This window comes from Melitaea cinxia, chromosome 14, assembly GCF_905220565.1.
Source record: "Melitaea cinxia chromosome 14, ilMelCinx1.1, whole genome shotgun sequence".
NCBI classification, from domain to species: domain Eukaryota; kingdom Metazoa; phylum Arthropoda; class Insecta; order Lepidoptera; family Nymphalidae; genus Melitaea; species Melitaea cinxia.
In genome coordinates, this window is record NC_059407.1 from 10,392,836 (window position 1) to 10,969,551 (window position 576,716).

Genomic DNA, 576,716 nt, shown 5'->3' on the forward strand with positions numbered 1-576,716 from the left:
CCTTACTCTACCAGTCATCGAATCAGAAGAACAATAAAGTTACTTCAGACTTGGCTCCGGCCTTTTGATATATCAGAACGAAACTTACAAATTCAGACTAGGCTGTATGGATTATAGTCCTTTGCCTTTCCCTATTGGGGATAAATTTTAAAACAACAACAATGAACATACTCTTTGATTTTGTTTGAGGTTAGAAAAGTAAAATACAATTGGAATTGAAACAAAATATCCAAAAAGTTTAAATAGTGAACTGAATGCTCATTAAGTAATATTTTAATAAAAAAGTGGTGATCCTGACAACGAAAGAATATGGAGCCAATGGAATTTGATGCCGCACTCGGTGGAAACGAGCATCTTCCACATTCGGCCAATAGTTTAAAATTCGCCTCTTCTAGAAGCGTAGAAATAGCGGCAATGACTGAAAGTATCCTTCATCCAAGTAAAACTAAACTAATATTTCAATCCTTACCCATACACATGCGGCGAAGGGTGATGAGCCATAATTGCAAACGCTTACCTAGGCGATTACGAGAAGGTCACTTAGAACAACTTAAAAAGAGTGGTCAGCCACCAAAACAAAAACGGCCCTCTAGAAAGTATAGACGAAGACCAACAAATTTATTAGAAGAATATAATAGGCGACAACGAAGGAATGTTTGGCTAGAAACACACATCTGGCATGCTAAAAGGTTCCATATGATAGAACGTTGGGGACACCGTCTAGCTTATAGACCATGTGATAAAGCATTTAGGGCCTGCTATCGAGCTACTTCAGCTCACTGTCTGTTGCAAGATATCTCTTATTACACTCCTATCCAAGTTAAAGGACCTTTTGATACCATCAAAGACTTGTTTAGTGATGTCACAGATAGTAGCTGTGGCCTTAGTGTTTGCGCAAAAGCATATCTTAGTGGTAGTAGAGAGGGCACAATTAAATTATATATGCCTAATTCTTATCCTTACGAATTTATTGGAAAAATTGATTTTTTTTGGAACACTTTGTATAATAATCAAAAAGAATTATGGCTGTTTGTACATCCTTCACAAGTGAAAATAGTCGAACAAGTTCTTTCCGAATTTGTAAATAGAACAAAAACCTGTCAGTTAGATGAAACATCTGAAGATATTTGTGCTAAAAGAAGAAAAATATCTTCAAAATATTCTGATATTAAAGTTCATACAATGGCTGGCCATTTTAACAGGTTCCGCTTAACAGGACCTAAAAGTCACGCAGTTTTGGTTCATTCCCTTAAATGTGTGGATAACATTGAGATTGTTAAATCTAATGATTGGATAAAACATATTACAAAAAATAACATAGATTTATTACTTAAAGAGAAAAGTGAATATTGGAACCAAATTTCATCTTTAAACTCACCGTCTCAACTACCTCCAAGAATGGTAATTGGTTTGGTAACTAAAGACCCCCGATGGAGTCGCCCATCTAAGAGAACAAAAGCTCGAATAGTTCAAGATATTCCAATTGCAACTGAAAAACTGATAAATATACCCCCATATTTGTGCAAATCACCATTATGGGATAAGTCAGTATGTGATATTGTGAAAAGTAAAAAAATTACAAATGCCAAATTTATAGCTCATGTAACAGAGAAACATTTAGTCCCAGGAGAAATAAATGAAGATGATCCTGTGCTGCAGAGTATACCAATTGTATTAGTTCAAAGACCTGGGTCTCAACATTCAGATTTCAAAAGAATTGGTGAATATCAATTTTTTTTTTTTTTTTTTTTAATAATGTATACGTAACTTTACAAAGATTATAGTTGTAACTTTTAATATATAAAAACAAATCCCTATTTCTACTTTACTCAATTTACTAACCTTTTTTTAAATAGTCTTTCCACACATTGTAGAAAGTTTCTATGGAATTAAAAATTTTACGAAAACATAATTTACTAGTTTGACAGCTTACAAGACAGGACTACATAATATGTTGTGTCAACTAATATATATTTTTTTAATTTTAGGATATGGCAGTGGATGGGACATAATTATACCTTCTGGTTATGGACTTCCATTTTGGTTAACTTTTATTATGTTTGGAGCGAGATCTGGTGGACTTAGAGAAACAGAAAACTTAGCTTTTGAAATGGGAGAATGTTATTTACCACCAGACTCAGAAGCAGGAAAGCTAGAGGAAAAGAGGATTGAATCAGAATTAAAAACCAAGTATTTCAAAAGACCACCGAGTAAAAGAGTTAATTACATAAAACTTGGAGTCCCCAGTCCATTTATTTGTCCATGGAACATTTTGCTTAAAAACTGGGGTAGCAATGATAATAAGCTATTTATTCTCCGTGAAAGAACTATATTACACACATTGCAGGTAAGTTTTAAAATTGTCTTCCTTATAATCAATCATACATATAACAATTTTTAATAATACTAAAATAATAAAATACTTTGACATATGACGATGAATTGACACAGCGGTCACAGCACTGGCTGTTGTGCTGATAGTCACGGGATCGATCCCCTTTTACGACAGACATTTGTATAGTGTGTGTTCCCAGACTACTGAGGGCCGTTGAGTGTGAAGCGTTTTTTTTTTTATTTATTATCACTATAATATAAAGTATAACTCGAAGGGCCCATTTCACTAGTTGTGGATGATGCTACTTGACAGAGGACTATAATCTACCTCCCACTGTCAAAGTCTATTTATATCGTCATCTGTCCAATGGTATTTGCATTAAAAAAAGAGGAGGTTATCAATTTGACTTCATTTTTTTAATGTGTGTTAGTTACTTGATACCATGATTTCGATAATTCTTTTTTAATCAAAAGGTGGTGCACGTCATATAGTCCCATTTAAATGACATCTGATGAGTAATTTCTGATTTATTTCCAATAATGCAGTAAATACTTACTCCACTATTCTTTCATGTAATTGAAGTCTGTTTTTTTTTTTTTTTTTTTGTTTGCAAGAAAACAATTATGATATCATTTACTCATAGTGTAATGAAGGATTTCTTGCTAACTTTTTAATATTTAGCCAAAGTTGCAGAATAACACTACTATTTACTTACAATCTTAATGGTTATTTTCTTCCCTAACAGGATTGTCTCGACAAGAAACAGAAAGTACCTAAAATAGAAAATTCAGAAAATTGTTTAATACCAGTTTATGTACAAATATTAGGAAAAGGTAATTTAACTAGACACGCAATGATATGTGTACCGGAAACAAAAGATGTATCTTCAGGTACAAAATTAATGGAACCCCAACATGAAGACCCTTATAAACAGTTAAGACAACAAAAACGTCTGGAACATAAGAAATTACTTAAACAGACACGGAGAAAACGTGTCAAGTTGAGGAAAACATGTGTTAATGTAAGCTTAAATGTTACTTTGCTAATAATTATAAAGAAGAAAATTATTTTAAAAAGTAAAACTAGTACTAGTACGACAAACTACAAACTAACTAATATTATTAAGAAATTAAGATTTATTTTCATGTTTGTTTGTAGTTTATAAACCTAAAAAACTACTTGACCAATTTTGAAATCTTTCATTAGTGAATGCTACATTATTATCATTGAGTGGCGTGGCCTTAAAACAGAACGACTTGTAACTACTTGTGATCAGTAACTCGAGCGAAACAGTGGCCGAAAGCTAGTCATATATAAAGGATGTTCTACTGCTAACTGGCTTCCTTCAAATGGGGGGTTCTGTAGGTGATATAGACGTTCCATGTGAAAAATAAATTCTAGCCCTCTCTTTAGATTTAAATTTGTCTAAATATAATCACAAGCTACTATATAAAAGTACTTCTTGTTCTTAGCATTAAAAACGTCGATATAGTGAAATACTTATACTAACTGCCGCATAAATATAAAGAACTGCATGTGGAAACGAATTCTTTTTCTCGTGGAATATTTTTCAATGTAAACTATAACTGTGTTTAGGGGACATCCATTAATTACGTCTGCTATTTTTCGATCAGCTTAATTTATTTAAATTAAATAAAATTCAAAGCAAAAACGAAATTATTTTTAATTAGATTTTAGCGTGCAAAATCAACACACAATATTTAAAAAAAAAAGTTTTATTTCAGATTTTTTTTTATTGAATAATGTGAAACTATTTTCAGGGAACTCAAACACTAAAAAGGAAACAAAATTCAAAACCATCAGAATATGTTGTAGCTATGAGAGAATTGTGGCTTCCCTCCAATGTGAAGTCGATTCGAAACGTGTGCGTCAGAGAGGTCATGGGATTTATAATACAAGGAGCCTTCAGTTTCTCTGAATCTAAAAGTTGTGGAATCGGCTACATAGCATATAATGCACTTGTAAAACTAAACAATAATGCTTTAAACAATGTTCTTGTTCGAAACACAACTTCAAGACAGTACAGAATAGCAAATTTTTATATAATAAAATCACCCTAAAAATTATCTAAAATTGTTTTTTTTTTCCTTCTTATCCACCTTTTTTTTGGTGTTTAATATAAACTAAATAATAACTTTAATATAAAATCACGGCAAACATGTGTATGGTCAATACAAATTTTTGCCATGTGCGGGGATCGAACCCACAACCGCCAGCACAACAGTCATAAGTGCTGTGACCGTTGCACTAACGCATTGTCAAAAAAAATATTAAATATACTTTTACAATCATTAGGTACCTAGTAGTAAGAATAGCTGAATATCTGAATGATAAGAAACATACTAATAATAAATATTCAATTACTATTATATAAGTACGATACGATTCAGCCTGTAACATTCCACAGCTGAGCATAGGCCTCTCTCCAAGCAGGAGATGGGTCGCAGCTTAACCTTTTGACAGCCATGAGCCACGCCTCAATTCCCGTGCCCTGTACGCCAAGGCATAAAATAAACTAAAATACCTACGAAAAAAATAGTGTTGCTAAGAGTCGTTATCGAGTACCACACAGTGACTTGTTTTTGTTGGTTTTTATGCAATAAATTACTACTTATATAGTCTAGGAAGGTTTATTTTTTTTAATATTTTTCTTGTGTTATCTTGCACTCCCACAAGACCCACAAGAACAGACCGGAAACAAATATTTGTACGAATATATATATCCATCCTGAGCGGGAATCGAACCCGCAAACCGCCGGTGTTTTAAGCGCGTACACGGCACACGCGCCACTAAACCAGAGTGGTTGTTACTATTAATTGTTAACATATAAGTACTAAGTAATAAAGGAACTACGATAAATCAAATTACATTTCTTTACAAAATATTTTTTTTTTTTTATTCTAAAGCTCACAAATGTCCATAACATTATTTTGATAAACCTAGGCTAGGTTTAATTTCTACTTTATGATAACAACTAACACCCAAGTTACAAATACTTACTGTCGGTATTAAAATAAAAACGATCATCACGTTCAAATGCACAATAAAATCAATCAGATATCACATAAGCTAAATATCTTAAAGCCTATAATTGTGAAATACACTAACTCTACTCCTTTATCAGTAGAACACTTACATTGCTGTAGTTAAAAATGCAGTTGAAAACATTTAACAATAAATGGGTCTCAATATTATTTATCACCGATTTGTCAACAACTGGATTCACTGTGTAGTAATTTCTACTACTCTTTATGAGTTTTTCTATAAAAGAGTTTCTCGTACTCCTATATCTTCGACCTCTTTCTAGCGATCGCGTCCTCGACGGCTTTCAATTGTTTTAATAGCTCTTCTCGCCTTGAAACAGATTTCTTGGCTGGAGCGGCTCCACTTAAAGGCGAAGCTGCTCCTCTTTTCTTACCAACTATTTCTGAAAGAAATAAATACGTTTTTATTAGTGTTACATATTAACTATAATAATAATAATAATAATAATGAAATTTGTTATATACCCTTTTCACTTGACACTTCCTTTTTACTTGTAACTGCAGAAACTGCAGCTGCTAAGCCCGTGTTTGACTTAGTATTTAACCTGTAAAAATAACAATTATTAGGTTTATTGGGTTTTTTAAATACCGCACGTTTCGGATACTTTACAGCAACAGTGGTCACGGAGTCCTTCCGTGTAACAAACCTAATAAACCGCGATAAAATCCGAAAAAGTTGTATAATTATAATTAGTGAAATTCGCGAAAACAAGAATAAAAAAAAAAATTACTGAGTTGTACCCCTTTAAAAGTTAAGAGGTGGTAACACACATAAAAATAAAAATATGGTCGAATTGAGAACCTCCTCAGTAAATTAATAAAGTAAAATAAAACATTCGTCCGTACCTCGGCCTCGCGGCCGCGTTCAATAGCCGCGCGTGCCGAGCTCGTCGCGCGCCCGAACTGCCCGACGACGATGACGAGCGCGATTCGCTCTCAGATTCACTAGATGATGACGATGATTCTGGAAAGAAATTATTAATTAATCCAATGGCCAAGTTAGCTATAATTTACAATGAGAGGACGGTTTAAGCAGTATTATCACCTCGACAGAGAAGCTCGTATATTAACACAATTTTAAAAATTTGTTTTTGTTGGATTTTCTTTTCTTCACGTGGAACATGATCAGTCTACAACTACAATAGGGAGTCGAATACCCTATATATTTTTAATTAAATAACAATTAATTACGTATTATAATAGACAGGTGTAAATAGTATTTTTTATGAATAATTACTACCCATTAGCACTATATTTACGCTACAGTGATATATGTACCTGAGCCCGACGACGATGACTTGGAATACTTTTTTCTATTTCTATCGCGGCTTCCAGCTTTATTTCGACCGTACATATCAATTTCCTCCTGCAATATTCATAACAATAATTAAGATGTTATCTTAAACAAAAGTACTCCAAAAACTATAAGTAAATATTATTTTTTTTATAACAAGGGTGACAAACGAGTATACGATTTATATCATACAGTATTATCATTCCCAGCTTGATCTTTGAAGGCTGAACGAGCAAATTGAATTTAAAAAAAAGTTCGAGGCAGTTGTCCAGTCGCGGGGTTCCCCAGGGCTGTACCTTGTGGCGGTGCGGCGCGGGCGGCGGCGGGTTGGCGGCCAGCTGGCGCGCGGCGGCGGGCGAGGGCGCGCGGCGGCGCGGCGCGGGCGGGTTCATGGCGGTGGCGCGCGCGCTCGCCAGCCGCCGCTCGCGCACGATCACCGACGGGGACAGCCTGCGCACGCGCACGCACGTTACACGTCTACTGTACTATTGCTTAAATACGTATACGCTGAGTCGATCATGATCATTCACCTATGACTTCATAATAAACTTGCACACTTTTCACGACGATAGGTACGTTTCCTGTTTTTGTTGTTTGTTTTATGTATATTCGAATATTTGATATTATGCAACTTGACACACATAGTAGGAGTTTTTAGATAGCAACTATAATAATAAAAATAATATTTCATATTTAATTTTAAACTATACTTTTAGTTCCCAAATGTTTTGAACATTTATATACAGCGTATATGCCAATAAAAATGTGGATATCCAAAAAAATATACAATGTATATTTTAGTAATTGGATACTAAGAGATGCACGCGAATTAATTTGAGTAAACATGCATTTATATTCATATAATTATTCACCTTTGTCGTGATGATGACGATGCTCGCCTTTTACGCCTGGCCCCAGGACTGCCTGAACTACGCGAGCTGGAATTTGAAGAGCTGTGGGCTCAAAAGGAAGCCAGGGGAGGGGGTGGAGTAACACACACACGTGCAAACAAACCGGTGTGTACGACCACACGTAAGTCGCGTACACGCACACACACACCAAGTTGTGTCGCACACACGCACATTCACAACCAGCGCCAGATACCAATGAGTGATCATGCAGAAGTTAAACGAAGAAGGAATATCGTAAGTGAGATCCAAAACACCACGACATTAGTTATGAAAGCATAACCCAGCCGGGAAAATAGTGGGGAGGAAGCAGAGAAAAAAGTAATCATTAATATTATTTTTGAAATAACTATGTGGTCTGTTTGTCGGTCATTAAATTTGATCAAAAACATCTTATATTATTCAATAGTACTTATTTATCAAAATTTTAAATCTTCGTACCTTAACTTTCACTAAATAATTCAGTGCTTTAAGCGCGTCATCACTGTCACAAGTTCTTCTTAATGTACAAATATTTGTAATAAATTCACATGTGTAAATACCTCGATGATGAGTAGGAGTCTTCTGAGGACGGAGGTCTTCGCCTCCTGGCGGCTGGCTCGGCTCTCATCCAGGGGTCAGCCCACTCGTCGACTCGCCCATCTCGCCCATCACGCCCCTCCCGCCCCTCTCGACCCCGCATTTCGCGCCCTTCGCGCCCCTCGCGAACTTCTCGCCCCTCCCGACGCTCTATCTCTGCACGCTGGACTATAACTTCGCGAGATGAACGTACTCGTCGCTGTAAATTATACGAATTTGATTTAAGTAAAGCAATGCCTAACATTTGACGAGCCCAACACACAAACGCCCAGACCACGCCAAACATCTGTACTACCGGTACAAATATATAGCATGTGAGAGGGTCAAACCCCCAAACCCCAATATTTGATCAACTGATCCAATTTTTGATATTCTTCCTTGCATTAGAAAGACTTTTTTAATTAGAAAATATTTTATACACAACCATTAAATCTCGTTCATTCACGTGTGTGTACCTTGTGATACCGTAGCAAAAATACCAAGACAAAAGATGGACTCAGGAAACAACACATTGGAAAGACACTACAGGCAAGTGAAGCTTTAGCTTAGGTTGACATGAAAATTCAAAAATATCGCAGCATATAACCGGATGAAAGTTACCAAAAATTGCGAAAAACGGTTTAGCTTGGAGACGTTTACCCGGGGGTTACACACCTTGTGAAAAGGCATTTCCTCGGGCACAGGCACGTGTTCATCGTAGAAAGGCGGTCGCTCGAAGGGACGCTCGCGATCGTATCCACGCTCGCGCTCGTAGTAGCGCTCGCGTTCGTCCATCGGAGGCCGCGGAAACCGACCGCCGCGGTACATCATGCCGTATTGCCTACAAGTAAACAAGGAGATAAATAATTTTAATAGATTTTTTTATACAACTATTTCGATGGTAAGCAGTTATAGTAGCCTACAGACACCTGCAACACCAGAAGCATTGCAAGCATGTTGCCAATCTTACCAAAAGCCTTCCAAGGAGCTCTGGCCACCTTACTCTCCATAGTAACACAATGATTCAGTATCCACTGTCATTGAGACATTAAGTACCAAAAAGTCGGATAGGCCTATGGCCAGATGTAGCAGACACTCATTATCTGCTGTCATTAAGATAATTAGCGACAATATGGTTCCTCACCGGTAGACGTCAGGATCCCGATCTCGGTGTGCAGCGAGGTCTCTAGGCGGCGAGGCTCCGACCGCAGCGGCCGCGTACGCCAACTCAGCGTCAGGATCATGCACCACACCACCAACAGACAGATGCAACTTCTTCTCCTCAAAGTCCATGTCTTGCTCCTTACGCTTGTTTGCTATCCGGAGCATCTGGAATGACATCATTTATGAAACCTAACTTTCTGGTGTTTCAAGCGTTTAGGCGTCTATAGGCTACGGTATCCACTTACCAACAGGTGTGCCCTACGCCGACCTATTCATATAAAAAATAAAAAAACCTGCTACAGAAAACGCCACTCATCACTATGGAGTAGGACTTGGTTTATTAGTGATTTATGTCTGTTAAACAAGTTCGGGAAAATTATATTTTTAAATATACTGGAGACTTAAGCTTATTACATAGTGATGGGTGAAAACTCTCCTGACCTATAATTATAAACGCAATTAAAGTACTACTGATTCATTTTTGTTTTTTAGCTCCTTCTTCGATAATAATATTCAATATGGCGATATTTACGTAGAATGACTTGGTAAAATCGCTCAGAGTACTACCGTACAACATACGTATACCGTACCAATACACGTGTGTGTGTGTGTGTGTGTGTGTGTGTGCGTGTGTGCGTGCGTGCGTGCGTGCGTGCGTGCGTGCGTGCGTGCGTGCGTGCGTGCGTGCGTGCGTGCGTGCGTGCGTGCGTGCGTGCGTGCGTGCGTGCGTGCGTGTGTGTGTGTGTGTGTGCGCCCGTGCCGGGTGTGCTCACCTCCTTGGCGGTGCGAAGGCCGCGCTCCCAGGCGGACTCGGGCGGCGCGGCGTCGCGCGGCGCGGGGAAGGCGGCGCCGGCCGGCACGCCGCGCACCACGTCGAACATGTTGTAATTGCCCTTGTCCGTCACGCCCGGGTGCAGGAACCTGCGCCCACACCGTCACCGTCACACCGAGATACACGCTTACCCACTTAGCTTAGTGCCCGCACGTCGGGATAGGACAGCTATTAAAATAGACTCGGTAGTTTCAATTTATAATAATATTATTAAACTATATGATTCGACTGTTACCTAAAAACAGGCACTGAGTTGCCTACCTTAAAACAATGAATATATGTTATAAATATGTATGGACTAAAAACAAACAAATTAATTTACATATTTCTCTTTGCTATATTCGCATATACTATTTATGTGTCGTACTTATTTAAACAATAATTATTGCTAGAACCAATTTGGGCATGAATACATGCTTAAATAGAATCATAAACTTGTATAATTCAATTTTAAAAGAGGATGCAGATATTGATATTTTTAGATATTCTGGGAAAGCATTCAAGAGAAAAGTTAAGATGCTTTTTTTACATTTGAACTCAAATTAGTTACCTACTGTATGAAGTTATGAACATTCTTTCCATATTATACTTTAAATTAGCTGATTTCTTGTACCTCAAACCGTTTACTTATAGATATATTACATTTATAATTTTTATATTTATTCATAGAATTCCCGATGTATTATCATATTAATTGTTGTATTTCGTTGTTTTTTTTTACATATACCTACATATTTTAACTTTTTTCTTTTAAATATTTTTTACTGTTTTAGCACGGGTTTTAATTGTTGTAATTTTTTTTTTTTTTATAGTTGGTTTTATACTTTTATTGATGAGTTAATTTTTCATAAGATAGATATTTATTGTTAGTATAAGTTTCGAAGCAACTGTTTAAAGTGTATTGCATGCTGAGTTAGCCTATAAGTGTGGTGTATAGTGTAAGATATTCTGTTTAACTATATAATTATGATAGAAACCACTGTATACTACGTTGGCTTCCTATGTAAATAAATAAATAAATAAATAATCTCGTGAAAACTTTCTTGTATCCAATTTCAGTTAAAGTTAGCCATCGTTAAATCTAGAACTCTTGCTCTCTACATATTTATTTTTATTTTTTATGTAGTGTATATTTGACTAGTCCATTGGCGCAGTTTGTAGTGCCCTACTTTCGGTACCGCAGGTTGCGAGTTCGTCGAGTCCTGAGTCTGGGTGTAATATTTATATATGTATTATTTCTATGTATATTAAAAAAAATAGTTATAACAGTCAGATGTTACCTTGTAACACAAGGATTAAGTTGCTTATCCTAAGAACAGATGACCATGTGTGTATGTTATCAGATATATATAAATACGCCGCGTTGGCACAACGGTTACAGTCATGGATTGTACCTGTTGTGTTCGATCCCCGCACATGATAAACATTTGTATTGGCCATACAGGTGTTTGCCGTGGTCTGGGTGTTTGTGCAGTCTTTGGCGGTCTCCCCACCGTGCCTCAGAGAGCACGTTAAGCCGTCGGTCTCGATTGTTATCATGTACACCTGATAGCGATCGTTACTCGTAGTAGGGAATATATCCACCAACCCGCATTGGAGCAGCGTGGTGGACTAAGCTCTAATCCTTCTCCTACATAGGGAAAAAGGCCTATGCTCAGTAGTGGGATATTACAGGTTGAAGCGATATATATATAATCAGTTGTATTATAAAATTAACCATATAAACAAAACTTACCTGCAACTGACACCCCAAGTGCAGGCTCCTCTCGAGAAGAACCTACAAACAGGGCGCGGCTCACTCTCCTCAGGTCTCCGTTCTGCCTCATCTGAGACCTCACCCTCCTCTAGCGACGAGCCTCGAGACCGACGGCCGGCTTTCACATCCTCTGTTTATTGAAATAAATTGTATCATCGGAAAAGAATAGATGTTTAAAGTTATTTTGACGCAATATTCTGTGTGCATCAACCATATGTAATTGGAACTTATAATTTCATAATCTTATTTATAAAAAACGAAATAATTATTTTTATATTATTTTTGACTTCCATTTTTCATAACAAAGGAAATTCCTGTCCTTATGGCAACGTAGTATAAATAATTATTGTTTAGTTGTGGTGTTATGCAGATATCTAGCATAAAGTTTAATCATTAATTAAAATATGTACCAACTTGCTATAAGGAATAGAAGTGGCAATTTTTCAGAAAGTTTAATTATTATTATATATAATATATGCAGATGCAGACGTTATCCTGCCTGGATTAGCAGCTACCAAATTTGATTACTGACACACAGACAACACCACCACCTCCCGGCCAGCAACCCATTGAAATTGAAATGTACACAACTAATTTGCAACCAAATAACTCCAGCCGTTTAGAAGTTAGGTGACATATGTACAGAAGAATAATATATACATAATTATTAAGATAATATGTGTTAAACACTACATATTATACCTTTCTCTCCAGTTTGTGACTCCACATCCCCATTTGACTGATCTCTGGTTTTAGCCGGTTCAATACATTCACCCTCTTCTGCCTCAAAATCCAATTGTTCCTCTGCATCTTCTGCATTGCTTGTTTTTTCTTGAGGCACCTATGAAAGCATGTGTAATAACAGAAGATAAATAATTATTAAAATATTATGTAAGGAAACAACTAAGAGGTCTGAGGGACAATGTGTTCTTACTGTTACCCAAACAAAATCTCAAATAACTTACTACATAGATAAATAAAATAATTTACTAATATTTTACAAAGTTCGCAGGGGATTCCAAACCTAAGAGAGTAAAGGCATTTATCTAATTTGAAATTTTATATACATATAATATTATATACATACCTTTTCTACTTTGTGGGCATCTCCATTATCTGATTTTGGTGATGAGTGAGAATTTGTTTTCTCATTACCATTAACAACTTCTGTTTTTGTATCTGGTGATTGAGGTTTTGATTTACTCTGAAATAGTTCAAAAATATTATTAATAAAACATGTAATTAACTTAAGATCAGATCAGTATAGATCATATAATTTAGCCTTTGTAATGTTTGTAATGTTAATTTAAAATTTTAACTCAACAAACTAATTTCTGCTAATACAAAAAGCTTAACAGAAATAATAAATAAAAATAAAAAATAATTTATAAATTAAGTTTCTATTTTATAATCACATCTCTATTTCTGCAGCAGCAGTTAACACTAGCCATTGCTAATATTTTATTTCAAAATTGTTTTATTAAAAACATTTAACAAAAGAATATCATATTAATGTATTTGTACTAACATATAACCTAAATTGCTTCGAACTCCTGTCAGTTAAAAAAAAAATCCTTCACAAATTCTACTAACCTTCAAATCTTTGTCAGCATCATCTACTCCCATAGAATCGATATCAGATACATCTGACAAATCCTCATGACTTATCTTATTTTCTTTATCCTGTTTATCACTTGTAACAGACTTACTTCCAGACTTGTCATCTTCTTGATCTGATTCCATTTCTCCTAAAATATGTTAATACTTTTTAACATCAGCTATAGTTTTATAAACATTACGGTTGTTGAAAGTTTTTCATGCTTGACCTGGGGGAGTAAGCTGGTGAATGCGTGACGAAAGCATTATGTAAAGTGTGATCGGGAGAGGAAATTGAGAGGGAGATATGTTAGTAAAGATAGAAAATTTTACTTCAGTTGCGTTTTATAAGGCACACCCGTTTTTTTTTTTTATTAAGAAATTATTAAAAAATTAACTAATTTTTATGATCTAATTGGGTATTTAAAATATATATATATATAAAAAAAAATACAAGGGTAGATCGAAAAGTTCTCATCCTCACATTGAAACATTTTGATTTTTACAATATTACCCTTATTGGGTGTCTGAGTATAAATAATTTTATTGCTGTAGTATTTGTGGTTTTTAAGTAATAATATGTTAGGGATATGTTATGATAGGAAAATGCAAAAAATGCACCAAAACAGATGCATAATGATATGCCAAAAATATTAATGGAATCATATCAGCAAACATAAAACATATCAATTAACTCAGATTTTTTAGCAAAAAAGAATTTGTCTAACATTTTCTTAACTGCTTGGAGATGTTTAAGGCTGTCACGCAGGACTTTTTGAACTGTTTTGTTACTATGGACTTGGGTTCATGACTATATGCCAAAGTCAACAGTCCAAGCAGTGAAAAATTATCTGATGAACTGGCCCTAAAGAAAGCAAATACAAATGGCTGGCAAGGTTAAGGAATCAGTTTTTTTTTTAGTGAATTAGGTAATTCTCAACATACATTTATGTTGGGTTACTTTATAACAAACCTATTGTTTTATGTATTTTATTTTGTTTGTGTCTTGAAGCTGTTTATCAATCAAAACCCAGAGGAAACGCTGAATTAGTGTGTCATAAATTTTTTTATTCCTATTAAATAAAGAAAAAATAGTTTACTTTATCTTTTAAGGAATAATATTGTTTTAAATTAATTATTTATTTTAGTCAAAATTATTATATAGCAGAAGTTGGGATTGATAATAATTAAAATAAATGAAATTACCATCCGAAATTGCTTCAGTGGCTGGATCCTTAGAATTACTTCTTTTATTATAAGTAGCAGAACTCTGGCTTGATTGGCTTGATTCGGATCTACTTCTATTACGTGGTAATGAAACCATTTTTTGTTCAGCCTTTGTATGTCTCCTCCACTTTTCTTTTGGACTCCATTCATTTTTCTTAACTGGCGATCTGGGAGGGGAAGATTGAGATGATGCTCTGTCAGGTGATGGACTTGAAGTAGGAGAATGTGGCTCACGATTTCGGGATTGTGGTGATGCAGCTTGGGATGCAGAATCAGGAGACATGGGTTCAGAATTATTTGTAGGTGTACCAGGTCTTGACTTTACTGAGCTACTTGGACTCTGAGGTGTTTTAGGACCTTCTCCAGCTGAAGGAGGTGCTGATGAGTAATTCTCTTGCTGTTCTGGAGAACCAATGTTTGATGCTACGTCACTAGGTGATTTTGGCGGATCTGGTGACTTAGGACCAATTGGAGAAGCTGCCATTGAATTTTCCGGTGAATTTATATCTGAATGAGCTCCACTCAAGTTATCTGGTGACTGTGGTTGTTTACCAATAGAGGTGGACCTTTGAGACATTTGAGAATGACTTTCTGGTGAAGGAGACCTTGGTCCATTAAACCGAAGTGAGGGAGAGGAATGAGGTGGAGATTTTGGATCTTTTTTAGAACTATCCGATGATGAACTTCTACGACTTCTAGAACTGGAGCTACTACTGCTCGAAGATGACTGTGCATCGCCAGTAGCATCTCGAGAATCTTCCGAATCCATTTCTGAAAATAGATGGTAAAGTTCTATGGAGTTAATTAGAAGACTACAAACCTGTTCCATTAAGCTTTTTACTTGTGTTAGTATAAATACGCAAAAAATATCAATTAAATGTTCAATAATATTAAGTTTATTAACATTAAGAATATATATAATAAAATACTAAGAAATAAAATCATAAACCAAGTATAAAAAATCTATTCACTGGAATAAAAAAAAATGACGCACATACTTTTGTATCGCATTTCTATATTGATCCTATCCTGCTGTTTCAATAAAAGAAAATAAAACAGCCTTATAATTTTTTACATCATTACGAAATCCTTAATGAATCCGGTATGAATTTTATTAATCTCGATATACAAAAAAAATTGTTTAGTTAGAACTACGTTCTGATGTATATTGAAGACACATCCAGCCTTACCTTCAAGATGACGCCTCGACGCCTGAATTGGTAGCACTTTATAACACTTTTCATTTTGTTAAGACTTTTGAACTTTTTAAGCACAACACAACGAAACTTATGTCTGTCACATACTTGTGGACTTTTAATAAACTTTTAACTTTCTATTAAACGATAAACCGACGTAAACTTAGTTAAATCAACACTACTTCAACATGGCTGTGATACAGGAGGAAATATATAATATGAACATAAATAATCACTTTTCATAAGTTCCGGTGGGTTACCTTACGCCCTTACCTTGACTGAGATGAAAAAGATGGTAAATTCTTGAAGTATTTATAAAGATACAATGAAAAATCTTCAATTTGCGCCGCAACAAGGCTTCTCATCGCATCGCAGAAATCAAATTCCATAGACAAATATTAAACGTCACAAAACCACATCTCAAAGTCAAAACCAAACGATAAAATATAGGTAATACATTCCAACAGATTAAAATATAACGATACGTTAACTTTGGTATATAGTTATGGTTATATACCACGGTTTTATTTACAGGTCAGGAAACTAAGCCCAATTTCAGTGGTGAGAGATTAGTATGATAATGTCATAACTTTTCGTTAAATTAATAATAATTAAAAAGAAAAAATTCAAAAATCTCATTCGAGCGTGCAAAATAATAGTAATAATAATTATACTCTTTTTTATCCTTTCGTTTAATTAATTTTAATATAAATGCGTGACGTGTGATAGAAAAGGAGACAGAATGAAGACCGAATGGTCTTTGTTGTACAGCACACAGCGATCGTCATGCCTTGGCGGCTGTAAAGCCGACGTATCCCCACCACAGCAGTAGCCCAAACTGTGTATAAGACCGTGGTATATACTTTAGAGTCCTTAAATAATAAGCTTATAACAATATGGTAGTTACTTTATAAATAGAATCAGTATTAGTCTTTGTATTTGTAGCGAATATTCTGTAATCATCCTGTGATTAAATGTTAATAAAATTATAAAAATATTAGCTATGCCAATAAAACTAAATTTTATAAAAAATAAACGATTGAGAGAAAAAAAAACGAGTGTGCTTTAAACCACACGACTGAAGTTGAAGTAAAACTTTTGCGCAATGCGCCTGCACTGTGTTTTAGATATACGAAACGTAACTAATACCACTGCCTCTTGCTCCGTTCGCCTCGCCCAATCACAGTTTACGTAACGCTCTCGTAATGCATTCACCAGCTTACTCCCCAAGTCGAGCGTGCAGAAAGAAGTTTTACTTTAATAATATTTGCGAGATAAAATCAATCGAACCAATTTTCAAAATCAGGCTGAATAAATTATCGCTTATGCAGTTAGTTACAAATGATTTAATAAAAATATACTACTGGTTGCGCGCCAAAGTGTTGTATTTTAATTTTTTATGTTAATTTGAAATTAAATTTTCAGACATGATTGATCAAGCGTTGGACGATAATATTTCTGAAAATGATGATGATGAAAGTTTTTTTCTAGATGTTGATATCTTACAGAAGCATGGAATTAATGTGGCAGACATTAAAAAATTGAAGGGAGCCGGTATTTGTACTATTAAAGGAATCCAAATGTGCACGAAAAAGAAACTTACTAACATTAAAGGATTTTCTGAGACAAAGGTAGAAAAAATCAAAGAAGCCTGTTTAAAAGTTATTTCATTGGGTTTCATGACTGCTCTAGAAGTAAGTGATCGAAGAAAACAGGTTTTTAAAATTAGTACGGGAAGTTGTGAATTAGAGTAAGTAAACGTTTTAAAAATAAATTTTGAATTGTATAATTAATTAAAACTACTATATATAAATAAAAATAAAATAGGGACATACTTAATTCGATTTATTATATGTATATGATATTTTGGGATAGTAAACTCCTGGTTGGAGGGATAGAATCGATGGCAATAACAGAAGTATTCGGTGAATTTCGTACTGGGAAAACACAACTATCTCACACACTATGTGTAACAACGCAAATACCTAATTCGTCAGGCTATAGCGGCGGCAAGGTCATGTTTCTCGACACTGAACACACCTTGTATCCTTTTTCATTTAAAATGTCTAAGAATTGTACCATATTTAAAAGTAATATACGTTAGAAGTCATAGCATAGATAATCGTCATAGTTTGCTTAAATAGTTACTATAAGTTATTTCATTAAAGATTAATGTAACTTAAGTGCATTAATAATGTCAAAAGTAACGTACCTAAAGGTATGCAGTTTTAATTTAAAAGTAAATAATCTTAATATGTGATATTTATAGTGATTTAGTAATGACCACGCTATTTTATGTGCATCACAAAAGCTATAATAATGATATTCTTAGTTGAAATATAGTCGGCCAGATAGACTACGGCCTATTGCGGATAGATTTAACTTGGAACAAAACGCCGTCTTAGACAACGTTCTCTACGCAAGAGCTTATACTTCAGAACATCAGGTTATATAAATATTTAATTAGTTTCAGCTTTTTTTATTAATAAAACCTTCAATTGCTATCGTTTATATAATGTCAATGTTAACTCTTGTAGATCTATAAAAGACGAATAATTCAATCATTGTTTTGGTATATCTTATCTAGGCGAGCGTAAAGTTGGTCCTCGCTCAAGTCCTCGTATTCAAGGGGGCTTTGCGATCCCCTCAGACTTTACCACTTGAATAATTAACTTGATCATTTTTGTTCAATGAATAACGTCATAAATTTAAAAACGTGTTTATACGCATGAAGCCACTCTAAATATGCGATTGCGAGGTCGTTGTAATTAACTACCTTCAAAACTGTAATCATTAGATTTACACTTATCGTTTTAATTGATGTTGCGATGATTGACGTATTCGATAGAAGCTGTGAGAACTTTAATGGAAAACCAGCAACTTGTTTTGTTGCGACATTTTCAACAATTAACGTCACATTTCAATAAATTTTTAAGCAACCTTAATAAATTAATTACTGTGTCTATAGTTGTAAACTGCAATATCTGTTAATTAATTATTGAGTTTACTGCGAACAGAGAAAAAGACTCGCCGACTTTGTTCTATAAAATGTACTATCATATGGAAATATGTAAAAAGAGAGTTGATAGACTTTTTACCTATTACGATTTAGGAGACCATACTTATCTTAATTGGTATCGTGCATGAGTTTTTTATCAATTGCTGTAAATTCTAATTCGTTTAGTAATTTGAATTGAAATAAGTATTTGAAATGCCTTAGAGCTTTGATAAAATTTTTGTTACTTAAGTAAGCGACGACGCGCTAGCGCAGCGGTAATAGCCACTGGCTGTTGCGCTGGCGGTCGCGGGTTCGATTCCCGCTTATGACAGACATGTGTATCGACCATATAGATGTTAGTCGTGGTCTGGGCGTTATGTTTGTGTATTGTATGCGTTTCCGGACCCCCAATAAAGGAGAAAATCCTACTGGGGGATCCGTTGAGTGTGAAGCGTTTATTAGTTGTTTATAGCTTGCATCAATTTTTATCGATTGTATTCAGATATTTGGATTATGTATTTATATTTTACTATACGGGACTTTGTAATTGTTACTTGGTAATTGTTTAATATACAAATTTCGAAAGATATCTATACCTAATTTTACGTAAAGTTAAGTATAATGTGGGATAGTTCTTTTTATTTCAAAAATATTATTAATCTGTTTTTGGTTGTCGTTAATTGGTTAATAAAAAAAGGCCACAAAAGAAAAATCATATAAAATTACTATGTGTCAATTTGCTATGACTAAAAAATATTTAAATCAATATGATTTACGGCATTTGATGTTACGGCAGTAAGGAATATAGCCACCCCTGTCTTTCCGTGGGTGTCGTAAGAGGCGACTAAGGGATAACATAGTTCCACTACCACCTTGGAACTTAAAAAGCCGACCGATGGCGGGATAGCCATCCAATTGCTGGCTTTGCAATACACAGGCCGAAGAAGGCAGCAGCGTCTTCGGTGCGACAAAGCGTGGTAGCCATGGCCAAAACACATGAGTTCGCGCCATAATGTTAGGTGCGAACTATGTCCAGCAGTGAACTGTGATAGGCTGAAGTGGATTGTAGATTTAGTGTAAAGCTAGGAGTGGCCAGTAATTAATGTCAAAATTTATTACTCCTTCAACATGGGTTCAATCAATTTAAAACTCACAATAATATGCACGAGTTCTTTATCGTATACGAAAGTTATTTACTATTTAACAATTACGATTTTCTAACAATTGTTTAATGAAATAACTCTTTTGTTATGATTACGTTTTCGTGTGTTTACTTTACTGCTACTTTATAATGAGTTTTTAGAATATTGAACAAAAGGTGTGTTTGATAATGTATACCTACATTGTTATCTCCCAGCCAATCTTAGGAGTGCAAGAAAAAATTTAAGTTGTCGTACGAAAAACGATATGAAAAATATGTAAACAAATACATACATGCTCACATATATACACACACAGGCATAGCGCGCTAATATAGACGTTGCCCAAGAACTGTCTACGTCCCGCACTTTTAAAATCTAATGGTTCCACTCTTTGAATATAATCGTAACAGCATCGCAAGCGCACTTAAGATAATAAGCTCTTTGTGAAGCTCCAAAAATGCGCTTTTAAAGGCTGTTTTTTTTTTTTCGAGCTTAAAAAAGGTTAAATTAATTTATCTTCCGTGGTAAAGTCAGAGGTCATCGTGGAGCCCCGTTGGCAAAGGCCCACTTCACCCATGCCTATATAGTTAGGCCACTGTCCCGACTGGAATATTATAGCGTGTTAAGTTTTTGACTTCACTAATACTATTATAAAGACGAAATAGGATATTTACCATGCCATACCTCATTTGTTCTGAATTATCAATATATAGTTACTGTTGCAACTACTACGATTACTGTTACACTTAAGTCACCGTATATAAGCAGATAGATACTAAAAAAGTTGATTGATGATCTATCGTCTTCTTTACGTTTTGATACTTGTTTCAAATACTGTTGCCACTTTGTTTGATATAAACTTGATTCTGTTCCCTACATACAAAATTAAAAATAAAAAAAAATATACATTTAATACCCCGTTTTATGTCATAATACTTTAGTAGTACAAAATATCTTTTATATTTCCTTCCAATATAACTGCAACACTACAGCAACCAAGAACATCCCACAGCAGTTGTTTCCTACCCCATATAATATTGGTCGTTGGTTGGTATTGAAGAAACTTTTTATAGCCTACTCTACTGTACCTACCGACTACAAACTAAGATATCCCTACATTCATTAGACATCATTGTGGTCAAGTAAAAATGTATAAAAATATGAATATATGTGATATGTTTTTATATATATAATTATCGTCAGGCCGAACTTCTCGATTTTGTCGCCGCGAAGTTTCACGAAGAAGCCGGCGTGTTCAAACTCTTGATAATAGATTCGATCATGGCCCTGTTCCGAGTCGATTTCTCAGGACGCGGCGAGCTAGCTGATCGACAACAAAAATTAGCTCAAGTTTTGTCTAGATTACAAAAGGTGTGTTAGTGTCTGAATTTCTTTTTTATTTTAGAATAAACTAATAACGAGAGATCTAATGGTTTTTTTTCACTAAGTCGGCAAACAAGCGTACGGCTCACCTGATGGTAAGCGATTACCGTAGCTTATAGACGCCTGCAACACCAGAACACCACACCAGAACACCAGTTGCCGACCCAATCCCCAACCCCTCCAGGAGCTCTGGTCACCTTACTCACCAACAGGAACACAATACTGCTTAAAAATAGTATCATTTTGCTGTGATCTTCTGTAAGGTCGAGGTACTACCCCAGTCGGGCTGCTCCATATTTTGAGCAGGAAATTCCTGCTGTGCCCTACCTCAGTTACCTGCTGTGCCCTACCTCAGTTACCTGCTGTGCCCTACCTCAGTTGTTGTAGTTATGTAATTATTTCCATCGTTAAATTTTTGTTACTTTTTAGAATCCGCAGGTTCCTATACTGATTCTAGTAACCAAAAATAAGTATTTATAATTTATCTTTCTTTACAATAGTTATAAAAATATAGACGTTAATCCTTAGGTAATATTTAAATATGCAAAAATAATAATTAGACTATCCCGTTGGCGCAGTTTGTAGTGGCCTCGCTTTTTGCTCCAGGATTGTTTCGATTACCACCCGATTCATATATGTGTGTGTGTGTGTGTGTTTATCGAAAAAAATATGAAGCTTTAATCTATTACACAAGCATTATATAGCTTACCTTAAGAACAGACTACCGTGTGTATGTTGTAGATATTTATTTATTCACATCATATCATTATTAGATTTAGACTAGCCCGTTGGCGCAGTTGGCGCAACCCTGCTTTATTTATGTATTTATACTTATATGTATTATTTGTATGTATGTTTATCGAAAAAAAATCCAGCTATTACAGTCGGCTGTTACCTTTAACACAAGCATTAAGTTGCTTACCATAGGAACAGACGACCATATGTGTATTGTGTTGATATTTATTTATTATTTATATATTTATAAAAAAATATATCCGTAAGCTCGAAAGTGGCAAAATTAAAATACAATATATATCTACTAAGTCTTAATTCGAAATCGAACAGTGTACATACGAGTAGGTCGTTAATTGAAAAAAATAACTATGGTATAAGAAATTTAAGTTCACTGGGTGAATAGATAAACAGAATCCGGGTATGCCATGGTCAAATCATCGCATGTTTTGCCTTTTTAGATAAGACAAATTAATTGGACTAAAATAAAAAAAAAAAAACTTTATCAGCATATTTGAGTATCCATAACAAAACATTAGGATGTTTTTTAGCTGTATCTATACTATACATAGTTGTTTTATAAAATCCTTTACTTATTAAGTAGATACTAATGTGTGATTAAAGGTTCATTATATATTTTATAACAGATATCAGAAGAGTACAATGTCGCTGTATTTATAACAAATCAGATGACTGCAGACCCTGGAGCTACACTGTCTTTTCAAGCCGATCCAAAGAAACCGATCGGTGGAAACATTTTAGCGCATGCATCCACGACCAGAATTTATTTAAGAAAAGGCCGCGGAGAAAACCGTATTGCTAAGATATACGATTCACCAGATTTACCTGAAAGTGAAGCTACATTTGCTATTACCAATGGCGGTATCGCTGATGCTAAGGATTAAAAAATTTCGCTAATACAAAAATCAATCTTGTTATTTACCCATTTTTAGACTTACGATGTTAATATCTCAAAAAAAAAATAAAAATACGAACTTAGTATAATCTACTCATCATCATGTCTAGGCCACCTCATATCAGAAAAAAAAAACGAAAAGATAAGCCTGACTGAGAATAATTCTGTATTTTATTTTCTTATTTGGAAATCTTTATATGAATTTACTTTTCAGCTTATTATTAGTCACACAATAGTTATAAGTCATGTTCGTTGTAATATTTTTACTTTTATCTTATCTTGTCAGTGTCTCTCGTATCCTGAAACTAGTTCATTGATTCATAACGTTCCGATAATAAAAATTATAATTGCAACTACTAATTTAATAAACACGCTATGTAAATATGCATCTCTTATAAACATTCGAATATGCCACTAATCTACTAACTACTACATATAACTACTGCTTGTCTGAAGTGCCAATATAAAATACCTCTCGCGGATAAGGCATGAAATGCTTGGAAAAAAGGTAGATACGGACAACTACTAGGCCGTGGATATTGTATTATAAACAAAAAAACAGTAGAATATCTATTATATCTTAATACTTTTTGCTAAAAAGTGTTCATCACTTAAACTTTGTTTGTGACCCAGCCATTGATCTATAAAAAAACCTATAAAAAAACCCTAGATGCACAGTCTCATACAAAAGTAACACTTAAAAGTGTCGCCAAATATCATCATCATCATTACAGCCTATACAGTCCACTGCTGGACATAGGCCTCCACAAGTTTACGCCAAAATAAAACGTGAACTCATGTGTTTTGCCCATAGTCACCACGCTGGGCAGGCGGGTTGGTGACCGCTGTACTGGCTTTGTCGCACCGAAGACGCTGCTGCCCGTCTTCGGCCTGAGTATTTCAAAGCCAGCAGTTGGATGGTTATCCCGCCATCGGTCGGCTTCTTGAGTTCCAAGGTGGTTGTGGAACCTTGTTATCCCTTAGTCGCCTCTTACGACACCCGCGTGAAGAGAGGGGGTGGCTAAATTCTTTAGTGCCGTAGCCACACAGTCGCCAAATATGCTCCAAATAAACAAAAGGACTTATGGTCATGATATAGACAAAATTATTTTTATGGAAATTTAACCTTACCCACACGATTTAAAGTTCTATTTACAAAGCAAGGTACAAAAAGCAATAAAATTTGCCGGTAGGACAAGACATGAAGTGAATCGAGTATATATTTTACACTTTATATTTTTTACACATTAACTTAGTATTTTAAGTTTTTATATATTCTTTATTGCACCTAAAAAAAATGAAACAAGTAAAAATCATATCTAAGATTTTATTTTTGTGTTACCCACATTAGGAATTTTAAACGTTACCGTACCGACACGGTAAGTCGGAGACGCGGGTTCGAACCCCGCTGGAGCGGTCAATTTTTGATATGATATTCAAAAATGTTAAGTAAAAATCATATTTACAAAGAAAGTTGGCAAGGGCAAACTTATCTTTAGAAGAGATCTCTACCAGTCTACCCATGGTGGTGAGAATTGTTGTTATCGCGGGGCATAGAAGTGCAAGAGTGAATAATAATAATGATTATAAATCTATAAGCTTAATCACAATTAATAATATAAAATACATGTATACTTGACTACATACAAACTTACATTAACATGTACATACATACATAAAATTTAGTAATAATAAATTTAATTTTAAATTAAACTTTGCTTTTTTTGCAACCTGCGGCTGTCGCTTTTATAATTGGCGCAGTCGGTAGGATAGCTGTAGAGTTAGTGAATCGATCACATTCTAACGGCGGTCTAGAATCTACGGAAGCTGCAGTCCGGAGGAGATCAAGAAATCGACTTAAGCAAAGAAACCAAAGATGCTTAAGTGAGTACCTAAATCTTACTAGAGTTGCTCTCCTTTCTTATTCCTAGTGTTTCCACAATTATTTACCAAGTTTTTCCATCCACGACAATCTCGGTCACTTAGGTTAAAGAATACAAATTCTGTAATCCAACTTCAGTATCATTGAAGAACTAGAACAACAATGACAACAACTAGATGACAAACACTATACACTATGTTTCCCGAAGCTAACCAAAGTCAAAATAAATTGCGGCTAAGAATTGTACAGGACGCTACAAGGAAGTTAATTAGCTACCATCCCATTTAACAGTTATCTAAAAACACCAGAATTCACTATAGCTAACACTAATGAGCACATCGAAGGACATCCTGTGAAGATGTACCATCAAGAATACCCACGTTTCATCTTAAACTCCGTTGATCTGAAAAATCTTCATGCAATTCACGCGAAGATTTCCACACAGACTCCAATTCATCTGGAGTAAGCCATCAACCCATCACTATATCATACTGCGATTCCAATCTACATAATACTACTACTAAGTATCGTAGCACTCTTGGCCGTCGTAGTAAGCCGACGACTACGAATACGAAGTGTCAGTACCAGAAGTAATTCCAAAAGAAGTAAGGATAATGTTCCTGATGCAACATATACGATGTCGGACTTGAGAACCGTAGACCAACGAGTAGTAAAGGTGGATCCTAGAAGCATCTCAGCGACCATCTCAACCGAAGGTTTTCAATAGTCACTGAACTACAGGGGGAGGTGTTACGAAACGCTCTACGCCAGGATTTGCAGACCAGCCAGAGCTTGTTGCGAAACTTTCCCACCTGGGCATCGCACCTGGGCACCGTGAAAAATGACCCAACACGAAGAATGCAATACAACCCGAAGCCCCGACTGAACGACGCTTCTTTAATTTTAAGTCACTGTTGTTTCTCACATCGAACAATTGTCATGTCTTACTAATTATAATTAAGTAATAATAAATTTAATTTTAAATTAAACTTTACTTTTTTTGCAACCTTCGGCTGTCGCTTTTATAATTCGGTTATCAACAACACGTTTACATATACATACAGAACAAAATTCATTGTTACCATTTGCAATCGTTCTAAAATGTTCCGGTATGTATCTATATACTAAATACAAAAAAGGACTGAATTTAATAAACATAATTTAAAAAAAGAAAAAAGAATAATATTAATAAATCGACTCCATTGAAAAGAACCGATTTAATTTGTATTATTCGACTAAATTAAAATGAAATTGTAATGCATTGTTCTTTACACTGAAAAAGCGGCCATTTGAATTTGCTGCGTTATATTTGGATTGTTGAGTAAAGATTTAAGACAAATTAAAGCAAAATCACCTATTTATTACTATATTTAGTCATATATACAACAAAAACAAATCAATAAACTCTTTTACCCATCTTTATTTAGCGTCCGTCTTTTTAAACGGTTTTATTTAGCTCACCCCGTTTGTTTTATTTTTTTTATTTTTTATTTATTATTTATTCTTGGGTCAAATTTAGTAATTCAAATTTCACCCTCTTCCTGTCAACCGATTAATCTGAAATTTTGTATACACTTTGGATTTTGGTGACAATACAATTATGTTTATTCATTATCATTATAAATTCAAGATGGCGGCCTCTACAAAATGGCGGATAATTCATGTTTTATTAATCCCATCAATATGGGTATCAAATGAAAGGGCTCAACAAGTAGAATACAATTTACTATGCAAAATTGAAATCTAAGCTGGCCACCGCTACCAAATGTCTGATAACAATTTTTTATCAATCCCACCAATATGGGTATCAAATAAAAGGGCTTGATAAGAAGAATACAGTGTACTATACAACCTCAATATTTAAGATGGGCCTTGCAATAATGAAGCACTAAATGAATTAAACAGAATGCGAAATAAAAACTAAAAACTAGAAAATAAAAATAGGTAAAAAAACTTTTTAAGTTAAACGGTTTTATGTTAAACATACATTGCAATGTTTAAGATAAATGTACTAAAAACCAAAAAATAATAAAATAGATACAGTCGTGGGAATTATAAACATATGCATAGACTAGACTAAAATAAAACCGTGGGGCACGTCAATTGTCTACAAATTATCGACTTAATGTGCGATAGAAGAATCGTTTAATTCGTCGTTAAAATAGGCAGTTGGCCCGCAGACGGTGAGGAAATTACTTACTATTTTCTTGCTCATGGAAATTCCAATAGTTATACACTCCATGTAAATAAAAGAGATGTTTCAACTAGTTTATCGTTGGACATTCACACTGCTGACTGGCGAGGAATCGTTTCACTGCTCGTAGTTTGTCTTTAATCGACAAAACATATGATAAAAGTACTACTCGCTCACCACTATGAAACCCTAAAACTCGCTTATAATCGAGCTTCCTAGCTTGTTTCCACATTCTAGCCCTACTTATCACACGTCCATCGTTGTCGGTTGAACAACTGCCTAATTATAGTGTAACATTACAAAACAAACATTTTAATCAACGATTGTAGACAATTGATGTGCCCCACGGTTTTATTTTAGTCTAGTCTATGCATATGTTTATAATTCCCACGACTGTATCTATTTTATTATTTTTTGGTTTTTAGTACATTTATCTTAAACATTGCAATGTATGTTTAACATAAAACCGTTTAACTTAAAAAGTTTTTTTACCTATTTTTTAATGTCTTTTACGCGTGCAGTGACATGAGCGATCCCATATTGATTGAAATGAGCTCACAATGTGTACTCTTTTGGCGGACGGTTTTTAGACGCTGATTGTGTATCTAGGGTTTTTATAGGGTTTTTTTATAGATCAATGGACCCAGCTTAAAACAGATTCAGTACCTCATCATTTCAGCCTATCGCCGTCCACTGCTGAACATAGGCCACCATAAGTTCGTACCAAAAATGGCATGAACTCATGTGTTTAAACTTAATTAAATTTTCTTTTCACTTATTAAAATATTAGACAAAATCTGAAGTTATTGACCTGTTAAATTTAAATGTGTTCTGATAACTTTGTAACCCGTTAACTTGTGGGTTACTTGGCGGAGAACAAGAAAACAAAGTCCATACATTAATAAAATCGCCTTTTAGTCGTCACAGGCAGTGGCGTGACTCGTGCGAGCCAATTATATTCGTGTGCATGATTAGATAAATTGTTATTCTCAACTAAATATGCGCACATGTTATAGAATAAACAATATTTACATTAATTCTAAAACTTAATTAATATTAAAAAAAAGCACCTAGGTAATTAAATTAAATTACCTGTTTTTAAACACTTGTTTTTTTAAGTTTTACTACGTTGTTTTTTTTAATTGCGTACGTATCTGTATAATATATATCTATATATAATTGTTATGTATATATTATTTTTTTACTTATTTATATTTATATACCACCTGCCCATCTGAAAAGCAATATCCCTCTCATTATCAGGTTGTCTGGAAGATATTGCTTTTTAGCAATAATATCGCCTGGTTATACAATTTGTGACTATCATTGCTTGTAATGTAAATTTTGTTCTTAATTTAAATGTGCAATAAAGGATAATATTATTATTGTTTAGTAAAATGCTTATTCTTTTATTAAATATATTTTTTTTATTTTAAATTTGCCTTTTATAATCTTAATCTTATTGTTTCGTAGTATAACAAAATTACTTTTATTTAGTGGTATCGTTAAACGAAATGGTTTTGATCCCCGAAAGGCGTGCTATAATTTTAACATCAATGTCTGTCTGTGGCATCGTAGATAACAAACGGATGCTGTTTTTATGTGAACGCGAGTTTCATTGCGATGGTTTTTGGCTGTTTGGTTAAATTGATCCAGATGTAATATCCGACACGTAAAGAATTTTTCAATCCGAACTAGTAGTTCCTGATATTGTCGCGTTTTTTTTTAAATATAACTAGGTCGGCAAACAAGCCTACGGCTCACCTGATGGTAAGCGATTACCTTACTCTGTGTCTTGTTCACCAACAGGAATGCCACTGCTTGAAAGCAGTATCTTCTGTAAGGTCTTCTGTAAGACAGTCGGGCTGCTTCAATTTTGAGCAGAAAATTTCCTTATTACATCAGATATCTGCTAGTAAAAAACCCGTCAAAATCAGTCCAGCCGTCTCAAAGATTAGCCGGAACAAACAGACAGACAGACAAAAATTGTAAAAAAAAAATATTTTGATATATTTACCATGTCATATTACAAACAGACACTCCAATTTTATTTATTTGTATGTATATGTATGTATAGATGTATAAATATATCCTATAATTTATCTATAAACTGTTTCGTTGCGCAACATACTCGTAGTTTATTGTAGTACAAAATTGCTAATGTATAATACTCATATTAGCGGTTTTATAAAGTAAAAAAAGGAAAATCCCAAATTGCACGCTTCCAAGTTGTATTTTTTAGATTATTATTTATTATTAAGCTTACCACTCATTAAAATACTTACAATTTATAACTTAGTTTTCTAATAGTTAACAATTGAGTTACTAGCAAAGAAAATAATAAAATAATCCTGAAAAGAATAATGAGTGACACTGCTCTCATTCGTACCTACACCCATTAAGCTAACATCCAACATTATATAAAAAATAAATAAATAATAAATGCTTAACACTAAACGGCACCCAGTAGGATTTTTTTCTGTGTTGGGGGTCCATACATAAAACACAAGCACAAACGCCTAGACCACAAACAGCTATATGGCTAATACAAATAACAGTCGTGAGCGGGGATCGAACCCGCAACCGTCAACGCAACAACCACTGCTGTGACCGCTGCTCTAACGTATAGCCATTAATATCTTTAGTTTTTAATTTATAATATTTATTTAATCGATTCCTTTTACTATGTGTAATAGTTTTAAAAAAGTCGTATACATATATATGATATTTAATTTATAGTTTGATGTGTATTCTGTATAAAAGTGTATATTTTATAGCATATTAACGCATTGTTATAAAAATATTGAGGCATAAGAATAAGCGTTTTCCGTACTTTTCATTATGTGAGAATAAAAAACAGCCTACTTGGAGGCGTGCAATATAACAATGATGAATCATCTTCCGACTTCGCCATCGGCATTTAGAACTTATAATTACGAGGACGAGTAGACAGGTTTTTATCAGCGTATCTCATTCACCGATTCACCATTCTCAATTCTGTGATTTAGTTTCCTGTGTGCCAGTGCAGCTGTCAATCGTGTTGTCAGTTGATGTTCTATGTCGTATTTATTTAAATTTTTGGTGCATTTATAGTAAATTAATAAAATTTAATGCGATATTGTATAAAGATATAATAATTTATAGCACACAATAAAAAATGAGTGACAGCAAGGAAGATAAAAAGCAAATACGTGTGTGGTGTGATGGATGGTAAATCAATGATTTTTAATTTCTGAAATATCTTTTTGTGTAGATCAGAACAATTTGAATTTAAATTACCTATGATATTTATTGTAGTAACAAACATATGTAATATAGGTAACCAATAAAATGAAGTGAAATAGTTTTCCGTAATTTATTACGCCGGCTAATTTATTTAATTTTACCAATCGTTTCCACAATTAAAAAAATGACAAATTTATTTAACGTTTAATATTAACGCGCAATTTTAGTAGGAGATAAAACGAAATTAACAATACTATTATAAAATAATATTTTTTTATTTTCAGTTATGACATGGTTCATTTTGGTCATGCAAACTCATTGAGACAGGCCAAAGCTCTCGGTGATGTATTAATAGTAGGTGTACACACAGATGAAGAAATTTCCAAACACAAGGGTCCACCTGTTTTTACACAAGAGGAGCGATACAAAATGGTTCGTGCTATCAAATGGGTCGACCAGGTGGTGGAGGGAGCACCTTATGTTACAACATTAGAAACATTAGATAAATACCAGTGTGATTTTTGTGTGCATGGAGGTGGGATATGGTTTTATTTAGTTAATTCATAAACCACTAGTGTATTAAGAAATTATAAATAGTAGACTTGGTACAATTATTGTTTAATTATTCTTAGCGTCTAACAATTTATTTAACGTTTTGGAATTATTCCCCTTTACAACTTTATTTAAGTTGTAAATTTTAATATATCCAAAAAAATATTAAACAAAAATTAATTAATACATACACAAATACGCTCCAGAACTTTGATTTTAATTTATTTTATATACCTAAAAATATAAAGCATGCAATTGTATTATAATTCAACTGTAATTATTATAAAATATATTGGTAAAATTAATGTTTACCTTTTTTATAGTAATTTATTAATAAATATGAGAAACACTAAACTTGCTCATTATTTTACATTTCAGATGATATCACAGTAACCGCAGATGGAGTAGATACATATCATTTAGTTAAAGAAGCTGGTAGATATAGGTAATAAGCATTTTATATATCTTTAATTTATATTATTTATATGTAATAATTACTTATGCAAATTATGTTTGTAGGGAAGTGAAAAGAACTGCTGGCGTGTCCACTACTGATTTGGTTGGAAGGATGCTTTTGCTCACAAGAGAACATTTTAAGTAATTATGCAGTATATATAATTTCTTGACAATAATGTGCTTGAAATAATTCAAGTCGTAGATTATATCTATATCATTATGTATTTCCCAAGATATTTACAGTAATATTTACATTCATTTTGAAAATACATATAAAAACTTTTAAGAATTATTATTTCTGTTTTGTTTTTATGAATAAAGTTTTGTTATTTGAAAATCAATTATATCTAGTGGCTCTTAAGGTTGGGTGTAATTTTCAGGAGAGGTGACAAAGAATACACTGTAGCCCTGGAGCATTCTTCGAATCTCGGTACAGATTCAACTGCAAGGTCACCGTATACTGGTTGTTCTCAGTTTTTGCCTACAACTCAGAAGATCATCCAGTTTAGCAGTGGCTTATCACCAAAACCCACTGATAAAGTATGTTATTACTTTTAAATTATTATTTATAATATTTTACATGTGTACAATGCATTATCTTTATTTGTACACTGTACAGAAAATATATTTATATTTTGTAAATGGTGAAAAAATTTAATTTTTTGCAATTACATAATTATAGCATATAAATACCCCTTAATTAATATTTTAAAACTTAATTTTTGATATCTAACTGTCTAGTTTCATTCGAAAAATTATTTACATTTGCTTGAAGACAAGCAACATATTTATGTAACAAATTTTTATATATTTTAATAATTTATTGTACTTATGGTGTTAATATTAAAAGCATTCTCTCCTAGACAACCATAGCATATACTTCTGTCTACTGTCTGACCTTTATACACTATACTATATATTTTTTTCTTAGCTGCATTTGATGAAGTCATAAAATATTTTGCTATGATCATTTAATGGAGGTATTAAAATCATCTTATGTCTTTTTTTGCTCTTCATTGAAAAAATAAAGTAAAGGGTGTCAAGATTACGCCCACGGCCTTTAAAGCTATTTTGTTTTAATTATTTTAATTAGTTTATATATTCGGTGCTATATCTGCAAAGATGTTCAAAAAACAAGAATTATATTTATTACTTTTATTTTCGAACAATATACGACGTATTTTATTTTTATTTTATGCGCAATAATTTTTTGGCAAGGTTCGTGACACCACTTAAGTTTTAGTTAACACTATCTGACTATATCGATACATCGTTCTGGCCTAATTTCATAATACCTAACTCAGATTAATAAAAAAAAAGGATTAAAAACCTTTTGTTCATTATCCGAGATGCCTAAGTTAGTTGAATTAACCAACGTTTTAATTTTATTATTATGACTAGCGACCCGCCCCGGCTTCGCACGGGTGCAATGCTGATACTAAATATACTACAAAATGTCTTTATTTATAGTATGAAGCTAGCTTATAGCATGGTTATTAACATAATATTATTCAAATATGCGTCGTTAGATTACACGTTGTTTCAGAATACGTTGTAGAAATAAAGGTTCACTGCTCGTTCCCCGTAGGTGATAACGTGATAATTTGTAGCCTATATGTTGACCCGACTTCTTAATAATATTCGTGCCAAATTTGAAGTAAATCCACGCAGTACTTTTTGAGTTTATCCCGGACATACATACGGACAAACAGACAAAATTCTAAAAACTATATTTTTGGCTTCGGTATCGATTGTAGATCACACCCCAAGTATTCTTTTAAAAAAATATTTAATGTACAGTTTTGACTTTCCTACCATTTTATTATAATATGTATAGATTACTCGAAAGTTTTTGGTTTCAAACTCTTCAATAAAAAAGACCTAACCAAAAAAGCACAAACAGCTTACTGAGATTGGTGAGTTAATTTTAAAATTCGTTTTTAACATAAAACCTTTTTGATAATTAGGTACCTATGGGCCGCGGTTCTTTCGTAAAGTAATGCGCATTATGTATAATAATGTTTGTTTAAATGTAAATAATAATAAAAGTGAGGTTTTTGTTTTTTTACATTTCAAAATGATGCTATGTTATATACACTGGAATTTGGTACAATTGTTTAACATATATCAAAATTTAGATATAAGTATATGTGTCGTTAACAATTAAGTAATTTTTGATAATAGGATTTGGAGCTTTATTCGGTGATTTATCAAGGCTTCATGAAAATTCAGAGCACCGTGCGGTTTTTGTTCAATAATCATTAACATTAAGTCGATTAAACGTAAATAAAGTAAAATTAAAGAAAGAATAAACCTTACGATATTTTAGTAAATGTATCGTTTTCTATTTAATTTTAATTAATACTTTAAAAATAATACATTATCGGCTACAAGTGGTCAAATAAAAATATAATATTTTGATATAAACACGGTGGCCTGGTAGATATCGTTTTTTAGCGATAAGGCCGCCTATTGTAAGTGTAAAGCTGAGATTAATATAATAATAATATTCTTTATTGCACACCATTAAAAGATACAAACAAAAGTAGTACAATTAGAGGAAGATGTACAAAGGCGGTCTTATCGCTAAAAGGGCGATTTCTTCCAGACAACCTTTGGGTATAGGACAGCGCATAGAAAAACTAATCTAAATATATTGTATTTTTTTTTTTTGGTGTACAATAAAGAATATTTATTATTATTATTATTATTATAACAAACTAGATTTACCGACACAATTTAACTTATTATATATAACTTATAGTTCCATTACATATCTAGTTTTATCTATATCCTTCCTCTCTGTTACAAAACATGAAATTATATTATAGGTACTGTAAAAGGATATTGTAGTGAATAAAAGGAGTGGCTAATTTTTTCAATAGCAAAGTGAAATAAAATATAGAACCACAAACAAACCAAATGTAATCAAAATTTAATTTTGTATCACAAAATATAAATCTCAAAGTAAATGATGTGCCAAAGGATGAATGACTTTGTAACTTACTGTAAATTGAATATCGCGTTTAACGATTATTATAGGATATATAAATATGTATTTTAGATATTTATTGTAAGTTACTTTACTTCAAAGGTACTTATAGAGAATAAAATCAAGCACTTCTAGAATATTGTCATTTTTATATGTTACTGTACGATGACTTCTAATTTGATTTTAAAACTTACTCGAATATATTATTTTTTTTTTTCTTATTTTTAATACGCTTACGCTTCAGCCTGTAATATCCCACTACTGGGCATAGGCCTTTTTTCACATGTAGGAGAAGGATCAGAGCTTAATCCACCACGCTGCTCCAATGCGGGTTGGCGGATATATTCCCTACTATGAGTAACGATCGCCATCAGGTGCACATGATAAAAATTGGGACCGACGGCTTAACGTGCTCTCCGAGGCACGGTGGGGAGACCTACAAGGACTGCACAAACCCCCACGGCAAACACTAATATGGCCAATACAAATGTTTGTAATATACGGGGATCGAACCTACAACCGCCAGCGCAACAGGCACAATCCATAGCTGAGACCGTTGCGCCAACGCGGCGTTATTTTTTAATACGATATCGTACATTTTACTTTTTATAAAGATTCAAATATAGGCCACAATACATACCTTGTATTTATATTTAAAAATGTTACATGTAAAGACATTATTAATATAATAGTAATTTGTTGCCGTAACGAATATTACCAGCTTTTTTTAAGTATTAAGCCTTGACCTTTGATTTGCGCATACAAAAACAATTAATTAGGTATAATCTTCTATACCAACATTAATGCACGTGTCGTGTAACGTTGGTATTTTTATTTGCATGCGTTGTTAATTTTTTTTTTTTTTATATAACAAAATATCATTTTGTGATGATAAAAGTTAAATTCCATACATGAACGATGGAGTAATGTTTTGGAATTTTTATTTTCGTCCTGTTTGTTGATATTTTTTATAACTACGCTATTTTATATGATGCAAATGCCCCTCGCTATATGAAAATGAGAACCGAAAATTATGGGTTACAGTTGTATGGAAAAACCCTCAAGTTTGTTTACAACTTTAGACAAAAAACTGATTAACTTCACAAAATTTTGATGTGCTTATATTAAAAACTAACGCTTGAAAAAAATGACCCTGAACGTTTCCGATGTTTGTCAATATTCATCCCGTGTACAAAACCACGCGGGTCAACTAGTATTAATGGTTTTTAAATTAATTAATTAAAATTACATTTTTAATTTATTAGGTGGTGTACGTGGCTGGAGCGTTTGATCTCTTCCACGTGGGTCACTTGGACTTCCTGGAAGCTGCGCATGCGCAAGGCGACTTTCTAATCGTCGGTCTACACACAGATCTCGAAGTTAATCGCTATAAGGGATCTAATTATCCCATAATGAATCTCCACGAACGCGTTCTCTCTGTCCTAGCTTGTAAGGTAAGGTCTTTAATGTTTTTATTCCCTGCTGAAAATTCCAAATAAAAAACGATGATTTGTATGGGAAGTTATTGTAAACTAATGTGTGTTTGGAACAGGGATTCCAAATTTTCATAGAATTTATATCTGTTTTTATAAGAATATAACGAAAATATAATTTGTGTTTTTTGAAATGTAATGGCTTTTTCATATAAATAACTAGTTCTGTCGTAATCAGTTTAGGGCACGGTGTTCTACATAGGTCGTGCAACAACAGTAGTGGGGGTACGTCGGCTCAACGGTTGTGCGTTTCTTTTTTTCAAATTATGGCCGCCAGAGGCATGACGATAGATTGTTTGAAATTATAATCAATTAACGTCACTCAACCGGTGTGCGCAGTACGCACTGCACCACGTGACTGCACCATTTGATAGCATCGACGTACAGCGGCGTTGACGCGAACATAAAGTTATGACACTATCGTACTAATCTCTCACCTTTGAAATTGGGTTGCGTTGCATGACCTGTATATAACATCGTGGTTTAGGGCTTGTTTCACCGGTTGTATATTCTAAGGTCTTATATACAGGTCAGGAAACTAAGTCCAATTTCAATGGTGCAGATTAGTACGATATAGTATTAGTACGATATAGGAGTGGACGATACACATCGAATCAAACCGATGTATTGTTGATATTTCAACATCGACTATGCATCGATGTTTTTTTTTTATTTGATGCATCGCAGAGGCAAACAAACCTGCAAAAATTGTTCTTTAATTGATGGATTATTTCTCTACGGTTAATAGGTAGCTATTTTAGTCTCTTTTATTACTTAATTAATTCATTAGCACTCACACGGTATTTACTTTATCTGACAACTCCTGTTGGAAGACTTAACGATAATCCACTGAAAATTTGGAAATAATACAAAATACATTTTCCAATATTAAATAAAATCGCCTTTAAATATCTAACAATGGTAGGCACATCGGTCCTATCTGAAAAACTGTTTTCACAAGCGGCGCAGGTGATAACTCAACAAAGAAATAGATTGAAGGGCAAAAGATTGGGCAAACTTTGTTTTTACAAAGTAATGCTAAGAAGTATTGGGATATTTAAAGATCTCATCTATTTCATCGATTTTCTTCTATAATTTTTTTGTCAGATTTTAAAATGTAATAAAAGTTTTTTTAATAGATTTCTGTTTTTTATATCTAAACCACATAGATATCTAACTTATAGAAATACAGTCAGCGTTTGGAAAACATTGATGTATTTTTTGATATATCGATATTACATCGATGCCACTATTCGATGCATTGAATCGATAAAAACATCTAAGTATTTTTTCAATGTCCATCACTAGTAGGATAATGTCATAACTTTTCTATAAACTACAAAAGCAAAAATAATATTATAAAACTTTTACAACAGCTCAGTAATAAAAAAAATTATAGTTTTGTTATTTGAGGTAAAATATTATATTGCCTATTCTCCTCGCTAAATAGATTATCTACCACAAAAATAATCCTCCAATTCGAACAATTTTTTTATTTATTTATGCGAAGATAAGTATTTTATGTAAAAAGTATTGGTTGTACTATTTTGTATGTCTTTTAAATAATATAAAAAAATAATAATAATTCTTGAGATATTTTTTTTACAACTAGGTCAGTATACAAGCGTTAGGCCCATCTGATGGTAAGCGATTACCGTAGCCTATAGATGCTTGCTACATCGAAAGCATCGTAAGCGCCATGCCGACCCTACCCTTAACTTTCCCTTGCTCTGGCGATGTTACTCACTACAGGAACACACTTTTTTTTTGGTATCGCAGGGAAACCCGTTTAAGGGTGATATCCAGGACGCCCGGGTAGGCAGTCCTAGACCTTATGTCGGCTTCAGCACTTGGTGGTGCAATACCCACCAAACCCCTGCGGGAGCCTTCAGCCGCTTTAATTGGAGGGTCCCGGATCTGCAGGCAACAGGATCCCTCCAGCTACCGGCTGGCCAGGGCGCAACGCAGCCGTTACGCGTGTGCCATACGGCTGCTCCGCCAGGTCCTCCCCCCATCTCCGCATTAATGCTTCTTGCCCCATCTGGCGCACCCGTAGGATCTCGTCTAACGTGGGGTTCTCACCGAGGGCCCTCCTAACCAAGACGTATGAGTAGGTTTCGGCAAGAACCTCCGCCACGAGCTCCCACGAGGGTCGCCGGCTAGAGCAGTAGCTGCAGCCTACGATACCGCACGGTACCCCCGGATCACCCCCACTGCTATGATCCTCTGCGCCGACCGCAGTGTGGCCTTATTCCTCACAGTGAGGCGATTCGCCCAAACCGGTGCACCGTACGTCGCCATACTCCAGCAGACTACGAAATATACCTGCCTGCAGGCGGTGCTGAGTCGTCCGAGGTTCGGGAGGAGTCTGCCCAGTGCACTCGCCACCTTCACAACCTTCGGTCCCACTATAACGAAGTGTGGGCCGAAGGTCCACCCTCCGTCAAAGATGAGCCCCAGATATTTCCTTTGGGGGCTCATCCTGATCCTCCCCTCTCCGATCTGCAGGGTAGCCCCCGGCGGGGGTCTCTTGCGTCCGGTCCCGCGGAAAAGTAAGGCCTCGGTCTTGTCAATACTGACACGAAGCCCCAAATTCTTTATGGAGCTGATCACGAGGTCGAGTCCGACCTCAAACAGCCGCGCCGCTTCCTTGTAGTTTCGTCCCCGGGAGTAAAAGAGCATCTGCTACGCGGATGAGACCCATCCCGGGGAGAAGACGGCCTCGCAGGACCCAGTCGTACCCGATGCTGGCTGATACTCGGTGCTGGGCCCGATCTCTGTGGGACACCGCAGCCGATAGGGGGCACTCCGAAGAATTTCAGTGCCTCCCGAATCACTGCATGCGGGAGGCTGTTGAAGGTGTTCGCTAGATCCAGCGACACCGCGAGCACCACCTCCCTCCGGTGTTACAGGAACACAACACTATATGAAAGCAGTATTATGCAGGTTGCTCCAGATTTTAAACAGGTTATTTCCTACCGTGTTCTGCTTGAATAGATTCATTAATATAATGTTTTATGTTTTGCAGTATGTTCACGAAGTGGTGATCGGAGCGCCGTACAGTGTGACAGCGGATCTAATGGATCACTTCCGAGTGTCGGTGGTATGTCACGGGAAGACGCCCATCGCGCTGGACGCGGACAAATCAGACCCTTACAAGGTGCCTAAAGAACGAGGGTGCTTTAAGGTATGCCTTGATGTTCTGTGACGAGTTATTCTAAGTTTAGTTATTCTTGTTACTAGCTTAATAATACTATACTATACGTAACTTTCATTTTTGTAAATTTTTTACTCTTCTTATGCATGCATGTACTAAATAAATAGTTATTTAATTCACATTTATTTCTACGTCCTTAAAGTACCTATCTAGTGTAAAAAAAAATTATTAAAAATTGATTGATATGGAGTTATGTAATTTATATCGATATTAATACTTGAAGTAAAAACTTTGTACCCCTTTTTAAGAAAATTGCGCGGACGGAGGAGAATGAAATTTCTTACACTTATAGTTTACATAGAGAAGGAGAGCAGAAAGTTAATAATTTTTTTAAAAATATGCATAAAATATATCAAATTAATAAAAAATGTGTTACACTTTTTTTTAATATATATATATATATATATATATATATATATATATATATATGTAAAGAAAAAATATTATTTTCTTTACTTTAAATATTCTCTATATTTATAATTTATATAGACAACATAGGAAACCTTTTTTATTCGGTTTGTTATATCTGGTTGATAGATAAGATTGTCTAGCTGTCACGACGAAACAATTATTGATTAATATTTAAAAAGATAGTTATTTAAGAAATTATTTGTGATTTTGGATTCGACACTGGAATTAATAACATTAAATGTCGTTTCTTTTATTACAGAGAAACTCAATTGTGTTTTAATTGATTGTGTCGTCTAAATCACAAGAAAATTTTATCTTACAAAACGACATTTCTTGTCAAAAAAAAAAAATAAAAAAATGGAAAAGCTGAAATTTTCATTTCAAGTAAAACCAACGCCAGACGGAAAGTCAAACTATATTGCCATAACCTCAATTTTCACACAAGATGAAAAAGTTTTCCTGGTGCCTGAAGAATATCAAGCAGCATCACTTCACAAACATATCCTAACCTCTAAAGCTTACGCTACAGTGAGAAATTCATTAAAAAAAAGACATCAGACTAGAAGTGTGTGGATAAAAACAACAAAAGATATCTTAGAAACATACTTTGATGAAGCTGAGAACATGATTTTTCAAGACCAATTTTTAGAGGAAATTACACAAGGACAGTTGGCTGCTATCAATAAAAATAACTCAGAAGATCCTATGGTGAAAATTTTGGAACAATTGGTTGATGATCAACAAAATAAAGAAAAACAAAGTATTAAAAAACTAGCCGACAAATTTGTAATAGAGAAATTTGATGGAAGAAATATAAGTGCCTCACACTGGATGGAAGTATTTGAAAAAGAATGTGCAAGGTTTGAATTAGTGAAATGTGAAGAGAAAATTGAAATTTTCAGATTATTCCTAGAAAGAACGTGCACTGACTGGTACTCTTCCATGATGATCAAGCATAGTTTTCAATCAAAGTGGTCGGAATGGAAATCAAATTTTTTGCAAACCTATGCTAATAAAGGTTGGAGTACTAGCAAATATGCCTTATCATTCAGATATCAGTCAGGGTCTTTACTAGAATATGCAATAAAAAAAGAGAGGCTTATGCTTGAAATTAGAAAAACAATTGACCACGGGACCCTAATTGACATAATTGCGGCCGGCTTACCAGATTTTATAACGGAAAGGATTAATAAAGAGGAAGTTGAACACACAAGCGACTTATTTAATGAACTTGGAAAGTTAGAACATTTGGTTACAAAGAAGAAATTTATTAAAAAAAAAGAAGATACTAAGCCGGTGAAAGAAAATTGTAGCATCTGCGAGAAGTTAAAGAAAGGAGTGCGCTATCATTCGGAAGATTCATGTTGGTTCAAAACAAGAATTAATAATGAAAAAGAAAAAGAAAAGAAACAAATAAAGCTCATCAACAATGCAGAATTAGAATGTGAACTACAATATCAAGACCCAAAAAACTAATAGTGCCGCCATTAATTAAAGTGAAATTAGTATTGAATAAAAACGTTGAAGTATTTGGAATCTATGACTCTGGTTCTAATGTGTCATTGATAAATTCAAGATTGCTGAAAATAAACAATAAGGAATCGAGTTATTTAAATAATACTAATTTAAAAACGATTAATGGCGTAAAAAAGGCAAAAGGCTTAATAGCACTTAATATAAGAATTTTCAATGTTGATAAAACAATGAATGTGTTTGTAATAGACGAAGAAAATTTCGATCATGACTTCCTAATTGGACTAGATTGTATAAAGGAGTTTTACTTAATTCAAGATGAAAACTTGGAAATCAATCAAAAAATACCTATACAAGAAAGGGAAATAATTTCTAACGAAGAAATAGAATCAAACATTGATATTCCAAAGGAACAGAAATTTGATAATTTAGTAAACTTCAACGAAAACATCATTGAAGAAAATTTCAAAATTAGCATAAATCACCTGAACTATCAACAACAAAAAGTGATTGATGACTTAATAGAAACCAATAGATCTGTATTTGCAAAGGACAAGTATGACATCGGGACGGTAACAGATTATGAAGCACACATTGACCTGCTAGTAGAAAAATACTGCAGCAAAAGGCCATATCGTTGCACAATTGAAGATAAAAAAGAGATTGAAAACCAGATAGCACACTTATTGGAAAAAAATATAATAGAAGAATCATACAGCCCGTTTGCAGCCCCAGTTACATTAGCCTACAAAAGAGATGAAAATAAAAAATCAAGATTGTGCATAGATTTTCGAGACCTAAATAAGATAGTGGTTCCACAATCACAACCATTCCCGCTTATTGAAGACCTAGTAGTTAAAACAAGGGACTGTAAGTTTTTTTCAACATTGGATCTGAATTCAGCGTTTTGGTCAATACCTCTGCGAGTCACAGACAGACACAAAACTGCATTCGTCACGCACGAAGGTCATTATCAGTGGACTTGCTTACCATTCGGCTTGAAGACTTCACCAGCCATATTCCAGAGAATAATGTGTAATATAATAAGGAAACATAAACTCGGAAAGTTCACAGTAAGTTACATTGATGACATCCTAATATTTTCAAAGACGTTCTCGGACCATGTCGAACACTTAAAACAGATATTTCAAGCAATTAAAAAAGAGGGTTTACGACTGAAATTTTTAAAATGCAAGTTTGCAGCTGACTCAGTTAAATATCTGGGACATATAATCCAGAATAATACAGTTACACCTCTGAAGGACAACTTAATATCAATAAAAAATTTCCCCACCCCAAGAACACAAAAAAATGTGAGACAATTTTTGGGAAAAATAAATTTCTATCACAAATATGTACCAAACATAGCCATAAAATTAGAACCATTACATAACCTGTTGAGAAAAGGACAAACTTTTAACTGGACAAAGGCATGCCAGGAGTCATTTGAAGAGATGAAACAAATATTATGTTCTCAACCAATATTAACCATTTTTGATCCAAACTTGCCCATTCACATTTACACAGATGCCAGTATATTAGGAGTAGGAGCAGTTCTAAAACAGCCACAAGAGAATAATGAAGAAAAACCGGTAGCATACTTCTCAAAAAAATTGAATGAAGTACAGAAGAGGAAGAAAGCTATATACCTAGAGTGCCTGGCAATCAAAGAATGTGTAAAGTATTGGCAGCACATGCTAATAGGTAAAAAATTTACGGTATTCTCAGATCACAAGCCATTGGAGAATATGAATATAAAATCAAGAACTGACGAAGAATTAGGAGATCTGACATACTACCTATCACAATATGAGTTCCAAATTAAATACTCCCCAGGTAAATACAACATCGAAGCTGATTGCCTAAGCAGAAATCCAGTTTTAGAGCCAAATGAAAACCAGGAAGAACAGCTTAAAATCGTTAACATAATAAAACTAGAAGATATTTTAGAAAATCAAGAAAAAAATGAAAAGATACAAAACAGAAAAGACAAGTTAATAAAGAAAAACAACGTTTATTACAAGACAGTACAGAAAAAAAATAAGATAATTCTAACAGAGAAGTTCAGTTTAGAACTTATCGAAAAGGTACATAAAGACTTAGGACACATAGGAATTAAACAAATGCAAAGAATGATCAGTTCATTATACACAGCAGAAAATATGTCGAAAAACATAAAAAGGGTATGTGAAAGTTGTATAGTATGTATAAAAAACAAATCAAGAGGACAAAACAAATATGGATTGATGTCACACTTAGGTCCCGCCACAAAACCTTTTGAGATATGTTCCATCGATACCATTGGAGGCTTTGGGGGTTCGAGGTCAACCAAGAGATACTTGCACCTACTATCAGATCATTTCACTAGGTACGCATATATTTTGACGTCAAGTACGCAAAATGCAAATGATTTCATCAAACTAGTGAAAAATTGTGCGGAAACCCACGAAATTGGCTTGATTCTCTCAGATCAATACCCAGGTATCAACTCCAGAGAGTTTAAACGTTTCTTAGACGAAAATAACATACCAATAATATTTACTGCTGCGAACTCGCCCTTCTCAAATGGCTTAAATGAAAGACTCAATCAAACATTAGTCAACAAAATCAGGTGCAAGATAAACGAAAAGGACACAAAAAGAGCATGGACAACTATAGCACAAAATTGTGTAAAAACATATAATGAAACAGAGCATTCTGTCACTGGATATGCACCAGAATATCTATTGAACGGTACGGACGTTACAATTTTGCCAAATGAGTTAAGACTCAAGAAGGCCAATCATGCTTTAATCGAAGATAGGAAAAGAGCTCTGGAAAACACGATCAAATCACATAATTACAATAAGACGATTTACGATAAAAATCGAAGAAATGTAGACTTGAAAGTGGGTGACGCAGTTTTTGTCGAAAATGGAAACAAATTGAACAGGAAAAAGCTCGACGAATTGAGAATTGGACCCTACAAAATCTTGGACAAATATCGAACACAATTTACAAAATAAGCACTGATCAAAAAAAATCAGAGTCCAATTTCTTCCACATCTCAAAACTGACGCCAGCTCCTGCCCTGGCATAGTCTTAAAGCTTTTCTTCTCTTGGAGGGGGAGATGTAAAGAAAAAATATTATTTTCTTTACTTTAAATATTCTCTATATTTATAATTTATATAGACAACATAGGAAACCTTTTTTATTCGGTTTGTTATATCTGGTTGATAGATAAGATTGTCTAGCTGTCACGACGAAACAATTATTGATTAATATTTAAAAAGATAGTTATTTAAGAAATTATTTGTGATTTTAGATTCGACACTGGAATTAATAACATTAAATGTCGTTTCTTTTATTACAGAGAAACTCAATTGTGTTTTAATTGATTGTGTCGTCTAAATCACAAGAAAATTTTATCTTACATATATATATATATATAACCATGTATCTGAAACATACACGCATATTATACTATTTATTGATTGTTAAAGTCTGTAGTCAAATTAAAATTAAAAAAAAAGGTTCTTTATTTTCATTATTTTTGGTTTTGTTTAATTTAAAATTTTAACAATGGTCGAATCTCGACCTCTAGGCGACCATAAACAAATAAATCTAAAGTCATCAGTGTGATGATTTCGTAATAAGTATTTTAAGTCATAAAATTTTATTAAGGTTCAAGCAGGGTTTTAAGTTTTCGAAAATTTAAAATAAATCAATTTAAATATGGGTTTCATTTTTTGGGTAAAAATTTTATCAATTTTTGAAATTTATTTTTCGCAGGTTTTAAATTCAGGCAATAACATGACAACTGAGGATATAGTTCAACGAATAATCCGTCACAGATTAGAATTTGAGGAAAGGAACACTCGCAAAGAACAAAAGGAATTGGCCGTTACGAAAACGGTACAGAAGGAGCATATCAAGCAGAATGGAAATTGTGTAGTTGTTAAGGGATTTTCCGGTTAATGTTATAAAAAAATACGTCAAATCGAAACTTTCCCAGTGAATTCTATTAAAGATTATAATACTCTGAATTTTCAGTCTTATTCGGTGACATGACTATTATATTTATGAATATAATTACCATTAAATAAATCATTTACCTAGTATTGTATATTTAAGAATTACGATAAAAATCAAACTTAATCAAATTATATTAAGTAATAATCAGTCATATTATAAAGTGAAGGTTTTTATTCGCATTTTAGTATCGTTTTTCTCATTCCAATAATATTAATGATACTTAAATATATACTATGAGATTTATTTTTTATGAATTTTATTATATATCCCTTAGAGCAACATGGAAGGGAGTAGTCATGCACAGGCGTTCCCCTCTATCAAGTTATAAGTCCAAATGGTCCTACGCGTACAATAAAACTAGTTGCAGCCGCACTGATCACTAGACTAAATCTAGTTGCGCGGTTGAATCAATGTCCTTCAAAAAATGACGAGTTGTTCTGTTATTGGCTGCAAAAAGAGATCTGCCAATTCAAATTTACTAAAAGATGGCGTTACCTTTCATATGTAAGTATTTTTTAATCACATTATTACTGTATACTTCTTTTAAACCTTTTTTAAACTTAAAAATTACAAATGTTATCGGTCGTGTTGTTTCGGATTTGTTTACCAACACAGGTCGCTTGCCCTCATACGATATGCGGATCGGTCGAGCGACTGAGTCGAGTCTATTTCCGAGAAGTTGCTGTCGCTGAGCGATAGTGTTGTTACCGGTTTGTTTGTAGATATTTATCGATAAAAATGGAAAAGGCAAAGGAGGAGACAGTCATATTTGAGATTCTGATTTATTTATAATATAATATTGCAAGTTTAATTTTAATATACATAGTTTTATAATAAAATTGCATTAAATTAAATATAACATAATACTTACGAGTATTAACACATTTTACTAGAAATACTTAGCGTGAACTTCGACCAAAATGCTTTATATTAATTTTGCAGGTTTCCTAAAGATCCAAATTCAAGGCATACGTGGAATTTTTTTTTTGTAATAACAGACTAACCTGGGCGCCCACAAGAAATAGTGTCATTTGCTCAAATCATTTCAATACCTCTGACTTTTAAGTGTGGAACTGGCAAGATTAATAATAGAAAAATATACCGCCACAAGCGTTTCTTTCTTAATGAAAAAAGAAAACCCACAAAAACCAATTCGTCATATTTTTAGAAAACTATTCAATTTTAAAAACCAGACACAACTGTCATTGGTTTTTAAAATGTTATAAACATTTAGTTTATTTTTGAGATATATATAAATAAAGTCCATATTTATAATAACACCTTACCTTTGTATAACTTTAAAAACCTAATTTCCCTAACCGAGTACTTTAATTTATCGATAATGCGTATCGACAGTTGTTACAACCACGGCTGTGAGCAACTTGTCAGTGTGGTTGCGGCATGTCATTATACTGTAATGACAAAGAATCTATCTATATGTGTGTATGAAAAATGTAAGTGTGTTTTTAATTTAGTATGGGTGAGTTTCGTAGTGACAGACGATTTTTTTTTTTGTGGGAATTAGATAAAGTGTGCGTGTGTGTGATTTCCCCCCGCAAAAAATGACAGTTTTGTATCGGTAAAAAACGCTATGGCGACTCCCCTCCGTGTTGCTCTTTGATTTATCCACATAAAGAAAATAATAAACTTATTTGGTATTTTATTATGTAAATTGTACCTAAATTATTTATTTCAATAGAACTTTTAAGTTGTTGTTTAATAATGTGAAATGTACTCAAATACTTTGTTTAAATTATGCATATTATTACCTATGTAGATACAATAAACTATTTAATTTAATTCTTTTTATTATATCGGACGCTGCCTCAAATATTTTTTATTCATCATTTCAGCCTATTGCAGTCCACTGCTGGACATAGCCCTCCACAAGTTTATTTTTTTTTTATTAGTAACAAATAATTATAATAGTTTTAATTTTTAATTATTTTGGTAAATAAACAAGAGAGGGATTTGAATAAACGCGAATTATGTTTGCGTCAGAAAGAGGATTAAAACAAACCGAAATTATTTAAAATTAACTTTAATTAATGTTTAAAGTTATTAAAAGTTAATCCTATGCACGATAATTCCATTTCGAGATAGGAAAATGAAATAAAAAAATTGAAACCATTACATCATTGCTGCATTGACAATTTAATGTAGTAAATAAAAATGCAACGTCGACGTTCTTCATATGTAACATTGACCTTGGTCCGTCTATTGCAGACGATTTAAACAGTGCCAAACAGACACTGTGTCGCCTAGGACACTCTTCAGGAAAACGCAGAGTTGCCTAAGCTCTGCGCCACCCTCTCGACCTCACTGGCTAGGCCCACAGGAACGACAAGTCGATACGTGTGGAGTCAGTTCGGCTGCAGGAGTCTTTCGCATTAGAGCTATGCCACGAATGCTTGACGGAGACCCCATTCCGGGTTTCAAATGAAGTTTTCCTTCTCCAGAACCTTGATGATCTTAAGCCCGGTTTATCCCTCGGTCGCCTTTTACGACCCCCACAGGAAAAAAGGGGAGGTGCTATTTTACTCGGCTGACACCACACGGCATTCATATGTATATGCACTGCAATTTGCGCGAAATTAAGAAAAATACTATCGTTAGTGTGGCCTTCCTACTTAGTCACATGGCACAAATTCACAAACAGCGTAATGTTCAGGCTTAGGTTGGTGATCTTGTCGTTCGTTTTTTTCAATGATTTAATTTATCTCTATAAAAAACGAATGTGCTTTAGATCACACGACTAAAGTAAAACTTTTTTAGCTCCATCTAACATATCTCCCTCTCAACTTCCGTTCGCCTCGCACGATCACACTTCTCGTAACGCTCTCGTCACGCATTCATCAGCTTATTCCCCAAGTTAAACGTGCGTAAAGAAGTTTTATTTCAAAAACGAGTATGCTTTAGACCACACGACTGAAGTAAAACTTACGAAACGTAACTCTCTACCTTCACTAACTTATATCTTCCTTTTAACTTCCGTTCGCCTCGCTCGATCACATTTTTCATAACGCTCACGTCACATATTCACGAGTTTACTCTCTAAGTGAAGCGTACGTAAAGAAGTTTTACTTCAATAATTAACTGTTTACGTATTAATCAAAAGAGTCTTATCAAATAGATAATTCGAAAGTAGTACCAAAGAATATTATGTTTTTGCTTAGTTTGCTTAGTCTTAGTTATCAAGTATTGTAATTTTTATTGGGATCAGTGCAATAATATACATAGAAAAATTAATACATTTAAGTAATAATGATACCAGTCTTGTTTATTAAACTCATCTTTAATGCATTTTAATTTTTTTAGGACGTTATTAATTTTTTTAAGAAATTTATTTTTTTAAAAAGTAACACATATATTTTTTGCTTTGGCAATAACCAAATAATTCAAAATGGCAGAAAAGTGTCGAGAGAATATCTATCTATTCTATCTTTATGCGACAATAAAATAGTTAGTGACGTGGTGTAACGGAATTATAGTGTATTTGCAGACAAAAGCATAGTTTTTACATGAAATTTGAAGAATATCGAGCTAAGATAAAATATTTTGATAGGTAAGTTTATTTTGAAGCCACCCACTATGACAGTCTGCTCACTTTTATCTAAATATTTATAAATATTGACTAAGTATTTTGGGAGACATTGCTTTTAGGTGACTATATAACTAGTAAATAAACTCTAGTCAATTTTATACACTAAGACAATATATAATCTGCCGGTTTTCAAAAGGCGTCAAAGCACTGCGTATTATCAGAAAGTTATAATTATCGATTTGACTAATTCACGGCTAATTTAAGTTATTTTATTAGAAAAACTAAAGGTAGTTCCGGCGCATTTCTTTATCTGATTTCTCATATAATCAAGATACATTTTTTTTTTTATTACTGAATACTGTTCTATTTTATTATTTACATTCACTACAAAAACATTTGAACTATAACTGTTGTTTATAATTTACACTTGTATGAATAGCTGTGCTTTAGACTAAAAAAAATAGTAATATTATTATCAGCTTTATAGCTTAGACAAACAAGATTTTCTTCTATCTATTTAAATAAAAATGAATGTTGCTAAGCACATAACTCGAGAATGGCTTAGCGAATTCGGCTAATTTATTTTTTTGTATGTGCCTTAAGGCCCACGAAAGATGTAGGTAATAGTAAAAAAAATTGAAAAACAAAATTAATTTTTACTATTAAGTTTTAAAAGAACGAAGTCTGTCCGGGCAGCTAGTTCATAAATAATAATTTAAATTGATATTTATAACCACAATTTTTAAGTGAGAAATCTTCTGAAATTCAAATTAGATATTCTTTTCCAAATATATATATATAGAATAAAACTATATGTCTCCTATCTATTAAATTTATAGACAGATCAACTCAATTAATCATGTTTAATGTGTCATGTGGATCCTTGTTCTCAGTATTTATCACTTTGAAGAAAGTGATTAAATAGTGAAGATAAAACCATTATTACAATTAATTTGCAGCGTTTCTTATTTTATGACATATCAAGGCAATACTGTCAAGATTTCTGGACTATTTTATGATTTTGATCCATTAAGATGTGTTTAAAGTAACAATGTTTTCTCATTAGCGAACTGTCGATGTTGAAATCATTTCATTGCCAAATATAAATGTGTATAATATTAAATCATAGTTTCAATGTTAATTTGGCAGAACACAGTTGTTTTTCACAGTGGATGTTATATCCAATCTGTCCATAAAGAGATTATCTACTAAACACATTTTATGATGAGAATCATTAAAAATTGATATATGTTATAATGAAACAGCTTTTTCGGATTTTATTGCAGTTTATTAGGTTCTTACATGCTCTACATTTTGGATACTTTACAGCAACAATGATCACGGGAGTACTGAATTCGCGTAAACATTAGAAAATACTTGATATATGTACTTAAATATAGTTTATTTACCTTAATGTTACTGACTTATATGTTTAGTGGTGGAAAATTTTGAAGTTATAGAAATGGGATTTTTATTATTCAATATGATCTGATGTTTGGATTTTCTATTCTCACTTTCAAACTATTTGTTGAGTACTATTTACTTTACTATACCCTTATAGCCCTTAAGAAATTAACTAGATTTTATTCTTTATGTTTTAACTGAGGTAGGGCACAGCAAGAATTTCCTGCTCAAAATATGGAGCAGCCCGACTGGGGTAGTACCTCGACCTTACAGAAGATCACAGCTAAATAATACTGTTTTCAAGCAGTATTGTGTTCCTGTTGGTGAGTAAGGTGACCAGAGCTCCTGGGGGGATTGGGGATTGGGTCGGCAATGCGCTTGCGATGTTTCTGGTGTTGCAGACGTCTATAAGCTACAGTAATCGCTTACCATCAGGTGAGCCGTACGCTTGTTTGTCGACCTAGTGACATATAAAAAAAAAAAAAAAAAACAAAGTAACCATGATAATAACCATGTTTATTTGAGATAAATCTGTATTGAAATATTCCATTCAATTTGTTTTCTTGTGAAGCAAGAGATTGAGATTTGTATTTTATGTATTGATAGATTTGCCTCTTTTATTAAACACGTTGAACGCCATGGGGGACACCAATTGAGTCTCACTTGTTTAGTCCATGGGGCCAGTTTAAAAGTCCTTATTTACAAAAGTTTTATGATAAGTTTTTATTGCACTACCATTCTCATCCATAAAGATCTTAATTATTTTTCCTTACACTATATGACATATTTTTCTAAGTCATATTTTTTAAGTTGATCTGGCTCGCGTTCATGGCCCAAACAGAAGAACTAAAAATCAAGCTGGTGTTTAATGTGTTAATTATTTTGGTAATAAAAAAAAATTAAAAATTATATATTTAGTATATTAATCTGGCTTATCAATAATAAATGTTAATGTGATTAGAAGATTATTTTATTCTAAAATCACAATAGAAAACTAATTTTACTATTCCATTTAGACATATAATATTAATTTATTTATGCCTATCATTTTTCTTGCCATATTTAGGTGGAAGTGGACAAAATCAACCAGTTGCAACCTATCTTAAACTTTATTTCACCCCTTTAAGGATACAACTTTTATGATAATTCAGCCTGAACATTCTACTGTTGGCCTCTTTCTCCATGTAGAAGAAAGAGAGACATTTAAATGTGTGGTTACTTTTTTCTTATGAAAAGTGTAAAACTTCATTTTTATGTTTTTACTTCAAAAATGACAGCTTCAATACAAAGTTTCATCCAATTTCTCCCTTGGAAGTATAATAGAATTTCTAAGTCTTCTCTCTTATTCCAATAAACAATTATTTTTAAGGATATATGTCTGTATATGGGCTATATTGTTTACATTTTATGTACTCGAATTTATAGGCTCGCTAGCATTCAACGTGGAGGAAAGAGTCACGACATGTTATTTTACGAGAATCTTGTTGAATATAAAAGTAATAAAAGAAAAAAGAATTGCATTAGAAAACGTATGACGTAAAACATGGCTGTCGGAAAAATGGTTTTTGAATAGGGTGCCATAGAAAAGCCTGAGATGCGCGGGCGCCGCTCATCGCAAACATTGCAGTTGAGCTGTGACTCAGAGCTGCCAAAAATAACTTGCAAATGGGCGCCGCCTACCGACCGGGGCGGGCGGATCGATCAGGCTCAGTGGCAGCCGAGCCGCTAGAGAAGCGGTCGACGTGAAGCGCGTGAGCCCCGTACTGACACGGGAGGCGGCGCCGGCGCGGGATGCGCCGCCATGCCGGTACGACATCGCGAACTCGGCGACGAGCTCGCACCCCCGGAGCCCAAACGCTGCAGACACTGCGACGGTACGATCATTTATGTTCGCTTAAGACTACGTCAAACCAAAAAACGGTTATCTATATATTCTAAACGAAATAACTAATAGAATTTTTAAGATTATCGAAAATGCGTGTGAAGAAAAAACGTAACTATTGTAACCAACTAAAGATAACACCTTTGATATAAAAATTGCTTCATTCATTGATGAACTCCCGTGTGACTTAATTGTTTTCACGCCGAGTTGAACCACGTGCCCTGTTGTTTACATCGGATACCTGTTTGACTTACGTTCGATATTCATTTACATCATTTTATTGATTTTGATAACGCTTCACGAATAAAAACTATAATTTATGTATGCGTTCCATTTTGACTTACTTAAAGTCTTTCACTTTGAAATAACTGTATCTGTCTATTTTTATTTTAAGAAATTATTTTCATAGCAATCAGTAAATTCAAATTCACAATATTGGAAAAATATAATTAACGATATTTTTATTAATGCTTTCTTTTCAAAAATTAAGAAAAGTAAAGAAAAAATAATGTAAGTAAAGTATTCGTTGTTATAAAATTACAGTTATCGGAGTGGGTGTAAATAATAGTTTTTCTATTTAGTTTCAGATGTTTCTACATTTGTCATTGATAAGTTAATGTTTTGCCGATTTTGTAGATTAAATGCAATGCAAGACGACGTGAAGGCAACCGAGCAAAACAGCTCGCAAACTCGTTAGTTTTATAAACGGTTAATTTGTAATCAAAATTCCAAGTAATGATTCTGTATGGTAATGACAAAAAATATTATCAAGTATTGGTTTTATTATCGAGTAAATTTAAACTTAAAATAAACACCAACTGATGTAAACTATTGAACTACTATGGGAATTCAGTAGTTTTCTTCTTATCATCCGCAAAATATCTATATATTTAAATGAAAACATAATGAGTCCATATATCATAAAATTATACGATTCATATATTAAAAGATTCTTGTTTTGAGTGAACAAGTAGACCTAAATATTTCTTTTAACTAATTAAATAGTTAAATTTTACTGCTCTTGCTTAATTTACGTTTAATTACATTACGGTAGTCTATTAACGGGAATGCGATGCAAAGCGTGAAAAGTATAATAAAATGTTAATTCGGCGAGCGTTAAATCAGCTAACTGCTCGGTTAAGGAAAATTATCTTTAGAACTCCCTTACTCAGTGGAGTAGGTGATATGTGTCACGAGGCATTGGGAATGAAAAGTGTGTATTATAAATAGGCAGGACTCTCCAGACCGAGCCGCCTTATGTAACGGAAGGTTCGTAAACAAATGCAACTCGAATACTGCGCAATCTGAGCATACACTCTGTACTTCGCATAACTTGTCTCTTGCATAATTAGGACGAGCTGCTGGACGCTCGAAGGCATTTTGTGACGCCGACGCCGACAATCGTGACTGGATATTATTTAATTGTTGCGGTTAATACTTATTATTATAATTAATACATCAATTAGTATTCTACCGTTATAAATTAGAGTTGAATTTTTTTTTTTACTTAAAATATCAGGGAGAATTCCAGATTTAGTTTATTTGCGTTTAATCTGCGAGATTAAATACATAAGAGCTTATTTAAATTTGACAGGAATTGTTAAACGTGTTTATAAATCGATTGTAAACGCTTAGTGTTATGTTTTTAATTAGTTCTGAGTAAAATTATACCACATCGACGACGATGTTTCAGATTTATTTACTTTTATTGACCATTTAAAATTTCTGGATAGTCTACTTTAGCACGTTCTAAGTTTATTTATTTTTTATACGACTGCAACGGGGACCATAAGGAGGGTTATATATTTAATAGATATTTATGTTCGTTTCCTATGATTTCTCCTGATTTATGTAATAAATATGTTATACACACACGATCGTCTGTTCCTACGGTAATGCTTGTTATAGGTAACAGACGACTGTTTTAGCATTTTTTTAATATACAAAAAAAATACTCAGGCGGGAATCAAACCCGTAACCCGCGGAGCAGAGAGCAGGGCCACACCAAACTGCGCCAATGGACTAGTCAAGAACTTATCAATTAAGAAATTAAAAATGATAATATTTACGAATTTTTATTTTTAATTAGCTGACCCGGCTAACTTCTTACCGTTTCTTTCTTCGTGTATATATCGATTTTTATTTAATTTGCTGATCTTGTTCTAATTACGAAGAAAAGAAAATATAATTATCCAATTTGGTGATTGTTATATACCTACGTGTATGCATATCGGCGATTCGATTTTATTTATACATGTAGATTATTATTACAGAATCTGGATGCCGTAATAATTATTGTTCGCTATAAAATACCCTGATCAGTAAGTAATCAAAAATAAATGGGATTATAAAAATATTATACAAGTACAATATTAAAAAGCAATTCGGAATGACAAACACCATATAAATTTATATTAGGCTATCTCGTGACTCAGAAGAGTTTTTTGACGAGTTTAGTTATTAAATTTTGACAAACGAGGCAATTTGTAAATAATATTAAGCCGACAGTCTATATATGGAAATTTTATGCAAACAAAAGTAAAATAGAATCCGTCCCGGTACATATTCTGCCTTTTTTGGAAATTGAAAGAGGTGGTGTCATTTCCCAAGAAGAGATGAGGATTGCAAAATAGATTGTGAGATTAAGCATACCCATCGCCACCGATGAACCTCAGCCAGGACCTTCTAAAAGGCAACGGCTCATATAAATTTTGCATATTAATATAATTTGTAATTATTATATGATATAAGTTACGAAATTTTAAGTTTTATTTTGTTAGAGTCCTACCTTTTTGATACTGAATTTTAATAATTTCGATCCTTTTTTTTTTTCTTTTTAATTACTTGTGTTTTTCGGTTTTAGGTAGACGCCTTACTTACCTGATATTTTTTTTTAATATATATTTCTAACTGTAGTGAAGTTTAGTGTTAAAAACACATGTTGTTTTAAAAAAAATTTAATTGAATTTAAATTAAAACTACTCAAAATAAAACTTGCTCTGAGAGCTTTGAGACTGCGCGTATGCTTGTAACAAGATGATACTGGTATATCATTATGTTATTAAGCGGTTATTTTTATATTACAAACAAACACTTCAATTTTAATGAATTAAATTATGTACACAATGATGTACAAACTATCCTGGTTCCGTAAATAAAAAAAAGCGTAAAATGAAAAAATAGTTAAGAAGAGGCAAAAAAAAATATTTATCGATCGTAAAGCACTCTAATTCGCATTATGAGTCGTGCTACATTTGGCTCAAATTAATTGAATAATATTATGTGGTGGATTGAGGACGGAGATAGGACATTTCATCACAAATTTTGATAATGTGCAATAATTTCACTCGTTATTCTTTTTGAGGATTTTTTATTATCTTTTAACTAATAATTCAATTGTTACTATAAGAAAACTTATAAGTTGTATTTTTATGAGCGGTAAATTTATAATTAATTAAGTATCTTAATAAATAAAACTTCGAGGCGTACACATTTGGATTTACCAAAGTTCTTTTAATTTATAGTAATTTAAAGCTACTTAAATATTTATTACCAGCTTTTACAAAAAAGATTTATTAAACTGTTACTCTATTAATTACTTATATTGCAGTTAAACTGCAAGTTATCTTGTCCGTGTCTACGTCTGAAACACCGATGACGAGATCTGAAAACGTACCTGCATTGTTATTCGATTAGTCACGTTATTTATAAACGTTCTAAAGCACATTACTACAACATTTATACCTGGCAAGCATTACATACATACGTAGCGCTCTACAAGCAACGTAATGTCTCTCATACCTCATCTCTTGCGTTACATATAACAAATCAGCTTCGTAACGCCGTAAATATTCAAGACCAAATTATATATAACTGATAATATACAGAGCTTATGGCTTATATCGTGGACCTTCAATCTTATCGGACTCAGTTGTTAACTGTTGCGACGGACTCAAGTAGTTTAGTAGCAGGTGTCGGACGTCCTCCGATGCTCGACGATGCCAATGCCAAGCTCTGTTGTTACCGATTACAATGACCCGATCACTGGTGTCGTGACACCTCAATGGTAAACTATTATTTCATTAGTCTTTATTTATAGTTAAATCGTCGTACATTATAATAATAGTTCAAAAAAGTTATAAGTTCTTTTTTAATAGGTACCGATATATGTACATATAATAACAAAAAGATGAAAAATAAATTGAAATATTAGTTTTCAAAATATGCCGAAAACGTTGTCCGGCCCAAAAACATTAGTAAAATGGATTTATAAGTGTCACTAATTTCAGTCTAATTAAATTTATCTAAGATATTTAGGCAACTACATAAACACATTGAAATAATTTTTTCAAAACTAGTTCAAGCGTTTGTTTAAAATTCAGTGACAAACAACATGTAGGTTACAGAAGAAGTATTATAAAGATTAAACCTACTGTTTGTAGTAAGCTTTTTTTTAAGTCGACAAAAGCTTTACGTTTTTATTATGGGTCTACATCAAGTAATTTTAGTTTTGCTGTTGGGTTAACATAGACAAGACAACACGTAACTGGGCCTACCCCCCCTTTTCGGGCTGTAACCGTGTGAGAGGGGACTCGCACGTTCATTCTTGAACAGCCCAGTGGCAGCCGGGATGGCCTCGTGCTGTTGCTCAAACGAGCACTTTGATGGGCGCATTATAGCAGCGCATAATGCTTGTCCTCTACGACGGGCTCCAACAATCTCGGGTGGAGCGAGGCACGGGTGGAGCAACGGATGCGCATGCGCAAGCGAACCCGTAGCTCCTTCAACTTCGTGTCGAAGACTGCCATCGCAGAGGTTTTAGTGGATACGAATCCCACATAACCCGTTTCTACCCCAAGAGCCGGGTATCTTCTTGAAGACTTCCTCTGCGTAAAAAAATAAAAATAAAAGACAAGACAACACGTAAATCGATGATCTAAACATTTGTTTTACGTTTTGGGTGGCATTTGTTTAACTTTGCAAGAAAGTCCTCCAAGAAGCCCTCTCATCCTGACATTGATCTATGCTATAAACAAAAAATATTTACCTTGTTTTTCTTACCTAAATAATTTACAAAAGATACTGTATGACCAAACCTTATTTTTTTATTGACATTTATGTTTTGTCAGGTCGTAAATAGGCCGTGACTAAATGTGACACAGGCATTTTCTCGCTTTTGATGACGGCCATAGTATAAAAGTAGTGGATTTCCATCCAAGAAAATGAATCTATTTATGCAGCTCGCGTTGGCGTTTGGGTTTGTAGGTAATTCTGTCGCACATAAGAACGGAATGTTTGTTTTGAGGAATCGCAAACAAACTCATTATTATTCGCAGAACTGAAGCAGTGTAACATTATGTAGTTAAAATGCCAATGATGAAAAACGATCGTTCACCATCCTTTCCGAAGCTTTAAACTCTGTACACTTGCTTGTGTTTTATAATCCGCATGTTTATTATTTTAAAGTCGGTCCCATATATGTTTTCAATACATTCTTTATACGTATTAGCAAGTGTTTTGAAGTAGTAGATAATATGTTCGAATTTTTTTTAATACTCTGAAATTCTGAAATATTTAACTATATTAGCCTATATGCGCTTCTAAAGCTCATTCAAGATATATTTTAAGTTAATTGCATGATATAAAACTTTAAGATATTTATCAGACAGAACAAATGTACACTTCAGTAAATATTTTCTGTATAGCAATAACTTACCCTTTTTTATTATGATGACTGAAGGATCTTTGATTTTATTTTGTTTTTGTTTATATTGTGTGTCCTGAGAACGTGACACGTTTATCAGTTTATGGGTGGCAGTTAAATATACCCGTCTCGGTTTGTTACAAATAGAATTTTGGCACTGGTTGTCTTGAGGTTGTGTAATTCACATGTAAACCACTTGTATAATTTAAACTAAGCTTTTTGTGTATGTCCACATTCTTTTGATATGATGAATAAGATATTAATAAATAACAGAATGAAGACTTTATTTTTATAATAGTAAACAAGTCGAATGGGGAAGGTACTTACACTGTTTACAATTTTACATATTTACACCAAAGATTGCACACCTGTGCTCTTTGTTTAGTAATTATAAATATTTTGTTAAATTAATACGGATGTCACGTCTTTTTATTACATCTTATCCATTATTTATTAAGCGGTACGCTCTATACCTTATGACGTGAGGAAATAGATTTTTTAAATTAAAAACATGTAATGTTAAAGAAAATATAATTTGTAAAGTTTTGCGCTCACATTTTGGTTTAAAACTTTTCCCAAAAGCAATACATTTTTCAAGGAAATCTTGTATGTTTATTTATGTGTAGAACAGAAATAACGAATTAGCTAGGATTTTTATTTGAAGTATAGTTATTTTGAACACCATCGACATGGAAAAGTAATTAGTGAAGTCGTTCTCGTTCTAAATCCACCTTGACCTCGTTGTGTTGCTTTACGATGTACTATCCAGTTTTATTCTTTTTTTTTTTTCTAAACAAAACTCGTAAAATGGCAGGTGGTAGGTTTGTCGGAACATTATAAATCTTGACAACGAAAATATAGACGACATTGATTAAAATAATATAATATTTAGTTAACCTTTGTTATTTTAAAAGACGTATTTTCATAATATATATTAATACGCTGAGGTTAAGATGTTTGCCTCCCTTTTAAGAAAAAACTCACAATTACTCCACATAGGTATATATAATTTAAAAAATAATTGCTTGCTCTACGGCATCCCCAAATAAGAAATGTATTATTGGTTTTTTTTTTGTAAATTATTTAATTATTAAAATTATATAAATGACATCTTTAATTTTGAAAGAACGTCAACATGATTGATGGTCGGTAAATTTTTTACTTATTTAGTGCGAATTATTCGCACAGCTATCACTGGTGTTTTTAAAATTTCTTTTATTATAACCAACTTATATCATTACGAATGTTTATCGTAATTTGATACATTTGTCTCGAAAATAGTGATAAAGACGCATGGTTTTTATCTGAGACATATAAGGAATAATAACTAGGATTTCAAGTATGTAATGCACTGACATCATTGCCGAATTCTTTAATAATTAAGACACACGCTTATCGTACTAACATTTTCGTTACCGAGCCACAAACATACACTATGATTGACGTTGGGGTGTCGTCGAACGCGATTAACTCAAGGTGTTACCACGTATACCATATTACCGTTATCGTCGACAGCATCTTGGATCCGTGTCAACTACTCGCTGACTAACACTTTTAATTACAATGATCACACTTGTATCACATTTTGTTGCCGGCAACCCTACTATACTATCAATGTATTGATAACGGGCTACATTACATGATAATAGAGATGAAAGCCTAGCATAATACGATCATAATTATATAACAGCATAGCCACTCGAAGCCCAAACACGCTTCGAAGCTAAGATATTTGGCAAACGTATGAACGAGACCAATAAGAGATAGGAATGTTTGATGATCAAGTCCATATAACTCCATGCATTTGATTTATCGTGGCGTGAAAATAAATATGAGTTTCAATTGTGCTAGACGATTATTAAAATATTAATTTTACTTATCACTAGCTGCCCGGATAGATTCGAAAGACTTCGTTCTGTCAAATGTTACTTGTAAACATTATTTTTTAGTATTAAAACCTTCCGTGGGCCTTAAGGAACATACAAAAAAAAAAAATAGCCACATTGGTGGAGCCATTCCGAGTTATGCGCTTAGCAACATTCATCATACACTATCCAAGTGTTTAACCTTTTAGTATTTTGCTAAGTAAATAAATGTGTTTTTTTACGCAGAGTCAAACAAAAGTGTCAGATTCATTACTATTTTTTTTTTTTTAATTGTAATCAAAATGTAATGGAAATACTACAATGTTATAAGAAATGGTTCGAACTTGCAATGTATAAAGATAAATCATATACAAATCATGCGCTTATAAATTTAGCTTGAATGGAAAATAAATTTAGTTTATAAAATAGTATATGCTGATAGAAAAAAACAAAAATAAGGAAAACTTTCTTTGAATCCTCGGGTGGTCAACTAAGATGTTAGATATAAATGAACACTTGTTTCTTCTTATTAAATAAATTTAAATAAAAGAGCTTCCTTAAGTGGGATCTGAAAGAGTGCATGTTTTTTTTCTTTTTTGACTAAATAACAATAAATACTATAAAAGAGAATTAACTTTTTTGCTAAGTGAATAACAGGTGATATTAAAGTTTTTTAAACGAGAATTATTCATACATCATTAGTTTGTCGTATTTGATTGTGACAAGTTTCTGTGGATTCCCATGAAAATGTAACCCAGTTAAAGTAAGTCATTATAGAAAAAATGGGAATATACGTGTCGGTAAAATTTCATAATTTTCGTCGTCATTGTCGTTAGTCAATTGGTCAGTGCAGGAAAGTGACTTTAATGGATAGTCGTAATTGAGGTTTAAAAAGTTACTAATCATGCCTTTTGTTATGCTTTCATAATAATTAAATTTATAGTGAATGAATAAATAGTAAACGTGAAACAGTTTTTGACCTTAGTGTAAGCTTTGTGTGCGTATAGTTCGGTGATCAACCTGATTACGGTGATCAGTAGTAATCTCCATTTTGGCGCACGCGTTACATGGTCACAACTACATGTACCTAATAAATAATTAATAACGCAACATTTTACAGGTAAATAAATTATTTCAATTGACTTACTAGTTCATTAACGTTACACTGGATTTGTTCATTTAAACGAAGACAGACATTTTTTTTTTCTATAATCTAAATTTGTGCCATGCTCAATTGCTCATTAATTTTTAAAATGATGTTGTTATATTATTGGTATTCAATTTTGCTACTCAAAACAAAAGTATTGACAGACTTATTCGGAGTATAGTAAATATAATGTATGTTTATTACCTATATTTAAATTAACAAATGAAACAGGTGTGAGATATCTACCTAATTTAGATTCGATAATTTCATTCTCGTGACTCAGTTATGTAGACTGTCCAAATGCTTTTGCGAAAGCACAGATATATACGTGTAGCACTTAGGAAACGATCGCGAGCATCATCACATAATTATGCATTATTTACATTACGAAAATAGGTCAGTAGTGAATATTCAGCTGCCTCCTAAAAATTTTATCTTAAAAGTCTGGAAAAGTGGGAGCTAATTTGAGGCATCCTTTAATTTTGCGCCGTGCACAGTACACACGTGTCTGCCGGAAATTCTCAGTTTGTTTAAGTTGCAGATTTATTTTTATATTTTTGTGTCAACTCGGCGCATCTTCCACTTCAGCCGTTCCACGGCGTTGGTGTCCGGGGGCGTTTGGCGCTTGATGACGTGAATTTCACAATCTCTTGTACGACAGCTATGTATTATTCGCTTTGCATTCGTCGATAGAGATATGACTTCTCTGCTTTGCGAATACGATAATTTTCTTATAAAGGTGTTTACTACGAAAGTTTAGGAACGTGCGTCTGAAAGTCTGCCAAAACTATTTATTCTACCACTATATATTATGTCCATTATTCTATATTTTTATACCACGATATTTTCTAAATACTTCGTTTTATATTTAATTACTAGCTGTGCCCGCAACTTCGTCCGCGTGGAGTTTAACAAAAAACTAATTTTTCAGTACGCAGAGGTATCAAATAAATAAATTTCTAAAATAGCCTAAGTTACTCCTTATTACATCAGCTATCTACCAGCGAAAGTCCAGCCGTTTCAGAGATTAGCCAGAACAAACAGACAGATAGACAGACAAATTGTAAGAAATGTTAATTTGGTATATGTACCGTGCAAACGTCCGTATGCATTTAATAAAAAGTGGTTATTTTATTATTACAAAGAGACACCCCTATTTATTTATTTGTATAGAAGATACTGAGAGTGGAAATTTTGATTTTAGAATGTAAAATAATTACACGAAGATTAAAGTTTTGTATTATTTTAAGGCAACGACGATTGCCTTAATTGTAAAGCTACAATTAAGCACTAAAGCCGCAGGATATCTAAATTCAAAGATGTTCTAAGATTACATACAACGGAAGAACATCTAAGCGCATGTAGTGTTTAAAATGTATGAAACTATGAAAGCGTGTAAAAATATTAGTGGTCTAAAATTACAGTTATTTTATACACCTGTCACGTGAGCACGTCTTAAATCCACAAGTCTAAGATTCACGTCGACGGTTAATTTTTTTTTTCTTATTTTTGTAATTGTAAGGTATATTTTTTTCCTATTTTTGACACGTAAGTCCTACTAATATTATATAAATGCGAAAGTTTGTGAAGATAGATGTATGTTTTTTACTCTTTCACACAAAAACTACTGGACTGATTTTAATGAAACTTGGTACGTAAATAGCTGAAGATCTAGAATAACACATATGCAACTTTTTATCCCGACATTTCGAAGGAATCGGAAATAACGCGGATGAAACCTCGTGACGCAGCTAGTATCAAGTCTCTGTAACCTAAAATGTAACTATTACAAATATATAGTAATGTCTTATATTATAAATGTCTTATATTATTACAGGTGTCCTTTCCCAAAGGTAAGCCGAATTAAATAAATGAGCGTAGCGTTAGCGCCTTTTAATGTAAAGTAATAATAAATTGACACAATGTTCTCGACATTAATTATTTAACAATGAATGTTTAAAAATAAATGTGGTTTTATAAATATTTTAAAATTCCATTTACGCATAAAATAACGTGTCTTGCCTGAATATTGACTGAATCATCATCGCCGACTATAAAATTGTTCAAAAACCCATCATAATTTTGCCTGCAAGTCTTTTACAAAGTAAACTACATCCATTATATATAAATTTTTATTATACCTAAGAAAGTCAAAATAGCGAATAACATATGTACTACTTTTTTTCAAACATTCTCTCGTTAAGGCATTGAAATGTAGCATAAAAATGTAAATAATTGTGTTTGCAGGCAAACGAAAAAAAACCGACTTCAATTACATCGACAAGTAAGACAACGTAGATCGACGAAAAAATAGTCAAGTAACTACGCGTTATCAAAGATTACTCAAAAAGTAGTTATCAGATCTCGATAAAATTTAAATGTGACCACATGATAAACAACAGCTTTTGATTAAATTAAAAATTATCAAAATCGTTACACCCAGTAAAAAGTTATGCGGATTTTCGAGAGTTTCCCTCGATTTCTCTGGGATCCCTTCATCAATCGATTTTGATAATTCTTTTTTTTGTTGGAAAGGAGATAATCCCTAGTTTGGTACAATGATAAGAAAACCGAATCTGATGACGAGATCCCAGAGAAATCGAGGGAAACTAGAAAATCCGCATGATTTTTTACTGGGTGTAGCGATTTTGATGATTTTTAATTTAATCGAAAGCCGATGTTTATCATGTGGTCACATTTAAATTTCATCGAGATCTGATTACAACTTTTGGAGTAATCTTCGATAATGCGTATCTATTTACTTGACTATTTTTTTCGTCTACCTACGTTGTATTACTTGTCGATATAATTGAAGTCGGTTTTTCTTCGTTTGCCTGCAAACACAATTATAATCTGTAATAATGCAACTTAATATGCTACAATTTTATAACAGGTTTGAATCTAATCAATTATAAATATAATAATAAATTATAAATATTCTAACTTCAAGGGTTTATAACTAAAGGTATATGAAATCACAATCTGTATAAAAGAACTTCAACTTCGTTGCTTTCAAGTTGCGTATTGTATCAGTATCATTGTTAGATCGCAGATTAGCCTATGGGATTAGAACACATTTGGATAATTATGTCAGTCTTATCAGTATTGCCGTACAAATTTGTGACGCAAACGTTGTTATGACGGATGATAGAACGCTCGGCGACAGGGATTGCTTTGTATATCGTGCAGGGGTCGTAAACAGAAAATATTTTTGTTTAGTACAAAAAAAAAAATGAATAAAATGTGAAAGTATTAAGTATTTATGTACATTTCCTGAAATGATTTTAACTCGAAGGTCTCTAAGACAGTCCGATTGCTTTTTTAATTATTTGAAATCACAAAACGACTCAAGCTCGTGGCGTTCAATGTTACAGCCTGCTTTCGCAAGGTCCGGCGCTGAATAATTTGCTCAAACTTAATCCGGCCGTGCAGTACGATAACCGTTGTGCTCTCATGCGGCAGCATTATAACATTAACCGTCTCATTGACGGTGCATTATTAAATATAAATATATTATGTAGGAGGGTTTAGGTCTCTGTTTATTAACATGGCGTTTTGAATCAAGCGTTAGAAGTCGATTTTCTTCAAATGATTTAATGTTATAATTGATAGTAGATCGCCAAGATGACCTATTTAATGCGAGTTCCTCCCAGCTTTCGGGATCAACCTATAATGTAATGTCAGATACCTTTTGTTATGTATCGCAGGGGAACCCATTTACGGGTGATATCCAGGATGCCCGGATAGGCATTCCTAGACCGTATGTCGGCTACACCACTTAGGGGTGCAATACCGACCAGTTCAAAACCAAATAATTGGATTGATACGTTTATTTTCAAATTAGGTTTAATTAATTAATTAAACTGTACACAGCCGCAAACGCATCTAATCTCATGTAAACAATATAACTTTAAAATGCATTTCTCAGACAAATGTTGTGTGACGCAAGATGTCAATTATATTAATACTTCACGAGATGTTAAAAGAGAGCCCACTGATAGAATTATTTAGGACTTGGTTCATCTTGACTTTTATCCCCAATAAAAAGAGATGTTTATAACTTGACGTGTATTAGGATGTATTTCAATGGTATCAAAGTTTCCAATTTGGAGAACCGATTTCGATATTATTTCTTAATTTAAAATGTATTTTTATCGATAATTGCTATGATCTAATAAGTATAGAAAATATATTTGAGTACCTGCTTAGGTGACTTTTACCTGGATGGCAAATCCAAATCATAAATACAAAGTACTGGATCTGAATGTTTTGAGACTCGAAGGGATGGATTTTGTATGTACATATAGGGAACTAAAATTTTGGTTTGCAGGGTAATGAGGAAGACTGCAGGGGAAGTCTAGTGTGAACCACAACATTGTAGCATGTTAGCCACCAGACGTTACGTTCAAAATGCCAACTTGGGTCACGTAATGCACATTAGTTAGGTCTGAATTCACGTTCCTTGGTACACAGCCAGAATTACCGATCCTTTTAGCATGTCGATACCACTCTGAGCATAGCGAGACTTACGCGAAATAATGTCAGTACAGAGATTAACGAACTGATTCGCTTGACCTATAAAATAAATGAAAATTAATTAAATAAAGTAACTATTTCATACGATGTATTCAAACTAATATTTCACTTTCAATTTATTATTTAGTTTTGTCATGACGCGACTATCATTAAAACTATTTACATAAAATTATTGGTAAAATAATGAATCAGTCAGGTAAAAAGTTATCTTTAAAATTAAAGTTAATTATGTGATCTATGTCCTTAATAGATTCATAAATAGTTATTATGATTGTCAAACATAATAAAGTATTTAATGAGACTATGCGTTAAAAGTTATTGTAAATTGACGCGAATGTGCGTAATAATGTAAAGCTGTTGTAAAAGTGTTGGAGTAACCTTGTGGAACCCATGCGTGTCGAGGGTTAGTTTACGACGCAAAGCGCGTGGGCCGGCCGCCGTTGGCGTAGTGTATTTGACGTAGCTGTCGAACTTGTTTACCCACCGTTTGTCTTTTCGTGTGCAACTGTTAGCAAATGATTTACTATTGTGTATTAGTCTATTAATCGGCATCTATTTGATTCAACATTCATTTATATGTGAATAATATAATATAAATGAATGAATATATATATATATATATATATATATATATATATATATATATATATATATATATATATATATATATATATATATATATACTCTTAAAAACAACAGGAACAATTGGAAAGACAATTTAGTAAGTACTTGAAAACCGATACTGGGACTTAAACCCAAGATTGTCTGATATCGATTTTCCTATCTCACATCATTATGCAGTCCAACCTTTTTACATCATGCCTCAACATAATGATTATTATTGTTTTCAAAATCCTTTGAAATACTCGAGAGATATACGATACGATACGAGTACATTACGAATAAATTTTTCAAAACACTCCTATGTCTACTTTCGTTATAAATGTAGAAATTTACCCTAAAAAGTAGTTTGTAACTTTATAACCCTCCAGAGTATATCAATATCAATAAAACAAATTAGCTAAGTACCTTCTTAAAAACTCATATACCAACCTAACCATATACCAATATAACAAATCCAATTGTAGCAAATTAATTGTCTTTAACGTGGGGAAAATCCTCATGGATACCTACTGGCGCGGGGGCATCGGAGAAGCTATGCCAGACTTTTACTGGCTAAAAACCACCATGTGTGAGCAGACCTCTGCCTTAGTGGGGCGAGATGCGATCGCGCTAGCATGCACCACCTCGCCCCGGCGGTTGGCCCGAATGAGAACATCAGGGCCCCGGCATCTAGAGGGGCGGCACCCACAAGACCACCCCTCCCGAAGTGTGGGGTCTCAAGCCAGCCGAAGGTCCCCCGACCCCCAGTCATCCAAGGGATGCTCAACCGGAGCGTATCTACCGTCTGCAAAATGTAGACACAGGGTCCAGGAGAGTCCCACCTCCAAGCCAGGCAAACCTGACCACCAACGCCCAGCAACCGAGCAAAGCTCCAGGGATCCAGTGCAACCCGGCCGGTACAGCGCGCTTTCGCGCTACAGGGCGGACGAGCGAACCTACTTACCCCGTCCCACCAGGCCAGGCAAAAGCCCACCATCCAACGACGGATCGCACCGAGCAACCGAGCAAAAATCTCCAAGGAGCCTAGCGCGAACCGAACGCCACGCGCTTTCGCGCCACAGGGCGGGTGAGTGAAGCCAAGGGCGCTCACAGGTCAACTCTGATAAAAACAGAGAAGTACTCAGAGCGTAGCCTCAACTCACCCGAACCCCCAAACCGACCCATTTGCGCCGAGAGACGAGCTTGCTAGACCCGCCTCCCGGCAGTTCATGTCGGCCCAGAGGCCCCGGCACCCCATGCGCTTTCGTGCTCTCGGAGCATGACCCAAAGGCCCCCGACACTCCAGTGCGCTCACAGGTCCAATTCCCGGAGCGCACCCTACTCTGCTGGTTTTGGTCCGTGGGGTTCCGTCCGCAAGACAGTGGCGCTCCCCTATCCGTCACCTGAGGATGCGCCCAGTAGGAGATCCAGCAACTCGCTTCGGTTCCCGAAAATGAGCTAAGTCATAATGAGGTTTCATTGTATTTTGTGTCAAAAGAAGAAGGTTTGCCTAGATGTGGAGTGAATACAATCTTATACAGCTAGCTTAATATACAGTATATTAGCTACCTCACATGCTACTAAAATTTCTTACATATAATAGATAAGGAACTAATAGTAATGGAACAAATAGACAGATAGGCAGATTGACAAAAATTGTAAAAAATGTTATTTTGGTATATGTACCGTGTATACATCCATATGTATTTAGTATAAAGCGGTTATTTTAATATTACAAACAGACACTCCAATTTTATTTATTTGTTTAGATTAATTATCGTCTAAAATTCTTAATGATGTAGTGTAAAAGACGAAGTTTAATATAAATACTTTTATTACTAGATAAGGCATGTATCGCAGATGATTGGTCTGGACCTGATCAGGATGAGATGATATTTCCTGATCGAGTCCAGATCAGGAAATCACATCTCATCCTGATCAGCCGGTTCGGACCGGTCCTTTTAAAAATCACGAATGCATATTCTTGAAAAAATCGTTTAACAAAAAAAAAGCGAATTGACCTTATAAATATGTTAATATAATTATTATGATATTTATTTTCGTTTATTTTTTCCAATGTATTATTTATTTATGTTTTTACTTTAAATATTAATTATTTTTATGTTATTATTTAATTATTATTATTAATTAAATTTTATTTAATAACTTCTAATAATTAACTACTAATTAACTATTTCCTATTACTTACGACTACTCCACTGTGTAGAAATGGACTCCCTGCTAGACTGTCCAGATAACTGTATATATACTAAGTGCGCTTAAAAACATTAATAGCGCGATTCAGGCTCAGTTCGCGTAATTTCTTTCAGGCTATCCTAATCTGGACCGGACCGGGTCCTATTCGAGTATGCCTTACCATACTTGATTATATTTTACATAAGGCTATCTTGATCTGGACCGGACCGGGTCCTGATCCAGTATGCCTTACCATACTTGATTATGTTTTACATCAGGCTATCCTGATCTGGACCGGACCGGGTCCTGATCCAATATGCCTTACCATACTTGATTATATTTTACATCAGGCTATCCTTGTTTGGACCAGACCTGGTCCTGATAGAGGTTGCCGACCTGGCATGCCTCATTCTATCCTGATCCGGTCCAGATACATGATCTGGTTGAGCCTGACCTTTTTTCTAGTCGAGTTGTTATAACCAAATGTGCTTTAGAAATGTATTATCAATTTCTATTGTATTTATGATTCACTGTTTTGGTGATAATGGCTTACTCATAAAAGATAAATGTCGCGGACTTTTTTGTAGGACTTATTAAGATAAACTCCACAGTTTTTGCAGCGTACGCCAGAATATCTCGCAGATGGCAGATTTTTTCTGACTTACTTGACAATTATCGTTATATTTGGAGAATTCACACACTATTTCAAAAAATTATAGCCTATGTGTTATTCTAATGTATAAGCTATATTACTGTAAACTTTCATTAAATTCGGTAGTTTTTGCGTGAAAGAGGAACAAACATCCATACATACAAACTAAAAACGCGTTTATAATATTAGTAGGATTACTTCCGAACTATAAATAGAAATACCAATAGTTTAATATAATATTATTGTTATCACGAAATATTAAATCATACCGTATGAAAAGCTTGTATGTAAATTATTCGTATTGCAGGTAATTAGAAAGATGTTATTGCATTCATTATACCTAATGTGAGTGTTCATTTTAAACTGTAGATAACGTTGCCATGCACTAATTGTATATTCTATACTTTCAGGTAATTAACCTTCACGTACCTCTTTACCGAATGGCTAAATGTTTGGCAACAATAGATCGGTGAGTTCAGAGACAAACATTAGATAACTGGGTTTGCAGTGTTAATTATGGGCTTGGACATGAACATGTTGTCAATGATGCAACTATTTGTTTCATTTGTACGTTCAACAGTAATGATCAATTATTGTCAATCTCGGTATCCAAGTGAATTCGTAAGGGGCCATTCCTAAATAACATAACAGTATGAACTTGGAAATAGTCATAAGCACACATCACGTATATAAAAAATTAAGTCACATAATTATCAAATTAAAGATTACTAATTGGCGAAATCAGTCGTGCGTTTTTGACTTTATTGAAAGCTATTAATCTAATGAATGAATAAAGATTGGTGACCTTAATATAAATCGAGATCAATGTGGATGGAAAAACCTACTAACTATGGTTTTTGTTACTTTTGATTGAAGAACTATAGTAAGGAGTTGCATATGAATGGTCTCTTAAGAATTTTAAAAATATTTATAAATTACTGGTTAAATGATTAAATGTTTCCATTTAAAATAGGATACGAACTAACTGAACTAATGAAATAGTTGCATTTAAGTCTATTAAACTTCATTTCCTAGTAATGGTTATCAATTAAGTGTTCTTTATAATTTTGAAGCTATATTTATATGTTTTCTATGGGAACTACAGTAGTATAAAATATTCGGCATATTTTGGTTGTATATTGTGCATGCTTGAAATAAAGTAGCTTTATATTTTCATGGTGTTGTTAATGTAATTTTATAAAGATAGCTTGTATATTGGCTTGAAATTGTTGTCAATTTTTACAATAAATAATAAACATAATGAAATTTGTATACCTTGATTTTTTTTTTGGTTTTACGTTAAAATGTATTTAAATATTTGAATTTTCTAATACTTGCAATTATTTTCTCACCACGTATTGCACGTTAAAAACCAGAAATTCACGATTATATTTTTTATTTTATTCGTTGCTATGCACTATCTGTACGATTCGGCAAACGCCTACGCTCCTCCACCAAAGTTAGTGTTTTATATACGAACTATTTTTGAAAACTACTGAAAAATTATAGTCGTCAAGCGTGAAATTTTGTGTCTTTTATGATCTCCACGAGCCTTATGAACTGTTATAATGTTTGTGGCTTTAGTATCGGTGTCGAGGTAATTACTCCGTTTTATATTCATTTAATGTTTAGTTTTAACGTATTGTTTTCGCTATCATTAATTTTCTATAGGTCGTAATAACCTTATTGTGTTAGCGTAGGTAGATACGTTATTTTATTTTATTGTCATTGACGTGTACAAATTTCCTTTAAAAATTAATGTGGTAGAACAACAACAGAATATCGTGATGTTGAAATACATGTATATAATATATTTTGGAATTGGTTCTTGTTTTTCGCGTCTCAGAAATAGACACATCCACCACTTTGCTAAATAATAAGAAAAAGCTCGGGATTGGCCGTGTACGAAATGACCATCCTCATCAATCAGCTGCTTGGAACGAGTCCAAGATTTTTTCCACGCTTAGGTTTTGTAGTTTAGTTTAATAATTCTACTAGCTCTTGTCTCCCTCGAAAAACTATTTTTTTTCTAATACCGCATTGTTTTACGTTTTTTTAAGAACTATATAAACATATTAGCGATGTTTTTCTATTATTATCTTACCCCTACGCATTAGTAAAACGCCTTTGATTTTACCATGGAAATGAGGAAATATCTAATGTATAACGTGCGTACTGTGTGTTTCACGTGCATGTATGTATAATATCGGGTTAAATATATAAATATGTTGAATAATGAAACTTTATACAATGAGAAACCAGTTCCATAAAAATGATGCTTTATGTTACTGACTCACAGGAACTACTGAACCTTTTGCGCTGACGGTAGCATATTTTAGTAGACTAGCTCGTTGGCGCAGTTTGTAGTGGCCCTGTTCCACGGGTTGCGGGTTCAATTCCCTCCCGAGTCGGAGTCTAATATTTGTAGTTATATATATGTAATATTCCTATGTAAATTTATCAAAAAAAAAAAGTTTTTAGCTATATCAGCCGGCTGTTACCTATAACACAAGCATTAAGTTGCTTACCATAGGAACAGACGACCGTGTGTGTATTAGTTTATTTAATATATATGGGGAAGAAACAGTATTTAGGTCTGTGTTTCTAGGTCTCCTCGCCGTGCTTCGTCAGACGCGTAAAACTGACAAGTATCGATTGTTATCACTAACGTTTGATAATGAACGTGGATTTTTTGGTAAAAATAAGTATAAAGGGACCCAAGGTTATGGTTGATAGTAAACGCATTATTTACTGAGATGAAAGAAACAATCCGTCAGGTGCAGATGAGTATGATAAATAATAAAAATCTTTAGAAAATGTAAAAATGAAATTAGTATATTAATAGATTCTTCATTATTAAAAGCATCTACAATATAATGTTTGTAAATTGTTTATTTACGTCAACGCTGTCTGAAAAAAGTGGCTCGTGGCGCTTTCGTAGCGAACGCTTGCACAACTATAAAAGACACACTAAAAGTATGTGTTAATAAATTTTCAACTAAAAAAAAGGTACAGAAAAATTTGTGAAAGCATAGAAATAGATCTTTTATGTGTCGTAACATCGTATCGTAAAATTAAATGCTTTTAAAAGATTGAATTAAAATATAATCGTTGCTTAACTTTCCGTTTCTTTTTTTTATTTCGTACGTATAAAAGTTTATATTTAAGGAAAATATTCACAAACAAAACCTATGGGCGGGTGTCTTCGTTGGTTGATTGATGTCTTGACACGAGAGGAGGGTCGCTTGGCGCGCCATAACGGATCGATTCAATTATTTGTTCACCGCTTTATCTGCAATAAATACATTTATTTGATAAAACATAACAAAATAAGTGTTACGGTAAAAGTTTACTTGTCTCTTTGATTTAATATAACAATAAAGTTTTAGACATCATCAATAATTTGATATTATTATATCATAATTTAATTTTATCATAATTTAAATAATCCCATAAATTCAATTATTCGTAGATAATATTTATTGCAATCTCTTCTCAAAAAAATTTCAAGGAACCTTGTCATTATTGTCAATACCATGTTTTGAATATTCTTGTTATTTTCGACGCAGTTGACAGACGCTAATGGTATTTTTGTATTATTCGATGTCATGAAAAGTTTAGGCAATCGTATGAAGTGTTTACGACACCTTTACGCAATTCCTGTCTCACGCTTTCACACTTGCCAAGGCGCTACGTCACCGCAATCCTCCGGGCAAGCGAAAGTGTTCCTCTAGACGTTTGAAATTTAGACTAATTTTCTAGGGAAATTAAGTACAAGACGAAAAAAAAAACACTACAGATGACTGTTATACTGACCTAATTCATCAGATACTCATTTTGTTGCACGTGTATTTAAGCGCTACCGTAGAAAACTAATTGATCTGAAGTAGTTTGATATCTTTATTAAATAGATCTGTAAGGAGTCCAAATCGATTGTTAGATTATGGGTGGTCACATGTTAAACGCTTTATTCCTCATGGGTGAGGCCGTTGAACTTTTGCTCCTTATTTAGATAGAAGTAGAGACGACGACCGACGCAAGCGGGTTGAACCCACTCCGCAAAATTCGGACAACTGCTTCCGCAAACTGAGACGAATTTATTCCCTAGATTTTTCCTTTTTTTTCTGTGACAACATGTATTCTTATTAAGCCCAGAAGCTTCGTATACAGGTACCAGTGGAGCAGCAACACGTTGGATTAAACTCCTTCTCCTACATAGAGAAAGAGTCTTACAGGTGGAACCGAATATACAAAAAAAGACAAAACTACTTTAAATTCAATATTTACTTTAAATTACAAGTACACAATAATGGCCAAACTCACCTGCATGTTTTATTCAAGTACGTTTCCAATATACTTTCGTAAAATAAAATAACAGAAATTACCCGATATATCCATTATAAATTTACTAATGAAACATCTTGTATAAATTGATACAGTACGTGCAGTGCATTTCAACTGTACCTATGCGTGTATGTCGTACGTATGTCTATACGTAAATGTAGATCAAAGAAATTAAAATTTATAATGGCAATAGTTGCAAAACCCGACAGTGCAATATTCCAAGGCGTCGTTTTGATGAAGTTCAGAAATAGAACCCCGGAAGCGTCCGAGCGACCCGTTTGGTATGTTCAACGTTGACCTAAAACAGAACTTGCTTTGCTCGTTTGTTATTCGCATGTCCCACCCAGCCACTAGCTTATATACGATTGACGTACGACTTTTCTACCTTATCTATTTTTAAATTAACACATATTATTTTATACCGAAGAACTTCCGTAACTGATCTTCATTGTATAACAAGAAAGTGTTGGAAACGATATAAATAAATTAAAATATTTTGTAATCTTAATACAAACAGTTAATAGATTTCCGCTGTATCGTATAGTCTCGCGGCATAATGCCAAAGCATGCAGAATCGTACCAAGCGTACAGTAGGACGTATGAATGGAAAGCATCACGTGCGAATATCGTCTTTTAGGTGGAATGTTACCAATATAAACACAAAAAGTCTGTTATTACATAAAATACGTCCACCTTTTTAGACACATGCGTAAAAAGTATACACGGCGGTCTCGTATGAAAAATGATATAAAGATTGTAATGGATATTTTTTTTATATACAATGCTATTGTATATTGGGCAAAAGATAATATTTAAAAAAAAAATTAAAATCGACAAGGTTTCAAGTGCCTTTTACAAGTATTTTTTAAGTGTTAAACGACTTCCAAAAAAGGAGGAGGTTCTCAATTGGATTGTATTTATTTTCATGTATGTTACTTTAGAACTTTTGGCTCGATTGACCGATAACGATGATTTTTTTTAAATCGAAATTTGGTGCGTGTCTAGTGGTCCCATTTAAATTTAATTGAAATCCGACAGGTACTTTTAGAGTTATAGGTATATAATAATGCTTATTTACTTCACAATTTTTTCGTCGACGTACGTTGTAATTGCTTTCTATTATTTGATTGCATTATCATACAAATGTCCATATATGTATGTGTATTTATGGCGGCAATTCGAGGAATGATTCGGATTAGTTTTAATAAATAGTTTCAAAATTGTGTAAATTATAAATGTTGCAAAAATGATAGTAGTCGTGTTCGTGAATCGCACCGTAAACTCTCATAACAATCTGAAATTCCACCTTTAAACCAAACTTTTAGTTATAATGTAAATCAGATATTTATAAACGTCTTGAAGAAGTATTAGGGAATAAAAATCTATGGAAAGCCTTATTTTAAAGAAGTAATAATACAAATGTATAATATTTTATGAAAATAAAATTATTGTACAGGATAGACACATGTTTAGGTAATTTGTTTCTTTTGTAATCTCGAGAATGTTTTAAATGTTGCCAAAAAATAATTTTATTGCACTACTGCCAGTGATTTTGTCTTAAATGAAAAATTGAATTTAAAAGTTTTAAAATAACGTAGTTGCCAGTGATAGATATTTTGTTAAGCTCTAATTGCCTTGGGTTGTGTGTGTTTTTTTAACAGCCGAATGGGAAGGTGAGGATTAGGATTCAGCTATAAAATAGCTTTTTCTTTCTTTCTATTCGTAAAATCACGTGCTTTATTTTATTGTAGATAGAAACTAGCTGGCTTAATTTTTAGAGTTCCGGATTCAAAGGGTGGCTACTGGCTATGAAACTCTTTTGCTTAGTTTGCTGTAACCGTTCGTCTGTTTGTCTGTTACTAGGTTTAGTTTACATTGCTAAATACTTTAAAATTTAACAGTATTGTGTTAAACTTTAAATTATTTAGCAATTTAAACGTGTATCAATTACTGTGGCTGCTAAAAAGATATCGCTTCAGCCTGTACTATCCCACTACTGGGCATAGGCCTCTTTCCCCATGTAGGAGAAGGATCAGAGCTTAATCCACCACGCTGCTCCAATGCGGGTTGGCGGATATATTCCCTACTATGAGTAACGATCGCTATCAGGTGTACATGATAACAACCGAGACCGACGGCTTAACGTGCTCTCCGAGGCACGGTGGGGAGACCCACTAGGACTGCACAAACACCCAGACCACGGCAAACACCTGTATGGCCAATATAAATGTTTGTCATGTTCGGGGATCGAACCCGCAACCGCCAGCGCAACAGGTACAATCCATGGCTGTGACCTCTGTGCCAACACGGCGTCGCTAATAAGATAAATAAACACTAAAAACTAACAATTTTAGAGGTACCCAGAACAAATATACACATATTTTTTTCATCATATATAATGTACAGTGATAATCGCACCTCTTTTATTTTCTATGCACATAAAATTATTAAGTAGCTGGCATGCTTAGACATTAATATACAAAATTGTCACTAACATTTAACGTATTTCTGTTACAGGCCTTTACTCATAAAGGAATTGAAATGAAGATTTTGAAAGTAACAGGTTAGGTGTATGTCTTTATATAAAAATATTTAAGATAATAATTTTTTCTCGTAGAATATACATACGTATAATATGACAAAGGAACTTTTATGTTAATACAAATTGTCGTAATCGTAAATAACACTTGTTCTTTACGTACATAATGTGTTACACGTTAACATCATATATATTACGCTAAGGTTAAGATATAAGCCTCCCTTTTTAGAATAAAACTTTACAATTACTCCACATAAATTATATGTCATTTTATAGATAATTGCTTGCTCTAATGGCATCCACAACTTAAAAAAAAAATATAATGCTTCTGTTTTTGTAAATTAATTAAATATTAAAGTTATATAAATGACGGCTTTAATTTTGAAACAACGTCAACATGATTGACGGTCGGTAAATTTTTAGTTCAATTTCAAGCAATTTTTTCCTCAAATCAACGCGGGTGAAACCTCAGAGCCTAGTTAGTAATATATAGTACACATAATTGAAAACTAATATATGTATATACTACGTACGAGTATATTATATATCGTAGTATAGAAACTTACGCACAGCAATACAAAAGAAACATCAAATAATTTCAAAGAGAAATAATAATTTGCAATAGACGAAAACTCATAAAAGATAACATAATTAGTATAATATGAATAAATATTTTTATAATTATAAAAGTCTAAATAAGTATACATATATTAAAAGAAGAAGTATATTTTTACAAGTATTGCCCCGAATAGAAATTTTTTCGTGTTCCTTAGAAGGATCGGACCGGGCATACCTGATCTGGACCGGATAAGGTATGTAACGCAGAAGATATGTCTGACCTGACCAGGATGAGATGAGATTTCCTGATCGTATCGGTGATGCCTTACCTGCTTTGATTATATTTTACATCAGGCTATCCTTGTTTGGACCAGACCTGGTCCTGATAGAGCTTGCCGGATCTGGCATGCCCCATTCTATCCTTATCTGGTTGAGCCTGACCTTTTTTCTAGTCGGGTGCGTAAGTCGTAACTTTTGAAGATTTCACTGTATAATTTACCAAAAAATAAAAAAAAAATTAGTATACATATAAATACTCGTGTATGTGTATTCTTTAGATATAAACGAGCAGTAAATCATTTTTATTGCACTCACACAAAATCAAATTGAAATAGATAGTGGACTGCGACCAAGAAACATCTATACATTTTTACCAATTTACGTCGGCGTTCGGTTTTAATGTTGACAAACTTAGAATTATTGCGAACATTATAAAACACTTTTAATTTAAGATTATTATTACGTTACAGTTTACGTATTAACTGAGGAGGTTAGGAGTTAGGACACAGCAGGAAATATCAGGCTCAAAATTTGTAGCAGTCCGACTGGGGAAGTACCTCGACCTTACAGAAGATCACAGCTAACTAATACTATTTTCAAGCAGTGTAGTGGTCCTATGGTGAGTAAGGTGACCAGAGCTCCTGGGGAAAGTCAAGTCAACACGTCATGGTCGGCATGGTCTATAAGCTAATCGTGTCAGGTGAACCGTACGATTTTTTTGCCGATATAGTTGTGTAAAAAAACGTATTTTTTGTAATATATGTGGAAATTAATATACACTACATAAAGTCGAAAGCGTGTATATTGTCGTAATGTGTGTGGGCGAAACCAACGTGATACTTAATATATGAAGCCGATGAATGTGTTATATCAAAAGTTATTTTTTCTTCTTGATATTACGTAATTTTTTTTCTGTTAATTTAGACGACAGACTAGTTATTATTGCTGTGGAATTTTAACATTGTTGGCATTTAATGTCTTTTAGAATTTAAAAAAAATGCGTTGTAGCGATTTTTTATCTTACTTTTTGTAACCTATAGGCTAGATAAAAGCTGAGCTGTGTGGTTCGGCAGTAAGAATATAGCCTCCTCCTGTTCCCGTGGCTGTCATAAGAGGCGACTAAAGGATAACATAGTTCCACTACAAAAACTAAACAAAAATATCGTCTCAATAAGTTTATTATTGTTATTCGGTTCAAATAATAAAACAATTAAAAAATATATATTTTCAAAATTTATATCTTTCAATTTAAAATTTGAATTACGCGAACTAGCCACATGCACAAGATTTATTCCGTTATAACAATTGTTACACGTCCGATCGTAAAACACAGTTCTATCACCGACGATAAATCGTTCCTTGTGATATATTAACAAAATATGTTGAAGTTTTTCTTTGTTTATAATCAGTTGTTATGTTTCCATTTACGTGGGCGCCGCATTACGCCAGTTGCGTAACGGGCCAGCTATCACATTGTATGTACATTTATTGCGAATGCTAGAAGTGGAGTAATTCTGTGTGTTTTTACAGCTGCATTTCGGTATAGGCAAATCTGGGTGTAGCTCTAACTGTTTCCCGACGATAAACAGACGGCTGCTGTTGCCGACTCGCTGAAAACATCCTTTTACGTCATCACTCCGCAATGGTTTCAGCCACGAATTATTCTAAACTGTCTTAAAAGACAATACCTTCTTGTTGTGATAGCATTTATGTATGCAATAAATTATTTATCATCAGTAACAGTGCAAGACGATTTGTTATATTTATGTGCGTATTAACGTACGAAGATAACTTCTCATGGAGGTTGTTAGAATTTTAATGACTATGTTATATTGAGTAAAATGTTTTCGGTGAATTATGTTTTTCACGTGAATATTATATTTGTAATTTATGTTTTGGATATAAGACTAATTAGTTAGTTAATAAAATGAGTGCTAACATTTAATATTGCTAGCGATTCATTCATCGACTTACAAAGTCAATTGAGATCCGAATTTAGCCTAGCACAGAAAGCCAAATCTATATTGTGTTGTGCAATGGGCATCCCGTTTCAGAACTGCTGTCTATCATTCCGATTAACAGTATATGAAACGTAAGTAATTTATCATTCCAGGAGATGTGCATTCTGACGTCCTCTATACATTGATTCGATTATGCGTTTTAAGTAAATATTAAATTTTCATTTGACTATGTTTAAATCGTGAAGCTGTCAAAATAAACTGGACCGCAAAGAAAAAGGGTCGGTTAGAAAATCTTTAATATCTTCAAACATACCTTTTTTACGTGGGGATAATCTTCGAGGATCCCACGCGCGGGGGAACCGGAATGGTGTGTCAAACTCTTTCTGGCTAAAAACCACCACGTGTATTCTGCCGATGGGCCTATATGCATAAAAACGGCTTTCTCGACCATGTCCACTAAAATTGGACTAACGTAGTCATTCAGAATTTCAGTGACACATCTTTCTGCAGTTAAAGTTCCATTTTCTATCATCACTAGCTTAGTGCTGCTTTCGGAAGAAATCCCAGCACACACGTGAACAAAGCCTCCGCCGCATGTTTCTTTTTCTTCTATACAGGCTTGGTTATAGCGCTCTCCTGGTCTTCTGTACACTTCTTTACTGCTATCATGCTTGTATAAATCGAATTTAGACTCGTTTAAAAACATACCCCTTGACCAATCATTCCGAGTGCTATTCTCGTGTTCTCTACCATAACTCAACCTTGAGTTTCTGTGGTTTCTTTCTAGTTTTGGGCCATTTGCAGGACCTAATGGCTTTAAATTTGCTTCAGCCAGACGCAGCCTTATTGTATCCGTACTCAGATTGTTTCCGTACTCAGATTGTTTCCTCCAAGCGATTTCTTAAAAATGATTGACACCATGTAGCGATCCTCCCGCGCCGTCGCGCACCTTGTTCGGCCTGTTTCTGATCTTCGAATATTGGATTCAGTTTCATGGAAAAGCTGGAGTACCTACTCGCTAAACTGTAGAAAGAGTCACACCAACAGTTCTTGCTGTATTTCGCTGACTGTGCCCATCTTTAAGCATTGTCAGGATCCTGGTACACTCTTCAGGGGTTAACAACATGATGACTTACGAATAATACAATTTATAAGGCAGAAACACCATATTTATAAGTTTTTTTTTCTTTTTAATGCAAAACTGAACAAACGCGAAAAAAATTATTTAAATTTTTTTTTTTGGTAGTAAATTCAAAAAACGACCATTATTTTACATTTTCAAATTTTTACGCAATTATCAAAAATAAACAAAAAAGTTTAAAGTATTATTTTGCTTCAGCCCACTACTGGGCATAGGCCTCTTTCCCCATATAGGAGAAGGATCAGAGCTTAATCCACTACGCTGCTCCAATGCGGGTTGGCGGATATATTCCCTACTATGAGTAACGATCGCTATCAGGTGTACATGATAACAACCGGGACCGACGGCTTAACGTGCTCTCCGAGGCACGGTGGGGAGACCCACAAGGACTGCACAAATATCCAGACCACGACAAACACCTGTATGACCAATACAAATGTTCGTCATATGCGGAGATCGAACCCGCAACCGCCAGCGCAACATGTACAATCCATGGCTGTAACCGTTGCGCCAACGCGGCGTCTATTCTATAAGTATTATTTTATGTGGCATTAAATATTCTTAACACCCCATTATTGTGCCGGGGCCCGGAGGCTTTGTCCGGGCCTACCGCCGGGGCGAGGTGGCAAATGCAAGTGTGACCCTATCTCCCCCCACCCAGGCGGACGACTGCTCACACGTGGCAGTTTTTTTAGTCAATAGGAGTCTGACATAATCCTCTAGCGCCGCCGCGCTGGAGGATTCTGGTATCCATGATAGATTTTCCCCACGTAAAAAAAAGGTACTTTTGAAGATATTGAACATATTTAACCGACTCTTTTTCTTTGCGATTCAGTGTATTTACGACGGAATGTAGGTCACGCAGCAATGTTTTATTTTAACATGAAAATATTAAAAAAAAAAAACATATAGTAGCATATAAGTGTTCATGGTAAATATTCTGTTTTTACTTGTGTAGCTCAGCGACAAGTCTAGCAGCGGGCATTGCGCGGAACGAGGTCAGTCGCCTGTTGTTTTCAACATTTGTCCCACAAATCATATTTAGCTTAATGCTGTGAACTGATGAGACTATTGTTATTTGTCTAAAAATTAATGAAAGTTAGACTTTAAAAAAAAGTTACAGTACATTAATATTCATACGTGTTCTATCAACTGAATAAATGTCATATTTTGGACAAATTTAATTGGAGCACTTCAATTTTTACTTTTACTTTAATATAAATAAATTTCGCTTTATTGAGTTCATATTGATAGATAAATTTATTATCCTTTTTTTCTGCTTTATTAAACACATCACGAATCTAATTCGAAGAAATCAAACACGATTTTTTCGCTTTTAGTTCGTAAACAGTTCGTATGTTCGTATGTGCTATCTACTACGTATTCAAAACAATTGTGCATCTTCAAGCCAATGTCAGCGTTTACTTGCAAAGTCTGTAGTAACAGGCTACAGAACAACTGAATCAGATCTGTAGATTTGTTCACTTCCCTTACCTAATTATATAAGAGTTCTTGAGAGACCTAAAACTGTCGCAATAAGTAAAAGCTTTTATCAGTAAACCTTTCGTATAAAATCGAATCTACAATGTCACAGACAAAGAGGCAAATAGATAGATAATGGCGCTAAATTTTTAGTACCTTATTTGTATTTTCTACATTTATAAAAAAATTTACTCTATACTGAACTGCTAGAAAGAATGCAAAAAAAGGAAATTCCAGTGAAATCATACCAATAAATTATGATAATACGCGTTACAGTCCTACCGTAATAGATCGCGTAAGCTGTTCAACTATTAATTGCATTCGTTTGTTTAGATATCAGACGCTATATGTAATCCATTAATCAAGTGCGCCCCTGTACTAAATAATGTAGAAGTGAAACGGAACTCATTGCATCCTTAAACTTTAATGTGACTAGGTGAGTGGGCTATGGTAATAGGAAGTGATAAACAAGTGTATCCAGCTAGTGGGCGTGCGCCCACGTGGTCAGTGCCGCGTGCACACGTGACGTAACCCATACAGCCTTCCACTCACGATTATTTCACGGAACATTAGTGTAAGTTTTGTTTTTGTCACTGACCTAGCCTTTGTATCTAGTACGTTCCTACTTCACCTTCTGACCAAACAAGGAGGTAACAAGGAGGTATGTAGGTAAAGTTATGTCCCTCTAAATAATACCATTTGCCTTTACGGTGGTTTTGATAATATGATTACGTAAAAATAATTGATCACAATTTTATAAGTATCATTATGTTATTTGTAGTCTAAAACCTAATCTTCTAAAAATTCAAACAAATATTCTTGTATATGAATATTTTTTGCTATGCTTTGTAGTTGGTACATAGTATGTACTACTAAGGCGAGACTAGTGGCACGTGCGCCGCTTTCAACGTTGACATTTTGATTGACGTGCTTGATGGTTCACACATTACGAAGGCATGCATTTCTTTCTCAATTTTTTTTTTTTTTTTTTTTTTTTAGTTAAGTTGTATAGTTTTTGTAAATTTATAAATTTATTTAAACTTAATTTTATTTCATACGTTAAAATATTTCTTTTTTAATTTTACAATCACATAAATCAAATTATTTATATTTTATTAGTCAAATATAATAAAATAGCTTAGTAAACTTTAAACGGCTTAGAAATTTAATGACGTAATGGAGTAAAGTGTGAGTCTATAGTTTACACGGAAAATAGTTTTTTCGTAAAGTTTATTTATTAGTATTATTAAATATAATAATAATAATGCTAAACGCACCCGACGGGCACAGCTTTACGGTACTTAACAATGTACTCTAGTATAGTTCGCGTCATGTAAAAAGAACGCTGAAAGAAACTGGAGGGGGTGCGTTTGCGCATGGGTATACTCGCGCACAAGTACTACTGTTTTATTTTTTAATTAGGCTTTCACTCGCGGCTTCGTATAATGGTTATTGGCAGGTACATTAAAAAATACTAGAAATACAAGTGCGAATAATTCGGACTAAATAAGTATAATAATTATCACTTTACAAAATCACAATTTTTTTTTTAAACAAAAGCAATAACAAATTTTTTAGTTATTGAAATGTCGTATTCAAAAATAATAATTATCTGTACTCCCGATATTCGTATCTTAATAATTTTTATGTGTTTAAAATGATAAATTGATAATTGTTTTTTAGTGAAATAAATAGTAAATGGAGAATTTTGTAATTTAAAACTTTTGTGCGCGATAATATTTTGAGTCGACGTCGAACTGTCAACCGCTGTCAACCAATAGCACACCGGCGAGCATGCGACACCTGATAAACACTCCCGTCCCCCTACCCGTACCACCAAATAGACCGATAAATCGCTTCTGCGCAGCTTCAAGGCCAGCGTTCTTTTTACATGACGCGAACTATATCAGTATAACTGAATCAAATGGTCGTCTAAATATAATACTATTATAAAAGATAACTATTACTAAAGGATCTACGAAGCTGGAGATGAAACGTGTGTTACGCAGACTATGGCGCCAATTAACAATCTAATAAAGGGCATTAGCGCTTAAATATGCGCTACACTACCAATAAGGTAAATACATTATAATTATTATAAATACTATATATGTTAATAAAACTAATTGAATAAAATTGTATACTCATTTGATTTGAGTGCGAAAATGTTGTACAACGTATGGGTTTTTACAAAATTAAAAGAATTCAAATTACATTTACTTTACATTAGTTGAAAGTAGACCATTTTTTTTTTTACTTATAAATGCTTCAGAAAATCGGAAAGAGTTTAACAAACGAGTTCGCTCAGAAAAGGCGAAAAATAGATTTGGCATCGATAAAAGCATTGCTTATATTTAGGCAAGTGAATAGAAGGCCATTTCGTAGACGTGGATTCAATTCTATTCTTAAACATTTCTTGAACCTAACTCATTATAGATCTCTACATACAAATAAATAAAATTGGAGTGTCTGAATAATAAAATAACCTCTTTTTCCTAAATGCATATGGATAATGGATGTATGTATGTATACACGGTACATATACCAAAATAACATTTTTTTATAATTTTTGTCTGTCTGTCTGTCTGTTTGTTCCGGCTAATCTCTGAAACGGCTGGACCGATTTTGACGGGACTTTTACTGGCATGTAACTGATGTAATAAGGAGTAACTTAGGCTACTTTAATTTTAGTTTTTTTTTTTTTTATAACTGCGAAGTGAACAACATCTTTTTTGTTAAATTCCACGCGGACGAAGTCGCGGGCACAGCTAGTTTTAAAATAATATTAATACATATTATTGTTAGGTGCTGATATTGTTTTTAACAAAATATTAATAGTTGATCAGCCAGTACTAAATGAATCAATAATTTATGAATAAACGGAACTTGTGTGAGAGTAGGTAGCAAGTGACAACACGCGCCACGTAATAGGTTACGTTCGACATCACTAATTATAATTAAGAAGACGATATAAATGGTTATCATGGCTTATTTGAGGATGTAATAGCGGATAGTGATGTTTATTAAATTTAATATAAATATTATTAACTAATATATTTATTCGCTAATAGTTTTTTTTTTTTTTGTTAAAGTTGATAGTTTATATTTAAGTTGATACCCATTTTTTTTCCCTTTTATATTAATATAGAATTTTAACTATTTACTTATTTATTTACTTACTTTTGTCTTTATTATGCCTTTGAGTCATAAACTATCAAACTTAACAAATTATAACTATTTTTTTTTAAATATATTATAAATTTTAAACAATTCAGTATGATATCGATTGGCAAAGATTAAGTACATATGCTATCATAGCACTAAGTTCGCTGTGAGTCACCGTCCACACGCACGTGCGCCAGTTTGTTTACAAAATTGTAATCTGTTACATTTTAAGAAATGTAACATATGATTTATGTCTTACTGGTCTTGTGTAACAACTGCCAAGGCCAGTTGCATTCACCCTTCGTCTTATAATCGACCTACAAAATTGTTATTCGTAATATGCTTATACTCATCTGTTTATCAATGATTTCACTTTTGATAGAATTTCACGATCTTAGCTGCGTACACAGGCCATTTGTTGTTACAGGTAAATAAGGATTAAGTCGTGGTCTTCATTTTACAAATAGTGGTAACGTTTTCTGCGTGAAATTAGAAAATGTTCATACTTGAATGACAAACATTCGATATGTTTTTACATTTACATGCATTTTGACTCGCTCACAAAGTAATGTATCATATGAATAAAAAATATAAATAAATCTAAATTCCAATGTATTTTACAAGAAACGCTCGGAGCGTTAGGTACACGTTCAGTGTATCACAGGTTTAGTGTGTAAATAGAGCACGGAGAGCGTTATGTCTTAATCATATAATAATTGTTATTGGTTACTGTAAGATTTGTGTACAGAAATTTTAATTTTATAACATATAACTCACGCGCATGATTTATTTACTTCCTACCGTATGTATACCTACGGTTTTACTGCAAGTTTAAAATCTTACGTAATCTCTCTAACATTATATTTATTTACATTAAAAAATTATTATTTCTAAAAATATTGTGAAACTTTTATGTACGTTTTAAAATATAAGTTTTAGACTTAATGTTTTTTAATTAACTTAATATTTAACCTTCTTATAATATGTAAAACAAAGTCGGGTTTTTTCGAACACTTATAACTCGAGAACGGCTGGATCCCGAATTAAAGGAAAGAAAGAAGGAAGGAAAATTAAAGGAAAAAGAATTCCAATACAAAATGTTCACGGGTTTCGAAAGTGTCAAACATTTAATGTTTATACCGTCGACACGGTAAACTCTCTCCTCAAATTATAGAAGGTTTTGAATCGACAAGATACATCTACAGTTGTATTCGAATAATGACGTATTTTAGATTTTAAAAGGCAAAATAGTATTTACTAATGAAAAAGGATTGACATAATATATCCTATTGGTTGTCAAATATGCGTACGTTAAAAAAATATTTTGTGTGAACTAAAGAAAATATAATAAGTTCTTAAATATACAACAAATGAAAAATTTACTTATGACTTGATTTAAAAAAAAAGTCCAATCGATTGAGTTCACTGAATCATTCTAGATTATTTTGTAAATCCAGTCGAGTGTCAGTACACGATACAAATATTTACGTCGCGAAAGTGTTTTTACGCTATAAGTATATATAGTTTATATGTTATGGTATATGTTTTGTATATCTTAATCTGTGCTAATATTATAAACCTGAAGTATGTTTATTTAGACGCGCTAATCTCGGGAAATACTGGTTCGAATAGAAAAAAATCCTCTGAGTTGGATAGCCCATTTAAAGAGGAACAAAGTTATGCTTTAAGAAGAAGAAGGATCGCTTTTTTTCTTCTTCAAACCAACGCGGTCGAAACCGTAAGGCACAACTAGTTACGCATAAATAAATCTTCTATATATGTAAATTAATTTTGTCTGTATGTCCTTTATAGAATCGTAAACTATGCATTTGATCATGTCATGATCTAAAGCAAAAGAGTTGGTGCGGCCAAAAAAAAAGTGTAGCAATGCGCGCAGGGTACAGCTAGTTCATTTATAAAAGTTCAGGCTCTAAATAAAATTAAATGTATTTTTAAATTTAAGAAGGTCGATTGTCCAATTTACATTAAATCAATCGTTATTTATCCTTGTGTCATGTAACAATGTTTAAAAAGTTGAAGTATGATAGTTGTGTTTGCAGGCAAACGAAGAAAAACCGACTTCTATTATATAGACAAGTAATACAACGTAGGTAGACAAAAAAATGTCAAGTAAATACGCATATTATCAAAGATTAGGTACTCCAAAAGTTGTAATCAGATCTCGATGAAATTTAAATATGACCACATGATAAATATCAAAATCGGTATACCCAGTAAAAAGTTATGCGGATTTTCGAGAGCTTCCCTCGATTTCTCTGGGATCCCATCATCAGATACTGGTTTCCTTATCATGGTACCAAACTAGGGATATCTCCTTTCCAACAAAAAAAATAATTATCGAAATCGGTCTATGAATGACGGAGTTATCCCCGAACATACATAAAAAAAAACATATATACGGTCCATTTGAGTAACCTCCTCCTTTTTTTGAAGTCGGTTAAAAACAAAAATTTTGTTTGTCAAAATGTGTCTAATTTTATACTTCTTACATATATATATAACATAATTGTGTTTGCTCGCAAACGAAAAAAAAAACCGACTTCAATTACATCGTATAATACAACGTAGATCGACGAAAAAATAGTCAAGTAACAACGTATTATCAAAGATTACTCAAAAAGTAGTTATCAGATCTCGATGAAATTTAAATGTGACCACATGATAAACATCGGCTTTCGATTAAATTAAAAATCATTAAAATCGGTACAGCTAATAAAAAGTTATTGCGGATTTTCAAGAAGTTCCCTCGATTTCTCTGGGATCCCATCATCAGATCCTGGTTTCCTTATCATGGTACTAAACTAGGGATATCTTCTTTCCAACAAAAAAAGAATTATCAAAATCGGTACACCCAGTAAAAAGTTATTGCGGATTTTCGAGAGTTTCCCTCGATTTCTCTAGGATCCCATCATCAGATCCTTGTTTCCTTATTATGGTACTAAACTTGAGATATCTCTTTTCCAACAAAAAAAGAATTATCAAAATCGGTACACCCAGTAAAAAGTTATTGCGGATTTTCGAGAGTTTCCCTCGATTTCTCTAGGATCCCATCATCAGATCCTTGTTTCCTTATTATGGTACTAAACTTGAGATATCTCCTTTCCAACAAAAAAAGAATTATCAAAATCGGTACATCCAGTAGAAAGTTATATGCTTTAATACAACGTAGGTTGACGAAAAAATAGTCAACTAAATACGCATTATTAGATATAGCTCGAAAAGTAGTTGTTAGATCTCAAATAAATTTAAATGGGACCAATTGGCACACACCACCTTTCGATTAAAAGAAAATTTGTCGTAATCGCTCCACCCAGTCAAAAGTTCTGATGTAAAATACAGTCGAATTGAGAACCTCCTCCTTTTTCGGTTAAAAAGCACTTACGTTAGTTGACAGTTCAAAAGATACATACAAAAGTAAACTATACAAGCTTTATCATTTTTTAATATAACACGATTACCCAATGCGTAAGATTTCCTATAAACCCATTGAACCTTCATACCAATAAATGAGAGCGGTTTATTGGACCGTTTCTCTCTGACACACCAAACTTTATCAAAACTACGTTACTTCCGACGCTGACGCTCTACTACGCGTGTCTATTTACCATGATTGAATAATCACAATTTTATATATGCAAACAAATAAAAACGAATAGTATAGTACTTACACATTATTAGGAATAAATCATAATCAAAATCGGTACACCCAGTAAAAATTAATAAGGTAACTGATAAAAAATGCAGTCGAATTGACAGCCTCCTCCTTTTTGGAAGTCGGTTAACATTATGCACATATATGTAGAAAATAAAATGTATTAAATTATTTTAGAAAGCCGTTCGTCGTGCGGTGGAAGCGGAGGGTCGGAGGGCTCTGAGGGCCGCGCGTCTTGGCGCGTGACATTGGACCACGATTTGGTAGAGACTTTGAGTGCTATATATCCTGAGTGGTTCAAGCAGCCTCGACGCGAGCGAAGTCGCGTGCCTTCGCCCTCCCAGTCGCCCGCCTCGCCTCAGACTCCCTCGACACCTACGGAAGACGACACCTTCAGGTAATAGCTTTTTTCAACTAAAACTATTTTAGTTATGTTTTTGGACAGTGCATTTGATAAATAACAATATATTTTGTAATAAAAAAGAGTACCTGAGTTTTAACTGAGGTAGGGGGCACAGGAGGAAATTTCCTGCTCAAAATATGGAGCAGCCTGACTGGGATAGTACCTACCTCGAACTTACAGAAGATCACAGCTAAATAAAACTTTTTTCAAGCACTGTTGTGTTCCTGTAGGTGAGTAAGGTGACCAGAGCTCCTGGGGGAATTGGCGGTAGGGTCGGCAACGCGCTTGCAATTCTTCTGGTGTTGCAGGCGTCTATAGGTACGGTAATCTCTTACCATTTGGGGAACCGTACGCTTGTTTGCCGACCTAGATAAATAAATAAAAGATACATGTATCTACATATTTTCAAACTTCACTTACTCAGGTTTCTCAGAATTCATGTTGGATAATCTAGATATTGATAGTAAAATGTGTAATCAATATTATTTTTTTGTAATTTTCCTTCTTCTGTAGTATTTAAAATGGCATGAAAACAATAATCACGATCTTAATCAATTCATAAACAATCTGTAGAAACAAAAATATAATACTGAAATAAATAAATATGCCAGTAAAATGGATCGTTTACCAAGATCTTTTATGATTTTTTTGAAACAACATTACACAATTCTAAAAAAAATCAATGTAATTTACAAGGAGTTTATTATTCTAATGCTATATACCTAGATAGATTATAAATACTGTCATATATAAAACAAACGAAGAAAAGGTTTTAAGAACACCTGACAGGTACATCGTATATATATAAAACATGTAGCTTAAATCGTTATTTTTCATACTTTTTTGATTTCAATAGCTAAGTTTCTGAGATATTTACGCCGTTTGTCTAGTTGTGTCATATAATCAATAATTCTTCTATTATTATTAGGGATTATTTGTAAGATATTTCTATTAGTGATAAGACCGCCTTTGCACTTTGTTAATTTATTCGTTATTTTCTTTAACATAATTTTAATTGTGCAATAAAGTATATAAATAAATAACAACAATAAATAATTTTTTTTAGTTGTATTTTAAAATGATCATGATTATCGATGTAGTTCGGGTGCGGAGGAGATGGCCGGCCGTCAAGCGAGCGTTAGCGGCGCGAGCGAGCCGGCGAGCTCGCCGCCGCGCGTCTCCCCGCCCAAGGTGGTCGTGGACGACAGCCCGCTGCAGCCGGCCATGGGCAAGCACAAGGAATGTGAGTACAGTAACGTAAGAGAAAGGACGCTTTGACGGGTCGAGGTCCAAATTCTGCGATTACGCGATCACGATGATTGAAGCCTTAGCTTATGTTTATATTGATGCGTTAGCGTAACGGTCACACTACTGGCTTGTGGTTGATTATTATTTTGAAACTTTGGACATATTACGTTAAGATATTCGTTAAATAAAACATAACATATCGGTAGTAGGTTAACTTCGTGCATCAATTATCAATTTTCCTCGATATTCGCATCAGAATGCGGTGCGCGCCACTTACATCCGGCCATACAAGAGTCTCCGCCAGTCTGCGCGTGCCTCGCCAGTAAACAAGCCGTCTCAGCCCTATCTCCTACACATTAAACCGTTTATATTAAAACTCACGTAAACAAATGACTAAATCGCCATTCTGTTCTTTTAATATATTTTCCTCTACTCACATAACGTCAGTCTAACGAAAAGCAATAAAAAATGTTCATAACGTACATCATCAGAATACACGAAAACAGTTGATATACCTACATATATAACGACATCGTTAAATTTTAAAGAATCTTAATCCCACATTCTTATATAGTTAAAGCATGGGATTAGCAATCGACCAATTGGTGCATATATATATATATATATATAAATGATTAAATATTGAAAAGCGTATAAGAAAACCGAATTGAATGTTAACGCCCAGTAACCCACAATATTCAGCCCACTGGTAGTGAATGTTTCGTCTGTAATACGGTCGCGGCACAACACTAGTTTCCTTGTGCAGTGTTTATTTATATTGGCACATTGCCAACGTTGTCCGCCCGTCTCTCTCTGCTCTTTACTCGTCTACAGCAAACATGAATATAGTTTTGTATGCGCCCACACCCATGTGCCATCTCTATCAATATTATCGTAAGGGAACGATCGATCGACGTGCCGATCAATCTGACACATCGTCCACATCGCTTATGTTACGTCAAAGTTCGTCACATAGCGTCATAACTCTTTATGTTGCCTATATTCCATAAATTTTCTTTGCACGAAAATGGCTATGACCATAATTTTATATGTATTCTGTATCCGCTTGAAATTTTGTTTACAATACGCCTTTGATGCAGTAACAGGCAAAATTAATTATTTATAGCGTCTTATTGAGGAAAAGAGTGCGTAATATTGTAAGACGACGCATTATTATGTATTAAAATGATATTTGTGTGTATATTACTGTTTAATTTGTTTTGTTTTGCAGCGTTAAAAGTGAAGCTGATGACGCGGCGTCCGGTCCACCAACTAGTGGACCAGGGGATCATGCCACGTAAGTTCTTTTAAAATCTCTCGTCTATTATCAAATGATAATAAAATGTTCTATTACAGAACGTTATTACTAATCAACTAATCATGTAAATGACGAGTCTTGGTTAGGCGCCCAAACGCCTGCGCAGCTCCCGTCGCAGCTCGCGCGTGGGCGAAGGAATTTTATTTACGGGCTAAATGCCGCGGTTAATGAGATTTTCTAACCGATTGGCAAAGAAATCAACATTTTTGTTATCATAAAATACGAAAAATTTAAGCTTATTCGACGAATGTATCAAGTATTTTAAATATTTTCTCATTTACAGCGTTGAAAACGCCGCCAGCTTATTTTAAACAAAGAATGCAATTAGAGAGAGCGAAAACGGGAGATTTGCTTAAAGCAAAAATCCAAAGTCGCCCAGATCGACAAGAATTGGAGAGGAGACATATATTAGAGCAGGTATAATAACGCTTCGCTTCAGTCTGTAATATCCCACTACTGGACATAGGCCTCTTTCCCCATGTAGAAGGGTCAGCGCTTAATTCACCACGCTGCTCCAATGCGGGTTGGTGGATATATTCCCTACTATGAGTAACGATCGCTATCAGGTATACATGATAACAACCGGGACCGACGTCTTAACGTGCTCTCCGAGGCACGGTGGGAAGACCCACTAGGACTGCACAAACACCCAGACCACGGAAAACACCTGTATGGCCAATACAAATGTTTGTCATGTGCGGGAATCGAACCCGCAACCGCCAGCGCAACAGGTACAATCTATGGCTGTGACCGTTGCGCCAACGCGGCGATGCAGGTATAATGTTCATATGAAACAAATATTTAACTTTTAATAATCCAATCAAGCATGAAGATATATAAATATGAATATATTTTCAGGAAAGCCATGTAGATCCAAGTCTAGCGGAGAAACAACGAATGCTAAAGAAAGCGCGATTGGCTGATCAGTTAAATGATCAACTGTCACATCGACCCGGACCTCTGGAACTGATAAAAAAGAATATATTGCATACAGAAGAAAACATCGAAACGGCTGTTAAAAGCGGAGTCTTAGCTTTCAAGGCGACAAGTGAGGGTTCCTCTGGCCGTCCTCAGCATCCATCGTCATACTGCGGTCCCACGGAAGAAGTTTCACCGTCGCCATCGCCACCTTCCACTCTCTCGCCAGTCAGTAGTACATCCTCCTCGCAACATCCCGCGCCCGGTAAAGACCCAACGAAACGTAAGAAGACAAAACAGAACAAGCAATTAAAATCGCGATTCAAATTTCACGAGTACAAAGGTCCTCCGAACGCTCAAAAGGCATCGTCGCCTCCGGGGTCAGTAGAGACACCGTACAACTTGCTCCTTCAGCAGCAAGCACTGCTACTTCAGTTGATGCGGCTCGCTTCGCCGGCGCCATCGTCGGCCGCGTCCGTAGCCTCCGATTCCTCAGACGCGATGGCCACACCCCCTCCCCCGCCCTTACCCCCCGCCTCCTCCATCCCCGCCATATCCTTGGCTCGATTCGAAGACATGAAGGTGTCCGATCTCCGGGCAGAGTGTAAGAGGCGCAACCTCCGCGTCTCCGGCCCTAAGCCTCAGCTCATCGACCGGCTGAGGCCGTATTTCTTGGAGATGCAAGAAGAGGTGCCGAAGTCGCCGATGTCCGTCGCTTCGCCGGAATCAAAGTCGGAGTCTGAACCCTCGGAGGACTTAGTACAGTCTCAGCGGCGAGTTATAGAGGAACTAGAGCGTCGGCTCGAGGAGTCCAAGCAACAGCTCGAGGCTGTGAGACGCGAAGCCACCGGTGCTGCCGCTAGCGATAAGAGTCGAAGGCTTATTCAGGCGCACCTCAGTGTATCGAAGCTACGCACGGAGCTCGACGCACACAAACAGCTCCCCGCCCCCCCTCCGCCGCCCCGGTACGTCATTGCGGCCCCGGACACGGCTCCCGACCGGTTTCTCCGCTTATTCACCGTCACACCGCCATCGTCTACGGATGAAGTCAACGCCGACGTTGCTTCCCCGAAGACTGGAAATTCAGCATATATACTGAATGGAGTTAAGGTCGTCCCGATCGCGATTCTACCTACCACACACTACGAGCCCGAGCACGCCGTTCCTGTGCCTCCCCCGCCGCCACCGCCGCCCCCGCCGTTGCCGCCCATAACACACGCTCCTATCGAAACTTCTATACACGATAGTGCCGAAGATAGCCAAATTATGGATGATGTTCTAGAAATACTTGTAGAAAACGGAGAACTTCCACCTTCAGCAGTCGGAGACGTAGCACAGAATAGAACGCTCGATGCGAGCTATCTCAGTTCGAATGAATTCACGCCGACCGATGTACTCAGTGATGACATACTAGGAGATACTCACGTCCGCGACTCGCTCGCCGCGGACGAGCTACAGAGAGAACTCAACGATATCGAGAACGAAATTATGAACCGAGCTGACTTAAATTCCGTTCACAGTGGGTGCGACGTCGACCACACCGTTACACACATAGATCCCGAGTTAAACGTAGATCTACTGGCAAATAACGAATTCAATGCTAACTTCGGTAATTCTAACTCCACGTCAGATAACCACGACGATTTCTTCGGTAGATTGCTCGCAGGCGACGACGACACGCACGCTGCCATGGACGTCGACGACGAGTCTGAGAGGATCAGCATGACCCTCACCAACGAAGACATCTTAGACCACACGCGCACCGGCTTCGACGATATGAACGATTTATCACTTCCGTCTTTCCAAAACGACGACACTCGTAACAACTTCGACGAACGTCCTTGCGACTTCGACTTGAAGGACTTCGAGCTGAGCTCGAGCATGAACGTGGACGGCGAGTACGAGTACGTGCACTCGGAGCTGATCCCCAACCTGTTCGGGCGCGGCCACGTGCCGCAGTGCGACCCCGTGCTGGGCGCCGTGCTGGCGCGCCCCGCGCCGCGGCCCGCCTGCAAGCTGTACTCCTGGGACAGGAACGACTTCGAGGCCACCTGACCCGCGCTCGCCGCACGCTCGCACTGAGGTGGCGCTCTCTACCCTTACACGATGTGATCTCTCGGCGTCGTGAGACCCCCGCGATGTCAGATCTTAGTTAATAAAATTAGAGTAATTAAAAAGCTACTGCGTAGCGTTTGAAAACAAGCTAGTCTCGTGCGGTGAAACGTTCTTCCAGGACGGTGACTTAGTGCGGAGTAGGCTAAAGTTAGGTTTATTCTCACGGAACACATAGTGTTTGCAGTGAGCGGAGGACTGGACAGATGAAATACGGTACTTAAATATACGATTGTTTGTATTGCTAGTGGTATAATTAGTTAAGTCATTTGTGTTTTATTTATTAGTGAGTGTTAAGCGTCAGTCACCAACGTGTAAGTGACATATTCGGCTCACATATTTATGATAAATCCATTTATTTACTGAGGCATATCTACTTATGTATATAATGAAAGTTTAATAATAATACTCAACATAGTTGTGGATATCTGCATTCCGCCCGATGACTAAAACTTAGGGGAAAATTATCATAAGGGATACTGTGTGTGCTTACGAGATGGTTCATCATCAAAACCGTGTGATGCTTCTTTTGTGACACAATGATGTATTATATTTAATGACTATCTCTTTTGCATGCCTTGCTTATTTCCCAAATTAGTAAATGACATTCCAGTCTTGTTGAATTGCATATTATAGTACACGAGGTTTCTCCGACATTTATTAATGGAGACACAAATTGAACAAGTCATCGTGAACACTGAAATGTGAGAGATCAAAACGCATATTCACAAGCCATCGTCATGGGTGGGACCAGCTCGGGAACAATATTAGATATGAATCATTAGTTAAAGTAGGGAGCCAGCTCTACACATACAAAAAATTATGCATGCATTCCTATTTCATTGTTTATAAATTGTACCTACAACTTCCACTTATTGTTTAAGTTTATAGACCCTTCATAAGTTATAGGGCGGTGTAAATGACTCAATAAAAAGCTGTTACTAATTTGTTTATTATATATTTTAATTTTAAAAAGAATATTTTAAATATTGTATAAACGTAACATTCTTGAAAAAGTATCATTCCAGTTTATTTTCTAAAGCTTAGGATAGGTGCACCTTTATCGATAATTATTTCGTAAACAATGTTAGGAATGTTTGCATAAGGTTTTGTTTATAATTTATTTGTAAACCCTTAGAGTACCAATGTTTTTTTTTTTTTTTTTTCGATATCGTTCAAATGCATCAGTTAGTCTTGCGTGTTAGTATTTTATCATACTGTGTTGTATTTGCGATCGTCGTAGCTTTGTATAGAAGATGAAAAGGTAATTTATATGTGAATCGGAATTGTATATGCCATTATTTGCATTTATATTTTTAATAAATAAAAACCAATAACAACAACGAATGTGGCTTTACTGCCTCAATGTGCCAATGCTTACAAGTTTAAAATTTAAAAGAAATATTTTCCACGTAAGTAGTTTATTTTTTATATCGATAGGTTTCTTTCGCCAGTGGTGTGATTGTCTGTTGGTGGTAATATGTGATAGTACTTTAAAAAATAATATAATTCTAAAGTACGTTCACATATGGTATGGTGCTATACATTTGTAAGTTATTGTATTTAAACATATGAGATATATTTAAAAGTTGATACGATGTGCGCAGCCTATAACCAGCTAACAAAACAAATTTTTCAGATTTAAAATTGTAACGACAAAAATCTTTCCAAAAATAACAAGTAGGTAAATTGATTTTTTTTTTCGCTTTACTAAAATTAAGTAATATTCCATTATCTAGGAGAATTAAATCTAACTTTACTATAAATATTTATAAATTTAATTGCTCATCAAAATTGTACCTATCCACTTCATAAAATGTTATTCATTCATGAATATTTGTAAGGAAGATGTTTCAAACGCAAAAATATAAAACTTCCGTTAATTATGTTTTTGTTTATGTATTGTGGAGGGTTAGTTTAAATTTGTATTTAACAAGAAGATATTAAGTGAGATTAAAGTTTTGATACATGTATTTGTATGTAATCTATCTGCATATTTGTTATTGTTGTAATTATTGTAGGAGAGTTTTAACATTTGTTTTCTAATAGTTTATATTCCGAAGTGATATACAGTGCTGAATTTGAATAATTTTAGCGGTTTAAAATAGTTATGTATAGTGTAACTGGCTTCGTTATATTGCATGTACTGCATACTCTCATGTAATCATTCTCATTAAAACATTAAGTACCAATTATTTAAACAAAACAACATTAATGACAGTAATAGACCCAATGTAAGTACCTAGTCATACGATATGATTATCTTGTTTAGTGATGTGTACATTTTAACAGTTTTTTACCTTGCCGTATAATGAAGCCTTGTAAATAATTACCAAGCCTTTACTAGTAATAAGGAATTGTTGAAAAAAAGTTTTGACATAAATGTTGTTTTATTTACCGATGTCTAAAAATACGCCAATTGGTCATTTATAACTAAAAAATGAAATTTCTGTTGGATAAAAAAAAAATACTTTACAGGTTTATTTTCAAAACTAGACGCGAAATACTGACTACGCTAGTACCTACTATTATTATTTTAAAACTTGTGGAACATTTTTCTTTTGTTTATTATAACAGATCATCTTTGAGAACATGTAAATAAATTTTCTGCGTTTCAAGTAGAATATATATATGTTTGTCTGTATGAATCGTGTCTTTTATTGAATCGTAAACTGCAGACTCGGAGAGGATATCCACGGACTTTTGAAACCCATGTCCTTTTTTTATTTCTAAAACATGCATTTTTTTTAAATTAAGGTTGATCTATAAGTTCTACTTTTTCGTTTGCAACATCAGATCGGGACGCAGACGTCGTACCCGTCGACGAAGATCCAAGCGTAGGGAAATCACGCGCACGCGTGTACTACGTTGGATAGTCAGCGAGCTTGTATAAGATGCCCGTACCAGTATATAAGTGTATAATCTATGGATGCCCGTGCTAACGAATAGTTGGACAACTTTTTAATTGTACGTCGATCGGAAGTGAATTTTGATTCTGATGCGATCGGTATCCAATTAATTAGTTGGAGAGAATGTGCGGGCTTCCATATGTCACTATACCTATTAGCATACTCTGCGATTTAATCGGCCAACTTACAATTGTATGTCTGCGGGAGTACTTAATGTTTTACGGCTGCCAGAAGCGTGTCGATCGATGGGTGTGCTGTGCAACGAAGACAGAATAGCATTTTGTCTCTTTTTATATAACACGTAACGGATTTATCTTTTAAAATATAACCAATTATAATGAAACGTCACTTAATATAACCGAACATTGAAGCGTCACCCAACCGGCGCGGCGTGCGGATCGCTCGCGAATCGCGACAATCGCTCGACTAAGTGGAACGATGAGAGGGCTTTGCGGTCGTTGTAGTTGTTTAGTGGAACGCACTGATATATTTATTTTATTTTTATTTTTTTATACTTTATTGCATACCACAACTACATTTTAAACATTAAACACATTTAAAAAACATTTACAGACTGTGAAGTAGGTATAATAAATAGGTATATACAATGGGCGAACTTATGGCCATTTAGCTATTTCTTCCAGACAACCCAATATATAAACTGTATCGCTTTAGTCTATGATATTCATCTTTCATTGAGATGACATCCATTGGAAAAGAATATCGTGAGAATAATTGTAACCTGTAAAGCTGCAATATCTAATTTATATTTATTAAATTATTTATACGTTACGTACGATTGAACGGCAAAGTATATTTTTGTGAAATATAGGTAGATATTTATAAACTTAGTAATAGAAAAATTAGTGATGATATTAGGTGAAACGTTGTTATTTTTTCTGGTTTTGGTCGATAATGGTGCTATATTATTTCTTTTAGTTTACTACATAATAACATTATCTGATTTGGAATGTGATTATTTAAATGCTCAAGAGTGCTGCGATAAACTTAATTATTGGTTACTGCCGAAGTATATAGCCCATTCGTTTATTACCTTTCTCTTACTTCTGCATGGTAATATATATCTATTTCTACTTAACTTGCCTCTGTTTATATATTTGAGTTTTGAATACTTAACGATACCACAAGGCAACTTGGGCGCGTACGATCCTGCAGAAATTCACAACCGAGGCCAACTTAAAAGACATCTAAGGGATGTAATGATTTATATTGGATATTACTTAATATTTTTCTTCATCTATTTGTATTGTTTTATTCTGGCCCTGTTAAAAGGAGATCCGTTTCCTCGTGGAGGTGAAGATGAATTTGTAACTGAGATATAACAAAATAGACATGTCCGACAACTCCCCGAACGTTATATGCCCCAGCTCGGGGGAGCAGGACATTAAAGATACAGAAATCGCAGCAACTGAGGCCGCGAGTGCTAAATGTGTTAAAATACAACAAGATGACCATGATACACCATATGCTGAGAAAAATAACCTTGAGAGACAAACCAAACTCTTCGAATGTAACAAAAATTTGATAGACAAAGTGATATTGAACTATATCATAGTAAAGCAAATACTCAGTAATTTGTCGTGGCAAGATAAATTGCTCTGTGAACATGTCTGTACAACTTGGAATTCAGCTATAAAAACATTAAGAAGAGAACAGCTTGGTCCAGGGGATTTTGTCACAGACTTTCGAACTCATTCATTGACATGTGGTACTGTATACAAACAGTCAATAACTTTTTGTAACAATCCTATGGTGGTTATGACCTTTGTCAATACATCTGGATTTAGTATGTCATGTCAGTGTAAATTAATAAAACCAAATCCATGCCCTCAACCATGCAAAAAAGAACATTGTTGTGAGTATTTTTTACATTAATACATTACATTAACATTTACTGTAATAACTAAATAATAATTAATAACTATTTTTGTTCCAGTGATTGATGTGGTGCATAAATTTAGCTGTGCTCCCAATGACTGCATGAACATTGTTAGATCAGACTACATAACCTACATGCCTCTACCACAATCAGTGACCTATAAACACACTATAACCCATTTGAAATCACATCCCTTTATAGGAGGCTTATACATTCCAGTGATACCTGATGTAAAGTATCATACAATCAACATAAAGTCAAATGGAATCATGCAGGACGACTTTTATAGTATAGTTGATGAAATAGCAAAAGACAGAACGTTCAAAGGAGTTCTTGTGTATGTGACGGACAAGTATTTGTTGCGTTCTGTTGAACATATTGTCTTTTTAAATTATTTCAAGGATGTGTAAGTATCATTAAATTACTTATTTATTTAACTTTATTTCACAATTTTATATCATATATATAATTATATATGGTGGGCAAAGGCAGTCTTAAAGCACTCACGAGCAGCAAAAACACAGCCTCATTCACCATTCGATCTTAAGACATTAAGATGTAAACATTGTTAAGGTAGATGTATAAAATAAAAATAAAAAAAATAATGTTTTAAAATTTCTATAATATTTAAATATGTGGCTTACATTACAATGAAACCGCGATTAAGGGCATAGCTATGAACTGCCATGGTAAACCACATAATTTGTAGAAGTTTTTGTTATGAATGAAAATAAATTTGTTAGTGACACATACCTACATAGTTTCTCATGCTGTCCTAAAACTTTGTGTAGATTTATTATTTGAATAAATTAGTTACTGATAGGTCATGGTTCTAAAACTAGAAATTTGTATGTTACCAGCTGACCCCCCAAACGTTGTTTTGCCACATTAACATTATTAACCCCCTTTTTCGACCTATATCTAATAATAGGTAAATTTACTTGACTATTTTTTCGTCTACCTACGTTGTATTACTTGTCAATGTAATTGAAGTCGGTTTTTTTTCTTCTGCGAGCAAACACAATTATCTTTAAAAATACTTAAAAATTTGTTAATTTTTTCTCTTATTATAAGTTTTATTAATATAATTGTGTTTGCTCGCAAACGAAAAAAAAAAAACCGACTTCAATTACATCAACAAGTAATACAACGTAGATCGACGAAAAAATAGTCAAATAACTACGCGTTATCAAAGATTACTCAAAAAGTAGTTATTAGATCTCGATAAAATTTATATGTGATCACACGATAAACATCAGCTTTCGATTAATTAAAAATTATCAAAATCGATACACCCAGTAAAAAGTTATGCGGATTTTCGAGAGTTTCCCTCGATTTGTCTGGGAACACATCATCAGATCCTGGTTTCCTCATCATGGTACCAAACTAGGGATATCTCCTTTCCAACGAAAAAAGAATTATCAAAATCGGTCCACCCAGTCAAAAGTTCTGAAGTAACAAAAATACAGTCGAATTGAGAACCTCCTCCTTTTTTGGAAGTCGGTTAGTTATATTATTACTAGCTGACCCCACAAACGTTGTTTTGTTACCTCAAATTTCATTAAAATCGGTCCAGCCGTTTCGGAGGAGTATTTTAGCTAACATTGTGACATGAGAATTTTCTATATAAGCAAGTGTGCCCGCGATTTCGTTCGCGTTATTATTTAGTTTGCAGAGTTACAAAATGTATACATTTCTAAACAAAATGCCGCCTAACACTACTACGTATTAATATTATTTTAAAAGTAGATGTGCCCACGACTTTGTTCGTCCGCGTGGAATTTAACAAAAAGTTATTGTTCAACAGACAGACAGACAAAAATTGTAAAAAATGTTATTTTGGTATATGTACCGTGTATACATCTATATGCATTTAGTAAAAAGTGGTTATTTTGATATTACAAACAGACTACAGTTTTATTTATTTGTATAGATTACATGAAAATGAAATATGCTTTTCCACTATTTTTCCACTTTATTATTTATACTAACTTAAATTCAAACATTTTTTAACCGACTTCCAAAAACGGAGGAGGTTCGCAATTCGTGTGAATTTTTTTATTTTATTTTATTTTGTGTGTATGCTACCTCAGAACTTTTGACTGAGTGGGACCGATTTCAATAATTTTCGTTTTAATCGAAAGGTGGTGTATGTCATGTGGTACAATTTAATTGCGATCTAACGAGGGATAACAATAGTTTATTAAACATTATACATATTTACAATTCACAACTTAAGAACTAAATATTTACAGATAGTTTTGGTATAAATCATGTCCGCGTGGAATTGTGCCAAGAATGCTGGCAGCATTTCCCCGTTGAATCGCTATGCCGATTCTCTGGGCAAAAAAAGCACCAGCCCTCTTGTCACCAGTGGAGGCAATCTAACAAGTAATTTTCGAGTTATATCTAATAATGCGTATTTACTTTACTAATTTTTCGTCGTACGCTCGACTTCGTGTATTATGCCGCATAACTTTTCACTGGGTATACCCCAGTTTGTGTTATTATGTAAATTTTATCAGTACCTAATATATACTTTTTGAGTAATCTTTGATAACGCGTATTTACTTGGCTATGTTTTCGTCTACCTATATTGTGTAAATTGTCGATGTAATTGAAGTCGGTTTTCTTTTCGTTTGCGAGCAATAACAATTAATACAAATACACAATTTTCATGTAACATACATATTATAGTATGCTTTACAATAAGTCTATATTTTTAATACAAATTAAGATAGAATGAAGATTGAAATTAATTTTCAGACAACCCAATGTACCATATGCGTTAGGAGGCTGTATTATCGATGATACTATATTTGAACAAAGAGATATTAATGGAATTGTTGAAGGCGTCAATAATGGAAATGATTTTATAAGCGAAAATTTGATCTCAATGGGCTTATTTACTGTTCCAAAAGAATCTCCAAGCAAAGATTACAATTTTGAGATGTATTCGTTTATTCTCGAATCATCAGATTGGTCTAAAGTTAAAATACAGCAGGCAATCACTGAGGTGAGTACAATAACTTGTTATTACAATACTTTCTTTTTATTTTATTTATTTATTTATTCTTAATGTACACCAAAATACAGACACATATAAAGAAAGATACAATACAAGAGTAACAAAGGCGATCTTATCGCTAAATAGTGATTTCTTCCAGATAACCTTTGGGTACTGGACACGATACAGTAGAAGCGCTTAGTAGTGTGCACAAATTAATGAGGAAAAATCAATAATAAATAACGTTAAACAAATTGTTTGCATGTTTAATAGTAAAACGATAGTACGTAGATATAAACTACGATATGATAGACTTACATAAATGTAAAAAACTTATATATAAATAAGTAAATATTTTAGTTTTTAGTAAATACCGCTCTGGCGTGTGCTGAGAAAGCGCGTAAACACTTGCGATTTGTGGGTTCAATTCCCGCTCGGGATGTATATTTGAATTTGTGTAAATATTTGTTTTAAATTCGGATGTCTGTTATCGGGTCTCCTCACCGTGCTACAGAGAGCATGTTAACTGTCGGTTCCAGTTATTATATATATCTGATAAGGTTGAGTAGCAGAGAAACACATTCATAAACAACACACAAAAACGTACATGAAGAAAGAGGCCTATGCAGAAGTGGGATGTTACAGTCTGAATTGTGACAGTTTATCATTTTTATTGTCTTTTGCATAAGCCTGACAACATGACACACGCATTAAATACTGTCATGTATTTACAAAAGAGAATTTTATATATTAGTATTTTATTTTTACAGTTCTCAAAGAGAGTACCAAGATTTGAGTACAGCGTAGCTCTCAAACTTTCCTGTGTTGGTCGTGATCGGAAACATAAGTGGGAGCAAGAGTGTTTCCGCGCTGTTTTCCCGTATACTAGGATTATAGGTTGTTTTGGTAATGGAGAAATAGGTGTCAACCACCCTGCGAAACCTGCACCAGCAGAGTCAATAAATAGTGTTAAAAGGCATAGAAGAGACTCTGGACCACAATTTGGTATTGTGTATTCATATTCTACTGTCTTTGTATACATAGGCTGGGGTAAAATGATTCAGCCAAAGTAGTTAAAGTAATAAAGAATAATTTGGACATAATTACTAAGTGGCCCAATATTTAAGGAGTTAATGAGGTAGAATAAGTATTTCTATAATAACTGTGTCTAAGTTGTAAAAATTTTAATTTTTAAAAAAAATTATTTCGTAATTTGAGGCTAAGAACATAATTTGAAAAACACTTCTGTTAATAGTCATGTTCTTGTAACATTGTTTGTTTAAACAAATATAATTTTAAATAAGGAGTAAGTTTGATAAAAATATTTTGTGTACGAATTTATGTTGGAGACAATTATGTAATATAGTAAATAATTAATTACACAATAAGTGTAAGTATAAGTTTGATCATTTTTTTTCCTGTCACTTGAAAGAGTAACCAAAAAGGTATAATATACAGAATAGAAATAAGATTTTTGTGTAAGTTAGAATTGATATATAAATGACATTTGTATGCTTATAAATAAACAAAAATTATACATAAATCGTGTTATTTTAACGGGAAAAAGGGTAACGACTGGGTCGTTAAATTTCGTAAATAATATGATAAGGAAAGGATCATATAATCTATTTATTAATCAGACCTAAGTTGAATGTAGAATAATAAATAAATGATTTATGTACAAACACCACCGCTGTTTTGTTTATTTTCTCAATATATTTTGTATTGAGGTAGGGCGCAGCAGGCAATGTTTTGTTCAAAGAGAACCCCGTCTGGGGAAATACCTTAACCTTACAGAAGAACACGGTTAAATAACTGCGGTGAGTAAGGTGGCCAGAGCTCGTGGGGAGGGTCGTCGGGGGTAGGGACTCAACTAGTTTGTGATGCTTCTGTGGTGTTGCCGGCGTCTATAAGTTACTGTAATTCCTTACCATCAGGTAGGCCGTACGTTTGTTTGCCGCCCTAGATATATAAAAAAATATTTTAAAAAGTGGGTCACAAGAACTGACATAAAATTCAATAATATTTTTTTTTTTTTTTTATGTCACTAGGTCGGCAAACAAGCGTACGGCTCACCTGATGGTAAGCGATTACCGTAGCTTATAGACGCCTACAACACCAGAAGCATCGCAAGCGCGCTGCCGACCCAATCCCCAACCCCCCCCCCCCAGGAGCTCTGGTCACCTTACTCACCAACAGGAACACAATACTGCTTGAAAACAGTATTATTTTGCTGTGATCTTCTGTAAGGTCGAGGTACTACCCCAGTCGGGCTGCTCCATATTTTGAGCAGGAAATTCCTGCTGTGCCCTACCAATAAAAATAATATTAAAGTTCTACATGGCGCTTCACGCGCCTCACGTGGATAGTAAAGCCTCCGTGCAGTGGCTGCGACCTCTTTGGGGAAACCGAAGGTTTTGTCTGTGCAATACAGGATCAGGCTATGGGCAAAGCACATGAGTTCACGTTAATTTTGGCGTAAACTTGTGGAGGCCTAAGTCCAGCAGTGGACTGTATAGGCTGTAATGATGAATACAGGATCAGGTGGTTAAGACGAACAACTACCGAAAGCATATCCTGAAGGATGGCGCTCCCGACTTCTGTCGAGCCTGTCGTCATCCCGGCGAGTCACAGGCATGTGCTTTCGAGTTGTTCTGCGCTTGCTAACACAGTACTTGGACAGACATAACCAAGTGGCCAAGATTCTCCACCAAGAGCTTGCTCTTATGTACGGTTTCTTGAAAAAAAGGATGCCGTATTACCAGTACTCACGCGTCTACTGGGACCTGCCTATAGCCCCAGACAGGGTGATACTGGCGAACAAGCCTGATATCGTGGTGATGGACAGGGCACGGTCGAGGGTGTTTTTAGTGGACATCACCATCACGCATGAAGAGAACCTCGTGAAAGCCGAAACTGAGAAAAAACGTAAATATCTGGATCTGGCGCACGAGATTGTCGACGTGTGAGATCCGCTGAAATCATTCCTATCGTAATATCTGCCAACGGTTTGATCCCGGTTAGCCTCGCTCACTATCTGAGACAACTGGACATTATTTATTATAATATATATTTATCTATTATATATTAAGCTGTTGGAGTGACATCCAGTCATAATAATAAAGACGTTTATTTACTAAGCATAAAAAAAGCAAAATATTTCTTAAAGTCTAATTTACAGAGATTTTAGAAAAAATGCTGGTGAAAAGGTCTCAAGGACTCAGCTTATAGCTGCTTTTCAGTCCGCACCTTTACAAATGCTACCAACACAGGACGTTAGATTTACATTTAAGAACTAAATATAGTAACGTATATAGCGTTAACAAAGTATATGAAAATAGTATTAAATAAAAACCAGGATTAATAAATGAAGTATGTTGCCGAAGGTACAAGTAGACAAAATGGCGAGCCACGGGAGACACTATACGCTTATAATAAAGTCATAGTTACTACAAATCTAGCTCAGTGAGCGTTTCGTACCAACTATCTGATGAAATATATATATGTATAGTCGCCTATATCAATGTATTGATAGCTTCACTTTTTGCCAATTTGATTCCGATTTTTGCTGCTCAAGGAGCCATTTCTTGGTAAGATTACAAAATAATGTACGAATGTACGAATAATGGGAGGTGGGATGTCGTTCTAACATTTGGTTAATGGTCCAAAACTAAAAGCATATCAATTATGCTGGGACCTAAAACCAAGTGTTGCAAATTGCGATATTTTAACTTGAATCAGTTGGGCACACAAGCTAATAACTTGAAATAATAATGGTCAGAAATAGTGAAATTGTTATTAAATAAATAGTTAAAAAATTATATAAGTAGAGATGTATTATCTCATATGCGATAGAGCACTGATATCGTGAAAGTTGAAGATAAAACGTGAAGCGAGTTAGTTAAAGACCGAGACAAATTGAGAGAAATGAAGGATTGTTTTACTATATTAGGCGGTTGAAATATAATAATTTGATTATATTCTTCATTGTGTGGCTTGTAGTTATCGCTATTCAGCACTAATTTCTTTTGCCAACGTGGTCATGTGGGGTAAAGAAAACAGTAGAGATTGTCTTCTATATATTAATATGTGAAGCAAAAACGTTGTAACCCCTTTTACGAAAATTGCGCGGACGGAGGAATATGAAATTTCGTACACTTTTAGTTTATATAGAGGAGTACAGAATGCTAATATATATTTTTTTAATTATGCATAAAAATAAATATTAAGTCTATAAAAAAAAACATTACACACTACCATGTATTTGATACACACACGAGTATTATACTCTTTCTTTGATTGTCAAAGCCTGTAGTCAAATTGAATTTTTTTAAAGGTTCTTTATTTTCATTGTTTTTGTTTTTTTTTTAATTTAAATTTTTAATTTTGGTCGAATTTCTACCACTGGGCGACCACTAGTTGTAATAAATAATCATGTCTAAGGTAGAGTAGTTATTCTTTTGACTACCTTGTTGGCGCAGTTTGTAGTGGCCCTGCTTTTTATTCCGCGGGTTGTGGGTTTGATTCCCGCCTGAGTCTGGGTGTAATATTTGTATTTATATATGTATATTTATAAAAAAAAAATAGTTATAACAGTCGGCTGTTACCTGTAACACAAGCATTAAGTTGCTTACCATAGGAACAGACGACTGTGTGTGTATGTCATAAATATTATCATTATCATTCTAAATATCATCATACATCATGACGACGAATAATAGTGGGATAATCGAGCAATAAAACTACGCCCTAAATGCCAATGCGATTGATCTTCGTTTTACTGATATTAACATAATCTTCTTACTCGTGTGACTTGGCGTCAACGTCTTGTCACCTAGATAGACCGCCTTCCGCGACAGTGCTGCCAACCTCAGTAAGCCACGCTAAAGTTCCCTTTTCGTTCTGTATCAATGAAAATGACTATCTCCGACAAACACACACACACACACACATATATATATATATAAACTATCTACTGAACCAATTTTTATCATGTAAGCATCTGTAATTTGGTCCAAGGTAGTTCATATCTCAATTGTTGATCGCAATATTTGTTATTGCATATTAAAAGCGGTTTGGCATCTAAGTTGCACAGATATCCGGTAGATGGCGTCGTATTTTTATTTCTAGGTTATAGATGGCGCGTTTGAATATAGAACTTACATATATTAGAACGAACAGTAGTTGGAACGTCAAGACAAAAATATTAAGACAATAATATTAATTGTAATAGCAATCAATACCAGTCAACATATTCATATATTAAGCAGATAACATTATTATAATTATTATTACTGATTCTTGTTATGATGTACTAAAGTAATCTTTCACGTCGAGTCACCGTCACGCTTTTACCATAGTGTCATTTGGCAGGCCTCGTTATCATCCACATCATTTGGATGCATGGTTTGCGTTCAATGTGCGGACCTGACGCTCATTTTTTAATCGACTTCAAAAAAGGGGAAGTTTCTCAATCCGATGTCTTTTATCATAAGGTTTTACGACGGCGTGGACTGATTGCAATGATTATTAATAGAAAAGTAGTGCTTTCCATATAATCTCATTTAAATTTAAACACGATGTAATAGTTAACTACTTTTTGAGTTATATCTAATAATGCGTATTAACTGAACTACTTTTTTTTTTTTTTTTGTAGATCTACGTTGTATTATATACCTCATAACTTTGATGATTCTTTTTTATTCGAAAATCGATGCTTATCATGTAGCCTTATTTAAATTTGATTGAGAATTGACTAGTACTTTCTGAGTCATCTTTAATAATGCGTTTTACTTGATTATGTTTTCGTCTACCTACGTTGCAGTGGCGTATCATGGGAGGGTACCGGGAGCAGGGGCATGGACACGAAAGGGGGCGGCAAAATCACCACGATTTTTTCAATTGACAAAAAAAAAGTTATTCCAAAGAATGTTTTAAATGCGGTTAATGAACATAATGAAAATTGTGCTTGCAATGAGTGTATAAATGAAATGAATTGGTATAGTCGGCAAATTTTTTTAAGGGTCCCTGGCGGCAATATGATACGCTACGCCAGTGCTACGTTGTATTACTGGTCGATGTAATTGAAGTTGGTTTTTTTTTTCGTTTGCGAGCAAACAAGTTTTGATTTTAGAGCAACGTATAATGCATTTTAAGATGTTACTTAAAGCAAGCTTGCATTAGAGCTTGTCTTATTCAAATTAATATAATTAGTTATTGAAAGCGGGAGAGAGTTCCACAGGCGGACAGCATTAACAGTAAACGAAGTGTGAGTAGAAGGAGGCAGCATGGGAAGGAGTTTTTAGAAACGAATTGAATTCAGATCTAAGGGGACATTCATGGGAATAGCAAAGAAACGTAAAACGTTTTTTTAAGAGAGACGTAGTCATATTTGCGAAGACCAAATATGAACAGTATACAGAGATGTTGACAGCACTAAAGCTTAATTAGTTGCTGTGTGTTACGGTACTGAAACGTGGACACTGATGAATGGACTGCCCACAAGCTTTTTGCAACCAATTGGGGAAAAACAATTAGGGAGTAAGGTCGGCAACGCACTTGCGATGCTTCCGATGCTTCGCTTACCATCAGGTGAGCCGTATGCTTCATTGCCGACTTAGTTGTATAAAAAAAGAACTATTTCGGAATTTCAGTGTAGTTAATATTTAAAAATTTATCTCTAAAATATCAGCGGGTCATAAAAAGCTGGGACCAAGACCATACCAGACGTAATTAACTTAAGTCTTTGATAACTAGCGTTGAAAGATTCTAATAGATTCACGCCTACGTAGTAGGAAATGTACCTTAAAGAGAAATTTAGCATTTAAAATCTTGTGGTAGGTACTAGGTTCCAGTGTATGTAACAAAAAACCAAAGGGATGATTACGTGTTGTTATCATCGCACTATCTCAGCTCAACTTTTGTAATGTACCTTTCTATATATATATTAATAGCATAAAAACAATTTAATTATATGAAAATAGATTTTTAATTACAAAACACGAATAAATTTACATATTATCTTTGCTATACCTATTTATTATTTTAGGTATATATTTATAATAACAGCTTAAACCCCAATTTCATCAAATTGGGTTACAGAGTTTGAGTGTCCAAGTCTTGTAAAATTATAATTTAGTTCGTCAGTTTGAAACACATAGTTTAGCCTTTACTGAGACTTTATGTCCGACATGAGATTTGACTAAACCTATACTTAACACTGACAAGGGCTCGCGAGTCCTGTGCGCCAGCGACGTCTATAGGTGACAAAAAACCAGGACCATAAAATTTTTAAATAAAATTATTTAAAAAATATTTCTAGTATTTTAATTCAATATTTCTGAAAAAAGAATATCTGCAACATTCGAGTATAAAAAACAAGTCTTTTAGAGTTACACGTACTGAGAAACATTGAAATAAAAACATGCATTCTTATTCCACGTAAATGATATGTCCAGAAAGCCGAAGTCGTCTATAGTTGACCACTAGGGACGTGACGCAAGAGGTATAAATAAATAAATATTTATAATACACACACACCGTCATCTGTTCCTAAAGTAAGCAACTTAATGCTTGTGTTATAGAGAACAGCCGACTGGTATAGCTACATATATTTTTTTGATAAACTTACATATAAATAATACATATATAAATAAATATATATTACACCCAGACTAGGGGTGGGAATCGAACCCACAATCCCCGGAGTAGAAAGCAGGGTCACTACAAACTGCGCCAACGGGCTAGTCAAAATGGTATAGATGTTTTTTAAGCTATTTAAAATTGAACTCATACGTGTTATATTTTCTATAAATAATTTGATATTTGAATAAAACAAAATGTAAAAAACATAAAACTATCAGCTAACATATAAATAGCAAATAAATAAAAAAATCAAATCAACTAAAATCAATCAAATCGTCATAATAAATCTGATATCTCAAATTGTGCACATCCCTAGAGCTTAGTCATTAATCCGTTCTCTACACGCCGTTGTCAAGTATAGACGACATCTGGTGACGTCATAAGCGAATAGAGAGAAACTAGTGCAGTGCAACATGAGCGATACCTTAGAACATAGTCGCATTTTGAAAGGCGTCGATGATTTTTTTAATTTACAATTACAAATAAAATTGTTTTATTTTATTTTATTTTTCATTTTTTTATCTAAGGTTAAGAGCGAAATTACGATTTTCTTTCTCATTCTCAAAATCATCTGGCAGCATCAATATCATCTCTAACCTCCACTCTCATAAAAGCTTCTCTTCTGAGACCCATGGCTCTGGTGTCGTGAAATCAAATGGCGGGCGTATTACTCAGTACTATTTTAGTACTATTTGCTACCTAAGCGAAAAAAAATATTTAACGTAAATATTTCTTTTAACTAAGGCTGGCACAGACCGCACCTATTATGTTAATTTCCTTTTAGTGGTGTTTAGGAAGATTTTTTTTTAAATATTAAATTTTTATTTCTCCCTTTTTAGTTATTAATTATCTAATCTATAATCTATAATAATATATATAAAAGCGAAAGGTCACTCACTCATCACGAAATCTCCGAAACTATAACACGTACAAACTTGAAATTTGGTAAGTAGGCTCCTTATAAGACGTAGGCATCCGCTAAGAACGGATTTTACGAAACTCGACCCCTAAGGGGGGTAAAACGGGGGTTGCAAGTTTGTATGAAAGTCCTATGTTTTTGAAGTAAAAGACTTTAAATTTAAAATGTATGCTGTATAGATGATGAAAAGGCGTCCAAATAATGTATATTTAGAAATCAACCCCCTTTTGACGTTAAAACGGGGGATGGTAGGTTGACTCACTGATCACGAAATCTCCGAAACTATAACACCTACAAACTTGAAATTTGGGAGGTAGGCTCCTTATAGGGCGTAATCTATTGCTAAGAATGGATTTGACGAAACTCGACCCCTAAGGGGGTAAAACGGGGGTCGGAAGTTTGTATGAAAGTTCTATGTTTTTGAAGTAAGATACTTGAAATTTAAAATGTACGCTCTTTAGATGGTGAGAAGGTGTCCAAATAATGTATCTTTAGAAAGCAACTCTTTTTTGGGGTTAAAACGGGGGATGGTAGATTGACTCACTCATCACGAAATCTCCGAAACTATAACAGCTACAAACTTGAATTCATTATAGGGCGTAGACATCCGCTAAGAACAGATTTTATGAAAATCGACCCCCAAGGGGTTAAAACGGGGGTCGGAAGTTTGTATGAAAGTCTTATGTTTTTTAAGTAAGAGACTTGAAATTTAAAATGTATGCTCTATAGATGGTGAGGAGGTTTCCAAATAATTCATCGTAATCTATATATATTTAAAAGAGAAAGGTCATTAACTCACTCATCACGCGAACTCAAAAACCGCTGGATGGTCCATCCATCCAGGTTGGACAAAGATAAAATTTGGCAGGGAGGTAGATTATAGTTAGGAGACATCCGCTAAGAACGAATTTTACGATATTCCACCGCTAAGAGGATTTAATTGGGGTTGATAGTTTGTATGAAAGATATACAGCCCGAAAATAAAACTATAAATGTGGTGTATAGAGAGGTTTTATAAAAATACCTATTAAATTATACTAAATTGTGCCTTTTAAAAAGTTACTCAGTTTGATAAGCATTTCAAGTGACTGAAATAAAAAAATAATTTGCGTTAAACATCTTAATAGTAATGCATATCTGCATAACCACGCGGACGTAATCGCAGGTAACAGTTAGTGTATTATAAAACAGTCTCCAAAAGTGTATATGATCGATTCGCTCAAAATCTACTGAAAGGATTTTCATGCGGTTTCACCATTGGAGAGAGGATTCCACCATTGGCAAGAGGAAGGTTTACGGAACGGCTAAGCCGATTTTGATGAGAGTTTCACTGGAAGTTTGCCGGGAAAACTTTGTGACACACTAATTTCAACGCGGGCGAAGCCGCGGGCACAGCTAGTCTTATATATATATAATTCTCGTGTCACAATGTTAGTTAAAATACTGCTCTGAAACGGCTGAAACGATTTTTATGAAATTTTGTATGTATATCGGGTAGGTCTAAGAATCGGCCAAAATCTATTTTTCATATCCCTAAGCTACAAGGGGGGGGGGATTAAGGCCGTTAATATATGGTAAAACGACGTTTGCGGGGTCAGCTAGTAAGATAATAATTGTGTTTGCAAGCAAACGAAAAAGACCAACTTCAATAATAATGACAAGTAATACAACGTAGGAAGACGAAAAAATACTCAAATAAATACGCATTATCAAAGATTACTCACAAAGTTGTAATCAGATCTCGATGAAATTTAAATGTGACTACACATTAAACATCGGCTTTTGATTAAATTAAAAATCATCAAAATCGCTGCACCCAGTAAAAAGTTATGCGGATTTTCGAGTTTCCCTCGATTTCTCTGGGATCCCATCATCAGATCTTGGTTTCCTTATCATGGTACTACACCTTTCCAACAAAAAAAGAATTATCAAAATCGGTTCATAAACGACGAAGTTATCCCCGAACATACATAAAAAAAATATAATTTATATACAGTTGAATTGAGTAACCTCCTCCTTTTTTGAAGTCGGTTAAAAAATTTCAAACTTCAATTTGGTTAATTTTTTTTTAAATTACTTTTCAAGTATATGTCAATTCGATTCGAAATCGATATATAGTGTGCAGCTTCCTTGCGTGCGACACAGCACATCTCTAAGAGAGTTTTAAAACCGTAGGTCAGCTGCGCCGTAGTCGTCCAGTCGTGACAATGACGTCATGGCGATAGAAAAGAGTGCTGTGCTTTACTACGATTATTTTTGTAATGTTTGTTTTTTATTTTTGTTATTGTAAGTATATATAACGAGTGCAAGATAACACAATAAAAATATCGAAAAATAAACCTTATTTAGATTATATTATATTTAGATTATATAAGTAGTCATTTATTGCATAAAAACAAACAAAAACAAGTCACTGTGTGGTACTCGATAACGACTCATGGCAGCACTATTTTTTCGTAGGTATTTTAGTTTATTTTATACCTTGGCGTACAGGGCACGGGAATGGATTTAAGGTGTGGCGGTCAAAAGGTACTTGCTGCGTTGCCTAGGAACGCTGGAGCTTTGGCTATAAAGTATTCATTAAACCTTAAGAGAAACTTTAATCTAAAGAATCATTACCACCTTAATTATCATAAGCTAAAATCTTCAATAAAGAGTTTCGTCATTTTATGTAGCATGATATTAGACAACAAAAATATATTGGTAACAAATTCTAATCTCTTAATTTTATATGCACCTCTTATATGTGTACACATATACACATACTACCCACATATTATGTAGCTTTGTCTTCATTACTAGATACTTGTTGGGTCACTAATCTATACTACTTAATATTATAAAGAGGAAAGATTTGATTGCTTGTTTGTTTGCATTGAACAGGTCTCGAAACTACTGAACCTATTGAAAAATTCTTTCACTGTTGGGAATCTACACTACCCCCGAGTGACATATGCTATATTATAATTTTTTTATTCATTAATTTTGATTTTTTTTTAATAATTACCGAGGCGAACCGCTAGTAATTATCAAACAATTTAAAAGCATCCGTCATAAGTGCATGTTTGATAAAATAATAAGTTCTAATGTTTATACAGTTAACTTATATGCAATGCTATGTAAACTAGTGCAACAAACGGTTTTTGAAACAATACCTAACCGGCCCGGCTTCTTATCTTCCATTTTTTGGATTAGCTTGCATTGCGCGAACGATATGATACACAATGCAATGTTTTGTAGATATTTATTTTCTGATAAATGAATATAACGCGCACATGCCGCGATCATGAGAAGAATCGCATCGCATGACAATAATGGCTATTAAAACAGCATTTCTTGACATATTGTAATTAATTATTATGATGAGCATATAATGATTTACCGATTTTAAGATTACGTATTAAATTGATATCTTTCTCTCTTATTACTACAGGTTAAGACGTACCTTGTATTTTTGTTATATTTGTGTTCTTTTAAAAAGATAAGTTGAGATGGGTTTGAGTTTGTTGCTTATTCCTTTCAAAAGTATCTACATTCGGAATCTTTGGTAGGATTTCAAATAACTGTTAAAGGATAATCAATTAATAATTGTGTTTGCTGGCATACGAAAAAAAAAACTGACTTTAATTGCATCGACAAGTAGGTAATACAATGTAATGGTAGACGAAAAAGTAGTCAAGTAAATACGCATTATCAAAGATTACTCCAAAAGTTGTAATAAGATCTCGATGAAATTTAAATGATAAACATCGGCTTTGGATTAAACTAAAAATCATCAAAATCGGTACATCCAGTAAAAAGTTATGCGGATTTTTGAGGATTTCCCTCGATTTCTCTAGGATTCCATTATCAGATCCTGGTTTCCTCATCATGGTACTACACTTAGGATATCTCCTTTCCAACAAAAAAAGAATTATCAAAATCAGTTCGTAAACGACGAAGTTATCGCCGAACATACAAAATATATATATATATATATATATATATATATATATATATATATATATATATTATATATATGTGTATATATGGTCGAATTGAGTAACTTCCTCCTTATTGAAGTCGGTTAAAAATATTGTAGGCTCAGTAAAATGGCTCTGTAAACGTGCTTTTAAAGCCTCCTTGGATAAAAAAAAAATTTTTAATTTAATGTGAAGATCATACCATGTTCTGTTTTTAAATGATCTTTTAGTAGAAGACTTGACTTATTTGTATTAGCTTTATTTTATTTTAACACAAAATCAAGATGTCAGTGATAAGAGTTTTCTTATAACGTTAACTATAAAATTTATGTCAGATCATAGCATAATTAGTGTTTAAGAGGTGTCCATTAAGACCTATTTACATATAGGTATTCTTTATCTACTTCAAAGAGAATATTTTTTTTACAATAAAAGATAATTTTAATTTTTTTAGTATATCATGGTATATAAATCAAGTAATAAATGTAAAATAAAGTAGAAACAAAGACAATGATAAAATATAGAACAAATAATAGTAACAAAATAAAGTAAATTATTCGTATTCCTATACAGAAAAAAAAGTTCGTTTGAGCATTTTAGCTGGATCTTAAAAGTTTGCGGTATAACAATACGGTCATCGAAAACCCTTATTGTAGAGTCCAATTTACACTTGTTAATTTTATAGTTTGCACATTGTTCATAAAAAATGTTTAATACACCATTGCATTTTGTGTATACCTAGATTATTATCGGTATGAAACGGAAAGAAAACATTTCACAAAGCCTCTCTCCAATCACCCTCTCAGTATCAAATCGGCCGGCAAAGCGGCCCCAGTGTACAGTAAAGCGCTCGAATAGCTGCACGCTTCCTAACTTAAGCGTTGTGACGATTGCACGCGTTCACGCGATCTTTAAAAATATTAACTTTAAAAAGTATTATGTTTTGATTTAATTTTAATAGTTTATTACTGGTGAGAAATTTTAAATATTATTAAGGAAAAATTTGTTAAATTGAATTTTATCTGTTAATTTTAAATAAGTTTTATATTTAAATACAGTACGCTAAAATATGGCAAGCTCTACTAATCGACTTAATTATATTTAAAAAAAAATACAATCAAATTGAGCTTCATTTTTTGAAAGTCGGTTAATAATATTGGTATAAAGTTTGTGACTCAATAAATTTAACACAATATTAATTTATAATAAAATATTATTTACCTGATATATATTTCTTTATTCATAAGTTCTTTATTTTTAAATTAAAATGTTATTTAATCTCGAGGACTAACATTTTATTTGTTTCTGTGATAATTTTTATTCCTTGGTTTTTATATTTTTGATGTTTAAATTAACTCAATTTATATAAAAGACATTAATGACATAAAATATAAAAAGTTGAACTATTTATATGAAGTAATTATATGTATATATTTAATACCTTGGCTTATAACTGATTGTAATTTTTAAACATGTAATTCTGTTGGTGGTTCTTACTAAATAAATAAATAAACTATCAATAAGTAAGTTTTTTTTAATATAAGTGATAAAATTAAACTATTAAATTCTTTTCTTTAGTTTGAATCTTTTGTTACGATATGATTTATTAGCTACTGTTAAAATTATTATAAAGAATATATTAATTTATTTTCAGCAAAATATAGTAAATTTATTTACGTGTTAGACTAATCGAATGAATTTATCATAAAAATAAATCTCAGTTTAATATATACATCGTTTTATGTTTAATTTAAATTTAAAATTTCAATAAAATGTGAAGTGATACTAGAAACACCGGCCTGTGTAACCGCATCCAATATTTATTTATTTTAAAAATACATATTCTGCCTAAGCGTAAGTCCTCAGTTCCGTTGTGGATTAAATGTCGTATCTTTGTTTTTAAATCATGAAATATCTATAAGACCCTGAGAAATATCGCAGACGGACTTAGTCTTTTTCTTTGTTGTTAAATTATTTCAACAAAATTCATGTAATAAATACAAATGATATAATATGATGTAAGTAATATGATATCGAAATATATAGTATTTTGATACCATACTATTTCATTATTGTATTAAATTTAAAACAATCTTGGCTAATGTAACATTCATGTTCCTACATAATTTTTTAAGTAGAAAAATTTGATAGTAATATAAAATAAAATAAGCTATTTTTTATTGTGTGTAAAATATTAATCATAAGTTATGAAAAGAATATCCGAGTTTTTTTTCACTTCAGTTCCATTCCTGAAGGATTCTATGGAAAAGCGTCGTGTAATAAGCTCATTAATTCTTGTGCCCTATTAATTATAAATTATCATACAAGTAATCCAATTTATTAAGTTATATGGTCTACTTACTAATAAATATAAATTCAATTTATTTATAACATTTTTTTTTATTTTTACAGAAGCTACAGATGTAACCAGCCGTGTAAAATATCGAAACACCTCAATGATCGTTGAATGATTAATGAACTATTGTGAGTGGACTGTTTTATTGTGAAACACGAGCGGACGGATACTTTGCGTATAAATATTTAGTGATATTGTGACTTGTTCTCGTTTAAAGTAAAGACAAGTGAAAGTTACAATTTTTTGTGGGACGGTCGGTAAAAGTGAAAAAACAAAAACAATGGATCACATATTTCGGCAACGTAGGATTAGCGTGCCTAAACGGTAAGAATTATTTCAATTATCTAATTAAAATTAGAAAGGATTGGGTGAGACTAACCGATTGTATTCACTGTAATATGCACGTTTATTATCTTTAGCACGGACAAAAATTCGTGTGGAAGTTTTATTTTCTACTAGCTTTTACCCGTGGCTTCGCCCGCATTGAATGCTACTATATAAGTATTAGAGATTTTATCTTTAGCATTTTTTTAATAAAAATGTTAAAGGTAAAATGTTACTTCTAATACCTCCAAAAATATGTATACAAAATTTCCTGATGATGATGTTTTCGCGAGATGGAGGGATTTTAAATTAAAAAAAAAGCATTTATTTTTACCCACTACGGGAAAGTTCAAAGGAAGATTATAATTTTAGCAGGCTATGTATGTATTCTCATTTATTATTCTATGTATGTATATTCATTTATGTATGTTCATCTGTTACTACTTTACATATTTAGAAAAATTATATATCATTAGAAGCGTCTAAATTGTCCGTGGTTTTATTGAATGTAGTGTACTCTAAAGGACATAAAATGACGTATTAAAATATTTTGTCGTAGTCGGGTTTTAGTTTTTTAACTTTTTTTATCTTTTATTGTTTTCTATGTAAAGCATTTTACATAAATTTATTAAATTAACAGCAACACATATCTAAGTATTCTTTTCTTCCAATGTTACATGCCACTACATGCCACATTAAATTAAGTTAATAATTATTTAATTCAAAAAGATTGGAATTTAATATAAATTAAAATAAAACAAAAATATTAGAAAACAGAAAAGCAAAGCGAAGCAATTAATGAGTATGTACTTGAGCGCATCTGTTCAGTTTTGCCCTCTGTTGTGGAAACAGTTGTTAGTGGAACGAAATTTACCATTTTACCCATTCAAATATAAACAAAGATATAAGCCTATGGGTTCAGAAAATGTCTTTTGAATAAAACGTCCTTTTGAAATAATCTACTTCTTCTAAAAGTCATAATGAAGTATAGTCCCAAAGAATTATAAATATTAATGTTTTCATATATGTGTTAGCTGTATTTTTACGTAGCTTTTATTTATGTATGCTTTCTATTGTATTATCATATTTTGATTGCTAGCAACAGTCGTAGGAGTTTTTTTAAACTTTCAGAAAATTTAAGGTTTAAGTAACCATTATCTACACTTTTTTATATAGAAACAACTCTATAATCCAATTATACAACTAAAAATGATTCAAATGTTCAAAGGCAGCAAAAATGTGTGAGTTTAGATCGTTTGTAGATGGATAACAAGTCTCTTGAAGAGTTGTTTGGAAGTTTGTTGTTTACTCGAGTCTTGGTAGTTTGAGGTTTTTTGGACCTTTTCACATTAAAGACACATATTAAAGACTTTTCAAACAAACTAGACAACTTAAAAATATTTGTTGAGTGTACTTAAGTTTTCCTCATTTCACATTCTACCACTTCACGTAATTATATTTTTAGTCAAGCTTTTTTTGCTCGCTTATAACCCTAAGATCAACCTACCTTAGAAGCTTACCTTTCTTATCCGTACTTTCGTGTTGTAAATCAAAATAAAATCAACTTTTTGTTGAAGTCTATTAAAAATGTCACAGATTATTAATTTATTTACATCTTGAATGAAATATAGCGCCACTAGTATTAGTAGTTGTTAATGTTTGTAAGTATTGCGTAAATTTTTTACCTGAGTGACTTTGACTTGTGTACATTGTGTGCTGTAATTAAAGCAAAACGATGATAAAAAAATAATTATGATATTGAAATTGATTTAGCATTGTAAGCATAGATTTCCTAGTTTTCATTAAGGTGAATGACATAGAGGCGATCGTCGTTTTTTGTTAACTTGCGAATGAGTATTGTTGTTGACAATGTAGAATGGCAACACAAGAGTTCCTTCACATACGTCGATCTATTTGAAAAAGAAATCGTTAATTGTAACTATAACATTGAGAGTTTTACTCACGAATTTTTGTTATGACAATTTTTTAATAAATATGAAGTACTGCAATATATTTTAATAACTTAAAGCATTTGAATTTTAAGAACTTTTTGCATTATAATATATTCAAAAATAGTGATTGTCTAAATTTTGTTGAAACGTTTATTATAATTTATGAAAAAAGTAGAGTATCTAATTAAATTCATTTCAAATCTAAATCAAAGGTTTCTTATTTTTAACAAGTGTTTTGATAATCACGTCATCATCAATCGCCCTTTAATAAATTTTATTAAAAATATTAGCATAACAAAATTTTATTCATAGGTTAGGCAGTTTCTCAAAAACTAACAAGTACCTATAGTTTGTTTCGTTAGTGCAAAGATAAGATTTCTGTGATATTTCTAGGCAGATTGCGTAAATCTTATTTTGTTTGTTTGATATCTTATTTTGTGTGAATTAGTCTCATAGAAATATGATGTTGATGTATGTAGGATGTATGATGGTAAATTCTGTTATTTACGACAGTACTTCCCTATCCCTATTAATAAATCATAATTGTGTTTGCTCGCAAACGAAAAAAAAAAACCAACTTCAATTACATCGACAAGTAATACAACGTAGGTAGACGAAAAAATAGTCAAGTAAATACGTGTTATCAAAGATAACTCAAAAATTTATAATCAGATGTCGATGAAATTTAAATTTGACCACATGATAAAAACCAGCTTTCGATTAAATTAAAAATCATCAAAATCGGTTTACCCAGTAAATAGTTATGCGGTATAAATATAAATAATAAATAAATAAATCAAATAAATATTTATATAATAACGTAGGTCGACGAAAAAATAGTCAAGTAAAAACGCATTATTAGATATAACTCAAAAAGTAGTTGTTAGATCTCAAATAAATTTAAATAGGACCAAAACACACATCACCTTTCGATTAATTTTTTTTTTGTCGAAATTGGTCCACCCAGTCAAAATTTCTGAAGTAACTAACATACATAAAAAAAACAACCGAATTGAGTCCTTTTTTGGAAGTCGGTTAAAAAGTGATTCAAAGAAGCCACAAGGCTTCTTACAGTTACTTAGTTAATTTTTTAAATTGGTTTAAAAATATATCATATAAGTACTTATACTAATCTACAAAGACTGTATACTTGTTTACTGATCTTGATGACTAACATAAAAACATCAAAACAAAGTTATTTTAATCTTATAGAAAAGGGCCATATCATAAGAATAACAAAATGATGTCTACGTTTCCGCTGTTGTTCGGTTCCCATAAATATCGATAAAGTCTAACCGCACTCGAAATAAAGAGAAAACTTGGTGCAGTCGATCCTGGATTTATTGCTTGGAGACATGCCAGTGTATGTTTGCTACTTTATTTTTAATTCTATTTTTAAAATTAGGTATAGTGAGTTTTATAAGATAAATTACTTTATGAACAAAATTAATTCAAGATATTTTTTGAACTAATTTACAGGGTGACATTTCCCTTTAAAAATTAAATTTTATTTTTTACTTTAATAGGTATTTAATGAAAAATTTATCATGTTAAACTAGCATAGCATTAGCATTTCCAATTTAGAAATTTTCACAAGTTTAAATATCAACTTTATAAGTTCAAACATGGCGAACTTGTTTATATAAACTTTCTCTCAGTATATAATGGTTTTAATGGAGTATCGAAACTGACTTACATTGTTGTTACATTGTTTTACTTACACTGTTTATAAAAACATCTATCGATTTGAACCCCGTCTTATAATTAGTAACCCCTTGTGTTCTAAAGACTGCAACTAAAACTACTATGAAACTGGGCAAGATATGATTTCATTTTACGACCTATGTAATTTTTTTATTTAGAATTCCGTTCGAATTCCCTGGGGAAGAGAGATAAATCAAAACATGTACTTATTTCGTTGTTCAATAACGACTAGTATGATTTCACTATTTGTTTTTAGAAATCCCGCAGTATTAGACCCAAATAAAACGAAAGCTGGAACGTTCAGAAATTTTTGAACGTTACTTCTGTTAAACTGATGTACGATCTTTATCGTATAGAATTAGTGACATGATCTACTTTACTACTATCCATTTGTTTATAAATTAACATTAACACATCGCATTACGCGCAAAACTTGTTGTCACCGAGATATTTGCCCATTAAAACTGTCAACATCATAGTACTACGAAGGTATCCACAGTTATGTACTCGTGTTATTAAAACGTAATCAGGGCCTCATTGCTTGCGAATATCGCAGATCTGAAATAACCTTTCCTAAGTGTGAGAAATGCAATAATAATAATTATTATCTTATTTACAGTCTAGTTATTCAAAGAGTTGTTGGATGGATGAAACTTTCTAGACATAATTTTCTCTAGATTCATTCGAGGTGCTCCACACTGAGTACAGTTTTTTAATGTTTAACGCTTTCAACGAAACTACTACACCAGTTTTATTATATTTTACTGTTATTAGTAGTTCAAGTCATTATTACGAGGCCCCACTATGTTACACACAAAAATATGAACATGGGAATGGAAGCATGACTTTTAAAATTGACTGTCAACGACGTGCTAAGCGTGTTGCATAATAAAAATTAAAATTGACTTGATCAAAGTACTTATTGCACTAAGAAAATAAAGTACGTTCTAAACTATTGTATTAGTTACATTATATTGCTTATATTTTTTGTTATTATTGTATACTCACATGATCAATATTACTAAACGTTGAACATTTTTATTAACTTAAAAAAAAAAAACCTTAAAATGTATGAAAAAAATTCTAAATTATGCTTTATAGACTACTGAAATCAATTGCCTACATTTTATTTGTACTTTACGAGTCGTTTGTTTATCGACAGTTACTCGACCGTCAGATACGCTTCACTTGCCTCCTCTCCACGGCGATGTCTTCCAGTAATTATCCTACTCTTATCAACATTGCATGTAACTATGATTAGTGTCTGACAATTACTATGCTTAATCGTGTTTGAACACGTATTTTTTCCATCAATGCATTTCTGTATCCGTGCCAAATACTTAATTTTATTTTTGCTAACTTTTGTTAGATTCATTGTCGAAACTTATTTGTCAAATGCTTTGAAGAAAGAGTATAACACTCTCACTTAACACATTTTTTAATATTTTAGTGTTTTAGTCGCAAGATTTGTTCGAGAGCGAATCACTTCAATCATGACAGTGTAATTTAGTACAACAAAAGTGTCGGTTCAATAAACAGCATTACCTACAACGAAGCTGCTCCGGGAAAACAGTAGAAATTCGACCTAGAAAGTTTATGAGCTGATCCCATTTTGGTCTAGATTTATTTACGACTGCAATCATTAGCATTAGGTGTAACAGGCACTTAAGTAAAAGTGCTTTTGGATTGTAGTGGTATAGGAAATTGGGTATCCAACAAACAGTTACATTATTTTATTCTCGAGGTCAATAGGTACCTACACAGTGATCTTTTTGTATCACGAAGCAATCGCTTGATGTTTATTCTTGTCGCTTTGCTTACAGTAATTGTTACAGCGTAGTTGTACAAACTCGGCTATTGGGTCGTCTTTATCGCCGGCACACTCTTTGTAATCGATGGTTAACTTTTAGTTTGATTACATTTTACTGTACATTCTTAACGTATTCGAAGAAATTAAAGAAAACTCATTTATATGTAAAAAGTATGTTTCAAGATAGCTTAATAATTATGTATTTATAGACAAATTAATATGTGCTTATGTATTTATGGATAGCTTATTAATGTTAATGTGTGATTCATCAATAAAATTTAACGAGGAGATATGTGTAGTTATTGGAGAAACAGCCAAGTTATAATATTGTTTAGACAAATATTTATTTCTTTTATTTCACAAAAAAATACTACGATAAAGCTGTGAAGTTTTTATTACTATGAGTACTTTTAAGGATATTAGCTTTACGAGTATAATTGCAGTCCTTCGTCTCTGTTAGAGTCTTCAAAAGATGACAATTTCATTTTTAGTTTAATTATGTTTGGTTTGCTTTAGTTTTACTCTATTTAACTAGACCATATGCAAAATGTGTCAATAAAATTCTAATTTATCTCGTACGATGAAAGTTGCTGGTCCGTTTTCTACTGAGACGGTCTAACTTTCTACACGCATTTGTGTTGGATCGCGTTAACGACGCACGGGCTTCGAATATCGCCGGGGTGCAAAGCCCGAAAAACGATTGGTCTTACTAACGTACTGATCAAATTCTAAATAAACGTGTCGTATTTGAAAAAGAAACGGTGCGTAGGCAAAACTAATATTTTTTTTTAAAACAGAAACCGGACTTGACCCTGCCCGCGTGACTGCGCGTAGGTACGTAAAAAAAAGTAATTACATCTCTTACTTGCCAGTTGACATGCTTGATTCTCGTAGGTACAGTATCCGTACTTTTACGTAAAATAAGTACTACAAACTTAAAACTAGAGAACAAGATGCAAACGTCAATAGTGGATATTCGAGTTCAGAGTCATACTTACTTGATTGCTCATACGATCTGAAGTTTTATAGGTATTCATCGCACTACTCTCGTTCTTAGTGTGTCAAACGCTTTTCCTTGTATTGTCCTTGTACTTTAATACGTAATTATTATTCTAAAGTACTTAAATTAGATTGAAATTCGAAAAGAACGACATTTTATGATAATGCAGATCATTATATGTATCGTGATCTCGAAGACATTCGTGGAATTGTAAATCTGTAAAAAATCTATTGTATAGAAAGTGGCGCGTGTAACTTGGTGGAATTATCGGCTAAGGCACCAAGATCTGGGGTAGGAATCGATTTTACGCGAAAGCGCGTTATCGATAACGGGTTCTTCTATTGAATTCGAAATAAATGTTAAGGTTTTATTCGTTTTAAGATTATCGCGGTCATAGTACGGAAAATAGGATCGGATGCTTTGGTTAATTTACCGGTTGTTACGTTGAGCAGCGACTCAAGTAACAATTGGGTTTACAACTATTACTTGTGTTATTGTTTTAGTTTACGACATAATATATTAAACAAGTATAATTCATTGTAATGTGTCACTATATAAACTTTTAACCCTCCTTTTAACCACCCTTTTTTATAGTAGGTAGGATGGAATTTACTTTACTAAGCTGCTGTATTCCGAGATCTAAGGTTAAAATGCGAATTTTTGCTATATGTAAAATATTTAAAAAAATTGTCACAATGAGATGACATGTAAAATTTCACACAAAAGTATAGAAGTAAGTAAACATTTTTTAAATAAATAAATGATGTTATCTTTAGGAACAATTAAGCTATTATTTAATACGTCCATAATATAAATAAAAAAACTATTGTTTTATACATACATAAACAATTAAATTATATCGATTTGTCAGTAATAATAAAAAAATAAACAAAAAATATATATATAACGTATCAATTTAATAGATCGCAATAATTGCTTACGATTTAAATATTTACATATAAATGGTATTTTATCACTTTTTGTAACGCAATCAATGGCGATGGTACGTCGATGACACCTACGCTTTGACACATCAGACTGTTTCAGATTAAATGCAATAGATTTAAAACCCGTTACAAATAACTAAAATTATACTTACTACCTGTTACGAGTAACTTAAATATACAGCATTCACGTATTTAGTTTCCTTGAGTAGATTTCAAATTAGCTCTATTCTGCTCTTCATCATTACATTGTACATGTAATGATTCTGCTCTTAATAGTCTTCAAATAAGTAGAAAAAAAGAGCACATAAGATATTGTTCCTATTTCATGTATTGTAAGCGAAGTAAACAATGAGAGTTTTGTTTTATCTCCGGCCGGATGATCTCAATGCTTAAGACATCTGCTAATAACTCAACATATCTAAGATAAGTGTGCAATGGCATTCCATGAAAACTACAATGAAACACATTTCTGCGTTGTAATTGAAAGAAACCGCATGTGAATGAAATAAGAATTGTTTTAATAAAATATGCTGTTTCTAATCGTATCCGCAAACAACTCTGATTCACTTCCAACGTTACGAAAACATTCGAGTCTTTAAATTTTGGTCGTCTTCATTTTATAATGGTTTCCATTGAATTGGTTAAAACTATCTCGCAGTTTGTTAAAGAAACAAGAAAAGCAATATTAGACTTTTTTGGTAGAATATCAAATGGCTTAGGAATGTAAGCAGCGAATATAAAACCAATTTGTAATAGAAAAAGTTAAAGAACAGCCAGTTAGTAATATGATTCAAGAATATGATTCAAGTGGTTATGCCTTAATACATCGCATATCATATTTTTAACATAAACAACTGAAAGTATTCCATTAATTTTATTTTATAAATCAAATTAATTTGTCCCAAAATAATTTACTAAATTGTATTAAAACTCAATATTACAAAACATTAAATATGTGTAAATACATACAATGACTGACATATGTAGATATAAGAATTTAGTATTTTTAGTAACAATTGGGCCAAAAATATATAAAAATAAACAAACTTATTATTTTACTACAATCGTTAACTAAATAAGTAACTTTAACTATAAAACAAGTTATACGTTACGTACATTAAAAATCAAAGCAAGAGAAATGGTGAAAGACGGCTGGTATTAAGTAAATTTGACGTTACTATTAGCAAAAACATCATATAATTAAAGTATCGTTTTAAGTAAATGGAGTTCAGGTGTGATGTGGAACAAGCAGCGTCCGAGCAATTTATATGTAGTGGGCGCTAATCAGAGCGTAAGTAAGCGTTATTTAGCCGTTTGTCTACAACTTAATGACGATTAAGAAACCGCTTGACAATAATGTACCGTATTTCCACTAACATTGTTGTTGCGGCATTTAAATTAGACCTATTTAATACAATTAGATATCTTTGTTTAACTGCTTTATCTTAAATAGATTCATAAAAAATAATTGAAACGACAGTATACAATCTGGGTGCCTTCAAGGCCAGAGTGAATAGGCTGTTATTAGGCAGGCATGCTCCACCTTCGACCACATCGTCACTTAACATCAGGTGAGATTGTGGTCAAATGCCTGCCTATTTGTCATAAAAAAAAAAAAAAAAAATACGATGATCTTACAATATCTTATATAATAAAATTCTCGTGTCACAATGAAATGAAATGAAATGAAATCATTTATTTCGTCATAAGGTGATATATACACTTAACGAAAGTAAAATAATGTCATTTACAGAAATAATGAAAAAATGAGAAAAAACTCGACGATAATAAAAAATTGTTAAGGCAGCAAAAAAAATCAAAAAATAAAATAATAGTTTATATCTTAACATTGGGTACACTGCAAACTTAGGTAATATACCCAGTGTTATATGCAACCTTAACTTAGTCAAAATAATCAACATATTAAGTTACTTAAAATTTCTAATGTCTCGGTAGACATTACCTTCCTATAATGTCCTCGGCTTTGCTAGTTACAATACTTCCCGAAACGGCTGGGCTGATGTTTATGAAATTTTGTGTGCATATCGGGTAGGTCTGAGAATAGGTCAACATCTAATTTTCATACCCCTAAGTTATAAGGGAGGGAAGGGATTAAGGGGGTTCATTACATATCCATATATGTAACAAAACCAAATTTGCGGGGTCAGCTAGTTATATATAAAATAATATATAAGTTTACATATTATACAATACATTTATGTAAAAGGTTACAATTCAACATTAATGGTAAGTACATTTACTTATTCAGTTTATATATTATTGTAACCAATCCATTCCGTTTTTAATTACAATCTAGGATTTCTTTCCGCGTCACCTGTCATAACTTGGCATATAATCTAATGTGTCGCCATTTTCTATTTCGAAATTACGACACGATGGCTTTAAATTAAAATATATCACATACCAATTTGAATGTATTGTTATCGTAAGTAAGTTGGGCTTGTGTAACACCGTTATGCTGACATCATTGTGTAGGGCAGATGTGTTTAAAAAAAGTATGTAGACATTGATTGAAATTCGTATTTGCGTAGCCGTGCATTCAAGAACAAGAAGTGCATTACATTCCTAAGTGTTTTATTTTTTTTTACTATTACTTTTTCATGTAGCATGCTATACTTTCTCGCAGAGCAATGTTTTGTTATTTATATTTCTAATCAAATTTCGTTATAAAATATAGTTATAACAATAACTTCTTTCGGCGTTGAACTCTTTTGATCTCCAAAGTATGTTGTTTTATTTTTAACGGGTCTTTGTAAGAGTTTTTTGTTTATCTCATTTTAAGTGAAAGAATTTATATTAGGAGACCTTATATATTTTACCTTGCCTTATTTATATATATATATATATATTATATTATTATTATATTATTATTATAATATATAAATATTTAAATAAAATAGGAAAGACGGTATTACTAACGCTGTAGCAACGCGTATAATTAGTTCCATCATTCTTACATTTAATGGTACACCGTCTTTTTAATTTAAATATCATACTGTAAATAATCTGTGTCACTTAAATATTTAGCCTAGTGCATACTTTATTATTTTTTGTATATGCAGAGCGTGTTGAAGCATTACGCTAGACACGAATCCACGGTTCATTTGTATTAAGGCACGTATTCTCATTGAATTTGGTTATTACGAATCATGCAAAGTCGGAACCATTTAAATAGAAAGTGATACGCTGTCGCTTCTTCTTTAATTTCGACCTAGATATAACCAGAATTGACTCATAAAAAAATAAACATGCTTCTTGAGGTAGAGAATAGCTTTAATCAATTTCGCTCTCATAGAAAATCGGTGTAAAGTTGCTACTACACCCTCGTTTTGTGTGGCGAATGGTCTTAAAGTCATCTTTTTATGATTATATACTTTATTGCACTGTAGGTTTATGGCAAAGGTGGACTTATCTCTGAAAGAGATTTCTTCCAGTCAACCCATGGTCATGAGTAAGTGTTTCATATAGCGAGGCAAACAGTGCAAGAAGTATTTATTAAGAAGTAAAATAAAAATCACCAAAACAATGAATAAATAAAAGATAATAAAATTTGTATATATTTAAAAACGTAACATATTACATACTAACAAATACATATAAAGATACATACCGTAATACAAATATACTTATACATATACATATTCACTATAATATATAAGTAAATACATTTTATGTAATTCTTATTACCTCCTTAAACCTGTCCTTTCATTTTTTGCCTCTTGCCCAATCTACATCATGTGATCGATTTTTCTAGGTTTTTAAATTGAACTTTTCACACTCATTGTTAGTTAAAAAAAATCACATTTTCATATAATAAATAATAATTTTCAACAATTTCATGAACATAAATATTTATTTATTATTTTTTAAAATAGAATTATGTATATAAAATTTCACTAAAGTAAGTAGGTATACAATAACTTTGCTAACTAAATTTAATAACTTTAATTAAAGATTACAAAACCAGATTTAAAAATGATCTTTGTTTAGGAAATGACAATTTAAAATAGAAAGTAATGACATAATAAATTACATAATTGAAAGTCACTATAGTACATACTTTTTATTTGTTAAAATTTTAAATTCAATACAAACTTTTTATGAATCTACCATATGTTTTAATTTTATTTTTTAACACTTTTTGTTTAAAATGTACGATTTTTAAAATAGAATGACTGCTATTTTTAAAAAGCCGTCTTACTCGCACGTCCGTAGCCGCTCCCTAGCCTATTAATCAGTCAGCTATTGTAATTAAAGTCAAAAGAACACAAGTAACAAAAACGTACTCCAATGATTATACAAGATAAGTAAAAGAGGCGACAGGATACTTAATTATGGTTTTTTTCTTTGACAGTACCAGTTATAGTGATTAATTCCTGACTTTAATACGTGAATTGATAGGTTTATTAATATTTTCTATGTAATTAGTTATGTTCCTTTCAATATATTTTGTGTTTTATTTAATGATTATTACGTATATGACTTAGAGAAACGTGGATTTTAAAAGAGAAGTTAACATAAAACCTGATTATAGACTACAAATAATTAAGATAAAATGATGAATAAATGATATGAATAATTATTGTATTATAGGTCTTCATTTCGCATAATTTATCATAATATATAATTATTAAATCGTAAGCATCTGCTGTGTGGCTACGGCAGTAAAGCATATAGCCACCCCCTCTCTTCCCGTGAGTATCGTAAGAGACAACTAAGGGATAAAACAGTTCCACTACCACCTTGGAACTTAAAAAGCCGACCGATGGTGGGATAACCATCCAACTGCTGGCTTTGAAATACACAGGCCGTAGACGGGCAGCAGCGTCTTCGGTGCGAAAAAGCCAGCCCTGCGGTCACCAACCTGCGTGCCCAGCGTGGTGACTATGGGCAACATACATGCGTTCACGCCATTTTATGTCCTATGAGGCCTATGTCCAGCAATGGACTGTGTTAGGCTGAAGTGATGATGATGATGACTTAGTTTAAGATTTTATCTTCATGAGAACAGATATAGAACATAAACAACGACGGAAATAGTTTCGATTTGTAGGTTAATTAGAGCAGTTTAATGAGAGTGTGTTAATTGACGTCACTGTTTATCACCTACAAGACTTATTTGCAATGTTTAAAGGGACCTAAAGCGGCACATAAATATTTTATGAGACGTGACCCAGAACTTAAGATTTCTAATCTGGCAGTTAACCCAACAAACAACGTATTGTATGTTAATAAATCGGAATTGTAAGAAAATGGTAGCTTTATACGTGAATTTTATCCCGGGTAATAAATACAGTACACTGTGTCATGATGTCGAGTAAAATCTTACAAATACATATATAAACAATATACGAGTACATAAATAAATAAATAAATCTCGTGTCACGACATTTGTGGTAGAACGACTGGACCGAATTTTCTTTTATTTCTTTTTTTTTTTGATGCTTTGGAATGTATGACAATAACCATGAAGTATAAATGATAGGTGATTAAAATATCTTTATCTAGAAAAAAAATTAACTTCAGGCATTTTACAGTTCACAAGACAAATAAACTGTTCATAATAATCTGTTGGTCAACATAAATATGATTCGATTTCTTCTGCCTAAAAGACATGAACGCGCGTGCATTACAACAATTTTTATTTTTATTTAAATATCGAATACCTAGTATTACCATTATTATGCAACTAGTAATTAAATAAGAAAATGTTTGAAATTAATGTTCGTCGACCTCTTTTATGAAAGGTTATGTAACGTGTTATGATAGCGGAGATTACATATATATACAAAACGTCACTTGTAAATAATTCCATTGAGAGTATAGAAACAGTGAAAGTGAAAAGCTTACAGCAAAAGATGTTTACAAATGATAAACGCTGCGGTGTCAGAAGACTGACTCGGCTTGACATTGAATGCATAACGATTGATAAATTGACGTAAAATATTTTAGTGTATGAAGTGTTATTGTATATTGATAACTATTATTTAATTTTGTTCACGACCAATGAAAATTTATACTCTTTTTTTATTCTTGCCTCATTGTACATTGTTTTATGTTTAAATTCATTTGTGGTTATATATGTAAGTCATTTTAATTACTATTTTTTAATATATACAAAATCATAAAATCTAACAATTATTTTAGAAAAAAAAAAACAAATAGAAAACGCTAAATTAGTCACTAATAATACTTTTAATTAATTAGGTAGAGTCGTTGACATATTTACAAATATTAACCAATTTAAATTTTATAGATTAAAGTGCTATAATATGGTACAAATTGATTTCATCTAACCATATTCTACTATTCAATGTAGGTGTATCGCTGTTTTCAAGAAGATAGACAAAAAAGGAGATACACGGTCCACAAAATATACAAAGTGAATCTAATGAAGTGAAAAACAAGAAACTAGCATATTTTAATAGCTGCTGACCTCACGACTACGACGTACTTCACCATCTGCGCGCACAGAACTCTAAATACGAGTATGTATGCTACAGCGAAGTGCAAATAGTACGTTATACTAAATACGGTGTATTAGGTTTTAATGATGTTTGAAAATTTTAATTAGTCAGTTAAGTACGTGCTCGGTTAATAACACGGACAATTTGTACTAACGGTTAATAAAAGGAGCTTTTATCTCACGTAATTAATGTAATGTTTTGACGGCGCGAGTTAGTTTCGCGAAGGAGCCTCGTAGTTCAAACCTGGCCGCGTCATGTCACTGTCAAGTAACAAAAAAGTAATGGATTCTCATCGGACCGACATGTTTTTCTCACCGTTTAATGACTTATTAAACGTTTGTATTAAGTTTTTGCACCCGCTTACATAATTTCAAACAGATGTTAAGAGCTTTTTTTTCGTTTATTATTAAGGTAAATATGTAGCATGAAAATATATTTTGTGTTATTGTTTTTTTCGACATAATATTCAAATATTAATATACATAATAATATAAATATTATTTACAGATTTTATGACGTAGTTTCAAAAATTTTGTAATTTTTTTATTGCTCGGCAAATAGCACTAAGTTAGATTATTTCATAACAATAGGTTGTTAGGCTATGATTTGTTAGTGAGGCTCTGTCCTATGTTACATATTTAGTTAAGAAATTATTGCTATGTGACTCAAAAGTATAGTCGCGAATGGTCTTTACCATTTTTTGGATATCTCGAATTTATTTTTGTAAGGGATACGTAAAACCAACACAATTGTTATTGAAAATGTTTGACTTTATATTATACAATCTTATTTGTTACAATTACGAATGCAACAAAATAAAAATCTGCCAAACAGTTGTATCTGTTCCTAAGTGATCCACCTGTAAATCTTGCGCTGGCGCATTTGTATGTATACTTAAATATAAATAATAAAGCGTAGTTGGAAAGAACTTTGAAAATATTTTTTAAGATGTCTTGTCGTTTCCCAGTCACACTCGCTTAAATTTCGATATGTATACAAAATAAATAAATAATTATTGAACAACTCTTTTACTTTAATCCTGAATGTTATGTTTATTATAAAAAAGTTTTTATATTAAAAGAAATTAACAAGTACAGATTCGTCAAGCACTCTAGCTCTGCGAGCGGATGATGTGAGGGAGGCCGTGTTAGTTAACGGGCTGTCAACCGCGATCCAAGTTAATACGTCCTTTTGTGTTCCTAGTACACTTGGTTTACTGTCATTAGTCTAGATTACAACAACACAAACAATGTCTTGGAAGGAAATAGAATACATGTTGCACATCATATATTGCAAATATTAGGTATATTTAAATATACATATGTATAATATACATTTATTAGACCTAGATGTACTATTTCTTAAACCTAGACTTATAAGTACTTTCAGGAACTTTATGTAACCACAATGTTAGGAACTTCAACAAAAAATACAAATCTATTGAGATACAATATTATTTGAATATAATATTAAGTTATCAATAAAAAAACAGATACTTTAATCAAAGACTTCGTGATATTCAAGGCAACAGTTTTTTTTTATTTATCACACAAAAATACATGGTGGTGAGAGTATTTGATTTGAGTTTTCGACTGGGCAAATTGCACACCTTCCTCTATAATCTAATGGCTAATGAATGACTCCGTTACCACACATGACGTCCATACAAACGTCCTTTAGAGTTGAAAAATTACATTTTCACCTTTTAAAAGAACACCCCTTTGAACTGTTTTATGTTGAAGTTTTCTTTTCTGATCAGCGTCTTTTATTTTTCATCAAATGCTATGAAATAGAGCATTGAAAATATATCCAAACAATCTGTACGGTTGGGGGATTTACAAAGACCGACATCCAAACAGAGCGGGAACCAGACCCGCAAACCGCCGATGTTTGAACGGTTACTATACGCACCACTACACCAAAGCGGTTGTTAGGAAAACTATAATAGCAATAAATAATTAGCTTTTATAGTGGAACAAATAGTGGTACTTTTTAGTCTGCATCCGTTTTTAGGGGTATAACTTCATGAAAGCAACAAGTACTGTAATCAAAAATATTAGCATCTGCCTAAGATACTCTATTTATATATTTTTTTTACAAAAATACTAGTGCAAAGCGTCTAAATGTAGGAAACGTTATCACTTTCTGTATAAATTGTTCGCTAACTTTTGGAGGTAATTCAAATAATTGATTAGTTTACATATAAACTATTCTCAGGAATCATCACCTATTATATAAGCATGAATTTTCTTTCATATTTAATATATCCGTCGAAAAAGGAGCTCGTATTTATAAATACCGTAAAGAGGGAAAGAGTAAAAACACTAAAATGTTTTGATTAATATACTAATACTAAAGCTTTGTGCAGAAAATCTCATCTAACTCCCTAAATTTTAAAATAATTAAAAGACATGTTAAACTATTAAATTAAAGTTATTAAGGACATCGATAAAAATATTGAATTAAAATATAACTATTCATACAAATATTAAATATGCATGTAATATATATTAAGAATTGGAACTCTACTTCAATGTTAAAATGGTGGCAGCAATAATTTAAAATAATTCCAAGCGGATATAATTGCCTGAATTATGCATGATTATAACCTTTTTTTTGGTATCACACATGAATATTAACGCAGTATGTTTCTTGATCATTATTATTCAAGATCGATAATTAAACATTTCAATTTAACACCTCAGTAAAAGCTTAATAATGTATTTAGACACTGACAAACAGTCTGTGACATAAACAAACATTTGTCAATAGCTGTATTCATTATTGACTCAGTCGGATACAGCAACCTTTGCGACTAGTCACTACGTAATATAATCTATACAAATATTATAAAGCTGAAAAATTAGTTTGTTTAATTGTTTAAACGCGATAATCTACCAGTTCGAATTGAAAATTTATTTTTGTGTTGGATAGCCCATTTATCGAGAAAGGCTATTTTTTTCCTCCTTTTAAGGCTAGTGAAACCGCAGAAAGCTGCTAGTCTTTTATATAAATAAAAATTAATCTCTAAATAATATGTTGCTAAACGCTGAATTTTTTTAATTGCTAGATATTGAATGGTCTTTTTCAAAGCTATGTCTTCTTACGAATCATTTATAAATTATATCTTTTAAATTATCAATTTTATATGAACTATAAAGCTAATTTTATCGTTAGTAAAAGGTAAATATAGCGTGATTTAAATGAATAGATCGTAATATTATGAATAAAAGTTATAATATGAACTTCAGACCGCTTTTACCTTTAAGAACGCGATTATCAAGAGTCGTAAGCTTTATACAGCTTGTTATAACATTAATTACTAGTTATAGTTCATTAAAATTTATATAACAAAACGCGTCTTAAAAATTTCCAGAACATTCCATCTATTAAAGCGATATACAAGCAAAACCACTTTATGTACATGTAAAATGACATCCCTCGAGCTTATTTTGAACATATTAGGTTTTTTATTTAGTTTTTTCCCACACTCATAAAGTTAAGCGTTATCTCGCAGAAATAAAGCCTAAAAGAAATATCTTGTACATTTTTTGGCAATAAAAAGCTTAATAAATTGTAATTATTGAGTTTCATTCCAGTCGTTCAAATTCCTCTTATTTTGTGATATCGAAAATTTCTTGTATTGCCACGTATACTATATAATATACTGGCCGACCTGGCAAACTTCGTACTGCCTTATTTTTTTTCTTAAATATAATAGTTATATATATCGAAATAAAATATAACCTTCTTTTCAAGTTGGATCAAACTGTACATGGTGTGCAATTTGATTAAAATCGGTTAAGTAGTTTAGGAGAGTAGTTTAGTTAGGTAAGATCGCGAACAAACAACGTGACGCGTAATATATATATATATATTAAGAGGCAAAGCCGCATTATGTATCATTCATTATCATTTATTAAGTTCATTATTTAATTAATTAAGCGATAAGATTGCCTTTGTACATCTTGTGTTGTATCTTTTTTTATGTGTCTATGTTTCGGTGTACATTAAGAATAAATACATAAATAAGTTTATATATCATAATACGTATGTTACCTATGTTTCTATGTACAGAGTACATTGACGCATAAGATTAAAAAACAAACAAGCGAAGTAAATGTAATACAATGCGGCGATATAAAGCTATCAAAACGATCTCTATTGATTAGATTCTTATTAACCGTTAATTGGTTAATGCCCTGCCCTAGGCAATGCTGTACGCTAGGCGAGAAAATGATTAAATATTCATTAAGAACGATACAAAAAAAGTGTTACGGAATTAGATTCGCATTCAAGGTATGAAATAGACCGATCCACACAACAGCTATTTAAATTGTTTAAATAAACAACGGTTTATTCTAAAATACTTTATTCCGTAATAAATGATTAATCCTTTGAAGTTTGTTACAATATGTTTTTTGCAATTATTATACTTATTTTTTTAGCGTCATGTCAAATATCGATACATTTATGCAATTATTATTATTATTAAGACCTAGTATTTGACTTGAATAAAAAATGGTTTACATAGAAAATGTAGCCCTTTAAGGAAAATTTTAAAGCTGCAAAAGAGAAGTCGTAAGATAAACTGCATATATTAAAAAATAGGTAATGGACAAGCTTTGTGGATAAAACTTCAAATACCTTTTCTATCAAAGAGAATACCACTATTAAAAAAACGAGTTGAATTCTTATTCATTCATTCATATTAATGGCTTCCCGCAAAGTATCTCTAACATTTAGAAAATATTTTAACCTCCATAACCAGATTGCAGACATAGCTTTTCTAATTTGAAGAGATGATTAAATTATTACAACTTATCTCTTGTAAAATCTTATCAGAAGTTATAACAGCTGCTACTGACAACTTAACATGACTTTAGCAACTAACAAGCTACATACTTGAAACGGTAATAGAGTTCTTGTACAAAACCCTTGCTAACATTGTGTTATTAAATTAATTTGTGAAGAGTATTTATCAATACAATATGTTTTAATACAGCAGGTTTTAGACTTTTTTGAATACTGTTCTGTTCCTATTCTGTACTGACTGTAGGGGTACCTATTATAAGAGTAATCATTACAGCCTATACAGTCCACTGCTGGACATAGGCCTCCACAAGTTTACGCCAAAAATAACGTGAACTCATGTGTTTTACCCATAGTCACCACGCTGGGCAGGCGGGTTGGTGACCGCAGTACTGGCTTTGTCGCACCGAAGACGCTGCTGCCCGTCTTCGGCCTGTGTATTTCAAAGCCAGCAGTTGGATGGTTATCCCGCCGTCGGTCGGCTTCTTAAGTTCCAAGGTGGTTGTGGAACCTTGTTATCCCTTAGTCGCCTCTTACGACACCCACGGGAAGAGAGGGGGTGGCTAAATTCTTTAGTGCCGTAGCCACACAGCACTATAAGAGTAAACCACGTTTAAAATAAACGGACAATCTGGTGCCGTAACTATTTTAGTATAAAGTATCAGGTATGTTTTCCCTAGCTGATAGGTATATACATTTAGGAATAACGACGGTTTTGGTTTACGTCTTCCACAGATAATTGATAAAAAGGAACTTGCAATAAATTAGGTATCATGACAACACTCAAATCTATTTTTTTTTTTTTGCAAATAGGCTTCAATCTTCTCTTGATCGTCATGTGATAGAGAGTACAATATACAAGCCGCCTACCACCGATTGTGGATTCTGGTGAGGAGAATCGGTAAAAAAATCTTTTAAAAACCGTCTTTCTACCACTGAAGTATTATTTCACTCATTATACTTTCACTTTAAATTGGTTTTTTTTGACTGTCTGTAAATGTCTTTTAAATATTGACCTGTAATAATTGCAACAACCTGCTTGTTAAAATAATTAAACAAATTCTTTAGATTAAAAAGATGAATTTGTACGGATGAAAACGAGGCGACTTCGCCAAGTAAAATAAATATCATAACAGAGCCCAATTTTCTAGTAATTTGTATAACGGAAATGTATTTGATGTTAATATTGTAAATCGAGTAACAATTGTTTGTTTGAATACGAAAGCGTGCACATAATTGCATGAAATAGCATTTTAACTATCTGTGTTGTACTATCATACTATCAGCCTCAGAACACATTTATTGTTGTTGAGAAATACGTCTGGCCCTTTTTTATGTAGTAACTAATTATATTTAGACTAAAATTATTTTGTGCAAAATGATAAATAATGTTATTATAAAATTGCATTTAGAATGGTTTTCATATTCAGTATTTAAATTAAAGTATAAATTCATAATTAACAATATAAACATTTCGTAATAAATATGGTTAAATTAAGATTAATGATTTTGGAATTTTTCGAGAAAAAAAAAGAATGAAGAGAGGTGGAACATTGTAATATTAGTAATGTTCTTTGTTCAAATACCTAATGATAAGTTAATGAGACGCTATGGAGCCGTCTTGACTTTCCACATATTTATCTTTTTTATCCGAAAAAATTAAGTACAGATAAAACAATATAAAACTTAGAGATTATAAACGCCAACGCGTTTATTATGATCGTTTTAAGACATGATATATAAGAGGTAACGCTTTAAATACATGACAGTTATGACAGAGATTAGTATCTGAATAGATATTAGATACTTACAAGCGACCGACAAAGGCTCTTTTCAAATATGTATTGTGTGATGAAAAAAATGGTTAAAAAAAAATATGAAACATCGAATCTAGTATTCAAATACAACTTGTTTCTAAGTATTTATTTAAATACATTAGCGTAAGACTAAAAGACACAATAATTAACATGGATTTGAATTATATTTTTGCTTTCTCCATAAGGTAAAGGCCGAGGTTCTTTTTCTTCTCTCCAAAGTTATTAGGTATGTGTGGATTTTGCATGCAAGAGAACTTAATATTTATCGTCTGTGTATTTTAAAAACAAATGAATAGTAAACTGAATCAAAAACAATAGACTCAAAGATATTCCCATCATAGTTTACTTTGAGATACTTATCTCAAATAGAATTCAGGGACATATGCCACCTTTGTGTTTATTAACTTAGAGAAAAAATGAGAGAAATCGTTACATCTCAAATGGTTATTGCAGTCGTAAAAGAGTCGTTCTATCTGTCCGTGCGGCGGACCATGCGATTTCATCGCGAATTCTTTTCTTTTGAGCGGAGTGTGTGCGAGTGGAACGGACGGATGCTGAGTTACAATAGACGACTATTGTTCAAGATGATTATTACATCACTGTCGACTAGTTGCGCCTTATTGAATTTATAGAGTAATCCTCGTATTGTATTACTATTGTCTTGTTCTGTTACAAATTATTCAATCAATGTCAATAATATTAATATCATTCAGTAAAAGGTGTGTATACAATTTGTAACTTCTACGTGACATTGGCGAAATTATCTGTGTTCATTTGGCACTATGAAAGCCCTAAGAAGAAGAAGAACGATTTTTTTTAACACAATAAAATTCACAATCGTATTGAATGGTTAAACCAGGATAGTAGTCAGTTCCGGGGCGAGGTGGCGAATGCTAGCGCGACCCCATCTCGCTTCACCCAGGCGGACGACTGCTCCCACATGGTGGTTTTTTAGTCAGTAGGAGTCTGAAAAAAGGATAGTAGTTGGTTAAATGAAATCACATTAATAAACATTTAATTTTTATCTCTTACAGAAACAAGAAAAAACTTAGTTTTCTAGTTCTGTAAGAATTAAAGTAAGTTGGACTGCATAAAGGGTTACGTAATCGTGTAATATCTATATATTAGGAAAATACGCCTAAACCTTAAGATCACGCCGAACAGACAAAAATTATTTTTCTTTTTCTTTTAAGCCTTTACTTTTAATAATTATCATATTTCATCTATCTAGCCGGCAAGGTAATAGCAACATATATTTTATAAAATATCGAATTAGCACTCATTGAACATAAAACGCATAAAAAGCAATTATGATAATGTAAAGCAAAATAAAATAAAAGAAAGAGGAATTAGAATAAAAATAAAATGACACAGAAGATATCGTCTACCACACAATAACAACTTCGTATTATTTATAATTCAGAAAAAGGGTTTATTTAAACATTTTTAATATCATATCAAAAATAGACCGTTTCAGCGGGGATCGAAACTGAAAGGTTTATTTAATCAAAATTATTTAGTAGTTTTATCTAATAGAGCACGAGAACCGAATCCTAATTAGGTTACTGTCATCATTACTAACTACGAATAATTTTTTAAATTTATTAATGCTGTTGGTACAAACAAACAATGCCAGCCCTTCGATCACCAACCCGCTGGTCCAATGGTGGCTATGGACATTACCCCCATGATTTCGTCACAAAAAAAGTAATGATTATATACTTATACAATAAAGTATCCATCAGTTTGTCGGTCACATGTATTTGTAGGGCTGTTACGACAGACACCTAAAATTACAGCCGCTGGAAATAACAAAAGAATAAAATTAAAATTTGAAAAAAGTGCTTACAGTTGCTTATTATAATGAATTGTTTGTACAGGATTGGTATCTGGCGAATCTTTTGTATTTATAAATTAGGATTCCAAAAAATGCAGCCATGTTTTTCTATTTATTAATAATAAAAATATAGTTTAATGTTATTCTTAAGTGGAAGGCAGAATGCCAGTGCAATAAAGCAAACGATTTAGAGAAAATGCACTATGTTTTAAAGTATGTGCTCTTGTTGTGAGACTTCCTTGTTGGATACATTTTTCCCGCCGTTGTAAGGTACAGTTGAAAGACCGCCGGATACTGATCCCTAAAATCATTATATTGTGTTACGTGAGTCTCAGGTCTCACGTTTCAAAAAAGTGAATCTCATGTTTCCTGATAATATTTGTTTTAAAAATATTTAACAACACAACTTTCCTTAACACACTTCGAAAAATATCTGTTATCAAAAGCCGGGTCATTTCGTAATGTAAACTTTTTTTTTATTAGAAAGGATAGGGATAAGTGAAACAAAACTATTTTATATACTACAATCTAACTGATGTAGGGCACAGCAGGAAATATCCTGCTCAAAACCTGGAGCAGCCTGACTGAGGCAGTACCTCGACCTTACAGAAGATCACAGTTAAAATATACTGCTTCCAAGCCATACCGCGTTCTTGCGGCGAGTAAGGTGACCAGAGCTATTAGCTAGGGAATTAGGGGTAGGGTCGGCAACGCGCTTGCGACGCTTTTAGCGTTGAAAGCGTCTATGAGCTACGGTAATCACTTACCATCGGGTGAGCCGTACGGATGTTTGTCGAACTAGTTGGATAAAAAATACGAATACACAACAACTCTTCAAGTAATCTCACAGCAAGCACTTTAAAAGTAATGTAACATTACGTTCTGACCGAGGATGACATCACAATTTATTTATCTAGCATCATATCTTAGAAAGTAAAAGTATTCAAATTGGACAGTGTAAATTTATATTAGACTGGTTTATAAAATTTTTAATCCCACGCTTCATCTCAGAAAGTGAGAGGATGCGTTTGACTGTTAAGGTTGATACTCACTGCATTTCCAACAAATAATATATTTATCTATTTTTTCGTGTATTCATTTTATGCTTTAGTGCACAAATGTTCATCTATATCTATAATATATATAAACGCGAAAGGTCATTCATCACGAAATCTCCGAAACTATAACACCCACAAACTTGAAATTTGGCAGGTAGGCTCCTTATAGGAAGTAGACATCCGCTAAGAACGGATTTTACGAAACTCAACCCCTAAGGGGGTAAAATGGGGGTTGGAAGTTTGTATGAAAGTCCCATGTTTTTGAAGTAAGAGACTTGAAATTTAAAATGTATGCTCTATAGATGGTAACAAGGTGCCCAAATAATGTTTCTTAGAAATCAACTCCCTTTTGGGGTTAAATCGGGGGATGTTACGTTGACCCACTCATCACGAAATCTCCGAAACTATAACAGCTACAAATTTGGCATTTGGCAGGTAGGTTCCATATAAAGCGTAGTCATATTCTAAGAACTGATTTAACGTAACTCGACCCTTAAAGGGGTAAAACGGGGGTTGGAACTTTGTATGAAAGTCCTATGTTTTTGAAGTAAAAGATTTGAAATTTAAAATGTATGTATAGATAGTAAAAAGGTATCCAAATAATGTATCTTTAGAAATCAACTCCTTTTTGGGGTTAAAACGGGGGATGGTAGGTTGACTCACTCATCACGAAATCTCCGAAACTATAACAGTTATAAACTTAAAATTTGTCAGGTAGGTTTCTTATAAGGCGTAGACATCTGCTAAGAACTAATTTTACGAAACTCGACCCTTAAAAGGGTAAAACGGGGCTTGGAAGTTTATATAAAAGTCCTATGTTTTTGAAGTAAGAGACTTGAAATTTAAAATGTATGCTCTATACATGGTGAGAAGGTGTTCAAATAATGCATTGTAATCTATATATATAAAAGAGAAAGATCACTGACTCACTCATCACGAGATGCTGGATGCTGGATGGTCCATTCATCCAGGATAGACAAAGATGAAATTGGGCAGGGAGGTAGATTATAATTAATAGACGTCCGCTAAGAACGGATTTTGCGAAATTCCACCGCTAAGGGGGTTTAATTGGGATTGATAGTTTGTATGAAACTTATACAGCAGGGTCGGTTTAAAGCAAAATAACCGCGTTGCAACCCTATGGGTTCAAGAAACATTTATATTGATCACTTATAAGTAGTACAAAAAAATATATTTTTTACAATATCCAACCTTTACGTTACTAGAATACTTTTTATTTACCCCTGTCTTCACGGAGTCACGGAGGAGCGTGCGTTACGCTACTCTGTGACATATAGTTACGTAGAACCATATTAAAAACTGAATTGCATGCAGTATAGTTAAACAAATTTACACTACAATACTACATTATTACTACATTATTTCATACCACAATTCGGACGAATTCAACGAACCATTTTGTTAAACGCGACGTGCGCTTCACGCGCACGTAGTCGCGGGCAACAGTTAGTGTATTATAAAACAAAGTCCCCAAAAGTGTATGTGATCGATTCCCTCAAAATCTACGGAACGGATTTTCATGCGGTTTCATCAATGGAGAGAGGGCTTCAAGAGGAAGGCTTATGGAACGGCTAAGCCGATTATGATGAGAGTTTCACTGGAAGTTTGCCGGAAATACTTTGTGTCACACTGATTTCAACGCGAGCGAAGCCGCGGGCACAGCTAGTTATATATATTATAAATCTGTAATTTCCAGCTTATTTAAGAATTTACAAGTGTATTTAGCATATACCTATACGAAAGGCCACACTATGTATAGAATAATAAAATAAAGATTACAATGTGTTTTTGTAAGAAATTATGTAAAATGAAATATAAGTAGATGTCTTTTGGTTAATACCAACGCTTCCTTTATAAATTATTATAATTAATAATGTTTACCTAAAAACCTACTTTTTAAAAAAATCTATTTCTTAAAAAAAACAGCTTGTTTTTTATTGCCTAACATTCGAGTTTTATTTAAAAAAATATAATTTGAAATTAGAATTGGAGATTTAAATTGTATACTAATAAAATTCATATTCCAACGTATGTATAACGTGCTTAAAAATCATATGACCGCCTCTTAAAAAATAAAAGTTCGCAAGCGAAGCATTAGAAAGTAATCCCATTATGCAACGCTACCCGAGTTAAATAATAGCAGATCAGAAATAAATTAGAAATAAAATTAATTCAATTCAATCGCGGTGTTTGTGTTAGAATTTTGTAGAGACAATACTTCCTTTAATATTGAAATTGATTGCCGTTGTTGCATATTATTAATCTACTTTTTCCTTACGATGATACTAGGATGTAGCTTTAGATAAAGTTACGATTAATGATATTGCTTGGGATTAAAAAATTGCATTAAATATAATTATTTAAATTTGGCCTACATTGATTAAAAAAAAGTTGAATAAGTTTGCTTAGCTAGTTTATTTTATTACTTTTGTCTTAGTTTAAATTGTATAGTTTAAGACTGCTATACATTGATACCCTAAGTGATATAGGATTAGAATATTAATTATAATGTTTGTATACGCATAGTTGGTTAGTTGGTTTTTACCGTGATAAACGGTAGAATATTAGAATTCGAAATTAATAATTATAATTATCCTTTTCCTCACCAACACGATATATCTATTATTTACAATAAAATTGTTATTTTTATACCCGTCGGTCATAACAATAAAACTTGAATGCATTTCGCTTTACAACGGGAGAGGGTGAATTATCGTGTTAAATAAATAAGACAAACAAATAGCTGGAACCCACAAATTAATGAAAGTATAATTACAAGGCTGGAGGGCAGTGAAGCAGCCGCTTGCCTATCGTTTTAGATCATACTGAGTAAATTGTATGTTATAAAATTTATTTTACTGGATAAATGCTAAGAGAATTACATAGCAATAGTTTTAAGAACGATATTAATTTATTTAGTATTACATTAAAGCTATATTCACTATTGGACTGAGCTTTCTAATAAAAGAAAAGTGCTAGGAGCTTATTTTGGCATTCTTATTATGACTGTACATAATTTATCGCATAGAACATATTTAAGTACATTTGAATGGGCCAAAATTCATCTCTAATACGTCAAATCACGTTTGTATTCTTACATTGCAGCGTACAAAATAAATTTAATATAAACTGAACATTAGAGAAAGTGGTTGGAGTCATTATTGGAATGTTTGGTTGGTTCGTGTCTTTTGTACGTGGAGAAAAAGTTTAAGTTAATCAACCATTACCATAAATTTTTTAAACATGTTTTCGGCAACAAAAATAAAAAGGAGTCGAAACCTAAAGATTCATCGATTTACGAAGCACATTATTACGTACATTTTTTTATATACCTAATCATATAATATCGGTTTTGATTTTTATATTTTGCAAACAAAATTAATCCAGTTTTCGCAATTTTCCTTTTCAAGTTTTATTATAAATACTGTCAAGTAAGTTACCAAATTACAATGTATTTTAATCATCTCAACTTTTCAAAATTTAGTTAAATTAACAATACGCTTCTAATAAGTTAATCTTGTTTAATTATTAAAAATCGCTGATTATAAATTTGTCGTTGATATACGGATAGCTGGGTGACAATCGTTTGTCCTAGCTTAGATAAGAAAGCGCATCTCGTGGAAAGTGCACTGCAAGTGCAGGTGCAGTACAGTGCAAACCCGTCGGTGTGGTCCGGCTGCACCCAACTTTCCAATCTCATCTATGGCCAGCCTTACAATTAATCAGTATTTTCTAGTCCTCTATACCTAAACTATATGTATTTGTTGCCTTACATTTTTCTGTACCTAGTCCAATAAAAACCAACAGTAAAGGCAACTCGATTCATGAAATTCATTAAATGTGTATATTTTATGAAATTACTGTCAATTTTCACAATCGAGGTTATTTTTTGTATTTAGTATAAAATAGTACAATCACGCTAATAGTTTTTAAATTAAAACATGAATTAAAGGCACCATTTCATTAAGCTATAATTGATTGTGACATTTTATTTATGTTAAAAGTTTATTTTTTTTTCACTGTGTTAATTAATTACTTTCATTGCTACAAATAATTATATAAATTATAAATATGCATATCTTTCAAATAAATTACATCTTCTAAACTGTAGATCAATAAATCAAATTTTATTTAGTGAAATATTTACTATCTACTTTAATGTCTTAAAATTTGAGTTTTACTAAATGCATAAATAATTTAGATCTAATTGTTAAAATTAAATTACTTTTTTGATATCACTCATTAAAAAACACATTAAATTTGTTCTTTATTTTAATTATTTGCGATAAACATTATCATGTAGCAAAGCACAACGAAGTAAAAATGTGTGAAGTTTTTATTTGAATATTTTTTTCTTCATTATAAAATAAATGAGATGCTACACCAAATATCAAGTAGTAGCGAAATCGCTAACTGGGTTGAATATTTTAATATTTAATAAATTTAACATATTTGGTTTAGCATTGATTAATTATGTTTTAAAAACAACGTCTTGATTTAAAGTACGCAATATACTTACGTTTATAGTCATTACCGGATAAACTCGCAAACAACTTTCCTTTTTAATGCAACATTTAGTATGTGTGATCATAATGCTCGTAATTTCACAGTACTTCGCCTGAATAGTAACTCCTTTCAATGACCGTTTAGATGCGTTATGAAAAGTAGAAAGTGCATCTCTATAAATAACTAGCTGACCCCGTAAACGCTGTTTTGCCATATATGTTATTAACCCTCTAAATCCTACCCCTATAACATAGATTTTGGCCGATTCTCAGACCTACCCGATATGCACACAAAATTTCATAAAAATCGGTCCAGCCGTTTCGGACGAGTATGTTAACTAACATTGTGACAGGAGAATTTTCTATATAAGTTATAACGCTTACAGTAAATTGAGTAACTCTTTTATTGGGTTTGTTATTGTCAAAACAAGGTATGTATGATAGAAGAAAAAAAACGATATATTCACGAAAAAAAAATAAATAATAAACGTACAAGGTTTACAGGAATAGAAGTAAAAGCGGCATAAAATAGTTACATGTATTCCTACATAATGTATAATAGGTTGGTATATTATATAATACGATATACAATTCTAATAACACATTTGTTTGATAAATTAGGTCCAATATCGACCAAAGCGCAGGGGAGATATGTTTTAAATAACCAATCTGTATTCATTATTTTCAAATTTCCACCCCGCTTAGCTTCGATAGAAATGGATTAAGCGGAGACGAGAGGAAATGTGTCATTTTTCTTTAGAATTTTGTGCCACGAGCGAGTAAGCGGCACTCAAAAATCCGCTCACAATTATATTAAAAATATATAAGAAACATTCGCGTTTTACCCCTTATTTTCTTTTAATTTACCGGTAAGTATTCATTTGCTCAGATTCTGATTTTGTATTTTTGTGCTATTTAATAATATCTTATGCAATAAACCATAAATAAATAAAAAAGTGACTCATGTGTAGTTTATCATTTGTTGTTACTGTCTTTTGTTGTTATTGATGTGTTAGAATAACCAATATAAAATAAATATTTAATACTGATATAGTGTGACTTAGACATAGACATTGACATTAATCAAAGCATCGCAAGTGGAATGATGAAAACCGAAGGAGGTAGATCATTCTATTGAAATGGATAAATGAGGTTTGCGTTTTGTTTTATGGCCTTCGCAGCTTCGTGGTATGCACCCCACACTGCGAGATTGATGCGTGCTCGGAAATGAGATGTTGGGCCATTTATTTAGTTATAAGAAAATTCTTCACTTCCTCGCAGAAGCTTGATCAAGAAGATATCTAGGTCTACTCTATATCAGCCTTCTGATAAAATTATGAATTACATTTTAATTTTGTCGCCAACAACCTGCTCCATCAATGCTATATTTGTCAAATAATTAAGAATTTGGCAAATATTCATGAACAAATAGATAAGAATAAGACCAAAAACTCTGTGTACATTACATTTTTACACGTCCAAGTAAACGTTGACCACTTTTATTAATTGATAAACAAAAAATATCGTTGGAACGTGACAAACGAACTTCCCGCAGCGTGAATTGTAACTTTTGACTTTTTAGTATCTTTAACTTGATCTGATGATTTTGGGGCGTGAGTTCGTAAACAACTTACAGTTACTTTTAAGGTATAGTCCAGTGAAATTACCCGCTAACCCGTAGCGGAGTAGCGTCGTGGATTAAACATTGAACCCTTTTCCCATAAAGAGAAAAAGGCATTTGTCCAACAGTGCGACGAGAGAATCGAACGAAAATAGTTATATAAATTTAGTGGATTTTTTATTTCAGTAGCTTTTTTAAACAATGTTTCTCTACGTTCGTTAACTCAAAAGCATTCCTAATTAAAATTAAAAGTATATAATTAAAAATGTTTAAAATAAGCCCTGCGGTCACCAACCCGCCTGCCCAGCGTGGTGACAATGGGCAAAACACATAAGTTTACGCCATTTTTGGCGCGAACTTGTGGAGGCCTATGTCCAGCAGTGGACTGCGATAGGCTGAAGTTATGATGAGTGATGTTTAAAAAAAATTCATAAGGCAAGCGTTTACTAAGGTTAAGTACCTTCATCAAAACAATCCTTGAGGTAGATACGGAGTATGTATTTAACACCGCCATGTATTTATTTCTTATTTTTGTAAATGATCATTATAAGTATTTGAAGTAAGGTACTTGAAGCTACTATTACTATTTTATTATCTACATCTTTGTAGTAATCTCTTTTCTATACAAAAACTTTTAAGAGTAAAAATCTTAAAGCTAAAAACCTGCTCGGACTTTGATTGTAAATCGAATTGCAAAGCTTTACATTTCGAATTCAACGTGCAAAACCCGATAGGCACTAAACGTGTAAATAAATTAAGTTTCTCCGTCTGCCTTTGAAGCTGCTACACGTACTAACTTGAATAACTTGATACGACATACGAATGCTTGAAAAGTTCTGTTTCCCTAGTACTTGTAAGTCTTAGTTTACTAATTATTTTTAATAACCTCAGAATGTAACGAAAGTATATATATATATATATATATATATATATATATATATAATTAACGAATATAAAGGAACTCGTGTCAAATAAATTGTAAAAATGTCAGCTTAAACGGCCAACTTCATAACGCTATTTTTGTGAATATCTTTTTTACGAGCCTTTATTGCTGATACGTGCGGACATACATTTCGGCAATTCATTTTTATATATAGACTACCTGATCCTGGGACCTTCAAATGACAATTTTATTTTAGTTTAGTAAAAACCTTTTTTTATTTACTTGTATCAAATAAAGTACTAAAAAATAAATAATTATTCCATTTGGTACAATCGTTTGTTAGTTTCATGAGTCCATACATTTCAGCGTTTCGCGTTTATTTATACATAAGTAAAAAAATACATTACTAACAATAAATAATTTTTTGCTTTTAGTCTTTTTATCAAATTCCCATATAAAGGTCACAAAACTGCGAATAATTCTGATTTCGATTCTCCAAAACGGTGCAACAAGTGTCCGTAAACTTTTTATGTTCCAACGAAATTAAAAAAATGTCGTTGGGTCGTAAGTACATGTATCAATTAATTGACTAATTAAGTGGCTTATTCGATACTGAACTAAAAATACTTACGATTCACACTAAAAAAATTAGTAAAATTATATTAAATTTATTTATTTATTTTTAAAAATTCAGAATAATTAATAGTGATAACAACACCGGCTGTGCGATCCTATCTCGTGTTTTATCTACGGAAATTCTGATCATGTTGGAATTTAACCCTAAAACACTTTTCTATATTTAAATGCACAGCTTTGCGCCTTCAAATATTAATTACCGTTCGTCCGTTTGTTTTCTCAAAAGTTATAAAAATTAATTGTATGCATGTCTTCATGGTCCCTTACATGTGTTCTTTAGAATTTATAACATAAATGTATAAGTATTGCTTGACACAAATTAAGATAATAAGTTCCCATAAGATAATGCTTTAGAAAGTTTAAAATATTTAACAAACAACCTTATATAATTAATTATACACTTCTTCTTTCTTTCGTTTAAATATTTGTAAGTTTTGCTTTGTTATTGTATGCCTAGATGAAAGTAGGTTTTGATAGGAGATTTTTTAATGTTTTTAAGCATTCACGGCCGTTATAAACGCTTTTACTTAAACGGAACTTACCGCGACTGTCATATTCTAGAATTTTAACGAAACACCCGATGTTTCGGTTAGTTGCCCAAACCCATGTCCTTGGCAACGTCAACGACCTAATATTAATTTTATTATAGAAGTTCTATATCAAGCGTACGTACGTATCTAAACATTATATTTTACCTCATTTTTTTATATTTCTATAGTTCACATGTTTTTATAACGTTATAATCTAACTTTAAAAATCGTCAGTTTTCCTAAACTCACTCGTGCTTTCGTCAAATAATGGAACAAACTACAGTCAACTTGCGTTGCGCGATCATAGAAGAATATATGAACGAGTATGTGTGGCATATGAGTATGTACTCGTAGATAAGAGTGGTGTTCATTAATGGCAATGTCTATTCACGGTTAAACAACGCGTCTGGGATAAATTTACTTTTACACTCTGTTTCTCATCACAGTCACAGTAGCCTTTCGCAGTCCACTACTAGACACCGGCCTCCACAAGTTCACGCCTGAACGCGTGAACTCATATGTTTTGCCTATAGTAATCACGCTGGGCAGGTAGGTCGGTGACCGCAGGGCTGGCTTTGTCGCACCGAAGACGCTACTGCCCGTCTTCGGCCTGTGTATTTCAAAGCCAGCAGTTGGATGGTTATCCCGCCATCGGTCGGCTTTTTAAGTTCCAAGGTAGAACTGTGTTATCCCTTAGTCGCCTCTTACGATACCCACGGGAAGAGAGGGGGTGGCTAAATTCTTTGATGCCATAACCACACAGCATACTCTGTTTCTAAATAAACATTATACAAATAATAATAAAAAAATAGTTTTTTTATCTATGATTTTTAATTTCAATCACTCGTTGCCATAATAATGACAAGCAATCATACAATGTCTATATACTGTAAACGTTCCGCTGTTGTGCAAAGGTCTTTTCTTCTATTTAAATGAAATTTTTTAAAAAATATCTAGACCTTTATTCTAAGATATGCAAATTCCCTCAAGACGTATTCTTTCATTGCCTAGTCCGAATTGTTATGATTATATCTTACCCTCGAGGTCATCGTGCGCACACGATATCAAGATTTTGATATTCCTAGGTATGTAGACCGTTTAAATTACACTTGAACAATGTTTTGAATAAAAAATTTTAGTAAAATAATTTAATATTCCTAAAACGGTATCCTTTATTTAATTTCATTACTTTTTAATTAAATCCATGAACTTTTATTGTATTGATTTTTATTTTGCCACTTATGTTATTAAGCTCTACTTCCAAGCAGTGAGATTATTTTAAAATTGATTTTATTATTAACAGGTAAAAGTAAAGTAAGTAGTAGATGAAAAGTGATTGTTTGAAAATAAATTGTCATTTTATTTTGAAAAGTGTGAGAAATTTGAAACGATTTGATTGCTACCGCACATATTTTATAACAAAGCTGCAGTTATTATTGTTATAGTCGCACATAAACTTACTAGTATTCTCGAAGACCCATTGAAAACCGTTATATCAAAAAATTTATCCACTGAAATAGCCCTCAATAACTATTCTGTTTTTACGTTATTTGCATGCAATGCGTTTAATGCAAAGCATTTAATTTTAACAATCATTTTATCGCGAAATTTAATAATAATCGTATTATATTTTAATCTATAAATTTAATACTAAAAGGGTGAAGTTTGCATGTATATATGTTGTATAATTTGTACGATATGGAAAAATTAAATGAAATATATATATTTTTATAAATTCTGCCTTTAAAGAACAATTATTATACTAGTAATACCGAGAGGGTTGGAAGTTTTACATAGAAATTAAAAAAGTGTCGTCCATTAAAACATATAAAGCGCTGCATACACAAGAAAAAAATTATTCTATACACTTTTGCATTATTTAACAAAATGTCAATTTTATCGAGCACAGTGAAAGGATTGCCTCCATCGCTATGAATTTGATACGGTCAGTAAAAGGGAAAGGGGAAAATTAGCGCAGATGTGAACCTCTCGTGGGAAAAGGGTCTGTAGCCTCATTTGTATGTTCAAACTCTCTCAATCACGGAGAAAACAACTTACCCAGTCATTTCAATCTAACACTGTTTATTTACATAAGTTTCTAGTATCAACTATTTATTACATTTTAAAAGTAGGTAGGTATAAATAACACCAACAAAATAAATATTTATTTATTTCAAAAGCCTGTAACTAACTAGCTTTTAACTTGTAACATACATATAAAAACTTTAAAATTAAACTATATATAATAACAAAGTATCTGATATGCAGGTCACTTACAAGTGTACCTACATAACACTTTGGAATACAATGATTAAAAGCACAAAAAATTATAAATAATTAAAATATTTGAACTTTAGATATACCTTCATTAATACAGTTCAACACTTACAATAATAAAAAAAAGATTATATATACGATATTTAATAATAATCAATGTTTTATGAGAAATAAAACTAAGGGGATCTTCACATTGTAAAATGAGAAAATTTGTAAAAAAAGTCCAATTAAGATCAGAACAAATTGCTTGCTGATCTATAGATAGAAGTGGCAATATCAATATATAAAATTCTGCACAAGAGCGAACAAGAAATTCGTAATTAAGACGATACGTGACTTGTACAATCATTGATTTTAGACTTTTAAATGGACAAAACGCTAGTCTATGCTGGAAATATCTTAACTAAACCAATGAACTTGTAAGAAGTCAAAGTTTTTTTTTTTAATTTAAATTAATTATTTTTTTTAAATTTAAATTTCGAGACAAAAAAATTTAAAAAAGGGAATATAGAGCAGGTGAAATTGCTTTAGGTCGTGGTCTTTCACAATAATTTTTTATTGATAATTAATTAATAGTCAAGACAATTTTGGAATTCATTTTGGTATACGTTTCCATTAAAGTTTAAAGCAAACCGATAGCTGTATCTTTAGTAGGTACTTCCTCTCTATATAATTTAGGTTCTGCATTCACGACTGCACCTACATCATTATGAAATAGTATTTCTTACGCACTTTTTGCTGAAATGTCACTCATAGCTTACTCAACTTATATTACGAGGGAAACTTGTTGTGGAATACTCTTGGGATGTTTTCTTAGCATTCATTTATGTATGTTTCAAATTTTTCTACACTGAAAAGATTACGTAACAGATACTATAACTTATATTAACTGTAGTTAAAAAGTCGTATTAATTTGTGTCTAATATGACAATAATGTTATAACAAAATTTTAAACAATCTAATAAACTTTTCCCCAAATAATGGACTTCATACAACGTAAGAGTAAGACCGAATATAAACGTTGCTTCTGGTATTAGAATTAAAATAAGTCAGGGAGCCGTTCACACATACATAATAAATTAAATATTTAAACAACAAGGGACAAGGTAAGCATATAAAGTATTTATTTAAAATCTTACCGGAAAGGTAAAACCACGTTCTTGCTAGTTCAATACATCACGTATGGTAATACAGAAGCTACATTTGAAGATTCGAAATACGATTAAGTAAGTTTATAGAGCACGAGGCTAACATGAAATTTCAAACAAGTAGAATACTGTCTAATTTCGTTGTATAACACCCCTTGCGCTAAATAGATAGATAGAAAAAGAATTAATATAGATTGCATATACTTACAATAAAAAAAAAAATAATTGTATGTGTATTTTCATTTTTGCAAAGATTATATAATATTATTTGGATAATTATTAATAATATTGTTTGGATAATAATTAATAATAATGTTTGGATATTTATTTTTTTACAAGATTTTATATTGAAAATATTATCCTATCGATTATTTATTAATATGTCCTATCGGTTTTTTATTACATTCAACCAACTCAACTTACTTACTATATGGCTCGACTAATTTAAATTCATTTAGGTAGTCGTCAACACATTATTAATTTTATTCACATCTAGTTACAAAAATGTAAATTTTATAAGGTAGCATACCTAACTCGGGATAAATGATATTTTTTATCTGTAGTGTAAATTTTAAAAATAAATAAAAAATCTATATTGATACTGGTCACTAATAAATTATTAACAATATTATATTTTTGTTTGTAATTTTGAAACTCAGAATTATCTCTTCTCGTGTCTCATACAAAAACCATAGAAGTCAAATGTTCCGAGGCCTATCAAAACTCAATGCGTGTAAAACAGGGATAAAGGTTTATTATGTAACAAATTTTAAATAATTTTAAGAAATACGATACGTTATGGTTACTTAATAAGTCATTGTATATTATGTACTTAGTTTATACGATTTATAAAATACTGTAATCTATACACATAAATAAAATTGGAGTATCTGTTTGTAATATTAAAATAACCGCTTTTTATTAAATGCATATGGATGTATACACGGTGCATATACCAAAATAACAATTTTCACAATTTTTTTTGTCTGCCTGTTTGTTCCGGTTAATCTCTGAAACGGCTGGGCCGATTTTGACGCGACTTTCACTGATAGATAGCTGATGTAGTAAGGAGTAACTTAGGCTACTTTTAATTTAGAAATTTATATATTTTGTAACTCTGCGAACTTAAAAATAGCTTTGTTGTTGTTAAATTCCACGCGAACGAAATCGCGGGCACAGCTAGTCAATAGTAATTTAAAAAAGACAAGATTTTTTAACGCATCACTCTTATTCTCTGTTTTGAATTGCAACTCTCAAAGATGTTTCGATGTTTTGAAGTTTGACGATTCTTTAATTGGAGTCCGGCGAGGTTAACTATGAAAGTTTTATTTTTAGAATTATTCTAGCAAGTGCATTTTAATGGACTATGATTCAGTAGAATATAGAATTACATTTATTAATAAGGAAATTTAAATATATTTCGATATTTTACAACATTAATAAATTTGCTTCATACTCTCTAATATGAATATATATTATAACATATACCTAATATATATTTAATTTAATAAGAATCTCGTTTATTTGAATGTTATTCTTGCGATTTCCTAAGATTAAAAATGATGGTTAGGATTAAGTGGTTTGACAAATTATTTCTGTGTGAGATTTTTTTCGCGAAATAGGATTATCTAAGTAGCATGTCATAAACAAAATGGGAAACGAAAGTTTGTGTCAGAGTTTCCCCATTTTGAAGATCTTAATGTGAAAGCTTACAGTTAACAAATAAATTTATTCTATAAGCCAGTTATTAACTAAGGCACAGCCGGAAATATCCTGCTTAAAATCTGAAGCAGCCCGACTGGGGAAGTACCTCGACCTTACAGAAGATTTTAGCTAAATAATACTGTTTTCAAGTAGTGTTGTGCTCCTGTGGTGAGTAAGGTGACCGGACCTCCTGGGGGGATTGCGGGTAGGGTTGGCAATGCGCTTGCAATGCTTCTCGTATTGCAGGCGTCTATAAGCTACGGTAATCGCTTAACATCAGGTGAGTCGTACGTTTGTTACAAAATTAAGTTACAAATGCAAAATTCTTAAAGGATGTTACTACCATTTCACTTCACAGAAATTTAATTTAAAAAATATCACATCGACAAAACTTTATGTCTACAACAAATCTTTTACAATAAAATATACAAATATACAAAGTTACGTTCTATATATAGGGTAAAACCGGGATAGATGCCTCACTTTTTGAAATAGCCACCTAATTTTAAAAATATGATTTTTATACGAATAATTTTTATTAATTTAGCTAGCTAGGTCATCATTACAGCCTATACAGTCCACTGGTGGACATAGGCCTCCACAAGTTTACGTCAAAAATAACGTGAACTCATGTGTTTTGCCCATAGTCACCACGCTGGGCAGGCGGGTTGGTGACCGCAGTACTGGCTTTGTCGCATCAAAGACGCTGCTGCCCGTCTTCGGCCTGTGTATTTCAAAGCCAGCAGTTGGATGGTTATCCCGCCATCGGTCGGCTTCTTAATTTCCAAGATGGTTATGGAACCTTGTTATCCCTTAGTCGCCTCTTACGACACCCACGGGAAGAGAAGGGGTGGCTAAATTCTTTAGTGCCGTAGCCACACAGCACAAGCATAGCTAGGTCTTTTATGTTGAATTATTACTATTCTTTTTTAACCTACCCAATGCAGATTAAGCAGAAATTAGCTTTTCGTGAACCCCTTTTTTTGAGGATAGATGCCTACCTATATGGATAGTTGCCCCACCATGAAAATAGTGAGTAGGATAGATGCCCTTTTAACCGTGTAAACAAAAAACCCAAACCAAATGTTAGATAGTTCTACTCCTAATACATCGATTGTCTCCAAGAAACATGGGCCATAGTAATGAAAAACATTTTGTGTTTTTTTATATCTTTTAATTGTTATAATTAGAATATAATTTTTATATCACACAGATTACTATACCTAATTAAATTTTTAGAGCTTTTGTTTAACTAAAATATAAATTCTTAAGTTTCAGCATGATATATATAAATTTAATTAAATTTTACAAGCATTTATTCAACAAAAGTATAAATTCTTAATTGTTGGTCTAAAATATTCATATCAAGTGTCAACATGCACATTGCACAATCATACTTTCTCATCGAAAGCGGACTGTAGGTTTTCTATATAATTTATTTTTATGGTTTCTTTTATATTTTCATGGCATAGTTCTGCTAAAATCAGTAAAACATCCAAACATAAATATACGTAAATACATAAAAAATATAACAGACACAAAAAAAATATACATATAAACTTACTCTGTATATGGTGAATGAAGGGATAGATAGAGAAGGGCACCTATACCTCAAAAAATCAGGGCAACTATCCTTTGTGATTGGGATAGATGCCCACGTATTTTTTAAATAAATTATAAACAAAATAGCATCTATTTACAACTATATGCAGACTCAATGAGTAGTACCCAGTATATAGACGTGATAAAAAATATAACGGAATTTATTACTTTTTACAAAATTATACAACCTTAAATACTAACCTTTAAAACTTTGACGTGTTTGTAAATTTCGCCACGGAGACAATTACACACACGATCCAAACGCATCCTTGCCACACGAATATCTGTGGATATCTGAGGTACGGGGTGACTTCGACTCCTACTTATGCGATTAATTTTTATTTGTGACTTCGGGATGTTAGGTTTTTAGAACATGAGGCATCTATCCCACTGCGGCATCTCTCCCGGTTTTACCATATAATCTGAATCTCGGAAACGGCTCCAACGATTTTCATGAAATTTAATATGCAGGGGATTTCGGGGGCGATAAATCGATATAGCTATGATTCATTTTTAGAAAATGTCGTTTTATCCCTGTTTTTAGGCAATGAAAAAATGGCTACAATATCATTAGAATACGAAGGTAAATTTCGCAATTGTCAATAAGGTTGTAATAGCTCAGGTGGGAAATCGGCCGGTCGGGATCGACCGAGAAGACCACGGTCCAAATCCCCATGTCTCCAGATCGATAATTTTTATCCTTTTTTTCTAATTGCCGTCTTGTTTTTTTTTTTTAAATAATCAGTTCATATTTTTTATTATTATGTCGGTAAAATCGGTAAATATTATTCATATTTTATCAATATGTAATTCGTATTTAGATATGATTTCCAAAAAACGCGATTTACTAAAAATACTGGGCTAAGCTCGGTCACCCAGGTACTATCTTATTAAATGTAGAATTCAAAATTGTTTAGCGGGATCTTGTTATATATAACATAGGAGAAAGTTGCTTCTTTTCCGCGCTTTCAACTTAACAGAAAATACTCTGATAAGTACCGAACGGAGACGAAATTTTCCTCAATCATTGTGTTATGTAATGCTACCTAAAGTTTTAGTGTGGTGTTAGTGTATGTTACTTATAAGTATTTATTTATTTGAAAGTGATAAGAAGTAGTAATGAGAAAAACTGGAGTAAAAGTAGAGTAACAATGAATTTTCTCTAAAGACCTGACCATGTAGACGCAACTCTTCTGATGTTGCAGATTTCCTAAGAGAAGGTGATCTTACTTAACATTAGGTGGTACTCTCGGCTAGTCTTCTCGCCTTTTATGTAAAAGTAATGTAAAAGTAATATCAATAAAAAAGGAATTCAATATTTCAAAATATAGGTAACACCAACTCATTCAGTAACAACTTAAATGTTGGTTGATGGTATTTTAAAGTCTGACTCACTCACACGGGTTTTACATCTGAGTCTTAAATTTGATCTTAATTATAAAATACCGATTAGACAATCGGTAATAATTTACGCGTTCTATCTAGGTTCACTAGGTTCTATAGGCTACAAAAAAATACTGGAAATATATTTTGTCTTGATGTTCTAACCTAACTGTTAACATCAGAATATCCAAGAAAAAAAACCGAGCTAGAAACCTTATCTTAAAGCTTACGAGAAGAATTGAATTTTAAGTTGACACACTGCTCTACCTCTTGTCACGACTAAAATAGTTTCTCATATCTATTTTTAAACAGATTGCTTGTAAACACTAAAATTGATTGCAAGACATTTTGTGAGCAAGTCATGAAATCGTAACGACATTAATAACATAATAACCTAGCTAAGTGTAAAAATGGTTAATTATTAACAATTAAAATTAAGCACAGTCGTTTATACCAAACATGTTTTACGCATAACTAACTTGTTTATTTTGCTTATTTGTAACTTTATTATCATTTACGATGTAAGTATGTAAAAGTGTTTACTTTTCTAATTTACGTGGAGTTAATAATTGATAATCTAACAGTCTACAAAGTGATAAAAAAAATATATAAATATAAACCTTTGTATATAAATTTACATTAAATTTATAAATAAGACCTTATTGGATTGGGATCGTGCGATTGTGAGACTGTATTAGGTACGTTATAAAATTACTCTTACTTTAGAAAGTCTTGTAGCAAGTCGATGTTTTTTATGGAAAATAAAAGTTAACCCGTTTTTATTTATTATATAACCATATATTTATATGGTTAGGTTAGGTTAGGACATGGAGAGTAGTGTATCATCATTACAGCCTATACAGTCCACTGCTGGACATAGGCCTCCACAAGTTTACGCCAAAAATAACGTGAACTCATGTGTTTTGCCCATAGTCACCACGCTGGGCAGGCGGGTTGGTGACCGCAGTACTGGCTTTGTCGCACCGAAGACGCTGCTGCCCGTCATCGGCCTGTGTATTTCAAAGCCAGCAGTTGGATGGTTATCCCGCCATCGGTCGGCTTCTTAAGTTCCACGGTGGTTGTGGAACCTTGTTATCCCTTAGTCGCCTCTTACGACACCCACGGGAAGAGAGGGGGTGGCTAAATTCTTTAGTGCCGTAGCCACACAGCACGTAGTAGTAGTGTATGATAACGTATTATTATAACCCTTCATCAAAAATACTTTAAATTTAGTTTTAGAAAGAATTAAACTACAAATTCTCCAAATTAAAACTATATACATAGTTTTATAATTTTTTACTGATCATCATGGCATCTTATTATTAGTAATTGTATTTTATACTCTTACATGTATCTTAATAAAATAAATAAATAATAAATCTACTGATTGGTACAGCTGATAATGTAATTTATAATGGACAGGACGAGCGAGCTGGTGGCGCTAGTGGCAGTTTCCTGCACATTGTTCCTGTTCCTGCACACACGAGACCTCAGCACCAAGCTTCAACGCATGCAAAGACTCAATGATGATGTCACCGCCTTCAACCACCTCACCGACAGTGAGTTATTACAAATTTCAAATATATTATTTGAGTAGCTTAACAACAGTTTGACACAGTAGTCTCCACGCCTCGTGTTTTCAGGTCGCAGTTCATGATAATTATTTGTATAAACCATACAAATGTTTGTCAAGTTCTATCTGTTTTTAATATGTGTTTTTTGGACTTTTGATACAGGATTTCATATCCTACGGTCAGCTGTTAATTGTGTATGTTAGCCTCCTGTATGAATGAATAAAAAATATTTATAAAGTTATTTGCATCAACGCCTACGCTATAAGTATTGGAAAGAGTATGGTAATAAAATATAAAGATGCTATAAATAAATTCATTGATATGATAAAACGTCAAAATACACCACTAGAATTAAATAAGAAATAAATTAGCATTCCTGACAAGTCATAATAGGAGTGATTAAAACTGCACCCGTCTATCTTGTATTTTATTCATAGGATAAGGCAAACAAATTAATTTACTTATACGAAGACCCCTTCTTAATGAAGCTGCTGTCAATACTAATTGCACTTGCTAGATAAAACGGTAAGCTATTAAGTTAATTAATCTTTTAAAATTGTGTACCTTAAAGCACTGTTTATGAAGCAGTTTATCTTAGTAAAATCGCTTAATGACTTATTAATTCAACATGTGTTTATTTTCGTTTTAAGTAAAATCGATGCCTAAAATTATAATTTTTAATTTGTCACTTTCTTTTAACCGACATTAAATAAGCAAGTGGTTCGAATTCGACGGATTAAGAGTGTTAATTCATAACTTTTTACTGGGTGTACCGATTTTGACGATTCTCATTTTATTGGCAAGTAGTTTACTTTTAAAATAACGTTTCAATAATAAAAGATCATAGACTTTCCACGCAAGTACAGCAGGAAAATATTACATAAATAATGTAGTTAGTAGTAATTTACATAAGGTAACATGAAATTGTCTTACATGATTGATATAGAAAGTATAGAGCGATTATAAAACATCCGATTAATACGTAATATTTTTAACCGACTTCAAAAAAGGAGGAGGTTACTCAATTCGACCCTATATACATATTTTTTTATGTATGTTCGGGGATAACTTCGTCGTTTATGAACCGATTTTGATAATTCTTTTTTGTTGGAAAGAAGTTATCCCAAGGGTTGGTACCATGATAAGGAAACCAGGATCTGATGATGGAATCCTAGAGAAATCGATGGGAACCCTCGAAAATCGTAGCGATGACTGCGTTTGTTAATTTTTTTTTCGTCGACTTAAATTGTATTACTTGTCGATGTAATTGAAGTTGGTTTTTTTTTTTCGTTTGCTAGCAAACACAACTATTATAGATAAACACGTATATATAGCTTAAAATAAAATTTAATAAACTTCACAACATGCCATATATGTGTATAAACCATAATTCAACATTTAAAAACTGTTCTGGTACACCGGTGAAAAAATTGTTTATCAACGCTGTCGTTAGCGAATTCGATCTCTGCTTTCATTTAGTATTTGTTCAAATACTCATTTTTAGTCTTAAAACTTTTCCTTATGAATAGATTCAATATATAAGGTCCTATATATCATATAGGTAGCACGGACCATCAAATAAATAATATTCTCAAGTATTTTAATTTGTTTTTGTACTTATTCGTTTAAAGAGATAATGTTCTATCATCTTAAATTATTATTTACCACTACAAAGTTACAGACGTTGAATATGTGCCAGGGAGGCTTACAGTGGTCGAATTTAAACTCCTGCGATAATTCATAACCCAGGGAACATCCCTAACTTTCACTTTGTCTAGAAACAATTTTATTACCTCCCAGACCGTTTATGGTACCTTTCAACTAACCATTGACTGTTTTTGGATGATTTTATTTTTGCAATTTATTACTTACGTAAGGTGGTCTCGTAATAAATTTTTATTGTTATTTATTAGTTATTATGACAAGATTATCGATTGATTTGCATTGTATTATACAATAATAAAGCGGAAATCACTATAAATGATATAAAATTAATTTATAGGAACTGTTATGAATATCTTATTAAGAAAGTTGAAGATTGATCAATTTTACTATCGTTTTGAGTTTTCAAACATATATTTTAGTAATAGTAGCATAGTGCATATTTTCAAATTGCATATTTGTAGTCGCAAAATAATAATTAAGGTACTTCTTTTGCGATATAATACTCACTTCATCATTGATATAAAAAACGCTTCACATTCAATGGAAGCCGGTTATTCCAAATAAGATTCTGGTAACAACAATGACAGATTATTTATAGTTTTAATCCGTTACTATATCTCCAGTACGTACCTAACAGTTATTGCGAGCGTTCTAGTACAAGAAAGACTTTGAACCACTGCATTCTTTTCAAAATTTGTTAACATAAAGTTACAGACTCGCTTCTGGTACAAGGATATAATTTCATTTTTATGTTTATTCTTTATTTTATTTTTTGTTATAATACAAAGTTACTCAACAACATCGATGGCCAACTTCTGCTAGATATAATATATTTAATTTTGACGCTAGGGAAAAGGCACTACAGGCTGTTCTTATTCCCCACTTATCCCATTAACCTAGGAAACTTCTCGTGGTTCTCCATTGTCCACCATGACTAGACTATACAGTCATTTCAACAGATCTCATAACTTAGATCTATAATATAAAAATGAGTCGCTGAATGTGTTGCTAAGCGCAAAACTCGAGAACGGTTGGACCGATTTCGCTAATTCTTTTTTTTTAAATATTCCTTGAAGTACGAGGATGGTTCTTACGGGGAGAAAAATTCTAAAAAAAAAAATTTTAAATTTCCTGAAAAAAGTCTAAAAACAACACTTTTCTATACTCCCATACAAAAGATTTGTGATAATACTTAAAAGTCAATTTGAACTTTAATACCATACGATAAAGTTTGTGTTAGGCGATACGAAGTTCGCCGGGTCAGCTAGTTATAAATAATTATATTGCACAAAAAATAACACACATAACCTTAAGTCACATGTATCAGAGTATCTCCCAGGATCTAATTTACAAATGAGTTTCTGTATATTTATCTGTTTTATTTTTAAGTTTTTTTCTCTTTTTTTCTGTTTCTTCTCTTTAATTGGGAATGGCATTGTCAATTATTTTATATGACGTGTGTATGTTTTTATGTTCTTATGACATGCGCGCCGGACAGCGAAGTTTTAGTAACAGTATTTAAGTTTTTTTCTCTTTTTTCTGTTTCTTTCCTTTAATTGGAAATGGAATCGTAGGTTTTTTTTTCTGTTTCTTTCCTTTAATTGGGAATAGCATTGTTAATTATTTTATATGACGTGTGTATGTTCTTATCTTCTAATGACGCGCGCGCCGGACAGCGAAGTTTTAGTAAAAGTAAATTTAGTAATTAGTAAAACAGAAAAAAGAAAAAGTGTTATCTGCTTCTTTAGTGAAGCGAACGTCATTAAATTTTCCAAGTTCAGGACCATAAAAATCAAAAAATAAAGATTCTGTAGTAAATAATAAAGTTAGGTAGTTATAAATCTGCTCTGTGCCTATGGCAGTAAAGAATATAGCCACCCCTCTCTCTTCCTGTGGGTGTCATAAGAGGCGACTAAGGGATAACACAGTTCCACTACCATCTTGAAACTTATAAAGCCAACCGATAGAGGCATAACCATCCTACTGCTGGCTTTGAAATACACAGGCCGAAGACGGGCAGCAGTGTCTTCGGTGCGACAAAGCCAGCCCTGCGGTCACCAACCTACCTGCCCAGCGTGATGACCATGGGCAACAACACATGAGTTCACACATTTTTGGCGCGAACTTGTAGTGGCCTAAGTCCAGCAGTGGGCTGCGATATAATGAAGTGATGAGTAACGTAAAGGCGGAAGGTACATTTGTCTATAATCGATCAAATTTACTAAATTACTGAACCGATTGACTATTTAACAATTCTTTCACGATTCTGAAGCTGCATAACGAGATATAACGGGCATTTAAAAAAAATAATAAATAATAATAATAATATATGTACCATTCTGGTATGAAAACTTAAATTGGCTGAATCAGAAAGATATGTCAAATAATATAAAAGTCTAGCTGACCCAGTGAACTTCGTACCGTCATATTTACTCATTATTTTATTATGTGCTGCTATATTTTTATCGTATATATTACATATATTGATTTTTTATACAATCTTGTCTTGACAATACAAAAAAACCGAACACAAATAAAAGGATTATCTAATTTTGTTCAGTCGTTTATAACTCATGCGCGTACGTACACTTGGTTGATACATTTTTATTTATATACAGATTAGCGTTACGTAAGTTAAATGTAGCGTGGCTATGAATAATCGAAGTCCACCGCAGACTAATACGGGCCGGTGTTAAGGCATTTTCTCATTAACTGCGACCGCAAGTTGCACTGAGGGCTCGATGCACGTACACCACTTCCTTATTAGTTGATCTACATCGGACATACTCGTATGTGTGACACGATACGCGTAACCATTTGCCGCAGTTTTCGAAGCACAAATTACACATTCACACAGTTTCAATGAAATTGCGGTACCAGACACAACGCTATTATATATTATATATATATATATATACATATATATATTATTTATATATTATATTTATACGCTATTATATATTATTTATATATTATATTTGTGTACTTTTTCTTTTATATACCAATATGGTACGTAGCTTGGAGACTAATGATGTTCCTTCCAACGTGAACGAAGTCAAAAGAATTGAATGTACTGTTATGTAAAACTGACGTGTTGAGAATGAAGATGTCATTTCCGACGCACCGCTTGTCTCGGTTAATTCACTGGGCACAACTAAAGGCCGTTAAAACAACAATGAATTGAATTGTGCTGATTCCATAATTTCAATACAGTTTTAATTCCCAAGAAAACACACATACCTATATAGATAATTCCTAAGTAAATACAATAAATTGACCAGCACTTTTAAACTTTTATTTCTTTATAGTCATGAGCTTGCTACACTTTAGATGAAGCTCGACGTTTCACCACTTTTTTTATATCATGACTACTGTTTTGTTAGTATAAAACATGGTAATCAATGATATTATTTCTCTCACAAACACACTCTTCACTCACACATCTCACAAGCTTTAGCTACAAGCGTTTGGAATTTCAATTTTATATATTACGAACAAAGCTCTAAAATAAAGATTCGTATATTTTCTTCTAACAGAAATATTATATCATTGAAAACAAATAGATCCCCCAAGGTAATTGCTAATATTATACTAAGGTTACTTACAAAATATCTTTCTATCGAATTCATACAATTCTTATTAACTAAATTTCTTATATAGTAGTAGTAACGTAGTAGATAACTACACAGTAAATCAGTCAGTCAGCTAAGTTGGAACAATTTATTTTATTAGTATGGATATAGATAAAATCAGATTAGTCTTGCTAAACTGGAGTAAATTGTGATTTGTAACTCGAGATCGTTAGTAGATATTTGTTATGATAAACGGGCAGGAGATAACACGTTTAGCTAGCTTCGGAGCACCAAGGAGGATAACACCCTCGAGAATGATATAAATGTTTGTCACTGGCGACTGTTGAACCCATGATCTCTAACGCCAGATAAATGTTTAACAAACGTGACGTAAAGCATTAGTAACTATTTAAAAAAAGGTTCTTTTGTATATTTTATATTACTTTTTTATATATTTTATACACACACGATCGTCTGCTCCTAAAATAGGCTACTTAATACATGTGTTATACGTAATAGCCAACTAATAGTTACAATTTTTTGATAGCTTATATATATATTAACCTTTCGTTACTTTATCAATCTTGCGCTACTGTGTCCCGCGGTAACATCGTTTCTCATGTTAGAGATCTTTTTATAGAGATAAGATCGCCCTTGCCAATATTATTTGTAAACATCTATAATATAAAAATGAGTCGCTGAATGTGTTGCTAAGCGCAAAACTCGAGAACGGTTGGACCGATTTCGCTAATTCATTTTTTAAAATATTCCTTGAAGTACGAGGATGGTTCTTACGGAGAGAAAAATTCTAAAAAAAAAAATAATAAAATTAAAGAGTTATACTACAGTCGATACTGTTAGGCGATACGAAGTTCGCCGGGTCAGCTAGTGTTTTATAATTATGCTTTTAAAGTACAATAAAGAATATATATACATACACCCACACTCGAGATGGGAATATAACTCACATGCACAGAGCAGAAAGTAGTATCACTGTAAACTATGTTACCGGCTAGTCATTAAGTAAGGACTATTAAGTTTTTTTTTGTGCTTCGAAGGAAAGCTTTCGTAACCTTTTAGAAAACAATTTACAGCTGAGTCACCAAATTAGCAGTAGACAGCTAATTAATGGTAACGCGTATTCAAAAGTTAGTATCAAGTGCGCGGATGCTCCTTTCTAGGAGGCTTTAACAACAAATGATATAATACAGCCTACTGCAATCTAAATGCATACTATGAAATTCGGATTTATAAAAAATCTCAGACTAAAATTGCCTATTTACGCTTTTTTAATATTTATATTATGAATACATATATAAAAAAAGTAAGAAAATAAATTAAACATTTATAATATACATATATACAATGTATATAATTGTTCATAAAATGTATTCTAAAAAAATTACTAGTTCATGTACAAGTAAATGTACACAAATCTACAAGCATTTAAACTTATCCCAAGTTCTGATCAAAATCCATAATGAATTCTATCATTAGCGCTCACATTTGATTTACTGTCGAGCAATAGGCTGTTATTAGTGTTCAACGTCACACAACAAAGATGTTATAAACTTTGACAGCTCATTAATAAATAAATGATCGTTGAACTATTTCGTTCGTAGCGGGTTTAAAATTATTTATTTGTAAGTAATGCCACATAATATGTATTGTATAATACACAAAAAACGGTGTACATAACACATTAATAGAACAGGAACACGAAAGTTGATCCGGCAAACGTAAGCTTTGCATAGAAAAAAATCTGGATAGGCACCCTTAATCACCTAACGGTACGTAATATCCTTTACTTACGATTCTAAAATACAAAAATAAAAGTCATAAAAACCGTTCAAGCCATTTCGGACTGCGACCACGGTGGTGACATGACATTTGTTTTATATATTAGATATTTAGGATATATATATATTTATTTGGCTCTTTATATAGCTCAGTTAGTTACGACGATTTTAATTAATTTAATTATGTAGCCATATGGTGTCAGGGTTGTGGTGTTCAAAGGTAGATTTTTATTAAATTTACCACGGACAAAGATAAAAGGTAAAGTAAAGTAATAGGTGAAGCTGCGGTATTTGTTTAGGGCGATGGTTCGTCAATATGAACATCAAAGGGCTATTGTCAACATTTTACTGTAACAGCAAAAGTAAAGGCAAATACACTAGCTCTCACACATACATAGATAGAAAAAAAGGGGTTTAACGTACACGGAGGACGAGTGTATGACCAATAAATCGAATAAGTATAATTCGTAATGGTTTAATGCAAGTTCTTACTCTGAGGACTACAAACGAACATTATCATATTTTGTAATTTTGTCAATATTGCATGAATATTCTTGAATATTCTTTTAAATATTGTAGGTAACGATTCATTTTTGTTACTCTATTTTCATATTCATACATGCGTAAAACCTACGCAGGTTGTACGCATGTATATATATATTAAATACGTCGTATTTTATTCTATATTTATTTTCTATAGTATATTTTTTAATATAATGTTAGCTTAAGTTTTCGTTCTAACTTCTACATAACGTACCGCTTTACATACCTATTAGGTAATTGGCAGATACCTAATTACCTACTCAGTTATCCTTTCTGTCGATTTAAACATGACATTTACATTAAAAAAATCTCTAATGCAAGAAAAAAACATATACACAATATCATTTCAGAAAGTCTGTACTCTAAAATTAGATGGTCTACACAAAACCAAAGAGGCCACAACAAAAATCCTCAAGCGTCGTATAATTAATCAAGGACACTAAAAAACAAAAACATTACGACTACGTTTAAATTTGCTGTTTTTTTAATGAAAAAAATACACAAAGCATGTTATTATATACACTTTAATATACACGTAGTCTGGCCTTTTAACGTGTTGTACACAATTACAGATTGATTCTGTACACGCCCTCACGTATATTACTACACTATTGTTAAGATCATAATTGTTGTAAACATTATGTAAGGTTATTAATAATTAGGAAATTAAACATTTTTATTGAACATATACTATTAATTTTTTAGATGTAATGATGTGTTTACACATTTAATCATATTTTATATCGTAACACATTTAACGTTATGATGTCTTTACTTGCTAACCCGACAGATAAACGCTAGGAGTTTAGAGAGAAGATAAATCTGGATAATCACTTTATTCTCCTAATCTGAATCTTTGGTAGGTTATTTATATTATATATATAGGTATGTATATATATTCAACATTCTAAGAATGAGAAAACTTAACTAGAGTGTGCTTTAGACCACACGACTGAAGTAAAACTTACGAAACGTAACTCTCTCTTTCTATCTTCACTAACTTATATCTCCCTCTCAACTTCCATTCGCCTCACCCAATCACACTTTTCGTAACGCTCTCGTCACGCATTCATCAGCTTACTCCCCAAGTCAAGCGTGCGTGAAGAAGTTTTACTTCAAAAATAAAATAAATGCTATCAGAGTAAAAGTACTGCAAAATGTAAAACAAAGATAGCGAGTTCACATATAACAAAATGTTACATCCTACTCAATTTCTTTAAAATATGATGTTCGGTTACGCGTCAGTAGGTCGCCTCTCATCTGACATAACGATTGTATGATTGACATACAATGCTAATAGTGTAAAAGTGGTGAATAACAGTAACTGTTTTAATTTGATTGACGGTAAATCGATGAGCTCTGTTGAACTGTTACTATTAACGATTCACACGATATCGTGACGATCGATTAGCGATAGCAGTTTGCTATTGCCCCTGAAATGCTTTATTGAACAACCGCTCTACAATCAAATTGTAATAAAAAGAACAATGCATTTGAAATATTGTTAATTGATGAGATAATTACAATTATTCTGATACTTATTATTAAATTTCTTTGTACAACTGTACTATTGCAGAATTAAAAATTTTAACTTGATTCTATTCTGTAAGGCTTACAATTAGTTGAATACGAGGCACACTCACACATGATGCATTCCATGCTATATTCATATTTAACTATTTTTTATTTAAAACGGCCTAAGATAGCAACGAACCCCATTTTCTCTATGGTCTTTTCTTTTTTTTATATCTGTAATACTTTTTATTTAAATGTTTGTTTTCGCAACCTGAAAAAGAATCATAGTAATTAAAATAATCATAGTATTCACATAAATCTGTGCTACATGAGATAATAAAAACGTATTCACAGTATGATTATATTTAATCCATACCTAATTTTAGCTGTATTCGAGACGTTACTTTTCAATAACAATACTGTCACAAAGTTTGTTTTCACTTAGATTCTTTATATGAAATCAGAAAATAACTCTTTGTTTGGAAATTATATGACCGCTTCACTTAAATATTTTATCATTTTATTTTTATAAAAATTTATTTGAAATCATAGATTGTCCTATAATTCAAAATGCTCAATGTAATTGAATAATATAATAAGCCTTCCATGAAAGATAAAGGATCTAGATAAAATCGAAAGAGAATGTGCTGCAGGAGGTTTCTAACTTGAACAAAGGGTATTAAAATACGTCCATTTCGATACATCGATTATATTATCTGTTTTATTCATCTTATCTATATACATACAATGAATGATCAAAATTTATGAATGTGCATAATTTGATAATTCTTTTTCTTGTGTTCGCTATTATTAGGACAAGGTTCAAGTGCATACAAAAAGTCGATATGCTCACCAAAAAAAAAAAAAACAAATGACAATACGGTAATTCGAAGTTTACCATAACACGTTTTAAAAATAATCAATGTTAAAAAGAAAGAATTAATCTGAAAAAACATGAAGCAAAGGTATGATTTAAAACAGGACTAGTATTTCAAAACATAGCAACACTTACAGCAAACTATGAGCATTAACATTTAAATAGAATATTAAAACACAACGTCTGTCTGTGAAACATATTGCCACATACGTAACAGTGACAGCTCTGGCGTTCTAAGTTTTGTTCTTCGTTGGCTACAAGAATATTTTAACTTCAAAACAACTTAAAAGTAACTAACTGTTCATAAATTTCTAGACAGGCTTTGTAATAAACAGAAAACCAATAATTATGACCAATATGCTACCTTACGTAAGGTTTTGTTTGAACATTGACAATTTTTTTGTATAACCTATACATTGTTACTGTAATCGAAGCTAACCGTAGAACCAAACTGGCAAGTTTTACGAGAGGGCGAGGAGTTGAAACGGAGATAATTTAAAACAGCGCAAATTTCTCGGAGTCTAAAAACGTTAGAGAGTTGACTATTATAGCTCGGTTACTGTTTTCACCACCCGCCAGTCATTTCAGTAGTCGTTTATGCGCAAAAATTGACATTTTCACCGTTATTTATATCGCCTTAAACCTAACGGCAACCAATTTTTATACTTACGCTTGTCAGTGAAAAACGAAATAGTGGCAATTAAAACCAAAGAGCAAAGGTTACGTTATGGTTAAATATTGTTATATATATAAGATTTACTTTCTTTTCTTTCTTTTTAATTTATTTTTTTAACAAATTTCTTCTAGGAAATATATGTTTCAACGCTCCTAGACTACTGTATCAACTCACCAACTACGAGGAGAGTTGAAACAAAGTTACCAGTTGCATTAAATTGACTTTTTATGTGTACAAAGAAAATGTTAGCAGTTATTTTTGTAACCATTTGATAGTTAATAAAACAAGGTTTTACTTAGTATACAACACGTTATACACGATCGTTTATTTTTAAAGTTAGGGGTTAGGGGACTTAATGCAAAAACTGTTTCAACTCTCCTCGGTCTCCCTTACCTATAGCCCTCGTACTCATATTCCCATCGTACTGTACCAAATCACACGAATGCCTCAATTTATATTTAGAGGTAGTTTCTACTGTGTGGGCCAATCTTGATATTAATTTTTATATTTATTTAACTATATTTTGAAAATATATTTTCATTATCTATGAATTGTACCTATAATTAAATGAACATTAATTATAATTTATTTATTAAAAATTACAACTTGCGCCGACCATCGCGCATTGGTGTACACAAATGGGTAACATTTTAGAGATAATCACAATAAGTTTCCTATTTTTAATAGTTTAAATAAAGTTTAAATTTACTAGAAAATGTATAAAAAAAATAAATATCTATAAATAAATAATAAATAAACATCTACACAATACACACACGGTCGTCTCTGTTCCTAAAGTAAGCTACTTAATGCTTGTGTTATGGGTATCAGTCGACTGGTATAGCTACATATTTTTTTTTTTCGATAAACATACTAATAATATATATATATCACCCAGACTCAGGGTAGGAATCGAACCCACATTTTTGTTTTACATGTCAAAAAATAATTTTAACGATGATTATGCTTGGTGATTATTATTGTATAAGTTAAGATTATATTTCATTACAAACACTACTTTCAGGTTTGAAAAACATGTAATGAATAATTTTTTTTAACTAATTAACAACGCCTAATTTAGTAAAATATTTGATCTATTTATGATCAGCAGTAAATTGTTTACGAAATATTAGATTAAATATTATGATCTTTATTATTTAATTTATATTATAAATACAACAATGTTGTGATTTGAAATAATTGGTACTTGTATTGTCTTCACAAATAATACTAGTTAAGAAACCCTTCATTCTTTCAATGTCTAATTAAGCGTTGTTAAATGTTACGACGGTTTAACTAGAAAGGATAGGTTAAGGCAGTATCATTGTCTATTCAGAGGTCGGTCAGCGACCGCGACAGGCCCTTAGGACCCGGAAAGCTGTCGTGATTCGTTTTATCGTCCTTCGGCTCAGAAGGCCATTATTACGTCAGTATATTGCTCCGTATGGCTAACCGAAACCCTTTGAGGCATTGTATTCAAAATATATTCTAGTATTGTCGGGTACAGTTAGAGTTATTCGATTTGGTAACCTCGTTATTACTGTTTAAACAAGCTTAACGTTTCATATAAAGCGTGTCAACTTGTTCTTATTTTTTCGTTAATTTAACGATGTCAATCTACACAAACCGTTAAATGTCAGCGCTTTACAGAATAAAGAGTTTAATGTAAGAGTGGTCAATGCATTTTTTTAATAAATATGCAATGCAAACCAAACCTAAAGGTATTCTTTTAAATGTTGTAAAATATGCACTCCACCTTTATTTTTAATGTTTAAATTTTACGTATTAATCTACAATATTGTTACGAAAAAATGCGTTAAGTCACAAAAGAAATTTGGAGATAAGAGAATTTTATTTAAGAGTACTTCTATTGTATTTTGAAGAGATTTACCTTGTCGCCTGAAACCTTTGGAGAGGATCAATACAACAAGAAGTGAAGCACACCTTTGATCCTTGCGATACCGGGAAGTCACGCTTTTAAAAGTCATTACCATGGTGCCCGCCATTCTTGGTACAGGCTGCGTTAGTTCAACACTTGATCTCAGACACGAAGATTCTACGAACCTTCACAGTTATTAACCTTAAACGTAAATTTTGTTTTCTTTACATTTGTAAAGTAGGATGAAAGCAATTTTTTTTTCTCTCTAAAACATCATTACTGTCGCTTATGATAGTTATGTATTTTTATTTATTAAAGATGTTAATTCCTGCAAATACTTTTAAAAATATTACAGCCAGGAAAGTAAGCGAATGTAAGGTCTTATTTTTTTACACCTATTTTTTAGACAATTTGACACATAGTTTTAAGTGAAATTTATGGAGTACACATAATGCATACAATTTGCATAATGATCAAAAATTATATTTAAAACTTGTTGACCCTATTTTTTTATTATAATATTAAAAGGAGCATACCAAATTAATAGAGGTTAAATTATAGTAGCTTTATTAATATACGGTTCAAAGGCACTTCACAACCATCATTTAACAAATTAAAATTTTAAAAGTTGAATTAAAATTATTTTTTTTTAAAGTATTACATGAAGGTTTTGTAGAGAATAATCAACAAGAAACTCCGCAGTAGTAACTTTTCAAAATAATATATAAACTGTTTGATTTAAAAATATTATCTCGCCTGAATGCAATATAAGCTGTTTTAATAATAATAAAATACGGCGCTACTAAGTCCACACAACCTTATCATCTATGTAATCCTGCAACGAATAATAAGCTTTAGCTATTATTTTCCTATTAATTCAAATTTACATTGAGACAATTGCAAATAGTTTTTTTTTTACACATGCGAATACTCATAGCCCAAAAATGAGACGTTTACTTTGCAAAGTCGCAAACTTGGAGTTACTTTTTGTTATTTCTTCTCGTGTTTATACTGCGATTATTACTATTTCAATTAAAACAATCAATATTCTTGTGAATATACAGAATATTGTTATAAATATATTACGACACAATTGTTAATATAAATAACTGATATGTACAATACCTTTTGAAAAACATCCCGCAGGGAGACTCGGGCTCTGAGATCATAAATAGTTCCATTGAATTATTTTTTTATTTGATATTCATAGTTCGCTGTAGGTGAACAGAAATTAAACACATTATCTGTTTTGTTACTAAGCAAGGAGTGAAATCCTTGACTTGTCCGACACCATTACTATGTTATTACAATTTGTTTCCAAAACATCATGTAGAGCTCTCCGTATACCAATGTCACACCGAGCCCGCAAAGATTTTTTTAATTGGTTAAGTTTTGTGTCGCCAGAACCTAAAGACACTTTGCTATTTTTATTATGTCGATTAGTAAGATCTTATTGTTATTATTTGTAATTATTTTTAACGAATCACTTGTTGATGATATATGTTCCCCAATTTGTACTTTAGAGAACTCATACCCATCAGTTATTTCCTTAAGAGACTTCTTTAAATCATTAATTTCACATTGCAGTTTCCATTCAGACTTTGTGTCAATTGTGCAGTATAACCGTTTAAATTTAGCTTTAGATACACTCTTGTTTTTATTTTAATAGAACTATTTTTGTTTCTAATTATTTTATTATGTTCATTTCTTGTTTGAACCACAACCACACCAATTTCTCAGGACTAACTTGCTCAGTGAATAGATAGATACTCGCTTCATATAGACTTTATTCCTGTTCTCTGATGCGAATAAGAACTGTCTCACGTTTATCGCTATATTGGTTGAGGGAAGTCACCACCTTGTACAGTTGGTCACGCTGCAGCTCCACCTCCAAATACTTATTATCTATCTTTACATGATAAGCTTTTAAATCAGATTTTAAAAATATTCTTTGCCATTTCTACCTCATAATTCTTACTCTATTTAAATAATTGTACAAAGAGATTTTGTGAGGATTTTAGTTCATGAAGTGTACGCTTTAGTTTATCCTCCGTGTCTTTCGCTATGCCTTACGTGTGATGATTGTGTGTGCTATTTTAATACACTGAAAATAAATAAATAAATAAGACTGAGACACGGGTAACTTATGTATCTATATATATTTTCAGATACATGTATATAAAAGGATATTTAGTTTTTTAAATAAATAGAGCTTATAAAATCAGTATTAATTGTCAGTTTAAAATTAAGGAATGAATAAGTGAGTAATTTCATAAATAGTTTATCTATTACTTCACTTAAAGTTTTTAATTATAGAAAGACAAATGACAAGATATATAATCTTTATTTAAATTATGTGTACATATTTTTATTATATTTATGAGACAAATATTATAGCAAATATTTCTAATCTACCGTCTTGCTTTTCATATCAAAAGCAAAGTGAAGCCAATAGGATGAAATTACATGAAAATATTTATCTAATAATTTAAAAAGCTGCTTAATGATGTAATAAGAATTTTCAAATACAATACTCCCCGGGTTGTCGATGAAAATTAGAACTATGTTCAAATAGCGGGCGTTGAACTTGACAGCTGAACCGACGATTTTAATACTTGATATTTTAACTTCTTTAGGAGTTCGAAGAATACTTCGATACTAATATTTTAGTAATGTTTACAATTTTAACACTATATTTACTTTGAAAATTAGTGATTTAAATTTAATTTAATATAAAAATCTTAGGAGTTTGTACAGTGTACATTTTTTTATTTAAAAATTTTACATCCACGGGCTTAAAATGCCCGCCTTTTGTAAAACATGCATGATAATTGTATTAATACCACAGGCGATTTATCATATAAACTACAGATCAACAGTCCTGTGACTGCCTAGTAAAACTAGGACGTGATCCGACGCTGACGGTTTTTTTTTTTCTTTACAAGTACTCCTTGATCACTCATTATTCATTCATTCATAATTTCGGAACATTTTATTCATTTTCTTATCTATCTACACTTATTTCCTAGTTACCATATATTTACGCTTATGTTCTACTTACAATATACACTTAGCAACAGTGTAAAATTATATGTATGTGTTACAGTCAATGTCTTTTTTAAAAAAAAAAACAACAAATTTTAAAAATGATTTTATAATGAAAAAGGTTCATATTGCCTGAGAGGAAATCGGGGAAGTCTTACTTTGTAGTCATCTAGTCTAAAATAACTGTATAACGTTTACTTTATGCGCTGATACTAATAAGCCCTCTGCAGATCCTTGCCTGAGCTCTAATAATATAATGAGCACACACCGTCATGTAAAACTGTTCTGGTGACGTACCTATTTAAAACGCAATTTACATGCGTAGTTATGTAATAGAAACGAGTTCCTTGAACCAGGACTAACATCAAGGTAAAGCATGTTTTATAGCTTAAAAAACAAAATTTTAAAATATCACTTCCGTCCTAGTGCTTTTGAAGCGATCCTTGTGTATTTTGTTAAAACAAAATACCATTAAATCGTCATTATGTAGTTTTATGTTTATTACGTAAGTGACTTCGCGTTTTCGGTTACAATGGACATTATTATAGAATTAGATGTCGTTACAAGGTTACGTTTATTATTATTTATTATTATATAATCAAGTCCTTGGCTAAATTTTCAATGTTGTCATTGTCATTGTTCAGTAAAAATATTACTTATACGTAGATAAATTGTAATGCTTTGTTTAATGTATCACAATTTTAACACTTTGTTTAAGAACAATTAAAAAAATATAGTTGGAACAAAAGGTAGGCTTAATACCTAGTGGCCTTCTCTTCCTGTTAACCTTTGAGCCAAATAGAAAAATTAATTAATTATTCTCATTATAAATATATAAATTCTGATTATTATAATGGGTTTGGTAATATTCACTCTGTAATATAATAAGGCCTAAAATATTACGCTAACTCTTGTATAGAAATAGAGTACACACGGATAAATTACATTTGCATATAAGTATTTAATTATAGACCGTACAGAGAAACTATACATTATACTAATGAATTAATCATTTAATGAAGTTACAAGAGAAAAATTCAACTACAAACACCGCGACACGAGAATTTTATATATTAGATGTGTCGGTGTTATGCGGTGTACATTTTCTGGAGTCCTATAGAATTAAAGACAATTATTTAAAATATTTACCTACTCTGCCATCTTTGCTATAAATACATAAGCACTGCATCACTAAGTTACGTATATGCACATACATATATTAGGCTAAATAGTACTTATCTTTGATCGTATAAAAATAGTCACGCTATGAGCATTAAAAACTACTATATAAAAAAACTGTATCGCTTTTATACCTAGAAAGAATTCCAACAGTGATTAAAAGAATTGTAGAGTCCATTAGGCGATCAGGTTACGAGTTTACATAAAAACTTGAGAAAACATCCTGTTTTCTAGAAACGACGGCGATAATTTTCCAGGAAATTATATCATATATACTTTTAATAGAGTTTTCAACACATTTCTATCTTTACTTTATAATTACGCTAGCTTTTAACGTCCGCGTGAATTACACAATTTTGGCTGTTATGTTTTCTTTCCTTAAAATGTAGCCCAAAGTCGCACAAAACGACGATGTCAACAACAGACATGATACTTTATAAGTTGTTTTAAAGGCTACTAAATAAACGTATTTTTTTATTTTAGTTTTGATTAATAACTTATTTGTCTACTATTGAAGAATTTTCGAAATCATTTTCATTAGATTTTGAAACAAATAAAACTTTCATCTTTATAATATTAGTATACATTGAAAAATAAAATAAAAAATATGCCTTGAATGCAAATGTCCAATTGGTACCCTGTTTTGTAATACTCAATTAACTTAAAGTGCGAGTTATCTTGCCTCAACACGTTTAATTTCTCATAAAAGTAGCCAGCACCATACTTAGATGATAGGCTTAGGAAATTCAAAATAAAATTACATGCAAAGTGCATTTCCTTATGCACATTCCTTGTATGGTACTAGACCACTAGTGCAACTGCGTCAGATTAGAGCAGTCACTACGCATTGCGTCTAACACGTTTTTTTTTCGTAACCATGTCCAAATATTTAGGTTTTACATTTTTTATGTTTTCGTGTGTTAATTTTTTATAAAACGAAAAGGTCATTTCATTATTTTACAACCAAAATATAATTCTTTCGTGTTTTTTTTTCAATTTTTTTTTATGACTTTTTACTTTTTGCAATACATAACATAACTTTTAATAAAATATAACCATACTCCATAATTATACATAAATCTGATTTACGTAGAAGTCGATAACAAAAACCTGTGCTATATTCATTGCCGGTTTACTAAACTAAACCTAAGCTTAAAATTGCTAGTAATAAAAGGTATTCTTGAACCTCTAACGTTGGTTTATTAGTAACAAAACGGTTTACCGTACTTTAATACACTCAAATTAAAGTTCTTTAAAATGTGTTTCATTTTTAAAGATACAAAAAGAAGAAAAAAACCTCAAAAAGCTCAAATAAATATATAAATTTAAAATTACTAAAATAATTAAATAACTATTTGATTATCAAAGATTACTTTCTACGAACATAAAAATGTTCTAAAGAGAAGAAAATTATAGGCCAGTATTGTTTTATAGATACTATAATCGTTTAATAGCATACAGTAGTGTAATTATATTACATCACTATCGATTAAATTCCTCATTTATACCCGAGCTACCGTTTAATGCTGATAATCATGACAGTATGTTGGCTTTATTAGTGTCTTGGAAATATTTTATCTTGATTAGGACCAATATCAGTATGTATATTTTGTTTTATGTTTAGAAATAGCGCTGTTTCTGTGGACATTAATTTACGTATAGTAAAGTAAATGCGAAGATAATTATTATATTTTTGAGTATAAAGGTAATTAGTTAATAAAATTACTTAAATGGCACGCTAACTGTAATTACTGTTTACGGTATAGTGTAAATAATTTTACAATTAAAACCTAAAAAGGAAAAATAAAATGTTCTATTATAGTTCATTTGGTCTATTATCATTTGAAACATAATTCTTTGTCATTATCTTCGGAATCCTTACTAATATTACGAAGCTGTAAGATTTGAGTAAGCGTTTATTGGATTGAACTCGCTAATGTTAGGAACTACTAGTTCGATTTGAAATATTATTTTAGCCTTTAATAGCTTATTTATCGAGAAAGGTTTTATAAGATCAAGCTCTGACCAATAAGAGCGGAACGTAAAAACAATGTTTAGCCTCATTTCATACGGATAAAACCACGGTAGGAAACTAGTACATGATAGTCCTACGCATATAGAAGTGGTTTTTTTCATTTTTAAACACCTCGTGTATTCGTCACGCTGCGCTCTACTGCTCTGAGATACATATTTGTATCCAAATATAGAAATATGTTGGTTATTTGTATATCCATAATTCTTTATCTGTATATAGAATACACTTATAAAGAATCATCAATTATTGATGTTAATAGACCTGTCTTGGCTAGTGCAGGGTGTAATTATGATGAAAAACTTGCTTTTTCCTCTTGATATTATGTTAATACAAAACGTAGTTGCGTTCGCTTAGAATGGTTTCATTTAAATTATTCTCACAACGTTTGGGCAAAAAATTTAAAGCGCCATTGCTTTTGTGATTAAATCGAAAGAACCGCTTTATTAAAAGCTTTTATTTAACTTGCAATGTAAGTATGTATGTATGTTTGTTAGGGTAGAACCTTACAACTCAATTTTGAAGCATATACCTATATTCAACCTTTGGAGCTGAAATTTTGTACGCACGTTTAGGTAGTTTGAATGACACAGCTTTGTTAGCTTTGTGACCTCATTCTAAATCCAACATGGCGGATCATCCAAGATAACGCAGTACTTATTTTAATGCACTCCTATAATATGGGAATCAAATGAAAGGGATTGCTGAAAATAACTCAAAAAATAAAGTGACATTACTGTAAATCCAATATGGGGGACTTTTAAAGATGGCGGGGGTAGGTACGTGTCTTTCATGTGGCCATTGTGACCTTTTATATTGCCTACTCCAAAGTATAAAGATATAACAAGTTAAAAAATAAAATAATTACTTTATTTAGAAATAACCTACAGGACGGTACATAATATTTAATTATAGATAGTAAAAATCACAATTAATTTCAATAGCAAGGCACGGACAAGCGAATGTCTATAATTTTTTTAATAAAGCTGTTGATTGTTATCGTAATTGTTTTCTAAGTCGATGATTTGAATTAAATAACTATTAACTGTCGAGCTACCGTAGACGCTGATAAAAATCTTATTACTATTATCTTACTAACTCACTCTTTAATTACAAATTTGTAAAATAAAATTTAATACCAAGTTGGTCCAATTAACACATGGACCATATCACAGTTTCGCAGTTTAAATCTACAAAATTCATTTCGTATTTCATTATGAGGGGAAAATATTTAAAGGTAAGTTGCATATTTTAAAATTGTGGGACTATTCTAAAATTATATATATATATATATATCAGAACTAGGAAAAGGTTTCGGAAAAAGTGTGCCTACTTTGTCCGAAAGCGAAACATTTTAAGACTATTATAATAAACCAAAAAGGTATATATTAATTAAAACCATAAATAATGTATATTAATATATCCTGACAAGAAAATAACAAAAAGATCTCTAGAATCTACAATATAAAATAATTTTAAATAAATTATGTTTATTAATGTTTATTAGCAACTTGTAATATAATAATAATAATTAGATAAATAACATTAAACTAAAAAACCTTAAATATATATATATATATATATATATATATATATTTAAGATCCCCTATGAGTCCCTTTAGGCAAGGTTCCGAAGATACTGGCAGCGTTCCCCCTTTGAATAGCTAGACTAATTCTTTGTCCGAAGTAGCTGCCAGCTCTTCGGTCTCCTGTGACGTCGAATAACCTTTTCGATATTTCCTTAAAAAGTGTTATAGCACTAGGACCCCACGGACCCAGGGTCTCGACACCGAATGGGACAAAATCATATTCGGAGCCTAGACCCCTGTATTTGTCTGCTTTTGTTTTTTCCGCCGCTTCACAAGCCGCACCAGCTCTGTTGTTGGTTCCATGTAGATGGCAAGGGGCCAGCGTGTCTGAACAGGTTGCATCCCATACCAGCACCCGGCCCATCTTCCATGGAATCAAACTCATACCGTCCGGTCTCTTGCCATCGTCTCTTGCAATACCAGTCGGCTCAAGTAGACATGGCACGTTGACGGTGGCAAGGGACCGGCGTATGATATCGTTAAGTGCGGCATGTCTCGAGAAGCGGCCTGCACTTTTTAGGCATGACAGACCGTGATGTCCTAGCTTATCGACATCACTGCCACAGGGACATTTATGAGGAGCGCAGACCGGAACCCCAAGCCGTAGACAGGTTGCGATTCGGAGCGTGTCAGGCTCAAGAAATGTTCCTGTATTTGTCGAAGGGTACGCGTGAAGCCAGTAGCCGGCCTCATGCCTACCCACGGCCAAAAGCCTAGCACGCGCCGAGCCTGTACTACAGCTTAAAAGATTTTCATAAGTCAATTTGCAGTTTATGTCGTCCCAGCTCCTCTGTGAATTTGGAGAAACTGGAAAATTTTGACCTGGGCATGCAATTAAGAAAGCGTTTCTAGCTTCTTCCAAACCAGCAATCTCAAAGTTTGAAGGGGATGCCCTTAAAATTTTACTTATGAGATTTGCTGAACTATGGACAGAAGATAGGAGGCTGGTAAAGCGACACTGGAAATTTTGCGAAAAGGAATAAAATAAAAGATTAAAATAATTGATCCTAAAATGCCGATATGAGTTTCAAATGTAAAAATCGTTTGTGGTAACCCAGAATTTAATTAATGACCGTCAGTAAAAATTGAAAACTAAACGAAATAAATAAAAAAAAGTACAGGTCTGTCTCGAACCGTAAGATTAATTATTGTGACGTGATCTACTTTCGTCGCCTCGGAGAATTGCAGTTTCGAACTATATAATTATCTTCTTATTTACCTAATTTACCATATAAATTCATGAACGTTTTTCTATTAAATATCTTTAAGTGTATTGAAATTATTAACACAGAAACTGTAAAATTAAATGCACATACCAAAACGTTTGCTAAGGAACTATTACAAAACCGCATAATTAATACAGTTATACATAAAAGAGAAGACAGACGTTGCACTATTATTTTGTTGTAATACGGGATATTTACTACGCTTGTCATTGGTGAAGGTATAATGGAGTAACCAAGTTGCTTGTAACAATTCCCAAATATCTGGAACTTATAATAACTAAACTGTAATGAGTAAATGTAATAACTCACAAAAGATGTATTTAATACAATACAACGCTTAACGTTTTTGCACGTTTTGTATTAAGCAACAGATTACAGAGCTCAAAGCGATATTATAAACAAATCAACAAGTTAATGCTAATATTTAATTTAACGTATCAAAATTGTTGATTCAGTCGCAAAGCCCGCGGCTATGAGCTAAGATGAATCTCGGACGCGCTCAGAATTGTTAACATTTAAAAGTAAATGCCTTTCATTAGGACGCGGGAGTCATGCCATGTCTATCATCATTTTCAAAATCACAGTTATATCTTTATTTCAAAGCCGCAAATTATTTTGCGGTTGATTTAGATTCTGTATAATGAATACAAAAAAGGTACAGTTCATTTCATTGGTCATTTCGATGGTATCTGAATAAGATTTACATATTTGAAATTAGGCTTGCATTCGTTTTTTCCCGATTACTTTAAGATATATATTATACTAGCTGACCCGGCGAACTTCGTATCGCCTAACACAAACTTTATCGTATGGTATTAAAGTTCAAATTGACATTTAAGTATTATCACAAATCTTTTGTATGGGAGTATAGAAACGTGTTGTTTTTAGACTTTTTCAGGAAATTTAAATTTTTTTTTTTAGAATTTTTCTCTCCGTAAGAACCATCCTCGTACTTCAAGGAATATTTTAAAAAAAGATTTAGCGAAATCGGTCCAACCGTTCTCGAGTTTTGCGCTTAGCAACACATTCAGCGACTCATTTTTATATTATAGATTTCTTATAATATTGTATCTGGACTATTAAAAATAGAATTTATACTACGCATGTAGTTAAATGTTTGTTTAATACGAATTTTCTATATAAAATTTAGTGTATAAATTTCCAGATGTACTGCACGAAAGTGACGATGTTGCGAAATCACAGTTTTCATTGTCCTGGTTCTAAAAGGCGTATTTTAAACACTACTTTTGTATTTAGACAATATTAAAGATATAAGATATTACGGCACTACTTATAGCTGACAAGTACCTAGTAACAATCGTCTAACCTACCGAAAATATTAAAATATTGATATAGAAAAAAATAAATTCATCATTTCAGCCTATTGCAGTCCACTACTGGACATAGCCTCCAGCCTCCACAAGTTCGCGCCAAAAATGGCGTTTACTCATGTGTGTTGCCCCTAGTCACCACGCTGGGCAGGCGGGTTGGTGACTGCAGGGCTGGCTTTCTCGCATCGAAGACGCTGCTGACCGTCTTCGGCCTGTGTATTTCAAAGCCAGCAGTTAGATGGTTATCCCGCCATCGGTCACCTTTATAAGTTCCAAGGTGGTAGTGGAACTTTGTTATCCCTTAGTCGCCTCTTACGACATAGCCACCCATTCCCACCCAAAAAAATAAATTGACATGAATATAATTGACACGCCTTGCGAGAAGTACTTACTTAAAAATGGTTCAAATGATTTAAATTTTTGATGTAAAAAAAAATGAAGTAAGAAAATAGGCCGAAAGACGAGCTACGACAAATATTTTTAGAAAATAAAAAATTTACTGCGCTATTATCATATTTTATATAGTATGAAAAGTCTGGTTTAAAACAAAATATATTACATTCATACTTACAATAACTACATTAGTAATTAGTTTAAAATCCTTATAACCAATATGATTACTACATTAAAATAGCATGCCACATCTTAACTGTAAGATCAAACATTGACAAGGAAATTGATACCTAAATGAAGACGACGAAACCGCAGGCTAAATTATCGTGATTCACTGTGGTACGAGTATCGGTTCGACTAAGAATGTTACACCGATGCTTCGAAAAATGACAAGAGACCTGTAACTTATATTTGTATAGCATTTGAATCATCACAGTCTGTTACACTACAGATCATCACATCAAGTATCAATGTTATATTGTAGTTTGCAAATTATTACAATATAAGCAAAAGTTTTAAGGCTGGTTTGGCTGGATTTGGTTTTGCTTATACCATATAAAAGTTTCTGCTACCATTTGAATAAAGGTTGTATCAAAATTATATATCTACTCTTAAGATGGACTGATTATTATTAAGACCAGACGTTATCGATTAATAAATTAGTTCACTGATTCATTAAATTACATTATTTACATATGTAAATGTCAAAAATATACTTAACTTTCAAACGCTATTGTCATTTTCGTACATATACTCGTAATTAAATCGGATGATTACTGAAATATTTTATCGGTTACGGGGTTACCGTTTCACCGATTAATTAGTTTGAGCAATAATGAAATTGTTCATATATATATTGTGATACATCTGTCTCAGAAAAAATATTAAAAAAAAAAGATTTCAGATATCTATGTCCATCGCCCTGTAGTGGAAAAGCATAGTGGATTACAATGCACAACAGTATTTGAACTGTTTAAAGTACTACTACAATACGCATATTTGTACGTTATTTAATTTGAATAGTCACGTTAGCTTGAACTTTGTTGATCAATTGTATTTCGGTGCAATAATTTAATTCATTATCATAAAAGCAACAAAATCGTTACTGTAAAGTCTGGCAGTACGCACCAGAGAACTATGTAGGACGGAAGCAATCCGCTATAGACGAATCATTATGGCCACGTTCGCTCTTCTTCAATATCATTATTACTCATGTATCAAGGCGGCCTTATTTATTTTTCTTACAACGTTATTATTTAAAATGAAGATGTAGTTTTTGCGATCGCGCTTCCAAATTTTAAGATTTCGTGCTCTAATAGTAGGCACGGGTTGATGTTTCTTTTTTTGTATTTAGATAAGTTTATATGTTCATTGCTGAACTTCGAAACGTATAGAGACGCTATTATCTTTTTTATTTAAAAAAGGATGTATCGTAAAATAAGTTCAATTAAAAAAGTAAATTAATTTTACAACTGTTTGTTCTCAAGCCATGCTCTTAATAAAGCTAAAATCATGCTGTAAAGTTTAACGACGCAGTTAATTTGTGTTAAGAGACATGCTATCAACTAACTTATTTTTATGTTTAAACCTAAAAAGCGTGAATAATCTTCCAATTTTTTTGAGATTAAACAATTTGATATGCTTCATTAAAAAAGTACACGCTCCACTTTAAAGTTCCTTTTATTTTTAGAAGGCTGAACGCGAAGGCTGACGCTAAGTTCGAGCGGAATATATCAAATGGGATCATCTGTTTGAATAATACCTTCATGAAAGTACATTTTTCAAGATAAACCGGAAGCGTGTTGATTTCCCACAACGGTTGTAATTTATAAAACTACACAAAATTGAATTAATTTAAATAAGGTCCACTTATTAATTTTTTTTTTTATTATTGATATTCTAGATCTTATAACTATTGGTGAGACGCTTTTTTTCAATATGTTTTAATAGATTTTTAGTAAAAATTTATACAAGATTAAAAAGTCATAAAATCAAATGATAGGTCTAACAACAATTTCCATTTTAAACAAAAAAAATTGCCGATAATTCGAATATTACCGAAGGTATCCCTTCAAGTGGATTTACAGTGGAAGTTATCTGAATATAATAATAAATCTGATATTAATACGTGTATTATCGATTTGTGAAAGACAATTTTCACCCGGAGGTCACGAGCACGGAACCATTCGGACATGATTTATATCGTGCGATACAGTTTATCGTCGACACCACCGTTATATTCGTGACACAAGGAAGATTATTATATCATCAATCTTCCTTTGTCTACCGGTCTCGAGGACATAAATTATACAGAATTTTTTTTTAGTTTTCTTATTTAAGAAACGAATTTTACATTTTTGAAGAACACCTGTGTCCTTGTAGAATTATCCAGTTTATTGCAGTCATTTGGAAATTATGCGCGTAGATACAAATTTATGAACGCGAATTATGTACGCGGCGGTTCATTTTTTAGGGCTCCGTACCTCAAAAGGAAAAAACAGTACCCTTATAGGATCACTTTGTTGTCCGTCTGTCTGTCAAGACCCTTTTTCTCAGGAACATGTATCATGTATCAAGCTGAATTTTATATCAAATACTCAAGTCTACTGTCTCTTAGAGCTGTGAAAAAATCAAACTTCTAAGCCAACGCAATCATAAGTTGCAGCCGTTTATGCTAGAAATTTTCGACACTCGCAAGGGAATCAAAACCTAGAGGGTATTTCCTGTGGACTCAGAATTTCGAAATTTTGTACGAAGCAACCTCTTATAGCACAGATAAAGGAAAAATGCAAAAAGCAAAATTTTTTAATTACATCACAAAATAAAAATATCTTTAATAATTTTTTGACGGAACCCTCAGTGCGCGAGTCCCGATCGCACCTGGCCGGTTTTTTTTTATTATTTATATATCGTTACCTCTAAAAAGGATAAACTCTTATATCTGTATTAGTGATCCGGACATACAGACGTAAGCAAAAATGCCAAGCCCACGACTTAGCTCCTTTTGACCTGTTCGTTAATTTGTTATAAACGTGGTACTCATTCATAAGCGCGCAAAAATCAATTGGGTTGACGTCTGGGCCAGCCCGTTGTCATTTGGTTTATTTATTTTACTTTATTACAAACTTTACTAAGTAGTGAATCGAAAATCGACTAAAATCCATACAGCCTCATCTATTGCCTTTAAAATATATAAGGAACATTGTGAAGGTAGGAGTAAAAATAACAAATATCAAATAAAAAAAAATAATACTAGTTAAATAGTTTACCCTAGCATTAACAACAATAAACTATCTACCCAAGTGTTTCAGTATTTTGGACTACCAGAGCACAAGCCTTGTTAGGTCTTTTTTATATGTTCACAAACTAAAACGAATAGTAAAGTTCTGAAACTTCTGAACAAAGGTTAGGTTATTTCACTTGCATATAAAATAAAATAAAAATAGTTTTGTCAAATAAAACCTTTTCAAACAAAGACTTGCAACTATATAAAAAAACTGCTTGTGTTTTATTGCTTATTTCACATTTTGTTTAAATACCTTTTACGTTGTTTGTGTTAGTAGTAAAATATTTAACTTTCTTATTCCTCATTACATATTTTGTACAGGAAATTTACATTTAATTAACTTCTTTTCTTTAGCGTTAAAATCTAAATGAAATGAAAAATTAATAAACAAACATCAAAATAAAGTTCTGCTAACTTACACTAATTAAGCTCGTTTCTTAAATAACTTTTTAAACCGAGAACTTGAAAAAAAAATAAGTATAATAAATCGGTGTCGTGCGAAGAGTCAAATTTCATGTTGTCCGTATTTAGTAAACATAAAAAAGTATATTAATGCCCTAATATCCCTACGTACGTTAAAAACAGAAATACATATCATTATCATCACATATTGAGATGATGTTACTTACAACATTGTTGTTATTCAAATTTATGCATCACATATTGAGATGAAGTTACAATATTGTTGTTATATAGGATTGAAGAGAATGTTAAAACTCATTTTCAACGGTCATTCTATTGCTAAAAATATAAACTGAATTATATTAATCCTTTTAGAGAAGGTATGTACAAATTAACGTCGTGAATTTTGTATCAGTTATTTGTTGATAGAAAATTCAATATATACGTTATGAGAATAAGCTTAAAAATTAAATTACTTATTATACAAATACACACTGAACTTTTGATTCAACAGTGCTCATGTATGTAATTTATTTAATAACCATTAAATTATTATTAAAAAAAACCAAGTCACTGGCCTTTCGAATACATTATTTTTTTCAAACTTACGTCAAGCTATCGATGCTTAATGCTACCACTACATTATCATGTGGATGCAAATTATTGGTTTTCAATACATAAATTAGACACCTAATTTGTAAATGCGGTGCATTATCTATCTCTAGTACTCGTGAGAGCTGAACGCTATTATTACACAGCAATAATAGTCACGGATACTTTTTTTCTGGGTACTCAGTTTTTTTTTTCTCTTAAGGAACTTTGATCTAAGGCATGAAATTGGTCATATCTATGTCTAAAAACTTGAATAGAATTTTACGTGTTTTTACACTTTACAGTTAAAGCTTACTCATTAGTATTAGTAGAAATAAAAATAAATAGGTAGGTATATATTATGATCTGGAATGTATAGAATTGCGCTAAAAAATCGTGAATAATTAAGACTCATAACAGTACAGTTTCATGAAATTTTCTGATTTTTACCTTATACAAAGTAGAGATACTACAAAACTTTACCTCTTCTCTCTCTTGAGTTTAGCGTTTCTCAACATTTAGCGATTCATTTTATTTATATACGTTTGGAAAAACCTGGAAAAAAAATGGAAAAATATGATATATTAAATATAGTAATGTACAGTTCTACATTAATAAATATTTGTGTAGGAATCCAGACAGACCGCGCAGAGCACGCTTATGCGTCTGCGCAGGAGTACAAAGAGGCGCTGGAGGCTATAAGAAGAAATACTGGCGCTGTAAGTAGTACTTAGTACAATTTAATTTATAAACAAACAAGTTTAAATTTGATAAAAGATATTTATCATTACACTGTTCGAAACTAATCATATTAGTTTACACAATACAATTGATGTAATAAATAAACCTATAGGTAAAAGAACTATACAAAAAATAAGTAATTTTTTTATGAGGAAGTACATTATTTTTGATTGCTCAGTTTGTAATGTATTGAGTACAACTAATATCGTACAACTAGTTGTCACCCTGTGGTAGCTATTCGACCATAATTCATTTAAATTATTAGTTTGAACAATAAAGAAAAGAGTATACATATGTATGTGCCAAATACATGGTAGTGAGTGTAATGTTTTTTTTTTTTTTATTGATTTAATGTATTTTTATACATAATTAAAAATATATATATTAGCATTCTGCACTTCTTCTCTATACAAACTATAAGTGTGCGAAATTTCATACTCCCCAGTCCGCGCAATTTTCGTGAAAAGGTGTACAAAGCTTTTGCTTCACGTATTAATATATAGTTTTTCTTTTCTAGAAACACATCCCCATACACAAATATATGGATAAATGGATACACTTACCGTAACTAGTTCAATCAAAAATTTATTAATTTATAATTTTTCGTAGGAGCGCAGTAGGCCACAACGTACCCTCGAATCGGAGATCACTAGATCAGAAGAAGTGGACCAGGAATTGCACGAGGAAGTGCTCCCAGATCCTTGGGAGTTGAATAATACGGCGCGAGCTGATGTTGAGCTTTTATTTTTCAACCGAGTACCCAAGGTCGGCAGTCAGACCTTCATGGAGCTACTGAGGAGGTTATCTATCAGGAATCAGTTTGGTATGTATATAATAGTGAACAAATATTACCTACTTTAATTAATTCTCACTATTTAACATGCATGAAGTTATCTTTTAATTATTTTATACTAGCTATGCCCCCAACCTCGTCCGCGTGAAATAATGACTTTGGACAACATTTTTTGGATATATCTTTTGGTTTATTTTAGATATCAGAATAGCTCTAATATTTTGTGTCTTATCGCAAACTTATAAAATATCCTCATAAACCTTCCATATTTCCATACAAACTTTTATCTTCTATTCTCCATTGTTGTTTTACACCCTTGACGGTAAAACTTTTGCAAAGTTTGAATGTCATATTTATTTATATCAAATATCAAAGCTCTAAAAATGACGAAACATCCATACAACTTTTCATCCCCACCTTTTAACCCCTTACACCCGGTTTTTTGCATTAAAAAGTAGCCTATGTCCTTTCTCAGCCTCTATAGTATCTTTATACCAAATTTCACTTCAATCGGTTCAGTAGTTTTGGGGTGAAAGCCTGACAGACAGACAGACAGAGTTACTTTCGCATTTATAATATGATTATGGATTAAAACGTGTAATTTAAAAGAACCTTAAAGAAAGAAATAACCAACTTTTATAGAACTTTTAATATATTTTCTTAGTACATTAGTTGTTAATTAAATCATTATCATTACTTCAGCCTAATACAGTCCACTGCTGGACATAGGCCTCCACAAGTTCGTACCGAAAATGACGTAAACTCATGTGTTGCCCATAGTCACCACGCTAGGCAGGTGAGTTGGTCACCGCAGGGCTGGCTTTGTTGCACCGAAGACGCTGCTCTTCTTCGGCCCGCGTATTTCAAAGCCAGCAGTTGGATGGTTAGCCCGCCATCGGTCGGCTTTTCAAGTTCCAAGGTGGTAGTGGAACTGTGTTATCCCTTAGTCACCTCTTACGACACCCACGGGAAGAGAGAGGGAAAAAAAAAAAATGTAGATTAGATTAAGAACCGGTCGGTGGACTCACGTCTCTTTTGAAGACATTAAAAACAAACATAGTCTGACTTGAACAGCGATGTTGTTGACTAACGCCTACCTTGAAATAGAGAAAAAATAAAAATAAAAATTTGCATGTATTAGAGTAAAAAAGGACATGGGTTCATAAGCCCGTGGATGTATAAGACTTGTTAAAAAAAAAATAAATAAATAAATAAAAGAGAGAGAGGGTGGCTATATTCTTACTGCCGTAGCCACACAGCAAATTAATTAAATATCATGTTATAAAACATAATTTGTATGAAAGTGATTATAATAATAATATCCAACAAAAAGTTGATTGCTTTACATTTAGTATTTAATTATAAAGTAACAAAATTTCACCTTGTCGAATATAAAATAATCATAGATTTTTGATAACAATTCAATTTTAGCTCAACATAACGTTAAGCATAATGGGAATAGTCTCGTTCATAAAATGTACATCTTTAGCGCCATCCGCACGATGCATGTTTAACTGAAAATATAATCAATTATTTATAGCATATTCTCGCGGAAACAATAAAGACCATACACGCGAACTCAACATAAAGCTTATTCTTCAGAGAGCCAAGAACAGCTGCCAAGATATGAGATGACTATCGACTCTCACAATGCATTTCACCCATAAATTTTTCCACTCTTACTTAATTGAATGTACGAGTAGGTTCTTTAAAGGAAAGTAAACTGTTAAAATGCTCATTATTGTCGGCGAGATGGACGACTTATGCTGATGGTGTAAAATTCATAATACAAGTATTATTCATTAAAGTTGTTTAGTATTACATAAGTACAATGTCACTTCGGATGAATAAACATTTATAACAATATATTATACATAAATAATTTCTGATAATTATATCCTTGTGTGTCCTCATTGAGCTTTGATAACACGTAAAGCTGTCAATCCTGGTATCAAAAGATACTGACAGCAACCGTTAAATATTGTATGAAAGGTATCCATCCGCCTACGCGCAGTTGTGCAGCGTGGTGAATATACATAAACATTTTCCCCCCTCTTCTCCCCTATGGAGAATAGACCTATGTGCAACCACTGCTGGACTTGTCCCATTGGACAGGCCGAACCTATCTAATCAATCAATCATAAGAATACAAAAATATAATACCAATGGGGATACAAGAATCTTTCAAACATTGGCTCTTACAGTAGAGCGCTGCGTTGGTACCTATTTTTATGAGTATATTTGATGACCCGAGTAAGTGATTCTAAGTAAAAATATCCATAATATTTATCGACAGCATCAAAGAAAGCCACAGCCATATTGCTGACTTGAACATATAAAACAGCAAAGGAAGAGATGTATTCGTCTTAATCCTTTTATTAGGGGAAGGTAACAAGAATAAAACTAAAAAAGTAAATTAAATATTTCTGTTAAGGTTATAAGATCTGTCAAGAGGGTGCCCTTAAGTTTTTTTTTTTTTTTTTTTTAATAAAATGAATGACAAACTATGTTATAAATATTATTTTAAATTATATTGTAATTTCGTACATTGTTTTCAACGCCACCTGTGGTAAATGTTATTTTAATTTTATTAGCCCTAGATACAAACTGAGATAACCTCATCTCTATATGCTAGAATAATACCAATGTAAAATAACTATTCATTTTTATAAAATTAATCTGAAGACGTTATAGGTTTAGAGATCAATAAAACATCGAGACTGCTAAAAAGAGTAATCCCAGTAATCAATTATTTATTTATTATTTTATACTTTATTGTACACCACAAATATATTACAAACTACAAACAAAGCATAAAGATAGTTACAAACAATGAAGTACAATGGGCGGACTTATGGCTAATTAGCCATTTCTTCCAGACAACCCATACATCAATTATATAATACACAAAATTTGAATTTAATGAATTCTGCAGGCTTCCACCGCGACGCCGTCCAACGCGTGGAGACAATACGCCTGGCGCCCGCAGATCAGCAAGTGCTCGCGGGCCTCGTGTCTGCGCACACGCCGCCAGCCTCCTACATAAAACACGTTTGCTATACTAATTTTACCAGGTAACTAGTAATAGAATATGTACCTATAATGAAAATAAGATATTTTTTAACTTTTATTTATAATTTTTATTTGTACCACTAAATGTAAATAAAGTATATTTAAATTTTAATAATAAAATTATTATCAAAATGTATTAATTACGCATTCCTTTCATTATTTATTAATGACTAGCATTGCGCACAGGCTTTGCACGGGTAATTAAAAAAATTACAATTTTTTTTTTTTTCTTAAGCATAATGTAGCCTATTTCACCTCATATTGAAAGAATTTTTCAAATCGGTTTAGTAGTTTCGGAGCCTATTCAATGCAAACAAACAATCAAATCTTTCCTCTTTATAATATTAGTACAGAAATACTGTTAAAATGTTGAATGTTAATGACTCAAGTATACTTACATTAGTTTAAGAACTTGGTTATTAAGGTTAAATAAAAAGCGTTTATTACTTTTTGCTTTTCAGTTTTTTTGGCGGTTTCATTATTTTGATAGAAAGTTTTTATTTTTTGTTTGAACATGTAATCTTAGAGTGTTTTTTTTAAATCTATTTTGTATTATTATTACATTAAAAAAAAAGTGCGATTAAATAAAACAGTAACCAAAAGATATGAGTAAACCTATGAGTAACGATCGCTATCAGTTGTACATAATAACAACCGAAACCGACCGATTGCTTAACGTGCTCTCCGAGGCATGGTGGGGAGACCCATAAGGACTAACAACCAGGCGGAAAATTATAAGTTTTATAAATACAAATATCCATTCTAAGCGGGAATAGAACCTGCAACCGTCGGTGTTTATACGCCACCGACATGAGATACGCACCATATGTTGAAAGCAATAGAATAATAACATTGAGCGATCTACTTAAATTAATGCTAATATCTGCCAACACTGCTAAATATTTACTACTGAAATAGTAAAGGGGAAACGAAGGGTTCCTCTAGTATATATAAAAAGAAGTATGTATAAAAAGAAACATTAGGTACATACTTTTGTAATAATAAAAACAAACTTATTTCAAGACACACTGTATCTATAACGGTTTTAGCAAAACCTGACCCTTTTCTTACAGATATTAAAACAATATTACCATAATTATAATAAGCAGTTTAGCTATGAATTGTAAATATAGCAAGACTTTCTCTAACGCGCAAAAACACAAAACATAATTAGGAACATACGCTGGATAAATTTTAATAATAAAAACTAAATTGCGAGCATCAATCAAAATGTAGCCGTCGTTGTCGGCAGACGTAACAATAATAATTAAAACGAATTTAAGCGCCAGAATATAAAAAATACAAACTAAACTAATTTAATAAATTTTACACAACATACATCATTTATAACTTCTTTATCTCTACAAGCAAATATATAATAATAAACTAAATTTATCTTAAGTGCGGATACAAAAAGATTTTTTTCATTTGGTTTAAAAGATACTAAACCAAATTTAAAAGGCGTTTAATCAGTGACAAAATTTCGTGTCATGGAACGAAACACTAAACCATCCCAGTTAAATAATTAGGTATATTTTGATGCTTTTTAGTTACAACGCAATATTTGTATTATCCACTTGTACCTTCCTTATCACTGAAGAGGAATGCGGATGACGACAAAGCGTCTGGCTACCGAGGTATCGACAGATGTAGCGTTGTGAAAATAGATAAATACCGAGATTAATCTGAGAGCCTTGCTACTGTAACGTATTTTATGCTTTCTCAGTTCCTAGACGTTACTTTTATCTTCTTTTATTTAAACTCTCTTACATTACCAGTAGGACAGTATTCTTTGTCGGAGGCACAGAAACACGCACACACTATACAAATACAAAGTTAAAAAAGCCAAATTTTTATGACCCTCGACGCTAGTATTACAGTAAGTCAGTAACTCTTTGTCATAATATGTTTTAATTGCTCTTAATTCCTTCAAAAGCAAATTTTTATCGTTTACATCAACCATAAGTTATGTGGTTTTTGCCCAAGTCAAAGTGTTGCTAGATTTAATTATGAAGAACTTTGGATAAAAGTGTAATTCGGTTATAATGCAAATATTTAGTACAGTTAAAAAGTGTAAATTTATAATAAATTTACTAGATACTCTGTGGTATATTCGCACGTATTTGTGAGAATTTTTATTGTTGTGTTGAAGGTAACTTTAATGCCAATTTCTATATTTTTTATTTACTACATTATATACGTATATATGTACACACACACACACACACGCGGTCGTCTGTTCCTAAAGTAAGCAACTTAATACTTGTTTTATGTATACATGACATCATCTATTAAATAAATAACTGAAAAAGAAATTACACGATTAGGAGCACAATTTCAAAAACTGCGCAAAAATATTTAAAACATATAAATTTTTGTTGGTGTAAAGTTAAATTAAATAATAACACACAAGATCAATTTTGGTAATTCCAAACTCAATTCATTCTTGCTTGTAAGTATTTTTTACATTGCTACAGTATGTTCACATCTTAGGTGTAAATGATTAATGATAATAATCGGCATTTATTGTACAGATGATTAAGCAGTCACCCGCCATAGAAATAGATAATTACGTTTAGAAAATGTTCGTGTTCTCAAATTACTCTATTGTTAAGATTTTAATCTTGGAAATGAAGAAAACTTTATTACGTTTGTCCATAACCTAAATAAAGATGTTTCTATAATATTTAAAATTAAACTTCTGTGGCAACAGTATATTTACATGCAATATCCCCTGATTTAGTTCGAAAATAAATCTTGGGCAAATTGTAAACTAAAGCTACAACGATTCGAGACGTTGGAAACGTTTTAGTACACGTATAACTAACACGATAATAAAATGTATAACACATATAACACACATAACACAATAATAAAAAACAGATTGAGTATTATAAGTCTATTATTTAAGTGTCTAATGTTATTATGGAATAGATGAGTGTGTGTGGATGCTTTCCACTACACTCATACATTTTAATCAAAAGCTTTGTATATTTCTTATTATAAGTATGAAAATCCACTTAAAATCATTACACAATCATTTCTTTTATATTTCAGATACGGTTACCCGTCGCCAATCTACGTGAACGTGGTACGTGACCCCGTGGAGCGGGTAATATCATGGTACTACTACGTGCGGGCCCCATGGTACTACGTCGAGCGCAAGAGAGCATTCCCCGATCTGCCTCTGCCTGATCCAGCTTGGTTGAAAAAGGTATCTGATTATTTGTAATAATTACAAATATTTATATGTTTTTATTTCAAATAACAGCGTTCTCTTGCAATCTACGTATTAACTTACAAAGATTTTTTACTGTAGGTGTACGTTGTTAAAGCCTCGGTCAGAAGCTTGCAATATAATTAATAATTATATTCATTCAAAAATATATTTTTGAAACATCAATCAATCACTTTGCCTCATATTGAAAATTCATCTTCCATCCGCCGAGTAGGTACAAAAATGGGACACCGTCATTAACATTTTAACGCAAAAAATTTCGAGCCTGAAACATTGATTCAAAACCATTCATTCATTCAAAACCAAGCCTTATTATAGGACAGGAGTCATCATTATCTTATATCATAGTTTAGCATGCAAAGCGAGGAATCATCACATGCCGCGAACCCATTCCCCGCTTGTTGTTCATTAGCCCCGGTCGGTCGACGCGGACGTCAATTTGCAGATCAATAGGGTAACAATCAGTCACGCGCTGCTTGTAAAAACGCTTCACACTTCACACCGGATGTTTTTTATCGATTTAAATGACTCGCAAACCTTTCGAATGAATGCGGCGAAGGTCCATTGATGCATTATGAAGGTCTAGGCGAAGTCCTTGCAAAGTAGAGTTACCTACTTCTGAGTTACTTCAAATCAAAGAATATAGTACTCTCTACCGAGAGCTTCAAATGAATATACCTTCAAATTCTTTCATAAGAATTATTATTAATATCATTATAATATCATTAGTATATTTTAAAATATACTTTTTAATATAGTAAATAAATTCATTATTGGCTGAAGGTACCTTTATAACGCTGTTTGAGCATACATAAATAACGCTGTTTGAGCATACAGTCGCTACAGATTCCCTCCAACTATTTGCAGCAAATAGAACAAAAGTTCGTTAAACGTTCTTATGACTTTTTTTATTTTCTCGTTAAACTGTATTAGTATATTTATTTCCGGTCTAGTTGTTCGTCCTTGTGGGTCTCCCCGTGCCTCGGAGAGCGCGTTAAGCTTTCGGTCCTTACTCATATGCTTCGCTTCAGCCTGTAATATCCCAATGCTGGGCATAGGCCTCTTTCCCCATGTAGAAGAAGTGAAACAGTGGGATGTTACAGGCTGAAGATGGCTATAAAGATGTACTTAATAGTACTTTAATCAACTTATTCAGTTTATTCACAGCAGAAGTAATGCGCTCATAATCACATTTTGTAGATTAAAAATCCCATACTTTTTATCATCTCGGGAGCAGCGAACCCTTACACAATGTTTTATTTTTTACAGCTTCCAAAAAACTTGTATCGTCTTTACGGTAGCGACAAATTGGTTTTATTAATCGTGAAAAATATTCTCGATAAAAACACATTTACAAATTGAGCGTTAAGGCGACAATGATAATCGATCAAATCTTTCCTTTATGCGGAAATGTAATAATATTATGACGTTTGATGGATTGAATTGAACAGGACAATATTTTTCATTACCGCTCGTGACTCAAAAGAGCCCGTGACGGATAACTATTGTCGGTTAATAGTGCGCGTGCGCGGCCACTATAAAGATCTTCTCAGATTGATGATCTATCAGCAAGATTCATCGTTAATTTCTTGTATTCGATTTTGAAGAGTTTTGTTACGGTTTATATTTTTCACGTCAACCAAAGTATAATTCTTTAAAAATGCATTCAATAACCTGAGTTGAAATTTTTTCGTGTTCCTTAGAAGGACCGGGACGGGGCATGCCCGATCTGGACCGGATAATGTATGGTAAGGCATACTGGATCAGGACCCGGTCCAGTCCAGATCAGGATATCCTGAAAGAAATAACACGAACTGAGCCTGAATCGCGCTATTCATGTTTTTAAGCGCGCTTAGTATATATACAATTATCAGACAGTCTAGCAGGGAGTCCATTTCTACACAGTGGAGCAGTCGTAAGTAATAGGAAATAGTTAATTAGTAGTTAATTATTAGAAGCTAATAAATAAAATTTAATTAATAATAATGATTAATTAATAACATAAAAATAAATAAAGTAATTAGTATTTAAAGTTAAAACATAAATGAATAATACATTGGAAAAAATAAACGGAAATAAATATCATAATAATTATGTTAAGTAACATATTTAGAATATCAATTAGCTTTTTTTTGTTAAACATTTTTTTCAAGAATATATCCGTATACCGGTATTTTTTAAAAGGACCGGACTGAACCGGCTGTTCAGAATGAGATGAGATTTCCTGATCTGGACCCTATCAGGAAATCTCATCTCATTCTGATCAGGTCCAGACTCATCATCTGCGTTACATGCCTTATCTAGTCCTGATCAGGCATGCCTGGTTCGGTCCTTCTAAGGAGGACGAAAAAAATTCTACTCGGGTCCTTGATTATATTTTACATCAGGCTGTCCTTATCTGAACCGGACCAGGTCCTGATCCAGTATGCCTTACCATACTTGATTATATTTTACATCAGGCTATCCTTGTTTGGACCAGGCCTCATTCCATCCTGATCCGGTCCAGATACATGATCTGGTTGAGATTGACTTTTTTTCTAATCGGGTAGACACTATAAGACTATACCTTATAAGATAACATATATTTGTAAGAACCATATTTTATGCCATTCAGCCATACATTTATTATTTTTAAATATTTATCCGTTTTAAATTGTGAAAAGATTACATAGATCACACAAATCTGAAAATGGAACTATGTATTTGTTTAAAAAAATAAGATAATACCTATGTTTTCAATATTTAGAGAAGTACCACATTCTTTAATTGCTTATTTTGAATGTTATTTAGATTTAGACGGTTGATAGCTACATATATGTATGTACTATGAGTAGGTATGTTATTACAACGCTAATAAGTGTAGAAAAGGTAATGCTGACAACGATTGCACGTGGCTCTTAGTTTTTTCTCGTTAATTATTGTCTATTGTTAAACAAAATGTTCACAGCAGCTATTTATTTATACAGACAGGACAAGACGCGATGTAATGGCAAAAAATAAATTAGTTTTGATGCAACAAAAAATATGATGTTCTAATTAGAGTTTAAAATCGTCTTATGTACCTGTTCTGATTTGATTTTAATAGCAATCAACTGTAAGGATAGGGTATTGTCCTGTACGCTAGTGCTTACTAACAAGATTTTTTACCTAATTCATTCAAGAAATAATTTAATTTTTTTTTTTTTTTTTTGTATTGGATAATATGTTGACTACATTAATTGTTAGGTATTATATTCACTCTAAGTAGATACAACAAAATTTGTTGTTATAATACCTATAACCATTCTTTTAATAAAAGATTTAGCACAGTTTTATTCTTTTTTTTTCATATACTTATATAAAATTGTGAAATCATAAATTATCATTTTTTAGAATACTTAGGCCTTTTATTTTAACAACGACTTTTTGAAATGTTTTACTAAACAAGATTATTGTTTGTTCATATTTATATAAAAATAAAAGCTTAAATATCCTAAAAACTTACACTTAACCTATTCATAAATAAATTAATTTCATCTGACATAAATCAGTTGAAAGCAGTTTACAGTTTCATATAAAAGCCTGAAGTGCAGTCATTTTGAGGATGATGGTAAAAACTTGTAATATTTTACTGCTTGTCGATTGTTATGAGAAAATCAATCACGAGCGTATCCAATCTAGCTCTTTTTGGATAATGAAAATTTGAAACCGTTTTTACCTAAATAATGCCTAGGTATTATGGTCTAATAAAATAGCTTGAATTTCGTTTCTACGTTGATATTCCAAATTAATAGAAGCAGAAAAGCAGTTTACGACAAAATAGTGATCCTAAAATATCTATAAGTACTTACTTTATTTTTTATTTAATATATAAATGTTCTGATCTAAATTCATCTATAAATATTGTTTTCCTAGACTTTGATTTCGTAAACAAATATTATTAATTCCATATGTATGTAGGACGTAGGTCAAATTAATTGATTTATTCAATGACTTTATTACATTTGCGTATAGGATGTATTTAAATCAAGTACCAACGTGAACCATTATAGCTATTGAATTTCGTAATTTATCTTTATGAGATATCGAGAAAATTACATAGGTATAGAGAAGTACCACATTCTTTAATTGCTTATTTTGAATGTTATTTAGATTTAGACGGTTGATAGCTACATATATGTATGTAGCTCTACCTACTATAATTAGAGGAATACGAAAATACTATCTTCTACTATATTTCACTATCTTCATGATCAACATTACGAATGAAATTATAGATACAAGCTTTTACACAATAACAAAATACTTCTTTTTAACCGACTTCTAAAAATGGAGGAGGTTCTCAATTCGATTGTATTTTTATTTTTATGTATGTTTACCTCAGAATTTTTGTACTGGGTCGAACGATTTCGATGATTCTTTTTTTAATCAAAAGGTGGTTGGTGGTTGTCATGTGGTCCCATTTAAATTTAAACGAGATCTATCACGGATCGCGCGTATATAAATCGTTTTTTTTTTTTTCGTTTGCGAGAAAATAAAATTATTAACGCAATTAGCCAAAAAACGGTCATACGTGTCGCCTACCTATTGTTAGGTATCACTGTCACCTATAAACCAATATGACATCAAGTTACTAATAATATATGTACCTATTAGACATAAATTCAACGCATTGTTGCTAAGTTCATAAAAATATAAAGGAGTGTAAGAGAAAGATAAGAAAACAAAAATGGTTTGAATTTCGGTTCAGTTATTCATATCACAAAAAGCTATCATAGCTAATTAACGTCTAGTTTTTGTGAGACCAGGGTGCTTCGCTAGATGCAAGCAGTAAACGAGTTAAACGATTTAAAAAAATATTTGTTCACTGTTGTATATTTGTTAAGTATAAATAATGTTATTCTTTTCTAGGATTTTGAAACGTGCGTCTTGAGTGGTGACCGCGAATGCCGCTATCTAGAGGGCGAGACTCACGAGGGTATCGGCGACCATCGCAGACAAACCTTGTTCTTCTGCGGTCACGACCCGCAGTGCACGTGAGTTATCTCTCATCTTTTTATATTTTGATTATAATGGCGTCTTGACAGGCCTTTATTATACGACATGAGTTATTTGTGTTACTTTGCTTTATCCTATGATTCACGTATCTTGTACATAGATCGTCCCACGTTGTTTAATAAGCGTTTAATTCCAGTAGGTACTATTAAGCGTAATAAAATAACTAGGTATATCACTCTTTATTAGAAAAGGGGTTCCTTCGTCTTTTTGTTACTGCTTTCACTTTCCTTGGAAAAATAATCTCTTAACCTTTATAATATTGATAACTAAATAAATTATATAAATATTTTAACAATATAATAAAGAATTTACTATATCTTCAATGTTGACATATTTTCCTTAATCGTTGATTTGACATGTTCTTCTTTCAGACCATTCAACAGTTTAGAAGCCCTTCAACGAGCCAAGCGGGTCGTGGAACAGCAATACGCAGTCGTTGGGGTCCTTGAAGACATGAACTCAACGCTAATAGCCTTGGAGCGGTATATCCCGAGATTTTTCACCGGAGCTTTAAGAATGTATTGGGGTAAATATTAATTTGTTTATTATCATTACTTATACTAGTTACATATTATCATTTAAAACTATAACAAGTAAAAATGTTTATAAATACTACTGGAATTACATTTATAGCAACAGCAAGACATATACATTACATTTATATCTCGTAATATTAGTCAATAATAGGTATGTATAATAATTTAATAATTTCTTTCCAGAAGAACTAAACAAATTCAACCGTATTAATCGCAACGCGTTCAAGCCTCCGGTCTCAGAAGCAGTAAAGCAGATCGTGCGCGCAAACTTCACACGAGAAATAGAGTTCTACGAATTTTGTAAACAAAGACTACATATGCAGTTAAAGGCTCTCAAAGATTCCTTAATCACGCTGCCTGAGAGTCCAGTAACTACAAACAGAAGAATAGAAACAAACTATAATTCACTATAAAAAAAAACAGACTGCTTGTAAATTGAAATTATGTTTAAAATGTTTAAAGTGTGTGTAATTGATAAATATTGTTGAATTGTTTTATCAACGGATATTTTGAATTTTGAAACCAATTTTAATGGCATTACTGTAACTGCTAGTGACATCTGTTAACTTGTTAGAAGACTATATACTATGTAAGCTTAGTTACGCCATCTATTGTAAGTTTTTGTAACTCTTATTATAAGTTTCACTCTTGATTTCATTAATTTAAATGATTACTAAGGGCCGATTTCACCAGTTGTGAATGACGCTATTTGATGGATGACAATATCCAACAGATAAAAGTTTTTGATCTATTATTCTTTTTAACCGACTTCAAAAAAAGGAGAAGGTTACTCAATTAAGCTCTGATCCTTCTCCACATGGGGAAAGAGGCCTATGCCCAGTAGTGGGATATTACAGGCTGTAGCGATACTCAATTCGAACGTATATATATATATATATATATATATATATATATATATATATATATATATATATATATATATATGTTCGGGGATAACTCCGTCGTTTATCAACTGATTTTGATAATTCTTTTTTTGTTGGAAAGAAGATATCCCTAGTATGGTACCATGATAAGGAAACCAGGATCTGATGATGGGATCCCAGAGAAATCGAGGGAAACTCTCGAAAATCCGCAAACTTTTGACTAGGTGTACCGATTTTAATAATTTTTAATTTAATCGAAAGCCGATGTTTATCATGTGGTCACAATTAAATTTCATCGAGATCTGATTACAACTTTTGGAGTAATCTTTGATAATGCGTATTAACTTGACTATTTATTCGTCTACCCACGTTGTATTACTTGTCGATATAATTGAAGTCGGTTTTTCTTCGTTTGCCTGCTAACACAATTATTCACCATCGAATTCCACTTTATATTTGAGATATTTCTATTCGCAAATATGTATCTAAAACTTGTAATTTATTAATTGAGGTGAAACAACTCATTTAATTACATAGATTAATGTTTTAAGTAATATTATAATCAAAATAAGTTATGAACACCAGACCCAAGCCTGTAAATATAAATACTGTTATTTATTAGAAACGATTAAATATTCCATTGCATTAAAAATTAAAATAATTGTTATCGTCTTTAAGATATTTATAATATTTTTATATGATATTTAAGATTAAATATATTATTCACAAGCACTAATCCCATTGGATGTTTATAAAAAAAGATTAACGCCGAAATTAATTATAAATAAATAACAACATACTTAAAGAAAAAAACATAAAATATTCTTGACTGCTTATCTGAATAAATAATTACTCATTAATGTCATAACTATAAGAACTATTAACTTATACAAAATTAAGACGCTGACTACCTTTATAGTTATCCTTGTATAATGATTTGAGACATGTCATTTACTTAACTAATAGTTAAAGCCTAATATAATTTATATTTAATACTGTAATTTTATATGTAGCTTATAAAAAATTGGCTTTTATTCAGACTGTTGTAAATTATATTTTTCTTTTATCTTAAAGTTTGTTTAATATAAGTTTTATTATATTCACTTATTTATTAACAGTATCATTCAATCATTGTGATATGTTTAGTCTTTAAAAGGTATTAAATATACTTATAGAAAATGTTAAATTATAAATTCTTTTATTTAGAGGTTGACTATAAGCTTATTAAATTTTATTGAAACTATTATCAGGCGCGGATCCAGCCCTCAAAAAAGGTTGTGGTTACAGCAACCCGAAAAGCGATCGAATGCGAGTCGGAGTACGAACTCGCTCAATCATGCGCATGACGTATAAGCGACTAATGAATTTCATTATTTCTTTTTTTTCCGCACATCAGTATTTTAATATGTAAGTATGGAAATAATCACTGGAAGGAAGTCAGACATGGTTATAATTCGGTTTCTAGTAAATACTAAACCAAAGTTAATCAATATTTAATAATTTTAATACTGTTAGCGTTTATTATCATCAGCCTATCGATTTCAATGTGACGTTACAAGTACATTAGGATTGTGGATATGTCCACTACTATCATTTCAAAGGTAGAACTAAAATAACGAAAAATTTATTTCCACAATGGTAATTACTTCATATACATTCATTATATATCATAACATTTTCTCTTGATATTTACATAATTTTTATGTAATATATTGTGATCGAAATAGGATATTAGAAATTAAACACCAAGCTGTAAATATTATGCACATTCATTTATTCGAAGATTTATTGCTAAAACAGGTGTCAAATGTAACAATATAAAATAATAAAATAGGGTTCTCGTTCTATAAAATAATTATTAATATGGCCACATTACAAAATTTCAGGTACATACAAAATAAAAAACATAGTAATAAATATTATTAGTAATTTCAATTAGTCTCATTTTAAAATAGTTTCTCAGGGACCGATATAACAGTTTATCTAAATTCTCGTGTGTGATGAGATATGAATCGATTTGTCATGATTCTGTAATTATAAAAATATAAAATATTATATCGATTTAATAACATTATCGAGCACAGACAGTTTTATAGATGCCACTAAGGACACTTAATTAGTAACTGACATCGATGTAGATAACTATTGTAACAATTCATAAAATATTGTAAAAACCTAACAATAGCTAATTCTGTCATATATTTAATTTTTTTATCAATATATTTATTTATCTAATTTCGTAGTTAACGTGAATAAAACCTCACCAGCTAAACGTTTTCTTGAGATAAAGATATTTAATACGGCTACAGTTTCGTAAAAAGACTTATTAAAATATTAATATTTAAATTAATATCATTCAGAATTTATCTCTCGATATATTTACACAGGAACAGAGGGCGGCTCACGCCTCGCTATCTACACACTCCTCGGTACCCAGTATTGCTTCTTTATCGTCCACAGGACACCGTATTACAAAGTAATAGTACCTACGTAAAACTCTACAAAGGAAATTGTTGCGGCAAATGGCACTCTACACGAGTCAACTCGTAGTTATATATCCTACGCCTAATCTAAATTGTATATCACAAAAATTATACGACGCAAGCCTCAATCATTCTTCCTTAGCCCTCGATGGACGCGCCGCAGCAGTTAATACAGGCACAGGAATGTGATCAGCTACGTTCGTTTCCGCGAGCCGCTTGAGGACACGCAGTCGGACCGAGACCTGCCGGACTTCTCGCTTTGAATCGCTACCGACGCTCGACATGAACTATACACCTTCCGTGTTATGACACTGATTCAGTAGAAGGACGGATGCCAGTCCACGGAGGGGTGCAGTGTCCCTGATGACGAAGGTGTGGATGACACTGCGCCCAGCGCTAAACAATCGAAAGCGTAGTTAGCTCCATTGTTACTGTCCCAGAATTGTTGACCTTTACATTGAAATCTCACAGCCAATTCTAATCTCTGCCCCGATGAAATGCATGGTGCATATAACACAAACTGAAAACGATCTGAGTAACCATCGCATGACCCTTGCACGTACATCGCCTGTAAGTCTGTGAATGTCTTCCAACGATTCATAGTGTAGCGAATGTGTACAGTCTTATGAAAGTCTAAGTTTCGTACTCGAACAGAGCCGCATATTGTAACATGAACTCCGTCGCAGACGCGCGAGCTTTCCAAACAAACATTTTGTTTTTCTAATTTTTCAGTGACATCGCGTGGTAGTTGGAATAAAGGAACTAATGTTAAAGCACCGAAGCGCGAGGCAGGTCGGGCCGGTGGCGAACTTTGTACGTCACAACCACTAAGATCATCGTAAGCAGATTTTGGAATAACTGGTATTTCATCCATAAATGTCTTTACATCAGCCAAATCGAGTCCTAACACATCGGCAAATCGCACGATTTTTTTTCGACCCGGCGTTCCGGGTGGCGTTTTTCCACTTTTTAGAGAAGAGCATCTACGAACTCGTTGCGGCTTATCATCTTCTGATTCATCTTCCGCTTTTGTCTCCGCTTTAAGCAATGAAGGATTAATTTCAGGAGTAGGTGATATTTCTTTATCGATAGGAACTTCACTGGTAACTATTTCTGCTAAACCATTACTTACACAGACGTTACTTTCGTTTAAGTCGTTTAAATTCAGATTTTCAACGTTTCCTGTTAAAAAATCTTCTTCGTTGAGCGTATCAGTATCAGTAATTGACAAATTATCAACAGCATCGGTTATATCACACTGTGCAGATTGATGTAAATCATCGATAGGATCAGAGGGATCACTTTTTGCTGATTCAAATTCTGAGTCGCTATCTATACCTGAATTTGACTGATGAATCATACTTAATCGATCTGCCGCTTTTGGGGAGGTGAGCTGTAGCGCAGAATCAATTTCATCGTAACTGTTTTGCCGAGAACAACCCTCAAAAGTTATTGGAGAATATAGAGGTTTGTCATTACCATTTTCTCTCGATACAGGTTGTAGTTTAACGGGGGATTCCGAAAAGAATGCTGTAGAAAATTTGAACCCATTTTTATCTTTGTCTGGTTGTTTGAGCATTAATTTACTTTGTTCTTTAAGTTGTGGATCTGTATCAACATCATAAAAAGTCGGATCTGTATTTTCATGTTGTCTTCCTAGATATGATGGCTCATATGCATCTGTAGGACTAGACGGACTTTCGCATTCAAGTTCAAAATCATAAAAGGTTTTTATGTCCTGTTGCACGTGTGTGGAGCTGGTTGGTTGATGGACAGAATTATCGCCAGTAGTAAGCCACCTATTTTCAGATTCATCTTCTTCAGTAGCTCCGAGACTGCGTAGTCGTGAATGTAAGTCCCGAGCGAACGCGGCGGCACGACCGCGACACGACATCGGCAGCAATGATGTCAAGCCGCACGGCGACCCGGTGCGATCACTGCTCATCTGCGTCTGGAAAAAACAAAAAGTAAAATTTAATTTAAGTGAAAAACAGTTCCAGTTTTTTTGTATCAATTTTTTGTTATTGAGGTAGGACACAGGAGGAAATATTTTGTTCAAAACGACTCTGGCCCGACTGGAGAAGTACCTCAACTTTACAGAAGATCACGGCTAAATGATACTGATCGCAAGTAGTGGTGTGTTCCTGAGGTGAGTAGGGTTGCCAAAGCTTCTGGGAAAGGTCAGGGATATGGGTGGCAACGCAATGCTCCTGGTGTTGCAAGCGACCATATGGTACGGAATCCGCTTACCATTTGGTACCGTACTATTGTTTGCTACTATAATGGTATAACAAAAATTGTGTATTATTTTAACAAATAAGTCTATAGAGAACTTAATTTCTTTTTGAACATAATTACTTATTACTATTACATACGCATAACTCACAGTTAGCTAATAACTACCTACATGTTAATGCTTAAAGACTGAATTTCAAGTGTGAACGACCTCGATAAGATAACACACGTAGGATCAGCACGCATTGCTGCGTAGATAGCGAGATAGTAATGATGAAATTAAAATAAAGTGACAAATAAGACATAACATTTTACTAATATTCTCTTTATATAATCAGTACCTGGCTGACCGGCATAGCTCGGTATTTTTAGTAAATCGTGTTTTTTGAAAATCATATTTAAATACCAATTACATATTGATAAAATATAAATAATATTTTTCGATTTTACCGACATGATAATAAAAAATATAAATTGTTTACTTAAATAAAAAATCATGAGTGCAATTAGGAAAAAAAAAGGAAAAAATAGTAGATCTGTAGACATGGGATTTGAATCGTGGTCTTCTCGGTCGATCTCGAACTCCCGATTTCCCACCTGAGCTATGACAACTATATTGAAATTTACCTTCGCATTCTAACGATACTGTAGCCATTTTTTCATTGCCTAAAAACAGGGATAAAACAACATTTTCTAAAACTGAATCTTAGCTATATCGATTTATCGCCCCCCGAAATCCCCTGCATACAAAATTTCATTAAAATCGTTGTAGCCGTTTCCGAGATTTAGATTCTATATATATACAAGTATTGCTCGTTTAATAGTATTAGATTAGATTTCATAACAACGACATAATATTGATTTTATTTTCTGTAACAGTATTTTTTATTATTTGCGTAAAAAAAGCTGGTGTTTTAGGTTGATAGTCATCTAAACCATAACGCAATAATATAAATCTAAGATACATTTTTAGCTTCTGCTTCTTTTTGATATATTTCTTGCATTTAGCTTTATAAATAGTACGTAGAATACGTGGTTTAAATTAATACCTCTCGCTTAAGTCAACTCTGTATATGTTTCGAAGTTCATTCGATAAAACCACTTGCCTAATTATAAAAAGTTATAGACCTAATTGTTTTGATTTCCTCAGATCTCATTGGAGCAGCTATATGAGCCTGTGATTAAAATGTTAATATTAACGTTACCAATAACATGATATTGATTTTATTTACCAGGAATAAGATTTTTGATTATTACCATATTATTATTATATTATTCATAACTAGTATATCAGATGAAAATGATAGATACTGTTTGTAATTATTTAGTATCATCTATTCTATAAAATGCGTGTAGGCCATGATTTCATTACACTGTAGAGTTGATATGCAGATAATTGCAGTGTATTCGATTAACTTTAGTAGTCATATTATAGCTGCCGGTTCGCTTGCTTTTTTTTGTTAAAAAAGCAGATGTTCTTCCTTATGCTAGATTTAGTTGATATGGCTCGCAACATTATTAAACACATTTTGTTCACATAATCAGGCAATGTTAACGTATAAGCTATCTTTTGAACGAACTCTTGTAGTTGCCAAGGCAATCCCATACATTGGCATCGGTGCCAGGTCCAACTACAAATTATATAATTGATAAATTCAAAATTCATATATAAATATTTTAATTACAATCACGGTCACACATACAAGATACTTTTATACCTTATGTTGTTCTTAAAACTACAAGTAGGTGCTTTACTAATGGTAAAGATATAAGATATGATTTATAAGTCAAAAATCCCTTTATCTAAGCAGGCTTCAAATTAAACAATAAAAAAATTATTAGGTATATTTTTAGGCTACCACCGATTTGAAATGTACATTATGCAAAGAAGAACTGACAAAAAACTCCGAAGTTACTCTTTTACACAAAAATATCATGCTTTTAATACGAAAATTGTTACCAGAGTTTCACAAATATATTTTTGGCACAATTAAATTGGTCTCAATTTAACCAAATAATACAATTGTTCTGCGTGTCATGCGCTCTCGTTCATACGGAATTTTTAATGAAATAAATGATTTTGTTTATTAGGCACTGCAATGGAGGCCTCCATGTTATTTATGTGGAGCTATTAAATGCAATGAGGATGACGAGATCCGCCTACGATACCGCGTCACATGATCTGTAGAGTTGCCAAAAGAAATGCGCGACGCGAATCGGAGGCGATACAGAAATAACCAGCCGATACAGTTGGAGAATGACTATTTCCTGCGGATATAGGATTAATATTATATTTTTAAATGGATCATATGTTTATAGTTCTAAGAAATTCAGTATAGCCTAATTTACTTTTTATTAGTTTATGTATATAAGGTATTTTATTATAAACATTTATAATTTTTAATTTTATATGTTAGCAAATATTATAATATTCAAAATAACTTTAGTAAGTCTCAGTTACATTCTAGGTTATGTTCGTTTTGCATGCCTAAAACACCATAGCAGTATTACTAAGACGAAGTGATCATAAATGATGTCCATAAAATAACAGAATTCAACTGTCCAATGTTTCGATAAAGTTCTCTTTTTTGTTTGGAAGAAGAAATGGAGATTAATCCGTTACTCCCTTACTGATGAATTCTAAACTATCTCTTGAAAGTTCAGCGATGTTACGTTCAGTCGGTTACTTATTTTCAAGAGCAAATGTCTAAGATAATATTCCAAACGAATCCCAGAAGGCCCTTCAGATAAATTTAGTTCAGTCGTCCATTGCTGTATCATTATCCAATCACGCCGGTCACCGCTCCAGGCATCTCGATATCATATAAATAACTAAACGATACACCACATTACATTTTCTTTATCGTCTCTGGAATAATCTACTGCTATTACTTTTGTGCTAAATATATCTTGTATTGCAATATATACCACTAATAATATTTAAATTATATCTTTGCTTATCTAATACTCGAAGACTCAACTGGGGCAGGGCACAGTCGGAAATTTCCTGCTCAAAATATGGAGCAGCCCGACTGGGGTAGTACCTCGACCTTACAGAAGATCACAGCTAAATAATACTGTTTTCAAGCAATGTTGTGTTCCTGTTGGTGAGTAAGGTGACCAGAGCTCCTGGGGAGAATCGAGCATAGGGTCGGTAATACGCTTGCGATGCTTCTGGTGTTGCAGACGTCTATAAGCTACGATAATTGCTTACCTTCAGGTGAGCCCTACGCTTGTTTGCCGACCTAGTTATAGAAAAAAAGACATCGGGAAAATTTGTTTTAGCAAAATATATATAGTTAATTTTAATACGAAAAATTTATTATACATAACCAGAGTAGTTAGTTTATTTTCAAAGTTACGCACACAAAAGCTTTTACGAATAAAGTAAATGACAACAAAGCGTACGTCAATTTACTTTAAAGTACATAAGTATAACAACAACCGCTCTGCTGTAGTGGTGCGAGTAGTCGCCTAAAACATCGACGGTTTGCGGGTTCGATTCCCGCTCGAGATGGATATTTATTTATTTCATCATCATCATTACAGCCTATACAGTCCACTGCTGGACATAGGCCTCCACAAGTTTACGTCAAAAACAACGCGAACTCATGTGTTTTGCCCATAGTCACCACGCTGGGCAGGCGGGTTGGTGACCGCAGTACTGGCTTTGTCGCACCAAAGGCGCTGCTGCCCGTCTTCGGCCTGTGTATTTCAAAGCCAGCAGTTGGATGGTTATCCCGCCATCGGTCGGCTTCTTAAGTTCCAAGATGATTGTGGAACCTTGTTATCCCTTAGTCGCCTCTTACGACACCCACGGGAAGAGAGGGGGTGGCTAAATTCTTTAGTGCCGTAGCCACACAGCACATTTATTTATTTATTTATATTTGTACAAATATTCCTTTACGGTTTGGACGTCTGTCCTTGTGAGTCTCCCCATTGAACCTCGGAGAGCAAGTTAAGTTGTCCGTCCCGGTTGTTATAATAAATACCTGATAGCCATCCTTACTCATTGTAGTCAACCTATCCGCCAATCCGAATTAAGCTCCAATCCTACTCCTACATAGAGAAAAATATCTATGCTCCGCATTTCGTAAATCCTACGTATACATACGTATGATATATCAATGATATGGTAAGATCGTAGAAGAGTCCTAACTGAGGTAGGGCACAGCCGGAATTTCCTGCTCTAAATATGGAGCAGCCCGACTAGGGTAGTACCTCGACCTTACAGATCACAGCTAAATAATACTGTTTTCAAGCACTATTGTGTTCCTGTTGGTGAGTAAGGTGACCAGAGCTCCTGGGGGGATTGGGGATTGGGTCGGCAACACGCTTGCGATGCTTCTGGTGTTGCAAGTGTCTATAGGCTACGGTATTCGCTTACCATCAGGTGAGCCGTACGGTTGTTTGCCGACCTAGTGAGATAAAAAAAAGAGTGAGGAAATTCCCCTTTCTGGGAATCAACACGCGGACATTATTTGTACCAAACTATCTGTAAATATTTATTTCTTAAATTGTAAATAGTGAATATGTATAATACGTCTCAAACATACAGAACATATTAATATTATTAAATGTTTCTAGAAAAGCTACAATTAAAAAGTTAAAGAAGAAACGATAATTTTATAAATTATTCTTATTATTTATGAACATTATCACTTGGACACTTGTTATTTTGTCCTAATGTAAAGATAAAAATAAGATATTTAATTAGCATAATATAACGTTAGTTTATCAACTACAACACATGAAACACTACTTCATTGAAAATCAACAAATAACTAAAAACATCTGGTTCATTCTTACTGTTGTTATCGCAAAAATAACAATACGAAGTACTTTATTGTTTTGGAATAAAAAGCAAATCAAATGTGACTTCAGTTCCAAAGAGAGAACGCGTAAATTGTTTATACCGAAGATGCCATTGCTTGCTTACTTTCCACAAAATATTAGATTTCATTATTTGTAAACTACAACATTCCTGTCTGAACTAATACTATAAAGAGCAAAGATTTGTATTTTTTAATCTTTGTGTAATAAAAATGCATAAACTCCTGGACTAATTTTAAAAATTCTATCGCCAGGAGGTTGCTGGGTTATCACTGAATGTGAGTGACATAGCCTATAAGAGACCATCCATAAATTACGTCACACGTTAAGTAGGTAGGGTCTAAGAAGTTTGATATTGTGTGACAAGGGGTGGGTAGGGGTCTAACATTTTGTGACATCACATTTCAAATTATAATCTATATATTAATGCGTGAAGTAAAAACTTTGTACCCCTTGTTACGAAAATTGCGCGGACGGGGGAGTATGAAATTTCGTACACTTATAGTTTATATAGAGAAGGAGTGCAGAATGCTAATATTTTTTTTAAAATTATGCATAAAAATATATTAAATCAATAAAAAAACGTAATATATAAACTAGTATGTATAATAATAACTAGTATGTATAATTGTAAGTATTCGAATATGAAATTACAATTAGGTACATGCCTATTATTATTTCTTAAATAACTAAATATCTTATAACATACACACACACGGTCGTCTGCTCCTAAGGAGACACCTCACCACACCACACACCTCCTCCTAACTTAATGCTTGTGTTAGGTAACAGTCGACTGCCAAACCTTTTTTATATAAAATATATAGAATTCATACATATATAAATATATAAATACAAATATTACACCCGTACTCAGGCGGGAATCGAACCCATAACCCGCGGAGCAGAAAGCAGGACTACAACAAATTATCTCAAGTAAGTAGTTTGAGTTGTATTGCTGACGAATTCAAACCAATTGAAATTAAAATATTGTTGAAAATGGTATGTAATAGTTGTGTTTGCTGGCAAACGTAAAAAAACCGACTTCAATTACATCGACAAGTAATACAGGTAGGTAAACGAAAAAATAGTCAAGTAAATATGCACTATCAAAGATTACTCCAAAAGTTGTAAGCAAATCTCGATGAAATTTTAATGTGACCATACGATAAACATCGGCTTTCGATTAAATTAAAAATCATCAAAATCGGTACACCCAGATAAAAGTTACGCGATTTTCGAGGGTTTCCCTCGATTTCTCTGGGACCCCATCATCAGATCCTGGTTTCCTTATCATGGTACCACACTTAGGATAACTTCTTCCGAACAAAAAAAATAATTATCAAAATCAGTTCATAAACGACAAAGTTATCCCCGAAAAAAATGTACGTAAAATATACATATATACGGTTGAATTGAGTAACCTCCTCCTTTTTAGAACTCGGTTAAAAAATTGAAAATGCAAAATATGTCTTATTTAGTGGGGTGTCTCATAAAAATTAATAAAAAAATTCAACCTACTTAAAAAAGAGGGGGTTCTCAATTTAATTTTGTTTAAGGAGAAACGGGACAGATAAAATCGTGTTATCGACACGGGTGAAGTTGCGAGCGGAAAGCTAGTGATATGTAAAATGTGCTAATGAGCTAGTGTATTTATATTGTACGAAAATACAGAAAGAGTCTTATCTAGTTATGTCCATTACTTATGTAGCGATACAATAAGAGCCTGATAAGACCTTAGTAATTAGATCATTTTCGTTACAGTTTGTACTAACATTGAACCTACTTAAACAAAAAAAGTTTAAATTACATTCAAGTATTAACATCGGTCCTACTGCTCTTGGTAACAAACGTAGTAATATGGACTCTATAAGTACTGATAAAGAGATTTTCATTGTAATATGAAACTGAATAGTTACGGGTCTCTGTAAAGAACTCACTATAGACGGCGCCACGGTTCGCTTAAACCGAAAGTAAAAATCATCATATCAAAAATTTCGCTCTAGCGGGTACATCGTTCCATAGCTTAATTGGCTAGAGCGCCGACACGGTCAGTCGGAGACGCGGGTTCGCATCCCGCTGGAGCGGTCAATTTTTGATATGATATTCACAAATGTTTAGAATTCCTAATGTGTGGGTAACACAAAAATAAAATCGTACATACTGATAAATTGATAATAGATGTAACAATTAGCAATATAACGTTAGTTATGGTATTAGATAATTATCCATAGTAAACATGAGACATTTCTATCGTAAGGAGCTGAATGAAGAATGTTGATAAGGCGGCCATCGAACCCTGAGATAAGACAATTACAAATGACTACAGATATTGGCAAATTTATAGCGTCCACAGCGGTGGCTTCTTATTTGCTCGCTTAACAAGTGTGACACGCAATGGAGATTGGAGGGTCAAGAAATACATTGAGGCTTAAATTTATTGTGATTTATTGTTTCTTGATTTCTTGATGACAAGAAAAAGAAAATTTCATCTTTTTGACTTTCTTTTGTATCGGAAAAATGAATAATCAGTTAACGGCTTTTTTTATATGGTCTGTAATAATACTTTTTAATAATACTTTTAAGGCATAGTTTGAAAATGTTTTTGAAATAAGGAAAAAGTTAGTTAAAATACGCGTTTTAGAATAAAACGTGTATTTGAAAACTATAAATATCATGGTTACAATGAGCCACACGCGTATTGTGATTTGTTATTGTGTCTTCGAATAGGAGGAAAAGATCAATTTCTACAATGAAATATTTCGTCGTAGGAAGAAGGAACAAGGAGACGACGGTGCCAAGCACGTGTTTATCTGCTATTTTAGTTTTTTGGAGAGCGTCTGGATGTCGCTAAACTAATTTTAACTACATTTGTATCTGAAAATAGTTCAAAAAGTGTCTCCGTATTCGAAAGTCACGGCTGGATATTGTTTTCGAATAATTCTCCCCGAATAGCCGTTACTGTATTCAAATCTCGATGATTCAAGAGCAAAATTATTTACATTATGGAAGAAAGAAATGAGAGCGATTGTATTCGTTTATATTATTGGAGTTATACAAACATACAATGAGATTACTCCAACACAAATAAGGTTGAGGTCGAACTTCTTTCTTTGATAACAATTTATTTGTTTTAGGGTTACTTATAGTTAATGTACGTACTTTATTGAGTTAAATTATGGTATTAATTAAAAAATGAAAAATTCTTTTTCGAAGTGAAACTTCTTTAGAATCGTTGTGATTTGAATCTCGATGAAACGGAAGTCCGTAACGCAACAAACACATAAATGTACAGGATTAAATCGGTGAGAGAATGAGATAGAAAAAATTATACAGTATTTTTATACGTTTTATATTTATACTAGCTGACCTCGCATACGTTGTTTTACCATATATTTTATTAACCTTCCAACCCCCCCCCCCCCCTCTCCTTATAACTGAGGGGAATGAAAAATAGATGTTGGCCGATTCTCAGACCTACCCGACATGCACACAAAATTTCATAATATTATATTGACCCTCTTAACTCTTATAACTTAGGGGTATGAAAAATAGATGTTGTGCGATTCTCAGACCTACCCAATATGCACACAAAATTCTATGAGAATCCGTCCAAGCCGTTTCGGAGGAGTTTAACTACAAACACCGCGACACGACAATTTTATATATTAGATATTTATAGACTTCTTTCACCGGAAATACAATCGTAGGCTACTTTTCAGAAGTTTCACTTCTGCCGTGTGAATTGCTCACACACACACTATTTTTATATATTTTCAACACACACTTACACGGTCACCTGTTCCTAACATAAGAAAAATAATGCTACAGGTGGTTTACCTGCCGACTACTAGAGCTGCGTTTTTTTTTTCGATACATATACACATATACAAATTAATACATATATTACAATAAAAACCGGAGCGTTTGTGGGATCTATTAAATGCACGCCTGTCCGCATATAACTGCTACATAATTCGATACAAATCTACGGATCGACATTATTATTTGAACATCTGTACTAAAACGAAGATGTTTTCTTTTGAGAGACCAGTAACAACAAGTAATATGAAAAAAATTAAAGACAAGTCCTACTTACGTCAGTTTCTCCCAAATAAAACTAAAATTAATTAGATAACAAAATTTAAATAATATATTTTTTTTTTGTAAATGTGTTTAAATTTGAGTGAATGTACAAAAGGTATTTATTAAGAATTAAAAAATTGAACAAGAAAGAATAAAGAAGTGTGAATAAATTTTAGTACCTATCTAATAAAAAAATATTTCACTAAGTTATCCATGTTGTTTATTATTGACGTTTAAAGATTCGTTATAGTTTCCATTCTTATATATTTTACCTATTAAAGAAGTCTATGATCTTAAAACAACGTGATAAATTTAACTTTAGTCACTTTGCAAGTTTTAGTGCTTTTTCAATTATAAGTAGTATATGGTTCTGATGGAGAACATGTTTCTCAGCTATCCACGATGTTAGTCTTTTAAATAAATATAACTCAAACTTTATTATACCTACTAAATTATAGCTGCACATATTCGACTAAAACTTTACTGGTTTTTAATTGCCTTAACTGTAAAACAACTGTCTGTTGGCGTAATATTAGTTTAACATATGAGACAAAATAAGGATCGCACGCGTGTCGCACGCGTAAAACTATATATATATATATATATATATAGTAACAACTGAATTTACCAATATGAGTTTGTTTGTTTTTTTTTGTCTTAAATCATGAATTTACCTTTCTTATTATCATTTTAAAAACAACAAAAATTAAAAAATAACCTCACTATGTAATTGATAATAATAACTGTTTTTCAAACGTAAATAGAATAAATAAAATCTATCTTTCACGACACTAACAATTATTTAACAATGTTTAATATTCGTATAATATTAATTAATGCTTACAGTATAAACTTATGCCAGTAAAGTTGACATGTACGCACAATTGTACATCAACGAAAACTTGGACCAAGTAACACTTATGCTGTCAAACTTATGTCAGTATCACACACAAAACTTGACAATACGTGACTGAAACACTATTGGCTTAAAGATTGGCGCACCAACTCCAATAATCATCTACGTCTCAAATTCTATTTTTAGGTCCATGGCATTGAACCTGATTTGAAAACAGCCAAAAAGTTTGAAAAGTACAACAGATCAATACAGTGTAAAGTAATATGCTAATATTAATTTCAATATTTTTTTGTTTTCAATCTGAAACGCTACATTCTGTCGTCTGACATGTATCATTGACGGCGAAAATAAGATCAAATATACTAAAGATAATAATAAACATAGATTAACATATCTGTGATACAAAATACAGCCCTTGGCATTGCGCTCCTGTTGTGGAACTACATACATGCAGTCGATATAGTAGCGAGACGAGAATGACCGCTACTTGCCCTCTGATACAGACATGCGTCGTTTCGTTTACTCAGCTATTACGATTCCTTTAAGAAAAGTTTTAAAAATATACGAATTTTTTGGTCATCGTTAGAAATTAAATGTTTGTTGACTACTTAATTGAGTAAATATGTAAATGAATTTTATTAACGTGACGCCTATCTTGAAATTATTATTAAATTGTCATTTGAGTTGTTGACATGTCACATCAACGACTCTACAATACAAAAAGTAATGTGGTATGTGTATACAACAAAATAGCATCAGGCTACGTAATATTAGTTACATTTACTACTTACTTATTAATGCTTACTTAATAACTACATGCATGCACTGCATACTGACATCAGACGTGATTACATCGCTCTAAGTTTCTTTAACTTTGTTACATTTTAATGTATTTTTATAAGTTTATAAGCCTGCGTCAATTAAAGATTAAAAAGAACTCTTAATTTATTATAATTCAAAAACGTTTTATTAATTATTTTGCATTTTAAGGGGAAATTTTACAAAACTAACGAGGCTACGGTTACTTAAAAATACATATCATACATCTTCACGGTTAAATCACAAGAACGTTTTTAAAGTTATACAAAGTCCTAGACATTAGTAATTACTTACAAGGATAGAAGACCGAATAGACTGTATGGTAAACAGGAAAATGAAGAATTAACTTTAAGAAAAATTAACACACAAAAAATTGTTTAAAGCTGACATTATTACTTCACTGCATTACTGCATTTTTTATTCGCTTGTAAGCAATGATATATGACAATAAAGCCAGTTTGTGTCAAGAAAGGTATTTGCGGCTTTAATCTAGACTTGTAGTACATTAATATAGATTAGTGGTTGTCGGTAACAACCGGTTAATGGAAATTCCTGCGCTTTCTATATTAACGACACTTGATGCAACTTGTAGCGTCTCTGGTTTCCCGGAAAGTACTCTATAATAGACTGGATGAGCTCGACACCATGGAGCCAGTTATGAATTCTCCCAGTTTAGAGTTTGAAATGATACATTAAAATTATCTTTAGAATACATTTACTTTATTAATAAACTTTATGATAACCGCATATATATTTGTTAATTATCTATGTGTCAGATTAGTTGCAACTTATAGTTATTTTACCCATATCTGCTTTATTATCAATTGTAGAGTAATAGTTTACAGCGCCTTACCTGAAAGTTAGAGCCTCGGAATCATAGACACGCTTACGCCTTCTCTTGTATGTCATAAATTAACTTCTACGATTAACGCTTTGAAGCAAATAAAATTTTCATCAACCTTATTATAAATTGTCTCTATTGCTTGTTATATTTATTTTAACTTATATTTCGTAAAGCATACCTAAATAATCACTAAATAACTCAACGTCGTCCGCCTTTTTAACGTGGCAATAAAGCTAACGAGAATGTACGTAATGAAATCTATTTTCATTCAAAATTTTATGCTCAATTTCCGAGACAAACTACGTCAATTCGATTCTGTTTAACGTGACTACATACAGCGAAATAGCAATCAAAGGAATCAGCATCTGTCTGTGAATATAATGTGATTTTAGGGTTCCGTACCTCAAAAGGGAAAAAAGGAACCCTTATAGGATCACTTTGTTGTCCGTTTGTCTGTCAAGACGCTTTTTGAACGCGTGGAGGTATCAAGGTGAAATTCATATCAAATACTCAGGTCTACTGTCCCTTGGAGCTGTGAAAAAATCAAACTTCTAAGCCAAACGCAATCAAAAAATACAGCCGTTTATGCTGCAAATTTTCGACACTCACAAATGAATTAATACCTAAAGAGTACTTTTTTTACGCAGAGGAAATCTTCAAAAAGATGCCCGGCTCTTGGGGTAGAAACGGGTTATATGGGATTCTTACCCACTAAAATCTCTGCGATGACCGTCTTCGACACGAAGTTGGAGGAGCTACGGGATCGCTTGCGTATGCGCATCCGCTGCTCCACCCGTGCCTCGCCCCACCCGAGATTGTTGGAGCACGTCATAGAGGACAAGCATTATAATGCTCCCAACAAACTGCTCGTTTGAGCAAGCAACAGCACGAGGCCGACTGGGCTGTTCAATAATGAACGTGCGAGTCCCCTCTCACACGTCTCCAGCCAGAAAAGGAGGGTGTAGGCCCAATTTATTGTGCCCCGGGCATTGAAGGGTCAAATAAGCGACAAAGCCTTCGTCCTCCACGTCACCTAAAGAGTACTTACTTTGATTTGGTTCGAAGCAATGTCTTATAACACAGATAAAGGAATTTTTTTTTGTACGGAACACTCGTTGCAAGAGTCTGACTCGGACTTGGCCGGTTTTTCATATTTATATAATAATTATAATATTAATATATTATTTAGGAATCTAATAGAGCATGAATAATTAAAAATTTTAGTGGAACAAAACGTATTTCAATACTATTCAACATAGCACGATATGATATTAAGAACATAGTAACACGATAAATAACAATTGATGCCTAGGTAATTAAAAAAATTCTTAAAATTATCGCCCAACAGAAGTGGCTTGAACCCTTTTCCTAAATTGGTAAATGTACCTTAGAACAACCAAAGAATTTCAACTCAATTCAATGATGTTATATATCGATTTTTCTTATTACAAAATAATTTCAAATATTTTATTTTTTAACTCTTATGTAGTTATGTATCAAGAAACTAGTAAGTTTAAATTAAAGTACATCACATGATGTGTTGTCGTTAACAATGACACAACAACGTTATAATATCTAGAATAAAGAGTGAAACGAAATTATCTCAAGCAAACCGATCAATCTCCTTCTGAACGGAATCTACCGTGATTCGCTGGCACAACTGAAAGCCATTAAACAAATCAATCAATCAAAATATATACAAAAAAACACGAGTATTTATGTAATTTATTTTTATCACATATACGATAATTATAACTTGTGCATACAAGTAAGGCATCTTACATTACAAAGTTACATATAAAACAAAATAATATGTGCATAATAATATTATTTCAAACAAATAATAGCAATTAATTTTAATTCGTAAAGTGATATGACAGACGTGTATAATATTTTTTTATATATAACTAGGTTGGCAAAAAAGCGCACAAGCGACTTCTGAAACGCCAGAAGCGTCGCAAGCGCGTTGCCGACCCTATTCCCAATTCCCACCAGAGCTCTGGTTAACTTACTAACCAACAGGAACACAACACTGATCGAAATATATATGTATTATTGAGCTGTGATCTTCTGTAAGGTCGAGGTAGTACGGTAATATTCAAGGCGAGCTACTCCATATTTTGAACAAGAAATTTCCTGCTATGTCCTACCTTACGTGCTTACCTACGTTTAAAGTAGCAAGCGGTTGCGTTTAAATAGTAAACCAGTCAAATACTATAATTAGTTTATAATTCCTAATTCTAACATTACAATTAGCTCTGGGTAATATTCTAGTTATACTCATCACAAACTATTTTGCCTTATCTAAGTAAAACTCTTCAAATCACAATAACAAAAAAATTGTAATTATATTATTAATTTATACTGTTCGATGTAATTAATACACTAGAAACGACAATATTTTTTGCTGCTGAAATCATATATATGTTATTGTTTGAGTACATGAAAATCGTAATATTTGATTTTATAATTTTTTTATTTCTTGCCTATGCCGTGTGGTGTCGGCCGAGCAGAATAGCACCACCCCCTTTCTTCCCATGGGGATCGTAAAAGGCGACCGAAGGATAAAACCTAGCCCAAAATCATCAGAGTCCTGGAGAAGGAAAACTTCATTTGAAACCCGGAATGGGGTCCCCATCAAGCATTCTTGGCATAGCTCTAAGATGCAAAAGATTCCTGCAGCCGAACTGGCTCCACACGTATCGACTCGTCGTTCCTGTGCGCCTAGCCAGTGAGGTCGAGAGGGTGGCGCAGAGCTTAGGCAACATTGCCTTTACCTGAAGAGTGTCCTAGGCGACACAGTGTCTGTCTGACACTGTCTAAATCGTCTGTAATAGACGGACTAAGACCAATGATGAATGATGATATTTCTAGCCCGTTACTAGGCTTTTTTCAAAGAATAAAAAATATCAAAAGAACAGACGCTGCAAACAATTCCTTAATAGTTCTATGGGCCTTATATCCGATCACTGGAAAAAAACTAAAATCGAAAGAGAAGAGAGTGGAAAATGGGTTAAATTTAATATGAAAGTAATTCGTCAATGCTTACTATACATATAAAATAAAATGGTAGGAAAGTCAAAACTGTACATTGAATATTTTTTTAAAAGAATAGTTGGGGCGTGATCTATAATCGACACCGAAGCCAAAAATATGGTTTTTAGATTTTTTGTCTGTTTGTCTGTATATCTGTATGTATGTCCGGGATAAACTCAAAAAGTACCGCATGTATTTACTTCAAATTTGGCACGAATATTATTAAGAAGTTGGGTCGACATATAGGCTACATATTATCATGCTATCACCTACCAGGAACGAGCAGTGAACCTTTATTTCCTCAACGCATTCTGTAACAACGTGTAATCTAACGACGCATATTTGAATGTTGTTGTTATTATGTTAATAACCATGCTATATATAAGCTAGCTTCACACTATAAAAATCACGCAATGTAAGTAACTAAGCCGATAAACATAATTAAATGAATATAAGTAGACAAGACAATTTTAAAGCAGCGCCATCTATGAGATTTTTCTGTAGATATGAAATGTAAAGAAAAAACGGGTAAATAAATGTTATTATAATAGGTATAATCGTAGGTATTTTTGATGCTGTATAGCGTTCACGCAGACGACGTCGCGGGCAGCAGCTAGTAACAAAATATTAGGAGAGTAACTACGAATAAAATTTACCTTTGACTACTTTTTAACTAAATTTAATACACAAACAAATTTTATAAAAAAAAAGTTAAAAAAAAAAGAAATAGAGTAAATAAATTTCTTGAATGATAATTTTGATAAGAAATAATAAAAACTTTATCTACAAATGAGTACGTGACATCCTTTTTTAATATGTTATACATAATAAATAACTTTCTTAATTATGTTGAACTTTAATTATTTAACAAATGAATTTTTAATAAATTAATAATTATAATTCTTTCTTTACATTAGACATAATATACAATAATAATAATCCTATATTAAAAATCCTATATTATATACTTATGCTATAAACAATGTCCCCATCATAAGAGTCGATTCTGTTCGAGACCTAGGGGTGATACTAGATTCCAAAATGACTTTTGTAAATCATATCGATACAATAATTTCTAAAGCATATAGTCAACTAGGTTTCATATCACGAGTTAGCAATACCTTTAAAAATATAGGTTGTATCAGAACTTTATATTTCTGCTTCGTTCGAACTATACTGGAATACGCTTGTAGTATATGGGCCCCTGTATACAATGTACATATCGACAGAATTGAATCGCTCCAGAAAAAATTTATAAAACTTTTGAATTTCAAAACTTACAGAACCTCTCCCACCTATGTTGATTCATGTAAACACTACCAAATTGAATCCCTATGCCAACGTCGTAAGCAGTACGATATTGTCTTATTACATGATATTGTAAGTGGGAAAATAGATTGCAGCGAGCTTTTATCCCAGATTGAATTCCGAATTCCATCAAGACGGTCTAGACATATTAAACCATTGTTCCATACACCTCAAGTAAGAACTAATTACGCACGTAACTCGGTCATCTGCCGTATTGTCAATACGTACAATACGCAGTATCCAAAATTAGACCTTTTTTGCCCAAGAACAAAGACGGCACTTAAAAAAGAAATCAAAAAGATGCATTTTTCGTAGTATCATCAATAATATTCTAAACCAGCACCTACAGATTTATGCACAAACCCACACAAATACACCTTCATCTTACATACACACACCTACACTAATACACCTCCATCTCACATGCACACACCTACACGAACACACATTCACATCTTCATGTCATGCACTCACCTCTAACTGCAGTGGATAAGACGGAACATAGCCGTTTACTTTTTTTACTTCTTATTATTATATTTTTTAAATATAGTGTCTAGTTATGCATTTTATAATGATTAATTCTCTTTCATATCAGTGTGATCCTATTTTGGCCATTTTTATGCATTATATTGTAACATACTATTGTATTATAACGCTGTTGGATTGCCTAATAAAACAAAATAAAAATAAAAAATAAAATATAATCTAGCGTATATTATTACTTATCATGTATTGTCTATCTTTGTTAACATTCTAATAAAGATTACGTACATTCAAATATTTTAGAAGATTATTATAAACAGAGTTAAAATCGGAACATTTTCCCGCAAATTAAGTGTATACCTATTTAACTTACAAGCCAATTACCATAACTATGTCCCACATTTAATACCCGGCACTTGTGTATTGGGTATTTTTTGAACGCAAATATGATTGATTATTACTCGGGGTGTAATTGTAAAAGTCTCATTCAACAATCACCTCATCAATTTGAGGATCGATCTTATTCATTCGTACCTAAGTTTTGTCAAGTTTCATAAAAATTACGTATCTTTTGTAGAATAAACATAATTTTTGAGATAAAATTTTTCACACAAGACAATATGTAGTTAAAACTTACCAAATACACATAGTTTTAACATTAAAAGCTATTTTTAGAAAATAAAATTTTAATTTATTGTGTATGTTATTTTTGTTACATATTCTTTCTTTCAAAATGCGGCGTTGTCATACTGACTTCTGTTAAATTTAGTGAACTGATTATTGAAATAATTTAATTAAATAAGGAAAGTGATAGTGACTAGCCAGAAATACTTCTGGAAATAAAACACTGCAAAAAATTACATCATTAAGTGACCTTAATTAACCTTTATTTTGAAATAGTAATAAATTTACTAGAATAGATTTCATTGGAAAAATTTGCACATTAAAATCGTCAGTCCGTTTTTAATTTATATATTGTTAAATTCATTATCTAATTGAATCGTTACAGTTTTTGAATGTGATTTAAATGATTGATATAGTTGGCATCTTGAGAGATTTATTATTAAAGGTCGTCCACGTTTAGCTTCCTTGAAATTTAAGAAAAAATTTAAATAATTATTATTATAATTAATTTAAATTTTAATTCTATTTACTAATTCTAAATCATATAAATTTTATCTAAAATATAAATCATCAACAATTCAACAGATAATAATTTGCCATTAATTGATTCTAGGCAACAGTTTGAAATAATCTCACTGTAGAGCTTAGCACTTTAAGCTTCTTCTCCTATGAAAGAGAACGGTCGGAGAATAAACCCTTGTACTACTCCACTACGACTTCGTCTTAGCACGTGTCTAAAAATTTCTTTCAAAACATACATCTTCTAATTATTATTTTTTTACCGAACGTAAGACAAATTTCAAAAACTTGCAAACTCATCGGTGACAACCCAAATTGAACACGCGGCCTGAATTATTCTCGGTAAAATTAGATCGTATGTGTGAAAATCTTTTTAATTACCTTCAGACTCGTGCCCAATAACTATGTGAGGTCAATGACAACTGTTTTAAATTATACTCACTAGAAAGTATTTACTTACACTTGCTTTTAATAGCAAATCGTAAATATTGATGACTTTTGAGTTAAAAGCGCTTTTTGATACTAATGGCACTTTAGACACGTCTTTTACGATTATTTATTAAGGATTCCTTGCCATTTGTGGTTTAAATTTTTACAATTATACCTTTGCTGCGGTCAATATTATCACATCAACATCTACAATCAATCAATATTAAGCTGTGTGGCTACGGTAGTAAAGAATATAGCCACCATCTCTTTTCCCGTGGCGGTCGTAAGAGGCGACTAAAGGATAACACAGTTTCACTAACACCTTGGAACTTAAAAAGCCGACCGATAGCGGGATAACCATCCAACTGCTGGCTTTGAAATACACAGGCCAAAGACGGGCAGCAGCATCTTCGGTGCGATAAAGCCAGCCCTGCTGTCACCAACCCGCCTGCCCAGCGTAGTCACTATGGGCAACACACATGAAATCACGCCAGTTTTGACGCGAAGTCCTGCAGTGAACTGTGATAGGCTGAAGTGATGATGATGATACAATCAATAGATTAAAAAAAAATTAAAAAAAAATCCTAGAAACAAATAACTATAAATATATGTATTGAAGAAACAAATACCTAACATTAGTTTTATAAAAAGTAATTAGTAAGTGTAGGAGAAAGGGAGGCTCTTCTCCTAAATGGAGAGGATGTCACAAGCTGAATCAATCAAGAAATCAAAAAACTTATATAAAGTTATGTAGGTACTTTTTAGACACTTCGATTTAGTTAACAGCCATTACTCATGTTGAAATAAATTATATTTTATGGTAATAAATTTAACCGGAGTATCATTACAGATCCGTTTAATATACGAGTAAATAACACTCTCTTGTAAGGTGCATCCTCCGGCGGGATGCGTTTGTCGATATAATTACATACTAGCCAGTCATAGTACCAGATAGGTGGCATGTATATGAAGGATGAAGATTTTAATTATAAAATCTAACATCTAGCTGGCAGCGGCTTGCGGCAGGACGTTAAATTGTGTCTTAAAAGTTTTTTAAATTTAAACTAGTACTAGACTCGTAGGGGTCTTAATACAACTGACGAGACAGAGGTTTTTGTAAACATTTCACAGTATTACCTATTGAGTAAGTTACTCATACTTTCTGAATTATTAAGCGAATTTGATAATCTCTTTTTCAAAATACTGTATTCAAATAAAAGGTTTTATTCCAATGTAATCAATATTTTGTATTCACATATTCACATTTGGTAACATTATAGGTGTTACATTTACAATTAAATGAATTTATACATAACTGTGTTGGCTTGCAAACGAAAAAAAAAAAGACTTTATTTACATGAACCAGTAACACAATGTAGGTAAACAAAACAATAGTCAAGTAAACAAGCGTTAAAAATGATTACTCAAAAAATTGTAATCAGATCTTGATCAAATTTAACTACAACTACAAGACAAGCATCAGCCTTCGATTAAAAAAAGAATCATCAAAATCGGTACACTCAGAAAAAAGTTATGAGGTATAATACAACGTAGATCGACGAATAAGTAGACAATTAGGTACGCATTATTAGCAATAACTCAAAAAGTACTAACCAGATCTTAATTAAATTTAAACGCAATCACATCACACCCGCCAGCTTTCGATTAAAAGAAGAATCATCGAAATCAGTCCACTCAGTGAAAAGCTTTGTGGTAACATACATACAAAAAAAATCAAGTCGAATTGAGAACCTCCTCTTTTTTTAAAGTCGGTTAAAAACAGGAATGCTACGTACAACTGCATAATTAACTTGATATAATAGGGTGCAAGTTTAGTCAAAGCATTACGTGCGCTTGCTTTTGCATGCTATATAGAAACCTGTTTTTTTTTTTCTAGTTCTATTCTAGTTTTCAATGACATTAATTATATATTTTGTTTTGTAGACGGAAACAATTCCCTACTCATTTGTGCCAAATTGCTTTTATTAGATAACATACATTCAATAATTACTTATATAGTAACTGTATATGAATGAGAGCATAATAGTAATATTAAATTGTTATTCGTATGAACAATACCCAGTAAAGTTTTTAAAATTAACCATTGTTTAGTTTTAACAGGTTAAGTCAACGGTAGTAAACACGATTAAGTACATTTTGTAATGTGTTCAGTTATATTTGTTTATTAAATAGTTACTTTGTTGTTTGGGAGAGTTAAGTGTGTCTTCTATTAGGTGATTGTATTCTTGTGATTTTAAAATACACATCATCATCATTTCAGCCTATTACGGTCCTCTGCTGGACATAGGCCTCCATAAGTTCACGCCAAAAACGGCGTTTTGCCTATAGTCACCACGCTGGGCAGGCTGGGTTGGTGACCGCAGGGCTGGCTTTGTCGCACCGAAGACGCTGCTGCCCGTCTTCGGCCTGTGTATTTCGAAGCCAGCAGTTGGATGGTTATCCCGCCATTGGTCGGCTTTTTAAATTCCAAGGTGATAGTGCAAAAATACACAACACAATTCTAATAAAAAGCTTTAAGCTTTAGACAAGTAAGTAAGGCGGTAGCTAAATATTACTAAAATTATATTTTAGGCCTATCGAGAAAGATTAAAAAAAAATTTTAGGTTGGTTTGACGGCGTTTACATTTATATAAAACAGTTTATTTTAAGGTAACTAAAAGAAGGAATACTTTACAGAAGATTCAGAAAAATACTAGACAATAAGGACAAAAAGAAGGATGTTTATGATGAAGGATGAACCTTCATATTTCAAATGAAGGTTTTCAAAAAGTCATAATGGGAATTTAAAACAAATTTAAGTGAATTAGTGAATTTTACCTTTTTCATCAGCGGGATTTGGTGTTCTAGTGACATTTGTAATTCCTGTGAACTCATATATTGTTTAATTTTTGCACACGATCTGTCTTTAACAGCACTATTATTCCTCAACTGTCCCACAACAATATATATGTTCAACAACACTGCGCTTATTTTTTATTCAGACACCAAAGTAAAATATTCCACAGTATAAGCCTGATTAAAATATCGTTCCGTTTCGCTTTTAGGACTTTCTAAATATTTTAATTTATTTTTTATGTTAATAAAATTATTTTTGCGGGTAGTTACTATATTCGGAATGATATATCGGTATGCACGGCCGCCCGATGCCAGTGCGTGAGACGAATGAGTTGAATGTTGATACGGTCAGAGGCTCAGAGCGCCCGGCGCCGGTCGCGCTGCGCTTGCGCATCGCACAACACCAATTCTAGACATCTAATCAACTATAATGGCCAATTCGCTTACTTTTGTTTACACAAATTAAGTTAGTGGCAGATAATCCATCGATCCCGTCGATATGAATGTTAGTATGTCGACGAGGGTAATTATACAGTATAAATAAGTCTCACGCCGACGCTGCGTGATGTTCACGCACCGACGCGTGATATGAAAGCGCCCTCGAAGATCCAGCCACCATAGACGTGCAGCCAGTTATGTTTATTGTAATACCATTAAAAATCAGGTTCTTAAAGTATCGCGTTTATTAAACAGTGTTTTAAAATATGGTAACCCCATTATTTTATTATTATTGGTTTATTTTAAATACTATATTACCAATCAGGTTTAGCCAGCAATTCAAAAAAATATCTTTTGAAACAATAATAAATAGTCTCTCAACCTTCTACTATATTTTTACACAAAATTATTATTTTATGACTGTAGGCTTTAATTTATCTTATTGACGACGCGTTGGTACAGTTACAATTTTGCTAATGGTCACGGGTTCGAATTTTTAGTAAGGCCCCATACAATATGTGATGAAAAAGATAAAATTCACTAACTCACTTATTTATTTATTTTTGTGACATGTTATTGTCTAATGCGGTATACATATGTCTTATTATTTACGGTCACTAGGTAATGTTATGTCAGTCACTAATTAGCTCACGAGATAATATTTCATGGGTCCCTGACAAGTCATCGTTATGTTCAACTTTGACTTGTTCCATTTGACATTATATTGACATTATATTGACATATTTAAATGTTTTTTTTTTTTTAATAATTATTACAGTAAAATAAAAATGAAACAAAAATTTACCTTTCAGATTTTTACAAAAAAGATTGCAGAATTAAGAAAAAATGTCAGAGAATTAGGTACATAAAGTTAAGGATATTTATTTTTTTCATTAAATTAATAAGTAACATCATCATATCGTATCATCACTGCATCACTACCATTGGTAAAAGCTCTTTTAGGTCTTTTTAAAATTGTTTTATATTTTTTTAGTAAATACACAAGACAACAATGTAGTTCATCGTAACTACGGAAAGAAATAAAGATACGTATAAGTTAAAAGTGATATTTTGATAAATAATACTGACCACTGACAACGAGCGTGTAAAGACTTTTTTAAAAGTAGTTTGATGACTGTTAACTGAGGAGGAATACGTTAACAACAGCATTTAGACTCCGTTTCGGTCACTTTCCACTTAATAAGTTTGTTTACCTAATGAAGAAGATACCATCTCCTATGTGTACCGAATACAGCATCATTGAAGATGCAGTTCACGTTATGATTGAATGTGTCCGAAATTAAGTTATCAGAAATGATATGCTGCAAATAACACAAAATTTTAAAGAAGTTAAATAAATAAATAAATAAACGCTTCACACTCAACACTTCACTTTCTCCTGTGTTGGGGGTCCGGAAACACACACAATACACATGCACAAACGCGCAGACCACGACAAACATCTATATTCGCTTCAGCCTGTAATATCCCACTGTTGGGCATAGGCCTCTTTCCCCATGTAGGAGAAGGATCAGAGCTTAATCCACCACGCTGCTCCAATGCGGGTTGGCGGATATATTCCCTACTATGAGTAACGATCGCTATCAGGTGTACATGATAACAACCGGGACCGACGGCTTAACGTGCTCTCCGAGGCACGGTGGGGAGACCCACAAGGACTGCACAAACACCCAGACCATGGCAAACATCTATATGGCCATTACAAATATCTGTCGTGAGCGGGGATCAAACCCGCGACCGCCAGCGCAACAGTCAGTACTGTGATCGCAGCGCCAACGTGTCGTCAAGTTGGAGGTTGTAATTCAATTTTGGCTTATCCTCTTTCAGAACCAGTTAAACTATTGTATAAGATTGTAAACATTGGTATGCGACGACGACTTCATTAATTTTCTTGTATGTAGCATGTGTGGTGTTCCTATGGAGTAGCGTAATTCTTATGGACTAAAACACCTTAAATAAAGAAAAAAAAGTGTGTTTACTTATGTATGCACGTAAGAAGTTATACTTCATTGCCTAGCTAACTTCACTTCTTCATCGTTGAAGCTAACTTCAGGGTGTCGTTTTTTTTTTGTAAAGGTATACGCGCACATTGTAAAAATTTATTCTCATATTTTTTTCCTAACACGCCAAAAAAAGTATAGCTTCACAATAATTGTATTTGCTCACAAACGAAAAAAAAAAAACCGACTTCAATTACATCGACAAGTAATACAACGTAGGTCGACGAAAAATTAGTCAAGTCAATTATATTATACGCGTTATCAAAGATTACTCAAAAATTACTTATCAGATCTCGATGAAATTTAAATGTGACCACATGATAAACATCAGCTTTCGATTAAATTAAAAATCATCAAAATCGGTACACCCAGTAAAAAGTTATGCAGTGTAATACGACGTAGGTCGACGAAAAAATAGTCAAGTAAAAACGCATTATTAGATATAACTCGAAAAGTAGTTGTTAGATTTCAAACAAATTTACATGGGACTAAATGACACGCACCACCTTTCAATTAAATTTTTTTTTGTCGAAATCGGTGCACTTAGTCAGAAGTTCAAAAAAATACAGTCGAATTGAGAACCTCCTCCATTTTTGGAAGTCGGTTAAAAAAAGTATTTTTATTTATTTTACACGTACACGTACTTTAAAAAATGATTAATAAAATACAAAAACATTGTATGATTTAAGATTATATAAATAAATAATTATAATTTATAAAAATAAAAAATTATAAAAATTAAATTAAAACGTAAATTAATTACTATGGGTATAAATACCATAGAAAACACGAATAAGCAAATCATATAAGTGTAAACAATAAAATTTAACTAGCTCGTTGGTGCAGTTCGTAGTGGCCCTACACTCTGCTTCGCGAGTTGTGGGTTTGATTCCCGCCTGTCTGGGTGTAATATGTGTAATTATTTATTATTTTTATGTATTTTTATTAAATAAATATAAACAAAAAAATAGACAGCTTGAGAACTAGAAATTGATCAATACAAATTCATATAATTTGTGAGCCAGATAACGAGAGTATATGATTCACTACGTGGGAAGATGCGAGATGCACGAATACAAAGATTTCCGTCATTAGCATTTGTTTTAACTTATTTAGTTGTATCCAAAATTCGTTGGTTTACTTCTTCTCTATCTGATAATCTCATCTCTACATTTTGAGTTACTCGACTTCTCGTTAATTTTTCTTAATCGATTGTTTCTGCCCTTTTTGTTGCAAATTAAAATAAAGAATATTATCTTCTACTATTTTTGTATATAAATATAAAGATGTTATTTGTAGAATTTATAAGTTTCTCTCGTTACTAGCTTTGTACATTACCTGCGTTCAAAACAAATGTTTAATACCAAACACGTGTATATTATATCTGAATGATATATCTATCAGAAGCCGGTTCGATTACAGTTGATATGAAACAAAATAACAAATAAAAACTCAGTTGTCTACTATATCTATCTATCTAATACTATTAAACGAGCAATTCTTATATATATAATATGGATCTCGGAAACGGCTCCAACGATTTTCATGAAATTTAGTATGCAGGGGATTTCGGGGGCGCTAAATCGATTTAGCTGGGATTCATTTTTGGAAAATTCGTTTCATACCTATTTTTAGGCAATGAAAAAAATTGGCTACAATATCGTTAGAATACGAAGCTAAATTTCGCATTTGTCATCATTACAGCCTATACAGTCCACTGCTGGACATAGGCCTCCACAAGTATACGTCAAAAATAACGTGAACTCATGTGTTTTGCCCATAGTCACCACGCTGGGCAGGCGGGTTGGTGACCGCAGTACTGGCTTTGTCGCACCGAAGACGCTGCTGCCCGTCTTCGGCCTGTGTATTTCAAAGCCAGCAGTTGGATGGTTATCCCGCCATCGGTCGGCTTCCTAAGTTCCAAGATGGTTGCGGAACCTTGTTATCCCTCAGTCGCCTCTTACGACACCCACGGGAAGAGAGGGGGTGGCTAAATTCTTTAGTGCCGTAGCCACACAGCTGTCAATAAAGTTGTAATAGCTCATCAGGTGATAAATCGGCCGGTCGGGATCGCTCGAGAAGACCACAGTTCAAATCCGCATATCCGGGGATGGATTGTTTTTTTTTCCTTTTTGTTCTAATTGCATTTATGATTTTTTATTCAAATAATTATTATGTCGGTAAAATCGGAAAATATTATTCATATTTTATCAATAAATAATTCGTATTTAAATATGATTTCCAAAAAAACGCGATTTACTAAAAATACCGAGCTAAGCTCGGTCACCCAGGTACTATCTACCTAAATATCACAAGGAATGTATGCGTTAGATACAAATTTTCGCCCTGAGCTAGACTAACAAACAAGACAACTTACAGTGAACCAGTTGAACCCTAACTGTACCAGAAATAAACGCCAGACGTGCCCTGTATCTCATATGTACTAAGCCACAAGCATTCATTGCAACATGGTAACCGATATCACCCTACAAATGTTTTTATGTTTAATAATAATTTATGACTGTCGAAACGGTTTCCAACGTCAGGCGTGACGCGTGTTGAGTAACATAAACGTTGGTACTTGTATGTACATAGATTTATGTACACGAGGACATCTTTAAAGGCATTGCGGACCGACCCTTTAACTATTTATCAAGTTATTATTAAAAGCTAAAGGACAATTTAGCATTTAATTTTCCATCGATTTTGACTATGATTTTGATATGAGAGCAACGCAATCATAATTATGGTAGCTCTTTATTAAACTTGTCTAATATGTAAGATTAATATAAAATTAAAACATATTTTATTATCTTGACTGAAAATAGTTAAGTGTTATCCGACAATCACATCGCTCAAAATCATGATAAAGTGGCCTAGGTAGCCATAGTCGGGTATGATTACGCTGGTGACGAGCGTTAAGCAATCTGCGTTTGTGTGTAGGGCCACTATTCAAATTCCGAAATGTGTAATTTAAAGTTAGGAAATCCATTACTTTCGATTATTTATGATGTTAGCAGTTATAATTGATAACACATTATTAAGGTAATTTTTAACATCTAGGCTTTGCAATTTATTCAAGTGATTTTCAAAAATTTAAGCAAATCCGTTACACCCAAATACATGTTTTCGTTGAAAATTTATAATTAATTTTATTAACTTTATTAAAATTAATGGTATGTACAAAGTCCAAGTGTCCAATAATACACCAAATCAGTTTGAATAAAATTACCGAACTAACCGAACAGAACCGAAACTATAGTGGTGAAATTAGAATAAGTTAAAAAGTTATTGAGGGAGCTATTTAAACTCTCGTACATTTTATTAATCGACAGCCTGTCAGGCTCTCACGGGCTGGAATGTTACAACGGGGCCAGTCGCTTGCATACCAAAACCGCTTTATACCATTATAGCTAAGGATAGAGTAAGTTGCAGGAATATCCCGTTTATGTTAATGTAATTTTTCATGCCTAGACTATAAAATTATATTTCTAGAATATTGTAACTGAAAATAACAACAACTATCGAATGGTATCATTGCAATCATTTAAGCTTCATAACATGTACAGACATAATTGATTAATTTAGATTACGAGTTTGTTTTTGTCTGTTTAAGTAACTTGTAGTTATATGATATAGCTGATACAATGACACGTGTATTGACCGGTTTTACTTTATTAAATTAAAACAGTTAAACCGTTTTTACAGCTGATTTAATTTCTAACGCCCCGTTACAATATTCTATTTCTGAATTTGTTTGCTAGGGATAGAATTTTAACATAAGCTCCATACAAATTGCGTCAATAATAATCTATCGTTAGTAGGCAACACCAGATACAGATTATTGAAAACGGCCGTAACTTTTCTAAGAGATATTTCTATATTTTTAATCGAACTGGTGTCGATTACGAAAGAAATTTACGCTGACCAACTAAGAGGTGAACTGTTCAGTAATTGTAGAAGATTCAAAGTTATTCAAAATTTATCCATTCTGATAGCTAATAATATACTTTGTAAAATTACTGTCTCCAATAACCTAATAATATAATAATGTTAATAGCGCTACACACACTATTCTCTACTTAAGTCGCCTCTGAATATATTGTTAAAATGCATTCAACAAATTATATATATATATATATTATTCATATATATAATAAATGAATCGTTAAATTTATTATTATTTCTAAGATTAAGAAGAAATTTGCCAATAAAGTTAGAAAATTACACAAAACACAACAATTATTTAAGGTTCGTTTGACAGTTCGCAATACAAGACAACGTCTGTCAGGTTAGGTAGTATTGCATATAAATAACTAGCTAGTTGGTAGAATGGTGACTATGGGCAAAACACATGAGTTCACGCCATTTTTGGCGTGAACTTGTGGAGGCCTATATCCAGTAAAGTGCGAAAGGCTGCTGTGATGATGATCATGAAAATGTAATAAAATTTCATTTGATTTTACATTATCTCCTAAATTATGCGTCCAAATCAAATGCAATTAAAGACAAAGTTTGTCTTCATAAAATTGCCTGGTTCATGAATTATTTTCATTCACAAGATTTATTTTCCTGGCTAAACATAATGCAATAAATTCATCTTTTTTTGTGATCATTAATTCGTTGCGGAGTTATTTTGTAACTGTGATAACGTGTAAGATATTCATTGAAATCAAATGATTTCATGGACAATTTTGTTCAAAAAGAAGTACTTTTTATGAATAATGTATTTATTTCTATGAGGATTAATACCGTGTCTATAAAACCATCTTCGCAAATAATCCATTATTGTAGATCAAAATTAACATAAAACAGGTTTTAATGGATAGACATATATATGCTGTCGCGGACTTTAATTTAAACCTTTAATGGCGATCAATTCTGTCGTACACTATTTTTATAGCTTTTACTGCTCAAGCAGCGCACGCAACGAATGCTCAAAAAAGGATATTTTCCCGTTTTCGTAACACTTCTTATTAATTAATGCTCCTATTGGTCGTAGCGTGATGTTATATAGCCTTCTTCTTTAAATGGACTATCCAACACATAAATAAGCTTTCAATTTGGACCAGTATTCCCTTACATTATTTAACAAACAAACTCTTCAGTTTTATAATATTAATATAGATACGTATACACAATTAAGTCGATCAATCAAAAAAAATGTTATTGTAAGAAATTAACTTTACTCTGATATAAAGTACTCACGCTATCATTAGGGTAACAAGAGAAAACAAATAACAAACTTCGATAATATTATTAATAATTATAATATAAACAATTACTTGTACTCACGTTTTCGATACTTACAGGTTATTACGTATAATTATTCGATTCAAAAAAAAAAAATAAAAATTATTTTAACTTGTAAAACTACGCTTTTTTAGATTTCGTTCATAGGTTCGTGACAAAAGTATGTATTATCAAGAAAATCGGTTTGTCCAGCGTATGTATTAGTATGTATTAGTAACTATTTAGTAATCTGGGTATGTATGGGTATGAGCTCGTATATAAACAATGCATAATAATTAGGAAATGCACGATTGGAGGTAAATTCACTACCATGCCAAAATTTAGTCGGTATAAAATATATAAGATACCATATTAAAATTACAGATTTATTTTTTATTTGTATAAATATAATAGTTAAACTATAGATATTTTGTGTAATTTTCCTATGCTAAAACTATCGAAATAGTTTACCTTTGATATCAAAAATATTTTGAAAGCATTATGGTGATAAATGTTTAGTAAGTAAGCAAGTATTCAAAAATTCCGAATACATAATGTTATTTTGTTTTATTGTAAGTTACCAAGTCTAAAAGAGGACGATGGTAACAAATTTTATTTTTCTCGATCGGTATGTTAATATTGCTGAACATTTTCAGCAATCGTTAAAAAAAATAGTATATTTTTAACACATAAAATTAGTATTTATCAAATATTATCGTAAAATAGACACTTATTATCTGTATGAACAACGTATGCAAATATGCAATAAAAGCTTTGCATATAATGAAATTTTTCATTTAAATATTCATAAAAATTTTAATTGTATACAAAATACAAAGTGCTTGGTTTTACTTTCACTGATACAATATTTAATCAGTATTACAATAATATGTGATTTACATACGAGTACATTACTAAATTGGTATTTAAAATTCATTAGATATGGAAATTAGAAACTACAAATATGTGAGTAGCTCCATCATTAATTTAAAAGATATTTTGACATTGTTGACGCGGGTCATTGAACTGGTAATGGACTTGTTGAGGGCGGGCTGCGCACACGCGTCGCCGGTGACCTTCAAGAACATCAGCGAAAAATAGAAACGAGCATATTTTCACATCGTTGTTGTGTATGAATCGCTGGCATCGTACTTTCTAGTATCTTGTAACTCTTTCTAATATTTTGAGTAATCCTAATGACTTTATTACACCTGTTTAATTTATTTTTATATTAAAATTCTATATTCTTGCCAAATGTACCTTCCTACTTAATATTCATAAGACGAAAAATAAACACCGAAAGAAAACCAAAACAAGTCGTATTATCAAAACTGTACGACAATATTTTAAGTAAGTTTATTAAAAATAAAAAAGGAATTTTTAGGTCGAAGTATTTTTTCTTACATAACTTTTTTTATGTTATGTATATCAATTATCAATAAATAGACAATAAAAAAAAGCATGATTCTCCTTGACTCCTACAAATTCGATTAAAAATAGCATTGCCGACAATAGTGATTTATCCGTTCATATCAATATGTAAAAATATCCTAATGCCATTCATGATGTAGGTCGTCGTTAACTATATTTTAACGAGTATGCGTAATGCGTAGGGACTCTCGGCGACGCCCACGGGAGCATGTGACGAGACGGGGCGAAGCAGCGTGACGGCCGTGCAGCGTAACGACACATACATAAGCAAGACAATAGCCAAAAGGTATATGTATATACACACACGTGCCAAAGGGCAATAGAGTGCATTAGTGTATGCTAATGAGGTTACTAGGATATTATTTTTTAATAAATAAAACAAACAAAGCTAGAAGTGAAGTTCTATTATTTTGGTTTAGCTATTTTCATATTGTTAAAGTAAATGTAAATCTTTGCTATTAGGTACTATAGGTGTCTATGTAGCTGTCAATTTAAAATGGCTGCCTTTTTAAATTGACAGCTTAATCTTATTTCTCTTGATATTGTTTGAAAACGTAGTTAGATGTGTATCAATTAACTGAATGAATTTTAAAACAGTTATTTTACCTTTAAGGTAATTTAAGCAAAAGTATTGCATAACGAAAGAGTTTGATTGACAATGTTATGTTAAAGTTTAGCCATTTTTTTTTTCAAGTTTTTGACTGTTAAGTTAGTTTTAGTTTGGTAGTCCACTTTATAAGCACTCACACAATATTTCGGAGTTTCTAATACGTGTTTTTTTATTGTAATAGGAAAACGATAAATAAAATGATATCCAAAACTTCCATATGATAGTCAACCTAAAGAATGTTTAAATCTTCTTATCTACGGTCAAAATAGATATCCTTGAATAAGTTTGTAGAGATATAAAAGTGACATTAACAACAACGTTTAAAATAATGTGGAACGAACAACAGAATTGTAATTGGAGATAAAGTCTTTAATAAAACAAATTACTTACCTACATAATATGTCTGTTGAACACATAATATACACACAATTAGGCATATGCATTATTATATTTCAATTTTACATACGTATGTTTATTTTAATATATTTTTTTTCAAATAGGCTCCAAGAGCACTTTCGAATCGTCATTTTACAAATTAAAACTTTAAAAATTAATTATTATTTTAGTAAAAGTGAAGCTACCACCGATTCGGAATGTAGATTCTGCAGAGAAGAATCGGCAAGAAACTCCGCAGTTACTCTTTTGAAAATAATATATAAACTGTGTTTTAGAACAAAATTAGAAACATGTTGCACGAAATACAGCGTCACTAAGTCCACACATGTTTATCAACTATGTAATCCTGCACCGAGTAATAAGCTTTATCTATTAATTTTTTTTTAATAAAAACTTTAAATTTATGTTGAGACAATTCCAAAATCGTTTGTGGTATTTTATTATACATGCGAATACCATGACCCAGAAAGGAAACGTCACAAGACACCCACGCTATTTCATTCGAATTTCTAGTTACTTCCCACAAGTTCCCCTTCCCTTTAACACTCTCCAACAAGCCACAGCGTGTTTATTCCCTTTATTAACCAAAACTCAAAATTTCTAATAAAAAAAAGTCTTCTGAGAACGCGTACAAATCTCGTTTCAAACAAGCAAACAAACTTTAACGCTCTATAATATTATATTAGTATATATATGTAAAATAATCTTTAAATATATTTTTTAAATTATCCGAAGTAAATTTATATAGAAAATATTTACTCAAAATATTTGGATTCTATTTTATGAATGTTCATTGATGTTACTGCTACAGAGTAACGAACTGAGGACGAGAGTCGATGATGAAATTGTGACGAAGAGATTAATTGAGAGAGTGGTGATAGACTTTACATAAGTATCAAATTTTAAAATAATCCGATGTAAATTTGTATAGAAATTATTTACTAAGTGCGACAGGTTTTCTGAATAGCTAATATATCCAAAGGCTAATTTTTAGGAGCTTTCGTCATGATAGCTGTAACCGTGCAGTACTTACATACGCACCAACTAATTATTCTGCTCTCACCGTGCGTTAGAATAATTTTGGACAAGTATATGTTCATTCTACACCCATAGAATTTATAAACGATTAGACAGAATCAAAGTTATGTTTAATTAAACTGTCATTCAGAAACCATTTAGCTACAACAAAATTTCCTTTTCATTAGATTAAGAACACAATTAAGTATTTATATTTATTTAAATTAGTTATGTAAATTGGCAAATAGTAACAAGGACAAATTCATGCCTGTTAGTCCCTAATTTTATAAAAGATACATATTTTAAGTCGCTTATAATTGTGAAAGGACTGACTACGACTACGATCATGTTTCAAAACAACACATGTATAATTATAATTGTTTATTTATAGCTTAAAGCCTAATTAACCTGAATATAAATAATTAACTACATTACCCATTTTATCAGATTTGCCACAAGTTATTTTGTTTGTTGTTTCCGTAAGTAATCGAGGCCTGACTCTGACTTGAGGTGAAAGATCAACAATTAAACAATATGTACACAATACAATTTAATAAAATACTCAAACGCTATTCATTCATCATTATATTAAAACCCACGAGTAATATAAAAGAGGAAATACTCCAAATGCGCAATTTTCAGTCTAAATCGATATCATATTACTGTACTCGGACGTTGCCAGAATAAACACAATCTTTATTTTTGTTTTCAAATTTCTCGGGAAAATATCATTGAATCCAAGAATAATTTAAGGCGCCGTTTTAATAATAAACACATTCTGGGGGCACACTTGTTATTGGTGTGATAACCTTTAATAACCGTGGGCAATCAAGGTATTTAAATTACTTTAAAGTTCTTAGACTACGGTTCGAGGGAACGATTAGTCTCACCAATAAACGCATTGACTCTATTTTACTAGGCTTATAAGTAAATTGTTACTTAGCGTCAAAGCATCATAAGGAAAAAAAATGCTTTTGTGTGATCTGTATTGTAGTGTCTGTGATCTGTGTAGTGGAAGCCTATGTCCAGTGGTGGACTGCAATAGGCTGAAATGGTGATGATGATGATGATGATGATGATCTGTATTAGACATGTAACGAAGTTCCGAATTGAAGGTATCGAAAAATTGGGAATTATTTAATATTTGTAATAGTAACAAAATCTATATAAGAACTTGCAATCATTGCTTTACGATGGAAGTGACGTGGTCACTGTGTGACAAAACTTTTTTTTCCATAAATATTAAAAAAAATAATGATTGCTACATTTATTAATATGTAATAAACAAGAACTGTTAACAATTACTTTAAAGAAACCACTATTTATGTTATTATGACTAATCCAGTAGTTATTCTTAATTACCTTGATTATTTTGAACAAAATAAAAAAATAATTAGGTAATTTAAAATCGAAAACATTCAACGATAACAAGTGTTTATATCCTACTTGTAAATAACAAACTGAAATCCGATCTTATTAGGGCTTATCGAGTCGGGTCAGGTCGTACATATAATTATTGCTTGACAGTGATCTACTGTCACCGTTCAAGATATTTCGTCAAACCAGCCTACTACTTATTTTGATGAAAGCAACACATCATGATGAGTTACACGTAAGATGTAGATAAAATATGTACATAACGTTCCAATTAACAAATAAGTTAGTAAAAATATACGAAAATGATACAAAGAGTGAATGAATGTTTGAAGTAGCAAGTGAATATGAACGAGTATGATATAACCTTACATCTAGTAATGATGAATATCAAATAGAAGAAATGGGCCAAAATACATTTCACAATAGTCAAATTATAAACTTTTAGCTGGTACAACTAAATGCATTAAAATAAAATATTAGATAAACTGTATAGGTATATCATGCGTTGTTCATTCACTAATTATTTTTTGACCTAACCTTAGGTTTCAAGTCGAACATCTTAATATGAATTGTTTACTCATTTATATTCTTATACTGATATTAGTTCACTTTTACTGAAAGATTATTTTTCATTTGTATGCGACAGTCAATCAACAAGATCTGCAGTATCATTTTTTAAAATTATATTTTGTTAAAAAAATAAAAAGCGGACAACTGCATAAGATCGCACAGGGTTGTCGGAAGGCAAACCAGGCATTAAAAGCTGCCAAAAATAATGCAAAACAAAAAAAGAAGAACTGCGTATCTATTTCATAAGCACGTCATACTTTTAGGGTAAAATATTTAAAAAAAATTAGACACAAAACAAAACGTCTGAGTCTTCCGCACAAATAAGAAGATTGGTACTGGATCTAGATTGACTAGAGGCCCAGAAAGTTTGTATTAGATGCGTTTTAAAATTAAATCTCAAGAATGTTTCCTATAATAATAATAATAATAATAATAATCTTTATTTCTTCAATTTCTTCCTATGTTTTCAAGGTATTGATTGGATGAACTTTGATATCAGTAATATCATGCAGATAGATATTACATACATTTATTGGGTTCACTAGTTATTTACTCGATTCAGTAAATGAGTTATCACACATGTTTACTAAACAATCACAATATCAACACGTGATTTTAATTAAGGATACCATTTTCACTTTCAATTTAGTTTTTACGTTGCGACAAAAAAAGAGCGTATTGTAAGTAAGACGTGTGTATATGTGATTTTAGTATTTTTTTAAGACGAGTTTATTGATATAAGATTTTAGATTAACATGGTTACTTCTATTACGAAAATTATTCGAAAACGGGATATTTACCATGCTTATTATTTTGTCTTGATCACGAGACTGATCTCTGTCTGATATGTCTCATGATCAAGACATTCGAAGTCAATGTCGAAATATCGAGCTCCGCAAAGCGAAAATAATAAACATGGTAAAAAATATCCCGTTTTCGAATAATTTTCGTAATTTATTGATAGTTTTTTAGCAATATTTGAATAAAACTTGTGCGTCTATCCGTCTGTTACGAAGACACGAGATAGGAGAAACTTTTAGGCTGTGGTCATTATGAAATTTTAGAGCTTTGATGCTGTAATGATTTAGAACTTTAACCTGATATTGTCCCGAAAGGAAATGCAAGATGGCCAATTTAGAGTTAAGTTAGATCGTTATTGGGCTTGTTAATTTAGTATCAATCAAAAAGATTGTCGCAATGATGACCAATTAGCAAATAACATTAAAGAGAAAGTTGATTAAATAAATAGCTGTCATTTCTTCACCAATATGGGCACTTACATATCATATTGGATATCGCCTGGTGGTCCAACGAGAGCGAGAGATTTTTATAATCTATATATCCTTTTGTAAACACTATTTATATTTTACTTTTTTTACAACTTTAATTTTTTTTTTTGACATGATTATTAATAGGCGCAGTATGCATCAGTAAATGTGGACAAGAACAGTAGCTAAATTAATTAAACGAGTTCTTTAGTTTACCATTTTATTATTTTTAAGAATATTAACTGCATTAAAGAGCCGGCTATCACTAGAGTATTAATTATAAAAAGGCAATAATTATTTAGATACGGTCTCACTACAGTCGATAACAAAGTTCCAACAAGTACTTTCTCCTTATCATTTGAGGTTAACGGTTTTCGCATGGAAATGTACTAGCAGGGACGCTCGTATAAAACAATGTCACTTTTATCTACCTATAAATAGCGGTGCAGTGCGCGGGAGCAGTGGGCGGGCGGCGAGAGAAAAATTGGCACAGGAATAAAAGATCGTAAACAGCTCGTATGCATCTAAACCCGTCTGAACTGATTACGAGACAGGAGAAATAATGAAATTTAGATTTTATTTATGAAAAAAAATGCTATACAATTTGTATTGCGATTAAAGAACATTATATCATTACTTATCACTATTACTATACTGCTTTTTATATATCACGGTTTTTTCTTATTTCGTAAAGTTATAGAAATGAAGAAAAAGTTGTAAAAGAGATGTGACAATTAATAAAATAATTATTAAAATCAAATAACAGTTTAAATTATAAATTTAAACTAAAATCTCGGTACAAACTGACGACAAGTAAACAACACATAATTCTATAAGTAGGATAAGTGCTAGACGTTCTCGTTCATTTGATCTAATTTTAAATTACAACTAGATAAAATTATATACAGTGTCTGCTAATAGTACCTTCAGTCTGGGACTAATTAAACGTTCAAACGTGACCAAGTCGTAGTTCAACTTGAAAGCAAATAAATTTATGTTACTTGATTATATATGTGCATAACTACATATATATGTAAGCGTTGCCAACAAATGCAACAGTTTCAATTTACATAATTATTACGGTTTTTTTCTTATTGTTTTAAAAATAATTGAAATGGTCGATTTACTTTATTTGTTATTATTATTTCTATAAGCATTCTATTGAGCCAGCGCATAGCACAACCCAGCCGGCCTAGCATGCATACAACGAGATATCTCTTGACGAGAGAGAAAGATTATGTCTACATCGAGTATTTTCTCGATTACCCTAACATGCGCACTACGAGAGACAAAATTCTCTTCCGAAGACTTCGCCTTGTCGAGTAGAGAAACATTATCAACCATAATCACAACTGAATATCATTCTTATTTCTTACGTCGTAAAGTTGAATTTACAAGGTTATTGACCAATTTCAAACGAGTGACACATGTTTTATTTAAAAATGTTCTCGGCCTTTTGGCTAAGATAAAAAGTGTATATCTAATTTAAAAAACTCTAATATGGAAAATAAAACGGCGTAAGTAAATGAATTTAATTATATATGTAAAACAATATGCTCGTGTTGTGCTTTATATCTTGTCGCACATTAGATAATTGTAATTCTATCACGCATTGTTTGTTTGTTTTTTTTTTTTTTTTTTTTTAATTTTTAAAATTTTTTGAATTTTTGATTTTTTTTTTGATTATTGATTTTACTTTTATTCTATTTAATTTTATTTTTAGTTATTGATTTTTTTAACATAATTTTGTTTTGTTTTTTATTCTGAATGTTGTCTTGTCTTGTTGTACTAACCCAATATGGACTTATACTTTGGTCTAAAATAAAGTATTATTATTATTATTTAGAATAAGAAGCAACAGGGCGCAAATACGTTTTTTGTGTCATTATATGGCACACTTCACTCGACTTTTCGCATTTCCCGCTCTTCGTATACCGAAATTATATAATTATAATAGGGAAACGCCATGGTATACAAAAAATAGGCACCCGGTTTTATTTATTTTTTATTTATCGTCTTTCTCGTCGATAATATTGAAGACGAGAAGTTTCTCTTCCTAAAACGACAAAATTCGACAAAATTACGATGTCATGTTAGCTTCCGTAGAGATAAATATCACAGATCACTAAAATTTAATGATTATCTCTTCTTGACGTAACGAGAAGAGTATCGCGTGCACGCATGTTAGCTACTGTAGATATAAAGAGATAATACGAGAAAAGGGGTCGACAAAATTTTGTCGTGGCGTGCATGCTAGGCCTGCTGGTCAAAACCAAGAGCAACCCGACTGAGGAAACATCTTACAACAAAATAATACTGATCTCAAATATTGTTGTTTTTTATGTGGGGAGTAAGGTAGCCAGAGCTCCTTTAGAGGATAAGGAGTAAGCTCGGCAACGCACTTGCAATGCATGCTACGGTGACTGCGTACCATCAGTTGGGTCGTATGCTTGTTTGCCACCTAAGTTATTAAAAAAAAAATGAAAATGAAATTGTTAGTACTGTAGTTAAAAATAGATATTCTTTGAACACATAAAAAGATCTTTGCTTATTGAAGATCGCACTTTTGCGTTTACTTTACACGTGTGAACGCAAATTAAATTTTACTTTAAGTGTAAAGCCATGCTGGCCCGCTTTTAATGTTTACTTACCGCTTGCAGTACAAACAAGGTTCCATTGACAGGTAAATATAGACAAGTTTGAAAAACCAATAACTCAAAGTCAAGGCTCTAAATAATCTTATCATTTTACTATTGTTTAATGCTACCTATTTTAGTAATTATGTATTCTATATTTAGTTAACCGATAAACTAGTAGTGCTTGATTTTTTCGATATTTGCGTAATTGGACCTTACATTAAAATACGTCAATTTTATTATTAACAAGAAAAATTGTATCACTTTATTAGTCATGTAAATTAATTTACTACGTTTATTATACAAATACTTGTTAATGGATTAAAGATGAATTCTTTAACCGACTTCAAAAAAGGAGGTTCTCATAACTTTTAACTGGGTGTACCGATTTTGATGTTTATTTTTTTTTTGTTCGAAATCTGTTACTTGACAGAATAATCTATAATAGTATCTAATTAACTACATTTTCGACTATCTACGTTAATGTTGTTCTCATATAAGTAATTTAATTCAGTCTTTTTTTTGTTTGTTTGATAACAAGCACAATTATTTAGTAACTTCACACGTCATTTTTATTCAATTTTTTACTGATATATTTGTTTTAAGTACAGAGAAAGTGAACATGCTATCTAAAATCGAAATAATATCATACTAACCCAAAAATGCTGTTTACGCATTCATTCGCAATTTCTGTTACGCATTAACGCATTTTTTGTGCCATTCGTTTGGAATCTTTAGGCTACTTACTATTCTTTACCTAGTGAAATATGTAAGAAGCAATAAATATAGTGAATAGATGACGAAATATGCGGTTAACCAGTCGTCTCTATTCCGTTGCTGTTCACCTCTAAGGTTAAGTTAATTGCGACATTATAAATTGTAATACACGTATATATTAAAAATCACATATCCTGACTAACTAATTAATATCACCAAGCAATTTTGAAAGTACAAACAAATAGAATTTGTCTAACCTAGTCTCTTCGACTATTTAGAATTTTCATAAATTCAAGTTGAATTTCTTCTTTACATTTTTAACTTATTATTATCGGGACAATGGTTTTATAATTAAAAATAAATAAAAACATTGTCCAGATTAGATTTAGTAAGAATTATTTTTTAGGTAACATTCTTAAATCTAGTATGAAGCGTTAAGTATTTTATAAGACAAAACAATTTAATAATTTACTACTACTACTACTACTACTACTACTACTATTGCACTACTTATCCCATGGTGGAATCTCTATCAGTAGTCCTGCCACAGGAAACTTATAAGACAGTCGCAAAATTAGCGTGTACAATCTAAACATATTGATAATAAAAATATAATATATAGTAGATACATAATTAACCAATATATAAATGCACACATACCTATCTAAATAAATTTTAACACAAATATTGAAAACAATTTTAAAATTCTATGTAGGGTTGTGTAAAAGATATGTAGGTATGTACTGAATTAACATCACGATTCTGACTACACGCGATATATTGACCTCTGCACCAAGGGGTAGATAAAGACTACAATTAAGTTAATAGCCACATATTTAGTTTTATCTATACTTCAGAATAATTGGTTGACTTATTTTAAAAATAACCTTTTTTAATTGGTTTAATAAATTTCTAAACATTTTTAAAAATAGCTTCTAGTTCTGTTTGGTTAAAATGTATCTTAAATAGAAAGTATATTCCTTTATTTTTGTTTACAAAGTGATAATAATTGGAATAAACTAAATAACCTAGTATTTAACAACACAGTGGTGGCTAACACAGGATTCTATTATTTGGGTGGCGAATGCTAGTGCGACCCCATCTCGCTCCACCCAGGCGGACGACTGCTCACACGTGGTGGTTTTTTAGTCAGTTGGAGTCTGACATAACCCTCTGGCGCCCCCGCGCCGGAGGGTATCCATGATGGATTTTTCCCACTTTTAAATAACAAGATTCCATTAATTAAATTGATTATTTTGAAGTGTTAAATTGTTAATTAAATAATTACCAGTGTAAACATTTAAAACTTAAAAGCTAAAATTGTAATATCTGTAATATAAAGTGTAAGTGAATAAGTACTATTTTTATTTTCCCTGACTGCTTCAGAATTATTCTATCAGGAGTAATAAGTGTTATCGTTTGCTTATGGTAAAAACCAAGACCGATAGCTCTACATAGTTTTTGGGGCACAAAAGGTGCATCATAACAAATTACAAGGACATCTACCCAAAACATAACGAAATATTTGTTTAACAATATCTGCTAAGAGTCGGAATCAAGCCCGCTGTCCTAGATGTTAAAGGAACTTTTGGCATTACTACACCAAATTGGTGACTAGATACTAGGCTACTATAGTAAATGCATTTATAATATTAAATACAGTCTAGAATTCTAAAAATATCGCATCTCGTTTATGCAAAATATTTTCACTTTAATCAAGAGACTGTTGACATTGACAAACTGTTAAAAAATATAAGTACCTAGCAACATACGCGTATAATAGTTTGATTAGATAAGCCTATCACCATACTAACGAATCGATCATCATATCTCAATAAATATTATTCAATAGAATAACTTTATCAAGACAAAAAAAAAATGGTTCCTGAGTAAAGATACCAATAGAAAAAAAACTTATACATATATTTTATAATTATAAACAGATTTAAAATAACAAACACTATTTACAAAAATTACGGTAATTTATGACGATGTGATGGCGCATTGTTCATGTGTAGTGATAGTAGTTATGTATTCAATCACAATAGATGTTTGATTCTAGACAAACACCACAACACCCAATTAGGGGCGTAGCTACCGCCGTATCAGCCGTAACGTGTGTAAACAAAAAGTAGTAAAATATTACCCACGCTGTCACTTAATCTCGTGCTTCCCGGGCAAAACATACCAAAAAAATTGTCATACGTGCCTATAGAGTTTCTACTTCAGAAATGACAAAAGTAAAAAAAAGCAATTCCTTTTTCCCGAGTTAAGCTTGCGCCCAAAAGTTAGCAACATCCTAAATCGGTTATTGCGGGATTTAGTTAATCTTTATAAGCAATTAATTGTACCGAAAACATGTTTAAAATCCGAAATTCAAAAAAATCTACTCCATTAAGGAACTCATGGAATTATTGCTGATAAAATACAATAGCCTTGCATCCAATTTTTTGGAGGTACAGCATGCTTTATATTCTTGGCACTTCCAATTACAAACGCAACAGCTGAAAGAAGTTTTTCAAAACTAAAACTGACAAAAAATTACCTAAGGACTTTGATGAGACAGGAACGGCTATCAGACTTGTCACTATTGTCGATTCTAGGAGGAAGTGATAACTTATCTATACAAATAAATAAAATTGGAGTTTGTAATGTTAAGATAACCGATTTTTACTAAATTCATATGGATGTATACACGGTACATATACCAAACTAACATTTTTTACAATTTTTGTCTGTCTATCTGTCTGTTTGTTCCGGCTAATCTCTGAAACGGCTGAACCGATTTTGACGGGACTTTCAATGGCAGATATCTGATATACTAAGGAGTAACTTAGGCTACTTTTATTTTAGAAATATATTTATTTTATAACTCTGTGAACTGAACAATAACTTTTTGTTAAATTCCACGCGGACAAAGTCGCGGGCACAGCTAGTAATTAATAAATATTTATTTTAATTTAATGCAAGCATTTTTGTTTTTTTTTCTGTGAGAAATCTTTACTTTTCATTTTGGCTCCCTACTAATTTTGATACAGGGCCCCTTCAAGGCACGCTAGCCACTTGATTACCCATTATAAGTTAGCACAGGTATGGTATTGCAATAAGTTAATATTTACGTATATTTGTTTATTTTATTACTAAGGAGTAGCAGAAGTAAACGAGAATATTGTTCCACCAGGGTAGCAAACAAGCGAACGATCCACCCACAGAGTCCGCTTATGCAGTGTTACCAGAAATTTTTACCCGTTTGATCGACAAAGTGCCGTGAAATTATCGTACTTTCGAACCAAATATCACCCAAAAAAAACTTAAAATTAAAGATTTCAAGTATCAATTACATTGAAAAATTGTCAGTTCGCTAAAAATAAACCTGAACAAATGTATTCAATTTCATCAAGTTTCAAATTTCAATCGCGTACGATCCTAGGGTACGGATCGTACATCGTACGTAGGCTTGAATTATCGTACGTTTGGGATCAATCAGTGTTGCGTGTCAAGTGGTCACATTTAAATGTATTTGAGATCTAACAAGTACTTTTCCAGTTATATCTAATAATGCGTTTTTACTTGACTATTTTATCGTCGACCTATGTTGAATTATACCGTGTAACTCTTCACTGGGTGTACCGATTTGATTTTTGGTTTAGTTGAATTTGATCGAGATCTGATGACTATTTTTTGAATAATCTTTGATAACGCGTATTTACTTAATTATTTTTATGTCTACCTACGTTGTATTACTTGTCGATGTAATTGAATCGTTTTTTTTTTTTTTTTCGTTTGCTAGCAAACACAAATATCATTTACGAAAACCATATTTCGTCCTTGATTTACTTGAGCGACTCCGATATTATGCTTTTATGCTACTAATCGACAAAACAACATTTGTTAATTGACATAAAAATAAGTCAAATACAGGTCGTCTTAAACGTTTACATTAAAAGTAAGGTACCTCTTTCTACCTCGAAAGCAAAGCGTCTTTCCTGATTATTTACTTTTGTCAATTTAAATCTAGATGGAAAATTTACTAATTAATAAGTTAATAGTTTAAAGGAGCTTAACTTCTTAAATACCCATAATAAATTTACATAACTTTTAATATACCTACTTAAGGACTGAAAGTTTTTCCTGAGAATAATAAAATATTCTCTTGGTAAATAAAGTAAGAGTCGCCAAACGATTGCTAATATGGATATTATTTATATGATTTTAATATATCACTAATTGTGTTACTAAGCGCAAAACTCGAGAACGGCTGGATCTGTTGTAGCCGATATTTTTCCACTTTTCTGAAACTCTGTAGAAGATTATTACGGAATAAAAAATCAAAAAATTATAAATTTTTGAAAACGTAACGATTATAGATAATCTAATAATAGATAAAATTCACGAGTTTCGCAACGTCAGCGTCACAGTTCGCAAAACTGGACGTCTGTTGGGTCAGCTAGTAGAAAATAAAATCTTTATTCGAATAACATGTTTTATTATTTCTATGAGACAACGGCGATTCACTTTGTAACATTTATTTTGTCTAGATGATATCAAATAATTTATAAATATTTATAATGAGTAAATTATCTACATCGTACAAAGCTGTAATTGAGCATCACGCAATAAAATTATATCGATATTGGCTTTCGTGCTTTTTGTTTAAGAAGATTATCATTGATTTGTAATATAAACTAGTATAAACAAAAAGATATAAAAATCATGTAGATAAATTCTCGAAAAAGGTCATGGCATATATATGGTAATCTATATTACCAGTAATTACTAATTAGTAAAAATATCACACAGAAAAGGTCACTTCAAAATGATTTTTGCTCTTCACAATTTTGGTATCATTTACCATGCATTTATCTTATATTTAAAGCAATTATGATGTTAAATTAGTTTTAATTAAATGCAAGTCACAGATATTTAATTTTGTTTTTAATTGTAATGTCATAATATACAAATATATAAACGTATTATTAAAAGGAATATTCCACTCGCCCGAATACTTATTATTTGGTTTAATAATAAAATCATCTCTATTTATAAATTTGTATTCTGATTACCTACTTCGTTTATAATTTTAAGAAACCAAAATGTAGAATGTAGGTGCAGAAGGTGTTTGGTATCCAAAAATTACATATCTATTTATATATTTGATATAAGCAAATATACAATTCAACCTGTAACATCTCACTGCTGGGCATAGGCCTCTTTCTCCGTGTAGGAGAAGTTTCAGACCTTAATCCACCACGCTGCTCCACTGCGGATTGGCATCTGCCAACGACGATACGATAACGATAGTTACTCATTGTAGGATATATATCTATATATCCTACAATGAGTAACTATCGTTATCAGGTGTCTATGATACTAACCGGGAACGACTGCATAACATGCTCTCCGGGGCACGGTGGGAGACCCACAAGAACAGACAACCAGACCGGTAGAAATATTTGTACAAATTCAAATCCATCTCGAGCGGAAATTGAATTCCCAATCACCGGAGTGTGAGCAATTGCCAAAAAATATATCGATATAAGATAAATAATATGTATTACGTTATCGTAAAATATCTTTTTCAAAGGAAAAACTTAAATATTCCAAATTATGAGCTCATTTATCAACAAAAAAGATAGAAACTGAACATCAACGGTTTTAGCGCCTACGGAGAACTTTTCTTTAAATCCTCATATAATCACAAATGATTTTTACATACAAAGTAATTAGGCTATATAAAGCTTGTGTTAAATGCATTTGATTTATTTATTTTATTATTATTATTATTATTTTTGTTACTTAGGTTTGATTATTAAGTATTTATCTAAACTATAAAACTAATGCGACTAGAAAGGTTACTTCGGTGCAAAGAAAAATTGAGGCATTTAAATGAAATAAAATAATTATTTTCAATACTTATTAAAAAACTTTTCAGATTTTCATTTATACTAAGTATATATTTTTAAAAGCTATACCACATCTATAATAATTGTGTTTGCTCGCAAACAAAAAAACCGACTTCGATTACATCGGCAAGTAATAATAACTTAAATTGACGAAAAAAAATAACAAACGCACTAGTCCTCACTACGATTTTCGAGGATTTCGTTTCGCTTCGTTTCCCTCGATTTCTCTGGGATTCTTGGACACTTGGGATATCTCCTTTTCAACAAAAAAGAATTATCAAAATCGATTCATAAACGACAAAGTTATCCTCGAACATACCTAAATACATACGGTCGAATTGAGTAACCTCCTCCTTTTTTGAGGTCGGTTAAAAATGATAAACAAGTCTTTTTTGTATTGCTCGAATATCTGCTGGCACAGTAATTAAATTAAATAATAACGAAAATAAACATAAACGACACACACCTCTTGGCAACATTTCATTACTTAAAACATAAGTATATTATTATATACAATTTGATAAATTCATAAACAATTTAGTGAATTGTTGGTAATGTTACAGACTGTACCTACTTGAATATAGTCATTTTCCGTATGACAAAATCATAGGACATACCTGGCTAGCCATCAAAAACAGCAGCGCCAATATGTCGCTAATACGACACAATTATTGTTTTCAACAAAAGCCTACGTGATAAAGATCATTTACATCTCGTTATATAATCTCAGAAAGACGTAAATAGAGCGAGACATGTATTTTTCTTCTACGTACTCGTATCTTGGCAAACGCTTTTTAACGTTTTCTTTTGTATACGATTCAGCCTGTAACATTCCACTGTTGGGCATAGGCCTCTTTCTTCATGTAGGGGAAGGATTGGAGCTTAGGTAACCCAACACGCTAATTCACTGCGGTTTGGCGGATATTTTCCCTTTTTAACCGACTTCCAAAAAAGGAGGAGGTTCTCAATTCACTACTGTATTTTTTTTACATCAGAACTTTTGACCGGGTAGACCAATTTCGACATTTTTTTTTTTTAATAGAAAGGTGGTGTGTGTCAGTTGGCCCCGTTTAAATTTACTTGAGATCTAACAACTACTTTTAGAGTTATATCTAATAATGCGTTTTTACTTGACGCTTTTTTCTTCGACCTACGTTGTATTATACCGCATAACTTTCTACTAGTTGTACCGATTTTGATAATTCTTTTTTTGTTGGAAAGGAGATATCCCTAGTTTGATACCATGATAAGGAAACCAGGATCTGATGATGGAATCCCAGAGAAATCGAGGGAAACTCTCGAAAATCCGCAATAACTTTTTACTGGGTGTACCGATTTTGATAATTTTTAATTTAATCGAAAGCTGATGTTTATCATGTGGTCACATTTAAATTTTATCGAGATCTGATAACTACTTTTTGAGTAATCTTTGATAACGCGTAGTTACTTGACTATTTTTTCGTCGATCTACATTGTATTACTCGTCGATGTAATTGGAGTCGGTTTTTTTTTTCGTTTGCTAGCAAACACAATTATTTATAGTGTTTTAATATGACTTTTAAAGTCTACGTTTGAAATATTCTCCTAAGAAAGAGCAGCATTTACAAACATCTAAGCTGTTGGTGATTGTATAAATTGACTAATAATATTATTGACAAAGTATGTTATACCAAATGATTATATGTCATACCAATTGTATAATATGAAGCTGTATTATTTTAATTGGTCCGCTTAAGTAGTGGCCTCATATAAGAATTGAACCGCAGTTTTCTGAGTTTCAAAAGTCAAAGTAATCAAAGGATCGTGGATAGCACTAATTTGATAACGGATTGCTTTATACTGCTTATTCTTACTTCTCAATGTGTGTCACTAAGCTTTTTAAAATATTCCATCGATTGATCAGAAGCTGATAATAATTTAAAAACCCTCTGGGAATACCCAAAAAAAGTGATTGATTTTACTCGACAACAGTATTAACGTCAACTAAAATTTGTATTTATCGCACATCACCAATAGAGTCATCCTTAGACAGCGTCTTTAATAGTTTCTCAATTTGGGAAACTTTGTCCACAATCCCTTCAACAGCTATCTGATCGGACTTGTCAGTGGACGGACCTACCGCGACTTAACCTAATTTGTAGCTAATGCAAGCTGTGCAACTGTATGGAATGAATAATGCCTATATAAATATATTTTTGAAGTTCTTGCTCCATGTGTCTTTCTCTAAAAGAAACTTCTCGATTTGACACGCCCATTCTTCGAGGGTTTTTTAATCACTTTTTTATCTCTACATATCTATCTATGACCTTCAATTCGTCGCTATAAACATTTGCGATAGTACTGTTTACTTATGATACATCACTTATATATCATGAGTTGACAAACAAAAAATAGCTATGACGGCATGATGATATAAACAATGCATTATCAGAACAACGCAATTGGGTAGTATTGCTTTATTTTTTATTGCTTATAGTATTCCCTGATAAAGCTTTATAAGTTAAAGAGCCTTTCTTCAATCCCAAAGATAAGAATATTAACGCGCTCTAACATAAAATAATATTATAGGACGACGAATGCAGTAATACTGGTGTATTGATATTTGTAATTATTGTTTCAATCCTTGGAGCCATAGCGTGACGTTTGATGGTCTATACAATCCAGGGACGATAATTTTTTAAACCAAAAAATTAGAAGATGAAACCCATTAAAAAAATTAAGAGAATGTAATAAAAATAAGATTAAAAGCAATTTAATAGCGAATTGAGATGATAAGTGGGGATAGGGGGAGGTTTTAAGGTTGAAAACAGTTTATCACGATTTCCAGCAAAATTTACTTTTTACTATTTTCAAAGGCATCGACCCTAGCCTAACAAAGTTTCTTGACAGTCATTCTAACGCGAAAAAATTTTTTAAGATCGCACCATTTCATCCCGAAATCAACAGAGAAAAAAAATATATCATAATATTATGATATATTACATCTAATACAAACCTTCATGTTTCCACATACATTCCACTTCATTTTTCACATACAACAACATATTTAATTTTTTACGGATAATTATGGCACAAATCATGTTCGTGTGCCATTGTGATGTATCGGGGGTACACGCATAATAAGACAAGCACAAAAGTTACGCTAATGCGTTGTCAGAGAGAGGCTCGTGTCGATCAGCATCACCAGCTTCAAAATCTTCGAAATAAAAATTATGTAATTAATAATTTACATTATAAGTACTTTTTAAGCCCATATAAAAAGTATAGTTTGATTAAGTTGAGTTCAATTTAGACTGTCATAGAACTAATAACTAACTAGAATATCATTTAATCTATACATCTATACAAATAAATGAAATTGGAGTTTTTGTTTGTAATATTAAAATAACCGCTTTTTACTAAATACGTATGGATGTATATATAGCACGGTACACCAAAAAAAAATTTCTTACAATTTTTGTCTGTCTTTCTGTTTGTTCCGGCTAATCTCTGAAACGGCTGGACCGATTTTGACGGGACTCTAACTGGCAGACAGCTGATGTAATAAGGATTAACTTAGGCTACTTTTATTTTAGATTTTTTTATAACTGCGATCTGAACAGTAAAATTTTTGTTAAATTTCACGCGGACGAAGTCGCGGGCACAATTAGTACCTAATAAGAGCAAGTCGAAATAAGCACATGAATTTAACGTAATAGCTTTCTTAAATATGAAGTAAATAATAATAACTAAAGTAAAATAAGCTGTGTGACTACGAAAGCTATGTGGCTACGACAGTAAAGAATATAGTCACCCCCTCTCTTTCCGTGGCTGTTGTAAGTGGCGACTAAGGGATAACACAGTTCCACTACCTCCATGGAACTTAAAAAATGGCAGGATAACTATCCAACTGCTGGCTTTGAAAAATACACAGGTCGAAACAGGCAGCAGCGTCTTCGGTATGACAAAGCTAGCCCTGCGGTCACCAACCCGCCTGCCCAGCGTGGTGACAATGGGCAACACACATGAGTTCACGCCATTTTTGGCACGAACTTGTGGAGGCCTATGTCCAGCAATGGACTGCGATAGGCTGAAGTGATGATGATGATGAAGTGATGAAATTAAAATATGTTGTCACAATCAACTTGAAATGTGAATAAATGTCCAATACATCAATTTGCGTAAAAATAACTAATCTATACAAGTAATCAAACTGTAAGAGGACCAATTCTTTCGAAGATATTCGACATCGAAGATATTTTAAAGTTTTTGGAAGTGTATGTTATAGTGAAACTGAAAATGTACTTGATCGTCTGAGTCTAGGCCGAGCATCGCACTAAAAGTCTTTATAAGGAACTGGGTGTTGTGTTTATACTTATTACCAAAATTCGACACGGTTCCATAGGGAGTAGGGATGAATGTCAATGTGTGTGCGTAACTACTTATATATAATCCATCAGTGTAGTTAGTCCTTTTAGATTTAATTTTAGAAAATAAGATTTGTAAATGTTTCCCGTGTTCATCTTGTGTAATGTTCACATATACATAGACACTATAGCCGGTATATATCGGTGTTAGATCAAAATCTCGAAACTCGGAATGTTTAGAAATCTCTGTATTTAGTCATCATCTCCCTGCCCTTATACAGAAAATAGTAATTATATAAACATCGCTAGTAATTGATAAGGAGAAAGTAAGTTTAAACTAAAGGATTTAACTAAGGTCAGGGGGTTGAAGGTCAACACACACCACTTTAGCTTATCCTACACACTTTAAACGTAAGAATTTAATTATAAAATAGTGGATATAAAACATTTTCTGTATGAATTTTTTATAATGTACTACCTACATTTTTTTAATGGAAAGTATGTATACAAACCTTTTGTCACGTTAGCCGCTTGTATGTTACAGTATTCAACAATCCATACCACATCACAACACGTTAATATATTTTTTTACGACACAGAAATATTATAACGTTATCGAGAGTGAAAGTGTAACGTTATAGTTGTTATTTACATGTACGGCGTTTCGGCGACCGGCGTGAGCCGTCAACTGGCAGTAAGGACGCGGGAAGGTCGTGAGAATCGACGCGCATGCGTCGTGTAGTCAGCGGCAACGATGCTAACTGTCAGCATCCCTATCCTACAGCCTCTACATATATCTTATTTTTTTCTATGTTATGTTCATAACTTATCATATAAAAAATATATACCTAGGTACCTATTTATTTTCCTTTAATCATTGGTAGACATTTTAAAATTAACCATAAATTACGAAACACGAATTTTACGTCACACGAATTTTGGTACATTTAATACTCACCTCCCCCACCACTATACCACTACGTACGAGTTACTGTTTTGCACCACATCAGTTGCGATTTTTTTTTTTTATTTCCATTTAAATTATTTTATGTATTATTAAGATATATATAAAGACTTTTATAATTACCTGTGTAGGTATGAAAATTTATGAAAAATTATCAAAATAAAAGGTCGGCTCCTAATATACTAGTACAGCACTAAGTATTAATTGGCCAACAAAACAATTCAAAATTTTATTTTTAAGTTAATCGTAATATAATATGTTATGTATGTAGTTCAAATACATATAGGGTGCGCTCCACTAAAGGTCCGGAACGCCATCGACTACGACCGCTTAAAATAGCTTAAATTACCGTTCTATTAATGTAAAAAACGCCGCTGACATTGTAGGCGAATTTCATAAGTGGGATATATTTAAGCACTGTCAGCTGTCAGTTGTATGTTCGCAATACGGCGGTATGGTGACAACATGCAGCTATGGGGGTTGTGAGTCCGGGCCGTATTTAGGGGAGGGCCTCTCGGGGCTAATCGGGGTTTCAGCCCCGGGGCCTCCACAAAAGAGGGGCCACCCACAATAGACTTCGGAAAAAAAATCAATTTCAGACTAGTAAACATTAGTAAACAACTTTTTCTTGCATATTTTTTTTCGTGTTTTACCTTTTAAAAAAATTTTACATTCTATTTTGAAAATAATTTGGGGCCAATGAGTGCCGGAGGACCCAAAAAAATGCAAATTAAATTTAAAATTAATTTTTAAGTGAATTACAAAAAAAAGAAACTACAACTACGTTAAAAATTACAATAATGACAATTGGTGCGTACCAAATGGTTGTACCAAAAGTGACGCTTCCACATTTCAGGCTTCGGAGGAAAACTTCCATTGATGACAATGATTGACGTCAATGCTTGCTTACAATTGCTGATCTTGTTCAACGTGGGGTTCATGTAGATCGTAGGTGCCATGTGCAATGTACATGCAAGCATGCTGATGCAGCGATCTTCTATGGTAGGTCATGTGTAACAAAAGGGCCTCCCCGCCTTTGTTGCCCTGAGGCCTCCAGACCTCTAAATCCAGCCCTGTTGTGAGTAAATATTTCGCATGGAATGAAGTAAAACTTAATTCAACGTGGATTTCCGGGAATTTATAACTCCCGTTGCTTTTTTGTCGAATCGAATAAGAGATAACATTCACAATTTTACATTGAGTTGTTTGTTCAAATTCTTGCCGTTTTTATTAAAGCCAACTCAGACCCACCTATATTTTGTGTCGAAATGGGCGTGATGTGGTCGCGAACAGTAAATAAATAAATAAATATCTACACAATACACACACGGTCGTCTGTTACTAAAGTAAGCAACTTAATGCTTGTGTTATAGGTTACAGCCGACTGGTATATAGCTACATATTTTTTTTTCGATAAACATACTTATAAATAATACATATATAAATATATAAATAAATATTTATATTACACCCAGACTCGGGGTGGGAATCGAACCCACAACCCTCGGAGCAGAAAGCAGGATCACTACAAACTGTGCCAACGGGCTAGTCAGTGACGTCATCTATGACGTCGAGCAATCGCTCGCGACGAACGGGTCTCAGGTGTAACGATAAAAAGGGCGTTACCATGGTTGCGGTCGCTTAATGGAACGTACCCATTATGTTCTTTAATATTATGACTTACTGAAGTCAGAGTTTAGTGACTGTGACCTAGGTAATTTATGTTACGATTAATACGCATGGAATCTTTTTTGTAAATTAGAGACGTCCTACTGATTTTCTTTTTTTTTAAAATGAATATTCCAATGTCATACTATTAAACAAGCAATTCTTGTACCTATATATCACTCACTTCAGCCTATCGCAGTCCACTGCTGGACATAGGCCTCCCCAAGTTCGCGCCACACATCCCGGTCTTCCGCAATCCTCATCCAGCCTACACCGGCAATCTTACGTAGATCGTCGGTCCAACGGGCCGGAGGACGTCCCACACTGCGTTTGCCAAGACGCGGTCTCCACTCTAGGACCCGTCTACTCCAACGGCCATCGGTCCTGCGACACAGATGACCAGCCCACTGCCACTTCAACTTGCTAATTCTGTGGGCTATGTCGGTTACCTTCGTTCTCTCGCGGATAGTCTCATTTCTAATCCTGTCTTTGAGAGAGACCCCAAGCATAGCCCGTTCCATTGCACGTTGAGCAACTTTAAACTTGTGGACCAGTCCCTTGGTCAGTGTCCACGTCTCGGCTCCGTATGTTAACACAGGCAGGACGCATTGCTCGAAAACTTTTGTCTTCAAGCACTGCGGAATCTTCGAAGTGAAGACTCGACGGAGTCTGCCAAAAGCCGCCCAGCCCAACCGAATCCTCCTATCGGCCTCCTTCTCGAAGTTGTTGCGGCCTAGTTGGATAGTATGGCCTAGGTAAATATAATCCTGAACAACTTCGAGAAGGGTACCATCGACCGATACCGGTATCGGTATGACTTGGTTGTTAAACATAACTTTCGTCTTATCCAAGTTCATACAGAGACCGACACGTCGGGAGGATTCGTTTAGGCCGGCCAGCATTTGGCCTAACTCATCCAGCGTCTCCGCAAAGATGACAATATCGTCGGCGAAACGAAGGTGAGAGATGAATTCACCGTTGACGTTGATGCCCCGTTCCCCCCAATCCAAGGTCTTAAAAACATCCTCTAGCGCAGTGGTAAACAGTTTCGGTGATATTACATCCCCCTGTCTTACTCCGCGCCGGAGGGAAATAGGTCTTGTTCTTTGGTCATTGACATGAACGGTCATCGTCGCCGCGTCGTACATAGATTTTAGTACCTCGATATATCGCCAGTCGATATGACATCTCTGCAGAGAGTCCAGGACAGCCCAGGTCTCGACGGAGTCGAAGGCTTTCTCGTAGTCCACAAATGCCATACACAGCGGTTGATTATATTCTTCCGTCTTTTGGATAATCTGCCGAACAGTATGGATGTGGTCCACGGTGCTGTAGCCATTTCGAAACCCAGCCTGCTCTGGTGGTTGGAATTCGTCGAGTCTTCTGGCGAGACGATTCGTAACAACCCTCGAAAACAGCTTATAGACGTGGCTCAGAAGTGAGATCGGTCTGTAATTCTTTAACAGAGACTTATCGCCTCTCTTAAAGAACAGCACCACCACACTCCTGGACCACGCCTCCGGCGTGGTACCTCGGTGATGACGGCGTTAAATAATCTTGCCAAGGCTTTCAGGACAGGTCGCCCTGCGGCTTTAAGGAGTTCAGTGGTAACTCCGTCATCCCCCGGGGCCCTCCCGTTTTTAAGCTGCCCGAGCGCTGCACCAATCTCATCCTCTTCGAAGTCCGGGATACACTCCGAATAATGGCGCAAAAATGGTGCCCGTGGATCTTCGGTGTCCCAAGTCGCAGGCTTGCGTGCGCTCGACGAGTACAGCTGTCCATAAAAATTCTCAACCTCTTCTCGGACCTGAGGGCGAGAGCAGACGGTTCTGCCATCTGCTGTTTTAAGCTTCGCAAGAAGGCTTCTCCCCAATGGTCTTTGGAAAACTTTGGACCCCCTATTCTGCTCAATCAGAGTAGCAACCTCTCTCGTATTTGAGCAGCGGAGGTCTCGGCGAATAATTTTCCGTACCCTCTTGGAAAGAGCCCTCTGTTCTGGCGAAGCAGCCGGCAACTCGCACCTCTGCCGCATCAGATCCAAGGCTTCGGGAGAAAGTTTGGACTGCTTCGTTGGCTTTGTTGGTGGAAAGTGCCTGCGACCCAGTGTACACACCGTCTTCACCACGTTGTCGGTTATCTCGTCCACGTCGCTAGTAGTTTCCAGCGAATCGAATCGGTTTTGGAGTTCCAACTGAAACTGCTCGGAGCCACATAGTATTTGGGGCAGCGTAGGTCGGAGAGTAGATTTCATCAAGCGGGTCCGCTCCTTTCGGAGACATATATTCAGAGTGCCCCGTACTAGCCGGTGGTCGCTGCCGGTGTTAAACCTGTTAACCACTGAGACATCTCTGAATATATGCCTTTTATCCGCTATGATGAAATCTATCTCGTTCCTCGTCACAGTATCGGGGCTTTGCCATGTCCACCTCCTTTGGGGCTTCTTCTCAAAAAATGAGTTCATCAAGAAGAGCCCCTCCGATTCGAGGAAGTTGACAAGCGTCTGCCCCCTGTGATTCCTGTGCCCCTTGTAATATCTTCATACAAGGCTTCAACTTCATCGTCAGAGTGTGCCGAGGTCGGCGCATATACCTGTATCACTTTCAGGGAGTACCTGTCGGTGAGCTTAAGTACAAGGTACGCTACCCGGGTCGACACACTACTGACTTCCACAACGTTGTTAGTGAGAGTCTTGTGAACCAGAAAACCGACGCCACCTTGGGAAAGCCCATCACCTTCACGGAAGTAGAACAAGTGCCCGGAGTCCAGGATCATCGTGTCCTCTCCCTCTCTTCGGACTTCAGACAACCCCAGTATGCTCCACTTAATGTGACTAAGTTCTACCTCAAGTTCGGTGAGGTGATGGTCCAACCGTAGCGTGCGTCCATTATACGTAGCCAGGAATATTTTTCTATGTACCTATATATACTTAATCTGAATCTCGAAAACGGCTCCAATGATTTTCATGAAATTTAGTATACAGGGGATTTCGGTATTTAAATATGATTTCCAAAATTCACGATTTACTAAAAATACCGAGATAAACTCGGTCACCCAGGTACTATACCTTATAAATTGAAGGAAATTTATAATTATTCAGCAAACTACCTTTTAAGGCCACGAAAATTACCCTCAAAATTTTCCATTTGCAAAAAGTACCTATCTACATACTAAATGCAACTTTTTCACTCAAAAAAAGTATAAATATTGTAATCATTTTTCAATATTTTATATTTAATATATATCATAAATTTTTTGTATAATAATGCATTTAATATTTTTGTCCCATTTTTTATATAGTAATTATCTCTATGAAATAAATAGACAGCGAAGTTATTAATATGCCGACTATATGTCAAAGCTATTATTAATTAATATTATCTCAGAATATTATAATAAATAAATAAACATTTTCTGTATTACCCATCGGATGCAATCGTAATAAAAATGTTGCTTTAAATACTTTGGCAATAGCGACATCTCGTGAAAAGTAAGAGAACTAACTTAGTAAAATATTAGAAAGACCGTAGGCCTCCCTAGAGGGTCAAGCTATAACTACGCTAAATTTTTTTGCAATGGTATAAATGTTCGGAAAAAGTGATTGTTAATAAGTATATAGCCATACACATAGTAATGTAAAAGTATGTGACGCCATCTATCGGTGGTATATCAATAAATACTCGACCAAGTGCTTTATTATCAAAATTTCTGAAAATTTGCAAATTAAATTTCCGAAAGTATACATTGTTTGAAAAAAAAAATCCCTAATAACAATTTACTTCATCGCTGGTCTTTAAAACTGCATTGTGGTGAAAGTTTTAAGTGAAATGTTTACTTAATTAGAAATTTATATCTTTTAAAGTAGCTTGAATACATAATCATTTTCATTTAATCTAATGCCCCAACATGCAATTAGTCATAAAAAGTTCGTTTTTTGAACCTAAAAAATACTCATTGTAATCCGAAATAACCAATAGTGGGTATGAAAAATAGATGTTCGCCCATTCTCAGACCTACTCGATTTGCACTCAAAATCTCATAAAAATCGGCCCAGCCGTCGTCGAAGGAGTATGGTAACTAATATTGGGACACGAGAATTTTATATATAAGATTGTGTTATTGCTTAGCAATGGAATACAATTGGTAGATTTTTTATAATCTATTTTAATCAAAATCAATTCCATTTTATCATACAATATTTTTTAAATAAAGGATTAAAAGTTTTAAATTGAATATACTTAAATCACATGGAGTATTTGTATCTTCAGTATTGTCAGTCTCATATAATAGATCACCATATTGACAACAAAGATAGAAGGCAACCTATTCGTACAAACTTCCTGCCTCACCTATATTGAAACCATATATGTATCTGTTCACATTCATGTAACATTTTTATAATTAGATTAAAAATTGACAAACTGTACTATAACCGATTAATATTTTTGTAACACCTATTAAAAAATATTACTTTGGTTAATATTTAAAGGACATATCAAAGAAAAAAATCCTCCATAACAAGCTCGTTTCGTAATTTTATTTATGTAAATTTGCAGATATAATTAATACAAATTATGGTCATGTAAATCGGGATCTATGTTAATTAATACAACTATTAACTGGTTAAACGTCACCGTCTCACTGCCTCTCAACAACAGTTGATTGCATCCATTAATAATTTCAAGTGACTCATTAAAATATAAAAAGGCAGTCTCGGAAATGTGGCTTTACAAATACTGTCTTACTTCTAAGTTTACATTATGAGATTTTTATTGTGATAGTGATAAAAGACAAACTTAATCTATGTGAACATACTCACTACCAGGATGGCTACAGTATGCATGCATAATTTGCATAGGTTCTCACTTTCTAGGTGATTTTAGTGCATGTCTATGTCAAGTATTAAATTCTAAATGTTTATTTTTATGTGACCAAACCTATATTGTCTATATGTCATCATACATCACAATTTTTACTACAGCTATCTGTACAATTTTGGAAATTTGTAGACTTTTAAATGCCAATCTAAGTTGAAGCTACTTATTTGAGCAGCAGGTGTATTATATACATTGCTACTGTAAAAATTAACTTCTAATTTCTTATTCATTTAGCATCATTCCTATATTTGCAAACAATTTAATTCTGAAATCAAGGAATGCGAACAAAACAATCTAGATACAAATTAAACTATTCACAAACAAATCCATAAATAAACTTTGATTAAAACATAAAACATTGAAATACTTAGAATGTTGACACTACTGATTTTATGAATGTGTAAAAACACCATTCAGTATGAAAGAGAGCAGTTATTCCTCAGACTCATTTTGTTCTATCTTCGTTTGCTTCAACCACGGATGCTGAAGGCACTCATAAGCGGTGGCTCGTCGATTTGGATCAAAGTCTAACATAGGCTTCAGAAAATCAGCAAATTCTTCAGCATCCTTTTGACTCCACTCATACTTCTCAGTTAAAACAGACACTAAGCCCCAAGGTTTTAAACCTGTTATATTTCTAAGTTCACCTTTTTTGTTGAAAAATATTTTAGAGTATTTTCCTGAAGCAGCAATTCTTTTAGGAATGTCTCCAAGAAGCTCTATTATATGAGCGAGGTGATCCTCATCCCGGCTATAACCGTCTCCTGAATGTGGCTCAAAAAGGTAGTCACCAGTAGCTAATTCAAAAGCCATGCAGGCCGTACTCCATATGTCAGCAGATGTGCCATAGCCTGCACTCAATAATACTTCTAAGGAACGATACTGCCTTGTCTGTATGTCTTCAGTAAAGTGTCTATGTACCCAACAAGCATTACCTAAATCGGCTATCTTAACCTCCACATCACACACATCAAATGCAGGATCAGGTTTCTTATCATGTATTTGCCCTTTGTTTTGTGAATTAAAGGAAGGTGGGGTGTCCGTCATCTCTCCCTCTGACATAGGTGTGCCTGCGTCATCTCCACATCCATACTGTTTACTCCTTACCTGCACGGCTTCTGCGTCTGTATCAAAAACTTCATCATCAGCTCTCTGAAGATCATTACAGCCATTTATATTAGAGTCATTTTCAGAGCGGGTATTTTCTATTACACTAACATCCTCTGGGGTTTGAGGAGAGTCATCATTGTCCTGGGACATAGGTGCAGACTCGCTGTTATTACTAGTCTTTTTCTGCTCTTCCATTTCTTCTATTTGTTCCATTTGTTTTTTGAGAAGCATTGACTGACGTTTAGCTTTTTTCTTTAATTTCTTTTTTTTATTTCTACTCATTTTTCCTGTTACAACTTGTTCCTGAAATTCTTTTGGTGCAGTGCTTATTAGGGAATGGGGTAATCTGAGCCCCAAGGAATGTAGCTCAGTAGCTTCTGCTGCCAGTTTACGAATATATGTTTCATCAACACACACTAACACATTTTCAGGTTTAATATCTGTATGAATTATTTTACATTTTGTATGAAGATAATCTAAGCCTTCCAGTACTTGGCGTATAATAGTTTTAACATTATCACGGGGAATGCCTCTATAATTTGACTTAAGAATTAGCTTAAGCAGGTGATGTCCTAGGACTTCAAACACCATACACACATGTGTCCCATTAACACCTGTTATTTTAAAATCGTTAAGCAACTGGACTGTTTTATTCCTCTTGGGATCTGTCGGATCACTGTCACGAACAGCTTTTAATATCTTTATTTCATCTAAAGCTGTTTCTGTAAAATGTGGTGCAGACTTAACAACTTTCAAGGCGACAAATCGTTTGTCAACGAGATCCCAGCACAGCCATACAGTAGAAAAATGACCCCAACCCAACTTCCTAGTGACGTGGTAGCGATTCAGAAATAGGTCTCCTATTTTGACAGGATGGTATCCTCCTTTGCAATAGTCAGCGCTATCTTCCTGTTCTTCGTCGTCGCTGGCGTACTGCTCGTCCTCGTCCTCCTCAATCGTTTCATTGGAAGAACTATGTGTCGGCTCAAGACGATTCTGATTTTGATTGCGCAGCCCGTTTCCCTGTCCACCAGCGCCGTGATCTTCCTCGCGATTTTTCTTTTTTCCGAGTTTATGCCTTTTCTTTTTCGCCTGAATGGCGAGTACTCTTCTGTTTACATCTGATTTAGAACTCATTTAGTAAATTAAAAACACTTTCAACAAGTTCCAATATAAATAAATTTATCTTTTCATCTCAAGCTTTTTGTTTGAGTATGGCGGCCGGTTTCAGACAGAACAAAATGCGCTCGAACATGAATAGTTCCAGTGTTACCGATAAAAATAATCAAAGATAAAACATAATTATGGAATTATCATTGAGGTGAGAAATATATTATTATATCATTGGGAATTATGGATACTTCGCTTCGTAATGTTTTTAATAAAGCTGACGAGCGAGACTCGAGTGTCGATTAAATTAAATCATTGATAAACAATATAATAAATATAACTTAATCATGATATTGCCATGCCCTACCAATGCCTTACATATCGAATCTATATTAAAAAGTTAATATTTTAGAGTTTTGTATTGTCATTTTATATACTTGAATTGGGTATATTATCTCACTCCTCCCCAATTCATCATCATCATCATCATCATCATTCCAGTCTATTGCAGTCCACTACTGGACATAGGCCTCCACAAGTTCGCGCCAAAAATGCGTGAACTCATGTGTGTTGCCCATAGTCACTGGGCAGGCGGGTTGGTGACCGCAGGGCTAGCTTTGTCGCACCGAAGACGCTGCTGCCCGTCTTCAGTCTGTGTGTTTCAAAGCCAGCGGTTAGATGGTTATCCCGCCATCGGTCGGCTTCTTAATTTCCAGGGTGGTAGTGGAACCTTGTTATCCCATAGTCGCCTCTTACGACACCCACGGGAAGAGAGGGGGTGGCTATATTCTTTACTGCCGTAGCCACACAGCACTCCCCAAGTCAAGTATGCGTAAAGAAGTTTTACTTCAAAAATTACATCCAGTAAAATAATAATTATTTTTTCCTCCACACTAGTTCTCAAAATCACATACACATCAGTATTATCTGCTTCATGAAGATTCACTGAGATAAAATGAAACATTTCTTTAAAGAGTAATTAGTTATATATTTAGATTATTTTACATAGTTTTCCAACTGCAAATACCATTAATCAAAATGGTAATTTAGAAATACCACGATTTCTTAATTTCTTACCCTTTTTAGGGTTTTGTACCCAAAGGGTAAAAACGGGACTAAGACTTCACTGTCTGTCTGTCCGTCCATCCGTCCGTCAGTCACCAGGTTGTATTTTAAGAACCAAAATAGCTAGACTGTTGAAATTTTCACAAATTATGTATTTCTGTTGCCGCTATAACAATAAATACTAAAAACAAAATAAAATAAATATTTAAGGGAGGCTCCCTTACAACAAACGCGATTTTTTTGCCCTTTTTTTGCTCGATATCAATTTGTATTTTTACTTTATTAATAAATAATAAAATTAAAATATAATAAATATATAAGAAGGAGCCCCTGTACAAAAAATATCATAATAAGTCATTTTTTACCTATTTTTGCTCGATATCAATAAATGATAACAGGTGGGCACTTGAAATAGTCACAAAATATTTAATTGTATATTTACTTTCATAATAAATAATAAAATTAAAATAAAAAAATATTTAGACAAAAAAAATGTCTAAATATTTTACCGAGTCAATGCGACTCGCACTTGGCCAGGTTTTAAATATAACTTTAATCATTTAATGGCTTTGCTCTGTTTCAATATAATAATATACTAGCTGACCCGGCAAACGTTGTTTTGCCAATAAACTATCTACTATAAGTGTGCGAGGATTTACTTATAATCGAAAGCGTTGTAGACAATGAAAGTATCATTCTCATCCCTTCTCCGTGATGTTTGCTGGATGATTGAGAGGTGACAATGGTAGACATCTAGCGGGGATAACCTCGGACTAAGATTGATTCTTAGTCCGAGGGGATAACTGATCGATTGATAGTTGATCAGTTATCGACCGGCGAAGGCAGAGAAAAATATCATAATTAAAAGATTTTATTAAAAATAATAAAAAATAAAAATTGCGATGGAAAAATAGGGATTTATCGTAGAGAGGTGGAAAATTAAGAGTAATATATTTTTTTAAATTATAAGTCATAACAAAATAAAAATAAAAATCTTGCCAAAAAAATTAAAGCTTATAATTAACAAATAAAATATAGGGGTTGATCGTAGAGGGTTGAAAATTTAGGGTTGTATGTAATTTTTAATGTTGTATCATAAAAAAATAAAAAATAAATAATTTATCTAAAAATTAAAAAAAAATAGGGGTGGACTACCCTTACCATTTAGTGGGATGAAAAATAGATGCTGTTCGATTCTCAGACCTACCCAATATGCATAAAAAATTTCATGAGAATCGATCAAGCCGTTTCGGAGGAGTATAACTACAAACACCGTGACACGAGAATTTTATATATTAGATTTCTTTTACGTTACTTACGTTTCGTAGTTTATGTGTGGTCTAAAGCAAACTCGTTTTTTGAAGTAAAACTTCTTACACACGCTTGACTTGGGGAATAAGCCGGTTTAAGCGTGACGGGGGGTGTTATGAAAAGTGTGCTCGTTTAGGCGAACAGAGCAAGAGAGAGCTACAAGCACACATTTCTCTCTTTCTCTCATAGCCAATTTCGTCTCGTATACCTAAAACACAGTGCAGGCCTATTGCTAAAGAAGTTTTACTTCAGTCATGTGGTCTAAAGCACGCTATTTTTTTATTATAAATGATAGTTGTAATAAATAATACGTAATTGACGTAGATAGTATTATCTTCAAAAGTTGGTAAAAATAATTAATAAAGTAGAATAAAACTTATTTTAATTTCAATGAAAAATCTAACCTTAAATTTAAAACTTAAATAAAATTCAAATAGAATGTAAGCCCTTCAGACTATAATCTGTTTACTTAAAATTAATTACAAATATTTTACATTTAAGATACAACTGTTTATTTAAATTTTAATTGCAGGTAAAGTTTCTTTCTTTTCTTTGACAGATATTTTTTTTACTGGCAGTAACATAAGTCCACCAATTGTTATAAAAATTCCAGCCACATAAAATGAAATAGAATATCCATACATATTTTTAAGTATACTAGCCACCGGAGTACTTATTAAACTACCAACACCTTGAAATAATAAAATAATACCGGTGGCATTTGTCAAATTGTCTAAACCATACAATGATACTAACACCATACTTCTTAAGGAGGCGACACACGAAACAAAGAAACCGAAAATAAAACAATAAAAATATTGATAATATAAATTGAAAGACAAATCCGAAGCAATAGTGCTAACACCAGACACTAAGATTGCAAATATAAAGACATACAGTGGGTCAACATAACAGCCAATGACCCCTAATGTCAATCTACCAACAGCATTTGAAAGTCCTATCACACTTACGAATACAGAACAATGCTGAGGATCTAATCCTTCTTCAACAGTTCTATCATGTATAAATACGTATGGAATCAAAAACCCTATATAAATGAGAAAACCAGCAAGACATAAAAATAAGAACGATCTTTTTTTTAAAAGCTTGGTATCCATCATTGTTGCTAGTACTCTTCTAGCAGCTATTGTAAATACACCTCTTTTTTCTTTTAGATCTACAGCTGTTGCCGCTCTAGATACTGCTAACTGATATTCTAATCCAGTTTTAGATGTAACCGTACCCATTTTACTTTTTTGATAGGCTGGAAGTTTGTCTAGTTTGCCATAGTAAAAGACATCATCTCGATACATTGGACGAGACTGAGGTATATGTTGATCCCAAAGACATAATCGTCCGCAACAGCCAGTAGTCTTAGGTTGCTCTACAGTTACTGTAACTTCAACTGTCTTCTTATCCTGAATACTCGTTTTGGACATAATAGATTGAACTTGCTTTAACTGTCTTGGACTAATGCCACCCTGGGGAGCATTTGCTGTCAAAGTCAATTTAGAAACTGCACCAGTCGACGGACCAGGCTGAGCATCTGATGTTACTTTACTATCATCCACCACCGCAGCAGCAGTCGGAAAATTCAAATTGGATACGGCACAAAATAAACGCTCCGCAGCTGTAGGTACTAACCCATCTGTTTTGGTACGAGACACTGTAGGGCGTACTGTAGCTGTTGATAAGCATGGTAAATACGTAACTGTACGCGTGGGGTCTTCTGCTGTCTTTGTCACTGTGAATGAGAGTAACGGTTGAAAGGTCATACCTAAAAAATAAATTGCTCCAATTAGTCCTGAATGTAAAAGTGTCGTGCTACGCCAGCCGGCTAACTTAACTAAATAGGTATTTAAAGGAAAAAAAACCATGACGCCTATGCTTGACCCGCAAGTTGCTATGGCTAAGGCTAATGAACGTAGTTTTTCGAAATAAAATCCTACAACAAGACCCGCAGACATATTAATTAAACAATAGCCAAAACCTGCAAAAAAACCATAAAACATGCAAAGTGATGGATAATTAGTTGAAAAATATGATATAAATAAAGAAAATGAACTGAGAACGGACCCGGACATTATACATGCTCTAAAACCAAAGCGATTGATAAATGCTGAAGCCATAGGACCGGCAATAAAATAAATAGCAACTGCCAAAGAATTTACGAAAGCTATAAGCGAATCTGAGACGTTTAAATCGTTTGAAATATCTTTTAATAAACTTCCAAAAGTAAACGATACACCATCTAATATAAAAACGCTTAAAAATGAAGCTATAACCACAACCCAACCCCATCCGCCTTCTTGGGGTACTACTATTTGTGCGGCTATTTCAGTTTCTTCTCCACCTTCAAGATTATCGGGTCGGCTAACTATTCTGCTCGGTGTTAATAAAACACTTTTTCTCGTTTCATTTTTTATAAGAATTGGCTTAGGAGGCATTTTCTTGCATATGAAATTTATTTAAATGTCATCTTTTCTTGAATCACATGAGACACTAAAAACAGCGTGTATTTGTATTTTAGCGAATTCTTATTATATATTATAACCTTGAACCACGAAAATAAACCCTTTAAAATTGTTTTAAATTTAGTAAATATAATTCTTGAATTAAAAATAGGTATTTACTGTTTTTACAGTTATTAATAATATTTCAATACTGATTTCGTTAATAATTCGAGAAACTGCCTAGCAGCTACTCGACGTGTTTTAAATACATAAAAAGTCTGTATATTTTAGCAATGTAACAATATAGTATTTTACACTATAAAAAACTCTATTCATTTTTATTTATAGTATATAAATGTTATTAACATTTAATATACTGTATAAAGTAAAGAACACACTAAAAATAATATAAATATTTATATACGAGATACGACTTAATAATTAAAAGAAATTTTATTAATATTTTCGGTAAGCGTAAAATAACGATACATATTTGTATCTTATTATTAATATTCCGATATGGTTTGTACAATATATTTAATGTTGACTAAGATACGTGATACATTAAAAAAAAAATACGAGTGTGCTTTAAACCACACGACTGAAGTAAAACTTTTTTAGCTCCATCTAACTTATATCTGCCTCTCAACTTCCGTCCGCCTCACCCGATCACACTTTTCGTAACGCTCTCGTTACGCATTCACTAGTTTACTCCCCAAGTCAAGCGAGCGTAAAAAAGTTTAAAAAGTATGTGTGCAAATCACACACGGTAGAGGTAAAACTTTTGAAAATGAAACGTAGCTTAGGAGTGATTTTTTTCACCGAAAATATAAAATACTCTATGTAATGTATTTCATTCTCCTGTCAACCCATGCAACCTATATAGTCATTGTGTCTCACATTTATGTCTTTCTTTCATTTCAAAAAACTTGTATTTTTCTAAATTATGACGAACTATAAATTATACACATTTATTACTTTTTAATTGAAACAAAACTTTAAATTAAAATTTTATTAAAAAATTATAAGAAATATTATTACTTATAATAAATTTACATATTATATGTAGTTTTATGATTGTGTTAACTTTATTTTATAAATATTTATTTAGAATAACTAACAGATGTTACAGTAGTAGCCTAGTAGGTACGGGAACAGTGCAATCTAATCTAATACCTTTAAACGAGCAATTCTTGTATATATATATATATATATTTAAAATCTGAATCTCGGAAACGGCTCCAACATTTTTAGGAAATGCTTTATCCATATTTTTTGGCAATGAAAAATTGGCTATAATATTATTAGAATACGAAGGTAAATTTTGCATTTGTCTTTAAGGTTGCTCAGGTGGGGAATCGGTCGGTCAGGACCGATCAAGAAGACCCTGGTTCAAATCCTGATATCTCCAGATCAATTATTTTTTTTCCTTTTTTTCTAATTGCATGCGTGGTTTTTTATTTTTACGCATTTTTATTCACGCAGGTACTAATATATAAAACATAAAGTAACAGTTTGAATTATTTACAGTATAAAAGAACCTTGAATTCATTTATTATGTAGTACGTTTATAATTAGCGAAATAATAATAGCATGTAAATATAATTAATATATAAAGTTTAAAATTTAAATACATTTTTGTGCATTTTGCAGTCGAACACTTGGACCTTGGAGCAGCAGTGCAGTGCCCTCCTTATAGCCTCTACTGGTGACAAGAGGGCTAGTAGTGCTGGTACATTTTTTGCCTAGAGAATCGGCATAGCGATTAAACAGGGAAATGCTGTCAGCATTCTTGGCACAATTCCACGCGGACATGATTTGTACCATAACTATCTGTAAATATTTAGTTCTTAAGTTGTGAATTGTAAAGATGTATAATATTTTGTAAAATTCAATTTAAAAAAAAATATATTTTTTTTATCGCTTTTCCCCCACTGAGCTAACGTTTCCCATTGGTTATCTATGATCATAACCACAGAGCATAGTTACAGAATCATAACTCTAGACTTAATATTATCTGGAGTCGTGTTAGACTTTAACATTTGAATTGACAGACTGTTTACGTCCCATGATTTAACGAATTTTGGAGGGAAATCACACATAAGTCATTTATAAAAGTATTTTTACTTATATTGTTCCATATAAATATTATAAATAAAACAATGTCGCAAACAACACTTACAAACTATTTCAATAGTAGAAAGAGACCTGCTTCAGACGACATCGTAAGTTCTAAACATAAAATTGCTCACATTGACCGTACGGTAGAGCCTCTATTAAAGGTTAAAAAAAACTTGATATCAAAGGCCCGTGTTCAAGGAACTGTGAATGATATATGCAACAATAATACCAAGCAGATAAATGAATTACCAAACAAAGCTCATGACGAAATCAAAGAGATTGAAGTTGTACAAGCATCAGTACAGAGTAATTTAACAGATAATCAAAAGACTGTAAGTGCTTTTTCAAAGAAAGTGAACGCTTCAAATATAGCTAAGAGCAATGAACCCTCCAAAATTGAGACTGTTAATTTGGCAAGAAAAGAGCTAAGTCTAGGAGATATAAAGAAGAAGCTAGCTGGCAGTAGTAGATTGGCTGAATTGAGAGCAACTGCTGATCGCCTTAGTAAGGGCATGCAACAACTTAAAGAAGCAACTGAAAAGAAAAATTTGCATGAATTTAGGTCTATTGATGTGGACATCCTTCAAAGGTAAAAAAACCTTGTCATTTCATATTGAAATATACCAATTTAAAAATTTGTTTCTAGATCTTGCTTGTGGCTCATTGGTTGAATTTTATTTTGTCCTAACTGTGTAGAAGTGTCATTTACCTTATGAAGAAGTATAAGGTTTGAAAATATGAATTGTTAGAATGGTTTTTTTTTTATTACATATAATTTTCATCATTCAGCCTATCTGCGGATGGACATCCACAAGTTGGTGCCTAAAATGGCATGAACTTATGTGTGTTGTCCATAGTTATCACACTGGTTCATGGCATCAGGTTGGTGACTGTAGGGCTGGCTTTGTCGAACCAAAGATGCTGCTGCCCATCTTCAGCCTGTGTATTTCAAATCCAGCAGTTGGATGACTATCCTGCCATCGGTCGGCTTTTTAAGTTCCAAGGTGATGTTGTTGTTGTTCACGGGCTTTTTTCCGCAACTCGACGTCATGGTGTGCCTATTTTGCGTGATTGGCTGGGGGGCACTTTTCGTGCCAGCCTAGCTCCTTGAGGAAGCCTAGCAGACCCTTCACTTTGCCGACGACTTTCTGGAGCAACCTCGGTGTCCCGAGGTGTGAGATGTGCCCTGTAGTTCGCCACACCACTGCATTCCAGCAGGATATGTGAGGCCGTTTCTTCTACCTCCATGCACAATCTGAATAGGGGGCTGTCTGTAACACCTAGATTGTGTAAGTGCTTGGTTAAGCAAGGTTCCAAGGTGATAGTGGAACTGTATAATCCTTTAGTCACCTCTAACGACACCCATGGGATGAGAAGGGGTGGCTATATTTTTTTTACCGTAGCCACACAGCCTACATATAATTACTTTTGTAATATTAGTAATACTTCAAATACCGTTAGACTAGTTGCTGTAGTGTATATTTAGTTATTTTATCAATTTAAAATTTGTTTCAGTCCAAGCAAGAAATCAGTAATTCACAGTGATCTGGTGTCACCTAAGAAGGAGACAATTCCCCAAGTTTCTCAACAAAGACCCTTAATATCTCCAAGAAAAGTTATTGTGAGCCCTGTCAAAAGCCCCAGTAAGGTAGGTTATTAATTTTTATTTCGTATCGCTTCAGCCTGTAATATCCCACTTCTGGGTACTGGTTCTTCTGGTCTGGCCTCTTTCCCCATGCAGGAGAAGGATCAGAGCTTAATCCACCACGCTGCTACAATGAGGGTTGGCGGATATATTCCCTACTATGAGTAATGATTGCTATCAGGTGTACTTGATAAAAACCGGGACCGACGGCTTAACATGCTCTCCAAGACACAGTGGGGAGACCCATAAGGACTGCACAAACACCCAGACCACGGCAAACACCTGTATGGCCAATACAAATGTTTGTCATGTGCGGGGATCGAACCCACAACCCCCAGCGCAACAGGTACAATCCATGGCTGTAACCGTTGCGCCAACACGGCGCCAACGGCGTCCAATTTTTATTTATTATATACATTATTTAAAAACTAAAAACAAAAACACATTCTGTGTTGACAGTTTAGATTTTATTATTAGATTAGAATTTAACATTGAAATTTTCCAATAAACTTGCAGGTACCAGCATATATAAGACACGCTTCCCTTGCATCATCTGCACCTAGCTTACAGCTGCCCCACCATTATAGATTCCTAGCTGAGTTATTCCGTAGTATGGAAACGGCTGTTTCACTTCTATACAATAGGAAGGAGAAGATTACTTTTAACAAACTGAAGCCTTCTGTACAAGAGATGCTGAAAAGAAATTTCACTGAAAAACACTTGGCCCAAATTAAACATTTGGTGCCAGACTTTTACAATTTTGAAATACAAAAAGTAAAAAACTTCAGTACATCCTCACACAAAGAAACATATGAATTAGTAATATCTCCTAATTTCCCCAATGACATTAAAACAATCAACCCATTGGTTCAGCTAGAAAGACGAAGATATTTTTATGATACACTGTTGCAAGTTGTTAAGAAACATCATGCACAGTTTTTGGCATCACTTGACCCTCCAATCGATATTCCAGATAACAAATTGGTTCGTTGGCACCCTGAGTTTGAACTAGAAAAAATTCCAGAAATTGAATGTGCTAAATTACCTGAAATACCAAATGCTGAGAAATATTCTTCAGCCCAAGATGTTCTTGCCAAAGCAAGAGAACTGTTTAAGTGTAATACAAAAATGGAAAGAGCGTTGGAGAAACTTGCTCAGGCTAAAGCAAGAGGCTTAACAGAACAAGAAAAAGAAGTGACAGGAATAAATGACATTCCACAAATGAAAAATGCTTCAACTCAAGCATACCAACCATCATCGAGTGGTGTACAAATTTTAAATCCTGCTCTTCGCAATTTACCAGCAGCTCTACTGGAGAAGGTCAAGGCAAAACAAGCAGCTAAAGCACTTGAAGCTATGACAAGGTCAACAGACCACGACGAAAAGTACTTTATCTACAGTCGGCTTCCTGACCTCGCTAGAACTTTAAGAAATATATTTGTGACAGAAAGGAAGAATGTATTAGCTCTAAATGTAATATTATCAAAATTAGACAGCAGTTTTAAGTCTAATGTGTCTGCTAGTAATTTACATCGAGACATCAAACTTCTCACTGAAGAAGTCCCAGAATGGATTAAATTACATGACATTAGAAATACTACTTATTTGAAGTTAGATAAAAACACTGATTTGAAAGTCATTACTTCCAAATTAGATAATGCTGCTGCTAAATACAAAACTGATTAAATCTAACAGATCAATGACTGACTATCTATTAGTTATAGTAATTACTTTCAAAATAATCATTTTTAGGAATACAAATGTATTATTAATTAGGTATATTTATCATGTTTGTCTTTATTTAAGTAGTGTTAGTAGTAAGGAATTTGACATGAAATAAATTAAGCTTATTTTGACATGTAATGGGAGAACTTTGCTTATTTTGATTTTTAGAGGCTACAAAAAATAATCTGAACTGACCATATAACATTTGTTAATGTTAGCCATGGTGAATGTGAAACTATTTTAAAATAATTATCATATTGTCTCTTTTCTCTCTCGAAATTTTAGATCATTTTTAGTTAAATTTAACTCAGTGGTACTAAAAAATGTCTTCTGCAAAATCTTCCATCTTAAAACAGATATTATGCAATTAAATAATTATGATGATAAAAGTTATATAATTCCGTTTCTTTTGACATTACGAATTTTGTTGACATGTCTTTATTTATATTTTTATTTTAAGTACATATTATAAGTCATCTTTTCTAAGTCTCTCTACATACTATCTGAAAAGTTTTATTTTTTAGTTCTAAAATTTTGAGTGTTGCATTAAAATTCTTTAAGAATTCGATATAATTTATTTCTGAAATTGGACACTGTCTAGTATTGAATAGTTTGTTTTGCTAGCTCTTTAACAACAATTAGTAAGAATCATAAAATATCACATGTTCACACAAGTAATAAACAGTAAAATTGTTTAAAGTATACAAATTAATATTCATATATTAATTATTATTGTTAGTTATAAATTAAGACCACCTCTTGGTAAGATTTTAAGGTTTCATTGATGAACTACATGGTAAATAAAAGAAAATTTGATGATTTATTGATGATCTTTATTGCACTTTAAAACATTTGTAATTTTTTATTTTAATATGTCTACAGCAAGCTTATCTCTGAAAAAGATACCAGCCTACCCACAATGTTAAATGATGTTTAAGTGTTCAAAACAAATAAATGTATAATACATTAGTTCTCATTAAGTAACTCATAATTAGGACGTCCTTCTTTATATCCCTTTAGAAATTCTAACAATATTTCACCAGGCACTAAGTATTGGCTCACTGCAGGATCTTTATACATATTTTGTATATACTCTACCTGAAATAATTTTCTTATTTGTATTAAAACTTAATTAAATAAAATTAAAATAAAAAGTGCGTGCATACAAAGTACACATGTCAGAAGTGAAAATTCTTTGACAAACTAAATTTTAAGTCTCATTTATATTTATACAAATCTAAAGCTTTAGATTCCCGTTCCAGCGCCATCGACAAAAAACGTTGCCGTTTCATCCGTAAAAATTTTACCCTCATGCGCCTACAGAAGTTTCACTTCAAAAACAAATATTATACAGTACAAACTTAGGGTAAAAGTATTTAATTTAATTTTTCTTCACAAATTACTTAAATTGCAGTTTGGTGCAAACCAGAGTAATTGTTATATATATGTATTATTTCTAGGTATGTTTATAAAAAAAAAATAGTTATAACAGTCGGCTGTTACCTGTGACACAAGCGTTAAGTTGCTTACCATAGGAACAGACAACCGTGTATGTTATATGATATTTATTTATTGATATTTACAGTTACTTTCCTCCTATAAGGATTGAAGTTTTTTGGCCTATTTAACTGTTTGATAGTTTAAATAATTGTTACAGTTTAGCTTATTGGACAGACCCACATAATTTTCAGTAAATTATAATTACAGATATAAAAAAAATACAAACCAGTAAAGGATAATTTGTTGCATTTATATCCAAAAGTTTAAAATTATCTTTAATGATCATTATCCGTTCAAACCATGGCCAGATGTTATAATCGGCATATCCTGGTTCATTTCCATCTAAAAATGTGGTACTGCGACTTTTTAATTGGTCTTCGATGAACTTCAAAGCCTTGTTATATGCAGCAATTACCTCATCAGTAACGGAATCCGGCGCTAATAAATGTTTGTACAAGCATGCCTGAACCTGAATAAAGAAAAGAATATTTAGTTTATTTGTAACTGCCCCTAGCGGTTTCGGAATATCGGGCTAAAAAGTAATCGGAGTTATTAAGGGTCTTAAGCTATCTACATCCCAAATTTCATTACAATCACTTTTGTTATTTTTGCGTGAAATAATAAATATCTAATCTACCCATCCTTACTCATAAACTGTAATTTATAATATTTTATGGAGTACTAGCTGTGCCCGCGACTTCGCCCGCGTGGAATTTTCCAAAAAAGTGATTGTTTAGTTCCCAGAGTAATAAAATAAATAAATTTTTAAAATAAAAGTAGCCTAAATTACTCTTTATTACATCAGCTAACTGCCAGTGAAGGTCCCGTCGTTTATTTGTATAGATATATAATATAGTCAGCGTCAAACGCAAATCGAAGAGCAGGTCGTAGTAAAATAGTCTTGCATTCTATGTTATCACTTATCAACACTAAGAAATGTCGCGTATTTCCCAGTATGTACGTTGTACGATCTTACCCCATGTGCAATCTTACCCGAACGCACCTTATCTTTAATACATTTCAATTCGTATACGAAAATTATTTTGCTAATTAGACCCGTTGGTATTTAAAAATGCTTACAGGTCCTATAGCTTCGACGATTATTTTGTCGAAAGCTTTCTTGACTGGATCTTTAGGTAATAACGGGCGTTGCGTATAAACCTCGTCTAAATACTCTACTGTTACTAAACTTTCATAGATGCATAAATCCTCTTCAATTTCTATTGACGGTACTTTAGCTGAAATAAAATAAAAATCAAGCAAAATAAAAAAAATTTAAACATGCCACTGATGCCATTTTCATTTAACCGAAATAGTGACGATAATATTTATTTTTAATACATGTAATTAAGCTTCAATAATATGCTGATTTACATAAGAAGTAAATATTGTTTAAACAAATTATCTGTATTCAAATACATATACTTTTTTAATCTTACCAAAAGCACTTTTTCTTGTTAACCATTCCGGTTTTTCCTTAAGGTCAATGTTCACAACTTCATAGTCAATTTGCTTAGCGTTTAGCGCCAAAATCGTTCGTTGCGCGTAGGGGCAGTATCGCATATTGTATACTCTTAACTTCCCATTATACGGTGGAAGAGGATCCCCTATAGAAAATGATAATCAAAAAAAAAACTTAAAAGTCAATAATATTGATAAATTCATTGTAGATAAAATTAACAAGAAATATTATTTAGGTTATGAATAAATTAAAGTAGTAAAAAGCTACGCAATTGCGACAAAAAATTTATTTTTAGTGGGTGTGGTAGCAATTTTCTTGTTTCAGTGACAAACTTTTTTTGAAAACATTTTAGACTATTATTACTGTGTGAGTAATATTTTTCAAGGACAATAATAGAAATTCTGTTAAGTCAATAATTAAGTAAGTAATTATTAAATGTATTTAAAATCACTAATTGAAACTATTGACATACAGGTAATAAAAAATATTATTATGTACCTAATGGATCGATTTTTTTATTTTATTTTGTACCAAAAGTACCAACGCATTTTTTTTTGCGATCCTTAGTACTGCGATAGTAAAGTATGAATAATGAATATATGGGAAAAAGTATTTTTGTAATAAAAAAAGAGAGCACTTACCTTTCTTTAAATGTTTTGTGTTGAAATTAATCGCGCCTTTAATTGTTTTTGCGGCCATGTTACTATACGGTAAGACGTATTGTACCAGTTGACCAAGCGGAGCTAACAATTTATATGAAGTTACCACGACGTGCATAACAAAACTGAACATGGCCTATTCACGCCAACGTTAGCAAGTCGTAATTATCTTGAGTGCTGCTATTTTCAATAAAATATTTATCCACGAATACTGTTATCTTTATGAAAATCGTATGAGTGTTAACAAATAGTCATGACTTGCATTATATATTATCTAACAGCTATGTTTTAGCTTAGTAAACAAGTATCTACAAATACCTACTGGTTTGGAATAGGTACAAGCCTAGTTTTTTGTTACATTTAACGTACATTAAAATCCATAATAAATATTAGGTACCGTCGAATTGTTAGCAATCATTAACCCTTACCAGCCGTCACCGTAATATTCCGTGTTTTAATGTTAATGCCTGTGGCGCTTAGCCCGTAATATTACGTTTTATTTTTTTCATATCTATTTCTTAACTAGGTATAAAAAAATATGAAGAAATTTTTATAATATTTACAATACTTCAGAATGTGTACTTTACAATAATCCAAATTTAAAACAATAGGCTTAACATTCTAATACATAAAAATGCAATCTAAATGCAATAATCAAATTAGGCGCTTTTACAACCCTAACACAGCGCCGAACCTGTAATTTTACGTAGGCTAGTGATGCGCTAATAAAAACTAAATAATAGAGAAGGAATTCTTTTGAATTATTATCTTGTTAATACATGTCTAGACTATAAATTAATTATTTAATGTGTTTGGACTCTGGCGGTCCGAGGGAATATGATAGCCCGTAGATTCGCCTGATGCTCCGTGCCAGTAAAAATAACTTTGTTTAAGGCATATTGCCAATCGTTGTACGCGAGCAGTCTATGGGTGAGTTATACTCGTCGGGCCGCCAGAGTCCTGCGTGTTCAATATAACAACATATTTAGGATGCTACTGCGGCTGCATCCACATTGCTCCGCGTCGCTTATGTTTGCCGAAGCTCATATGGATGGATACGATGCACTAATTCATAAAAAGGTTGGGTCATTATTAAGACAGTTGAGAGACAGCAGCAATGGCATACTCAAGTTGATTGCTTCACGCACGGATTGTCCGATCCAACATAGGTTGATGTGCGTAGTAATAGGGAAAAGGTGACTTCTTGTTCTTTTATGTATTTGACATTGCACTGTCTTTTAAATAATTTCTCAATGTATTAATATTTATTATTATTTTTTTGTTTATTAATTAATTATTTTATTTAATAGGTCGACTTTGCTTATTATTGGTATTAATAAATTATTGACATGAATTCTATTTAATCGGTTATGAATATTGTATATTTGTGTGTATTTTGATATAATTTTCCTATGTTTTATTTTGATTTTTTCTCTGTTTCTTAATTATGTTTGTATTCTGCTGTTTAATTTTATGGACTTTGTCTGAAATAAAATTATTATTATTATTTAAACATCTTATTTGAATAATGAACCACAATTAAAGACAATCGGTAGAAAACTACGAAACCAAAAAATATATAATCTTGATCTCGATATTATTTTGGGACGTCACTAATACAGTTACTGCCCGACGATCACTGTCCGCCATCATCGTTATTTTCCGTGCGGCGCAAGCGACACGGTTGGCATATTTGTTTGTAAGCATTAGTACCATAGATAATACACTTAAACTAGATTAGTACCTGCAGCGCCGTCCCCGTAATAACACGTTATCTTCATGTGCCTAGTGCAGTACAACATTATGTTGGACGACGATGAATGATTAAATATATTTCAAGGAGATATTAAGTATATACTTATTATTAAATAGCTTTTATTTTTTTGACTGACTTCAAAAAAAGGAGGAGGTTACTCAATTCGTCCATCTATATATTTTTTTATGTATGTTCGGGGATAACTCCGTCGTTTATGAACCGATTTTGATAATTCTTTTTTTGTTGGAAAGGAGATATCCCTAGTTTAATACCATAATAAGAAAACCAGGATCTGATGATGGGATCCCAGAGAAATCGAGGGAAACTCGAAAATCCGCATAACTTTTTACTGGGTGTACTGATTTTGATGATTTTTAATTTAATCGAAAGCCGATGTTTATCCGAGAAATCTTTGATAATGCGTGTTTACTTGACTATTTTTTCGTCTACCTACGTTGTATTACTTGTCAATATAATTGAAGTCGGTTTTTCTTCATTTGCCTGCAAACAATTATATAATTTATTTATGAGTGTTTTATTTTACATTAATCTATATATCCTCCGTTCCGTTCACCGTGGCACAGGTAGATTGTACCACTGATGGTACTGTCAATATACATATAACTACTTGCCCATTGGCACGAGCTCCTTTATAGGTTTAAAACAAATTCGTACGATGTCGCAGACAAAAGTTAACTATATGTGTAATATCGATAAAAATTATTCAGATGTCCCATCACTTTGAAATTATATCTAAAGTTGTCTGGCTCTGGAGGCACGATTACTGTGACAAAATCTGGCTGGGAAAGGGTTAGACTGATTAACGTATGTTTGAAGATTAATTTATGTGCGGTACTATACTTCATAAAGAAATTAAGCCTTTGATTAAAATTTTGTAATTTTTATTTATTTCATTACTTTGTTTATCGATAACTATACTTTACAACACTATGCAAAATTGTACCTAAAGGTTGTTGGCGCTACAGGCACTTCACGCGAATTATGACATGGCGGTTAAAGGGTTAATGATATTTTGACACTTTTGCTATTCATTTCAAATTTCAAGTTCGAGACCATTTTTAACTCTTGAGTATTACAATTGGCTCGAATTTTAACTCGAAGATTTAAAAATCGTCTCGAATTTTAACTCGAAGAGTTAAAAATCGTCGGAACTTCTCCTTTGACCAACCCTGAATACTATACCTATCCAAAAGAGCACAGTAGATTCAGGGTTATTAGTTTTTTAATCATTACATATTGTAATGAATTAGACCATGGGTATCAATAAAACAAATATGAGTAAATATACAATATAGGTATATACAAATGTTAGAATAAACGTGAACAATAGTTAAAACGCCGTAACACAAGAATCCAGCTTACTAAGGAAGAATGGATGGAACATGGGAACAATAGAATAAGCGATTCAGCATTTTGATTGTTTTACAATTTAATTATTAAAATATAGTTTAAAATTAGTCTTGTATCAACTATCTCAAAGAACAGTTACTTTTATTTTTAATTTAATTGTAATTTCATTTTATATTTTGAATTAAAAAATATTGTGAATTTAAATAAAATTGTTTCTAAAGGCTTCCATCGGTCGCCATATCATAACTCAATTAGTGTAATATTTTTTTAAAGAAGAAAAACTGGTCATTTCCAAAGATGAATTTTCATTTTTATAATCGCCTAATGCAAATAGCAATATATTATACACAGATTAGTATAGAAGTATATAGCTAGCTAATATTATAGAATTTAGATGATACCTATCCTATAAGTTTAACTATTATTACTAGCGTAAGTAGTACAGCTACTCAGCTAGTACGCTAGTAATAGTAACTCAATGATGTAGTAAAAAAACGTAAACAAAAGATAAAATTCACAGATTACAGTCACTTACTCACTCATGAATGAATGAATTTAGAATTAATGGCTTTCACTAGTGCTGGATAGCATCATAGCACAGATGATCTCGCCAAGGTCACGTAAGATGGAGAATTTGGAGAAGACACGACGGAGATTGTTCGGTAATTTAGAGGTTACAACGTCAATAGAATTTTGAAGACTGCCAAAATAGTAGGTAGTTTAGATCAACATCAACTTATGAACCTAAAACAACACAAGCACTAAAAATACTAGGCACACAAACAAGAATATTGTTAATAATTTATATACAAATACACTATGCTAGAATAATCACCTAATATACTTATTTATAATTTAATTCTATTACGCTTAATATATCTAACCAAGAATGTACAATAAGGACTAAATAAAAGCATAATAAGCAGACAATATTTATAGGACGGGGGATTTCAGGAAGAAGGACATCAGACAGACAGGAGTTTGGGAAAGTTGAACAGGATATGGGGTGCTGAACCTTCGTCGAGGCCACATCCGCACAGTGAGCGATAACGCACCCTAAATAGCAAGCTATTTTACTCTTTGCCCTAAATTATGCTAAATGCACTGGAATACATGAGTGAATATGACGCAAGCGACAAATTGTTGATGTTACCCAGTGGTCTGCATGTCTATGAAGGAACAAAATTGAAGTCGGTTTTTTTCGTTTGCGAGCAAAAACAATTATTTTCAGTAGAGATCATTACACAATATTTAATAACTATTAAAATCAAATGATGCTGGTGAAATTCAGTAATTAATCAGTTGCAACACTAGTATTTTAAAAAAAGACCTAGAATAATTGTTTATGAGATGTTTCGTAACAATTCGTAAAATTATGTGGTGTCATGGGACACCGGGTAGGAACAAAGTTCCTTCGGATAGTATAGAAGCAACACAATTAAAAAAAAAATGTTGAATTTTATATATATTTTCTAGTTCTTGATTTTTTTTTAAATTTTGTTGATTTGTTTTTAATTAAGTAAGTACATAAAAGTATTTAGGAAATTTAGTAATTTAGAAAATATCAAATACCGTAAAATAAAATAAATCAAACAAAATAATAATAATAATAATGATTCAAACTAATAAGTGAACTAAAAAACCTTATATGTCTGTGCAAAAAACATATCTTTATTTTTGTCAACAGTATAAAATTACATAAATAATTAAAAAAAAAGTTTACTAGTAATATTTTAGTTTTACAAACGTCATATTATACAGTCGTGTGACTGATATTACGTCACTTCCGTTATATATTTTTCTTACGGTTTTAGTATCACATTTTTTTTCAGTTCGGTTTTTGCTGCCTTAATTGCGTAAACTATTTTTCGATCAGTTTAAAACATTAGACCCACGTGAGATTGACGCTGAATGTAATAGAGATTGACGGGAAATGATAAACTTTTCAAGTATGCTATAGTTAATTTATTTAAATTAAATAAAATGCAAAGTAAAACCTAAATGATTATTATAGCCATTTTAAATCATTTTTGAGGTTATATCTCCCTCTCAACTTCTGTTCGCCTCACCCGATCACACTTTGCGTAACTCTCTCGACATGCATTCACCAACTTACCTATTCGGCTACTCCTCAAGGCCCCAAGTCAAGCGTGCGTAAAGAAGTTTTACTTCCAATAATTGTGTTTGCTCGCAAACGAAAAAAAAAACCGACTTCAATTACATCGACGAGTAATACAACGTAGATCGACGAAAAAGTAGTCAAATAACTACGCGTTATCAAAGATTACTCAAAAAGTAGTTATCAGATCTCAATAAAATTTATATGTGACCACATGACAAACATCAGCTTTCGATTGAATTAAAAATTATTAAAATCGGTACCTACACCCAGTAAAAAGTTATTGCGGATTTTTAAGAGTTTCCCTCGATTTCTCTGGGATCCCATCATCAGATCCTGGTTTCCTTATCATGGTACTAAACTAGGGATATCTCCTTTCCAACAAAAAAAGAATTATCAAAATCGGTACATCCAGTAGAAAGTTATGCGGTATAATACAACGTACGTCGACGAAAAAAGCGTCAAGTAAAAACGCATTATTAGATATAACTCGAAAAGTAGTTGTTAGATCTCAAATAAATTTAAATGGGATCAATTGACACACACTACCTTTCGATTAAAAGAAAATTTGTCGAAATTGGTCCACACGGTCAAAAGTTCTGATGTAGCATACATAAAAAAAAATACAGTCGAATTGAGAACCTCCTCCTTTTTTGGAAGTCGGTTAAAAATATTAGTAATAAATATCGATTTTTCTAATTAATAATATCGATGTTCCGATATTTTGTCAACAGTTCTATTCTACGACATATACTACAAAGTCATATATTTACAGATATACTCTTTGTAGATTTGTATGACGTTTAGTTATAGCTACAATACCTATATACTAATCTGTGGCAGTTGCTGTTGCTGTTCGTTTAATTTTCCCAAAGTATTTGCATATTACTAAATAGAATAATGTCAGAAAAACATTTGCAAACAGGTATATAAGATTTTTAAGATCTTTCGTAAAAGTTTGCATTTCTTTAAAGTTTTATAATTTATCTTCGTTTTGCAGGTGATGACCTTCCAGCATATTCCGGAAAATTACGGTTGTTTGCTATGAGATTCTGTCCTTATGCTGAAAGAAGTGTACTCGTGCTAAATGCTAAAAAAATTGAATATGATTTAGTTTTCATCAACTTGGACCACAAGCCTGAATGGATCTTTAATTTCAGTCCAAGAGGTATTACTTTTTATTCATGAAAATTTTACTCTGTAATTTAATCTTTGTAGCATTTATCAATTGTAATGTTTTTTTTTTTTGTTAGGTGCTGTTCCTGCTTTGGAATATGAGGCAGGAAAAGGCATATTTGATAGCACTATAATAAATGTGTACCTTGACGAGAAATATCCTAATGTACCATTACAGTCATCAGACCCACTGAGACGGGCTGAAGATAAAATGCTTGTGGAACAGTTTGCCTCTGTAAGTTAATGAAAAAATAACATTCCAATCTACCAACTTAGTTTGATTTTATTTAATTTAATACGAATTTACTTAAATCAATAATGATTAACTTTCCCTGATTAGGCTCAGTCTGCATACTATACTGCTGCTTTCAATACTCAAGCACTCCAACCCAACATGGTGGAAAATTATCATAAAGGACTAGAATTATTGCAAAAAGAAATTAAAACTCGTGGAACTAAATTTTTACATGGTGATGAACCAGGGCTAGTTGACTATACTATCTGGCCATTCTTGGAACGATTTGAAGCTCTTCCTCTGCTCGGCCAGGCTGACTTTGCCATTGATAAGTCCAAATATGAAGTTTTGGTAAGTAATTTACTAAAAACATTGTAATTTATGAACATGATAAGAACAACAATGAAAAATAATGATAAAAACTTTCTACTGAAAATTACAATTTACATTTAAGTATTCAAGTTCTCTCTTATATGAAGTACCTATTTTTACTTTTAAATGTATTTTATTTGTATGTAGTCCAGTTTAAATCTGCAATAGTAAGAAAAATAAACAACAATATCTTTAAGATTTTCACGTCTTAAACCAAAATATAATTATACTAAATTAATAAAAAATTTTGTAGACTAACTACATGGTGGCAATGAGAAATGTACCAGCTGTCAAGGCATATGCTTTAGCTCCGGATACTCATGCCAAATTTACTGAATCTAGGAATAAGGGGGATGCTAACTACAACATGTTAGATTCTAGTGCAGTTTGTTGCATGCGCCCAAGGAAGAAGAAGGAATAAGACGAGAACTACTCAACAAATTCACTTTGTATCCCAACTTAATCCTCAAAACAAAATACTTGTCAAATTTGATTTTTGGAAAAAGATTTGAAAATAAAAGTGCAATATTATATTTATTTCTTTTCTTATTACCCATCATATCAAGTAAAATTAGGTTTCACACAAATATAAATTGTACAATAAGAAAACAATGTTTTAAAATGTTACTTTAATTTGTTTGTTAGGGAAAATTTGATATATATAATTAATTTGTTATGAAATGAAAATCAGGATACAGACTTAGTTATTTAAAATTAAATCTAATTTATAAGAGATATTATGAATGCAGAGTAAAATTAATGTTATCAGAGGACATCCATTAATTACGTGAGCTCAGAATGGGAGGGAGGGTTCCAATGAAAACTCACCAAATCTCATTTAAACCGAGGGGGGGTGGGGTATAATAAAAAATGTGATCAACTTCAAAAAAGTATAAAATTTAAAAAAAAAAATTTTAGTGTTTATTGTGTCTGCTAAAATAAATCTCATGGCTATTAAAATCATTTAGTTTTTGCTTTGAATTTTATTCAATTTCAATTCAATTTTTCATTCACAATTTATTAATCAAAAATGATATGAGCTAAAATGACTTCATATTTTTTATATCACTGTAACATACCTACAACAATGCATATTTATTGCTGATTCTTCTATGCAGTCCTGATATATGTATTTTTAAAATAAAACTTATTTTACGCTCTCTTGCCTTGGGGAGTAAGCTGGTGACTGCGTGACGAGAGCGTTACGAAAACTGTAATCGAGTGAGGCGAACGGAGCAAGAGGTGCGAGCACACATTTTCTTTCTCTCTTAAGCAGTTACGTTATATATGTCATAAGGCCTGTAACATCTTGACAGATGATTTAATCAGTGTCTGTGTTATTTATGCGACAACGCCGTTCGTGGCTGAATAAGCCAATCCGTGAACGACACATTCGTCCACACTTTGGACACACATATTGGGGATTCATCGGTGGAGGAGCCCCCTCGCGATTGTGTCTCTTGGCACGCTTTTGAGCCAGGTCTTCGAACCAGGTGCTATCGTGGGTTTTGCAACCCGTGAAGATGGTCTTCCGCCACTCATTGCGGTTCGATGCTAGGTCTTCCCAAGAGTTGCGATCAATGTTAAATGCAACCATGTCACGTTTAGCGCAATCCCTGAAACACAGCATAGGTCGCCCCACGTTACGCTTTGCAAACGCAATTTGGCCCAATAAGGTTTGTCTAGGCAAACGCGCACTGCTCATTCGGTGTACATGTCCCAGCCATCTCAGGCGTTTCTGTTTGAGGAGAGCGACAACGCTAGGAAGCTGTGCAATCCCCAACACTCTCTCATTTGTTACTCTGTCCTTCCACGTGATGTTAAGTATGCTACGGAGACAGCGCATGTGGAAAGTGTTAAGTCTTCGCTCTTGTTTGGCGTACGACGTCCAGGTTTCGGCTCCGTACAAGAGTATGCTTAATATGCAAGTTTGATAGACTATCATCTTAGTCTTTGCGGTAAGGTGTTTGTTATTCCATACTCTTGTACGCAGCCTGCCGAACGTCGTGGCCGCTTTGCCGATGCGGATATCAATCTCTCCGTCAATGGAAAGATTGTTCGACACAGTTGACCCCAAGTAACAGAACTTGTCGACTACTTTCAAGGGTTCGCCTTCCAGCAAGATAGAAGGCTGGTAGGCGTAGCCCTGCGCTAGAATTACGGTCTTCGTTGCATTTATGGACATGGAGAACAGCGAAAATGCGTATGCAAACTTGTCCAACAAAGTCTGAAGCTCCCCGGGAGTTTTCGCCACGAAGGCTGCGTCGTCGGCATAGAGCAGACTATCGATATATAAATCCTCTCGTTTACAGGAAGATTTCAACTGGGCGGTACCAAACAATTTCCCATCCGCTCTTGTGTGTAGGTGAACTCCCTGTTGTGCATCACCGAAGGCAACTTTCAGCAGCAAGGAGAAAAATATGCCGAACAAAGTGGGTGCCAACACACAGCCCTGGCGAACCCCTCTTCGCATGTCGAAAGCGTCGGACATTTGGCCATCAAAGATAACGGTACCCTTCGTGTCATCGTGAAGAGATTTCACCAGCTTCAGCAGTTTTGGGGGACATCCTATTTTCTCAAGCGCGATGTATAGCCCCTCCCTACTCACCGTATCGAAAGCTTTATTTAAATCAACAAATGCGATCAGCAGGGGCGTGTTCTGCTCTCGGCACTTCTCTTGAAGTTGCCGAAGGGTAAAAATCATGTCCGTGGTTGACCGTTCAGAGCGAAAGCCACACTGGGCCTCAGGGTATACCCGTTCAGCAAGACTTTGCAGTTTAGTCAACATGACCCTTGCAAATAGTTTGCCAACGTTGTTGTTTGTAGTTGCATATATATATATATATAAATATAAAGAAAATATATATATATATAAATATAAAGAAAAAATATATATATATATATATCTCTATATCTATCTATAATCTATAATAATATATATATAAAAGCGAAAGGTCACTCACTCATCACGAAATCTCCGAAACTATAACACCTACAAACTTGAAATTTGGCAGGTAGGCTCCTTATAAGACGTAGGCATCCGCTAAGAACGGATTTTTACGAAATTCGACCCCTAATGGGGTAAAACGGGGGTTGGAAGTTTGTATGAAAGTCCTATGTTTTTGAAGTAAGAGACTTGAAATTTAAAATGTAAGCTCTATAGATGGTGAGGAGGTGTCCAAATAATGTATCGTAATATATATTTATTTAAAAGAGAAAGGTCACTGACTCACTCATCACGAGAACTCAAAAACCGCTGGGACCATCCAGTGGTTTTTAATCCATCCAGGATGGACGAAGATGAAATTTGGTAGGTAGGTAGATTATAGTAAGTAGACGTCCGCTAAGAACGGATTTTGCGATATTCCACCGCTAAGAGGGTTTAATTGGGGATGATAGTTTGTACGAAATATAAACAGCAGCTATAAGTTCGCCTGATAGGTTATTTATACTGCAGCCTGAAAATAAAGCTAAAAATGTGGTGTATAGAGAGGTTTTATAAAAATAACTATTAAATTATACTAAATTGTGCCTTTTAAAAAGTTACTCAGTGTGATAAGCATTTTAAGTGACTGAAATAAAAAAAAACAGTTTGCGTTAAACATCATAATAGTAATGCATATCTTCATAACCACGCGAACGTAGTCGCGGGCAACGGTTAGTGTATTATAAAACAAAGTCCCCAAAAGCGTATGTGGTCGATTCCCTCAAAATCTACTGAACGGATTTTCATGCGGTTTTACCAATGGAGAGAGTGCTTCAAGAGGAAGCTTAACGGAATGACTAAGTTTGCCGGTAAAACTTTGTGAAACACTGATTTCAACGCGGGCGAAGCCGCGGGCATAGCTATATATATATATATATATATATATATATATATATATATATATATATTTTCACCCCGGAGTTGATATTACGTCCTACATGGCGGTTTTTACCGATGATGTTGCGTCCGACTGACTTGTTGCATCCTATATACGGACGCAAGATTGACCATCTCTCAAATTCAACCAGAAGTAGTGTTAAGGTTAGTACAATGGCTTGGTGAAATATTGGCATGGACGTTGTTTTGTCACCGGAGTGCTTTTCGGCGTATTTCTTAGTTCCGCTGTTTAGCGCGCGAATTTTGGAGGTCGCTCCTGTGCGCCGTATATCAGTGGCGTTTATTCGATATTTTGTTTACGTATAACACGCCGATAATGTAGCTTCCGTATATAATAAAAGTTTTTATCAATTCTAATGTGTGATTTAATTGCGTCACAAAACGACATCGTCGAGGAGACGCAGACGTGAGGCTGACAGAGGTGAGGGGGCGGGGTTCGCACGCGACATGCAAGCGGCATGTTTTTGTTTGTATTTATTGCCGGCCAGCGCGGACGTAATGACGCTTGTGGTATAAATATAGTATATAGTGGAAGTAAAATAATAGGCACCATGAAAAGAAGTGCCAGGATACTCGCATTAGCAAGTAAGTATCCCATTAAGTATTAAAAATAATGAATAGGTAAGTACCTAGTAAGTTTTAATTTATACTTAGTTTTTAAATTTAAATCATCGTTATTATCTATAATGCATAGTATTAATTCTGTTTATTTGTTTTGTACAAAAAGAGGACAGTATTTGATTATAATACAAGTTCACAGTAATAATGAATGTTTTTCGTAGGTAATAGGTTAACGCGCGCGCGTAAACAAACACGACGCGACGTTGCTTTCTGTGCTGTGGTAGTTCCTCATGGTTGTCGTGATTGATGTAGATCGTTTTTTTAAAAGAAGTGATTTTAAAACCTATTTTAAAGACAAAATAAAATGGCCTTGGCCGTCGACCCATTTTGTAATACAAAAAAAATGTTTTAATTGTAGTGCAACGACCAAGAATAATATCAATATTATTACAAATCATTTTGTTCTACCTATGAAACCAAAGAACATAAAATCGCTATACAAATCTTCATTTTTCTGGTGCAGCATTTGTGAATATGCAATTTACGATCATTATCCTGACGACGAGTGTCCTGTTTGTTGTTGAACTGTTTCATAGGTACTTACCTGTCTAAAAGGATTTTGGATCGATTATATTAACTATGTACTACCTACATACCTACGTATATAATTTTCTTTGATAAGACTTATTGTATACAGATGTGTCGTAAATAGTGGATAATCTACGAGATAACTTACGAGACTACTGAACCAATTTAAATAATTCTTTCGCCATTAGAAAGCCACGGTAATGAGAAGTGAAATAGCCTATACAAGTGTCTCGAAACTCAACGTGAATATTAAAATATTTTCTTGATTATAATTTTCTCAGAACACTGTACAGCCTAGCCCATGACCCGGTGACCACTTGACGCTAGGTTTCGGGACACCTGCATAATTTCACGCAACTGGCTGTTGATATAAACATTATTTTTACTGTCTACTATTTAGGTTTAAAAATATCTTGAATAGTCTTTACACAGATACGTATGATTTATTTAACTGACTTTTATTGTTTTTCTTTTAGGAGGAAATAAAGAAAATTCACGTGATTTATTTGATTCAACGTTGTTCAATGAGGTTTGTACCTACATATCTACATGAATTTTAATATTTTTTAATAACCGTAACTGTTTCATGCTTACGACTTATTTAACGACTGTATGTTCTTTCCAGGAACAAATATCTGTTTCAAGTCCTGATTTTTCTGACACAGATTCCAATTATACACCGCCTATACAAGATGTAAGTAGAAGATTAAATAACCTATACATACCATTTCATATTGTTGAAAATCATATTGTAAAAACTTAATAAATTAATAACTTAATAAATTAAAAATATAGATCATTATGTTAATTTCATTTTTGCAGACTTCATCTGATGAATCTTACTTATACGATGACAAGATCTTGGATCGAGCTTGCTCATTTCGCAATGTACCTCATTCATCTGAAGAGTTTCATCAGACGAACTACTCATTATTACAACTTAAGCCCTTATCTGACAAAAATATTGAGCAGCCTTTAAATGAAGAAACCTCGGTAATCTGTAGTGATAGTATTTTAAGTGACATAAGTAATTCACCTGGCATAACTCTTACTGTGGATAGTAGATTATTAAAACCGGTATCCATATCGACACATAAATCTAATTCTATTGTTTCGGGGGACACTGCAACTGTTAGTAATACCAACCCCCAACCCAATACCCAAGAAGATGAGCTTACAAACGATGACGATGTAATAATACCAAAGAAACTACCTAAATGCAACCGTGTTATCCGAGGTAAGGACTACTGTTTTTTCTGTGAATGTTTTGTTTTAAATTTTGCCAGACATTTAACTAGACATCATGTTTATGAACCTGAAGTCCAAAAAATTTTATCGGTGTCCAAAAAGAGTCAAGAGAGAAAAAACCTTATCATAGCACTACAAAAAAAAGGAAATTTTATTCAAAATTCAGTAGAAGTTACTAAACCCATGCGAAAACAAAAATTTACAGATTATTTGCCCTGCACAAACTGTCTGGGTTTCTACTCAAAGAAACTTTTGTGGAAACATAAGAAAAAGTGCACACAAAATTCGAATAAAACTACTGTAAATGTTCAATCTGAAGCCCAAAACCTATTATTAAGACATTTAAAAATAGATGAAAAACTTAAGGATACTGTATTTCTGCGAATGAGAGCCGATAAAACATCACTTGTTGCCAAATCAGATGCCCTAATATGTGCTTTTGGAACCCAGTACATGAAAACCCACAGGGAAAAACATTTTGTTAACGTAATTTCTCGAAAAATGAGGGAATTAGCGAAATTGTTGCAAGAAATGAAAAAGATTAATCCTTCCATAAAAGATTTATTTGACGCACTAAGACCGATACACTACGACACCATTGTGGCAGCTACAAAAATAGTGGGAAAGTATGACTCTGAAAAAGATAGATTTGAATCACCTACATTTGCTATGAACATTTCTACTAGTATAAAACAATGCTGCAATATAGCAATTTTATTTGCATTAAAAAAACAAGGACCTTACATGGAAACAAACACGGCAGAAATAGAGGCAAACCTAAAAACTTTAATTCAAATCATTGACTCTAATTGGAAATTTGATATTTCTAGTCAAGCAGCATCTGATCTTAACACAAATAAGTGGAATAAAGTAACTATAGTCCCGTTAGCAAATGACTTAAAAATCCTAAAAGAATACCTCGGAAAAAAATCAGAAGACGCTGCGAACAAAATCAAAGAAGGTTTATTTAATATTTCGACTTATATTCAGCTATTAGAGACTGTATATTGTAGGGTTTTGTTACTGAACAGACGCCGGCCTGGAGAGCTTCAGAGAATCAAAGTTCACGATGATTTAGAATCTGATAATAATGCTGCTCATAAATACGAAGAGTTTGACCGGGCTCTTACTGTATCGGAAAGGGTCTTGGTACAGAAATTTAAAAGAGTTGTCATTAGGGGCAAGCGTGGGCGTGGGGTTCCTGTTTTATTTAGTAAGGAGGTTCAAGAGGACATTAAATTATTACTCTCGATCAGAGACACATTTGTTTCAACATCAAATCGTTTTTTATTTGGTAATCCAGGTTTTGAAAATACAATATATGGTTACAAAGTACTAGAAAGGCATGCGAGGCTATCTGGAGCAAAAAATCCGAAAGCCATTTCATCTACAAGGCTTAGGAAACATTTAGCCACGTTATCACAAATATTCAGTATGTCTGAAAATGACATGGAACAGCTAGCTACATTTATGGGCCATACAAATGATGTACACAAAAAATCATATCGGCTACCGGATGATGTCTACCAAACTGCCAAGATATCTAAGCTGCTCATCCTTATGGAAGATGGGAAAGCAGACGCTTTCAGAGGCAAATCCCTGGATGAGATTGAGCTTGATTTAAATGAACAATTAGATGAAGGGATGACAGAAAATGAAGTTATTTTAGATTATGATGTCGAGTCACCTGGACGAGCACAAGATATAACAGACGGAAATACGTCACGACTACCGCGATCACCATCACCACCACCTCAGCCAGGACGGCCTGGTCTTCAAACAAATACTTTGGATTCTGATCATCACGTCAAGAAAGGCAAAAAGAGGACTCTGATACCATGGACTGAAGAACAAAAAAAAGTGTGCTCTGCATTTTTTAAACATCATATAAAAAACAAACAACCACCTAAAAGACATGAATGTGAGGCTCTTAAAGAGAAACACCGAGACCTCCTGCATAATAAAGATTGGCTCAAAATAAAAGTATTTATACAAAACACACTAAGAAATAGACCTGGTAATTGTTCATTCAAAATTTGTCGTTTAGTCTTAGCTCTCTATCAATATCATTTATTTCTGTCATTCTTGCCGGGTGGTTACATAATTATAATACCTAGGCACCAGACTACTTCCGAAAACTGAAAGAGGGTATTCAGACAATGTTTTTGAACACAACCATGATGAAAATTTGCGAAAAAAATATTCGATAATTTGTGGCTTTTTTTAATATTTCCGACCAGATACGAGTAGTATAACAAAACAGCAATCTATTTTTGTGACTAATTCATTTATTTAAAGCAAAAAATCAATAAAAACACAAAAAACGGCATGTATCGCTAACGCGGCGCCTGCTGATCGGTCAGCTGATGGAGGTCAACGGCCCCATTTACTACCTCACCTTTCAGTTTTCGGGCGATGTCTACTTCCAGCCTGTATATTGTCATGTAAGTAATAAATATTGTGCCTCATCTTTTAATACTATATAGAGCCTAAGTATTAATAGCGATAAAAGCAACAACTGTTTAATATTTAGTGACGTGAATGCCTACCTCAATGAGTTTGATTTTTTTATGTTTAAATAAGAGTATTGTTGCGTAATTTTTATTTTTGAGATTTTGGACTGATTTATTTTATGTTTGATAGATACGTTAATAATTTTTAAACGTTTTTATTTTACTTTTTGACGCCTAAAGGGCTTTTTTATTTTTGAGACTTTGTACAGATAACGAATACGGCTAAACGAATTTCATTTGTAAATTTTTTTCGACGTGTCACGTGGGCAGAGCCACGGATGAAAACTAGTATTGCTTACATACACAAGTTAATTATAGTCAATGACACAGTAAATTAGCCTCTCAACTGGTCGTTCTTAAAATTGTTATTTTCTTAAATTACTTTTATGTTCCGATTTCGGTGTATTTGATTTGTCCGACACTTTGATTATTATGACTATGGGTTTATTATTGTACCAACTTGATTTGTAAACAATAAAACTTAAAAATACTTACTACCGAAACAATTGTTTTATTTTGTTTTCATACTTAAGTTCAGAAGAAACACGGTCACATAAACAAAATGCTCCCACCTAAACCTAAATATCATATCCTTAATATTTTTTAGTTAGCCTAGCGGACTTAGCTAATTATAATTTAAAATTTTATTAATCTATGTCATATAGGGATAACTTGTTTTTAATGTCTGTTATATATACTCCAAGTTATATAAATAAGTATTTTATTTTAATCGACTTCATAAAAAGAGATGATTCTCTATTCATACATACATATCGTCACTCCTGTCCCCCATTGGGGTGGACAGAGACCACGTCACGCAATGAATTTATTGGGATCTATTATATAGGTACCTATGTATGTATCGATATAGCATAAGGTTAGGAGGAAGCAACAAACTTAGCAGTTTATGGCGTACATACAAAAATAATATACGGTACCGATATAATCTCAAATATAGTAAGGAGTCATTCAATTAGTAGAATGCATGGAGTTAATATAGTACAATATACGGTATCAATATATCCATGCATTTAGATGGATGTCGGAAAAACGATTAAATGCATGGAACGAATACAAAAATATACAATGTGTCACATGATTTCCATCGAGAACGGACGCAAAAAACCAGCGAGAATTATTTCAAATTGAATATCTAATTTTCGTACCTAAACAAAATTTCTCGTCGACAATAGAATTCATATGACAACAATGTAACTATATTCGCACGAATAACAATTAAACAGTCATTGGAAATGGTAGACGCCATAGGGTTCGACTTTGAAAAGACGCAACAAGTCTTCGGCGATTTAAATATATATATATATATATATATATATATATATATATATATATATATATATATATATATATATATATATATATATATATATATATATATATATATATATATATATATATAACTATATATATATATATATATATATACATATGACAGTGCAAGCCTATAACTAAAGAAGTTTTACTTCACTCGTGTGATATAAAGCACACTCGTTTTTTTTTTCTTAATTTTATTTTTAAACAAAACTGAATAATTCTGTTTGCTCGCAAACGAAAAATAAACCGACTTCAATTACATCGTAGTAATACAACGACGAAAAAATAGTCAAGTAACTACCCGTTATCAAAGATTACTCAAAAAGTAGTTATTAGACCTCGATAAAATTTTAATGTAACCATCTATGATAAACATCAGTTTTCGATTAAATTAAAAATTATCAAAATCGGTACACCCAGTAAAAACTTATTGTGGATTTTCGAGTTTCCCTCGATTTCTCTGGGATTCCATCATCAGATCCTCGTTTCCTTATCCTGCGCATAGCTGTCAGGATCAAGTCGTAATCGTAAAGATTTTTTGAAAATTTCCAATTTTAGAACAAACGGTTCCAACTTACTGAGGTAGGAAAATAACATTACATCGGTCTTACATAAAGAAAAATATAATTCACTAATGATTACACAACCTATATATTCGTGTTGTCAATTGAAATAATTTTTAAGTATAATATAATATATCACGTTGACATCCAACATTTTAATTAATCTAAAAACTAATTAAAAGCAGAATTCTGCCGTCTTATGACTAAAAACACTTAAAAAGCAATAGTATTTTTATTTTAACATGGGTAGGAAAATAATATTGTTAAAATGTCTCCGTCGCGTCGTGTACAACATATTATCTTATCATCATTTCAATAGTTGAGATATGAAGAAAAAAAAAACGTTTTGTTTTGTTAATGTTTTCTGTCTATTTCATCATTTCTTTATCTGTATTAATACTATAAAGTTGAAAAGTTTGTTTGTTTGAACGCGCTAATCTTTGGAAGTATCGGTTCGAAATGAGAAAATATTTTTGTATTGCATAGTCCATTTACCATGGATGGCGCTATTTAATATTTTAGTACGTTTTTTCCTGAAATTAGCGCGCGTGAAACCGCGGGGAACAGCTATTTTATTGTATGCTGAAAAATGCTTGAGGAAAAACTAAAATATATATATATAAAAATCTACAATCATCATGATTAGTATAACACCCACAAAAGATACGATACATCTTTACCTAGGTTTTTTTGGTATAATTCAACTAATGAGATTCATAAGTACTCTATTGCTTTTGTTCATTCCATCAAAATTCCTAAAGTTTTTATATCTTTAAAGAAAACGTAATAAAATAACAATACTAAATAACATAATACAAACGATTAAAATTATTAATATTAATTTAACACGAAACTATAATTAATTATTTTAGATGAAGACATACAGCACCATTTAAACATTTTAGCATTTCTACTTACATTTTTTCACTCTTTAATATAAATAATAACAGGTCTAATCAATTAATTTCTTCATATAGTAAATATTATTACATTTATTGTATTGGATGTGTATTAAACAAATGTATATTTTATCTTAAAATAAACACTTTTACCGAATACTAGGTACTACACCATTTGTACTTAACTAGCTGCTTATTAAATAACATTAAATTAATATTGCATTTTACAAGACATTCATAAAACGAAACATATTGAAATAAAAAAGGTCAACCGACCATGACGTGAATTAACGTACCTACTCGTACATACAAAATATTTAATTGTTTTCGATTATTAATATTTTGAATTCAATAAATTTAAGAAAATACATACGAATATTATAAATGTGAATGTAAGTTTGTTTGTTACGCTTTCTCGCGAAAACTACTTAACCGATCATCATGAAACTTTGTACACATATTCTTGGAGGTATTAGAAGTAACATAGGATACTTTTTATTTTAAAAAAAATGCGAAAGATAAAATCTCTCTTTAATACTTATTTAATAGCTTTCAATGCGGGCGAAGCCTCGGGTATAAGCTAGTATAATATACTTTTACACATTTGATAAAAATAGGAGTAAGCCTATTTTAATACTATTGTCACTAAGATTCTCTCGGAAAATTGTATATGCAACAATTTATAAATAAAAATAACATTAAAGGGAAAGTGCTTTGAAACGGTTCATGATTCCATTATTTAAATTTTTTTGTTGAAATATATTTTATTAAGTGTAGTAAAATTTCATGCCAGTACTCAATCAAGTAGTAAAATGAAAGAGTATTAAGTAAAACTAACAATGATATAGTACCGAGTAATGCCTAATGTCGGAGTAATGAAAGTATATGAATAAAAAAAAGGTCGTTATATTTTGAACCAAAAACAAAACCTAACCCGTCATAATAATCGTAAAATCTTTTCCGTTTAATGAACGACGTTTATATTTAAAATGATCTACTGTTAAAACTTCATAATCTCATCAATCATTTCATAAAGATTGTAAGCATAAGTAAACTTGTTAAATTATATAAAATATTTAGAGTTTAAATTAAAACTTAAAATAAGCACACTAAATTCATACGATGGAAGTCATTAAAATAAATACAATAACGTACAACAATTAAAAGGCAGTAAAAGTATTAAATGAGTAATTGTTTGTTATGTAAGGTACATTCTAGTTTTGAAACAATTAAGTACAAGTGTCAAAATACTTTACTAGTGCAATATAACTTTACATAAATGTGACAATAAAGCATAGGTACTTTTAATGATTTGCTTAACTCAGATTTACACTAAACTCTTTTAGTACACACTTATCACCAAATTACGTTGCCATATTTAATTAAACAAATAATTAGAATTTAAAATCAAAAAGATCTCATATCATCATCATCATAGGAATGTTTCGCTTATAATTTCGTTTTTCAAATAATTCATAAGGAATCATTCTTTTTATTATAACAGTAATAATAAGTACACTCAATGATAAATCAAGAGAGATGATGAAAATTAATGTTATGTAAGGCTGAATTTTGTTTCAATTAAAGAGGGCTAGGATTTTTTACATGGAACGTGATCTATAACACCTACAGAAGCCCCATTGATATATATATATATATATATATATATATATATATATATATACAGGGTTACAGGAAAAGTCGACCTAGATCCGTTAAGGGCGTGTAGTACACACCATTTCTGAATGATTTCACTATGGAACCCCCCATCCTAAACTTAACCGTTTTCGAGATATTCGAGTTTTAATTTTTTTTATGAAAATGCCCAATTTTTCGGCTATTGAATTGAATATTTTGAATTTTTTTGACTCTTATGATTATTTTTTTGGTTTTTTACATGAAGAATGAGATGCTTAATGACCTCAATGACTAAAATTGCACGTAAGTTAACTAAATAGGTCGTTGTAGACGATCGAAACTTAAGAAAATAAGTGCAAATTATAAAAAAATATTTTTCTTTTCTGGATATCTCAAAAAATTATTATGGCACTTGCTCTGCAGATGTGCTTAAGAACATCTACATTTTATCAACTATCCAATGAGGTATAACAACCTAGGGTTGTATTTAAACTCATAGAAAAAAACATAGTTGAAAAGGTTCAGGTAGTAGGTCTAACGTAGGTCGGCTATTGTCCTTCAAGTTAATCCGGTGCGTGTGAGCGAGACAACTTAAGATTTATGCAGGTGAGAGTGAGAAAAATAATGTGCAAAAACAAGATCTGAATGGTGATACTTATGAAAATTTCTTAAGAGGTGACTTAGGTGACCTTCTAAATGATCTCCCATTAAAATTACTGCGGGACATGTGGTTTCAACATGATGGCTGCCCTGCTCATTTCAGAAGAAGCGTTAGGGAATGGTTGGACACTAACTATCCTAACAAATGGATTGGACGAGGTGGGCCTTTACCCTGGCCAGCCAGATGTCCCGATCTGACCCCCATGGATTTTTATGTATGGGGGCACATGAAGAGCCTCGTTTACAGTGAGCCCAACCCCATATCGTCAGTGGAAGTTCTCATAAGACGACATAAGAAGGACATTAACCATTGGTGTAGTGAAAAGTGGACTACGTGAAAGAATGAGAAAATGTGTGCGAAATAGAGGTGGACACGTGGAACATGAACTTCAAAAACATTAGGTGAATAAATGTTATTTTGAACTGATTTATTGTTTCATTTAGCTTACTACAATCACCGACGCTCTTGTAATGATGATGATGCTGAACTTAAGTCAAATTAATTAAATAAGCGCTATTTATTCTGACTGCCATGTAGCCTTAGAAACTAAGTTTCACCTTTGAGGTTAGTAAATAACCTAGAGTGTTATACTTCGTTGGATAGCTGATAAAATGTAGATGTTCTTAAGCACATCTGCAGAGCAAGTGCCATAATAATTTTTTGAGATATCCAGAAAAGAAAAATATTTTTTTATAATTTGTACTTATTTTCTTAAGTTTCGATCGTCTACAACGACCTATTTAGTTAACTTACGTGCAATTTTAGTCATTGAGGTCATTAAGCATCTCATTCTTCATGTAAAAAACCAAAAAAATAATCATAAGAGTCAAAAAAATTCAAAATATTCAATTCAATAGCCGAAAAATTGGGCATTTTCATAAAAAAAATTAAAACTCGAATCTCTCGAAAACGGTTAAGTTTAGGATGGGGGGTTCCATAGTGAAATCATTCAGAAATGGTGTGTACTACACGCCCTTAACGGATCTAGGTCGACTTTTCCTGTAACCCTGTATATATATATATATATATATGTAAAGAAAAAATATTATTTTCTTTACTTTAAATATTCCCTATATTTATAATTTATATAGACAACATAGGAAACCTTTTTTATTCGGTTTGTTATATCTGGTTGATAGATAAGATTGTCTAGCTGTCACGACGAAACAATTATTGATTAATATTTAAAAGATAGTTATTTAAGAAATTATTTGTGATTTTGGATTCGACACTGGAATTAATAACATTAAATGTCGTTTCTTTTATTACAGGTAAAGTTATGTTATTATGTTTTAATTTATGTGAATTTCATGTACCTAAGTAAAGTCAACAAAATAAATCTTTTATTACAGAGAAACTCAATTGTGTTTTAATTGATTGTGTCGTCTAAATCACAAGAAAATTTTATCTTACAAAACGACATTTCTTGTCAAAAAAAAAAATAAAAAAATGGAAAAGCTGAAATTTTCATTTCAAGTAAAACCAACGCCAGACGGAAAGTCAAACTATATTGCCATAACCTCAATTTTCACACAAGATGAAAAAGTTTTCCTGGTGCCTGAAGAATATCAAGCAGCATCACTTCACAAACATATCCTAACCTCTAAAGCTTACGCTACAGTGAGAAATTCATTAAAAAAAAGACATCAGACTAGAAGTGTGTGGATAAAAACAACAAAAGATATCTTAGAAACATACTTTGATGAAGCTGAGAACATGATTTTTCAAGACCAATTTTTAGAGGAAATTACACAAGGACAGTTGGCTGCTATCAATAAAAATAACTCAGAAGATCCTATGGTGAAAATTTTGGAACAATTGGTTGATGATCAACAAAATAAAGAAAAACAAAGTATTAAAAAACTAGCCGACAAATTTGTAATAGAGAAATTTGATGGAAGAAATATAAGTGCCTCACACTGGATGGAAGTATTTGAAAAAGAATGTGCAAGGTTTGAATTAGTGAAATGTGAAGAGAAAATTGAAATTTTCAGATTATTCCTAGAAAGAACGTGCACTGACTGGTACTCTTCCATGATGATCAAGCATGGTTTTCAATCAAAGTGGTCGGAATGGAAATCAAATTTTTTGCAAACCTATGCTAATAAAGGTTGGAGTACTAGCAAATATGCCTTATCATTCAGATATCAGTCAGGGTCTTTACTAGAATATGCAATAAAAAAAGAGAGGCTTATGCTTGAAATTAGAAAAACAATTGACCACGGGACCCTAATTGACATAATTGCGGCCGGCTTACCAGATTTTATAACGGAAAGGATTAATAAAGAGGAAGTTGAACACACAAGCGACTTATTTAATGAACTTGGAAAGTTAGAACATTTGGTTACAAAGAAGAAATTTATTAAAAAAAAAGAAGATACTAAGCCGGTGAAAGAAAATTGTAGCATCTGCGAGAAGTTAAAGAAAGGAGTGCGCTATCATTCGGAAGATTCATGTTGGTTCAAAACAAGAATTAATAATGAAAAAGAAAAAGAAAAGAAACAAATAAAGCTCATCAACAATGCAGAATTAGAATGTGAACTACAATATCAAGACCCAAAAAACTAATAGTGCCGCCATTAATTAAAGTGAAATTAGTATTGAATAAAAACGTTGAAGTATTTGGAATCTATGACTCTGGTTCTAATGTGTCATTGATAAATTCAAGATTGCTGAAAATAAACAATAAGGAATCGAGTTATTTAAATAATACTAATTTAAAAACGATTAATGGCGTAAAAAAGGCAAAAGGCTTAATAGCACTTAATATAAGAATTTTCAATGTTGATAAAACAATGAATGTGTTTGTAATAGACGAAGAAAATTTCGATCATGACTTCCTAATTGGACTAGATTGTATAAAGGAGTTTTACTTAATTCAAGATGAAAACTTGGAAATCAATCAAAAAATACCTATACAAGAAAGGGAAATAATTTCTAACGAAGAAATAGAATCAAACATTGATATTCCAAAGGAACAGAAATTTGATAATTTAGTAAACTTCAACGAAAACATCATTGAAGAAAATTTCAAAATTAGCATAAATCACCTGAACTATCAACAACAAAAAGTGATTGATGACTTAATAGAAACCAATAGATCTGTATTTGCAAAGGACAAGTATGACATCGGGACGGTAACAGATTATGAAGCACACATTGACCTGCTAGTAGAAAAATACTGCAGCAAAAGGCCATATCGTTGCACAATTGAAGATAAAAAAGAGATTGAAAACCAGATAGCACACTTATTGGAAAAAAATATAATAGAAGAATCATACAGCCCGTTTGCAGCCCCAGTTACATTAGCCTACAAAAGAGATGAAAATAAAAAATCAAGATTGTGCATAGATTTTCGAGACCTAAATAAGATAGTGGTTCCACAATCACAACCATTCCCGCTTATTGAAGACCTAGTAGTTAAAACAAGGGACTGTAAGTTTTTTTCAACATTGGATCTGAATTCAGCGTTTTGGTCAATACCTCTGCGAGTCACAGACAGACACAAAACTGCATTCGTCACGCACGAAGGTCATTATCAGTGGACTTGCTTACCATTCGGCTTGAAGACTTCACCAGCCATATTCCAGAGAATAATGTGTAATATAATAAGGAAACATAAACTCGGAAAGTTCACAGTAAGTTACATTGATGACATCCTAATATTTTCAAAGACGTTCTCGGACCATGTCGAACACTTAAAACAGATATTTCAAGCAATAAAAAAAGAGGGTTTACGACTGAAATTTTTAAAATGCAAGTTTGCAGCTGACTCAGTTAAATATCTGGGACATATAATCCAGAATAATACAGTTACACCTCTGAAGGACAACTTAATATCAATAAAAAATTTCCCCACCCCAAGAACACAAAAAAATGTGAGACAATTTTTGGGAAAAATAAATTTCTATCACAAATATGTACCAAACATAGCCATAAAATTAGAACCATTACATAACCTGTTGAGAAAAGGACAAACTTTTAACTGGACAAAGGCATGCCAGGAGTCATTTGAAGAGATGAAACAAATATTATGTTCTCAACCAATATTAACCATTTTTGATCCAAACTTGCCCATTCACATTTACACAGATGCCAGTATATTAGGAGTAGGAGCAGTTCTAAAACAGCCACAAGAGAATAATGAAGAAAAACCGGTAGCATACTTCTCAAAAAAATTGAATGAAGTACAGAAGAGGAAGAAAGCTATATACCTAGAGTGCCTGGCAATCAAAGAATGTGTAAAGTATTGGCAGCACATGCTAATAGGTAAAAAATTTACGGTATTCTCAGATCACAAGCCATTGGAGAATATGAATATAAAATCAAGAACTGACGAAGAATTAGGAGATCTGACATACTACCTATCACAATATGAGTTCCAAATTAAATACTCCCCAGGTAAATACAACATCGAAGCTGATTGCCTAAGCAGAAATCCAGTTTTAGAGCCAAATGAAAACCAGGAAGAACAGCTTAAAATCGTTAACATAATAAAACTAGAAGATATTTTAGAAAATCAAGAAAAAAATGAAAAGATACAAAACAGAAAAGACAAATTAATAAAGAAAAACAACGTTTATTACAAGACAGTACAGAAAAAAAATAAGATAATTCTAACAGAGAAGTTCAGTTTAGAACTTATCGAAAAGGTACATAAAGACTTAGGACACATAGGAATTAAACAAATGCAAAGAATGATCAGTTCATTATACACAGCAGAAAATATGTCGAAAAACATAAAAAGGGTATGTGAAAGTTGTATAGTATGTATAAAAAACAAATCAAGAGGACAAAACAAATATGGATTGATGTCACACTTAGGTCCCGCCACAAAACCTTTTGAGATATGTTCCATCGATACCATTGGAGGCTTTGGGGGTTCGAGGTCAACCAAGAGATACTTGCACCTACTATCAGATCATTTCACTAGGTACGCATATATTTTGACGTCAAGTACGCAAAATGCAAATGATTTCATCAAACTAGTGAAAAATTGTGCGGAAACCCACGAAATTGGCTTGATTCTCTCAGATCAATACCCAGGTATCAACTCCAGAGAGTTTAAACGTTTCTTAGACGAAAATAACATACCAATAATATTTACTGCTGCGAACTCGCCCTTCTCAAATGGCTTAAATGAAAGACTCAATCAAACATTAGTCAACAAAATCAGGTGCAAGATAAACGAAAAGGACACAAAAAGAGCATGGACAACTATAGCACAAAATTGTGTAAAAACATATAATGAAACAGAGCATTCTGTCACTGGATATGCACCAGAATATCTATTGAACGGTACGGACGTTACAATTTTGCCAAATGAGTTAAGACTCAAGAAGGCCAATCATGCTTTAATCGAAGATAGGAAAAGAGCTCTGGAAAACACGATCAAATCACATAATTACAATAAGACGATTTACGATAAAAATCGAAGAAATGTAGACTTGAAAGTGGGTGACGCAGTTTTTGTCGAAAATGGAAACAAATTGAACAGGAAAAAGCTCGACGAATTGAGAATTGGACCCTACAAAATCTTGGAAAAAATATCGAACACAATTTACAAAATAAGCACTGATCAAAAAAAATCAGAGTCCAATTTCTTCCACATCTCAAAACTGACGCCAGCTCCTGCCCTGACATAGTCTTAAAGCTTTTCTTCTCTTGGAGGGGGAGATGTAAAGAAAAAATATTATTTTCTTTACTTTAAATATTCCCTATATTTATAATTTATATAGACAGCATAGGAAACCTTTTTTATTCGGTTTGTTATATCTGGTTGATAGATAAGATTGTCTAGCTGTCACGACGAAACAATTATTGATTAATATTTAAAAGATAGTTATTTAAGAAATTATTTGTGATTTTGGATTCGACACTGGAATTAATAACATTAAATGTCGTTTCTTTTATTACAGGTAAAGTTATGTTATTATGTTTTAATTTATGTGAATTTCATGTACCTAAGTAAAGTCAACAAAATAAATCTTTTATTACAGAGAAACTCAATTGTGTTTTAATTGATTGTGTCGTCTAAATCACAAGAAAATTTTATCTTACATATATATATATATATATATATATATATATATATATATATATATATATATATATATATATATATCACTAAAATCATAAATATATCACATAGTACATATTATATTAGCTTTGCCAGATTATTATTTGAGTGATGACTATGTCTTAAAAAAAAATTACATATTTATACACTAAAACTAAGTTTTCTTCTTAAAAATATTCTGTAAGTTCATATTAGTTTTAGACTGTTGGAATATTTGTGTGACCCTCCTGCCGACTTCCTGTGCGGCTTGCAGGTTTGTAGTCGGTCTAGGTGAGGGGTCTCGCGGTACTTCACTGGAACCTACAACGTGCAGTAGTGCTTCTATCGCTGGCTTGTACTGAGACAGAGACGGAGCTTGGACGATTTCTTCCAGTTTCCTGTCCAATCGTGTAATTTTAACTTTAATAAGGTAAATATTATAAATATTAGAACAGAACAGTAAAAATTCATTGCAAACACATAAAAAATATTCATATAAGTAAAAATAAATAAAAAAATTCAAATCGGTTTTTGTCACTAAAAGTGGTCTTTTTTTTTCTTTTTCAATCTATTCATAAGGAGATATGGATAAATTGAAAGAAAATTTAACAATTGTAAACAGTGCTTAGTTTTTTAAGTATATCATTATAACAAATATTTTTTTTTTTAATGTTTAACATTAAAAATATTTATTATAATCATAAACTAAATAACATCTAGACGATCTAGATTTTAATCAGGTTTATGTCGTTTTTTCGTATTTTATTACAATTTCATCATTTACTATAATCCTTTTAAAAAATCTCAGACAAACAGTATAATAACAGGAAAATGTTAAAATATATTCCTATTAGGTCAATTCCTCTTACATATAGCATAAATAAATTCATTTAATTTTATTAATTAATTAACATTTGATACAATTTTATCAACATAAATCCAGTAAAAGTTTAAAGATATGCATTGAAACTTGGGAGTACGAATAAAAGAATTTTTTATTTCTAATGGAAATGGGGTAAACAACAATTTTTACATTAAAATAAATATTAAGAAATCATTATTTGAGAATCAGAATTATAGCGTATGTAAGAATATTACGCGCTTTTATTCACACGGATAACTATCGTAAGTTTTGATATGTATTTCGTAATTTATATCGGCTAACTCACCTATCATATCAATAATCTTATCGACATTTCAAATTAAAGGTCGATATAAAATAAATAGTATTTTATTCTTATTTCGTTTTTAATCTATGAGGATTGAGCATTTTTTTCGTTGCATTCAGCGTGTAACATCCCACTGCTGGGCATAGGCCTCTTTTTCTACGTAGGAGAAGGATCGGAGCTTAATCACCACAACTCTCCACTGCGGATCAGCGGATATGTTCCCTACTATGAGTAACAACGCCTTAAAACACGGACGGTTTGCGGGTTCGATTCCCGCTCGGGATAGATATTTGTATTATCCGGTTTGGATATCTGTTCTTGTGGATCTCCCCATCGTGGCTCGGAAAGCACGTCAAGCCATCGCTCACGGTTGTTATCGTAAATACCTGACAGCGACCTTTACTCGTAGTAGAGAACGTATCCGCCGACCCGCAGTGGAGCAGCGTGGTGCATAAGCTAAAATCCTTCTACGCGGAGAAAGAGGCCTATGCCCAGCAGTGGGGGTGGGGGTGGGGGGGGGGGGGGGGTTTAGTCACCGCAGCGCGGCGGGCAGCGCGGGGTGGCGCGGCGCCCGGTGCGCGGCCAGCTGCAGCGCCGGCAGCAGCGCGCCCGCCGCCGCCGCCGCCGCCTCGCTCGAGCACAGCGCACACAGCTGCGACACCGCTGCGACAACACACATACTTGGACTCACGTCTGCATTAGGGATACTAAGACAGAATAATTAGGTCTCTTAAATGTTAGCTGCAGTAGTGTAACAAGTAAACGATCAGTAATAAAACTAAAAATCGGAATAACAAAAGCATGGGCACTTTAAGCCTGTGGACATAACTTTATTTATACAAAAAAAAAAAACACACATAAGTACTTGATTGAAAAAACACACATACTCTTTTTAAATCTCCAAATTTGTTTATTAAAGTAAGCTTCAGAAGCACTCTTGAATCGTTATTTTACAAATTTAAATTCTGCAGAGAAGTATTGGGAATAAATTCCGCAATTATCGTTTAAACAATTGTGATTGCTTGCAAACGAAACGAAAACCGACTTCAATTACATCGGCAAGTAATACAACGTAGGTAGACGAAATCGATGAAATTGAAATGAGAGTATGCGACAAGCACCAACTATCGATTTAAAAAAGCATTATCGATATCGGCTCACCAAATAAAAAGTTATAAGTGTGAATCGGTGTGATACAAGGACGGACGATACTACACTAGCCAAACCGTTGAGTTCTCTTTAACCGACTTAAAAAAAGAAGGAGTTTACTCAATTCAACGTTATATATGTATATATTTTTTTAATGTATGATCAAGGATAACTTCGTCGTTTATGAACCGATTTTGATAATTATTTTTTTGTTGGAAAGGAGATGATATCTCTAGGGTGGTACAATGATAAGGAAACCAGGATCCGATAATGGGATCGCAGAAAAATCGAGGGGAACCCTTGAAAACCATAGTGAAGACTAGTGCGTTTGTTATTTTTTTTTTTTGTCTTCTTACGTTGTATTACTTGTCAATGTAATTGAAGTAGGTTTTTTTTTCGTTTACGAGCAAGCACAATTATGTATAATATACTTTTTGAGTTAATTTAGTTAATAAATCACGTGGATTTCGGCGAATTTAAAGATATATTGAAGAGCTATTGAAGGCTCAAAAGGACTGTAAGGAGTAAAGGAGTTAGTTGAAGTACTAGAAATTGAACTTGTGTTTAGAAACACGAAAGAAGTTGATTTAAGCGTCAAGCTCTCGAACCTGTTCGCGATGATTCTTAAATGCCAGAAGTGACTTAGTCTATTTCACGACCTTATAGCTTCAATAGTATTTTTGCGTATCGTTTGTTTTTGCATCAAATGAGTTTAAGGCGTTAACCCGCCCCGAAGGAGACGAGCAGGGGGAAGAAGACACTGATATGCGGTTCTGAGTGTAACAGAGTGGGAGAAGGGCACGTCTCTTCCCACTCGCCACCGGGGTAATGGACTCACAGTACCCGTGGGTGAAGGCGGCCAGCACAGGTAAGGCAGCAGCGCCAGCGCTTCCGCGGCGCGCGCCAGCAGGCCGGCGGCGGGGCGCCGCGCCAGCACTGTAACGTATGAGCGCGGTAGACGGGCGCACCTCTCTCGCACGCGCGGCCGTCCCCGCGCGGCAGCAGCAGCAGCGCCAGCGCCTCCGCGGCGCGCGCCAGCAGGCCGGCGGCGGGGCGCCGCGCCAGCACTGTAACGTATGAGCGCGGTAGACGGGCGCACCTCTCTCGCACGCGCGGCCGTCCCCGCGCGGCAGCAGCAGCAGCGCCAGCGCCTCCGCGGCGCGCGCCAGCAGGCCGGCGGCGGGGCGCCGCGCCAGCACTGTAACGTATGAGCGCGGTAGACGGGCGCACCTCTCTCGCACGCGCGGCCGTCCCCGCGCGGCAGCAGCAGCAGCGCCAGCGCCTCCGCGGCGCGCGCCAGCAGGCCGGCGGCGGGGCGCCGCGCCAGCACTGTAACGTATGAGCGCGGTAGACGGGCGCACCTCTCTCGCACGCGCGGCCGTCCCCGCGCGGCAGCAGCAGCAGCGCCAGCGCCTCCGCGGCGCGCGCCAGCAGGCCGGCGGCGGGGCGCCGCGCCAGCACTGTAACGTATGAGCGCGGTAGACGGGCGCACCTCTCTCGCACGCGCGGCCGTCCCCGCGCGGCAGCAGCAGCAGCGCCAGCGCCTCCGCGGCGCGCGCCAGCAGGCCGGCGGCGGGGCGCCGCGCCAGCACTGTAATGTATGAGCGCGGTAGACGGGCGCACCTCTCTCGCACGCGCGGCCGTCCCCGCGCGGCAGCAGCAGCAGCGCCAGCGCCTCCGCGGCGCGCGCCAGCAGGCCGGCGGCGGGGCGCCGCGCCAGCGCGCTCTCCAGCGGCGCCCACACGCGCGCGGCGCCGCCCAGCCGCCGCGCCACGCCGCCCCACGCCGCCACGCCCGCCTCGCAGACCGACCTGCGCGTTCACACTCGCTCACTTATTGTTATTTTCAACTACTACTGACGCCTTCATAATGTTTTCCAACTACTGTCGAATGAGATGTATGACATCCTTTCGGTACGACACACAAGGCGCGGCACACTTTCAGTGCAGCAAACTTTAGGTGCGGTACACTTTTTACACCAATGCTATGCACATGCCAAATTTCATGGCGATCTGTCAAGCTGTTGAGTTGTGAACGCGTAACAAGCAAACAAATTCACATTTGTATATTTAAGAGCCATTTCACAATTTTACGCTCTGCAAGTTTAGGTAAATTTGGTCGCATCGCGCGAGTCGTACGAGCCGCGCGATCTTTGTGCTAGTAAGTATAGTGTGACAACCAAAATACCATCTTGATCATTTTCTAATGTATAATAAAAATTAATAACTATGGTATAAAAAGTTTTTTACATAATTAATTTGTTAAAAATTTCAAGTATGTTATAGTCAATAAATTTAAAATAAAAATAAAAAAATAATTTTTAGGAAACAATTTTTTTTTAAATTGATTTAGTTTTGACGTGACAACGTCTTATAAATTGGTTTGCCGGGTGACACTTCAAGAAACTGCGTTACGCTCCGCTTACGTTATGCGCTCACAATGAGAGCGAGTGAGAGGCACGCGTCCCTTCCACTCGGGCATGGTTAGCCCGCCTAAGAGCGAGAGAGACAGACATAAAAAGTGAATGAAATTCAGTGCGAGATTCTTTGTATAAATTAATGTTTTAAATATAATTCTTTGTATAAATAAATGTTTTAAATTGTTACTATTATTTCATCCTTCTTCCTACTATACGAATGAATATTCACATTAAAATTATTTTACCACTCAAAGTCGTTGTCACGTAAAACTTTCGCCCGTATACCGACTTTACAGGCAACCAATTTTTTTTTTTTCAGTTGACATTCAATCAAAAGAAAATTTGACGAAATCGCTCCACCTAGTCAAAAGTTCTGAAGTAACATACATTAAAAAAAATACAGTCGAATTGAGAACCTCCTCCTTTTTTGGAAGTCGGTTAAAAACAAGAACTAGAAAATATATATAAAATTCAACATTTTTTTTTTCAAATTGTGCTTCTATACTATCCGAAGGAAATTCGTTCCTACCTGGTGTCCCATGACACCACATTTTTTTTTTTGATAACGCGTATTTACTTGACTATTTTTTCGACTACCTTCGTTGGATTACTTGTCGATGTAATTGAAGTTGGTTTTTTTCGTTTGCGAGCAAATACAATTATTTAACGCAATGACACCGACAAACATTGATTAACAAATAACAAGACAAACAGATTGAAATGCCTATTTGTATTGATAATATGAGAAAAGAAAATTAAATTATACATTTGTTTACAGAAATTATCATTAATATTATTTTACAGTCATTTTCGTAATATGTTTATTTTATTTATATTTTATTACGAAAGTATCAAATGCGTTTTATCCGCTATAACAACAGGCGCTTGGCGCGTGTGAGCGAAAGAGACGGCTGCGCAGAATTTGGCGTGGACCGTGCCTCTAAGACGCTAGCGCTCGACTGATTTACTGGGCTTGATGCGTGGTAATATATACTATCTTTTTATTATTTAATATAAAATGTATTAAAAATAATTACATCTTTTAATATTATTTTTGTATTCCTTAATGATGTAAGTTTACTTTGATGAAGATAGTTTGTTAAAATAAATGTCTTGGTTTTCTAAGAAAAATATCGCTTTTAAAATTATACTTATTTGGAAAATATTCGTAACTTAAATTTTTTTTTTTATCGATTAATAGAGATACAAATAGAATAAATATTTCTTAAGTTCTAGTATTCAACAAAATTATATTCCACATATTACGATATTTTTTTTAACGGTTTCAACGTAGAGGTTATTGAAAAGTAGGACTTCAAAGTATACATTGCGACCGGTTACCCAGGGAGGAGGCTGATGAAAAGGTTAATAATTTTATACACATAATATAAATCAAAATTTTGATCTGACTATCGTACTACAACAAAGGTTGCACTATTATATTTCAAGAATATAAATTACATTATTGCATCCAACACTGAGATTAACGACGTCAAAATATAACAATTTCGCGGATTTTTACCGATTTTTGTGAAATGGCTCTTAATTATTTAATATGACCACCAAAAACAACCTAAATAAATAAAGAAATTTTTGATTTTGATCTGATTTTGAACAATAGCAAAACTTATCAAATAAAATACTAATTACAACTAACACGTCATCATCATGAAGCATGGCCACCACAGCGGGCAGTAGTTGCTTGTCTATACAATCTTCGTCTACAGTCGTAATATTCAGCAGTTCAGTTATGAGGTTCGCGATGTAGATTCGTATTGCACTACCGCTTGTACTGTCACAGCTACTGGCGGCGACTGAAGACAGACATTAATTATTATTTATATAAATATAGATTAAATAAATAAATATTTATAACATACACATACAGTCATCTGTTCCTAAAGTAAGCAACTTAATGCTTGTGTAATAATAGGTAACAGCCAACTAGTATAGATACATTTTATATATATATATATATATATATATATATATATATATATATATATATATATATATATATATATATATATATAGTCAATTGATTAAATGGAATATTTAATATTGGAGGCCTGTAACAGTATCATCAACTGCCTTTTTTTGTTACCGTCTTCCTTTGGATCGTGGCGTGAGATTTTATAACCTATGCGAAATGTATTCAGTTTTCCAATAAAATAATGATTAAAATTGGTTCATCAGTGCTAGATTTTTTGAATAACAAACAAATCTTTCCAGCTTCTTATGTAAAAATCTGTAGTGTGCCTACGATATAAGAGTATGTAATCCATTTATTGGAGTAGTAATAAAGTATATTTTCAAGCCTTCGGACGTGTTTAATTTAATAGCCACTGATCTGCACAGTACATGGCGACCCTGCCTGTAACAGGAGATCAGCGCGCTCGGGCACCGCATACCTTACCTTACGTGGAGTGACTAATAAAAAACAATGCTCGTGTCACAGTGCAAAAAATTAGATTGTGCTATCGAGTGCAATTGCGCAATTATATTAAAGCTGCAAACAATATTTAATTAAAATGTGCCAATCAACCCAGAATAAAGAAGAAGTCTTTCTAAACCAGAACGCAGCCGGTTCTAACTCAAACAGTGGAAACGATGTACAAATGTTGCACTGGAATTTGGGGTACCATACTATCATTTTAACTATTTTCACTATTTTGAGTGGCATTATATTAATTTACTACGTTTACAAATTATATAAAAAATGCCATACGCGATGGATAAGACAAGAATTATTTGCAACGACGTTTAGAAGTTCGAGGAATTTTGGTAGACAAGACCGGAACGTCCCTTGTATGCGAGCTTTTGACCCAGCCCAGCGGACCCAGCAAGCAGCAAGTGATTAGTGAATTTATGAAGTGCGTTTTTTTTTTTTATATAGTGCGTAATACCTATAAAGGTGCTTTTATAATGTGTAGTTCAGCAGTGGCGTAGCGTAGTGGGGGCGGGGGGGGCGGCCCGCCCCGGGCGGCACTTTTTAGGGGGCGGCAAAATTGAACAACACTTAAATAATAAAAACAATTAGTAAATACTAGCGGCCCGGTACGTGCTTCGCTACGTATAAAGTGAAATAATAAAAAAAAATACATCAAATTCACTTATTAATACAAAAAAAAAGTTAATTGCTAGGCTATTTTAAAAATTAATCCAAAAGTTGTTTTTCCATTTTGAGAAGCAATAGTCGAAGACTTTTTCGTAGTCTACAAATGCCATACACAGCGGCTGATTATATTCTTCTGTCTTTTGTATAATCTACCGAACAGTATGGATGTGGTCTACAGTGCTGTAGTCATTTCGAAACCCCGCTGTTCCGGTAGTTGGAATTCGTCGAGTCTTCTGGCGAGACGATTCGTAACAACACTCGAAAACAGCTTATAGACGTGGCTCAGAAGTGAGATCGGTCTGTAATTCTTTGACAGAGACTTGTCGCCTCTCTTAAAGAACAGCACCAAACACACTACTGGACCACACCTCCGGCGTGTTACCTCGGTGGGTGAAAGGCGTGAAAGAGTCTCGCCAAGACTTTTAGGGCAGGTCGCCCTGCGGCTTTAAGTAGCTCAGTCGTAACTACGTCATCCCTATTCTGCTCAATCAGAGTAGCAATCTCTCTCGTATTTGAGCAGTGGAGGTCTTGGCGTACAAGTTTTCGTATCTTCTTGGAAAGAGCCCTCTGTTCTGGCAAAGCTGCTTGAGCAGTGAGCAACTCGCGCCTCCGCCACATTAGATCCAAGGCTTCGGAAGAGAGTTGGACTGCTTTGTTGACTTCGTCGGCGGAAAATGCCTACGACCTAGTGTACACACCGTCTTCACCACGTTGTCGGTCATCTCTTCCACGTTGCCAGTAGTTTCCAGCGAATCGAATCGGTTTTGAAGTTCCCATTGAAACTGCTCGGAGCCACATAGTAATTGGGGCAGCGTACGTCGGAGAGTAGATTTCACTAAGCGGGCCCGCTCTTTTCGGAGGTATATATTTAAAGTGCTCCGCAATAGCCGGTGGTTACTGCCAGTGTTAAACTAATTAACCAAGGAGACATCTCTGAATATATGCCTTTTATCCGCTATGATGAATCTATCTCGTTCCTCATCATAGTGTTAGGGCTTTGCCATGTAGGTACACCGCCTTTGGGGCTTCTTCTCAAAAAATTGAATTCATCAAGAAGAGCCCCTCTGACTCGTAGTAGTTGACGAGCATCTGCCTCCTGCGATTCCTGTGCCCCTACCCGTGTGGTCCGATCCTCGATTCGTCGCGGTCTTGTATTCCCACTTTAGCGTTGAAGTCTCCATAACAACGTTGTAGAATGCCGAAGTAGTCCCATGCATGGCCCTAGTAATATCGTCATACAAGGCTTCGACTTCATTGTCAGATTGTGCTGAGGTCGGCGCATAGAGCTGTATCACTTCTAGGGAGTACCTGTCAGTGAGTTTAAGTACAAGGTACGCTACCCGGTTCGACACATTGCTGACTTCCACAACGTTGTTAGTGAGAGTCTTGTGGACCAGAAAATCGACGCCACCTTGGGAAAGCCCATCACCTTCACGGAAGCAGAACAAGTGCCTGGAGTCCAGGATCATCGTGTCTTCGCCCTCTCTTCAAACTTCGGACAACCCCAGTATACTTCACTTATGTTTAAGTTTAAGACTCGATTTTACTTCCAGTTCGGTAAGGTTGTGGTCCAGCCGTAACATGCCTCCATTATACGTAGCCGGTACGTAGTACCTGTAGTTTTGAGTGGCAGCCTCCCGTATCCCGGTGATCCTCAGCACCCTCCGCCCCACCGTTACCGCGGCCGCTGCTGTAGCCGGGAATAGTAGGGCTACCGAGAACTGAGGGCCTAAAATTCTACCGCGAACTCATGAGGGTTTTTGCCCATAGTCACTACGCTGGGCAGGCGGGTTAGTGACCGCAGGGCTAGCTTTGTCGCACCGAAGACGCTGCTGCTCGTCTTCGGTTGTGTATTTAAAAAGCTAGCTGTAGGATGGCTATACCGTCATCGGTCGGCTTCACTAGTTCCACAGTGGTATTGGAACTTTGCTATTTCATATTATTAACTAGCTGACCCGGCAAACGTTATTTTGCCAATAAACTATCCACTATAATATAAGTGTGCGGGGATTTACTTATAAACGAAAGCGTTGTAAACAATGAAAGTATGCTTTATTTAGTGCACAGAAAAATTAAAATAATACGTATAACAGTCACTACTACGATCGGTACACAAATAAAACCAAAAAAAACAATGGCCGAAAACAGTATAGTGAGTAAGACAGGAGACCGGCTTTATTGTCATCCCCGTGATGTTTGCTGGATGAGAGGTGACAACGTAATGTAGACCTCTAGCGGGGATAACTGATCGATTGATAGTTATCGACCGGCGAAGGCAGGAGATCAAATTGAATTGAGAAAAAAATCACAATTAAAGGAAATTATTAAAAATAATAAAAAATAAAAATTGCGATGGAAAAATAGGGCTTGATCGTAGAAAGGTTGAAAATTAAGAGTAATATAATTTTTTTTATTCTAAGTCATGACAAAATAAATATAAAAATCCTGCCAAAAAAATAAAGTTTATAATTAACAAATAAAATATAGGGGTTGATCGTAGAAGGTTGAAAATTTAGGGTTGTATGTATTTTTTAATGATGTATCATAAAAAAAATAAAAATATAAATAATTCATCTAAAAATAAAAAAATAAAAAATAAAAAAACTAGGGGTGGACTACAGTTAACATTTAGGAGGATGAAAAATAGATGTTGTTCGATTCTCAGACCTACCCAATATGCACACAAAACTTCATGAGAATCGGTCTAGCCTTTCGGAGGAGTTTAACTACAAACACCGCGACACGAGAATTTTATATATTAGATTAATTTATTTATTTTACAAGAAATGTCTTAATAATGATCACTAATCTAATAAAATCTAATAAGTACTATTAATTATTTTGTATTGTTATTTAATTGATTGAAATTTTGATTTGGGCAAATTGAGATAAGGATTGATGATTTTGCATGGAATTAAATAAAGCTTTATCATTATTATTATTATTATTGGAACTTTTCTATCCCTTAGTCACCTCTTACGACACCCACGGGATGAAAGGGGGTGGCTAAATTCTATATGTCGTAGCCACTCAGCTAAGTAAGTTTTAGTATACTTTAAATTGAAATACCTACATAAGGGGGCGGCAAAATTTTCTTCCGCCCCGGGCGGCCGACAACCACGCTACGACGCCACTGTAGTTCAGTGCGCATAAGAAGGTATGAAAATATTTAGTGGACTGTAATCCTTATTTTATTTAGCTTGTTTGTTTAAAACTAGTTTGTATTTATATAAATACCATTATGATAATACCATTAATATATACCATTAATATATAATAATATATGATTGTTAATGGCTCAAGATCTTGATCGTATTTTAAATGAACTTAAGTCAATTAAAAATTATCTTATTAAATTAGGACCTTTTCGGAGGTCGACGCAGGATATAAGTGGTAAATATAAGAAGGCCAATGAGTTATATGATTATTTTTTGTGTATTGTTAAGAATATAAAAGAGGGCGTAACTAAGGAGGAAATTAAATCCTCTGATTTAAAAGATTTAGAGCTAACATATGGGCAAATAAACCATATTTTTCTTAGAATTAAGGAACTGTGTTCAATTTCTACTGATTGTACTGTCGTTGAATGTAAAAACACCTCTCAACTCAACATGGAAAAATTTAATTTAAAAACTGCAATATCTTTGCTGCCAGTTATGACAGGTGACGAAAACGTCACAAAGCAATTAATTAGTAATATCGAAATGTATTCGGGTATGATTGATGAAAATGGAAAAATCTCCCTTATAACTTTTATTTTAAAGTCTAGGCTGTCAGAGAGTGCTAAGCTACGAATGTCTCAAAATTATACATCAATTTCAGACTTGATAAAGGATATGAAGTCTTTTTTACTACCAAAAAAGTCTGATACTGCGATCCAATCGCAGTTGCAGCGAGCAAAACAAGACGGGAGGACTATAGAAGACTTTGGTAAGGATATTGAATCTATGTTTGTCGATTTAACTATTTCTCAGGCCGACGGCGATTCACAAAAATACGAAATTTTGAAAACTATTAATGAGAAAAATGCTATTAAAAGATTTTCGGACGGCCTGCGAAATAGTCGAATAAGTACTATTATAGCGGCGCGAAATTATGTCACATTACAAGACGCAATTAGAGGCGCAATGGACGAGGAATTATCAGCGCAGCCAGAAGGAACAGTTATGAGTTATGGACACACAAGAGGTAGGTCATCAGTTTATAATAACCATAATAGTCGTGGTTATAGACAGAGATATTTTAACAGTTATAACAGACGCCCCGATACATCTTCAACGGCGTTGGCTACATTTCGCGGTAGAGGTACGGTAACAAATTTTTCACGTCATAGTACTCGTACTAACAATAGGGGTCGTTCATATTCTCGTCGCGGGAACCGTAACAATACAAATACTTTCAATCGAGGCCATAGGGTTCAAGGTCGTGAAAATCATATGAATATGATAAAATCGGCTGAGGAAACCCCTCAGGAAAATAATTGCAATATAATTAAAACAGATCATTTTTTTCGTCCATAATAAAGATAATGTAATATGTAATAATATTAACTCTGTTACTATGAGTCTATTAGACGTTCCTCAGAATTGGTTAATTGACACCGGCGCCTCGTTGTCCGCGGTAAAGTATGAGAATTTGATCGCGCTTAACATTCCATTCCAAATTGAGAAAATTTGTATCAGAGGTATAGGTGGCAACATACATTCCAAGGGATATGTTTATTTAAAGTTAAAAGTAAATGATATTGAATTAACGCATAAATTTTACGTATTTGAAAATCTACCCTGTCGAACCGACGGTATCCTAGGTCAGGATTTTTTAAGTAAATATAACTGTATTTTAAATTTTGAATTAAATACCCTATTACTTAGCACGAATATCGGAACTACTGTTATAAAGTTACAGATGGGTCAAATTGGTTACAACAATTATTTAATACTATCACCTCGATGTGAATCCTTGCATTATATTGACACAGATATAAATCAAGATTGCGTAATATTACCACAAGAATTATGCGATGGAATTTATTTAGCTAGTACATTAGTAACGCCTAAACAGGGAAAAATACCGTTAAAAATTTTAAACACTAGAGACGACGTAGTAAAATTAAGTTATTTTACGCCAACGTTTGATTTATTAAGTAATTATGAAATTTGTTCTTTTAGACCAAACTTAGTTAACGCGAATCGAGTAAAGAAATTATTCAACTTATTAGAATTAAATCATTTAAATGAGGAGGAAAGAATATCTATTGAGAATATATGCGCGAAGTATTCAGATGTATTTTATATTGATGGAGATAAGTTAGGAGTAACTAATATATACAATCAGTCTATACATCTTAAAGACAATGTAATGCCAGTTTATAGTAAACCGTATAGGATACCAAAATCATTAAAACCCATAGTAGATCGTCAGATTAGTAAAATGTTGGAAGAGGATATAATAGAAGAAAGTCAAAGTGAATGGTCTAGTCCCCTTCTTCTTGTACCAAAAAAAAGTGAGACTTTAGGCGATAAGAAGTGGCGCATAGTAATTGATTATCGAAAGTTGAATGAAAGAATACAAGACGACAAATTTCCTTTACCAAATATCAATGATATATTAGACGCTTTATCCGGTTCCGTATATTTTAGTCATCTCGATTTAACACAATCTTATTATCAACTTGGCCTTCATCCAGATAGTCGAAAAGTAACCGCATTCACAACCGATAAACAATATCAATTAAAAAGGTTGCCAATGGGTCTAAAAACTAGTCCTAGTGCGTTTAGTCGAGCAATGACAGTGGCAATGTCTGGATTAAACTATGAAAAATGTCTTATATACCTGGATGACCTTGTATGTTTTGGCCGAAATATAGGTCAACATAACAAAAATTTAATAGATATTTTAGAAAGATTACGAAAGGTAAATCTAAAGCTAAATCCACAAAAATGTGTTTTCTTAAAAAAAGAGCTATTGTACTTAGGTCATGTAGTTTCGGCGCAAGGTATAAGTCCTGATCCTGAAAAAACAAGAGTAATAAAAAATTATCCTAGGCCATGTAATAGCGATGAAGTAAAGCGGTTTGTTGCCTTTGCTAACTATTATAGAAAATTTATCCCTAATTTTGCTGAAATCACCATACCACTTAATAAATTAAGTCGTAAAGGAGTTGAGTTTGTATGGACAGATGAATGTGAAAAATCATTTTTAAAACTTAAAAATTGTCTTGCATCCCCACCCATATTACAATACCCAGACTTATCAAAAGATAATGAATTTATTTTACACACTGACGCGTCTGGGGTGGCAATTGGTTCAATGTTGTGTAATAAAAATAATCTACCCATAGCATATGCAAGTCGCACACTTAACAAGGCTGAAATTAACTATCCCACAATAGAAAAAGAATTGTTGTCTATAGTATGGTCAGTACGTTACTTCCGACCCTATTTATTTGGTAAAAATTTTACTATTAGGACTGATCACAGACCTTTAGTATATTTGTTTAATATCAACAGTCCCAGCAGTCGTTTATTAAAATTTAGGCTGAGTTTAGAAGAGTATGATTATAAGATAGAGTACGTGAAAGGAGCGAATAATGTGGCTGCAGACGCATTATCTCGCATAGTTGTGACATCAGATGAGTTGAAAGAGATGAATAAACATATCGCGTCTGTAATGACTAGACGGATGAAGAGAATGCAAGGCGATGAATGTAAAGATACCGATTTATCGATAACAGTTCCACAGATTGCAGGATTGATCACCCTAATGTCGTGGAATTGCTTAAAAAACCAAACTCGGGAGTCGAATTTAGATACGAAAAATATAAATCTAGTTGTCATGATGATGTATGTATACAAGATAAACAATTTTTATATTTACCATCGAAGTATACAATCTATAGCGATGTAGACACCCGATCATGTTCTGCGCGAGCCGCATTCGTGAGGGGCTTAGAGTCTTTTTGTAAAAAAATAAATGTTGACGAGTTATATATTGTAAAAAATAATAAAAACAATCTATTGATTGAATGGTTAACCAAAGAAATAAATAATAATCCAAAGTGGTCCGGACCACGACTTTGTGTTATTAATGGAGTAATGAAAGTAGATGACGTCAACGATAGAAGAGTGATTTTAAATGATTTTCATTTACTACCCACAAGTGGACATGCAGGCGTTAGGCGCATGCTAAATAATATTAAACGATATTACTTTTGGCCAAACATGTGTGAAGATGTTAAAAAGTTCGTAAGAAGGTGCGATAGCTGTCAAAAGCAAAAGCACTCCTTACCAACTAAACAACCTATGGAAATAACAACAACAGCTAAAAGCGCTTTTGATAAAATTTATTTAGATATCGTTGGACCATTAGAGAAAGATTATGATAATTTTTCATACATATTAACTGTTCAATGCGAATTAAGCAAATACGTAGAAGCTTATCCTTTAGAAACTAAGGACAGTGTTAGCGTAGCTAGAGCTTTTGTAGAAAATTTTATTCTTAGGTATGGGGTACCGCGAGAAATTGGAAGTGATCGTGGTACTGAATTTATGAATAGTACTATGAATGAGGTATGCAAGTTGTTGCATATCACACATATTTCATCCACTGCATATCACCACGAATCTTTAGGATCTTTGGAAAATACTCATAAATCTCTTAATTCTTTTTTGAGAATACAAACAGATAACAATTCTAGACATTGGAGTCATTGGTTGCAATATTGGTGTTTTTCGTTCAATACAACCGTACATAGTGAAACAAAGTATACACCTTATGAACTTGTTTTTGGCAAAAAATGTAATTTACCGAGCAATTTATTGAATAATAATTTAATAGAACCTTTGTATAATGTAGATAATTACCCTAAAGAATTGAAATATCGTTTGCAAAAATCTCAATTTGATGCTAGGCAAAATTTAATTGGAAGCAAACAGCATAGAAAATGTATTTTTGATAAATATGTAAATCCTATAAGTTATAATAAAGATGATTTGATCTTAGTTAAGAATGTAACAGGAAATAAATTAACTTGTCCAATTTATTCAGGACCTTATAAAGTTTTAGAAGACATGTCATCAAATGTGAAAATTTTGAAAAATGGTAAAGAAGAAATTTTACATAAAAATCGTACAAAACTTTACTACACTTGATATTATATAAATTTATTCGAAATTTATGTCATGTGTAAATCCTAATATTGTATTATAATACAAATTATTACTTACATATATGTATTGTTAATTTAAGTTAAAAAAAAAATGTAACCTTAGTATAATTTTTTTTTTTTTTTTTTTCATTTTATGGGGCGTGTAGTGTGCCTACGATATAAGAGTATGTAATCCATTTATTGGAGTAGTAATAAAGTATATTTTCAAGCCTTCGGACGTGTTTAATTTAATAGCCACTGATCTGCACAGTACAAATCTATACCGCGGGAATTGTAAAATTTTTCCGTGTAAAATTATTTTTGTAATATTATTGAGTATATATATCAGTGATGAAACGGATAGCAGTTTGGCCGGATACCGGATATTGGGCCAACCATGTGGCCGAATAGCCGAATATCCGGCGGAACTTAGGTGTTTGGTGTATCGCGCGCGCGCGCCCCACACACACACACACACACACACACACACACACACACACACACACACACACACACACACAAACACACAAATAAACACACAAACACACACACACACACACACACAAACACACAAACACACACACAAACACACAAATACACAAACACACACACACACACAAACACAAACACACACACACACACACACACACACACACACACACTTGCCTTTCTTCCCGTGGGGGTCGTAAAAGGCGACCGAGGGATAAACCTGGCTCAAAATCATCAGGGTTTTGGAGAAGGAAAACTTCATTTAAAACCCGGAATGGGGTCTCCGACAAGCATTCGAGGCATAGCTGTAAAATGCGAAAGACTCCTGCAGCCGAACTGGCTCCACATGTATCGACTCGTCGTTCCTGTGGGCCTAGCCAGTGAGGTCGAGAGGGTGGCACTGTCTAATTCGTCTGCAATAGACGGACTAAGGCCAATGATGATGATACTGAATTACTATCCGGCATCCGGCCGGATAGTGAAAACAAGGTCGGATAGGACGGATACCGGATAGTTACCGGATATCCGTTTCATCTTTAATATATATATATATATATATATATATATATATATATATATATAGCGTACCATCCAGACCCGTTTATATTTTCAAAAAATTAAAGAAAAATATTATCTTATTTGTAAACTTCAATAAAAATTGTATGTGCCTATTTGTAATGCACAAATTGTCATAAAACATAATGAAAACTAAAAACTTCAAATAATATATCTACTTACATTCTCGAAGATGTTGCAAAAATAAATTAAGCGTTTCCGGTTTGTGTTCCGCCAAATATTTAAACGGAACGGAAAATATTTTAGTTGGAAGACATCTTAAGCTGCTGTACATGATCCACCTGTAATTAATATATTTACATTAATATTGAAAATTTAAAATGTCATGGAATCGGCAACAAATCTAAAAGTTTAACAATGGTCTACAGTTAGACAGATCATTATTCATTTAAATTTAAATTTTCTTAAGAGGCATCTCTATGATAATAAAAATATCCCATATAAAAAAAAATGCTTCGTAATTATATTAATAATGGAGAGGAGGTAGTTTTTTTAAGAAAGCAAATATTTATTTTTAAAAAAACCAGCCAATTGCGTATCGGACTCGCGCAGCGAGGGTTCCATACAAACAAAAATATTTTTATTATATGGTGTATGATGTAACTAGAAATCTATGCTTTTCGCAATTTTTCCTTTATCTGTGCATTGAGACGTTGCTTCGTACCAAATTTCAAGATCCTGAGATTCACGGGAGTCGGGAAAGTAACCTATAGGCTTTGATTCCCTTGCGAATGTCAAATATTTGCAGCACAAAGGCATCTTTTAATTGCGTTGGCTCAAAAGTTTGATTTTTTTCACAGCTCCAATGAACAGTAGACCTGAGTAATTGATATGAATTTCAGCTTGATACCTCCACATGTTCCTGAGAAAAAGGGTCTTGACAGACAGACAGACAACAAAGTGATCCTATAAGGGTTCCGTTTTTTCCTTTTAGGTACGGAACCCTAAAAATACCAGATAATCACAGTCACAGTAATCTGAGCTAACAGGCTAATCAAGTTGGAGTAAAATTCACATATCAGGCATAATGTACCTAAGTATTATATAACGTTTAAAACAAAGTTTGGCTTCGCTAGTCATCTCAGAGCGCACGCCAGGCGCTAACAGAGGGTCGCCGTAGACGGATACGTCTTGGACGACATCACTATCGAACCGCAAGGCATCGCATGAATCTGCATCGCTACGTGCTTGAAATCCCACGATCTCATACTAAGTGGTTCGCTTCCTCATTCCTAATACGCACCGCAAATATTACAATTCTGTAACTTGGGTATCTTTAAATCAAGAGTGAATATGAAACTTCTAGGCAAGCGCGCACCAACTTAGGCTGCATCTTCACTTACCATCAGGTGAGATCGCAGTCAAGCGCTAGTCTATATATTAAAAAAAAGTATTTAATTGCATAAATATACTTACTTTTGCAAAAACTCTTCACATTTTGTACTATCTTTTACTTCTAATAATATTGTTACTAAATAAACTCCAACAATAGCAACTCTGTCAACATCAACCGCATGTAACTTTTCTAATTTATTTTCAAAGTCGCTTATAATCTCTGTGAATATAGGGTTTAATATTTTCGACGAGAACTCAGCACCAAAACTATCTACATAACTATTAAATAAACTTATAAGCGCTTCGTACATTGCGTGATGATTTAATATTTTGCTCTTTGTTGTTACATCTATAATTTGTTTTACTCTGAAAAGTATATAAAAATCACATTAAAACCTTAAAATAAAAATTAATGTATTTTTTGTTAGTACTTAGATTCATTTTATTGTGGGCATGTTCCACTATTTGCTGATAAGGTTTATCACGCACATAAGAAACTGATAAGTCTTTTTGAGATAAAGTAAAACCAGGCAAATAGGCCTTGTTCGTCTTTTGTTGTGAATAGAAATATCTGACAGATAAAAAAAACTTACATGGTTAAAAAGAATTTTACCATAACTTTTTATTAAATACGTCAGCTAGCTTTATCAGCAAACCGATAAAATACATAATACGATAAGTGAACCGTAAGATATATATATTTTTTTTTTCACTTAACAGTCGCGACTAGAATTTTGTCTAATTTTCTCCTGCTCGGGAACTCAGAAAACACACATTACACAAGCACAAACACCTAAACCATGGCTAACATCTGTATGATCAAAACAAATGCCATGAGAATATTTCAAAAAAAAAAAAAAATAAGGATAGAATATTTAAAACAACATGTAATCTATACAAATAAATAAAATTGGAGTGTTTGTTTGCAATATTATAATAGCCGCTTTTTACTAAATGCATATGATGTATACACGGTACATGTACCAAAATAACATTTTTCATAATTTTCGTGTGTCTGTCTGTTTGTTCCAGCTAATCTTTGAAACGGCTGGACCGATTTTGACGGGACTTTTACTGGCAGATAGCTGATGTAATAAGGAGTAACTTAGGCTACTTTTATTTTAGAAATTTATTTATTTTATTAGTCTGGACTCTAAGGACGAAGTCGCGGGCACAGCTAGTTGAATATAAAATACTTACACACTAATAAACCAATCCAGCTCATCCCATCTCACTTCAGGGTTTTCTTTTAATAAATTATTCATAGTTGTCAATAAAACTTTAGCATCAACATCCTCACTCATATAACATTGTAAATCTATAAACTTTCTATCACTTAACGGCACATCTTGCAGGTTATAAGTTTGCATATCACAGTTGCTCAGGTCGATATCCTTAATTAATTGTACATTAATCACATAGGCCAATTTAGATAAAACTAAAGCTTTCATCACATCCATATACATTATTACAGTTTTCCATTCGTTATCAGTGCTTGCTAATACTAAATTGTTCATTATTCTACTGTACAGATCCGAACTGAATTTACCTGTAAATAAATAAATATAAATACCTACAACATACACACAGGGTCGTCTGTGATAGGTAACAACCAATTGATATACATATATAAATAAATATATATACTACACCCGGACTCGGGGTAGGAATCGAACCCACGACCCCAGAAGTAGAAAGAAGAGCACTACAAAATGCGTCACAGGGCTAGTTAAATATAAGCCAGAATAAATACTAGATTTATTTTTTAATCTAAGTCGCCATTCATTAATTACGTAAGGTACGATGGGGACGGGGCGTTGGAAAAATATCTACATACCCTTACTTAGCGGGGGGGGGAAGGGTAATTCTTATGTAATATTTTCCAAGTCGATATTTTATATAAAAAATCGTGTGGTCAAGCGGTGTGCCAGAGGTCATATTTCATTTGCATCTGGACGATTATAATTGTGTTTGTTGGCAAACGAAAAAAAACCGACTTCATTTACATCCACGAGTAATACAACGTAGGTAGACGAAAAAATAGGCAAGTAAATACGCATTATCAAAGATTACTCCAAAAAGTGGAATCAGATCTCGATGAAATTTAAATGTGATAAACATCGGCTTTCGATTAAATTAAAAATCATCAAAATCGATACACCCAGTAAAAAGTTATGCGGATTTTCGAGAGTTTCCCTCAATTTCTCTGGGATACTATCATCAGATCCTGGTTTCCTTATTATGGTACCACACTTAGGATATCTCCATTCCAACAAAAAAAAAAGAATTATCAAAATCGGTTCATAAACAACGAAGTTATCCCCGAACATACATTAAAAAAAATATATATATATATATATATATATATATATATATATACGGTCGAATTGAGTAATCTCCTTCTTTTTTGAAGTCGGTTAAAAAAGGTATTAGAATGAGCTATTTATTTCTTGTTTTGAAAAAGAATGAATAGTAGCAAAGGGGTGTTACGGGGGATTGGTCAAAAATTGCCAAAATCATCTATACATAATTAATGAATGGCTAATATACTAAAAAAATAACTAATTTTATTTAAAAATTAAGATGACAAGACAGTAATTTGAATCTTAAGATATGTCAAAACAATAAAGTAATAGCAATATTCTTACCAGCAAATAAAGCACTTCTTGCCAGTATCGGTGCAAATACATTAATTGTATCTTTTACATTTTTTTCCATCGAATCCTTTAAGAAATTAAACATAATATTTTCCAGCTGTCCGTACTTATGGTCTGCAACTGGACATATGAGGCAGGCAGACTTAAGACCAATGCTTCTGATTTCCGGTTCACTTGATTCACACATAAGAATGACCAAGCTCAGTAGCAGAGATGTGCACAGTTCCAAGGGTACGTATGGAGCGATGGATAGACATATTTGACTTGCAAGTAGTCTTCTCTCTGAAGATCTAGATGATAATAGTTCAGCTATTGCAGATAGAACTTCGCCGCTGCCTCCCCATTTTACTATGAGGCATGTTGCTGTAAATATTTTTAAAGTTATTGAGTTTATAATATTTTTTTGAGGCAGAATAGTTATAAACAGGGCTAGTTCGCAACAAAGTAGTAGTTTAGTAAAGTAGTGAGCTTCTAATAATAAACTTTTTTTTAATACAAATATGTTTTCTTTCTTTATTTATTTTGTGGGTCCATCGTACACAATACGCAATTGCTAACTAGTTAATTGTTCAGCTGCACTTCACGGCGAAACTTTTACTCGTGCGTCTTCCGTGATCCATTCCATTCCCTTTGCCGATAATTATACAGTACTTGTACACCTATGCTGACACTAGACCATTTCCTTTGACCTAAGGTCGCCTGGAAGAGATCGCTTTTTAGCGATAAGGCCGCCCTTTGTACCTAATGAATATATTGTTAATATTTTTTTTTCTTTGCTATGTATCATTTCTGTTTTTGGTGTACAATAAAGCGTATTATTATTATTATTGTACAATGAATATAAGTGAAAGATGGTAGTGGTGGGTAGTGGTAATAATAGGTACTGGTAGTAGTAGGTATTTTATAGTGGTAGTGGTAGGTAGTAGTGTAATGCTAGTAGTAGTAATATGTAGGTAAATTATATTGGTAGGTAGTAGTAGGTAATAGTTGTGGCGGGGAGCGATAGTAATGGTAGGTAGTAGTAGTGGCGGGGAGCGATAGTAGTGGTGGGTAGTAGCAGTGGCGAGGAGCGATAGTAGTGGTAGGTAATAGTAGTGGCGGGGAGCGATAGTAGTGGTAGGTAGTAGTAGTGGCGGGGAGCGATAGTAGTGTTAGGTAATAGCAGTGGCGGGGAGCAATAGTAGCGGTAGGTAGTAGTAGTGGCGGGGAGCGATAGTAGTGGTAGGTGGTAGTAGTGGCGGGGAGCGATAGTAGTGGTAGGTGGTAGTAGTGGCGGGGAGCGATAGTAGTGGTAGGTGGTAGTAGTGGCGGGGAGCGATAGTAGTGGTAGGTAGTAGTAGTGGCAGTGCGTGCCGACGGTAGGTAGTTCTAGGGGCGCCCACCCGCGCACACGGCGCTGGCGTCGGGCGGCTCGGGGCGCTTGTAGAGCGTGAGCAGCGCGTGCAGCGCGCGCGCGCGCCGCGCGTCGCCGGCCGGCAGCAGCGCCGCCGCGCCCGCCAGCAGCGCCGCCGCCTCCCCGCGCCGCGCCACCAGCGTGTGCGGCAGCACCTAGCACACCTCCACTCCTTATCGTACTGCCGTTTCGAGTTTGCGAGTTCGATTCCCGCCCGGAATGGATATTTTTATTTCTACAAATATTTCTTCGTCCTTGTGGGTCTCCCCACCGTGCCGCAGAGAGCACGTCGAGCCGTCGGTCACGGTTGTTATCGTAAATACCTGACAGTGATCTTTACTCATAGAAGAGAGCGTATCCGCCGACCCGCAGTGGAGCAGCGTGGGCTAAAATCCTTCTACGCGGAGAAAGAGGCCTATGCCCAGCAGTGGGATGTTGCAGGCTGAATGCGTATGCGTATGCCAATACTTTTCTAAGCATAATTAGTACTCTACGGGCTTGTTTTACTAATTGTAGATAACGCAATTTGACGGATAACGTTATTTAACAGAATAAAAGCTTTTGGATATGTTATTGTCTTTTACCATCGAATAACACTATGTTTCTGAGACATTTTTATTCAAAAATATAAATATATAAGTTATCAGTTCTAATATTATAAAGAGGAAAGATTTGATTGTTCGCATTAAATAACCTCCGAAACTACTGAACCGAATTGAATAATCTTTCACTGTTGAGCAGCTACATTATCCGCGTGTGACATAGTCGCTTCAGCCTGTAATGTCCCACTACTGGGCATAGGCCTCTTTCCCCATGTAGGGGAAGGATCAGAGCTTAATTCACCACGCTGCTCCTATGCGGGTTGGCAGATATATTCCCTACTATGAGTAACGATCGCTATAAGGCGTAGATGATAACCGGGACCGACACTTAACGTGCTCTCTGAGGCACGGTGGAGAGACCCACAAGGACTGCACAAACACCCAGACCACGGCAAACGACCGTATGGCCAATAAAAATGTTTGTCATGTGCGGGGATCGAACCCACAACCGCCAGCGCAACAAGCACAATCCATAGCTGTGAGCGTTGCGCCAACGCGGCGTCGGCGTTGGTCTGTGACATAGGCTCTATTATATATAAAAAAAAAATAGGAAAAATTGCAAAGCCAGGCGGGATTCTAGTAGTTTAATAAAAAGAAGAACAGGAAGAGAAACAGGCATTAAAGGCCTAAAGGCATAATCTTCCTCCTGTTACTAAAGTCTGTTCGTAGCTTATGTGCTGGCTAAACATTATCCACAACAATTTTTAATATTTTTATCTACAAACTGATTTTCGATCTTCGAGTAAAAAAAAAAATCAATATTATTTGTTTTGTGTTAACAGGGATAATTACTATTCCTGCAAATAGCGTGACATCATATATCAGAAAATATAATATATACGATAAAATCCTTTAACATACCCGAGGCAATGTATCAGCGACCAAATATAGTAGTCCAGTTAGTGTGATAGGTTGTTTGCTGTTCACCAGATCAGAAAGTAGATCATTGGACAAAGGTTCGTTAATATCTGATGATTCGTAGCACCACGATAACAATGACTCCTTCAAGTTGTTTGGGAGATTACTAAAAATAAAATATTTTAATGAAAAGGGGGAAATGTACAAATCCTAAAAGTTTATAAATTTAACAACTATTTTTTTTTTACAATTTTTTATGGCAAGGTTTAAAACGATTCGATACAATGTAAGTGGAGAGTTTGTTTTCTTTATTATAGCAATCTCCAAATCAAAAAATCCATAAAATTCTGATTAATATAATAATTAAAAAAATATACATATACTAGTTGACCAGGCGAACTTCGTACCGCCACATTTTTTAATTTTGCAATAAAAATATCGCGGTCATTAAACGAAATAAAACATAGCCTATATTTTAAGTTGGACAAAGTTACCTATCTGTGCAAAATTTCGCCAAAATCGGTCCAGTAGTTTCGAATATTAAACCCGGACAAACATTTCACGATATTTATATAATATACATTACCAATCAATCCACATTTCTTTGCTACAGTCAATAGTGTTGTACTCGTACTGCACGCGAGTCCACTCGCCCGCGTCGTTGATACTCATCGTCTCGTCTAGTGTGGTCACACTACCACGCCTACATGGAGAGCCTCGGACACTGTCCCCAAGTAACGCCGGGTCGAAGGAACTAGTGTTTGAACCCTCCTTTTTCATACTATAACAATTGTAAAAACAAAACAATGCCTTATGTAACAGAATTGTAATGTAATTAGAATTTTGGAGAATGGAGGCAATCTAAAAAAATACATCTTGTAGAAGAAAGAGACCTATAATAATAGTTCTTATAATATAATGTATGACTGTGAGTAAGAAAATAAGTGAGCTTAATGGTTAAGTACCCATATTAGAATTTTTTTTGTGGGGATTATGCCAAACTCTTTAATAGCCTTGTCGTCGTTTTTTCGTGACATCGTCCAACCAAATTATTTTTCCTAGCTATGTCAACGTGGGAATAAAACAAGGGTAGTATTTAATCCTAAAACTGTAAATCCAATTTTTTCTATTCAAATATTCGAAATTACCACCAAAAATACTGAATTGCACACTAAATTTGTTTATTAAATAAATCAAATCAAATATACTGTTTGATCTATAAAGCTAAACTGTTTTACTGAATGACTATCTGTTAACTAAAAGTAAAACTGATAATTCTGTGTGTGCAACAAAATATTTAAAACTATTTTTTTTTTAATCCATTCAATAAAACAGTAAGGTAATTCAGTTTCTGTTAACAAATTACAAAACAGTAAGGTAAATTAGCTTTTTTTTTACAAATTAATCTTTGTTATTACAACATAAAAAAATAATCTTATTGTATTAAAATAACCTAACCTAACCTAAAGTTTTATAAAATGATTTTGGAAATTCTGTTGTAAGATGTGAGAGAATTCAGTGTGCAAATTAGTATTTTTGCGGTGAATAATTTTGTCTCAAAATCTGTATGTCTGTGGTTTCACCTACATTTTCGTTGTAAATTAGATAAAAAGGCCATCTGATTTTGATTAATTTTATATGTGTTTTAATAAAATATGTTTAGGTAATCAAGTAGTTAATTTGTAACACATTCATCTGATATGCAGTGGGTTATTAGTCGGGAAATTTAGTTTGCTTGAATTTTAAATTGAGGTGCAATTAAAAATTCCCCATAAAATAATAACAATTTAATGTTTTATACATTCTACAACCACAGTGTAAAAATTTTTCTATGTACCTGCATTTTTATTTGCAGATAGCAGTTTGCAGTTTATGTCACAGACAGTCGAGACGGACGTGACATACTGATTTTTATTCCTATAAAAAGTATACAATAAAAAAAAATTAATACATAATACTTACGAGTCATTATTTTTATCAGTGTAGATCATCTCAAATTGCTCAGGAGTTGCACTATTAGTTGAATTACCACTGCCGTAGTGGTTCTCTAAAGCCGTACAAGTAATTGGTTTGTTCTCATCTGCCTGTTCTGCTTGTAACCTAGACTGGTCCATAATAAACTTCTCATTTGGTATTTGAAGTTCAATAGTTTTGCCTTCAGACGTCGGACTTGTCAAAGAATTCAAACTTAGTAATGCAGCATCATATAATTTTTGAAAATTTAACTTTTCCGTTTCTAATGCTATTATTTTCTGTTTTAATAATTCTATTTCTTCAGCCTGAATCAAAAGCTACAAATGATTAGAAATTATTACTTTTGTTGTTTATTAAACATAATTGTATGATACAATTGCATTTATTTCATTGCATTTTATATCATTACATGCAGGAAGATCACTTATAAAAATTTTCTTGGCAAATTATGTTATATTTAGTTTTAGTAAACGCCAATAATAATAACACACAATAAGTAAATCATTATATCATTTTGTGCTACTGAAACTTGAAAACCAGCACTTAATAATTTAATTTTTAATTAAATAATTTATTTAAAAAAAATATGCCACCACCCACCAGCCACTATTGTAGTCCATTGCTGGACATAGGCCTCCACAAGTTCGCGTCAAAAATGCGCGAACTCATGTGTGTTACCCTTAGTCACCACGCGGGCAGGTGGGTTGGTGACTGCAGGGCTGGCTTTGTTGGACCTAAGATGCTGCTGCCCGTCTTCGATCTGTGTGTTTCAAAGCCAGCGGTTAGATGGTTATTCCGCCATCGGTCAGCTTCTTAAGTTCCAAGGTGGTAGTGGAACCTTGTTATTCCTTAGTCGCCTCTTACGACACCCACGGGAAGAGAGGGGGTGGCTATATTCTTTGGTGGCGTAGCCACACAGCACTACTTATGTACAATAATAAAATAATGATGATAAAAACAAATTAATTAAACAAAAACCAGTTACTGTACATAAATTACGTAGAAAAATGTTTAATATCAAGGACAGAAAAATGAATTAGTGCTTGCTTATACATAATTATAATTTCTTGAGTCTTATGTTCGCTCACTTCAGCCTGTAATATCCCACTGCTGAGTATAGGCCTCTTTCCCCATGTAGGAGAAGCATCAGAGCTTAATTCACCACACTGCTCCAATGCAGTTTGACGGATGTATATTACCTACTATGAGACCGTAGCGCCAACGCGTCATCAACAAGTCTTACATTACAAGAATGCAATAATATTAAAAAGAATTTTCCAAAATGATGTAATGTTATGTCTATGCGATATGTATGTGTTTACATGTATGTAGTTTATCTACATATGCTACAAATTTGATTAATAAATAAATTAAATGCTTATTTTTATAAATATAAAAAGAAGATTAAAATAAAGGAATAAAAAGTAAAGATGTTTTTTTAGTTTAGTTAAGTTACAACATTCATATAATAATGTTAGTAAACAGCAAATGAAAGTTAATCACCTCATGATTCCATTCAGAGTCATGGTCTAATGATGTTTGACAACTCACACATACATTGCCGTCTTCTATGTCTGTTTGACATTCCATTTCACATAATGATACATTTGTGTTTGTAGTTACATCTACCTTAGGTTCAAGTACATTGATGGCACCGCCTCGGAACAGAGATATTAAACTAGCCGGCCTTGGCATATTTAAACCAACATCATCCCAATCTTCAAATTCCTATAAAGAAATTTATATATATTTTATTTTTTTAAAAACACATAATAAATTATAAATAAGGATATTTTATTTTTATTTAATTATTATTATTTTTTTTTTTTTTTTTTTTTGTTGAAATAAAATATTTTTTTCTTGTATTTATTTGTTCTTGTATATAAAACTATGTTGATCTCATATTTGTGACACTTGTAGATAACATAAAAAATCTTTTGTCATAACTTTTACAAGTAAATATGCATAATCAAAGATTACTCCAAAGTTGTAATCAGATCCCAATTAAATTTAGATGTGACATGATAAACATAGGCTTTCGATTAAATTAAAAATCATCAAAATCGGTATACCCAGTAAAAAATTATGTGGATTTTCGAGGGTTTTCCTCGATTTCTCTGGGACCCCATCATCAGATTTTGGTTTCCTTATCATGGTACAACACTTAGGATATCTTCTTTCACACAAAAAAAAGAATTATCAAAATCGGTTCATAAACGACGGAGTTATCCCTGAACATACATAAATATATATATATATATATATACGGTTGAATTGAGTAACCTCCTTTTTTGAAGTCGGTTAAAAATACATTAAAATAATTAATACTGATAATAATTAATATTAATGACAACATCTTTTAAATATTTCACAATGTAAAATATACATGTAAAAATTACCTGATCTGGGTTTTCATCAGAAAAAGTAATACTTGTCAACTTATAACTCTGAAGAAGTAGATATTCATTAATAAGGAAATTAAGAGCTCTCTTTTCATGTGGCTTTAATGATCTTTCATTTAAATTATCTTTAGTTGATTTATCTAAAGCAGATTCACCATCTAAAATTGAAAAAAAAAATCTTAACGAGTTTGTTATAAAAAATGATGTACCTATTAATAATAAAATTATAATTAATATAATTGTAATACTGAGGTAGGGTAAAGCAACAAACATCTTGCACAAAATCAGCCCAACTGGAGAAGAATCTCATGCTTACAGTAGATTACAGCCAAATAATAAAGCACTGTTATGTTTCTATGACAAGCAAGATAGCCAGAGTTCCATGGAACAGATGGGGACAGTCAGCAATGCTCCTGGTGTTACAGGCTATATCACCAATGATTTTTGCCATCATAATGGTATAAAAAAATTTATTGTATTATTTCTATACATACCAGCAAACTGAGTGAGATTTGCTCTTAATGCATTGATAGTTTCACGGGCTTTTCTTAATTCAAATTCAAGCACTGCAATATCCCCTCCACTTCCACCACGGTCTCCACCCCCATCTTCTGAATACCGTGCAGTATCTAACGAATCCAATGTAGCTTGACTGGGTGTCCGATCTATTAAATTTCATTGTAATTATGTACAAAATAGGTCTCTAAATAATGGGGCTAGGGGGAGAGGAGGTGAAGGGGAGGGAGGAGTTGGGTTTTTTTACCCCCCGGACTACCATTATCGTGTAAACCCTGTGGTTATGGAGATATCGTAGTTAAGGTTTTGAGGTTGAATTTTTAAATTGGAAAAAATTAACCTACCACCTTTGAGCTTAGAATAAAGCTTGGCTCCGGAGCTGCGGGAAGTGCAGCCCTTCCACCCTTGCGTGCGAGAGCTGCCATCTCTCCGTGCCTCTGGCTTAAAAAAACACTCTAGGGGTAGGGCAGACCAAGACCACGTGGACAGTGGGGTGCTCCGATACGGTTTTGGGTATTTTTCGAATTTCTATACCTATATTTTAGCACGCAATGTTACTAATTTTATTAGAATATTATGTCTAACGCGTTATTTTGTTTAAAAGTGTCTATTTGTCAGTCATTAAAGGTCAATTCCTATCATATGTTGATGTTGCAGTAGGGATCGTTTTTGTGTACATTTGTTCGAAAATAACATGTAAAAGTCGTGGAACGGAACATGAGTGCACTTCCCGCAGCACCAGAGTTAAGGTAGTCAGAAATAACAAAAATTTAACCTCCCATAAATTAGAAGCTGATTATGTACATAATAGCAAATTTCATATATATATTCGTGAATCATAGAATAGTTAGTTTTAAAAGATTTTCTTCTTTCTAATGAAATAAAATACGTACGCATAGTACTAATATCCCCCGCTCGTGATACATGTTGTTCAAAATTACCAGGATTAGAAAAAAATTCTCTAAGTTGAGGCAGTTCTTTTCCACTTTCAACAAGTTCCGTGTGAAGTTCCAATGCAGTTAAAAAGAAGTTGTCTTTAAGTAATTTTGTGGCTATGTCCTCGTAAGTCATAGGTAGACTTGTCGCGAAAGAACTTCCTTCTGCATCCTTATATGGATTCATTTTTACACTACCTTATGTTAAAACATGACACATACATATATTAGTAATATGTTTTGTTTGTCAACAAAATTGCATTTTCGCCCTGTGTTTATGTTTTTGTTATTAGTATGGTTCTTCTTCTTCTTTGGCTTTAGCACCCTTGCGGAATTGCCAGTATCAGAGTAGATGCTTCAATGTTGGGTGAGTGTCTGTTGTTCAGTTAGGACATTGACAAGACTGACTTTGCTATTTATCAATAATTGTGGAAGTACAAGTTAAATAAAAAGAAAAAAGTTTTTTTTTTTTTTACCGATATTGAAAGAAACTGTTGCTCTACCTAGAACAAAACACAACAAAGGTTAGTAGGACATTACTCTATAGTCTAATGTTATTTTCTACAATAAACGCACACAAAGTATCAACAAATGGTGTATCTTACAGAGAAAAATATGGAATATGCTTATTTAGTCAAAATACTCAAAAAATGACGTTGACGTTTGACAGTTTGACACCAGTAACAAAAAAATATACAATAAGGAGGTTACAGTTTACAATTTTACTGGAGCTAAAAAAAATACTTAATTCAAGAGTCTGGTTACTAGCTAAAACAAAATAAGAAATAGTTTTATCTATTTCGTGCGGACTACACATGAAGCCGTCAAAAAAAACTTGGGATACTTATAGATACTAAAAGTTTTCGAATTGCCGTCAGTATCCGTTTGGAGGCACCACTGTGTTTAGAACACAGGTATTCATGCAGAAAGGAGAGTGATTCTTTCGGACTACACGGCCTTTCCTACACAAGAGTTCAACTACTGTTTCCTAAATATAACCATTAAAAAAACTCCTGCCACCATCGGTCTTATCGTGTCTACTTGAATTAGTTCCATGAAGGTGGCAGGAGACCCGATGGATAGATGCTGCTACCTTGGGAAAGGAGACGAGTACTCTTGTGAGGTCCTGCCCTTATAAACTAGCTCCGTCCCATGTCAACAGCTTAAAGAGTGGAGCTACTACGGAGAAAACTGAAATTGTTAAAAGGTACAAATATTCATCACTAATTTCAAATTACACCATTGTGCATCTTTGAATAGCAAGTGGTAATAAAATTAAAAGATTTAACTTTGTCTTATTACCTCCACTGGTAACAATAGGGTTGGTGAATTTTTCGCCTACATTAATAAATGTTTTCAAGCATAGGTTGAAACGTAATGAATAAATAAATTTATGAGACCCAGAATTTAAAGTCGACGGAAAGAGATTTCTCTTGGTGACAATAGTTGACCGTTGCCGTCTTCCATTTAAACTAACACTAATAAATGGATTTGCTGTGCAATATATATATACACATATGATAATAGCTGGTATAGTGATCTGCTTCTATGCATGTGACAAATTTTAAACACGGATTTTACAAAAAAGGACTACTTTTAAAAGCTTGGGTTGTCTTTAATTATTTGTTTTAAGAAGGTTGCAAACAAGCCTAAGGTGGATCTGCTGCTAAGCAGATACCTTAACTTATGAATGCCAGCAACACCAGACGCACAGCACGCGCGTTGCCAATCACATCCCCGACACTCTCCAAGAGCTCTGGGTACCTTACTCACGACTGAAACACAACACTATAGTGTACATTCTATATATTTATGTAATCTAATATATGAATTTCTCGTGTCGCGATGTTTGTAGTTAAACTCCTCCGAAACGGCTTGACCGATTCTCATGAAATTTTGTGTGTATATTGGGTAGGTCTGAGAATCGAACAATATCTATTTTTCGTCCCCCTAAATGTTAAAGGTAGTACTCGCCAATTTTTTTTTTTAATTTTAAATAAATTTTTTATTTTTTATTTTATTATGATTGTCGTTGAAAAATACATACAATCCTAAATTTTCACCCTTCCCCAATTTTAAATAGTGTTTAGCGGCAAGACAACGTTTGCCGAGTCAGCTAGTACATATATATACATATAATAAAATGGTAGGAAAGTCAAAACTGTACATAATTTTTTTTTTAAATAATATTTGGGATGTGAGCTACAATCGATACCGAAGCCAAAAATATAGTTTTTAGAATTTTTGTCTGTTTGTCTGTACGTATGTCCGGGATAAACTCAAAAAGTACTGCATGGATTTACTTCAAATTTGGCACGAATATTATTAAGAAGTTGGTCAACATATAAGCTACATAATATCACGCTATCACCTAAGGGGAACGAGCAGTGAACCTTTATTTCTTCAACGCATTCTGTAACAACGTGTAATCTAACGACGCATATTTGAATGTTGTTGTTATTATGTTAATAACCATATCATAAGCTAGCTATCACACTATAAATAAAGATATTCTGTTGTATATTTAGTATCAGCATTGCAGCCGTGCGAAGCCGGGGCGGGTCGCTAGTATATATATAAGTCTACTTGAAAGCAGTGTTATTCAACTGTAATCTTCTAAAAGGTTGATGTTCTTCCCCAGGCGAATTGATCATTGACATAATCAATATTAATATTCATGCAAAAATTAATAACGCTTATCAATAATCGATATTTATTACGATAAATTTGAATTATCACTTAATTAGTAAGCAAGTCGTAGTATATATACTAATTAACGTTAATTGGACCCTTAGTGGTCTGCAGCGAAATTTGCAAGATGAAGGTAGTTTTTTGTTTGTGTTTAGCTGGTGAGTGTCCCCAATTACTATTACGCCTGTTTTTTCGCTAAAGGTATCAAGAATTAAAATATTATTATTATGTCGGCAAGATCGAAAAATATTATTCATATTTCATCAGTATGTAATTCGTATATAAATAAAATGTCTAAAAAGCACGATTTACTAAAACAAAACCGAGCTAAGCTCGGTCATCCAGGTACTAATAATATTGTATAAGGCATAATAGGCAATTAAAAAACTACTTTTTGTAAGACCTTGTCAGAAAAGGCGAAAGTTAACGCACGTTTCTTTTTCCTACTGATAATTAGATAAATTAATGCAGGTATAAAGATTATAATGCAAAGTGACTTCTCGATGTACGCGAGCAGCAGCAATAAGTAGATGTCTAAATGTAAATGTGACAAAAAAATATGAGCCGTCACGTGATTGCTGGCTGATATGTGTAACGTCGAAATTATTTTGTACAAGTAATAATAGGGCTTACTGAAGTTTTTTGACTTTTGATTTTTTTAAATTATTTGTTCGTCCTTTATTCGTTATTGTTCGAATGTAACAATCGTTTGTTTGTCTTTGATTTTTTTTATAACTACTAGCTGACCCGGCGAACTTCGTATCGCCTAACAGTCGATTTTTTAATTTTATTAATTTTTTTTTAGAATTTTTCTCTCCATAAGAACCATCCTCGTACTTCAAGGAATATTTTAAAAAAAGAATTAGCGAAATCGGTCCAACCGTTCTCGAGTTTTGCGCTTAGCAACACATTCAGTGACTCATTTTTATATTATAGATTAATTAAACAAATATAATTATATACAAAGCCAGTACTGCGGTCACCAACCCGCCTGCCCAGCGTGGTGACTATGGGCAAAACACATGAGTTCACGTTATTTTTGGCGTAAACTTGTGGAGGCCTATGTCCAGCAGTGGACTGTATAGGCTGTAATGATGAAACAAATATTCACCCTACTAGATATATTTATTTTTGTCGCTCAGATTAATTAATTTTGATTAATTATCGTTTGTTCGACCACCGTTGATGATTGATCGATAATAAAAACCATTAAATTCTTAATAATAAACATTTTTTAATTTTTTTTCAAACATACAGGAATAGATGTATGAATAGCATCATCTCACTATGATAGTTCTGGAATTGGTGCTGGGTACTTTTTTATTAGCATAATTTCGTCCAATTTTATCCAGAAAATGATGACAATAGTTTATTTAATAAACATTTATTTTATTTATATACAAACATTTTTGATTCAAAAATTTCTTTAAAATTGCGACAACTCAATTATAATCTAGTATAATGTAGTACATATACTTCATCATATAGCATTTCGATGCGTCGCCACGGCCTGTATCGACACGCTAAAAATTAGGTTTACCCTTGCCTATAGATGTTTCAAATCAAAAAATTTCAACTCATTCTTAAACTATTTATGTTAATTTTATTCTATTAAATTAGAATATTATTATTATTATTATTATTATAATTCGGTCCCGTTTGAAAAATTTATTTTGAAATGTCACCAAAATATTCCGCTTGTTAAACAAGTTCCTAAAGGAGCGAGGATGTCTCAAGCTAGATCTCTATCATCTGTGATTAAAAAATGTATTTCGGACACTGATTCGACCTGGCAAAATCTTTGTTTGTTTTGCTACAAACTTTTACATGTTGATAAAACCAAAAATAGTTCTTTATCAACCAAATTAAAACAGAATAGGTTGTTAGACATTTCGATTATCATTCCTAAAAACCCACGACCTTTGTATTCTGATTCTAGTAAAATTATTGAAAATAAAGCAATGGATGGAGATCTTAAGAATGCAGCTCGCATTCTTTTCTCTAGTGATACCCTCGCACCTTTTGATAATAAAACGCTAGAAGCCTTACGCGAAAAGCATCTCTTACCGAATCTGGCGTCTTTGCTCCCAAGTCCACCTATTTTCAATAATGTTTTACAGGTTAAAAATGCTGCAATTATGTCGTTTACAAGTGGCTCCGCTAGTGGCATCGACGACATCACACCACGACATCTTAAAGATCTTGTGAGTGTCTCAGCCGGTGACACTGGCAGGGCTCTCTTGAATGACATAACCACTCTTTGTAATTTCATGTTATCTGGCAAAGTATCTTCATCTTTTTTGTCTCATATTTACGGTGCAAGACTATGTGCCTTTAACAAAAAAGACGGTAGTATCCGTCCAATTTGCTATTGGGACCACATTTCGCCGTCTGGCGTCTAAATTGGCATGTAGACACATTGTCTCCAGCCTAAAAACAAAATTTCAACCAATACAAGTGGGCTTTGGAAGCCAAGGAGGCTGTGAAGCAGCAGTTCACGCAGCTCGTACTTTTTTAAAAAGTAATGAGGCTGAAGTTCTGCTCAAAGTTGATGTTAAGAATGCTTTGAATTCTTTAGACAGAGCAACCTTGCTTAACGAAGTTTCATTACATCTTCCTCAAATTTATCCTTATGTTTGGCAATGTTACAGTTCATCATCTCAACTACTTTTTGGCGAAAATACAATTTTTTCTAATGTCGGCGTTCAGAAAGGAGACCCACTAGGTCCGGCTCTTTTTAGTCTAGGTATCCACAAATGCATTTCAAATTTAAAATAAAATTGAACATATGATACCTAGATGATGGAACCATAGGCGGTAAAGTGGACGATGTCGTTGAAGACTTAATCAAAATTAAAAAGGTTTAAAAAGTTTGATAAAATTGGTCTCAAATTAAAATTTTCAAAACATGTGTGTGACATGTATCGCGCAACATACTAACTACGTAACTAGAGAAAACTGACGTATTCTACATCGCGCTATCAAAGCTATCAAAGTGATTGAGTATATATACAAGAACCCGACAATAACCGTCGGGGCGTTAGCTCACCAGACACAACACCCGTCTGGTCAAAAGATCCTCCCCTTGCGATGGCAGACGAAGAACTTCACACCACGTCCCTCACGCTACTAAATGTGAATTTTTTTTCACAGATCTTCTATCACTTTCCAAAATTAATTTAGGAACGGAATTATTTAATAAAATTGCTGGTTATTTAAAAATACTTCAAAGAAGTACACTTTGTCTTCTAGGTACACCACTTTTTGATGAGGGCATACAGCCAATTTTGGATAATAAAATTAAAATATTTGTTGAAAACACTGACAAATTGGGTACTCTAAATTCTCATATTGCCTATACTATATTAAAAGATTGTCTATTTGTCCCAAAATTAATGTATATTTTACGCGCAAGCCCAATTTGGAAATTTCCTGGAATGACCGAAAAACTTGATGACACTTAAAAAATTCATTAGAAACAATTCTAAATCTATCTTTTGATAAAAATTCGTGGACCCAAACTACTTTACCAATTAGAGATGGTGGCATCGGAGTGAGAAAAAATTCTAGTGTCGCTCTTCCTGCGTTTCTTACTTCTGTGCATAGTATCAAGGGTTTATGTTCTGACATCTTAAAATCTAATTCAGTCCAAATTATAGATGCTACAGATACAATAGAAAACTGGAAGTTAACGTATCCTAAAGACGATATCTCGAAGGACGTTACAAGACAAAAATTTTGGGATATACCAATAGTTCACAATACTCATATAAGTTTGTTGCAAAATCTTACAAGTGGCAGAAACCGTGCCAGGCTTTTAGCTGTGTCAAATAAAGAGTCAGGTCACTGGTTACATGCAATGCCGTCAAAAAATCTTGGGACACTTTTAGACAATGAAAGTTTTAGAATTGCTCTCGGTCTCCGGTTGGGAGCTCCACTGTGCTTTGAACACAGATGTCAAGAGGTTGATTCTTTCGGACTACACAGCCTTTCCTATAACAAGAGTTCAGGTAGGTTTTCCCGCCACGGTTCCCTAAACGATAAAAAGAGCCTTTACCACCATCAACGTTCCTGCTCTTATCGAGCCTACTGGAATTAGTCGCAATGATGGCAAGAGCCCTGATGGATTGACGTTGGTTCCCTGGGAAAGGGGACGGTCGCTTTTGTAGGACGCAACCTGCGTTGACACACTTACTCCGTCTCATGTCAGAGAAACAGCCTTAAAAGCGGGAGTCGCAGCGGAAAAAGCTGAAACAACTAAACGGCACAAATATTCGTCACTAATTCCAAATTACATCTTTGTGCCGTTTGCAGTCGAAACACTTGGACCTTGGAGTAGCAGTGCTAAAATTTTTTTTAATGAGATAACTCCTCGCCTTATTGCCTCCACTAGTGACAAGAGGGCTGGTGCATTTTTTACCCAGAGAATCGGCATAGCGATTCAACGGGGAAATGCTGCCAGCATTCTTGGCACAATTCCACGTGGATATGATTTATACCAAAACTATCTGTAAATATTTAGTTCTTAAGTTGTGAATTGTAAATATGTGTAATGTTTAATAAACTATTGTAAAAAATATATGATATTTTAATTAAATAAATGTTATCGATATTGAATTTACAGTATGTTTTAAATTTTTGTACAAAATATTTTATTTAAAATTGAATCGTATTTGAATTTATTTGTTTTGTTTCAGTTTGTGCAGCGAGCGCTGTACCATTTGAGAAATTAGAAGTCAATAAGGGTTTTGTCGAACGCTACGACGATAACGAAATTTGGCAAGGAGAAGCTTTAGAAGAACAAGCTAATCTGAATATCTTATCAGATTTTTCTAGAAACCCTGCCAATAATCGCTATTTGCTCTTCACCAGGTAAATATTACGCAAAAATAAAAATAAATATACCTACTATGTGCAATCTATGCCACTTACAATCAGTTGATAAGTACAGGATTATTCTTGAATTAAGATAAGACAGTAAGATCTTGATGATTAAGTTAAATAACAACAAAAATATTTTAAATTGAATTCATTTTAATAAAATATATTTTAACTTAGTATTATTATTTTTAGACGCAATCCTTCATCCTCGCAGACTCTTCAAAATGGCAACAGCAATAGTATCACTTCATCGTTTTTCAATGCCAATAACCCGACGGTTGTAATCGTTCATGGCTGGTTAAGCAACCAAAACACTAATCTTAATGGTCATCTTAGAGATAGTAAGAACAAAATTACAATCTTACAAACGAAACTTTTTGTAACTAAATCAGCTTAGCTCCTTTCAAAATTCCTTAAATAGATAGAACAAAGAATAAACAATATCAATTGACTTATATAAAATTTTCAGCATTCCTTCGAAAAGGCGACGTAAATGTCATTGTTATGGATTGGAGAAGACTAGCTATTTCTGATTATGTAACTGCTGTTGCTGGAGTGCCCGCAGTAGGTCGTGGGTTGGGACAATTCCTAAGATTCCTCAACAGTGTCACAGGGGCACGCTTTGAAAGTATGCACTTAGCTGGCTTTAGTTTAGGTGCTCATGTAGTTGGTAATGCAGGCAGAGAACTTAATGGCCGAGTAGCACGTATTACTGGTAAGTAATGTCTACAGTTCTTTTAAAGCCGATATCTCACTATAGTTTAAATATATAAAATGCTATTCTATCAAAAACTAAACTTCGATTCTTGTTCATATTACGAGAAAAGGTTTATATACTGCAGATAAATATTTAAGCTGACAGTCATAGCCTCGACTCTGATTCTGTTTATATTTAATTCGTCGGTTTCCCATATTATATACAAATAGTAATCTATGGTTAATCTGAATAAAAAAATCATCCGCTTTCATCCACAGTCGACTATCGCGGCGAATCAGGCATCTTTCATATGAAGAAGAGATTTTTGTCTAACCATGAGACATTTAGGGAAGATTTTCTAATTTAATGTAGAAATATAATAAAATATTATTTTTGTAGGTTTGGATCCTGCTGGACCATTATGGAATCTTAATTCTAATCGTCTTAGAGCATCTGATGCGGTGTACGTCGAAGCTATTCACACTAATGGTGGAACCACAGGATTGGGAATTGGTTCTCCTGTAGCCGATGCCGACTTCTTCCCTAATGGTGGTAACTCTCAACCAGGGTGCTTAACCCCTATATGTAATCACAATCGTGCCTGGGAATTATTTGCTTCAACTGTGACTAATAACCACCTCGTGGGTAGACGATGCTCCAATATGGCGCAAGTGACACTAAATACCTGTCGAGGTGCAGCTTTTAATATGGGCAACGACGATTTAAACAAAAGAGGGTAAGCATAAATTTTATATATTAATAAAAAAAAATTACATACTTTCGTATTTTCATACGTAGCTTGTTGTTTAAAAGTTAATTTTTCATGTTTTTTTTTTATTACGTCATCTATAATAAAAAAATACTAATACAATTTTTTTTGTAATTTATTGTTTATCACTCAACCAAAATGTTTTAGGTTCGTGTGTGATAAAAAATTAATCCTTCTGTTTATCTTTTTTTCGTACTACTTACTGAAAAATACACATTTTCTTTCAGATCGGGCATATACAGATTGAATACGCAAAGAAGCTACCCTTACTAAGCTATATAATATTTTTGCTAAATTTAATATTAAAATAAAAACGAAGTTTTATTAATATTTGTAAAAAGTTTAGTTATTGATAAAAAAATATTTTCGATTTTTTATAACATTATACTTATTTGAGTCTTAATGATATATTAATAACCAATAAAAATTTAGCAGACATTTTACTGTTGTTTTTTTTTTTCAATCAAAAAGGAGCAAAAAAGTTTGTGTTAAACTGTAAAGATCAACCTGTAAACAATCGTACAGTCCGCCTGATGGTAAGCAGATACCGTAACCTATGGACACCTGCAACACTAGGAATATTGCAAGCACGTTGCCAACCCTAACCCTTTACCCTCCCTGGGAGCTCTGGCTACATCAGTCAGTTATAATTGTGTTTGCAGGCAAACGAAGTAAAACCGACTTCAATTATATCAAAAATACAACGTAGGTAGACGAAAAAATAGTCAAGTAAATACGCATTATCAAAGATTACTCCAAAAGATGTAATCAGATCTCGATAAAATTTAAATGTGACTACAATGTAAACATCGGCTTTCGATTAAATTAAAAATCATCAAAATCGGTACACGCAGTAAAAAGTTGTGCGGATTTTAGAGAGTTTCTCTCGATTTCTCTGGGATCCTATCATGAAATCCTGGTGTTGACCATTACGTGTACCTCGGGCAGTCAATACAGCTAGGTAAGTCCAACTTCGAAAACGAGATCTCTCGTAGAAACTCGGATGGGCAGCGTTCGGGAAACTACGGAGAATCTTCGCGTCCAATATCCCGCAGTGTCTGAAGACGAAAGTCTTCAACCAGTGTGTGTAGCCAGTGATGACATATGGATCCGAGACGTGGTCGCTAAATATGAGTCTCATAAGAAGGCTTAAAGTCGCTCAGTGGGTGATGGAGAGGGCAATACTCGGTATTTCCCTGCGTGATAGAGTAATAAATGAGGAGATCCGTAGGAAAATCTGGATAACCGACATTTCTTGAAGGGTCACACAGCTGAAGTGGCAATGGGCAGGGCAGATAGCTCGAAGGACCGATAGCAGATGGGGCGGAAAGGTTCTCGAGTGGCGACCACTTACTGGGCGCCGCAGCGATGGTAGGCCCTCCACGAGGTGGAACGACGATCTGGTTAGGGTCGTGGGAAGCCGCTGGATGCATGCTGCGCAGGACCGATCGTCGTGGAAAGCATTAGGGGAGGCTTATGCTCAGCAGTAGGCTTCCGTGAGCTAATGTGATGATGATGATGAAGATATTATTAACCCCTTAAACTTAGGGGTATGAAAAATAGATGTTGGCCATAGCTAAGAAACAACTTTTTTAAATAGCAACCAAAGTAAAAAAAGATTAATCTATAAAAATAAATAAAATAGGAGTGTCCGTTTGTAATATTAAAATAACCGCTTTTTACTAAATGTATACACGGTACATATACCAAAATACAATTTTTGTCTGTCTGTCTGTTTGTTCCGGCTAATCTCGGAAACGACTAGACCGATTTTGACGGGAATTTTACTTGCATATAGTTGATGTAATAAGGAATAACTTAGGCTACTCTTATTTGAGTTTTTTTTTTTATAACTGCGAACTGAACAATAATTATTTTGTTAAATTCCACGTAGACGAAGCCGCGGGCATAGCTAGTAATCAATATAATATATCAATCAGGAAAAAAAAAAACACATCACAACCAATCATTATCTTCAGTATGTAATTTATTTGCGATATTATCTTATCTGTGGGTATTAATTTATTACTAAAAATTATGCAAAATATAAATAAGTTAATAAGATAAAAGGGATTAAACGTGATAAAAATTATAAGTTTGTTCATATCTATCTTCAAATATATGAAGTGAAATATTGAAGATGTTTTAAAATCAGGAAATCCTTTCGCACGTCTTTATCACGCCTTTTGTAAAATTTACAATATTTTGTTCAATTTACAGCAAAAAAAAAAAAAACAAATCGCGTTCGCAATCTAAGATATATAAAAGATACAATAGAATTTAGATGCTCCTCCTCTGTTGAAGTCTGTTATTAACATAATGAAAACTGTGTGTTAAATTTAGTAAAAAATATTAAATTAATTGGTAGGGTGGAAAATTTTCGGTGGGCTAACTGAGGTAAACGGGTAACTGAGGTAGGGCACAGCAGGAATTTCCTGCTCACGATATGGAGCAGCCCCACTGGGGTAGTACCTCGACCTTACAGAAGATCACAGCAAAATAATATTGTTTTCAAGCAGTATTGTGTTCCTGTTGGTGAGTAAAGTGACCAGAGCTCCTGGGCGGATTGGGGATTGGGTCGGCAACGCGCTTGCGATGCTTCTGGTGTTGCAGGTGTCTATAAGCTACGGTAATCGCTTACCATCAGGTGAGCCGTACGCTTGTTTAGCGACCTAGTGACATAAAAAAAGGGGCTCCGGGCAGCAAAAAACTACGCTACGCCACTTGGTAGGACGCATTTTTTAGTAGTAGTAGTAGTAGTAGTAGACAGTATCCGCCAATGAAGTCAGACGTTATTTTCAGTGTATATTTTCCGAAAAATATATAAATCTTTAAAATTGTTATTTTTATTGAATGGTCTAAGATCCCAAGCTCACCTTTTTTAAGTTGTAAGTTGAAATAATTAATTAAATTGAATTACACTCTTTTACTCAGCTGTTATTAAATTTTACTCGTAAAGAAGAGATGCTAGAGTATTTTGTAAGGATAATACTTATACGTACAATTTACTATAGCTATACATTCACTATGATACACATTAATACTACTCTGTTGTATATATTTTGTCCATCAGAAAATAAGAAAGGTCTGCGGGAGCCAGGGATTTTACTATTGTTACCTACCTCTTAGAGAGGGAGAGGGCGCATCTGTGCTCGTGTTAACATTGGCTCTGTTATAAATAATTGTTTTTATGATATAATAGTTGTAAATTGAAGAGTAAAAGTGATAATTACGTGAAACAAGTTGTGAATTCACCGGACTAATGTTATGTGCTTGATAAATGTGATATTCACGAAGAAATATTCGAAAAAACAACCGAAATCTAAATCAGCACGAAACGCTTCGACTGGGGAATAATTTACGAAAATAACTTATAAAGACTAACATCAACACCTGTTACGCGAAATCCAGGAGAAGGATAAGTGTGAAAAACCGTATGTTTTGAAAATCTTGTTTATAGTATAATTTCAAATATAAACGGAAGGTAAAATAAAAATTACCGCCATCTAAAGATACCGTAATAGCGCCATCTATCGGGGAGTAGCGAAGATATCTGCAACAATAATAAAAACTCCTGCGCAACAACAGCTTCCAATAGAGGGCGTTAGTGGTACATAAACAATGGAAGAAGTCGTAAAAATTTTACAAAATATACAAGATGACATATCAAAGAATAAGCAAGAAATGAAAGAGATGGAACTAAATATTAAAGAATTTATAAATAGCAAAATAGATGAAAAATTTCTCATTTTCGAAACCAAAAATAAAGAGTTGGAAACAAAAATTGAACAACAACAAAAAACTATAGATATCTTAGATAAACAACTCAGAAGAAAAAACGTTATATTTTTTGGAATTGAAGAGAAAGAGAAAGGGTATGAAAGTTTACTCTCCATAGTGTTAGATATTATCAACAACCAGATGAAAATACCTTGCCAGAAATGGGAAATCGAACACGCTAATAGGATAGGAAAAAACACAGGTAAAATCAGGCCAGTAGTTGTCACAATAACAACAACAAGCAGGAAAATAGAGATACTTAAGAAGAAAAAATCGCTGAAGGATGCAAATATTTACCTAAAAGAAGATTTTCCGCCTAACGTGTTGCAAAAACGAAAAGAATTACAAGAAGACCTTAAACGCGAGCGCGAGTCAGGAAAAAGAGTAATTTTACGCTACGACAAAATTGTGACACTAAAAACACGCGAATCTGAAACCCGTACACCCACAGAAAGGAACAAAAATAAACGTCTTATGTCTATATCACCTGAAGAAACATTTAAGGAAACGGGAACAGAAAGCAGCAACGAAAGGACAAAACAAATAACTAAAAGAAACAAATCACAAACTATAACTAGCTTCTTACGCCCGTCGCAGCTGAACCTTAACGAACAGGCACCACCAACGGTTAATGCGAAAGATACTCAAAAAAACTAACTAGCGCCTCTGCAATTTTAACCTCTCTACCTTCTCCAAGCCGGCCGGTCACCGAGGAGAAGTCAGACCACTGCCTCCTAAACCACGATCAAAACCAAATCAAAAACAATAAAAATATAAACACAAGCAAAAAACAAAAATCACGAAATCTCTATATAGCCAGTATAAATGTAAGAACATTATTATTAGACAGCAGAATTGAAGAGTTAAGATACGCTGTTAAGTCAATAAAATGGGACATTATAGGTTTATGTGAAACAAGAAGAGAAAAAGAAACAATTGAAGAACACACCGATTTTATTTTGTTTCATACACCTGGGACGAAAGGAAGAAATGGAGTGGGATTCTTAATTAAAAAGTATTTAAAGAATGATATACTGAATATAAAAAGCTTTTCAGACCGTGTAGCGTTACTAGAAATACAAACATCTCACAACTCTACCTGGTCTTTTGTTCAATTATACGCCCCTACAGAGCAAAGCACTAAAGAAGATATTGAATATTTTTATAAAACAGTGCAATCGGCCTTGGACTCAATCCACACTAAAAATGTAATTTTGCTTGGTGATTTCAATGCAAAAATAGGAAAAGCTAAACAAAACGAAGGAAGAAATATAGGTAAATACTCATATGGGAAAAGAAGCTCTCACGGCGAAAGACTAGTACAATTCGCAGTCGAAAATGATTACTGCTTCATGAACAGCATGTTCCCAAGCAAACCACACAAAAAATGGACATGGCGATCCCCTAATAGTCAGCATTTTAACGAGATTGATTACATACTAACAAATCAATCCAACTGTATAAGGAAATTTGATATAATAAAAAACCTGAACTTCAATACTGACCACAGGATGATTAGATGCGAACTATCATTAACTTTAAAATCAAAAAGAAGAAAAATAAAATCCGTTGACTACACTAGGCAACAACTGACTATTTCAGCGGACGACACTAGCTACTGGGGAAATAAATTCATGGAAGCTGTTAATTCACATGTACAGGTACAAAACCAATACGACCAGCTAGAAATAGTGTTACAAGAATTTTTGAAACAACTGCCACGGAAAAACAAACATATAAACAAATATATAAATGATGAAACAGAAGTTCTCTTAAAACAGAGGAAAGAATTATATACAAAAAAGAGAACAAAAGAAGTAAAATCCGAAATATCAAGAATAAGCAAAAAAATTAATAGAAATATTTTACAGCAAAAAAAAGCAATACTACAAAGTACCTTCGAAAAATTCATAGAAAAGACAGGGGCTGTACGTAAAGCTTATAAAGAGTTAAGTGATAAGTCAGAGTGGACAGGAAAGTTGAAAAATAAACAGGGAATTATTCAATCACGACGTTCTGATATCATAAATGAAGCCACATACTTCTACAAAACGCTTTACACTGCCACAGGTAGTACCTTTTCCTTCCCAGCCACAAAATCGAACGAGTATCATAGAGCAGATTCCACTGCGGAGACACCAATCATTTTGATTTCAGAAATCGAACACGCAATAAAATCCCAAAAAAACGACAAGACCCCAGGAAGCGACAACATTACCAACGAAATCCTTAAAACATTATCCGATGTACTTTTGAAACCTCTTCAAGTATTATTCAATAATATACTTAGAACCGAAAATACACCAGACCAGTGGTCAAAAGCTACAATCATATTACTATTTAAAAAGGGGGATAGAAGTGATCTAAGAAACTATAGACCAATCAGTCTCATGTCTAATTTATACAAAATCTTTTCAAAAATCATATTAAGTAGGATAACAAGAACTTTAGAAGAACACCAACCGCGCGAACAAGCAGGTTTCCGTAAAAGCTATTCGACTATGGACCATATACAAGTTGTAACACAAGTAATTGAAAAAGCGAAGGAATATGGCAAGACTTTGTACATGTGCTTTATAGACTATACAAAAGCATTTGACTCTCTACATTTTGAAGCTATATGGATATCACTTACACAGCAAGGTGTCAACCAGAAATACGTCAACTTAATTAAAAATATATATACAAAATGTCTTGCTAAAGTGCGCCTAGAACGTGAAGGTACCGAATTCCCCGTACAAAAAGGAGTAAGGCAGGGAGACCCCCTCTCACCGAAACTGTTTTCAGCAGTACTCGAATCTATTTTCAGAAATCTAGATTGGGAATCAAAGGGAATAAAAATAGATGGAGAACTGCTGAACCACTTGCGTTTCGCGGACGACATTGTGGTATTCGCAGAAAGTGCTACCGAATTAGAAAGTATGTTAAATGAACTAACAATCGAAAGTCAAAAGGTGGGATTGTTAATGAATACGACGAAAACCAAAGTCTTGACCAATGGAGTCCCTCAAGATATTAGAGTAGAAAATGAAATAATTGAATATGTTAAAGAATATATATATTTAGGACAGCTAGTATCTTTTAAAAATAATACAGGAAAAGAAATAGAAAGAAGGATAACTCTAGCGTGGAAGAAATACTGGGGATTGAAAGAAATAATGAAAAACAATGATATTAATATAAGTATAAAGAAAAAACTGTACGAAATAGTGATATTACCATGCCTGACATATGGTTGCCAAACATGGTCACTGAGAAAAATGGACGAAGAAAAAATTACTATCTGTCAACGTAAAATGGAAAGAAGCATGCTTGGTCTAAAACTATTAGATAAGGTTAGCAACTTTATTATCAGGAATAAAACAAAAATGATAGACGTAAGGAAAAGAACAAGACTGCTCAAGTGGCATTGGGCAGGACACATCTGTAGGATGAATAATAACCGATGGACAAAACGCCTAACAGAATGGATACCAAGAGACAGGTCAAGGGAAAAAGGAAGACCAAGTAAAAGGTGGAGAGATATCTTTAACCAGAGATGTGGACCGCTATGGACACGGAAAGCACGGGAAAGGGATACATGGAAAGGTTTGGGAGAGGCCTACGCCGCAGAGGCGACTATTACTAATATTAATTAAGTTATATTATAAATATGTATAGGAATAAATTGTATAGCTTCAATATATAGGTTAGGTTAGGTTAATATATATTCATACATACATATGTTTGTACTAACAATAATTGAAATTTATTAGTAGTAGAAATAAAGGCTATTTTTATTTTATTTTATTTTATTTTATTTACCTACCTCTTATACAATAGTCTGGCTAATGAAAGTAGATACTGGAATAATTATGTTTGCTCGCAAACGAAAAAAAACCGACTTCAATTACATCGACGAGTAATACAACGTAGATCGACGAAAAAATAGTCAAGTAACTACGCGTTATCAAAGATTACTCAAAAAGTAGTTATCAGATCTCAATAAAATTTATATGTGACCACATGATAAACATCAGCTTTTGATTAAATTTAAAATTATCAAGATCGGTGTATCCAGTAAAAAGTTATTGCAGATTTTCGAGAGTTTCCCTCGATTTCTCTGGAATCCCATCATCAGATCCTAGTTTTTTTTTTATCATGGTACCAAACTAGGGATATCTCCTTTCCAACAAAAAAAGAATTATCAAAATCGGTACATCCAGTAGAAAGTTATGCGGTATAATACAACGTAGATCGACGAAAAAAGCGTCAAGTAAAAACGCATTATTAGATATAGCTCGAAAAGTTATTGTTAGATACCAAATGACACATACCACCTTTCGATTAAAAGGAAATTTGTCCAAATCGCTCCACCCAGTCAAAAGTTCTGAAATAACATACATAAAAAAAATACAGTCGAATTGAGAACCTCCTGCTTTTTTGGAAGTCGGTTAAAAAACGCGGTATAGTTAAAAAAACACACCTTGGCAACTTCAAACACGCGCCATCTTGTGCCATCTTGTTTATTTGTTGTTTTTTAAAGTATTACCGTACTCGGATTCTGATTCTTCCCAATCTCTGTTAAAATTGCCAAAATTTGTTATTGTTTATAGCAAGATTTATGTTGCTGAGTATTTATATTGTTCTAAATTCTAATTGTGTTTTCAGACGTAGTTATTGGATTAATTAAGGTTTTGAATGGCGTTAATATTATTTATATTTGAATCTTAGTAGGTTTCCGCTAGATATTCCCCAATTCAAGAGGTAATATACTCGATGGTGGAAACCCTACAGACCCTACAGTGTTGTCATTTAAAAAATATGCAAAAAAATTGAGTATCTCCTTTTGTTAGCCAGAATATAGTGTCGTTGTTGTCAAGTACCTATACGACACACTACACAAAATGTTTTTTTTTTATCTGAAAACAAGGAATGTATAGGTAATCTGTGAACTTATAGAAGTCTGTGGTAAAAATGTAGTGTTATTTATTGTCACAGTTTATTATGAATTCAAAAAGTGTTAGCAAAACAATTTTAATTCTTAATTTTATATAAGGTTATTTTATCAGTAGATTAGTGATTCAAATAAAAAGCCTTTCATTAAGCATTTCAAAATGGGTGAAGCATACTTCAACTTAAAAAGAAAACTCGACGAGCTTGGTTATAACAGTTCCTTGCCTGTAGAGGCAGTCCCATTAGTCGAGTGTATATTTGCTGATTTATTGCAAACAACCCGGAGTTTACAGCATTATATGGATCTTTCGAAAGAGGCCCTAATGCAAAGAGATGAACTGATGAAAGAAGCGGAGCCATATAAATGTGATAATATTAAACTTATTCACGAAAATAATCAGCTCCATCGCGATGTTATTCAACTAAAGGAAGAAAATCTTAAAATAACTAAAGAAAGTCAAAGAAAGCTTAAAACTTTAAGTGAGGAAATTGCAAAAAAAGAAACATTAATAACTAAGCTGCAACATGATTTAAGAGATTTAAGTTTAAGGAGTCTTTGTGCCGACACTTTAAGCAGCCGTAACAAAACGAAAAGAAAAGACGGGGGTGATTGTTATATGTCTAAAATATGTATGTGTAATGAAAAAAATCTTTCCGCTGACAAGGATGTTTTAGAATTAAAGAAATCTATCCAGTCATTATTAGAAAAAAATAATGAATATTGTGATGAAATTGCCCTTCTGAAAAATCAAATTGAGCATAGGGATAGCGAAATTATTAGGTTAAATATTCTTTTAGAAGGTGGCAGACCTCTAGCAGCGGTAAATAATGACTTTTATACACACAAACCAGATAGCAAAATAGAAAAATTGATGAGACAAATTAACGATTTACAAAATGCAAATGATGATATGAAAAAAGAATTGGAAAAAAGTTTAGAAAAGCAGCATGAAGCAATGCTTCGTGCATTATCGTTAGCAGATAAGAATAAAGCCTTACAAGAGGAACTACAAAAGGTTGACAAATTAGCATTGAAAGTAGAGGATGATTGTAATAAACGATTAGCATCAATGATGAATGAGTTAAACTTTATGCAAACTAGAATAGAAGGACTTACTTTAAAAAACTCGGAACTAGAGAGAGAATTATCACAAAGATGCCTCAGAAATTATTCACCACATGCTCAGGAGTCTTTGGTTATAGCATTAAAAGAAAAAGATGCTTTGCAAAAGGAAATAAAAGATTTAGTTGATCTCAATAAAAGTTTACAAGACAAAATATTATCCTTGTCTGAAGTTAACAGTAACTTTACCGCAAGGCTTAAAATTAATGAAGATAGTCCTAAATGTAGTGTTAAGGATGAATTAAAAAAGCTTTTTGCAGATGAAAGGAAAAATTATGAGACATACATTAATGATATACAACAGAAATTAACAGAAGCATTGAATCTTTTTAATGAAAAAGCTAGTAAAATTGATGATGCTAAAACTAAAACAAACATTCCACCTAATAATGCTTTTATAAAAGATTTGCATAACAAGTTATGTGAAAGTGAACAAAAAATTCTTATGTTAAGAAAAGAAAATGACGACTTAAGAAATAAAGCTTTAAACCAAAATGATTGTAATAAACATAATTATCAAGATATAATAAGTCACCTTAATGCAGAAAATGCTGAATTGTCTAAGGAAAATATTTCACTAAGTCAACAATTAAGTCAATACAGGGCAATAAACCAAGCATCAAACATTAGAGGTGATTCCAGCAAAGAAGAAATACAAAAGTTTCAAGCAAAAATTGAAGAAATGAAGAAAGAAATACAGTTATTAAGAAAAGACAAACAAGAATATAACCAACGATATAAAGATGCATTAGATTTATCAGACAGGCTGAGGAGAGATTTGGCACTTAAACAAAGGGAATTAGAAAATTTAGAAGAGGAAAACTGCTCCTATAAAATGACAAATAGAACTGGAAAAGCATCTGCTGAACAATTAAAAGATGAATGTAACTTTTTGAGAAAACAAATAAAGAAAATGCAGACGGATATTATAAAAGAAAAAACATTAGCTAGTCAAATTAAAAACATTCAACTTGAAACTGAAAGAAGTAGTACTGAGATACAAAATGAGCTCCTATCCACACAGAAAAAGTTAAGTTTGTCTAAAGACACAGTTGATACCTTACAAAAGAAATGTAACGATCTACAATCAGAAATAATTAATTTAAAAAGTGATAAATTAAACTTAATTGATAATATTAAATCAATGGATAAAGATCGTGATAAACTTGTTATTGATTTAGACAATAAAACAGAAAATATCAGTATTTTGGAACAAAAAATAAAGTCACAAACATTTGAAATAAGTAAATTAGAAAGTGAAATCTCTGAATTAAAAAGGAAACTTAATTTTAATAAGGTAAATGAACATAGGGTTGCGGACTATGAGTCACAAATTAATTTCTTAAATGGAGAAATCAAAAGAATATCTCAGCAATATGATACGGCTATAATAGAAAACAAACATTTGCAAAATAGTTTAGCAGATGTTAATGGTGTTTTAAAACTTACAAAAATGGAACTAGAAAAGTCAAAAAAGGATGTTGAAGGCTTAAAACAGCAACTGCAACATTATGTGGCAGAAATAAGACGGATTGAGGATCTTCTATCTCAGAAAGAAGCTGAAAGATCTGATATGTTAGAGCAGTTTGCAAGTTTATCCGTAGAAGCAAATATTTTGGAAAATAATAATCACTCTTTGGAAAGTGAATCTGCTTCAAAAACAATTCAACTGCAAACATATGTGAATCAAATTCAACATTTAGAAGAAAAGCTTGTTGAAAAAGATAATATAATTGATAGTCAATCAGCTCGTATTGCTTCAATGACTTGTAAAATAAATGCATTACAAAATGAAATGAAACTAATAACAGAAGAAAAAATTATTCTAGAACAAAATGTTTCATACCTCAAACAGATGTGTGGTGATTTGAAGTCAAGTAATGAAAACAATACCATAAGTTTAAAAGATACCAATTCAGAATTGAAATTGTATGAAGATAGAATAAAAAATCTTTCAAATATCAAATCTAAATTGGAATCTGAGAAAGAAGAATTAAGAGACAATTTAATGACCACAGAGAAACTCTTATCAAATGCACGAAAGGAAATTATTGAATTAAAATTGGCATTACAAGATGCCACGAGTGAAACGAAGTCACTGAATGAGCGTGTATGTAGCCTCACAACGCAGATGGAATCAAAAATTGACGAGGTGAAAAAATTTACATTTTTATTTTTATATGTACATAGTTATATTGATCCTAAATTTCTTTTTAACTTGGTTTCAGAATGTTCTATCAAGGGAACATCTAGAACTACCACTGATGTTAGAAGAAACCATCCATGAACTGAGCAATGAAGATGACGATAGTGGTAGATATAATCTGCCACATAAAAACCTTACTAAATATTCACACAGTAGTACTTTATAAATAATTCATTTCCTCATGAAGTACATAATATAAATTAATAATCTATGTGTGGATGTTGTTCACAAGTGTTACAATATTTAAAATATTAGAACACTATTTTTGTAAATTGTTTTGCTGTTATTGTGATATTAAAATGAAGTCTATTCAATATTCAGAATTTATTATTGAATATGTTCAGTGTTATTCCGTCTCTTATATATCTTATCTAAAATAAAAACACATTTGGAATGCGACTTAATACATGCGATTTAATAGCAATTAATATGTTCATAATGTAAATAAGAACAATATTATTTTTATATGAAAACCAATTTTATTTTATTTTTTGTTTTTACAATGAAAAACATACATTTCAGTAATACATATAAAATTTATGAACTACATAATTTACACTGTTTCATTTACTATTATTTATATTTATTAGATTACTATTTCAACACACCTAAATTGAATAAATTTTATGAATCTACACTTTAATATTTTTATTTAAACAGAAGAATCAACCAAGTTATTTTGGCTGTCTTGTAAAATGTTAATACAATGATTGTAAGTATCCAGCCAAGTATTTGAAGTGAAATATTTGAACTGTCCATCTATTTTTAACTTAAAAAGAAATCTTGTACATATAGGAATTCTGTAATGCATTAACTTAGAGTAATACCATTATATCCCATGATAAGTACAATACAATTCTAAACAAAAAATATAATAAAGAATATACACAAGAAATATACAAATAAAAAATGTCTTCATCATTTGCAATAATTTTGATTAATATTTACAAGTATATTTGAAAAGGACATTGCACTTATTTTTAAAGCTTTAACAATTGCTATCACAAGAAATGTGCCTTTTTTTTTCAAATAAAATCGGTGGGGGTTTTCTAACACTAATTACTGACACCTCATTTAATTGCTATGTGGAATAAATATTATATAGTTTTTTTGAATTAATTTGTTCTTTCTTACATCAGTTGTACCCTAATACCTATATAACATAAATACAATTTTTTCAAAGTGAAAATGAATACTAGCATTGTTATAAACATTATTAGGGATTGTAATTTTAAACAGTTTTTCTGAAACTATGGAATGCACATCAAAATTTATACCTATCAAAGTTATCAAAAGCACTTCATTAATTTTAATCATCAGTCAATTTTTTAAATAAGTATTTACAAAGTGACATTGTAACTGAAATCTATATTGATTTTTGTAACAAATAAATTCATGGCCAAGATTGACCTAGCATCTGCAAGATTTATACACTTATGAAAACATTGATGGTTTACAATATTTATCAAGTCCTTTACAGTAGGAGTATTTAACATCTACAATATGCAAATCAAACATCAATGATGAATGAAATATACCACTACAAAAAAAGCAAGCATATAGTGTATAATAATGAGTATTTCCATATTTATATATTATAATTATGATGCAAACATATTAAGAAACCATGCAAAACTCAGCACCATTCCTTAAAATCTCTTCACCGTTTAACACTATTGTAATTGACATAGCTATTTATTTGAACATACTTGTTCACAATATTTTATAAATAGTAGTGATGTGTTATGCTATTACAAAGTAGCTAATATTCTTGTGAAGCCAATACCAGCTCCTAGTATAGTCTGTCCTATGCCCCATACCATGGCGTGTATGGGAGGCATAGCTAGATTAGCAGCTCGATAAATAAACGCAATAGCAGCACTAGTTGCCACTCCTGATGTCACAGGACTCACCACACCCATCACTATTAATAACACTGGAAAAAACTTCCCATACTTGTGCTTCCTAAGAGTGCCAAAGGCAACAAGTGCCGCACAAGTATGAACAAAGGCAGAGGAGCACAATGACCACAGAAACACGGGATACCACATTTCACCAAAAGTATCTAATGGATCCCCTGGAGTCAATTTCAATATATCAACAAACGAATCAAACTCTGATACTCGAAATTCCGACAACATGTCATACATGTTGTCCCAAAAAGTTTAATGCTTTCAGGCATCGGGGCAGTTGTAATCACGATCTTGTTAATGAAACAATAAGAATCTAAGCTAGGTATAGTTGTTTTGTATAGATTTTAGTTCACTCTACACTGGTCGTTTAACACATAGAGCTATACCAATATATAATATCATTTATAAACACTAATAACAAAATGTTCGATTAATCGATTATGTTTAACTTTTCGATTATATTTTCGACTTTGATAATTTTTCGTTGTATCCTTCTGACATTAATACATTTATATTATGTTGTTTTAAAATTTATCCCCAATAGGGAAAGGCAAAGGACTATAATCCATACAGCCTAGTCTGAATTTGTAAGTTTCGTTCTGATATATCAAAAGGCCGGAGCCAAGTCTGAAGTAACTTTATTGTTCTTCTGATTCGATGACTGGTAGAGTAAGGCCGAAACCAAGTCTGAAATTTCATATTTTCGTCTACTCTTCTTTGTCTATAAGTGATAGGCGAGGTCGAAACCAAGTCTGTAATAGGCCGAAGCCTGAAATATCAAAATAAAATTTCACATCCGATGAATGAAGGTCCTGATCCTGTTTCAAATATCATTAATAGTATTGCAAATAAATTCAAATATACTAGTATAGTTATCCAAATTAGTCAATAAATCTTGTGTATTGCGCGGGACATTTTTTGGTCCAGAAGTTGATAACAAGTTGGCTATAAATAAGAGGCGTTCCAGATTAAAAGCGGAGCATTCAAAAAATATGTGATCTAAAGACTGTGTAGAGTTGTTGGTGCAATGTGGGCAAACGGGCGATGAGATGATACGCATACGATTCAAATGTGCATTAAATCTGCAATGTCCAAATCTCAAGCGGCATAATATTGTATAATATTTTCTGCTTCTATGTTGATGCGATTTAGTAAACCAAGGACTTTTTCCAATATCTTGATTTATCTGAGCATACCAAGATCCTTTTCTTAACAAGGTTTGTCGCCAAAGATCACGCCAATCAGATAGGATTTTTGATTTAATAGCAACTAATAGATCAGTGTATGGTACGGCAACATTCTCATCAACAGGGCTGCCGCTGTCACTGTCAACAATTGAACGTGCCAGAAAGTCCACATGTTCATTTCCCCTTACTCCTATATGTGAAGGTGTCCACAATAATTTGATGTTGTAGTTTCTTCTGGATAGTTGATAAAGGAGATGTCTTATTTCTAAAATGATGAAGTTTGTATTAGCACTGAATTGATAATTATCTAAAGCCTTTAGAACGCTCATACTGTCAGTAATGATCAGCCAATATTGATTAGTTTGTTTTTTAATGAATTCTAGGGCAGCAGTAATTGCTAGAGCTTCAGCTGTAAATATTGATATCTCCTTTTTCAATCTGACGCCTTGGCCAAACTTCAGATGAGGTACATAATAGGCCATGGAAACATTTATATCATTTTTTGATCCATCTGTGTAAACTTGTTTGAACTTATCAGAGTATTGTGCTATGAGGTTGTAAACTTCCTGGCGCTCTTTTAGCTTATGGTCAATAATAATATCGATTTGATTAATAAGACAGTCAAACTCCTTTTCGTAACACATCCAATTGCTAGAACTGTGTATTTTGTGTTGGTTATTTAGATTTAACATGAATGAATATTCGAAGAGAATAAATGGGTTATTAGAAGTTAATGGAGCATTTACAGGATATTTACTATGTAAGTAATTAAGCTTTTTAATTAGAGGATGATTACTAATGGAAAACAGTTTTAGCAAAAAACAGTATTTCAAATATTTAAATCTAAGGTGTAAAGGGGAAATGTTGCACTCGACCTGTAACGAATTAATTGGGGTTGTTTTCATGGCGCCAGTGATAAGTCTCAGGCTGTGATTTTGAATAATATTTAATTTGTTAACCAACTTGTCGTTAGCAGAAAAACATAGAAATCCATATTCAAAATGACTGCGTACAAGAGATTTATATAGGGTAAGAAGGATTTTTGGATCAGAACCCCAATATGTTTTTGCAAGAGACTTTAAAATATTAAGAGCCTTAAGAGCTCTATCAACTATGTGGTCTACATATTTGTTCCATGATAAGTTATTCATGAATATAACACCTAAAAATTTAACTTCATTTGTGATAAGAAGAGATATATTATTATAGTTTATTTTAATTCTTTCAGACCCTACTTTATTAAAAACTATGACTTTAGACTTTTCAAAGCTAATGTCCAATGCAAGATAATTAAAATAAGAATTTAATTTAACTAAAGCTTCGTTTAACTTAAGATTTAGGGTAGTTATATTATTACTAGAACAATAGACTACCAAATCATCAGCAAACTGTAAATTGTATATATGAGAGCCTAGAATTAAGTTTAATCTATGTATATAAAGTGTGAAAATCAATGGACTCAAAATGCTACCTTGACATGTACCTTTATGAGAAAGCCTTGGACCAATAAGTCTATTATTATACTTAACAAATACCTTCCTACTGTGCAAAAAATTAAAAATCCATTGTATAACTTTTACAGGTAAACCAATCGCAGCTAATTCCGTGGATAGAATATGATGGTTAACATTATTAAAGGCTCCAACTACATCGAAGAAAACTCCAGCGAGAGCTTGCTTTGATTGTATAGCATTATAAATATCAAGATGTAAGTGAGCAATGCTCTCCCTTGAAGACCTGCCTCTTCTAAAACCAAACTGATTAGAAGGTAAAATATGATTAGACTCTATGAAATGTTCCAATCTTTGTTTTAAAAGTTGTTCAAATATTTTTCCCATGCAAGAAGTCAATGCTATAGGTCTATATGAATCAAAGTTAAACTTGTCCTTGTTGGGTTTTAAGATAGGTACTAAACAATCAACCTTCCAATCCATAGGAATAAGATTATGCTCCCAAAGAAGATTCAGGATATTTAATAAAATTAGTTTAGATTGAGAAGACAGGTGTTTAAGCATTTTATATGAAATGTAGTCAAGGCCAGGTGTAGAGTCTTTTCTGGATGAAATAGCAGAATTTAATTCGACAATGGTAAAAGATTTTATAATAAAATTTTGATTAGGAAGAATATGGCAGAAAGAATTAAGATTAAAGGCTGGCTCTACAGTATCTGGAGTATATTTTTTGAGAAAATCAAAGATCCAAGAATAGTCAGAGTTGTTATGGGAAGGTGGAGAATAGCTTTTGTTAAATTTTCGCATATACGTCCAAATGACTGATATAGGAGTCGATCTGTTAAATTGTTCACAAAGTTTTATCCAACTGTTTCTTCTCTCATTTCTGATAATATATTTTTTGGTGGCTTGTAGTCTTTTAAAATTAATGTAATTAGCCTCAGTGGGATCAGATTTAAAAGTCAAATAAGCGTTTTTGCTATTTAATACGGCTTTGGTGCAATTGAAATTCCACCAAGGAAGAAGTTTTTTTTTTTTATTTAAGTTAGAAGGAGAGCATGAAGATAAAGCTGTATTAACCAAAGAGTGCTTAGAAATAGAAGATGATTTCCACAGTGCTGAGTGTAAAATATCTGTAAATTTTGTGTAGTTATGAAGGGGGTCTTGTGTATCAAGAGAAAATTCAGTGAGCAATAGTTGGACATTTAAATTATAAATGTTCCAATCAACGTTGTTCAGGTTAGGGAAGCAGGGTAGTGAGCTACTATTGGGAATAGGAGTGGCATTGTAATGATTGTTATTAAGTAAAATTTTTGTGATTACAGGAAAGTGGTAGCTGCCTAAGGGATCGTCATGTACTGACCAGTCACACTCTAGAGCCAATGAAGGTGATACTATGGTTAAGTCAAGAGCATTCTGTCTCCATATGTGCGAACCAACAGTGGTCATACTTCCGTCATTAAGTATAACCAAATTATTGTTATTGATAGACTCTAGAATGTCTTTGCCTCGACAATTAGAAGTAGAACAGCCCCAGGCTGAGTTTAGGCCATTAAAATCTCCTGCTAGGAAGATTGGTTCTGGTAAACTTTTAATTAACCTGTCTAGTTTAGATTTAGAAAAAGCAGGATTGCAATTAGTTGGACTGTAAAAGCTTATGATAGTAAGTTCTTTGTTGCTAGAGTATTTTATACGAACAACAACATTTTGAATGGAGTCATCATAAAAAGTATCAATTTTAGAATAAGAAATAGAGCTATGTATTAATATGGCTACGCCATTGTGGGTGTTTCCTGAATCAAGACGAATTACATTGTAATGACGTATCTTAAATTTTTGACAAGGCTTTAACCAAGTCTCACAAATTAACGCAATGTGAATATTTTTGTCCAAAAGGAAATAATTAAAAATATGTTGATTGTGTAGAATACTCTGAGCATTCCATTGCACAATATTTAAAGTATCCATAAAGTACAAATTATTTATTAGTAACCTTTTTTAATGTATCTTGCAGGACATTTTTAATATTTTGGGAAGAGATAGGTATTTCATTATTTTTGTTTAGTGTTATAAGTTTTACTAAAGCTTCTGTAATAGATTTGAGTATTATTTCGGAATTTAAAAGAGATAAGAACTGATCAGTTTTGTTTAATGATGGAAAGTGAGAGCTGTTTAAAACATCAACAAAGCTTTTTTTCTGAAATTTATCTCTGTTAAGCTGGATTTTTTCTTTTTTAACAGGGCATGCAGGGGATATGGCAATGTGATTGCCAGAGCAGTGACAGCAACTGGCTGCAGTATAAGGAGTCTGACAATCTTTAAAATTGTGACCTTCGCCACAAATGCTGCATCTTTGTGAATTTTTACAGAATTTTGCAATATGACCATATCTTAAACACTTTAGACACTGCTTTACTGGCGGGATGTACTGCCGTACTTCGAACCGCCAGCTGTTGAGGTCCACACTATCTGGTAAATTGGGACAGGAAAAGGTTATAGAAATTGTTTTTGTGGGGATTAATTTTATTTCTCCATTTTCTCTTACACGTCGCATAAATCTACGTATAGATATAATATTTTTCGTGCTAGTTAGAGCTGAATATATTTCTTTATTGGATAATTCTATAGGCACATGAGAAATTACCCCAGTGACCTCTGTAGCGGCAGCCGGAAGGGAAGCTTTAAGTTTGTACCCATCAAGATATTTTTTGTTGCCTAAGACCGCGTTAGCAAAAGCAGGTCTATCAAAGATAACTCCAACTTTACTTTTATTAATGCGTTTTAGTTGTTTCACGCCTTTATTATATTTTTTTATGCTATTAGCGAGTGTCATCATGTCTCTTGTTCCGATTGGCTTGTCAGCCTCTGTACTCTCCAGGAATACAATATAGTCAAAATTACCCCCGTTCTCAGGGTAGTGCCGCACGTAATCGGCTACCCGAAACGGGGCATACCTTTCGGCGTCTGTTAGCTCAACAGATTTTATGGACTCGGAGTCGGAGCTCAACGAGTCGTCCTCAGCGTTATCTTCCTCCTTCTTTTTCCTTTTCTTACTTCTCCCCATCTCTTGATTAATTTATAAGTATTTATTTATAAAAAACTCCAGTGAATGAATTATAAAATAAATAAAATATTTTTGAAAAAAAAAGACCGCCTTTTCACTTCAAAGTTCCCGCGCTTTTTCCTACATTTATATTATATTAATTTGACATTATGTGACACTTTTCAGTGTTACCAGAAACTTTTGCCCGTCTGATCGACACAGTACCGTGAAATTATCGTATTTTCGGAACAATTATCGTACACCCAAAAAAAAATTTCAAATTCAAGTTTTCAAGTAAATTACATTGAACGCTGTTTTTAAATTTCAATCGACCAAAAAAAAGTTCGTTGCGTAATACTGAACAACTGTTTTCAAATTTTAATCGGCCAAAGAAAAAAAGGTCGTTGCTTCAAATTTATAATTTTGAATAGCATATAGACATATACCTTTATAAACTCAGAGAATAGAAAATGAAATTTCAACGAGAAATTTATATTTCAACAAGTTCTACGTTATTTATAAAAATAAATGTCAGTAAATACGTCCAGTGTATGTTATTAATATTAGATATTTTGCGTTTCGTGATGATTTTCTATTGTTTTAAATAAAATGCTTTATATTAAATTAATATGAAACAGAGATATTATTTTACAATCCAACCCCAGATTATTTATCTAGGCATACGATCTCATAAGTTTTATACATTGAGGTGAGTAGATTTATTATATCATTGGTTTTATATTGTATTCATGCATTGTTTATCAAATTCAAAACAAAAAAAAAAAAAAAATTGGAAGATTGGCAACATATTGTTCGACTGTCATATTTACTAATGGTCTGAAGCATGGTCTGAAGCTAGTTGCAAATGAGAACCAATAAGAATGATGGACGTTCTGATTGAAAATAATTGAGCAAATACTTAATTGTGTTGTAATTATATTATTTTTTTTTTAAATCTGGAGTTGTTAGCTTCATATACAATTTAAGTATATAGCTTCAAGCTTTAAATACTATTAAAAGGTGAGTGATAGTATTTAAATTAGTGGTTTTAACAATTTTAAGGAGCAGTCAGAAGTTAGTGCGCTTCTATCTGTCAAATCATAGCTTCTCAGAAGTAGTCTCCTACATAACCTAAAATAATTGTATGAGGGTCGTTTTCCGCGTGTTACTTTAAAATTTATTTCAAGAGTTGTGAAATTATTAAGTGTATTTACAATGGGGAAAGTAAGATCAGCCCCCGGGGCTCCCCGGAAAGAAGGGTTCAACAAATCTGGACACTCGATGAATCCCGAGAGGCCAATAGAAGGTTTAAAAGGTGTTGGTAAACCTAGAACAAAAGGAACTATCAAAAGACTGCAGATGTACCGTAACTTTAAGGCTAAAAGAGATAAAACAGGTAAAATACTTACACCTGCTCCATTTCAAGGCTGGCTCCCATCAGGCACTCGCGCAAGGGTTGAACCAAATCAAAAGTGGTTCGGTAATTCGAGGGTCATTTCACAAAACGCCTTACAAAAATTTCAAGATGAATTTGGAGCAGCCATCAAGAATCCTTACCAGGTTGTAATGAAGCCAACAAATTTACCTATTACTTTATTAAATGAAAAAGCTAAGCATGCTCGTGTACATCTGTTAGATACAGAAGGGTTTGACAAAACATTCGGCCCAAAGAAACAAAGAAAAAGAGTAAATTTAAAATTTAGCGATCTTGAAACTTTATCAAAAGTAGTTGAAGAAAAAACAGAAAAATATGATGAAAACAAGGATGTGGATAGAGTACGTGAGGACAGTGGGATTAAGGAAGGTCAAAGGGAGTGGATATTTGGAGCTGGAATGAGTAAAAGAATATGGAATGAGCTTTACAAAGTCATTGATTCTTCTGATGTTTTATTGCAAATTCTCGACGCAAGAGATCCTATGGGTACGAGAAGTCCATATGTTGAAAAATTCCTTAGAGAAGAAAAACCACATAAACATTTAATATTTATCTTAAACAAAGTTGATTTGGTTCCTAACTGGGTTACACAGAGATGGGTTGCTATATTAAGTTCAGAATATCCCACTATCGCATTTCATGCCTCTATGAATCACCCATTTGGTAAAGGATCTCTTATCAATTTGTTGCGACAGTTTGCCAAATTACACATAGACAAAAAACAAATTAGTGTAGGTCTAATTGGTTATCCTAATGTTGGTAAATCTTCTGTAATTAATACATTAAGATCTAAAAAAGTCTGTAAAGTTGCTCCAATCGCTGGCGAAACTAAAGTATGGCAGTATATTACACTGATGAGAAGAATATTTTTAATTGATTGTCCTGGAATTGTGTATCCTTCGGCTGAAACTGACACTGAAAAGGTTTTAAAAGGTGTTGTTAGAGTTGAACTGGTACAGAACCCTGAGGACTATATAGAAGAAGTTATTAAAAGGGTTAGAAAGGAGTATTTGATAAAAACGTATAAAGTCGATGGGTGGACTTCAGCAACTGAGTTCTTAGAGAAATTAGCAGCTCGTACTGGTAAATTACTTAAAAAAGGAGAGCCCGATATCTCTCAAGTTGCTAAAATGGTTCTTAATGATTGGCAGCGAGGTAAACTTCCATTTTATGTAGCACCTGAAGGTTTTGAAGTGCCTTTAGTGAAACAACCAGCTGTAGAAAGTAAGGAAACAGTAGCCAGTAATGTTGAAGAAAAGAAGGAAGAAACTGAACAAGGATCGATAGTAACAAAATCAGATGATGACATAGAAAAGCCGGCTTTAACTGTAAATAAATTGGTAATTGCTCAAGATTTTGCAAAAATACGAGTCTGTTTACAGTTTGACAATGAAGAAGATGTAAAGCCCCTTGAAGAGGTTGTTATTCCAGAAGAGTTACAAGGTATTGATGATCAAAATGATGATAGTAAAACACAGAATGGAGATGATGATGAAAATGAAGACAAAAGCAAAGATGAAAATGAAGACACAAAAAATAAGGATGAAAATGAAGACAAACATAAAGATGAAAATAATGATGAAGATAATGAGAGTGATTCAGATATAAGTAACTTTTACAGTGGTGATGAAAATGTATGTAGTGATGTTGAAGATTATTTGACAAATGATGCAGAAACCATTAAAGAAAATAAGAAAAGAAAAAGGCTGGAAGTAGCAAGTGGTACATTTACTGTGGAAGAAGTAAAAGAAAAGAAACATAAAGGAGCTGTAATACACAAAGCTAAACTAACTGCAAAACAAAGGAGAGCTTTAGAAAGAGCTCAAAAGCGTACGAAAACTGGAAGTAACTTCTACGAGGTGTCTAATGTGAAAAATAAAAATAGAAATAAAAAGAAACCTGTTTAAAACATACAATTGTACATTAGATACCTTACCTTTTAGTTACTTAAGAAATAACTTGCTATTGGTAATCTGTTACAGTTGACAAAAATTGTGTTATGAAAATAAAATACTTTGTGTAAAAATGATTTTTATTTATACAAAATCAGCCCATAGAAAAATTAAAATGTTGAGTATTATGATTTTACATAAATATTGTTGCCACCACTGTTACCGTCTACTAATATAGTAATAATTATATATATTTTTAATTATATTAATTAAAATTTTGTTTATGTCATCTGAGATTAGGTTATTTCAAACATCTTTTTGAATGTTAAAAAAAATATATGATTTACTTTTTTAAGATTAAACAGAATTGGCAAAAAATAAGTTATTGTAAAATACCTATAATTATTTGTTTCTTTTTATTACACACATATCATTTTATGTTCCTACATGTATTTTTGAGTGTAATAAAGTGTGTAATATATTTACAGATGTCATCTGAAAGTGAAAGTGATGAAGATTATGTACCAGGAGAGCCGGAGAAACTGTCAGAGGAGGAGTCGGCCGACGAAGAGACTGACTTACAGTTTGAAAAAGAATTAGAACATACAACTAACAAACGAATAGCTACACAATCTGGTAAAGGTAAAAAGAAACGAAAAACAAAGGATGGTGTCAAAGATGTTATTAACGACACAAAAGAAGAACCTAATGAAAATCTAGTTCAATCAAACCCCGAAGAAGAAAAGAAACGAGAAGAGGATTTGTGGGCAAAGTTTCTAGAGGGGACAGATACCAAACCTAAACCTGTTACAAAAGAACCAATCACACAACCTCTTGACAAAGTTAATGAAATTAAAAAAAAGGACGATGGTGAAAATATTAAACAAAAATTTGATGACAAAGATACAGAAAAAAGAATATTTGAATTTGCTGGAGAAACTATTGTTGTTGAAAATAATACAATTAAAGAAAAAATTAAGACACCTGAAACAGCTGACACAGGTTTATATTTGTGTATATACTATTTGTTACTATATGTTCTATTTGTGGTAGGAACATAGTGACTCATCATTGCAACGGCTAGGTAAAGACATACTCACAGTGAGGTGAAAATTCAAATCAAATATTCTGATCAATATGAACACGGAACAATTTATTTTGATTTAATTGATCTTGGACGTTCCCAACCTTTTATTCACACACATATTACAGTTAATTATACCAATTTTATATGTTTATCTAATATCAATCGCAAATTTAAAATTAATTTTCATTTTTGTAATCATGCTACTCGTTACTACGAATCTAGTACTTTGGCTGAGGGTCGTGAATTTGAGGATTCTGCTGTATCTGCATTTGCGAAAGTGCGACACCCCAGAGGTTTTAGTCCGTGCGACTCGGACATACCCTCCAGCTCCCCCGGGCTGTAGGCATGCATTAGGGATTTCCTCTGGGTAAAAAAAGGACGGTTTTTGTTTTTATTAAATTCAAGTCACCACCTTGCAATTGTAAATTAACGTCATTAAATATTTTAAAAAGGTCGGTCTAAACCGATTCAGTTAGTTTGTTATTGCTTATTTAAATGTTTTAATGTTCATTTACGCTATAATAATAAGACAAATAAATGAATTATGAATGTCTGTTGTGAGCGGGGATCGAACCCACAACCGCCAGTGCAACAGTGCCAGTGCTGTGACTGCTGTGCCAACGCGTCGTCATAAACATCATTAAAAAAAATTATGTGGTGTCATGGGACACCAGGTAGGAACGAAGTTCCTTCGGATAGTATAGAAGCAACGCAATTTAAAAAAAAAATTGAATTTTATATATATTTTCTAGTTCTTGTTTTTTTTTTATTTTGTCGATTGGTTTTTAATTAAGTACATAGTATTTAGAAAATTTAGTATTTTAGAAAATAACAAATAACGTAAAATAAAACAAATCAAACAAAATAATAATAATAATTCAAACTATTAAGTGAAATAAACAAACATGTGTCTTCATTTATTTTTGTCGACAGTATAAAATTACATAAATAATTAAAAAAAAGTTTACTAGTAAGGTTTTTGTTTTACAAACGTCATATTATACAGTCGTGTGACTGATATTACGTCACTTCCGTTCCATATTTTTCTTACGGTTTTAGTATCACATTTTTTTTCAGTTCGGTCGCCCAGCCAAATGTCAAGCCTGCCGTAAGGAACTTCGTTCCAATACACATCTTAGACGGCTAAACAAAATTGTTTTTTTTTTCCACTAAAGTGATGTATTTTCAAAGTATTTTATTATATTAAATTCCTAATCAGGTAGGTGGGTATTCCTTGACTGCAATAGCGCCCTTTTGCCTTTGGACCGGCTACCACCCCTACGAAAAGCTGCAGCGCTCATTAGTGGGTGGTACCGCATAGATTAGTAACCTGTGGTCTAGGAGCTTTGGCTAATTTAGTAGCATCAATGCGTTACTATTTTCTTAACCGAATACACTAAAAGCTTGTACTGACAATCGATCTACTGTATTGGTGCATGCACTCGATTTATTGCCAGCGATTGCGGGTTCGAATCCTGTTCGTGGCTTATAATTGTATGTATAGAAAAGTTTGTCTTTTATCTAGGTGCGCTTGCGCCTGGGACTCGGTTGTCAGTATGACTCGAGGGCACGTTCCGCCGTTGGTCCTGGTTGTTATCATAGACACCTGATAGCGATTGCTACACGCACTAAGCAAATTATCCGCCATCTCGTAGAGAAGCATGGTGGATTAAGATTAAAACTTTGAAATCTTGAAAAAGAGGCCTTTGCCCAGTTAGACGCCTACAGGCCGATTCTGTTCAGTCCAAATAGCTTGTAAATATTTCGCCGTTGGTTAGAAATTGCCCATATAAGCCCATATGTACATAAATTTAATATTTTTTTCGATAACTGCGGGTTTTCCTGTAACCTTTCCATTCGCTGCCGAGCACATCTCGTGATTTTTCGATTAAATTTCATGTATTATATATCAAATAAATCAAATCTAAAATAATCCATGTAAACAGAAAGGAATATGACCACCCACCACGAGTTTGATAGTTCGTAAGACAGGACAATGTCTGTTGGGTCAGCTAGTTGTAATTAATGTTATTTTTGCAGCAAAGAAATTAGAAGGACCTTCACGAGGTCGTGGCGGAGGACTATCTAACTTATTGGGTCAGTTAAATAAAAAGAACAAACTATCGACGCTCGAGAAATCTAAATTAGATTGGAATACATATAAAAAAGAAGAAGGTATTGAAGAAGAAATTTTAAGCCACAATAAAGGAAAAGCCGGGTGTGTAAAGTTGTTACAATTTTATATTATTTTTATTTTACAGACCATCGGAAGTGATATTTATAAAATTATATATATGTATGTATAGATGTATTGTGTGTCGAGATTGTGTATTGTACATAAAATGCAATATTTTTTACTAATTTCATTGGTTTGGGCCAAAATCTACTATTACATTTTTGTAACAAAGGTAGATTATAGGTCAATCGCAATATAGTGTTGTGGCTGTTTAGTATTCCACTAATGAAGATATCATAATTACTTTTTATTGTGATGTCAGGTCAAAATATTAATTGTGTAATTTTACAATACTGGTTAGTGGTCGTCAAGTGTTCGAAATTCGATTATAATTCAACCACAGACTAACAATACATAAAAGAGTATGTGTCAAATACATGGTAGTGTGTGTAATGTTTTTTTTTACTGATTTAATTTTTTTATGCATATTAAAAAAATTGTATTAAGCACACCTTTTCTATATAAACTATAAGCGGCGAAATTTAATACTCCTTCGTTCACGCAATTTTCGTAAAAAGGCGTAAAAAGTTTTTGCTTCACGTATTAATATATAGATTTTTATCGGCACGGATATCGAGCTCTGACTTTAAATCTGTTCAGAAACGAATTATGGGTCTTTTTGGTGGTATGAAGTAAGGCGTATAAACTCAACAATCGCTAAATACTTGTATACGACTTTCTCGTCTTTCATGTTTCAGTCATTCCTTCGCTACAAGTGACTTACGACTGCGAGTACGATTTCATTTAAATTTATCGCCTACACTTTTCTTTATTCTTTCCTAATAAATCGCCTATGGATGTTGATAATTTTTAACCGACTTCCAAAAAAGGACGAGGTTCTTAATTCAATTGTATTTGTCTTTATGTAGGTATTGCGTTTAATTCGGCCTCTAACATCCCACTGTTGGGCATAGGTCTCTTTCTCCATGTAGAAGAAGGATTGGAGCGAATGTGCTCCCTACTATGGATGACGATCGCTATCAGGTATTTATGATAACAATCGGGACCGACGGCTTAACGTGCTCTCCGAGGCACGGTGTGGAGACACCCAAGGGCAGATATCCAAACCGGAAAGAAATATTTGTACAAAACCAAATTATCCATCCCGAGCAGAAATTGAACTACTTTTGACTGGGTGGACCGATTTTGATCTCTTTTTGAATCGAAAGGTGGTGCGTGTCATGTGGTCCCATTTAAATTTAATTGACATTTTGTAATTGTGTTTGTTCGCAAACGGAAAAAACCGACTTCAATTACATCAAATAGGTAAACGAAAAGATAGTGAAGTAAATACGCGTTATCAAACAATATTCAGTAGTCATAAGATCCCATCAAGCATCAGCTTTCGCTTGAAATAAGAATCATCAAAATCGGTACACGCAGTGAAAAGTTATACGGTATTGTATTGTGTTACTTTAGTAGGATATATTTTATTTGAATTACATTTTTTTGTTTTTAGGTATTTGGATCGACGAGATTTTCTTGAAAGAACAGATGTACGTCAATACGAGATTGAGCGGGATTTGCGGATGAGTAGACGAAGCAACCGATAATTAAAACAACGTGCGCTATTATAGTCTCATTGTCTTGTAAGATCTAATTGTAGTACTCAATATCATCATAATAAAACATCCCACTGAAATAAAATATTTTCTTTTTTTTTTTTAAATCGTAAATAGGAAATAAAGAATTGCGTGCGTACAAAGTACACAAGTCAGAAGTGAAACTTCTTTGGCGAAAACGAATTGAAAAAATAACAAAAAGCCAATGTCACGCGATGTTCCCAGGCCATCCAAGTGCTGACCGCGCCCGACGTTGCTTAACTTCGGTGATCGAACGAGAACAGGTGTATTCAACGCGCAATGGACGTTTAAAAATTCGTGACCTGCGCCTAAAGAAGTTTCGCTTCAAAAATAATTAAATACCCTTTTAACATTCACGCTCTTTTTTTTTACGTTTCTTAAATGAATTATGAAAATATAAAATGCAGCAAAACGCTTGAAATAGTGCTATTAAGGTAGATTTGAATTCTCTCACAGTTTCTCGCTATAAATTAGTTCAATATCAATGTGCATCGCCTTTGTGGCTAGTTTAGTTTGTCCAATAACTATAAGTAACCTCGCAAGGTCCATTTCATCCATTCGACTCAATCACGTCAATGAATATGACTTGAGGCAATGAATTTCAATCTGAATACATGCTATTCTACAATCGGCTGTGTTCGACCGTCCGAACGATTTGCAGTTTGTCGTTTGTGCTAATCAAGCACTAAATAGCCTATTTGTCGTAGCGTCACATTGCAGTAGTGAACTTGCCTTTAAGACTTTCTGACGCCTTGAAATTATATTTAGTGACTGATCACTGTTAAAACAGTGTGAAGCCGGTTATGGAATTTTAAATTTAGAAATAATGACAACATACGGAAGATGGACGATGTTTGCAGAAGCGATGGAAGGTGTTCAGGTAAGTAAATAAAAAAATATATAATTGGACGTATCTATAGGTACTTCAAAGTTATATGAAGGTTTTATATCGGCTTCGTGGAACATGTGACTTTATATATTAAAAAAAAATCGGTTTAGTGTGAGTGGTATATGCATACAAAGTTTTCTGTGCACCCGATTCTATTTTACAGTACCTACATATTTTACGATACAGATACTTTAGAAATACATACTTTTGTATGTGGCATCTATTATTTTTAACATTAATTGTAATTACAAATACAATACAATACAAATACTCTTTATTGTACACTATCGGAGAATAAAACATTTTACACCGAAAAAGAAAATATAGACATGTACAAAAGGCGGTCTTATCTCTAAAAGAGCGATCTCAAATATTTAAGAACACAAGCACAGTTCTGTTCCCGAAAGACTTACCTTCAGCTAAATCGAAGAAATATGCATGTATTAAACTTTTATTATTTTATAATTTTGTAAACAATGGAGTATTAATTACATTGATTTTTCATAAATGTTCATCTCTTAGTTTTAGGAGACAATTGTCAGTAATGTAAGCCATCATGTTCTTATGTTATTGTAACAATTTAAATTATTTCAACTGAATTCTTATATAGATTCGGGAGGTTATTTAAACTATAAATTGTTTTTTTTTTTCATTTTTTTTTCAACTCTAATACAGTTTTAGTATGATTTTCCTTGCAGTAATCAATTAATAGTAGTAATATAACAGATAAGCCGCCGGTAATTTTCGGTATTCTCATAAAAGTTTAAATCAAATTTATATGGAAGATTCAAAATTAAAGTCAGTAAGTAATTAGCTTGATATTTGACGTGTAACAGAATTAATAAACGGTATAAATCTAATATTATGGTGTATCTACCCACTACAAGATACGAGGTATTTAATAAAAAGGCGATATTTAGATGACGTAATCTGGAGCGGTGAACGTAGCCGAAAGGAAAAGTGGGCGAACTACCTGAAGTTTGCCTCGAGAAGCGCCTACGCATAACCTTTCTTCACTACCCTTCCTACGACGTTTGTTATTTGAAGAATCTATGATAATATTATTTAATAATTAAATTTAGTACACTTTCGTTTTACATGCACACACCTACACGAACACACATTCACTTTTACATGTCATGCACACATCCCTTACTACAATGGATAAAATTGAACATAACCGTTTACTTTTTTAACATAATGCCTAGTTATGTATTTCATAATAATTAATTTGTTCATATCAGTGTGATCCTATTTTGGCCATATTCATACTTTATATTGTAACAGACTATCGTATTATAATGCTGTTGGATTGCCTAATAAAATAAATAAATAAATTAAAAACTTAGATAAATCTTGATGTTTTATTAAAAGAATCTTCTAAGTATTGTTCCACCAAATTGCAATAATTAATCTGCATAATAGAATAATTATTTAAATATCTATTTACTTATTATTGTCTACCGACACATTAACCAGCTTAAAAAAGAAGGAGGGTTTACGTTCGTCGTACTTGATCTTTTATATATAGGTATAATGTCGATATCATTATATTAGGATCTGTATGATGATGTAATCATAAAGATTTTTCCGTGTGAGGAAAACTTAAAATTGTAAGCTCGTGAAATACTAAAAAATTAAATTAAAAATTAAAAAAACCCCAATACAATAACCCGAGTTGCCTTTAAAAAGTAATAAATAATTAAAGAAATTCAATCTTAAAGTTCCTAAGTATGTACGAGTAATATTAATATAAAAATTCTAAAAAAAAAATACATGACGCGCTTTCATTACGACTCCACTAGATTATATTTGCAGACGTTCGGTTATTCTTCCCCACTTTTACCCCCTACAACTTTTAAACGACTCAACCGATTTTCATCAAACATATCTAAAATCGCGTCCGTAACTCACCTTTCATACAAAAAAAAAAAAAAAAATTGAAATCGCTTCATCCGTTCGCGAGCTACGTAGCCACAGACAGACAGACAGACAGACACGTCAAACTTATAACACCCCTCTTTTTGCGTCGGGGGTTAATAAGTTTTACGTTACATATGTTTTTTTTATTATCGTAGGGTCATTGCGCCTGTTCGCGTCCACTTAGTGCAGTTGGCAAGTTTGAAGAAGAAAATAAAAATGTCCCCGCACTAATTTCTATGAAAAATTTATTTACTGTGTTCGTTATATAGTCTATTTAAAGATTAATTTTCAGTTTTGTTCGAAACGTCTTGTTATTATTTTATTTAAATACAAACTTCAGAATTAGGCGATTTACCCAGTTCGCGTCCATAAAATCCAATTTGCGTCCACCCGCTGGACCACTTCGCGTCCACCAGCTTAGAAAAGGAATAAAGAGGTGATATTTTTATGATAATGTAAAGAGAGGTTGGATTTTAATAATTTATTTATTGAAGAATTATAGTTATTTAAAAATCAACATATTAACATTAATAAATCACTATAAAGAAAATAAAACACCTATTTATTCTTCTAAACATTGATAAAACTTAAAATTAAAAAACAAATTAGGTACCCATGTATTTAGTAAGTAAATAGTAATTCCACCTATAAAATTCAACAATTATCTGTTCTGTGAATTTTAAAGGAATGTAAGCAATCTAAAGGATCAGCCTGCAATTACAATCACAGCAGCCTTTCGCAGTCGACTACTGGACATAGGCCTCGACAAGTTCACTCCTGTGTTTTGCCCATAGTCACAACGCTGGGCAGACAGGTTGGTGACCGCAGGGCTGGCATTGTCGTACTGAAGATGCTGCTGCCCGTCTTCAGCCTGTGTATTTCAAAGCCAGCAGTTGGATGGTTATCCCGCCATCGGTCGGCTTTATGAGTTCCAAGGTGGTAGTGGAACTATGTTATCCCTTAGTCGCCTCTTACGACACCCACGGGAAGAGAGGGGGTGGCTATATTCTTTGATGCCGTAAGCACACAGCACCACAAAGATCAGCCTTGATTAATAATTATGGAAACAAAATACGAGGTGGACACATATCTCCATTCGCATTAAATATTAATAATACCGTTATGTTTTCTTCTTCGTTACTTGGTTTTATTTGATACTAGCTGTGCTCGCGACTTCATCCGCGTGGAATTAAAAAAAAATATTGTTCTGTTCGTAAAATTAAAAAATAAATAAATTTCTAAAATAAAAGTAGCCTAAGTTACTCCTTATTACATTAGCTATCTAGATGGTAACGTCAAAATCAGTCCAGTCGTTTCAGTGATTAGCCGTAGCAAACAGACAGACAGACAGACAAAAATTCTAAAAAATGTTTTATTTATTTATTTATTTTATTTTCTCACATCTAATATTACAGGCATAACCCAATTCATTAGACATAGTAAAGGAGACAAAAAGCAAAAGGAAAAAAAAAAGTTAAACTATAATTAAAAAAGAATTAGCTGACTTAAGCATAATACTAAAAACAAAACAATGTAACATTAATAAATATAAAAACATTAAATTCAATTCTCATAACATATTATATACAAAGTAACTTTTGCGAATTCACTCCACGAACAAGAAAAAAGGTCTAGTGTGTCAGCCACCAAGTTCAGCGTTCTGACTGAACGAGCAAGGGGTCCGTTGCGCACTAGCTCGGTTCTGCCGTGGGGTACTGCAAATAAGCTCGGACGCCGCTTTCGTTGTAGATACCTATCGGGTACGCTCAAATCTATCCACTGCAGTGACCCTGGATTATTGACAACACCGCGGAATAATTTTAAAATATAAGTTGCCAGAGCCAGCTCTCTCCTAGTCTCCAACTTGTTGTATCGAACCATGCCCAATACAAACAAAGTTTAATACATCAAGGGATACAAGGGATACACGCCATTAAGCCTAAGGTAAAGAAACCTGGTGAATTTATTTTGAATATGTTCCAGCATGAGACTGTATTTGACTTCATGTGGAGACCATACTGCCGCATTATACTCAAGCTGACTTCTTATTAGGGCATCATACAGTAAAGAGATTGCTTATTTTGGTATATGTACCATGTATAAATCAATATGCATTTAGTAAAAAGCTGTTACTTTAATATTACAAACAGACACTCCAATTTTATTTATTTGTGTAGATAAGTTTTGTACCCTCTTGGTCTGCACCCACTGATTTTGTCCAATATCGGAATAGCATATTTTTTGCATATGTGCTTGTCTTACCGATTTCCTCTTCTCTTGAATGTCATGCAAAACTTCCCTTAAATCTTCCTCTGTGTATGTTCTTTTTTTCTTCTTCTTATCTGCAAAGAACTCATCTTAAACAGAAAAAAAATAAGAAAGAAATTACATATTTCATTCAAAGTAGAATAGGTATTAACTTGTAGTTATTAGTTTTATGTATTAAACTTATAGAATTAATTTAAGAAATGGACGCGATTTAGTTTTATTATTAATCCCTTTAGGTATAGTTTGCGTCCATTGCGGACGCAAAGTGGAAGTTTTATAAATTCGGTGTAGTAGTTCGCGTCCACCTTATTTTAACTGTTAACTATAAAAAAAATAAGCAAATTCATAATTATTATAATTCCTTTTATCATAACCAACGCCTAGAACCAGCTATGTATTCAAAATAGACATAAAATAATAAAAGACTTACCTTCAAACGAACCGCTGCCCACTATTTTCTTCTCATTATTCCGTGCCTTCGCGCTCTCTTGTTGAACAACTATTTTTTTTACCCGGGATTGCTTGGTCGCACAGAACTTTTGTCTATGCGTGCGTGCCTCTTATACATTGAGGTATTGCCGGTAATTACTTTTCGACTTATTGGTGTCTTAGTATACTTAATTTCGAGACTTTTGAAACTGAGATCCGTAAAATGGACGCGAATTGGGCGGTGGACGCGAACAGGCGCAATGACCCTATATCCTAGAGTTGTCATGGAATGCTTCTGAGTGGACGATAAAAGCGAAAATTATAACTCTTTAATGATTATGGTATAATACTATAATAAATCCAAGACAAATACTTACAATTTAGTAGTATTACAAGAAGACATGCCGCTTCCGTCTTAATATCTACTCAAGTATATTTACATTATAAATGGAGAAAAATGCTTTTAAGAAAAAATAAAATAAAATAGGCGGTAAAAAGTTAAAATAAACTACATTTTAATAACATTTTTTTTTCATCGTCTATTAAATTTCATCTGATATTTTATTTTTAATAATAAGCTTGTCTATTCTGTAAGTATTTTCAAAGTATGTAAGTTCAAAAAATTTTAGTGAGATGAATACGTATTTTACAAAAATAAACAAAAGCAAGTAATTATTGCCAATTGTCTGCTGTAATTAAATCAAAACGTCGGCGTCGTCGGAATGATTGTTTGAACGTTTCGAAACAACGTTTTATTGTTGAGTTCATAATATTTGCTCAGGTGTGTGTGGTGCGATGCGATACCTTTAAATGAATGAGCCACAAATAGTGCGGCGAAGTGCGCATGTGTACTCTCGCTCGATAACCACACTACGCCCGTGGCCGAGGCACGTGTCCATGTGATCGGCCAAAGGGACCACGAGATGAAGGAGGCTGAGTCGCGACCCCATACGGTGGTGATCGCAACGTAGCGGGTCGACTCTCGGCGCACGAGGGCCGTATGAAGGCGCGGGGTGAGCTTGCGCGCGACTGCTCTATCGCGCGGAGTGCCAGTCGCACGCTCGCTTTTATCGGGGCAGGCGTCAGTCCGGTGTCATCGTTGCGTTGTCGTTGTAGAGATCCGTAATCTAGTTTCTTGGATTTTATTTTCTTTACGGGTGTCTCCTTATCGCACGACTGCTGTGGGAATTTTCATGTGATGTGTCAAATTTTCTCCTGTTAACCGTGCGGTGCTGGGATATCGAGAGCTCGTGGGGTACACTTTTTTTTGGAAAAGTGTTTTTCTTGTTGGTGCGAGGCGTCTGTGGGACCTGGCACGGGCGGCGTGCGGCCCGTAGTGTCGGGTCGGTGGATGGTGCGGCGCGGGCGGGCGCCGGGGCGCGGCCGGCGGCGCCGCTAGCAAAATGTCGATACCCCTGGGCCGGGAGACTGTTCTCCCCACGCAGGTGAGTACGTTCTTTTCTCGATTTTCCGTATACAGTAAACGGTCGCGCGGCAACATCTACGATTGCCTCTGTTTAAGTTAATGTATATTTAAGTTAGTGCAATTTTTTTGATTTTCCCCATGTTTATTATTTCTTGAGCCGTGATGCTATTGGTCCTTATATCTTGAAGTCGTAACTTAAGACTGTATCAAACTTCTTGTGTATCAATTATTCGCAAAGGATTATATTCACTTATAAGATCTTACAATCAGTGTAGTTTTATATTAAAATATCAGCTCAAAAGGACAAAGTAAGTGCTTGACTAAGTACTAAGGCTTTTTGAGTGCGAGTTTTTTTACAGATCTCTGAAGATACCAATTGTTTTTCCATTTATATATTTTTACATAAATTTAAATCATTAATCTTACCCTATACTAGAAATTACGTTTATGTTGCCTATTCATTTATTGCCTTACATAGTTATTATTTCATCATCAAAGAAGAAAGTCGTTTCACTTTTGATAGTAAAATGAAATATAATTAAAATCAACTTGTCACGAAGAAAAAGTTGAATTTAAAGAATGACTTAAGCAAAGGTTAAGGGTTAATAAGAATCGTGTTGTCCTGTTCATTGCAATCGAAGTTTTCCAGATTTCTTAACCTTATAGTTTTAATAAACAGTAACGAATAATTGAATAAATAGTAAAAGTCGAATCAAGTATTCTTATTTGTATCAATTTTTATAATAATCCTGAAGAATCAGAAATCAGTGGCGTAGCGTGAGGGGTCCTCGGGGGCATGGCCCCGGGCGGCAAACGAAAGGGGGGCTACATTACGATTTTTTCTGTTGACCAAAAAAAAATTCGTGTTTGCAATATAAACAATAAAAAATACAGTAGAATTTAGAACTGTCTCCTTTTTTGAAGTCACTTAATGAACACAATGAAAACTGTGCTTGCAGTGAGCATGTTAAATTAATTTGGTAAAAAAATCAAATGAATTGGTAAGGGGCGGCTTCGTTGGGCCCTGGCAGGCAAAAACCACGCTACGCCACTGAGGGTTATTTTAAAGACAAAAGCAAACTGCGAGAGATGCTCGTGCGTATATAATTTGTACTAAATATTAGTAGCGTTTGTTCGTTTGACGCGCTACTGTAAGTACAGATCTACGATCTAATTAAAAAAATATATTTTTCCGTCATGGTTATCGAGCATGTAGGTATGGTACATGTACATGATGGAAAAGTAATAGGAAAAGCGCAGTAAAATGAATATATTCATTGTAAACTTTTCATATAAGAAATAAAAACAAAGCAAGTAAAAATTGTGTTCAATTAACATTTATTTTTAATATAAGAAAGACATATTTTTTCTGTTCATTTCACATTTAAATTATGGTTATGTTCTTGTTGGTATTAAAAAAAGTCGTACTTTACGGACCAACTGACTGTCAAATAAAAAGCAAATTTTTTTTTATTATTCTCATGAACGAAATTTTATCAACAGACTAAAAAGTAACACAATAGATTAAAACGAAAAACCTAGTTTTTAACATAGTTCAAGTAAATTTGTACTAGATCTTATATAATAGTATTTTATTTATTTCTATTATACTCTATGCAATATGTTTTAAATATAACTGTTTTATGTATTGTTCTAATATTCTGTTATCTAATGTAATTCCGTACTGAGGAGGCGATCAGGTTGACCGTTCTCTTATCAAAGTTATCAAGAGAAGTATTTCACGGAATCATTTTCATACTTGTAAAACCTCTTTATATAGGTATATATTTTATAACTAATATAGCCACGTTGTTTATTAATGATACCTATTATCTTTTTTTATCAGATATATTTGTTTTATTGCTTATATTAACAAATTACACGTTACTATAAATATAATAATTTTCCAGTCTATGTCAAAAGTGATTGATGAGTGAAAATTGTGGTTTTAGATGATAAGTAAAATTATGAACGTTTAGCCACTATCGTAAATCGTAATAATTAAAATCTATGTAAAAAAGGTAAAAATCATGAATTAACTAATCACTAACGAATAAATACTCAGATATGGAGAACATTAATATATGGAAACCATTATATTTGTTATGTTTTCTTTATATACATACATATTTATCTGAAAATTATTTATAACTAATTATCATGTATTATTTATTTGTACCCTAGAAAGTTTAGTTTATTTGTAACCTAGAAAGAGGGTAGATTTTTACAAAAATCAAACTGATTTATAAAAGTTTATTATTGTTATTACTTCATAAGGAATTATTGTAAACGGCAAACTTGAAGATAAAATATATTTCTCGATACTGGAACGCCTTTGGTTCAAATGAGTTTTCCTGGAGAATCTAGCGGTCATAGTTCAAGGCTCTATCGATCGCAGGGTGCGAGGTCACACTTTTGGAATTCAGTTGTGATGCTCGTTTAGAAAGTTTTATCTTAAAAATAAGATAATTAATGAAGATATAGAGAAGTTATATTAATACAAAATTCGTATTTCACTGTATAATTTAAGATGATGTTGAAAACTCCTACATGGGAAAATCCTTCTTTTACATGGAGAAAGAGACGTAAGCAGTCGGATATTACAGCGTTGAACGTGATCGAAACATTGCAAATTTGAGAGATTTAGTCAGTTTTTTTAGGGCTTAAAAATGACATTACTTATATAAGGTAAAAAAATAGCATTTGTAATTATATTGATGAAAATTAGGAATACAAAATAAAATTAGCAGAAGTACCTAATGTGGCGAGTGGTGTAGAGTAGAGTGGCAAATTAAGACAATAGTGGTGACTTGGCGAGTCTAAATCCGTGTAAACACGCCTAAAGTTTCTATCTTGTTGTGCTTTAGATTCATCTTTTTTTGTTAAAGTATTTGTATTCTTATTTTTTACATATTATATTTCATCGTTACATATTTATTTTCATTATTAAATAGGTATGTCTACATTTAATGGAAATGAAATTTTAAATTGTAAGAGCTCGACTTATCATTAGTAGAAAAAGAGGATTCGCTGAGAGTGGACTTGGGTATCTTTAAATCAAGAGTGAATAGGCATCTTCTAGGCAAGCGCGCACCACCTTAGGCTGCATCTTCACTTGACTTCAGGTGTGATCGCAGTCAAGCGCTTGTCTATATATTTAAAAAAAAAGAGTAGGATTTGAACTAGCTTTATCATTAATATTATTCTAACAGTTACACTGTTCGGCTTTTGTTTTATTCAAAATTAAAACTACTGGTTTTAATGTCGAATAAGTAGCTACCTTATATATGTAGCAACGCACGAACTGAAATCATTTGAGAATAAATTAAGCAGACATTCTTATCTAAATGGCACACAGATTTAGAATTATTTTACTTAGTGAAGTGAAATGTTTATATTATACTTTACGGCGTTTTACTGATTTTAATCTCCAAGCAGTTAAGATAAATTAAAAAAGCATATGTTCCTTACTAAGATAAGCTTTTGTTGAGTTTGAAACATAAAGTGTATGTCAGTATTCTGTGTTGTTCTGTGTTCAGACCTCCTTAATATGTTATTAGATTTGTTTAATACAAGTTTTGGTTTAGGGGGCAACAACGGAAATACCAATATAGCAAATTTCCGTTGCCTGTACTCAAAATTCATCTATGTGTGCGTATTTGCTTGACCCGTTGAAAGTTGAAGCACGTCGATATGTACACATCGGTGTGTTCATAATAGATACACAACGTACGTAGATAAGATACTAATAGGCAAAGTTTAATAACGCACTGCTCGTCTAGTTAATGAGAATTCAAAGGGTAGTAAATACACTTTAATTGCTTACTAATAAAGTTTTTTTCTTATATATATTGAGACAGTAAATTTAACTATTAATTATACATTATGTTGCTGATTAATTCATAACATAATATTAAAAATAGAATTAATTGAATAGAATATTTTTACTGGGCGTTAATTGACGATAGTGTAGACTTTTTTATGCATAAGAATATTTGCAAAATAAATGAATGCATTTATTTTTTCCTTTGAACGATAAAAGCCAAGTTTTGGTGACGTGATCTAGGTATAGTTTTATATTTCTGTGTCTATGACTAATTCATCGATTCGTGTTTAGAAAATAACTTTTTGCACCTATGATTAATTTTTAACTCTACATTTTTAACACAAAAAGAGAGTTATTATCGTTTAACGAAGGATGGTAGATCGAAGTTATGATACCTATTTTGTTCACTTCAATATAAAATAGAAAAACATTGTTTTTTATTACTTATATTTATAATACTAGCTGTGCCCGCGACTTTGTCCGCGTAGAATTTAACAAAAAAGTTATTTTTCAGTTCGCAGAGTTATAAAATAAATAAATTTCTAAAATAAAAGTAGCTAAGTCACTCTTTATTACATCAGCTCCGAGGCTCCACGGCTCTGCCAGTGAAAGTCCCGTCAAAATCGGTTCGGCCGTTTCAGAGATTAGCCGGAACAAACATATAGACAGACAGACAAAAATTGTAAAAAATATTATTTTGGTATATGTACCGTATATACATCCACATGCATTAAGTAAAAAGCGGTTATTTTAATATTACAAATAGACAAATCAGTTTTATTTATTTGTATAGAAAAATATTTCTTTTATACAACAACTAAGTAATTTTTTTTTTTTTTTTGTTTAAAATAGATATATAATATTGAGCATTATAAGCGAGCATAATATTATAGCGAGGCAGAAGTGCGTCGTCTGCTTATTTCTTGTTACATAGTTCTTGCATGATTCATTGTAAGGTGAATCGGTGCAAAATAATGGTATAAATTATTAGTCTGAATATATTACCTTCTAAGATTGGGTTTAAAGTAAAAGTAGTGATAAAGTGTGCTGTTATTACTATCATGAAATAAGAGAACACCGAGTTTTAATTTTTAAGCTTCATTACCTAAGAACAGAACATAATGAAAACTCTTTCAGACTCTGAATTAAGCTAAAATACTTAATGTAATAATAATAAATATTAGATTAAAAATATCTGTTAAAATATACATGAAATAAAATTTTAAATGAAGTATTTACAAAATAGTCGTGATTAGAAGTGTTGGAACGTGTTTCAATTTCGCTAGAAAGTGGACTAGGTATCGAAGGCAAATTATTTCAAAGTTATACATAGTACACCTTCAACTTCCAATAAATTTCCGCTAAATGGTTTATCCATAACGCGACTTTGTTGATATTATCATGAAATAAATAGAAAGTATGAAATGATGCTTAAAGTAGAACCTAAGGGACGTAAAGCCAAATGTATCGATACATTGTGTGCGTCTTAGCGTTATTACAGTAATGGAGTTTTGTTTGTGAATACTCGCTAAGTAAATAAACATTATGGTATGTACATTTAAATACTAGACACACATCAAACTAAAATCGGTACTAAAACTACAACTAAAATATTTTAGATACAGTTTAAATTTACATATTAAAATAAAAATAAGAGACGGTTCAGTGAAATGAAAAGAAGGAATAGGTTAATAAAAATATCTTGGTGTAGGTATAGTAATGAATCTAATTTTTTATTTTTATGTCTTTATTATTGAAATGAAATTTATGTAAATGTATATGTTTAATATATTATTAGCGAATTTCTTTTTTTCATTACGAACAAATTATGTCTATAATTTATGATCTCATTAGTTATTCATGAAACTGTAAATTTTCACTTCAAAGAATCGTCTGCTTAAATTTCCATTGGAATGTACCATCATTTGTCATTATGGTATATCTTATTAGCAACACGTAGAGCTATTTCTATATCAGAAGTGTTCTATCTTTGCGTCGCCCAGCACATTAGTAACTGGACTTCGCTTTGACGGCTGGATGCTTTCACGAACACTTCAATGTTAGAAAGCGTACACTTTTATAAGTTGTGTGCATAAGTTACATTTAAGTTATAATAAACCTTAACAATGGCGAAATATTAAGTTTTTTGACGTGATATAGGTATATAAGTATTTATAATTTTATGTATTATAATGTTTTTGTTTTTTACTACAATCAAATTATTGATGAGTTATTAGATATTTTAATATTATGAATAGTCTGTTATAGATAAAATTAATAAGAAAAGATAAATATTAAACCAGTCTTTATTAATATGGAATTTACGTTTTGTGCGTGAAGTCATATTTCTTGTAGTTCCTTTATCGATACTTATACGAGTACGTTCTGATAACACGATAAGAAAACTCTTTCGGCTATCAAGTAACCGTAAGTTTGTTCTTTATCATTGAAAACCTCATTTTGTATTTCTTTTTTGCATTCTTAATCTATATCTATATAAAAAAATGAATCGCTAAATGTCGCTAAGTAAGGCTGAGGGCTGGATCATTTCTAACCGGATTTTTTAATACGTTATAGCAAGTTCTTATGCAATGAAAAATTAATTAAATTACAAAGTTGAAAATTTCATAAAATGCAACGATTATATCTATAGTACGCCTTTAAGCATTTAACAGTTCGTAAGACAGGGCAACGTCTGTCAGGTCAGCTCCTTTAGAAATACAATTTTATAAACATTGAAAACTCGAGAAGGTCAATTAAAGTACAAAAGGCTTTAAGTCATTCAAGATATCGCTGTTTGACATTACCTTTAAATCCAACAAAATATCCTTGAACTTATTTAATTTAAGTATTACTTATACTGACGGAAATATTGACAGGAAAATGCTATGCCATACAATATAAAAAACCGAAATGCTCTCGCGTTGTAACAAAAGAAAAAAAGTTTATAACGTGTAAACGTGTTGTATTTAGAAACATAACTACTTATTATATATACCTAAGTTACTATATAGTTATAGAGTAAGTTGCTGTGTAGTAATTTTTCGCAAGAATTTTAAAATATTAATGTAATGCAGGTATTTTGGACGTACAAAACTACAAACATATCTTTAAGCGGACTTGTTGTCGTCAATTAGCAAAAACCGGTGCATCGAAATACCGCATTACACATATGTAGTACGAATTTTGCGTGCGTGGATTCGTGGAACTATCAGTTCCTTAAATAACCCTGAAGCCGGTAATTCGACTTCTTGCCTGCCGTCCTCGGCGGCGTCCTTTAGTCCACTTTTGGAGTCTCTCTTCCCGTATTTGGCTACATAATAATCCATCGCTCCCGTATAGCTAGCTTCGATTGTTCGACCCAGTTTGGAAGTTGAAGGAATTCTTGATCTTTTTCATTAAAAATAATTTATTTGTAGCCATTGTGACCATCTCAAAATCTTGAAACAGAAAAGGTATATTTCGTTTTGTTTTAATGTGTCAAGATAGCCTGATAATGAACTAGATACTGGACAAGATTTGGTAAAATTATTGAGATTCGAAGTATAGTCTTTGACCTGCTTATATTAAAGCGACATTTAAATTAAGTTGAACGTATCGTGTGTGTTATATTATGTAAATAATTCAGAGTTTGCGCTTCATTGCGGGGTGTCGCAAGGCGAGCTCGTTGGTCGCCAGTACCTACCTTATACGGTGGCACGAGGCCGCAGCGCGGCCGCTCCTGGCGTCCGGCGCCCGGCTGCAGGCTAGAGCCGGACTTGTGTCTGTTTGTCGTGATTCTTATTTATATAAATAAAAAAAATCCTTTCTCTTAGTAGTGCTCGATAAGGATGTTACCACTTTGTTTTAGTAGTTTACAAATTTTAAGTGCACCATATTCGTTAAATGGATTCTAATATTTATATGACTTTTAATATATATTATATATTTATTCGCCAACCCGCATTGGAGCAGCGTTGTGGATTAAGCTCTGATCCTTGTCCTACACGGGGAAAGGGGCCTGTGCCCAACAGTGGGATATTACAGGCTGAAGCGTAATACATATTTAATGAAAACTATATTCTAAACATTTTAATACTAATAAATAATAATTTCAGCGGGGATCGAACCTACTTCTCCGATATAGTCAACATAGGTGTCCCCTCATGTGTGGGTAACACAAAAATAAATAATACGAAATATATTCTATTCGTGTTACAATTATTTTTTTTGTGTAGAATAAAAACACAATTTATGTCGTTTAAAAAACAAAAAGTGAAGTTTACACCTTCAGAATTCTGTTGACCTTTATAAGTTTGAGTTTCCGCAAAGGTTACAAATTATTAGGTCACAGGTTTTTGTTCAAATATTAAATTTATATCTTTCTTGCTAAAACATTGGCATATAGAAATATTAATAAACTAGCTAGCTACCCGAACAGACTTCGTTCTGTCAAAAGTTAATAGATTTTTATCTATATAGATTTTTTTACTTTTATTTTAATTTTTTTTAAACATACAAAAATTAAATTAAACGAATTGGTCCAGCCATTCTCGAGTTATGCGCTTAGCAACATTCATTTTCATTTACATAGATTAAAAGTTTGAGAGGAATAAACTGTATCGAATATACGGATATAAGCATTATACGCATCTATATATTGATGTCTGCTACTTTCAAAGAGTATCCGTGAACAATATAATCCATCATCGAACGATCGATAGAATCAATTACTTTCGCAAGAGGATAGCCGCTGGGTCCGTGAGATAAGGCACGATGTGAAAACTAGCGCAAATACTCTTTACAACCTTATTGGCTTCCAGCCTGTGGCTATTGGACTTTTTCGTACTTGACGACGCGACGTGCGGCTTTTGAACCAATGTAGACCTAATTGCTTGCAGCACTTAGTGCTTTATGAGCTAATACAAACTTAGGATTGCAGCGTGTCAAATAAAAAGATCTTAACACTTATAAAAGACATTTAAAAAGGACTCTTAAAACGTAGGCTTTACAGACTATTTGGGATAAATAATATGTAGAAATAAGAAATATACAGTACGCAGAGCGTGACAGAATGAAAACTATTTCAAAGACAAGAGCAGTAGCTCTAAACGGAGTGTCTTGATCTACTTTAAATTACTGGAATAGTTCTATCTGTATCGAACACCGCCTCACAAAAAACTAAAGTTGTCAAGAATTCTAAATCTTCGTCATAAAAAATACAGATATATAAAAAATTATACCACATACATATCGACACTTGATGCAATATTTTATTTTGTTGCTTTAAATTAAGTATCTCTATATTTTTATATTAAATTAAGTTTTCGTAAGAGTGGTCATCTATATCTATACATCTATACAAATAAATAAAATTGGAGTGTCTGTTTGTAATATTAAAATAACCGCCTTTTACTAAATGCATATGGATGTATACCAAACAACAAGGTACATATACCAAAATAACATTTTTACAATTTTTGTTTGTCTGTCTGTCTGTTTGTTCCGGCTAATCGCTAAAACGGCTTGACCAATTTTGATGGGACTTTCACTGGCAGATAGCTGATGTAATGATGTGATAAGAAGTAACTGAGGCTACTTTTACTTTAAAAAAATATTTATTTTATCTCTGCGAGCTAAACAATAACTTTTTTGCTAAATTCCACGCGGACGAAGTCGCGGGCACAGCTAGTTTCATAATATAACAGATCAAAAATACATGTTCGTCTGTATTATTTCGATAGTAAAACAGTCAAGAGACAAATAAAAACAGCGTATTAACGGTACAATTTGAATTTAATTTTTTTATTGATATTTAGGAGTATGAAACGAAAAAAATATTAATTTGTTTTTATTGTAATTTTAAACATGAGATTACATCAAAGGCCGTTTTGAAGACATAAAATTTTAATTTTTTGAAAGACCGTGAATTTAGATTTTAAGTGCTCATCACCGATGGAAATGGAATTACATTTGCTTGAAAGCAAGTGCTCGGTATCGGCTGTTAAGACGCAGCCTAATGTTCAGTCACGTTTCACACATTTCATTGTTAGTCTATTTTATCCTGGAGCTAGTCTGATACTAACGGTATAGCTAAACTCGTTTTATAACGTTTATTTCTACGTGTTTTTTAATACGTAGACATCTGACTAAGCGTAACTGATTGGAAGTTTTTTTATTTAATAACATGATATAAACTATACAGTTTAAAGATAAGTCTATATTTTAATCCAAGTAAAGGTTTTATCAATGTGCTGCACGAATATTTTTATTTACTTTCGGCATTTCATTTGGAAAATTTTCCTTTTAAAACCGTTTTCCAGAAAAAGAGAAGGTTGTCTATTTTTTTATTTCTTGACCAATTTGTTTGACTGATTTTGATTAACGCGTAATTACTTGATTTTTTCGTCCACCTACCTACGTTGTAATTGAAGTCGCTTTAATTGTCGTTTGCAAGCAAACACAATTATTTTGGGACAAATAAACATCACAGATCATTACCGGAGCTTACGTTTTAAGACAATATGTAGGTCATACTCTATTATATACGCATCTAACACAGTGATTTAATTTTAGTTGGTCATTAGCAGTCCTTAGCGTGAAACTACCCGACATTTCTTATAATTCGTTTATTGTAGTCAAATATTTAAAGAGGATTATGAATCGATGACCTAGTATTAAATAATAATGTTTTTCCATATATATTAAATAATATATTGTGTACTATATAATACTACATTTTTCACCACACCACAATATTATTTGAAAAATTTTACTTGACCTTGCCATTTATTTTTAAATTTATTGACGATTAAGTGGTGTAACTCGAAATCGAGTTGAAATTGAAATTTTGTAACTATTGCTGAACAAATAGTTTTATCTACATTAAAATTACGTGTAAGGGTACATACACATCTTAGTTGCGGATTGTTACATGTAGTATTAAATAGATAGTACCTAATGCTAGATATTTTTTGCTTCAGCCTGTAATATCCCACTACTGGGCATAGGCCTCTTTCCCCATGTAGGAGAATGATCAAAGCTTAATCCACCACGCTGCTCCAATGCGGGTTAGCGGATATATTCCCTACTATGAGTAACGATCGCTATCGGGTGTACGTGATAACAACCGGGACCGACAGCTTAACGTGCTCGCCGAGGCACGCAATGCTAGATATAGATAGGTACTATTCACAGATTTCTCTTTTTAAATGTACGTACACTTATGAGTGTGTGACGCTTTCCATAAAGGCGCGAGATGAATTTTGTACTTGAAAATTTATTGGTGCTAGCTCAGAATTGAACAGCGATCTATCGTTTATATATGTGCTCTCTCTACCAGGTCATCTTGACTTTACTATTTAGACAAATATTTTAACTTCTTAAATTACCGTTTAATAGGAGTACCTACAAGAAAGTCCTGTTATGATCTCGCATGTCATGCACAGACTCAAGCTGAGCCTGAGGTAATTATACATTTTTTTTGGGAACATTAAAGCAATGTCACACAGGTCATTGAACTGCATATTTGTGCTGTTATTAAAGTTTGACACTTACCTTATTGACAAATGTTTGGTTTAAAATAATTAAATGTAGTATAAATATAGAATTAACCTATTCAAATAAAAAAAATATTATGTATATAAAAATAATTAAATAAATAAATAATACAATTTGCATAATATCATTTAGTGAATGCAAATAATTAAATATTAATACGACTAAAGTATTAATCAAACTAAACACCGATGGCTTTATATAGTTAGTATTTTTAACTAAACTAGTTAAGAAGGAGTAAAAAACCAAATACTATACAAAGGAGGCAGCCATCTGACATTTCGATAGAAAGTCATGAATGTCAATAAAACAATCTGAAACCATTATGAAGCCGATAATGACTTGTTGTTGAATGTAGAATACGAGACCAGAACTTCGATCAGCTCTTACTAGCATTGCTTACTAGCATTGAATAATACTGTTTTCAAGCAGTATTGTGTTCCTGTTGATGAGTAAGGTGACCAGAGCTCTTGGGGAATCCCCTCCATTGGATGGGGATTGGGTCGGCAACGAGCTTGCGATGCCTCTGGTGTTGCAGGTGTCTATAAGCTACGGTAATCTCTGACCATCAGGTGCTCCGGACGCTTGTTTACCGACCTAGTGATATAAAAAAAAAATGCTTAAGAAACGATCACACAAAGGATACAAAGGCCTACATTACATCTATCTACCTGATGGGCTGCATTAACATGTTATTCTGTTAAAATATGTAATAAATATATTTGTAATATTTTACACTCATTTGTTATTGATTTTATCTTTATAACTGTTATTTTTTATGTCTAGGAAAAGTTTTGCCTAATCTTTTAATAGCAGGTGCTCCGTTTTTAAAGCCTGTTTTGCTTGTTTTCAAATATCTATATTATGATATACTAATTTGCGATTTTCGCCTCGGACACATTTCTCGGTGCATCGACTGACATTTTATGCGGTGTGTTGTTTAGTCTCGAGTCAATGACCTCGTGATATAAAAAGTAACTTGAAGCTGTCCGCCATATTACTGCAAATTGACTCCATATTAGCCAATGCCAATACAACTGTGGAGTTGTCTCTCATTATGATGAGACATTGTTTAAAATACGTCTTATTTTTCAATACTAACAAGAAATCTTCTAAATACTTTTTATAGTTAATCTAATAAAAACTAACGTAAATACTAAAATAAGTATTTCTATTCCGACGTTTTTTAATTATTACGAAGTCGAGCCCTCAATCATAAGCGATCAATTTAAAGTAAGTTTTATTGCTCGATGATGTATGAACTCTGAAAATGATTTGACAGATAAGTACTTTAACACCTACGTCATAAAGCATTTATAAAATCGCCTGCCAACGTGTCTTTAAACAATATTTTGGGTGGTCCACCTTTCCAGCCGTCCTAAATGAAGGAACTCAAATTCGTTTATTGTTTACATTGTGGGATTTTATTAATATCGTAAAATATATATCGATCATTGATAAAAGGATTGTGATTAATCGATAAAACTTATATCTTGATTAAAGTGATAAATTTATAACGGTAACTGATTCATAAAAAAATTAAGCTCGCACGATCTTGTAATAAAAGACGCTGAGAGCTTTATCTTCGCGGTTTTTTCTCATGGGCGCTTTCAAAGCTTTTTTATCTAACCAAAGTCGAAAAGTAAAATCGATTAATTTAATCGAGCTCCCTTCTGCTTTTCCACGGTGTAATGGTGTATTTGACTTTCACTGATCAAATTTTTGCTAAAAGCCGGTCCATGTTTTGCGAAAGTGGTTGGTCCGGTGAAGGCTTATGTATTAGTGGTCACCGCTGGTTTGCCTAGACATAATATATGGCCCGTTCATATATTTTTAATAATAAAAAATCTAAATTAACCGTATTAAATAATAACATAAATATATAATATTCAGTGTAATCATGTAATATAATCATTTAAGTAATAAAAATGTATTCTTTTAATATAAATTTCGTATATTTTGCACGATTTGAATCAAGTTTCGAATATGATTTTTTGGTTAAATGTTTATAGAGTACGAAGGTTTAAAACTCTTAATTAGCGTCTAAATAAGAAACTCGGTTGGAATAATAGGTTTTCATGTTGTATGCAAACTGTTAACTATGGTCGTCGGATCGGATCTCCACGGCAAATTTCTTCCTTGCTGCAGCTCTTATTAACCTTTTCGCTCTTCGAGTTTTAATAAGCTTCGGAGAATGTTTTATTACGTAAACTTTTTACATAAAAACTCGGTTTTTAAAGTGTAGAAAGTGCTGTTCGGTGAACTATGAAAAAGCAAGTATTTTTAATCAGTAATTTTACAGAAATGCGTCACACATAAGCGTACTTATCGTTTATGATGTAATGGACTCAGGAATTTTTATTGAAATATTACCGCAATTCCCTTTAGGGATTCGAATTTGAAACAGTGACACGAGCACGCTCGCGATCCTTATTACGGACCCCTTGAATTCATGACACGTTTGAATAAATTTATATAAGCGCACGATTTTAAGAAACGACGTGTACAATAACACATTTACAAACGCTATTATCATTAATGGCGTAACATTATTTTGTAAAATTGATTCTAATATATAAAATGTATTTATAGAAATTGTGTATATATATTTTCAAATGTAATGCTTTTATATCTTTAAATATTGTATTTTATACACCACGAACACTTTCCTACAAGTGTAATCATAGTATGCAAAAAAGCAAGTTTGACAAGTTTATTTTATTTTTATACATTTATACTTAAAAAGTTACATGTCCAGATAAGGTGACTAACTTAGCCTGATCTTGCCATAGTGTCAGATATGGGTAGACTATATTTTATAGCGAAATTACAGTCATTAAATCAGTTCCTGCGAGGTGCTTGTGACTTCTTCCATACATATCAGTTTTTCTCTGTTAAGAAAACAACAGATCATACACTTTTTGTATATACCTACTATTTAGGATACTGTGTGTTGGTTTTTAAGTTAAATAAAGTAAAGTAAGAGTTCGTGCTAAGATATCATCGGATGATCACGCTCGTAGTTGACAGTCGTGATCGTGACTTTACACAATAAAACTAGCTTCTGAATTATTTTATTAAGAAATCAAGGAACAAATGACTATGCCCCAATCTTGACTGCCTTATTACATCCTTGTTACGGTGAAATGAGATTTGTAATTATGATCTCGGTTTGACAAAAGGCCTACCACACACTGCTACTCTAACGGGTAAGTAGATAATTGTGTACAGTTTGAATACAATAGTAATAATACTATGAATTTCGTGAATTCGTTATTATTATATTTGTATTTACAAAATATGATTATAAAATGACTCTTTTAAAATAATTCAAAATGAATGAGGATTAAAATACGTTCAAAGGGTAAAGATTAAAGATGTTGTGTTTTAGCTTTGAGTATTTTATATATTATTTTTGATTATCAAACAAATGTATATTTTTTATTCACAAATAAATAAACAATTTGAACTCGAAAATAAACAAATTTTTTATCATAAAAATATTTTTAAACCTGTTCCTGTAAACAATATGTTATAATAAAATTTATAATCGCATTATTAATAGAATTTACAAAGTTAATTTTAATAGTGGTTAAATTGTCTTTAATCGACCCAGACATATAGTTATGTAAGTGTGGTTAGCTTGTAACGGGACATGGCTGATATGGAAATAGAGCAGCGCTATCTCGTCCTAACTGATACTAATTTTAATTCGATTCGACTCTATGCTCATAAAATCAATAACTGATATAAATTTAACAAGTCATGACATGTTTTGTGACATACTGTTAAGAATTTTTTTATAATCTATACCTACACATAAATAAAATTGAAGTGTCTGTATGTCATTTCTTAATAACTGCGTTTTTTTCAAGTAAATTTATTCTTTACATGATACTAAAACACAAACTACGATTTTAATTTTTCGCTTCGGAACGGCAGAACCGATTTTTATGAAACTTTCACTAAAATATAGAGGAGGTTGTGAAGCAACATATAGGCTTCACAACCTCCTATATATATACTTTTTATAGCAAAATTCTCGCGAAATTAGGATTTGCGTGGGGAACAATTGTGTTTATCCCGAGTAGCTTGGTAGGTACCTAGCCAAATGGGAAATAACTAAATGTTTTCTATTAAATACAAATTTTGCGAGCAAATCTATACATCTTTACTAATATTATAAAGCTGAAAAGTTTGTTTGTTTGCTGAAACACGCGACAGGAACAGTAGCTACTGGTTCGAATTGATTTTTTTTTTGTGCTGGATAGCCCATTTAACGAGGAAGGCTATAGGATATTTTCATCATGAAATTAACGCGGGTGAAACCGCGAGGATTAGCTAGTCGTGTCATGAAAATCACAACGTTAAACGTACTTAAATTTAATTTTAATTATAAAATCAATAAGTCATAATTGAAAGTGACAGAATTCGAAGGTCATTTTTGAAAATATATCGTAATAAAAAAAGAATAAAATGAACGATATCATAAAATTGCATATAATTTTTAATTAAAATACTTATGAAAGTACTACTATTGAAGTTTATTAAAATATTTATGGTGACAACGTTGTTAGCATTAATAAGATAATCTGTTTTACTTTTTCTCTTAAATTATAGCTTGTCGGTATTTTATTACAACTAATCTATAAACTAAAAGATAATAAATAAAATTATAAAATATAATTAATAGGTAATTGTTGTACAAATAACATCATCCAATAATGAGTAAGAAGTTATTAAATGTGCTTGATTTATAATTAAGAGATGCTACTTGCAAAATGTTTTATTAAGTTTTATTATAAAGTGAAACGAGAAAAACCTTTTGATAATACGAATATTATTTATTTTTAAATAAACATTTAGCTTAAGTAAAAATAAAGGTTTCTTCAATGCTGTCTATTATAAAGTCAAATGTCATTCTATCTCTAGGCTGAAGAACTGAGGCTTCACCGCCCTCTCTTTACGAGGAGCTCTCGTGTGCAGTGGATCATCAATGACTAACCTACAGTGTTACAATGTCTGGTGTAAAACACGTAAAAAATCATACTTTTACATAAAAAGTCTTATGATGACCTAGGTATTTATTTTGATAAATTGTTTGTGCAAATATCAAAATGGTGATATAATAAAAAGTATAAGCGAGAGAGTTATTAAAATTTGATGAGCAATAAAGTTTGCGTAGTAATAAATACTTTAAAATTGTAAGAATACAATATCTTTTATAGCAAATGTCCCAAGTCCGCTTCGATCTTGATTACTCAGAGTTCAGCAAATGTCGTCAATAATAAAATGGTATCACGCAACTTTCGGTAGAGGACAACGACGCATAAGTTTGCGAACGTTTCTCGTTTTAGGTATTTTTATTTTAACAATTTTAAAATTAATTTTTATATTGTACTATGTTATTAAAGTTATAATTATTTTTTATTTATAGGAAATGTCCTTATATAAAAAAAGGCAATATCCTGACTGACATATATCAACAACCTCGACGCCCAAACCTCAAATAATAGTAGTTTGAAATTTTGAAAGGATATTATTTTTAGTATCCTATAGGACAACATCAAAACTAAATTTTCCTGCGAAGTCGCAAGTAACAGTTAGTACGTAATTATTCACATAAAATTAATTAATTCGTAAGGCAAATTATTAAATTACCATTGTAATACTTTTGTCACTTTCCTCATTGTGTTTTTGTGAGTGTCACTTACATTTGAAGGCCATAAATAAAATAATGGCAGCTGCCATACAACAGCCATCGATAATAATGAATTGTTAAGTGCTTACATAAAGAAGGTGGGTCATCGATCACTCGGTTATTAATTGTTATACAAGATCGTTACAATCTGACGTGACAAGTCACTGTTCACATACATAAATATTTATTATACGTAAACAGTGGCGATTTCGGAACCGCGAATGAGGCTTATTATTTTAATTATATTAATAATTGATTCCATCGGCAATTTATAAAAAATTATGTACTTAAAAAAACTTCTTGGAGTTTCTTTAAACGATGATTTCACGGAAATAATTAAGTTTCTTAATTAAAAACTATCATAAAAAATTTCTTAACACGCCATTTTAATATGATTTTTTCGGAAGCATATAACTCTACATACAAATAGAAGAGGAGCTTAGTTTTGATACACATATTCAACTTAATAATTCATTATTCAGAACTTCATTATTAAATGATGCTATTTCTTTAACATATCTGGGTCGTTAAACAAGCGTACGGTCCACCTGATGGTAAGGTACGGTAGCATATAGATGCCTGCAACACCAGAAGCATCACAAGCACGTTTTCGGCTCTACCCCCATTTCCCCCATTAGCTCTGGTCAGCTTGTTCACCACAGGAATACAACTACATTAGAGAAGAGCTGTTTAGCTGTGATCTTTTAGAATAATAATAAAAATAATAAATTCTTTATTTGACCAAATACTGTACAATTTTATAATCCGCCAAACTGCGTGACAGTTTATCGGCGGATATAAAATAAGGTTGAGGTACTTCATTGAATGTACTTCTCCGTCGGCTGCTCCAGATTTTAAGCAGAATATTTCCTGTTGTGCCCTACCTCAGTAAATTTTAACATAAATTTTCACTTGTAATTAACGTTAAAACAAAAAAAAATTGTTAGAACTAGATACTAGATACTCTACTCTATATTAGATACTCTACTTTATATTTATTTTTTATTTTAGCGTACTAAAAAGTTGATAAAAAATTAAATTGAAATTTGAAATATTTTTAAAATTAGTAATTGTGTCTACATAAATAAATGCAATCTATTAATCGACGTTTAATTGCATCGAGGCGCCACAGACTGGGAATTATCGTTTCGATAACCACATGTCCACGTACTATGACGTAAATCGTCCTGTTTTAGGACATTAATATCTGTCACACCAGACGTCTAACGTCATTTATTAAAGTCGTCTGTATTGCAATTTTGTATCGGTTACATATGTATGTAACCGATACAAAATTGCATAATAAATAATGATCTTGCTGCTGTTCAGGTCTGGGCTGAGTCTTTTGGTCTGCTAGTAAATCCTGCAAAATCACAAGCCATCATTATTGGTAGCAGTCGGTTAAGAGGCAGACTTGACTGGGAGTTGGTACCTAAAATCTGTTACTCTGGGGTCCCAATCCCTTACTCTGATAAGGTTAGAAATTTGGGCCTTATTATGGACTGCAACCTGTCTTGGAAAGCTCACATTAACGAAATCAGCAAGAGAATACATTACTCGATTCACTCTCTCAAGCGTCTCCAGTATTTTCTTCCCTTCAAAACCAAATATATGCTCGCGCAATCCCTTCTACTACCTATCCTTGACTATGCCGATGTATGCTATCTGGATGTGACAGAGGAGCTGCTTAGAAAGTTGGAGCGACTTCAGAATCTCGCAGTACGCTTCATTTTTGGCTTGCGAAAGTTCGATCGTATTCCTCACTTCCGTGCTCAGATCAAATGGCTCCCTATTCGCCTTCGCCGTGATATGCATATCCTATCTACTCTCTTTAATATCCTACGTGATCCAAACTCTCCTTCTTATCTTCGATCCCGTTTTCACTTCCTACCCTCTCCTAATCGTTCCAGGCGCCCTGGCATTACAACAAAGCTGGATGTACCAAAGTGCAATACAAAATTCAAACTTAATTCATTTACGGTACGCGCCTCTATACTGTGGAACAAACTCCCAGAAAGTATCCAAAAAAGTCCTTCCCTTGTCTCCTTCAAACGAAAATTAAAGGAGCACTTTATTTCTCAAGTCAATTTACAATCATAAGTATATAATTACCTTTCTATTATGTTATGTATTTGTATGTATTTATGTGTGTATGTATATATATATGTATATGTATGTATGTATAAATGTAAGGTATGTATATATATGTATGATATGTCCGTGTGTATGTATTTATACTTATAAGTTTGTAATACATTACAGTTATTCAACTATTTTCTCAATATTGTTATTTCTTGCACTGTGTCCCCCGCTATATGACACTCTCTCTCATGACCATTGGTTGACTGGAAGAGATCTCTTCTAGGGATAAGTCCACCTTTGCCATCAACTATATATGTAATTTTCTGTATATTCTATTCTTAAGTGCAATAAAGTATATAATATATATGTATGCCAAAATATAATTGCCCACTTTTGTACGTATGAAATATTTTAGAAAACTTAAATTAATATTATTACAAGACCAAAGGAGTTGTTGTATCTTTTTAGTTTTATCACCGCACTGCAAAAAAATAATTGCAAATAATTGAAGAGATTTATTTTTTATTTTATAAAAACACGACGCAGTTTAATTTCTGAAAGTCATATTATTTTAAAAGAAAAAAATAAACTCTATAATAAAAGCATAATGAGAGGTTTTATTTTATTTAAGCGAAAAATAAATTACACTTTGCAATTAAAATAAAAATAAAAATCTATACATTTTCGTTTTAATTGTAACTTGGAATGATAAAATATTAATACAGAAAAAATAAAATAAAAGAAAAAACGATTTGAATACTATAAGAACGTTCCATCGCGTATATGAATGAAATAAGTTCGCAGTTTTAAAACCCTTTACTTAAGTGCCTTTAAAACAAATATTGGTGACAGTAAAAGGGTCGCAAATGCCAACATACATAAACGGACCAATGCTTAAAGAAATCGCCGCAGCCCTCCCAGGTTGTGTTCTGATATCGATCTTGAATCGATTCTTTCTACAACGACGTGGAATCGTAAATACTATCAGAATTAATTTCTTTCACCATCACAGTTACATTTCATCTAAGTTATGATTCTTGGAAATAAATAGCTTGTCTGTTCATAATCAATTTAAGAATTTGTTATTGTAGTCTTATTGTTTCTAAACTTTTTAGCATATTGATTTAGTAGTTATTTTATTTATTTACACTTTCGCACACCAATACAAGGTTTTGACAGTGATACATAAAAATAGAATTTGCATCAGTTGCAACAGGCGGCCTTATACAGCGAATTTTTTGTATGTAATTAGTACTCTTGCAGTCATTACATGTAGAATAGGGTATAATTTATTTTTTTCGTAAATACATAATATTCAAATAAGTGGAAGAAGTGATTTTCATTTCTTTTTTCGTAGCATTCTTTTAAAACTTTGCTTCTTAAAGTCAAACATAAATAAGAAATGCGCAGTTTAAAAAAGTGATAAAACAAAAACCATAAAACGCAAAAATAACTCATTATTACTCTTACCACATCTTTTTAAGCGAATGCTGCGAGACTGGGTAAGGGATCATTATAACTTAAAACTTTTAAGTAATTCAGAAAGTGGCCGCGCTCTCGTTTTACGAGTGAAACCAATTCGCCCATATCCTCTCAGACATATCGCTGTATGCAAATTTATTGTTTTTTTTTACATCGACGCTGTCTCCCGAACTCGCAAACGAGTTTATTTATCGCTATCGTTCCACTGATTTATTGAGATTTCGCCCATCACGTTCTAATCCTAATAACGGCAGCCTTAATTGTTTTTTTTTTTGCTTCGCGGAAACAAATTTAACGTCTATAAAAAATTATAGAGTAAAGTAATTTAGATTATATATAGTTTAAGAATAATATACAAATATATGTAATAAAGTATGTTGTCGTTTGTCGTTGAGATTACAATACCACAGTTACAAATTATCTCTATAATCCTGTAGGACGCAGTGGCGAGGTTAATGGCCCTCGAAAGCTATGTTTCAAATCAGATCTCAGTGTTATAAACCATAGAAATTCTCATATGTCTTCGAATTATACGTAGCCGTCGACGATACTTACTGTTCATAATTTAGAAGTTGGGTCTTACTGTCAAAATATTAAAAAAGTTTGTTTATTGAGCTTTTTATACCCTCTTATTCCCTAGACCTTTTGTATCGCGCCTAACACATGCCGATGTAAGCTGATAAACGTGTAAACGGTCGTATTTATTTGTATCGTCCATGAGCGCTGTCGATTCAATTCTGATTACGTTTTCTTTGTTTCAGGTATGCCCTTCGTGATTTGTTATCGCCTTTAAAGTGAGTGGCGTATTAATAAAAACATCATTTATTGTTAGTAATGTGTATTAATTTAAAATAACTTATAACTATTAGTTAAAACCTTATTTGAATCACGAAAAATGTTTGCTACACTTAAACAAATTAAGTTCTTGTCCAGACATCTGCTACGGGTTTCATTTATTCGAGACGGCTTTCAAACTTATGACGACGTTCTTATCTTTTTGGTTCATTGCCTAACTGTTTTTTAAAGCTCCATTCAGTTAAGAAAAATATATGAACGTTGGAATATTACAACAGCTGACAAAACCGAGCACGACTTTGTGACTTACATGCTTATAACTATATAGGAGACATGTTTAACAACGTTTCTAGCTTTACATAATTATCTAGTCTTGCCGACAAAGTGCGCGTTCGGGTGGACAATCGAATCAGTCACAATTTCTCCAACAACCATACCTACCTTTGTTGCGCTTTGTGGTGGCGCACGACAGTACGTGTCACATTTCGAGACGGTATCTTTTGTGCCCTCGGTCATGAGGACAAGCCCTATAACATGATAAATGTTTCTTTGCGGTGACCGCCTTTTGTTGTGATGTCAAAGTTATCAATTTTCCTAACTGTATAAAGCCCATTTACATTTCAAAAATTGTTACTTTTGTATTACGCTCCACTCGGTTACACGTTGTAATTAAATGCGCATTCCAATCTATTAGATAATTATACAATTCATGTCATCTATAAATACAAAGATGATTTACTGAAGGCATAGTACCATATGGCCATATGGCCGTGCATGTGTTGTAAGTCATTCGAGGTAGTGGGTCACTGGAATCATTAGCCTATCGGCTCAAAGAGGTCGATCCGATCCCGCAGGCGGCAGCAAACGAATCGATAATCGAATTAGGTCGGGTAACCCATAATTGTAACGCGTTTTATCTACGCTATAAAAAGCAGGTAGTGCATTCCCGGAATGTAAGGCCACTCGAGGACGTCTCGACATATTTCAAATTCAGATTTAATGGCCCCATTCGGGAAAATGACTTTTTAGTTTTTGCGCAAATATTTGCTTTCAATGACCGCCGAAGTTCTTTAGATTCCACATGTTTTATTTTGAGACTAAATATAGCGAACATCGGAATCTCAATAAATAAGTGTATTGATTGCATGTGTTTATTTATATTTTAATTCAACAGCAGCATAAGATATTGTATAGGTATACCTAATTGAAAAAGGATTACAAATAATAATAACAGAATATGTCGGGACGGACATTTAATCACGTGGAACGAGTTTTTACGACTTTTGTAAAAACTTGTGTCTTAAACTTGATCTCAAATATATTTTATTAAACCAAGTAATTATAAATGAAGAATATTAATGACTTATTTAAAAAGTATAGTTAGTCCAGTTTTGTCAAGAAATACAAAATTTAAATGGAAATCTATAAAATAAATAAAATTGGAGTGTCTGTTTGTAGTATTAAAATAACCGCCTTTTGCTCAATCAATACATATACTAAAACAACATTTTTTACAATTTTTATCTCTGTCTGTCTGTTTGTTCCGGCTAATCTCTAAAACGGCTATTCCGATTTTGACGGGACTTTTACTGACAGATAACTGATGAAATAAGGCTAGTTTTATTTTAGAAATTTATTTATTTTATAACTCTGCGAACTGAAAAATAACCTTGTTGTTGAATTCCACGAAGACAAAGTCGCGGATACAGCTAGTAATAAATATAATACGTAAAATTTACCTACAATTTAGTGTAACAAAACCAAAATCAAATAAATTATAAAACTGCAACTCCATACCTTTTTCGTTTTATTTTGCGGTGAACTTTGATGCGAAAATTTTGAATTTTACAGAGCATGGGACGATAATCCATTGCAGGTCGCGGGCCGCAAGGGCGGGGTCATTAAAAAAAAAATACGATTTACCGTATTAAGTTTAGCCTCCACATGCGTAAAATCTCATTCTGATTCATCATTATTCAAAAAAAAAACCTATTCATCGAGTGTATAGACTAATATTTAAAGCTTAGAAACATTTATGTTTTCTTAAATTAAACGAATTGTGTGGTTTTATGTAACGACAAAAATCGATTCTTTACAATGCAAGTAAAACTTTAGTGGATAAAAACAGATCAAAACACAAAAACCGCGGAATACTTGCGACTTTCGATATGCGACCTGCGATAGATGAACGATTTTTTTTTTTGTGGTGATAGAATAAGAGTTTCACTTTAATAATTGTGTTTGTTCGTAAACGAAAAAAAAAAAACAGTCAACATATTTCGATCAAATTTAAATGGGACCACAAAACAAGCATCAGCTTTCGATTAAAGCAAGAATCACCAAAATCGGTAAACGGTCATACGACCCAGTGTATTATTGCCTTGACTACTTGTGTTGTATATTTTTTGTACAATATACCTACCTCAAAAAATAAAATAATCATACAAAAAATTTCTAGTCAAAAAATTAGAATAGAATAACTTCCATATATACTCGCATTTTTTAAAAGGAAGTGTTGGTAAATATGTGTAACGTAATGGGCGTATTAACCTCTGCTAAGTAATTAGGTGGGCCAGTCAGCAATCGATAACAGCTGTGTCTCGACATTCCCTGCTTTCAGTATTGATTTCTACGCTGAGGTTAGAATTCCCGATTACTACTTGAAATAGCAAAACGTATTTTTTAAAGTGCTTTTTTGGTCTTATAACATACACACAAGGTCGTCTGCTCTTGGTTAAGCTTTCATCTGGTTTTATATTTACATCTACTGTTCTAAGACTAAGAAGTCTATACCACTCCTAGTGAAGGTAGCTTTCTCATGATAAAACATTAGGTTCGGCGAAAATGTTTCTTTGTATTTTATATAGAAATTCAAGGTAAAATTTTACAAAATAATTTACGTTAATTATAATATATGTAATATTTTTTCGATATTTTTTTTCGCGGTTTTAGTCGCATTTTTTCCTTTTTAAAGTAAAACTACTAAAATGTATCGAATATCTTGACTTTAAATTAAAAGTATCGGGAAACTGTTTTTTTCTACTTAATTTTATTTTTAAAATTACAAATTTTCATGGTATCAAACCAACCAGTTACAAACAATACAACTAAAAAGATTTTATTACAAATTTTTACTAGAAAATACGAAAACTCTTTTTTTTCTCAGACATGAGTGTAGAGATATCAATTATGGACATAAAATTGCATAAAAAATATTCCTTTACATACATATCTACGGATTAGTAACCAAGCCACCACATGAATATAAATATAAAACGCTTATTTTGTAAAACTTTTGCGTTTGTAAATCAAAACCTTCATTTGATCATTGCTTAACCGCGTATATATTTGATATCAACCATTATTCGATATTTCACGTAGCTCATGATTCATAAAAGCGATATTGTCGAACGTTGATTAATTAAGAGTTGTGAAAACATAAAAGGAAAAACAGGCAGGCCTTTAAAGATCAAAATCGTTTAAATCGGTTTTAGAAGATATTATATCCTAGTACCAATAGCTGGTTCAAAACTGTTCCCAATTTAGCGTCTTCGAATCCGAAAAATGAACTTCTTTAGAAATATTGTCAGGTCTTTTAAAATTAAAGATAATAATAATGCAAATACAGTATAAAATATTAGAAAATTGACAAAATAAACGTATTTATGTACATATGTGATTGAATACCTACACGTTAAGGATATCACATAAATCAAGGCTTGATTTGATACGCAACAAGTAAAATTCGCTTCGGAATCGATTGCCTGTAATTGTAAAATCATTTGTAATCAGGTTAAAAATCCATATGAGAAAGCTAGTATGATAGAGGAATAAAACTGTTAGCTAGGACTGTTGAATAATTTCTAGATAACTGTATATAAATTTTGAGATCACAAAGATTAGTTTTAAGATTAGTTTCTATTGATTTCCAAATATCGGATATATGCAAATTAAGATTTCGCCTGATTTTTATTATTATCATTGTATGAAATTAAGTACACATTTTTCATAGGTAGTACTTACATTCGCATCCATTTTTCTGGATGGATTTTAGTTCCAAGAAAAAATATTGCAATGGTTTGTGGAACATAATTTTTTGGAATCCCGTTAAAATAAAAGTACCTCCTTTTTGTTTCGATATAAATATGTAGTTAGTTACATTAATTATGTATGTACTATTAAAATTATTTCATGTCTATGTCTTTGCTTTTAATATTTGAAACGGCGTTTACATCACCTTCGTCAATTATTTAACCGTGTAACGTTTCATAATTCACATAATTATGTCGATATAAGCATATTAATCAATTTCTAGGAAGTGAAATAGCCGCTGCGTTGGTAGACTTGCATATACCCTTCAACATGTATTATAACTTTTATGTCGATATGCTCATGCTAGTTTAACCGTATGGTGGTAATAAAAGTAGCGAATAGCTTATGACGTTCATTTATGAGTTCCACGCGGATGTGACGCGCACCGCACTGCTGTTTGTTTTTATTTTTGTTCGAGCTTCCCAAACAGTTGCATAAGTTACATGTGCTAGGTTTAATGATCTTCGATATTGCGCAATATGATTTTAATGTAATAAAGAGGAATACCTTGTTTCTTTGAAAGTCTCAATTCCAAAATTCATTTTTTCTATTTTAAATTTTTGGCTACGACCTTTAGTAATGCGGTTTCAAATAAATAACTAACATTAAAAAATTATCAAGATAAATGTTTTGCACCATTATATTTTTAAATATTATCTTCATCTTATGAAATATCGAAAGTTTAATTAGTCGCAAGTAGAGGTGCTTCAATTAATTCTATCTAACACTATGTATTATCATCTTTACGTTTGTGTTGTGCGGTTGAGATTCTTTAAAACCAATAAAATTCTTAAAACAAATAAGTTATCATCAATCATTTAATATATTGTCTTTTCAAGTTACACTTTTGTCTAGCTAAAATAGTTTCCTAGCAACAGAGTTAGGTTTGTTATAGTTATCTTCATAGCCACACTTTAATTTGTATCCATCTTATTAAAGTGTATTATAACTAAGTCGAAAATATATGTTCGGTAAATAATTAATAGCAAACCGGTCTATATATAAATATAATACAAATAAACAATGACAACAATGAAAAACAATAATTAGTATGAGACGATCTGACCTGAGTAATGCTAAAGTAAATATGAATGTTTAAACATTATACGACGTGTTCTAGAAATGAACAGGTACAAACAGACAGTGTCGTAAATCCTATCTTTCTTTTTGTATGTCAAGCTATCATCGCACATTGTATCGGATTGAACATTTGTGCAAATAATATATTAAGAGATGGGTAGTGAACCTCGATCCCTTTTATTGACAAGAGATATTGATACCTTATTGGGAATGCGTTGAACTTTTATCCCTTTACCTACACAGCAGGAATTTCCTGCTCAAAATATGGAGCAGCCCGACTGGGTTAGTACCTCGACCTTACAGAAGATCACAGCTAAATAATACTGTTTTCAAGCAGTATTGTGTTCCTGTTGGTGAGTAAGGTGACCAGAGCTCCTGGGGGGATTGGGGATTGGGTCGGCAACGCGCTTGCGATTCTTCTGGTGTTGCAGGCGTCTATAAGCTACGGTAATCGCTTACCATCAGGTGAGCCGTACGCTTGTTTGCCGATCTAGTGACATAAAAAAAAAACATCGAATTTATTACTAGAAAATCCCTTTCGATTGATTAACAATAGAAAGTTACGAAGATTTTATAAATTGTTTTGAATCAAAGAAAAGAGACTTTCTTTGACCCACCAATTTTAGAGATCTCTCTTTATTTCTTGGAATAAATCTAGGCACTCTTATGTATTACAATGTATGTTTGTACTACCCACACCTTTCAATTCGAAGAATCAAATGAATCACCAATAACGGATTACATTTTATTAAAAAAGAACTGCCCACGAGTTCCATAACCGTTTTGTACGTGCTTTGATATACCAGAACCTAATCTAGAACGTGTCGGTTTAAAGCGTGAGGTGTTGGAATGTTTGCTTAAATTAAGGATGACTTATAAGATTGCAGGGAAAGGGGACGCGTTATCTGTGTCGGGCAGCAGTGCGTGACCGCTCATCTCGTTACGTCCCTGCGGAATATAGGCAGCGATATATCGTAAATAGAGTTTAAATTGATATAAATGTACTGAATATTTCGCTTTTCTGTGATTATTCATCACTAAAGCTGTGTAGCGTGTTTCAGTTGATTAATTATTTAGTCTGCATCATCTCACTGCCAGGTATAGGCGTCTTACTCCATGTAGGAAAAGTCTTTCAGTTAGTTTTTCGTTATTTTGAAAACCAAAATCTTTCCTACAATCGCTGTTTACAAATTGAAGTTGCTTAACGGGTTGGGTTCCTAGCCAAATTATTTCATTAGTGAGTCAAAATAAAACTAACAAACGAAGGTTTTAGACACAGATATTTTGTTAGGTTGCGTGCCTTTTTGTATCCGGTAGATAGACCGTTCAGCCGGATGGTTTACCGTCATGGCACAGTTGGAGCTGCGTGTACACAACACGTTATCCGGCATGCACAATTTATTGACGGGACGTTGTACTATCGTTTATAACAAATAGACGAATTAAATTAAATTAAACTCTTTTATAGGACATGATTTTGTAGATTATTGCAACAAAAATAGTCTTTAGAGCTTTTAGGTTACACAGTTGACTGTCACATTTATTTGCGATATTTGTAAATTTTGTAGTTTAAGGTACTGAGGTATTTTAGGTACGACTTACGGAAAAATTTAAATGAGCGTTTTGACTTCAGAAATCAAACTAAAATACCATCATAATATTTTCTGATGCTTACGCGAATTTCACTCATTATAATGAAACAACTTTTTCGGATTTTGTCGCGGTTTTTTTGAGGGCGGAGGGGTTGAAAAGGTATTGTGGCCCGGGCGCGAGTTAAGCTCGCTACGTCACTGTATAACTTTGCGACCTCCCTAAACGTATTTATATCTTATTTTACGTAGACAAGTTGTCTTTTTATTTTGTAAATATCTCAAATAAATGTTACTGTGTGATTTCACTTGCGTATACGATTTTTCCGTTTCTATTAAATCAATCACAGTCATGTCGTAGCATGACATAAATAATGAAGTCAACATTTTGATAAAACCTAACCTAACATTTTATTGTTTAGATCTTTCAATTACATAATAGATAAAATAAATAAATAATAAATGTCTTATAACATATACCCACGGTCGTTTGTTCCTATGGTAAGACATTTAATGCTTGTGTTTTAGGTAACAGCCGCCTGTTATACTTTTTTTTTTGATAAATATGCATAGAAGTAATACATATATAAATATAAAAATACAAATATTACACCCAGACACAGGCGGAAATCTAACCCGCAACCTGTGGAAAAAAAGCAGGGTCACTACAAATTGCGACATAGGGCTAGTCTATTTTTTATATCATAAATATCTAATTGTTTCAAAAACGTGATAAAAATGTGTAACGTGTCGCCAATTTAATTAGTATTTGAGGTCAACTTGGTGTACGTAAGTGAAAAAAATGCAATCATACAAATGTGTAAATTGCCGTCTTAAGTAATTAAATCGTGTTCTTATAAACTTTTTTTTGTTTTGTTTTTTTTTACTTATTGTAAAATTAAAAGCATACAATCCCACGACAAGTATTGTAATTAATAAAATTATTTAATAAGCGATACGAGTTGATTATATTTGTAAAACTGAATCAAATTTATATATTTGCAATTCTGGATCTATGTACTACATACGGAAAAAGAGTATTAATAGAATAAAATAAAAGATGGACTCGTGCCAGAAATGAACCGACGAGAATCGCGTAATTGCATTTAATGAATATTGCAACAGAACAGTTGTAGTTTCTTCTTGTTTGAGTCCATATCAACATTAACTAAAAAAAGCGTGAAAATGGTAAAAATGTATGAAGCATTAAACATCCGCTAATGACGTAGATTATAATTCTAACAAGAAAAATAAAACATATGCTATCGCTCTTGTATTATGTATGGTAAAGGTTGCTTTTTGATATACATATATTATATAAAATGATTGCATGTGAGATAATGTGAAAAGTTACTAATTGTAACAAAAGGGTAATCTATCTTATGTAATTTCCGTAAAACTTATAAGGAATTTTATCTAATGAATCAAAACACTATAAAAAATTGAACGTACATCATACCGATATGTCATTTTATAGATATACATTAGAAACAGCCTCTCAAACATATAAAAGGCAAACATGTATTTAAACCCTTAACGACTTAGAAGACAAGTATATGTACTAGTTATAATCTATTTTTATTCCCCCTACAATGACATAAAAGTATGTAAAATGCAACCAGTATCGAACAAGAAGTCATATAAAGTAAATAGTATCTGTAATCTAGCTTCTGTTTCGTTCTTGTTTACTTTGTAGGATCCTAGGTTTAGGGTTAAAAATAATCCCCTGTCTGAGTATTGCGGCGCTTCCAGGTGTCTCTTTTCTGAGACTTAAGCTATCCTATTCGCTTCCCAGTATCGTTTTGTGTACCTTATATCTTAGAAATAAGGTCCTTTTTCGTTATAAAATCGATTAGGAGTTGTTTACTGAGCGGATTTGTATCGGATGTGTAATCTGGCGCTTGGCGTATCGCAAGTGGCGTGTTTCGTGTCTTTGAGAGATAGATATCGTTCTTAAAATTATTGAGTTAAGTATAATGTACTGTTATATCTGCACGGATTTTCTTTTAATGATCTTATCTTGAAGTATACAGCATAGATTATTTAATGGATATAATTGATTTAGAACAAAAGTTTATAAGATAGAAGGTTTAAGTTAGTGCTTAGAAAGCTTGTACTTGTATGTAGTTTGCGCCGGCGCCGGCTCAGGCGCCGCGTATATTAGCATTCTACGTATCGCGTGTTGGCAAGCTATTCCTTGCTATCAGGGCTGTCGTTACATCGATTTATGTAATCAAGATGTATTGAAACAAAGGTTACGTGCTAATAAATCTTTGGTTATTCCTCTGCATTTAAGCAACAGATGTTAATAGAATTATGTAATTAAAGGAAGTGATCAACACAAAATAAACGAAAAAAAAAAAAAAACATTTATCTGTATCCAGTTTAAATAACAAAGTTAGCATTTTCAATTTTAACTTTATAAATATGCATATTTTTAAAGTGTTGAATATCTGACTAAGATTTTACTTCGTCGTAATCCATATTCTGTACCAAAATCCAATCGATCATTTGAATATCCAAAAATAAAACATTACATTATACCTAAATGGAGAGATAAAAATACCGCTTAAATCCAAAAAAAATTTTTTTAACTTTATGATTAAAATCTATAAAGCGTGACATAAACATCATTAGCCTGTTGTTGCAAATAAATCTGTTTATAAAAGTTTTATTGCAACGTAAATACTCTTGGACATTCTATTTACTTATCTGTCACAGCGGATGAATGTCTGCGTCTGTATATAAAAATAGACGGAGAATCTGACATAGTGACTTTCCATCCGGGTCAGTGGTGGTCATCTAGCAGCCCTGTCGTTGAGACGAGTTACGCATGCAAGGTCGGCGGGTGCACTTCTATCGCCGACGGCGCCTATTGACCATCTTAACTACGGCCAAATCACGACCCTTTGCTCGTTTGTATTGGTCATAAATTGCTTTACACATCGCCCTTTGTCTAATGTTTGTTTAAGCAATTGCAATAAATCAGTGTGTCGATTCTTCGCTTTCAAGTGACGTCCTATTTTAGAAGCCTTTAATAGGAACTACCATGAATCAATGACGGTCGCTTGTGTATCTAATGCGTCAATTCGATCTATCCGCGTAAAACAATAATACAATTGTATAAATAATAATCGTATATATAATATTACGTAATGTAATTGTTCGAATTATTCGTATTTTGATGACATACTCGTAGACTTTAACGATTACTGTTTAAATTTTATCTTGTGCTCTTATCTCTAAGTATTTATTAAAATGTATTTTTTTTTAAATATAAATCTTGATAAGTTAGATAACAAGCCCGTATTGTATCTTAGACATGATTGTAACGACAAATATAAATTCAATTCTATTTTTGAATTATGTAATGAAAATCGTGATTCTATGCAGGTGTGACAATAAACGTTGTATGTTATATTCATACGTTGTATGTAATAATGATCAACTTAACATAACATGTATTAAGGAAGGAAAAAAATATCCTCAGTTCTGTGACAGTTGAAAATTATTATTTTTTATTGATGAAAAAAAAAAACAATTCAGTGATTACATAGAAGATTACCAATCATAACATAAGTAGTTATAAATTTATAATATACTTTATTTATACTTCTTAACTACACATCTTATATATAAAATTCTCGTGTCACAATGTTAGTTAAAATACTCATAAATTTTGTGTACATATCGGGTAGGTCTGAGAATCGGCCAACATCTATTTTTCATACCCCTAAGTCATAAGAGGGATAATGGGAATTAAAACATATATGGCATAACAACGTTTGCGGGGTCAGCTAGTAATTAAATATGATAATACTCGTCAATCTACGTACATTTAAATAATGACAAAATTATAGAAAGTAAACTAAGTGTACTGACTAGTAAAAAATACTAATGGTATAAAAGTATTTACTTATCATAAAATAAAATTACGGATAAGATAGTACCAGATATGAATAATGTTAATATACATATGTATTTGCCTACGTGCAATAAATACGCAATATAATTTGGCAAATCAGTATGAGGTCAAATAGATAGTAAGGTTTCGTCATGCAAATACGCGGAAATTAATGTTATTTGTTTACAATAAGAGTTAAAAGGTCTAACACACATTTCCTTAGATACTAGGATTACTTTATTATATGTTAAAGATTTTTAAGATATGTAGGTAGGGTATATTTTATAATAGTTATCATAAAGTAATAACGCTAAAATTAAAAATAAAGCAAAATTAATAAGGTTTACGGTCGTTTACTCAAGCACGGGCAATACAGAGATTGAATAATCCTACCAAGCTACACATACATAGAAAGTCAATTTTCGGGCCCATATTTCAAAACGATGGTAGAAATGATATAAGAGGGTTTAAGAAAGCTCCTCCGGATTTTAAAAGTCCCATTCAAAGTTATTCCACTCGAAGTAAAGAGGGATAAGTAATAAATATATTTACTGATTATATTTCCGTTTTTAAAATGTTATTACGAGTATGATGGGTAATAAGTTATGCTTAAATATTATTTGTTTAAGTATTTAAATTATAAGTTTTGTTTGTATGGAAAAGTAATCTTACAAATTGTATTCGTATTTACTATACTATACTAACATTATACTAACAGACTACAAAAAAAAAAAAAACTGTAAAGTACTATGCTGTTAAAATTTTAAATTACTTATATACTTATCATGAATAGTTTTGAAGTACTTAAAGTTTTAAGCGACGTGTTGCGGAAGCTACATTGTGTAAAAGGTAATTTTTTTATAAAAAGCTCAAGAGTGAATGTAAACTAGATCATTTAGTTACAGTGTATAACTGTATAATCACTTACAGTGATACCATGCAATATATTGACGCAATATAGGTTGAAGATGTATTTACAAAAATATTTATAATTATTATTATATCTGTGAACACTTGACACTGTTCGAGGTAATCACCGTAATCATTTGCTTCATTTGCTTGTAATATTATTTAATATTTTGCCTCTCTCTCTCTATTAAAATCTCATATTACTATGTCACGTACGTATGCCATTTCTTATTCTGCATAGTATGTTTTGATTGGCTGAAGTAGTTAAAAAAAATAATAATTCTTTCGATTTTTGGAACATAAAACGCAGCTAGCTTTTGCGAAACAGCTTTGAAGTAGAGAGATTCGATTTTTTATTATCTGTGATTATTTTTCTAGTCTATACACTTACCAAGGTAAACTAAATAATAATAATAATATAACTTATTTACTTTTAACTCTTTGATATAATATTCTTGTTTAATAAATAACTATAATTATTTTTTAAAGAAAGATTTTGCTTTATAATTATACACACTTTAGATATAATAATACTGTTACGTACGTAGGTACGCGTTTTCTTTGTAACTGTTTTTGTAACATTTTGCGGAAAAAATACACAAAACTTGATTTTATTTGAAGTTGTAATACTTTAAATATTATAGATATACAATTTTTTACAGAACTTACAGAGAAGGGTAATTTCGTAGGTGTGTTCTGGAGCACACTCTAGCATAAATAGTTTGATGGATTTCAATACATGAACTATCGTTTGGTTTGTTCTTGTGGGAGTAACAATAACATTTCAAATTAAACAACAATAGTTTTTAACAACAGCATTTTTCATTAATTATCCAGCTGAGAACATGACATGTAGATATATTATTTCACAGTACATACTACCTACCCACCAACACATTAATTAGTTTCGTAAACAGGAAATACGTTACAAGATTTTTTCTTTATAACAAGTTTAAGAAAATAAAATTAGGAATCTTTATTAGAATCCTTTAGCTGCAATTTGCAGTTGTATGACATAATGTTTATTTTGATTCAAATTTCAAAGTGCCCATTGACACGGCTCGTTTGTATCGCTATGACGGTTAATCGATTGATAACGAAGCAAGTGTTCACCGTATCTCATTACCGGGGCGTTGGTGTTCACATTCCTGCATATTTCGTTCACTTGATAATTATGCTAAGGCCATTTTCACGTATTTATCTCTATTAAAACTTATATAATATTTAAAATATAATTGCGAAATTTATTGTACAAAATTTTGTTATATTTTTTTGATAAATAAGTATGCTTGTTTTGAGTTACCTATAGATGTTTTGTTTTGAAATGAAACATTTTGCTAGAATGCTGTGCAAGCAAAAGAAAGATTGTTACCGAATTATTTTTATCTAATTAAGCTCAAATGATTTATTATGTTTACCATTTCATTAAATTACATTTTAAAATATTTGTGTGGTGTAAAAAATATTTAAATATGTAATTAAATAATACCTACAGCATTTTATTTATATAAAATAGTGGTTGCATAGAAAAAATACAAAAATAAGAAATGTAAAAGCTCGCAGAGAAATATTCGTAATTATAAAAACTGCTAATAAAACATTGATTTTATTAATATCGTGCTAGAAATGCGGGTAAATTGGTTACGCCACGTTGTTTATAATTGAAGAACCCTCGAGAATGTCAAGTTATAATTGCAAAGCATACCTACTAAGTTTTACGAATTAAGTTTTAATGTTATACTTAGATTTTTTATTTACGCAGGTAAAATGTTTGATTCACAGTTTCCATAGTGTAAAATTGTAACGAACATTTTTTACCACATAAGCAGAAGAAGATACATAAAAAAATCTATTATTAACTGGAGAATCAAATTAAGTAGATTAACTTTAAAATAAATACATATTTATATAAAAATATAATAAGAAAAATATCAAGAATTTAATCGTTATTAAATTAAAATAATATTAGTGTAATTAATATTATTCTCGGAAATTTCTAAACATGCAATTAAGTTTTATTCAATTTAAAAATTTACTTCACGCACGGCAATGAATATATTGCATATTTCTGGAGTCATAATTGGAAGTATATTTCCGCCATTCCACTGTAGAGAAATATGGCAACTTGAGCTCCTATCTCGATCCTTATTATAAGAAGCTGATTTTGATTAACAGTTATAAAGTAGGGTAAGGTGGGGTACAGTGTTACACGGGGTACAATGTTACAATGCACATATCTCCGTCCCTGTCCTTTACTTTTATGATGCTGGTATAGACGTTTGTCAAGCTCACAAGCAGCCATCTTTAAACAATTGTCATCGCGGCAGTTTGTGCCGTATTTAAAAAATAATAAACAAAAAAGGTTTTTATGTGATAAAACGACGAAAAAATAATTTCAAAGTTTTCAATTTCTTTCCGGCGGTATTGTATTTAGGTAAGTGATGGTAATTTTCTTTTATTTAATGTATATTTAGCTAAAAATTACTTGAAAGTAGTTTGTTGTAAACATAACCTAAAATACGCTACAAATTTTTTTATTTGGTTTACCTCTCTGGGGCACTGTGTTACGGGGCACTGTGTGACACTGTAACAATTAACATTTTTATACTATTTCAAGGTATTAAAAGAAAATGGTGCGAAATCGTAAGAGGAAGACGGGTTACAGTCTTCATAGTGAAAAAGATATGGCAGAAGCGATTATGATGGTTGAAAGTGGCGTGAGTCTTCGAAAGTGGCGTGAGTCTTCGAAAAGCAGCAAATGCAAAGCATGTCAGACATATGTCTATAAGTTCCCAAAGGATATTTTAAAGAAATTTAATATTTGTTAGAACTTTTTCTTTTATTGTTAGTTTTTCTATTATTTTTTTAAATGTTGTAACATTGAGCCCCTGACCCTGTAACAGACTACCCCAGATACGGGGCTAAGTGTTACAATCGACTGATTTAATTAATGTGCAATTTAAATTAAGTAGTTGCTAATAATGTTAATGTTCGAGTTATTTTATTTAAAGAGAGATTGTTAAAGTTTATTTCCTTGCCAAAAATATGCTGATTAATACAATATTTTTGACACTATATTCTAGTTTATTTTTTTTGTAACACTGTACCCCACCTTACCCTATATCACACTCTAGTAATGATATTTCCAACGTATTGTTAGCAGTAGTAACAGTAAAATTCATATGCACTAAGGAATGAATGAAAAAGTCACAATAGAGACATTTTAAATGTTATACTCATATCATAGTTTTATTCTACGCTACGAGGGAGTTTGTCGTCAAACGCAGGCGTGCCCCGACTAGACGTAGGGGGATTATCCCGCTAGTAACGTACGTACACCCCCAACAACTGTGCCTGATTGTGATTATACACACTTCTATTGCATTAGAATGATTATAATATACGGGATTTTGATGTGAAAATTAGCTTATAGAATATAAAGAGTATGTATGATATGTATTAAAAATAATAATTTTAAGCGTATTTGTAATAAGTTATTAAACTATTTACCATATAAACGTGTAAAGTTTTGTAAACTTTAAAATATCAAATATTATACAAAATTGATTATTATTAATTCAATATAGAAAATCAGCGTTTTTCTTTAGTCATAAAACAGTACACTGAGTTTATTGCTTGTGTGAAGATATCACGTCTAGAGCATTTATCTTCTTTATTAGGCTAAGCGACATATCTCTCGACTTATTGTTCGCTCAGACCACATTGGCAAGACAAAGGTAATAACAGACAACATTCTACATACTATTACCAGTATTACCATAGCAATTGCAATTTGTTGTATGGAATATGAATAAAGAATAACGAGGACTAGACTCTAGGTAATGTTGTCTAGCTCTAAATGCGAACGCTATTTTATATTTGAATAAAAATAACATATAATATTCGTTATGTACGTTCACATATTCATCTCAAAGTTACCTATTTCAAGTTTGTTACATTGCAAAAACTGTTTCTTTGTTCTATACCGATTTTAACGCATGGACGATGTTTGTATAATTGTGTTTGCTCGCAAACGAAAAAAAAACCGACTTCAATTACATCGACGAGTAATACAACGTAGATCGACGAAAAAATAGTCAAGTAACTACGCGTTATCAAAGATTACTCAAAAAGTAGTTATCAGATTTCGATACAATTTATATGTGACCACATGATAAACATCAGCTTTCGATTAAATCAAAAATTATCAAAATCGGTATACCCAGTAAAAAGTTATTACGGATTTTCGAGAGTTTCCCTCGATTTCTCTGGGATCCCATCATCAGATCCTGGTTTCCTGGTATCATGGTACCAAACTAGGGATATTCTCTTTCCAACAAAAAAAGAATTATCAAAATCGGTACATCTAGTAGAAAGTTATGCGGTATAATACAACGTAGGTCGACGAAAAAAGCGTCAAGTAAAAACGTATTATTAGATATAACTCGAAAAGTAGTTGTTAGATCTCAAATAAATTTAAATTGGACCAATTGACACACACCACCTTTCGATTAAAACAAAATTTGTCGAAATCGGTCCACCCGGTCAAAAGTTCTGATGTAACATACATAAAAAAAAATACAGTCGAATTGAGAACCTCCTCCTTTTTTGGAAGTCGGGTAAAAATTATTGTAATAAAGGCTTATTTTTTTAAACAAAAGAAACAATGGAACTAAAGTGGAAATGTTCGCTATAAATAAACTGAACTGAAATAAGCGTTCGACTAAAAGACGTAAAGCGTGAAATGATTTTATAAATATATTTTTTGTAACGCTTCAGCCTGTAATAGGTATCCCACTACTGGGCATAGGCCTTTTTCCTCATATAGGAGAAGGATCAGAGCTTAATCCACCACGCTGCTACAATGCGGGTTGGCGAATATATTCCCTACTATGAGTAACGATCGCTATCAGGTGTACATGATAACAACCGGGACCGACGACTTAACTTGCTCTCCGAGGCACGGTGGGGAGACCCACAAGGACTGCACAAACACCCAGACCACGGCAAACACCTGTATGGCCAATACAAATGTTTGTCATGTGCGGGGATCGATCCCGTAACCGCCAGCGCAACAGGTACAATCCATGTTGTGCCAACGCGGCGTATTTTTTGTAAATGACATTGTATATAAGTTGATATTTTTTTTAATTAAGACAAGAAGTAGTCTACTTACTTAGGTTTAGATAGTCGTTTTAACCAACCTAGATATAACGAGTTTCTCTTCTTATTACTTAACCCCATTTGTCAGGTTTTAGTTTTTATAATCTCTGAGCAATCGTTTGACCACTTTGACCTTCGTGACGAAGTTGTAAGAACAGACTTCTATGGTCTCATTTACTTTCTTATCGAAGAACGTTAAATATTTTCTCGTCGGTAGGAACCCTAACGTTATCGATAATAAGGGGTTCTTTAGTAATTAAGGATCTCAATGACTTTTTTTTGCCTTTCATATTTAAAAATGATGTACCTAGTCAATTATAAGTTAAAGTAGGTTTAATATATATATTTTGTATATTTCTTTGTAAATAAATATTTTCTATTATATTTTAACAAATTAAATTATTTCTTAAACTTCACCAACTTGGTTTCAGATAACAAATGTTTTTACATTACTTACTGCAAAACATTACTTCCTCCACACAAAATAATAAATCACTTGTGCTTACAATGTCTTAATGCACGCGTAGGTGGCAAATAAGCAATTAGCGATATAGGCAAGTTAGGGACTGTCTACATTCGCGACTTTGGGATAAGAAAGATGCGGTAGGGCACAGCAGGAAATTACCTGCTCAAAATATGGAGCAGCCCGACTGGGTTAGTACCTTGACCTTACAGAAGACCACAGCTGAATAATACTGTTTTCAAGGTGTGTTGTGTTCCTGTTTGTGAGTAAGGTGACCAGAGCTCCTGGGGGAACTGGTGATAGAGTCGACAACGCGCTTGCAATGCTTCTTGTGTTGCAGACGTCTATAAGCTACAGTAATCGCATCAGGTGAGCCGTACGCTCGTTTGCCGACTTAGTTATATGAAAAAAAGAACGATAATTTACTATATGTTGTTGTAGAGCACACATTAGAAGTTTTTCTATGAGTGTTTAGTCTTAATCCACTATTCTAAATATATTTACAAAAGTGAGATTAATATACTATGCCACAACTGTTCTCCCTTAGAGTTAAGACTGTCTTGAGATGAGGCGATATACGACCAGATGTTAGGAATTAACGCTATGGCAGTTGACGTCAGTGTGTGTTTGTACGAGTATGTAAGGGAATTAGGGATGGCGGCGTATGTCGCACTGTTGCATCAATATGCGTAGAACTTTAATTTGAATATTGTTTCATAAGTGGATATAGATTTGCAATTTAACTTGATAGATGATATAAGTTGTTCAAATTTAATATGTGTTAACGAAAATAACGTATTAGAATAGTTATTTTTATTTTGCCTTATTTATTGGATATTTAAGTTATCGTAGAGATTTTCAAAAGGTTTTAAAAAAAATTGATTTTGTTTTAAAGACAAAGTGATGAAGATGACACGCATAGGATATTGAATACCTACCATTTATACGACTGCCGCAGACTGTTTAGCATAAACCGTATTAAAATTCTTGTGTTGACTAGTCATGGAAATTATTATTTTCAACCCTCGCTTCGATATACCCTAAATCACTTAAAAGAGGGATCCTTGACTCAAGTGACGAAATCGCCTTTTTACACATGAAGAAGTCGATTGGCATATTTTATATCCTGCTTTTTGCTGACGACTTGCGGTTTAAAGAAATGATGCAATGGCTTACTGAAACGGTCGTGCAAAAAATTTATATTACAAAGTTTAACTCTTTTTTGTTCTATTCTATCTGTTAAGCTAAGTTTTTTTTTTCTTCTATATGTGTTACAATGCACTCCCCACGGTTTCATCTACGTTGATATTCGTATGTTCCGTAAGATATCATGTTTATTCGACACCATATCTTCATAAGTGTGAAAAACTTGGCGAAAAAACTTACTTAGTAATAAATTCAATAATTTCAAATAAATCTTTCCTCCTCAATAGCTGAGTTATAGATATTATAATATCAATTATTTATACAAATAAATAACATTAGGAATGCGTATAAAATCGAAAGTTGATCGAGTTGTACCTAGTGCTATCGAAATATAAAAACTGTAGTTGACTAATCACACGTGTGTACATACAACCTTTGTTATACTCGTGCGTATGTATGGATACTTTGCGCGCTTTTCTCGTGACACACGTCTGAAGTACGACCATGCTATTTTAACTGTATCTTAGACATGTTATGATCTTTATTTTGAGAGCAAGAAGGATTACAGATTCCGCAAAAATCTATCTAATGCACATGTTATCTGTTATGAAGTTTACTGTAGCGAAAAACATAACAGTGAGATATATATACTGGTCGTTTATGTCAACAGCATTTGCAATATTTGCATGGAAATTGCATATTCAGAAGTCAGGTTTTAATAGGTTAAGGCATGAATAAATATTGAAAATACGAATTGCATATATATAGTTTAAAACATTTTGTTTGGTTAAAATTCCAAATATCGTGAACGAGACAAAAAAACCTGACGTAGTTTTATAAACATAGAATTCGCTCGCCTCTCTTCATTTTAAACAGAAAATCAAAAGTGCACTATAAATGAGAAAATTTCTGCAATATGTCAAAAGCAGGCAGGCGATTTGTAAATAAAGAGCCCTCTGCACTTTTTAGTGGTGATAGCTGACCAGACTATACAGTTAGCAACGCGAGGTTTAACTGAAATTGTTTTTTTAAGTTATGTTTTCATTAGCACATAGGTACTGTACTGCAGTAAAAGATTGTGGTTTTCATTAAGCTAATAGAAACGTTATTACAAATTCTTTCTATAGAGCTGCATTCCATTATGAATAGCATTTCAGAATGCAAATGCTTCGTTAAAATCTAAAATGGTAAGAAGTAAAAGCTATATATGTCGCTATTAATTAAAAGAAGAAATTTTCATTTTTGGAAAGTATCTAATTAATAAGGTAGCCAATAATGTATTCATAACGTAACGAAAATATAAATTCCCTAGATCCAAAAGCGTTAATTAATAATATGACTTTTATTAAATGTGCGTTCATTTGTTGATTAAACAAGCAATAGTGTTAATATACTAAATTTGTTGAAAATACCACTGTTATAAAGCATAAAATATATTCTTTTATATATAATAAAGTTATATTATTATATAGTTATACATTAAGTAGGTAATTTCGTTAAAATTCGCGAGAGGTACACGAAATAAAACGCAGTGTTAATGAACTAATTAAATTAATTAATTTCATGTGTCTAACTACCGTTTGTTTTTGCTTAGAAGTTCTAAAGTATGAAACAAACTCTCTAAAATAGTTTATTACTGATTAATTTTCGTTAATTTTTAGGTAAGTATATGTTAATATATCTATCTATATAATTATCTTATTTACAGTAATATATTTATATTATTACATCATATGTTTTCATAGTAAAATGTTTCATGTTTTAATTATAAATAATATTATGTTTCTATTTTTCTTGGATTTCTCAGAATGTCTAACGAGTAACGACATGTACTCACTAAAGCAAAACATAGTCAACGGACCGTAACTAGACTGAAGAATAAACGTTTCAATACTAGCTGTTTCTGATATCATTATACATAATAGAATTATTTGTCTTAGAAGCTATTTTTTGTATACAGATTACAATATTTGCGTTTCAACTTGTAGCTATAATTTCGTCTGTACACGCGATCATTTGCTGTTAGGCAAATTGATTGTTCTATATAAACGTGTCATGCGATCCTAAATATAATACATATGCTTATTAACGTTAAACTTTTACGGCTGCAAGAAATGTACTAAAAAGGGTCCCGTTATTTATTGTCATATAGTCGCTAATAATACGGAGCTCCTATAATACTCGCTAGACTACCTTCATTAACAAAATGCCGCCATTGTAAAATAAAACGTAGATACAAACGATAGTCGTATAATATGTCATGTTAGAATTCATTAAGCGAATTCTTATTAGCTTGCTGTAAGTTGATATGCACTACGATCTTATTACAAAGCGATATATTACAAAAAATCATAATGTTTACCATACATCTTAAAAAATTCTTGTCCTGTTCCATTATAAGTATAAAAGGTTTGAATATATTACTAATTAGTCTTGAATATATTACTTTAATTGAGTTTGGGTATATAAATTTATATAATTTAAAATCATGTAAATATAAATATAAATAAAGAATGATTGAAGTAAATATAAGACGCTGTGTGTTAGAACTTTACAAACAGAAATTTAGTGATTGTAAGACCTTAAATACTTCTAGGCTTTTAATTGATCGGCTTTATATCATAAAATACATATACTTATACATTTGATGAAACACAAACACACATTTAACATATAAACACACATACATATAAACACACATCTGAGACAGACGGAAGCGACATCAAGACAAACTATTCATTAATACATCGCTGACACTACTGTGAACACGAAAATGTCGACGAAACGTTTATGGTATCTCACGATTGATCTTTAACTAACTGATTTCCCACACTCAAGTGTAGTTCAAGTTACATACATTATTTTATTCCCTCGCGATAATATAAAATCCATCGTAATTTACAGGATATTATCCTTCGTTTCGATAGTAATTATCTTACAAATATAGGAGATACCTAAGTTTAACAGGTATTATGTTATTTATACATTCATATTAATTATATTTGATTTATATAGATAATATATTGACTAGCCCGTTGGCGCAGTTTGTAGTGGCCCTGCTTTCTGTCCTGCGGGTTGCGGGTTCGATTCCCGCCTGAGTCTGGGTGTAATATAATATTTGTATCTATATATTTATATATGTATTATTTCTATGTACGTTTATCAAAAAAAAAAAATAGTTATAACAGTCGGCTGTTATCTGTAACACAAGCATTAAGTTGCTTAGCATAGAAACCGACGACCGTGTGTGTATGTTATACGATATTTATTTATTAATATACTAATACTAGCTGATTCGACAAACGTTATCTTGCCGCTAAACGCTATTTAAAAATAGGCTTTGGTGGTAGAATGGTGAAAATTTAGGGTTGTATGTGTTTTTCGACGCTAAATCATAATAAAATAAAGAATAAATAATTTACAAAAAAATTAAAAAAAATTTTAGGGTTGGATGCAACCCTTAACATTTAGGGGGATGGAAAATAGATGTTATTCGATTCTCAGACCTACCCAATATGCACACGAAATTTCATGAGAATCGGTCAAGCCGCTTCGGAGGAGTTTAACTACAAACACCGCGACACGAGAATTTTATATATAAGATTATATGAACTAAAGTACAACAGGATATATCCTGCTCAAAATCTGTAGCAGCCCGACTGGGGAAGTACCTCGACTTTTCAGAAGATCACAGCTAAATAATACTGCTTTCAAGCAGTGTTGAGTTCCGGTGGTGAGTAAGGTGACAAGAGTTCGTGCAACGACAATCGTTTACCTTCAGGTGAGTCGTATGTTTATTTGCCGACCTGGTAGTTAACAAATATATATATATTATTACTAAATAATTTAGTGGTCGTAGTTTTATTTTACTAAAAGTTTATTATTTAGGAAAACTAAATATAAAAAAAATTATCAAGTAAATGACGATATTAGTGATTTAAATATGGGTTTTAGCTTCAAAATATGTGCATTATGTACACACGAGTATATCTTTCTTGTAACTTTATTAAAACGCGTGACCCAGCAACTAATGGGGCTCAATCTTTTTGTTCTACGGATCGAAACTAATTAGTCCGCGCTTTCGGACTCGATAACAAAGAATGATAGTAATTTTGTATAGCAGCATCCATCTTCTATAATGGACCAGTATCGCAGTGTATGAACATACACTATTCACTTTTAATATATCGTTACTTATTTTTTTGTATCTATTGTTTGACTGGAGCGGGGGAGAGGAATTGTACAGTAATGAGTTGAGACTATATAGATGTATAAATTCTATAAGTAGGATAAAAGAGGGTGGCACAGAATATCCCTGTCAAGAGACGTCCCGGAGCATGGGGGAGCTGAGCGACAAGATTTACTCTTTGTAGCTGTTCGAAAAAACTCCATTTCGACAATATTTGGCACAAGAAATATTAAAAATTTGCTACGTTTTAATAACACTCTAACATTTAGCACAAAACCTCAAACAAGGTTTTATGGTGAATTTTTGTTGTAATGAGCTAAAAATAACGATATACAAAAGCTTTTGCGGTTAATACTTCAACATTTATGGTGCGAGTTTTGTTTTAAATAACAAACAATAATGCAACTACAAATTTATATGTTTCACCCACAATGCCTCGGAGAGCACGTAAAGCTGTAGGACGAGGTTGTTATCATAGACACCTGATAGCCATCGTTGTTGGATGTGTGGTGCGCGTGCAGCGTGGTGGATTAAGCTGCTGCATAGATCCTACTCCTACATGCAAAAAGAGGGTTGTGCCTAGCAGTTAAGATATTATAGTCTGAATCAATCAATTAAAATTTTACCTAAAATATTTAGCTATATGGTTATATAAATAAATAAATACCATGAAAACATGAAAATATTTCTGTTATTAAAGAAGCTCTGGTTGTAGTGTTTCGTGCAGTCACCAAAAACATCAAGAGTTTACGGGTTCGATTCCCCTCAGGATATTTGTATTTATACAAATATTTCTTTCCAGTTTGTTGATCCTTGTGGGTCTCCCCACCATGCCTCGGAGAGCACGTTAAGCTGTTGGTCCCAATTGTTTTCAAAATACTTGATAGCGATCGTTACTCATAGTAGAGAACATATCCGCCAACCCGCAGTGGAGCAACGTGATGGATTAAGCTCCAGTCCTTCTCATGATCATGATTATGTCAATTTCTCTGTCTGTCGAGAAAGGTTTTTACTTTTTATCTAAAACATTTGTAAATTCAGTTATTTCCAAAACAAAATCTCTGAAAAAATAATATACACCATAATCTACTTTTGATTTACAATTATAATTTTTATAGCAAGCGAAATTAAGAATTGACGAAGAAATGCTTAAATTACTCATGTCATTCACCGCATGATTTATGACTCATGCAGTAAAAGTATTACAATTTTAATTTAGACCTAACTGTAGATGTATATTTTATATATTTATAAGGAAATGAAATGTCAAAGCACGTGTTTATTTTTATTTAAAAATAGCTACTTGGTTTCATAAAATGCTATATCAAAACATTTTTTTAATGTAACTAATTAGAAAACAAGAAAGTGAATCATCAGTTCTGTGATCTCTGTTATCCACGACTTGTAGTAAGTACAAGAGGTTACATAAAACTGACCTAAGGGACAAAAAACAGAAGAAGGGGGCAATTCTTGGCATCGGCTCTCCCACTTTCGGCACATAACTAAGTCTATAATTTCATTCTTGTTTTCTATAGAAATGAATATATATAATAATATTAATAGGTCTGTATTTCACTTTAAATAATATTTATTTACAAAAATATTTCTACAAATTGTCATAAACTTAGTAATTACTCAGTTGTGAGTTTCCTTTTGCATGTTATAAGAACGCTATGATGATATATTTAAAAACAGTCTTTCTCGTATTATTGTTTCTTTAATAGATATAACGTGGTTTTATTCGTATTGGTCTGTAAAATATTTTTTTCAAAAAATCTAGAAATCGAAGACGACATTAGAATAATTTATTCCCAACCTATGTTTGAGCAACGCTGGGTAAGCTAGGCTGGGGGAGCCATCTTGTGCATAATGTAGCGCAGTCTGGCTGACGTTCTAATGTCAAATTTATGCTCACTTCCTGCAATATTCTATTTCAAATTATATCACTGTATTGTTATTATGATTATGGAACTTACTCTCTGTTATATACAGTTGTGAACTAGATAATAGAATATGTGATAGTTATTGCTAAATTTAAATAGAACTAGGAATGCATCTTTTTCATTATAAAATAAAAAACAAAAAGTACAAAACATTCGTTTCATCAGTCAGTTTTTTTTTAAAATTAAGTCTTAAAGGATATAAAGGAAGCATACAAATTTTTAAATTAAACAAATGAAATACTATAATGATAAGAGTAAACATTAAAGTGAATGCTGTAGCGGCAGAGTTTTAATCAGACTCAGTGCTCTCGAGTGGTGGAGTGCAGTTGCCGACAAAATTGTTTAAGCGTTGGGACCCATCGTTCAACTTCATTGCTTGGCTACGCCGCGTCAAGTTGTAGAGGACTTGAATGATAAGTAGCTTCAATTATGAATCCGTTATCATTTCTAACTACATACGTCGGATTATTTTGTATTGGGTACATTAGTACTTGTTATAAATACTTTATGTAACTTGTTTGAAATAATAATTTTGATATTATTATTAATTTTATCACATTTTAATTGCTACTTCCACACGTTTTTAACAGAACAGAACTCAAAAATCGTATTTAACCATGCAAAGCTGGACAAACGCCAAATAATTTAAACCGAGCACAAGCTACAAGTGGCTGCCACGGATTGCCGCTTGGCATCAGTCCGCTCCAGACAAATTAGGTAACAGACCAACAAAATGAGGACACGATGAAATGTTAATTATTCGTTTCGAGTGAAAAAATAACAAAGCCTATGAAAATTTTCATTCATGCTTACCATTGTTGCAAGCTCATTTTTTACGAAACGGCGCCTGTATAATTATTATACCAGCAGCTAAACCGACGTTGAAATTCTTATTCTCGCTTATCTTTTGAATGCAATTGGAAATTGCACCTCTCTCCACACCTCACCCTCTTTCCGTTGAATGTCTTTTCAACCGTCCCCTCTTTTCGTCACTCCTCGTAGAGTTCTCGTGGTGAAGGTTTTATTCAATTCTCGAGATGAATAAATTTGTTAAATTAAAATTCAAATTTACGTATGAGGGTGGCAAACATGTAATCAAAAGAGTAGCTTAATTCAATAATTACATTTTACATCATACGGAAACTATTTATAATTTATTTATTTGTTTAAAAAAATATAATTACAAAACTGCATTGAAGGGCTTGTATAAATTAAATCATAATGACAGTTTTATTTATCGTAATTAGGCTTTAAATTGTATTCTTTTTTCTATAAGTTACAGTAATGCGACTTATGATTAAAGTGTTAAGATTTTTCCTCTCATGGGTGCACCTCAGTATCTTATTTCATTCACATTTCACATGCGTCTTTGAGAACATAAACACTGTCTCATTTTAAACTGTGACATACTTTTTTCTCACTGTTAAAATTTAATAATAGTTTTAGAATTTGAATATGTACTTATTAGTTATTTTTAGTTCTATCAAAAGTTAATAGTAAAAAAATATTATTTTTTCCTTCTGGGGGCCTTAAGGAACATACAAAAAACAAATAAGCCGAATTAATCGAGTCATTAGCGAGTTATGCGCTTAGCAACATTCATTTTTATTTATACGTATAGATTAATTTGTTTGTAAACATGAAATTTCGCGATTCTTAGAATTGATTAGAGCTTTTATAATTTCGGTAATAAACTCTCAAATGATTTCGTTTATCAGTTATTTCTGCAGTAAGTTAATGGTGTCCAATAAATAAAACGAATAATTAAAGATCAAATAGGTTTACATTTTCATTAACCTAATATTTTAATAAACTAGAAGTAGAAGTAGTACAATTAATGAAACTAAATAAAACAGACCTGATTCTCGTTTATACATCTCGTGTTATTTTAAAGAAACTCTTCCTCAATAGACTAACGAAATAGGAATTTTTCGAATCAAAATATGTAACTTCCTTAATTGTTCAAATGGAGAGATATCCTATAGATTTAAATATATACACACACACATATATATTGAGTGTTTCATAAAAACGGTTTTTATACAGAGCGTTATATTATAAGTGTCATTTGCAAAACACTCAACAAGATAAGGATATTCATTTCGCATATGCGTATATTTTATCTAAAGTGATTATCGTGGATTCCAACAAGTGGTCTGTTTTTGCATTCACTTGCGCTTAATGCGTTTAAAAATAATTCTTGGAGCATTTTTGCCGTTTTCACTTTTTTTATGTGATAAACTCATTTTTTTTAACATCGTAATTCGTCTTTCCGAAGCTGTTTTTATATTATTTATAAGCAAATACGACTTCTTCCTTATTATGTACATACTTCTATTTTGACACTTTTCTTAAAAATGTAGATAATACGATGACCAACGTACGACGGGCTGAAACAGTTATTACAAATACTGGCTTCTATTTTAACGGTATCTTCTTCAGTCCCACCCATGATATTTTTTTAATCTAAGCCTTACATTTATTTATCTTTGTCTGATATTCGAATTTGATATTAGAATTGTAACCTATTGTACAATTAATTTACTATGAGGCTTTTATTTATTTATGTGATATTATGAATCGAATATTCAAATGTGGCTTGCTTTAATTGCTTCAACAGTATAACATTACAGTATGCAATTAGTCATGATCCTCGGATTCTCTAGAATATACAGTTTATACTTGTACACAAGGAGCTTTAAAAAAATTGTGGTTGAGAGCAGGCGCCAGACAGACGACTCTACATCGCGTTATTGGAACGACATCGGGTTTACTACTATTTTAAGTGGACACAATCGCTTCCTGATACATTTATTTGTTTTACAAAACAATTTCGATCGCTGTATCAACTGAAAACGTTATTTAAATATCGAGCGGTAGACATATTTTATCTACTTTTACGTAATTTATGATTAAACTTGTACAATTAACGTGGTACTAATTGAATGGGTTGTTTAACTTGATTTTTATTTACCATTCAAAGTTTAATTTATCCCTTTAATAAAACTTGTGGTCACCCAGTGATCAAAATTCAACCATATTTATTTAAATTATAATTTTGAACATTATTAAGGTTCTGTTGTCTAAGTCTTCTTTAATAAAAAACAAAAAAGTATATAATTATGAGTGTGTGTGTGTCAAATACATTGTAGTGTGTATGACTTTTTTTATTGATTGTGTATTTTTTTATTGAATGTATTGTTTATGCATAATTTAAAAAAAAATATTAGTATTATGTACTTATATAAACTACCCTTCTCTATATAAACTATAAATGTGCGAAATTTTATACTCCTCAGTCCGCGTAATTTTCGTAAAAAAGGGGTACAAAGTTTTTGCTTCACTTTATAGATTACGCTTCAGCCTGTAATATCCCACTGCTGGGTACAGGCCTCTTTTTCCATGTCGGAGAAGGATCAGAGCTTAGGATCCACCACGCAGTTCTAATGCGAGTTGGCAGATATATTCCCTACTATGAGTAATGATCGCTATCATGTGTACGTGATAACAACCGGGACCGACGGCTCAACGTGCTCTCCGAGGCACGATTGGAAGACCCACAAGAATCGTAGAAACACCCAGACTACGGCAAACATCTGTATGGCCAATACAAATTGTCATGTGCGGGGATCGAACCCGCAACCACCAGTGTGACAGCCACAAACCAGTACTGTGATCATTGCGCCAACGCCTCGTATAATATATATAAATTATGAAGTCAAAATAACAAAAACAACTTCAGTCATAATGTATTTTGTGTTTACTTTATGAATATTTGCGGTACCTATTACTAATAATGCAAAAAAAACAATATATCATGTAAACATCGTCTCCAAAACCTGTTAAGAATTCCCTGTTCTTTATTATGAATTTAGTAAGCAATTAAATATCCTGTTATGTCAGTAAGTCAGCGGATAATGACTTAGCATATATTTCAGTTCGTGGGCAGATTATACCCAGTTGACCTCAGACTTAGCCTGTGTGGCATGTAAGTATCTTTAGTAGGAAGGTGTTTTGAGACTACAAATGTAATGTATGTACTTCTTGAACACGCCAATCATATTTAGATAAGTTCAACTCAAACCAGATAATAACTTCTGTATCTAGGAGCACAATGTGATATTTTAGTACAACACACAAATATTGAATATCTATGTCAACTGGTTTATCATATTTATATTCCTTCTTCGTCAAGCAAATTAAACAATAAGCAAATGTTTTATAATAAATCTATTATTTTAAACATAACTCGTAATTAATGCGCATGCGTGTTGGAGGGTCGCGTACTACCAGTACTGACGACCTTCGTAGGTCGCTGCCCGCCATTCAGCCTGTATCCGTCATTGATTTTCGACTTACCATATGGCAGACTACTCAAGCGTGAAAATTGTCCAACCGGTTGACTGGACGAATCTTTTCGTTGTCGGTTTTCTTTCATGTTGACCTGTAAAATGTCTACTACACATTATTATGTAGGTATACATACTTACATAGCTTATGTCAAGATTTTTTGAGTTCAAGAAAAAGTACCTATATGAACTTTTGCCATTTTATTATTCAATATGAACTTTTGTAAAGAATATAATTAATTAATGTTAAAACAGTTAACTACATTTTAAATACTACAAATGAGCCAAAATAATTGGTTTTGCTGGCTTATAATTTTTTAAATTCTATTTATAAAAATAAAACATTTCTATTTCTCTAATTGGAAACGAGTATAAATTTAATTTTAGTAGTGTTGTATATAAATTAATTACCGCGATGCAAAACGTTTTGTACACTTTGCGAAGGATCTGTACCTAGTGCTTTCCTTGTTTTCCCTAATTTATCTCCATGTCTTAAATATTTAAATAGAAATACTAGACAAAATTTACATTTACAATAGAAGACGTCCACAGGTTTGCGGTTTATTTGCTTTTATAACTTGTTTGTAGAATAATTTTATAGGTAAGCTAGTTGTTGCTTCTTGATTTATTTTAGTTTACTATCTTGTCATGGCTTTAACCGCAAATACATACAAACATTGTAGCTGCGGTTAATATAATGTTATTATATATTTCTCGAATCCATTCATAAAGGACACAAAAATGAATGTCGTAAATAAAAATAATTGCTAATACATATTTTCCTTTTGTAATACTTTACAGCACTTCTAAGAAAAGTAGAAACAAGGGCAGAGTATATAATATAATCTCGTATACCTTGGTTGTGTTCTACGTATGTCGGTCCAACGAACTTTCTCAGAAAATATGAGGATGATTTCTTAAAACGGTTATTCAAAAGGGTGCGTTATCCTTGTTTACTCTTTCGGTAAAGTTGTGTGTTTATCTGGCTTGATAATTGAGATCCCGCCTGATGTCCTGCGTGGGTCGGTTCATGGATATGAATAATAATGGACCTTTACCAAATGTACCGACTTACTTATTTTGTTGATCATACTGTAAAAATACTTATTACTTATTACTCATTTACTGTAAACATTTAATTTGATTTTGTTGAGAGAATATTTACAAAACAATTAGTCATCAATGTATATCATAAATACATAAGTTGCTTTTAAATAATATAATGTAACATTTTTATCAATTCAAAATTAAATAAAAAAATTTTTTTATTAATTTGTAAGACTCGTACATCGTACTCGTGTTCCGTTTTTATATTGATAGTTTATGACATTTATGTCAAGTACTTCACTCTAATGATATAGCACGAAACTTTACTTGATATTGATGTTAATAATATTGTCAGGTTTTTTTTTTGTTTTTGTTTTGTCTTACTCAGTTTTACTTATTACAAAGAGATCGGGTTTGTTTTTAACTAGGTTATTAATAACGACACCATTAAAAGAGTTTTTACTATACGTAATAGAAGAAATAGAATAATTATTCTACAAAAAGTACTCGAACTGTAGATATTCTAAGTAGCATCATAGAAATATACTATTTGTATATAATAATATTTGTAAAAATACCAATATCCGCTTTATGAGGAAATCGAACACATATCTATCGACATGAATTAAACTTTCATCTCTGTGACACGGTCGTTAGTTAATTAAGTAATATAATCTATGTTAGTAAAACAAAATAATCAAGATTATATCATAATTATATTTTTTTAGTATGAAATGTCCGTATGGCGAACTGTTGTGCCTCTTGTAACATACGATGTCGAGACGTGGACAACTGGACACTGATGAAGTGAGTAGTGACTAATCCACAAGCTTAAAGTCGCTCAACATGCTATGAAACGAGTTATGCTTCGGGTCTCTCTCAAAGATAGGATTAGAAATGAGACTATCCGCGAGGGAATGGAAGTAACCCACATAGCCCACAGAGTTAGCAAATTAAAGTGGCAGTGGGCTGGCCACCTCTGTCACAGGACCGATGGCCGCTAGAGTAGGCATGGCCTGGGGTAGGAATTTGTGTAGGCAAACGCAGCGTTGGACGTCCTCAGGCCCGCTGAACCGACGATCTACGTAACATTGCCCGTGGTGGCTGGATGAAGATTGCGAAAACCGCGATGTTTGATGCCTATGTCCAACAGTGGAATGCAGCAGGCTGAAGAGAATAAGAGATTAAATGTTACTATTTTAAAAAAAAATATAAGTTTTAACGTCCATGGGTTCTTATGTGCCCATGCCTTTTTTTATTTACATTTTAATTTTCAAAGCGCTGAGGCGCATATGCATTATTATTTTCAACACTGCATGCTTCAAATTGCGAAATAAAGCTTAATTTCTCTAATTCGATGGTGAGTCCACATCTGGCCGTAAGAGATATATATACCTATAAATACATATATATTTATGTAGGTTAATAATTAAGATAATTATTTACGACTATGGTTTTTTTCTCATTTTTTTTTCATGCTATATGCTCTATGCATTACTATTTTATAACACACTACATGCTTTATACATTACATGTGTAAATCTACAATGTTAATTTACCGCATTGTCGATGGCCACACAGAAAAAGAAATGTTCCTATTACAATCAATAAAAAATTATTTTAGGTATTTTATTATTCTCAAAAAATATTCGTTTTATTAATTATTGTTTCGTAGTTAGTTCATTCGACAATTCAATTAACAGATGAATTAATTAAAGTTAGTATCCTCATCAACCAAGGTTCAGCTTATCTAGGTAGTGACGGTTAGTCATTGACCTCATCGCTACGTGTGCGCTGTTGATGACGGTGTAATCGGACGATTCCTTGAACACCAGCTGCATGACTCATCTCGTGTAGCAGCATCTTTGTCATACCTCAGAATTACGGCGGAAGAAACGGAAGCTCCATAGATTACTACTTGCACATCCGGTTGTAGTTTGTCGTCATCATTTCAAATTTATCCTTAACGAAGTTTCGATGGTGAAGTAAACATTTTACAAACGAAAATAAATTACACAAAAATTTATTTATTTTTTATTACATAAAAATATTGTCTAGGATTCTGATGTAAGATTACTAATAATAAAATTTGATTACAAGGTAGATACCAACCCTAAATACCTATAACATTAAAATATTATTTTAAGATACCCAAGACGAATGAAGAAGAAGTTATGAAACCTTTTAGTTTGAATATCGGTTCCACATCGGTTCGGTCCCATAATTTATATATTTAATATTATTTATCGCAGCCTTACATACGCAATATATTAAAAACTATTGATTTATTATGAATACACAAAAATGAAATCAGGTCTGAATTATGGTGTGTCGTCCGTGTTTTATGAAGTCAGATAACTTCGCCTCGGCTTTTAAGTAAATTTCATAAGAAGTGGATTACAGATCACATTTCGCCCCGAACTGCTATTTATTAAGATTTCTTTAATATTTTGATAAAGATAAACTTTCAAACTGATTTACTGATAGATGGTATCTATACCTAATCGTTATGACATTTTTTATATGTGTACATATATATATAACAAAACATTCAGAATATTTACAATAAGGACTGAAATATATGTTAAAAAATTAAAATATATACAGGTAATAAATTCGTCATTTATATTTTTTTGTAAGATACAAACTAATTACATAATCCAAAAAAATGTTGCATTGCTAATAAAAAACATGGTCAATGCAGGGTTTAGCAAAAATATATTTACCGAGCATAACAATTGAAAAAGCTAAGGTATAACAAATTCACGTACGCACGTGACGTAACTTGATATTTATTATACGACTGACTCATCTTCTTCGACCGGTTCTAATGATCCCGATTCAATAAGTTCATATATTTAACTTGTTTTGGTTACTGCTACTTCAGTACGCGTCGGAAACTTCATGTAACAAGTAGTTTAATTACGCAAAATGGTTAATAAAATAAATTTAATTAAAATCGTGCGTATCCTTAGAAGAACTAAATGTGTTATGTGTAATTCTCACAATGTAACGGACAGAAAATTTCAAAATGAATCAAAAATCCCGGTCAGTAAAAAAATTACAACTCTGTTTTAATATAATATTAAAATTTATCGTGGTATTAAATTGTTACCCTCAGTGCACTTTAACTGGCAGCTTTTTTATAATGGAGTTGTTCTTGATTCAATTAAGCCCTTTCATAAAACTCGTAAGCAACTTAATTAAAAACAACGCAACAAAGCGCCCGCATTCGTAGCGTCATATAAAATGTGAACGTTCTTTTGTGATTGTTGTAGAGTTATATCGGTTGCATAAACGATTGCGCTGATCGGAAACGGACATGGCCTGCCGCAACTTCGCCCACAGCCGAGCGAGCTTTGCACAATGCAATCCATCATTATCGGTAGATTTGGGACGCACTGTTTGGTCGCAGCTGCGCCTGCTTGGGACGCGTTGTCGATATGCAATCACGTAATGTAGGATTTACGATGACAGCTTCGTGACAACGGGGCAATCTCTGAAATATAGTCTTTCCAACTTGTATGAATTGGAATATGTGTAAAACAAGAGCCATTAATATAGCAGATTAATTTGTTGTCAAACGGTGTTTAATATTGCTAAAAATTTATATCTCGTTATTTGGTAAATATTTACGAGTAATCTTGAGTTGTTCCTTTGTGTTTTTCCATAAATGAAATTTAAAATAGGCAATTTCTAGAGCGTAGAAAATCTACGATCTAAATTTATTTTTATCATTTTGTAAGCTTTACTTTTATATTTTTCTATCTTATGATATTATAGTTTTTATGAATACTCTTTTATTAAATGTTTACTTCGTCATTTATCATGCTTATTATGTGCCCAGATATTTTTTAAAGTGACAGTAAATGATGATGGAACTTACCTCCTAATTAGTATTGATTGGCTACGCAGTCGAGTAGAGAATTGGTTGCAATGGGGTTAATGCGAAAACTGTACTTCATTCTATTATTTCTGATATACATGTTAAGAAAATAAAGATTTTTAGCAGAAAGAATTACAAGCGGTCAACTGTGCGGTGTATTGGGAATTATACATTTTTTTCGTGCGCTAGTGTTTAACGTATTGTATTATTATTGGATATTCTTGCATTCAGAAAAAAACTGATTTAGTAATAACGTGACATGTAAATAGCTTGTGTTTTGAAAAAAAAAGAAGCTCAGTTCACATCAAAGCTACTAATTAATTTCATATTTTAATAATAACGAGACGTGCAAGTTGGTCGTCGCGTTGGCGCAACGGTCACAGCACTGGTTTGTGGGTGTTGCGCTGGCGGTTGCGGATCGACCCCGCACTTAACAAACATTTGTATTGACCATACAGATGTTTACCGTGGTCTGCATGTTTGTCCAGGCCTTGTGAGTCTCTCCAGCGTGCCTCAGAGAACACGTTAAGCTGTCGGTCCCCGTTGTTATCATGTACACCTGATAGCGATCGTTACTCGTAGTAGGGAATATATCCGCCAACCCGCATTAGAACAGCGTGATGGATTAAGCTCTGATCCTTTTCCTACATGGAGCGTGATTAATTTCAAATTTAATTAGAATACTCTTAATTTATTTCGCGTGTCTTTTGTTGTAGTGTATGGCGCGAGCACTCTACGACAACATAGCGGAGTCACCGGACGAACTGGCTTTCCGCAGAGGGGATTTGCTCACCGTGCTGGAGCAGAACACTGGCGGGAGTGAGGGCTGGTGGCTCTGCTCGTTAAGAGGACGACAGGTATATATTACTAGATTGTGCTTTTTTTTGCTGCTGTGCTCTAGGTTATATAACTTGTGTGGTTGAGAAATTACGTTTGATTTTAATGAAATTAAATTCATTTTGTCACTTTTTTGTAATTCTTTATTTCGAATGCGTGTCAAATTATTTAATTGGTGTGATACTTGTTTTATTGTAAATAACTGACCATGCAAACTTCGTGCCACCATAAATTGTTTTCGTGAATGACTTTAAAATGTATATTCACCTTTTTTATTTTATCGTTTACGAACTTTTCGTGACAAAACCACAACGCAAAAAAAAAATCGTCCAATGTAATGCATTTGTTCGGAAGTGATACACGTTTATACATTTCGACGATTTATTTTTGATTATATGGACGTTTCTGTTTAGCAGAAGTAATGAGAGTAATTAGATAATGTTAAATTTACGAGTTCACATCTTTCATCATTCTCTATAGGGTATGCTTACCTAAAAGATCTCATAAACTTCATAAAACCATGGATAAAATGCAAAGCAAATTCTCATAGATCTCCTAGCCTCTCATAAATCGGTGTCAAAATTTGATCTGTATTTGTCAAAGTTTTATGAGGTTTATTAGATTTTTCCATAGGCTTGATTAGTAATGGTAGTTTTGTTAACACTACGAAGCTCTGAGGTCATCGCACGTATTTGTTATTTTCTTCTGTTACGCATACGCACTTGCGATAAGCTTCACCGTACTCAATATAGTAACACCAATAAACAATTAACACAATAAAGTTCAAAGTTACTTATAAAGCGTGAAAAAAATTGATTTTATTATGAATATTTTACGAAAATTATACCTATATATTTTTTGTTTTTGCAAACACTAAAGAACCAGTAAATTTTTATATCTTTTTGTTAGCTATGTATTATTTACTTACATTTATATTTATTAACAGGGAATATGTCCTGGAAACAGACTAAGAATTGTAGCGGGTGTGTTCGATGCAAGTTCCGCTTTGCAGAGGCGACGCACGCGGACTCCAGCGCCGGTCGCTCACCAGCCTCTGCCAGCCCAGCAGTCACCCGCTTTTACAAAAGTAAATACTTTTTGCATCAATTTAAAATACATTTTTAAAACGAAAAATATTATATACTTAATTGGATATTTTAAAATGGTGGGACATTATATCGCTAATAAATTAGTGTCGATTTTTTTTGTTCAGAAACATTAATTCTTGAATTTTCCTAAGAAAGAAAATAATGTAACATAACTGTAAGTCGAGTAAGTCATAATTTTATTTAATTATGCATTATTTTATAGATCGAAGAATGTTCACATTACGATGTGCCGCGGGCGCCACTGCCAGTCCAACGCATCATAGGCACATATGACTGTCCAAGGCCGGCGACCGACTGGTACGACGCCCCGAGAGCTCCACGTCCCGCCAGTGCGGACTCGGCTTGCAGCGGGACCGGCTCTCTCACATCAGCCACATCGAGTGCTTCTGCAAATTCTGGCAGTTCGGCGCACTCAGCCGCGTCTGCATCGAGCACGTATGACGTGCCCCGATCTCGCGCTTTACCTTTACCATGTGATGCAGCGTTAGAAGCACTTGAGAGATTACAGGCGAGTCTTTTTTAGATTTTCAAAGTTGTTTTTTTTTCATTTATTTTCGTTTATACTATTTAAAATACATAAATTTCTATTTTTTGTTGTAAAGGAGATATCCCAAGTGTGGTACCATGGTAAGGAAAATAGGATCTGATGATGGGATCCTAGAGATTTTTTTTTTATTTTTTATGTCACTAGGTCGACAAACAAGCGTACGGCTCACCTGATGGTAAGCGATTACCGTAGCTTATAGACGCCTGCAACACCAGAAGCATCGCAAGCGCGTTGCCGACCCAATCCCCAATCCCCCCCAGGAGCTCTGGTCACCTTACTCACCAACAGGAACACAATACTGCTTGAAAACAGTATTATTTTGCTGTGATCTTCTGTAAGGTCGAGGTACTACCCCAGTCGGGCTGCTCCATATTTTGAGCAGGAAATTCCTGCTGTGCCCTACCTCAGTTAAGAATTTGAGGGAAACCCTCGAAAATCGTAGTGACGATTAGTGCGTTTGTTAATGTTTTTTTCTCTACTTACGTTGTATTACTCGTCGATGTAATTGAAGTCGTTTTTTTTTCGTTTGCGAGCAAACACAATTATTATTCCAAAATATTTAAATAGCTTCAATAGTGTATAAGAAAGATGTTAGTTAGAAAAGTAGATTAATAAAAAAATCGTTTTTCAGGAAGAAGCATCAGCGGCGGTGTCGCGATTGCTTTCGTACGTGTCGCCGGGCTGGCGGCGGCGCGGCGCGCTTCGGCCGCGCGTGCTCGACGTGCGCGTGGCGGGCGCGCGCCTGCGGGCGGCCTTGCACGACCTCGCGGTGTTCGCCGACGCTACGCTGGCCAACGCGCATGATGCCCAAGACAAAGGTAGGAGGAAATCATCATTCATCATCATCATTACAGCCTATACAGTCCACTGCTGGACATAGGCCTCCACAAGTTTACGCCAAAAATAACGTGAACCCATGTGTTTTGCCCATAGTCACCACGCTGGGCAGGCGGGTTGGTGACCGCAGTACTGGCTTTGTCGCACCGAAGACGCTGCTGCCCGTCTTCGGCCTGTGTATTTCAAAGCCAGCAGTTGGATGGTTATCCCGCCATCGGTCGGCTTCTTAAGTTCCAAGGTGGTTGTGGAACCTTGTTATCCCTTAGTCGCCTCTTACGACACCCACGGGAAGAGAGGTGGTGGCTAAATTCTTTAGTGCCGTAGCCACACAGCAGGAAATAGGTGGAAATAGACGGGCTAAAAATACTGCTTTCAAGCTTTATGTTCCTGTGGTGAGTAAGGTGACCAGAGCTGGGGGTAGGTTCGGCAACGCGCTTGCGATGCTTCTGGTATAGCAGGCGTCTATAGGCTACGGCTATCGCTTACCATTATGTGAGCCGTAAGTTTACACGCCGACCCCGTTGTATAAAAAAAACTTTTTCTCTGGTTAATTATAGATATTTTTTGGAAAACTATATTGTTCATCTCTTTTAGGTTATTTTTGAAAATTTTGATACTTCGTTTGTTATACATTTGAAGGTAATAAATATGAATAACATGGTTATAAATTGTGTAAAAAAATAACACTAACTAATTTTCAGGTATCGCAGTAAAGTTACGGCCGCTAGTGAAGGCTCTGAAAGACGCTGAACGTATAACACACGAAGCTACCAGTGCACTAGACGCGGGCGACTGGGCGCCGGAACGGTTGGAACGCGACCGCGAACCGACGGATGGTACGCAGGACGCCTTAGACCAGCTGGTGGCGTGTGCACGCTCCCTCACAGAGGATGTCAGGAGAGCGGCGTCTTTCATTAATGGAAATGCGTCATTACTGTTCAGGTTCGTTTTAAAAAACACACTCACAACATACATAATAAATAAATAAACATTCACATCCTTTCAGCCTTTATTGTGATAATCCGTATCAGAGATCCGACATAATTATAGGATAATAGACAGTAGTAGTCCGAGAAGAGGTTGAGAATTTTTATGGACAGCTGTACTCGTCGAGCGCATGCAAGCCTGCGACTTGGGACACCGAAGATCCACGGGCACCATTGTTGCGCCATTATTCGGAGTGTATCCCGGACTTCGAAGAGGATGAGATTGGTGCAGCGCTCGGGCAGCTTAAAAACGGAAGGGCCCCGGGGGATGACGGAGTTACCACTGAACTCCTTAAAGCCGCAGGGCGACCTGTCCTGAAAGCCTTGGCAAGACTATTTAACGCCGTCATCCACCGAGGTACCACGCCGGAGGCGTGGTCCAGGAGTGTGGTGGTGCTGTTCTTTAAGAGAGGCGATAAGTCTCTGTTAAAGAATTACAGACCGATCTCACTTCTGAGCCACGTCTATAAGCTGTTTTCGAGGGTTGTTACGAATCGTCTCGCCAGAGGACTCGACGAATTCCAACCACCAGAGCAGGCTGGGTTTCGAAATGGCTACAGCACCGTGGACCACATCCATACTGTTCGGCAGGTTATCCAAAAGACGGAAGAATATAATCAACCGCTGTGTATGGCATTTGTGGACTACGAGAAAGCCTTCGACTCCGTCGAGACCTGGGCTGTCCTGGACTCTCTGCAGAGATGTCATATCGACTGGCGATATATCGAGGTACTAAAATCTATGTACGACGCGGCGACGATGACCGTTCATGTCAATGACCAAAGAACAAGACCTATTTCCCTCCGGCGCGGGGTAAGACAGGGGGATGTAATATCACCGAAACTGTTTACCACTGCGCTAGAGGATGTTTTTAAGACCTTGGATTGGGTGGAACGGGGCATCAACGTCAACGGTGAATTCATCTCTCACCTTCGTTTCGCCGACGATATTGTCATCTTTGCGGAGACGCTGGATGAGTTGGACCAAATGCTGGCCGGCCTAAACGAGTCCTCCCGACGTGTCGGTCTCTGTATGAACTTGGATAAGACGAAAGTTATGTTTAACAACCAAGTCATACCGATACCGGTATCGGTCGATGGTACCCTTCTCGAAGTTGTTCAGGATTATATTTACCTAGGCCATACTATCCAACTAGGCCGCAACAACTTCGAGAAGGAGGCCGATAGGAGGATTCGGTTGGGCTGGGCGGCGTTTGGCAGACTCCGTCGAGTCTTCACTTCGAAGATTCCGCAATGCTTGAAGACAAAAGTTTTCGAGCAATGCGTCCTGCCTGTGTTAACATACGGAGCCGAGACGTGGACACTGACCAAGGGACTGGTCCACAAGTTTAAAGTCACTCAACGTGCAATGGAACGGGCTATGCTTGGGGTCTCTCTCAAAGACAGGATTAGAAATGAGACTATCCGCGAGAGAACGAAAGTAACCGACATAGCCCACAGAATTAGCAAGTTGAAGTGGCAGTGGGCTGGTCATCTGTGTCGCAGGACCGATGGCCGTTGGAGTAGACGGGTCCTAGAGTGGAGACCGCGTCTTGGCAAACGCAGTGTGGGACGTCCTCCGGCCCGTTGGACCGACGATTTACGTAAGATTGCCGGTGTAGGCTGGATGAGGATTGCGGAAGACCGGGATGTGTGGCGCGAACTTGGGGAGGCCTATGTCCAGCAGTGGACTGCGATAGGCTGAAGTGAGTGTGAGACAGTAGTTAAGTCAAGCCAAGTGCCAAGCCAATTGCAGGGACGAAAATACTACCATATTCTTTTAACCGACTTCCAAAAAAGGAGGATCTTAATCCCACTGTTTTTTAACCGTATTACCTCAGAAGTTTTTACTGGGTGGACCAATTTTGATGATTCTTTTTTTAATCAAAAGATATAGATAGATATTTGACATGTACTTCTTAAGTTATTTATAATAATGCGTATTTGCTTGACTATTTTTTCATCTACCTGTGTTGTAGTACTGGTCGATGTAATTGAAATCGGTTTTTTTTCCGTTTTCGAGCAAACAAAATTATAGCTGTATTAGATACGAGAGTAAAAATCGAGTAACATTATCAATAATTAAAAATATAACTTTCAGGCGGTCGCCTGCAGTGCCGGAACACGAGTGGACGGAAGAGTATGACTATGTAAGACTTGAGTCCAGAACTGCAGTGGGCAGGAGAAATGCGGAAATTCGTGCAGCATTACCGGATAAATTAAGAGCGTCCTTTGATGCTCTAGTTCGGGATGCTGACCACGCGGGCGAGGTAATTAATCAACAATCTCTTTACAGTCGATTTTTTTCGATTTGTTTGAATTTCTAGCTAGTAATTCTTATCACATTAAATTTCTAGCATAAAGTTAGTAATTCTTGTCACATTAAACACTGAATATTCTATTATTATTTCGTCAGGTAAGCGCAGTAGCTGCCGCCACGAGACTACCGCCTGATGACCGACAACTAGCAGCATTTTACGCCGCACAGACAGCGACATACGGTGCTCACCTCTCCACAGCCGTGGAAGCTTTCCTCCGAACGATTGAAATGGGACAGCCTCCTGACGTCTTCCTCGCTCATGGCAAATTCGTTGTCTTAAGCGCTCACAGAATCGTCCACGTAGGAGATACAGTCCACAGGTTAGGATTTATTATTATTATTTTTTATATAACTTGTTAATAAAAATAGAATAAAATATTTGTAATTGGCGATGGAAAATATTTTAACCCATTAAAAAAAGGAGGTTCTCGATTCGACATCTGTATTAGATTTTCTTATATATACTTTACCTCATACTTTTTGACTGGGGGGATTTTAAGTATTTTTTTAATATATCATGACATCAATCGAGATCTGACGAGTATTTTTTGAGTTATATCTAATAATACGTATTCAATTTAATAATAATAATAATAATAATGCTTTATTCATAAAAATATTTACATAAAATAATGAGTTCCCTGATTCTTGTAATAGGCAAAGCCTGTGCCACAACGAACCAGTGTGCTCTTCCATTATTTATTTCTAAAGCAAATTTTACACAAGAAAACTTAAGTAAATTAATTAATATTACCTTTAAGCAAACTAGACATAACTACGTCGTATTACTTAAGCTTATAATTGAAGTAGGTTTTTTTTGTTTGTGAGCAAATACAACCATAAAAAATTTCTTATTTTCGACAGGAGCGCACAGCATGCCGGCTTAAAAGCGAAAATACTACGTTGCTCCGATGCGCTGTCGGACGCGTTAGCCGCGACCGTTTCCAAGACAAAAGCGGCTGCCGTACAGTTCCCCTGCGCTAGTGCTGTCGCTGAAATGGCAGAGTCGGCTCGAACGCTTGCTTCTAGGGCTCAGGAACTGCGCCGGGCCCTCGTCCGCGCCGCCGAACCACCCCCGGACTGCACGCCGGCCACAACTGTGCCCCCCTCCGCCACCGTCACCCCCCTCACCCCGCTCACCCCTCTCGCACCCATCCCCGGCACACCCTCGCTTCCTGTACTATAAAATGTTCTAAATAGGACCTGTGATTCAAATCGAGCGTAAAGAGTAGGATATTGTAATGTTCCTTATGGCTTGGCAGATATCTAATTTTTGAATTAAATGTTCGTACGATCTTACGTCCGTAAATGCAAGGAGGCGTTAAAAATGGGCGTTGATTGTTGTATGCTTTTGACGAGGAGATCTGCTATTTCAGTGTACTTAAGTGTAATGTAATGAAAATGATGGATTTTAAGTGTGTTAAACCGATTTAAGCAAGTATGTTTAAAGTTACGAGGAGACGTGCTGGACACTTAAATATATTAGAACTGGTAAAACTGGAGGCTGGTATACCTTCGGAGAGATAAAGCGTAAAATTACCAAAGAATATCAAGAGAACGCATACCTAATGGAAACAACGATTTTCACTGCCGATGATACGAATTAACTCACGAAAAATTTCTATTAAATTTAAACAATGATTATGTACAATAAATAATCAAAGGCTGCCATTAGTATTTTTTTAATTTAAAATGGTTTGCAAAAATAGCTGATACGTAAGTTTTAAATTGCTGGATACTCATTTACAGTAGTGAGTTGAGTTGTCCGTCCAGTTTTATACAAGTTGCAAAAATAATCTTTAATTATAGCAAATGAATTTACTACGGTATTAGACCGAAGAATGGTTGTTAACATAAAACGGTTCAAAAAATTAATTGTCTTAGATCGCTTGTAAATATGACTCAGATGAATGTGAATTTATTTTTAAATTATGATTCAATCTCTATCTTCTGGTAAATTAAGCTTTTCACAAATCAAAAATATAAATGCGTCTGAATTAAAACCAGCATCTTATATAAAACTTCTAAAATAAATTAGTTACGAGATTTTCAAGCAATTTTATTGTGACTGATTTTTATAGTGATTTGGCTCAATTATTATGAATGTGCTGATAATTTATCAACATAGTTATTTGTTACCTTTATTATTTTTTTCTTTTTTATAAACAAATAAACATAAAAATAATATTGGTAAGCAATTAAAATGCCATGATTCGACTCAACATAGATACTAAAATTCATCAGTTTTTCTTTGTATCAAACGTTGCACAGTATTCGAATGTACCTATATGATGAATTTACTTGTATAAGAGAAATTGTTGTTTTTCGTCTTTTTCTTTTCAATGTCAATAGGTAGAGAAATTTTCAATTAATAAGGATTTCTAAGGACTACTGAGCAAGCGTAGTATGCGCTAATCCAATTTAAGTAGTATTTTACTGTTTTAGGAGTGTCGTTTACTAATGGAATGGATTGTTCGTTACAATTAGAATACAATCGTGTATGCTATCATTGTGTTTAAAAATGTATGACAAACGTGATTGACACTTATATTTTGACTTATTTAAATAGACAAATTGATGCGGTATTCTAAAATCTTGACAAGTTATTGGTAAGGGTTATGGAAAGTAGAGATACCGAAGCGCCATTTTTGTGGTACATTTCGCAGACAGTTTATCAAAAAGAAACGTTTCTCCTTACCTATACACTTCATAGTTATGGGTGTTTAGTCAACGCCAAGTGTCAATATTTTGTATTTAAAAATATTACATATTAGTCTGCCGTAGATACGATATATCAATGTAAAAAGCATGTTGTATATTAGCAATGTGTAATATATTTCCTAGGTGTCGTAGTTTAGCTAGGTCTAGATGAAATTGTACAAATGCATATTAAAATAATAATTTTATTAATAAATTATAAATTAATCATCTTGTAAAACGCAATCAAGTAAAATATACAAATTTTCGTATTTAATTATATCGTTTTATTTTGTTAATTTATTTAGTCTATGACTACTGGGTCAAAATATATGTATAAAACAATGAACAATTACTTGGTGAACAAATTGCAGTTTTCTACACTAGCTGACTAGCTTTTTTTTTATGTCACTAGGTCGGCAAACAAGTGTACGGCTCACCTGATGGTAAGCGATTACCGTAGCATATAGACACCTGCAACACCAGAAGCATCGCAAGGGCGTTGCCGACCCAATCCCCAATCCCCCCAGGAGCTCTGGTCACCTTACTCACCAAGAGGAACACAATACTGCTTGAAAACATTATTATTTTTCTGTGATCTTCTGTAAGGTCGAGGGACTACCCCAGTCGGGCTGCTCCATGTTTTGAACAGGAAATTCCTGCTGTGCCCTACCTCAGTTAAAATCCGCATAAAGCTTATCCGTAAGCTTACTAAATAAACTAAAATTCGTATTAAAACATGAAGTGAACAGATCCAAAGCCTCGTTATACATATCGAATTTGGAGAAAAGCTGATTTCTAAATAATTCGATATTAAACTATGTACACAATAAAAGTGTTAACTTCAAGTCTTCATTTTAGAATTTCACGAAAATTGTAAGGGGTTGGATATAATAATCACAGAACAAAATGATGCAATTATTAGAAATGTCTGTATTTAAGTTTGAAAAGTCGTCACTGCAATCTTGCATTTAAGCAAGTCTCCATTTAAGTATTTATTTCATAAAAATCGGTTGCGACTTGCGGTTACCAATCAAATTAAATTCGCTCATTCTGTAAGTTCGCGGCATATTGTCATAAACTGTTAAAAAAGTAAATTCTATGATTCATATCACTGACAATAAATAAAACTCAAGAGTAATAAAAAAAAATTATAATTTTAATCGTGGAACTGTTGCATATACTTCTGGGCACGCGCCTCTCGCTCGCTGTACCGCAGCGCGGGGTGCTCCGGGTTCAGTCGCTGCTCTGCGCTCACGAGAGCGAGGCGCGCTGCTCGCAGCCGCAGTGACGCCTCTATGGCGCGCGACTCACGCTCTGAGGACTCCGCCTGTGCCGCCTCAACTACCCTTTGTCTCTCTAACTGAAAAAAAAAAACTTAAATATAAATAGTATAAATAAATATCTTAAGACACACACATACGTGTCTGTACCTAGGGTAAACACCTTAATACTTGAATTATAGGGAACTTTATTTCGAAAAATATACATAGAAATTATACATATATGTACTCGTATAAATAGACAAATAACACCCTCAGACTCAGGCGAACCCAAAATCCCCTACACAGAAAGCAGGGTCAGTACATACAGCGCCAACGGGCTAGTCAAATAATTGTTTGTCCTCAAAAGACAATACACATTATTAGCGATAGCTCACTATTAGGGTAACCACACGTAAAAAAATACACTGGAATTGATAACCTCCTTTTTAAGTTATAAAAAAAAAAGAAAATAGAAAGGTTTATTTATATCCGTCGCTGTAGACTTATAGGGTTCATAATGTAAAAAAAATATTATATTATATTATGTAGTAGTACTTTAGTACAGTCATTACTTACTTTAGCAGTTTCTAATTTGTACTTAAGAAGTTCTAGCTTCAATTTCATAACTTCATTATTTTCAGATGATCTACAGCAACCATATTGGCTCAATGAATCTGAAAGAAAAGGAGACATACACTTACGAAAATTTAATAAAAAGATGGTACACAATGCACATATCTCCAATCAAAATTTAAATATGCCAATATAGTATTATCATTACCCAGTGATTCCATGTATGTCGCAATCCCTAGAGAATTATAATTGACTTATATATTCATCTAAATCTACACATATCAAGTTTCATGAGAAGTATTTTAGTTTTAGAGTAAATGAGTGACAAAATTACCCTCATTCTTACAAATAAATTCATTTATAAAATTTATATAGATATTAAAATATACCTATTCCTGAGTCTCCTTTTAGAACTGTCAGAAGGGGATCTGACATTTCTTCACAATGCTCATTTGTAATTTCATTCATGTCTACATCATTTTCATCTTCCTCATTATCCGATTCTAGATTGCCTCTGTACTTTAAGTGTAGTTCAGATTTGATTTTCTGTATAGAGGTAGTGTGCAGGTGAGTTGTAAGCAGTATTAAAAAAAAATTAAAACATTGTCTAGTGTAATTTAATATCATCAAATATTCTGCTCGAAATCTGGATCAGCCTGACCAATTAAGTACCTTGACCTTACAGAAGATAATAGCTAAATAATTCTGCTTTCAAGCAGTGTTGTGTTCTTGTGGTGAGTAAGGTGACCAGAGCTCCTGAGCGGGTTGGGGATAGGGTCAGCAACGCACTTGCGATACTTTGGCGTTTCAAGCGTCTATAAGCTACGGTAATCCCTTATCATCAGGTGAACCGGACACTTTTTAGCCGACCTAGTTGTATAAAAAAAATATTACATGATAAGAAAAAAAAATGTTGATTTCAATAGTCTTTAATTTCCAACATAGATAAATGCCACTTGTTACATTTTAAATCAACCTCAAAAATTTCACTCTATCTCTAAACTCATTTAATTGATTATTTCTTCCACTATTTACATTATACTATTTATTGATGTAAATGTATGGCAGTTTTTTTCATTTGTGAGCAAACACAATTATTAATTTTTATATTATATATATTTAATTTTACTTTAATTACAGCAAATATTTATCAAGAATAATAAATGTTTCATACCCTATTTTCATCTTCTTCTTCGTCCCTTAATTTTTCGTTTTGTCTCTTGATAACAAAGTTTTTAAAATTAACCTGTTTTGCCGCTCTTTTCAAATTGCCAAATTTTGTACGAAGCATTTTTGTGGTCCTTTTTGTTGGACTCCTTTTGTTGAAATTGTATGTTATCTGTAATTAAAAAAAAAATTATAATATGATCGTGTTTAAATAAAAAAGAGAAATTATTCACAAATACAATTTGAGGTGTCTTTAACAGATGGCCACGTTTGTTTTATTTATTCATATAAGTATATAAATATAAGGGCTAATTTCTGAAACTAATGGACCGATTTTAATGAAATTTTTCACAGATTTATAACTTTGTCGAACTTAAAATATAGGTTATACATTATTTCGATATGAATAATTATGATTTTCACTCTAGCAGACAAAAGCCGAGAGGTAGGTCTTGAAATAGATTCAAGTTAGACAAAATTAATGACAAGCTCAGTACATGAAGACATAATTATCAATGGACAAAAACTGGAATATGTAATGGAGTATGTTTACCTAGGACAGATAATATCACTTATAGAACAAAATGTCTACAGAAATCAATAAAAGAATTGCTGACGTGTGTAAAAAGATTTTGGGCTTAGAAGGAAGTTACTCGAAGACTTTTGTCTTCAAGCATTGCGGAATCTTCGAAGAATGGAGTAAACAGATGTCTATCTGGTACCCAAGAGATGGGTTCAGAGCCCGAGGTCGTAAAATGAGAAGATGGGAAGATGGTCTTTTGGCTGAGAGTGGCAGCAGACAGAGAACAGTGGTAGACGCTGGAGGCCTATGCCGTAAGACACACTTAATATAAGAGATATTTTATGAGTACTAGGTGTATTACAAAAATAGAAGTGCGGAATAAAAGCTTTATTATTATTATTATTATTTGAACGAAAAAAAAAGGCGGTATAATTTCGCCAGGTCAGCTAGTATATGTATTATAAACCTTACCCTAGTCCAAGCATTGTTTTTTATCTTAATGGCGCTATTTGTAGTTTTTCTGCACAGAATATTTTTCTTTTCATCTTTTATACATTTCAATAGCAGACTACATTCTTCTGGGGAAAAATTTAATGATCTGTTGTACCTGAAAAGTGCAAAAAAATTAAAAATTACTTTTAACAACTTAGTGATTGAGAACTAAGTATTTACAAGTTGACAAGACTTACGCTAAAAAGTTTTCATCTCCTTCTGAAATAAGAAAAAAAAAATTTAATACCTAGAAATAATTCATTATAATATGTGAAAATATTTTTGAAAAAACTGTTTATTATTATTTTTTTTTTTAATCACAGTATTTATAGATTTTATAGTTAGGGGACATCCATTAATTACGTGAGGTCAGAATGGGGGGAAGAGGTCCAATGAAATCTCACCAAATCTCATTTAAACCGAGAGAATCTCACATCAACTCCAAAAAATATAAAATATTACAAAAAAAAAACTGCTAGAAACGCTTTATAAATTGCATGCCCCGGTCAACTGACACGGAACTTAACGATATCATACGCCGGTCCCTTAGTAGCTCCTGCTTAGTTAGGACCAAATCCCGCCATCTCCATTTCTGATGCATTCCTATCACGCTAACTCCAAAAAATGTAGCTAATTTTCTCGAATGTGGTAAGATAAGTCTGGTTAAACAGAAGTTTAATTACATAATAATATACAAATCTTTCCAGAAAAACTAACAGTGTAGAAAATAACACACAATAAGGTACGAATTACTTGACCTGCTGTAAATGGCTTTGGTATGGAGTTAGCGGTGTCTGGAAATGTACGACTCATATAATACTTGTTAACCGATTTCCAAAAAAGGAGGAGGTTCTTAATTCGACTGTATTTTTGAATTGTAAATAGGTATAATGTTTAATAAAATTGTTGATTAAATTAATAATTATACATTTTGTCTAGAAAGATTTTTCTACTATTTATTGTATTTATGACTTGAATGATTAGTTCGTACAGTCAAAAATAAATCAAATATTTTTCTTATTCTTCGTAACACTCTTGACAGAGCGGTCGTGTTCATCACGTAGCGACTTCTGTAGGGACAGTTGTGATGCTCTTCACGATTGTTCGCAACTTCTCTCTGTTCACATCTTGGTGCACTTATACTAGGGACCACCCACAGCCGACTTAATTTGGTCAGTCCATCGCATGGATGATTTTCCTCGCCCCCTGTTGCCCTCCAGCCTGCTCTGCACGACAAGGCGTTCGATGGAATCACTCTCGCAACGGGAAACGTGTCCGAAGAACTTCAACATGCAACCCTGTACTACCGCCGAAAGGCGTTGTTTAATACCGAGTTCTTGGAGAATAGAGACGTTGGTGCGAAATTCGGTCCACGATATTCTTAACATTCATCTCCAGCACCACATCTCCAGAGCATCTATTTTCTTTTTCTCGATTTATCGCACTGTCCACGTCTCCGCAGTGTAAAAAAATATTGGAAAAACAAGGGTTCGAACGAGCCGGATCTTCGTAGCTTTTGTTACGTTTCAGCTCCTCCATACCCTCCTCAGCCTATCCATCGCAGTTCTAGTTATTGCCATACGACGCTTCACCTCTTCTACGCAGCCTCCTTCATTCAAGATTAGAGCTCCAAGATATATGTAGGAGTGCACGACTCACACTTCGCAACCTGGGTGACTTCGGACGAATTATTATTAGCTCGGTCAAATCAAATATTACAGATATTAAAAAATATATATTTTGAGTGCTCATTTTACCCTCTAAAATCTATCTCGTGGCTATTAAAATCATGTAGTTTTTGCCTTGAATTTTATTTAATTTAAATAAATTAGCTATAGTATACTGGAACAGTTTATTATTTCCCGTCAATCTCTATTATATTCAGCGTCAATCTCATGTAAGGGTAGGGGGCTCCAGGCAAATCTTACTAAATCTCACCTGAGTGGGGGGAGGCATCTAAACTGATTGAAAAATAGCTCATGTAATTAATGGATGTCCCCTTACAAGTTACAAATGTAACATAAAACTTTCATATCACGATGTTTGTGGTGGTCACTCTTCGAAAATGGCCTATCCTGTCTTTTTTAAAATTTTCTCTTTATATTTGGTACTTATGCAATAGGTCATAAAGCATATTTTATATCCCTACGTGATAAGGATGTTTTAATTAGAACATTTTTCTATTTTTTCAAAAACATTCACTATTAATAATTATCATTCACTCTTAATATGTCAGAATAATATTTTGGTCAGTGTCAGCTAGTAATATAATTATCTAGCTGTGGTCCCCGGTTTCACCCCCATTAAATTATTTTGAAAAGGAGTAGGTCGGCAAACAAGCGGCACACCTGATAGTAAATAGTTGCTGTAACCTATAGACACCTGCAATATTAGAATGATCACAAGCACATTGACTTTACCCCCAACTCACCACAGGTACTCTGGCCACTTTACTCACCATAGAAATACAACACTAGTTTAGAGTAGTGTTATTTAGCTGTGATCTTTTTAAAGGTAAGGTACTTCCTTAGACAGACTGCTCCAGATTTTCAGCTGGTAATATCCTACTGTACCCCAAAAAAGAATTCGAAGAAAAACACTATAAATAATATTATATAGTATAGTTTATAGCCTTCCTCAATACATGGACTATCCAACACAGAAATATATTTTTTTTTTATATCAGTAGGTTAACAAACAAGCGTACGGCTCACCTGATGGTAAGCGATTACCGTAGCTTATAGACGCCTGCAACACCAGAAGCATCGCAAGCACGTTGCCGAGCCAATGCCCAATCCCCCCCCAGAAGCTCTGGTCACGTTACTCACCAACAGGAACACAATACTGTTTGAAAACAGTATTATTTAGCTGTGATCTTCTGTAAGGTCGAGGTACTTCCCCAGTCAGGCTGCTCCATATTTTGAGCAGGGAATTCCTGCTGTGCTCTACCTCAGTTAAATCCTTCAATTTGGAACAGTAGTTTCTGAGATTAACACATACAAACAAACTCTTCAGTTTTATAATATTAATATATATGGAACGTCCAATAGGACACAACATATTACTTACTACATAGTTATACATTAAAAATTATCAGTGTGTAATGTTTTTGACCTTACCACTACAGTCAGACTGTTTACCATCATTATCATCCCACGGTTTTGATGAAATATTTTCTTCATATTCTTGTAAATCTACAACAAAAACACATATAAATAAATATATAATTGCGATAGATGTAATATAAATTATATTACATACTATCATTAAAATTATTCTTTTTTTTTATTATAAGGTAGAAGTATTTTTAAGCAATTAATATAACTGAGCTAGCTTTACACTAGCTACAGACATATCCTCACATAGTGTGTACATCTATTTTATGTATATTTATATAATTGTATGTACATTGTGCAATAAATAAAAAAATGCTGATTTCAAATAAGTAAAATACTGGTAAGTTACCATTTATATCTTCCAACAAAGATTGACGCAATTCGTTAATATTTGCATTTTCACTAACCATTTCAATTATTTGGTATAGAACATCATTATCATCTGACTTTTTTAAATATATTAAATTTTTTGAGGCCTTTCTCGCTTCCTTTTTGAGATTTTCCCATTTTGTTTTTAAGCTATCCACATTTCTTGTGTGTTTGAATCCTCTTTTGTTTATGTCCTTCGATATTTCAGCCCAAGCGAAATCTTTGGCGTGATTTGTTGCAGAATTTGTGCACTTGTTTAATATTATGTGTTTGTATTTTGCAACTAAATTAACTAAAGCTTTTACTTCATCCCTAGAGTATGCTGGGCTTCTGTAACTAATGGATAACTGTATAAATGTTTTCAGGCTTGTATAGTTTTTAAGGTAATGTTTCCATTACCATTACTTACTTTACAACAAATGACGATAAATCGTTTTGATCTTGAATTTGATTGTCCATTCTATCAACAAAATGTTTAAAAAAAATCGTTTCTAATAGTTCAGTTTAAGGACCTCAGCGTTTTAAAAAGCTTTTATAATTAATAAAATGAGACATCCTTTTCCTTAATTGAATATTTAAAATGTGTTTAATTAATCATAATAATAGTTATATACAAGTTCTACTCTACCCTTGTATAAAAAGTAATTTTACTCTTTGATCTACCTTTAACTAAATAATTAACTAGACGTCAAAAACTCAAAACAATGGCTGCGTTCCATTAAGCGTCCGCAACATCCGCGGCGTCTATTCTATCGTTCCACCTAAGGCCCGTGATCGTTGCTAATTGCTACCAAATTTTTTTGGCCAATGTGCCGTGAAATTATCGTACACTCAAAAAAAAAATAACATTCAAGTTTTTAAGTATAAATTACATTCAACAACCTAAAAAAAAGTCGTCCACCTAGGATGAATCCTAGTCGTCCACCAAAAAAAAATCTGAACACTGTCGTCGCAAGCGATCGCTCGACGTCATAGATGACGTCACTTTTCGCGACCACTTCGCCCACAAAATATAGGTGGGTTAAAGTTGGCTTTCATCAAAACGTGGCGGGAATTAAAAAAAAAACAACTGTCTAGTGATGTTGTTAAATAATCGGTAATATAATTATAATGAGAGATATTTTTTTTGTTAAAATTTATACGAAACAAACTACTTTTATAAAAAAAAAATACGTACATATATTCTTTAATTAATTTTTGTGCTCCGAAGATGCTAATTTTTTTATCCACAATCTTACGTATGTAATGACTTATTTTTAACATTTTTTGGTATGGCAAAATATACGTGTCAACCTAAAAAAAAGAAAATTGGGAAAATCTAAATCAGTAAGTGAAAAATAAAGTAATTTAACTTACAATATTATAACTTCAGGTAGTTTCTAAGAAGACAAATAAATGCATTTAGTCATCAAACATACCCATTTTTATTTTAGACAAGTGTAAGTTTGCTTAATAGTCCAACATGGCGGAATCGTCCATTCCGCAAAACTGCGTATTTTAGTTAAAAATATTAGTTTTTAATAAATATATTTAGATATATATAAATAGTTATATGTGGTTATATTAGGTATATAGGCACTATGTGATAAGGTTATCCTGGATAAATACATTCCATATTAATTTGGAGCTAATAATAATTAAAGTTTAATTATTATTTAGAGTTTAGACACCTAGTTATGAAGGAAGTTTTATTAACTGTCGTAGCGTTTTTATTCTGCGCTACACTTGTGATAAATTTTTCGTTTATTTGTAAGTAGTCTACTTTACTTATAAACAGTTTCGCAAAACTTACAATTTTCAATTATTCGAATGTCTTTATTGCAGGTTGGTACATTTTTTGGAAGTGTTGTTTATCTAAGTTTCGATTTGTGCGTGAGCTGCTTGGGGGTATGTCAGATACTCCCCCGGCTTCAGAAACAAGGAAACCGAAACCTAAGAGGACAAGGCGAGAATAAGAAGCGAAATCTAAATTAATTTTTAAGGTTTAAAACAATTATAACAATGAATATTCGCTGCGCCCGACCTAGTGACCTAATGAACATGCAACATTGTAATCTTCTGTGCCTACCAGAGAATTATCAGATGAAATATTATTTCTATCATGGTTTGTCATGGCCCCAGCTGAGTTACGTTGCTGAAGATGAGAAAGGGCATATTGTTGGTGAGTGCTTTTTGTTTTAACTATTTACTCTTGCTTTGTTTATACATACTAAGGTCATTGTTCTTGTTAACATAAATTATAGTGGTACATTTTATTTCATTTTCATACAATTCAGTTCAGAATCAATCAATCCACACCATAATATACAATAATGTTTTATAACATGTAGATAAAAATTAATAGTGAAAGAAAAAAAGTAGTACAAAGTAGTAGTAAAGTACCAATTTTCATATGGAGAGATGATCTATTGTTAGTAAACCTCATAACAACAGATTATTCAAACTTCATTTGTATTGTTTGAATTTATTCTTTGTTTGAGCATTTTGTTAACTTCCTTTGTTTCCAAGTATCAAAGGTGATCTATTTAGATAAGTTGTAAAGAGTTCAGTAATTTAAACAAGTCATAGTAATTAGCTTTAGTTGAAATGTTAATTGTAAATAAAATTACAATTTTAAACTGCTTTTGCATTAATATAAATAAATAAATATCTACACAATACACACACAGTCGTCTGTTCCTAAAGTAAGCAACTTAACGCTTGTGTAATAGGTAACAGCCGACTGGTATAAAGCTACATTTTTTTTTCGATAAACATATTTATAAATATATAAATATGTAAATAAATATTTATGTTACACCCAGACTCGGTGTGGGAATCGAACCCTCAACCCTCGGAGCAGAAAGCAGGGTCACTACAAACTGCGCCAACGGGCTAGTCGAATATATAGTCTTTAAGCGGTAGATGGTATAATGTTTCTCATAGTTATAACAAAATATGTATATACATAAATAATAAATGTACTTCCTGTTAATTTTTAAGTCAAAGGCAATAAATGTGTATAATAATGTCAAATAATTAGGACAGCATTTTTTGGATATATCTTATTTATATAATTTTTTTATTTGTGAACCGATTAAAAAACAAACACTAAATGTTAAGAGCCATTTTACAATTTTACGCTCTGCAAGTTTAGGTAAATTTGGTCGCATCGCGCGAGTCGTACGAGCCGCGCGATCTTTGTGCTAGTACGTATAGTGTGACAACCAAAAGACTATCTTGATCATTTTCTGATGTATAATAAAAATTATAACTATGGTATAAAATGTTTTTTACATAATTAATTTGTTAAAAATTTCAAGTATGTTATATAACAACAGTCAATAAATTTAAAATAAAATTAAAAAAATCAATTTTATGAAACAATTTTTTTTAAATTGATTTAGTTTTTTCAGTTTACGAATGAATCTAATATTTACGATATGAATAAAAAAGCATTTAATGACATCGACACCGACAAACATATTAATTAACAAATAACAAGACAAACAGATTGAAATGCCTATTTGTATTGATAGTGTGAGAAAAGAAAATTAAATTATACATTTGTTTACAGAAATTATCATTATATTATTTTACAGTCATTTTCGTAATATGTTTATTTTATTTATATTTTATTATGAAAGTATCAAATGCGTTTTATCCGCTATAACAACAGGCGCTTGGCGCGTGTGAGCGAAAGAGACGGCTGCGCAGAATTTGGCGTGGACCTTACCTCTAAGAGCGCTAGCGCTCGACTGATTTACCGGGCTTGATGCGTGGCAATATATACTATCTTTTTATTATTTAATATAAAATGTATTAAAAATAATTACATCTTTTAATTATTTTTTTTTGTATTCCTTAATGATGTAAGTTTACTTTGATGAAGATAGTTCGTTAAAATTTCTTAGTTTTCTAAGAGAAATATCGCTTTTAAAATTGTACTTATTTGGAAAATATTCGTAACTTTAAATTTTTTTTATCGTTTAATAGAGATACAAATGGAATAAAAATCTATGATAGTGGAACACAAAATTATATTCCACATATTATGATATTTTTTTAAAATGGTTTCAACGTAGAGGTTATTGAAAAGTAGGACTTCAAAGTATACATTGCGACCGTTTACCCAGGGAGGAGGCTGATGAAAAGGTTAATAATTTTATACACAATATATAAATCAAAATTCTGATCTGACTATGGACTACAACAAAGGTTGCTCTATTATATTTCAAGAATATAAATTACATTGTTGCATCAAACACTGAGATTAACGACGTCAAAATATTACAATTTCGCGGATTGTTACCGATTTTTGTGAAATGGCTCTTAAGTGAAGTTTACCACAATATATTGATGAAAACTGAATTTCCCCTCAACCTATTAAAATGCTGGGCTAAAGGAACATCATCTTCTGTTTCGTCATTGTCAGTGAGAAATTCAGGGTGCTAATTCTTCCATGATTTGCTATGATTGATTAGCAATGCCTTAATAATGGCCCAGCAATTAGTCAAAACAAAAACAGCGTCCTTTAAAGTTATTGATTTTAATGAGTCCATGGGTTCTCAGAACATAATGTAAGACAGTTAACCAAAAGTGATTTGCGATAATTTATCTTCACATTTTGTATAACGTTCTGATCCATTGGTTGTATACATGCCGTGGTGTTAGGTGGCAGGAACATTGCAAAAATGTTGCCATCTTTACAGACAAGTTCATCTGCTGATGGATGCCTTGGACAATTATCCAACAATAACAGTGCCTGAGGAGGCAAATTAACAGACAAAAGATGGTGACAGACCGGGGGAACGAATTCCGTTTTAAACCACTCAAGAAACAAGTTTTTCGTAACCCAAGCATTTTTTTTTGTGTATGGTAACAAACAAGAAGACGTGTTGATTTAAATGCCCGCGGGTTTTTTGCATTTCCGACAACAAGCAATTGAAGTTCCAGCCGCATTTGCACAAGACATGAATGTCACTATCATCTTCATCATTTTTCTTCCGGCAGCCGACTGCTCATTGCCAGAGATAACTAACTAAGATAACTTTCTGTAATCTGTGTGTGTGGTTTCATCATTTGACAGTTTTTCACCGGTAATTTTTAAGCGTCTTATTCTGTGACGTTTCTTAAACTGCTCTAACCATCTCCGGCTTGCATTAAACCCGATATTGGTGTTTGTAATCTGGCGATGAAAAATACGAGCTTTCTCACAAATCATATCCCCACTTACAGGAACATGCAAGCGCGTTTGTTGCAAAAAACACGTAAACAAAGCATCTTCTAAAACAGGATTTTCCGATTTCTTCAGTGTTTTTCGTTTACCGGGACCACGTTCTGTTAGGATAACAAACTTCAAGATTTTGTCTTTATTTTTCTTTATGTCGCCTACAGTTGATCTGCCTATACAAAACTTCCGAGTAAAGACAGGGTAGCTGTCACCTTTATCTAACATTTCTATAATCCGCAATTTATCTTTTAATGTTAATGTTGAATGTTTACGTGGTGGCGCCATGATGTTAGGGAGCGGGCTAAATTGACACTGTACGTACTACACGAAAGGCGAGAAACAAAAGACTGACGACGCATTGGCTCATGGCAGCCCGCACATGTACCAGCGCGGCTCCCCTGCCGAAGCCCGCTGCTCGGCCGGATTATAGCGATCACCGAATAAGCGGGAGTCCGATTACCGAGGCCCTACTGTATTTTGCACTATATACATAATTGTACTTTTCAAAACACAAAAATACATTTGGCAAGGGCCAATGATGGTAATAAATGATGTTAACTCAAGGCACATTAAGAGAAGCTTAAGTAATTTTATTGTCCAAGTCTTGTTAAATGTTTTTAACCAACTTCAAAAAAAATATATTACTGGGTTGACTGATTTCAATTATTTTTTAAACGAAAGCTAGTGCATGTTATGTGGTCGCATTTAAATTTGATTGATTGATATGTGAAGTTGCATGCATACTCAATTGACTATTTCTTTCTAATAGCTACTTTGTACAAGTATTACTTGTAAATTGAAGTATGTTTTTTGTCAGCAATTAAATACAATTATTGAATTTTTATCATGTGTAATTAATTAAAAAATACATCACAAGTCGTTTGCGTTGTCTTATGCTCCTTTTCACCAATAAATAATTAATTTTCTTATTTCTTTAAGACTTAGGGCGTTTCTGCACTACAAGGAAGTGTACTGTGTGTGTATTCCTTGTAGTGCACAATGGCCCTTAGTAAAATAAATAGATGTGAATGACTGCTAGTAGTCAAGTTAATATTTTAACTTTTTATATCCTTACATATAATACTATATATGGAAATAAATCATTACAGCCTATACAGTCCACTGCTGGACATAGGCCTCCACAAGTTTACGTCAAAAATAACGTGAACTCATGTGTGTTGCCCATAGTCACCACGCTGGGCAGGCGGGTTGGTGACCGCAGTACTGGCTTTGTCGCACCAAAGACGCTGCTGCCCGTCTTCGGCCTGTGTATTTCAAAGCCAGCAGTTGGATGGTTATCCCGCCATCGATCGGCTTCTTAAGTTCCAAGATGGTTGTGGAACCTTGTTATCCCTTAGTCGCCTCTTACGACACCCACGGGAAGAGAGGGGGTGGCTAAATTCTTTAGTGCCGTAGCCACACAGCACATGGAAATAAATGGATCTCCACTATTTTTTTAAATAGTCTTTTTTATATTATATAAACATATTTTAAATGTGTAAATAAAAAAAATATATATTAAAGTAATAAAACTATAGTCATACTCATAACTGTCTTTATTTGTAGATGCATATCGATGGGGAGCACAGATAACAAATACTATGGTTTAATAACTAAATAAATCAATACTAATATTTTGTAGTTGACAATTATGTTTGTTTTTAGAATGCACTAGTCTCAGGGACTACTGGTTCAAACTGAAGAATTCTTTTTGGGTTAGATAGTCCATTTCCCGTGGGATGGGCCGCTGAATCCGCGGGACGCAGCTAATATTAATAATATTATATAGTATACCTTCATCTGCCAAGCTTAGCCGTGTTTTATTTTATAGGTTACGTTCTTGCGAAGATGGAAGAAGATGGTGAGGACAATCGACATGGCCATATCACTTCTCTAGCGGTCAAAAGATCACATCGACGTCTGGGTCTCGCACAAAAACTTATGAATCAAGCGTCACTTGCTATGGTGGAATGTTTTCAGGTAATACTTTGTAATTAAGCTTTATATATTATCTATTTTAAAAATTAAACCTTTAAAATTTTAATAATGTAAGTGTGATATGATAAGAGAAAGATTTTTCAAACAAAATGATTGTGTTTGCAGGCAAACGAACAAAAACCGACTTCAATTATATCGACAATTAATACGACGTAGGTAGAAGAATAAATAGTCAACTAAATACGCATTAAAAAAGTTGTAATCAGGTCTCGATGAAATTTAAATGTAAACATCGGATTTCGATTAAATTAAAAATCATCAAAATCGGTACACTCTTTTTTTTGAATACATCGGTACACTCAGTAAAAAGTTATGCGGATTTTCGAGAGGATCCCATCAACAGATCCTGGTTTCCTTATCATGGTACCACACCAGAGATATCTCCTTCAGCTATTCCCGAACATACATCAATATATATATATATATATATATATATATATATATATATATATATATATATGCGGGCACAGCTAGTATATATATATGTACTAGCTGTGGCCGCGGCTTCGCCCGCGTTGAAATCAGTGTGTCGCAAAGTTTTCCCGGCAAACTTCCAGTGAAACTCTCATCAAAATCGGCTTAGGCGTTCCGTAAACCTTCCTCTTGAAGCTCTCTCTCCATTGGTGAAACCGCATGAAAATCCGTTCATTAGATTTTGAGGGAATCGATCACATACACTTTTGGGGACTTTGTTTTATAATACACTAACTGTTGCCCGCGACTACGTCCGCGTGGTTATGAAGATATGCATTACTATTAAGATGTTTAACGCAAATTGTACATTGAATATTTTTTTAAAAGAATACTTGGGGTGTGATCTACAGTCGATACCGAAGCCAAAAATATAGTTTTTAAAATTTTTGTCTGTTTGTCTGTATGTATGTCCGGGATAAACTCAAAAAGTACCGCATGGATTTACTTCAAATTTGGCACGAATATTATTAGGAAGTCGGGTCAACATATAGGCTACATATTATCATGCTATCACGTACCGGGAACGAGCAGAGAACCTTTATTTCCTCAACGCATTCTGTAACAACGTGTAATCTAGCGACGCATATTTGCATGTTGTTGTTATTATGTTAATAACCATGCTATATAAGCTAGCTTCACATTATAAAAATCACGCAATATAAGTAACTAAGCCGATAAACATAATTAAATGAATATAAGTAGACAAGACAATTTTAAAGCAGCGCCATCTTCATAGATGTAGATATGAAATGTAAAGAAGAAACGGGTAAATTAATGTTATTTTAAAAGGTATAATCGTAGGTATTTTTGTTGCTGTATAGCGCAGACGACGTCGCGGGCAGCAGCTAGTATATAATATATATATATATATGTGTGTGTGTGTACGGTCGAATTGAGCAACCTTTGCTTTTTTTGAAGTCGGTTAAAAATCTTAACTTAAAAAGCTTAATATTTGTCAGAAGGTCATTGAAAGTGATCTATGGTAACAAGGGAGAGATGGGTCCAGAACTAAAATTTTGCATCACGTATTTTATTGACGGATCCTAACCTTAATAATAATAAATATAGGTACAATCCAACGCCATTTCTTGAAAATGGTCTTATCACTGACGTGTGTATCGCAGCCAATAAACCTGATATAGTTCTAGTAGACCGTTATACGCGCCAAGCTATTATTGTTGACATTATTATTCTACGTGATGATAATCTCGTAAAGGTGGAAAAAGAAAAATAAATATTTAGATCTTGCTCACGAGATTATCGACATGTGGAATGTAGACAACAATAAGTTGTGTCAGTCGATGGTTTATTAGCAGAGATTCGACCAACACCTTAAGAAGCTCTAGCTTTACTGCTGAATCAAGGGTCAGATTTAAAAGGCAGTGTCAGTTGACATTGTCGGTGGCTTGGTTTTCAACTTACCACTAGAGGAATACTATTTTTATATTTTTAAATATATTTGTGTATCTTTTTATAGAAATATTTAAAAATGTAATAATAGGTTAAAATATTAAAATAAAAGAAATAATAATAATATGCAAAAGAAAATAATAATGCTATGTATTCCCTTTTCAGGCCAAATATGTATCACTACACGTAAGGAAAAGCAACCGAGCAGCCCTTAATTTATACACTAATTCCCTTGGTTTCAAGATTTTAGAAATTGAGCCCAAGTACTATGCTGATGGTGAAGATGCATATTCTATGATGAGGGATCTCAGTGCATTTGCAGCTGATAATAAGTCTGAGAACCAAGCCTCTGAAAATTTAGAAATTAAGTCAGAATCAGCTATCGTGTCTCAGTGTTAATTATGATATTTTGCATTTAAGGCAATAAAGTTTTTCTATATAACAATGTTTTTATTTTAAAATATTCACGTGCGCTAAGTTCTAATGTCCCTCAATCTATATTACTCTCATTATATTATACTTATTTAGAATGATAACTGAATTTTAATAAAACCATTAAATTACAGATCACACACTTAAATGACCTCTATTTTTGTAGGTTCGTAATTGGCGAAATAATATTTGTGATTTTATATATAATAAAAAAGTAGTAAGGTATAATATTTCTGTATGTTCATTGACATCGATTCGTGGCAGTCAATTGCAATTTTTTAATGTACATATTAAGTTAGTAGCCGTTGCAGTTGAAGGTAAAATTGGCGTAATTTACTTTATTATGTTTTAATTAATTTAGTATGGACAATTGTTACGAAACGTTCTACGCCAGGTTTTGCTGACCGGAGTTTGCTCCAAAACATTCTCACGACTCGAATCGTTAGCCGGAGCTTGTTGCGAAACTTTCTACCTGGACATCGCACCTGGGCACCGTGTGAAAACGACCCAACGAAGAATGCAACACTACCCGAAGCCCCGACTGAACGGTGCTTCTTTAAGTTACTCTTGTTTCTCACATCGAACAATTGTCACGTCTAATTCATTATAATTTAGTAATAATAAATTTAATTTTTAATTAAACTTTGCCTTTTTTTGCAACCTTCGGCTGTCGCTTTTATAATTTAATCTGTAAAATATGTTGTGTATCAAAACTTGACGCCGCGTTGGCGCAACGGTTACAGCTACGTATTGTACCCGTTGCGCTGGCGGTTGCGGGTTCGATCCCCGCACATGACAAACATTCGTATTGGCCATACAGGTGTTTGCCGTCGTCTGGGTGTTTGAGCAGTCCTTGTGGGTCTCCCCACCGTGGCTCAGAGAGCACGTTAAGCCGTCGGTCCCGGTTGTTATCATGTACACCTGATAGCGATCGTTACTCATAGTAGGGAATATATCCGCTAACCCGCATTGGAGCAGCGTGGTGGATTAAGCTCTGATCCTTCTCTTACATGGGGAAAGAGGCCTATGCCCAGTAGTGGGATAATACAGGCTGAAATGTATCAAAACTTTGTTGTTATTTAATCTTCTTCAGTGACGACAGTACGACGAAGACGACTTAGGCAAATTGGTTTACACGAGGCCGCATGGTATTGAAATTATAAAATAAGTAAATATTATTTATACGAATTAAAATCAGATACAGATAGACAGACATCCTGATACTATTTTAGAAAACCTACACATTCAAGGAGGTTGTGCATAAGACATAACCACAGCGTGGGTAATACCGATCGGGTCGGCTAGTTAATTATTTAAATTATGTTTTTATACCTGCGATTGTTGAATGCACAAGTCAGTTTTTAGGACCACGGCGCCTATTCGTCGTAAGATATACTTCTTCTAAACAACGGTAAAAATTTTGACAATTGATCAAGACAACCATTTTCATTTTGTGCGGGTATTGAACCCGTAACTGCTAGTTGTCAGCTAGTTCCTATGATCACAGTGTCAGTGCTATGTCACATTATGGCAAATAATATTAATTTGTATACATGTACTATTCAATATATGCTTCGTCTCTAAAGACATCATTACGTTTCAGCCTGTAATATCCCACTGCTGGGCATAGGCCTGTTTCCCCATGTAGAGAAAGATTAGAGCTTAATCCCCCACGCTGCTCCAATGTGGGTTGGCGGATATATTTCATACTATGAGTAACGATCGCTATTAATCGTACATGATAACAACCGGGATCAACGTTATAACGTCCAGTCCGAGGCACGGTGGGGAGACCCACAAGGACTGCACAAACACCCAGACCACGGTAAACATCTTTATGGCCAATAAAAATGTTTGTCATGTGCGGGGATCGAACCCGCCACAGCCGCAAAGATAAACACATCATTAATACCTTCAACTACTTTTGTATGATGATTCAGTTTGTAACATCCTACTTCTGGGTATAGATCTCTTTCTCCCTGTAGGAGAATGGATGAAATATATATCGCATGTATAATAAAATCCCACAAATAATATATCAATTGTCTTAACATAATTTAAAGTGTTTATTAAAAATAATTGTGTTTGCTCGCAAACGAAAAAAAACCGACTTCAATTACATCGAAGAGTAATACAGCGTAGATCGACGAAAAAATAGTCAAGTAAGTACGCGTTATCAAAGATTACTCAAAAAGCAGTTATCAGATCTCGATAAAATTTATATGTGACCACATGATAAACACCAGCTTTCGATTAAATTAAAAATTTTCAAAATCGGTACACCCAGTAAAAAGTTATTGCGGATTTTCGAGAGTTTCCCTCGATTCCTCTGAGATCCCATCATCAGATCCTGGTTTCCTTATCATGGTACTAAACTAGGGATATCCCCTTTCTAACAAAAAAAGGAATTATTCAAATCGGTACATCCAGTAGAAAGTTATGCTGTATAATACAACGTAGGTCGACGAAAAAAGCGTCAAGTAAAAACGCATTATTTGATATAACTCGAAAAGTAGTAGTTAGATCTCAAATAAATTTAAATGGGACCAATTGACATATACCACCTTTCGATTAAAAAAAAAATTGTCGAAATCGGTTCACACGGTCAAAAGTTCTGATGTAACATACATGAAAAAAAAAATACAGTCGAATTGAGAACCTCCTCCTTTTTTGGAAGTCGGTTAAAAATGAACAGATAAACCCATTTTATTCGGTAAAGTATTACAAAGACGATAAAGATGTGTGGACTTTGTGGCACTGTAATTTGTTTTTTGTTTTTTTAATTTATTAAAACAGTTTGTATGTTATTTTCAAAAGAGTAACTGCGGTGTTTCGTGCCAATTCTTGCAGAATCTATATTCCGAATTGGTGGTAGCTTCACTCTTAAAGATCATAATTATTATCACTATTTGTGCTTTTGAAGCCTATTTGAATAGTTATTTTTGATTTTGAAATTCAACCCGCAATGCTGCTTCACAGCAGATAGGTGAAAATATTCTCTACTATGAGTAAGGATCCTCCCTATCCCTATCAGTTGTCTAAAATAACAACCGCTTAGACAGTAAACAGAGATTTAATGTGTCTACTGAGAAATCAAACCCGTGTCTGTCAATATTTAGGCACATATATAGCTCACTTCACTACACCAGAGGACTAGTCATAAATATTGTATTATGTGTGACAATATTTTTTTTGTATAAAATATTATAGCCTAACATGTGATGCTCCATGTGTTGGAGGTCTTCATAGGCTACCATAACGGCTAATCACAAGGTGGACTATGCTTGTTTGCCACCCAAGTGGCATTTAAAACAACGTATACATAAATTACATTTTATTTTTAGATTCAATACTCAGTTGGAATAGGTTACCATTACAGAAATATCAGATGATTCTTTTTTTTTTAATTTTTTTTTCTGTTCCTTAGTGATGTGCATTAGAGTAGTTTTATAGTTTAGTTCCACTACCACCTTGGAACTTATAAAGCCGATAGACGGCGGGATAACCATACAACTGCTGACTTTGAAATACACAGGCCGAAGACAGGCAGCAGTGTCTTAGGTGCGACAAAGTCAGCCATGCGGTCACCAACCCGCCTGCCCAGCATGGTGACTATGGGTAACACACACGAGTTCATGCCATTTTTGGCGTGAACATATGGAGGAACCAACAGTGGACTGCAATAGGCTGAAATGATGATGATGACACCAAAGTGTACACAAGAATAAGGACAAATATAAATAAATTAAATGTGTTGGCTTAGAATAAATAAAAAGAAACTTCAAAACGCATTTTTAAATCATATTCATACTTTGTTTATTTTATGTTAATCTATAAATAGTGTATTATAATTATATAACCTATAGTTATTAAAAAATTTAATGCTATTACTTTATTAAGTACTTTCATCATCATCTTCGTTTTCATAGAGGTGATTGAGTCTTAGTTCAACGTGTTTTGTTTCCTTATTACTTTTTGCTTCTTTATTTTTATTAGTATTTTGCCGCTTCCCAGATATTCCTATCACATACTCTGGCATTATTATTTTGTTACTTTTGAAAATAGGTTCAGGTTTTTCAACTGAGACCTGTTTTATAGTCTTTGATACATTAAAAGTGGGTTTCTTGAAAACGGCCCCTGTTTCGTCAATAATCATTTCATTATCTTCTGCTATATTATTGTTAGCTTTTTCTTCCATTTCACGTATAAATGTTAAGGCTGTTTGTATGTTTGTTTTATCAGACATTTGTTCTGGAGTAACATCTGATAGTGAGTAATAAGTCCATTTTCTCGGATTCTTGATGTAATCAGGGATTGTTTTTGAACGTAAACAATCGCCTATTTTTGCTTCTTGTCTTTTGAATATACTTTCGCGGCCACGAAACTGTTTCATCTCATGTTTAACTTTTCTGTATGTTCGTTTATCAATTACAACGTCTGGTGTTGTTGTAGCTTTATTTGATTTACAAAAACTATATTGTTCTTCCGCATCTTTTAAATGTTCGAACAAATTCTTTTGTCTCTCTTGAAAAGATGTCATTGTTGACACGATATTTTCTTAGCATACAAATCCGAAAGAATTAAAAATGCACATTAATTTTATGCACTTAATTATTAAAATGACTTTGTTAATCTAATGTCCAACTTTTTGACAAATACTATACTCTGTTTTTTTTCGCTACGGACTAAATTGACACATGCAAATGTCAATTTTCGAAATAATGATACTAGCTTTTTAGTAATAGTACTGTACTACGAAACCGGGTTTATGAATCGTATTTTTTACTTTGCTCACATAATTTTATTATTATTATCTCTTCTTCGAATATTTTAAAAATCATGGTAACTATGGAGCATCAGATAAAAAAATATATTTTTTTTTATTGTAATTACTCATTATACGGAGTAAATACAACAATTATTTATTTGCTGTTGAAGAATACGCAATAACAAGTTAGAAATTGGTCGATAGACTGTAGCTAATGCCATAAAAAACGACTAAACGGCTATTTTGAATACACGGCATTTGTCCTTCAATCTCTGAAGTGTTCGAATGCGCCCGTTGTCGTATGCGATGTCACGTGTTATTTGTTTCCTTTTCGTTAAATTTGTTTGTTTTGTTTTTTTTTGTTACGTTGTTTTTTTTTTGTTCTTAAGTTTTGTTATTTTGTTTGAGCCATATATAATGGACGCTCAGCCTTCAACTTTGTCGCGTAAACGCGATGAAGAAAACTTTTCGTTAAGAAAAAGACAAAAGCATATTTCTTTCGCCGAAACTGAAAAAAAACATGATAATGAACGCGTAAAAATATGTATACACCGAAAAGAGAACAGAATCTCCAACCTAAACGCTGAAGAAAAACTAACGTGTTTTAAAAACTGCTGAAATTTTAAACATAGCCAGGAGTTCGGTATACAAAGTGCTCAAGGAGAATGAGAATTTGAGCGTTCCAAAAATTGCACACAAGGCAAATTATAAAGAGAAACTGTTACCTCCGCTACCACTGCCACCCTTCGGAACCCTATGGTTATGCAGATATTATGGAGATATCCATGGTTAAAGTTTAGAGATTAGAAGAAGAATTCCGAAGCTTTCACAAGTTTATTTCACATTTCACATATTATTTTCGAACAGGAGTACGTAAAACTGATCTCCACTGCAAGATCAATAAACGATACGAACTGACATAAACGACATACGACCACTTTCAATATTCTATCTATCTCTGAATTTGCTTACTAGAGATATAATTTTGACGTGAGCTCCATAGAAATTGCGTCAAAAATCTATCGCTAAGAGGCAAAACCAGAGATAGATTGACTATTGAAACAGCCGTATAGACAACATAGACTGAGATAGATAGATCTCCATAACCATTGGTTTCCGAACAATGGCAATGTTACCTGGTATAGCTCCCTATCCACCCTCCACCCTCCATTCCTCAAAACTTCATAATTCGATAGTTCTTAATCTAAAAGATAGCCTTAATTTGCATGTGATTACTAAGCTTAATAAATACTTAAAAAATAAGTGTTTCATTTATCATATCTATACATTAGCCATACAGGTACATATATAGGTATGCCTATAGGTACATTACGGTTGTCGCCACATTCTAAAGTTTTTAAGACACATTTTTGTAATTATTGCTGAAAAACGATACTAAATTGTTAATTACGTAAAGTTCCGGTAGTGGCATATCACTATTAATGATTTGCAAAAAACTAGCAACACAGCTTATGTCAATTTAGTCCGTAGCGAAAAAAAACAGGCTATAGAAACATACAAATGTGTGCTGGGTAAATTGTTGGTAAATTGTCATTTTTCATTTATGTCAATTTCAATCGTTGTTTTTGTAAGTCAGGGCTTGGCGTTACCAATTACCTTCCCAAAATACCGGTAAATAGCGTTAAATTTTCCGATAAATTTTATATAGTTAAATTTTTTTACGGTAACATTTTATAGCGTTGTTTTACCGGTAAATAGAATTTTAAGGACCTCAACGTTGCCGCTCCGTGTTAAAATTGTTCAAATAGACGCGGTGGAATCTCTGCACCGCGTTAAGGCACGCGGGGTTTGATTAGAGCGGCAACCAAGGAATATAGTAATCTCTACCGGCGGCAACTGCCTGTGGCATTTAATTAATGCCTATTTTAATTATGCGCCTACATTAAACAAAATTTATGTTTCGTTTTGTATGTGTTTCTATATATTAATTGTATTTAGGTAGTGATATGGTATTTAGTTAGAATGACAGTATCTGACGGCAATAAGTTTTTGATTTATTATTATTTTCATCACCATCGCGTGCTACTTACTATACATACATATTTATGAGATATTTTCATTCGCATATATAATCTTTAGTAGCAGTTTATCAATTGAGGAGAAACAAGTGTTACTGGCCTATTCAACATCCCGCAGTCGAAGTCTATTTGTATCACGGTCTTCTACAGTTTAGCAAGGTTTAGTAACAGCAGTTGTGGGTGTTCGTCAGCTTAATGGTTGCGCTTTTCTTTTCAATTTACGGCCACCAGAGGCATAACGTTAGATGGGTGTGTTGTGTAACGTAGACAGAATAGCATTCTGTCTTTTTTATCAAACCTTTATGTTTTAAAATATAAGCAATTACTATGAAACGTCACTCAATATAACCAATCACAATGAAACATCACTCAATTGACATGTGCACTGCGTACCGCATCACGTGACCGCACCCATCGATAGCAGTGACGTACAGCGGCGTTGACGCGAACGAAAAGTTATGACACTATCGTACTAATCACTCACCATTGAAATTGGGCTCCGTTTCAAGACCTGTATACTCGTATAATACCGTGATTTGTATCGTCATCCGTTAACGTTATCCACAACTGGTGAAACAGGCCATTATAAATTTACAATATTAAAAAAAAATCTTAAATTTAGTCTTTGATAATTTATATCAAAATTTTATCTCAATGAACAGCCGCTCTGGTATGGTGGTGCTAGTAGTCGCCTAAAAATTTCTACGGTTTGCGGGTTCGCTTCCCGCTCGGTATGGGTATTTGTATTTGTATAAATATTTCTTTTCGGTTTGGATGTCTGTCCTTGTGGGTCTCCCCACCGTGCATCGGAGAGCACGTTAAGCCGTTGGTCCCGGTAGTTATTGTAAATATCTGATAGCGATTGTTACTCATATTAGGGAACATATCCGTCTACACACAGTGGAGCAGCGTGGTGGATTAAGCTCCAATCTTTCTCCTACATGGAGTAAGAAGCTTATGCTCAGCAGTGGGTTGCTAAGGCTGAATGCACGTCAATGCACAAAGGTAAGGCAATCATAAAAAAAGTACGCTGCCCTATAAAATGTAATACAAATTAGTTCGGGAGAAACAGTAAAAGCAAAAAAAGGTTACTTTAAATTTGACTATTAACTTCTCGTTAGATCGACGGCCCCTTTTTAACTCTTTGTTATGTAATTTGACCTGACCGAGGTCGTTGCACCATAAATAATCTATTAGTTTCTAAGTTGCACCAAGGCTTTCGCACTGTTTATTTTCACGAATAACCATTATTGTTATTTCTAGGTTAGGCGAGAAGAGAAGGCGCGGAATTGACATATTAATCAATAAAAAAAAAAAATACTTTTGTGGAATTCGGAAAGATAAGATCTATTCGTATCCGGTTCCGCTTATTCAAAATTAAGTAGGTAATGTTAACATTGTTGAGTCTTGCAGATGAACTATTTTGTAAAATGACGTAATAACTTATGTTGTTGTTACAGTACTTTATACTTTCGGTTAGCGGTGTTTAAGTAGTCGGCTGTAGTATATAAAGTGTATTTTTTCATATATTTTTATAAATTCCTGATTTTGGTAGTAAACATATTATTTTTCAAGTATTAAACAGCATTAGAGCAGAGAGGTACAAAAATAGAAGTTTTGAAGCGACTACTTTACCATTACTAATTATAAGGCAAATTAATTCTGAAACCTGATAAAGATAACCTGAAACATTGAACATAAATTCAAATATTTATACAAATAAATAAAATTGGAGTGTCTGTTTGTAATATTCAAAGAACCGCGTTTAAGTAAATGCATATGGATGTATACCAAACAACAAGGCACATATACCAAAATAACATTTTTTACAATTTTTGTTAGTCTGTCTCTCTGTTTGTTCCGGCTAATCGCTAAAACGGCTGGACCAATTTTGATGGGACTTTCACTGGCAGATAGCTGATGTAATAAGGAGAAACTTAGGCTACTTTCATTTTCGATTATACATATATAGTCTGAATTCCCTAAAATTTAGTATGCAGGGATTTTCGGGAGTGGTAAATTGATCTAGCTAGGATTCACTTATAGAAAATGTCATTTTATCCGTACTTTGAGGCAATGGAAAACTGCTCTGATATCATTTGAATACGAAAGTAAATTTCGCCACCTACAAGGTATGACAAGTGAGACGAAGTTCGCCGAATCAGCTAGTAGTAATATAAAGCCAAGTTAAGGTAACAAAAGTGAAGCTGCGACTAAATGATCAAATAAAAACATACAGGTATATTGTGTTGATTGGAGGTTACGTATCAAATGTATCTAATGATCGTAGTGTTTTCTGTTTTCTATAACTTTTGTAAAAAAAAAAGTTATGAACTTGTAATAAAATTCTGGAAATCGGAGTAAGGAGTGATAACTAAGTTTTGAAACTTCTTTGCTGAGTCTTGTATTGAATAATATCTAAGCATAATGAGTACAATCTGTTAAATACGCAAACATCGTTTTTTTTTTTTTTTTAATAATATATGCACTAATAGTATTTATTATTTTAAGCTTCGAAAAATTTCTAGATCAATTATTGTAAATATATCTAAAAAATATCATTTAAACAAAATGAAAATGATAATGTTTGTGTACGGAAAGGCAATGTGATAGTCTTATGTTTTGTGTATTATTGCAAGTACCGGAACTATTTGACGGCCACCAGAAATAAATTTGATCATTTTTTCTATTAAACGATTTTATTTAAATAAAGAACTTCTAATAAACTTTGCTATTAAAATTTAAGCATAATTTTAACTTGTTATTGAAAATAAGTAGAACGTGAGTCATTTAACTAATAATGTGAATAAAATGATAACGGAAATCAAGACTGCAACAATACCAATGAACCAAATGTACCTAATAATTATATTTGTCCTTAATAATGTCCTTTATGTTATAATTCATTTATTCGGTAGTGTTTAACGCGCAAGGAAATATATCTGTTTGCATATCACATTTATGAACAAAGCTTTGAGTACCTACATAGAACAGAGATTCGACTTGCGCTAGTGTCATAGACTTCAATTGCTTAATATAAAGTGTCCCTGTAGGATTAGTTAGTTGAATTATCTATAATTCTATATCATTGTTTAAACATTTGTTACAAGGAATTATTTTGGTAAATAACTAATGATTGCAATTATATACAGTAGTATTCGCGGCATTTATGGTCTTGGAGCTTGATTCTCCCTGAGTTGCAATATACTTATAAGTTATAACAATATTATATGCAACCGCTCTGGTGAAGTGGTGCGAGTAGTCGCCTAAAGCAGCGATGGTTTGCGGGTTCGATTCCCGCTCGGGATGGATATTTGTATTTGTACAAATATCTATTTCCGGTTTGTATGTCTGTCTTTGTGAGTCTCCCCGCTGTACCTTGGAGAGCACGTAAAACCGTCGGTCCCGGTTGTTATCATAAATACCTGATAGCAATCGTTACTCATAATATGAAATATATCCGCCAACCCGCAGTGGGGAAACGTGGTGGATTAAGCTGCAATCCTTTTCTTACACGGAGAAAGAGGACTATGCCCAACAGTGGAATGTTACTTAATGCATGAAATTTTTTATATATTTGTTACGCTCAAAGATCGAAAACGCTCATTGAGCGGAAAAATAGCTCACAACGCGATGTGGTCACAGTTAAACATCCACATAGCGAAATTCGTGTTATGGCTCTAATGAAAACGCGCACGACGCGTTGTGGCAATCGAAGAAAGACCAAATAGCGAAATTCGTGTCGTGGCTTACATGCTATTCGATCTCAACGCGTTGTGGCAATGAAGAAAAGCCATGACGCGTTCTGAGCATTCATTGTGTTAACCATATCACGACGGACAGGTTGTAACTTTTCGGTGTCGGCTCGGGTGCAAAGACGTCTTCTTCTTCTTTTCTGTTTATGAGAGTGAATTTTAATGTCAGTGCTAATTATGACGAATAAAAAAGAATTGTTTTACGATAAATTACGTGAGTTTGTGGAAACAAGCACTGATCGCAGTTTTATTATGACTACAGAAAAAGTAAAGAGAGCAAATGTAACTTGTAAGCTCTGTTTCAGAAAGAGGTCGTCGTAAAAAAGGTTGTCGTAAGAGGCGACTAAGGGATAAAAGAGTTCCACTATTACGTTGGAACTTATACAGCCGACCGATGGCGGAATAACCATCCAACTGTTGGCTTTGAAATACACAGGCCGAAAACGAGCAGCAGCGTCTTCGGTGCGACAAAGCCAGCCCTGCGGTCACCAATTCGCCTGTTCAGCGTGGTGACTATGGGCAAAACACATGAGTTCACGTCATTTTTGGCGCGAACTTGTGGAGGCCTATCTCCAGCAGTGGACTACTATGATGATGATACTTTCTTTATACAACTAGGTTGGCCAACAAGTGTATGGCTCACCTAATGGTGATAACCGTAGCTTATTGACTTATTGGCTCCTCCAGACTAAAGCAGGATATTTCCTGCTGTGTCCTATCTCAATAAAAAAAAATTGCATTTGCAGTGTGAAGTTCCAACCAGAATAAGATCATATAAACATTGGCGAAATCACTTGTGCTCTTTTGGGAACCTTTAACTTACTTATACTTGTTGATTTTCCCTCATTTGCTACTTCGCCCTAGTCCGGGATATTCGGCGTAAACTATTTTTGTCCAAACATGGTCAATAGAGTAAAGAGCAACAGACGTTAATTTCAGAATCTAAAGTTTAATTATCACCACTTTTTACGATGCGATGCCGATGGCACTATACGTTGTAGTAGAGTAAACAGATATAATTTCTCCTGAAATATTTTTAGTGTAATAAGTTCTCTTTCAGCGAAATCGTAATTTGCATTTTTTAAAACAATATATATATTTTGGCTATCCTTCTATCTATCTTATTGATATTTGATTAAACGTGACCCTAAAATGTAACATTAGTTAAGCTTCCTGTCTTCAGAAATAGAGTTCGATTCGAACCGGATTATGGCTTCGATGTTGGCTTAGATTTTATAGAAACCTGAAAAGTAATTTAAGGAAATAAAGTAAAAAATATAAATAATAAGAATTACTGTCATAAAACTCACACAGTTAATTGATATGCGATGTAAGTATTTAATAGTGATTAAAATGAAATTATATTCCACATCTTTGATGATATGATTGATAAAAATTTTGAGATGCTAAATTATTACATAGTATACAACAAAGTCGCTTCCCGGTGTCTGTACGCTTAGATATTTAAAACTACCCAACGGATTTTGATGCGGTTTTCTTAGTAAATAACGTGATTCCAAAGAAAGATTTATATGTATAATACATACATAATATAGTAGAGGAACACTACACACACACATAGTTTTTGCCACCGTGCGAAGCCAGGGTAGGTCGCTAGTAGTTGATAAATTAAGAGGAAAGGGTACCGAAGAGACTTTTCAAAAATAGGTATTTGAATAAAATGTTTCTGTCGCGCTGCATGCCGCTACCGCGCCCCGCGCCATCTCCGCCCCGTTTTTTCTATGTGTGACTGTCGTGTTGTTAGTGTGCGTGCGCCGGCTATTCAGCTATTAATTGTTGACGATATTTTAGTATTCGCATCTTTCGTTTGTGATTGACTACGAGTACATATAGCTCATAGTGCTATTTTTCTGAATTTGGCTTGTTTTATTGAATTTGTTCTGCATCGTATTGCTGTGACTCGGCTCACTATTATTGAATTTCGTAAACTACTTATTATTTATGTTTTATTATTTTGAATTGGATACTCTTTGTGACTTGATACATGTCTATATTTTTGTGGGTAATTATCGAAATACTTAGGTACTTTATTTATGAATTAGGTATGTAATTACATGGTTGAGGTGTGTGTAAGAATGGGTAATGAAATACATACATAATTATAGTGTATACATGTAGTACATAGTATAAGTGTAAGTATAGTATATATATGTAATATAGTACATACACAGTATAAAATGTTTGCCTTAGTACCTATATAATTTGTAATGTCTCATGTTTGTCGCAGTTATTAATACATGGGTATAGGTTATATATATTAATTAACATATAATTACGGCGATATAACAATGGTTAAAAATAATATTATAAATAAAAAAAAAAACAAGAAAAGCCGCCTGCGTGAAGAACAACTATTAGAAAGTCAATTGAAAAAGCTGGAACAAGATAAAAATTCAATAATTACACAAAGATAGCTAAATAAATTACACCAATTTCAAACATTATGTACTGTACACTTACAAAAATCATGAAGGCGACTTTTTCAATTATTATTTTATTTATGTTTTTTTAGTTAGGCAAATTACGTAATCGATTGAATTTTTTTAGAGTGGTTGATTAACATGACATAACATAACAATACACTTTATTGAACACCAACAGAAAATAATAATACGTATCAGATTGATTTTTAACCGACTTCCAAAAAAGGAGGAGGTTCTTAATTCGACTGTATTTTTCTTTTTTTTGTATACCTATATGTTACTTCAGAACTTTTGACTGGGTGGACCGAGTTCGACTTGTACGCAAAGGAAAAAAAGCCGACTTCAATTACATCGACATGTAATACAACAAAGGTAGACGAAAATATAGTCAAGTAAATACGCGTTATTAAAGATTACTCAAAAAATTTGTTATCAGATCTCGATGAAATTTAAATATGACTACACGATAAACATCAGCTTTCGATTAAATTAAAAATCATCAAAATCGGTACACCTAGTAAAAAGTTATGCGGTATAATACAACGTAGGTCGACGAAAATAGTCAAGTAAAAACGTATTATTTATATTACTCGAAAAGTTGTTGTTAGATCTCAAATAAACTCAAGTGAGACCAAATGACACACACCACCTTTCGATTAAAAAAAAATTTGTAGAAATCGGTCCTCTCAGTCAAAAGTTCTGAAGTAACATACATAAAAAATACACTTAAATTGAGAGCTTCCTCCTTTTTTGGAAGTGGGTTAAAAATAGAAACCGATTTTACACGTCTATAGAATCCCTAAGTCGACAAGCTTGAACAGTGAAAGATTTAGTATAAAGGAAAGAGGAGTGAGAGGGAAATTCAAGAAGTAAGCTTTCCTCAGAACGAAAACTGCGTTCATTGGAATCACTAAGAAACTTAAATCGTCGTTTTAGATAAGCAGGTACAACAGGATTAAAAAGAATAGAGTAAAGTAAGTTGAGAATATACGTATTCCCGAAGTAGGAAATTGGGTGCCACTCAGGGCGTAACTACTGCCGTATCAGCCGTATCAATGATACGGGGCCCCCTATTTACAGGGCCCCTAAGGTGTGTAAGCAAAAATTAGTAAAATGCTATCCACAATGTCACTTAGTCTTGTGCTTCCTGGAAAAAAGAATAAAAAAACTGTCATACATACCTATAGAGTTTTAACTTCAGAAATGACTGAAGTCTGAAAAGCAGTCCCCTTTTATCCGAGTCAAGCGTGCGCCCAATTGTTGATAACATTCTGTATCGTTTATTTCGGGATTCAGTTAATCATTATGAACAATGAATTAATCTTTTTTATATAAGAATGGGGCACACAAGCAGACGAAGCCATCTGATTTATAACGGCTACCGTCGCCCATGGCCTTTAGAGAAAAGATGTAGACACTAGACGCTTTAAAACCCCCAAATTTTAGCAAGGTCATTCCACACTTTGAATGTACGCGGAAACATTGCGCACGAAGCTCGCACATTGGTTGCAAACCACTGGTGGATACAATTAGCACCACTAGACTTCTTGACATCGAAATAATGCAGAACACGACAAACGACACTGCTCATAGTGCACATTACGCATCGCGTGTTCGCACCGTGGAATGCTCGGTGGTGCTTTTCCCTCATCGTCAAGAGTTGAATTCGACGCAAAAAGAGTGCAAAGAATTTCGCTTACTTTTTCGCATAATATGCCAGAGAGCCTTCAGGTTCGCGCAATGATGGAAGTGTAGACTAAAGAAAGTTACCTTCGACAGCTTTTGTAAGAAACAAAAGGCATGGGTTCCATTTGGAAAGCCCAATAGTCTCTCGCCAATTCTGCTGTGTTTGAACTTTGCCCTAGCGATTTACTACCTGTAAGACCTGGAGGCAGCGTTGAATCTCTTCTTCAGGTTATGCGCCTGTGAATCCCCCATATAGATGCGGAAGATTCATAGGAATTCACTAATAGTATTGGCCTCACAGGCTGAAGCGAACGATCCCCCGCATCTATTGCTGCAGGTCAAGGCTAATAACTATCCAGCTTGGAACTACAAGCTCTTTAAATTAGCTTAAAATCCAAAATTCAAAACATTCATTCCATTAAAGAACTCATGGAATTATTACTGATAAAATTCAATAGCCTTGCATCCAATTTTCCGGAGGTATTAACTTGATGTTTTTCAAAACTAAAACTGATAAAAAATTACCTAAGGATTTCGATGGAACAGGAACAGCTACAGCAGACTACACTCACTATTGTCTATTCTAGGAGGAAGTTATAACTTATAATCAATAAACATTTATTTTAATTCAATGCAAGCATTTTTTGTGAGAAATCTTTACCCATCATTTGCCTGCCCCCCCACTAATTTTGATACAGGGTCCCAAGGTTCCCGGGGTTCCAAGGAATGCTACGCTAGTGGGGCCACTTGAGTTTTTTACGCAATTCAGAAATATGATTCTATTTGCGAAGTCCAAATACGAATCGCATAGGTACATAGATTCGACCAAATTTAATAATCTGCTCCTCAGTAATGTCAAGAAAACAACTAAGCAATTTTTTACCGATGAAAAAAAACAGAGGAGGTTCTAAAGTCGCTACGTACCTATATTTATTTATGTTTGACCATGCATAGCTTTTTACAAAGTATTCCGAAATTGATAAAAAAATATATTGGAAAGAGTAAAGTTGTTTTTCGCCTAGGAGGCGAGGAAGAAGCGCGGCTCGCAGCTTGCTTGGCATAGCCATGGGAAAGAGCAGTCCTAATTTTTTAAACTTTCTTATTGTATTTTTTATTAGTATTACGGTAATAATAATCATAATATACTTTTTTGAAATCCTTGTATTGAGCCCTTTTGATACCAAAAACAAACAACACAGTTATTTACCATAATTATCATTGTTATTTGTTAGCGAAATCCGTCGTTAGCCCAAGTTTGCACAGTGTTACAATAAAAACCGCATATACAAATACGGTTTTATTGTAGTTATGAAAAGAGAAATTATTTAATTTTGTTAATACGAATTTTAGAAAATATCGACTAAAAATAACATCACTAGTGTATCGATATAATTGTCGACTATGAGGCATCACTTCGCTGGCGTATATACGTATTGCTTTGACCCTTCCCTCCCCCAGACCTATCCCCCGAAAAGCAAGAAAGGGATAACTGCAGCTCAGACCGTTTTAGGTATATAATTTTTGACCAAAACAGTGTTTCGTAGTCGACTGTTTTCTCCTCAGAACATGGCAATTTTTTAAAAATTTTTTTTTAGAAAATAAAAGAAGACTTCGGCTATGCCCCTATGTTTTCATGTTTTTGAAAATATGCATATATTTTTTTTAATGAGTGTCTGAAAATGTACAAAAAATTATGCAATATTTCGAGTTTTTGAAGTCTCATAATTCCTATGATAATAAGAATATGAAAAAAATCAAAACATAGGGGCATGGTCATGGCAGCAAAGAGTTCTATGTCACAAAAATATTTGATCTAGTGTCATTATCCAGGGAGAAAACAGTCGACTACGTTTGTATGGAGAAAGACCCGGTACCCTTTCCTCTTAAGTTTCTTTTATTTGTGACGCGTCGTCTCGACGTCGTTACTCGTCCCCCGACTAACGCAGTCTAGACTCCTGTAACCAAAAAATCGATTAGATGTCCTAGGTCTAAACGTGACCCTTCGCTTAAAGTTCATTTAATATAATGAGAATATATTTTTGTATTTAATACGTTGACAGGAGTTGTTTTTTAATTTAAGGATTTGTTAATAATTTTCAAAATGACAAAAATTGCTAAAACATTTTTTTTTGGATAAAATAGCTTATAAAATTGTTATTTTGTTGCTTGTTGAAATGAAATAACGTAAAACCGGAAGACTTGCCCAAGTGGAGACTTGTTGCTATGATAGAGTTCACTTGTTGTTGAAGTAAGATAAAAAAATATATTTGTTTTTATGTCTCTTGCTAGTAGAAGGGATAGATTCGGCTAAAATTGGTTTTACAAAGCGCGAGAGATAGGAAAAAAATGTGTATGATATTTATTTTGCAAATTAACTGTATTTATACCTTAATACGTTACAAAAAAAAAAAGAAAATATTAATAATTAATTAAATAGCTTTTTTTGTGATTTCAGTAGTTTAAATATGCACATAAAAAAGATCGGTTAGAAAATATTTAATATCTTCAAAAGTACTTGTCCTAGTTTTATGAAATAAATGAATTTTAAAACAAGCTAGTCCTGAAGATTATTTTATATTAAATTTTGAAGTTAGCGTTAAAGTATAACACTTAAAAAAGGAATTATGTCCTCAACTCACACAAATTTTAGTCACATGTTATTTCATTAGTGTATTGAAATAATGAAAATGTCTAGGCCACAAATTGTTCAGTACAAAGTAATGTAGCTGTACTTCGTGCGTCTGACACGTTTCAGGAACACATTCTAATAAGGTACGAATAATCTAGATAATTGTGTTTGCTCGTAAACGAAAAAAAACCGACTTCAATTACATCGACAACTAATATAATGTAGGTCGACGCAAAAATAGTCAAGTAAAAACGCATTATTAGATATAACTAGAAAAGTAGTTGTTAGATCTCAAATAAATTTAAATGGGACAAAATGACACGCACTACTTTTCGATAAAAAATTTTTTTGTCGAAATCGGACCACCCAGTCGAAAGTTCTGAGTAACATACATAAAAAAAAAATACAATTGAATTGAGAACCTCCTCCTTTTTTGGGAGTCGGTTAAAAATGGAAAGTGCACATATTTTCTTCTTTGTGAAAATGCAAGACACCATATTTTATTCTGAAATTTTCATACCGCCCTTTTCATCCATTCACGCTGCTATGATTTTTTATGCCTAATATAATATTATACATTAATCAATTAACATAGGTACGTATTGTAGGCTATAAAGTTAGGTCAGTTTGGCGAAAATTATATTTATTATACTATTTATTGCACTAAATAATATTACTAATTGTCATTACATAGGAACTTGGCAAGGGCAAACCTATGAAAAAAAAGAGATCTCGACTGGACACTCATAATAGTGAGGGATGATGTGACCGCGGTATACAAGAAAGAAAAGAAAAAGAAAAATTGAGGATAAAACATATAGGTATCTAAATAGTAAAATACATGCACTGTCAGCACTATATCGAAAAGAAAGTATGTGAGATATTATGATAGAGAGCCACTTCAGTTGAACACGAAATTGAGAGATGTGATCATTGAAATTGACACATGTATTTTCATCATCATTTTAATTAAGTTCATAGATCAGATTTGAGCAACTTTGTTGTATTTTTTACAGTCTTATTAGGTATGTGGCTACCATTTCTTCCACATACTTACTTATGACTTATGTATGATGTATGATCGTTTTATAAAATAAACATACATTTTTGTTTAATGGCGGATTAAGAAAACTTGACATGCATGTCGGCGAAAGCCATCTAAATATTCTTTTTTCCTGTTAATTGATGATTAAACTCACTATCTTTATGTATTTTCGATATAGCATTTCAAAACATCTTATAATTGAAAAAAAAATGTTTAGTTCTAGAATGCAGCATCGAAGGAGTTTAAGAGTTTTTAAATAAGATGTTAAAAGTAATAACTAAAATTGGTTATAATATTTTTAAATTAGGTTGAATAGTTTTAGAGTTTATTGATTACAAAGTGACAAAAAATGTGTATTTGTAATATTAGTAGTAGGTGTATCAATTAAAACCAAATACATTATTATCTTAAAAAGTTTTTATTAATGTTTATATAGATGTAAAGAGGAAACCGCAATTCGATATTGTAATCGTAGAATATAAAGAAAAAAATAAGTATGATTACTTCTTTATTCAATATTTGCTTAATTAAACGTTGCTAATAAATTTTATTTAACCAGAGTAACACGATGCATAAGGTAATCAGAATCTAGGTCAACTCCAGGATTAATCTATTATTAAACTTAAAAAGGTTCTGTGCAAAAGGCAAGCCACGAGCGAATTCATTTATTTTACATTTTGCTTCAGTTTTAATTAGAAGTTGTTTTTCAAGTAATGAAAAGACTTGTTAATTGCTAATTAATATTGAAGGGAGCTAATGTCCTCACGTTCATAGCAACAAGCAATTCTTGAAATACTGAACAGTTTGGTCAATACTGCAAGCGCGAAGCTACCTGTTTGTTGATACCAGCGCTGCGCAGGCGCGCTCGCTTTCAGTCAGTACATTCGCGATCGGAGGCTAGCAGCGAGTCCACGCAAAAACCGCTGCTAATATTAGCGCGGGAAAGCGCTCAGTGCGTCTGTGCGCGGTTGGCGCTCGGGTTTTTCCAGGGCGGGCGGCGCGCGCATCGCAACCCTGCTACTGCCCACGGTTCATTATCCAGCTCAGCACTATAATAAACACACGCCGCTCGCCGACTTGGATATCATATATATCAATAAACAAAGTGACCGTATGAGTGCTGTGAATTAACGCGGTTATCGGATTTACTAACTGTTGTCCCTGAAATGTGAACTGTCCGAGTCTGTACACATCAACAGGTAAAGTGCTGCGAGTATATTTAGTCTTAGAGAATTTTGTTTGTTTTCTGTATGGGCGTTTCAAGCAACTTGAGACATTATACTTACGTTTTCATATAAATTGGTAATTGAATATTTTAAGTAAAAGCGAAAAATACTGATAAACATAAATTATAATAGGTATAACATTGCTGTATTTAATTGAAGCGTTATCATTAGTATATACATAATTGTATTTAAATTAAGTGCTCAGCACACAGAACTCTTTTATAATTTTCAGCTTATCGTAATTGACTTTTATCCACAGGAAACTGTTTTTTTTTTGGCACGTTAAAACTAAACGTTTTTTAACCGTGTTATAATTCACAAATATTATCTAATTGATTACTTTAACGATACTAAGATTATATTGTACCCTCAGTGCAACACAATCACGAGTAACAACAACTGCTAATATACCGAAAAATATACCTGTAATGTCCTTTTGTAGAGAAATAAAGAAAGAGTTTAAAAAATTTAAGCAATCTAAGAAGTTCTATCATGTACCCATTATATACGTTACGCAGAACTTGAAACATGAAAATGAAACAGAAATCTAAAAATCGTAATGGATAAGATTATCTCGACAATCTTTCATGAATATTCAAATGACGTATTAAAAGAAAAGAAAATAATGTTATTATTTTTTTTAAAAACCTTTATCAAAATCACGAAATTACTTTCGACCCAAGGAATTATAGCAAAAATAAATTAATTGGCTGTACGTTGAAAATGAATCGGAACTCAATAAGCTCTTTATTGAAATCAATTGTCTCTATGTCTTTAAATTTTTATTCTTAAAAATGTTTATGATAGTTCTTTTTTTATTTCCAAGAATATTTCTATCGTTCGAAGCAACTAAAAGGAATAGCTTTTTAACGTTAGGTATATGTTTTTGAAAACTATAAGTACCTTGTTTTATAAATTGGTTTCCAATTCCCTATTACACGAAGTATGTAGGTAAGACTAATATTACCATTATAATCTAGAGATTATAAGAAGCTAATGAACAAACACATTGTTGTACATGTTTCATTATTAAGCGGTACAACCACTACAAGCTTAATCCCTGTGCAAAGAAAATTATCTTGTTCTTACGATGGTAACTAATTTGCTTTGCCTTATATTGACTTTTTGTTCATTAAAAGTCCGCTACCCTTAAACGTATATGAAAAAATAATAATTTTCATTTTGAATTATCACTAAATAGTATAAAACATACATTATACAACAAAAGATTCATTTCGAATTATAAATACTAGTGGTCGCCCAGTGGTCGAAATTCGACCACAATTAAAAATTTAAATTAGAAAAAACGAAAAAAAAAAAAAAGAACATTTTTTCAAATTTTTCAATTTGACTACAGACTTTGACAGTCAACAAAAGAGTATAAAATGCGTGTGTGTGTATCAAATACACGGTAGTGTGTGTAATGTTATTATTATTTAATGTATTTTTTATGCATAATTGTGAATAAATATTAACATTCTGCTCAACTCTGCTAACTCCTTATGCTTTAATTAGATGAGGCTGGCATGTCTGTGTAGACAAAAGTCCCTAAAAAGAAAAGAATAAAGAAAATCCTTTATTTATCTATAAAAATAAATAAAATTGTAGTGTCTGTTTGTAATATTAAAATAACCGCTTTTTACTAAATGCATATGGATGTTTACACGGTACATATACCAAAATAACATTTTTTACAATTTTGTCTGTTTGCCTGCCTGTCTGTCTGTTTGTTTCGGCTAATCTCTGAAACGGCTGGGCCGATTTTGACGGAACTTTCACTGACAGATAGCTGATGTAATAAGGAGAAATTAACTTTAATTTTTTTTTGTAACTGTGAACTGAACAATAGATTTTTTTAAATTCTACGCGGCCGAAGTCGCGGCCCCAGCTTGTAAACTATAAGTGTCTTCAAATAGATTTAATCCTATTGAAAATATAACAAAAGCTGAAAATTCTTCTGTGATGTATACTTTTTTGCGATATTCTTACACGTTGATTTCGATAATCATGACTAATGAGCTGAATCATTCATCATCCTGCCTCAGAAATCTTATTACTTCCCATGCTTTTCATGCTAAGAAGATTCTTAGTCATAAGTGTATTTTTTGAAGTTTTTAGTTCATTCTGTTCTGGCAAAGATCCAAATGCAAAAGTAATATAATATAATTTTAAGCGACAATATATTCATAATTGATGAAGTAATTTTTTCTTTTACTTATTATAAATAATGCAACAACAATAACTATATTCTCCACGCGGAATTGTTGCGATCGAAATGTTTTTATATACAATAACAGTCTAGTTATATCCCAAAGTTGGGACAAAGCTTATTAAAATTTATGAAGAAACCTACTCACCTCGCAGCTTAATATCTATGGTAACTTTTGATGTATATTCATCTCGAAATTTGTACCAAACTGGCGGGTTTCTTTACGAAATGTTTCTTAAATGTCGAACATGGGACGAAATTAAAACATAAAAAGAATGGACTGAAAATTCTATGGTGCTACACGTGAACACGTGCCAACCTGAGACCTCAAAATATTTATATATATTTGAAAATAAACAATGTAGGTATAGCATCTTTTAGAAATCACAAATTATATATTTGATAACAATAAATATTAATTTCGTAGAATTATATAATTGTAAGTTTATTGTACTTTCCTGATGGCTGTATTATAATACATATTGTAGTAATAGAATAATTACGTATAAATTGTAACTATGACGTGTTCCAGGCAAAATACTGTGTTTAAGAAACGTTCCACTTGTGGAAATATTTTGCCGATGTAATGGTAAATTCTATGTTAAAATTATTCCATGCTTTAGGGAATGTGATTAATAACGACGTATATTAATCCTTGCTCGGGAAATTAACTCTCATATTGTAACTGTGTAGTGTATAAAGAGGGCCTCTGTACTGCTTATTTATTTGTAAGTACTCTTCAAAATTCTATTACCTTTCTTTATTGTATTACCCTTGTATAGACTACACCAAATATTGTTTAGTAGTCGTAATCGAGAAGCTTATGATATTTGTACGATCTAAATCAATTAAAACAAACAACTCTTAGAGTGTCCCATGGAAGTATGAAATAGTATGTGCTATTTTTCCTGTAACTTATATTAAAAAACAATATTGGACTTGCAAACCTAATTAACTTAATTAACTGATATTTTGAGGCGGAATATACAATAGAACATAGGATCGATTCGGTAATCTCTATTCTTGAATATGAGCAATGATTAAATTCCAGTGCATTTCATTTAGAGATAGCTTACAAAATAATTTGTAACTAAAAAATACCTTATACAATTTATCCCCGTATACTTCAGTGATATACATAGTGTTCAAAAAAAGTAAGAAACTTTTATAAACACTATAATTTATTATACATTAGTATAATTAATTACAGATATCTTTCCTCTCCGCGATAGTAGAGTCATATGGTAAAATAAAAGTTAATTATTTCAACTAAGTTCTGTAAGTGAACAAGGATAATGTTTGATCACGAAATCATTGCATACTTGTTTAAAGCAATGACGTGAAATAAGTAGGTAATTAGATTAGTACGTCAGGGGAGTCACCCTTTAGTGTACTTTGTGGTGAAACATAGAATTTAACCGTCGATCACGACGGTTAAATTCTATGTTTTTCTTTTTTGGTTTTTGGCCCTTTACTTTGTTAAACACGTTTGATATTAATTAATCAGATCGGTTCACATGAATGCCGTTTCTATAACAAAGACTCTATAGGCAGCAGATATAAGACCTTGTTATTTCCAGCTGATAATTAATTTGGAATTTTGACATAATTTTATAAACTAGTACATTTATTTAGGCTTTTATTGGCTATAAACAAACAAATCGATATTATTTTATAATAATAACCTTAATAATATTAATAACCTTTATTCCTTCAAACATTAGTACATCACATAAACACATATTACATCAATTATACTCAGTCACAAAAAAAAACCGACTTCAATTATATCGACAAGTAATACAACGTAGATAGATGAAAAAATAGTCAAGTAGATACGCATTATCAAAGATTACTCCAAAAGTTGTTATCAGATCTCGATGAAATTTAAATGTGACCACAAGGTAAACATCGGCTTTCGATTGAATGAATTATTCCTTATCATGGGTACCAAACCAGGGATATCACCTTTTCAACAAAAAAAGAATTATCAAAATCGGCTCATAAGCAACGAAGTTATCCCCATACATTAAAATATATATATATAATTGAGTAACCTCCTCCTTTTTTGAAGTCGGTTAAAAAAACAACATATCTCTGGTCCCCACACAAGGATTCCCTGTGTCGTGGAGGCGTAATAACTATTTAAATAATAATTTAAAAACAGCAAAGTAAACTCGATTCTTGTAAATGACACGAATTTGTAAAAAAAAACATCCATGTTTTTCTTGTTTTTTAAATAAGAGATAATATTGTTTCCCTTGACTTTATGTATTTGTGGTTAGTTTAATCATCAACTTAGTTAGAGTAACTTCTATAACATTGACATTAGAATAAAATTAGTTAACATTTCTAACTTTGTCGTATTTTGTGTAAATGTTCCATTAGACGAAGGTATCTTTGGTAGGCTCATCCTATATGTGCGTAGGATGACTGAACTTACATTACAAGAACTATTATATCAATAATCTGAAAGGGCTACAGTAGGTTTTATGTTACAAGTACTAACTTTTATTTTTAAATTTGTTTTGCTGTTTTGTACTTTTTAAATAAATCGTATTTTACAAATGTTCCTTTAATATTATAAGTTATACAATAATGATTATATGTTGTTCAATTATTTATGATCTTCATGTTTATGGAGATACAAGGCATATCAACACTGTATCAATCTCTACGTGAAAAACATACAAGGAACCCTATTATTTATAGAGGAAATCGAGCTTTATAAAGTAATAAAACCTCCTTATGTAATAAATTTCTGTATAATTCTGTCCACTTTTAAAAACAATCTTAAGAACTATCTGCTTTCCAAAATCAGTACAGATGTATGATATGTATGTATGTATTATATTTATGTTTTATGTATACATGTATGTAGATGTATGTATGTATGTATGTATGTAGATGTATCTGTGTATGTTTATGTTTATTTATGTGTTTTGTATATTTTTTTTTATTATTCTTCTATTCCTTCAATACTTTGCCCCGCGTTCACATTATCTCTCACTGCCATGGGTTGACTGGTAGAGATCTCTTTTAGAGATAAGTTCGCTCTTGCCAACTTCCTATATTATAATGATTATTGTAAAATTTACTTAGTGCAATAAAGAATATTATATAAATTCTTTATTTTTCGTTCAATACATGAACACAATATTTACAATCAAAATAAGTGCCCTTTGTGTAAATTTACTTTTTCTTATTTTTTATATCATAACTAGCTGACTCGGCAAACGTTGTCTTGCCGCTAAATGCTATTTAAAAATAGGGGTTGATCGTAGAGGGTTGAAAATTTAGGATTGTATCTATTTTTTAATGTTGTATCATAAAATAAATAGTTAATCAACAATTTAAAAAAATTAGGGGTTGACTACCCTTTAGTTATTAACATTTAGTTAGTTAGCGAAGTTATTAACATTTAGGGGGATGAAAAATAGATGTTGTTCGATTCTCAGACCTACCCAATATGCACACAAAATTTCATGAGAATCGGTCAAGCCGTTTTGGAGGAGTTTAACTACAAACGCCGCGACACGAAAATTTTATATATTAGTACTAGATATTTAACAAAACATTGATTCACTTTGCGGTTTTGAAACCTATTTTTTATGCCTCAGTGCTTGTGCACTCGAATTTAAATTAGTCGATACATATTACTGAATCTTTTGTACTCATAACAAAAATGAAAAATAAAAAATATGTAGAGTCTGTAATTTAGCGTTTATACATGCAAAATATTATTAAAAACTAGTAGAAATTTTTCTTCGTGAATATACATATTATTTTTTTTAAATTAACTATTATAAAAACCTTGTCCTCACAATAACGTCGTTAGAAAGTTATGTGCACACACACATTTCTGCGATTCATTATTATTACTTAAATTATTCATTATTATTAATATAATTCAAATTAAATTAATTTGTCAAGAATTTACCGTGTGATACACATGTCATAATATTTTTCTACGATAAAGTTTTGAAAATTCTTCATTCGCTCAAATCTTGTTTACAGACAATCAATTGAGTATTATTATATATTATTATATATAAAGATTTTGTACGCTGACTCTACGCTCTGAGTAAATGATTCACCAACACGAGTGACTCAAATTAGGTCATGTATCTATATCGTTTGTTCATCGCCAAGTATTTTGACCTTAACGTTTTATGAACGTTTTAATGCCAATATCTGAAATTCAAGAGAAGAACTAACTATAAAATTTGTAACGATCTATCGGATATACGTCTATGAATGCCAAGTAAAGCAAAATTCGTAATATTTTCCTAAATAATCTACTACGCAAGCATAATATATACCAAAACAAGTGAATTGTGTAGTTTGACTCATACTTACTTACGTATGTACGTATGTACTCGTACTTTTATGTATTTGTGTTTTGAATTGAAAGTTTTTCATTTTCTTTTCTTTTCTTTTTTTGATTATATTGACTTTTTTCTTATATTGAAGTTCCCTGACAATAATAAACACAAAAAATACTTATTCAATTTGGTGCAGTCCCAACTGGATTTCCCAACAGAAGTTATGCGAATTTAGTCTATAATATTCGTATTCCTTTGCAAAATATGTTGTCAAGTTTTAAGAGAATGCTTACAGTGAAATAATTCTAGTATTTGACACTTTAAGAAACTCCCATTGTTTTGATTAAGAAAATTATTTATCAATGTAAAATTCAATGCAGTTCCATAACGTAGCTCCAGCATTTACTCTTGACCTACTTCCTAAATATAGGGCGGCAGGGCGCCCTGCCATCGCTTCGATATTTGATAGTTGTTTGGCATTCAGGCGTGTCTCTACTTTCTTTGACTGCTTTATTAAGAAACATATTTGTCACAGAAATTGCACATTACGGAACATAATTCTACAGCGCTACTATATCTGGGCAAGTGTAACTTCATTGAATTTATTCTGAAACATTTATTCTTAAAAAAATAAAATAGCGATGAAACAAAATAAGAGATACTATTAACTTTTTATTCTATCTCCACGACTAATTTTGTTATAATTGGTATCTAACAACAATCAAAATATATATAGGGAATTGTGTCCATCAACTCTCAATGAAACAGCGTGGTGGATTAAGCTCGACCCTCGCAAGGGTAGAAGTATTTACCCCGTTATTAGATATTCGCGATACAATATAGTATGTAGCACAATTTAATTTGTAAACATATAATGTTAAAATATTTTGATTAACAAATATCTTCGAATATTTCAATGTCAGCTACCCATAAACGGTATCATTACGAAATCAGTTGTCAATTGTGTAAATATTTGAAAAGCTGAAAGAAACTATTTGAATGAGTAGCAATGACGCTATGACTGCGCGATGGAATTACTAAGGTAGGTTCTATGTTAACATAACACGTTTAAATGATCTTTTAAGTAAACAGTAAATATATACTAAGATAACTTATTTATTAACTCTACATTATTATGTTTTTTATTTATATACCTGTGTGTGAAAATGGGTATGCTAAGTAGAAAAATAGTTCTGGTTAAAGAATTTTAAAAATCGATTCAATTGTTTTTGAATTTATCCATAAAATATAGAAGAAAAAAAAATACAAATCTTTCCTCTTTACAATAATAACGATACTAGTGCAAAGTCAGAGTAAATCGTTTTTGATTCAATTTTAGCAAGCAAAGTCTGCAATAGTCCATTCGCTTACTCGAGTTGCACGTTCATTTCCGCGTGTCGCAGGCGCAGCGCAGTTCTATTTCCGATACTCCAGAGACGATCTTTGCTTCACTTTCAAAGAATGCACGATGAATTTTTGCATTCAAATATTTGTTACAACAAATTTATTTGAATATTTATTCATGTCATTGGTACTTTATAGTATTAATCTAACATAATAAGGACGATAACGTGAATAATATACATAAACTAGCTGACCCCGCAAACGTTTCTTTGCCATATATGTTATTAACCCGCTTAATCCCCCCCCCCCCTTATAACTTAGGGGTATGAAAAATAGATGCTGGCCGATTTTCAGACCTACCCGATATGCCCACAAAATTTTATTAAAATCGGTCGAGCCGTTTCGGAGGAGTTCAATGTTTAACACCATCATGACACGAGAATTTTAAATATTAGAAGATATTTTATATACTATTTAAAAATGTATTATTTCTAATGTATTTCTCATATAAGTGAATTGTTAATTCTTATGAGAATAAATATCTTTGACCTGAAATATGGTAGACAAACTCAAGTAAAAGATTTTTTCTGTGTTGTAGCCGGATTGCTAAAAAATTATTACTATGTGCAATTTTGCTTGTACTTTGCCTTTGCGTTCCTTATTTAATTACCTTAGAAGTAGAATTTAAAAATGCTAAAAATATTCAAATTCTTTGTCTCTTTGTTTATTTTTCGTATCTGGATGATTTTTCGTAGACTAATTTGTTTACCTTCTAAGTAGTCTTCTATTTTCAAAAATGTTTCGTTATTGAGAATACTAGTAGTAGTACATAGTTTATAATTGGAATGAAACATTAGTCATTTGCATATTTTAATTATAAAATAAATTATAAACATGAAAAGATATCGTATGACTTACATTACAGGATTTTTTGGAAGTATTAAGTAGTAAAGTTTGCAGCTGACCAGTGTATCTCGGAGTACAGAAAATAATTATTACAAACCGCATCGTGTCACTTTTGCGGTTAACTTGAAACATACACGTGTGGTTTGTCACGGTTAAAGCACTAATTGTTTATAGTTATTGAAATTAATATTTTGTGTCATTATAATGTTCTATCTTTATAGTGTTCAATCTTTTACTTACTTCCTTACTTTTCGACTTTGATTTACGGTTTTAACATTTTTTTTTACATTCAATTAAAAATTCTGTGAAAAGTGTAAAATAACTATTTACCTAGTTACGTTCAAAGTTAAACTTCATATCATTGTTTTTCTTCAATTTTTTATATGAAGGCGGTCGAATTCACTCTCAATTATCTAAATGAAAGAAAAATTAAGAAATATAAGAAGGTATATCGAATGTGGTCTGATTATTAACCGCCTTGGTCTCACCAAGGCTAGTATTATCGCTCTTAAGACACTTTACGCAACTCGGATGTACGCATCGGTAGTGGATTCATGTTTGCCAACCGTGTCTGTTTTATTTAACATTCATACATATGCAATTCATGTTTTCATATTTTTAAGAACATCATACATCATTATAAAACTTAAAACACAACATTTCAAAAACACTTTTCTATCGTCTTTTACGGTTGTATTAATAATATAATAAAATTTGTGTACATAATAATATTTATATAATTATTTGAATAATTTTATTTATAATAAAAATTCTAAAATAAAACAATACAAAACAAGTTCAGTAGCAAATCTTATTAGTAGAGTTGATCATAACATAGGTACATATTGTTTTAGCGAGTTATTATTATAATTGACAAAAAAACTACATATTCCTAACTATTTCTTTCAATATCGTACAAATACAAATACTCGTATACCTGCGTAAATAAATTATTACAAAAAAAAACATAATATTTCATTTCTGAAGACTAATAAAATTATGAAAAAGCAGGAACATTCTGATCGCGTACAATAAAGTATTAATTCTTATAAAAGATTTTTAACATTATTTTTTTAAGGATTTTATCTTTTTCGAGAGATAGTACCTAATTACGTTAATCTTTCGATTCCGTTTATCATGGTAAATATTAAAATTGTCTCATTAAAATTGTATCTTGTTTCAGATTTTATTAAGCCTGTATTCAATTTCATCTAATTTTAATAAAAATCTTGTTAACTATTATTTATTATATTAATAAGTAGTATATTCATTATTGAGTAGTAGTGAACACAAGAATACTTTTAAAATACGTATAATTTATAATCAACAGTAATCTATATTAATAAATGTAGAGCCGGTTTTTTCGTTCAGTTATACTGCAAAAACTACTGAACCAGTCGGAATAACATGTACTTATACCGTAAGATTCAACGTGTTTCGGAGTAGGTTTTAGTACGAGTATATGATATTTTGGTGATTACTTATCGTGTAAAAAATTGGACGGACAGAGGTCGCTAGTTTTTAAATATATATTAGTAGTAATTATTAGTAATTTATATTATTAGTTCATATCATTTATATTAAGATATTTGAGTAAAAACTACTAAATCACCTAATTTCCTTGAAAAAGTGAACTATCTAGTAAGGGAAGGCGAACAAAACGACATTCTAATAGTCATAATATATTTATTAATCATTTTCAACGTTTTATATACCTATTATTTCTTTGGTTCATTACCTATTTAATTAGAATTATATTGATAATATATTGATTATATATATTGATTTATAAATCAGTGACTTAAGAAGGACAATCAAGTCGAAGAAGAATGCTACAAGACTGTAGAAACATTAACCTTTCAACTCATGTGAACTTTTAATAGGCTTCGTTTAAATCTTATTTGCAGAGTTATTATATGAACCATAACTCATAAAATGTAAAAAATAATCTGATTAAATGTTAATAATTTTAGTTGATCAATTTGTTAGAAATATTGTTTTTGTTCTATACTTATAAAAGTTTCGAAGTTTTTTTTTTTTTTTAAATATATGCCTGAGCTTAAATTTCTGTTTTTAAAAACAGATATGAAAATAATTTTAGCTTAATATAAAACTATGGTAATGCATGTAGGTCACTGGGAATCATCGCGCATACCGGACAATCGTTATGTCCCTGCAGTTTCGAAATGCATTCGTGGATCAGTTATAAATATACGGAGAAGAGTTTAGACTGCAACAGAAATAAAAAATATTTGCCCACTTTGTCGGGAGAAATAAGTATTAAGAATAGAATCACGAAACTCAAACATTGATATGATTTCACCAAACAATCGTTAAATGAGTTTTTTTTCTCAATCGAACATATTGATTGTTAGTTTAATTTGACTTTATTATTTTCACATTTATTTCGATTTTATGATATGTCGTGATATAGTTACTCATCGGAAGGATATTTAAACTTTTACAACAATTTTATAATTGTTTCAAACTTACACACTATCTACAAAGAGAAATAATGAAAGTGCCTGCGTTGTTGAATGTTTGGAATATTCACTTCTGTGTATAATTTTGTTGATGTAATAGGGAATGTGAGAGAAATGACGTATCAATGCAACTGCGTTGCATATTAATGCAGTTCATTGAATCATTGACGCACAAATTGTCATAACTTCTCGACAAGATGTTAAGCATCTTCCTTTAAAATGAGATTAGCATAAGAAACTGATTCCTACATTTAGAAGTAATTTAAGTGCAATATTAATAGGTACATACTTTGCGCAAATAATAAAAATATTATTCGACCATCAGTTGCCCTTGTGTTTCTGTTTAACACCTAGAATGAATCGCAATACAGACAGAGGCAATAATTATTCTTTATATGGCACTGATATCCTCACACGTGTATAATAAGGGCGCTAAGAGAACTAGTTAGCGGCTGGTATACCTAGCTATGCACTGTACTCAAAAAAACTCAATTAAGAGATGACATAAAGATCATATTTCAGAAATAATATTTATTATTTTCTTTTTTCAGGCGAGATAGAAAAAGATCAAGATGACCGTTGTTACTAACCCTGCATGCATGGACAACGGCCTTGATGGCCAAACATCCCAAGCGTCTACGTCCGGAATTCAGTCTATGGCAACAATACCCATATATGGACCATACGGAGATTTACAGATAGATGAAAACTCCAGACTTTATGACAACGAGAAACAAAGCGACATAGTCTTTGTTGCTGGAATAAATGGTGACACGTTCCGATTCCCTGGACATCGTCGCGTACTCGCCGCTACTAGCCCTGTTTTCGCTGCGCTGCTCTCCACTAAAGCAGATGTAATTGTAGTGGATTACATTGATCGACGAGGTTTCGAACAATTACTTCGCTATTACTATTGTGAGCCTACACAGTTAACATCTGTTTTTACCGCTAGAACGACCCTCAATGCAGCCTATAAGTTTTTGTGTCCTCAACTAGCAGAACGATGTGCTCGTCGGCTAGATGAAATGTTGGATGCCGAAGTAGCGCTGGAAATATTACGTGACTTAAGATTCTTATGTGCAAGACTACCAGGAGCTGCTTCGGCACCTCCTTTACCTGCACTCGAAAGCGATGCCGCTGCTAGAACATTATCACATTGTGCAATGTGGTGCGACTCCCTTGCACATAACGCACTACTTGTAATTGATGATAACGCAGATGCAGCTCTTACTCACGAAAAACTTGAAGATCTCACATACGAAGATCTTGCGTTGATAGTGAAACGCGATACTTTACGAGTATCAAGCGAACTAATCTTAGCAGAAGCACTTGCGCGCTGGAGTACAGCGGCTTGCAAACGATCAAAGCGTGAGCTAACACCGAGTAACAAACGCGCTGCTCTTGGAGAACTAGCTTATTGTCCACGGTATTTGCTCCTTACAGGAGAAGATTTGGACAGAGCCCTGGCTTTGGAATTGTTAGAGCCGATAGAGCGCGCTTTGGTAATAGCTCGTGCGCGTAAGTTTTCCGCTCCTGTTCCTGTAGGTGCGGAACAAGAAGCAATGTTACGAAGATGGGCTCACCCCCGACCCACCGAACCTGCTGCAGCGCCAGTTCATTTGAGTCCGCGATCGGAGATGCCAGATGAACCGAAACCAAGTAAATTATGTGGACGACGACCTAAAAAACTTAAACAGCCATGCTTTGAACCCGAAGACAGACGAATTCCTCAAAGGAACAATTGTTGCTCTGATTGCTTCCATGGATTAATTCACGCATTTGTCTGTTTATTTGACTAAGAAAGTGCATTGAAATCTTGAAATGTTAGTGGTGTAGCCAGATGAATTAATATTTTGTCAATGCTATAAATAAATGTCTTATAATTTATAGCATGCTAAGAATCTTCAAATAAACATATGTGATGAGGTATATTGATTTTTTGAATGAAATTCTACATAAAACTTTACAGTAACCGAGTAAACGAGAGTATATGATATATGTGCTTATTTCGACGGGCAAAGATTGCCTACACTTCGATACAAAACTTTATATAAAATGTTTAAGATCAATGCAATCATAATAAAATTATAGTTTAGCACTTATGCCGTGGTTGTTTAAAGTTTAAAAATATGATTGTAGCTCAGCTGCGATTAAAATGCATTTGTATTAAAAATTGTTTAACTTGATTCTTGTGATAAATCTTTTTATTTTTGCTTAAAAGTGTATATTATAAATTTTCTGTAAATAAAATTATCAAGAAGTATATAATGAAATTGGTGCACAAAATATTATAATAGGTTAATTTTGTTGCATTTATCGTCTTTAAATTTTGCGAAGTATTAAATGCTGTGTTGCTGTTTTACTTTAATGATGTTGTGTTCACGTTACTATGATTAATGTGGTTATTAAATAATTTTATGCTTATTTAGGTGATAATACTTTAGGAAACTGTAATTTGTGTTACAATTAATGTGGTAATACCGCAGATACTAAAATTATAGGTAATTATGAAGACCATCCAGACGAAGAAGTTAGTTATTATTTGAGTTTAGTTAATAGATAAATATTCCTATTATTGTTAATGGTGTGCTAGTCGTATTTTAAGTACAGATGAGATCCTGCGTCTGTTTGTTATTTTATTTTTATGTTTAGTTTTTTCAGAACGACACTGCCTTTCCGAATATGTTCTTAAAGTCAAATATTACGACTCGTATTATCACTTTATTTAGAATGTGCCATATTAAACAATTGTATTAGAATTATATTTAGAATACAGAAAATGTGAAAGCGATTTGCTAAATTAGAATAAATTTATCCATAAAAAATTAATAAATGTTTAGATAAAATAGTATGAATGTATTTTCGTAAATAATATTATCCTCTTTCTATTTCAGACTTGAAACACGAATTGTATTTAATATCTGTAATCTTAAACTTTTGGAATACCTTTTTAATGTTGTATTAATGATGAGATTTACATTTAACAATGGGTTACCAATCGTTCTTATTAAAAGCTTTAACGTAATTGTGGTAACACGACTTATCTTTACCTATTGAGCAAACAATTTCCATAAAGAATTTTCATGTGTTAGAATATCTGTGTACATCATCTGTTAATCGTTTTAAACGACAAGAAAAAAAATGTTTGCATTAAATGTTATAATAATTTATAATTAATTGTAGCGATATATTATGTGTTCAGCTCGGAGCTGTATTTATGTCGTAATTTAAATGTGAAGAAAGACAAATAAAGAAAATCAACTATTGGAAAAATGTTTTTTAGTTACACCTGTTTTTTTTTTTTTTTGTTGTATAAATTTTCACCTTAAAGTCAAAAAAAGAAGTAATGAAATTGGCTTTCGTTTTTACATAGCAGTCAGTACCTATATTATTTGAGTACCTACGTTCCTGTTATGACAATGTTTTCTACTTAAGATAAAATAGTTTGTCGAGGCTTACAAAATGAATTTCGAGATATCAAACTGGAGCACTCGCTTTCCCCAACGATATTTTCAATCTTTTCAATTTTTTCCATTGTGTCGACTAAAATATTCTCCGAAACACGTAAATCTTTCCTCAATATCGTTATCGTATTTTGCACATCGAGCATTGAGTTTATTTTTTTATCAATTCTTTCAAATTTTTCACGAATCGATTTTCTCGCTCTCTGGGACTCGTCGACCTCTTTCATTATCCTCGATGTTATTTCGCTCTTAAGTTCCTTAAACTTTTTAGTAAGTGGAGTATCTATACTACTATCTCTTCTTTTCTTCTCACCAGTATTTGTTGAAAGCGTGCGATATTTATATCCAGTGCTGCGGGATGTGTAACAGCTTTTGTGAAAAAATTCTGACATTACTATACTAATTTTGTTTGCTTTTTTTTTGAGTTTTTATAGTTATTTTGCAAGCATTACGACAATGACTATTAAGTTGTTGTTGTTTTAAAATTTATCCCCAATAGGGAAAGGCAAAGGACTATAATCCATACAGCCTAGTCTGAATATGACTATTAAGTTGATTATCGACAGATCCATAAAACAAATTGTCAATTTTTTGCCAGGATTGAGCAATTTTTTTTAAACATGGTAACTTTAACATCAGTAAAAAGTCCTTAATCATACAGTGACATTAGTGAATAATCAAATAATTAAAACAAAATATAATAATTCTACAGAGCCATCTTACGATAACGTACGAAACTATATTGAAAAATAAAAACATACGCAAATTAAAGTGGAAAGCTACTGGAACTACTTTTAAAATATTCTGCTAGATGGCGCTCTGAAAAAATATTTAAATAATGTATTATGCCAGTGACTTACAAAACTTTTATTTACCGATAAAGAACTACACTGAAATATGTAATTTTATTGCATACTTTATTAAAATTAATAATTTACCCACAGTCATTATCATTGGATTATGCATTAAAATCAAAATCAAAATTTACTTTATTGAAATAGGTTTTAAAAGCACTCTTAAATCGTCATTTCAGAAATTAAAATTATATTAGGTTCGATCCCCGCAGATGACAATCGTTTGTATTGGCCATATAAATGTTTGTTGTGGTCTGGGCGTTTGTGCTTGTGTATTGTTTCCGGACCTCCGACACAGGAGAAAATCCTACTGGGGGCCATTGAGTGTGAAGCGTATATTTATTACTATTTAATTAATTAATTATAGTTAAAGGTGAAGCTACAACCGATTCGGCAAGTCGATTCTGCAGACAAGAATTCGAAGAGACTCCGCAGTTAGTTCTTAACAAAATGTATTTTATTATACAACTAGCTGTGCCCGCGGCTTCGCCCGCGTAGAAATCAGTGTGTCACAAAGTTTTCCCGCCAAACTTCCAGTGAAACTATCATCAAAATCGGCTTAGCCGTTCCGTAAACCTTCCTCTTGAAGCCCTCTCTCCATTGGTGAAACCGCATGAAAATCCGTTCAGTAGATTTTGAAGGAATCGATCACATATTCTTTTGGGGACTTTGTTTTATAATACACTAACTGTCGCCCGCGACTACCTTAGCGTGGTTATGAAGATATTATGCATTACTATTAAGATGTTTAACGCAAATTATTTTTTTTATTTCAGTCATTTGAAGTGCTTATCACACTGAGTAACTTTTTAAAAGGTTTCCCCTTAGGGGTCGAGTTTAATAAAATCCGTTCTTAGTGAATGTTTACGCCCTATAAGAAACCTACCTGCCAATTTTTAAGTTTGTAGCTGTTATAGTTTCGGAGATTTCGTGATGAGTGAGTTAACCTACCGTCCCCCGTTTTAACCCCAAAATGGAGTTAATTTCTAAAGATACATTATTTGGACACGTTCTCGCTATCTATAGAGCATACGTTTTAAATTTCAAGTCTCTTACTTCAAAAACATAGGGCTTTCATACAAACTTCCAACCCTCATTTTACTCCCTTAGGGGTCGAGTTTCGTAAAATCCATTCTTAGCGGTAGTTTTCGCCCTATAAAGAGCCTACCTGCTAAATTTCAAGTTTGTAGGTCTTATAGTGTCGGAGATTTCGTGATCAGTGAGTCAAACTACGATCCCCCATTTTAACCCCAAAAAGGAGTTGATTTCTAAAGATACATTATTTGGACACCTTTCCTCCATCTTTCATAGAGCTTACATTTTAAATTTCAAGTCTCTTACTTCAAAAACATAGGACTTTCATACAAACTTCCAACCCCCGTTTTACCCCCTTAGGGGTCGAGTTTCGTAAAATCTGTTCTTAGCGGATGCCTACGTCTTATAAGGAACCTACCTGCCAAATTTCAAGTTTGTAGGTATTATAGTTTTGGAGATTTCGTGATCAGTGAGTCAACCTACGATCCCCCGTTTTAACCCCTAAAAGGAATTGATTTTTAAAGATACATTATTTGGACACCTTTTCACCATCTATAGAGCTTACATTTTAAATTTCAAGTCTCTTACTTTAAAAACATAGGACTTTCATACAAACTTCCAACCCCCGTTTTACCCCCCTTAGGGGTCGAGTTTTGTAAAATCCGTTCTTAGCGGATGCCTACGTCTTATAAGGAACCTACCTGCCAAATTTCAAGTTTGTAGGTGTTATAGTTTCGGAGATTTCGTGATGAGTGAGTGACCTTTCGCTTTTATATATATTACTAGCCGTGCCCGCGGCTTCGCCCGCGTTGAAATCGGTGTGACACAAAGTTTTCCCGGCAAACTTCCAGTGAAACTCTCATCATAATCGGCTTAGCCGTTCTATAAGCCTTCCTCTTGCATCCCTCTCTCCATTGATGAAACCGCATGAAAATCCGTTACGCAGATTTTGAGGGAATCGATCACATACATTTTTGGGGACTTTGTTTTATAATACACTAACTGTTGCCGCGACTACGTGCGCGTGAAGCGCGCGTCGCGTTTAACAAAATGGTTTGTTGAATTCGTCAGAATTGTGGTATGAAATAATGTAGTAATAATATAGAGTATTGTAGTATAAATATGTTTAAATATACTGCATGCAATTTAGTTTTTAATATGGTTCTACGTAACTATATGCCACAGAATAGCGTAACGCACGCTCCTTCGTGACTCCGTGACGACAGGGGTAAATAAAAAGTATTCTAGTAACGTAAAGGTTAGATATTCTAAAAAATATATTTTTTTGTACTACTGCGTACGGCTCACCTGATGATAAGCGATTACCGTAGCTTATAGACACCTGCAACACCAGAAGCATCGCAAGCGCGTTGCCGACCCAATCCCCAATCCCCCCAGGAGCTTTGGTCACCTTACTTACCAACAGGAACACAATACTGCTTGAAAACAGTATTATTTTGCTGTGATCTTCTGTAAGGTCGAGGTACTACCCCTATCGGGCTGCTCCATATTTTGAGCAGGAAATTCCTGCTGTGCCCTACCTCAGTTAAAAGTTATAAGTGATCAATATAAATGTTTCTTGAACACATAGGGTTGCAACGCGGTTATTTTGCTTTAAACCGACCCTGCTGTATATGTTTCATACAAACTATCAAACCCAATTAAACCCCTTAGCGGTGGAATATCGCAAAATCCGTTTTTAGCGGACGTCTACTAATTATAATCTACCTCCCTGCCAAATTTCATCTTTTTCCATCCTGGATGAATGGACCATCCAGCTGTTTTTGAGTTCTCGTGATGAGTGAGCCAGTGATCTTTCTCTTTTATATATATAGATTACGATGCATTATTTGGACACCTCCTCATCATCTATAGAGCACACATTTTAAATTTCAAGTTTCTTACTTCAAAAACATAGGACTTTCATAGAAACTTCCAACCCCCGTTTCATCCCCTTAGAGATCGAGTTTCATAAAATTCATTCTTAGCGAATGTCTACGTCCTATAAGGAACCTACTTGCCTTATAGGACGTAGACATTCGCTAAGCCTACTTGCCTAATTTTAAGTTTGCAACTGTTATAATTTCGGAGATTTCGTGATGAGTAAGTCAACCTACCATCCCCCGTTTTAACCCCAAAAAGAACTGGATTTCTAAAGATACATTATTTGAACACCTTCTCATCATCTATAGAGCATACATTTTAAATTTCAAGTCTCTTACTTCAAAAACATAGGACTGTCGTAAAAACTTCCAACCCCCGTTTCATCCCCTTAGGAGTCGAGTTTCATAAAATTCGTTCTTAGCGGATGTCTACGCCCTATAAGAAACCTACTTGCCTAATTTTAAGTTTGTAACTGTTATAATTTCGGAGATTTCGTGATGAGTAAGTCAATCTACCATCCCCCGTTTTAACCCCAAAAAGAAATGGATTTCTAAAGATACATTATTTGAACACCTTCTCATCATCTATAGAGCATACATTTTAAATTTCAAGTCTCTTACTTCAAAAACATAGGACTGTCGTAAAAACTTCCAACCCCCGTTTCATCCCCTTAGGAGTCGAGTTTCATAAAATTCGTTCTTAGCGGATGTCTACGCCCTATAAGAAACCTACTTGCCTAATTTTAAGTTTGCAACTGTTATAATTTCCGAGATTTCGTGATGAGTAAGTCAACTTACCATCCCCCGTTTTAACCCCAAAAAGAAATGGATTTCTAAAGATACATTATTTGGACACCTTCTCACCATCTAAAGAGCATACATTTTAAATTTAAAGTCTCTTACTTCAGAAACATAGGACTTTCATTCAAAATTCCAACCCCCATTTTATCCCCTTACGGGTCGAATTTCGTAAAATCTGTTCTTAGCAAATGCCTACGTCTTATAAGGAGCCTACCTACCCAATTTCAAGTTTGTAGCTATTATAGTTTCGGAGATTTCGCGATGAGTGAGTCAGCCTACCATCCCCTGTTTCAACCCCAAAAGAGAGTTAATTTCTTAAGATACATTATTTGGACACCTTTTCACCATCTATAGAGCTTACATTTTAAATTTCAAGTCTCTTACTTCAAAAACATAGGACTTTCATACAAACTTCCAACCCCCGTTTTACCCCCTTAGAGGTCGAGTTTCATAAAATCCGTTCTTAGCGAATGCCTACATCTTATAAGGAACCTACTTGCCAAATTTCAAGTTTGTAGGTGTTATAATTTCGGAGATTTCGTGATCAGGGAGTCAACCTATGATCCCCCGTTTTAACCCCAAAAAGGAGTTGATTTCTAAAGATACATTGTTTGGACACCTTTTTACCATCTATAGAGCTTACATTTTAAATTTCAAGTCTCTTACTTCAAAAATACAGGACTTTCATACAAAATTCCAACCCCCGTTTTACCCCCTTAGGGGTTGAGTTTCGTAAAATCCGTTCGTACCAGATGTTTATATCCTATAAAGAGCCTACCTACCAAATTTCAAGTTTGTAGCTATTATAGTTTCGGAGATTTCGCGATGAGTGAGTCAGCCTACCATCCCCCGTTTTAACCCCAAAAGGGAGTTAATTTCTTAAGATACATTATTTGGACACCTTTTCACCATCTATAGAGCTTACATTTTAAATTTCAAGTCTCCTACTTCAAAAACATAGGACTTTCATACAAACTTCCAACCCCCGTTTTACCCCCTTAGAGGTCGAGTTTCGTAAAATCCGTTCTTAGCGGATGCCTACGTCTTATAAGGAACCTACCTGCCAAATTTCAAGTTTGTAGGTGTTATAGTTTCAGAGATTTCGTGATGAGTGAGTGACCTTTCGCTTTTATATATATAGAGATTAGTAAAATCGTACATGACATACAGCGCCACAAAATTCACACACCTTTATCATTTGTAGCTTGTACCGAGTAATAAGCTTTAGCTTTTAAATTATTTTTTTAACCGACTTCCAAAAAAGGAGGAGGTTCTCAATTCGACTGTATTTTTTTTTTTTTTTTTTATAAAAACATTCAATTTATTTTCTGGCAATTTAATATCTTTGTGGGGTTTTGTTATATATTGTCATTCCTTCTCGTGTTTATACTACGAATATTACTATTTTGTCATTATACTTTATCAAAATAATCTGTATTCTTGTGAATATATGTACATTAAAACTTAAGCCTAATTTAAATCTCTGTACAATTTTAAAATACTTAAACTGTAGTATATAGATAGCCTTTTAATAAAATGTAAATTAATTATAGGTAGGTACAATAAAACTGAAGTACATACTTACTGTTTATATTACGTACGTATTTACATTAAGTTTTTTTTTGTATATTTATTTTAAGTTTTTTTTTTTGTATATTATTTATATAAAGTACTTATTATTTATATTTAAATATTTACAAAAAAAAAAAACTAGTTTTGTATATTATATTAATCACTGAATTAATTAAGCAGGTAATTGTTAGAAGTAAACTTTCTATTGTGTAATTTTTCTTGGTTTAAAGGTTTCTTTGAGTTTATCTTATGTAGGTACTAGGTACCAAGTGTTGTAACTTTGTTATTATAGTATAGTGCTTAAGGATCGTTTATTAATCATGAGACGTGTTTTAGGAACTTTCCAACCCCCTTTATTACCTTGGTGGATATGTAGTCAGGTTTAAGTCTAAAGCCCCTCTTCCGTCATAAACGAAAATCTCGTGTACCTATTTTTTGTGTAGGTAAAGTATATTGAAATGTTCAAAATAATGTCCTTATACATACAGGTATAATCTTATTCAATTTTGGAATATTAAGCATTATGAAAGTGATCGAAATTACATTACCATAATTAATTTTTTTTTTTTTTATGTCACTAGGTCGACAAACAAGCGAACGGCTCACCTGATGGTAAGCGATTACCGTAGCTTATAGACGCCTGCAACACCAGAAGCATCGCAAGCGCGTTGCCGACCCAACCCCCAATCCCCCCAGGAGCTCTGGTCACCTTACTCACCAACAGGAACACAATACTGCTTGAAAACAGTATTATTTTGCTGTGATCTTCTGTAAGGTCGAGGTACTACCCCAGTCGGGCTGCTCCATATTTTGAGCAGGAAATTCCTGCTGTGCCCTACCTCAGTTGAAAATGAAAATTATAGGAAAAATATAGGTTGAAAATTATAGGTTCGAACATTATTAAGTTTCCTATATATACACTTCTGTAATAATAAATAAAAGAATACGACGAGTATATACAAGTATATGCGTGTATGTCAAATACATGGTAGTGTGCGTTATGTTTTTTTATAAATAATTTAAAAAAACACAGTATATTCTCTACATAAACTATAAATATGCGAAATTTCATCAGTTCGCGCCATTTTCGTAAAAAAGGGTACAAAGTTTTTGCTTCACGTATTAATACGAGTATAGATAACTGGCTGACCCGAAAACGTTGTCTTGCCGCTAAGCGCTATTAAAAATAGGGGTTGGTGAAGGGTGAAAATTTTGGGTTGTTTGTATTTTTCAATGCCAAATCTCAATAAAATAGAAATATATATTTAGGGATATGTTACCTTTATCATTTAGGGGGGTATGGAAAATAGATGTTGGCCGATTCTTAGACCTACCCGATATACACATAAAATTTCATAAAAATCGGGCCAGCCTTTTCGGAAAATTAACTAATATTGTGACACGAGAATTTTATATATAAGACTAGTGAAGCGCCGTCGTTTTGCCCGGAAAACAGCTACCAAATTTGATTGCTAATAATACCGATAGCAGTGCCACCTACGGGGTTCAATTGAGATAAAAACTAACCTATCTCCCAAGGTGGACCAAATTACAGATGCTTACAAAATTCGATAAAAAATGGTTCAGTAATTTCTGAGTTTATCGCCCACATATGTACATCGTGACACGAAATTTTTATATACATAGATTTTAAACTTTGGTTTGTTACTTTTCTTAGAGCTTTCGTTACCATAGTAACGTATAATATTATATGGTAAGAATGTTTACTTTTTTATGTATTTGTAGTTTTTTTGTCCTTAAAAGATTTTTTATTCAAATTGTCATGACTGAAATTGGGCGAATTATCGTTAGAGTAACAATAGATTATGGTCGCATGTGCTTGAATAGGTATTGACATCTTGATTTTTTTGCAATTTTTTTGGCAGAAGTAAATAAGATCACCAATCTACGTATAATTATGATAAATATTAACTTTGAATACTAAATAACTGTAGTTAAAAGTGCTAAACTGCTGATTCCGAAATAAAAAAGGCGGTACGAAGTTAGCCGGATTCGATCAGCTACTTTAACGTCAAATTATTCATGTTTCATAAATTTTTTAACCAATAAACATCTCAATTAAATTGAATATTTTTTTGTTAATATTGAAGTATGTATCTGCAATGAGTCAATTATATATAGCTACTAGAGGTACTTAGTACCGAGTACTTAACTTAAAGTTAACTTAGGTACCTACTTTGTCAAAATACGGTAGCTTAATGTTTACTAATGTCATATAAAAAATAACAGCATTCATTCACTAAAACGTCGTAAGCAAAACCTACTTTTATGATTGCTTCTATTAAAAAAGTTCAAAAATAATAAACAAATAAACGTTTCACGCTCAACAAACCCCTGTTGGATTTTTTTCTGCGTCGGGTGTCCGGAAACACACACAATACACAAGCACAAACGCCCAGATCAGGCACAGACGCTAGACAAACATCTATAAGGCCAATACAAATATCTGCTGTGAGCGGGGATCGAGCCCGCGACCGCCAGCGCTACAGCCAATGCCGTGACCGCTGCGCTAACGCGTCGTGAAGACAGTACTTGCCTCCTCATTTGACCGAGTGACTAAATGAATTTTTATCCCTTAATCGATTTTTTGACTCCCTGTTCATTGAAATAAGGAATATGTATAATTATGAATTAATGTAACTATTTCTATCGATTTATATTAATTTGTCGTGTATATTCTATGATATACCTTTCTGATTTTTCAGCTAATCGTCGGCTGGAAAACTGGTGGAGTTTATAGTAACAAATTGTTTATAAATTACTGCTGAAAAAGTTAGTGTAGTAACTAGTAGTGACCACAGTATATTTATTACGTACGTAATATATCTGTTATGGTTTTATCATACATATGGCATGTAACCATTTTTTAACCGACTTCCAAAAAAGGAGGAGGTTCTCAATTCGACTGTATTTTTTTTTTTTTTTTTTATGTATGTTACATCAGAACTTTTGCCCGTGTGGACCGATTTCGACAAATTTTGTTTTAATCGAAAGGTGGTGTGTGCCAATTGGTCCCATTTAAATTTATTTGAGATCTAACAACTACTTTTCGAGTTATATCTAATAATGTGTTTTTACTTGACGCTTTTTTCGTCGACCTACGTTGTATTATACCGCATAACTTTCTACTGGATGTACCGATTTTAATAATTCATTTTTTGTTGGAAAGGGGATATCTCTAGTTTGGTACCGTGATAAGGAAACTAGGATCTGATGATGGGATCCCAGAGGAATCGAGGGAAACTCTCGAGAATCCATAATAACTTTTTAATGGGTGTACCGATTTTGATAATTTTTAATTTAATCGAAAGCTGATGTTTATCATGTGGTCACGTATAAATTTTATCGAGATCTGATAACTACTTTTTGAGTAATCTTTAATAACGCGTAGTTGCTTGACTATTTTTTCGTCGATCTACGTTGTATTACTTGTCGATGTAATTGAAGTCGGTTTTTTTTTCGTTTGCGAGCAAACACAATTATTAAAGTATTCTGTTAATATAAGTTCATTATTAATTTACGATAGAGACTACAAATAAATAGCAATTGACACACTTTTGGGACGAATGAAAAATATATGTTTGTAAGAAATTTTTAAATGCAGAGTCATTTTTTGTTTGTTATTATTTTTAGAATAAAAGAGGTATAATAAAAATAATCATGAAATACTATGCAATATGTAGTTAATTCGATTCAAATCAAATCATAAATTTCAATATTTCAGCAGAATGCGAAAGTAATTACCTATATTTATATGACATGAAAGATGAAACTGCTATGTATAAGTTATGTAGGGATACTATACATAATCATGTAAGTATATGTAAATAATTTTTCATAACATTTCTCTTAAACATTACTATTTGAAAAGTAATCTATAATATAAAAATGAGTCGCTGAATGTGTTGCTAAGCGCAAAACTCGAGAACGGTTGGACCGATTTTGCTAATTCTTTTTTTTAAATATTCCTTGAAGTACGAGGATGGTTCTTACGGAGAGAAAAATTCTAAAAAAAAAAAATTAAATTATCTGAAAAGGTCTAAAAACAACACTTTTCTATACTCCCATACAAAAGATTTGTGATAATACTTAAAAGTCACTGTTAGGCGATACGAAGTTCGCTGGGTCAGCTAGTTGTTATATAAATGACTAGCTGACCCCGCAAACGTTGTTTTACCATATATTTTTATATATCTCAACCCCTCCCCCTTATAACTTAGGAGAATGAAAAATAGATGTTGGCCGATTCTCAGACCTACCCGATATGTACACAAAATATCATAATATTTAAACATTTATCATAATATTTTATTAACCGTCTTACCCCCCTCCCCCTCCCCGTATAACTGAGGGGTATGAAAAATAGATGTTGGCCGATTCTCAGACCTACCCGATATGTACACAAAATATCATAATATTTTATTAACCCTCTTAACTCCCCCAATCTCCGTATAACTTAGGGGTATGAAAAATAGATGTTGGCCAATTCTCAGACCTACCCGATATGTACACAAAATATCATAATATTTTATTAACCCTCTTACCCCCCCCTCCCCCCCGTATAGCTGAGGGGTATGAAAAATAAATGTTGTTCGATTCTCAGACCTACCCGATATGCAAACAAAATTTCATGAGAATCGATCAAGCCGTTTCAGAGGAGTTTAACTACAAACACCACGACACGAGAGTTTTATAGAAGATTATATCCAAAATTAGCATGGAACACCACACATTAAATTCTATTTAAAAACTTTATGAATGACAAACATATGACAAAAAATAAACCTTTGAATGTCGCACGTGTAATGGGTGCAGGTTTAAACTGTAACTCAAAAACTTTTAGAAATATTAATACAACGTACTCGAGAATACAAAAGATGAAGCTATTTAAAAACAATAATTCAGGTTCGTTTCTGTGCAAACAATAGATTCGGGCTTCGGGGACTCGGGTTTCGGGGAAGCTTGGGGTTCATTTTTTTTAATACATTGTGTCGAAATGACAATGACTTGAGCAGGTTGAAGTTGTATTATTCGAAAGTAAATTTATTTTTGATGAAGTGCAAGAGTCGAAGTCAGTCCTTTGACGTTTAGTTTTTTTTTTCAATCTGAAATCTGGGCACAACGTGGCTACAATCGGCCGTAAATAATTTTGCACATATGGGCTCAATATGCGCCTTTGTGCTCTATAGACCGCTCCTAATTGTTGTTACTGTGTGAACGATTCCTACAAGTGTCACTTTAATTGTATTTTTTATAATGCAATAGATCCTCTTTTTGTACAATGATAACGATAGAGGTAAGTGTTATTTGGTAGTTTTTTCCTTATGATGTTGTTTTAAATTTCAGATCGTTAGTTCTTTATAAGCTTATTTTGTTATTTAAGTTTGAAAATATTATACATAATATTCTTCTTAAATTATATAAGTTTTTTTTTTAATTTAATTAAAACTTAAAACATACTGACTAGGTAGACAGATTTAAATCAAAATTCTATGTGTAAATTATTAAAGAATCCTAATTAGTTGAACAAAATTATGAGTTATAAAAATCTTTTTTTTTACAAGATATCATGATGTCAGGATTTCGATCTTTCGACTGCGACAGGGCAGGCTGTCATCGACATTTCGCTGCCAGTGACATTTCCGATAGATTTAGACGATAAAATTAAAGATATATAATGTGATTTTACGCTAATTATATATGTATTTACAATAATAGAATATCTCCTTACCTACTACTACTTAACTACTAACTGGTATGTTATTCTAATCTCTCCGTAAATAATGTAGCCGAAAATCTAATTCTAAAGATCGCGGTTTGCATTTTCTAATAAGTAAAAGTATATGATTTCAATTACGTGTACCTATCGTATTTATGAATCACAAGTTTTCATTAGGATTATAAATAATTAATCTATACAAATAAATAAAATGGGAGTGTCTGTTTGTAATATTAAAAGAACCGCTTTTTATTAAATGCATATGGATGTTTACACGTTAAATAACATTTTTTACAATTTTTGTCTGTCTGTCTATTTGTTCGGCTAATCTCCTAAATAGCTGGACCGATTTTAACGGGACTTTCACTGGCAGATAGCTGTAATAAGGAATAACTTAGACTACTTTTATTTTAGAAATTTATTTATATTATAACTCTGCGAACTGACCAATAACTTTTTTGTTAAAACGAACGACACGCGGACGAAGTCGCAGGCAAAGCTAGTTACTAATAATATGCGAGCAATTTTTAGCGGTAGTAGTCATCCCTATAGTTAGAGGTAGACGTCACAGGTAAATAAGGATCTCATAGTGAAACTGTGCCGCTATAGAAACTCTTCTCAAACACTTAAACAACACAATAGTGTCATTTCACTATACTTTTGTCGTATTTTAGCGCCGTCTCTCAAGTGCTATTGATATTTTTTTTAGTAACGTAACTTCGTAGTACGATAAACGTTAAAGGTTCCACGTCACCAGAATTAAAATGCAGGTAACCTTTTTTATGTGGAAAAGAAATATGGGGCCTCCCCTAAACACGAATCCCTGTAGAGTTATTATCGTAAAATATATGTAAAATCGTATGTAATAGAGTAAACCTCATTGTTAATCTTTTCTATACCTATCAATATTAAAATATACTATAAAAAATATTTATTTATAGATATGTGATTGTGGGGGTCTCCCTAGGTCTAGGAGAGCATGTTAAGTCATCTGACTCATATTCTTGATACGTGTGTAACGATCGTTAAATTCGTTAGGAAAAATATTTACCATAGTGCAGTGTATCAAACAATCTCCTATAGTAGAGGTCTAATAGTACGTTTGTTTGCCGGCTGTTGCAATTGAAATATGGTATGTTTTCTTAAAAAGTTTTTTCGTAGTAACTGTAGCACTTTTTTTATACATGCCTATCACTAGGTTGTCAAATAAGCGTCTATATGCTACGAAAACAAATCTTATCATTGTAAGAGTGGTTGCCGTAGCATAGCGTATGCAATTGTAACAGGTGCAACGCAAGCTCGTCGTCGTGGACTTATCATCGACTCTATCCAGGAGCTCTGAATAACTTACTCCCATACGGAAAAAGACACTATTTGTGAGCAGTATGCTATTTGGTTGCGATCTTCTGTAACGCTCCAAATTACATATAAGCAACATATTTTTTTTCTGTATTTTACCTTAATCAACAATAACGTAATTAAATTAGAGTTATATTTGATCATTATTTATATCTTCATAGCAATTACTACTTTACTCATACATATATATCGCTTTAGATATTATTAGTTATTCTTAAAAATAACGTTTTGCATATAGTTACTATTACTAGCGTAGTACGCTAGTAATAATTGTTCAATGACGTTTTCTCTTTTATTTTAGTTTATTTTAGCTTCTAACACAGGGCAGAGATAGCGGATAGGTGGTTTAGTAAATGTCTTATAAGATAGAGAATAAACGAAGAAGATTGTTCTGTGTGCTCAAGATTACGAATGTAAGTATGTACATATGTATGCATTTGACCTAGAAAACATATAAAAATAATAAAAACGACTTCTGTGTGAATGACAAAAATTGTACAGAAAATTTTTAAGCAATCGTTGATATAAAGTAAAAAACTAGAAAATATTATACACACAAATTATTGTTTAATAATTATAAATGCAACAAAGGCTTTTAAAGCGCATGAAAATAGTTTTTATCAGCTAAATTCTGTTCCTGGTTTTGCGTATCTCTACGAAACATAATTATTTTCGGCAAAAGTTAAATTTTTTAAACTAGCGTAATTAATGAATCGAACGAAGCCTAAATCCATGTCATTAATCTAATAAGTTTGAAGGAGTAACGTAAAACAGTAATTTGATACTTAAGTCGATTTGTTTTTGGTCCTAAATATGATCCCGCCAGAACCAACTTCACATTCCGATATGTAACTTGATACCACACCGTCTTAGAATATGAAAAAATGTAAATAATGTTGATGGTGCGCCACAGGAGTTTTTGTTATGTCTGTTCCGTGTTGATCGCTTTTATTGGCGTCGTTGCTCGGGGGCCTCGTACACCCATAAAATTATTCTCTTTTTTTAGTTTATTGGTCCTACATTGTCCGCCACTAGGCCTCAAGATTTAAATGAGTCGATATAACGAATAAAAAGATTACTTCTGAACCACTGTGTTATTTTCGTCTCTACCTGTGAGTATTCAAGTGCCGTTTGATAAATCTCAGAACTCAGTCTGATATTTAACGTAAGCGCTATGCAGTGTTTAAATAGATTTATTCGATCTTAAAATAAACATTCACGCCTCATTCAGAAAAATGTACGATTAACTATTTTTATGCATGTATCTTTGTTTAAAAATTCAATCTCATGTGTTTTTTGATACAAGTCGTGTCCATCGTAAAATATCGGTGGCGCCAATGATCTTATATAACATGATATAAGTCCGCTTATGTACACATTATCCGAAGAAAAGTAATATCCCTCTGATATATGTACAAAAGTTTACGTTAAACTTATTTTACGTCTGTTTCTTATAAGTATATAATATTAAAATTGATCGTATTCTAACAAACCCGAGGAAAGAGACGTGGTATCTGACAGTAGATTGTATTTGTGATGTTTTCGAGAGGCGCGACGCAAACGCGAACAATGCGGGACGATAATTCCTGCCCTAAAAGCTCTAATTGGTCGTTTTTCTTCGACCGGAGGACGGACAGCCGAGCAAAAAGTGGAGCCGTCGCGGAATGTGCCCGGTTGAATAACCAGCCGTCTGTATGCCATCGTTACTAACTATATATAAACAAAGAGCCTGCGTTGCGTAAAAATACGTTATACCGAGCGTACCACATCGTTGTGATTTATTTTTCGTGCCACTGTGCGCACTTTCAAACTCGGAGTGAGCTTATTTACGTTGAAGCTCGTTTATTTTTTTTCTCAGATTATCGGAGCTGCGCCAAGAATTTCGAAATCATTCAGGCCAGTAAGTGGGCTGAGGAATTTGCCATTCATATCGCCGATACCTTCGCTACAAAGAAGTAAATTGTGGACGACAATTTAGGCCACTTTATTTTAATGATATCCGCAATTAATAAATTTGTCAAAAAGTTTATATATAAGCCGTGTAAATGTACAATACTTTATTATATGTTTGACGCTTCTTTGTTGTAAAGTAAGACACTAACACCTGACTAAAGCGATAGATATGTGTAAGAAAACAATTAATTGAACTCCATTTTATTGAGATTTAGATAGAATTTATATTACCTTAATACATTAACCTCAAAAAATAAAAAAAACTTTTATCATTACGTAGATACTTAAAGTAATAATATGAGGTACCTATATTACTCTAATATTTAATTTTATTTATGACATTAAGAAATTTTTTTAGGAAAAAAAAAATATTTTTAAAATAAACCTTGTAAACGTCAGGTCAGGAAATTCACAAAATACTCAACCAGTGCCAAGTTTTCAGAAAAAAGTTGCAACAACATTGCACAATTTTAAAAAGGCTGCTCTTGTGAATTATGCATTTAAAATATTGAAGTTTCGTGTACGTAAATGTAACATGCACTTTATTTAAAGTTTGGACTAAAAAGTGAACACACATCGTTTATCCTCATTCACGGTAACATCGATGTGTTGGTGAAACGGTGATTCATATTCATATTCATATTAAAATAAACACAAGGATGAAGTAAGATTTATACTAAATTAGTTTTAACCCACATTTTATTTAGTTTTATGCTATCGTTTAAATTCTTTAAAGAATTGAAAAATGAATTTTAATTTTTTTTTTTCTTTATTTTTATATGAATAGTTATTGTACTTTTGTAAATGTTCCATTCTTGAGTAAAATTATAACTATTCAAAAGAAAGATTGAAGCCTAATCATACGATTCTATGTGGATTACCGTATTTTGTTCTTTTAAGCCGTATCTTACCACTAATCCAAAACGGTTTTACCCAGTAGCCTTATCTCAGGTCAAAAACTGTAATTTTACACAAATAGCTTCTTGAAATATAAACGGCATCTTTATATTTATTAAAATCTATAACTAAACTTGAAAACACCTTGGATTACAGGATTTGCGTTTAATAATACAAAACCCTTCAAAAGACAATCACAAAGAGAGCGCACGCGTATAAAGGTATTACGATACACATGCTAACGATATTTATAATATTCGTACATACGACATACACATTGCTTCTGTGTGTTACAAACATCCAAAACGGGTGCTTTCTAAAGCACTCGCGAGTAGGTAGGTATGTTCACGTGACTCTGATTCATTACAAGAGATATAATTATAAATAATGGTACGTTACTTATAAAAATAAATTGAACATAGAATAACGACAATATTTTACATATTATAAATATAGCAACGTAGGTACCTTATATACTCGTAACTATCATTTACTAGTTCTAGCTAACGTAACTTTATGGAATTTTTATTGAATATAAAATGTTTGTAAGCATAATAATACATGAGTTGTAACAATTTATTAATTAGGTATCTGTAAATTAGTTACATATTACATAATGATATAAATTTTTTTTTTTGTGAATGTCTTCGTATTTAAAAAAACAAAATGTTTTTAAAATTTGAGAAACAGGAAAATGTTTTATAATAGCGGATAAGACTCTTAAAAGATACACACTCGTTATTCTAGTTCTTGTAAGTATACAGAATTCGCAGAAATAATGTGATAAGGAAGAACACGTTGTTAACTCTCAATCCAGCTTATGCATTAATTGGCTCTAAAGATTTTTTTTAATTTCATTATGTTTTTATATTAAATTTGATAGTGAACCAGTTCGTATTTTTTTTATTTTTATATGCTCCAGGACAATGTTGTTTGAATGATATAAATACGGATTATTTTAAAACAAAAGGAATACATTATCTACTGTTACGATATAAAAACATGAAAAATTATAATCAAAAATTCAGTTTATGTTACTAAATTGTGCAAGGCCGATATATAAATTTTCGGTAAAAATAATTATCTGCTAAACCAGTTGACTTTTGCTGATTTAATGTTAAATTGTGTTGCGCAATGAAACAAAATCGAGAGATACGCACGCTGCGCTTGGTCGCCTACGCATGCAATTAGTGTAGTGGTGCTTATCGTGTATGTAAAATAGGTTTGTAAGTTTCAATCTCTCCGGCATCAGTTCGTATAACTACATGTAACAATAGTCAATATAATAAAGTACGTTGTAGTTCGTAGTACGCATCGCTATTACGGCACGGAACACGGGCGCGGCGCACGGGCATACTCGGGTCATTATCCTGACACATACAGATTATGTCAAGAGACTGACTATAGTTTTCTCGGTTGCCTGATACATTGCTTCAGTATTAAGATATGTAACAAATACGTTGGTGGTGAATGTTCGATGTAATACGAGCATTGTTTTATGTCAGATGGTATTGTGAAGCATTGTGTTCGGTCTGCCGCTCCAACTGGCATACAGTATAGTAAAATTGTAGTAGTGTTTGCGCTCGTGTTTGTGGGCGCGTTCGTCGGACGCAGGCATTTCGAGCGCTTTGAGAGTTCCTAAGTGGTGCTCACCTCTTCGTGTTAGAGGTAAGTGGTCACGATGCAATTACAATCCAGTGTATTTCGGTTTTATTAAAAATGTAAGTAAGGTTAATTTGAATGTAAAACATGTAAATAGTTTTTTTTTTGCAATTTACTCAAACAAAAATAATTTGTTAAAAATTCTCTTTAAAATAACAATTTATTTTGACAACGTATAGATCTGTTAAATACGTACTTATTTTACATAGTTCGAGTATTCGAATTTTTGTTAATTAATAAAAGAAAAGAAAATTTGCTCATCTCTGGCGTTTTAAATGTAGTGTTGAGTCGGAATGAGGTTTAAAGCTGATTGAAATTAATTGCGAGCTCAAGGTTGCCGGGTCAACGTCCTTGTCGCGCTCTGCATAAACGCAGAAACACTACCTAACAGCTACTAAGGCTGGGCATTGCTTTATCGATAATATTGTTTTTTTTTTACTTAATAATGCTTGTGATGGTCACTGATCCTGTATAAAAAACATCATTATTAGTGATGGACATGAACGGTAATAATACTTCGAATTAATTTTTTAGGTAAAGATTTGACTTGGTAAAGTAGTGTGATATTTGACGTTCATAAAGTAAGAAGTATTATTGTTACTCTTACTCTATAGTATGGCAGAAATCAAAATATATTATATTTTTTATATATAAAAATACTTACCTGCATTTTTGTTTATTCATTATAACTGTATGTAATATATGTGGTATAAGCTTCGTTACAGTTTGAAAATACTAATTTAGGTGTAAAATAACGATAATCCAGTAAAATTTACTTGATAGATTATCGAATAAGGAGAAAAATGTTAAAAAAATATATAGCCATACAAAAATTCGCATTAATCGATGTTATCGACCTCATCACTGAGCTACTGCGCTACGCGATCCGCGCTCCTGCGCCGCCGGCAGCCTCGCGATAATTGACTAATTGTCAGCAATCATTTGTTTAGTGACTTTAGCCGTGTATTTAATAAGTATTAACGATTCGCGCTACTTGCTTCTATTTTAAAACATCGTACGCTCTGTCCCAGTTTGTCGAGCTATTATTATCGTATATAGCTAACGAGCGTTAAAGGATCCAGATAAAACTTTAAACGTTCCTAATTAGACGGACACGATAAACGCTCAAGTGTTCGGGATGTTTTATCAGTTATTTTTGTGCAATGAGAAGTAATCGGAGTAATAACCTCTGATTGCTGATATTTCATAGCTGGAGACTTTAAGTAAGTAGATTATGTATTCTTTGTCATTAAATGACAAATTTTGTTATAAACTTAGGTTATTGATTAGTGTGAGCAGAATTGACTATATTATTTACTTAATAGTATAATATTTTTTAAGTAAAAAGACACTTTTAAACCATCAACTGCCAAGCTGGAAGGCTTATAATTCATTAAAACATTTTATAGTTTACAAATTATATAAATCAAACATTATATTGTTATAAATACCTATTAATATTATATATAATAATAAGGAAATGAATGGCACAACGCCAAAGATGTAAACCGTAAATCAATTAAACGACTACTAGCCTTTTATCGAATTATGTTATGAAACTACAGGTCTAGTTTTGTAGTTAAATGATTTTCACATTCGAAACGTTCACAGATACGCATTCGTCTTACAAGCCAACGATGTGCCGAGCGCGGCTTTTCTCAAGTCAGACTCGATTCCTGCTTTGAACTCGTATACTCGAGTGCCAATTAATTTTGACTCGAGTACGCCAGACTCGAAGCTAGGATTGGGATCCAAGAGTTGAGTTCAAAATTCGAATCTGAGACGATTCGACGAACTCTCTCCCCCCCCCCTCTCCTCCCTCTAAAACTCCTTTTAAAAACAAATTTAGCCTTCGCAGCGAGCGGACGACGATCTGGGATGCGGGATGACTAAAACTCGGACTAGGAATCGTGGACCGGAGTCATGATTCGAATACCGTATTAACCGACTCGGCGAGTCAGCACATCACTACTTAAAAGTATCCGTAACGTGGGATTCGTAGGTATTACGAGCCACGACGAGGATAGTTCAATTTTTTTACTAAAATGCGTCAACCTCTGTTTGTTTTGGTAGATGTTAGCTATTTTTATGCCAAATTTATTACTTAAATATAGGTTTGCAATTTAAACTTTCCAAAGCGGTAATAATAACATAAATTTTTTTGTTTGATATGATAGTTTTTTAAATCTTTGTCGTTATTTATATTGTTTGTAGATAACCATTCCTTCGAATATTAGCCTGTACAAATATTACGAAATAAATAATACTTAGTAAAAATAAAAGCACGCTTTTATAAATAAACCAAACTAATAATTGTATTTGCTCGCAAACGAAAAAAAAACCGACTTCAATTACATCGACAAGTAATACAACGTAGGTCGACGAAAAAAATAGTCAAGTAAATACGCGTTATCAAAGATTACTCAAAAAGTAGTTATCAGATCTCGGTGAAATTTAAATGTGACTACATGATAAACAGCATTCGATTAAATTAAAAGTCATCAAAATCGGTACATCCAGTAAAAAGTTATGCGGTATAATACAACGTAGGTCGACGAAAAAATAGTCAAGTAAAAACACATTATTAGATGTAACTCAAAAAGTGTTTGTTAGATCTCAAATAGATTTAAATTGGACCAAATGACACACACCACCTTTCGATTAAAGAATTTTTTGTTGGAATCGGTCCATCCAGTCCAAAGTTCTGAAGTAGCATACATTAAAAAAATACGGTCAATTTAAGAACCTTCTCGTCTTTTGGAAGTCGGTTAAAAAGTAGAAGATCTTATCAAATTAGTGTATTGTCATCGGTCCTTGATAAGTCTACAAATGTAAATGAAATCTGAATGTTTGAAGTGGGTCAAAATGAAGTCTAAAGGAGTCGGTTACAAACATACAACATACATTACAGACAGTTGGTCGATCATAAGAAACGTTTAGCTACAATATTTAAAATTGTATTCGTTCAGTCGACCAAACGAAGTTTAGGATTTTAGTAGAATGATTTTATTCATTAAAACTGCTAGATGAGGATGAGGTTCAATTAAAGAGCTATTTCAACCAACGGCTGTGAATTATGTACACATACATACATATCAAAAACTGCAATACAAAAATCAAATACAAGTTATGTAAAACGTTGCTAAAAAGCTCGTGATGTAAGAACTATCACTGGAAACAGAATGTACACATTGTTTGTTAGTTCTTTTGTTTGTTCAGCCTACTAATGTGTTTTCACATGTCATATCGACTGACGTAGCCACAGAATTATTCATAAGAAAAAAGTATGAACTTGGGAATTTAGTATTTAATAAACGAATGCACATTCCCGATGTTTTATCGCATTCGAATTGCGAATTTTAACAGTAGGTCTAAGTCTAATCCAGTCGCGTAACATAAAGATATAAAGTGGAAAACAAATTAAATTCACTATTATAAATGTTTAGTGATATTCTACATATTACATTTCAAGTTTTATGCAGATAATAGGTATTGATGAAGTGTTTCTACAGTTAATCGAAATGTTTATTAAAAAATATCACAAAAATCACCAATATTATACCTATTTATTAACATTTGTTTTTATGGTTTAAAAAAAAACCTTAGTCTTGTAAATCGAAAATAATAATTTTTTTTAAAAACTTCAAAGAAAAAGAATATCTTAATCAATAATCTCCAAACTTTTTTTTAAACTATCTTCTTCACCACACTAACTAAAAATAATTATATTCCTTCTCTTTTGGAAGTCGTTTAAAAATGGGGTTTATCTGTCTTTTAAATACAAATATATTTAATCGAATATTATAATTAATATTCACGTATAAAAGTAGGCAAAAATAAAAGGAAAATTTAATAAAATTTAATTACATTTATGTTAATTAAATGACGTAACCTAATAATTTTAAATACTCTTCGACCTTGTATATTGCTAATTAAGCTTATTGATATTACAATTATTATTTTAATAACAATATAGGAATACGTATTGTTATTAATTAACTTAATTAAAAAAGAATGATGAATTTATGCCTAAAAATAATTTAAGTAGTCATTTCAATTTTAAGATATTTTTTTGATAATTATTTTCTCAGTTTATTTTCATATCTTTCTTCTATATTATATAAATAAAAATATAATAATAATAATAATAATTTACTCTTTATTGTACACATAAAAAGAAGTTTACAATTTATTAAACTATTCACAAAAAGAAATGTACAACAGGCGGTCTTATCGCTAAACAGTGGTCTCTTCCAGACAACCAGCTTGGAGGCGATAATGTGAAAAAAGCGGAAAGGGTGTACAGACTTAAAATAAAAGAAAACAGGAAGAAAATCAAATATACACATATACATGGATACATATATACATGGATACATATATACACATACTACAAACAATATTAACTACTTATACTAAAAGTTACAGAACGTATTATATAAAAATATATAAATACACTACACACATAAATACATATAAACATATACACATACACGAAGAAAATTACATTATTAGACTTTAGACTTGAATATTTCTTATGTTCCTCTATATAAGGCTGTTATTTAATAAATTAAATATTGTACATTGTTATATTTATTTTATTTGAGCAACGCTTCTCCTATATATGTCAAAAAAGGCACGATTGTACCTGCAGTAGAATTTTTACATCCTGCTTGACCTCACTAATATACACATTGGTACATAAGAGTTACCGACAACCGCTAAAGTGATTCTGCACGACTTTTACTTTTTATCAATTACATATAGATTTTATAATACTAAAATACATAATTGTGTTTGCGTTGCGTTTGTGTTGCGTGTAATACAACGTAGGTCGACGAAAAAATTGTCAAGTAAAAACGCATTATTAGATATAACTCGAAAAGTAGTTGTTAGATCTCAAATAAATTTAAATGGGACTAAACTAAATAACACGCACCACTTTTTGATTAAAAAAAAATTGTCGAAATCGGTCCATCCAGTCGATAGTTCTGAAGTAACATATAAAAAAAAAATAAGGTCGAATTGGGAACCTCCTCCTCTTTTGGAAGTCGGTTAGTTATATTACATTTATTCATTTTATCATTATATATTACGTTTAAATAAACAAATAATAAAACCAAAAAAGCCACAATATATCATCATGATATATTAAAATAAGTAACTAAAACCTAAAAAACCTAAAATGGATAAAAACTTTAAGCGTCATATAAAAAATCACCCGACTCGAAGTATTCGCAAGTATAATATGTCACATAATTATATAAAACTATCTGTGCCCGCGGCTTCGCCTGCGTTGAAATCAGTGTGTCACAAAGTTGTCACCCGGCAAACTTCCAGTGAAACTCTCATCAAAATCGGCTTAGCCGTTCCGTAAACCTTTCTCTTGAAGTCCCCTCTCCATTGGTGAAACCGCATGAAAATCCGTTCAGTACATTTTGAGGGAATCGATCACATACACTTTTGGGGACTTTGTTTTATAATACACTAACTGTTGCCCGCGACTACGTCCGCGTGGTTATGAACTTTTAACACAAATTATTTTTTTATTTCAGTCACTTGAAATACTTATCACACTGAGTAACTTTTTAAAAGGCACAATTTAGTATAATTTAGTAGTTATTTTTATAAAACCTCTCTATATACCACATTTTTAGTTTTATTTTTAGGCTGCAGGCCTAATAATAAAACTAAAAATGTATAATAACCTATCAGGCGAACTTATAGCTGTTGTATATGTTTCATACAAACTATTAACCCCAATTAAACCCCTGCGGTGGAATATCGCAAAATCCGTTTTCAGCGGACGTCTACTAACTATAATCTACCTCCCTGCCAAATTTCATCTTTGTCCATCTTGGATGGATGGACCATCCAGCGGCTTTTGAGTTCTCGTGATGAGTGAGTCAGTGACCTTTCTCTTTTATATATATAATTACGATGCATTATTTGGACACCTCCTCACCATCTATAGAGCATACATTTTAAATTTCAAGTCTCTTACTTCAAAAACATAGGACTTTCATATATATAGATATAGATATAGAGTATATCTACCTTAGTCCCTATTTAATCTATGTCTACCCGTTTTCTTAGCTAGTTTTCCAGTCAAGTGATTATACTTACTTCAAAACAAAATTTTGTTTAATCGTGTAGGAAATAGTGAAGGAATAGGAAAGTTTTATTTTATTTTTCAATAGCAGATAATCGCGGTTTGACATGCGTTTATAATTTTACAGATTGTAGTTGAATTTTTTATAAAAAAAGAAATAAAAAAAATTGTAAATTTCAAGTTGATTAGTAAACTTTTTTATACAAACTAGCACTGCTCTACGATGAAAAAGTCAACCAAATATTACACTATGCGTAACAGTATTAGAGATATGTAGGCTTAACCTGTTATTTTTTTAGTAAATTAATCATATTATAGAAAAAAATATTTCATATATTTATTCAGTTATGAAATAAAGATTAGTTCCCAATATCCAGAAAGTTTGAAGAGATACCACAAGTTCGTACACGAATCGTTGCAGTACATAATTAGCACTGGAAATCTTCTTGGCAAGTGTAGATTTACGATTTCTGCTTTCCTTATTCAACTGTTTTTGTTTGTGCAGGATTATCTTTTATTTGTGATGTTCCGTTCTCGTTCATTTGAGAAAATCAGTAATTTATATAACTAGAACTTAAAATTAATGAAACTGGTGTTTTATTATCCGTGCAGTAATTATTTACTGTCAATATTGTGTTTTTAATGTTCATATTGGATCATTTAAATATCTATATATTAATACGTGAAGCAAAAACTTTGTACCCCTTTTTACGAAAATTGCGCGGACGGAGGAGTATGAAATTTCGCACACTTATAGTTTATATAGAGAAGGAGTGCAGAATGCTAATATTTTTTTTTAATTATGCATAAAAATATATTAAATCAATAAAAAAAAAATTACACACACTATGTACTATGTATTTGATACACACGCGTATCATACTATTTTGTTAATTGTCGAAGTCTGTAGTCAAATTGAAATTTTTTTAAAAAAGGTTCTTTGTTTCCATAATTTATTGATTTTCTTTCATTTGAATTTTTAATTATAGTCGACTTTCGACCTCTGGGCGACCACTAGTATAAATAAATATCTTATAATATGTTTAAAATTTTAATTTAATTGTTCTTGTAATGCCTATATTAACCGTTATAAAAATATAATTTGCATAATGATGATTCAAAAAGTGTTTTTGAAGCCTACTTGAATAATATAAAACATTCAATGATTTGCTTTCTAGTCTTACAGTTTTTTGAATTGATCGATTTTCTGTCTATTACTATTTATAGTTTTACCTTTAATATATGTTTCACAGGCAAGTGTGTATCATTTGTATATAATTACAAAAAAAAACCAAAATATTTTATTAGTGTAAGGTTGGATCACGAAAGTTCTCACGCGAATCATGCGTTCGGAGGTTCGCGTGATTGTGAACGTCGGGCTTCTACCCCTCTCATGGGAAATTCAGCAGGTTATCCACACCACACGGTATCGAATTATACCTTACGAAAATTTCTTACCGGACTCTGAATTATTATTAAAAATGTCTCAGACTATATAAAGAGTTAGAATGTTATAGATTCAAATATTTCATCTGACGTTTTAGTTCTAATAGAGATAGATAGCTTTTATGACTGCTAACAGAGACTAAATATTACATTAGTTGACGTCGAGAACATTTTACAAATAATATAATCGTCATGAGTATTTTATTTTCAGTAACAAAATCGTAATTACAATTTTACTGGGTAATATCACGCGATTCTTAATTATGAAAATAAATTATTGTGTCGACAATTTAAAAATCGTATACTTAATCGTCTATATATAATTTAGCTACGTTAGCTTGATATAGTTATAATTAGCCATAAAGGGCACCGGTATCGCCTCCCTCGGTATAGCTAAACTATTCTTACATCCTTAGATGCATGTTTAGTTGTCAGCAAATAACAAAACAAGCGGAGGATTGCAGACGACAAAAAGAAGGACACGAACGCCGGCGGCATTCTCAGTTGGTTTTATTACGTCTACACAAGCGCAAAGCGTTTTCTTTTTAATTTCAATGAAAAATCATACGCACCGGCTCTAAAAACTGACATTCCATCTTCGCATTAAAAAAGTGTGTTCCCAGAAAATGCGTGGCTGGAATGCAGCTGCACAAACCTGCTTCATTAGAGACCCGCAGGCGTCGCTACGAACCCAATATAGTTAATCAATTGATAGTTGTCTACAAATTAGTTACATAAATAAATTCCTCGCTATTATAAATATAACCTCTTATAAAATATAATATGCGTAATTTATACACAATATCGAAGGTTATTTGAACAAAAACATAACAACGTTTATTTGTTTATGTATGTAAAATGTGTTAGCTGTTTGCAATAATAGGTTTTGTGGTTTAATTAATTATTTATTGTTGTATATTTACGACTTGGGTTTTATTGTTTGTAACATTAGAATAAGCGACCATTTTATGATTCCTACGGACCGTTTTTTGTACTAGTTTTTTTATCCGCCATCACGTACCTATCGATAAAACATCTCGCAGAGAGTTCAAAGGTTGAATGTGTCAGGAACCTTGCGCGCTATCTTTCGATGAGCTGTAAGCCTTTTCCTATTAGAATGTCTGGCCACACAACGATACGAGTTATGTAACGACATTGAATCAATCACGACGAATATGGCGGGTAGTAAGCGGAAACGAGAAAAAAAAGAATTCGATCGAATAATTCATATCGTGTACGGAGCTTAACATTGAATGCTTTCCAACCGCACAAACAATCGCAATCGAGTGTACGCACTGCATGCCTTTTTCAAATATTTCTTTTTCTCATTTCGCCGTTTCCTTTCCTGGCTTAGTGCCACATGTTTTATTGATGGGCAGTTCATTGATATTGCTGCCTCGTTCAGCGGGTAGGTGAGTGGCCACTTAAGTGAGCCATAAAAGGCCTAGCCTTGGCCATACGGGGAAGCCGTCACACCGCAAATGCATTCATGCGCGCGCGCATATCAGATCGATCGCTGCAGTTACAAAACAAAGTGACGGCCGAATCTGTAAGAGAATGAATAATACTTAACAAAGTTACTCGTTTTCTTTCGTTATAAATACAATGTGTTTTAATGTGGTCGCTGAGTAGGTATTATGTTACCAACTCTTACAGGAAATACTGTGTATGTATATTATTGTTTATTACGTTTGTATTTTAAAATATAGTACGTAATTTAGTTTATGTTTGACTATGTATTTTAAATATTGCGTAAATGTGTTTATTATAACATTTTGTACTCGTATAGAGGTGCTAATAATAGGAAACTAATTTGACGGCCGGAATAGGTATATACAAGTAATACAAGTTTAAAAAATATTTATTGTATAACACGTATTTTCTAGAAATGTTTTAGATCTTGACCATAAAAAATTATAAAAATTTAATTTAATATTTTATTAAACTGAAACACAACATGATTGATTTTATATTTATATAAGGTACAACATTACGTTAAAACATATAGAATGTACGTAATATTGCATTATTGAGTACATAAGTAGTTTGTACAGATAATAGTATTATTTCAGAAGTGGATTAACAAACATCAAGTATATCTAGCTTATTTACTTGGTATACTACGTCTGCACGTGCCGCTCAGCTGACAGAGGGGTTGTGGAGGGTTCCCTCCTCCTTCCTCGGAATAATGCAGTCGCTAATATCGATATATTTGTCGATAATATTGTAATTATTTAAAAAAATACTAATGTAACATTTTATGGTTCTAAATATGTTTACAAAACTAAAATGTTATAAATTAAGAGTACGACTTTAATTATGAGAAATAAGACATAAATTGTTAAATATTTTTAAACGTTACTTCAATAAAAGAGGAATTTACTGTACTGTTACTGGTGTTTATTGTTTCTAAAAATTGTACAAAAAAAGCAATATTTATTTATGTAGGACAAAGAGTAATCTAACATCACGTAAATCTATCATACATCGAAATATTACAGTAAAAACTTAAAAATTTAAATATGAAACATGCATCAGGTACAGTTTAGGTTAGATAGTTCATATAGCACAGATTATTTCAACTGAAAGTCCTCATCGCAACCCTAGTGACGCACGTGTCTCGCGGCCAAGGCTGCGCCGTGAAAGCTTTGTGTACGTACCGCCTACGCTTACAACGTACACACACAGAATCCAAACCAACACAGGTGCAATTAAACCTGTGTGCATTAGAGAACACTTCGCTTGTAACTAGGCTTCTACTCGTTTACTCATCGTGTTGTCACTGCAACATGTGTTTGTGTGAGCGTCAATACATTTACACTCGCATACTCATATGTACATAGCTATCGAGCTTCATAACTTGTTTAGTGAATAAATTCTAAGAATTCGATAATGTCAGAGTATTAAAATGTTTACGGCATTTTTTTATCTGTGTAATATCTTATTTTAAAATGTTAGATCATTACGACAATTTATTAAATGAAGAGCTTTAGAAGCTACAACATGTGCTATTTATAACATATAAAAAAATATGAATAATGTTACGCAATAATTAAACATATACATACAATGATAAAATGAAAACAAAAAAAATCCTAAATTACTTACACCGTTTGTGTTCGTTAAGAGAAAAAGAAGTGTTAGATAAGTCAAAATGGTAGCAATCAATTGATTTAATCTTAAAAGAATTTTAGTTAAATTTCTCTATTACGATATAAATGAAAAAAATTTTTTTTAAAAGAATAAAGATCGGAGTAAAAATAGTTTTAATAAGCGAGTTTATTTTGCTGGTACATAGATATTTCAGAACTGGTTTCGACTTTTGTTAATTAAGTTATCTTATGTAATCAGGATAGCTATTACCTTACACACAAAGTGAAGGGCAATATGTATTATTCAATTGAATTTTTGTCATTGATACTGGTATATAAAATTATAGGTATATAAGTTTTTGAAAACATATTAAATAAATTTTAAGAGCCTTCTGCTTCTTTCTAGGCGATTAAGTTTAGTTAGGAATTTACACGTCTAAAAGAGGAATATCTGAATTTAAATTTAAACTAATTCTTTAATGAATATTTTAGCAAAACTGTCATTAGCAGAATTTAACTGATTAGATACAACCGTTACAGAACGGAGGTATTTATCTATTGTTATTATCACTGTTATCGTGACATTTATGTCTGTAATAATAAACCAGAGAATCTATTCAAGCCGGGGGTAGGCCTGCCCTTGTGGCTGCATCTGGGTTACCGGGGCGATTGCAACCAGCTAAAGATCCGACCTGACCTATTTCGACGGAATACAAATAGACGACTTTTAATCGTATTTATTAAAGATAATAGAAGAGTAATATAAAATTTTCGATAAACACTTATTTCAATAAAAGGAAAAAACACGAACACTGCACAAATTTAAAATAATACCAAAATATTGAATTTAAGAAAAAGTTTTTATACAAGATACAAAATAGTTAAACGAGATCTTTAAAATCGAGAGATTTACATTTATGAACTTATTATAAGGTCAGGCTTATATGTATATGTATATATGTCTGACCACCGCTTGTGACCTAATTGTTAGCAATTAATGATTTTAACAGAATGCTGGGGACATTAAACCTGCAATGAATTTTCATATGTAAATTAATGTTATTTTCGGAAATAATCTTGTTTTAAAGTCTATAATTACATTTATTACTAAAATAATGCCTTATTAAAGAATGTTTGATAGTAAAATATTATTAAAGAAAATATTTGCTTTTTTTTGTATTGTTTATAAAAAGTCAATTGTGACGTCACGTGAAGTTTATTCATTTATTCCAGCTGTAGGGATTATTTTACATTTGTGTCAGTAGTGGTTTGACCTAATTTGACTGTGAATGACGCGCTCCCTTCCCACGGGGAGTGTGACCTGACCCCAGTAAAATGTTGACTGCACGAGTCTTACCATAACCTCCACGTTTGAATTTATATTGGAAAACAATAAGTTAAAACAATGTTTATTTGTATAGCGATAGCGATACAAACGTTTATAATTAGCTAAAACGGTTAAACCCAGAAAACAGGAAAACAATCTTTTCAACTCATTTTACAATTATTCAGTGGAAAAGATAATAAAATCCCGCTGGACAAAATTATTAAACATAATTTGGTACTTATAAAATTATATTTTTATGTTATATGTATGTGTTTTTATATTGAGACACTTTATACATATGAATGTATAAAGTGATAAATAAAATGCCGACAATTGATAAAAAAATATTATTAAGTAAAATCGATTAAATTTATTATTGCAAGGTAAAATCGAGTAAACTCGAAATTAGATATCTATTTCTAAATAAATTATTAAACTTATCGCTTTATTGATATTACAATTTTAATCTTAAGTTTTTACAATTATTGCATCATATAGTTATTTATGTATTTTATATATTTTTATTTTTATTCATTGATTTTTAAGTTTGTATTGTTGTTGTACTAACCCAATATGGACTTTAGTCTGAAATGAAGAATTATTATTATAAACATATGATATCATCAGGCCATGTGGTATATGTATATGACCGAAAAGGATGTAAGGTTTGTCTAGAAGAAAATTAAAAAAAAAATACATTCTCTATTTACGCGGTACGAAATTCGCCGGGTCAGCTAGTAAAGCATAAATAAACATCATCAACATCATCATCATTTACTTCAGGCTCTGTATCGACTTTAATACCTTATTTTAGATATATGAGCTTAAAAGTATACTAGCATCATACATATGAATTTAAATTTGATACAGAAAACAAACAATGTAATATTTAACTTTTTAATTTTATCTTTTAATGTTGACTAATTTCTAAATCAGAAAACAGATTTATTTTTGTCCACTTTTATTTTTCTTTCTTTATTTAATTAATGTGAAAACATAAAGGTGATTGAGTAGTATTTGTAATTGCAGAAAAAAAATTACATTCGATAAAATATTTCGATTTTGAAAGTAAAAATAAGTAGGTGTTAAAGTTTGGTCTTGATAATAAAAAACGAGAATGCACTTTTGTAATTTTAAATAAAATTCTGACGATTTCGCTGAGATCCCATTTGCTACTTTAGATTATTATTTTAACTGCTAATTTTAATTCTTGCTTTGTGTTTGAAAACATTAAGAATGATAAAAAAATCATGGTGACAGAATGATGATGCTAGAAAATGTCTTATTTATTTTTTCTTTTTTTTATAATTGCACTCTTTATTTTTTATTTAAATAGTCAGTTCTTATTTTTTATTATTATGGCGGTAAAATCGAAAAAATATGTAATTCGTATTTAAATATGATTTCCAAAAAACATGATTTAGTAAAAATACCGAGCTAAGTTCGGTCATCCAGGTACTAGTATATAAAATGATAATTTGGCAAAATAAAAGATAAGAGCATGAGCCCATGATATGTTATTGAGATACAATATTAAATTTGACAATTTTAATAAAATAATATAAAAAATATTTAAAACTGGAAAAGTAATCCCTAACAAATCTAACTCTTAATCGAATCGTCTTATTTGAATTATTACATTGCTAACTGACTCGACAGACATTGTCTTGTCTTGCGAACTATCAAACTCGTGAAGTTGAAACGTTCGTTACGTTTTCTGTAATTGTTTAATTTTTTTTAAAAAAAATTTCCTGATAGCAACACATTTAGCGATTTATTTTTATTTATGTAATAAGTGACTTAAAAATATAGGAATATGATACTATAAAATAGTGCTCTGATATCTTAGTGGAGTGCAGTCATGGTTTTAGTTATTTTATACCACTGTTCGGCAAAAGCTTAGACCTATAAGGATGATTATGATCATGGCGTACTTCTGCGTAAATGGTAATAATTAATGGTATTATAACAAAACCGCAGGCATTTTTCGTCGAATACATTTAACCACATATTGTACTATCGGTGGAAATATGTAACTATGACATTACATTGAAAATGATGTAAATAAATTATTTATACATCTTTGTATAATATTATATTTAATTACAAAACGAAAGAAAATTAAGTTTAAACACTTAAAAAAATATTCCTTTTATTTAGTATTCAAAATACTTCTACATAGCGGTGCAAACGTAAATTTTGGCTTATTGAGAGTTAGTGTTTAGATGAATGATATTTAACTAAACATAATTTAAAATAATCTGTGTCCTATTTTGTTATCTTGTTTAATTTTACTCATAGGTTGGATTTACAACACAGTTTATAGAAGTTGCAATCTGTCAAATTTTTATAATGGAAAACGCTAGTTACTTATTTTAATGCTAAACTACTTATTATTTACAAATTACAATATGGTTGCCGTCTTGATCTTTTTGACAATTTCTAAATAAACATACTATGTTTCAATGTAAGCTTTATGTTAATCTATAGGTATGCATTCACCTTCTGAAAATCGACGAAGTGAAGTTTGTAACATTTAAAGTACAACAGAATTACGTATTATCTGTAAAAACTATTGGTACGAAATATCATATAATGATTTTAGATACTGACTTTTACTAGCAAAGTTAGCAATAATAAAAAAAGTCTAAAAAAGCTTATAATTTAGTCATTGATAACAATCAAATAAAATCAATAATAATAATAGTAATAATAGGTATTTATAAATCTCGTGTCTCGGTGATCGGTATCGGTAGATTTTGTGTTTTTTTTTGTATATATTCGGTAGGTAAAATAGGCCGTAAAGTATATTTTTATTTATATATGAATAGGTAATTAATTAGAAATTATTAATACGCAAAACAATGTTTGTCAGATCAACATCTCAAGAAATAAAAACTTCCAATTAGTACTTTAAATAATAATTTGACCTTCATTAGCTGAAAATAAAATTTGACGATCATACCAATAATGGAAAACTCTGAAATAAAGTAGCTGGATAAAATCTAAATTAACATTCTCCGCCGGGGTCTCAAAACTGTCTCCGAAAACATCTAAGATTCATACACGTCGTGATATCCTCGTTTTGGGCTGATTAATTCTACATAATTAGAATCCCTACCGACAAACTTGTTTTTATAAGATCATCGGTTTGATAAACAAGGCGGTCTCGCAATAAAGAAGATAATATTATTATTCCAGGAATAACCACGATCTCTGCCTAAAACGAAAAGTAATCATACACTTTTAGAAGGGTTTATTTTTATGCCTCCGTAAAAACAATATAAGAAATTGAACGCCTACGTAAATAATTTTTAACGAGCAATTATTATAAATTTTAGGATTGACTTGTACGAATCGAAAAAAAAATCGATACCTCCAAGTGATACTCGTACTACTTACTATATTAATTACATTATTTGTATATATAATAATAATAATAATAATAATAATAAAATAGTTTTATTTGCTCAAATTATGTGGTTTACATTATCTAGAAGCCCTGCGACCTGTGCTAGCTTAAGAGAAGCTGTGTTACAGGCCACAGTGTCTTCCCCAAATATTTGTTTATTGTTACATAATCAGACTTTGCGTTCAGATAGCGAAAACATAATTGAAACTGTAGACAAGGATGACAATAACACAATAATATAACAAAAATTAAAATTTAAAATTATAAACACAGAATTTGAAAACGAAAAAGGTTGACAATTATTAAAGTATGGAAAAAAAAATTCATTAGTGTGTGTTATATATATATGTATATATATATATTCGATAATCATAGGTTCAGGGCCTGTTTCCAATAGATGAAAGTTTTGGTAATTTATTCTTATTTACCATCCGATTATTGTAATCTTTACATATTTTTATCAGATCTATTTGCAAATAAGAATCCAAAATTTTTAGTTTATTTTTTGAGGAGATACAACTCTTAATGGCCTATTCTACCTTCTGCTGTTAAAGTCTATTCGTAACCTATGTGCAGGATAACCTTTATCAGAAAACCGACGTATAGGAAACCTACCTACTTCACACGATTTTTAAAATTGCGTTTACTTAGCTCTATATAAATTTCAAAACTGTTTCATTTATTAATATTTTTAAATAAAATTTTGGGGCGATATATTAAGATATCTACGAGTATGAGTACTTTCCTTAAAAAAACAAAATACTTAAAATTACTTTGGCGTAATACTCCTTGGAAAACCTAACCTAACCTTAACCAAGAAAAAGTTTTACTTATAATCTCATTAGTTATCATAAACTTCAACAAGTCTGATACGTATCGAAATTCAATTCGAGAGATACCCCTAGGGAAGTCTAATTGATAGCAAATCGAAGAAATTTGTACTTACTTCAAATTATAGCCTAAAAATAATTTGAAAACTAAACAACGTTAATGAACCAAATCCTGCTGAAATTTATTCTGAAATGGCGGAACAATAGAAGTGCAGATTTAGTTTCTTTTGATAATAAAAAAAATAGTATTTTTATAACTTCAAAAAATGTACCAACATATACAGACGATATTGCAATATTGTTTATTAACTCTATAAACATCGCACTATATATTGTAGATAGGTTTTATTAAATAACTACTTTAATTAAGTCAAATATAAAAATAATTTTAGCACATAAAACCATGTACTGAATTATTTCTGCAATTACTGCCTTAGAATACTTTATATAATGTTAGTTATTATTGCTGTTACTAACTGAATCTGTATGCACTTAAATCGCTATTTAATATTTTAATTGTTGGGTGTTCTCATGTTTCCGGGTAGTTCGGAGTTGCGCGCTAGATTTCAAAGGGAAGTGATCGTAACGTAAGCTTGGTCTTAATTAGCTGACTTCGCTTTGAGCTGAACTTATTTCAGTACAGAACAATGTTGCTTTCATTTCTGAGAAAGAGATATTTTCACACGCGTTTACAGTTTACTATTCAAAACAAAGTATTTCTTGACGTCTTGTGAAGTTTTTAAGGATTTTTTTAGAAACTGCTTGTTACATTGTTTGTTTTTTATTTATTTTTAATAATATAATACTTTGTCAGTCAGATTATTCAAAATGTAACAACAACTTTGTTTTGATAAAAGGATCTTTTTATAATTTTTAACATAACAGTAAGAAATTCAGTGCCCCTACAAAATACTTGATTTATAACTGTAATGAAAAATTATGGAAGTTATACATAGCGGTTAATACATCAATGTCTGGCACATATAAACAAATAGTAGACGATGCGTAGGTTTGACTGGAAATAGAATGCCGCGCCCGAGCCGTGTGTTTAGCACACGGCACAGCGGTAGCGGGCCTTCTCACGTTTGCGTTACTAATAGACACTTAAAATTAATAGTTAATGGACTAAATAATGCTGTAGAGTTTGAATTTAAGTTATACTTATAAATGGCTGTAATATATGCCCTATATAATATGTTTCCTTAATTACATAACGAGGATATGATGATGCGTTGGATGTGTTCACTGGCTGCAAATCCGTCTGTATCCGCATGTAGCTAGCTATCGTACCAACCGCGTGGGGAATTTTGCTCTAAGTCAGCATTTCCGATAGCACGATAGTCTGATGCGTGCAATTATGATGCGTATCAATGGAGCTCTATGACTAACTTAAGCATATGTAAATCCGTTACTTGCAAAATGTACTGATAGAACTGGATTATTTAGATCTTCTTTAGGATCAAAGCAAGTAAACTTGCAAAAGGCGTATTGTATACACTAGTAACATTACACCGTAACAGTTACATTCTATGAATGTTACAATGTAACAAAATAGAATTTCCTTGGCGTACGTTACGACACACGTTCCTAGATTAGAAAGATAAACATAATTTATTTGCATGTACACTCTACACCGCATAATATGTGCAAGATAGTATTGCGTCTGGTGGGCAACGTACAGGAATAGATGAAATGGCAGACTAGAATAACCGGTACGTAATGCACTTCTTGCAACATGTAAGATTAATAATATGCTTACTTACATAAACATTTTTTACTAATTTTTATTTTTTGGATTAATTTAAAAAGAATATGTTTCAAATCTGCAATTCTTTATAAGCTAAATATATAGTTAAAGGCGAATATAAGTATTTATATTTTTTGAAATCACCTGAAGTGAGAGTTTTAAAGTAGGAATGTAAAATTTGAGTATATATATCTATATGATAAGGATACTTAATCTTCAACTAAAATGCTTGAACTTAGTAGCTCCCATTTTCTGTAACTATTTAAATAATTCTCGTCATAGTGACAGCTTAAAATTTGAATAAAATCTTAAATCAAATTTCAGTAAAATTATTCATCATTGTGGAAGTTGTGAATCATAAGTGATATTTATTTTAATAAGTGAAGATTTAATAACAGCTGATTTATTTTTAATCAAAACAAAATTTGTCAGTACGTTAATATTAAAATATGTAAAACAAAATCCATTTCTTTTTTTAGTTTTGAAAATGTTGTAACTTAAACAATAATAATAATACACGAATCTTGACTTAATTTCCTCGTAGCTTGTAAACTGAAGACAACTTCGTTTACTTATCGTTCGCTATAACATAAATTAAGATTTTAATTTGAAACAGGAATAACAAACTATTTGAGAGTGTTCTCTCGCTATGAATGCAACAGATAAGTAAGAAGACCTGAAGCAATTAGTTATTGCAGCGTGGGCAGGCAGACGTCTGAGCCAGAAGACGGGATACAGAATATGCGAGTCAACAAACTGCAATCAAATGCATACTTAAGTATTTAATAACTAGCTGATGCTGGCGGCTTTGTAGAAGTAGATCATCTATATTAATTTGAAATAATTCATACTTTTTTTAATGTCGGTAGTAAATAAATTTAAAAAAAAGCCTAGGTATACATTTCTTTGGTCACCAATCAAAAATGTAACTGTTACGTTTCTAAAAATACAGTTTCCACATTGTGTGTATGGATTGTAAAAATGCCCTTCTCATAAACCTTGACGTGTATAGGTTGAATAGTTTAGAATGCTCGATGATGAATCAGCCAGCTCACTGACTGTTTCACGTTATTGTACTGGCATAGATGATCGTGACACGCATTCATATTACTCTTACAAATAACTTTCTATTTCAAAATGCTTTATTATTCATATTTCATATCCTATTTTGATATGATCAATTCAGGTACTTTACTTTATTAGTATTTTATGTGATTCAGCGCTTATTGCGCAATGATTTTGATCATTTCGTGTATTGAATAAAACATTAAATATTATTTAATATAATAAGAAAATATAAATAAATGCTAATCTCTGAAACTGCTGGACTGATTTTGACGTGACTTTCACCGGCAGATAGCTAATGTAATGAGGAGTAACTTAGGCTATTTTTATTGTTGTTATTTTTTTAAATTTTATAACCTTGCAAACTGAACATTAACTATTTTGTTAAATTACACGCGGTCGAAATCGCGGGCATAGCTAGTATAAACTATAATTGAAAGTTTCAACGAAATAGTAAATCAAACTACCCTCGTCTCTACCTCGTCTAGCCTAATAGAGACGCGTGTACAAGCTCTATTATGTATAAAATTGTAAAATATATACTACTAACATAATACGTTACGTGCTACTATATAAGGTAATAAAGGGAATAACTTTTGTCAAATATGGCTTTAAGCCGTCCGATCCGTGCCCACTTCGTTGGGCGTTAATTATTTTTGTGATGCAATAGTAAAGTTTTTATCTCGCTCGCGTATTTCTCCGACTTATTGATTTACATCTACTATTATTTTTCACTGATTTTTTTGATTAATAACAATAAAATATTATCTATATCACTCCTGAATAGTGTAGCTTTCCGTTAGTGTAAGAATTTTCATGATCGGATCAGTATTTCTGAAGATTACCTTCTACAAACAAACAAAGTTAGAAACTACCTAAAATGTCAAATAGTCTTTTGATATCAAAAATATTTATTTTGCAACAAAGTACAGAGGCGATAAAATATGGATAAATACTACAACGCGTTTAATAATTTCAAGTGGGGTTTTATGTTTTGTATGTAATTTATAACGTGTGTAGGCGTCACCCAATTTGGTACGACAAGTCTTTAAAGGTTTCAAGGTACGTTAGCTGTCCAACGTTATGGAGGTATAAGGAAAATCTGACAATGTTGTCTCCAATATCACCTCGTAATCCGTTTCGTATAAATGTAAACACTAGCTTTTGAATAATGAAGATTAAACAGGGACTGAGAGGCCTACCATTTCCACTGTGAATTCGATCTGTGAAAATTCGATAAACTGTTAAATGAATTCCAATTTTGGGATGTAGACAGTATAATTTTATGAAATGATATTTAGTAAACTACTTAAATATAATCTGACTTTCAAAAGAACTATATAGGAATTTCTGTAAAACAATTCTATCGCTGCATAGGCCTTTTATTAGTTTTTAATCGACTTCTATAAAAAGAGATTCTCAATTCGACTGTAATTTTTTATGAGCTTACCTTTTAACTTTTTATAGGGTGAACCGATTTTCTTCATGTGGTCCCGTTTAAATTTAATCCCTAATAATGTTATCCTTACTAATGTGTATTCAATTGACTGTTTTTTCGACTACCTACGTTGTATTACTTGTCATTCATACATTGGTATTGTAGTCGTTTTTTTTTTTTCGTTTTGCGAGTAGACACAATTATATTTCTTAGAATATAGTAGATTTACAATGAGTCTAATATAAATCAAAATTTGTGCATATGTCGAGATAAAACTAAACTGCGTTGTTAAAATAACACTGATATGGTAGATCACAGCGCTGCGCGGACGCACCTGTCTCCACGCTCCGGCGCCCGCGCACCCACGCGGAACTCTAGCATCTCTGGACGACCGATGACCTGCGTGACGCACGGACTTATTATTAATATTTATTTTTCTGTGTAGCATACTGCATAACACCACTTAAGTGTACTCACTTAGTTATAATATAGTATTTATGATAATTTCGTAATTATATTGAAATGTACCCATTATTTAAGTCTTCTCCATAGGTGATACATGATTATGCATTTAGATGAATATTGCTATTTGATTTAAAATATTTCATTTGCACTCTTACGTAGAATAAAATTTTATAACTTAAAATGTATGTTCTTTTTCCTAGTTAAGACTTCCAGGCATCTTATTAGGCGTTCATATTCACACTTGTCGATATGAAGAGAAGGTATCAGAAAATCGTAAAGTTTTACATTAGAAAATAATGAGCTTAAAAAAAGTTTGACAAACTTTGTTCAAATAGGTATAACTAATAAAATATAGGCTACGAGTAGGTACTGAAAAATATTTACAAAAAATTACAAACACAATGTAGCGGAGACATGCAACTGTTCAATAATACAACTTACTTACTATACTTTCTTAAAATACTTCTCAACCCGTTCGGCCAGCTGCTATCTTGGTTACGTTATAGAAAACAAGGTGAATGAATTATGCTGTCCATACTTGTGGCAATGATCTCGGTTTGTTTTCAATTTGTTGTAAAACTCCGACGTAATCTACCATAATATTATTAAAATGGGTGTTTATTTAACTTGGTCAATAAATCTGCAAAACATTTAGGTTTTCACATACTACTATACATAGTAGCATTTTGTGAAAATATTAATTTTTTTTTTAAATAATAAACGTTTCACACTCAACGGATCCCCCAGTAGGATTTTCTCCTGTGTTGGAGGGTCCGGAAACACACACAATACACAATCACAACGCCCAGACCACGACTAACATCTATATGGTCGATACAAATGTCTGTGGTGAGCGGGAATCGAATCCGCGACCGCTAGCGTAACAGCCAGTGCTATGACCGCTGCGCCAACGCGTCGTCGATATCGTATTTATAAAAAATGTGCGACTGTCTTATAAAAATGAATCCTTGTGATAAATACAAAGAAGATATTAATGTTACCAAAGTTTTAAATTTTCCGGCGAGGCCTAAACAGATTCACAAAACAAGTTGTAGGTAGGTCTTTCCAGCGCCGAGCGCAACGAATCGATCGATGGCCCTACCGAAGAGTTCAACGCGTGGCATTTGGATCTCATGTTTTATTTTATACTAATGAAAATTCCCCGTTTTTCTCGCAATCGCTAATCACTAACAATAACAATTTCATACGAACGTCATTCATTTAAAATATAATGGCAAAGGTGATGAATACTTGTATCAATCTAAATATTAATTACACTATCTTTAAGAAATGAGTTTTATTTTGGTAATACTTATTATTCCTACGTCAATTGATTTTAAATCAAGTTCAGTAATGAATTAATTACGCACATCAAGTGTCTTAGAAAACATGACACTGCCTTGCCACACGTAGCGTTTTGTAAATAGTACGTGATTCAATAATTAAAGTATAGTTACAACGGTTGTAGTAAAGTAAATGGCGACAAACTTATACAAAGATAAATTGAATGTTTCTTTGACAATAGAATCCCTTTCCAGTTAATTTATTTTCAAGGGCCTTCTAATTTTTTTTAAAAATTATCTTAGAAACCGTTTCACAAATAACAGTGGGCGGTGTCTTTTGTATATATAGGTACTACTACAACGAATGTTACTATGTAATTTTTATGTATTAGAAGTGTAATTTAAACGCTATCATTGCGTTGTAGTTTGTGCTGTAACAAACAAACAATTAAAATAAAGGCAATCAAGTCAAAATGTTTATTATAATTAATCGAATTAAAAAATAATATAAATAATGTTTTTACAAAATCAAGTAGCTATTTACTGAATTACTCTTGCCATAACTTTCTAAAGTCGTAAACATTGATCTTCAAGCGGTTTTTACCGCTACGCCTAATTAACAATCATCTAGTGATGAAAATGTGTGGTTTAAAAATGTATAACTGGTGCATCTTAGCATTTTATGACGTTATAAAAATCTTAATAATCCAGACGATAGTTTTATTGGAGAATGTTTTTTATGCGAAGCGTAGTTCTTAATTTTCAAAATAAACACATAACAACAATGTTCACATATTACATTGAATAAGTATGACGTACAATATTTTGAAAGTAAATTGGTCTAAATGAGCCAGCGAATAATGGAAGTTAAATTCATATATTATTGAATTATGTAGAGTCAATTGATAACTTTCTTAAACACGATTACAGAATTGCATCACGATACAAGTCGATGTTAGCGAAGGTGCGGCGCCTCGCGAGGGCGACAGCGGCGTTCAGAGCCAAGATTAGGTGGCAACGCTCACCCAGGAATTCATTTAGCTTCGATAAATGTCCGGTTTCAGTCTGGCACGACGAGCGCTCGTTGGTCGTTGCATTTAGTATTTATTAATGTATCGGCCGCGCGCAGGCTCTATGCGCGGGGTGGAGGCGGGCGGCGCGGCCCCGGGGGGTATACTTACTACGTGATTAATCCGCGCCCCCCGTCCCGCGCGTGAGTCGCTCCCCCGGCCCCCCTCGCGTGGGTCGAGCCGGGCGCGCCGTACTCGCACCGGGTTTCCTCGTCCCCGCGCCTCACGGCCACTCACTACGCACGGGGCTCCGCGTAGTGCCGCCGCCAGTCGCGCTGCGACCCGCGCCGACGTCGCACTCTATTCGTGTCTCGTTTGTGACGACGATCTTATGATATCATTCATGCTAATCTCCGCCCGTTGATTTTCCTGCCGAGTAACCGCAGTGAGACAGCAGCGAAATCGCGAGTGCCGAATGTTCGTGGACGTCTCGCTCGTGTATTTTTCCATCGGAATACGAGCGTACTCACAAAACCAGTTCAGAGAGGTGGACGGCGCCTTCGGATGAGATCTCCGATCTTGAATCGTCGTGACTTAGCACCCTGAGATGCTGCGCCCGTGACCGTCTTGCGACAGTGCCACGAAACGTAAGGATCTACTCGTTCATTCGGTCGGTTCACGCTATTATGTCCCGTCGCCTTCCTATTTGCATGGCGCATAACGAGTGGATTTTATTTTCGTCTAGCGAGCGATGTGTGTGTGAGACAAGATTGTGTGAGCCGGTGCGCGGCGGGCGTGTGTGGTGGGCTGTGGGCCGCGTGTGTGCGCCGCGTTCCGTGTCCACCGAGACGGCTGTCGGCGACGTCGGCTACTCCCTGCTGGCCTGCTTTATTTAGGTTGTTTCTGATCGTGTCGGCAACACTCGTCTTTGCTGCTGCTGTCCCGCTCGCCGTTTGCTTTATATTTCGGGCCTGCTGCCAGGTAGGCAGTGCAATCCAATTGAGATAGCTACTCAACTCACCACCTTGCACAACATCCGATGTGCTCGTATGTTGAAAAATAACTCAAGTTTCATTAAATTACCGTCGTGGTAGCGACGCTTTTATTGAGCGATAATAATTATTTTCATTTAAATCATCCTTCCACAATGGTCCACACCCTTACCTTAACCGATTAGTTGGTTAGCGGCATACGTGCTGTTAGCAAACCAGTATCAATGATTGTAACCTTCAGATTGTCTTTAAAGAGTTATCCGCTTAAGAAACCTTAAGTGCATTTCTGACCTTCTATTAACGAAAACAATTAAATAAAAATATTTACCTTACCTACTTGCAACGGAACTAAGTCAAACACGTGCAATATTTTTAAACGAACTTTAATATTTAGAAAGATAATAAACATAAACAATAAAAAATATATAAGATATAAAACATGAATAACAAACCCGAAGGGACAGCTAAAGATTGTTGCAACTAATTTAGTTGTATTGAGATTCCTTAAATCTGTCAATTAGAGAAGCCTCGAGTAATTAATTAAGACATCAGTCACGCTTATCGTTTACTACAAACAGTCAATAGTAATTAATGGATCAAAATTAGAACAAGGAGGAAAAGTACGCGACCTCAGTCGGTGGTGCGCTAGCGACGATAAACTTTGACCCAACTTACACGAGAAAGAGCTAATACATATATCTACCGTTATTAAATACATACAATTAGTTTATAAAGTCATTTACGACCTAAATTGCTATACTTATTTATTATTACGAGTATATCTTATGACGACGATCATTACTATACTATACCTTTATGTTTAGTGTTAATTTCGTTTTCAAATTATAACAAAATATTGAGAAAAATATACAGGATTGCTAAAACTAAATAGGTAGATTAGACCAACCATTGTATTATTATTACGTAAAACGCATATATTCTAACAATTTAATACATATAAATAAAATATTATTTTAAAAGTATACCCGTGTAAATAATGTAGAGTCCTTAAAACAATTATACGTTGCATTTTTTTTAATAACATTTAAATAGAAAAAAATATTGGTAGTTTTATTATTAAATATTTACTTACTAATTAATACTTTTACTTTATTGACGATATGACTGAAAATACTCATTTAAAAATAATAATTGTGTTGCGTTTTTAATACCTACTACATACCTATTTACGACCCGAGCTCTGATGACGTATAATTTTAAAATAAAAATAACTGTTTCTAACAAGGGTTTTAAACTGTTTTTACATTACATTTTGTCACAAACGAATCATAGAGTTAATGTGAAAAATTGTAACAGGTCTACCTTCAAAAATTTCTGCGTTTCCAATTTATGCTATTCAGGTTCATTTTTGTTAACTACAAATGCGACATAGTAGAGAAAATAAACACGATACAAATGTTGTTGGATATTTACGACATGTTGCCAAAAAAGCAGTAACAAAGAAAGTGTTGTTTAATGCCAAATACGAGCAATCGTGCGTCCTACGTTACGTAACTAACTATTAATATAATGACCTTCGATAAAGGAAATCACTTGTACTATAATTGTTTGCGAGTCACATAGCGTAGTTATGAATGATGTGTCACTTATGTGTATCTATTATTCTATATCACAATACGTTTATCATATTACCTGTGATTATCTTCGTGGTGATACTGAAATAACATATTTTGTTGAAATTTATCTGAAATACTTATAAATAAATGACATAACGAAAGTTGAAACGAAAATTATTTATTTGTATTACATTTTTGACTGTGGGCTATAAACGATTATATTAAAAAAATGAGTGGGTGATATTACAAACAAAGCATAAAGATAGTTACAGACAGTGAAGTACAACACAGATGGACTTATGGCTTATAGCCATTCCTTCCAGACAACCCAGTCTTTTAGACAGCCAAACTTGTCAGATTTTTTTAACTTATAGGTAGAAAAAATATACAACAAGGAGCTACTGCAAGTATATACTACTGAATATGCCTACCTAATTATCTTGGGATGTCCTAATCAAATGCAGTCAAGAATGCATACATAAAAAACCCTTTTTTTATTATGTTACTATAGATAATTATATATTATAAATATAAATATTGCCTATAATTTAAAATTTGCCAAAAAGGTTCCAAAGGTTTTCTATGGAATACAGTAACAATAAAACTCAACGTCTATTGAAATATTACCGAGTACGCTCATGTTTTTTGTTCACTTAAAAGCGATTGTCGCTTCAAGTTGTAATACAAAACAATGGTTAAGAATTAACTTGTAAAAGTAATCCTCTCTGTTGTTTATTACACCGCTAGCATCAAAAAGCACTTACATTAAGCTTGTACAAACTTCTTGCTCTGTTAAAATGCTTTAAATTTAAATAATAAATACTGTTGCTTCATATACTCCTTACAAAATTTTGTCTTTAATTTAAAACAACTCTACAAATTTTGTAATGTCTTTAATCTAGAGGAAATATATACATATATATTTGATTTTATTAGATTTTTTTAAATTAAGAATCAACTTTACCAGTTTGTCACTTTGCATTAATATGTTGGATATTAATAATTGGAATAACATAAAAAATAATATAAATATTTTTATATTTTGTTTTATATCAGCAAAAACCGTTTAGTATTTTGAGAGGTAATAATTTAATAATTATTTTTATTCCAATTGAAAAGTAACCTAACATAACCTAACCCTATTATTGTAAATTGCTCCAGAATATGTTCTAATTATGATGAAGATGGTAAAATGTATAAAAATAAGACTAAACTGAGGATTTACATTAATGCAAAAGTTGCGCAAAATTTAATAAACAACTATCTTTTTAGCTTACAGTAGTAAAATCTCTATTCCAATGGCTGTCTAAAAGATGTGTGCTATAAAGCGATAAGAACACTAGTTGTACTATTTTTAATTTAAATAAAATAAAGAAGATTTGTACAAATGTACTATTTATTCTGTAACGCAAAAATTACTGATTTTAAACACGGCAATGGAACTTAGTATGTAAACAGCCAGGCATCTGGAATAACATATACAAGTTGATTAAATAGTACGTATACATAGCTAGTTAGGTAACATCGCGACGCACAGCTATGCTTCTTTATGATTATTCTAGTGTTATCTGGGGGCACGGTAGTGCCCCCGCCAAGACGAACCAAAAAAAAAAAAACGAAAAGCACTACCTATCTTTTCTCGAAGTGCTTCGTCGTTTTTTTGAACCCCCATAACTTGGGTTTGGATTATACTAGATAAACAAAATTCTCGGAATATGATGTCCATAGTGGACTTATTAAACATATAAAGTTTCAATTGCATAGCCCTTATACTTTAGATTTTATTGATATCTAAAAAACCCCGATTTCGTCACTCACTGGTGATCATCAAAATTCTTAGAGTACTTCCTGAAGTCCCAGAAAGCTGAAATTTGGTATGTAAGCAAGTATTAGTACACAAACAATAAAAAAATTCTAAAACTTGAAACTTTTACCCTCCAACCCCTTAAACTAGGAGATGGAAATTTGTATGAGACTTCCGCAAATTTTGATGCTAGAGGTCTGAAAATTGATATAGGGACTCCTTGTTACTCCTTTTTATAAATAATAATAATAAAATACAAAAAAAATAAAAAACGGTTATTAGATAAATATTGACTTTAGTAGTATTAAAGCACAACAGGCAGCTATAGTCGAAAATAATCGCCTAAAAGCCAAGTATCGCCCTGATCTATCGCTTATTATAAACAGTAAACCAACAAAGAAAAAAGGCAAAGATAGAGAGTGATCTATGAAAAAAGGCACCTCTGATTTGCAAGAAATACACTCCAAAAAAGAAAGAAAAAATTAACAAAATAACAAAATATTGTCATAAGCAACTTACAAAAAGAAGTGAAATCCCAACAAAAACATTTTCATGTAAAATGTTGCCAAGACGAGATCATATGGCTCGCCTTGTCAAAAAGTTATCAGATCTCATGAAGAGCCAAGCTTCTAACTCTACACGCCCTAACTCTACAAGCCCTAACTTCACAAACTCTACACCTTAGTCAAAATATGTGGCTTGGCCGTTTCGCTACCGCCAGTAAGGTGAAAAATTTATTTACTGTTTAATACTTTTCTGTTATACAATAGTTCTATTAAAGAAAAAATAAAAAGAAGAATAATAATTGATACATAATACAAATAAAAAGAAAAAAAATATATATATATATATATATATATATATATATATATATATTTTCCCGCGACGGGGCCAAAATGAAGAGGCAAGGGGCAGCATTGCCAGCAGCAGTAGTCCACCTCACCAGCAGTCGTCATCTACAACATCGGCAGCCGGTAGTAACGAAACGGCCAAGCCACATATTTTGACTAAGGTGTAGAGTTTGTGAAGTTAGGGCTTGTAGAGTTAGGGCGTGTAGAGTTAGAAGCTTGGCTCTTCATGAGATCTGATAACTTTTTGACAAGGCGAGCCATATGATCTCGTCTTGGCAACATTTTACATGAAAATGTTTTTGTTGGGATTTTATTTTGTATCAATCAAACTCATGAATGAGCTTACCACTTTTGGAGAGCTCTTTAATTTCTAATAAGAAATATTTATAAAAATAACATGTTTTTGTAGGAACGTATTATAAATAATTACTAGTAACATCATATTATCCAATGATATGCTATGCACACAGGAACCATTAGCCTTGTAAAGATAGGAAAAGAATAAACAGTCAAGTGAACTGACTTTGTACGAAAGAAAAATACGAGTATATTGTATGCAATGCTACTCATCGGTACAGTTAAGTTCAAAGTAACAGTGAAATTGATTTTATTATTCATTCATTTACGTATTTTTATGCGTTTTTCTTTTTTTTATGTTCGGTATAGATAGCTTCATGATTTTTTTTGTCGCTCTATATGACTCTCGTAAATTCTTTCGATAATCGTATAATTTGATACATTTTTATATCAATGGTTCATATCTAAAACACACGATACCTTGTAAAATAAACGACCAACTGTCATAGATCATGCGGCGGTTGCAAAGAAAACAAAGAGTTATCATCGCTTGTGTCACCAACAGCACACACGGACGTACAGCTGTAATACACACGTACACAGACGCACGAGCGTGTGTCGAGCATTATCAAGGAGCGGGCTACCGCCTACGTAGCGATATCTTTGCTATCAACCGTATTAACCTCGATAACTCGCATACCTGCACTTTTAAACGCGTGTATATTTAAACTCACGTGAATGAATGATTCTTGTCAGTCGTTTGATGTGAATATAATTGATTAATACCTGTCTTTGTATGATTAGAAGTTTTTAAACGTTTTTTAGCCGTTATACTGTTTTAATCAGCTTTAATTTTAATATTAAATTAAGCATTGAATTAGTTTGCCAAGAAAGTTGGCGCCAATAAAAGTCAGACGACGCGTTAGTGCAACGGTCACAGCACTGGTTTGTGGATGTTGGGCGGCTGCGGGTTCGATCCTCGCACACGACAATCATTTGCATTGGCCATACAGATGATTGCCGTGGATGTTTGCGCAGTCCTTGTGGGTCTCCCCACCATGCCTCCAGTGTCCCAGTTGTTATCATGAACACCTGATAGCGATCTTTGCTCGTAGTACGGAATATATCCGCCAATGTGTCGTTGGCGCAGCTGTCAACTGGCTGTTGCTCTGGCGGTCAAGGGTTCGATCCCCGCTCACGACAGATATTTGTAATGGCCATATAGATGTTTGTCGTGGTCTGCGCGTTTGTGCTTGTGTATTGTGTATTCCGGACCCCCGACACAGGATAAAATCCTACTGAGGGCCGTTGAGTATGAAGCGTTTATTTATTTAAAGCAGTTTTTTTGGCTCTATTCTATATTTTCTATTTACCAGCCCAATGATTGTGGCCGACATATGCTTTTTTATATTTCAAATTTCAAAACTAAAAATATAAAAACATATTTTAATAATGATGACTAAATCTTCGAAAGACATAAAGCTCATATGATAAAGCTAATTAAAATTACAAGATCTATGAACTGAGAGACAAAAGGAATGAAAGACGATCGTGCAGTCGTGCAAGTTCATATTGAAAAGAATTATATTCACACGACCGAAACAACGGTATCTTATTTCAATGTGTCAACATTGAAAGTAGCGACGGTGCCACTGTTTCGTATTACAGTATATTTTGCACGTTGTTATCGTTTTCACCATATTTCAATACCTAATGTACGTACGTACGAGAGCAATCGAATGAAAAATAAGTAGGTACGTGTCAAATATACGTTCGCTTCGCGTTTTGTGCAATTATTATCGTATCGATACATCATGTTATCTATTTAACATAGAGCATGCAATGAAAAATATACTTTAAATACACTTTTGATTCTATTAGAGTATTAAACGTACTCTATTATTTTAGTATAAAATACTACTTATTTTGTAATTTAGATGAAACTTTCAGTTTCAAATTTTATTGCAATAAAGGTTTTGAAACTTTTGAATTTTAAACACTATAATTTTCAATATTGAAATTTTAAGTACATGTAGCTAGAGATATGGTTTGTTTTTTTGAAAGATATACCTATATAAATACTTATTCGTTTAGAGAGCACCAGGGTAGCATCTGTCTGAAAATATTACGTTTTCAATCCTCCTATTATTTCTGCGAATCAAACAATAGTTACAACGCACGGCGATTTGCATTTAAATATATTCAACAGAACACATTGTTGTATTGGACACAATAAAATTAGTGGCGCGATGTTTATCAACTCGGCCCTTAGACACTTGTTATTTGTGTTTCTCTACCAAGAGGTATACAAGAGTATATGTTCGATAAACAAACATGCAACCTCAGTATCTTCTTAGCGACAAAATGTAGAGCGTTCAACACAAAGGTCAATAAGACGTGGTACAATAATTGAAACAATTGAAAATAGTAATTGATGTTTATGCACTTTCGTTTTTTGTACAATTAATTAAATTAATATTTGCACGATCCAAATCCTACTTCAGCTAATCATACGTTTATATCTAGCTATTTACAACATTATGCGTAACTCTGTGAATAAATATGTATTATAATTATGTGCATGAAAAGTAAAAGAGAACAAGTAAATAAAAGCTATCACAAAACCAATACTCTAAAGTTAAGAATACGCGCAGACTATTATGATGATATTTGAACTTTTAAGAAAATGAATATTTTTGTCTAACAACTTAGCAGACTCCATTCGCTACCAACCTAAACATTTAAACAAACTTATGTCATAATATATATTAAAAAAAAAAAAAAACAAGAAAAATAAGGTAAAAGTCATCAGTCGTCAATGTATTGATCGTGCTTGAGAAGGAATTACATAGATTAAGTAACCAGTTACATTCGCGATTCTAATCAATGGGCTGCCTGGTTGCGTCATTACTTTCGCAGCTAGTAGTAATTTGCGAAATATACGACTTATGCAAGAGCGTGATACGTAGTCATTGGTCGCTTATAGATAAACTTGCATCTTTGTTCAGCGGTCAGTTCTAGTTTTACCAGCACTTCGCAATTGCTGCATACTTTATTTCAACTTAAAAATGTTAGTAATATATTATTTATTTATTTATTTTATACTTTATTGTACACCACAAATATATTACAAACAAAGCATAAAGATATTTACAGACAGTGAAGTACAATGGGCGGGATTTATGGCTAATTAGCCATTTCTTCCAAACAACCCATACAAATAATTAAAACAATATAAATAATTAAAATATTTTAGTTAGTGTTAAATGATAACTCAACTAATAAATGTTATTCAGAGATAATTACCACTAATTATTTGTATTAAAAATAATCATCCAGACAGAAAATAGCCGAGTCCATTTTGTCCTTGACGTGAGATAGAGAAAATTGGTACAAAAAAGGCCAAAACAAATCGACAAAAGGCTTGCGTTGGTAAAACAACGATCGATTTTTCGATTCTATTAATTCTCAGTAAAATTTGTCAGTCAATTATTATTCCCGTGATTCCGTTCCCGTGATCAACTTCGCTTATAAATATGATTATTTTAGTTAAACATTAAATAATTAACTATTTTACTCATATACCATACAATATGTCACGAAATTATTTGTTTTCAAACTTTTGATCATGACCTTTTGAGCGAAATTTTCCGAAGACTGACTTCTTAATCCCATTTGGAATTATAATATGTGACTTGATAGACGTGTGAGTGACATATTTCCACCGAGTTTATCTTAAAGAAGAATGATGTAAATGTATATCCAAGCGTTGTGCATTAATATTTAATGTATTTTAGATTATATTCGTTCTTCACGCTTAATGCCTCGGATTACATTATTATTTAACAAAAATGTTTCAACTAAGCTAAAATGAAATGTAAGAGAAATGAAAATTAAAAATAGGTTTCTTTTAAAGTTAAAAAAAAATTATGTTTACTTAATTAAGATACAAAATACGATAGAATAAATATTTACAATTTGAAGGTCACAGATCATTTACAATTATAAGTGCTATCGCAATTTAAATACTCGTTTAAGTTTTAAGAATAGTAATCTCGCTAATTATTTTGAAGTAAATATAAAAACACGTTTTGAACCATGACACCACGACATGACAGGACAACCACAACACTTAATGTGCTATAAGTCCCAGTACAACTTATAAAACTTTCCACTAGCACTAGCTGTTTGCCAAAAACACCTAGAGTGACCTCGCTTTCAGAACGGATATATTGCTTAGTCTAGCCTCAAACAAAATCAATATCAAAGAAGTTGAAAAACGCCTTATGATGGATAAACCATTATTATATTACTTTTCAAATAAGTTTCTTAAAAAGGTTTATATTTCATGATAGAGACATGGTAATTATTCTGGTTATTTGTGTCACAAACATATTTTTTATTTAGCAGGTATTATCAAATTGAGTAATGTAATTTGTTAGCAGCAAATAAGAAAAATATAAAATAAAAAATTGAATAATTCTTTTTAAAGGCTAGTAATATTATGGCGTCGGCAGTAACAGTCATTTATGACTTATGATTTTCTAATAACCATTATGAAGTAATACCTTGTATCTCCAAAATCCACCATGCTTAAGTGATAATTTGCGTAACTGTAGTATACTTATGTTAATTATCAAATTATCATCATATTTGCCACCCTTCACAGTATATAGAAACACTTCAAAACAAGAAAAAGAATTAAACAAATCAGCCAAGAAACTCTAAAAATATTCATAAAACATATTGAAATCATAGCTTCCTCCTTATTTACCACGCTTTTATGAGCTTGGATTGTATGTATGTAATGGAATCTTTGAGCATAATTTTCACCTATTTCCAGAAGTTTGAATAATTTGTAACTTTGCACACGTATCAAGGACTGATGACAATGCAATAATTCAATAACAGTTTCCCAATATCCTTATTTAGACCGCCAGGATTAATAAATTCTTTCGTGGATCCTCTGTGATGAAGTAAGAGAAATAAAACTAACGCGCGATCTGCGCATGCCTTGACCGTTAATAATTAATTGAAAAAGCAAACTAAATAATAAAAAATAAATTATAGTTTTAAAAAACTAAAAAACCACGCTTTTATAGCTAATCTAACTAAAAAGTAGAAAATAATTTTTAATTACAAAGAGTTTATATTACAGTAGTAGAAGATCAAACAATCAATCATAATTAATAGCTTCAAAATAAAATTATAAAAAAATTTAATTTATTAAGAGAATATCAATTCAGAGTAAAAAGCGTGGGGTGGTTGATATATTAAATGTAACAATTATTCTATTTGCAACTATCTGTGTGCGGAAAGTTATAAAAATATTGTAAAAAGTTATGAGAATATAGTAAAATGCACCCCACGTTTGATTAGCTATAAAGCGTGGTTTTTTTAGTTTTTTTTAACTATAATGTATTTGATATCGGTTAAATCATTTGTTTTTTACATTTTACGCTGTTTAAATTAGTACAACATAATTTAATGTTTTTAACTTTTTAAATCGAAAGAACATGACTTTTTAATCTTAAGGTGAAAGAATAATTTTATGTATCAACCAGTATCAATCCACTTTTAGATTGTTTTAATATTACCAAAATGGTCGACAACAGCCTTAGACCGGATTACTCGACAAAAATAATTTAACGTAGTTATGTTAATTGGCAGATTTGTATTTAAATATTTGAAATAAAAATTATCAAAATAATTTTATTAAATAATTAATAAAAACTTCAAAGATTTATGTTTATAAATTTTTCATAGAATCGTGTTATCATAAAAAAATTCATAGGTGAACCATTTCAAGCATTAGATTGTAATAATTTACAACCTGAGGAATTTGCATTCATGTTAGGAATGAAAAAAATTGAAGGCGTTAAAACGCCTGTTATATATAATAATGTCTTACGGTCTGTTACTATGGGGTAATGCAACAAATATTGAGACTGTATTTATTTTACAAAAAAGGGCTATTCGCGGCATTCACGATATTGGAGCTCGAGTCTCCCTGCTGGATGTTTTTCATAAGGTAGATATTAACAATTGCGTCACAATATATTTATAGCAATATCATGTATACAATTATAATATAATATCATTTACAAGGATATTGATTGTTTTGATATAAATAGTAATAATCCCAGTGTAAACACGATAAGGAATAATAAAATTATAACTCCAAGTTCCCGACTGCGCAAAGTAAACCTCTCCTTTCTCCTTCCTTATTCGCATGTACAATAAAATCCCATACACAATTTTGCAACATTTTTTTTAATAGTATTTTTTAATTATTATATTATGTATATATATATATATATATATATATATATATATACTTAAGGTTTTTTAGTTTAATGTTATTTATCTAATTATTATTATTATATTATAAGTTGCTAATATTCGTTTTAATATGATATTATTATCAATATTTTTTTTATTTTGCAACTGTCTCAATATAAATTTAAAATTTTATTAAAATAAATTAATAGATATAGGGTTATTATTCGGTGCAGGTGCACATAAATAATAAAGATTGTGCACCTAGTGCGACGCTGTATTTCATGCAGGATATTACTAATTTCGTACTAAAACACAGTTTATATTTTATTTTTAAAAGAGTAGCTGCGGACTTTCTTGCTGATTCTTCTCTGCAGAATCTACATTACGAATCGGTGGTTCACTTTAAAAAAGAATAATCACTTTTAAAATTTTAATTTGTGCAATGACCATTCGAAAGTGCTTTTGAAGCCTATTTGAATACAGTTATTTTTGATTTTGATTTGATTTTGAATAGATCAAGTGGTGCAGGTGAGTCTTTAGTCAAGTATTTTATTGAGCTCTAAAAACCAATCATTGGCATGGTTGTACATCGTTCACGGTTAGTTAGCGCGATGTGGCGATAGGCGCGGCCTTGCGGGTGCACGTGTATCTGACGTCACGCATGCACAGCGTTCAAGTTCAATGTTGACTATTAATTCTATCATGGATTTCCAACCTATCATAAATTTCAGGCCTTTAGATGTTCTCCGTTGCTACTTCTATTGTAATTATTGATTTGGCACTCTTTTGATTCGTAATGTGTTTGCGTCGCTATCTTTTATCAATTTTAAAAACGACAAAATAAACCTTGAGTTACATTTAGCATATGTCTACCTAATTTATTTAGAGATACCCGTCCAAATTTACTTGAAGATGAAAATTTTATATATATAAACACTTATTCAATTAAGTAGTACTTTAACGTCTATAATAAATTTCAAGGTTCTGTAATCTGATGTCAGGCTTGCATCTATTAAAACTGTGTTTGTTACTTCTTTTATTTAAATTTTAATGTTCAGAACTGACCGTATTTTTCCCTCAAAAAGTATGATCATATTTTATAGTAAATGATGTTCGCGTGATATAGTGATAAAGTTTTGAAAATATACCAAATTTATGTAGAGTCCCATGAAATGTTATGGTTACGGTATTATTTCTGCTATATATTGTGAATATATAAAAGACGTCATACGCCGTACTTTACGTTTACTATTACAGTGAAAGTTTTGTTAACTTCGATTTTATTTAAAAATAGTTACACTCGTTAACCGTAAAATAAAACGCTAACTTTCTATTGATTGAATTTGGTTTTAAAAAGTAAACAAAATGTGTCGTCATATATTTAATAGGGCATCGTTACATAATTTATTATGTAACTTAAGCATTTCTTGCATCATTAACTTTGATGTATTTAGACTCATAAATCACGTAGCGAGAGTATTAGTACCTCATTAGCAAAAGTTAATATTTTGTATTATTTAGAAATCGGAAAGCTCAATTTGCAATAGCCTTTCGTGGCATTTATTTTCAAATATACTCAATTATATTTTAGACTTGTTTGTCCGATGCATACTTTATGTCATTTTTTTTTATTATACCTAGGTTTTTTTTAAATTTTATTTTCAAAAAACACGTGTTGTCAAAAAAGTATTATACTATGTATTTGTTGCAGTCGTTCGAAAGTTATCAGCGTAGATTTTTTTCATTTTTATTTTTATATTAGATATTTGTAATATTTGGTTTAATCGTTTTTGTGGCATTTCACCGAATTATCTGTTTGAAAATATAAACTCAGACTTGCGCCTTCCCCGTCCATTGACGCATGCTTCCTTGAAACGCGCGTGCGCATTTGTCAACACACGTAATGTAAACCTGTCATTGTCTGTCTATTTTCAGGTATATCATGTTAACCTTGAATACGTTAAATATTTATTATATGAATTGTTTATAAAAACTTTCCGATAAATATCTATTTTCGTGAATGTGTTGTTTATTTAAAATAATTATCATTTTTATATCAACTTGTTATGAATGTTCCAAAACAGATTTTTGTTAATTCATTTATTTCTAATTTTTGTCTCTATCTACATAAAGACTGAAATTTCATAGATGTTACTTGATTTGATTTAGATTATGAGAGTAATAATGAATGTAAAACAAAACTGTTACACGTATAATAAATTTATCAGAAAGAGGAAGGTATACCGTTTATTATACAACGCAAATTTAAATGGTTATTTTGTCGAAGTTTCATTGATTTATGACACTCAAATAAAAAAAATGTTCACATAAAATGTCTTAGTTAAAATGCTTTCGTCGCAAACGGTATAAATTTACAAAAATAAAGTTTCGTTACTGGGGCTAACTTATTAATGTAGCCTATATTATATATGTATATGCCATGGCAATGGCGTTAAGGCGGATTTATATTTGACTGACGTGTCGTGTCGTGTCGTGTCATGACGTGATGGCTAGCGTTTACATTATTATGTCATGTTATAACACATCAGAACAATATTTTGAATCAATACAGCTGCAGCTCTAGAAAAGGTCAAAGGTTTGAAATATTCTTCTTTGAGTCATCGGATTCTGATTCAGATTTTACAGAAGAAATTCAATTTTTAATGCTGACAACTCTTAAAAAAGCAAGAAAGAGAAGATTTTAGATTGTTTGTACTCGATACCTAGAATTATCGATACTTTTGTTTCGATATTTTATGAGGACCATACTTTTTTTTCGATACTACTCATGAGTACAGTATCGATACTTTGTATTCAATGTCGTGTCCCTACTGACGCGTCATAGACACAGCACTGCCGTGTCGCCGTTTCAGCACTCCCGCAACCCGCTTATCTGACGCGCACCGGAACAGAATCGGTATCATACAAAATGTATGATACCGATTCTGTTCTGATGCGACACGACACGACACGTCAGTCAAATATAAATCCGCCTTTATTGTTATAATATAATCTTGGAATCTATCGGTCCAGTTAAAAATATAATATAACTACACATAGTTTGTACTGAGTAAGGTCAGAGAACAAACAAAATTAATTAAAATGGAAATGAAAAGTAAGTGCAACCGAAAGCTATGCCTAGTATTGTAAAATAAAGACATTATCGTTAATTTCCAACACAAGGTCATTTTTTTACGAGTCCGCTATCATAATAGAAGCAATTGAAATAGTTAAAGCTTCTATATTTTTTTGGCTACAGGACAGACTTGCTTTTAGCAATTTTGTTGTTGTGAAATTCTAGACATTTAGGTCGTACGAATCACTGTGTACGTGCCTGATAAGAGACGACCGAAGTTTATCGCCATTTCATTATTTTATTACAATATCCCATTTTATCGGAGAAAACTAAACGTTCTTTAATATTATAATTATCGTAATAGTTGACAAATTACAAATAAGAAATTTCACGATTAGAAACGAAAATAGAAACGGATACGTAAGTTTTTGTAAGTAGTTTTCTACAACAACAACTTCTTTTCCTTTTGCACAGGTTATACTATATAAGTAGATAGACTACGCGTTCTGCGCAGATTCCCTTGTATTTTTTGACCGACTTCAAAAAAGATGGAGGTTCTCATTCGACTATATTTTTTATGTGTGTAATTTTTTACTGGTTGTAAAGATTTTGATGATTCTTTTTATATTCGGAAGCTGGTGCTTGTCGTTTGGTCTAATTTTATTTTATGAAGACCTGATGAGTACTTTTTGAGTTATATCTAATAATGTGTATTTATTTGTCAATTTTTTTTTATCTAATTACGTACGTGCTTGCCGATGAAATCAGTCCGTTTTTTTTTTCGTCGCAACCCACCACAATTATAACTGCTCAGTTTCCTTGTGTTAAAGTGTGGCTAAGGATCTGAAACCTTCAATTTCCTTCAATAAAAAGGCCATCTAGCGCAAAAGAACAGTACAAGTACACAAGTAGAGACAAGTACTTAAATGTCGAAATTAGTGCGCTCAAACAAATCAACAAACAAAATCTGCTTTATGTTGTATTTTCCAACGTAATTTACGTACATACATTTAATTTAAAAATACACGTATATACATACGTTTAATTTCAAAATCCTTATTATTAATCCTTATTACCTATAACGTTTGTTGTTTTTGTGTTATGTGTAGATTCCGATATCATGCATAGATAAGTACCTATCTATTCATGAAAATTGTATCTTATCGTAAGCTTCAAATTGGATTATAACATTAAAATAAAAAACTTTAATTCTCTTATCGAGATACATAAAAACAGATATAGTAACTAGATAAGTGATCGCAATTACGTTTTTAGTCGTAAAATATTTTAAATTATGTTTTTCATTATAGATTGATAATATTGTTTTGTTTTTATTCTCTGTTTTATATTATTTGCAGTCTACTATGACAACACATAGCTCATAAATAAAAATTCATCGCAGAAAACACGCATACATTATCCGAGTTTACGAGAAATACAACAACACATGCGTGGAACAGTAGCGACAATAAAAACAAACACCGTGTGTGTGACTGACTCGTAAATTGCGTATGTGTAAATGATATTATTACCGTAATTGACCGTATCGAAGTTGATTAATTTTTAATTATTATAGAACGGGCGTTGATCAATTAATTATATTCTTAATTCTTTTTCACTCAGCGGTACTGATAATTTTTGTGACGTCATTAACTATAGTTACACGAATGGCAACAATATCTTATCTTTTTTTATCTTGATTTCTTTAAGTGAAGTGAAACGTTAGCTCAGTTCAATTGACGTCAATGAAATCGTGATTGCAAGTTTGTAATTCATATTTAGATAAAAATAAGACATGTTACGATAGGATTTTATTTAATTACACTTAAAATGTACACACTTGCAAGTATTGTACTCATTCATATAAAAACGACCTTGTAAAATTTTTAATACTTGTAACAAACAATCTTATACTGTTTGAATATTATTCAATTTAATATAGATTATAACATTTAAATAACGTCTAAGGGGATCATTAATCCCACGAGGCTCTAGAGGAGTGGGGGGGGGGGTCAGGAGTTCGTATAAAATCACGAAATATCACAAGGATATAATGAGATATCACATGTACCTATTTATTTTTCAATGAACTCGCGATTGCCAAAACAAAAAACAAACACCACCCAACAACAAACACCCGGCAACTTTGGTGTCTGTCTTGTATTACGATGCGTAATTATCACGAATTAATTCAGATTATATCTGTATTTAAAGATAATATTATAAAAATTTCAATATATGTACTTTTTACACAATACACACGTGATTTTTTTGTATGGTGTCTCAGTCTCTTTGCTAAAAGTTCAAAATAAAAAACCATGATTGTATGGAAAGTTATTATCAACTATTGTGTGTTTGAATCAGGGATTCCAAAACTTTCGTACAATTTTGATACCATTATTATTATTTTTTTTCTGGGCTATCTGGATTCAAATACTTCCCACACAATCATCGTTTTTTATTTAGAACTTTCAGCAGGGTTAAAATCTTACCACATATTACCAAGGGGGTGAGGGGTTAAAATATTGCTAAAAAACATCATGTGATCAACCTCTAATCTCTACAAAAATTATCACAATCATATTCCAATTTAATATGGCTGACTTAGTTATTGTTTGTACAAAAACAATGATCACATTATTTGAAAAATCTGACGAATATTTTTTTTAATCTTTATTTAAGCGGACTTTGTTAACTTGGCGATGTCGCCCAGTACATAAATATATATTACTTAAATCAATTTAATATTAACATTAGATAAAAGAATAAATAATCAATATTGGAATGTGCTACTACATTTTTCAAACAATACGGGTCACATAGTTTTCAAGCCTCTTCCGAAAACTGAAAGAATTAAAAACTATTACAAATTCCTAAATTACAATTTTTGTATAAACTTATCATGATATTTTTTTTGTGAATTTAATATTTTATATAAGTTAGTTACAGCATAAGTATATAATAATATGTGTTTAATGACTCTTATCTTAGTTACACGTGTCATAAGAAATAAACAATTTAATTAATTTATTTTGTCGTTGATTAAAGTTTAAAAATATTTGTTTTCATGTGATTATAATTGGTTGTGAATAATTATTATTTTAGAAACAGCTGCGATACGTGACCTGTTACATCATTGGTACAATCTTTGTTTTGGTTCTATATATACATGTTTATGAGATGGAGACATTGTGACCTCAAAATTATCATTATGTAGTTTTAAACGCGGAATCACTCGTCTGGTTTTAAAGTTTTATGCACATTATAATATTATAAGAAAGAACTTACTATATATTTTCTCAATTATTGCGGAAAAAAAATTATGTGTATAAAATTATGTTTCTACGAACATTTTGATTTTAGATTTTGTTTACAAACAAGGCTTCTTCTGACCTTTGTCAGTAAATGAGAAATCGTACGCAATTGAAATGTATTTTAATAGAAATGATTGCTGGTTTTGTTTAGACTTTTCTTGAAAACTTACGGTAGTTTTTACTGCATAGAATATCAATGATGGAAACTAGTAAGGAGTAGGTACTTGGACTTAGCATACAATCGATGGTAAATCCTGCAGGTGGCTTAGTCACGCGGTCGCTCAGATCATTGTTTAATATTCAACGGACGCGAGATTCGCCTACGCATGTATCCACCACGAATGGAATCACAATAATGGAACAATAACTGTTCACACGAGGTTAGCATTGGTGTGTTTGCAAATAATTCGAAATAGGACATGCGAAACTTGAATCGTTAGCAGTTTAGTCTTATATAGACAGTTAGTATTGCATGAGACATGACAGCGCATAGCTATTGTGAGCTAACTTCGACATTCCAAGGACGCTCATCGAGAAGAAATAAAAGCACAATAAAGTTGCATCGTTGGCAAGGCACAGTCTCATGTCTATTGACGCGGACGATTGATCAATCTTACTATTTTTGTTTGGACAGCTCTTTAACTAGATAGCTTGGCAAGACTTCTACTTACGTTACGTTGGTATTGTAATTAGTAAAATACTTTTGAATAGTACAGATAAGCAATGACTGCTATATTTATGTACAAACTTATGATAAGAAATAGATTTGTCAGATAATCGTGTCGATAAAAAATATATGTAACAGAGTTTGCGTATATACCAATCAGAGAATTCTTGATATATCAAGATTAGCTAAGTAATATTGGACTATTATTTCAATTCCGCTAGTCATATAATTTAGTTAGTTAATTTATTTTTTTAAAATAATGCACATGTTTTTCAACTATAAGTAATTATTAATACTCTGGTATTTTTATTAAACATTTTGTTACCAAGTTATAATCAACTAATTTAGAATCGCTTATAACTATAGATATAACAATAGTAGTAATAAATTATTTTTATTTTTTTATTACGTTTTTTTTTTTTATAAAGCTAGAGATCAGTTGTTTCCTTAAATCTAGAGAATGTATATATAACCAAAGTCTGTAAAACACGTTTATTTGATATTTAAAAATAAAACAATCAACTTGAACATAAATCTTAAACAAGATTCCTGATATGAGACAACAATATGTAAGCTCTCTATTTGCGTTATCGGTTAAAAGTTTTATTATCAATATTAAGTTAATCCCGAAAAACGTAAAATCGAGATTATGACACCGCACAACATCGGGATTAAGAAAATGTTTTTAAATCTCATACCTGAATACCATCAACTACTTTGATATAAACATGGAATATAATGGAACCCTGGAAAAAAAATAATAACTTAGACATTTACAGATTTAAGTTATTTTCGGCCCTATCTAATTTTACCTGGGACACTTAATTCGTAAGCTACGAGGCGTATAAGAGTTTCATGGTTCGTTTGCTTCATTTTACAGGTTATTATTATATGGGTCATTGAAAATTTCATTTACAGCGTGGTATTTTTGTCAAAGTCCGCTCTAGTGATCTGCTGTATATATAACAATTTTATATGCCTGAAATGGATTAAATAAATCTCTGAACATTTTTGTCTAATAGGTAATTTCATTTGATATCCATATCTGCATTCCGCAAATAGCTAGTGCATCAGTCTGCGACCCAATTACTGAACTAAAATACATAACTCGCTTAATGGAAAAGAGGATATTAAAAAGCACCCGACCTGGTTTCTGTGTGAAAGCATAGGCACTAGGCGGTTTATACGTGTACCTAATCTAGAAATGCTCGAAAATAGCGTGCTTTGAGCGGGGGCGAATGTAGGCGGGGACTGACAGCCGACTACCAGCCACTTTTTACTTAGTTTCGTTTTTATTTATTTTAAAAACATCTAGCTAAATTGTTTTCCGAATTAACGTTAATTTTTTTTAATAATCCGTTGCTCATAGTGATTAATAAAAGGTTAAAATATAGGTTATATAATATATTTATTATACAATAAAATTTTATAAGCATCAAACATTCAAATAGATGGAAGTATATTTACCAGTCGCCAAACTGAACAGGATTTAATTATATTTTTAAAGCAGTAAAATAATTATTACTAGACTAAAATAAAAGTAATAGATCATCAAACTTCTAATTAATGAAAATAGTGAAGCGATTCGATTCAACTTTATCAGTCGAGGATCGTTCTTTGAATTTTAAATCGGGCGTGAAATTCGCCAGAAACTACTTTCTTTCCGAGCAAACATAGTTTTTCGTGTGTACAACTCGTTAAATTTTCGACACTGTAAATTTTCATGTCTATTAAGCGAGTTAGACTCTATTTCTTAAACGATTTCTCGGCTTTGATGGCGCCTAATACGAATTATAGTTCACACGTACCGCGATGCGTGGGCGCTCGGTCATCCGTATCTCTATGTGATGTTAGGTATGTAATACAGTTGTATTGATGGCGGCGTGGCCGCGGGCGACGCGACGTATGGTACTCGTGTAGGCGGGGTTGTTTGCCTCGGCTCTCTTGCGTGATGTGATACACTCAATAATACTGTTGTTCATATTTAACAAATAATATTTAATCGAACAAGTAACTGGGTTCAAGGAGAAACAAAAACGATTCCATTTCTTCTACCAAAATCACATCGGAAATAGCGAGAAGAATAGATATACATATATAATTGATGACTGCTCATCACGGTATTGTAAAACGAAACGTTGTATACGTATTCATAATTTACATTATTGCAATACAATTAAGACGTCAATCGTGTTTTTACTGCAAACGAGTAAGTCGGGGTACGTTGGTAACAAAAGTTTACGTAACTGGCGTCGCGTGACTTGAACGAAGTTCATTCAGCCGCGCTACCCAAGCTCAACCATACACTTATATTATACGTATGTACATCCAATTTTTCTACAGCTGACAGTCGTAGCTATTTCCTTTTTGTATATTATAAAAACAATACTTATTACATAAATAACGTGACGTACACGATTTCAATTAGGTACTCTTAAATTTCTTATTAGTTTATACTAGAAAGTGTTCTATACTACACTACTTTTAAAATACTCTCATATTTCACCGTTGTAAATAATTAATTTATATATTAAATGTTTTTGTTAGGATCTATGAATGCATACACAAAGCAATATATTAATAACATAATGCTGCGAATACAACAGCGCCAATGTTTCTATTATTACATATACAGCAACGTGTAGGTACATTTAATGCATACAGACGAGCATAAACCAGTTCAATTAGCCGCGCTCCACGTCATAATAAAGCTATTATAGCGTTCTAAGAAATTTTATAGCTTAAAAGATAACTGAAAATAAAACTACACTAACATTATAAATATACACTACATCTACTACATCCACACCTAAATATAAATTGAAATTGGAAAACACCCGGATATGAAATTCTAAATATTAAAAACGAGTAAATTTTACTTAAATCAATGTTTTATACTACAAAAGTATTGACAATTTTTGCTTTTAAAGTATTCAGAATTAATACAGACAATACATTTCGGTAAAATTTTGGGTAAGAAATAAAGTACAGTTTATATTGTTACGTAAAATCATAAACAAATGCTCTTTATTATTTCAAAGGACATTTACATACGTTGTTAATGCAAACGTAATTTTAACGTGTGCGACAGCTGGGCGTAACAGGTGCGACTGGCGTGGAGTATCAGAGCATTACAACAATTTAATAAACAAACATACTGACATTTGCGCACATGCCTGTCTGTGGACTGTGCCAATAATCGTAAATAGGTTTCATGTATGCCAAATTAAGTAGGACTACTTGCTAGAATACCGTTGACTTATATCTATGTTATGTACAAGTATCATAACTCAATAAATACTGTAATATATATAGATCTCATATATGTTATATGACTCGTAAGTTTATGTTTATTCAAAACGAATCTATCTTATATCTCATGTCAAGTCCTTAAAAACGTAGGTACCGGGAATAGGATACTTATGCTAAAAATAAGGTGTTTTATTGATATTTATCGTAGTTTTTAAGACTAAGTTTACTGTTTATTTATAGCGTTCCGACGAGATTACGACTTCTTGGACACAATTAAATCTATCAAAGATTCCAGACATAAAAGCTACGTCTACTACCGACATAACATCTCTAAGCACGAGTCGGATAGGCTAATAATAAAACAGTTTGTGACGGTTTTTTCTGAACAAAATATTATGTACACGTGTATGGTTTCAAGTTAAATTTACAACAAGTCACGATTCTGTTATTTATATAATTGAATAACTAATTATGTAAATGTGTTATTTTACAAAAATATATATTAAAAATGAGTTATAGATAGCGATATACTTTTTAACGTGAAAACTAATATATTTCTGTCAAACATATGACAAGGAGCAAATCGCAGTCTAGCTAGAGCCGAGTGGTGTGAGTCGTGGAAGGGTTGGGTGGTTTTCAGCCGGGGGTAAGACGTGAATGGAGGCCGCAAGGTCACGGACGGCGGAAGTGGGTTACGGGCGGCGTGCGGCGTCCTATCGACCGCGCCTTTTCACACTGTTATTATTTACCCGTAAGACTCACAACTGTCTAGTTAAACCTAACGTTATGTATAACGCTATTTATTGTATTAGCGCTATTTATGGAAACAGTATCTAATTGTATGCGCTAAGTGACAGTTTTGTAAGTACCTATCTAGTATTCCAACGATAGGATTCACAACAAAATATTGTATATAAAAACGCATCGCAATGACTTTTACAAAATAAAAAGATTGCAACAAATCGTATAAAAGAAATGAAATGATTACCATAATAGTTAAGTCATAAAATTACTTAAAACATTGTGCATATAAAAAAATCAACCTTAACCCACATTCAATTTTTAACAAAGTAGCATAATGGTTGCTTTGAGGAATTTAATCTACATTAACACGTAACAGTCGGAATATTAAGTAGTGCTGCAACCGATATCGGATGTTATTATGAAAAAAATTAAATTGGTTTTTCGTTTTGCACTATTTTGAAAATAATAAGGTATCATTCATAGTTCAATGACGCGGCTAGGGAAGGAGTAAGAAGTTATTTCAATAATTTTTAAGTGGAAAGATTTGTTTGTATTGCGATTTCAGTATTTAAATCGTTTATTGTATAAATGCTTTATTATTAAAACCATATTTTGATACAATTCAAATATTTTTATTAGCATTGTCTACATTACAAAATATATCTACATAGATAGTCGTATAACGTAATTTGAAATGAAAATATGTATCTTTTATAAAAAAGTAATAAGTAAAGCGTTATTAGCGCCACGTGTAAGATTTTCAACCAATAATATTATGTTACCATAAGCCATTCATAGCAAGTTTTTCCACGCGGGCGGCGAACTCACGGCCTTGCGCCTACGCCGAGCAATTACAAGCGAGACAGTACGCCGGATGTGAAACTGACAAATTTAGATCGTTCTAAAATTATCTTTTACATAATACAATAAAATCGCTTTTCGCTTGCGTTTTTTTCTTTATACTTTGAATTATCTTCGAGCGTACCAAAATACTTGAGTGCTCTTTATATTTATATGTTTTTATCATTTTATGTAACACGTATATGAATTATAAATGATATTGTAAAAATAAAGGTTTTATTTAATACTCAGTAAAACGTAGTAAAATTATTAGATGACAAAACTCTATACTAGAAATATAGTTAATTATTATCTCAAAAAAATAAAATAAAAAAACTAGACATGCAAACAATTTTTCTGTCCCAGTTTAAAAAATAAACTGCTTAGACAAACAATACGCAATTGCATATTCTAAACTAATAAATATATTATCGTTTTTAGTAATCACTCGGAACAGACAACAGAAATAAACTGGGAGGCTACACAGCCAGGCAGAACGAATGTATTGATGAATCTAACTAATTGGCTTGAATTTTTAACGACTTAGTCACGACTGATGTCTTTGTGACTCAGTTTGTTGGGCGAAAGATCACGAGTTATTATTTCCTTGTTGTCTCAAAACTTTACCATAATTTTTTATAATACCTACTAGCTGACCTGGCGAACTTTGTACCGTATACATATTTATTAATTTTGCGGTAAAAAATATCGCGGTTACAAAACATAGCCTATTGGTCCAGTAGTTTCGGTGATTGGAACGGACACGAGTTTAGCTGCTACTGGCCCAACAGACGTTGCCCTGCGAAATATCAAACGCGTAATTTTTTTTCTGCGAAATTTAAACAAAAAGACGAATTAAGTCGTTTTTAAGTTATGGTGTGACCAAGGCAAATATTGGTTTACTTTTATATTAATATTTCGTAATTTTGTGCTGTTGTTAAAATCTTAATCGATTTAATTTTCTTTCATTTAATAAACAATGTTAAGGTATATCCGTGGGCAGTAAATCAAACAACCTTATCAACATAATTGCTAGCCATAACAAAAAAAAAAATAATAGTTTATTGGTTCAATTTATTTTTTGTTATTTTTATTGTATTGCAACAACAATAAGGCTTCGTGTTCGATTTATTTTAAAGATAAATGTCTTGTGAAAGTCACTAAAACGTTAGCATTAGATTTTATTCATAAAAATTAACATTTAGGTTTTACTGATGAAAACATATTTTATATATATATATATATATATATATATATATATATATATATATATATATATATATATTATAAACTTACACATATAGATTTCTATTACCGACTATTGCCGACGGGTTGGCGCAGCGGTCACAGCGCTATAATTATATAAGTATGTTGTGCTAGCTGTCGCGGGTTCGATCCCCGCACATGACAAATATTTGTATTGGTCATATAGATGGTTGTCGTAATCGCACAGGCGAAAATCCCACTGGGGGCTGATGGGTGTGAAGCGTTTATTTAGTATATAAAATAATAATAAAAAAAAAAATTTATGACGTACAGCCAGAATTCTAAAAATCAGTGTTGTTTTGCTATTGATATCTACACTGTAGAATATATTTTTACTGATATTAATTGCTTTAATTCGAGAACATTGACTTAAAAATTAAAATATAAAATTACTTTAATCATATTTGAATAAAAAGTTACTTTGACATTCAAAACACTTCCGAATCGTCATTTTACGAATTAAAATTTTAAAAGTGATTATTATTTTTAAAAGTGAAACTACCACAGATTCGAAATTTAAATTCTGCAGAGAAGAATCAGGAAGAAACTCCACAGTTACTCTTAAAAATAACAGGGAAACACAATAAACTGTATTTTAGTACAAAATTAGTCATATCTTGTATGAAATACAGCGTTATTAAATTATTAGCGACTATTGTTATCATTACCAGTTTCCTAAAATATCGTGCAACAATGTCCAAATGAATAAAATTTACAAATTTTGCTAAAAACGAGGTTATAATTATACGTTTGTCACTAAGATGCTAGAAACGCTGCTAATGTTTTTTTTTTAATTAATTGTCTGAGATTCCTAGACTTGGTTTTCAAAAGGCTTGTTTTGCTTAACTGTTTCTAAAATTTCAGTCACAGATAAAGCTAATGAATTATTAATCTGCATCTTGTGCAATACTTTAATTATAAAATAAATATCATAGATACATTGAATGAAGTTTGGCATTAATTTCTAATCGGTAGCGTTAAAACGCGAGAATACAATTTTAGACATCCTTCATTGCTTTTTACAGTTGCTTGCTGCTTGCTGCTTGCTGCAGTTGCAAATTTCATTTATTGTAACCCTTTTTGTTAATTCTGCTTAAATTTTCGGCTTATATTTAAAGGAATTAATAAAATACTCAGCATTAAACAGACTTAATTAACTATACCGTGCATATTATGTAGTATTCTAGATACATATTTACGGTACGTAAATACAAACTGATCCTCCCTTACACGCGAGACATGTGCTAATACGAGAGCATTTGTTTGCACAGGTGCGGAGAGTGTTCTTTGTTCTACAAATTATCGTTCAGACAGACACGCACAGGAATGCTGACGATCATACTTAACCACTTTTTACTCTCATGCCTTTGTGGACATACAAACATATAAACGACAGAGAACGTTACTTGAAATTATTTAACCCTCTATTACAGTGGTCAAATCACAATAATTTGAGACAGGATATCAAAATTCAAAAACATTATATATATAACAATATTACAGCTTTAAAAATAGAATGTTGTTAAAACATAAAGGTTTTTGGTATTCCACGCCAAGGATCGTTTGAACACTAAGTTATACTTATTATGCATACGAATTTAATCTATTTATAATGTTAACGTCGACCGTTCTACATTCTTATCTCATCACCATACGCGGCTCAAGCAAGGATCTTATACAGATGTGGAGTTTTATTTTAAAAAATACAATTTATTCTACATTTTTATTTATTCATTTGATTGAATAGTTTTCAATGGCACGGTAGAGATAATAACCTTCGAGATTAAACCTATATTAATATATAATATATATAGAAAAAAGAACAATATACATCACCTAAAACAAAACGTAAGTACATTAAAGTTAGAAGATATTATTTATACAAGAATATAGTTATGTTGTTTTAATATTATATTTAAAACAACAAAGGATATATTTACAGCTAAATTTTATTGTACGTTTAATATATTTACAAAAAAATATCAGAAAGGAAACACATCAACAAACGTTCAGTATTTTAGGACGGTGCATTTTGCTAGAAAGGACGTCGCACAAAGTATTAATAGGACAATTGAATAGGATGCTACGAGTATATAGGAAAGCGATACAATAATTTATGTGAGTTGAATTGGACTGACCAATATGTGAACGTCATATTATTGTTTATATGTCAAACCATAGTCGATACGTCTGCGCAGAAAAAAAAACAGTCAGTCTGTGGAAACGTGGTTGTTTTTTCATTTGATTTGGTGAATCTGGAATTGTGAGGACAGACTTTCAAAAACCTTTGCTAAGTCGTACGATTTTTATTGATCATTCAGTTTCCAACCGTCTCTTATGTTATATGTTTTATCTTTCCAGTTCATCCAATGATCTCAGCGAGCCTCCCCGGCGAGGCGCTGGTCCAGCTGGGTCAGCTGCAGCTGAGCCACCTCTATCAACCCCCGACAATGACGCCGGAGTTCCTCGCCCCGCCGCCGCGCCCCTACCCGCGGTACGCGCCTCGGCGCCCGCGCGACCCGATGCCCGCGCCGCCAGCACCCGCGCCCTTCCCTCCCGTGCCCAGCGCTTACCCGCCTTTCCTCGCACACCCCGCGTCCTACGCCTCCTACCTCTACCGAGCGCGCGCGCCGCAGCCTCCAGCGTATCCTCTACGTCCGAGGCCAACCTCCGGCTTCGTCCCGCCGTCACCGGCGCCCCACTCCCCCCATTCTCCACCAGTATCCGCGCCGGCGCCGCAGCCTCCTCCTAGAGAGGTAATTATTTGTTTAAATTAATCGTTCTTAGATTGTTTCATTTATTATGATACCCAATTTACATTACAACTTTACTTACTAATCATTTAACTTACTCGTTAAATAAGGCTCATTTATTTATTGTTGACTGGATTTTAAGCATTAATCAAAGATATACTAAAAGTAACATACCATTAAGGTTTTTAAGGATGCAGCTGTAAATTACTGTTCCTTCTCATTAGAATCTACCTACATTACATACTATATACATTACATACATTACATTACATACTATATACATTACATACATTACATTACATACTATATACATTACATACATTACATTACATACTATATACATTACATACATTACATTACATACTATATACATTACATACATTACATTACATACTATATACATTACATACATTACATCTACTTACATTATAAATTAAATAGGCATTAGAAAACCACAATTATATTAGAAACTTTCGATTCATTACTTAAACCTAACCTTGCACCGTTGTTTTTTTTTTTAATTTTTTGTTTTTGCTTATGAGCAAATAATTAAAAATTTCGTATTTAAAAATTACAGGAACCTCCAACGTCTCCTGAGCGGGGCGCGCCAGCTCCTTACTTCTGTCGGGGAGCACTAATAAAACTTGAAGATGGTACCTTGCGACGTGTGGAAGAAATGCGTACAGAGGACTTTGTAATGAGTGCCGAACGTACTGGAGACCTCGCGCTCACTCAGTGCACGTTACTGCGGCTCGACGAGCGCGGTGACCGCCTGGCACTGACCCTCACATATGACAGAAATCGCTCACAGGTAAAGATTTCAGTGTATATTTTAAACCCTTGCTGTAATTATAAATAAAAACTACGCTTAAAATTATCATCTATTACCTATCAGGTTGCCTGGAAGACATTTTTTACAACTAGATCGCCTGACTGAATTTGTGACTATAATTGCTTGTATTGTTAATTTTGTTCTTTGTGTAAATGTGCAATCATGTATATTATTATTAATATTATTACCTAAGCATTACAACTCTTTTAATCTATTTAAATTTAGATAATGAAGTTATTGATTAAATAAAACGAATACGTACCTAGGTAATTCTAAAAATATTGTTTTGATTAAACATTTTTGTAGCTGTAGATGTTTTTGTATTACATTTTCAGGAAACCTCTCTATATAATACTCAAAAGTAAATAGTTTTCATTCTTGTACTGCTCTTTTTACAATTTTAAAGTCTCAATATATATATACGCATACGAGTTTTCCATTCTCAATCTTTAGTCGGTTTTGACAAAACAAATGCATTTATTTATTTTTATTTTTCGTTTTACAGCTGCCTTATCAAAATCTAACTTATGTTGGTAATTGATCTGTCGTAGACTGTAGTCAACTGTCGATATAACTTATGAATAATTTTATTTTTTACAGGTGGAATTAGAATCGACTGTGGAACATCCATTTTTCGTTTATGGCCGTGGATGGGCGTCGTGTAAACCGGAGCGTACTCTGGCGCGCTACGGATTACGAGTGCAAAGGCTTCAAGTCGGAGATGTGTGCGTATCGTTGGTCGCACGCAAGCACACAACTCCTACGACAACATCAAGCGTCGGAACGAGTGTCACAGCACCGCCACAAACGCATCCAGAAAACCTCAGTGTAAAGGAGGACGCTCATAAGCGACGCTGGTCCGCCTCCGACGTCGTGGAAGAAGGACCTCCTTTAAAAAAACGTTGAACGATAACGACCGTCATCGCTACAAATTGAATCTAGTTCACCGTTCGTTCTTACTTCAGGCCTCGCCTTGAAAATCTGAACTGTTATATACTTAACGCGGAGTTCGGGACAGATACCGTAGTAGCCCCAGCGCGTCGATATACATTTGTACGAAGTGATATGATGGTAACTTTTCCACGGCGATCGGCAATCCACAATCGTACGCTTAATATTCTATTCGGAACCTAGGTGCTTTTTTCTGTCAGGTGCTTCTATACGCATTTGTGTACAATATTGTAAATATATAACTTAGGTCAACATACACTAGCGTAAAATGTCAAAGTTATTGAACACCACACAAAATGGAACTAACAATATATTTTAACTGATAAAAAATGTGTAAATGTCCTCAAAAACATGTGTATTGAATTAAATTTAAAATGAGTATGCGAAGGTCTACAACATATTGTTAACTTTATAGAGGACTCGTAGGATGTTGCTAGTTACAACGTGTGGTTAGACCGTTAATATAATTACGCTATACTTCTAAAGCTCTCGTTTATGCTCAATAGGTGCTAATAATTTTGCTACAAGATACCTACATATAAGCGTAGTGGATATCTATCCAAATTTAAAATGACTTAACCCATGCAACCAAAGTTTTACAAATATTTGGATAAAAGTTTAAAAATCGGAGTCCATTGTTATGAAACAACAAACATACAATGCGCCTGTAATAGCAAAATCAAACTAAATTGTGGTAATTTTAAGTGAGTCAACTAATTCTCATGAGCACAAAAGAACACTTTACGAACCAGAACTTAATGTAGGTTAGATATTGTGATAACTTATGAGATTTAAAATCTACCGTTATAGCCATGCATGTTTTAGACAAAAGAAAAAGGTACAATGAACACTGGGTCGTTAATAGTCGCGATGAGCTTAAATAATTAAATGTATTACTATACTTTCGGTTTTCTGGATCTTGTTTAACGAGCAGTCATATTGATTTCATTACTTCCATGGTTGTGACGGCAGACATATCCACACGCAGTGTCGTTACCTTTTTGTTATCTCGCTAGGAAGCGGGTGTACGTTCATACAAACATTAATCCCTTAATTTAGATGTTAGGTATTTCGGCGACTGTTGATTCTTTGCTGAACTAAATCTTTTGACAAATAATTTGATGTTTAATATGAATGTTGTTGATACCAATTATATATTGTATAAAGAAATATGTCTAATGGTCATGGTTTTTAGATGCCATCTCTATTGGTTTTTGACGTCCATGTGTGATACACACATAACTTTTCTATGAGAAGATGTATACATAATAAACACACCGTCTGTGATATTTTGTAGTTATTGGTCAGAATAGGTATGAAGTATTGCTTGATTAAATATATATATATGTATTTAGAATTATAAGTGCGTTATTGGTAAGGAAATGTATAGTTATTGTATACTCGAAAGTACTACGCAGATTAACTAAAACTTATATAAAAACAAGTAGAGTCTGTGATTAAATATACATATATCGTTATAAACATAACGACAAAAGTATGGCCATATCATTATCAAGATGATTTTATATATTAGGTAATCACGATAAAGTTTTTTAAAATAATTTCTGCTAATTATGTTTTATTTTGCATGAATGATATTCTACTTTTTTACAAAACATAAACGCATATTTTTCTTGTTAACAAATTAAAAGGAATCAATAACAGTAATGTGAAATTAAACTTCCATTTAAAATCCGTGTTCAGCTTATTGAAATAAAATTTTAAAAATATAACATACATAATAACACACATACATATATATAAAAGACCGTAGCTTGCAACGACTCAGGATTGTGTTGCTTCTAACAAAACCTCAGTTATAACTTGAAATAGGTAATCCAGTAAAAACAGCGTGGAAAAGAATGGTTAGATTTTGAGAAAGTTTCATTGTACCGTATATTGTTACGTGCTTATTAATTGTATGTTGAAATATATTAACCGACCGTGTTAGCGTATAATGAGCGTCGTTGGCGACGGACGGTGTTGTATAAAATTAAATTAATAATTTGTTGTATAATGTATGTAATTCTAGTTTTAACGTCTTTATTATTATTATTTGTAATGTAATGAAAGATCTCATTTTATTAATCGGTATTTTCTAACAAGGCGCTTTCATTAGATCATGACTAAGCCTACCTCACAAACTTTTAAGACTAGGTGAGCGCAGTGGCGATGGCGTCGCGAGGCGTCACGCAAGCCAGTCGCTATCAAGTCTAAGCAAGATCTCAATTTGATGAAAATAATATCGTTAAAGACTGGGACGCTTTACTGAATGTTGTGGGATTGTAGTTTCTTCGATGATATTACTTAAATTATGAAGATAGGAGCATTTATTTTGTAAACGGGCGCGAAACGTTTCGGTTTCGACGGGATGGACAATCGTTTAGTACAAAATTCGTTACTAAAAAGTATTATTTCCCAAAATCCAAATTCTAAAGTATTAATTAATTTCTCAACGATAGGTGCTATAAGATTATCGAAGTTGCTGGAGCACAATCGCGAATGACACGAAACTTTGTCAAGATGAACGAAGTTTCGCCGTCGATGTAACTATAGTTGTTGGGGCACAATCGATGTTCTTCCGCGCCTTTGATTATATTTAGTGCGTCAATTATTTTTAAAGCTGAATTTGTGTGATTCCCTGCAGTTAAAGCGTGGACACCTATTATTTAAGTCATTCCTTTGCACTTATATATGAACGTTAGAAGTTTTTCCTCTGTTTTAGAATAACATAATGCAAACCTAAATAATAAGGTAAGCAAAGATTAATTCTATCATCAAGTCCAATGTTCTTCTTAAATTATATTTTACGCAAACTTCAATAAAGTAAGAATTTTATCCTTGATAAATTTTTGTACCTTCAACGCAAAAATATTAATATAGGTAACTTGTGTTATGTATACATATTGCAGATTCAGCCCCTTTATATGATAAAAACGGCAAATTCCATATTTAATACCTATATTTTCTACAATGGTTGCATCATGTTTTTATTCCTATTTGTACTCTTCAAAAATGTTGTGTTATAAGAATTCAGGGTGCGTGGTAATGTTGCGTGAGCGATTGTAGAGTGTTTGGTGATTTAGAATAATTACAATAAAATACAGTGAATAATGAGACACGTATAATGTAATTGTTTTCATGTTGCCAATGTATAGGTATGGCCAGTAATGGTTACGATTGTAATATTACTATATCAACACTACAGAATATATTTTGACACAAATGATTGTGCCATCTTTACAGTCCTATCGATATTCTATAGTGTATCATTGTTTCTGGTAAGATATCGACCAAAGAGGTTAAGCCTCAATATATATTTGATATTATTTCATCTTACTACGGTTACAAATGATTTTGTGATAGCATATTGAAGACAGACAATATATAATGTGAAATATCCTTCAAATTCTCAACTAAGAACAATAATTTGTCTCTGTTTTCAATATGTACTAAACTAGAGAATGGGAAATGTGTCATTTAAATAATAGATAAATAAAATATAAATCGTTATATAATTATATGACAAATATCGCAAATATTATATGTATATTTTATTGTATAGCAAAATGAGTGCTATTTCAGATTTAATGTAAATGAAAAATGTTATAGACAGAGATATGTTAAAACTAAGTTAACTGTTTGTAAAAAGAAAGAAAATATGTATAATTGACTATTTGCTATGATTTTGTTTGATTTCTTACCCTTGAATACATCTCGAAGCCGTCAAGATGTAAAATTTTACTTTGTTAAATGACAATTCAAGTGCTTTAAGTTCTAATTGAGTAAAGTAATTTTTAACTGGGTAATAATGGTGTAATACTTTGTGACAAATGAAAAGTAAATTAAAAAAATACTAATTATAAAAAATGTTGATTTACATAACAGATAAGGAATAAATTTTATATAGAAAATGAATTGAGCTAGTTAAAAAAATATAAGAACTATAAAAATATTAAGTGCCATTTCTGGGCAGATAATTGCCGGTTGGCAGATAACTAACTACCTATACATAATAGCTATAAGGACACTCAGGCCAGATACAAATATTTGTACAAACACATACTTAATCTGAGCGAGAATTATTCGAGACTGAAAATAAGGACACAATAAATAATTTAAAATCGAATAAAGATTACGAAAAAAAATTTATTTGCATATCATTTACAACACGTAACAAGCACATAAATTATTAAGAACTAAAGAAATTCATATATCTGACTTGAGATCCAAGAGAACTTTTTCACCGGGCTTGAATGCTGGCATACCAAGGTATGGGCATGTTGCACAACGGAAGGCGTCGCCCAAGTAACACTGAAAATAAAACAAGCAAAATAATCAGAATAAGTCTATACTACCTATAAATATAATTACCTTGGACTTAGAATGAACAGATGAAGATACGCATTTTAGTCATATATATAACAAAAAACTAATTCGTTACACCTACAATAAGTTATACTCTGTCAACTTATGAGATAAGGCATTTTAGGATAGATATTGCATTTAAATGTGAAATAAATTTTACTGGTAATAACTACAAGAAATAATTTTTCAAGCATGTGTGAAGAAGTTTTACTGCAAAATTTACAACACTGAAGTATGATATTTTGAAATAGATGGCGCTGAACATTCGCATTCCCAAAATAATATTGAGCCTTTATTCGTGGCCATTCAAGTTTTGAAGTGATAGCTTCTTATGGGAGGGTAAACCGTTTTGTTACGGTGCCAGTCTGTCTGGTTAACCTTTCTCTCACGCATATACTCAACCACACAAAACGAGGCTTCTTTCTCTCTTAGATTAGTTTAACAGCTTAACATGCTGTTCGAGCTACGGTGGGGACGCCGAAGACGCTGCTGCCCGTCTTCGGCCTGTATATTTAAAAGCCAGCAGTTTGATGGTTATCCCCCAAACGGTCGGCTTTAAGTTCCAAGGTGGTAGTGGAACTGTGTTATCCCTAAGTCGCCTCTTACGATAACTTACTTCTGATCTTATTATACCAGAGCAGTTAAATCAAATTAATGAATTAGATTTTTGTGTTTATTATTAGTAGTTATACTTAGAATAATATATATATAACTTATAAATAGAACAAAGTAGTAATACTTATTAAGATATATTAATGATTAAAATAACCTTCGTGAAACAAGCTATAATACATAAAAGCATCAGAGTAGCTTATAACAAACTGAAAGTAAACTGAATAACGTAAATTTTGTAACATATACTGGTACATACACTTCCACATGATGATTTTGGTGTTTCCTTAGTCTCCCCTCTTAGTTCTTCCGCTAAGCCACAGGAACAGTCTGCACATGCCTTCCTTTTACCAGTTGTTGCACAAACTGTAAATAATCACAAAATATTTTACACATCCTTTTTTCTATTGCAAGAATAATATTACCTATTCTTCTGTATGTGTGTTTGTCACCTAACTTCTCCTAACTAGCTGGATCAATTTTTTTAAATATTCGGGTTTTAAGAATTAGACCCAGTAGGTGGCGCTTTAGATTTACTACACACAATCCACTACCACCTTAGAACTGTGAAAGCCGACCGATGGCGGGATAGCCATCCAACTGCTGACTTCCAAATACACTGGCCGAAGACGGGCAGCAGCGTCTTCGGTGCGACAAAACCAGCCCAGCGGTCACCAAGGCGCCTGCCCAGTGTGATGATTTTGGGCATCACACGTGAGATCGCGCCGTTTTTGGCGCGAACTTGTGTCAGCCTATGTCCAGCAATGGACTGCGATAGGCTGAAGTGATGAAGATGATGATGAGGTGGCGCTTCTTTCAGTATATCAGGAATTAAATTTTGTAGCTGCTATTCCGGGCCGAATAACATTTGCTGGGTACTTGTTATACCTATGAAATTGCCGTTTCGTCGTATTATTTCAAACAAAAAAAAAAATCACTAAGAACTCGAATGTCAAATTATTTTTATTTTAAAAATATAAAATTCTTTTTTTATAATTAGTCATTTGGGTAATGGTTAGCGTTCTGTTTACATCGCATTTGTAAGTTTTTCGTCATCGGAGTATGAGTTCCGTCGTGGTAGCAAAGCGGCAGAAGCGGCAAGCAACATCAACGATTGTTACGGCGCGAACACTACTAACGATCGTACCATCCGTTATTAGTTTACTCGCTTTCGTTCCGGAAATTTTGACCAAAAAATGAACGTGGTCGGCCGAAAATGTTGGTCGACAATGACGAATTAAAGGCGATTGTGGAGACTGATGATTCTCAAACTACAGCTGAATTAGCAGCAGCTTTCGAAGTTAGCACTAAAACAGTATTGGTCCATTTGCGTCAAATTGGCAAGGTAAAGAGGCTCGACAAATGGGTGCCTCACGAATTGAATGAACGTCAGCACGAAAAACGCGTCGAGACGTGCCTTGCACTGTTCAACAGACACAAACGAAGGCATATTGAATCGCATTGTTACTTGTGTAAATAGTAGAGAGTGTTTTGTAATAATTCCTACAAATATGTTATATGAAATGTCAATCAAATTTATTATATGAAATGTCAAAGAATAAAATGAAATTTCATAATATCTGTAATAATAAGTATGTAACAGGTAGTAAATCTAAAACGTCCATTCATATCCTCTTAGCATTAATCAATTCACCTTGAGTCATACCTCACTCGGAACACAAAACCTCAACCTTGTAACAGACTTCAGTACAATTCGAAACACAAAACCTCAATACTATTTTATCAAGATACAATGATATCACAGAATTACAATGTCACTTTTGTTTTGTATTATTTTTAAAAACAAGAAAGATACATAAATATTATTAGAAGAATTTTTAATTCCTTATTATTTCTAATTTAAGTCAATATATCAATTACATAAAAAATATGATTTAAGATAATTATTGTGGTTTCATATGTGTTGAGGTCTTCATAATTGAACTTCACATTTGTTTTTTTTTGTAATAGAAGTCATAATAAATGCTTTTTAGAGTAGTGTTTCATAAAACTTGTGTGAGTTGTTGAAAATAATTAAATTTTATTGATATTTAGAGATTGAAATAAAAAAAATTGACATTATTATGCAAAATATAATTTTTTTAATTTCAGTTTGATACCTATGCCAATAAAATTTAACAGTTTGTGACCAAAACAAATTTTTTAAACAAGCTTTAGAGATGTAGCAATAGAAATTTTGCTCATACAGTGTGTCACAAACCTCGTAATGACTGCTGATCAGGTTTCTTCAAGTCGTCTTCATCAAGTAACTTGTCCGAATCGATTATTTCATCGTCTTTCGCACCTGACCATGCTTCCTCTACTGTGTCATCTAATTTCCAGACTGCTGATTTATTGCCGAGTTTAAGGGATGCTTTAGACCCTACCTAAAAACAGTCAAAAATTTTATTTAACAAATTATAAGAAAATATATCAATTTTTTTAATATAATATTAAAATTTTTAACAAATCAAGCATGTATTTAAATACTTTAAGTCACATTTAAGCATATTTTAGGTTTACGAACTGAAAATTTTAAATATATGAATATAGGTGAGAAAAAGTTACCTCAAAATTAGGTTTTTCAGCTATATAAACATTGTCACTGTCCTGAATGACATTTATAAACCCGTTTAGTTTGAGACTCAGTGTAATATCTTTTGTATCTTTCAATACAAGCTTACCATTGGGTTTCAAAAGTTTTATAAATAATGCAAGTAAACTATCACTGTGATTGACGGAGTGTGGTGGAATCCAATTAGACAAAATTACACCAAAAGAGGATAGTGGTCTTGATGCTGCAATATGAAAGAAAATATATAATTAGAATTGGTATTAAGCGTACTTTATAAGTTTTAAAGAAATATCGTCACGCACCTTCAGCTATCATACTAGAATTTTCAAGAACAACGGACGTATTGCCTATACTTTTAATTTGGTTTACTAGATTGCTGATTTCATTAGGTTCACTGTTGCTCCATACGATTAATACATTATCGCCACTTTTGATATTATTCATGGTAAAAGCAGGTTCTTTTTTTATTAAGAATAAATGAAATAATTTTATATTTCAGTTACGCTGACGACCAATTACTGCATAAAACTAAAATGAGTGAATCCTCAGTACAAAAATATTAAAACCACTGATGAATGATACTGTATATACGATGTATCAAACTACGCACAATATCAAACAGAAACGACTTTTATAATCTTTCGAGAAGCGCCTGTGTGAAGCGCTTAATTATATCACAGTTTCATCAATTGTTGTTGTTGTTTTAAAATTTATCCCCAATAGGGAAAGGCAAAGGACTATAATCCATACAGCCTAGTCTGAATTTGTAAGTTTCGTTCTGATATATCAAAAGGCCGGAGCCAAGTCTGAAGTAACTTTATTGTTCTTCTGATTCGATGACTGGTAGAGTAAGGCCGAAACCAAGTCTGAAATTTCATATTTTCGTCTACTCTTCTTTGTCTATAAGTGATAGGCGAGGTCGAAACCAAGTCTGTAATAGGCCGAAGCCTGAAATATCAAAATAAAATTTCACATCCGATGAATGAAGGTCCTGATCCTGTTTCAAATATCATTGATAGTATTGCAAATAAATTCAAATATACTAGTATAGTTATCCAAATTAGTCAATAAATCTTGTGTATTGCGCGGGACATTTTTTGGTCCAGAAGTTGATAACAAGTTGGCTATAAATGAGAGGCGTTCCAGATTAAAAGCGGAGCATTCAAAAAATATGTGATCTAAAGACTGTGTAGAGTTGTTGGTGCAATGTGGGCAAACGGGCGATGAGATGATACGCATACGATTCAAATGTGCATTAAATCTGCAATGTCCAAATCTCAAGCGGCATAGTATTGTATAATATTTTCTGCTTCTATGTTGATGCGATTTAGTAAACCAAGGACTTTTTCCAATATCTTGATTTATCTGAGCATACCAAGATCCTTTTCTTAACAAGGTTTGTCGCCAAAGATCACGCCAATCAGATAGGATTTTTGATTTAATAGCAACTAATAGATCAGTGTATGGTACGGCAACATTCTCATCAACAGGGCTGCCGCTGTCACTGTCAACAATTGAACGTGCCAGAAAGTCCACATGTTCATTTCCCCTTACTCCTATATGTGAAGGTGTCCACAATAATTTGATGTTGTAGTTTCTTCTGGATAGTTGATAAAGGAGATGTCTTATTTCTAAAATGATGAAGTTTGTATTAGCACTGAATTGATAATTATCTAAAGCCTTTAGAACGCTCATACTGTCAGTAATGATCAGCCAATATTGATTAGTTTGTTTTTTAATGAATTCTAGGGCAGCAGTAATTGCTAGAGCTTCAGCTGTAAATATTGATATCTCCTTTTTCAATCTGACGCCTTGGCCAAACTTCAGATGAGGTACATAATAGGCCATGGAAACATTTATATCATTTTTTGATCCATCTGTGTAAACTTGTTTGAACTTATCAGAGTATTGTGCTATGAGGTTGTAAACTTCCTGGCGCTCTTTTAGCTTATGGTCAATAATAATATCGATTTGATTAATAAGACAGTCAAACTCCTTTTCGTAACACATCCAATTGCTAGAACTGTGTATTTTGTGTTGGTTATTTAGATTTAACATGAATGAATATTCGAAGAGAATAAATGGGTTATTAGAAGTTAATGGAGCATTTACAGGATATTTACTATGTAAGTAATTAAGCTTTTTAATTAGAGGATGATTACTAATGGAAAACAGTTTTAGCAAAAAACAGTATTTCAAATATTTAAATCTAAGGTGTAAAGGGGAAATGTTGCACTCGACCTGTAACGAATTAATTGGGGTTGTTTTCATGGCGCCAGTGATAAGTCTCAGGCTGTGATTTTGAATAATATTTAATTTGTTAACCAACTTGTCATTAGCAGAAAAACATAGAAATCCATATTCAAAATGACTGCGTACAAGAGATTTATATAGGGTAAGAAGGATTTTTGGATCAGAACCCCAATATGTTTTTGCAAGAGACTTTAAAATATTAAGAGCCTTAAGAGCTCTATCAACTATGTGGTCTACATATTTGTTCCATGATAAGTTATTCATGAATATAACACCTAAAAATTTAACTTCATTTGTGATAAGAAGAGATATATTATTATAGTTTATTTTAATTCTTTCAGACCCTACTTTATTAAAAACTATGACTTTAGACTTTTCAAAGCTAATGTCCAATGCAAGATAATTAAAATAAGAATTTAATTTAACTAAAGCTTCGTTTAACTTAAGATTTAGGGTAGTTATATTATTACTAGAACAATAGACTACCAAATCATCAGCAAACTGTAAATTGTATATATGAGAGCCTAGAATTAAGTTTAATCTATGTATATAAAGTGTGAAAATCAATGGACTCAAAATGCTACCTTGACATGTACCTTTATGAGAAAGCCTTGGACCAATAAGTCTATTATTATACTTAACAAATACCTTCCTACTGTGCAAAAAATTAAAAATCCATTGTATAACTTTTACAGGTAAACCAATCGCAGCTAATTCCGTGGATAGAATATGATGGTTAACATTATTAAAGGCTCCAACTACATCGAAGAAAACTCCAGCGAGAGCTTGCTTTGATTGTATAGCATTATAAATATCAAGATGTAAGTGAGCAATGCTCTCCCTTGAAGACCTGCCTCTTCTAAAACCAAACTGATTAGAAGGTAAAATATGATTAGACTCTATGAAATGTTCCAATCTTTGTTTTAAAAGTTGTTCAAATATTTTTCCCATGCAAGAAGTCAATGCTATAGGTCTATATGAATCAAAGTTAAACTTGTTCTTGTTGGGTTTTAAGATAGGTACTAAACAATCAACCTTCCAATCCATAGGAATAAGATTATGCTCCCAAAGAAGATTCAGGATATTTAATAAAATTAGTTTAGATTGAGAAGACAGGTGTTTAAGCATTTTATATGAAATGTAGTCAAGGCCAGGTGTAGAGTCTTTTCTGGATGAAATAGCAGAATTTAATTCGACAATGGTAAAAGATTTTATAATAAAATTTTGATTAGGAAGAATATGGCAGAAAGAATTAAGATTAAAGGCTGGCTCTACAGTATCTGGAGTATATTTTTTGAGAAAATCAAAGATCCAAGAATAGTCAGAGTTGTTATGGGAAGGTGGAGAATAGCTTTTGTTAAATTTTCGCATATACGTCCAAATGACTGATATAGGAGTCGATCTGTTAAATTGTTCACAAAGTTTTATCCAACTGTTTCTTCTCTCATTTCTGATAATATATTTTTTGGTGGCTTGTAGTCTTTTAAAATTAATGTAATTAGCCTCAGTGGGATCAGATTTAAAAGTCAAATAAGCGTTTTTGCTATTTAATACGGCTTTGGTGCAATTGAAATTCCACCAAGGAAGAAGTTTTTTTTTTTTATTTAAGTTAGAAGGAGAGCATGAAGATAAAGCTGTATTAACCAAAGAGTGCTTAGAAATAGAAGATGATTTCCACAGTGCTGAGTGTAAAATATCTGTAAATTTTGTGTAGTTATGAAGGGGGTCTTGTGTATCAAGAGAAAATTCAGTGAGCAATAGTTGGACATTTAAATTATAAATGTTCCAATCAACGTTGTTCAGGTTAGGGAAGCAGGGTAGTGAGCTACTATTGGGAATAGGAGTGGCATTGTAATGATTGTTATTAAGTAAAATTTTTGTGATTACAGGAAAGTGGTAGCTGCCTAAGGGATCGTCATGTACTGACCAGTCACACTCTAGAGCCAATGAAGGTGATACTATGGTTAAGTCAAGAGCATTCTGTCTCCATATGTGCGAACCAACAGTGGTCATACTTCCGTCATTAAGTATAACCAAATTATTGTTATTGATAGACTCTAAAATGTCTTTGCCTCGACAATTAGAAGTAGAACAGCCCCAGGCTGAGTTTAGGCCATTAAAATCTCCTGCTAGGAAGATTGGTTCTGGTAAACTTTTAATTAACCTGTCTAGTTTAGATTTAGAAAAAGCAGGATTGCAATTAGTTGGACTGTAAAAGCTTATGATAGTAAGTTCTTTGTTGCTAGAGTATTTTATACGAACAACAACATTTTGAATGGAGTCATCATAAAAAGTATCAATTTTAGAATAAGAAATAGAGCTATGTATTAATATGGCTACGCCATTGTGGGTGTTTCCTGAATCAAGACGAATTACATTGTAATGACGTATCTTAAATTTTTGACAAGGCTTTAACCAAGTCTCACAAATTAACGCAATGTGAATATTTTTGTCCAAAAGGAAATAATTAAAAATATGTTGATTGTGTAGAATACTCTGAGCATTCCATTGCACAATATTTAAAGTATCCATAAAGTACAAATTATTTATTAGTAACCTTTTTTAATGTATCTTGCAGGACATTTTTAATATTTTGGGAAGAGATAGGTATTTCATTATTTTTGTTTAGTGTTATAAGTTTTACTAAAGCTTCTGTAATAGATTTGAGTATTATTTCGGAATTTAAAAGAGATAAGAACTGATCAGTTTTGTTTAATGATGGAAAGTGAGAGCTGTTTAAAACATCAACAAAGCTTTTTTTCTGAAATTTATCTCTGTTAAGCTGGATTTTTTCTTTTTTAACAGGGCATGCAGGGGATATGGCAATGTGATTGCCAGAGCAGTGACAGCAACTGGCTGCAGTATAAGGAGTCTGACAATCTTTAAAATTGTGACCTTCGCCACAAATGCTGCATCTTTGTGAATTTTTACAGAATTTTGCAATATGACCATACCTTAAACACTTTAGACACTGCTTTACTGGCGGGATGTACTGCCGTACTTCGAACCGCCAGCTGTTGAGGTCCACACTATCTGGTAAATT

General features: G+C 33.0%; 27 protein-coding genes and 5 long non-coding RNA genes across 34 annotated transcripts; 21 read left to right on the top strand and 11 right to left on the bottom strand.

Moving 5' to 3' along the window:
• The first annotated feature begins 309 nt into the window (after positions 1-309).
• LOC123659612 (ribonucleases P/MRP protein subunit POP1) lies at positions 310-4,422 on the top strand. The gene is made up of 4 exons (XM_045594817.1): positions 310-1,720; positions 1,989-2,347; positions 3,081-3,350; positions 4,117-4,422. Exons 1-4 carry the CDS (start codon positions 310-312, stop codon positions 4,414-4,416), a joined length of 2,340 nt encoding a protein of 779 aa, XP_045450773.1. The 3' UTR covers positions 4,417-4,422.
• A 961-nt stretch (positions 4,423-5,383) lies between these two features.
• On the bottom strand, positions 5,384-15,538 carry LOC123660013 (zinc finger CCCH domain-containing protein 18). The gene is given in 15 exon segments (XM_045595156.1): positions 5,384-5,784; positions 5,867-5,946; positions 6,248-6,365; positions 6,680-6,767; positions 6,992-7,145; positions 7,568-7,648; positions 8,146-8,381; positions 8,837-9,002; positions 9,291-9,490; positions 10,099-10,246; positions 11,893-12,043; positions 12,616-12,754; positions 13,001-13,117; positions 13,507-13,661; positions 14,716-15,538. Coding segments are annotated over 15 exon segments (2,766 nt in total). The 5' UTR covers positions 15,506-15,538; the 3' UTR covers positions 5,384-5,641.
• A 1,821-nt stretch (positions 15,539-17,359) lies between these two features.
• LOC123659796 (meiotic recombination protein DMC1/LIM15 homolog) lies at positions 17,360-23,113 on the top strand. Its single transcript, XM_045594969.1, has 5 exons — positions 17,360-17,682; positions 17,808-17,975; positions 18,276-18,378; positions 21,276-21,443; positions 22,835-23,113. The coding sequence occupies exons 1-5, from the start codon at positions 17,360-17,362 to the stop codon at positions 23,090-23,092; spliced, it is 1,020 nt and encodes a 339-aa protein (XP_045450925.1). The 3' UTR covers positions 23,093-23,113.
• Positions 23,114-30,336: 7,223 nt separating this feature from the next.
• LOC123659391 (ethanolamine-phosphate cytidylyltransferase) lies at positions 30,337-45,256 on the top strand. The gene is made up of 8 exons (XM_045594606.1): positions 30,337-30,389; positions 30,689-30,939; positions 31,335-31,401; positions 31,476-31,553; positions 31,793-31,952; positions 35,670-35,858; positions 38,926-39,084; positions 44,771-45,256. Exons 1-8 carry the CDS (start codon positions 30,337-30,339, stop codon positions 44,954-44,956), a joined length of 1,143 nt encoding a protein of 380 aa, XP_045450562.1. The 3' UTR covers positions 44,957-45,256.
• A 6,419-nt stretch (positions 45,257-51,675) lies between these two features.
• On the top strand, positions 51,676-96,070 carry LOC123659957 (myocardin-related transcription factor B). Its single transcript, XM_045595113.1, has 6 exons — positions 51,676-51,835; positions 87,866-88,085; positions 89,192-89,334; positions 90,571-90,636; positions 90,941-91,074; positions 91,516-96,070. The coding sequence occupies exons 1-6, from the start codon at positions 51,763-51,765 to the stop codon at positions 93,628-93,630; spliced, it is 2,751 nt and encodes a 916-aa protein (XP_045451069.1). The 5' UTR covers positions 51,676-51,762; the 3' UTR covers positions 93,631-96,070.
• LOC123659958 lies at positions 87,832-90,090 on the bottom strand. Its single transcript, XR_006744107.1, has 3 exons — positions 90,033-90,090; positions 88,512-88,658; positions 87,832-88,063 (listed from the first exon to the last, which is right to left on the bottom strand). It is a non-coding gene; the product is annotated as an uncharacterized LOC123659958 (long non-coding RNA).
• A 1,395-nt stretch (positions 96,071-97,465) lies between the features above and the next one.
• LOC123660033 (protein cornichon homolog 4) lies at positions 97,466-98,068 on the top strand. Its single transcript, XM_045595177.1, has one exon. The coding sequence runs from the start codon at positions 97,466-97,468 to the stop codon at positions 97,937-97,939; it is 474 nt and encodes a 157-aa protein (XP_045451133.1). The 3' UTR covers positions 97,940-98,068.
• Positions 97,950-103,190, top strand: LOC123659392. The gene is made up of 4 exons (XM_045594607.1): positions 97,950-98,472; positions 98,554-98,902; positions 101,263-101,512; positions 102,274-103,190. The coding sequence occupies exons 1-4, from the start codon at positions 97,950-97,952 to the stop codon at positions 102,574-102,576; spliced, it is 1,425 nt and encodes a 474-aa protein (XP_045450563.1). The 3' UTR covers positions 102,577-103,190.
• Positions 103,191-116,664: 13,474 nt separating this feature from the next.
• LOC123659393 (heparan sulfate 2-O-sulfotransferase pipe) lies at positions 116,665-199,447 on the top strand. The gene is made up of 9 exons (XM_045594608.1): positions 116,665-116,708; positions 157,866-158,002; positions 186,248-186,336; positions 186,968-187,181; positions 190,087-190,225; positions 193,281-193,437; positions 198,352-198,476; positions 198,870-199,024; positions 199,218-199,447. The coding sequence occupies exons 1-9, from the start codon at positions 116,665-116,667 to the stop codon at positions 199,445-199,447; spliced, it is 1,290 nt and encodes a 429-aa protein (XP_045450564.1).
• A 2,222-nt stretch (positions 199,448-201,669) lies between these two features.
• On the bottom strand, positions 201,670-253,984 carry LOC123659669 (glycogen-binding subunit 76A). Of its 3 annotated transcripts, none has more exons than XM_045594867.1 (2): positions 253,804-253,984; positions 201,670-204,352 (listed from the first exon to the last, which is right to left on the bottom strand). In XM_045594867.1, exon 2 carries the CDS (start codon positions 204,344-204,346, stop codon positions 202,718-202,720), a length of 1,629 nt encoding a protein of 542 aa, XP_045450823.1. In that variant the 5' UTR covers positions 204,347-204,352; positions 253,804-253,984; the 3' UTR covers positions 201,670-202,717. The 3 variants fall into 3 exon arrangements, with proteins under 3 accessions (XP_045450823.1, XP_045450821.1, XP_045450822.1); XM_045594865.1 differs by lacking the exon at positions 253,804-253,984 and adding an exon at positions 225,312-225,959; XM_045594866.1 differs by lacking the exon at positions 253,804-253,984 and adding an exon at positions 214,400-214,987.
• Positions 253,985-260,435: 6,451 nt separating this feature from the next.
• Positions 260,436-263,213, bottom strand: LOC123659467 (SRSF protein kinase 2). Its single transcript, XM_045594679.1, has one exon. It carries the CDS (start codon positions 263,042-263,044, stop codon positions 261,230-261,232), a length of 1,815 nt encoding a protein of 604 aa, XP_045450635.1. The 5' UTR covers positions 263,045-263,213; the 3' UTR covers positions 260,436-261,229.
• Positions 263,214-265,908: 2,695 nt separating this feature from the next.
• Positions 265,909-267,840, bottom strand: LOC123659394 (monocarboxylate transporter 6-like). Its single transcript, XM_045594609.1, has one exon. The coding sequence runs from the start codon at positions 267,838-267,840 to the stop codon at positions 265,909-265,911; it is 1,932 nt and encodes a 643-aa protein (XP_045450565.1).
• A 2,077-nt stretch (positions 267,841-269,917) lies between these two features.
• LOC123659504 (DNA replication factor Cdt1) lies at positions 269,918-273,905 on the top strand. Its single transcript, XM_045594717.1, has 3 exons — positions 269,918-270,556; positions 271,483-271,615; positions 272,129-273,905. The coding sequence occupies exons 1-3, from the start codon at positions 270,009-270,011 to the stop codon at positions 273,296-273,298; spliced, it is 1,851 nt and encodes a 616-aa protein (XP_045450673.1). The 5' UTR covers positions 269,918-270,008; the 3' UTR covers positions 273,299-273,905.
• Positions 273,906-274,148: 243 nt separating this feature from the next.
• Positions 274,149-277,117, bottom strand: LOC123659506 (pyrimidodiazepine synthase-like). Its single transcript, XM_045594718.1, has 5 exons — positions 276,941-277,117; positions 276,277-276,444; positions 275,918-276,075; positions 275,064-275,306; positions 274,149-274,435 (listed from the first exon to the last, which is right to left on the bottom strand). The coding sequence occupies exons 1-5, from the start codon at positions 277,089-277,091 to the stop codon at positions 274,304-274,306; spliced, it is 852 nt and encodes a 283-aa protein (XP_045450674.1). The 5' UTR covers positions 277,092-277,117; the 3' UTR covers positions 274,149-274,303.
• A 5,892-nt stretch (positions 277,118-283,009) lies between these two features.
• On the top strand, positions 283,010-284,520 carry LOC123659928 (pyrimidodiazepine synthase-like). The gene is made up of 5 exons (XM_045595093.1): positions 283,010-283,129; positions 283,205-283,372; positions 283,458-283,615; positions 283,721-283,966; positions 284,241-284,520. Exons 1-5 carry the CDS (start codon positions 283,105-283,107, stop codon positions 284,406-284,408), a joined length of 765 nt encoding a protein of 254 aa, XP_045451049.1. The 5' UTR covers positions 283,010-283,104; the 3' UTR covers positions 284,409-284,520.
• A 4,926-nt stretch (positions 284,521-289,446) lies between these two features.
• LOC123659930 lies at positions 289,447-290,195 on the top strand. The gene is made up of 3 exons (XR_006744099.1): positions 289,447-289,548; positions 289,645-289,713; positions 289,842-290,195. It is a non-coding gene; the product is annotated as an uncharacterized LOC123659930 (long non-coding RNA).
• An 8,705-nt stretch (positions 290,196-298,900) lies between these two features.
• LOC123659929 lies at positions 298,901-299,349 on the top strand. Its single transcript, XR_006744098.1, has 2 exons — positions 298,901-299,147; positions 299,229-299,349. It is a non-coding gene; the product is annotated as an uncharacterized LOC123659929 (long non-coding RNA).
• Positions 299,350-304,109: 4,760 nt separating this feature from the next.
• LOC123659395 (RAB11-binding protein RELCH homolog) lies at positions 304,110-333,859 on the bottom strand. Its single transcript, XM_045594610.1, has 22 exons — positions 333,631-333,859; positions 332,716-332,886; positions 332,219-332,379; positions 331,323-331,547; positions 329,808-330,136; positions 328,432-328,626; positions 327,849-328,011; positions 326,375-326,540; positions 324,984-325,355; positions 323,536-323,884; positions 322,417-322,701; positions 321,163-321,281; positions 310,329-310,485; positions 307,876-308,063; positions 307,745-307,843; positions 307,614-307,712; positions 307,483-307,581; positions 307,352-307,450; positions 307,221-307,319; positions 307,096-307,188; positions 305,640-305,766; positions 304,110-304,332 (listed from the first exon to the last, which is right to left on the bottom strand). The coding sequence occupies exons 1-22, from the start codon at positions 333,857-333,859 to the stop codon at positions 304,110-304,112; spliced, it is 4,047 nt and encodes a 1,348-aa protein (XP_045450566.1).
• A 4,465-nt stretch (positions 333,860-338,324) lies between these two features.
• Positions 338,325-343,047, top strand: LOC123659396 (pancreatic triacylglycerol lipase-like). The gene is made up of 7 exons (XM_045594612.1): positions 338,325-338,567; positions 339,588-339,615; positions 341,052-341,235; positions 341,437-341,585; positions 341,714-341,959; positions 342,341-342,677; positions 342,938-343,047. Exons 1-7 carry the CDS (start codon positions 338,325-338,327, stop codon positions 342,981-342,983), a joined length of 1,233 nt encoding a protein of 410 aa, XP_045450568.1. The 3' UTR covers positions 342,984-343,047.
• A 3,284-nt stretch (positions 343,048-346,331) lies between these two features.
• On the top strand, positions 346,332-347,147 carry LOC123659397. Its single transcript, XM_045594613.1, has one exon. The coding sequence runs from the start codon at positions 346,332-346,334 to the stop codon at positions 347,145-347,147; it is 816 nt and encodes a 271-aa protein (XP_045450569.1).
• Positions 347,148-351,439: 4,292 nt separating this feature from the next.
• On the top strand, positions 351,440-355,391 carry LOC123659570 (centrosomal protein of 135 kDa). The gene is made up of 2 exons (XM_045594773.1): positions 351,440-354,700; positions 354,777-355,391. Exons 1-2 carry the CDS (start codon positions 351,587-351,589, stop codon positions 354,918-354,920), a joined length of 3,258 nt encoding a protein of 1,085 aa, XP_045450729.1. The 5' UTR covers positions 351,440-351,586; the 3' UTR covers positions 354,921-355,391.
• A 1,114-nt stretch (positions 355,392-356,505) lies between these two features.
• Positions 356,506-356,904, bottom strand: LOC123659522 (transmembrane protein 170A). The gene has a single exon (XM_045594732.1). The coding sequence runs from the start codon at positions 356,902-356,904 to the stop codon at positions 356,506-356,508; it is 399 nt and encodes a 132-aa protein (XP_045450688.1).
• Positions 356,905-363,434: 6,530 nt separating this feature from the next.
• LOC123659545 (nucleolar GTP-binding protein 2) lies at positions 363,435-370,645 on the top strand. The gene is made up of 4 exons (XM_045594754.1): positions 363,435-365,651; positions 366,164-366,677; positions 368,803-368,980; positions 370,458-370,645. Exons 1-4 carry the CDS (start codon positions 363,564-363,566, stop codon positions 370,549-370,551), a joined length of 2,874 nt encoding a protein of 957 aa, XP_045450710.1. The 5' UTR covers positions 363,435-363,563; the 3' UTR covers positions 370,552-370,645.
• A 62,740-nt stretch (positions 370,646-433,385) lies between these two features.
• LOC123659554 (breast cancer anti-estrogen resistance protein 1) lies at positions 433,386-442,259 on the top strand. Its single transcript, XM_045594763.1, has 8 exons — positions 433,386-433,555; positions 434,482-434,622; positions 434,847-435,152; positions 435,823-436,009; positions 436,730-436,970; positions 439,115-439,283; positions 439,430-439,653; positions 440,198-442,259. Exons 1-8 carry the CDS (start codon positions 433,418-433,420, stop codon positions 440,517-440,519), a joined length of 1,728 nt encoding a protein of 575 aa, XP_045450719.1. The 5' UTR covers positions 433,386-433,417; the 3' UTR covers positions 440,520-442,259.
• Positions 442,260-443,168: 909 nt separating this feature from the next.
• LOC123659706 lies at positions 443,169-450,138 on the bottom strand. The gene is made up of 9 exons (XM_045594893.1): positions 449,945-450,138; positions 449,516-449,871; positions 449,170-449,244; positions 446,248-446,269; positions 446,030-446,165; positions 445,043-445,207; positions 444,258-444,414; positions 443,872-443,969; positions 443,169-443,393 (listed from the first exon to the last, which is right to left on the bottom strand). Exons 1-9 carry the CDS (start codon positions 449,992-449,994, stop codon positions 443,190-443,192), a joined length of 1,263 nt encoding a protein of 420 aa, XP_045450849.1. The 5' UTR covers positions 449,995-450,138; the 3' UTR covers positions 443,169-443,189.
• Positions 450,139-450,766: 628 nt separating this feature from the next.
• LOC123659510 (N-alpha-acetyltransferase 10) lies at positions 450,767-459,071 on the top strand. Its single transcript, XM_045594723.1, has 4 exons — positions 450,767-450,861; positions 451,360-451,696; positions 456,579-456,727; positions 458,795-459,071. Exons 2-4 carry the CDS (start codon positions 451,537-451,539, stop codon positions 459,026-459,028), a joined length of 543 nt encoding a protein of 180 aa, XP_045450679.1. The 5' UTR covers positions 450,767-450,861; positions 451,360-451,536; the 3' UTR covers positions 459,029-459,071.
• Positions 459,072-462,904: 3,833 nt separating this feature from the next.
• On the bottom strand, positions 462,905-472,443 carry LOC123659552. The gene is made up of 2 exons (XM_045594761.1): positions 472,433-472,443; positions 462,905-463,724 (listed from the first exon to the last, which is right to left on the bottom strand). Exon 2 carries the CDS (start codon positions 463,599-463,601, stop codon positions 462,957-462,959), a length of 645 nt encoding a protein of 214 aa, XP_045450717.1. The 5' UTR covers positions 463,602-463,724; positions 472,433-472,443; the 3' UTR covers positions 462,905-462,956.
• Positions 472,444-490,492: 18,049 nt separating this feature from the next.
• LOC123660024 (BTB/POZ domain-containing protein 6) lies at positions 490,493-491,851 on the top strand. Its single transcript, XM_045595168.1, has one exon. The coding sequence runs from the start codon at positions 490,493-490,495 to the stop codon at positions 491,717-491,719; it is 1,227 nt and encodes a 408-aa protein (XP_045451124.1). The 3' UTR covers positions 491,720-491,851.
• Positions 491,852-511,063: 19,212 nt separating this feature from the next.
• LOC123659682 lies at positions 511,064-532,255 on the top strand. Its single transcript, XR_006744059.1, has 2 exons — positions 511,064-511,146; positions 531,921-532,255. It is a non-coding gene; the product is annotated as an uncharacterized LOC123659682 (long non-coding RNA).
• Positions 520,161-521,091, top strand: LOC123659681. The gene is made up of 2 exons (XR_006744058.1): positions 520,161-520,364; positions 520,771-521,091. It is a non-coding gene; the product is annotated as an uncharacterized LOC123659681 (long non-coding RNA).
• A 29,443-nt stretch (positions 532,256-561,698) lies between the features above and the next one.
• Positions 561,699-565,288, top strand: LOC123659794 (ataxin-1-like). The gene is made up of 3 exons (XM_045594966.1): positions 561,699-562,085; positions 562,660-562,893; positions 563,515-565,288. Exons 1-3 carry the CDS (start codon positions 561,699-561,701, stop codon positions 563,818-563,820), a joined length of 927 nt encoding a protein of 308 aa, XP_045450922.1. The 3' UTR covers positions 563,821-565,288.
• Positions 565,289-567,994: 2,706 nt separating this feature from the next.
• On the bottom strand, positions 567,995-572,098 carry LOC123660034 (anamorsin homolog). Its single transcript, XM_045595178.1, has 5 exons — positions 571,723-572,098; positions 571,414-571,643; positions 571,067-571,232; positions 569,105-569,211; positions 567,995-568,179 (listed from the first exon to the last, which is right to left on the bottom strand). Exons 1-5 carry the CDS (start codon positions 571,862-571,864, stop codon positions 568,075-568,077), a joined length of 750 nt encoding a protein of 249 aa, XP_045451134.1. The 5' UTR covers positions 571,865-572,098; the 3' UTR covers positions 567,995-568,074.
• Positions 572,099-576,716: the final 4,618 nt, after the last annotated feature.

What these genes read in the sequence shown, in the direction of transcription:
- LOC123659612 (XM_045594817.1), top strand. Translation starts at nt 310, where the DNA reads ATGGAGCCAATGGAATTTGATGCCGCACTCGGTGGAAACGAGCATCTT. An exon ending in CTATATTACACACATTGCAG is followed by an intron (nt 2,348 to 3,080) that starts GTAAGTTTTAAA and finishes CTTCCCTAACAG; the next exon opens with GATTGTCTCGACAAGAAACA. An exon ending in TCAAGTTGAGGAAAACATGT is followed by an intron (nt 3,351 to 4,116) that starts GTTAATGTAAGC and finishes AACTATTTTCAG; the next exon opens with GGAACTCAAACACTAAAAAG.
- LOC123659796 (XM_045594969.1), top strand. Translation starts at nt 17,360, where the DNA reads ATGATTGATCAAGCGTTGGACGATAATATTTCTGAAAATGATGATGAT. An exon ending in ACGGGAAGTTGTGAATTAGA is followed by an intron (nt 17,683 to 17,807) that starts GTAAGTAAACGT and finishes ATTTTGGGATAG; the next exon opens with TAAACTCCTGGTTGGAGGGA. An exon ending in TTTTGTCTAGATTACAAAAG is followed by an intron (nt 21,444 to 22,834) that starts GTGTGTTAGTGT and finishes ATTTTATAACAG; the next exon opens with ATATCAGAAGAGTACAATGT.
- LOC123659391 (XM_045594606.1), top strand. Translation starts at nt 30,337, where the DNA reads ATGAGTGACAGCAAGGAAGATAAAAAGCAAATACGTGTGTGGTGTGAT. An exon ending in TCTCTGTCCTAGCTTGTAAG is followed by an intron (nt 35,859 to 38,925) that starts GTAAGGTCTTTA and finishes TATGTTTTGCAG; the next exon opens with TATGTTCACGAAGTGGTGAT. An exon ending in AAGAACGAGGGTGCTTTAAG is followed by an intron (nt 39,085 to 44,770) that starts GTATGCCTTGAT and finishes TATTTTTCGCAG; the next exon opens with GTTTTAAATTCAGGCAATAA.
- LOC123659957 (XM_045595113.1), top strand. Translation starts at nt 51,763, where the DNA reads ATGCCGGTACGACATCGCGAACTCGGCGACGAGCTCGCACCCCCGGAG. An exon ending in CATGGGCAAGCACAAGGAAT is followed by an intron (nt 89,335 to 90,570) that starts GTGAGTACAGTA and finishes TTTGTTTTGCAG; the next exon opens with CGTTAAAAGTGAAGCTGATG. An exon ending in GGAGACATATATTAGAGCAG is followed by an intron (nt 91,075 to 91,515) that starts GTATAATAACGC and finishes ATATATTTTCAG; the next exon opens with GAAAGCCATGTAGATCCAAG.
- LOC123660033 (XM_045595177.1), top strand. Translation starts at nt 97,466, where the DNA reads ATGATATTAGGTGAAACGTTGTTATTTTTTCTGGTTTTGGTCGATAAT.
- LOC123659392 (XM_045594607.1), top strand. Translation starts at nt 97,950, where the DNA reads ATGTCCGACAACTCCCCGAACGTTATATGCCCCAGCTCGGGGGAGCAG. An exon ending in TTAAATTATTTCAAGGATGT is followed by an intron (nt 98,903 to 101,262) that starts GTAAGTATCATT and finishes ATTAATTTTCAG; the next exon opens with ACAACCCAATGTACCATATG. An exon ending in TACAGCAGGCAATCACTGAG is followed by an intron (nt 101,513 to 102,273) that starts GTGAGTACAATA and finishes TTATTTTTACAG; the next exon opens with TTCTCAAAGAGAGTACCAAG.
- LOC123659393 (XM_045594608.1), top strand. Translation starts at nt 116,665, where the DNA reads ATGGATCACATATTTCGGCAACGTAGGATTAGCGTGCCTAAACG. An exon ending in TAAGAAGAAATACTGGCGCT is followed by an intron (nt 186,337 to 186,967) that starts GTAAGTAGTACT and finishes AATTTTTCGTAG; the next exon opens with GAGCGCAGTAGGCCACAACG. An exon ending in ATCTATCAGGAATCAGTTTG is followed by an intron (nt 187,182 to 190,086) that starts GTATGTATATAA and finishes TGAATTCTGCAG; the next exon opens with GCTTCCACCGCGACGCCGTC.
- LOC123659669 (XM_045594865.1), bottom strand. Translation starts at nt 225,368, where the DNA reads ATGAGTTCACAGGAATTACAAATGTCACTAGAACACCAAATCCCGCTG. An exon ending in AAATCCCGCTGATGAAAAAG is followed by an intron (nt 204,353 to 225,311) that starts GTAAAATTCACT and finishes TGTTTTTTCCAG; the next exon opens with ACGCAGATGAGCAGTGATCG.
- LOC123659467 (XM_045594679.1), bottom strand. Translation starts at nt 263,044, where the DNA reads ATGAGTTCTAAATCAGATGTAAACAGAAGAGTACTCGCCATTCAGGCG.
- LOC123659394 (XM_045594609.1), bottom strand. Translation starts at nt 267,840, where the DNA reads ATGCCTCCTAAGCCAATTCTTATAAAAAATGAAACGAGAAAAAGTGTT.
- LOC123659504 (XM_045594717.1), top strand. Translation starts at nt 270,009, where the DNA reads ATGTCGCAAACAACACTTACAAACTATTTCAATAGTAGAAAGAGACCT. An exon ending in GATGTGGACATCCTTCAAAG is followed by an intron (nt 270,557 to 271,482) that starts GTAAAAAAACCT and finishes AATTTGTTTCAG; the next exon opens with TCCAAGCAAGAAATCAGTAA. An exon ending in CTGTCAAAAGCCCCAGTAAG is followed by an intron (nt 271,616 to 272,128) that starts GTAGGTTATTAA and finishes ATAAACTTGCAG; the next exon opens with GTACCAGCATATATAAGACA.
- LOC123659506 (XM_045594718.1), bottom strand. Translation starts at nt 277,091, where the DNA reads ATGTTCAGTTTTGTTATGCACGTCGTGGTAACTTCATATAAATTGTTA. An exon ending in AACAAGAAAAAGTGCTTTTG is followed by an intron (nt 276,076 to 276,276) that starts GTAAGATTAAAA and finishes ATTTTATTTCAG; the next exon opens with CTAAAGTACCGTCAATAGAA. An exon ending in TCGTCGAAGCTATAGGACCT is followed by an intron (nt 275,307 to 275,917) that starts GTAAGCATTTTT and finishes TTCTTTATTCAG; the next exon opens with GTTCAGGCATGCTTGTACAA.
- LOC123659928 (XM_045595093.1), top strand. Translation starts at nt 283,105, where the DNA reads ATGTCAGAAAAACATTTGCAAACAG. An exon ending in TTGTGGAACAGTTTGCCTCT is followed by an intron (nt 283,616 to 283,720) that starts GTAAGTTAATGA and finishes TTCCCTGATTAG; the next exon opens with GCTCAGTCTGCATACTATAC. An exon ending in AGTCCAAATATGAAGTTTTG is followed by an intron (nt 283,967 to 284,240) that starts GTAAGTAATTTA and finishes AAAATTTTGTAG; the next exon opens with ACTAACTACATGGTGGCAAT.
- LOC123659395 (XM_045594610.1), bottom strand. Translation starts at nt 333,859, where the DNA reads ATGAATCCATATAAGGATGCAGAAGGAAGTTCTTTCGCGACAAGTCTA. An exon ending in ACTCTGAATGGAATCATGAG is followed by an intron (nt 330,137 to 331,322) that starts GTGATTAACTTT and finishes AATCATTTGTAG; the next exon opens with CTTTTGATTCAGGCTGAAGA. An exon ending in CTGGATTGGTTTATTAGTGT is followed by an intron (nt 322,702 to 323,535) that starts GTAAGTATTTTA and finishes TATACTTTTCAG; the next exon opens with AGTAAAACAAATTATAGATG.
- LOC123659396 (XM_045594612.1), top strand. Translation starts at nt 338,325, where the DNA reads ATGGATGGAGATCTTAAGAATGCAGCTCGCATTCTTTTCTCTAGTGAT. An exon ending in TAATGGTCATCTTAGAGATA is followed by an intron (nt 341,586 to 341,713) that starts GTAAGAACAAAA and finishes TAAAATTTTCAG; the next exon opens with CATTCCTTCGAAAAGGCGAC. An exon ending in CCGAGTAGCACGTATTACTG is followed by an intron (nt 341,960 to 342,340) that starts GTAAGTAATGTC and finishes TTATTTTTGTAG; the next exon opens with GTTTGGATCCTGCTGGACCA.
- LOC123659397 (XM_045594613.1), top strand. Translation starts at nt 346,332, where the DNA reads ATGGAAGAAGTCGTAAAAATTTTACAAAATATACAAGATGACATATCA.
- LOC123659570 (XM_045594773.1), top strand. Translation starts at nt 351,587, where the DNA reads ATGGGTGAAGCATACTTCAACTTAAAAAGAAAACTCGACGAGCTTGGT. An exon ending in TGGAATCAAAAATTGACGAG is followed by an intron (nt 354,701 to 354,776) that starts GTGAAAAAATTT and finishes ACTTGGTTTCAG; the next exon opens with AATGTTCTATCAAGGGAACA.
- LOC123659522 (XM_045594732.1), bottom strand. Translation starts at nt 356,904, where the DNA reads ATGTATGACATGTTGTCGGAATTTCGAGTATCAGAGTTTGATTCGTTT.
- LOC123659545 (XM_045594754.1), top strand. Translation starts at nt 363,564, where the DNA reads ATGGGGAAAGTAAGATCAGCCCCCGGGGCTCCCCGGAAAGAAGGGTTC. An exon ending in ACCTGAAACAGCTGACACAG is followed by an intron (nt 366,678 to 368,802) that starts GTTTATATTTGT and finishes TTATTTTTGCAG; the next exon opens with CAAAGAAATTAGAAGGACCT. An exon ending in CACAATAAAGGAAAAGCCGG is followed by an intron (nt 368,981 to 370,457) that starts GTGTGTAAAGTT and finishes TTTTGTTTTTAG; the next exon opens with GTATTTGGATCGACGAGATT.
- LOC123659554 (XM_045594763.1), top strand. Translation starts at nt 433,418, where the DNA reads ATGGCGCGAGCACTCTACGACAACATAGCGGAGTCACCGGACGAACTG. An exon ending in AAGCACTTGAGAGATTACAG is followed by an intron (nt 435,153 to 435,822) that starts GCGAGTCTTTTT and finishes ATCGTTTTTCAG; the next exon opens with GAAGAAGCATCAGCGGCGGT. An exon ending in GTAGGAGATACAGTCCACAG is followed by an intron (nt 439,654 to 440,197) that starts GTTAGGATTTAT and finishes TATTTTCGACAG; the next exon opens with GAGCGCACAGCATGCCGGCT.
- LOC123659706 (XM_045594893.1), bottom strand. Translation starts at nt 449,994, where the DNA reads ATGGACAATCAAATTCAAGATCAAAACGATTTATCGTCATTTGTTGTA. An exon ending in TAAACAGTCTGACTGTAGTG is followed by an intron (nt 446,270 to 449,169) that starts GTAAGGTCAAAA and finishes TTCTTATTTCAG; the next exon opens with AAGGAGATGAAAACTTTTTA. An exon ending in AAGAAGAAGATGAAAATAGG is followed by an intron (nt 444,415 to 445,042) that starts GTATGAAACATT and finishes ACCTCTATACAG; the next exon opens with AAAATCAAATCTGAACTACA.
- LOC123659510 (XM_045594723.1), top strand. Translation starts at nt 451,537, where the DNA reads ATGAATATTCGCTGCGCCCGACCTAGTGACCTAATGAACATGCAACAT. An exon ending in TGAGAAAGGGCATATTGTTG is followed by an intron (nt 451,697 to 456,578) that starts GTGAGTGCTTTT and finishes TTTATTTTATAG; the next exon opens with GTTACGTTCTTGCGAAGATG. An exon ending in CTATGGTGGAATGTTTTCAG is followed by an intron (nt 456,728 to 458,794) that starts GTAATACTTTGT and finishes TTCCCTTTTCAG; the next exon opens with GCCAAATATGTATCACTACA.
- LOC123659552 (XM_045594761.1), bottom strand. Translation starts at nt 463,601, where the DNA reads ATGACATCTTTTCAAGAGAGACAAAAGAATTTGTTCGAACATTTAAAA.
- LOC123660024 (XM_045595168.1), top strand. Translation starts at nt 490,493, where the DNA reads ATGACCGTTGTTACTAACCCTGCATGCATGGACAACGGCCTTGATGGC.
- LOC123659794 (XM_045594966.1), top strand. Translation starts at nt 561,699, where the DNA reads ATGATCTCAGCGAGCCTCCCCGGCGAGGCGCTGGTCCAGCTGGGTCAG. An exon ending in CGCAGCCTCCTCCTAGAGAG is followed by an intron (nt 562,086 to 562,659) that starts GTAATTATTTGT and finishes TAAAAATTACAG; the next exon opens with GAACCTCCAACGTCTCCTGA. An exon ending in ATGACAGAAATCGCTCACAG is followed by an intron (nt 562,894 to 563,514) that starts GTAAAGATTTCA and finishes TATTTTTTACAG; the next exon opens with GTGGAATTAGAATCGACTGT.
- LOC123660034 (XM_045595178.1), bottom strand. Translation starts at nt 571,864, where the DNA reads ATGAATAATATCAAAAGTGGCGATAATGTATTAATCGTATGGAGCAAC. An exon ending in TTCTAGTATGATAGCTGAAG is followed by an intron (nt 571,644 to 571,722) that starts GTGCGTGACGAT and finishes TTCATATTGCAG; the next exon opens with CATCAAGACCACTATCCTCT. An exon ending in TGATCAGCAGTCATTACGAG is followed by an intron (nt 569,212 to 571,066) that starts GTTTGTGACACA and finishes GATTATTTACAG; the next exon opens with TTTGTGCAACAACTGGTAAA.